Here is a 557,367-nt window from a genome sequence, read left to right on the forward strand (position 1 = left end):
GTATATTCAGATTTTCATGAAAAAATATATCTGATGAAATGGGTAGGTTGAACCTTCATATCAAAAGTATTATGTTTATATTATAAGACCCCCCCCTGGATCTGTACGTTAAGGAGATTGCGTTGTGTAAACCTGGAAGTAGGAATGGGTCAATTGAGGCTGGGCCTATGGCGGGAGGTGCTTATTGCGCAACTTCTGCTGCAGGTAACCAGTGATGCAATTGAACCCAGGTTTGTGTTTAATAAACCCTACAAAATACAAATAAAACAGAACACTGAGTCAGATGCTACAAATGCAATACACATATATACAGACGGCTCAAAAACCAAAGAAGGCTCAGGATATGGAGTGTACTCCAAATCACTAAGCCTAAGGATTAAGTGGGGAATGGGAAAAATACCAGCGTGATCCAAACAGAACTGGCTGGTATCTCAATCGCCACAAAAGAAATAACCAGAAAAGGAATTTCTGGCAAAAACATAACAATCTGCACTGATAACAGACAAGCCCTATTAGCCTTGAACAGACAACGTATTACTTCAGGGCTAGTACTAAAGTGCCACCAACATTATCCTGGGGTGGGTTTAAAGGCACGACAGGAGTAAAGATAATCGCATTGCAGACTCTTTAGGTCAAGAGTTTTAGGACCCAGTGGCACCTTCGATGATTGCGGAACTAGCCAAGAGTCACACCCATGCTCAATCCCTAAAGAGATGGGATGAAATCAAAGGATACAATCTTGCCAGGGTCGCCCAGGGTGATCCTGCTGGCGCCGAAGAAATATCTGGCGATGACCAGGAAAAATCTACGCTTAATAGTAGGATTTCTGTCTGTCTGTCAACTAAGGAAACACCTTCACAATATGGGGTTAGTGGAAACACCTCTATGTAGGATGTGTAAACAGGAAGATGAAACTGTCAGGCATGTCCTATGCGAATGTACGGAGTTATCGTCAATGAGAGAGTGTGTGTTCGGCGAGTCTTGGCCTACACCTGCCGATATAAAGGAAATGTCTCCCAGTGACCTGTCCACCTTCCTGGAAAGGACAGGATGGTCGACGACCTAAGAGGTCACCTCTTTCGGGGGATGTACAATGGGTCACATGTGGCCTAAGTTCTGTGGGCCTACACTCACCCTTCCTACTCTACAGATACAGATTATAAGAATATTATGTTCGACCATCAATACATTTGATTGATAAGAAGTCATTATAATCTATACTTCTTAATTAATTACTATAAATTTATTATTTCAGCTTTTCACTCAGTGAGGAGGGTTATTTTCAATATACCTACATATTTTGCTCATTGTTGGTTGTAAGACAATATTTAAAACCAAGCAATGGTTTTATTTTTTTAAATGTTTGTTCTTCGATGCATATTACTGAATATCAATAAAAAATCTTCAAGGACTCAGTGCTTTATAGAGGAATTATATACCCCATACTCACACAAGCAAAACGGTCGAAACTTATGCAAAACAATGTACCTATTTTGAAATGTCATTGTCGAATCCTGAGTTGTAAACTGTTTCCCCACAAAATGATTTTCTGGATCTGCCACTGGTAGGTTTACGTATTCTATCAAGGCGTCTAAAAGAATAAGAGAGTTGGATCCATGAATGTATCAAAACAAATGCTTTAACTTGACCATAGGTTTCTTAAAATGAATTGTTATGGTTTTTTTATATATTTTTTGTTATCTTGACTTTCTGTACCAAACTCTCAATGGGAACTGTAATTTCATCCTCACCAAATCGATGTCAAATACCAATGACTTTCTAAAATACTCAACACTATATAAGACTCCTTTCCTTTGTTATTTATTTCATGCCAGATTATGTTTTGTATAAAAAGAATATAAAATTCATGAAAATCTTCCTTAATTAAAAATCACACAGATGAATTGAAGGGGTTATATTTTCAGGAGTGATTAATTTTTGGGAAAGTAGAACTCATGTGAATGATATGTGATTTTACTCCATAACGAATGTTTGGGATACAAACTGAGTAAGAAAAGTATCTTCTGTATAATTCAGTGTTTATATAAAAGTATTTGTTTCGAAAGATTTTTTTTCTTTCGTGTAATTCAATTTTTATTTGAAAGTAACTGTTTCAGGAGGGCTTCCTTCCAGTTTGTGTCTGAAAGTTGCTTCTTTGCATGATCTACACATCCATGTATAGAGTTACTTATTTTAAAATTGATTACTTCCTTCCTTTCTTTAGAAGATTCCCACATTTTTTTGTATCAAGATGGAGTAGTAGAAAGCCAAAAACTTTCTTTCCCAAAAACACAAATGCATTTGATCTTTCCTTGTTTTTGTTTAGGAAAATAATATTTCAACTGTTTAAACCGTTTTTCTTGCCTGAATATTTTTTTCCTTGTTATTCCAAAGTCGCTCTTACTAGCACCAACCCTTCATCATGAATTTTCAATTTTTCGATCATTAGAATAATATTATAAATTTCCAGTGTTGAAAATGAAAAAAAAAAAATTTTTCTTGGAAGTATTTTGCGTACGTCAACTTATTTAACATCCTGACATCACTTTATTACTCATTCAGAATGTGATAATATCAACTAACTTTTATGGTAATGGTCATGAAGGTCAGACAAAAACTGAACAATGAACACATTTTTTTTTCGAAAATTAGATAAAATTCCTATAATTTCCGAATTTTCAAAATTCCTTTCTCTTTCGTCACCCTCTGCATTAAATATTGAAACATATGGGAAATATCCAACATTTGGAAGACTGGACACCATTTTGAAAAAACTATCGATCACGATTTCATTTTCAAAATGTGTTTCTCTCGCAGAATTCGCAGCAATTTCTCTAATTAATTTATTTTCTATCATCCCCTGCTACTACATAGAAAAATTCGAATAAGTTAGAAGCCATTGTGAATTATGTCAACTTATTATATTCTAAGATATAAAATATGTCTCCTACTTACCATGGAGTCGTTATAAAATAATACTCAAGTGGAAAATAAAGCTTAATACGCTCCTTTAATATTTGTTGAACATGTACCTACGAACCAAAAGCTAGAGACAATACAATATACTAAATGAATTTTTGGGAATTCTGCTATTTTGCTTGAAAAATGACCAAGTTAGGAGCCAGTGATGTAATTTTGGAGAGGTGGAGACCAACTATAAATAAGATAGTAGATATTTGGAGGGAAAACTCTTATAATCTAAAATATAAAAATTGAATTCCGACAAACTGCAGAAAAACAACAGCTAGTCGACTTACCAAGTGCACAACAGCGAAGCCCGAACTAAAATGACACGTACACCAGGTAGATAAGTCGTTAAAGAAATATGAAACACTTTTCAACATTTTTAAAATATTCCGATGAACTACCCGTCATGCTCGCTCCCATATATCTTCCGAGGTGTGGGAAGAAGACAGCAGAGGACGTAAAGGTATTTTTTGCATGATATGGATGACCCGGTGTGTGATAAAACTATCATTATTCCTAATGATAATACGCAAATTAATATACTTCCTATAAGTAGACTGCACTATCAGTAGTTTTTCATGTTTTACCTAGTTGTAGAATCGCTTGTTAAATAGGCGCTTTTTGCTTCGGAAATTAATGAATCCCTTGAAATATTTCATAATGGTTATGATAGTTGTTCCACTTTTTGATGCTTGAAATAGAATTTTCCAATTGCCTTTCTGAAGTATCTTTATATGTACAATTCAATATCTTCTGTCAACGAGACTTTTATGTTATGTGGTTCAAAATAATATCGGAGAAATCATCAAATTCTTCACGTCACTTGCAAACACCATTGATTTTCTGTAAATCAATCATCCCTACCGAAATTTCCATATTCGGTGACTTCAATGTCCACAATATCGAATGGCTCAAAATTTCAAATATCAACCACGAACAGGGTCGCGAAGCTGGAGCTTTTGCATTAAGCAACGGACTTACTCAGATTATAAATGAGCAAACCAGAATTCCTGACGGTGATTGAGAATATGTTAGTCACAACCAATCCAGAAATTTGTACAGTCACCGTAAGGTCTCCAATGGGTTCTTCTGAGTAAAAAACTCATTTCTGTCTCCAATGGGCTCTTCTGAGTAAAAAACTCATTTCTGTGTATGGCTCTTTAGATAGATGGATAGATTGATCTTTATTGTCTAAAATGTAATACACTTTGTCGACAAAGGGTTTTAGTCTGGTTGACATGTACTCGATTTAGCTTTTTTTGGTGACATTTTTCAGCCCTGTCCAAAAATCACGACCAAGGTGTCATTCGATTCGTATTTTTGTCTAGAAAGTTTAAGGTAAGGTCCGAAAAACGCGCCGATAAAAATTACAAAAGTTATAAACAATCGAGTGAAAAAAAAATGGGGCTTTAGTTTTTTCTTAATATCTCGGAAAAGTCCACTCCCGAAACTGTATCTCGATTATTTATAATTTCTACAGAGCCCTGAAAATAGAGCCAAAAGCGGGTACTCTGGCTTCTGCGCGCCTTTCGTCACTCTAACATAAAAACAAAAAAAATTATTTAAACATATTAAATGTAAATATTAAGGAATGGAAAAATTCATGTAATGTTGGGATACATCAATAAACAATAATCCGCAGTCAAAAAATTTGTATCCCAATTTTAACGTTAATTATAAATTTGTTAATTAATAACTTTTTCTGAATTGGAAGTTGATATAAAAATCCCTATAATTATTAAACTAAAACCCTGGCATTTTTTTCCTTTAGTGAAGTTATCCTTAATAGGCAAAAAAATAGATTACCGTTGCCAAAATAAAAAAATTGTTATTTTCTATTTTTTTATTGACAATTGAAAATTATAATTTTATAAAAAATATATTACAATTTTTTTTTAAATTTCTTATTGTTTCAGTGTCTCATGGCTGGAAACTAATTAATAATATTTTTTAAAATTTTTTTACAGCTATTGATAATGAATTTATTATAAACAAATACATTGTTTGTAAGCAATTCGGAATTTTTTTTTGCATTGAACTATTGCAGTTATGACAAATATGCTTCTTCTTCTTTTTTGTTCATTATGAATTCATTAAAAATTTAAGCCTTTTACTAAAGTTGTGAGCATCGGAAATTTAAAGAATGAATGAGTAAACTCATTCAAATTAAATTAACAGAATGATTGATTGCTTCATTTAATTTTCTTAAACTCCATACAAATATGACAATTAGTGAATGTTAATGATCCTACAACTACTAAAAGTGCAAGTAATAAAATGCTTACGATTTATTGTTACATGACACGAAGTTTATAAATAACGATCAATAATTAAATAAATAATAGGACTACTAGGAATAGGATATTAAGAAAAAACTAAAGCCCCATTTTTTTTATTCACTTAATTGTTTATAACTTTTTTAATTTTTATCGGCGCGTTTTCGGACACCTTGGTCGTAATTTTTGGACAGGACTGAAAAATGTTACAAAAAAAAGTACACGTGAACTAGACTATTTCATGTTTATAAATACATAAAATGTTAAAAATATATAAAATGTTTTTTTCAAAGATTACTTATATAGTAGGTATTCACCAAAATACAGTGGAGATTAAAAATAACGCACCAAAAAAACCAATCAAAAAATATCAAAGATAAGAAAGAATACACAAATATGTTATCAATAAAACAACACAATTTTAAAATTACTTGACATAAATCGTAATATACCTACATCGTGGTATACCGAAAGACTAGAATTTGTATGTAAAATACTCTCTCAAACTGTAGAAGCACTTCCCCAAAACAAGGTTCTTGACTGATTTTTAAAATTTTTTAAGTTCATTGAATTGATGTGATATGTTTTGGTAGATGATATGGACAGTGGAAGGCCAAGTTGTATATCGCTACGCGTAGACCTTTCTGTATGACTTTCAAACTTTTCTTTTAGTTTGTGAAGTAAGCAGACAGTCTTCTAGAATGAATAGTTCAAATATTGTTGATATTTTATTTCTGCAGAAAAGTTGCCTACACGAGTCACGCATCTTCAATTTAAATATTATTCTCAAAGCTCTTTTCTAGATAACGAATATATTCTGCATCAAAATCTGACTGCCTGAGCTCCAGAAAGGAATTCCATATCGGAGATGACTCTCCATAAGTGAATAGTATGCATTTATTGCTGCTGAAAATCCGAGTTCACGAGATGTGACATTTATAGCAAAGCAACCAGAAGATAATTTCTTTTTCAAAGCAGTAATTTGCGTATCAAATTTTAAATTACTGTCAATTGATGTACCAAGAAATTTAGTTATAGGCTTACTTTCAATCATGTGTTTACCTAGTATTACTTGTTCTAAGTCCTACTCGAATGTTGTCAGATTTATTTTAGAAACATTTAGCGATAGCATATTCGATACACACCATTTTTTTATTTTTTCTAAATCCGAGTGGACAGACCGAGTCAAAGTATCAGGATCTTTATTACGCCAAAGTACCGCTAACATGGTAAATGCTTCAGATATATCAAGCTTTGCCGAATCGTTAATATATACCAAGAATAAAATTGGACCTAGGATTGACCACTGAGGAACTCCGCGTACAATTTTTTCACTATTTTTCGCTGCAAGTGTCTGTCGATGGATATCTCCCGAATACTTTCCCCATCAACGCCGGTGTTCCCCAGGGATCCATATTGTCTCCAACCCTCTTTTTTGTGAATACTCCGATATCGAAGTTGTATGTCAATTACTTGTAGCACAATAATAAATAAGTTTGAGAGTGTCAATTGAAAACATTTTTCCCTTGATTCTTCATCACAGTGTTGTTGAAAAGTTCAGAATTTATTCATATGGAGTTTTTTCTAGAAAACTGATCAAAAAAATCTCTGAATATTTTTTGTTGAGAGAAATTATTTTGATTTTTGTCGGCAGTATTTTTTTCTATCCATTTTGTGAAAAGTTAGCTTTGAGACTTTATCTTTCACTTTTACTAAGAAACTCTGTATGGAAGTTTTATCGACTTTTTCACTTCACGCCAGCACTACATTTTGAGAAAATATACTGCATGCTGGGCCGGATTTAGGGGGGGGGTAAGCATGACTACTGCCCTAAGACATCTTCAGGAGAGGGGCTCCCACAATGAAAATAAAAAAATATCCAAACTCTGGAGGGTCAGCAACTACAACGTTTTTCCCTCTGAATTTTTTTTTTGCATTTCCCCTAAGCATACTTTCACAAACATAATAATACCAAACTCTTACGAAGGTTCGAAATAGATGAACACTTCAACCTAGCAGACCACTATTATAATATTCATGCAGTTATTGTTCACTGTGGTTCTGGGGTTGAATCTGGTCATTATTGCGCATTGGTCAAAGACAAAATGGAGTGGTTTAAAATTGACGATAGTTGTGTCACTAAGATCGCCCGTACACGAGCCACATTTTGCGGTCGGATCGACCACACAATTGCAGTCGCGTTCCAGCGACCTCAAGCCGCCCAAAAGAAACACTGTACTACACGTACACGGGCGTTCACAAAAGTCAAAACGGACGTCTGCAGTAAACTTGCTGCTGATCTCTGCCGAGATGTCATCGCGGCATCCGCCGTACACTGAGTCCGGCCGTACACGGACCACATATTTGCAGTTGAGGCAACCACAACATTGTGGTCACGTTGACTGCACTTCGCGGTTGACCCAACCACATTTTTGTGGTCGACTTGCGGTCATATAAACCGCACTTGCGGTTGAGGCAACTGACATCAAAAATTGAATGCTGTGAGACCAATATGAGAAAAAGTACACCACGGTGTACGCGGTTGGGTACAATTGCAAGTTTGTGGTTAGATCGCCCGTACACGAGCCACATTTTGCCACATTTTGTGGTTGGGTCAACCGCGAAGTGCAGCCAATGTGACCACAATGTTGTGGTTGCCTCAACTGCAAATATGTGGTCGATGTCTTGAATTTATTGGAGCCGCTAGAGACACCCTACATTTTGTTTTATGAAACAGATGACATTGGCAGATCTTCAGATGATGTGGTGCTGCAGGTTTTTCTGGGTTTTCCTGCAGCTGAAAAAAGTAAATGCGCCACTGGAATCAATGAAGTCGCTTCGGAGCGCCAATAATTTTTGTTGTTTCATAAATTCATGATTTGTATTACTTTCTTCTTTAATATATTTGTGGAATTGGCCGCAGTGGTAGTGCGCTCGACTCACGATCGGAAGACCGTGGGTTCGATTCCAGCCTTGATAGATATTTTTCTCGAGAGAATTTATCTGGTTGAAGCTGTGATGATTCTGCAACCGTGTTAGGAATGACACGTTAAAAGGTAAGACCTTGTTAGTCCTTAGCTCGCGCAAGTTTCTCAACTTCTGAGAGTTGTCGTTCGTATGGTTAACGTAACCATTAACGACGAAAAAGACAGATTTAAAACAGACAGACAGACATAAATTCAATTCCTTTGTTACTAATATATTATTATGTTATTAATATATTAGAAAGCCCTGATTGCAAGTTTCCATTCACCATCAATTTTTGATTTTATCTTGCTTTTTGGTGGCAATACTATTTTTAATGTGTGTGACTTGTAATTTGTACCCACAAGTTGAAGAGGAATAAAATACTTAAGTAAAAAAAATCCGAAAAACGGTTGACCCTGCAGGTCATCCTTACAACTCCTCGCTTCTTCGAGCTCAAAATTTTGAAAGAAATCACTTGAATGGAACTTATCTAAAAAAATGAACTTTGAACGTTCAAGCAAGTCTCGAATATACCTATACAGTAGGTTGAATGGACTGACGACTATCAGAAAACAACTACTCCCTTGGCTAATACTACGAATGGCGTTGGATTATACCCGACAGGCGTAAGTGCAGGAATCTTCACAGAAAATTTCCTGCATATGCAATTGGTTTGAACGTTTAAAGTTCATTTCTTTAGATTTGTTTACTGCCAGTGCCATAGCCCACTGACTAATAAAAGTTTTTCTTCCTTATTCAGAGGAATCGGGCAAATTACGGATATGTAGTTGATTAGTACCTCGTCCACTAGATGGAGAGACATTTTGTTGTTCGCTCCAACTTAGGAAGAGGAATGAAATACTCTGAAAGAATTCAGATTTTCAATTATGGAATATCATTGACTTTAGGTCGATGATGGCGACTATCTTGCACTGATGCGTGGCTAATGAGCCCGAAACCGGTCTGCAAGTGTGCCCGTTCCAAAATTGAAGGTCGACTCTTTCAGTTGTATTGCCAATTGCATATGCAGGAAATTTTCTGTAAAGATTCCTGCACTGACGCCTGTCGGATATAATCCAACGCCCTTTGTGGTATTAGCCAGGGGAGTAGTTGTTTTCTGATAGATGTCAGTCCATTCAATCTACTGTGTAGGTATATTCGAGACTGGCTTGAACATTTAAAGTTCATTTCTTTAGATATGTTTACTGCCAGTCTTCAAGCATAGCGCACTGACTAATAAGAATGAATAGCATTTATTGAACGGCACTATCTATTGATTGCGTCAATTTTAGTCTGCTTCCTCTTTTTTGAAAAGTTAAAAAGTGAAAGTTAATTTCGGCTTTCTGTTACTCCATCTCCATGTGTAGATCATGCAAAAATCACTCAAAAATTAACCACTCCTAATAATATATAATTTTGAAAGGTAATAATTCAACTTTTATATAAATTCTTTTAAGTGGCCCACCGTGTTTTTTTTCTTCTTATACATATATACAGGGCTATTCAAATTCGTTTCTGTACATGGGGATCTCGTAAACGATAAGAGATAGAGTGTCGGTTACATTGTGGCAAAGTTGCGTATTTCAGAGATGATGTAAACAAATTAAATATAGCTCTTTTGGTTCTGGAGATATACAGGAAAAACAAAAAAATTCTAAATTATATTTTTGCCTATATCTTCTTTATTCGCAGACATATTGAAAATCTGTCCACACTTTGCTATTGGCACTTGATATGGGCTATCAGATTATGTCCATGAATTTTTTATACAGGGTGTCATCTGACTTGGGCCACCCCCATCTTTGAATTTTTGAATACGGACCTGTATTTTTTGTTGTATTTTTTGTATCGTTGACGTTCATTTCATACTGAGAAATCAAATTAAATTTTATATTTCGGGGTGTTTGGATAATATTTGATTATAATTGTGTGAATTATACCCTTTTGAATTACGGACCTGGAAATTGGTTGACTGAGTTGAATAAAAACACAATACCAACTTTCACGTCTCCCTATGTACCGTAGAATTTTTCGAGATTTTTTTTTCATTTTTAGGTACCTATTAATTATTTTATTGCTCTACAATGAATTTCGAATTGGAAAACCTTTTACGATTATCTGAAACATATCTACATCGAAAATATATTATATGTGTTTTAATAAGCAGAAAAAGAAATGATAGCAATAATAACATCCGAAACGAACACTATAATTGTAATGAAATAATTTATATACACAAACAATTAATGGAGCAATAAATGTTGTAATTGGAGTCCTTCCATTTCGTAACATTTTTGACCTCGGTTTTTCAAATTATTTATTGCCCTCAACAGTCAAAATCCTCAATCTCCAGTCTTCCACATTTTATATCTCTCTGCCAGCGTAAATCCTATTTTTCAATGTCCCCCATAGAAAATAGTCCAAAATAGTAAAATCTGGTGATCTTGCAGGCCATTATATTGGCCCAATATTTGTGTCGAAATGGAAGGACTCCAATCCGAACATTTATTGCGCCATTAATTTTTTTGTGTATATAAATTACTTCATTTCAAATTTCATTACAATTATAGTGTTGGTTTTGGATGTTATTATTTTTTTTTCTGTTCATCAAAACAGATATAATATATTTTTGTTGTAGATATGTTTCAGATAGTCATAAAAGGTTTTTTTGTTCGAAGTTCATTGTAGAAAACGCTCAGAGTAATGAAAATATAAAAAAATATAAATAGGTGCCTAAAAATGAAAAAAAAACTCTCTAAAAACTCTATGGTACATAGGGAGACGTGAAAGTTGCTTTTATTCAACTGAGTTAATCAATTTCCAGGGCCATAATTTAAAAGAGAATAATTCACCCAATTATAATCAAATATTGCCGAAACATCCCCAAATATGAAATAAAATTCAATTTCTCAGTATGAAGTGAACGTCTACGATTCAAAAACTACAACAAAATATACCGGTCCGTATTTAAAAATTCAAAGGGGGGTGGCCCAAGTCAGATGACACCCTGTATAAAAGATTCATGGACATATTCTGATAGCCCACATCAAGTGCCAATAGCAAAATGTGGACAGATTTTCAATATGTCCGCGAATAAAGAAGATATAGGCAAAAAAAATAATTTGGGAATTTTTTGTTTTTCCTGTATATCTCCAAAACCAAAAGAGCTATATTCGATTTGTTTACATCATTGAATAGGTCTCTAAAATACGCAACTTTGACAATATTTAACCGACACTCTATCTCTTATCGTTTACGAGATCCCCATGTACAGAAACGAATTTGACTAGCCCTGTATATGTTAGAGTAATTAATATATAATTTTGAAAGATGTTCTTTTTTTCTAGACTTCCAAATCCGGCCCTGACTGCACGACTTCATATATTCTCACTTTTTCTCTTACCATACCCTGAAACCTGTTTTTTTTCATTGGGGAAGGTGGAGCATTGAAACAAAAAAATATACGCAACTTTTTATTTTTGGATTACTGTACACTTACTTACGTCTTAACATGATACTTAGACACAAATGGCACATGATTTATATAAAAATATCATGAGAATAATATACAGAAGTACAGAAGTCGAATATAAAACAGAGGAAGACTCAATACAAAATTTACAATGTCGTTATCTACCCTATTATATTACATTTTTACATTCTCGTTAAAATGACGGTCACATGCCTCATTAATTGGAATCGAAATCAAATGTTTACGACGCATTTTTCTGATATCGCTCTCGTTATTTACGTCAATACTGAAAAGAGAGTGACTTTTAACGTTATCGCGGTGACAATCATAAATATTTCAGTCGGGAAAGAAAAAAAAAGTTCTGCAAAAATTACTATAGGTTGCTACGGAACAGGCTATTATATAGGGTCTTTCTACAGGGACTTCCGAACTTTGACAACGGCCATTTTGTTGCAGCTACATCTGTCAAATTAATTGTCATCTATTCAGTCAATTTTGCCAAATCACTATGGATGGATACAACATTCAACAACAAGTGCCAATAATAAACTAGGTGAATCAAAATGGGTGTTGAATTAAGGGCAACGTACCGCGCGCTTCGCCCCTTTTACGGTCGCCATAATCGTCCTACTGCAATGACCTATTCGCAATGTGGTGAATAAATTTGAGTCCACTAGTTTAGCAAACGATCGACCAACATCCGTAAGTTGACGAAACGCAAAATCTGCCGAAAACATAGAGGCTGTCTGTGAGAGTGTGGAGGAGAATCCGAGGCAGTCGATCGCGTCGCTCACAGGAGTTCGGTCTTTCACAGATCACAACTTGGCGAATTTTGCGTCGTGACTTGGGCCTGCACCCGTATAAACTGACTTAATTTTCATCGAAAACTCATCTTCAGCGATGAGGCCCATTTCTGGATGAATGGGTACGTAAAGAAACGAAATTGTCTAATTTGGGACGATACCAATACACGTGAAATCCAAGAGCGTCTAACGCTCTTCCTTGGCTTTATTCAAGGCGGAGCTTTTGGCGCCCGCCACAGGAATTGCCCTTGCTGTTGGAGGTGATCTGCTATATCCAGCGAAAGATTGGGGTGGACATTTCTGTTCATTCCCAGCTACCGCCTTAGCTTTCAGGCGGAAGTGTATGCTATCTTGCAGTGTGCAAGGCTTTTTAAATTGAGACCTCAAAGAAATGGGCGGATCAATATTTTAACAGACAGCAAGACCGCACTAGGGGCTCTGACAAACCCGAAGGTGACATCAAAACTGGTCTGGGAATGTCATGAAGAACTGAATGAACTTGCAAACAGGAACAAATTAACTTTGTACTGTGTGCCAGGGCATTCAGGAATAACAGGTTATGATAAAACTGATGAATGCGCTAGACACGGATCATCAATTTCATATATAGGTTCTGAACCAGCTCTGGGGGTATCAAAATCATTGGTACGAAACCAGATTAGGACATGGACCAATAAGAAGCACACAGAGTACTGGACAAAAGTACCTGGCAACAAACACAGTAGAACCTTCATTAGGGAACCGTCCGAGAAAAGAACCGTAGAACTACTTCAATATAGTAGGGATCGGCTCAGAATAATTATAGGGTTACTAACCGATCATTGTCCGCTTAGAGGACATCTGAATAAAATGGGGCTGTACAATGGAGACCTCAGCTGCCTATTCTGCAACAAAAGGATAGAAACAGCTCTACACATCTCATGCGAATGTGAGGCACTGAATCACAGGAGGCAGGTAATATATGGACGTACGCACTTACGTCCAGAAGAATATGACAAACATCCAACACGGAACCTGACTCATGAAATGGGTGTCATGAGAAGATGGGAGAATAAACGCAATGAGACCAAGAGGCTGCAGTGTTTTCTGGAGACTTGGACTAAATGGACAAGTCAGACAGCTCCCAAGGTATCAAAAAAAACTTTTTTTCATCGGAATTGAATAATTTGGACTCCAACGAAATGTGGTTTCAACAGGACGGCTCTACGTGCCACACAGCTCATGCCACATTGATCATCTCACTTGGAGGAGATGTGAACTGAATTGGCCAGCGAGATCGTGCCATTTGATCCTGTTAGACTTTTTCTTGGGGGGATTTCTCAAGTCGCAGGTATAGGTTCATTATCCACAAACCACAGCGGTCCTCAAATCCAACTCAACCCAAGTCAGCGGTCAAATTCAGCCTAATTCATGTGCCAGAGTAAAGAAAAATTGGACATTTCGGATGAGCTCCTCTTAGAGAAGCCTGACATTTCAAGGACGTTGTATTACACACACACAATGGCACCGATACGTCTTTCTAACGAATGAAAAAATTCGATTATATCCCACACATACATTGTTTTATTTAAATTTAAAGAAAGGAAGACCCTATAGGTAGCAAATCAGAAGCAGAATTATTAAAGTGGAGGTCTATCGATTGAATACTCGACCCTAATGGAGTGAATGCCTTTCAGAATATTCTTTTCACTAATTGACAATTTGAATATTTATCAGCTGAACACTGATTTGAATTCATATTCGTAGCATGTTAATATATACATCAGCTCCAGGTCAGATTGCTATCAGCTTATTATCTAGTTTTGTTATGAGGCCATTTATAGTCTAAGCCAGTTGTGCCACAAGACCCGGAAAAATATTAAATTCAGGGTTGAAATCAATATTTGACGTGTTACTGGTTTTGACAAACACTTTTTTGAGGACGTGTAACCGCCTGTGAAAATATAGCAGCCGGAACTTTCATATACACGATGCTTCAAGAAAATTACCTACAATACATCTTAAATGTTTGACGATCACTTTTTAGCCAAAAAAATATACACAAGGTACAGAACGCTTGCAGAAGTTAGAGACAAACTGTACACTCTAGTATTCTACAAATTTAGGCCTGGAACAAAGCTGAAAATTCGCGCCTCAGAGTTCATATCAATCTAAATCATTACTTCATCAGATGGCGGATATTTTCATGCGGAAACAATTTTAACAAAATCAATTTCATTTCAATACTTTATACAAACACTTCATCTCTAACCTAATTTTAATTACATTACGAACTAAGTTACATTAATACCTAACATGATATGTTATTTGTACACGGATATAAAAAAAAATGTTTCATAACATTACCAATTACGGAAAAATATGCTTCCTGCTATCGTTGAAAATTAGACCAAACAATTTCTTTATCACACAGTTTTAGCTCTTATAGTTGATAAAATCACGAAGCTACGTATGATCAAAGTAAATTAACATGTTTTCAAATGAACAAGTCCAGGAACTGTTGGAAACAGCACTAACTACTATTTTATTTTTCAGTTCTACTCTATAGCTTGGCTGAAATGAATTTTCGTATATATCTGGACGAACATGAATTTTTCACAAAGTTAATAACAAGAAGATGACTAGATATCGAATAGGTTTCAAGTAGAAAAACCCTAAATCTTGTAAATAATATTAGATCAGTCTTTCTATAATATCCATTTCGTTTGGTTGAACATTCATTCTGATATTCTTAAGAAAATTTATGAACATTTGGTGTAGAATAAATCCAAAAAAGCACTGTTGGAGACTGTGCTTGTTTCATGTAAGGATTATACATTGAATTAATATTCAAGCAAAAGAAGTAAATTCTTAAAAATGAGTGAATGTTGGCTTAAAGAAGTACAAAGACGCATCAACTGAAATTCACTTTCCATCTGATTACTAAATACAAAATTATCAGCTACCTCAGAAGTACTACCACAATTGATGAAAAATATGAGTTTGTGTTGGTTTCAGGTTTTAATTGTACCTCATCTAACACCCAAGCAATGAATTTTTATTAGATGAACCAAAATTCATTACTCTTTTTTAATTTACAAATAAATTTTTATGAAATATTTTTATTCAAACATGTTTTTTGAATCTACACCTTTTCCTTAGACGAGAATTGATTTACTTTTATACATAAAGTAAAAGTGTTCTCCAAAATTTTCGAAAAAATTCTTCTCGTTCTCTCACTCGACCAATTAGAAAAAACCAAGATGGGGTATCGTTTTCATTTTTTTATATAACTTCCACGATCTAAGAATAAACCTCACTATGAGTATAAAAAGTAATTTGTTGATTTCTCCAATCAGATGACAAGTTCGATAGCCAACTATCAATCATTTTTTATAAAATATCTTATAAACAGAAAAGGGTAACATTTTGAGAGACCATGTTGAAATCTTTGGTTTATTTCAGATTTTTGGATTCACTGCTTTATATTGAATTAATTTGGGTCCTTCAATCAATATTACATCGTTAAAAATCCACTGAAAGCAAATTGAGACTGAAGTCTAAAATATTTTGTCTGCCACGGTGTAGAAACCATAACTCGACTTTTATATCAGAAAGATAGGGGAGAATAACTGTTAGTTTCCTTGGCTATTGTTTTTTGTCAAGGAAATAGCATACGTGAACGTTTCTTATGAGAACACCTACTTCAGACGACGATAATCGATAAAGCATGACATTTTCCTACTATTGAAGAACTTTTGGTGATATTTTCTTTTACTTTTAGGTTATGCAAAAACTCATTTCGACTCAAATGTGACTTTAAGTCGACTGGTTGACCTTGACATATATGAGATCAATGAATTGACCCTCAAATTGGAGGAAACACATCATAGACATCTCAAATATATAATTTTAGAATACTTGTTCTGGACATAACCAATCATGAATTTTAATGCTTTCAGTATCATATCAATATACGGAAGCGCATAAAGATCACATATTTTTATTATTTGTTTCTTGAGAATTACGACTTTGAAACTTGAAATTTCGATTTTAATCTCAAAATAAGGACTTTATTATTGAACTCGAACTTTCGAATTCAATCTCGACATTTACACTCAAAACTATGACTTCATTCCCGAAATTACGACTTTAATCTCGAAACTACGATTTTGAACTCAAAATGTCGAATTTAATTAAGACATTTTCACTTTGATCTCGTATTCTCAAAATAACAACTTTATCTCGAAATTATGAATTTAATCTCGAAATTTTTACTTCAATCTTATAATCTCGAAATTATGACTTGAAACTCGAAATTACGACTTTGAATTTGGAATTACGACTTCAATCTCGGAAATACAACTAAAATCTTGAAATTACGACTTTAATCTCGAAATTACGACTCCAATCTTGAAATTACAACTTCAAACTCGAATTTTGGAATTAATCTAGAAATTTTCACTTTCATCTCGAAATTACGACTTTGAACTCAAAATTACGACTTTAATCTCAAAATTACGATTTTGAATTTAAAATTTCGAATTCAATCTCGAAATTTTTACTTGGATCTCGTAACCTCGAAATGACGTCTTCAAACTCAAAATTACGACTTTAATCTTGAAATTATGAATTTGATCTCGAAATTTTCACTTTAATCTTGTAATCTCGTAATTACGACTTAAAACTCTAAATTTCGACTTTAATCTAGAAATTACAACTTCATTCTCGGAATTACGACTTAAATCTCGAAATTACGACTTTAATCTCGACTTCAATCTGGACATTACATTTTCAAACTCGAATTTTAGAATTTAATCTCGAAATTTTCACTTTCATCTCGAAGTTACGATTTTGAACTTATAATTACGACTTAATCTCGAAATAACGATTTTGAACTCAAAATTTTGAATTCAATCTCGAAATTTCTACTTCAATCTCGTAATCTTGAAATGACTAGTTTAAACTCAAAATTACAACTTTATTCTCGAAATTACGAATTTTCAGTTAATTATAATAATAATATTTATTTACCATTCAATGAAATTTACAATGTTTAAAAACATATAAGGATTTATAAAATAGAATTATCTGTAGATTTCCATTAGGCAAATAAATGAAGAAAACCTACTAAGGCTAAGCCTATGCGTAGGTATTAAAATCATTAGTAATATTCACGCCTACAATTCAATTTTTTATCATTAATCAATAATCAATTGAACATATATCTTGTCAAATTATGTCGAAATTATGACTCAAAATTCGAATTTATGACTTTAATCTCGAAATAACGACTTTAATCTCGAAATCTCGAAGTTACGACTTCGAACTCAAAATTACGACTTCGATTTCGAAATTACGACTTCAATTTCGGAATTACGACTTCAATCTCGGAATTACGACTTTGATCTTGAAATTCAATCTCGAAAATTCAACTTCAATCTCGTAATTTCGAAATAACGCCTTTAAACTCAAAATTACGACTTTAACCTCGAAATTACTTATTTAATCTCGAAATTTTCACTTAATAACGTGGATATTAAAAAGAAGTGGACCTAATACTGCTTCTTGTGGAACATCAAATGCAAATACACTTGTTAATGTTGGTACAAAATATTTGGGTCTATTGTTTCAGTTTTCTAAGTGGTGAATTATGATACTTTCTTCAGCATAGTTTGTTGGTGCAAATATTGCTCAAAGGTGGTCCTAATATTGTGCTTTGTGGAACACTAAATGTAAATTCGTTTGGTTCACTTGAAATTTCATCAATTTGAACATGTTGAATTCTACATTTGAGATAAAGATAATTCAAAAATCTGAAAAACTTGAACAAACTAACAAAGTAAACTATCGAACTATAGAAACTAAATTATCGATTCAATGTCATAGGTTCTAGGCATTGGCAGTGAAAAAAAGTTTCGTTACATGGTCTCTACAACCAACAAATACTACAATAATGTGACAAAATAATCACAATAAATCAGAAATGTACAACTGAAAAAGTTACATGTTACCTGGTTCTGACCTGGTAGAACCATGATAGACCTGTTTGTGTGGAGTGAAGCTACTCATGGAGGGGGCGTCACTCCTCCAAGAAAGACCTGGAGGACCGACTCTTGCGTATACTGGTTGGCCAGAGGCGCTGGAGGGCGACACAATATCTGGAGGGTTCTCATGTGGTTTCTTTGGGTTCTTGTTCCTTCTGAGAGTGTGGATAGGAGAAAAGTATGAATCCGAGTAGACTTTTCTGTTGTAGTAACCTCCGTTAGCTGAGGGATATGGATTCTCATCGTCGGTGTTTGAAGAAAAGTTGTTCCATTTCTACAAAAAAAAATAATCATGAACAACTTTTCCAAGAACATCAGCTACTTCAGACTTCAAACAACTTATTGATCAATATTTTTGTCAGTATTAATCCTGAAAAAATAAAAAAAACTACTGATCTAAATGTAGATGTAGACATTTAGATGTAGACATCTATACTTCCTGAGTCTTGCAACGTATCATAGAAGATGTGAAAGATTACGATTCTTTGAATACCGTTGCTGCAGAAGCCGAGAATGAAGCTGAAGAATGGTTTGTTACAAATAGAGTCAAGCTGAACAACAAAAAATCACAGATGCTGCTAGTTCTTACATAGTAGTGTTATTGAATGACATGTAACATTTATGTTCCATTGAAACTGAGGCAATGTCCTCAGTGTGACACGAGGGAACCACTAGTTTTTGCAATGGAAAACGCTATCAGAATCCAGAAACAATACTAACCGTTCTCTTTCCTGCAGCAACCAAAGTCGTAGTGGCATAAGGTGCCGGAGAAACAGCTCCGCTATCGTTATCCATCATATTTGCATTCACCTCCGCATAATCAGGAACTTGAGACATCTTGGTATCCAAATTCGGGCTGGCGTACTCCTGCACTTGCATATTAGGAAAATCGTCAAACTTCCTCCCTGTCACTGGGTAATATTTTTCCGAACTATACTGCAAATTATCGGGTCGCGCGAATTCGCTCTGATGCAGAGGATTTGAACGCAAATTGACGCTTCCAAAAGCGCTGCCGGTAACTCCATTGAAAACATACTCCGTCCTCTGGTGCTCTCTTGGTGTCAGCTTGGAGTACTCTGGCAGGGTGTTCGCATAGTCGGGAAGGTTGTCCTTGTCCATCCATAGGGGAGCTTCGTGTTTGGAGTCTAGGGGAGTCGTCAGAACTCCACCATTAGAGCGGCTGGGGGTCATACTTTTCTTGGACAGCATCTGTCTTCGTCTCACAAAGATCATCGCTCCAAAAAGTAGAACCATCACGGATACCATGCTTATCAGGAGAGCCATGAACCACGTTTCAGTGATGAAGTCTCCGGATTGCATATCTGCATCTATCGGTCTAAAAGAAGAGTCAGAGTTGGTTATCTTGGAGAAAAAAGGAATAGAGATCCATAAGTACGTGAATCATTTATAATAGTTCAAGTCATTAACTTATTATAATTAGTAGCTAGATAACGGGAAAGAAATGTTTCGGCTTCCTACTTCTCCAATCAATTTCATCCTTTCTTTGGAAGATTCCCACTATTTTTGTATGAAGACGGAGAAGTAGGAAGTCAAAATCTTTATTTCCCAAAAATTAATCTTCTTAAAAAACACCCCTTTCAATTCAGCTAGATAATTTTTTCAATTGTAGCTTACCTTTGGAAATTATCAGATATTCTGGATGCCGGCTCTAATCTCAACGTAGCCGCCGCATTGAATGGACCAACTCCAGCTCTAGTACTGGCAGCTACTTTGACGTAATATGATATTCCTGGCGATAAATTTCCAAGAAGGAGACTGGATGCCTTTTTTCCAACTGTCATGATTTTAATAACATCAGAACCATTCGTTTTTATTTCGACTTTGAAACCCTGGAGCTCGCCATTCAAGGACACTGCCGGGGGAGGTTTCCATTTGAGAAAGACTGCTGTAGAGTTGAGCAAAAGGGCCTCCATATGGAACGGAGGCTCAGAAGGAACTGAAATGGTGAATTTAAGGTGTTAATATAATTTTTGTAAAAATTAGTGTAACAGTTAATTGAAACCTTATGTATTTCAAAGCAACATTCAACAACTCATTCTTTTTTCTTTGTGAAGAGCAGTTCAACCAGAAGTGTAACCAGAGCCAGCAGTGTAACTAGAGCTTTGATCAGATCAGATTAGAGAAGGTGATGTGAACAAACATTTATTCAATCAAGGGAAATGAGATATTTACTTACCATCTTCAAGAGTCCTGATGGTCTTGGAGTTAGAAGGATGACCCTCGACAGTCTTGAAGAAAGGCACTAGGAAAAACTCGTAAATGGCCCATTTTTCCAAATTGTTAACAGTGAAGCTGGAGGTACTTCCGGTATGGAGAACAGTGAGCATACTGTAACTCTTTGGTGACTGAGGATCTTCCTCCAGTCCTATGTAGTAAATGTACAACCCCTCAACATAGGTGGAGTCGGAAATGTTCCAAATTAATTTGATGGAGGTAGATGTCAAAGGAATTGCCTCTATGAGTTTGGCAATATTGCTGTTGACCAAATTGGCTCTGGCTTCACTAAGAACAGTAACTTCCGGATTACCCCAGTTCTGGGTAGAATCTGGACCGACCACAATAGGCTCAGAAAGCTGAGACGGTGGACCAAGTCCATGGGCATTTTCAGCGCGAACTAGGAATGTGTACGGTACACCAGCTGAAAGAAGGTGTTGTGTGAATGTTGGACCCGCTATTCTCCTAGCTACAATAGTCCATGTGGGAGTAACACCTTCTTCTCGACCAAAAAGCTCAATCTGATAGCCTAATAAGCTAGAAGATCCTATTTTGTTATTCTGACCCCAGGTGATAGTAACGCTTCCTTCTGATTGGTTCAAAGCATGGGGTCTGCTTGGAGGGCCAGGTAACATGACAGGTTCTGGTGCCTTGAAGAAGTTGATGTTGGGATTTTTGGGATTTTCAACGAGCAGATAACCAGTCCAAGTTGCTTTACCACCTCTTGAGGAAGCTACACATGTGTAAGGTCCAGAATCTTCTTTTTGAAGATTATAAAGCTCCAGATGATTTGGATTGGACATATTGATGCGATGCGATGGTGAGACTGGAACGCCTTCCTTATACCATGATATGACAGGCTTGGGATTTCCATGTGCTTCACAGGACATGTACGCCACCGAGTCTATGGGTAGAGTTTGATTGACTGGACCATTGAGAATGACTGGAGGAGGACGGTCTTCTTTAGACGTTATCGTGAGTCTTGTCCTGGTGGAGGCTGAGCCGGCGGCATTTATAGCGGAGCAAATGACTACGGTACCAGAGTCGTGTATCTGAAAATAGAAAATATTGATGAAATTTATGAAAGGAAACTGTTGAGGTAGGCAAAATTAGGTCACCAGGAAAGGCGAATGTTGAAATAAACAATCATACATACTTGCGCATCCTTCAAAAGGAGACTCGAATGTCCTTCAGCACTGGTGAAGGCTTCGTAGTTGCCGTAGGTGCTTCCCGTGTATACCAAAGCCCTATCACCTTCGAACGACCAGAAAACGAAAGGCGGGGGACTACCTTGGACGTTACAGTGGAACGTAACGTCATGTCCCATCTCCACCGTTTGGGCTTGGGGTCTAGTTGTGAAGGCAGGAGGTGCGTGTACCGTCAGCATTGCTGATGCAGTGATTGCTCCGGCGAAGTTGTCAGCGTCACAGAAGTATCTGGAATAATACCACAAATCAATTGTATACGAGGTTGGCCTAAAAAGTTTCCGACCTAACAAAAGTACAAGACATTTTTCCGATTTTTTTCAACATAGTCTCCATTCGACTCTTTACACTTCTTCCAGCGATGCTCCCATCTCTGTCCAAATAGTACTCGGCGTTTTTCTCTGCAAAATAATTGTTCATGAAGGTGATTGCCTCTTCATTTAACGAAAATCTCTGTCCTACGAGCGTAACTTTTAGATGAGGCAATGAAAAGAGTCGCTTGGTGCTAGATCTGGTGAGTAAGGCGGATAGTCGAGCAGTTCAAACCGTAATCCGTGGATTTTCACCATGACAACCGCTTGTCAAGTAATGATGCGTAGTCCCGTGGGTTGGGCTACCTATTGGGCGCGTCCCCAGGTGGCGGATAGGGGAATGTCCAGGGGACTGGAGGCCCTGTCCGGAAAGTCAATGTGGCCTTACGGACGGGGTCGTCGGACTCCTGGTCAGTGGGTGAGGGGAACTGAAACATCCCAAAAGCCTTCGGAAAACATGCCACCGTGGACCAGCCTACCCAAGATGAGGTGTAAGGAATCGTGCCGACAGCTGAATGGCCGCAGGGACTGGGGAATGTCCAGGGGACTGGAGGCCCTGTCCGGAAAGTCAATGTGGCCTTACGGACGGGGTCGTCGGACTCCTGGTCAGTGGGTGAGGGGAACTGAAACATCCCAAAAGCCTTCGGAAAACATGCCACCGTGGACCAGCCTACCCAAGATGAGGTGTAAGGAATCGTGCCGACAGCTGAATGGCCGCAGGGTGATATGCGGTCACGAACGATCCCCTTGGGAAACTGGGCGAAACCTCATTGTAATCAGCCTACCTCTGGTAATGCGGGGCTCTGCCAGAGGTGACCAACTCTTCCCTTGCTATTCGTGGGAACACACATGAATGAAACAACATTAACAAAAATCAATCCCGAGGCTGGACAGAAGTGCTCACCTCAATCTACCGTTTGGAATGAGGCTGGACATAGCAGATCACCTCCAACAAGGGCACTTTCTACGGCGGGCGACAAGAGCTCCACCTTGAATAAAGGCAAGGAACCGGCTGCCCCTGCAGGAAAGCTCCATCACTTGTGCACCTCCATGGAGGGAACCCAAAGAAGGTTGAAGAAGCCGCGCAACGACAGTAATATCGCTGCACCTTCCAAAACCTTCGCGGAGGTCACCGTGAGATACTGAGATACCTCAAGGTTGCCAAAGAGAGTGTGTGTTCGGCGAGTCTTGGTCTACACCTGTCAATATGAAGGATATGTCTCCTAGTGACCTGTTCTCCTTCCTGGATGGGGCAGGATGGACGATGACCTAGGAGGCGACTCCTCGGGAGGATGTACAATGGGTCACCTGTGGCTGTGTACTGTGTCCCTACTCTACAGATACCAAATACCAGAATGACGCGTAGTATGCTCCTGTTATGTTTTTTGAAGAGAATATATTGAAATAACTTCATGAATATCCCAAAAAACAGTCGCCATCACTTTTCCAGTCGAAAAAACAGTTTTTGCTTTTTTTTGAAGCCGGTTTCCTCCTTTTATTTACGAGTGTATCAGAAGTTCGAGTGAAGTTAGCAGAAAATGTATCGTGGAAAATTTTCAGTTATCAGTGTTTAGGCTTGCTCATGTTTCTGCTCCAAAAATTACAGTATCGTTGGCATATTCAATAGTTTCGCAAACATTCCTTAATTCAAATGAACCATTCTGATGTAGGTTGAAGAGAACAAGCTCGAAAACTGTTCTTTGAGGGACTCCGCATTCTATTTCTTTTCTATTGCGTAGCTCCTTATTGACTGTTGATAACATGTAAAAATCAGAATTTTTGCTGGAATGTTTCATCATCCTCATAAATTCCTGTCACATCCTTACCATGGAAAAGGACAAGAGTAACAATAATCAACAATTATTTCTTAGATGTTAATTCTGAAATTCAAGCAATTATTTCAAATTCGATTTTCAATGATTATTTTCAGTTGTGAGAGTTGCTCTGTTTAAAATTATCATTGTTAGACGCCATCAATTAAATATGCAAACTACTATTGAAGAGAACATCCAGGCTGGTAGAACATGGTCTAATGTAATCTGAAGTACTAAACGTTGCGTCTATTCCATAACAAAAGTTATATTTCGAAATATCAGCAACGACTGACTGACTAGCTGCGTATTAAGTCATATTTATACTGTCAGATGATGGTGGAGATGACGGTGAGGATGGTAGGAACGGTAGGAATGGTAGGGACGGTAGGGATGGTAGGGATGCCCGCCTTTACTCAGTACCACACTATCTTTCAACATATAGGCATAGATCAACCTAATGCTTTTTCTATAGGTGAATAGGGTCGTATCTGCCTTCTTGTAATATTACTTGTTTTTGAGTTGATCCATTCGGATTTCCTTTGAAATTTTTCTGAATAACCAAACTATTTATCTTCTTGTTCACCAATAAGTATGCGCCTTTTCATCGTCCCAGCAGCTTGATTTTTTTGTTTTGTACATTGAGTTCAATTGGAGCACTGCTGTTATTTCCTTTGCGTTTTCTCATTTGCGATGCAAAGGGTCATTGAGTGGGGAATCCCACAGGAAGTAGTTAGAGTTAACACATTCAAAATACTTGGAGATATTCTGCACCTCATAGTTTGTAGACTGAAGTTTCTATCATAGAAATTCCCTGTCTACATATTCAAACTTACAGCTTGTCGAATCTAGAAAGATAATTGAGAATTCTCACAAACTGTGCATTTCCCAACAGAGTCGTACTAGGACAAAAGATGATGTGAACTAGCACTCGTCAAGAAGTAAAATCTACGTTGCAACTGAGCACTCTCACCGTCTTCTAACGCGCATCTAGTGGGCAGGATCATATCGAAATTTAGAAAGCTCTTTTTACATTTGACCAGTTCCATTCTTCATAATCGTAGTTGGTTGTAATAACATTGGTGAAAAAACATTCAACCACAAAGACAAAATCAATTTCAGTTTTATCTGTTTCTTGGCTATCAAAATACAATTTGTATTATGAAGTGTCGAATGTTCATTTTATTTTGGTGAAGTTTTATCTTTGGTCTTATGAAACTTTGGAAAATCAGAACATCCAAACAATTTTACACAAAGAATTGAGAAAGTATTTGAAAATATGTAGCAAATGTCTCTATTTCATTATGAAGGATAGTAGTGTTCCGTAGGTACTAAGGGTGGGTACCAATAAAAAGGTTTATTAGGAAGTAAAACATCTGATCTCGCTCGTTGGTAAGAGGTCTGTATAGTACCATTCGAGGAATTTCAAAAATCTTACCGTCCTTGATCCAGTAAAGTGATCTGTTCCAAACGCAGAGTACGATCCTCCATTACTCTGACCCTGCCAAGGGGCATGGTCCCTCCTAATGCCGTTCTGCGCCACAGAACATCTGGAATGGGATCCCCTCCTGTAGCACAAGAGAATTCCACCGTGGAACCAACCAGAGCTGTTATGTCTTCAGGAGGACGTATCATGAATGGTTTAACTGCAAAAAATTTGTTATATTAACAAATTTATAACGACATAAGTTGATGTATTGAATTCGTTGAGTTTTTGCTTAATGTCGAGGAAGATAAATGGGAAACTTGTGAAAATTGCATATCTTGAATCGTGACTGAGGAGACTCTGTGTATTGATGTGAACTGAAAATATTTGATATCAAGCAAACCACAATTGTTTTAATGGTGAGAACATTTCCGAAGACGAAAATAATTTCGCGATTTAGTCTAGAAATAGACTCTTTCCTTGCTTCTTCACTAGTGATTGCTCATCTACGAACGACACTTGGTAAGTAAGTTGATGAAGAACGTGATTTTGAGTGATAATGGATTCCAAAATGATTTCTAAATCCTACATTGAGATGACCGTTAATAGGTTTAATCGTTTATTGGGTTTCATTATAAGAAATACAAGACATTTCAGAAATGCAAAAACTGTTCTTAATCTATATTACTCTTATGTATATAGTCGTTTGAACTTTTCATCTGTCGTTTGGAGTCCACAATATTCGATTCACCAACAGAGAATTGAAAGTGTTCAAAATAAATTCGTCAAACAATTGGGGCGTAAAATTGACATTTCTATAATCAATGGAAATTTACGTCCAGTTTACAAACAGTATTCTTTGTTGTCTCTTACAGGTAGAAGAAAAATGTCAGATATATTAATGCTGTACAAATTATTCAATAAAAGTGTCGATTGTCCTACGTTGATAACAAAAATTTCATTGAATACACCTTGCAGAGACTTGCGAAACCATGATCTCTTTGCAACCCCATTTAGAACAATCAATTCAGGAAAAAACTCTCCGTTATGCAGAATTGTCAGATCCTTCAATACTCATTGCAATGACATTGGAGAACTGAGGTTACCTTTCCTTAGATTTAAAAAGTATGTGAAATCTATTTTTATTTATAAATAGTTGTCGGTTCTTCATACACTGTTTAATTAGTTTTTTGTTAATATTCATTACTATATAGTGTAATGTACTTAGAATATATATTTTGTTTATTCACTATCTTTTTCATATGTAAAATGAGGATATTTTTTTTGATTTATTCTGTCTGTATCCCTATTTGTGTAATAAATAAATAAATAAATTTAAGGTTTGTATTGCTCAATATAATTGATATTTGTAGCTAATCTTTTTAATTTAAATTTCATTTGTTGTTTCAGAGATTTCGAATCACATTAGAATCATAGACAATGGAAGTCCGAACTAATATAATTCCTTGTTGTTGTTACTTGAAAACCTGAAATTTCATTTAAAATCCAGAAGAAATAATAATGTCTTCAGAGGACTACGTTAATGATTACCATTATTGATCTTGAGGAGCTCTTTGCTTAATATATTACTTGTGGAACCTTTGGTGTAGTAATGAATACTACTGGAGTTTTTTCCCTATACCAAACTGTTATTTTAACACCTCGACAATTGTTTCGATCACCAAGTGATCATCTTCAAGAGAAAGATCAAACTAAACTGTTTAGTTATATATTCAATATATTACTTACCATAAACTTTTAATATTGCCGCAGCAGATTCCCTTATGCCTGCCGTATTTTTGGCGACGCACTGATACTTTCCATCATCCAAAGTTTTGGTATCGGTTATGGCCAAATTGTAACCATCGACAAGTTTCAGCCTCCCTTCGACGACGAGAGATTGCCCGTCTTTCCTCCAGAATACGTGAGGTTCGGGAACCCCTTTTGGAGGAGAACACTCCAAAACTATGTCTTCTCCTGCAGCAACTCGGGAGCTTTGAGGTTCGAAGCGAAATTCATCTCGAAGCACTGAAATGATAAAAAAATATGTAACGATGCGGTTCTTAGAATGATAATTTGATGGGTGTATGTTTGCTAGTATCTCAATTTGAGATAATAGCAAAGGGCAGAGGGTGTTTCAATTGTTCATATCATAACATTTTGAAAGTAATGTTAACATTTTTATGTACGAGTGTCCTACGAGAGAAGTAGTCGAAAAAATTGAAAGTAATTTTAGGTTCGAGAATATTTTTGTGGGGTAGGGTTTTTAAATATCAAAAATAATATAGTCATAATTCTTTTTCAGACATTCCAGAAGTTTTACAGAAGAGCTGTGCGCAGTTCGGCTTTTTTCGGCAATGTACGGTTCTCGTTAGGTGGCCAAGATTAGCGCATATCGCATATCTCCCGTTTGGAAAATGGTAATTTTGGATTATTTCAGTTTTTTTCAAGGACAAAACACAATCACTACAGAAAAATCCTTAAGGCGCTCTATGAGCGGTGCCTGTGCGAAAGTAGTGATTCACATTGCATTTGAATCGCAGGAGATTGAATTCATTTGGAAAAACATTTTCAGGAAGTTTATTTCACATAAAAGCAGTTCTCCAAATGAAAGAGTTTTTGAACAGTGAAGTTCGAGGTGTAACAATAATAATAATGATAATAAAAATGTCTTCTATTTACTAAGGTAAAAAAGAAAGCACACAAAGGAAAATACAATTGGTTTGGTAAAATTCCGGAGCAGAATTCAGGAGACAAGCGTGTGCAACACCCCGAATCCTGCTTTTCCATTCAACTTCTTTACAATATACAAAACATATGGTGTATAGTTCAAGTAAAAGAGATGGTGCCCCCTACCTTCCAGCAGTTTTCCTTTAATAACACACACAACGGCGGTACTCATCGCTACATTCTTTTGGTCACCGTAACATGGCTTCAAATTCAATTTTATGACTCTTCAGCCAATCATAAAACTCGGTTGGTAAAAATTATCCAATACGAACTGCCAATTCTTCAGTCCACGTGGACTAAATTGCGGCATAATTCTTTTGTATTGGTTTTTTTGGCCTTTGACTTTACCGACACCTTTGAGATTACTATATCGACTATACAAAAAATTATAGTACCTATGTAGTAAGAGAGAGAGAAAAAAATAAATGGGATAAAAGAGGGGTAATTCATAATGGTTACAGAATGACTTGAATTTTTGGATTTTATGCGAGACTTTAGTTGCACGATAGCTGTTTTTCATATAGTCAGTTGAGAGCCTGAAGCTTGAACAGTGTCAGTTTCAATTTTTTTAGGTGTTTGGGAAGACTATTGTAATGAGTGTAGATAGAAAAACTGAACGATCTCTCAAACAGTGCTGTGCTGTATTTTTGTGTCGGATATTCACTTCATTTCATATGTAACAAAAATATATATGTAAACCTTCCTATATGAATATTTAAATTTGATTATAAGCTAGAAAGTATGATTCAAAAAAAAGATTTCCTTAGGTGGTTCCCATTCCCCCCCTTTCCCCTACATAAAAATAACAACACGATGAAAATAACAAAACACGCACTTTTCTGTATCTGATATCACTTCGGTTCTTTTCTAAAGTTAGGTAATTTTTCAACACTTAGGTTCTTCTTGCATGAAACCTCTCCTCACTTCATGAAATGCGACTTGAAAAATGAGGCACTTCGGGACATTTTAGGCGAAAACTAGATAGAGTAATTAATTAACAATAGCAAAATCAATACTCCCAGCCGCTATGGACTGAATGATTCCGTACAACCCATCTCGTCTTGTGTTTGTAAATCTTTTGCTGGAAAAATCCTCACTTGTTTACTTTGTGGTAAATGTTCAAGAAGTACTGAAAACTTATGTGAATTTCTGGAACTTCATCTAGCTTTTCCTAATACGACTAATTACCAGTCCGTGCAAAGCTTATTGTTAAATCATCTGAAAATGGAATTTTTAACAGGTGATGATCGACTGTATTGTCAAACATGCGCCAAACTAACTGACTGTTATAAGGAAACAAGTATAGCTGAGGCACCAGTCAATCTAATAATAACACTGATGATTTTCAAACAAAACTCAACCTCTAACGGAAGCAAGAAACTCTTTGGAATGTTCGAAATAGATGAACATTTCCACCTAGCAGACCACTGTTATAATATTCATGCAGTCATTGTTCACTGTGGTTCTGGCGTTGAATGTGGTCATTATTACGCCTTGATCAAAGAAGAAACGGACTGGTTTAAGTTTGACGATAGTCGTGTCACGAAGTGTTCTGGCGATGCATTGGATTTATTGGAGCCTCTGGAGACACCCTACATTTTGTTTTATGAGAGAGAGGACATTGTTAGATCAAGATCTTCAGATGATGTGATGCTGCAAGTTTTTCCGGGTTTTCCTGCAGCTGAAAAAGCAAATGCGCCACTGGAATCAATGAAGTCGCCCCGGAGCGCCAATTAATTTTTATTGTTGTATTTATTTTATTTTTATCGTTGTTTTAACACATTGTTATAATTTTATAAATATATTTTTAGTCCATAAAAAAAAATTAAAAGTACATTTAATTTATATCTTGATGGCGCTACTAGTTTAAACTCGCAAAAATGTCACTTAGGAACTTTTTGCATAGAACCCTTCAATTGAAACATCCATCTAATATAACTATTATGTTTTGTGAAGCCTTTCAACTGAATGAAGTTTTATTATTTTTATTATACACAGTTTCTGCTGGTCAGGCCTTATCCCCCGAAGCACCGTGGGGCGAGTGATCATTGAGTCCGATAATCGTGTGCCCTGAGCAAACGCAGTGAATATTATTATTATATTTAAATCGTGCCAACATCATTCTTTGATAAAAATCGTTTTAACTAAATTATTTCCCACTAAGAAGTATGAATTGTGTTCCCCTTCCTGTTGATTACTATAAAGATATCTTCCACGTAATCGATCTAAGTTCTAACGACGAGCCGTGTTCGGAACAGAGCAAGAACCGCTCTAATTCATCAATTACATGTTGGGAAGATCATGCCGACTGCCAGCTCCTGAAATTAATGATGATTGTGTGTATGATACCGCCGCTACCTTATATAAACTTTCACTTTTGATCGAGGTAATGTTTTCGTGCAGCTAAGTGATGACGGGGTGGTTAGAAACACCTGGGGGAATGCTCCATCAAGTGTTGGATTTCTCACAACACAATGCGCAGTCGATACTCGAGGAAAACGGGAAGAATTTCATTTCGGGGAACGAAAGAAAATTAACGAACGTGTAGCGACCGGGAGAAAAACCATTAATTATATTTGGCACAAAATCAGATTACCGTTGTGAGTTGCTGATATTCTTTGGTTTGCCAGGTTTTTTCCCCTTTCCTGCTTCAACTATTATGGTCATTTTGCTTGTTATTTCATGATGCATCATGATCATCATCTTTCCAAAAAATATTTTTCATATATACATATACAGTTTTTTTGAATGTTTCTTACAAGCAGTGCCAGATTAGCCACGTAGCAAATGCTACAGGCCCCGCGGTCTAACACCTGTCTGACCGTAAAAAAATATTAATTTAGATAGGAGGGTAGAAATATTTTGCTAGGCTATGCTTCACTCCCACCTGAAAATCGAAAACTAGATTTTGTCACGTTAAATCTTATCTGACATTAATCATTTATATTGTATAAAATATATTTATTAGATAGAAAATTGATTTGTTTGAAGGTGGTTGACAATGTTTCGTGGTGTATTTCATTAGTTCGGACTTCCGTTGTCTAATATAATATAAATTGATTTGAAATCCCTGAAAAATAAATAAAAGATTGACCGAAAATAACAATTTTATTGAAACAAAAAACTGAAATCACAAGGAAATAACACACAAGCTACAACCAAAAAATGAAAATTGAAATATTAATAAAAGCTGAAAATAAAAAAATATAAGCAAAAATGAAAAATAAAAATAAAAAAATTAAAAGATTCCAACCCAAGTTACGTCACGACGTTTCGATTGTTAGTATCTACAATCGTCTTCGGACTGGACTTATTCCTCCGAGATCTGACTATTTAAAGGTCGTTCGGGTGCTTTCACCTTTCACCTATCCCCTCTTTCCACTTCATTGGTATTAGCGGGAGATGACAGTTTGGCGGGAGTTGGTCGTTTTTCGCTTGATAACAGGTTTCCATATGTTACGTATCTCTACGCTAGCCTTGTTGGACAACATATACGCGGCTTTCTTGAATTTTCTCCTAAACCAGTGTTTCTCTTTGTGGATGATTTCAGCGTGAGTCCTCTTGATATTATGTTGATGAGTCCAAACATACTCTGCTATTCCGGATTTGCTGGTTTCTCCTCGCTGTGTGTGTTTCTTGTGCTCAGCAATGCGAACTTTCAATGGCCTCTTAGTTTTACCGATGTATGATTCTCCGCACTCGCAGGGTATCCGGTAAATGCAATTCTTGGAATCGCAGTCCGCGTTTGGTGGCCTGGTTTTCGTGAGGCTGCTATGGATAGTGTTCCCAGATCTGAAGCAGGTCCTGATGTTATACTTGGACCCAATCCTTTCTATCCTTTCCGATAATCCTCTGATGTAGGGGAGTACAAGTACTGGTTGTGGCGGCTTCTCTTCCTTGTGGAGCTCATGCTGTCTTCTAGCTGAAGCCTGTTCTACCAACACTCTGGAGTAACCGTTCCGTTGAAGGTCATTTCTGATGATGCCTATTTCTTTTTCGAGACCTTCCTTTGTATTACAGAGCTCGAAAGCACCGTCTAGTAGAGTCTTGATGATTCCTCTCTTAGTCGATTGATGGTGGTTGGGTTTTCGATATACGGATGTTTCCCATTTAGTGTCGGTCCTCTTCACCAATACGGCTAAGAAAAACAATTCGTTATGGACTTCCTTCTCCGTTGTGAAAGTGATGGAAGGACTTACGTTGTTGATGTGCTTCAGGAAAATGTCTAGTTCTGCAGTCCCATGGTTCCATATTATGAAACCAGAGTCAACCAGACTCGAAGCTTCTTGTGGGCTTCTCCAACGGCCAGAGTTTCAAACCACTCCATATATATATATATATATATATATATATATATATATATATATATATATATATATATATATATTAGCTATAATCGGTGAAAGTGGCGATCCCATTGGCAGTACCTCATCTTGCGTTAAAAATTCGTCCTTCAGTTGGAAGTAGCAGTTTCGTACACAGCATCCTAGTAATTATGATTACTTGTATCGGTAAGTTGATTCTATCTTTCAGGTCCCCATCTTCGGATAACTTTCTCTGTATGATTTGAAGTGCTTCTTCGACAGGAACGTTGGTGTAGAGGCTTTCCACGTCGAAACTGATCAGTTGATCCTGCTCTTTGACTTCGATTTCCCCTAGTAGTTCAAGTTGTTTTTATTTTTCATTTTTGCTAATGATATTTTTTAATTTTCAGCTTTTATTAATATTTCAATTTTTTATTTTCTGGTTGTAGCTTGTATGTTATTTCCTTGTAATTTCAGTTTTTTGTTTTAATAAAATTGTTATTTTCGGGAAATCTTTTATTTTTTTCAGGGATTTCAAATCAATTTATATTATATTAGACAATAGAAGTCCGAACTGATGAAATAGGAAATTGATTATTTAATAGATTTGACACGTTTTTGAGTTTATCAATTAACGTTCATGTAAAAATAAGTAATTTTACTAACTTTTAACGTTGCTGTCTTAATGTTTAGGATCACTACAACTCTCGATAAATATTTGTTTTGATTTTTCATAATACTCTTGAGCAGATCCCTTTTGTAAATTACGTTTCATTACTTTTCGGTTTAATTATAATCGATCACTATATAAGATAATACTTTTTAAAATATATATTTTATATTTTATAATTTATAAATATATTTTATGATTTAAAAATATATTTTATATTCTATAATATATTTTAAGGGCGTGTTAGGGCCATGAAATTAAATCAGTTTTCACAATGGACTTATGCAGAAAAATTATAACGAATTTTTGGTTTCCCATGTAAAATTGCTGATCAGCTGATTGATTTCCTATGAGAAGACCAAAATTTTGCGACCTATGTTTCTTGGCGAAGGTTCAAATCAAAATCAAATCAAAATATACTTTATTGTCCGAAGATATGCATCTCATTGACAAAGTTCAAGAAATACAACGTTGATATAAAAAAAGTATTAAAAAAGTATAAATGTAAATATAAAAAAGTTCCAACAATGAATAAATGTGAATATAAAAAAAAGTTCTGAAAGTGTATAGATAAAATACCACCATGTATAAAGTGATGGTACAATAGTAGTAAAAATATTAGTAATATATTATTAAAAGGATTCGCTAAAATACTCTTCCAAACTATAATAGGGTCTATCCACAAGGAGGTTCTTCACCGCCTTCTTGAAATGAACGTTGCTTAAATTTGCAGATCTCATTTCTAATGGTTAATGATTGAACAATTTACCACCATTGTAGTATATGGAATCCTTGATTAAATTCGAAGTTGGGATGGGAAGTCTAAAGGTATAATTGCTATTGCGAGTAGCATAAGGAGTAGAAGCAAAGTTGAACTTCGATTTATGTTTATAAATAAGGCAAACTGTCTCTAAGATAAAAAGTGCGATGACTGTTAACATTTTATTGGCAGTGAACAAATTCCTGTACGATTCTCTGGGTTTAACTTTACAGAGACATCTTAGTGCCCTCTTCTGTAATATCAATACAGAAGAGAGGAGAGATGAGTTGCATGCTCCCCAAAAAGGTATTCCATAACGTAGTCGAGACTCAACAAGCGCATGGTAAACGGTCTTTGCGACATGGAAACCCAACTCATTTGAAACCACTCTAACTGCATAACATCCTGAGGAGATCTTACTCTTCAGTTGTTTAAGGTGCTCATCAAATTTCAGCCTATTCTCAATGAATACACCGAGAAACTTTGTGTTTAATTTATTTTGTAATACGTCAGCGTCTATTGAAATGTCATCAAGCGAACATTTGAATGATATTATATTCGTTTTGCATTTAGAGAGAGTAAATTTGCATCGCACCAGCTCTTCACCTTCTTCAAGTCGGATGATATCATTTTAATTAGCTCCATTGAGTTTTTTTCTTTCCACAATATTGTAGTATCCATATATAGTTTCCGCGAATATAGTGAAACTACCAGATATGTTAATCATAGATATGTCATTCATATATAACAGAAACAGAATAGGGCCTAACACAGAACCCAGTGGTACACCAATTTCAATGACACTGACCTGAAAGGTACGATTCGAACCAAGTGTTCGTTACACCTCTACATCAGTTTCATGGACCGAAAACATCCTCAAAACATTTGCGCTCAAAAAGGTATGACCTCATTTAATATCTAATTTATTTCGAGAAAAAGACGAACTGTTTATTTTTTTAACTCACTCATGATCTGTGGTTGTTTGATTTATTATATATTATAATATACATGATATATAATAATATACGTTAATTTTATGAGTGAATAAAGGAATATATAGGACCTTTTTTGAATCGATTATCATATCGATCATGTTTCGATATTATTGAGAGCTAGTGACGGTACTTTGTCTATTCATTTTGAGCAAGGTGTTGCTTGAAGAAGTCGATATTGAATGTGTCATCTCTGAATTTTCCCAAATTAAAACTAAAAAAGTTTGTAGCAGTTTTGTTTCATTTAATACCCTTAACTCGAGAACCTATAGCAAACCAAGGGATTCTTGATAGAATTGCTACAGGTTCCGCAGCGGCGAAATTTTAGTATTGAGACCAGACCTGAAATTCAACATTGGACTTTTCTGATCAGACATGATCTTTGTATCGAGTTATTACAGTTCGCTCAGTTTGACCAACATATTATTCATCGCAATTCACACAGCTTATTTGGTGAATCTGTTCTAATGAGGTAAACATGCTCTCAATACATAGAAAACATTATGAATTATTTGGAATATTTATCTGAAGGATGGATATAAAAAAAAATTGAATTTTTGAAGAACAGTACTTTTTAAATATTATATGATATGCTGCATATAAAAGGCGTATACTAATGCCACACCAATTTGCTAATTGAATAATTCCTGCTGTTTGATGAACAATATGAAGTGGGAGTGTTCTATTATTTTCACGAACTGCAAAAATACAAAACAATCAAAACAACCCGACATGCGGCAAATCGTCTGTTTTTGCAGTATCTGATTAAAGAGGGTTTGTATTTTCCGGATGTACTAAAAACAATATAGCAATATCTGTTCTGTACCTTTTGAATATGTTAATCGGTGGCAGGATTCCCTGTAGTCGGGAGTTGCTTGGGTGTTGTTTTATGCCAGAGGAAATCGATACATTCACGGATGAAGAGAGCAGATTTAATGTTTCGGAGGATATATTCCCGATCAAACTTGATGACTTAGAGATGATTTTCGATACATCAACTCTTACAATGGTTGAATTTTAACTTATATTTATGAAAAGTGTTTGATTCAATCCGTCGATCGATAAGGAAGTAAAAATGAATTGCAAGAAACATATCTTCTTTCTTCTCAACCAAAACCCGTGCAGTTTGAGTAGAGCCTTGAAGATGACAGGCCAGCCAGCTATCGAAAGCGCTCGCATATAATAAATAGAAGTTATAAAGCTATAGGCTTTATAACTTCTACATGCTACAGGCTACATCTTACATGACCACGTAGGGAGCTATAGCTACCTGAGTGACATCCGGGTCCAGGATATAAATACAGAGAGAGATTTTATCGAGTGTGTATGATACACACTCGATAAAATCCAGAGGGTGTCCACGAATTGTTTCATTTTTGATTTGTATCATGCACACTCGATAAAATCTCTATTTGTATTTATATCCTGGACCCGGATGTCACGCAGGTAGCTATAGCTGCCTACGTGGTCATGTTAGATGTAGCTTGGGAATTCTAGGTCTTCTAACTGGAACCACAAATGTGCAGTTGGCTTCTGTTGTTGACTCCGTGCGTATGTGTTGTTTCCTGCTTTCGGCAAACAAGTGTTGCCCATCTTTACACTTGGCTGCACCGCGCTGATGAGGCCAATAGCCAGAAACACGTTTCCGCGGTTTGCCCCCCTTTTTTGAAGTGTTGTGTCCACGAATTGTTTCATTTTTGATTTATATATATTCTGTGTTTCTGTGTAATTTCACAATGTGTATTTGTTCATTATAAGACTCATATAATCTGTTAATGTTAACAGGAAAAAGGACTCAACAAAGTTTGAATTTGAACAAATGGGCAAATACGGTCCTGCCCTGGCCAAACAGAAAGAGAAAGTGATACGTATGAAAGTGCATAAATGTGAAATTTGATTCATAAGTACCCTTTTATTTTTGAATAACCTTGTATAAATCTTCACAAGACCGAGTCTTGTTCCATTCGACCTCCGGGGAGTTTCGTTCAAGGACACCGAAGCAATTTAGTAGAAAACTCATCCGAAAATTAATAGGAGATTGGTGTCGAAAGGGTATTATAGCTGAGAGATGTGTGCCGGAAATAAATTTGAACGATAATGAAGAATAAAATCGTATTAAATTCCTCGCTGGTTAATTGATAATCATGGCGTGTGTCCCAGCCGGATAATTCGCTTCCCTTATTACCGAGAATATTTTATAGAAATTCAATTTGCGTCTCTCATTACGTTCAACCTTTCAATTAAGACGAGGACTATCAGCAGCCTTGTCTCCGACTACGAGTAGATGGGGAATTATTACTTTTTTACTAAATCGACGATCAGCTTGGTGAGTGAGCTGGAGGAAGTTCTTTCGCAAACTTCATTAAGAGGAAGAGCCGTAGTTGACTTGCATATCATGAAAGAGTTAAGTATAACGGACCACCTTCACACGACATCTTCTAACAACCGATGCTACTAAAACCATCTACCATCTTTTCAAACACTTCGATAACTTTCTCACCAGCCTTCGTCGACTTCATCGAATCCAGAGTACGCAATTTTCATGCTGCACCCAAGTGTGCCCGTTTCAATAATTCAAAATCGATTCCGCCAATTGTATCGCAAAAAGCATGAGCAGGAATTTCTTTTGTGAAAAGTCCTGCACTTGTTGGATATAATCCAACGTCCTTCGTGGTATTAGCCAGGAGAGTGGTTGTTTTCTAATAGGTGTCAGTCCAGAAATTCAGATTCAAATAATTTATTCACATTCAAATACATAAAACAGATGAGTTGTCTAATAATATGGTGAATAAATGGTGACTTAACTCACAAGGTGGAATTCCACCTGTTGGTGAGCATTGACATAACATAATGATAATAGTAATAGTTCAGTCTTGTGAAAAGCATATAACTGTTATTGGCAATGAAATGCAACTGTAAATTTCATACAAGCATTAGAGTTTCAGACATATTAGTTATATATGTACAAACATGCATGTAGAGAGAACAAAACACGATATGTAGTACACAGTACATAGTATATATACATAGTACATAGTACATATATATATATATATATATATATATATATATATATATATATATATATATATATATATATATATATATATATATACAAATATACAAATATGAAAGTTATTGAGTGTCTTGATATAGAAACAGAAGTTAATATCGGACATATCACTCAAGAAAGTGGCAAACCATAGACACGTGTTCCGGGCTTTTGGCTCATCATCTGTATGGTGCAGCCAAGTGTAAGGATGGGCAACACTTGGTTACCAAAAGATAGAAATACAAATGCACGGAGCCATCAGCAGAAGCCAACCGCACATTTGTGGTTTCAGTTGATAGATCTTGTGTTTACAAGAAAACTATCAAAATCACCACGGAGGCATCCGGGTTCAGGAAATTATACAAATATGAAAGTTATTGAGTGTCTTGATATAGAAACAGAAGTTGATATCGGACATAGGCTCCTGCTGGTGACTCCGTACATTTGTATTTCTATCTTTTGGTAACCAAGTGTTGCACATCCTTACACTTGGCAGCACCATACTGATGATGGGCCAAAAGCCCGAAACACGTGTCTATGGTTTGCCACTTCCTTGAGTGCTATGTCCGATATTAACTTCTGTTTCTATATCAAGACACTCAATAATTTTCATATTTGTATGATTTCCTGGACCCGAATGTCACGCAGGTAGCTATAGCTGCCTCCGTGGTGATTTTGATAGTTTTCTTGTAAATACAAGATCTATCAGCTACTATATATATGTATATATAAGTATAATATATATATATATATATATATATATATATATATATATATATATATATATATATATATATATATATATATATATATATATATTTTTTTTTTTTTTTGATTGATGCAACTAATTTTCCTTTATTTTGAGTATTTCAATATTAAATTCTACAAAAAGGATTTGAAGCTTTATATCTTCTATAAATTATCTGCGAGCGCTTTCGACAGTTGGTAGTACTGTCATCTTCATAAATACATCTTCTAGGCACCCTTCAAAGTTTGAAGAGAAGATGACAGTACTACCAACTGTCGAAAGCGCTCGCAGATAATTTATAGAAGATATAAAGCTTCAAAATCCTTTTTGTAGAATTTAATATTGAAATATATATATATATATATATATATATATATATATATAATGTTGCACAAAATATAAATACAAAACTAGCAGAGTCAATTACAAGGTCAATGGTATGAGAGATACATAATAATATATTAACTAAACGTAGTGGATGTGAACATTGTGAGGTCATACATTTTCAATAATATTCCTTATTTCTTTACGAGGTGTATTCAGTAACAAAATTTTCAATTTAATTTTGAATTTATGGAAGATTGGTTCATTTTGTATATCCTGTGATAATAACTTGCCTTAATAGGAAATGTTTTGTCCTATTGGTTTTTCTTGAATGGTATCATAATATTATTATTGTTTCTTGTATCATAATTGTGAATCAATAGGGTCAAATTAGATTTGTTCTTGTATTGTACAATAGCTAAACTAATGAAGTAAAGCATTTTAGGGTCAAAAATTCCAGAGTTTCTATATAAAAGGTCACGAGGATAGTCATACTTTTTTCGTAATATACATCTGAGGAACCGTTTTTGGATTACTTCAAGCGTCTGAGGTGAGTTTTGGAAACTGAACCCCAGCCAACTATGCCATAATTCATATGGGATTTTACCAAGCACTTTTAGAGTATAATTCTTTGTTATATATTCAGAATACCAATGACTTTTTTGAATTTAAAGAATACATCGTAACTTCTTCATTATGTTTTTAATTTGGGGTCCCATCTGAGGTGGCAGTCTATTATTATTATTAAGTATTTAATTTTTTTTAGGTTTTATCACGGCTTCTTCAGATGCTACAAGTTCGTATTTTGGTAAGTTAACATCAAAGCTACTAAAAGGAAAGTAAAAACCTTTTTTGAAATTGATTGATAGTAGCCTATAGTCAAACCATTTTTCAACTTCATACATATCTTGTTCAAGTTTGATTTTTTAGTCATACCAATTATTGTCACTACATTCAATTACAGTATCGTTCGCAAAACTGATGATTTTTTGAGTGGATTTTTATAAGGAAAAGATTATTCAGATATACGTTGAAGAGTATGGGTCCCAACACCGTTCCTTGTGGTACACCACAAGTTACTTTTTGTTCAACACTAACTTTTTCGGATATTTTCACTCTTTGTATTCTGTTAGAGAGGTAACTACAAAAGAGATCATCATCTGGTTTGCCTCTTATTCCAAGATCTTTCAGTGTATTTAACAGTATATTTTGAACGACGATATCGAACGCTTTTGTTAGGTCCAAAAAAATACCGATTGCTAGCTTGTAATGGTTCATGAAATAATTTATGCTGAGTCAGTGTTCTAATTGGATCTTGGGTAGATCTTTTTTCTATGAAGCCATATTGACATTCCGATAATATTTCGTATTTCTCAAAGAACGTATTCAATCTTTTCTGCAATACCTTTTTCATAATTTTGGCTAAGCAGGTCTGTAGTTGGTAACATCGCTTGTTTTCCCATTTTTATGGATGGGCGTTATAACAGCCGTTTTGAAGGATTGGGGAAAAGTTCCCTGTTCCATTGATTTATTTATCAGGAATGTTAGCGATTGCAGAATATGTTTTGAAATCACTTGAGAATCTCTGCTTTAAGATAATTTATGCCTGGAGACTTCTTCTTTTTGAGTTGTCTGATAATAATTTGGAACCTACTGTGTAGTTAAGGAAGACTGGCCGGAATGAATAGTGCCTTCAGCTAATTTGATTTATAGCTAGTCTTTAAGTATGTTCACTTACTGTAGGTGAAAAATAGTTTGACTTAGATACAAGTGTGAAGTTATATCATTGGTTTATTTCATGAATGATATTTTATTCATGTTCCGGAAGCTCACAAAAATATCAATTTTTCATCTAAGCAAGTCAGCCGTCCGTTGCTTCATATGAATAGAACTCTTCTATTCTGTTTTCTAAATGAAAAAGAATGAACAATAAAAAAACGTTCAATCTCTCCTTTCACCGACCTCAATCATTAACCCAATTAAAACTGCGCCACAATAGTGAATGTATCCATTGAATTCGTCCAGAGTGGTTGCAAAATAAACAAAATCTATTTATAAATAAGCCCCTTCCGATCTAGTCGGTCCAGAAGGGCTATTTCGAGTATCCCTCGAGGACTGACCTCTCTAAATACGTCGGCCAATCTTTGATCGGATGAAAAACAGAAGTGAAGCACCCGAAAGTGGACGAGCTTTTCCAGAAAACGATCGATATTATCTCAGATAACATTCATAAGACAGAAAATTGGATTGGACGAAGAAAACGATGTAAGTTTTGCTTTTTTCGTAGTTCGTGCCGGAATTTTATCTTCGCGAAAAAAAATATAAATGAATTATGGGATGGGGTCTTGTTTGTTTCGAAGTAATGAAAAAAATGTTATGTACTTTTGTTTCGGCAGTGGCCGACATAAATAACTTCGATCCATTTCTTTTCGACGATCCTTCTGAATTGATGAAAAAGAAGTTTGGAACATATTTCTCAACAATAATTGACGAGAAAATCAGGACACATTTTCCAGGGAAAGATTCAGAAAGTTGTACCACAATGCCAAATGTTAATGCAACCATGTTTTTTGAACCAGTCACTACGGATGAAGTAAAAAAGTTATAGCCTCATTAGACAATAAGAAAAGCTCAGGACATGATGAAGTATCCACAAAAATAGTCAAAGAATGCATGGACGTATTATCTGAAGTTATAGGATTATTATTATTATTATTACATATAAATAAAGGCTGAGGACAAAGTCCTAAAAACGAAGGATATTAACAAGTCAATACAATGCATGCAAAAAGAAAAGAAAAATAATTAATATATGCATAGAGGCGATTAAGCAAATAAGCAAATGTCTATTTTGTCTTTGAAACTGTTCACCGAGTCGGAATTCATAACATCGTTGGCTAAGTTATTCCATGTTTCGAAAATACGATTCACCAAAAAATATTGCCTCTGCCTCGTTGCGAATTTTTTCTTTTTTAATTTGAGTGTGCGACCACGTAACCGCAAATCATTATTGAAAACAAAAAGTTCTTTCTGATTAGCATAGTTATACTCAGCTATACGGAAAGATATGATGAGGTCCCCACGGAGTCGACGTTGGTCAAAAGCTAGCAGTTGTGCCATCCTCAGTCTTTCGGGATAGGTTGGACGCACTTCACCAAAAGTCATACGTGTGGCTCGACGCTGTACATTTTCCAACAAGTCCCTATCACGCACCAGAACAGGACACCACACTGGACCTGCATACTCCATGATTGGACGAACGTAGGTTTTGTAGAGTTTTATAGAACTTGAATATGATAGATGGAGGAACGTTTTGCGGATGAGGTAAATCAGTGTGTTTGCGCGTTTGCATGTGGATATTATTCAGGGTGATTCAAAAGTACTTTGTCGAACTTCAGGAGGTGATTCCTCACAATATTCTAATATGAATTGTCCAAATAAATAAATATTCGGAAACGCTTCGTTTCCAAGATACAGGATGTTGAAGTTTTATTTTTATTTTCGTTTTTTTTTAAATAACTTTTGAAATACTGAACTTAATTAAACGAAACTTAGTAGTAGGAGGTTTTTGAGGTGTCGAATTCGAACCTGATGTTCTTACTGCTCTTACTCGTAGGAGGCGCCACCTACACGTCTTTTTCTTTTTTAAAGATTCAAAACTTTTTTGGGCGTACTTCTAGCACATTTTTCAGTAAGAAAATCGATTCCTCTATCATATCTACGTAAATAAGCTACCCTTGTTATTGGTCGCTGTAAGCAACCGTTTTCTGAATATTTGGAGTTGAAAACTTCAAGTCGATTATTTGATAATCGATGCATGTTGAAGTTATAACGAATATTTTGCATTTTTCACAAGAATGCTTTGGAAATAAATTTGACGTTTGTGAGTAGTTTTGGTAATTACATATTTTGTGACAGTTAGACGTTTTGTTGCAGTTTCCGTAAGTAGAAGTAGAAAACACTTAATTTGAAAAAATGGATTATTTAAATAATAATGCTCATTTAGCCAATATGCATTTCGTTTATGACCTTGCGGATGGCAATGCGCGCGAAGCAAGACGTATTTACCAGGAGCGATTTCCTAATCGAGTACTGCCTTCAGCTCCAACATTTGATAGTCTCCACCGTCGTTTGGCAGAAACAGGTAGCTTTAAGAGGGCAGCTGATATTATTGGAATACCACGAGCAGTCCGAACCCCAGAATTGGAAAAAGCTGTTTCGAACGCTCTCGAGGAGAATCCAGAAACAAGCACAAGAGTAATTGCTGAAGCTGTCAATTCTACTCAGTCCACAGTTTGGAGAATTATCCACGATCAACAGTTTTATCCATACCATATTTAAAGGGTACAAGGTCTTTTGCCACGAGACTTTCCCCAACGCATTACTATGTGTCAATGGTTTTTGAGAAAATTGGCTGGAAATCCTCAATATATAAGATATGTACTCTTCACGGACGAGGCAAACTTCTCCCGAAATGCTATCACAAAGTTTCATAACAACCATATTTGGGCTCTCGAAAATCCGCACGCAGTTAGTGAAAGGCATTATCAGTATCAATTTTGTGTAAATGTATGGGCGGCAATAATTGATAATTACTTGATAGGTCCTTTCTTTCTTCCGCTCCGACTGAATGGCGCAACTTACAGACACTTTTTAGAAAATGAATTGCCGGGACTACTTCAGAATGTACCATTAGAAATTCGTATCCGCATGTGGTTTATGCATGATGGGGCTCCGGCCCATTTGAGCGTTGTAGCCAGGGAGTTCCTTAACACAGACTATCCAAATCGATGGATCGGTAGGGGTGTAGAAGAACCTAACCAGCCGTGGGCACCAAGGTCCCCAGATCGAAACCCGATAGATTTTTATTTTTGAGGACATTTGAAGTTACTAGTTTATAAGACTCCAGTAGTGAACGAGGAAGATCTATCTAAGAAAACGAATAGTAGACGCCTGTGAAACAATAAGAAACACACCAATAATTTTTGAGCGGGTACGAGATTCAATGACTAGACGACTGACTGCCTGTATCTTCGCTGAAGGTGGACACTTCCAACAATTTATTTGAATACAATTTAGTTTCGTTTATTTTAGTTGATTCTACATATTCAAAATTTACTGAAATAAAATGTTGACATTTCTTGCAAATTTTATTAAAACAAATACTGATTATGCACCCTTGATACAAAAATAACTATTTCGCTTAAGGATGTCAAAAAGGAACGTACCCAACAGAAATGACCTCTTCAAACGAGTAAAACGTCAAATTCATTTCCAAATCATTCTTGTGAAAATATTCGTAGTAACTTCAACATGCATCGATTATCAAATAATCGACTTGAAGTTTTCAAGTCCAAATATTTAGAAAACGGTTGCTTACAGCGACTAGTAACAAGGGTGGCTTGTTTACGTAGATATGATAGAGGAATCGATATTTTTACTGAAAAATATGCTAGAAGTACGCCCAAAAAGTTATGAATCTTTAAAAAAGAAAAAGACGTGTAGGTAAGAGCAATAAGAACATCAGGTTCGAATTCGACACCTCAAAAATCTTCTATTACCGAGTTTCGTTTAATTAAGTTCAGTATTTCAAAAGTTATTTGAAAAAAACGAAAATAAAAATAAAACTTCAACATCCTGTATCTTGGAAACGAAGCGTTTCCGGACATTTATTTATTTGGACAATTTATATTAGAATATTGTGAAGTTTGTCAAAGTACTTTTGAATCACCCTGTACGTTTGGACCAAGTTAAGTCACCACTGTGACCCTGTCGAAAGCCTTGGCAAAGTCAAGATGAACGATATCTGGTATTTTCCTATCGTAAGCTGTCGTCCAATCATTCATGTATTGTAGTAGATTGCTGGTGGTTGATCTACCTTTGACGAAACCATATTGTTCCTGGTGGTATGAATGGGTTTTTTTGTTAAAACATCTGACATATCTTCTACGATGATGGATTCTATTACTTTGGAAGGTACATATAAAAGACTAATGGACCTGTAGTTATTTGGATTGAGTTTATCGCCTTTTTTTGAAAATAGCGGTGACAGATGCCTTCTTCCAAGCCCGTGGGATGCGAGATTTTGCGAAAGAGACTGACAACGGAGAACAGAGAGTTTCGGCAAAATTTTTGAGAAAAAAGGGGCTCATTCCATCCAAACCAGGAGATGATTTCGATTTAATGTTCAATAAATGATTTCTGATTTTTCCCGAAGTAAACGACACATTAGTCAGATTATCACGTAGTCGTTCTGCTATAATTTTTGGTAAGTGGTCATCTCGAGGCTCGACCATGAAGGAGCTTGTGAAAGAATCGGCCAAAATATCTGCTGATTCGATGTCTGTGGAACACAAGGAACCGTCAGATTTTCGTAGGAGCGGAATGCTTACTTTCGTGTTTAGGTTAGATCGTATGAACTTGTACAGTTTTTTATTGTTTTCAGAGTCTGCAATAGATTCTTCGAACTCACGACGTGAAGATCGTAGATTAATCTTTCAAGTTATTGTAAACAACACAAATAGCGCGTGTATGTTCTGAGTACGTATGAGCTCAAAATGTCCAACTTTACGATAGAGCTGTCAGTTGCCAGATTGCAATACTAGGGTTGCCAAATCCCGAAACATAAAAGGCAACCCATGTAAATATTCAAATCGAGACGGTTTTTGCGGCACCAGTCATTTAAAGTATTCAACTGCCATTGCAATCTATCGTACAGTATATCGATAATAGAGGTGTATAACTCAAATCATTTGCAAAAATTTTTCTATTGCAGTGAAATGTGTTGTATAAATCCTTTTTGACGAGTAAAAAAAGCACTAGTCCAAGATTGGATCCTTGAGGGACTCCACTAGTGGCAGAATAAATATTTGAAGAGAAACCATTATAGTAGACATGCTGCTTCCTCTGATCAAGATATGATTTCAAAAGATGAATAATACCCACACCAGGCAGCTTAAGAATGAGAATCGCATGACTAATTTTATCGAAAGCTTTAGAGAAGTCTGTATCCACCACAGTGGAAATAATAGTTTGAAAAATCACGGTTTCCAAGAAATCCATATCCAAGAAATTGAACCAATCGTATTATCTCATTAAATCCCTTAAGAATACATTAGTCGTCGTCAAGTTTCAGTTCATTATTTACAACGACATTGCTGTATGGGGTTTAGCAACTGAGGTGGACAGAATTTTCATAAAACAGAAAGCATTACTGAGGCTAATTTTCAATCTAGATTACAGAACGTCATGTGAAGAGATTTTTCGTCAAAATAAAATACTAACTGTTGCCTGTTTGTTTATTCTAAACAAATTGACGTATATCCATGAAAATAGAAGACAACCATATGCTCATCACCTAAAAACGCCATCACGCAAAGTATAAAAACTCTCCTATGTTTGCTGGTATCCGTTTCTTTAACATACTGCCATGCGATATGAAGACACTGCCACCTCAAGTTTTTGAAAAACAGTTGAAAGTGTTTCTATCAGAAAAAGGATTTTACACAATAGATGAATTCAACTTGGAGTTGGTAATGTCAGATCACTGTCATTGTCATTGTCAGTGTCATTTTTTTATTCAAATGACATCTTATAATCTTACACATTTATATTAGGTACACCTGAGAAATATGACTTGTCCCATCTACATAATGTAGCACAAAGGACTAATAAATCTATCTATCTATCTATCAATTTGAATCTGATACAGACATTTTTTAGCTTCACTTCTCGTCAATTTTGCTGAAAAAACTGTCATCTCTGTCACGCATCCAATTGGTCGATAGCTAATAATAAAACCATTATTCCCGATTTCAGTTCAGTTTTCATTTATATATGATGGTACATCGGAATATAAAATCCGCCTGTATGCGGCACGCGATGAGACAGAAAAGCGAAATATCGTGGATATTATATATAGAACGAATTAACTATTTTGTGAAATAAAAGGATCTTCCTAGGGTTTTGATTTCGCCAGAGATAACATTTCATGATGGAAGACATTTTGAAGGGATTCCGTGATCAAGTAATCGATTTTCTTCACGAAGTTTCACGTTCCTTCTCTTCGCATATTCATGTTTTGTCGTAAATTTAATGTTTTTTTTAGATGATATATGGCCGAAATGTTATGAGGGGCTGAAAAGAAGGTCCCACTTATTTTGTTGAGGCAAATGGTAGATTATATCCATTTGGAAATATGTCATTATAAATATAGATAAATTGTTCGTGCGTTGGCTTCACCGGGTTCCAGTTTCGTTTGATAAATTTGCGTATATACGGGGTGACATTTGAAAATTTCCACCCTTAATGACTCTTCCAGAAGATGATCGAAAGAATTGAAAAAAACGTCAATTCAATTTTCGAATGTTTGTATCTAGGCAGGATTCAACTGAGCATTAGAGAAGTACTCAGGCCTGCCTGCACTATTGTTAATGACCTATATGGTCAGTCCAAAATCCACCCCAAACAGTGACTTTTTCGGGATACATTGAACGCTCTTGGATCTCATATGTGTTGATATCGTCCCAAATTCGACAATTTTGTTATGATAGTGATTCTTATGTTAAACTTAGTAGAGATCCTGTTTCAATAATACAACAAATAAAACCATTACAGATTTGATTCTTATGTTAAACTTAGTAGAGATCCTGTTTCAATAATACAACAAATAAAACCATTACAGATTTGAAAAAATCAAAGGTGATATCAGAAGATGAAGCAAAAATGTATATAATTTGTAATTCTATATCACTTAAATATTATGGGCTCCCTAATATATGAAATTGAGACCCATTATTTCTTCCATTGATGCTCCAAATAGCAAAATTGCCCAAACGGTCACTAAAATTCTCACTGATGCATATAATTAAGATTTTTTTCGACTTTGGAATGATATAAATAAAAAATGTTCAATAACCCAACAAAAAATATAGAAATAATTGATTTCATCTTCCACTCAAGTTATTTTTTTTTCGAAGGTAAATACAATAAACAAATTCTTGGTACACCAATGAGAGCTGCTATTGCTCCTACTATGAACGTAATGAACGATCTTTTTGAAAACATACTTCCTAAACTGAGTTTTGAAATTCCTTTTATAAAGAAATACGTTGACGATGTCATTTGTGCAATACCTTATGACAAATCTCATGAAATTCTTGATTTTGTCAATAGATATGATAAAACATTGCAATTCACTATCGAAAAAAAAAATCAACCCTTCCTTTTCTTGATGCAAGAGTTATCCGTAAAACTGATAAGTCCTCGATCACTGATTGGTATGTCAAACCTACTAATTCAGGAAGATATGTCAATTACTGTTCTTTTCATAAAAAAATCAGTTAAAATCAATTTAATACTGTGTTTAAAAAAAAGAATAGAGAGATTAGTATACCCTTCCCTCAAGCAAAAAAATCTCAGACTTCTTAGAGACATATTGATCGAAAATTTTTATCCAAGAAAACTTCGCAATAAAATAATTTTCAATACTGGCAGTAATACAAATTCCGATGTAATCATCAGAAATTTATGTAATAATGGTTCACCTAACAATTTTTCTTATAAATTTATACCTAATCTTGAAAATTTATCTTCAAATATTATAAAACTTTTTCATAATGAACAAAATATCAAAATATGCCAAAAAAATATTTCAATATCAAATTGAAAGATGAAACGGATACTACAAAAAAGTCGAATGTGATTTATAACATTCCTTGTAACAATTGTGAATTGGATTATATTGGAACAACATCTAGAATTCTTAAAGATAGAATAACTCCACATTAAAGTGATATAAAGCTTAATAAGAAATCATGTGCATTAGCGCAACATTCTATAGAAACAGGACACAAAGAAAATTACTCTAATATCAAAGTTTTACACACAGAAAAAAATATTTCCAAACGCCTTTTCCTTGAAATGGTTGAAATTAATAAGATTTCTGATTGTATGAATGAGAGAACTGGCATTGATAATCTCAGCAGTATATACAGTAACTTATTGAATGATAATAATGGAAATTGTATCAATCAACTTTCCCTTTAGATTATCAAATCATCATGCCCATTGAAAAATGACATTTATGTGAAGGTATTACATTTGTCAAACCAAAAAAATCCATTAATTTGTAACTTTCTTTTGTCGACTTATATGTTCAATTTACTGTTTCTACTCAGTTTTACTGTTTTACAGTATGATTTGTAATTTTATTCATTGGCAAAAAAATCCACTACTCAGCATGAAGGCCCTGAAGAAGCTTCCCACTAGAAGCGAAAGCCTGGCAAAGTAGAGCAGAGTTTTGATTTCTGACTAATCAGACATAGCACTCAAAAAAGTGGCAGACCACAGACACGTGTTTCGGACTTTTGGCCCATCATCAGCTTGGTGCAGCCAAGTGTAAGGATGGGCAACAATTGGTTACCAGAAGAAAGAAATACAAATGCACGGAGCCACCAGCAGGAGCCAGCCGCACTTTTGTGGTTTCAGTTAATTGATCTTGTGTTTACAAGAAAACTATCAAAATCAGCAAGAAGATAGCTATGGCTATAGCTTCTTTATTATATTTGATATTATTATTCTTACTTTATTATTACATTTTATAAATCAGACTTATGTTTTAGTAGCATACCCATGCACAAGGTTTCATTTTTTATGAGTTTTCTATTTTATTTGTTATCATTGTTACTCACTCTGTTGTACATCTGAATATTATGAGCAAATAAATTATTATTATCATTATATTATTTTTAGTAGGCCCAAGTCACGACGCAAAATACGCCAAGTTGTGGTCCGCGAAAGGCAGAATTCTTGTGAGCCGCACGAAATCGATAGCCTCAGATTCTCCTGCACACTCTCACACACAGGGGCGATGTTTTCAGCAGCTCTTGCTTTTCGTCAACGTACGGATATGGGTCAATCGTTTACTGAACAAGTGGACTCAAATTTATCCACCACATTGTGAATAGTCCTCTCCGTAGGACGATTATGGCGAACGTAAAATGGGCGGAACGCGCGGTACGTTGCCCGAACAGAACAACCATTTTGATAAAACAATTTAATTATTTGTACGTGCTTTTGAATACCATCTATGGTGATTTAGCAAAACAGACTGAATAAAAGACAAGTAATTCAACAGATGTAGCTTCAAAAAGGTGGCCGTTATCAATTGTCAAAGTTCGAAAGTCTGTGTTGAAAGACCATATAGTCACAAGAAAACGTTTCATCATTTCGACCCATGACTAATGAAAAAAGTCTTAAGACTTCTCTGCCTTGTATGGGGGAGACATGATTTTGCACAGAGCCAATAAATCGAGTTCAAAAACAGGAAACCGTGTTCAAACATTTTGGAACTTTCGCCAAGTGACAAATAGTTATTCGAGGGTTCTCAAGTGATAAAATTTCGTATTTTCTTCGACCAATGCTTTCACAATTTGCCAGCCAAAAATATTTATTGGGCGAGGAAGAACTTCACGAAGCAGTTAAGAGTTCAGTTTTGAAGATTGATCCGAGGAGTTCATTACCAATTGTCAATGATTATATTCGAAACCCTATTTTGTGATCGTAAAGAACGGTGTTTCGAGTGAAAATACAGGATTTATTTACAATTTTTTGCATCCTGTTGTAATAGATTGTTTTTGTACCAGTAATTAATTTTATTCAAATCACTTCGCAGTTATACATAAACACTATCAGTCCTAATATCAGAAAATATCTTCAAGTCATCAGATCATATATGAATGAAAGAAAAAGTATAGGGACCAAATTGGACCCCTGAGGTACCCCTGAAACATACTGAAATCTATCTCTCAAGTATGATGTAAGTAAGGCTTTCGGAAATAATATATTGAGTCAATCCGTGTTAGAAATCACACGTTAAAAGGTAAGACCTCGTTAATCCTTAGCTCGCACAAGTTTCGACTTCTGAGGGTTGTCGTTCGTAAGGGTGCGACAGCTGGTTAACGGGAAAACAGATTTTAAACAGATTTTTTTTTAAACAGAATCCAAGTACAATAGAAGGAGTCGGGCTATGTTTCATGAACCCACGCAGAGATGTAGTGATCAAGTTTTTGATTTTTGAGAAATAGCCTCACTAATGACGATTTTGAAAACCTTGGCAGATTGTTGGGAATAAATATAGAACGATAATTGTATGAATCAAATTTGTCTCAAACTCCTCTGGCTGATACCACGAAGGGCGATGGATTATATCCGACAGGTGTCAGAGCAGGATTCTTGACTGAAGTTATTCCTGCATATGCTGTTGATGATACAACTGCTGCAATTGATTTTCAATTATCGGAACACACTTGCAGACCGGTTTCGGGCTGTTTGGCCACTCGACAGTGCAAGGTAGTGTCTTTCATCAACATAAAGTCGATGGTTTCCGATAATTGAAAATCAAATTCTTTCAGAGTATCATTCCTCGAACTGGGCTGAAGTGAACAACAAATAACATGTTTGTCATCGCTCCATCTGCCTGTGAACGAGGTAACCAACCGCATATTCTAAATTGGCCCAATTCCCCGTATAATGGCGGCTTCATTTTTATCGGTAGCATCAGTTATGTCCTCTACAATCTCTAGTAATGCTGTTGCACAACTATAACCTTTTCTAAAACCAGACTGTTTATGCGGCAAAATATTGTAACGAATTATAAAATGGCGCATTTGGTTTTCCATTACTTTTTCTATAATCTTAGAACATGTCGGAAGTATACCTACTTATTGACCTTAAACTACTAACATTATTTGGTTGATTATTTTTTGGTGAGGGTATAGTTTTTGCACATTTCCATGGAGACTGGGACATTGTAATAACATTCTCAGAAAATCTTGGAATAACAAGACTGATCAGCATGCCGAATTTTTCGGCCTTTCAATAAAAGACTGAAAAAAAGTCAGAAGACCGTAATCCAAGAGAAACTTTGGTTCAAAGCGTATGCGGTTACTTAATTCAAGGTGAAAAAGCGAGCCAATATTTATTTACCGACTCCATATCCGTACCGAAAACGTAAAATAAGCTCGCATTGATATTCACGAATTTTCCGGTGGCTGGATGGAAATTGGAAGCGCTTAATAGCATAAATCGATGATGGTAAAGTGGTTTGTTTTTCGAGAGGCACATCCGATCAGAGCTTGCTCCTCATTATTTCTCGACCGCACGCTAATGACGCCATTTGTTTGATCCTCTTTAACCCCGTTAAAGCTGCCTCCCCTTTTGATTTGTCGCCGCTTTTAAATTTATTATGTTTGCATAGGCTATGCGCGAAAACCGGTTCACACAAAAGTTACAATATTCGAATGAAAAAATGTCTGTGGCAAACAATTCATGACACTTTTTTGGCTTCACATACGCATTTGGAAGATGTGGTTCAAGTCTCCATGTTACTGTTCCATGTGTGGGAACTAGCGATGAAATATGGAATCAGTATAAATATCAGTAAAATATTATTGACTAGCGATCCGCCCCGGCTTCTTGTGATTTTATCGTGAGATATAGTGGGAGATCATGAAATTCCAGCAAACCATTTTTTGGAATATGAAAACATGAAAAAGTCGATGGGAACCATATCTGGAGAATAAGGTGGATGCTGTAGCAATTTGTGGCCTAATTCATGTAAAATGAGAAATAAAACTTTCTATATTTTTATATCACTTGTATTTACACTTGCTATTACAATTATACTTCTTCTGTACCAACGTAAAGTACCAATTCTGTGGTAACAAAACAAGCTCTAGAAGCCACCGGTATATCACCCAATATTGTGTGCAACTCGCTTACCCCACTACCGTAAAAAAACAATTTCACAAAGAGCTTACTATTTTTGCGTACCTAATTAAATTATATAACACAATACCGGAGAATATAAAAAATATAACATCAAAACCATTGTTCAGAAAAAAACTGAAGTCTTTCGTTTTTCAGACAGACAGACAATTTGCGAGAAAACTGATAATGATAAACTACTAGTCAATAATAAATATTATATCCCTTTCCGCATCGTCCCAAAATTGTGTTCCCCATATATATATTTTTTTTTGGATGATGCAACTAATTTTCCCTTTATTTTCAGTATTTTACTATTAATGTAAGTTACAAAAAGGATTTGAAGCTCTATGACTTCTATTTGATTATCTGCGAGCGCTTTCGACAGCTGGTCGTGCTGTCATCTTCTAGGCACTCTCTTATCTGAACGTGTTATCCTGTTGTGTGTCTTTTTATACGGTCCGAACGCCTTAATACAGGTACTTCTGTTGCTTTAGGTAAATTTGCCTGTATTTGGATGTGTGTCAAACCTCGCAACACACGCCATAACAAACAAACATAGAGAACATAAAACTCATAAAACAAGTCAATGAGGGAAACCGCATGGACATTTGGGAAAATTTAAAACTATAAATTTAACAGTCAAATATCACTTATCCAGGAACAAGTACAAATCAAAACACAACAGGACCTAACATTCAGTATATTAAACAAATCAAAATATACTCCTAGAAGCAATGAACCTGGAGAAGATTTAACACAAATAATAGTACCTGATGTAATCCAAATATATACAGGCAAATTTACCTAAAGCAACAGAAGTACCTGTATTGAGGCGTTCGGACCGTATAAAAAGACATACTACAGGATAGCACGTTCAGATAGAAGAGTGCCTAGAAGATGACAGCACGACCAGCTGTCGAAAGCGCTCGCAGATAATAAAATAGAAGTCATAGAGCTTTAAATCCCTTTTGTATCTTCCATTAATAGTAATATATATATATATATATATGTATATATATATATATATATATATATATATATATATATATATATATATATATATATATATATTTATATATATATATGTCAACTTACAATTTATTTTGTTTTTACCATTCTGTGTTGTGTCTCATTTCATAATCTCCAGTATCATTATTATTATCATTATTGTTATGATTATACCTGTATCCATTGCATTATGTATTCTTTATGATGTTTGACTGATTGTATTCATATACATGCATTCTTAAATGGTTACAATTTCCAATACCATTCATATATATATATATATATATATATATATATATATATATATATATTATATATATATATATATATATATATATATATATATATATATATATATATGTCAATTTTTATGGTAAACAAGTGCTTTGCGTTTATCCAAAAATCGATTTATTCATTCTATTTTGTAACTTATTTGTATTTGTATTTATATATTGTGAATATAGTTATATTATTATTATTAAAATTTGTAACTAACGCTGCTGCAGTTTTGTCCCTGAGGACGCTTAGGGAAATTAATCTAACACGTCACATGATTCTAAATTCAGTCATAGATCAACAAGGAAAACTCCTTTTTGGTGAAATGGTGAAATGTCATTAATCCTTTTCACAACAATTAGAAACGACAACAGTGATAAAGTTTTAGGAAGGGATGTTTTTGAAATTCATTGTTACAGAGCCCTGAAAAAAAAGTCAATTGAATTCGAAACGTTGGAAAGAAAACGATTGTTTTTCTGTAATGATGTGATCTTTTTCTGGAACAATTTCATGAGTTTGGATTTTAAGGAAGGACAAGATGATTTTTTCGGCTCCAGACTTTCTTCGGAACAAAATTTCCTTATTTCTGTTTACTCAAAACTATATTTAATAACATGCATCTCCAGCTGCATGTAAACATTGCCTGAACTATATATTTCGTTCCTCGGAACATATCAATTCCATATTACTTGAGGGTTTATCTTCTGCTTGAGTGATGAAAATTGTGTCTGTAATTTTTATGAAACGAGTTCATGCAAGACGTGTAACAGTGGCACAATGTTAAACAAGTAAAGGGGAATTCATTCAACCATTTTCTATGCGTGTATATCGAACGCAAATATCTTCCCAAATGATGTATGTTTGTACCAGATGTCTGAAGGAACTTGATGATGTTTTTGAGGATCTGAGCACACTTGAGCTTTTAGAATTGAATAATAATTCAACAAAAACTAGTCTAAAAATGAATTAGGAAAGAAAAATACTTGGAGATTGAAGAAACAGAAGAAAAGCTACATTGTGAACAAAAAATGTATTGAAAACTGATAAGGATGTTATAGAAGGTGAAGACAACTCAAAAATTCGAACAAAAACAATGTTTTATTTCCAGACACATTTTAGCTAACACCGTAGCTTCCTTTACCGAGGAAGCACAGTATATTAAGGAGCTTTTCATTTTCTTTTCAACGGTTTCCTGATTTATAATTTTGAGACTAGCAAAAATTGAAGAAGTGATTTTGTTCTAGGTAATTTTTTGAACAAAATGATCGTCTTTAGTCTCTTTTCGGTTAAAGTGAATATCGATTGATTTTTTTGTTAGTTCTTCCTCTTCCACAAAAATAATATTTGATTTGCGAGAAACACACTTGATTTATATAGGAATATAGCCTTTCACAGCTGGCGTCAATGTTTTGGTTGGCTTCTGTCTTTTGCTGTAGTCGGTTATAATCTTCAAACGTTTCAACTCCAACTGCGGCAGTCATCTTCAGTGGGGTGGCACGTCAAAAAGAGTCAAGAAGACTCGAAAGCCAGTCAAACACTCTTGATTTACTTGCTTCCTTGCCCAGAAAATATCCAAAATGACTCATGTACTCTGAATACTCAGAAAACATGTTTCAAAATTTCTGTATGCTGCTGTTATTCACTTTTGAGGATCATCAAACCTAGCAGGTTGTTTCTCGTGATTCATCGAATTTGGACGGTTGATAAAAGTTCGATTGAAGTCTCATCGATGATGCCTTGTTATCTGACATTTTTCGATGATATTCGAATTCAATCAATGTGTCTGCCAGTATATATATATATATATATATATATATATATATATATATATATATATATATATACATATATATATATATATATATATATATATATATATATATATATATATATATATATATATATATATATATATATTGAGTCACGTAGATCAGTGTACAAATTGGTAATGGCGCCGTTCTTCGCAGTGGTAGTAATCGATTGCAACACGGCATTCGACCCGTGGCATATGTCATTAGAATTTGGACGTTCGAATTTTCATCGACCGTAAACATTAGTTCTGTCTGCAAGTATTCTGAGGGAGTTTTATACCTAGTTGATTGCTTGATATGTCGTACCTTATTAGGCTCATTGGTTCTTACAAAACACATACAGAGAATTCAACATTGACATACAAAAACAATTGATATCTAATTGAACAGAACAACATGGATATAATACACCGATTTTCTATTTCCTCTAGATATTTTTACGGGAAATGTTCGACTGACTTAGCCCGCATGATTTTACTCAAAGCAAAAAAATGTTAGGAATGTACAGCTTTGAGAATCGACACCGCGTTCTATTATTGAGGAGAACTGGTGAAAATTCAAGGTATAAAAATGTTTTGATTCCAAAAACAATTTTCGTTACGCCCCTGCCGATCTAGTTACCCGGAGGCGTGCGGTAACAACTCGAAATGGAAAGACATCACCATTCAACTGTTATTTACATTTGCTGTTTGTACAGGCACTGAGAAAAGGCTAAAGCAAGTCTGGGGATGCAAACATTTGCACCTCACAGGCAAAAGGATCCCATCTTAAAGTCGAGTGGCTGACAAGTTCATGCTTATTCGGTGTCGGTTTTGTTTCATTGTTTCAAAATTGAAAGATAATTGAATAGGTAATTCAATTTAGCAATACAATCAGATAAGCGACTATTTATTTGCTTTTTGTGAAACAATGTTTTTTAAAGAACGTTTCTAAATGTGAAACATCAATTATTATGAACTCATGAGCTTCCTCCGAGAAAAACTACTTTGAACGAATGAATGAATGATTTATTGGTAGGAAGATCCTAATACACAAACATAATATACATAATATTTCATGTTATATAGACACACATAGTAAGGATATAATACATATATACATATAGGTACACATAAATACATAATATATACCGAGTCACTTACTATCTATTCTATTGTGATACCTTTCATATAATCAGTCAAATCTTTTTTGAATTGAAACAGGTTTTTATTATTCTTCACATTTTGGGGAAGTTTGTTATATTCAATGAGGCCTTTATATAATAAAATTTTCATGGAGTTTGATAAACTATATCGTGGCAGGTGAAAATTGTCATTTTGTCTAGTAGTGTAATTGTGAGTGGAATTTCTGTAAATGATAAATTCTTCGAAATAAGAAGGTAGCATGTGATTGGTTATCTTAAAAATAAATATCATTGCTGACCTGTAATATCTTTCACGAATAGACATTCACTGTAATGCACTGAGCATAAAGCATATACTTGCATAACGATTACATCCAAGAACCACCCTCATTCCTCTGTTCTGTAACTTTTGCAGAGACATAATTTTATTTTGGTCAAAACTGTATAACAGCGTACTGCAATAATCAAAATGGGGCTGTATTATTGTATTATATACGGTTATTTTCGCATTTGTAGAAAGGTGTTTCGAAATTCTAGTGAAGAAATATAGTTTTTTTGAAATCTTTTTAGTCATATAGTTATAGTGTGCACCAAAAGACATACTGTTGTCCAACATAAAACCTAAATATTTGAATTCTTTCACAAATTCAAGTTTCTGACCATCAGCATACAGGGAAAGAGTATTTATATTCATTTGTTTATATTTGTAAGAGGTTGTTAGAATCATAGCTTTCGTTTTTGAAGTATTTAATTTCATTTTATTTGCCGAAAAATAATTCTCAATTTGATTTAGAGATGAGTTCATCTTTTCTATAGCTACTTTCAGGTCTTTATGTGCTATAGATAGTAACGTGTCGTCAGCAAATAAGTTGGTAAAGTCACTAGTGTGGTATGTGTTTATGTCGTTTATGTAAATCAAAAACAACAAGGGCCCCAGTACACTTCCCTGGGGCACTCCGAACTTTGTAGTGACTGGAATGGATAATTCACTTTCAATCTTTGTGACTTGTTGTCGATCATTTAAATAATCTTTAAACCAATTTAGCACAACCCCTTTAATCCCAATTAATTCTAATTTTTTTAAAAGAATATTCCTATCAATTGTCTCGAATGCTCTTCGTAAATCAAGAAAAACTGCAACAACGTATTCTCCCTTATCAATTGATTGTATCCACTTGGTAACAGTCAGTTGTAGAGCGGTTTCACAGGAGAAATTCTTTCGAAATCCAGATTGGTTTGTTATTAGGATATTGTTCTTGTTAATATATTTCATTAGTTGATCGTATACAGCCATTTCCAACAATTTCTCCATTCCCGGCAGAGTATTAATGGGACGATATTCACTTGATTTATTTGTGTTTGGAATTTTAGGTATCGGAACAACAGTACTGACTTTTAATGCATTAGGAAATTGTCCATATTGTAGGGAAATATTTACAAACTGCAATAGTACATGCCCAATAACACCAAAAGTATATTTTATAAATTTAATATCGACAATTTCTGCCCCAGATTTGTTTTCCAAGTTGTTGATTATTTTAGCAAGGTCTGCTATCTTTAGCTGCTGAAATTCAGAAAAAGTAGACACTGCCTCATCACCCGCTTGCCAAACTGTATTAGCATTTATAGAGTCAACTATGGATTCGATACTAGTTTCGAAATAAAGATTGAAATTTTCAGCAATTTCACGAGTTTCCGTGCAAATTTTTACTTGACCGTTTATTTCAAACTGGATGCCGTTACTGAAACTAGAGTTATTCGTTGTGTTTATCAGCGATTTTATGCTTTTCCACATGCCTCGTGGATTTCTCGTGTTCGAATCAATTTTATTATAATAGTACTTCTGTTTTTTTGTTTTGAGTAAATTTACTACATCATTCCTCAATTTTTTGTACCATTGCCAATCATCATCATTTTTGCTATTCTTAAAGGTCTTATATGCATCATCTCTTGCTTTAGCACAATTATGCACATCCTGGTCATACCATGGTAAACTATTTTTATGACAACGGTATGTTTTGAGAGGAGCTATGATATTAACAGTATTTTCTGTTTGGAAAATAAAATCACTATAAAATCGATTTACATCAACACAGTTTAATAAATAATTGTTGCTTATTAGTTCTTTGGTTATTGTATCCATATTTGTTCTGCCCAAATTTCGGTAGGAAATCAGAGTTTTTGAGTTACTCGTTGTTCTATTAGACAAATTGACTGAAATCAAGGAATGATCAGTTAACTTTGGCACATGATGTACAATGGTTTGATTATCGAAATTACTGAGAACAAAATCAATCAAAGAGGTACTATTATTTGTAATTCTGGTACATTCATTTACGTGCTGACAAACTCCATGACTGTTTATTATATTTCGAAAACGAGTTGAATATGTGTCATTTTTGAGTAGATTTATGTTAAAATCGCCGGCTAAGATAAATTTTTTGTTAGATGTACATAAATCTTCACAGATGTTTTCGAAATCATCAAGAAATATTGAGTGACTTGCACTGGGTGAATGGTACAAAACACCGACTATCATGTTTGTTTGATTATACTTAATTTTTAATGCTATACACCAGTAATTGTTGTTGAGAATATATCGTTTATAGATCGAATAATGTATACTACGGTTAACATAAATTGAATAACATTAAATTGAATACAATATATAATTCGAAAACAAGCCCAATTCAAAAAAAAATTCAAGTTGTATGATGTTGAATGAAGATTGTGCTTACAAAGATATAACAATTGCAAGTTTCGTCTGTAGACATTTTAAGAACGGTTCAGATCATTCGAGGGTGTTCAAGAATATTCCAGAATATACTGGAACATTCTGGAATGATTTGGAATGTTCGGAAATAGTCGGTCCAGGTCATTGTTGAATGCTGTAGAATGTTTTGGAACAGCGGTAGGGGTATATAAAGTAAGATCCGTCGACTTCTTGTGATTTTCAGTTGACCAACTACCACACAATCTCATATCAACTCCCCGAGCGGAGCAGATGGTCACTAATAATAATGACATTCCATATCATACACTCAAACAAAGGTATGTCAATAACTATCACATTTATATTGAAATTGGCAAGTTTCTATCTAACTAAACACACCAAAAATGCGATATCAACCTTCAAAATCATTTCCTACGTTTAACAAAATCAATTCAATTAAAATCTTTCTTCATCAAGTCTTTCCTATCGATTTACTAACCATATCATGGCTGATGAGACGAAAAACTCATGAATAATTCTATTTTCATAAACAAACTGCAAGAAAAGGGTTAATTACGAACATCTGAAGATGTTCTTCAGTTCTCATAAAGTTTCATGTGTTCATTCGACAGTAATCCGCTTCAGTCGACAAACAAATGATTTGTACCCCAATCAGAAATCACCCTGAGTCATAGTAGTATGGAATTGCCTTAGAAAGACCAAACGAGACAGTGCAATTTGTCTTCCGCTAAACTCAGTTGTGAGTTTTACAAACATTTACCCTCCTGTCTTAGCGGTTGAACTGTTTGTTTGTTGGTACACCGACCAAAGCACTTAGAGCCGAAGATTAAAGCCAAATAAAGTCAACAAAGCTGCGTTTCTGGAGATGAAATAATTAGGAACATCGGTGCTGGTTATCGATCTCACGATCAATTTTCAAACGCCAATGTTTCAAAGCTGTGAGAACTTTTTTTAGTCATTGTTGTATTGTCGTACTTACAGGGGGAAGCACGAAAGTACAGGCTATGATGATTGTTCGGTATTCAAAGTTTTGTTTTTCACTGGGTATAACTTAACATTCCTGAAAATAATTTGTTCAGCTCTGGATGTTATCAATCAATTTATTAGTTGAAGAAGTGTTCATTTACAATACAGGATCCTACATTGTAATATACTAACTTGGGTAACACGTCAGATGTGTTTAACAAAGACAGACACCAGTGAAACAAATATTGAAATTAAAATTAAAACTAGACTGTCAAAAAGGAGTATTTGGAAACAGAAGAGTAGTACTTGTGAACAGAAAAGTATGCACAAATTACAGTAGTAGTTATATTGATGCTAAACTAGATATAGTCCATCGAGTTCTCTTAACTCTTGGGTGTAAAAGTGACGTAGATACGTGAACAGTTGTCAAAAAGGCTCAAATGTACCCCCGAGAACAATGGAATGACGTAAGTTCTTGTGTACCCTTTTTAGTTCTTGTAGAGGATATCGTCAATGACAAGAAGGGTGTTGTCGTCGACGAAGAAAAAATGTCAGAAGGACCTATATCAATCAATTTTTTCAATTCAAATTCATATTGTTATCTATAATTGATGTAAGCATATTTTACTCATAATTACAGTTAATTAATAACTATAATAATTTAATAACTATAAATAAGTGGTGGTGTTCAGTTCTTGGGAAACGCCTAAGCAAAGCTTGTGTTGCGTATTTTCCCAGATCTGAACACAATCATGAATGTGAGAACAAAAAACTACTCAATTCCATCAGTGAGAAATAAAAATTTATAATAAAAAAAATAATAGAAAGCAATGATCAACCCGAAGAAGGATTGAACCAGACAATCAGGCGTAGAGGAGGCAGGTCTAAATGAGATAACAAAAATTAGACATGATTCAGTGAGTTGATTCAAATATTTCTTTAAAGAAATCAAAGTTGTGATCAACGAAGGATCTAATTGTTATCTTGCGTTCATTGATATTTTTTATATTTCCTAGTTCAATGGGAACTTGATTGACAAGTTTCGGTCCAAAGTAAGTAACAAACCTTTGGGTATACTCGAATACGTTTTTACAAACCCTGAGGGTTGAGAGAGAAACCAATGGAATGGCGTAACTTCTTGAGCAACCTTGTTGGTTTCGATGGTCAATGACTAGAATGGGTTGAAGAAGAAGAAGTGCCAAAACGGCCTTAATATAATAGGTGAACCCTTTTGGGGTTACTAGCACCATTATACTTAAAAACATGTTGAAAGCAGCTTGTTTTTTCAACAATCGGTAAGAAGAAGGTCATTTCTGCAGACATTCGTCAACGAACAAGTGTGATTTTTCAGCTTACCTAGAAGCAGATTTGATATTGTCGTCAGGAGCATTATAGAGCCTGACCCGCATCGATTCCGGATGATTCAGCTACACTGTTAATCTAGCGAATGGTTGTTGTAGTTTATATTTATTTCTAGTACGACAGTCATGAGATAGGAATATTATTATTTTTCGTCTGTGTAAAATGTTCATGATTAATCCACACATATATTACGGCATAAAGTAGCAACATTCAGTAATATGCTACACACAAACTATTCAAAATTTAGAAAGCAATTTTCATAAAAAACACAGAGTTTCATTGAAAACATTGCGATGAACAAGGTGAATACTATTGATTCCACTCTTTCTAAAAACTATGGAAACAAATGTTGTGCCAGGTCTGTCTAATTTCGAAAACCGATAGTAAGCATACCTAATAGAATATTGACCTACTTTGGTGAACCCACCAAAGTAAGCCAATCCATTCGTTTTTTGAAAAATAAAGATTTGGACGTTGCCTATAGAACAAATGATAATATGAGCAAATTCATTTAAAAAGATAAAGGAAGAAATGCCATAGATCAGGAGTATATGAGTTGATTTGTGGTTCTTGTTTTAAAATTTATATTGGCCTCACAGGGAGAACTCCCTTCAAAAGAATGAAATAACACAGAAGCAGTTTTTTGTCTGAACGCCTATACTTCCCATTTGAAAAATTGGGGGTTGTACCTGTTATTCGAGGGTGGTTGAAGGTAGGGGTAGCATTTTTCCGTTGAAGTATGTCAAATTATAATTTAAATTTGACGTGGTTCGAGATTTTGTTAAAATACCGTAACCGTGTTAGGAATCACAGTTAAAAGGTAAGACCTCGTTAATCCTTAGCTCACACAAGTTTTGACTTCTGAGGGTTGTCGTTCGTAGGGGTGCGACAGCTAATTGATAGAAAAACAGATTTTAAACAGTTTTTAAACAAATTAAAACAGAACCGAAATAATGAATTTCTTTCATTTGGCTTTCACACACTGTATAGTGAAACACGTGTCATGGTTTTGTGAAGTGTTATGTGAAAATCTTACAATAAAGTGATATTTGAACGAGTTACGTTAGGATTTTCACTCTTTTCTTAATTTGGTCGCATTATTGATTATTTTTAGAAACTCATATAAAGTAATTCTACTGCTGAAACTAGAAAAAGGAAATATTGTGTTACTGAACGATGACAATCAAATTCATGCAATAAATTAATATCTGTAATAGCTGTTTTTCCTGTGAAATATTGCGAGGTGTGATTTCTCGATTTCTGTGTTCATCATATGCTGACCTGAATTGTTATCGAGGAGTAAGTTTCATCTACCTGCTTAGGCAGTGACGTTCGAATATAAAAAATCTCTTTTTGTCGAGAAATCGATACGCCATAAATCAGGCGGATCCTAATGTAATAACTGTGGGAGATTGGAATTTATGACGGCAATGAAAATGTCACTGATTTATAATTACGACGTTATAAGTGGCTGGAGCGGAAAACTCTGTTTTCTGGTACTAATCTAATAGCAATTGTCTAATCGCTGGCTCGGTTTCATTTTTTTCCCAACCGCATCGAATTTCCTGTGCGGTTTCTTGGATTGTATTGCAAAAATGAACCTAAACAACTGAAGCTGCATACTGAACATATTGCAGAGAAAGTTTATTTTCCAAGTTGGATATTTGAATATATCAAATGACATAAGTGTGTCTGTACAGTGCGGGAGTAGATAGTCTCCCTTCGTAACCTTTAAATGAGGCAAGATAACAAAGTCGAACGGGATGCGTTTCAAAAGTAACCGTTTTCAGTACTTTTGAGAAAAAAGAAGAAGAAGAAATGGAAAGGGGGTTATTTCCATTCTGTATACAACGACTTTTTACTGTTTTGAATTTGGATGAATAGGCAGAATGCTTATTCGTAACTTTGGAACAAAAAAGTGTTGAAACAGCTCCTAAGCCAGTTATCACCGGTAACACAATATTTATTAAGGGCTAAAGAAAGGAATCATTCACGGAAATGGATCGTATTCAGAGTAGATTTGAACCAAAAGTGTTTATTAATTTTTCTTGCCGGTATAGCATTTTTCGTTATTGACCATGTAGATGAGAATCCACATTATGATACCTAGTAACAGGGAGTATTGTGCTAGCTTAATAGCTGTTACTATTGGAACGGCCCCAAGTTGGGCGCCAAAATTTATTTCTTGCTATATTTCTGTATCAAGATGAAAGTGACGGAATACAAAAGGGAAATAAGCACAGTGCCATAGTTAGAAATCGACTTGAAAGGAATAGAACTTCTGCTTGGATCTGTTAGTAGGTGATAGAACAATAATGAGGTAGAATCTACAAAAACTAAACCGATTAAAGTATCATATGGTGATGAATTGAAATTTTCAAATTGAAATATTTATATTGAAATACCCACTTGGGTGAATTACAACTGTATTGCTTATACAACTAATTAATCAAAGTTATTCTTTTTTTTTGAGTCAAATCATAAAATGGCTTGAAGACAAGGAAAATCTTTTTGAAGATGGAAATTAAAGCACATATGACTGGTTCTGGACTTGAGAAATTCTGTGGGAGTTTCCATTATCTCAGTTTTGCGAAATTAATAGAAAAAATTCTGGATAAACGATTGGGGTCTTATTTTGAGTCAATGGTTCTCGACCAAATCGTTCCTCTGCTCCCGCTGTCATTAATGTCGTGAAAGACATTGCAAATATCTACATTGGAAGATGAGATCAAGCAGCTATCACTTTGTGTGATCTTTCCAAGGCATTTGATAGCGTGTCATACGATATATTGCTTGAAAAATCAAACTAGTACGGGTAAAAGTGGTACCACTCAATCTGATACAATTCTATTTGAAAAACTGCTTTCAAGCGGTATATATTGGAAATTCCTTATCTGATTTCAAACACAATGAGAATGGTATCCCTCAAGGGTCAACATTAGGATCGTTGTTGTTCATAGTATACACTGACGACTTAAGTAACTATATGATTCCGGGGAAAACTATTTCATTTGCAGATGATACGACGTTCATTTTTGCTGGTAAACTGAGATCAGATCTGGACAGAATTTACGAAGATTTAGCTAATTGATCCGAAAACTGGGTCGCAGCCAATAAACTCAAACTTGACAACGATAAATCACAGTCTCTTTATCTTTCGTCTACGAATGCCACAGGAACTCATTCTCCAAGTTCACTAGGAGTGACTCTGGATAGTTACCTATCTTGAAAACATCATATTACCAAAATGAAAAGTAAACTCTGCAGTGCTCTGTTGGTTCTACGACAAGTTTAAACTGTAACCAATTTAAATCCACTCAGAACAATACATTTTTCATTATTCCACTCGCATATAAGTTACGCTACTATTCTTTGGGGCTCTCTCTCAATTTTTAGTTTACAGAAAAAGCTGTCAGGATCTTGTCCTATGTAAGCTATCTGGAACACTTCCAACCTTCATTTATTGAACACGGAATAATGCCCTTGTCACATTTGTACATTTTTCAAATTCTAACGGAGATTTACAAAAATTTGGACATACGTCGCTATGCTACCAGACAAGTAGAAAACCTGAGATCAAACAGGTTCCGCCCAACCAAATCCAAGAAAAATTCACTGAATTATCAACTCTACAATATAATACCACCAAAATTGAAATCACTAAGTGTGAACTTATTCAAAATAAGAATAAAAAACTTACTTCTGACGCATTGCTTTTATTCTACAGAGGAATACATTGGACATTTCAGATTTTGTAGGGCCCAATTTTCCATTTTAATGTTTTTTTTTTCTATCTTTCCATGTTTTAATGGAAATTTAAAAAAAATATCAATATTTTACAATATACAGGGTGTTTGGTAGCTGGGTGCAAACCTTTAAGGGGGTGATACACTAGCCCATGTAGAACATATTCATACAAACATTTTTATTTTCTAGCGCGTTTTTGATTTTAAGGGAACTTTTACGATTTTTAGTACAAAAACCCAAAATTGCTCAATTAAATGCTAATAACTTCGAATCTTAACAGAAATGTCCGGTTTTTTAAATTTATTTTAGTAGTCTTATATGCCCCCAATCGTACTAAAGTAGTTTGAAGCACCATTGTGTCCAAAAAAGTTATGTACAGAGCTTTTAAACTTTACAAAAAAAAAGAAAATAAAAAATCTGACCTTTGATGCCAATTAAAAAAAAAAAATACATACAGGTGTTCAGACACCTTTAAAAACATGCTTAGTTATTGCTCTTTCGTTTGAGGTATCATTTACCTAGCTAAGTCTTGAACTTTTTTAATTAGGGTACCTGAACCAGTTAAAGGTCGTAAATATGGATATTTGAAAAATTAAAAAAAAGTAATTTAAATGAAATTCAGCTCAAAAACCTTTGAACGAAAATCCTAAAGCAATATGCGATATTATTTTTAGACTTACATGGAATAATAAGAAACTTAGCCCAACTTGAAAGAAGGGAAAACTGAACAAAGGCCGGTGCCGGTGGTGTTATTTGCTAAACGCAGATATTGACGACTCGTGGTTCTTAAAGTCCATCCTCTGGACTGACGAATCGAAGTTCTAATTACTAATTTCCACAACCTTCATGAATGGGCTGATAAGGACAGCAATCCAAATTGGAAAAAACAGGTAAATGAATGATTTTTATTATTATTATTTTATTACCCATGTTCAACACGTGTTTAATTACCTAAATTAACTAATTTTATTGCATTTTTGTTTCAGATTTCTTTCCAAAGACAATTTTCAATAAATGTGTGGGCTGGGGTCATCGGACGCACATTGGTTGGCCCACACATTTTGCCTGACAATTTGAATGGACAAAATTACCTCGAATTCATGATAAACGACTTGCCAATTTTACTCTATGATGCCGAGCTGCCAATATTGGACACGGACAGGCCGATCACATTTCAGCAAGATGGATGCCCAGCACATTGGGCTGTAAGCGTCCGCGAACACCTGAACCGCTGTTTTCCTGGCAACTGGATCGGGAGAGACGGACCCATCCCCTGGCCTGCCCGACCTGACTCCGTTGGATTTTTTTGTGTGGGGTCGGGTGAAAGAACTCGTATACATAACAGAAATCACCACGAGAGAAGAATTACTTCAGCGAATAGAGGCAGCGTTTGAAATTATGAAACAGGAAATGCAAATGAAAGTAACCACAACTGAAGTACGAAATCGTTGTAGAAAGTGTATACGCAATGGTGGAGGACATTTTGAACACCAACAATAAATTTTCACAGTACAAAACAATTTTTTCTTTAATATCACAAAAATCCATATTTACGACCTTTAACTGGTTCAGGTACCCTAATTAAAAAAGTTTGAGACTTAGCTAGGTAAATGATACCTCAAACGAAAGAGCAATAACTAAGCATGTTTTCAAAGGTGTCTGAACACCTGTATGTATTTTATTTATTTTTTTAATTGGCATCAAAGGTCAGATTTTTTATTTTCTTTCTTTTTTTTGTAAAGTTTAAATGCTCTGTACATAACTTTTTTGGACACAATGGTGCTTCAAACTACTTTAGTACGATTGGGGACACACAAGACTACTAAAATAAATAAAAAAACCGGACATTTCTGTTAAGATTCGAAGTTATTAGCATTTAATTGACCAATTTTGGGTTTTTGTACTAAAAATCGTAAAAGTTCCCTTAAAAATAAAAAACGCGCTAGAAAATAGAAATGTTTGTATGAATATGTTCTACATGGGCTAGTGTATCACCCCCATTAAAGGTTTGCACCCAGCTACCAAACACCCTGTATATTATGTATTACATATTTTTACCAATTACTATTTTATTATAGTATTGTTGTTTTTTTAACCACCTCGGGGCTCATCTTCAAGGTTAGACTCTCCGGAACGAAATTTCGCAAACGTCGAACATTGCGTTCATCAACACTATCATTGTCAAACGCCGATGACGAATGACTGCTCTTCTTTCTGATTTTTTCATAAAACCCCTGTATCTATTGTGAATCTCGTTTTGCAATCTTGAAAAACGGCAGTGAATACAGTCAGTAACGATTTCATCACAAACGGCAGCCGCTCAACACCCGGAATGGCATTAGGTGAAGATAAAGTGCAGGTAATTTAATTCGAGAACTGAGAAAAGAAGTGGGTGGAGGTATCGGGAGCCCCATTGTGTCGGTGCTTTATGGCGCTTTCAAAGATGGAAAGCAACAATGGCGGGCACAAAGCATGAAATTGGATGTTTTATATTCAGCGGAGGTGTCACTCATAATAAACGTTGTTTATCTTAGTGCAACTATTTTCGAAGGCGGCGCTTTGCATGAAAATGGCTTATTTAGAGATTCGCGCGGGAAATGCTGACAGCATATATAGACTATATATAGACATTTCGGTGTTTTCAAATAAACGGGATTTAGGTTATGTTATGGATAATGCCCAAACGAGAGTTACATCGTTCTAGATTCTTGAACGATTCGGAAACATTCTATTTATCATTCTACGGGCTTGTCAAACATCTAATGGCTCATAACTACCTTTGGATGTCAGTTTTGCCGGTATTTTTGGTAATAAATGTAATGTAACCCGTGTGTGGGGCTACCTATCGGGCGCGTCCTCAGGTGGCGGATAGGGAAACGGCCAGGGGACTAGAGGCCCTGTCCGGGAAGCCAGTGTGGCCTTACGGACGGGGTCGCCGGACTCCTGGTCGGTGGCAGAAATAAGAAGGGCGAGGTGAACTAAAACTCCCCAAAAGACTTTGCAAAACATGCCACCGTGGACCAGCCTACCCAAGCTGAAGTGTAAGGAATCATACCGACAGCTGAAAGGCCACAGGGTGAGATGCGGTTACGAATGATTCCTTTGGGGAACCGAGCGAAACCTCTGGTGATGCGGGGCTCTGCCAGGGGTGACCAACTCTTCCCTTGCTACTTATGGGAACACACATGAATGAAACAAACACAAAAACAAAAAAAACAATCACGAGGCTGGACAGAAGTGCTCACGTCAATCTGAGGCGGTGGCTGGGAAAGAACAGAAATGTCCACCCCAATCTTCCGCTTGGAGTGAGGCTGGACATAGCAGATCACCTCGTGGTGTAATACAAAGGCCAAGGCGTAAGCGCATTCGCGGTGCCGAGGCCAAAAGGAGAAAGATAGCGAAAGAAGCAGAAGTGACAGCAACTATAAGTGCACCCTCCTTCTCCCCCACTCCACCTCCAACAGCAAGGGCACTTCCTGCGGAGGTCTCCAAGAGCTCCGCCTTGAATAAAGGCAAGGAACCGTCTGTCCCTGCAGGACAGACGGTTCCTCTACGTGCGCCTCCACGGAGGAAACCCCAAGAAGGTTGAAGAAGCCGCACAACAACAGTAATGTCGCTGCACCTTCCAAAACCTTCGCGGAGGCCACCGTGAGACTCCTCAAGGTTGCCAAAGAGAGTGTGTGTTTGGCGAGTCTTGGCCTATACCTGCCAATATAAAGGAGATGTATCCTAGTGACCTGTCCACCTTCCTGGAAAGCAGAGGATGAACGATGACCTAGGAGGACAACTCCTCGGGAGGATGTACAAAGGGTCACATGTGGCCTAAGTGCTGTAGGTCTTCACTCTACTCTACAGATACAGATGTAATGTAACGTATATGGCCTTTTGTTTTCTATGTATATTGCTTCATTCAGAATCAATCTCGTGCCAATGTAGTGAAAGTTCAACATTGCTTTTGGGACACTTTAGTGGATGAATAACGTCTAGTAGTGGAAGCGGTCGAACTTGACATTTCACTGTCTAAGTTTATTGGTGATGGGTTATGGAAGCGGATAACTTTATTTGATCATACAGAGAGACATACAATGTGGAAAACATTCAGGGTGGCATCATTTGTCGCTGAGAGGACCATACCAACTTTTTTAAATGGAAAGGGGAGGTCTTGTTAGAACTGAAATGTGATTTACAAAACTGTAGTCTATTATAGAACTCGTTCGCAATGAAATTACTCCGGGAACATCTCATATTGGAAAAAATGGATTTTAAAACAGGAAACCAAGTTGTTGTCATCTTCGGGATATGAAGTAGACTAATGGCAACTTCCAACTTCAATATCATCGTCATCATTACTATAGATTGACAGCGTTCCATTTGACTTACGTGAAATTTTGATTTTTGTGCCTTGTTGAATATAAAATAATGCCACATTCATGTAATCTTTCGGGTACTTCGACTTCTATATTCTTCTTTTGGAAATGAAGTAGACTAATGGCAACTTCCAACTTCATTATCATCGTCATCATTACTATCGATTGACAGCGTTCCATTTGACTTACGTGAAATTTTGATTTCTGTGCCTTGTTGAATATAAACTAATGCCACATCCATATAATCTTTCGGGTACTTTGACTTCTATATTCTTCTTTTGGATTTGAACAATTTTTTTCATTTGTATCATTTTCCTTTCGTCTTATTGATACAAATCTCATGGACGTTGTTTTTTTGAAAGTTCGTCACGTAATACTTTCTAAAAAGTTTTATTTTCCCCTATTTTCGAAGATTGACATTCATAGATTACTAGACCTAGTGATTGAAAAAAAAACTTTTTTTTGACTATTCAAAACTAATGCCAAATATTTTGAATTAGTCACAAAGTAACAAAGACCAATTGAAATGTTGGATTTGTCGTGGAAAATTATTTACTTCGGTCGTTTCTTGTCGATATTTATGCAACCATTATTTGAAAAATTATTTTTAACTTTTTGATTCGTTGTTCTTCAAACGCGTGTTCTTTAATTTTTCGTGTTCTAGTCACTAGTATTATAAATCTTCAACAGACGGCGCACGAATGTGAAATTTTTCTCAAACAATACAATAAAGTTTGAGGTGTCAAATTCTATAGTAATATTGATATGCAGTAAGTCTTCTACAGAGGGCGGAAAGCTGTAAAATTTGCAGTAATAATTTCAAAAAATTTTAGGTCCTATCCTCTTCATTCTCTACGTTAGTGATATAGAGAATGTTTTAGGGAATGAGATGTACACAGCATACACTGACGATTTTACGTTAATTTTATTAGATTTCATTTCAACCAGTCGAAAAACAAATCGTAAGGTTTCATATTAGGCAAAAAACGTTTCTTTTCAGGAATTTAAAAAAAGTACTGAAACAAAATCAGTTGATAACTTTCTATCACGCTCAAGTAAATTCACGACTGAGGTATGGGTTGTGTCTGTGGGGTAATACTATCCATTCACGGGATGTTTTCATTAACCAAAAGAAAATTTTGAGACTTATGGCAGGAGTTTCTTGTGAACATTCATGTAGAAATATTTTTCCTTCTTATAACATTTTACCTCTAGCAAGCTTATATATTCTTGAAGTATGCGTCTGTTATAGATTTATCATTGTTATGTGATTACACCCTGTATATCGTTTTTAGTTGAAAAAAAAAAGTAAAGTTTTTGAAAGACGTCTGACTTTTCTAAAAGAATATAAAATTTCGTTCTTCGACCCGGAATAAATAATAATTTGCAGGTAATTCAAAAACATATCGTTTTTTGACCCGGAATAAATAATAATTTGCAGGAAATTCAAAAACATATGGTCCTTCGAGATATGCAAAGAAACAACACCATGGATAGCATGAATGCAAGCAAATCTGTTCAAAACCTGAGGTACAGTCAAAGATTGAAAGAAAAGAAAGAGAAGCTAGAGGCTAAATCTGATGTAGTCGTGACAGCAGTTGAAGGTCAAGGAGCAATCAGAAAATCTCCTTCCAAACTAAAAGGAAGCAGTAGGAGTAGTCAAGCTTCAAGACTGAATAAATTGGAAATCGAAACGGCAATAAAGAAGAAAACATTAGAAAAAGAGCTTATAGATCTAGAACTAGCCCTGAAAGTAGCAGAAATTGAAGAGAATAGTGATGAAAGTGAGTTAATGTCAATGCATCAGTCCCAAAAGCCTAACGTGGAAGATTGGATCGACGGTAAAACTCCATGGACAAACGGGCATGATGGTGAGGATAAGCATTCGATATTTATGGTAAAAGAAGATGAATTGGTAAGAGATTCTCATTCTAAAAATAGTCCGGAAAAGTATTCTACCCCTTTCTTTCATAACAATATGTATCAAATGACTCTTCCTCAGATGACAAAAATATTAACAAGGCAATCTCTGCCACGAGAACTTCCCATTTTTGACGGAAATCCAAGTGAATGGCCCAATTTTATTTATCATTATAATAATTCTAACGCTATTTGTGGATTTTCAAACGAGGAAAATCAATCTAGACTACAGAAGTGCCTAAAAGGAAATGCCAAAAAAATTGTTCAATCCCTTTTAATAATGCCACAAAATGTTATTGATTTCTTGAAAAATCGTTTTGGTCGGCCAGGTCATATAATAATGATGTTGTTAGAGAAAATAAAGAAATTTCCACCCGTGAGAGAAGAAAAGCTTGAGTTATTCATAGAGTTTTGTGATGAAATCAAAAATTTTGTAGCTACTATAGAATCGCTCAATGAGGAAGAACATTTACATAATTCAATTGTAGTGAATGAAATAATGAGTAAATTACCAACCTCATATCAGCTATCATGGGTAGAACACCTTTCTAAGTTAGTAAAACCACGATTCAAACTAGTAGAAAAATACATGAATAGAAACATTTTTCTGAATGAAATGATTTAAATTATTAAGCGATCTAGGGATTTTACTTGAAGTATGCGTCTATATATTCATGAATATTGACAAATTTTATAAAAATTTCAACATTCATACATTGAACACAAGGCAAAAAAATGATATTCACGTTCCATATGCGAGACTCAATATTACTTCATATTCTCCTAATTGTATTGGACCTAGGATATATGACCATCATCCTGAAATCATAAAAGCAACAAAGACATTATTTTTAAAAAAGCTTTGAATGACTTTCTTTTGGAGAAATATTTTTACTCACTAGATGAGTATTTCAAAGAAAATTTTTGATATTAACTTGTGCTTGTTTAATGTATTTTCATGCACTTCTATTGTGATACCCAGTTTTTGTGGTATTTTGTTTCGTTTTGTAACCACTTTATTTTATTATATTTCATTAATGACTATTCCTATACATTTTAGATGTCAGAAGGAAAATAAATATTATTATTAAAACAATTCAGTCTTGATGTTTTGATTTGAAGTTTTATTCAAAGTATTAATGGACTAAAAATATTTTTTCAGTGAATAATTTTATTTTTCAAATCAATCTTTTGATTTGATATGTATGTCAAGCACCTCAATTCTAATTTTTCGATTTTTTGAAATATTTGGGTAACTGAATTTTTTAGGTATACAATTTACGATTAAGTTTTCATTGTTAAAATCCATATTCTGGTTTGCTTTCAAATAATCGAATTAGATTTCAAAATGTATCTTCCGTTTCGTTCAAATTTTTTTTCTGTATTGAATCACGGGTAATTATAAATATTTAAATATTTTATCTGCAGTACAAAATTTCGCTAGCACTTATAATTCTTAAGATTTGTTTTTTATGTCGATTTTCTATTGAACAACGTATTAAAGTTACGTATAGCGGCATCTGCCCGCGAATATCTCAAGCAATAATTGATAGTTACGTATAGCGCCATCTGCCCACAAACAGATCAAGCAATAATTGATAGTTACGTACAGCGCCATCTGCCCGCGAATAGATCAAGAAATATCAATGAGGTTACGTCAGCGCCATCTGCCCGCGAATAGATGAGGCAATAACGCCGATAATTCTGTCAATACAGATCCTGAGCTTGAGAGTTACAAGCAAACATACATACAAACAAACATACATACAGTTGGAGCTAATATAAAGCGTATAAAAATTTACCATCGTTCCATATTTTTTCCTTATTTCATAGTGGCATATTGCCTCAAAAATAAATAAGTTCGTGAATGAAAACAGAAGATACTCACCAGCAACAGTAAGAGTAGCGTTTCTGCTGCGAGCTTTTCCCAACACGTTGCTGGCCTCACACCAATACACCCCTGCATCTGATTCCTTCCTGCTCTGCGCTACTCGCAGGAAGAACAAATTTCCTGCCGGCAACAGGACTCTGTGCGAGCGGGCGTCTTGAGGGGCCGTCCTCAGGACGAGGCCGTCCTTGTACCAAGTGATGGTGGGCTCGGGATCTCCTTGTGCGTTGCAATTGAGGGTGGCCGGTTCGTGTCGAGCTACGGTGGTGTCGACAGGGTGTTCGGTTATTCTGGGCGGTTGGTGGTTTGTGTGGTGATAGCCTGAAAATAAATGTGATTCAATGAGGAGGATGACTCTGGTTTAGGACATTGTGACAACAGTATGATTCAAATTTGCTGAAAAAAATCATCAACATCAATTTCATCAACGTCACAATCAAGGCGTTGATGTTCTTTAGTTAGGTGAGCTGTTAGGGCGCTAGTCAATAAATATACTCACATAAATTGACGAAAAATGGGAAATCAAACAAAATGAATGCAGATATACATGAATTTACATACATTGGTGTGTAAAAGCCAAATGAGATATATTCATTATTTCGGTTACGGTATATATTTCAACAAAATCCCAAAAATACGTCAAATTTGAATTATAATTTGACTTACTCCGATGCTACCCTCTACCCCCGTCGAATGACAGGTACAACCCCCAATTTTTCAAATGAGAATTACAGGCTTGTGATCTATTGTTTTGAAGGTTTCTTTATTCTTCATTCAAAAATGTTTCGAGTTTATTGCAACAATTAAGATAAAATAAATTAAATTCAAATGGTTATCGAAATTCAATAAATAGACTGAAAGTGTATTGCAATATACTCAAAACTTATTTCATGTTGGAGTACTGACAATAAGAAAGTAAGCAAAAACTATAGCAATGTTCTTTTCATCTGGTGTCTTTTGAAAAACTGTGAATAATTGCCGTAGCAACGTTAGTTTGAAACGCCTTGTCGAATTGATTTGTATGTTGTTGTCAGTATATTAATTTAAGTTTAAAGTTCGTTAACTTCGAGTCTGACAAATGGATAGATTAACAGAAATGCCTAAAATAATAATTGTAAAATTATTATTTTAGGCATTGGCATTGGTTACGGACATGAGATTCGAAAACAACAGGTAGTAGCTCGCCTATTTCATTAAAAATTTCCTAATTTACCGCCCATATCTCAAGGAACAATAAGCAAAATTGAGAAGCTGTTTCGGGAGCTCGGTCATGTGGGGCAGATAAAAAAAAGCAGCTGCCAATGCAATGAGTGATGGACTCAACTTGGATGTGATGCTTGAGTTTGGGAAAAACCCACATACATCGAGTAGACAGGCATTCACTACACTTAATGTTAGTCATACCTCAATAGTAAACATATTAGAAGGAAATAAAATGCATCATTATAAAATGATACCTACTCAGGAGCTCATGGAAGACGATTTTGATAGAAGAACTTATTTTTGTGAGCAAATGATGGACATGTTAAATAACAATATTATCCAGTTAGAAGACGTTATGTTTTCTGATGAGTGTACTTTGTCTCTTAACGGTCATGCTAATCGGCTGCTACTGGTCAACGGAAAATCCTCATTGGATGAGAGAAGAACACACGCAATATCCTCAAAAGGTTAATTTTTGGGCAGGAATTGTAGGAAACCATATCATTGGTCATTTTTTCATTGAGCGCAACTTGAATGGTGATAATTATTTCGCACTACTTTAAAATTATGTCATTCTAAGTTTAGCAAATTCATATCCTGATCCAGGAAACCCTCAAGTTCCAGTGAATACGATATGGTTTCGGCAGGATGGAGCACCGCCACATTACCAAGTTGATGTCCGGCAATACTTCGATACAGCATTTCCTAATTGGTATATAGGGAGGCCAGAATCGATTGAATGGCCAGCGCGATCTCCTGATCTTTCATCATTGAATTTTTTTATGGGAATAAGTAAAAAGCAATGTGTACAAAACTAAACCTTCAGATTTGTATGACTTAAAAGAACGAATAATGCTTGCGATTAGGTCGGTCACGCCTGATATGTTAAATAATGTTAGGAGACAGTTTTATTTGAGATAAGAATGTTGCCAAGACGTTCGCGGTGAACGTTTGTAACATCTACTTCGTTAACATCCAGGGTTATTTTTCGTATTCTACATTTCATTAAGTTTTGCATTGAATTTTAGTTTTTGAGTGCACCGAAATGTCATTTATGAAAATTGAAAATAACATTGGCCACAAATTAGACCCCTGGGGCACCCCTGAAGTAGAAATGTAATAGTTTGACTGTACCCTGATATTCGACAAACTGAATGTGATCTAGTAAGTAATATTCCAAAGAACGTCTGATTTGAGCTATATACCTGAAATATTAGAAGTTGGTGAGAGGTTAACAGCTTTCCATTTTCTGACAAACTGCCTGATTACGTTAAACTGATTTCTTTCGGACTTTTTGTGGCTGAAGTAGTGTTTTGCAGCTGTTGTTCATGCATCAAAGGAAAGAATACAGAGCCAAATATAGGATTTCTGGTATTTTTCAATAGCTCGTTGATGAAGTATAAAAAAAGGTTTGGGGACAATAAGGATCCTCTATGGAGGTATTCAAGAGAAAAACATTGATGATGGATTTTTATCAACCCTTTCAAAAGTTCCCAAATACGTTTCATTCCCATACAGCCCCTCATCAGTCCAAATTTCCACGAATATAGTTCCACGGTGAAAATTCTGAGCTTCCGAAGTCAACCGTTCGCTTTTATCGCCCCACCAGGCTGTAAATAAACCGGGAAATGAAACATATTATAATCCAATTTCTACATTCTAGCTTGGCACTTTAAACGTTCGCTAGACAATATATATGGACTGATTCAATACGAGGCGTCTCGACGCTCGACGTCTCCCAAGCCGGGTCGACGCAGCAATAATACGTCAACAATCACACCGGAAAATGGGAACGAGCATCGAATTACAAATATAACGGCGGATATTTTCCCTATTAACAACGGTTACAACTCCGAAACGAACAATTTTCACGAGGTATTTTTGCAGGTCTAATGAGCTGACCCCTTTGTTTGTGAAATGGGTAGCGTTAAAGTAATATCTATGCTTCTCGTATGGTAATGAACTTGTTAGGTGGAGTTTGGTTTGGTTCTGGATCGCCATTGTGCTCGTCTGATGCGGAGTTTGACCATTACGGAAGAGATTATTATATTACGTAGCACGATGTCGTTATTTTTTTCAGAAAATGTGTCTTTCATATTCTGAAAGAGTTGAAAATTATCCATATCACTTACATCAGTTTTTTCCAAACTTTTTGAATATTGTATGCTAGAGAGGCTAAACTCATTCATTGCAAAGTTTCGAATTATCCTAGAACAGCATGGATTCAGAAAATCTAAATCTACATCTACGGCAACCACAGATACATATATACACATTCTCAATGAATTAGAAAAAAATAGAGCCCTATAGGCATAAATTGTGACTTAAGTAAAGTCTTTGATTGTGTTCCACACGATCGACTACTTGACAAGCTTTGGTCTTATGGTATCAGGGGATCTGCTTTTAGCTGGTTCGAATCTTTTCTCAAAAATAGATATCAGTATGTATAAACATCTTGCAATGAGAATAGCGGTCGAAACATAATTCACCCTTATCATCTTGCACCTGTGGAAGTTGGAGTTCCTCAGGGAAGTGTTCTTGCTCCAGCTCTATTTTCAATCTACATAGCAGACATTGTAAAATACCTCTCACATTTTAAATTAACGTTATACGCTGATGATCCCTCCATATTAGTATCCCAAAAATCTCACGATCTCAATCAACGAACTTGCAATGCTCTCATGGAAAAAATCATTTTATGGTTCTCCATTAATAGTCTTCATATCAATGCTAGCAAGACACAGTTTATTATTTACCACACAAAACAGAGAACGGCTGAACCTCTAGAGATTCATTTAGGGGAAACGACTCTAGTCTTTGCCGACTGAATCATAACAACATCTTGAAATTATTTAGAATAATAGCGAAAGACCAAGTGTACTCTAATAACATTATATTTCCAATATTTCGATAATGCTTACTGTCATCATCAGAGAGCTACGACATAATGATTTGGATAAAAATTTTGTAAAATTGTTGTAAAATGTTGTACTTACAATGTCTGTGAGGTTTGTGGCAAATCATTTAATTTATGAAATGTTAAAATTGTGTCAATATTGTAAAATATGATCCGTTGGATGAATAATAGTTTAAAACAAGATACATTTAGAAACGTGAAAGGTTTATATGCACTTTTTCGAATTGGAAATGTTGCCGAAGAAGCTCTCTTTGTTTTTTACGGTACGAACGTCAACAAAATTTTGGAAAAAAATATTATTGAAATAAAGAATTATGATGATTGACACATTTCCCATCTATTTGCCTGAATGAGAAACAGCAAAATGGTACGAGATTGCACATTAATTGTTGAGAAGTATCAAATATCACTTTTCTGGTATTGATTTTGGGAAAATGCCGCGTCGGAGAAATGAATGAGGCTGATCCGATTTATGGTCCTTGTAAACGGAGGGTGAAATATCGTGGGTATTGTAGGTCCACTAGTCGATTAGTTGGTCGATCTCAGTGGGTTTAACATCATTATGATGGGCTTACATTTGATCCTACCTCCCTTCAAATACCTATCTACGATCAAGGATTCCAAAATGCGGATGAAGATACCAATCAGGGTTATTCATGTTCATGGATTTTATGGATGGGGGTGTATTTATTTAGTTTGTGAACCTTTATCTCTTATCAATGCTCGGACATATATGGTTTGTTGCCAAAGAAAGATGCAATGTTTCTGAGTACACTATATTTAATTGGTTTAACATGTTGACATTGACATTGAATTACTTTCACAAATTATTGTAACAAGATGGCATATATAGATGGTTTGCTCAGAACACGAGGTGATATGTATGTGGTGGTCCTTCTTCTGTCGTGTTTGCAGATCTCTTGTCACTGTTCCATGTCATCTGGATTTTATTTCTTCATATTATATTTTTGACAGGTGATTCTCCTTTTCCCATTCAATTCAGTTCCAGTCTCTTTCATTAGTGTTTTGACCCACGATTGTTTTATCGTTAGTGTGAATGCTAAATGCACACAAGAATTACAATAACTCTTGTGGAAAGATAGGATAAGACAAATAACTAGCTAGATGTACTGTAGACAAGACAAGATTTAATTTTTACTGTACTCTTACAAGGTTTGAAACGTAATGAATGATTTTACAAAAATGGCAATGTTTCACATCGAAAGTTAGAGAAGGGGTCAGCTTCGTCGTTGTAGGGATAGACAGAGGTTTGGTAGGTAAAAAAGTTTATAATAGCGCGTAATTCCCAAGAATTACAAAGGAACAATTGAGGAATTTGAAAGTAGCTATTTGTAGTTTACATTATATACATGGAATTAGGCTTGAATATTCGGGTTGTTTAGGAAAAGATATTCGAGAATATTGAATTTTATGAGGATAAGTGGATTAGAAAAGACCCGTACATTAGAAAACTAACTGGAAAACCCCGATTAGGTATAACAACAATTGAATAACTCAAACAAGATTAGTTAACAATACGTAGTATAAAAATAATGCCATGAAACAATCTGTGTTGTTGTACAAATTTTAGAGCTGACAACTCTAGGCTAAATACTAAAAAATTAAGCTTTACTTGAAAAAACATAATAATTTCGATAGCAAGATTTTGAGACCGAACAATTACAATTCATTTTCATGTGGCGTTTTTTGATTTTGATGTTAATTAGTGGGTATAAAGCCTCTAAGCTTCCCACACATCAATTATTTATAGCTAGAATGTTATAAACTTCCTCGTTTACTTAATATAAAAAAAGTTTTTCATAACTAATAACCTGTCATTGTGACCATTCATTCATTAGTAACATGTGACAATTTCCTTTTTCCATTGTATGAACTCACAAACCACAAGAGGGGACTAAATCATCTGTCGGTAACAAATAAGACAGATGGGTATCCGCGGCTAAGCTAAACAGTGGAGACGGGAGTGGGTTAAACAACTTAGCAAATTTCAAATAGATCTTAATGGGCGCCAGGTAAATTTAATCCTCCAGATACCCTAAGTAACTCACAATATCAATAACTTACCAATTAATATTGGAAATAAAAGATAAAAATCCCCAATATGATTTATTCAGTAATCCTAACTTGCATGGATTAACCAACAACGCTTCTAAGACAACAATGCAATATTCACACTACTACGCGATGTTCAAATGTCCATACAAGAGCGCGGTGTATCTAACCACGAATTCAATCAGCCATAAATTACGGTAGTAACGACGCTCAAAAAAAACTACAATACGTCGAGTAAAACTACCACGAAAATTGAGTAGGTGAAATCGTAAATACTAGTATCGGATGGTAAGACAAACTCGTTTGCGTCGCGTGAGCTCAGGCGTAGGCGCATCGGTGTCAATCAGCAATCGTGAAAGGAAGAATATACCTCAATTTCCGTTTCACAAATATCTATGTCAATCAGGTATCAATAACAAACTCTTAATCAATAAACGATAAACAAACACTATATCAACAGGTATCAATAAACATAAGGGCAACAATTATTCAAATATCTCAGTATATCACAAATATTCAATTAATTCAATTATAACTTGCGTGCTCCTTTTGGGCCACCCGGTATATGGTGTTAGGCTACCCTGTAGTATGGCGGAGATGGATCACCCTGTAGCACCGGAGATGGATCACCCTGTAGCACCACCAAGATAGATCACCCTGTAGCACCGGTGGATCACCCTGTAGTACGGCGGAGATGGATCACCCTGTAGCACCACCAAGATAGATCACCCTGTAGGGCACGACAAGCTGGACCAGTAATGGATCACCAAATAAGATCCAGAAAGAAAATAAAGGAAAACAGGAACCCTTGACGAAGACAAAAAAAAGCAGGAAGAAAAGCAGGAAGAAAAACAGGAAGAAAAACAGGAAGAAAAAGCAGGAAGAAAAACAGGAAGAAAAAGCAGGAAGAAAAGCAGGAAGAAAAACAGGAAGAAAAACAGGAAGAAAAAGCAGGAAGAAAAACAGGAAGAAAAAGCAGGAAGAAAAGCAGGAAGAAAAACAGGAAGAAAAACAGGAAGAAAAACAGGAAGAAAAACAGGAAGAAAAACAGGAAGAAAAACAGGAAGAAAAAGCAGGAAGAAAAACAGGAAGAAAAAGCAGGAAGAAAAACAGGAAGAAAAACAGGAAGAAAAAGCAGGAAGAAAAACCCTACGGAAGAAAATTCTCAATCAGAATCAGATGAAACAAGGTGAGATTCAACCCCCATTCAATAGGACTATTTGACTAATCAATACCCCTGGTATATTTTCATCAAGCAAAGTAGCAAGATAACAAGAGTATATTTTTGGGTGCCCTGTATAACCATATGATCCGTAAAAATCAAGAAAATTGAATGAGTGTTGAAACCTCTCTTCAATACTAATATTCAGTTGAGATATAACGATGGAACCAGAAATTACTAAAATCATTTAAAACACATTTAATGGTAAAATTCTTACCCTGGCCAAGGGGTTTTCTATACGATTCTTCGTGTGCGGTGTTCTGCACGGAAGTCCTGCTGGGACTTGATGAGTGACTGAGGGCCTTCTGTTTCTTATGAATCTAGAGACGAGAAACGAAGGTTGTAGAATTGAAGAAGTGATATCATAGCTAAGATCACATGAGAGATGCGACAGTGATTCAGACATACCTAATTTCGGAAATCCTTCCACCTGGCACGAGTTCGGTATCCACCACAAATCCTCAAAAGAGCTTAAGTTTCCGACTGCAAATATCCACACCAAAATGACCAATCAGTCTTCCACTATACAATCCTGACTTGTAGAAATAATCCCCGTGAAGGATGGCACAAATACAACCAAATATATCCTACAATCAGTCTGATGATACCCTTTGAACTCCGAACCAAGCTCACCGAAGGCTAACTTCCAAATACTAAGAGAATGCCACATCTGACAGCTAACCAGTTGTTGCCACAGTGCATCCAATCTACACTACAAGCACCAAGGGGGCGCTGTGCACAACATCATAAATCTAACAATTCCTCCACAGCCACTTGATACATCATCAACAAGTCCATGACCCATCAAAACTCCTTCTCAAAGCAATGCAACCCTAAAACAACCCTTGACAACTTGAGTAACCGATAAATCCTCCACCCGTGAACAACTGTAGAACTAGTTCGGTGTAAGTCGACGGAACGACACTACGAAAGTTCGGCAGATGTCAACCAACAGCTGTCTTTTAACCTTGTTTACGACTATTTACAAAATATATTGTTCCAACCTATTTTCAACTATTTACCAATCCTTATTCATGCGATGGAATAGAAACATATAAGGTAAGTCGCCATAACCTTCCCTTTCAGTACAAATATTAGAGCATTCATATTATGCAGAATATTTACCGAAAATATCAAACAGTATTCAGAAACCCAGAGCTAACTAATATTGTTTTTCAGGCGATATGGCTCTAATATGTAGTAATCCTTCTGGAAGTGATGAATAACAATCTATGCAAGAAATATTCTCGGAAAGGTATAGAGAATAAGGCAGGCAACGGCTGAAAAAAATGATAGGTGAAGAAAACTGAGAAACAAACAATAACAACTATTTCAACCTAGCGAGGAATTTCGGATCTCCAACGTCGATTGGCAATAGGAGAATGCGTAAGTACTGGTCAAAGCAGTTAGTCAGGGAGCATACATTTATTCTTATACATTTCAGGTATGGTTTTCTATGGAACGGAAGATTCCCATTACTATGATGTTAAATGAATAAAATGAACTTGTAACTGAATTACATTGTTAATATCCTCTGAATAAAGATCTTAAAAGGTAAGGTAGTGGTTTTGAAAGGTCACATAAGAGCAGTTTGATCTAGTGCTAAATTGAAACGTAACAACTTCTTTGAAAATGTAGGTCGGGCACACTGACAAACCAGATGTGTCCCTAGCTGTGACGAAAAGTTCGTCATCAATAAATGACAATTCTGTCGATTCCATAGTAAATAAACGAACAATATCTACAATATTTACAAGTAAATTTAGACCGTTACAATTCCCCCCTTGCCTCAAGAAAATTTACTAGCGTAAATTTTCATCAGCGCTAGCTGACTTTAGGTCTTTCGCATTCCATATCCCCTTATAATTACCGTCTTCATCTCTTAATTCATATGTCCACGGGGATACCCTTTTTTTAATATAAAAAGGCCCGACAAATCTTGGCGCTAGCTTAGCACTAAAATATTTGTCCGCCTCCGATACCACAAAATTCTTCCTCCAAACGGGTTGATTTGGCCAAAATTCTTCACTCCTTCTTCGAAGGTTATAAGTTTTTTCATTCTTTCGAGCAGCCACATCTAACCTTTTCCTTATCTCCTCAAAGAGTTTTCTAAATCCTTCAGGCCTCGAATCTTCAGCAGGTTCACTATCAACCAATAGATTTTTCCTCCGAGAGATCTCCTCTCCGCACAAAACCATTGAGCGGCCGAAATTCACGAAATATGGAGTGTGGTTAGTCGTCTCATGTCGAGCCGTTCTCAAGGCGCATGATAGCTTGGGTAAGTTGAAATCCCAGGTCCTGTGATTATCGGACACATACATAGCCAACATTGACTTCAATGTTCTGTTCACTCGTTCAGTCGGGTTTGCCTGAGGATGATAATGGGCATTATACCTAATTTTCACCTTATATTCTTCCACGAGTTTTCTCATCTGTCGAGATCGGTATTGCGGCCCATTATCGCACAAAAGAATTCGGGGAACTCCATATACCAGAAAAACTTCCTCTTCGATCTTCCTTACGATGATTTCTGCTGTTGACGATCTTAGCGGAAAGACTAATGAAAACTTGCTAAAGTAATCTGTTACGACTAAGATAAATTTATTGCCTTTTGTAGATCTAGGTAAGGGTCCCATGATATCACTGGCGATCATTTCCCATGGCCGGGTCACTTTCGGTTGTGGAGTCATTAGTCCATTTGGTCCTCTGAGGTCGGGTTTATAGGCGGAACAAGTGGAACAATTTCGAACAAACTTCGACACGTCAGATTTCATCTTTGGCCAATAATGCCTTTCCCTGATACGATGGTAGGTTTTGAATATTCCTTGATGTCCTGAGGTCGGGTCTGCATGAGCTTCAATAAGAATTTTCTTCCGATCCGCTTTTGGTACAACTAACTTCCAAACGTCGGTTTGGTCTTCTAATTCCACGTAACACGGTTTGACGTACTTGTAGAGTGATCCCTGAGAGAATCTCCAATTGGGGTATTTTTCGGGTTGTAAACTCACTCGATCTTTCACGCGCAGGTACCACTTGTCCAAAATCTCTTCTTTCATCTGCTGGTTGATGGCATCAATGACTGGGACCGATCGAGAAAGGGTGTCAGGAACGATGTGATCCTTCCCTTTCCTGTGAACAATTTTGAAGTCATATTGCTGCATGCGGACTGCCCATCTTGCCAGTCGTCCTGATGGATCTTTCAAATTCTGTAACCAGACCAAGGAATAGTGATCGGTTATTACGGTGAACGGAATAGCTTCTAAATAAGGTCGCAGTTTTTCAATCGCCCACAGCACGGCCAAGCATTCCCTTTCTGTAGTAGAAAAATTGCGCTCTTGTTTCGTCAATGATCTACTCAAATAGCAAATTACTACGTCCTCATCCTCGCGAGTCTGAGTGAGAACAGCGCCAATTCCAAATGCCGAGGCGTCTGTTTGCAGAACAAATGGGAGGGAATAATCCGGACAGCTCAAGACTGGTGCTGATATAAGACGTTCCTTCATCTTCTGAAAAGCGATATCGCAAGTTTCGGTCCAATCAAACTTTCTACCCTTTTTCAGCAGCGATGTGAGTGGAGAAACGATGGATGCAAACTCAGGTATGAATCTCCTGTACCAGGAAAAAGTACCCACCAGTCTCCTGACATCTTTTACCGATTCTGGTCTAGGAAGCTGCAACATAGCCTTGACTTTATCGGGGTCGACATGCAATCCATTTCTATCTACAACGTATCCCAAATACTTCATTTCTGGCCTACAAAATTGACACTTTTCGAAGCTAACAGTGAGATTTGCTTCTCTCAATCTGCGGAAAACTTCATCAAGAATTGTCAGATGTTTCTCCAGAGTTTGGGTAACGATCACTACATCATCCAAATAGACGAAGACGTGTGGTTCTAGTTCAGGTCCTAGGACGGTATCGATCAACCTCTGCCACGTTGCTGGTGAATTATGTAATCCGAACGGCATCCTTTTAAATTGGAACAAACCACGCCCAGGAACGGTAAACGCTGTATACGGTCTCGACTTTTCCGCCACAGGAACTTGCCAATACGCAGACTTGATATCAAGAGAGGATAAATAATGTGCATTTTTCAATTTATCGAGCGTGTGGGAAACATATGGGAGAGGGTAGCTGTCTCGTTCCGTTACCGAATTTAGTTTTCTGTAATCAACGCAAAAGCGGTAGCTCCCATCTTTCTTCTTAACGAGAAGAACCGGTGACGACCAGCCACTATTCGACTTCTCGATAATATCGTTCTTCAACATCTCTGTTAGTTCTCGATCAATATGTTGTTGAATAATAGGCGACACTGGATAATAACGCTGCTTGATGGGTGGTGAGTTGGTCACGATGACATGTTCAGCTAGATTCGTACAGCCTAAATTATTCCCCATGAGCTCCTTGTTCTTCTCTACTACAGCGTTTAGCCGGGCCTCTTCCAATGGTGATAAAACTGTTTGTCCTCGAAGATGGTCCAATGCGTTCAGATAGCAAATTTCCTCAGAAAATTTCCACTCGTTGTGCCTCAGATTCGGAACCACTCCCATTGCTCTCCAGAAATTCGTTCCCAAAATTAAGTGATGAGGGACATCAGGAACCACTAAAACTCGAATTAATTTCAGCTTGCCTCTTAAACAAAATGGCACTTCACATTCTCCTATACTTTCACATACTTGACCATTGGCAACAGTGCAACTAATTCTCTTTGCTGAATTCAAATGTACCAAATCTTTTACGATTTGCCAACCTGGGTGTCCCAAGATAGTGGCTGAGGCACCTGAGTCTAATAACCCCAGTAAACTACGCCCCAAGACTTCAACTTTAAGGTAGGGTCTCTCATCGTTTTCGGCGTGATCCAGAATATAATCAAGGATTGGTTGAATAGCAGTCGCCGAGTGCAATTTGCGAGCGCCTTCCCCTCGACGATTCAAAGGCGTCGCTTGTCGTTTCCCGACACGGAGCAGTTTGGACAATTACGAACGGTATACCCTTTTCTCTTACATCTGTAGCATTCCAGTTGCTTCGGTAGAGCACATCCTATAGCACGATGTCCGGGTTGATCGCATCGGAAACATACTATCTCCTTCGACTGATTGTTCGACGGAATTCGTGCCGTTGCTATCTCTAAGGCATTCAATTCCTTGGTGACCTCTACGAAAGCCAAATCCTTCTCTATCACGTTGCCACGACGTGCTGATGGTTCTACGTAGCTATTGATTATGTCCCTTCTGGCTTCCATTCTTCGACATACCGAGCGAAGTTCTGAAATGGTTGTGGGTAAGGGTTCACGTAATCTGTCTTGGTAAAAGGGATGTAAATTCTTCATAACTATGTTCAGCTTAGCTTCCTCTGTCATTGGGCAACCTAGGCGGCTGAAGTAGCTTGACATCACTGCAAGATAAACTCCGATGGTTTCTGAGTGGTGTTGAGTCCTTTTCTGCAATTCTTCGAACAATGCGTCAGAATGATTGGCAGAGAGATATTCTTCTCGAAACTCTTCCACTAGTTCTTCCCAGGTCGATACTCGATTCCGACAATCTTTATAAAATTGATACGCCTTGTCAGCAAAAAGGTCCACACCTGAGTCCAACAAAACAGCGTTGGGGACATGTCGCGCTAGTCTCAACTCCTCTATTCCCTCGAAAAATGCTGTCACCGACATTCCTTTACCATCTCCAGAAAACTTCTTCAGATTCCATTTATAAGGCGGAATCATTTTACTGGTTGAGCATGGGTCAAAGACTGGATCTTCCGTCAGAGACGATCGAGCAACTGCTCCTAAGTTAGCATGGAATGATTGCGCTCCCAATCTGCTTTCTAATTGATTTAGTGCAACCGGCACACGCTTCGTATCACTTCTCTTGCTGCTGTCAACTTTATGTGACAATTCGTCCATCAACGACAGAGCCAAACCCAGGAGTTCGGATTTCCGGGTTTCTTTGTCCTTATCCTTATCTGGGTCCATATTGTCTATACGATTCAACACATGTGCTAGCTTGGTCTGAAGTTTCATTGCCCCGCTACTCGTTCCAGAATCGGTTATGTCATCAATCAGCCTTCTGATATCATCTAGTTTCCCTCTGATTGCAGCCTCATCTTCCTCGAAAGTGAATGGATATGAAGGATATCGAAGACTCTCGCCGTACCTTTCCATCTGCATTACTTGAACCAAACGATGTCTCATTTCCTCACAAGTGCCAGTTGCTACGCCCCGATATGCTAATTCATAGGTCAGTTCGTCTTTATCAAGACGATTTATTACCAGTCTTCTTGCCATAACGCTATTCTACTAGAGTGGTATCAATTGAAAAAAAAAAAAAAACTATTTATATTTTTCCAAAGTTTCCAAAAGTCACCTACTAACGCCAAAACGCAAAAAAAAAACCTTCTTTTAAGGGCCCCACGTTGGGCGCCAAAATGTCACCTCACAAACCACAAGAGGGGACTAAATCATCTGTCGGTAACAAATAAGACAGATGGGTATCCGCGGCTAAGCTAAACAGTGGAGACGGGAGTGGGTTAAACAACTTAGCAAATTTCAAATAGATCTTAATGGGCGCCAGGTAAATTTAATCCTCCAGATACCCTAAGTAACTCACAATATCAATAACTTACCAATTAATATTGGAAATAAAAGATAAAAATCCCCAATATGATTTATTCAGTAATCCTAACTTGCATGGATTAACCAACAACGCTTCTAAGACAACAATGCAATATTCACACTACTACGCGATGTTCAAATGTCCATACAAGAGCGCGGTGTATCTAACCACGAATTCAATCAGCCATAAATTACGGTAGTAACGACGCTCAAAAAAAACTACAATACGTCGAGTAAAACTACCACGAAAATTGAGTAGGTGAAATCGTAAATACTAGTATCGGATGGTAAGACAAACTCGTTTGCGTCGCGTGAGCTCAGGCGTAGGCGCATCGGTGTCAATCAGCAATCGTGAAAGGAAGAATATACCTCAATTTCCGTTTCACAAATATCTATGTCAATCAGGTATCAATAACAAACTCTTAATCAATAAACGATAAACAAACACTATATCAACAGGTATCAATAAACATAAGGGCAACAATTATTCAAATATCTCAGTATATCACAAATATTCAATTAATTCAATTATAACTTGCGTGCTCCTTTTGGGCCACCCGGTATATGGTGTTAGGCTACCCTGTAGTATGGCGGAGATGGATCACCCTGTAGCACCGGAGATGGATCACCCTGTAGCACCACCAAGATAGATCACCCTGTAGCACCGGTGGATCACCCTGTAGTACGGCGGAGATGGATCACCCTGTAGCACCACCAAGATAGATCACCCTGTAGGGCACGACAAGCTGGACCAGTAATGGATCACCAAATAAGATCCAGAAAGAAAATAAAGGAAAACAGGAACCCTTGACGAAGACAAAAAAAAGCAGGAAGAAAAGCAGGAAGAAAAACAGGAAGAAAAACAGGAAGAAAAAGCAGGAAGAAAAACAGGAAGAAAAAGCAGGAAGAAAAGCAGGAAGAAAAACAGGAAGAAAAACAGGAAGAAAAAGCAGGAAGAAAAACAGGAAGAAAAAGCAGGAAGAAAAGCAGGAAGAAAAACAGGAAGAAAAACAGGAAGAAAAACAGGAAGAAAAACAGGAAGAAAAACAGGAAGAAAAACAGGAAGAAAAAGCAGGAAGAAAAACAGGAAGAAAAAGCAGGAAGAAAAACAGGAAGAAAAACAGGAAGAAAAAGCAGGAAGAAAAACCCTACGGAAGAAAATTCTCAATCAGAATCAGATGAAACAAGGTGAGATTCAACCCCCATTCAATAGGACTATTTGACTAATCAATACCCCTGGTATATTTTCATCAAGCAAAGTAGCAAGATAACAAGAGTATATTTTTGGGTGCCCTGTATAACCATATGATCCGTAAAAATCAAGAAAATTGAATGAGTGTTGAAACCTCTCTTCAATACTAATATTCAGTTGAGATATAACGATGGAACCAGAAATTACTAAAATCATTTAAAACACATTTAATGGTAAAATTCTTACCCTGGCCAAGGGGTTTTCTATACGATTCTTCGTGTGCGGTGTTCTGCACGGAAGTCCTGCTGGGACTTGATGAGTGACTGAGGGCCTTCTGTTTCTTATGAATCTAGAGACGAGAAACGAAGGTTGTAGAATTGAAGAAGTGATATCATAGCTAAGATCACATGAGAGATGCGACAGTGATTCAGACATACCTAATTTCGGAAATCCTTCCACCTGGCACGAGTTCGGTATCCACCACAAATCCTCAAAAGAGCTTAAGTTTCCGACTGCAAATATCCACACCAAAATGACCAATCAGTCTTCCACTATACAATCCTGACTTGTAGAAATAATCCCCGTGAAGGATGGCACAAATACAACCAAATATATCCTACAATCAGTCTGATGATACCCTTTGAACTCCGAACCAAGCTCACCGAAGGCTAACTTCCAAATACTAAGAGAATGCCACATCTGACAGCTAACCAGTTGTTGCCACAGTGCATCCAATCTACACTACAAGCACCAAGGGGGCGCTGTGCACAACATCATAAATCTAACAATTCCTCCACAGCCACTTGATACATCATCAACAAGTCCATGACCCATCAAAACTCCTTCTCAAAGCAATGCAACCCTAAAACAACCCTTGACAACTTGAGTAACCGATAAATCCTCCACCCGTGAACAACTGTAGAACTAGTTCGGTGTAAGTCGACGGAACGACACTACGAAAGTTCGGCAGATGTCAACCAACAGCTGTCTTTTAACCTTGTTTACGACTATTTACAAAATATATTGTTCCAACCTATTTTCAACTATTTACCAATCCTTATTCATGCGATGGAATAGAAACATATAAGGTAAGTCGCCATAACCTTCCCTTTCAGTACAAATATTAGAGCATTCATATTATGCAGAATATTTACCGAAAATATCAAACAGTATTCAGAAACCCAGAGCTAACTAATATTGTTTTTCAGGCGATATGGCTCTAATATGTAGTAATCCTTCTGGAAGTGATGAATAACAATCTATGCAAGAAATATTCTCGGAAAGGTATAGAGAATAAGGCAGGCAACGGCTGAAAAAAATGATAGGTGAAGAAAACTGAGAAACAAACAATAACAACTATTTCAACCTAGCGAGGAATTTCGGATCTCCAACGTCGATTGGCAATAGGAGAATGCGTAAGTACTGGTCAAAGCAGTTAGTCAGGGAGCATACATTTATTCTTATACATTTCAGGTATGGTTTTCTATGGAACGGAAGATTCCCATTACTATGATGTTAAATGAATAAAATGAACTTGTAACTGAATTACATTGTTAATATCCTCTGAATAAAGATCTTAAAAGGTAAGGTAGTGGTTTTGAAAGGTCACATAAGAGCAGTTTGATCTAGTGCTAAATTGAAACGTAACAACTTCTTTGAAAATGTAGGTCGGGCACACTGACAAACCAGATGTGTCCCTAGCTGTGACGAAAAGTTCGTCATCAATAAATGACAATTCTGTCGATTCCATAGTAAATAAACGAACAATATCTACAATATTTACAAGTAAATTTAGACCGTTACAATGTTGTTCTTCTTTTATTGTAGAATTTTCAAATAATTAGCTGATGATGAACCTTCATAGGTTCGAAACATGTGCTGATTGATGGTTTTACCGTTCTAACATCGGAGGGTGATAACAAATTGTGGATACGACTTTGAGTTTTTATGCTTCGTAATCACAAATAAACCAACATGATATTGTGTGCTTGAGATCCAAGATCAATCATTAGGAAGAATGCTGGTTCAAAATGAAGTTCACGGAAGCAGCAAATATAGTGAACAAAGATAATTTCAGGCTATGAATTGTGAAGATTCGAAATGTTTTATGGCCAATTGTAGGCGTGAAATCCATCAAACTGAATCACGCGTCATACTGATAAGTAAAAAATGTTTTTTGAAGATGCAGATTGAACAAAGTTCTGGAATGCATATTATTGGATAGTTATCAAGATTTTTTGTATGGTGGAATAAATACAGAGTAACATTTTAATTTTTTCACTTTGGTATGACTTTGAGAATCTTTTAATTCTCAGACTAGTTTGCAGAAAGTCATATTTTTAAATTACTCACCGCATTTTCAACTCAATTTTAGGTTATTCGAAACTCGGAAAATAGTGAAGCGTGCATGCCTAATAATTTTTAATAAAATACAAGTTGTACGCAGTATCATATTTCCCTCTGCACTTGTCAGGAACAAACTAACGAATCTTCTCGAATTACCTAATAATTGGCAATGTAGCTGCCTGCTAGATGTACCTCACCCCCAAATCAAGTGAAATTTGTCACAATTTCCCCATCCCCTAGGCTAACAAATTTTTTTAATGAGACGATGTCACTGAATCTTAATCTGAGGATTTACTCTAAATGAGTCTGGATCCTGATTCTGCCATCGATATCGCAAATCCGTGTAGCCAGTGACGTGGAGGATGGGGAAGATCCTTGAACATTTTCACGAAAAATTACTGAATTTCTAAAATGAAAACCTAAATTAGATGAAACTTATATTTACTAGAATACTCGAATGAATTCAATTGAAACTATGATAATATTATTTTCAAGAAGATCGTTGAGCCAGAAAATGTTTGATGAAAAGTTTCTCTCCATAAATCAGAATGTTGGAATCTAGAAACTTTTTAATAATGAAATTCAATAGTTCGGTTTGTTTTTCTATTTTCTAATTTCATTGGTTATTCTTTGTATGAATAATAAAGTATATGTTCATGATCAAATATCTGTCAATTTAATTAAAACAACGATAAAAATAAAAACAACAATAAAAATTAATTGGCGCTCCCGGGCGACTTCATTGATTCCAGTGGCGTATTTGCTTTTTCAGCTACAGGAAAATCCGGAAAACCTGCAGCACCACATCATCTGAAGATCTTAATCTACCAATGTCTTCTCTCATTCTACAAAATGTAGGATGTCTCCATAGGCTCCAAAAGATTAAATGCATCGCCAGAACACTTCGTGACACGACTATCGTCAAACTCAAACCAGTCCGTTTTGTCTTTGACCAAGGCGTAATAATGACCAAATTCAACGCCAGAACCACAGTGAACAATGACTGCATGAATATTATAACACTTGGTCTGCTAGATTGGAATGTTCATCTATTTCGAACCTTCCAAAGAGTTTTTTGCTTCCGTTAGAGGTTGAGTCTTGTTTGAAGATTGTCAGTGTTATTATTAGATTGACTGGTGCCTCAGCTATACTTGTTTCCTTATAACAGTCAGGATTGAAGGTTCATTCCACATTAACGCAGTTCTTCGAATGGAAGAGTTCATGTCGCGTTTTTCTAATATGACGCGCTTGTTGGAATCAAATGTGCCAAGTCACCTGAACACTTCCCATGAAAATGTTCAGGTGACTTGGCTTCGTTTGATAATTGAATAGAACTGGCCAAAACTTGATGAAAATCTATATTGAAAAACTAATCAATACAGTGTATTGTATGATTTTCACTATAATTTCACTTCAAGATAGATTTTGGCAACGTCTCTTTTGCTGTACTGTATCTTTCTTTCCATTTTTATCCATTTGATTTTTCCATGTTTACTCCCTTCAGATGTAGCGTAGCTTATGTTATTGGTCTTCAATCGGACGAATCTCGGGAACACTTCTTCTTTTAAACATTGGTTGAAAAACCAAATGTTTTGATTTAAAATGGAACACTTTAGAAGTGATTTAAAATACCACAAGGCCAAAAAGCCGATACTGGCTTTCTTCAATAATTGAATAAAACTGACCGATACTTGATGAAAAGCCACACTGAAACACCAATCAATACAGTTTATTGTATGATTTTCACTATGAAGTGAAAGTATATAACATCACAAAAATATAATATATATAGCTACATTCACAACAAAGTTTTCGATGTGGCTGGATAAAATGCTTATTCACAACAAACAAAGTTGTGAATGTGACTGGTGGGAGACTAGTCATATCGCATAAATGAAGACAAATGGATCATCCAGAGCATTTGAAAAGTTGAGGTCCCCTCAACCAATCAACTAGTTCCAGTGAATGTAGGAGTTGATGATGTTTCTGCAGAAGAGACCTAGAAAACTGGAAATATGAAATTCAACCTAGAAACTTGTGTGTATACTGGAAGCAAATATTAAGTAGGTCCAATAACTGTGTGCGAAACATTATGTGGCAAATAAGATGAGTGGATGCTGCTAACTACCAAACGACACTGCTTGATAGGATACGTGTATTAGTGAGGCGAGAAAGAAATATCTTGGATAACTCAGCCAGAATCCTCACCTACTTACAAAGATCCCACGTGTTTTGGGGAATTTGCCGACCCTTGCTGAGCGAAAGTTTTCCGGAAAGACATGTATGGGGTCTGGAGTAGATGAACAATGTCTTTATGAGAATCGGATAGATTTAAAGACAAGATCATTCCTGATACTCCTTGTCGCGCACCAGTCTCGTGGTCCCAGTGGTCATCGGCAGCTGAGGGAAATTAAATTCGTTCAGTTCGAGGTTTTTGTTTAAAGCATTCGACTCTCGAGCATAAAGAACTGTGGAAGTGCTGCTGCTCTACGTTTATACCATTTATTAATGAATTGAGAGGAGTTTATTCAAGACCTGCATCATCAACAACAACATCATCAACAAGACCTGCTATTTTTTAATCAAAAATTGCTGGTGGGGAAAATAATAGTAATACACATTCACCAACATTGACAGAGTCTCCCACATTTTGAGAGGATTTGTTCTTGAATTATCGAGAAATATGGATATACTTTGAACACTCTTGCAGATTGAACTGTTTTCTTATTGACAAAATGGGGAAAGATTTCGCAGACGAGGTTTCAGGTTCAAAAGCCGTGAATATTTGAAAGTTATTCCTGACGTTTCGCTGGCACGTGTGGTTAGCTTCTTCAGAGGTTTATACATTCTGGATTACTATCCGTACTGATTCCGTGGAAGATATGTTGCTTATCGTTCGCTTCAGCATCATGCGAGATTGAGTATTGATCACGGGAAATCATCGTCTTCGTGTTGATGATAGACACTGCCCTGCACTGACGAGAGGTCAAATAGCCCGAAATCGTACAGCTATCGCTGTACGCGCGGTACCTTCTGATCAAAAGTGGAGGAGTGGGGATGACTACGTTACTCGTAGGCTGCTGACACCCTTGGAAAAAAGGGTGCTGCAAGCAGCTTCATCGGACCAGAAGCTGTCATTGGCATTGCTTTAGGCTTTGCCAAACAAAGATTGAACACCTGGATGCCAAGAAGATTTATGGACTTCTGGCAGAATCTTCCAGGATTGTCTCTCTCCAAGGCGTTTATTCACCCTTCGAAGCTTGATACCAAACAGTTGTTGGACTATAGTAGGGATGAACTGCGATGTCTAACAGGCATTCATTTAGGTCACTGTCATTTGAATCATCATATGCAGAGACTCGGACTGTCGAAAGACAGTGGGTGTCGCACATACTTTGTGCCTGCCCCGCTGGGAACCGAATCAGGTTTTTAGACTTCGGCAGAGCCGTACTCTTACCATCTGACCTGAAAGACCACTCACCATATAAACTAATCGTCTTCGTTAAGAAGCTGGCTTTATTTGGTCGAGTGTGAATAACCTAACCTAACATAGCCTAACCTAACCTAACCTAACGTAACCTAACCTAACCTAACATAACCTAACCTAACCTAACCTAACCTAACTTAACCTAACCTAACCTAATCTAACCTAACCTATCCTAACCTAACCTAACCTAACCTAACCTATCGTAACCTAACCTAACCTTTTTTTTTTTTGGTGGGGTGGAAACCCTCAAGGGCACTGATCGCTTGGTGTCCATCGCGAAACAGTAGTGTCGGACTCCTACCGACTAAAACCACCCCTTTGCCCTCTCTTGTACTTGGGACCGTCTGAAAGACATTGCCTCAAGTAAAGGCGGCATACTACGTCAACATCCATAGTGTAGATTAAATGTTATAACGCACACAGTGTATAGATAAAAAGTAAAATAGTAAAAAATTAAAGTAAAACAGTAAAATATTTGAAGTAAAACATAACACACATCCAGGGTATAGATAAAATGTTCATAACGGAACGCACAGTGTAAAAGTAAAATAATAGTAAAAAAATATTTTGAAATGTGTAAACATTTCCAACGCCTAGTGAAAAATTTCAATCAATTTGTGACTACCTAGTTCACATCCGCCTCTCAACTGGCAGTCCTTGCCTTTCCCTTTCTTCTTTTTCCTTCGTTTTCATAATCGTATGTAGGAACTTTGCCCCCCTTGACCAACTACGTTTGCTTTCCAGCATTCGGCCTGTGAGGTTATCTGGGGTTATTTCCATTTCGAAATCGGTCTGCAATATGTTTCTCTGTACATGCCACCTGGGACATATGAAGATCGTATGTTGGGGGTCGTCTCTTCCATTACAGTATGAACACAGCTCGTCTGGGGATTTCTTGATCTTATATGTATAGGACTTGAAAGATCCATGACCAGACAGCGCCTGAGTGATGTAGTAATCTGTTGATTTAAAATCACACTTAGCCCATGATATAATGTCTGGTATCATTCTATTGGTCCATTGTGCTTTTTGATCATTTTCATCCCATCTTGACTGCCATACTCTTAATGATTCCTCCCTTTCCTCTTTTCTGTCTCTTTGACTAACCTCATTGCGACTGTCTAGTCTCGTCCTTTCATTCACCAAAATATCTATCGGTGGGATGCCCGTTATCGCGTTTAAAGCCTCAGAGGATACAGTTCTATATGCCATTGCTGTTCTCAAGAGCATTTGCCTTTGTGTGCTCTGCAGCATATTTCGGTATTTTTGCACACGCATTACTCCACCCCATATTGGCGCCGCGTATAGCAGGACCGACTGAACCGCTCCATATAGTACACGTCTTTTATGGATGCCTGGTCCCCGTATATTCCGAAGCACTTTAGTGAGAGCAGCCACCTACCTTTCTCGCACGTCTTTTTTAGGTGCTCATTATATATAGTTTTGTCGTCGAGCCATACTCCTAAATATTTCAGGTACTTTATTGGCTCTATTTGATTTCCCGCTAGGTTGAAAGAAATCCCTTCTCTTTTTCTTGGTCCTCTTATAATGATTGCTTCGGTTTTATGAGGTGCAACATCCAAACCGTTTTCGACCATCCATTCATCTATCTTCGTTAGGCACAAGTTCGCTCTTTGGACCATGTCCTGTTTCTTATCGGCAGTCACGACAAGCGCCAGGTCATCCGCATATGCGGCAGTGTAGCAATCTGCCGCAAGCTCCAGGTTCAAAACTCCGTCATACAGGACGTTCCACAAGGTAGGTCCCAGAACGGAGCCTTGTGGAACTCCCTGCGTCATCATCAGTTCATCTTTCCCGGTCTGAAGAGTACGCTCAGAGAGATAACTTTTAACCATCTCTACCAGGTATCTACTGACTCCCTTATTCTTCAGCTTCTCTATTATTAGGTGTCATTTGGCCGTATTAAAAGCGTTCTTGACGTCAATGCATATAATGGTCCCCCAGGTTTTATTTCTATTGGTTACCTTGCTCAGAACATATTTAATCGCAGTAACAGTGGATTTTTTTCTCTAAAATCGAATTGGTTTGGTGAAATACCCCCTTTCTCTTCCAGCTTTGCCTCTAGCCTTTGCTTGATTATATACTCCAGTATTTTACCGAAGCCATCCAGCAGACAAATGGTTCTGTATTGCTGGCTTTCCATTGAGATACCCTTCGGGATTAGAATAACGTTGGCCTTTTTCCATTCAAAAGGGAACTCTGCATCAGTTAACCTAACCTAACCTAACCTAACCTAACCTAACCTAATCTAACCTAACCTAACCTATAACTCTATTACTTGAAGGTAAGGGAGACTGGCATGACGGAATTGTTCCTTCAGATAATTACCTATAAAACTCTCTGAATAGTTTTCTTATATGATGATGATTATATGAAAATTGCTGAACTTCTATAGTGATAATGGAACTACCAGATATTTCTTGAGAATATTATTTTCAAGACATTCGCCCCTGTAGAATCTTCGCCACTGACAAAGACAAGGGGTGATGATCCTCCTTGGACCGCAGAAAGATACTGAACGGAGCCAAAATCTAAAATCACGGCGACACTCTGCAGTAATGGGTTTAATATGGATTGTAAGTTGATCCTGGACATTAATGGTATAACGCCGTAGAAAGAATTTTGCTTCTGTTAGGGAGTTCGAGAGTTTTAGGCCCCTCGTGGAAATTGTGCGTGAGGTGAATATTTTTATACATCGTTGCGGTGAAATGATGGCAGATTTTAGATATTGATCGCGGAGGAAATTTGCGTTTTTTATTATTCAGAATCCAAAAACACCTTTAAAAAGATGATGTACGAGGTGTTATTTGGCATTTAGGTTAGTGTTGGTCTGATAACATTTTAAAAAGTGCGATTACCAACCTTTAAATTGTACATCTTTCAGTTAACTCCTGATGTAGTTATACATAAAACTAATACACTTATGTAGCGATAGTAGCTTTTTTGTTTGTTTGAAACCGTTTCCAAATCGAACCGTATTGAAAAAATACTCATTTATCAAGGTCCAGCCTTAGGAAGCTGGTTTTTCAAATTGTACTTTCAAGGGGCTGAACCACATCTAGTCTTGATTTTTATGAAAAAATTGTAAACCTGACTGAGGTAGGCGAGGGCCATGTTGAGGAGTCTTTTGCGACCTCGATAGGGCTTTCGATGGTGTCACTCATCACAAATTATTACCGAAATTAGAAACATATGGAGTCAGCGGTGTTGCACTTCAGTGTATTTTAAGGTTTTTTTTAGTAATAGTACTCATAATGTGAGTATAAAACATGAATATAATGATATGATACTAACAAAAAATTCAGAAAAACTCCAACTCGGAATGGGAGTGCCGCAGGGGACAATCTCAGGTCCTATCCTCTTCATACTTTACGTTGATAATATAGAGAATATTTTAGGAAATGAAATGTAAACCGCATACGCTGATGATTTTACGTTAATTCAATCAGATTTATATGATAACCTTACATTTCGACCAGTCTAAAACACAAATCGTAAAGTTTTCTTGTAGATGAGAAAATTTTTAGCCAAAACTCACTTTTACATGTGAATGAACTGAGGGGCAGTACAGTACTGCGTAAACCGTAATTTTTTTATTTTTACATGAAAATCTTATCGTGAACAGTTAGTGTCAAAGCTAGGTAGCGTCATATTTCTTTTCATCAATTTGAAAGATGTACTGGAACATGATCAGTTGATAAATTCCCATCACCACCTTCAAACAAATTCTTATCACTCTCAAATAAATTCTCGGGGTAATACCATCTATGCACGGGATGTTTTCATTGGGAAATTTTTGAGACTGATGGCAGGAGTTTCTTACGGTCATTCATGTAGAAATATTTTCCCTTTTTTTGAAATTTCACCTGTTGCAGGTTTATATATTCTTGGAGTATGCATCCATATATTTGAGAAAATTGACAAATTTTATGAAAATTACAATATTTTCACATTGAATACAAGACAAAAAAAATGACCTTCACCTTCCATATGCGAGACTCAATATCATATCAATTTCTTCTCGAAAATGTTGAAGCAACAAAGGCATTGAAAAAATTCCAATTGACTTTGTATTGGAAAAATGTTTTAACTCACTAGATGAATAGTAGGTATTTTTTCTTTCCATGTACTTTTTTGTGACAACTTGTTTTTGTAGTATTTTTATTGTGTTTTGTACGTATTTCATTTCATTTTATTTCTGATTGACTATTCCTGTACTTTTAATATCAAAAAGAAAAATATTATCATTATCATTGAACCTATTTTTTAACCGTAGTATGCGCTGGCCAGGCCGCCAGCATTATCAATCAGCATATTATTATTATTATTATTATTATCGAAGTATGCGCTGGTCAGGCCCAATCTTCCGAAGCCACGATACATTCGGGAGGGCGCGCCAGCATTATCAACTAATGACCACTCCCTACACCGTGGGGTGAGCGATCATTTGGTCCGTGAATCATGTGCCCTGAGCAAGAGTAGTGAGCCAAGAATGACAGCCTTCTGCATCTGTCCGGCTAAGATTTCTGCCTCAGTGCGGCAAGACGCATTACTTTTATATTATTCTTTGCATAATTATTATAATTATGGCATTGGGTGTTTTCGAATTTCTATCTCAAAAGGGACGATATATTGGCTAGAGCTTTTCAGGGTAGCCTACTTGCCTGATAATTAATAATGATAATAATTATGTAAAAAGTATGACTGAAACATTATCTGTAATTAGGATCCATAAAAATATCGTCTGCCGTAATTTTAGTAGTGGTTTGATGTGGCCGAATGATATCTTTCTTTTTTGACTTCATCCTGGGAGATCAAAGATTCAGTGGGATGTCTGTAGGCAGTGAAATAATGATGAACGGAGCAAGAGATACATTAAAGATGTTTTAATGCAATGATCTTTTGGTAAGAAAAATGCTGAATTGAATAATTTTCCTTCACAAGTCTATAGGTTTGGACTGATTGTTTTCTGTTTACAATTATTGACAACAACATCATATCATTAAAAGTTTCAATGTGACTTGTTTTGTATTATTTGCATTATATCTAGAAAAAAACGTATGAATCTTCAAGACTTGAAACTCTTTTTAGATTTGAAAAATGTGAGATTTATTTTCAAACCTTAAGATCCTGAAAAAATACAAAAAAATATGTCAACTTCACTATTTTTGAGGTGCTTATGCTGATTTATGGGTATGACAACAATCATCAGAAATAGATTCCAATCATCAGAAATACAATTTTCTTCATCTTCTATAGATGCCAAAGTTGGTAAGAAGAGTATTGCATTTCTGGTGATTGGGAAAATTGCTTGTTTCTGTATTTATTCTACGCCAGATGCTCCAGTTTTACCTTTAAATCCCTATTTCGTTAAAATCCACTTCTCCAAAGCTAAAGTATCCAAGTAATTTTAGCAAATATTTCGTTCATGAGTTGATTTTTCGAAATAACAGAATGGCTTATCGTCCTCTCCTACAGTTGAACCTGGATTCAAAAATTTCTAATAACGATTGCCGCATTTCCATGTTATGGAAAATTTTGCAACCTCAACTATCTTCAGAACTTGTGACGCATGTTTGGAACCTTTGCTATAGTAATCAATATTACTGGAGTTTTTTCCCAACACCAAACCGTAATTTCAACACCTCGACACGTGTTTCGATCACCAGGTGATCATCTTCAAAAGAAAGATCAAACTTTTGATAGTAGAAGTGTTGTAAGATAGAAGAAAAACATGGAGGATAGTTCATTTTCAATTTATTTCCTCATACAATTATGTGTCGCTTCCAACATACCGAGATTCTTCTTGAAAAATCCATGACCAATAGAATGGATAATAACTCATTTCATCGTAAATAGTTTCGAAAATATTTTTATGTAATATATAAGTAATATAATTTGTAAATATTCTTTGAAAGATATTTTTTGTGGAAAACACAATACTTCTTACTGTTTTGTGGGTATACAACCTTCCAAAGTCTGAAAAATTAACAAAGCTAAATCAATAGAGAATTTACTGACGTGTAATACTCATAAAGGGCCAACTGAACCTCAACTGGATTCAAAAAACATCCAGTATATGTATTCATGTAGACTATCGCATATGCAGATTTAATATTGATTGAGCTTTGTGTGAAGAAGTAATACAAATCATGAAAGTATGAAACATCAAAAATTAATTGGCGCCTCGGAACGACTTCATTGATTCCAGTCACATCATTTGAAGATCTTGATCTGCTAATATCCTCTCTTTCATAAAACAAAATGTAGGGTGTCTCCAGAGGCTCCAATAAATTCAAGACATCCAATTTCTTGAAGTCTTCTGGAGTCCACTAGATACTTGTAGAACAACAAGAGGATTGCTCCGAATTCTTGTTGAATACTCTTCGTGAGCAAAAAAAATAGCAGAATCAATACTCCTGACCGCTCTCTGGATTGAATGATTCCGTACAGTCTATTCCGTCTTGTGTTTGTAGATCTTTTGATTGAAAAATCCTCACTTGTTCACTCTGTAGTAAATGTTCAAGAGGTAGCAAAAACGCAAGTGATTTTCTGGAACGTCAACTAGCTTTCCTAATATGACTGACAACCATTCCGTGCAAAGCTTATTGTCAAATCATCTTTAAATGGAACTTTTAACGGGTGACGATTAACTGTATTGCCAAACAAACTGACTATTATAAAAAACAAGTATAGCTGAGGCACCAGTCAATCTAATATTGACACTGATGATCTTCAAACATGACTCCACCGCTGACGGATGCACCAAACTCAAAGTTCGAAATAGATGAACATTTCAATCTAGCATACCACTATTATAATCTGCATGCAGTCATTGTTCACTGTGGTTCTGGCGTTGAATTTCGTCATTATTACGCATTGATCAAAGACGAAACGGAGTGCTTTAAGTTTTACCATAGTCGTGTCACTAAGTGTTTTGGCGATGTCTTGAATTTATTAGAAAAATATTTATTGCTAGTTGAAAATTATTATTAGAGACAGACCTTGGTCACTTCCATTTCGCAGAATGCGGAATCAATAAATACTCGTTCATTGATCTTTTAATGGAGAGTAGTATTTCAGATTGGAGATTTCTTTGATTGGATTACACCCATAAATTCCACAGAAAGAGAGAATAATGCAAACTTGCAAAATCAATATCCAATTCCAAGTTGCGACCGTGCTCAGACCAAATGATATATTTCTAATTCCCCACGTTATTACACCGCATATTCAAAAGTGATATTTCCAGAGATTATCCGAGATATTTTACTTTTTGACATAATAATTCATCGAGTCCAAACGCGGTTGGCGAAAATGAGATTACAGCAATCGGTTCATTCTTCCAAGCTGTAATCAAGAGGTCATCAATTCTAAATTTAAGGAATTCTGTAACGTAGATAGCTTTTCGAATGAATCGATATTGAACAGAAAGAGATGCAGTCTCTGATTGGAAATAAAGAGGAATCAAGAAATATTCTGAGATCTGCTTAGAGTTAACTTTGAACAGAAGAATATGTCCGCCAAGGGATTTGTTATGTAAAAATCAAAATAAAACTTCATTCATTTGTAATAACTTCGGTATTATACTATTCTGTCGACAGTGTAGTAACGTACAAATATTAAAAAGGTCTGAATGGTGGAATTATTAATTATCTGCGAGCGCTTTAGACAGTTGGTAGTACTGTCATCATCTGGCACTCCTCAAACTGAACTGGTCATCCTGTTGTCTGTCTCTTTATACGGTCAGAGCGTCTCAACTCAGGTATTTCAGGTACTTTAGGTAAATTTGTCTGTATTTGTTCTGCATCAGGTACTCTTCTTCGTGTTAGATCTTCTCTAGGAATGTAAATGGTTTTGTTTAATATATTGAATGTGAGATCTTGTTGTGTTTTGATTTGTACTTGTTCCTCGATAAGTGGACACAATAAACACACAAATAACACAATAAAGTGTTAAATCCCTCTTTAATGATGTGTCTCAAATTGTAATGGTGATGGTCTCCAAAGCGAGGAGAAGGAGGTATGACAGTTGACGTTATGATAGATAGTAGTTATACTAAAGCGGTTCTAGATACACTCTATCGAGTTCTTTCAACCCTTAGCAGGGTAATTTATTGTCCACCCCTGTTAGTTCTTGTAGATCGTCAATGACCGGAAGAGAAAAGGGCCTTAATGAAAGATCCTGGGGGTGTGAGAGAGAAGACGATGGAATGACGTAAGTTCTTGAGCAACGGTGTCGATTGTCATCAATGACCAGAAGGATGGTGGCTGATAAGTGTCAAAATGTCCTTAATAGGTAACCCATTAGCATAGAGGGTGGTTTGTGCCAAAAGAGCACTACCGATGGAGACTAGCCGAGCCACGCCTCGCCCACATGATATTCGTTGTGACGCATGTGGTTATTGGCAATTGACCTTTGGAGTCGCAGTTTTTTTACCTCATTGTTAATTTTGTTGCATTTTAGTGATAATGAACGATGAAATGAGCTTATTTATCGAGTATTGGAAATGGTCGTAGTTTGTTCAAAATAGAAATCAAGCAGTTTCGGCATTTTGTCTCAACAAATGTCATCTGTAGAGTAGGGAGGGTGAGTGTAAGCCCACAGCACTTAGGCCACATGTGACCCATTGTACATCCTTCCAAGGAGTTCTCCTCCTAGGTTATCGTCCAGGAAGGTGGACAGGTCACTGGAAGACATTACCTTTATATCGGCATATATCTCCGGGTAAACGCATAGGACATGCCTGACAGTCTCATCTTCCTGTTCACACTTCCTGCATAAAGGTGTGTCCACTAGCCCCATATTATGGAGGTGTTTCCTTAGTTGACAGTGGCAGTAAGAAATCCTACTGTTAAGCGTAGATTTTTCTTGGTCATCGCCAGATATTTCTTTGGCGCCAGCTTCCCAGGGTCGCCCAAGGTGATCCTGACAAGATTGCATCCTTTGATGCAACAAATACTGATACTGATTACTGAAAGTTCTTTCTCTTCCAAAATCCTGATAGCGATCGTAAAATTGTTGAATATTTTTCCTAGATCTGATCTAACATACCGTATGCTCCAGTAGAAATCAAAGTGTTAAAATTAATTTTCAGTGAAATTCTCGATTGTTTCAGAATGTGATTTCAGGAAATTTCAGGAAATTGTATGCACGTTGTCATATCGATATCATAGAATTTCATTATAAGCCCCATGATATTTTTTCCATCATTCAAAAGTTGCATATGAATATTCTACACGAATCCTGAAAGAGTGACGTTGTTCTTATCGAGATAAATCCTTACTTCGATGTCATTAAACATTATGTTCGTAACGAATCAAATTCCAGGAAAAACAAACAGAATTTCAATATTCCACCATTGATATGCGTTTCCTTCCCTATAAAACTTCCTTTATTATCGGACCAAACGACAATAACGAGTTTTTCAGACTGAATTTCCAAGCTGGTGAGCCCAGAAAAGCATATGCGGGCAGCTCCTTGGTATACATTCCGCACAGGACCGTCTCGGAGATATATTTTTTCCTTCTAATTGTTGGTGAGTATACCTATTTTATTTCATGATACTTAGATATTCAATTCTGTCGAAAATCAGCATTGATTATATTATAATTCACTTTGCAAAAATATTTCTAGGGCATGTAACAATTGTAATAATAATAATTATCGACTTTATTCATCACGAGATGATGATTGAAGATAACCTCATGACGAAGTGTCGGCTGTCGACACATAATTATTGCAGAATGATTTCTTTGAAAATGAAAATACATGACATGATGTTATCTTTTTCTCTTTTTCGGCGGAAGAATGGCCAGATGTAATATTTCATACTGCACGGAAGTGTTTACAAAAAAAATTAAAAATTTTAACTTAATTGACAGTTTAATTTAATATTGGGAAACTAAGATCTTGATTTCATCAAAAAGTTAATGTAACATAGGAGAGACATCTGCTATACTACATAAATCATGGGATCACAGAACATTTATAATACATCGTCATCTTTTATTTATTAGATAATATTAAGGAGTGGATAACTTGTAGATTTTATATAATATTATAATTTAATAATTCTCTGACTGCCTTAATGAAGTAATAATAGAGTATTGGCACCTAAATGATTGAACTCTTGTATTGTGCAACTCCATCATATAATCAGATAGAACACTAAATTTTTCGAGAGTTTTCATCTCTCTTATACTGGAAGGAAAAAGGTTGAACGCTTTAGGTGAAGTAAATATTATTATATATTCTTTGAAATATTTTTTTTTGTAGAGAACTCAATACTTACTTACTGTTTCTTTTGTATAAAACCTTCCATAATCTTTTTTTAGTGGTGGACATTTAAGAAACCTTAGATTAAAAGGAAAAATAAAATATATGATCAAAATATGTTTCTTTCGTTAACCAGTTATCGCACCCTTACGAACGACAACCCTCAGAAGTCGAAACTTGTGCGAGCTAAGGACTAACGAGGTCTTACCTTTAAACGTGTGATTCTAAATACGGGTGGAATGATAGCAAGTGAAAATCGAGCATTCAGCCTGCGGCATGAACCATCGACTCACACATCGGCCGATTGACTGAGTGAACAAAGCACCCACGTCGAACTGCCCGGCTACCGATCTAGGTTTTGCATACGACAAAAATTGTTTTCCGGAGCGTCGATTACTAAAATAATATTGTGGATAATCGCCTAACTACATCATATACTAACAAGAGGAAGAAATTGGAATTTTGAAAAAATGAACAATTCTAATGTATTGAGTACACAATTTTCTATCGATCATAATACCACGATATAGTAGAACACATTTTAGTATTGTATTTGTATTTATTTTTTTATCAAGTTGGCAAGTCTAATATACAAAAAAAAAGAAAAAATTACAAATTCATAAATATCTCACGACATTAACTATGTAAATATAATAACATTTTAAATTACCTTTCAAGGAAAACCAAATATACATACATATCTATAGATTGTTAGGTTAGTTCACATTAAAAAATAAAAAAATTATAAATATCATAATGAGCTGTCACTGTTATACTTCTTTAATGATGACCTAAATTGGTTTATCGAATTACATTCTTTTACAAATTGTGGTAGTTTATTGAATTCGTTTAAGCCTTCATGAAATATACTATTCATTCCAAATTTAGTGTTAGTTTTATTAATGTAAAAATTGTTATTTCTTCTCGTATTGTAATCATGAACTTCATTATTTCTCAATAAGAATTTTTGAAAGTAATTGGGTAGCAATTCTTTATGCAGTTTAAATATAAAGATCATAGTCATATATAATATACGTTCCTCAACTGAAAACCAGTTTAGACACTGTAACATCGATTTAATTGCTGAGTAACGGCTACATCTCCATATTAATCGCATGCCCCGATTTTGAAGCTTTTGCAATTGCGCTATTTTATTTTTACCAAGTAGAAAAAGTAATTATGATGCACTGTTTGGAACCTTTGGTGTAGTAATTAATATTTCTGGGTTTTTTTCCCAACACTAAATCGTCATTTTCAACACCTCGACACGTGTTTCGATCACTAAGTGATCATCTTCAAAGAGGAAGAATAATCTTCCTCTTAAAAATAACGATTTGGTGTTGTGAAAAAACTCCAGTAATATTATTCAGAAAAAGTAATGTTGTACAATAATCAAAATGAGGTTGTATTAGGCTTTTAAAAAGAGTCAACCTAGGATACATAGACACTTTTTTACATATACGAGAGAGAAAAAAAAGTTTTTTAGATATTTTTTTACAAATAAAATCAGCATGACTATTTAGTTTTGAATTTTTATCAATTATAAAACCCAAATATTTCATTTCAGTCACAATTTCAACTAACATTAATAATTTTTATAACAGCATTTGCAGCAATTTGATCATACTTACTTTTTGTTTTACTGACATTTAGTTTCAGTTTATTAATAAATAAATATGCTTCAATGTTATTTAACAACCTATTCATTTCAACAATTGCCTGATCCAATTTTTCATCTATACAATAAACCAATGTATCATGTGCAAAAAGATTTATTATACAGTGTGATCCAGATATGTGATTAATATCATTTAGGTGAATAATAAAAAGCAATGGACCTAACACACTACCCTGGGATATGCCACTCTCAATTATAAGTTCATCTGACAATTCTTTTCCAAATTTAGTTTTTTGTGAGATAAAGAGCTACATTGAAACGGATAAAACTTTCAAAATAACCTAATACTTTGACGGCCATCTCACGCTTCCCGTAGTATTTTCTTAATGCCGTCTCTGCATGAAGAACGTGCTTTACATTCATGCTGTATAAAGGCACTAACGCACCCAACTTTCCCCCTTTTTATCTGTATTGGTTTCCTCAGATATCATCTTAATATGCCATATTTTTCATGGGCACTGCGCTTTTCCGTTTTATTTTTCGCGAAGGTGTCACAACTTATGGCCACTTTCACCGGGGGATTTTATCCAAAATACCGGGATCTCGGATTTGCCGCAAAAATGTTATGACTGATGTCGAGGATTTTGTTTTATAGTTCAGGAAAAGTCGTCGATACGGGAAAACTGAATCAATATTATACAGAAACACAAACTGCGTAGTGGAGAAAAGTTATGGAATGGAATATCATACTGAACTTCGCGTAACGCTAATAGTCCAGTCATCTCAGTCAGAATTAGGTGAGTGTCGCGGAATTTGAGAAACCCAGCCATTAACTCATATAAACTTTTATTTTGACAACATCCTTGAAGTTGTCTCAAACCCTACATGTGGTAGGATGAACGCGACTATTAAAATCTAAGGTCAAAGGTCGCAAACATCGATTTTTAGCACATTTTTGCGAATATGGGTTTTCTGCTGTTTGCATTCGTCATCAATACTGTAAAGGATTGAATTCCCTTGAATAATGCTCCAAATGTTCACACATTTGCTCCAAATGTTCACACATTTGGAGCATCATTCAAGGTCAACAGGTAGTCCTGGTTGCACGAAATAAGTGACTGTGATACGACTTTTGCGTTTTCTAAAAAAGGGAAAAAACGTTTTCAAAAGCATTTGAGAAACAGCCGAATTTGGATCAACTTGCAGCAGCATTTGAAAAAAAATAAAAGGTTCAATGATTACTTGAGAATGGAATTAATATCTTGTTGGCAGTCTATAATTCTCCAAAATCTGTGGGGAGTATCGATCATATTTGTTATGCACAATATGTCAAATCTACAGAAATGGAAAAATCTGTGCAGTTATCAAATATTCCAACAACAAGTGTAGCAGCTCACCAACATTTCAATAGTGTTTATTATCAAGTTCAAACATGATTAGGTACGATTTAGAATCCCAGGAATAGGACTGGACAATGCGTAACGTATTTCTGGAACCCATCATGACAATTTTAGCACCTGCTCTAGAGGAATTGTTCAACCCAATTTTCTGCAACTGCAAGAGCGGCTGTGTTTCGCGATGTGAATGTAGAAAATCAGGGTTGCTTGTGGCCAGTTCAATGGGCAAGCTTGTCTCAATGTTATATCATATCAGAGCGATGTCAATGGAGACATAAACTTTGACCCCGAAATCATGAAAGGTCTGGAGACAAATGTCGCTGAAGACGATAAAGAAGAGGACTTTGAAATACTGCAGCGGTCGGAAGAAGACGATAAAGAAGAAGATAATGAATTTATGAGTTTTCACTGATGTTTTATCAATAACAATAATAATAAACGCCTTTCAATTAGAGAACAGTACATGAATCGTTCATTCATAGACCGTTGGCGGAGACTAGCTCAAAGCTATTTCACTCAACCAACAGAAGGACAGAGCCCAAAAGATAAATAAATAAGTATTATTCGGATCATTCCCATTGTGATTTCAATTTAAGAGACATCGGTAGACAGCTATTTCGGCCTGTTGGGCATCGGCAGTACCGGGCAAGCGGTCCTCGATTGAAGACAAAATGTGAATAACCAAGAAATTACTTGATAGAAATAACTGCCTGAACGCAAGCGAGAAATAAGTGGAACCACCTATTAGTAAACTTGGTGTAACACCAATAGCTGGTTCCACTTATGTCTCGCTTGCCCGGTACTGCCGATGTCCAACAGGCTGAAACAGCTGTCTACCGGTGGCTCTTAAATTGAAATCAATATGAGAATGATCAGAATAGTACTTATCTATTAATCTTTTGACTTTCATGGAATTATTTTCCAGCAGCTTGACTGCATTAACCTTTCTCGATTTTATATCATTTCATATCACTGACATAAAAACTTGTTGACTCGGGGGCCACGCCAATAGGTGGTTCCACTTATGTGTCGCTTACGTTTACGCAGTTATTTTCATCAAGTACTTTTCTTGGTTATTCACTTTTGGTCTTCGCACGCGCAAAAATTTTGTTGATGTCAGTGTTGTTATTCATTACTTTCGCTTTTGCATTTAGACGTTGCATTTATACGTCCTGCGTTCTACAAGTCGGGGCGCAAGTAATTCGTTTTTTGTTTTATCATTCCCAATCATGTATTTTTTGAGTAATTGAAGTGTAAATTTTAATGAACAGCTCAAAATTGTACATAATGATCGAAAAAAATTTCGAATTTGAGTATTTTTCGATTTTTTGCATGTTATGAGAACATTTACTATAGTAATGTATACTTTTTTACACCATCAGGAAGTAAAGATTTCAACGAACGAAAAGCATACTGACTTTTTGAAAAAAGCTGATAGTTTGACGCGAGAATTTTCGTTTGGAAATTAGGATGCTTTTTTAATATCAAGTCAAAATAAGGTGAAAAAATGAATATTATAAATCAAATTAATAACAGTGTATTTGGGACATAAAAAAGGTAAGTTTTCATCAAATTTCGTAGAAACATGTTTTTTGAAAAAGATAAAAATAAAAAACCAAAAAATTGGCTATTTGAATTTTTCACATAAATTTTGAGGTTATGTGAGAAAATTGTTGATACAAAAGTTGTAGATCTTTTTATTTCCTTCAATTTCGCTATTTACTTTTTTCCATAAGACTCGTAGTTTTTCTGGAAGTCGAGGTGAATAATTTTTTACCCTTAAAAACTGACCCCCTTCCACTTCCTGAACTCAGATCAATCAATTTGAAATGAATTTATCATACAGAATATTGTTCATTTGGATGGCATTGAAGACGAAACTTCTTGGAAAAAGTATTCAGAACGCACACAAACTAAAAAACATGAACTTGATTATAAATACTGTTGATGATTTGAGATTCTCATGAATACATGAAAGTAATATAGGGAAATCAGAAAACTGTCATGTATTTGCTCACAACAATTCACATCTACCACTCAATTTACATAACTTCGTTGTAGATTATGTAACAAACAGCTATATTCATTTATTTATTCCATACAATATACTACAGGATGAATCCAATTACAGAATAAGGAAAAACGGTGGCCTTCACGGATACGTACTTACATAATATAATTTTTGAATCTATGTAAAACAATTAAATAAAAAACATACCTGCCAGTTGCTGAGAAATGTCTTTTGATCTGTATATTAGCGGTATCTTGCTTTTTCTTGAAGCGGCTCTTTAAATTCATTCGAGTAAGCCATTTGCATAAAATTTATAGACGAATGAGTCGCTACACCAGTGTATAGGCGTCTTAGTTGTGCTGGCTAATGTGAATATTTCAGATATGGGGTTGATTGAAAGTTCCTGGGATCAAAGTTGATATCCCCATTATCTACAACTTCCTAACGAATATTTTCATCTAGCATGACACAATTCTTTGACACTTTTTCTGCACTACTAGCTCATTGATTTAAACTGTTCTTTGTGGCAATATTTATGACCCTACTGCAGATATCTCTTGTATCATAATCAAGATTCTAGAACGTCAAATAACCGAACAGAAAAATAACATCTTTATTCCCATGTGACAGTGCTATTATTATTTGTTTCCATTGCCTGCAGCGCAAAACAACCGTGACTGATGTTGCAGATTGTATTCGAGTCTTGGTTGGGTTTTATGTTTTTCTTTATTTTTCTTTGCGTACGTGTTTCAAATTCAGGCTGTGAATAATGGGCGCCTTACGAAAAATCCTTTCGCTTTTAAGCCACTTCAAAATGTTGTCTGCTTTTCCTGCTGAATGTAAAGTGTGTTCGGGTGTATATGGAGACTGTTAACTAGTCGGTTTTCATCTCATGAAAAATTCATTTGCGATTGGTAGTTGCAGTGGAAGTGAATTTGTATTTGGAGGAGGCGCAGGGTCAGGGTCCAGATGCCAGAAAGAGGGTGTTATTATGTTAAGGTATGTATGATATTGGTTATTCATGTAGTGAAATGGAAAATATACGTTTTTCTAACATTCATTCCGAAGTGTTTCTTCAGATTTACATGGTTAATAAAAAAACACAATATATTTGTCAGTTAGTTTGAATCTGGTGATTGTTCGAAATATTTGAAATATATATGAAAAGAACTGCGCAAATGAAATATTGACAATACCAGGATGAAAATATTTGGATGGGTTAGTTAGCTATAGAAAAATGTAGCCATTACTACGGAGTGGGAAATCATCATAAAAAATGAGAATTGAAACTTTATATGTTTCACACCAGTTGTATTTGTAACTAACGTTACTTCAGTTTCGTCCTAGGAGGACATTTTTAAACCAACTCATTGTTTTTGTCAAGATGGTTGTTTGGATAATAATAATAATGATAAAAATCTGAGCTTTTGCTCAGATGCCTTGCGGTACCCGACAAAATAGTGAGATGCATTGAACAACTGATACCACTTTGGCGAACTCGCTTCACCATAACATCTGGTTAAGCCAGAGTCTAAACAGGGTGGGTCACTTCCAGAAGGGATGTATTTCAGGCCGATTTCAGTCCATGAGGGTGGTGGAAGAGTACACGCATGCTATCGTTATGAAATTCGGGATAGACCTTCGTGCAATGGTCCATTTCAAAAGAGGGCGATGCGGGGACTAGGGAGAGGATATGCAACTCGTAGATGGAAGCATCCTACACCATTTGGATGCTGGAGAGACGTATACTTACCTCGGGGTGGAACAACGCCACTTACAAGAGGTACCAATAGTGAAGAACTCTCTCTGCGGCAAGTATAAGCACAAACTTCGACAGATCTGGTCATCGGAACTGTCGGGAAAGTTGCTGCAACAAATATGCTTGTCGTTCCAATCTTACTCTACTCGTTTGGAGTAGTGAAGTGGACTCGGGAGGAGCTGTATCAACTCGACGTAAAGACCCAAAAAATGATGCATCTCTATAGGAGTTTACATCCCGAATCGTCCGTTCCACGGTTGTACTTTCCCAGACGACAGAGAGGCCATGGACTTTTGGTTTGTAGTGTCTACATGACAGAATGGTTCTAGATATAGCCTGTAAAGTCGTCTGGAGTTCGGATCCCCTTCTCTGCATAGTCCGTGACCATGAGAGAGCAGAAATTGGAGCATTTCTCCTTAGGGCAGAGCAGCTGATAAACTCGGTATGGTTTTCGTCTCTGAACAAGTTGACCAGAACTCTGTCACCGAGTTGGAACCCGATCAGCAAAAAGCTCATATAAAAGCTGAAGAGATTACCACACTTCTGCGATAACATAAGGATAAGCCAATGCATAGGGTCTTCTTCAATAATATTAGAGACCTTGGCTTATCAAAACGCCTCAATTTTGCTTTCCTCAGGTCGAGTGGGCTGAAGTCGGAAACTGAGGGGTTCATAATGGCTTGCTAGGATGGTGTCTTCAACACCTTAGTCTACCGCAGTCGCGTGATGGGTATAGAGGTTCCTGACACAAGGTGCAGAGCCTGCCGCGAGGCGCCCGAGACCCTAATGCACTTGCTATCAGCATGTCCAGCATATGCTGTGGATGAACATTAAAATTTCAATAAGCATTGTGAACATATTATCTCTCACCTGAATTCAGAAAGTTACAAACTGAAAAACCTTAAAACTGTAATGAATGAACACCAACTAATACAATTATATCACGCTTTAGCTGAATCAAAACTGAGATACGATCTTTGTTTCTGGGGAACATCTGCGCTAGCTGACAAAGTGTTTAAAAGCGCAGAAAAAAATTATCAAATGTATAGCAGGAGTCTCTTCAAGACAAAATTGTAAAGAACTCTTCATAAAATACAAAATTTTAACCTTACCCTCACTGTTCATCTTTGAGTTGTGTATATATATATATATATATATATATATATATATATATATATATATATATATATATATATATATATATATATATATATATATATATATATATATATATATTTGAAAACAAAAATAACTTCCTTATGAATTTTAATTATCACTCTAGGACAACAAGACAATGTTCCTTGTTTCATATTCCATTTGCCAAATATGAGGTTGGAAAGAATTTCCCAAGTATACTTGGTTTAAAAATTTTCAACAACTTACCAGATGACATAAAAAATTGCGAAAGAATAAAAATATTCAAGTCGAATTTGAAACGTTTTTTGATAAATAATTGCTTTTACAGCCTTTCAGAAATTTTCGAATAGTTTTCACCGCTTTAACTGGTACTATTTTCTTCATGGTTTCTATTTTCATTAATATTTTCATTATGTTGATGTTCTGTTGTTGTTACGTGTTTGTTGTTGTTTGACTTCGATAATAGAACTACCTCGAAAGACAGCACGCATTTCCGTTGTCTTTCTACATTTTATTTATCTTATTTTAGTATCTGAATGTTGGCATGTAACACAGTACCATGTGCCAAATGTAGTTATATAAGCTTTACGATTACCATACAATGTAATTTTTGTCTAAAAGGTAATAAAGTATTATTATTATTATTATTATGCAGTCTCGGCCTGTATTCATCGACATAACGCGGTCCTAAGAGTGCTATATTACCATCTATGGCACTCTTAGGGTATTGACGAGACACCGGTGTTGCCCTACGCTCTGGGGGATATTGAATCCGTTGTGGGGAACGAGAAGTGCCGAATTCATTGAAACTATTCGTTCCCCACCCTCAGGCTCATACAAGCTGATAAGCTTGATGTAGTCTTTCTCGACCATCAGAGCAAAACGATATTTGTCGTGGAGTTTTCAGCTCTTGGCGAGACGAATATCGTTCGAAAAGAGGGGGAAAACGGATAAAATATCGGGATTTTCTCTTCGAACTCCGCAGACTCTATCCAGATCACTTTTTGAAGATGGTTGTTCTGATTATTGGAGTCCTTGGTGGAATGATGCCCTCTCTACTCTCGAATCTTAAAATCATACCGGCTTGCCGCACTAAGGCAGAAATCTTAGCCGCACAGATGCAGAGGGCTGTCATTCTTGGCTCACTGCGCTTGCTCAAGGCACATGATTCTCGGACCCAATGATCACTTACCCCACGGTGTCGGGAGTGTTCGTTCGTTGATAACGCTGGCGCACCCTCCCGAATGTATCGGGGCTTCGGGGGATAGGGCCTGACCAGCGCATACTTCGGTAATGATGTTTATTTATGAACACACAAACAATCATGGAGAAATCCACTAAAGCTGAGGTTGTGAGTGGGAATTCTTCAGTTGCGCAATGAATAACTGATGTGCAGAGTTGATTTTATGTTCAAACATGACGTTGAAAAAAAATCAAAGTTAAACTAAGACTGAAGGAGAGAAAATGAATGATTAATTTTCAAAATGAGTTGTTGCAGTCCTTGGTGAGACGATCCATTCTCTACTCTCGAATCTCAACATCATGCCGCACTAAGACAGAAATCATAGCCATGTGCGCCATTCTTGGCACACATGAGTCTGATTTAAATCCTTTGATGAAATCATCAAAAATGTCACAGGTATATACCTAGAAGTAGTATATTTGATATCAAGAGACGATAAAAATAATATCACAATTTCGTTACTTTCCTGAAAAGTATGTACATGAGCTATATTTTGCTAACTTCATCACATCCAGCAAATTTTTAGCGTTTTAAATTAAAAACCACATTTTAGATCCCTACTTGCTGAAACATCGATTTCAAGAATTTCACTGACGCAGAATTGCCAGTCAGTATACTCGAAGTAACTGTTGATGCAGAGTTGAAAACGACTGTTTTCATCTGAAATCTCAGTTTCTTTGTAAAGGAAACAAGCAGAATCATTTACTATGAATATTGGGTATACAAATTGGAAATTGATAAATTGTGTGAGATTCTATATCAGTGAGGAAAGGTAGTTGTTTCAGATTGACTTATTTTTCTAGATTGCATATGGAGAAAATAGTTTGAAAAAGTTATTATTGATAAACGATTTTCTAAAATTCTAAAGCGCTGAGCAAAACGGAAAAGTCATCTGAAACATTATTTCACTAATTTATCCTCGTTATAGTCAGCCTGGAGGAATTTAGTAACATATTTCACGTATATAAATCTCTAGCAAATTGGTCAGATATCAAATTTGATTCATTCAATTTTTATGGTATACGCCAGTAATCAGGATTCGATATATCTATAATCAAATCTAAATGAAAAGAAACTGTAAAAACTCCCCATCAAAGCACTCTATTTATTTTTATCTCTATCTCCGAAATTAGTTTTCCGTCAAGTGACTCTTTTCGCGAATAAATCCACGAACTGTTTATATGAAAACTTCTTCCGAGAAAACTATGCAGACTGCACGAGATTTTCTCCATTTCCCGTTTTACTCATATTGTCTCGAAGATTTATGGATGTTTTCATATTCTCAATTTTTCACTGATACGCTGTATCTTGGTGTACATTAAATTAAATGAATGCGCCTCATAAGGTCTGGTTTTTGGCTTTCTAAAAAACTCGCAAACAAAACGAGAGGGCAACTACACTTGAAACGCAAGAGAAAGGTGAATTATATAGGGAGAATTAATGACTGAATCAAACAATGAAAAAATCCAAATATATTGAACAAGTATGCCACACTCTAACACAATCACTGCACTAAACACACACAGAAGGTAAACCAGGTATTCACCTCTTTCCATAACGAATAAAAAAATTATATGCATATACAGGGAGTAACTAAATAAGTGTAAAACATTCAAGGAGGTGATTCCTCATCAAAAAAAAGATAGGATCTTTCATATAAAGAAATTTCATTGGCCCTTAAAGGAGGTACATAAAATTTCTAGTCAAGTAGCACGTCAGCATTTAACTGAAACATATGCGGTCGAGGAGGACCACAGAACTGGCCCGCTCGATCCCCGGATCTCAATCCTCTCGATTTCTCTATTTGGGGCCATTTACAGCGTTTGGTTTACCGTACTCCTGTTTGCGATGTAGAGGACTTAAGAAACCGCATCATCGATGCGTGCAGAGTAATCAGAGAGACTCCAGACGCATGCGTAATGTCTGAAGGTAAACATATTGAACATTTACTATGATTTCTACATGTTGGGTGTTTTGATATTAATAAATTCATATTGCACAATTAGGTTTAGCATAGAACATTATCTAGCTTATTTTGCTGTTTACACTAGTGGATTTACATTCAGAATTTATATTTTTCATTATATTAAACTGTTTCACATTTCTATTGTCAGTTGTGTCTTTCCAAAATTTATTTACAGGTACACCTGCAACTCAGATTGTTTCTTGGTAAGTAATATTTGTGTTTGAGCCTGAATCCTCCTGAGGTGTTGAGAAAAGTCTCTATACATTGAGTTATAGGGATTTCAACTCGACAAAAGGGTCTTGCCGAATCAAAATCAAAATTATTTAAAAAAAGTTGAATTCAATAATGAAATATAAAATTCAAAATTTGTTTTATTTCATTAAATGATAACTATAATAACAATAATAATTATAACTCACTCATTACATTTATCATAATAATATATAGTGAAAATCATACTATAAACAGTATTAATTAGTTTTAAACTTTGTGACATTAAAAATAAAATAAATACAACATTTCTGAACAATATCAATCGAGCAATCAGAAATTTCTGGTAAAGAAAGTTTTTGGCTTTCTACTACTCCATCTTGATACAAAAAAAAAGGATGACGGAATGTTCCAAAGAAAGGAAGGAAGTAATCAATTTGAAAATAAGTAACTCTATACATGGGTGTAGATCAAGCAAAGAAGTAGCTTTCAGACACAAACTGAAAAAAGTCCTCCTGAAACAGATACTTTCATATAAACATTTAATTACACGAAAGAAAAAAATCTTTCGAAACACATACTTCTATATGAACACTGAATTATATAGAAGATACTTTTCTTTACTCAGTTTGTATGATATCTGATTATATCATTCATATGAGTTCTACTTTAAATGATTGGTAACAAATTGAACTTACATGGAACACTGTCATCCCCACTGGTATGACACTTGCCCTAAGGCTCTTCAGTACCAAATTGGATAACAATATAAAAAATACACACACTCATTCATGAATTACGATTTTTTCTTTGGAAGATTCCCTCATCCTTTTTTTTCCTATCAAGATGTAGTAGTAGAAAGCCAAGGTTTTATCATGTTGGTGGCTCTCATGTTATTGTTAAATAAGGAAGTTCTCGTTGAAAAATAGAAATTTATCGGTGCACATTTGAGGTTTTGTGGCTTTTTTTTTCTAAAATAGACATTGGTTCTCGTGTACGAATCACATATCAGACTTTGTCTTGTGTTTTCAATCTACAGAAAATCACTACAGCTCCTAGATCATCTATCTAGATCAATCACGACCCTGAGACCATCGGTGATCATTACATGTGTGTGAACAATTGAAAAACCTTCACCGAAGGTTGATGAACCTTTTGGGAGACCGTCCCAGTTTTTCGTTCCCGGAGGCAACAATTTGTACATCACATCCGACGCTTTACGTTATCCAACCCAATTAGCGGAATCCCTAATTTCACCACACGCAAAAACACAAACAAAAACATCGGAGAACGAACGAGAAGTTGTTTATTTCCTGCTACTTTATTGCAGTGGGGAGGGTCAACGGGAAGCGATAATAATGCTAATCCTCCTGTATTAATAGCGTTGGTGTCTTACATTTTCAGCTATAAAGTGCTTTATTTAAGCGGGATAAATAAAAGCTAGATACAACCATTTTATCAGACTGATTTATGGATAAGTTGGTGCTCCTCGGGTGGAATGTCGCAAATTATAAGAGCTCCACTGGAATGTTTATTCGATGAGGGTAATTGCCCTCTAGTTTCGTGGTGTAACGACGTGGAATGAATTGTTGCACTGATTGGATATTGGAATTAGAAGGAAAAAGGGGTGTAGAGTAAATGTTCATGTTGGAGAAGAGGTCATAATAAAATTCTAGGTAGGTGGAATCTGACAGCAAACTAAATGGTATCACTGATACTAAGCATAAAATCACTATACGTAGACGAAATCAGAATCCTGAAACGGAGTCGGCAATGCGATCACCTTCACTCCTGTCGTGCCCTTCAACCCACCTCAGGATAATAATATTATCTACGGAGGCTTTGGCTAAATTTTGGTGGCACTTCAGTACTAGCCCTGAGGTAACACGTTGTCTGTTCAAGGCTAATCGCCATAGGTCTCATCATTGGTGTTAGGCTGAACTACAAATACATCATAAAGGGTTTTACAAAAACTCGATTATCAAGAATAAACTGCTTGTAAAACCCTTAATAGTGAAATTCATACCATAAACTGTGGTAATTAGTTTTTTTAATATGGATTTTCATCAAGTATCCGCCAGTTCTATTCGATTACAAATACATCGCTGAACGAAACTGAGTATATATCATTAATACATCTAACTCTACATAAATGCCATCTATGGAATCGGGAGAAACTTCAAACCAGTGAAGCAACTGTTCGAAATCTGAGCTGAAATATGACTTGTAGTGACAGACAGATGGCGAATCTTGTGCATCGGTCAATATTGATGCTTCTCTTGGCACTTTCAGGAAGGTTCAGCTTATCATCACTGATGAAATTTATGGCAGGTCGAAACATGCTTTATGCATGATTGTTAATGTTGACGGAGTTGCAAACAGGGTTGACCATTACTGATACAATTTAAAAGATCCCCAAATGAAGATATCTGTCGACAATCGGCCGTGGATGATAATTGAGTTCACGAATAAGTTTATATTGACGAATGTATACAGTGTAGATGATTGTTTCTATGATTCCAAGCACAGTGAATTTCCAGTGGCTCAAATTTTCACAATTGAACACCCAAATCTCGTGGGGAGATTTTGTTATATTTTCTGAGAACATCTACCTTGTAAATTCACTGACAAACTGAGTAACAAACACCTATTTTCCTTCAATGTATCGAATATATAAAAATGAATTGCTGGTTGTGAGCCTCGCTAAATCTCCAAAACGGCTGGATCTCTACACTTTTTATTTTTATTATTTTCTTTTTGCATTCCTTTAATTTTATTTATTCAATTATTATATTTTTACTTGTATGTTATTTTACTATCATTTCATTTCAGGTTTATTGTTGCTTAATATAATTGTTATTTTCAACTATTCTTTTTTTAATTATTCTTTTTTACTTGTTTCAGGGATTTCAAATCATTTTATATAATAGACAATGGAAGTCCGAACTAGTGAAATTCATCACGAAACATTGTCAATCACCTTCAAACAAATGGATCGATTTTATTAATTTCGGTTTCGAATTATTTGTGAAAGCCCAGGAAAGGTTTGAAAGGTGAGTAAATAAAAAAAGCAAATAATAATAATAGTAATGATAATACGGCACTACTACGGTATTGACGAGACATCTGTGTTGTCCTACATCCCGGGGATATTGAATCCATTGTGGGGAACGAGAAATGCCGAATTTATTGAAACAAAGGGTGCTTCACTGAAGAGTGCACTCTTAATACCAATTGCCAATAATTGTATTACATACCGATACCATTTATTTTCTGGGTGCTCTGGTCTGCCAGGTCAGAATCATCTCACAGAGTCGTTTTTGTTTTAATTGTTTTAATAATGATGAAAGAGTGTTGGTAAACTTCTACAGAAATAATCAAATATATTTTTCATTTCGAAATAAAATCAATGTCTATAAATGTGGATCATTTGAGGTACGAACTGGGTTTTTATATGTAAGCTGTAATTAATAAAACGTAGCCAAAAAATGGATTTCATTACAGTGAATATAAACAAATTTTCAGTGGCCATTCATCATAGAATTATCTAACAGGCAACATAAAGGCAACTCATCTTAGATTTTCATGATCGAAATGATTCAAGGATTTGATTTGATTTACGTATCTGAGTGAAATATTCAGTTATTATTCCCAAGGAACGCATAGTGTTTCAATTTGCGCTGTAGTAATGATGTTTCCAGTGCATGATTAAATATGAGTTACTCGGTGTAACTATGTATTTTACGAGGATATGCATGCAGTGTTTTATGCGACGCGAAATTGCTTCTGGTTGGTATGATTAAAGTCGTTAGAATGCAGGAAGGTAGACACTGGGAAAGACAATTACGTTTGGGCTGAAGGTTTTTCATAGCTTTGAAAGAATGAAACACTGCCACTGAATAGATAAACTGATTTTCCCACAAATCGTCAATCGAAATTTCAACAACGTATTATAACTGAAGTCTTTCACATTGTCTGGACTGAAATCACAAAATCTTCAATAAACATTAATTAAAAGTAGTACACTACTTGAGGAATCCCAACTTTCGAAAACGAAAATGGTAATATTGTATTGGTAATATAATATTCTGAAACTGGAAAACAGTCTTCTAGAAACCTAATATAATTTCTAATGAAAAGAGGTTGGTTGGGTAACAGGATCAATTATTTCTTAAAAAAAATGTTTTCTTTCCGACGTTTCGAATTTCATCAAATTCTTCTTCAGGGATCTGTAGCAATGAATTTTCATAAACATACCATCCACAAAAGTTATACGATCATTATCGTTTCAATTTCACAAGAAATAATGAGTTCCTAATTAAATTACTCACCGAAAAGTAGTTTTTTCGTGTTGATATTACTTTTTTAAAAACCGTCGGACATATTAGATACATATTAAGATACAAATTGCAACCAAAATGGCTTTATCTGTGATTCTGATAAGGTGGTGTCTGTTTTTCAATTAATGGCGGAAAGAAAAAGAATGAAAAAAAGATAAATCATCAAAGTATTTTACTTATCAAATTGGATTATGCAGTATTAAGGCCATCGACACCTCTTCCATTTGTAGAAAATTTATCTGATAAACTTGGAATGCTACTCAGTGCCGAACAAATTAAACAAAAAACAAAAACACCACAAGAAATACAATCCAATATAGTGTATAAATTGAACTGTGGAAGCTGTCACAAATGATATGTTGGTCAAACCGGACGGTATCCTGAACCACGAGTTTCAGAACACATGAAAGACTCTAAGAAACTGAATATAAAAAACCCCACAGCTCTCGTTGAGCATGAAAAAGAATATGGACACATTTCTTATTTTGATCATCCAACTATTCTAGATGTTCAACCATATTCATCCAAAAGACTTTTTGGCGAAATGATACATTTTCTCAAATTCGATAGTGTTAACTCTGGAAGAGATGTCGATGGCCTTAATACTGAATATTTCAATTTGATAAGTAAAGTATCTAGTTAACATAATTTCTAATATCGATTCATAATTTCGATCATTGTGATAATAATCACAATGATCAAATGAATAGGACTTTTTTCTTTCTATATTTCGTTATTTCGTGATTTAGTTAATAGTACTCAATTCATCATTTTTTATGATTGCATGCTTATATGACTTCACCCGAAGACGATTGTAGATACTAACAATCGAAACGTCGTGAACTAACGTGACTTGGAATCTCTTCACTTTTTATTTTCTTTGTTTTTTCATTTCTTTATTTTTATTTATTCAATTGTTCTATTTTTACTTGTATTTTATTTCACTATTATTTCATTTCAGGTTTATTTTGGTTAATATAATTATTATTTTCAGCTATCTCATTCTTAATTCTTCTTTTTTAGTTGTTTCAGGGATTTCAAATCATTTTATATAGTAGACAATGGAAGTCCGAACTAGTGAAATTCATCATGAAACATTCTCAATCACCTTCAAACAAATGATCCATCACTTTACACTTGAGGCAAAAAACAATCATAACAGTGGACTCTGAAGGAAGAACCGGTTCTAAAGAAAGCAAAAACCGGTTCATCTGCACGCAAGGTCATGGCATTGATTTTTTGGGATGCGCGTGGGATAGTTTTCATTGACTATCTTAAGAAAAGTAATACAATCAATGGTGAATACTATGCGAACTTATTGAAACGTTTGAGTGAAGAAAACAAGCAAGAACGGCCGTATTTGGCTGAGAAAAAAGTGTTGTTTCATCAAAAAAATGCACCAGCCAACACATCCATTATCGCAATGACCAAAATCAATGAATTAAAGTTGGAATTGCTACCGAATGCATCCTATTAACCAGCCTTAGCTCCCTTGGATTATTTTCTGTTCCTTAACTTGAAAAAATTGCTCAGTGGTAAAAGATTTTTCAACCATGAAGAAGTGATGTCGGCAGTTGATGGCTATTTCGAAGAGCAAGCCAGTTCTTATTATAAAAACGGTATCGAACTTATTGAACGTCGCTGAAACAGTTTTTAGAGCTGCAACGAGATTATGTTGAAAAATTTTTGTGTTTTCTTCTTTGAGTTGGTACTTCTGGGACCACCCATACTTCTGATCATATCTACACATTTTCATAAAGCATTTTCAGTTCTTTCTTCTTTTCTTCGCAAGTTCGCCACCTCAATAAGTAGAATTTCGAAATATTTTTCCGAAAACTAATTTCTAAAAAAATATTTTTCAATTTACTCCATTGCACTAGGGATCATTCATGATTCAAGACAACATCTTTTTTATCTCTGTTCTACTACTTCAACGGACTATGACGAGTCGCTACTGGCTACTGAGAACGATATAAAACAAACAAATTAAACGATTTAATTTATACTTATGCAATCGAGCGAGATTCTAATTGAGGCTTGAAGCAGACAGTGAATTCAGAAATCAGGGAATTGCAAAGGGTTGCTTTGGGTGGAGCAGAGGAAATTCCTTTAACTCATCCGTTTTGCGTTTAATCGTTCTCGCAGTCCCTTTGGGCTATGGGAGTTGGGACTTTCCGGTTCGGAATTAAAAATATTCATTCATGTTCCTGCAACCACAATCGAACTTGTGCGGCCGGAGAAAGTTACTTTCTCAGTTTGGAATACATAAATTGACTGGAGATTATAATCAGTGTACATATCTATAAAGTTGTGAACTGTCTTTCGATACTCAAAGTTTGAGATTTATAGACGGAGGTGCGGTAATGAATCTGTAGGCCAAATGAGAATATACGAATCAAAACATAAGTCAAGAAAGATAATTGATATGAGAAGTTTTGATGTTTCTCTGCAAAAATATTTGAACAACCCCTGGGAAGTTGAGTAAATTATCTCAATGCTAAAAATATACTGACAGACAGACGGTTTGATTTCATCAGTAACTCCAATACTGAGAAAGCATGGGTAGATTTTGTTCAAAAAATAATTGGAGCCTTGGATAGATCGAAAAAATATTTAGCTATATTTCTAGACCTGGCGACAGCCTTGATAACGGCATGGTATTAAAGAAATTACATATGTATAGTATAAGTGGCCCAACATACAATATTTTGGACACGACATAGAACACGAAAGGTCAAAGTGTATAACAACTTGAGGCAATGAAAGTTAAAACAAGAGTACAACAGGAAACAGTTTTAAATACCATATTATTCTGTTTCACCAGCATCTTTTGGGAGCCATATCATATTATATGCGGATGATGCAGCATTCATATTCATTGGTAGTAGTTGGAAGGAGGTATTTGATAAATCGGAAAAGGAACTAAGAGATATCCAGATTCAACTTCATCACAACCTGTGAAAAAAAATCACATTCAGTCTAATGCAGAACAATCAACCGGGAAATATCATAATCCACATCAATGACAGAAACTGTATTAAGTCAACAAACTGTAATTCTGCTGCAATTTTTCAGATATGGCTTGATCACAACCTTTTGAGTCTAAATGTGAAAAAAACTAAATGTATTACATTCAGCCTATTGCAGAACCATCAACTGAGAAATAACATAATCCTCATCAATGGCAGGCACTGTAATAATACAAAAAACTGCAATTGTGCTGCAATAGAAAGAACAAAAATGATTAATTGTCTGGGACTTTTTGTGGATCGGCGTATGAGACAGAATGACGACATAAACTATGTAGTAAAACGGCTTACACTTTTACCAAAAAGTTTTTCTGAACATCTCAAAACACAGTCTTGAAAATATCATTCAAAAAGCCCAAACGGTACTTTATCGAATGTCTTCATAAGGAAACGCAATCACTGAAAACGAGAGAACTCTATATAGTTCAACTTGGGTGTACAGAAACAAATTCACAGTTCAATCAACATACAAACAAAACAACTAATTCATCTATAAACCTACCAGCATTTAATGAAAGGCACACACCACAGAGATTTATTTTTTTTACCATGTTCCAAAAGTATTTGGAACATGGTAAAGAAAACAAGAGAAGAACAATCTCAATAAATTAAAAAAAAACAATAAGAACGTTCATTAGGTTCGATACCGAACTTCTCGATTCATTCGGCTATACATAAATGATGTTCAGCAATCTCTTCATCATTCCCAATATTTATCAATTTAGTAAATTCAATTATGTATGTATATAGACATATCCTTGTTATCTACACATCCAGTGGATGAAAAGCACAAGTACTTCAGTTACTTAGGTGTATTTATATACAGGCTGATTCACGGTGGATGGCACATTAGACGTTTCTGGTGAACCAGACAACGGATCACTTTGAAAATTTAATGGAGGGCATATTCGGACATTCTCTAGCCAACTAAAATATTTTCGACAATGCGGTGTTGCCGCTTCTATTAGAAAGCAGTAGCAACTTTGATTTTTCAAATGGAACACTCTGTATATAATATTATTTTTGGAATCTCCAACAATTGCCCGACAACTTTTTTTGATATTTCCCTATACCTATCTGTTACCGTTTTCGAAATAAAAATTAATTTCAATTTTTTTCTTCGAAAATCATGACTTCTAAACATGCCGATATCTTTTAGTTAAGAAGTACTATGATATCGAAATTTGGTTTGGAGTTAGGTGATACTTGGACACTTCCCACACGTCAGCCTAATCTCCGTTACTTCAATACAGGGTGGTAAAAAAATACACTTTTTTCGTTTGCTTGAAAAAGTTGCTGAAATTTGATTATTTTAAATGGAACACCCTGTATATTATTGAAAATTCGGAAAGCTGCTGAAATTTGCTTTCTTTCTATGTATCATACCTATACCTAACTAGTCAAGTTTCGGACTTATGAACATTTATTTGTGAAAATGTCCCTTCAGAATGGTATTTCCATTCGGTATTTGGTAAGCAGGCCATGATTACTATTTGACAGTAGCGTTGTGACATTCTCCTAATAATATCGACATTTTCGTCTCTTCAGAAGTTGCAAATACCTTCAAAACGATGGAACAAAACTATTCAAACGAAGTTCTTATGAATTTGTTTATTATTTTTGGACAGTGTGACAAAATTATCAGCAGAACATGTAGAAAGTTCAATGAAATGTATCCGAATCTACCGCCAATGAACCTCAAGAAATTTATACGAATTCAGAACAATTTCAATATGTTTGGATAAACTTTAAAAAAGCACCAAGAAACTTGAAATTGGAAATATTGATATGAATAATTATAAAAAAGTAAAACAATCATGTGGAATATTTCAAAATATGTTCGAATCGCTGGCCGTTCACTTCCAAGCACTTTAAAATGCGGGTGTTGACTGCTTTCGTGGTGGCAGATCTGATTTCATTGGGATCCAAATCTTCAAATGTTTGGGCAATCCTTTCTAACAATTCATCTCTCGAACGCACGGGTATTTTGTAAACTACTTTTTCTTTGAACATTCCCCACAAATAAAAATCTAATGGATTGAGATCGGGTGATCTCGCTGGCCAATTCCATGGTCCCAAGCGCCTCATCCACCGATCGTCAAATAGTCTATCCAGTTCTGCGCTCACTTCTCTTGTGCAATGTGCAGGAGCTCCGTCTAGTTGGTACCAACAGTTTCGATAATCTTCGAGTGGCAGATTATCCACGAAACTGTCTATAGTATTCTCCAAAATATTCAGGTAGCTTCTGGATGTTAATGACTCCTCGTATATCACGTACCTCAATTTGTTGTCCATCAACATGCAGAAGACATTAAAACTAAATTTTTCTTGAAATCCGACTTCTTTTGTGACGTGAGGATTTTCACTGGACCAATAATGACGATTTTTTCTATTGAAAATCCCTTCTCTCGAAAATTTCGATTCATCAGTCCAAATAATTTTATTTAAAAAAAGTGGATCTTCTTGAATGCGTGTCAACAACATTTCACAAAATTCTACTCTCTGTTGAGGATCTTGAGGCTTCATTGCTTGAATTTTGGTGAATTTATAATCATGCATTTTATGTCTTCGCAAGATTCTTTGAACCGATGAATATTTTATACCCAAATCTTCTTCAGCACTTCTTATCGATGACTCGGGAAATGCTTGAAAATATGCTGAGACATTAATCTGGTTGTCTTCGAAAGTTACGGGTCGAGGCAAGTTTCTTGGTGCTTTTAAAGTTGATCCAAATGCATTGAAATTGTTCTGAATTCGTATAAATTTCTTGAGGTTCATTGGCGGTAGATTCGGATACATTTCATTGAACTTTCTACATGTTCTGCTGATAATTTTGTCACACTGTCCAAAAATAATAAACAAATTCATAAGAACTTCGTTTGAATACTTTTGTTCCATCGTTTTGAAGGTATTTGCAACTTCTGAAGTGACGAAAATGTCGATATTATTAGGAGAATGTCACAACGCTACTGTCAAATAGTAATCATGGCCTGCTTACCAAATACCGAATGGAAATACCATTCTGAAGGGACATTTTCACAAATAAATGTTCATAAGTCCGAAACTTGACTAGTTAGGTATAGGTATGATACATAGAAAGAAAGCAAATTTCAGCAGCTTTCCGAATTTTCAATAATATACAGGGTGTTCCATTTAAAATAATCAAATTTCAGCAACTTTTTCAAGCAAACGAAAAAAGTGTATTTTTTTACCACCCTGTATTGAAGTAACGGAGATTAGGCTGACGTGTGGGAAGTGTCCAAGTATCACCTAACTCCAAACCAAATTTCGATATCATAGTACTTCTTAACTAAAAGATATCGGCATGTTTAGAAGTCATGATTTTCGAAGAAAAAAATTGAAATTAATTTTTATTTCGAAAACGGTAACAGATAGGTATAGGGAAATATCAAAAAAAGTTGTCGGGCAATTGTTGGAGATTCCAAAAATAATATTATATACAGAGTGTTCCATTTGAAAAATCAAAGTTGCTACTGCTTTCTAATAGAAGCGGCAACACCGCATTGTCGAAAATATTTTAGTTGGCTAGAGAATGTCCGAATATGCCCTCCATTAAATTTTCAAAGTGATCCGTTGTCTGGTTCACCAGGAACGCCTAATGTGCCATCCACCGTGAATCAGCCTGTATAAACTGTAAATGATGTTCAAAATAAATTTGCCTACTACTAAATATCAACTGAAGACTATGAAAAAATCTGCAATGAAAAATACTATGAAGAAATCTTTTCAGCTGAATAAAAGGAAAAACTGGAACATCCGGCATAGAATGAATCCTAAATAAGTATTGAAGACGCCAACTTGGTTGGTGAAACGCGCGTTGGGAAGAGTATTGCAGTACAGGATTCGGGTTCTGAGCTGAATACTTATTTGAATTGAAATAGAAGCAGTATCAGAAAAGTGTCGGGTGAAATATTTTCAGGATTGTTTTACCTTAGTTCAAGTGAACGGTAATATTTGGCAAATATCTTTTAAGATACCTACTTCCCCTGCTATACCTTGAAAAATATTAACATTTTCTTCGTTATCGAGCATTAATAAGCTACAATCAATTGAGTAAACAGAAACATACCGGTTCCAAAGTGTTGTTCCTCATCAATGCAGGACCGATCTAGCAAGACAGCATTGCCGTCTAGTATCCCGATTCATTTCAAATAATTTTTTCCGCTACATGTAAAACCTGAGCACGAAACAGTCTAAATACAGTGAAAAAGTTTCGGTTCCATCCTATGAACGAAGCTCCTAATGAAAAAAGATCATTTCAAGTAAAAATCTACGAAGAACAGTAATCGAATTGGTCCTACATGAACGAGAAGAGAAAAGTTGAATACAACAAGGAAATGTTATTTTAAACAAAAGTAGAAGCGAACAGTTACTGTCCTGCGTGGATGAGGAGTACCATTCCACAATCGGTTAGGAGGTGATCACTACTTGGAAGTATTTCAAAAATTATGTATGAAAGAGACCATATGGAGGTGACTCCGAAAAAACCCTCCAAGATTGAGGAGACTATAAGTTACGAAGTCAGGAAACAATTGCCGAGAATGAAGGGTGAACTTGAGCAAAGCAACAGGGGTTTAGTACGACTGTTCCATACTGAAAATACGTTCTAAGTTCTGTACAAAAATATACGTTCTACCATTGACAATAGTTCATAATGGTCCACGTACCATCTCCCATCTGTTACAAGTATAAATTGGTTCAGGACTGCAAAGTGAACCAGAGTATTCCAGATTATGATCAAAATGATTCATTCACTACAAGCTCAAGTCATTCGTCTCCTCGATATCTATTTCAGCAAACGTGTTTCTTTTATGAGTTTGATGTTGATTGTTCGTTGTTTGTTATATTATTTAAGGCATACTTCCCTTCCGTGATATATTGGTTCATATTCTCATTGAATGTCTATTGCTTATAGCTAAAGCCACTTTTATAAAACTCTATTTTACCAATGCGTCTAGCAAGTAGCTCTGTAATTATTTTGAGCCGATCCCTGACCTCTTGAAGTAGCTCTGTGGTTCTTTCCTCAGATGGTCCATGTGTGTTCAACAGTATATTTTTTTCAGAATCACTTCTGTCTCCCTTTTTATGTAGTTTAGAGTCCATCTAGATCTTGCTGGAATCTATTTGGATCCATCTAAAGAGTCATTCCTAGATATTTCACCGTTCCCAACCATTGTATTCATTCTTCTCACTGTATTAGATGTCCTAGTTTCTCAAGCTGGTTTTTTTATGTTCAATAATGATATCCTAGCTCTATACTTGTACATTGTAATATTTCAAAAAGTGAACTCTTGGTGTACCAGCAGAACCAGCTAGCAATTTCGAGAGGACAATATTTCCAAGATGATTTTTTTTTTAATTGAGCTTCTATCACCATTCAAAGTGCCCATCATCGAACTTAAAAAGTGCCCAAATGAACTTTTCAATCTGTCTTACATGAAAGGGGTTTTTCCTTCTTGTTGGAAGATTGCTCGCGTTTAGCCTATTCCCAAAAAGGACAAGAAAATTTCACCAATACCTATAGACCAGTCGCTTTGCTATCAGTGATATCAAAAATCATGGTGAAAGTCGTAAACCACCATATCCTCAAATATTTGGAAGGCTACAACTACTTGAGCGATCATCAATATGGCTTTCGGAAACAAAGATCAACAGGCGACCTTCTATCCTATGTCAACTATGTCACGCAATCGAGAAACATGGAGAATCAAGATCTGTTGCGCTTGATATTTCTAAGGCCTTCGATCGAGTGTGGCATGAGGGTTTACTGGCCAAACTTTGATGTGAATTTGTTTCTCGAAATAATTCGAGAAACAAATTCACACATAGTAGCTATCACTACTTGTCAAGTTATAGTTATTCAAGTAATGTTCTCGAAAACTATACACTATAAAATAATATACATTGACAGGTAGTTGTTGAATAAAATTTCAGGTAGTTATTGAACATATGTACAAAGAACAAAAAAATAACAAAAACAATTAGTATTTACATAGCACAATACATCACTTGTACGAATATAGCCAATATATTGCTTTGCTGACGACAGCACACTTGTCTCGTCATTCATTTTGGACTCCAGGACATTGACTGCAGATACACATCTTCACCGGCAGCAGGAGGTTGCATATGTTGATGAGGATCTAGAAATTATTTCGAATTGCGGTGAGAGTAACCAGGTTTAGTTCAATGCCACAAAAATTCAGGCATCGGTTTTCTTCAAGAAGATAAATGTCTTCGAACCGGATATAATAATGTCAGGTTAGACAATTCCGCTTTCTGCTTCGATAGGTTTGTTGGGAGTTAAAATGGACACCGATATGTCTTGGCACAATCATGTCGCTGAAATTGCAAAGGCTGCTTTTCATAAGCTTGGAACACTGTTAAGACCTTCTTTGGAGTATTGTTCACATGTATGGAGCTCCTCCCCTAAGTATACCCCAAAGTTGCTGGATTCCTTCTAGAAAAGGGCCATCCGCCTGTTTGAAAACGCGAACATTATGTGCAACCTTGATAGCCTGGAACATCGAAGAAAGGTTGGAGATTTGTCTCTCTTGTATAGATACTCTCACGAAAAGTGTTCACATGACTTGGCACATTTGATTCCACCAAGAACGGTATATATCAGAAATACGCGACGGACTGTGGCTGCTCATCGTTTTGAGCAGCAGTACACCTCGAACTCCACTGTTCAAGAACTCTTTCATCTGGAGAACTGCGTTTATGTGGAATGAACTTCTTGAGAACGTTTTTCCGAATGAATTTAATCTCCAGCGATTCAAATCCAATGTGAATCGCTACTTTCGCACAGGCAAGGATTTTCTTGTAGTTCTTGTGTTTTGTCCTTAAAAAAAAGTTGCTCTTCTGACAAGAAGACGAGAACCTTCCTGTTGAAGTACGAAGTATGTTTTCAACCAAAAGTGTTTTTAGTATTACCACGACATGCGAGATGAAAGTAACGCCATTGCCAACTACATAAAAAATAAAAAAACAAGCTTGGTGAATCATTCGTTGCATCGGCACACAATGGAACCGAACCAGAGAATAACAATAACAGTCATAATGAATTTATTTCTATTACAAAGAGTGAAACTTCCGTTCGGTGCATTACAATAACAATTTTTCTAGTCCGCTGATTTTTTCATCAACGGTGATACCCCAGACATAAAATAAGAATGAGGCTCGTATTCGACCAATAATAAAGCCTGCAGTTTTAATAACGTTGTACCAGTCCCCCTTAAATCATTCCCTATACGAGGAAACCTGATCGCATCCAGAGTTTTCGTCGTGGATAATAGTCTAGACTAGGAGATTGGATTTGGGCAAATTGATGGGCTATGTGAGATTCTTTTGATCCTGAAATATATGCATATGAGTGTGAATGGCATAGCCAAGATGACACACAACGTCAAAAGTTGAATTGGAATATATTTAATTTGAATAGCCTTCATTTTTAATGTGAGTCACATTCGTTAAAGAAACCAGATTGCTTGGTAATCACATCATAGTGTCAAATATGGAAAATAGTCATGAAATAATTCAAGTTTCATTAAGTTGTGAGTTTCATTCGAATTTCAATTTGAATTTTTCGTACCACCCAGAAAGCTGGGGGCCAGCTTCATCGAGGAGGGGAGATGTGTCAAATATGAAAAATTATCATGAAATAATTCAAATTCATTTGAGTGAATACATGAATTGAAAGATGTTCCAACCTCAACTTCAATATTCTGAAACAAAAACACTCAGTATTCAGAATTCCATCTTTTAATATTCCAAGTTCATAGACATTGAAATTGATACGATCACAGGATATAGAAATATAAAACAATCTCCAAATACGCAAACTTTGCACAAATTACAGACCTTACAGATTTTAGTACAGTGACCGGATCAAAGTTGCAATGTCAGCGTATTAATCTTCATTAATATTGAGGGAGGGGTATCCTCAATTGATTAGCATGACGTGTATAAAAAATGTGAGACGATCCATTAGTTGTGGGAGTTGTAAGATTTTTTCTAATTAAAACTACACATTTAAAAATATACAGTGCTGGGACAGACATCAATTTCATTCTTATGAACACTGGTTTACAACTTTCACGATATTCCATGTCAAAAATTAGTCTCAGAATACGTTTCTGTCCTATAAACACCTTGTTGAAATCCGAACCGCATCCCCAAGACTTGATGTTCAAGGAAATATGTGAAAAAGCCATAGCATGATAGATGCTAATCAGACTTTTCTGATCTACATTGTTTTTCATCTGCTTTATTGCTGAAAATGCTTCATTGAGTTTCTTGCAGACACCATCAATATGAAAGTTTCAATTCAAGGCTTCATCCACAATTGTTCCTGAAAATTTTACTTCTTGTGACATATCTATTTCATCAATAGAGGACACTGCATCTTCAGTATTATTATTTCTGTTATAAAATGTCATTGTCACTGATTTTGAGGTGTTCAAGACTAGGCGATTGCGTTCACAACAAGAAGTGAATTCATCGATAATGTTACTAATTTTGGATACCTTGTCGTCCATAGTATGTCCAGTGACTGTAACAGTGGTGTCATCTGCAAACATCATTATGTGGAAGTCCCTCACATATTCAGGCGAATCATTGATGAATATAATGAATAATAATGGTCCTAAAACTGAGCCCTGAGGAACGCCCAGCATGCTAATCTGACATGGTGCCTCCATATTTGACAGACATATGGCGCCCCTCCATATAGGAGCCCAACCATCTTCAAACATTGTCTGGAAGACAAAGTCCAATCAACTTATTAGACAGAAATTTCCATGACACAGAGTCGAATGCCTTCGACAAGTCAAAGAATACACTTATAACAAAGTTACCAGCGTCCAATATATTGGATTCTTGGTTTTGCCAATAAGTTGTTGATATACAATAAAACGAGGGTTGGAGACAACCACCTTTGTATTGTATATCATTGGGGAACACCAGCTTGCTAAAAGTATTCGAGAGATATTCAACAAACCCTCATACTACATACGGTCAAAGACCTCAGAAATATCAAGGCAACTGCTCTTGATTCTTCATGTTTCTTGATTGCGTTTTTCCAAATATGGGTGACAAACAATAGAAGTTTGCCTGTTGATCTCTGTTTTCGAAAGCCATATTGATGACAGTTCAAGATGTTGAAGCCATACAAATATTCAAAGCGACTGGTCTATAGTTAATTTGAAGATTTTTCTTGCCTTTTTTGGGAATAGATTGTTTTTGGTAGTTTTGTAGGCGTCACTTAACCATCCATGACATGTTTTTTAAGGAATATTATTTCTATGCATACCATAGCATAAAACTAAAAGTTAACTTGGATCTAAAACTTATAATGCACTGTTTGGAACCTTTGGTGTAGTAATGAATATTACTGGAGTTTTTTCCCAACACCAAATCATTATTTTTAACATCTCGACACGTGTTTTGATCACCAAGTGATCATCTTCAAAAAGGAAGATTAAACTAGAAACTAGAACTAGAAACTAGAAGCTAACGCTATTTATGCTATATAGATATCCCATAAGATAAACCATCCAGATGTGCCACCCATACAGGTATACCAACCTAAATTAATTTTACAATTTTGCCTTATCTATTATTTTACAATATATGTTTAACTGTTATAGCTGTATATAAAACAATTTTCAGTTATATAAAAATTAATTTCACAATATTGCCTATCTAAATTTATTTTTGCAATGTGTCCTTATGTAGTAATCAGTAAACCCAACAATATTATTTTAACAAGCTATATAGTATGCTCTTTGGTATGGGTCCGTCATCGTTATTCATAATATTATTGTGTTTACTTATTTCTACAATTACTGTTTACTTATTTCTACACTCTCATAGGCATCTAGTTGCCTGTTGTTTTTAATTTGTCTAACTAATCTTAATGAACTGAAGTCTATGGAAGTGTTTTGTTGCAAAATATGATGGGCGACTGCTGATTTTTCAGGTCTTCCATATTTCAAGTGTGCTATGTGTTCCTTATATCTTACTTTAATAGATCTTTTTGTCTGTCCATAATATTTTGCATCACAGTCCTTACATTCAATTTCGTAAATTCCAGACTTTTCCGAATTCTTGACTTTGTCTTTTGGACTTCCCAAAAGGCTCTGTAGTATATAACTTGTTTTAAAAACCACCTTCATACCTAGTTCCTTGAAAATCTTTTCAAAGTTCTTCGTATGTTGGTGGTATGGAACTGAGATGTATTTATCTTGGTTTTTGTCCTTTCTAAAAGTCGAGATTTCGTTCATTCTTAACCTAAACTTCTTTTTCCTTATTGTTAGTGTTGCTATTTCCTGTATTGTACTGTACGTCTTTCTTTCGTCAACCTATCATGTGTTAGACGGAAAGTCAAAAGACGATGCACTAAAAAATTCAGCCCAGCACGTTTGTGCTGTCCACAGTGATGTGAACTGTCAGGAATATACCTGTACGTGCTTGTTTCTTTTCTAAATATATCATATTCTAACCCTCCATGTTGGCTCCTCATTACCAAAACGTCAAGAAATGGTAGTTGTCCCTTAATTTCTAACTCATACGTGAATTTTGTTGATAGACATCTATTATTTAAAATGGAAACGAAGTCGATATTCGATTTTTTGGTATCGAATATCGCGAAAATATCATACCTTACCACATACCTTAGCCAAATCCTAGGAAAATACTTCAACTTTTCTTTGGTTTCCATTTCGGATCTGCTCATGAAAAGGTCTGCCAGGTAGGAGGACAAGGGGTTTCCCATGGCCGTTCCTTCCTGTTATTCATAAAAGCAACCTTCTACCTGGAACCGATTTTGTTTCATACACAAATTAGTAAGAGAAACGAATTCATTGATTTCGTTGTTATTGAAATTATTTTTCTCTAGTAATTCCCTGAGGTATTGCAAGGTCTGTGGAATTGGGACGCTAGGAAATAAGGAACTAACATCAAAAGAAGCCAAAATCTCACCTTCTTGCAGAACCATGTTTTTTGTATGTTATATGAACTCTAAAGAGTTTTTTATACTGAAACTTGGTTCCGCAATAGACAAGGTTTCAAATTCCTTAGTGAGCCACTTTGCTATTTGGTAGGTAGGAGCTCCAATAGCTGACACAATGGGGCGCAACTAGATGCCTATGAGAGTGTAGAAATAAGTAAACACAATAATATTATGAATAACGATGACGGACCTACACCAAAGAGCATACTATATAGCTTGTTAAAATAATATTGTTGGGTTTACTGATTACTTCATAAGGACACATTGCAAAAATAAATTTAGATAGGCAATATTGTGAAATTAATTTTTATATAGCTGAAAATTGTATATACAGCTATAACATTTAAACATATATTGTAAAATAATAGATAAGGCAAAATTGTAAAATTAATTTAGGTTGGTATACCTGTATTGGTGGTACCCCTGCATGGTTTACATGGCTGGTATATGTATATAGCATAAATAGCGTTAGCTTCGCGATAGTTTCTAGTTTGATCTTCCTCTTTGAAGATGATCACTTGGTGATCGAAACACGTGTCGAAATGTTAAAAATAACGATTTGGTGTTGGGGAAAACTCCAGTAATATTTATTCTTTTCTTTGATCTAAAAGGTAAACTATGAATCTATTAATCATTCATCATTTTGTTTCTCATTGTATGAGACACCTCCCTTTGGAAATAATTGAATGGTGTTATCTAAAGTTGATCGATCAATTTCCCTGCGTTTCCTCGAGCAAAAAGTGGAAACGTGATGATAAATGTTTCGTGTGCGAACAGCCGATAGGAAATGGCGACTGGGGACCGAACCGTGGTCGTACAACACTGGTTTTATCACCTAAAATGCTGGACACTTGCTCACGGTCCAATGAGCTCCACCCTTTGTGTTTTGTATACGTTGTTTCATTGAAGGTCGTCAGTTTTGGTAACAGATGAGAAGGGAAAACGGTGTATCACGTCTCTGAATCGGAATTAAATGACTTGAGAGGAAGAGATGTATGGGTTTCATGAATCACAGGTGCCTGCAAGTTAGGAAGGAGGGTCTGTTTTTATATTTCATAATATTTTGTTCAGAAGTTATGCTCGAGGAGAGCTTATCTCTCAAACACCATATACTTCGGAAATCCCTGACAAACTTTACCTCATAGAAAAAAAGTCAGAGAGGAAGTCTTTTTATCCTTTTTGATGTACACTGGTAATTGTTTTGTAAACTCACGAATATATTACAAAACAAATGATCAAATGAATAAGAAATCAATGTGTCGTCAATACAATATTCAATACAATTCAAGTAATTCACTACAACATATTTGGAATTCTACTAAACTGAGTCGTATTTTTACAATTATTATGTAATAATTTTATAAACTACACCTCACTATTTGATCTCCACAAGTATCAAATCTTTTGATGAAGCTTCTGTAATAGCGAAATCTGTTGTGATATATATATATTTTTCAAATAAAGTTTGTGGAAATCAAATCATGAGGTGTTATTTTATAAAATTACTATGGATCTTCATCAAGTAACTGCCGAATCAATTAGAAAACAAAATCATTCAATAACCTCAAACTTTTTGTAATTCTACCAAACCTTTTGTAATTTTCCAAAAAAAAGTCGAAATGACTTGGGTAGTATATTAACAATGCATCATCTTGAAATTGAAAATCATTTTGTAGCAAATTTGCTTCACGAAAATACATTGTATGTATTGTAATATTACAATACAATACATATATACACACAATATTACATACAATGTATGTAATACAATACATATATAAGTTTCACTAGTTCGGACTTCCATTGTCTACTATATAAAATGATTTGAAATCCCTGAAACAAGTAAAAGAGAATAATTAAAAAAGAATAGTTGAAAATAACAATTGTATTAAGCAACAATAAACCTGAAATGAAATGATAGTGAAATAACCTACAAGTAAAAATACAATAATTGAATAAATAAAAAATTAAAGGAATGAAAAAAGAAAATAATAAAAAATAAAAAAGTGTAGAGATTCCAAGTCACGTTAGTTCACGACGTTTCGATTGTTGGTATCTACAATCGTCTACAATCGTCTTCGGGTGATGACGTCATCACCCGAAGACGTCTACAATCGTCTTCGGGTGATGACGTCATCACCCGAAGACGATTGTAGATACCAACAATCGAAACGTCGTGAACTAACGTGACTTGGAATCTCTACACTTTTTTATTTTTTATTATTTTCTTTTTTCATTCCTTTAATTTTTATTTATTCAATTATTGTATTTTTACTTGTAGGTTATTTCACTATCATTTCATTTCAGGTTTATTGTTGCTTAATATAATTGTTATTTTCAACTATTCTTTTTTAATTATTCTCTTTTACTTGTTTCAGGGATTTCAAATCATTTTATATAGTAGACAATGGAAGTCCGAACTAGTGAAACTCATCACGAAATATTGTCAATCACCCTCAAACAATACATATATACATACAATATTACATACAATGTATGTATTGTAATATTACAATACAAACGTTCAGTAGAAGTTTATTAAAAATTCAAAAAAGTTTTGTAACTTTCCTGAACATAGGTGGTAGTTGTAGCTGGTAGAACATCGTGTAGTAAACTTACAAAACGTGATTTGGTTATTATAAAATTGTTATGCGCTAAAACTACCAACGCGTTTTTTGTGAAATTTCTGTAGAAATTTTTAACGGTGTAGCCAAAATATAAACTACCTGTTTGTACACATATACACGGTTTTGTTTGTTTATATCGGACTCGATAGTCTTTCTGTTTTCGACATCCAGATGGTTTTATTTCTATCTTGATCCTGTTTATGTTGAGAAACACTTATTTACACGATTTTGTTAACTTTAAAATTCATTCAAATTTTATTTGTTTCCCTTCACCTATTTATACTTCAAAATATGTATTTCCAGACAAATTTTTCTGGTTTTAAAGATATTTTTGACTGCTACTATAGATCATAATATCATAATATAGATCGTTTTAAAATGTTTATTTTGAAATTAACTGCTTTTTTTCTTCCTTTAGAAGATTCCTACTTCAAAAATATATAAATTACCAAAGAGAAAATTATTTAATTCTGAAAATGTCCAAAACCTACACCGAACTAATTCAGTGTGGATATCGGAACGCGCTCTTTGTCTGTGAAATGTCAGTTGATTATTCAGGGTCACTGTGATTAATTTGTTTGCAAACGAAATTTCTGGAGTCAAAGTTTCTTTTGATTGTCCTGTTATTTTATTCTTGGACAATTTCTTTTATATATGCATATATTTTATTTGAAGTGGAATCGGTAAATCCCTGGTTTTCCTCCAATGTTGGTGTGTGGTGTGAATTTTCTGAATTTCGGGGCTGAATCGTGGACATTCGACTGAAACGTCTCGAACTGGGCTTAACAGGTTGGTCCTTGCTATATTAACTTTCACTTATCCATATACAATACAATTATATTCTATTTATAACTTTTCTTTATAATAACTTTTTAAATTTCTGGAGACAGAAAATTCACGTGGCGTTCACCTTCGTCGCCTTGAGAAGAATCCGCTCGTTGACAAAAAGTTCAAAATCTCTTACTTTCCTTGGTTACCACCTCTCAATTTTCATAACTACAAATTTTCAATTTCAATATCAGAAAAAATTATCTATTTCATGATTTTTTTTTGTTCTTGAATTTAGATACATTTTTATTTAACAATTTTGTACAGAAATGGTTAACCTCACTTATGTCTGAATATAAATATTTTTCAAAAGCATCACTTGATGTCCGTATCTAAGGAAATGGTTCACAACAATAATTTTTGAATTTTAGTTCCTAAGTCTGTGTTTTGTCCACTGATATGGTGTTAACTGGCCATATATCGAAATAGTAAGAGAACAGTTCATTCTTATATGAATCTATCAATTTACTTTGATTTTGTGAATGCCAAAAACTTTGTTCAAGTCCAAACACCTTCAGACTAATTTTCCAGATTAACTATGTTTTGCAAAAAGTAGTACACCACCATTCAAACAAACTCTATTCTTGGATACAAAGGAAAATCTATATTGGTGGTGAATGCAATTACTAATCGATGTCGAGCAAAAATGTGTGAATCAAATGGCACAACAGAAATAATCACAGTTGCTCTGTTTCATTGGCTGACAGCCACAATCAGAATGATGACCTTCCTCAGGGAAAATTTCACATACAAGTGAACATATGTTTCCTCTGTTTATTGATACTTGTGAATTATTCTTTTATAAACAGACCATTCTGGCAAACTTATTGGAGGAATATTTCATGAAAATGTTGAGATAGCTGGATTTCTATTTCTGATGATATTTTGCCACCCACAATTTGAATAATAATTAAGGATGAATTAATGATATTTCAGACCTTGGAAGGTTGAATACCCCAAAAACGAGCTAGAAACATTTATTGTATATGATTTGCCAATTATACCTTCATGGAAAGAAGCAAATTCATGAATTTTGAGAACATCAAACATAAATATTTGGGATATCATGTAGAAATAATTCGAAATTTCGAATTGCTAAAAAACGTATCATTGCAGTTTCAGTACAATTGGAAATGAATTCTGTCTAGGTAGTAATTTTCAAAAATGTTCGTAGTAATAAATAACTGAGGCTATAATTCTGATTTAGAGCAAGAAAATAGTATTTGTGCTCAGCTTTTGATTTGCGGAGGCAAGGACGCAGGTTCTTAATTTTCTTCATAGAAATTCAATTATACATGCTGAAAAGTGTTACCAAACTGAAAGTTCTCATTCAGACGCGATCTACAGATGTTTCTAGAATTAGTGTACCCCTTTTCAACGGTTCAACGTTTGTCACGGGACAGGAGACACTTCAAGCACACCAATAAAACAAGGAATACAGTTCACTCAAGAGTTTTGATAGGGTTTTGCATTCTTAACCTTGAAAGGAATGAATGAGTGAAATTAATGTATTGCTAATATTCAAACTGTCACTATAAAAAGAAAACAGAGTGTCAAAGTTCTGACATTTTCTACTCTTTTCAAGGGTCTCTTCAATAGAAGAAGAAACAAAATGCAGGGTTTTACCCCAGGGTTCAGTGCACTAAATTTTACAACTCCTGATCAAAATCGTATTTCCAGAAACTCAAGGCTTTTGTTTCATACCCCTCCAACCAGATTTCACTGATTCTCGGGATCCGAGACTCCGGCAGTCTCGAGCAGTAGCCGCCTCGTACAGTTACAGTCCAGTCATACACGTCAAAGGGGATCTCCCCTCCATATATGTATAATAAAACCTCAGAATATTCAACGTATTCTGTCGAATTTCCAATTTTTTCAATGTATATTTACAATTCATCCTATTTTTTTTGTTTTTTACCTGGCAGAACTCTAATAGAAAAATAACTGTTATGACAACTCTATGATTAGTTGAAATTGAAATGACTTTATACAGTCCGCTTTCGAATTAATATTTATATATACCTGATGGATGATTCTCAAAAATTTCTATTCAAATCATCATTGTGTGTTTTTCAGGCACAGAAAGACTCATTCAAAAATTTATCCTCAACACATAGAATTGGTATCGGTAAAAAATTTAGGCAATGCTACCACCTGTTGCATCCATCCTATCAAGCATACACAATGAGGGCGCCACCGATTGTAAGTATGACAATATTGAGTAGTACCTCACTTCTGACTATACATTAATCCCTATGAAAAACAAATCTATAACTGAACAAAAAAAACGAATACTTTGTGACATCAATATGTATACCAATTTGTTAAAAATAAACAAAATAAACAATATGGACTGAATAGGTGTCGTCAGCAAAGGAGTAGTGTTGCAGACTGCTCAGAAAAATCCCAGATCTGTGGAAATTTGAACAATCGGTTTGTTATAATCTACAAGTTGAAATTGACAAAAAAGGCTTCTTTGTGTTCAGATTGCCTCACAACGTGTGAAATGAAAAGTGGAGAAAAAAATGTTAGAAGTTCAGGATTGAATATCGGAATATTGATAGCAGCTAATTATTCTACTTATCTGGAAACAATTGTAGTTTTACTTACTCGTGTTCAGTAATTCACTTCCCTACTTTGAAATCTCACCTGAAACAAAAAACATAATTCAGTACAAAAAGCTTTCAATATAGAAGAATAACAAAATCAATTTTGAACTTTATATTCACGAATAGAGGTTTTTCTGGAATTTTCCTGACTCATTACATGTACATCCCGTCATATGAGCTACTGGGTTGAGCAGTGTTACAAACAAAGAGGCAATTGAAAAAAAGATTATGAAATATGGAATTATGTGCTCAAAAAACACTTGAAATGTTGACAGTGGCATACGGCATACTTCAAAAAATGTTTGAAAGTGATTCAAGCTTTTCAAAGATAGCCGAGAAGTTGGAAATGACGACGCTCGCCCCGACACCCCAACACAACAGCCGATGAAAATCTTGAAAAAGTGAAGCAAATTTTTTTGCAGAATCGTCGAATCACTATTAGAGAAGTTGTTGAGGGTCCCGGCATATCGATTGGCTCAAGTCATGCAATTTTTTCCGTCACATGAGAATCGCTCAGGAATTGTTGAATGGCGTCAACGACGATCCAGATTTGATTGAGAGGGTCATAACTGGTGACGAATCATGGGTTTATGGTTATGACATCGAAATCAAAGTTCAATCGTCCTAAGTAATTGAGCTAGGAGAGTTCCAGCCCAAAATCCCAAGTATTTTCTTATGGAGCTTAGGCCAAAAAATGCCAGAATTAAGCTCCATAAGAAAATACATGGGATTTTGGGATGGAACTCTTCTAGCTTAATTAATCCCGTGAAGAAACGGCGTTTTACGACTATTGAGGAGATAAAAACTGAATCGGTGATAGAGCTCAAGGACATACCAAAAAGTGTGTATCAGAACTTTGAAGGAGACAAAATAAAAATTGATGAATGAATGGATATCCCTTGAGAAAAATGAAAATTCATTTAATTTTTTGAACAGACAGAGTACAGTACAGTACACCTCGATACGTGTTTCGATCACCAAGTGATCATCTTCAAGAGGAAGATTAAACTGCAAAAACTTGCAAAGCTAACCTTATTTATACTATTCGGGTATACCATACAGGTGTACCACACATACACGTATACCACACCTTTGGTGTCTTAAATCAATTTTACAATTTGCCTTATCTATTAATTTTACAATAAGTCTAGTCTAATCTAATCTAATCTAATCCAATATTTAAATGTTATAGCTATATATAAAACCAGTTTCGAGCTATATAAAAGTCAATTTCACAATTTGTCTATCTACTCGTCCCAGCTTAGAAAGTATGTTCCATTTCATCAATTGAAAAATCAGTTTTACTGTAGTTATCGGATTTGTCTGATATTACAAACTTATAGCTTTCGTCTACTCCCTGAGCAGAGCTGATATTTCTGTCTAATGCCTGTATCGAATCTTGGTGGTCGAATTTGAAAACATTTTATCATTCACACGTGCTCATTTATTCAGGATTGTTTTTGACTACACGTGAATATTTGTTGATCCGGAGAACCCGGCCAAGCTTTCATTTATTTGTTCGCAATAACGCCGAAGTGAAAGGGTTTGAAATTTTTGTGCTGGCATCGATAGGGCGAATACGGGTTTGTGCAGATATCTGATTAAACATTCCGAGCATTTTGCAGTTCGATTCGGACTGCTGTATTGCCAAATAACTTCATTGAATAGTTTTCACTAACTCTGGGGTATTTATTGACCACATTTGCCAATGTAATCCCAGTTTTGCATTTGAATTACTCAGTGGCTTGTGTACAAATATCAATTTGGGCTGACGAAAGTTAATAATCGAAATGAAAATAGGGTTGTGTATGAGGGTAGTTACGGGGTTGCTGCCGATGGATTTTCTGCGTTCTTTTGAAGAAACTAAGTTTTTAAGGACAAAACAAGAGCATTACAGGAAAATCATTGAGGCGCTCTAAGGCCGGTGACATACTTCGCGATTTCCGACGGGTTTCTCTCAGCGCGGTTTCCGAGCGGTTTCGTATTTTTATGCCAACCCCAGTATTTAAAAGCAGCATGACAGTGTTTATGATTTTTAATAGCGGGGATTTTTTCACAGCCGACCGGTCATAGGATTCCGAGCCACAATCAAAGGGCAAGGGCGACAGAGTAAAGGGAAATCCCAGGTAAACGCATGGTACCCAACAGTGTTGGCTATTTCCGAGCGGTTTTTCAGTTGCGATTCGAGCATGGAAGTGAAAATTTTAATTCGTAGCATAGAAAATAACCCTTGTTTGTGGGACAAGATCGATTATGTACTACAAATATATATTTTGTTATTATGTATTTTCAAGTTTCTCATAAGATGTGTTGTCATGCCTCACTCTAGAAGAAATATGTCATCAATACAATATTTTATAAACTTGAACTAACCTCAATGAAACAGAAAGCCTCTCTTCAAAGCTGATAGGTACTTTTCTGGTGCGATCTTTCTGTAGTAAAGGTCGAACAATTGCCACAAGTTCACCGAACGACTTTGTGGACATTTGGTAAAAAACTTGTCTGCATATTCTCTGATTTTTTTTTGTATACAACAGAAAACCTTTCTTCCTGGTTCCTCTTTCGGTGGTACGGGTGCAAGTCATATCTCCTTCGGTGGCGTCTTCCAGCAAGAGAGCTTTCTTCTTCCTAAACGCAAAGGAATATCACCATTTGATGGTTAAATATCGCAGCACCAGACTTCATAGTTGCTTTGAAGCCGCGAACGATACTAGTGGACGATAAGGGAATATTTCCCCTTCAGTGAAAAATCCAGAGTGCCAGGAAATCGCGGACACTGTCAGGAACTCACTGTAGCGATTTTTACTCAACAATTTTTGCTCGGAAACCGCGCTGGGAAAACCGCTCGGAAATCGCGCTGGGACAACCGCTAGGAAATCGTGGAGTATGTCACCGGCCTAAGAGCGGAGCATGTGCGAAAGTAGTGATTCAGGTTGGATTCGAAACTCTGAAGTTTGTATTCATTTCAAAAAACATTCTCAAGAAGTTTATTCCACACAAACGCGGTTCTCTAAATGAAAGAGTTCTTAAATAGTTGTCAATGGAAGAAACATGAGCAAATACAAAATTGGGGAACGATCAGGCGAGTGTGATGTAAGTTATTTAACTGAAAATCTTTGAGATTTCTAAGGAAACAATTGAATCATTGTGAGAGCGGTGCTAAGTTTAAACAAAGTGTAAACTTTGATATACATGTCTAGTTAGTCCTTTGAAGTATCAATTCGTCTGCTGAAAAGCTAATTTGGAGGAATGAAGAAAGTTATGTCAGTTAGTTATTAACAGTCTATAATGATCCAAAATCTAGGAACAGTGTCAACCATCTTCGTTATTCACAATACGTCAAGTCTACAAAATTTAATAAACCTGTGTCGTTATCAAATATTCCACTAAAACAAGTACAGCAGCTCACCAATATTTCAATCGTATTTATTGTCAAGTTCAAACTTGGTTAGGGCATGATTTGGAACCCCAGGAATGAGGTTGGACAATTCCTGGAACCAATCTCGACCATTTTAGCATGTGCTTCACAGAAATAGCTCAAGACAATATTCTGCAACTGCAAGAGTGGTTGTGATTCGCGATGTGGCCAGTATAATGGGCAGGGTTGTCTCAATGCTTTACCATATCAGAGTGATATCAATGAAGACCCGACCCCGAAATCATGGAAGACCTGAAGACAAATGACACTGGAGACGATAAAGAAGAGGACTTTGAAATACTACAGCGGTCAGAAGACGACGATGAAAAATAAGAAGATACTGGAAATTACAAAGTGTCCTTTTTATGAATTTTATTGATTTTTTTTATTTCCACAATCATAAATGTACGGAATATTTTTCAATAAAATTGTTAATTGAGGATTTTGTTCTTTTTTTTTGATAATATAAGAAGTTATTGATAGAAATTACATTAGAATTAACTAAAAAACCGTCGCATGAGCGTCACTCAGCAATTGTCAAGTCTATATAGATTTGCTATAAAGGGTCATAACTTATGACGAATCATGGGTACTTTTATGGTTATGACATCAAAACCAAAGTCTAGTCGTCTCAATTGAAGAGCCCAAGAGAGCCAAGGCCATAAAGCACGCCAAGTTCAATCAAAAATCAAGGTTTTGCTCATTGTTTTCTTCGGAAATTTTCGAAAAACAATTCATGGCTTCTGTATCAGTTATTGCACCTGCTCAATGGCCATTGCTTGTTCATAATTTTTTGGCCAAAAACAACACCGAACACCGTAATCATGCCTTAGCCACCGTATTCACCAGATTTGCCCCCCTGCAACTTTTTTTTGATCCCAAGATTGAATAGACCCCTGAAAAGACGGCGTTTTGTGACGATTGAGAAGATACAAATCGAATCGCTTAGAGAGCTCAAAAACAAACCAAAAAATGCGTATCACCTTTGAAGGTGACAAAATATAAATTGATGAATAAATCTATATTTTTTGAGAGACCTGAAAATTCACCCAATGTTTTGAACAGACATAGGCTTTAACGACCAGTGTGACAATTTAGAGAACAAAATCCGTAATAGTAGCGATACATTTTTCTGTAACTCGCCACTAGATGGCGATGCAGAACTTGAAAGCAGAGCTTGAAAGCACTATTCTATAACGCTGCGCACGCCTAAGTTCGTTGATTCTGATTCTGTCAAAACAATGGAACAGCAGCGATACAGCAACATAGTACTAGTAATTGATAAAAGTCTAATGCGTCATAGGAACATAGGCTTTAAAGACCGGAGTCACAGTTTAGAGAAAAATATCCGTAATTGTAGGCTGTGGTCGAATGGTACCAAGTTCGGTCTGCTACCGACTATCTGTCTTTGCTCAGATTTCGCGAAACTACTGTCATCCTGGCAGTCTTTAATCGCTTAATGCAGGTACTAACTACAAAATAACAATAAATCCAGTTTGCATTTATGACGATGCATCTCTGTAGTTGTTCGTAAACTAATTTTTTGCTGCGAACTGGTTTATTTTGGGCAAAAAACCCAAGAGATATTTTTTGTTTAGAATGAAACATGCTATCGGAAATAAATTTTTGAATGGTGAACAAATAATAAGACAAAAAGTTACATTGGAAATACATTTTAGGGGTTGCGTTTTCCACCCCTCACAACCATGGGGTAAACCAAATAAATCACTGGCTAAGTGTCTTTTTGGTAGTACAAAACGTCAGGTCAATTTCAATATTGTAACTTTTTCAGTGCTTGTGAAAAAAATTGTTATACAAATTTTATGTACCCCCTTTAAGGGGCTCTATCTTAACAAGGGATGCTCCAAAGAAGTTTCTTTATATATCTTTTTTTCGATGAGGAATCACCTCCTTGAATGTTTTACACTTATTCAGTTACACCCTGTATAGGTAATATAAATCATGAGTGATATTTGAAAATGATACTCACTGGTACGAAAAGTTTCTGTAAATAACCATATTTTAAAACAACAAACATATTATTGGTAATCAAGCTTGAAGCTTTTCATTTGGGAAGTCAAATAACTCGATGAATCAATATTGGATTAAAGGCTCCCATCGCAGTGATGAAAGCATCACCTTAATTAAAAAATACCGCATGTGAGGAAATTCCTAAAACACGGGGCTTATTAATTAAAAATATGAAATGCCTGTCGTGATTTTCCAGGTATCGGATAAAACGAATAATAAAGCCCTAACACAGCTTATTAATTTCAGTCCCGGGAATTAGAGCGGAATACTTCACCCTTCTACCAGCTTCATGAAATGAAAAGCTTCTACAAGTTTCCGTAGAGTTACTGACGTTGTTATTGTCGGCATCGTTATTCTTCATCTTATAGATGTTGTGAAGAGACAAAACTCTAATAAATTATCTCTTCCTATTACCTCAGCGCAGAGTTTAAAACCAGGTTGCGAGTTACGTTAAATATTTGCAAGGATACCTCTAATCGTTAATATCTGCTCATAAAGTTGTGAGTTTTGGTGCTTAAAAAGCACCCTGTATAATCCTATTCTTTCTTGCTTAGGTATTCTGAGCTGATTCTCGTTTTGCTGGAGCAGTACTCTAGTTCTATTATTAGATGGTTCCCTTTTTGGAGGTTCTTTCGTATATGTTTCCAGGTAACAACTTGTTCCTTGACTGTACAAGGAGTTGATGATCTCTGTTTGGCACATTGTAACGTACATCATCTTCAAGATGATCACTTGGTAATCGAAACACATGTGGTGTTGGAAAAAAACTCCAGTAATATGCATTGTAACGTGGTTTCTGTTCACGTTTTTTATTTACTTGGCCAACTCGGTTGGAGTAAATGTATCCTGTATCCGTTTTCCCTTCACGGGACATAAAACTTCTTACTGAGCTTGCACTCGGTAACGGCGATCTTCCTAGCTCAGCACGCCTAAGACACAAGACCGGTTGTCACTGTCGATTGATATCGGGTCTTTGCTTGTCTTGGAATGCTAAGTCTTTCAATGCTGTAATATTAGGGGCGCGTATCGAGCCGCATCGGTGATCAACATCTGAACTATCAATTCGACATGATCTGCCAGCCAGTTACGGAATATATGTATATACTGGTCAACATTATTCAGTAATGAAGTCAAATGCTCCATCATACTGGTTAGCGCTACTCGGGAAGAGAACTGAATGCTCCATTAGAACTCTCATTAGCTGTTTCGTTGCCTGTGATTCATGAGTGTCTTGGGACTCAGGAGTTGATATACTCAGCATGTTCTTAGAATGACTGTTTGTCATCCACTCCTCTCATTAGCTGTTTCGTTGCCTATGATTCATGAGTGTCTTGGGACTCAGGAGTTAATATACTCAGCATGTTCTTAGAATGACTGTTTGTCATCCACTCCTCTCATTAGCTGTTTCGTTGCCTGTGATTCATGAGTGTCTTGGGACTCAGGAGTTAATATTCTCAGAATGTTCTTAGAGTGCCTGTTTGTCATCCACTCCTCTCAGCGCTCCGTTGATATGACAGTCAAACATTTTGGTGAAGCTATAGTTGGTAGATTTCCCAAAGAAGGAAATTTCTCTAGTCTGTGACGATGTCAATGTTGTGAACTAAATTGTGTAAGAACATGCTATAAAGAAGTTTTGTGTAATGATACTTTTCAGTGTTTCGATTAGCTATAAGTAGAATAGTTATTGGGTTTTCTCCAAAAACTAATGACGAATGAACCGTCTGTGATATTGGCTAAACACTGACAACCTCTTGATTGGGATTATTCCTATTATTTACAGCCGAGTTCCAAAGTCATTCATCAGTCTAGTACAACAGATATCAACAGTAATTGAAATATATCTTTTTTTCGACCTTCGTTGGATATTTTTATCTTCACTAATCTGAAAAATATGTGGAAGGTGAAAATACCTTCGTATCGAATGACGATACAAAAGTGTCACATTTATAAGAACAACAATACGAGTTTCAATTGTGGTCAAAAATACAAACCAATCGATAAAAACGTTTTACTTTGGATAAAGTAAGTGAGGTGGTCAAACTGAATCTACATAACCTTCAAGAGGAAACTGAAGGCTTGTAATTAATCAGTTCCAGGCTCTTGATACTTCATGCAAAAATATGTGCAAACTAATCATTTGTTCTTTTACGATCCCGATAAGCGATAGTGACCTGATCAGTATTCTGGATATTTCGGGTGTAACCTCAAACGTACAATTTAATTCACCGCCTGACAAAGAGGAATGTATGAAACGATCTACATATTTCCACCATTTTTTATCGTTGAGCTGTAACCGTAGGTATAAACATCCACATATCATAAATGAAAAATGGATGTTTTGGTCCTTGGGGTGAACAGTTGAACTCTACCGGGACGCGACAATGTTTGTGTTGTTTTGAATAGGCGTTCACTTGGGATTTTTTTGGGAGCATTGTTGTAGAATTGGATGATTTGTAAGGGATTTAATCTGTACCTAGTCGAATTGAAATCAAATCAATAATGTTCTCTTTGGTTTGAATATTTTTACATTTCGTTGTATTTCTGAAAAGGAGAATTACTTACTTTCTGCATTGTCTAAGGATGCAATTGTTTTTTCAGGGTATAACAATTAAATATTGAGCCTTTTCTCTTGGAAAATCATGAAATAATCATAAGAATAAGACTAAATAGCTGAGAATTGATCATAATGGTGATAATCGCTTTAATGAAAGTGCTGTGTATATTTTTGAAGCATTTTTTCAATATAAATACGCTGGATTATATAATATAATTATATAGCAGTTTATTTCACATATTTTGGTTTCCTCTTCGGAATGTACGGAAAATTGTGAATTAAAACAATCTAATCTTCGTTAATAATTTAGTTCGACATATCCATAATATTGTTACTATTTCTACTGTATACCCACAGTGCTTTTCTATAAAAAGAAGTATCTTGACGATGTCATTTGATATTGATACTATAAAAAATCGAGAAACATGTGTCGACGTAAAAATTACCCTTCGTTAGCCTCACAATAACCGCCATGTCAAAAATTCCAATACTAGTGGTCCAGTGATATCACAACGATAAGCAATGCCAGAAAACAAATTAACTACTCATAACGAAAATATAGAGAAGAGTCAATAGGGAATGAACCAGGAGAATTTGGGTGAATCACCAATTTGACGTTTTTCTTCTTCAACTTACCAATTTAAGTGCTATGTGGTAACTTTTATCCGTAATTTAGCAAATTATTTAATATTACTGGAGTTTTATCCCAACACCAAACCGTTATATCAACACCTCACCACGTGTTTCGATCACCAAGTGATCATCTTCAAGAGGAAGATTGAACTTTAAGATGATCACTTGGTGATCACGTGTCTAGGTGTTAAAATAACGGTTTGGTGATCAATATTGAAGATGATCTTCAAGAAAACCTTAATCTTCCTCTCGAAGATGATCACTTGGTGTTGAAATAACGGTTTGGTGCTGGGAAAAACTCCCGTGATATTCTGGGACGTTTTCAAACATTCCGGGATATTTCAGAAAATTGTGGAATACTCTCGAACTTTCTCGAATGTTATAAAGTGTTCTACGAACTGTTCAGAGAGAAAAACTTCCAGTCGCAATATTTTCGAAAGCTCATCCTTCAGTTTGAAACATGAACCTTTCCAGGATTTTTCATAACATACCAGATTATTTTGGGACGTTCTGAGATGTTGTGGAATGCTCATTTATAGTCTAGAATGTTCTGGACTAGAGAGCAAAACTACCAGCCCTTATTGTTTCGAAAACACGCCCTTTAGATAAAAAAATTTAATCTCCATCATGGACAAGATGATGTGACACAAAACAAGGTTTCATTTAAGTGCCCTAAAAAGATCAAAATAAAATTTCAAATCATAATAACCACATTCATTTATGACTCTACAGACCTGAAATTATAATAAAAGATTGTCTTGATAATTTCAATTTGTAAATGAAATTTTGTAATTAGGTAGGCACCTGCTGATCTTGTAAGCAATTCATAATGTTTGTAATTAAATAAAAGTGCCGTGAATGCTCAAAATGTAGAACTTTAACCTTGAATAACTTTTTTGCATACATAGGATTTATCGGGTTTGAAATTTATTGCAGTACCTAGTTGATCTGTCAGAATGCTTCCTAATTACAATTTCATCTGACTGAATATGTAGAGATTTCTTCTAGGCATCGCGACAAGCTTTTATTATAATTTCAATTCTGTAAAGTCATAAATGAATGTGGTCAATGTGATTTAAAAGTTTATTTTGATCTTTTTAGGGAACTTAAATAAAAGCTTGTTTTAAAAGTTTTTTATCATTACTTTATCTTATATTTTTTAGTTTCAATCGATAGTTATCGATCAATACGAAAGTCAATCTATAAAACGGAGAGTCCTTCAACAGAAAAACTGTTGAACCAATGGTAATGACGCCCATCTCACCAAATTACACAAGTCATGTTATGCCCTTGTGCCTGTTGCTCATATTGCGTGATGGACCCTTTCACTCTGGGAACTTAGAGGGTGGTGGATAATAATATTTTTTTACAATGCAAATAAATATGGGTTCTTACAACCTACTACACCATTTATTGTGTATTGACTATTGACTCGTGAAGTAGGTATTTAAAAGTAAAAGCTTGATTTAATTTTTTTTCTAGAAATATATTTTTTTATTGAAGCCAACCCTGGATGTGGCATCTATTTCATGGTGGACCTATCACCTGCCTATCATAAACGAATGCGTATAAAAATTTCGTGCCCCTGCTATTTACTGTTGAGGTGATCCTCGTACGGAGCCGATCCTGGCAGCAGCATCAGGTCACGTTTTTGATTAACATGCATTGTCATCGGTTCTGGATCAGCATGTAAAATTTCAGGTCAATCGGATACCGGGAAGTGGGTCAAATTAAACTTCCAAGATTTGTTAACATACAGACAGTCAAAGCACAAGTAAAAGCTTTTAAAAAGGAAAGCATATGTGTTTAGAATCCCTCAAATGATAATTATATTATGATTATATTATGACGTGAAATCTGTTCGAATTCGACGGGTATCATTGATATCTTCCGAGAAAACATCTGTTATTCTGAGGAAATACATCAATACTTTCAGGCCCGTTTGTGACATCTGTTACCATTATGAAACAATGATAATTCTTCGCTGAACGAATAATGTAATGTCTAAAGTTGTACGAGACTCAATCGAACAAATCCCGAATGCTCGTAAAAGTTATAATGATTTCCTTTATTAAAACAAGCCCAATATTGACGAAGTTTTTGAACTCAATACAAATTTTATTATCTCTTAACAATAACAAAAGATTGTAAATCTGTTTGAATCCGCAATATTGAAAAACTTGGGAGCCAGTTATAAGTTTCCATCAGCAAATTGATAAAACATTCGATGTATTCGATTTTATAAAAATCAATGAGCTCACGTGTAGGAGATGACGAGTAACCCTGGATCGGTTGAATGAGAACAGTCACAGCTAAGCATTCTTGGAGTCCACACGTGTTGTTTATTAATGTTCGTTATGAGATTAGAATAAATATTTTATTCGAAGACTTCGATGTATTCGATTTTATAAAAATTAATGAGCTCACGTGTAGGAGATGACGAGTAACCCTGGATCGGTTGAATGAGAACAGTCACAGCTAAGCATTCTTGGAGTCCACACGTGTTATTTATTATTGTTAGTTATGAGATTGGAATAAATATTTTATTTGAAGTCTTCGATGTATTCCATTTTATAAAAATTAATGAGCTCACGTGTAGGAGACGTTGTTTATTAATGTTCGTTATGAGATTAGAATAAATATTTTATTCGAAGAATTCGATGTATTCGATTTTATAAAAATTAATGAGCTCACGTGTAGGAGATGACGAGTAACCCTGGATCGGTTGAATGAGAACAGTCACAGCTAAGCATTCTTGGAGTCCACACGTGTTGTTTATTATTGTTAGTTATGAGATTGGAATAAATATTTTATTTGAAGACTTCGATGTATTCCATTTTATAAAAATTAATGAGCTCACGTGTATGAGATGTTGTTCATTAATGTTCGTTTTGAGATTAGAATAAATATTTTATTCGAAGACTTCGATGTATTCGATTTTATAAAAATTAATGAGCTCACGTGTAGGAGATGACGAGTAACCCTGGATCGGTTGAATGAGAACAGTCACAGCTAAGCATTCTTGGAGTCCACACGTGTTGTTTATTATTGTTCGTTATGAGATTAGAATAAATATTTTATTCGAGGACTTCGATGTATTCGATTTTATAAAAATTAATGAGCTCACGTGTAGGAGATGACGAGTAACCCTGGATCGGTTGAATGAGAACAGTCACAGCTAAGCATTCTTGGAGTCCACACGTGTTGTTTATTATTGTTCGTTATGAGATTACAATAAATATTTTATTCAAAGACTTCGATGTATTCGATTTTATAAAAATTAATGAGCTCACGTGTAGGAGATGACGAGTAACATTGGATCGGTTGAATGAGAACAGTCACAGCTAAGCCTTCTTGGAGTCCACACGTGTTGTTTATTAATGTTCGTTATGAGATTAGAATAAATATTTTATTCGAAGACTTCGATGTATTCGATTTTATAAAAATTAATGAGCTCACGTGTAGGAGATGACGAGTAACCCTGGATCGGTTGAATGAGAACAGTCACAGCTAAGCCTTCTTGGAGTCCACACGTGTTGTTTATTATTGTTCGTTATGAGATTAGAATAAATATTTTATTCGAAGACTTCGATGTATTCGATTTTATAAAAATTAATGAGCTCACGTGTAGGAGATGACGAGTAACATTGGATCGGTTGAATGAGAACAGTCACAGCTAAGCCTTCTTGGAGTCCACACGTGTTGTTTATTAATGTTCGTTATGAGATTAGAATAAATATTTTATTCGAAGACTTCGATGTATTCGATTTTATAAAAATTAATGAGCTCACGTGTAGGAGATGACGAGTAACCCTGGATCGGTTGAATGAGAACAGTCACAGCTAAGCATTCTTGGAGTCCATACTTGTTGTTTATTATTGTTCGTTATGAGATTAGAATAAATATTTCATTCGAAGACTTCGATGTATTCGATTTTATAAAAATTAATGAGCTCACGTGTAGGAGATGACGAGTAACATTGGATCGGTTGAATGAGAACAGTCACAGCTAAGCCTTCTTGGAGTCCACACGTGTTGTTTATTAATGTTCGTTATGAGATTAGAATAAATATTTTATTCGAAGACTTCGATGTATTCGATTTTATAAAAATTAATGAGCTCACGTGTAGGAGATGACGAGTAACCCTGGATCGGTTGAATGAGAACAGTCACAGCTAAGCCTTCTTGGAGTCCACACGTGTTGTTTATTATTGTTCGTTATGAGATTAGAATAAATATTTTATTCGAAGACTTCGATGTATTCGATTTTATAAAAATTAATGAGCTCACGTGTAGGAGATGACGAGTAACATTGGATCGGTTGAATGAGAACAGTCACAGCTAAGCCTTCTTGGAGTCCACACGTGTTGTTTATTAATGTTCGTTATGAGATTGGAATAAATATTGTATTCGAAGACTTCGTGTTTATGTTATCTGACAAAGACAGAGGTGGGATGATAATCTAAATACGTCCTTCGTAATATTGTACACATGTTTTTGAAGTGAAAATAGGTGAAAAAAAAACGTAAAGACAAGAAAAAATCAGTTTCGCGAAAACGGTGAAATGTATTGAATATATTCTATAATGAGTGATTTTTATTGTGGTATCTTTTTGGCAATATTGTTTTTGACAGATCACCTGTGAATCGTGTCTTGTGTTATTGTCAAACTTGTTCAGTTTGGTCTATAATTTAACCATGAATCGACTTACGAATGAACAACGCTTGCAAATTATTGAATTTTATTATCAAAATTCATGCTCGGTGAAAAAAGTGCATCGTGCACTTCTTAAAATTTATGGGCAGTTTCGTCGGCCTACTGAGGAAGCTATTCGGAAGCTTGCTATTGAATTTCGAACCCAGTTTACATTATTGGACATTAAACCACCAACACGCATACGTAGAGTGGGGATGAAGAAAATATTGCGGCTGTATCCGCCAGTGTTCGTGATGACCGTGAAATGTCGATTCGCCGCCGTTCGGAGAAATTGGGCCTCTGTTACTCCACTACGTGGAAAATTTTGCGAAAGGATTTGGGTGTAAAACCTTATAAGATACATCTGGTGCAAAAATTTAAGCCACACACCTTCCCACAACGTCTAACATTTGGTGAATGGGCGCTGGCAAAATTGGAGGAAGATCCACATTTTTATCGAAAAAAACGACAAGGCTCATTTCTGGTTGAATAGATATGTTAACAAGCAAAATTCCCGCATCTGGAGTAAAGACCAGCCACAAGTATTGCAAAAGCTACCGATGCATCCGGAAAAAGTCACTGTTTGGTGTGGATTACGGGTCAGTGGCATCATCGGGCTGTTCTTCTTCAAAGATGACAATGGCCGGAACGTTACTTTGAATGGCGAGCGCTACCGTGTGATGATTGACGACTTTTTGTTGCGCAAAATGGAAGAATTGGACATGCCTGACATGTGGTTTCAACAAGACGGTGCCACATGCCACGCGAAACAATGGCCCAATTAAGAGGCGCCTTCGCTAAACAGTTTATCTCACGTTTGGGTCCCGTCAATTGGCCGGCTAGATCGTGTGATTTAACGGCTTTGGAATATTTCTTGTGGGGTCTTGTTAAGGCTCATGTCTACAGGGATAAACCAGCAACAACTGACGCTCTGGAAGCCAATATTGAAGTATTTATACGTGAAATAGCGGTCGATATGTTAGAGAGAGTGTGCCAAAATTGGACCTTGCGCATGGGCCTTCTAAAGCGAAGCCCCGGACAACTTTTGCATGAAATCATCTACAAACATTAAATTATATTGATCGTTCTATCGATTCTAATCAAGATTTCATCAATTTTTTCAAATGTTTTGTGTTGTTTTGAAAATCAAATCCTATAGCTCTAAAAAAATCATCCGTTATTTCTGAAAAGTTTAGAAGTTCTGTCAAAGTACACCTATTTTGCAGTTGGTTCAACAAGCCTGATGGAGAGGCTCTAGCACGAAACATAACAGATGGGCTGAAAAGTTCCTAGACTAACCTGAATTATTGTTTTATAAAATTTGATTTTATTACTCAGTATAGCGGCCTTCGACGCGATAAATGATTATAGCGGATATACAAATTTTTCGATACCATTTTCATAATACGAGCCTCAAAATAGGCCTCAGCTTCTTCATCGGCATTAAATTTATCTCTTGCGAGCATTTTATTTAGGGCTGAGACAGAAAAAAGTCACAAGGGCCAGATCTGGGAAATACGGTAAATGCGGAAGAAATTCGAAGCCAATTCATGCAATTTTGTCAACATTGAATAGAACTGGCCGTTACTTGATGAAAAGCCATATTAGAAAACTAATCAATACAGCTCATTGTATGATTTTCACTATAAAAGGGTTTTTCAAAAACCGCCAAAACCTCAAGCACTTATTTCGAAACATCGATGTCCGCCATTGAGGATGACAGTGTTCCATGCCTTATTGTAATGCTTCATCAAATGAAAATTAATAAGTGAAAACTGAAACTGTTGTGCAGTCACGCATTGCAAAAATGTCACGATCGACTTTACTAAAATGTTTGTGAAAAAAAACAATGCTTTCATATCTACTATTAGACAATTTTTCCAAAGCAACCCCGATCGAAAAACAAGCCACTCATCTCCTCAATCTTATCCGTTTCCGTCTTTATTGGTATCTAACACGAAAAATACAGCATTATGATGTGATATATCTGCAGACTTCTTTTGCACGTGTTGTAGTTTCTCCCCGCGTGTGCGAAGAGAGAAAACGAGAATTGCCAGTTGTTTTTTCATATCGAATCGTTCACTTCCGTGTTTATTTCTCAATCACGCTTCTTCCAATATCGTCAAGACATTTGTCATTGCCCATGGACATTTCGGTAATCCTGCGAAAGATTGAAATATTATTTTTATCTGCACGATTGCATTTCGGTATTTGGTGAGAACGTGGAATCTGTTTATTCGCGATTGGGATACGGGAATTGGGATGGAAATAAAAATTCATTTGATTTTCGAACCGAACCAAATATAACTGATCAAAAATTTTGATTGGTTTTTGAAACTTTTCAGAATCCCAAAATTCTTGCAAAAGTGAGGTTAGGACGTTGTTCAACTCGAATTTTGTTTCTTTACAGGGTGTCCCATATAAAACTCCGCGGGCAAATATCTAAAAAATAAAAAAGTATATCCATATTTCGTGAAAGCTGATAATTTTGGTGTCAAAGGGTCATTTTATTTACGTAGAGATCCAGCACTAGGCGTCATCCGTTAGGGCGTTACGACGCCAATTTTTTTAAATGGTAACCCAGTATTGATTAATTTTGAATCAAAAGGGACCAAAATTGCAAATCTTGTCCGCCATTTCGGAGCCGCCATTTTGTTTTCTCCCTTAGAAACATTCCATAATGCATTATCACCGAATTTATGTCAAATTAGCTTGCAATTAATTTGGAATACGGAACAGTTTTTTTCCCGCAAGAGGGCGCCAAAATAGAAAGTTAGGTAGCGAAAATTGACATGGCCGAATTCCTTATGGAAATTACCTTTTTAATGATGTGTCACACTTAGTACCTTCCCTATTCAAATTGTTTGGGCAATAGTGACCGAAGGGTGGGGGGAAAGGTATGACAGTTGAGGATATGATAGAGAGATGTCCCCCTTGGATTACAAATCGACGTGTTTTTGCATTTTTTTCAGAAAACATGTGTTTTGAAGATATTCGATCTGTTTCGCGTTCGGTGCCCTACCCTGTATATGAATAAATGAATATTTATTGCAGTATAGGAATAAATATTCACATCGACAACAGTGTAGCATCCCTACGTTTTGTTTGAAGGTGATTGACAATGTTTCATGATGAATTTCACTAGTTCGGACTTCTATTGTCTACTATATAAAATGATTTGAAATCCCTGAAACAACTAAAGAGAATAAATAAAAATGAATAGCTGAAAATAACAATTATATTAAGCAAAATAAACCTGAAATGAAATAATAGTGAAATAAAATACAAGCAAAATAGAACCATTGAACAAAAATAAATCAAATTAAAGAAATGAATAAAGAAAGGTCACGTTAGTTCACGACGTTTCGATTGTTAGTATCTACAATCGTCTTTGGGTGATGACTGGACTGATTCCTGATTCCTCCGAGAGATGACTATTTATAGGTCGTTCGAGTACTTTCACTTATCCTCGCTTTCCATTTTCCGCTTCACTGGTTTCGTAGGAGATGACCCTTTGGCGGGAGTTGGCCATTTTTCGCTTGATGATGGGTTTCCATATGTTACGTATTTCTACGCTGGCCTGGCTGAATACGTTGTTGGACAACATGTATGCGGCTTCCTTGAATTTTCTCCTAAACCAATGTTCCTCTCTGTGCAAGATCTCAGCTTAGGACCACTCGATGTTGTGTTGATGGGTCCAAACATGGTCTGCTATTCCTGATTTTCTGGTTTCCCCTCGCTGTGTGTTTTTCTTGTGCTAGGCAATGCGAACATTCAATGTTTCACCAACATAGGATTTTACGCACTCACAGGGTATCCGGTAAATGCAATTATTGGAATCGCAGTCCGCGTTTGGTGGCCTGGTTTTCGTGAGGCTGCTACGGATAGTGTTACCGGATCTGAAGCAGGTTCTGATGTTGTACTTGGAACCAATTCTTCTTATCCTCTCCGATAATCCTCTGATGTAGGGAAGTGCAAGCACTGGTTGTGACGGCTTCTCTTCCTTGCGAGGCTCCTGCTGTCTTCTAGCCAAGGTCTTTTCTACCATCGCTTTGGAGTAGCCATTCCGTTTAATATCATTTTTGATGATGTCTAGTTCCTTCTCGAGACCTATCTTCGTGTTACAGAGCCCGAAAGCACGGTCTAATAGAGTCTTGATGATTCCTCTTTCAGTTGATTGATGGTGGTTAGATTCGTGGTTCAGATACTGGCCCGTATGAGTGGGTTTTCGATATACAGATGTTTCCCACTTAGTGTCGGTCCTCTTCACCAAAACGTCTAAGAATGACAATTCTTTGTGGATTTCCTTCTCCATTGTGAAAGTGATGGAAGGTCTCACGCTGTTGATGTGTTTCAGGAAGGCTTAATATAATTGTTATTTTCAGCTATTCATTTTTATTTCTTCTTTTTCAGTTGTTTCAGGGATTTCAAATCATTTTATATAGTGGACAATGGAAGTCCGAACTAGTTAAATTCATCCCTACGTTTTGTTCATCCATCAGCTCATCAGCATTCGCCAATCTATCTAAACACATATCAAAAATAGTTGTATTTGTATTCATCCCCGAGCTCATCATCCAATACGTATTGTTCGATTATTAACGAAATATAATCGGAAACAAAGCGCTACGAATGTTCATATTCAAATCAGAATTTGCCAAAGTTAGCGAGCTTCCCCTTTAATTATGCCTTCAATTATGCTGGTTGATAATTAAAGAGAACAATAGGAACAATGCGTTATTATTAGCATTCATACATCCACATCCGACTACCTGTACAATCTGCAGCCGAACATCCCTATATCACGACAGACAGACGTGCGGCATGTGGCTGAATTGATTTCCTCAATTACCTCCATATATCACGGTCCTTAACTTCACTAATAAGATCGGTGTTGCGGGGTTTGATCCTGAAGTCGGAAGCTTCTCAAAGGATTAACGTGTGAAAGGACCCTCAAGTCTATACCTACTTGACCTATCCGGATTACCGTCATTATTAGAAATCTTCGGATTATAGAATTATTCACTGGTACGAGGGTTGTTTTTTCTGTCTTGTTAAACTTAGGGTAGAAAAGCACCATCAAGAAGATTGAGGAATTTTGACGTGCGTCTTCAGTGTTGAATTTCGCGAATATGATATCGAACAAGGTTGTTGCAGTCAAGCTGCTGGAAAACAATTCCATGAAAACTGAAAAATAAATATATAAGTACTATTCTGATCATTCCCATATTGATTTCAATTTAAGAGCCACCGGTAGACAACTGTTTCAGCCTATTGGGCATCGTCAGTACCGGGCAGGCGGTCCTCGATTGAAGACAAAATGTGACGTTAACCATCTTGATTTTATTCAGGTTGAAGCCTGGCCTCCTTCCCCTTTTAACTGAAGTTTGTCAGAAAGACAAATGGGTCACAACTGATGTTTGATGGTGGCATGAAAGTCCTTAGACATCCATACCGCCCTTCGCGTTATACCCCTACCTGGCTGGGGTGAGATAGATGAAGATATTATTCATCTGTTAACGGAGGACATAGGGGCCTCATACGACAGAGTGTCGGGGCCTTCTATATCGGGAGGGGTCGTCTACAGCGTAATCTATAGCTTCCCTGACTAAAGACAAAATGTGAATAACCAAGAAAAGTACTTAATAAAATTAACAGCGTGAACGCAAGCAAGACATAAGTGGAACCACCTATTGGTGTGACACCGAAGTCAACTTGCCAAGTTTTTGTGTCAGTGTTGGTGGTTTGACCAATCAATCGATAACTGCGGTTGCAGAAATTTTGAAAGCTATCCTGAAAAGCCATAGGATAATGAATCCAAATGTTTCTAGAAATGATATGGAATCAAAAAAGGATAATGTAGTCAAGCTGCTGAAAAATAATACCATGAAAATCAAAAACTAAATAGATAGGTACTATTTTGATCATTCCCATATTGCTGCCGCAGTTGTCAGTACAATAAACAATATTATAAGGAAGAAAAAGTTTAGGTTAAGACTGAACGAAATCTCGACTCTCAAAACGAGGGAAACCAGGATAAATACATCTCAGTTCCATACCACCATGAAGGTAGTTTTTAAAACAATTCATACATTACAGAGCCTTTTAGGAAAGCCAAAAGATGAAGTCGAGAATTCGAAAAAGTTTGGAATTCACGTAATTAAATGTGAGGACTGCGATGCAAAATATTTTGGACAGAAGAAAAGATCTATCAAAATAAGATACAAGGAACACTTATATGAGGACGAAAAACCAAAATGAATATATCTCAGTTCTATACTACCAATACGCGAAGAACTTTGGAAATATTTTCAAGGAACTAGGTATGAAGGTTTTTTTTGAAACAAGTCATACACTACAGAGCCTTTTAGGAAATCCAAAAGATAAAGTCGAGAATTCGGAGAAGTCTGGAATTCACAAAATTGAAGGTAAGGACTGCGATGCAAAATATTATAGACAAACAAAAATATGTATCAAAATGAGATATAAGAAACACTTAGCACACCTAAAATATGGAAGACCAAAAAATCAGCAGTCGCTTATCACATTTTGCAACAAATTTATTCTATAGACTTTAGTTCATAAAGATTAGTTAGATAAGTTAACAACAACAGGCATCTAGATGTCTATGAGAGTGTAGAAAAAATTAAACATAATAATATAATAATATTATGGATAACGAATCAGTCGCTAAAATATATGTTGAAAATTATAGGTCCAAGGACGGTATCTTGTGGAACACCAAATTCAATTAGTCGGATAGGACGTTTGCAGTCTTTGATTCTGATACATAGCTCACGGTTGCTCAAGCAACTTTGGAATAACTGGAAAACAGTGCCGCTGAAACTTGTATTCTCCAAAGTATTCAAAAGCTATTCGAAGCAGATAGGGTTGAATGCCTTTTTAAGATCAACCAGGATGCATAAAGCAGGTTTTTTATTGTCTACAGCTTCACTTATTTGAATAATATTTAGTGAAATACAAAAATACGTGACATTAAAACGGAAAAAACTTTTGAAACATCTCAATAATTTCGGTTTAAGGTTTTAATTTGATGCACATTTCGTTAATTTTATTCCACAGTTCTGATTAATTTTCAATGAAGTTGTTTTTGCCATCGGGATAAGTTTCTACAATTTCGTAATATAACTTCCATTCTGAATTGAAGGGGATATATTTTCAGGAGTGATTGATTTTTGGGAAAGAAAGTTTTTGGCTTTCTACTACTCCATCATGATACAAAAAAAGGATGAGGGAATCTTCCAAAGAAAGGAAGGAAGTAATCAATTTCAAAATAAGTAACTCTATACATGGATGTGTAGATCATGCAAAGAAGTAACTTTTAGACACAAACTGAAAGAAAGTCCTCCTGAAACAGCTACTTTCATATAAACATTGAATTACACGAAAGAAAAAAAATCTTTCGAAACAAATACTTCCATATGAACACTGAATTATACAGATGAAGATACTTTTCTCTACTGAGTAGATGTTTATATGAAAGTAGCTGTTTCAGGAGGAGTTTCTTTCAGTTTGTATCTGAAAGTTACTTCTTTGCACGATCTACACATCCATGTATACAGTTACTTATTTTCAAATTGATTACTTCCTTCCTTTCTTTGGAAGATTCCCTCATTTTTTTTTGTATCAAGATGGAGTAGTAGAAAGCCAAAAACTTCCTTTCCCAAAAACTTCCATTCTCTTCTTTGAGTTAAAAAGTTGTTCAAGTAATTAATTTCTACATTTATTGCTGTCAACGAATAGTAGGTGCTCACTCTTCTGTTCGAAAAGATTGCATCGTTTCGCAATTTTTTCCAATACACTGATTGATTTCCTTTGTTTTCCCCGAGTATAAACGACCTGCACTTCTTCTCCCTCCTCGAAAATTCCTTTATTGGATACAGTTCACGACGTAAAGTATTGTAGAGAGCTGCGAAATGGTGAGCTTGGGCCTGCTCTCGGATCATAACAATGTACGGAGTAAAAGTCTCTTCAACGAAGTAAAATCAATACCAAAGAGGGTCTTGGGAGAACTTCATGACTCTAAACGGAGAAACACAAAAACTTTTCACGAAATAACAACTTACATTATTTCTGAGAGTTTTCGATTTATCATCAGAGGCATGTACGGGGCATTTTAATAGTCCTGATGATGTCAACTTGGGTAGCGAAACGGGCGTCGAGAAACAATGTTATTGTTCTGGTGTGGAAAAAGTGTTTTCTTCTGTTACATTCCACATCAGAAGTTCTAATTCTGCCTAACAAAAATAAGAGGAATTATTTAACAGTTCATGCAGTTTAAAGTTAATGATACAAAAAATGTTTTGATAAAACGACGAAATGCAGTTCTTCGAAGAATAACATATCGCTAAGAAGTGTAACATCCACGAATTTATCAACGTGGCTGCTAATATTTCTTTTTTGAGGCATTACTCTCAATTTGCAGAGTAGGGAACTGATCAAAAACCTCAAAATGCATCAATAATGGGAAAAATCAGTCAGTGACAGCTAAGTTATGCAGAATTTTCAAAAATTCAAACGAAAAAGTAGCTTTTAGAACCATTTGAACTTTCAATAATTCGTTTTCAAAACTTAAAGATAAAACTGACAATTTTCAATTGAAATTAGTCGATTCAATTCCATGTAAGAATTATAGAGGTACATATATTGGTCAAACATCAAGATTACTCAAAGTAGGATCAGTTCGCACAAAACTGCGAAAGATGTCCTGAGAGATGTGTTCTCATTAATCATCTAACCATAAAATGAAATACAATTCAACATATGCTGGCAGCGCTGAATTGGATGTCTGTATCCGAATACTCTCTATTTTTGACATTAGTGTTTATTTATAATCTTAATAAAATAGTTTATTACTATAATTTATAACTACCAGATTCACCCGTATCAAACAAGTATTGAATAACTCTTCACAAAAGTCCATATTTTTCAGGGATCTTAATGCTTTTAATGATTTACCTGTTTCTATTCAAGATGCAACCTCTCTCTATACCAAAACAAGTTCAAGTTGAAGTAACTATTTAAGTATCTATATAATTACTGACTTCATGCTATTGCAACTTTATCAAATCTCGTTTTAACTGTGATTAACTCAAGCTGAATGTGTTTTATAACAAATAAAAAAAATCATAACTTTTACTCTTTCACATTTTCAACTAATAATATTAAAATTTCCTTGTCCCTTTCATTGGGTTTTCTTATTGTTAAGCATATATCAACAGCAGCTGTCTCTGATCACACTTGCACCAGAACTGTTCCAATTGTTCCATAATTTCAACATGGACAAATAAAAAAAACTTTTTCTCAAAGGGAGTTCTATGAGAGATGTCAGTGCCATGTTTCTTGTCTCTCTCTTTTTGGTTAGCACATGTCTGCCGGTAAATTAATTTTGATGGAAATTCGAATTTTCATCAAGAAAATATCAAGTAATTTTTGTGCATTAGTGGGGATTCCAACTTTTTCAATGTGGTGACTTGTTTGATTACATTGACATGTATTATTTGTATAAATTTCACATCCTCTTTGACACAGTCATCCCCACCAACAACAACAACATTTGTAGTAAATTTCACAGAATTTATTATTGTCATATTGTGAACTACTAGGTGCAATCGAAGTCAAAGAGCAGTTTCGACGTGCAAAGTCTCTATACCAATGTCCCTGTCGAAGAAGCACTTCGAAACATACAGAGGAAGCTATCCAAAGATGGGGACCTGAAAGATAAAACAAACTTACCGATACGAGTAATCATGGAATTACTAGGATGCTGTGTACGAAACTGCTACTTCCAACTGAAGGACGAATTCTTTACGCAAGATGAGGGACTGCCAATGGGATCGCCACTTTCACCTGATGTAGCCTATATATATGTGGAGTGGTTTGAAACTGGCCATTAAAGAAGCCCACAAGAAGCCCCGTGTCTGGTTGTGATACGTGGACGACACTTTCATAATATTATGAAGGGAATGAAGAACTAGATACTTTCCTGAAGCACATTAAGAAACTAAGTCCCTCCATCACTTTCACAACGAGATGCCATTCTTAGACGTATTGGTGAAGAGGACCGACACTAAATGGGAAACATCTGTATATCGAAAACCCACTCACACAGCACAGTGTCCGAACCAATAATCCAACCACCATGAATCGACCAAGAGAGGAATCATCAATACTGTAGTAGACCGTGCTTTTGGGCTCTGTAATACAAAGGAAGGTCTCGAAAAGGAACTAGGCATCATCAAAAATGACCTTCAATGGAATGGCTACTCCAAAGTGATGGTGGAACGGGCTTTAGCTAGACAGAACTAGACAGCAAGAGCTCCACAAGGAAGAGAAGCCGCCACAACCAGTACTTATACTTCCCTACATCAGAGGATTGTCGAAAAGGATAAGAAGGATTGGGTCCAAGATAATATCATAACCTGCTTCATATCTGGGAACACTATCCGTAGCAGCCTCACGAAAACCAGCCCACCCAACGTGGACTGCGATTTCAAGAATTGCATTTACCGGATACCATGCGAGTGCGGAGAATCATTCGTGAAAGTGAAAGTTCGCATTGTTGAGCACAAGAAACATACACAGCGAAGAGAAACCAGCAAATCAGGAATAGCAGAGCATGTTTGGACTCATCAACATAACATCAAGTGGGCTCATGCTGAAATCATCCACGAGGAGGAACACTGGTGTAGGAAAAAATTCAAAGAAGCCACATATATGTTGTCCAATAACGCTAGCCAAGCTAGCGTAGAGATACGCATCATACGGAAACCTTTAATCAAGCGGAATACGATAAACTGCCGCCAAACGGTCAGCTTCCGCTAAAACCGGTGAAGCGGAGAAAGGGAAGAGGGGATAGGTGAAAGCACTCGAATGACCTATAAATAGTCAGATCTCAGAGGAATAAATCCAGTTATTACCCGAAGACGATTGTGGATACTAACAATCGAAACGTCGTGTAGTAACTTGGTTTAGAATCTTTTAATTTTAATTTTTCATTTCTTGTTAATAATTGTTTTAATTTAATCTCGTGTTAATAGTTCAATATTTAATTTTTATTTTCTGGTTGTTGCTTGTATTTTATTTTATTGTAATTTCTTTTTTTTATATAATTGTAATTTCAGCTAATAATAATAATAATAATAATAATAATACGTCTTCATTCACCATAAAAATACAAATGGAATAGACAAAAATAAAATAAAACAGAATACAGGAACAATAACAAAAACAAAAAAAAAACTTCCAGTATATGGTGGATAGGCGGAGTATCAGCCAAGGCTGTTTTTCAACTCAACCTGGGAGAAACTATAGATAAATAATATGAACACAAGTCGAGTTAACAATATCAAAAAATTTTAGTTATTGCCAAGGTCGGGAACGGGCAAGGGGCTAATGGGATAAATAAGTCTTCAGTATTTTTTTAAAGTTTACGATGGTGTATGATCGAAATTCGCAGGGTAGTTGATTATAATATTTGGGTGTATTATACGAGAAGTAGCGGATGAAGATGGAAGATTTGTGTTTGGGGATGACTAGAACTGAATTGTTCCTTGTAGTAAAGCTGTTAATCGTAGAGAATGTTTTAAGCTTCTTCAGTAAGTAATCAGGTTGTCGAGTTATCAAAACTTTATGTGTGTTGGTAAGAAGGTGTAGAGTTCTAAGTTTCTCAACATTTAACCATCCTGATTCTTGCATTGCTGGGGATATATGGTCATATTTCCGAATACCAAACGAGAAACGTAGACAGCTATTCTGAATACGCTGTAGTCGGAAAGCATCCGATTGTTTCAAAGCAGATCCATAAATACTGTCGCAACAGGAAATTTTTGACATAATAAGAGAATCGCATAGTCTAAGTTTTAAGTTTGTGTTGAGCAAATCACGATTAGGAAAAAGCTGTCTGAGAACGCTATAAGAAGATTGGTTCAGATAGCTGACATGTTTAGTAAAGCGGAGATCCAGATCAAACCACAATCCTAAATTTTTTATCTCGTCCACGGAGGGAAGTATATCGTTTTCGATGTGAACTTGAAAGGTAGAGTTGGTGAGCTCTCCGTTCTTCTTAACTCCGAACATCATTATTGCGGATTTGTCTGAATTGAGCTTGAGCTTATGGGCAGTAGAAATGTCAAAGATGGCTTGGAGATCGTTATTAATATGCGACAGAGCAGATGTAGACTCGCTTGGCGAAAGAGAGAAATATAACTGCATGTCGTCTGCATAGTGATGTATATTGCATTTTTTCACGGACAGATAAAAGTCACAAATATACAAGCTAAAAAGCAAGGGCCCAAGGATAGATCCTTGTGGCACTCCCTTCAATACCGGCAGGGCATCTGAAATAACTTCATCCACAACAACTCTTTGAGTACGATTCTTCAGATAGTTTTCTAAGAGAGACACTGCTTTCCGAGAAAAACCGAAGTAGACAAGTTTGTCACACAATATCTCATGATCTAGAGTGTCAAATCCCTTGCTGTAATTTAGAAGTATTAAACAGGTCAAATTTTGTACATCTGCAGCTTGAAAAATATCGTCAGTAATTGACAGAAGAGCCGTGGTGGTACTATGCTGAGGTCTGAATCCTGATTGTACAGATGTTATGATATGATTTTCATTGACGTACTCATTAATCTGATTTTTCAGAATCGATTCCACTACTTTAGAGAGATACGGTAGAATTGTGATTGGTATTAGGTCAGAAAGGACAGTAGGTGAGTTACACTCAGCCAGAGGGATAACCATTCCATCCTTCCAACATTTTGGAAATTGGCAACTGGTAATGATAAAGTTTATGAGAAAGGTGAAGTGATTTATCAAAAAAGAGTCGGTGAGATTGATCATTTTGAGGGATATCCCGTCAGAACCCAAAGCGTTGCTCTTGATGCGTCTCAGGGAACTTCGCACAATCTCACAGGTGACTGAGGTGAAGTGAAAGGAGTTTTCAGTTTCTTCCGAATTAACATATCGATCTAATAAGGACAATTAGTGAGCAGATCTGATACGTTGAGGCATGGAATTGAAGTGCTGGTTAATGAGATTGACGTCTTTTAATTCATCAGGGATATCTGATTTTTTAGTTGTTCCTCAGAATATCAAGCGTTCTTAAGGTATTCCAAGTTGCTTTGGAATTTTTATTTCTTAAAACAAAGTCCAGATATGCTTTTTTCTCACGTCGTATCGCATTACATGTATAATTTCTGAGGTCCTTATAGCTATTCCAATCGGCGATAGATAAAGATTTCTTTTATTTACTCAGTAGGCTTCTCTATAACCTGATAAAGATCGAACGAATTTATAAAATCTGTTAGGAGTTGAGAACGCCGGTCGTGAGTTAACAGGTTGATATTAATATCCCCGGCAGCCAGCAAAAAATCACACGAAGGAAGTAGGTTGGTAATCTTTTTAATTTTTCACAGATTCTTTCATGGATTTCAAATCAATTTATATCATATTAGATGATGAAAGTCCGAACTGATGAAATGCACCACGAAACATTGTCAACCATCTTTAAACAAACATTATCATAATACTTATAGTAGATTTTCCTTGATGTTGATAATGAATTTTATCGATATATTGGAATAATTTGTGTTATAAGATTTTTTTTGGCTATTGTAGTTGAAAGTCTCCTCAAAGGCTAAATGTGGACGCTAACAATAAATGGATGGAATAATAAACTTGCCAAAATCAGATTATTTAGAAAAAAGGGCATTTGCTCAACACCTGAGGTGCTGTGACAAATCATTCTACTCCAAATTTTTTTTGGCATATTTCATCTGCAACTTTTACATTTTATTGCAACTGCCAAACAAATAAGTATATTTACCATTTTTACAAATGATTTGTTTTAATGATGAAATAGTATTAAGTATTTTGTGCAACTGTACCCTTCATCAGTCCCTGTCCTTATGAAAAGCATTCAATAAATTACGATGTATCATGTCACGAGGTAACGCCTTTGAACTTTTTTGTTGTGAATGAATAAAATAAACTTATAAATAACTGTTAATTGATGAACTTTACTTGCCCGTAAATCTATGGAAAAAAGTTGAAACATTGTAAAAATGATTTGTGAGTTTATCGCACGATATAGTTTGAGGGTCCTTTTTGAACGAAAGTTTCTGATTTCTTTTATCAATATATTATTATCTGAAAATCATATCAGGCTCTCGTGCTCCGGAAGGACTTGACACACCGCCTGCCTGCAGCCAAATAAATAGCAAAAGGCCTTACCTTCTGCAAATATTGAACTATTAAATCAAAACTGAAATCTAGATTGCAGGCAATAAATTGCACATCTAAAGTCTTGAACTTTTTCTTTTTTTTGTGATATTACTTCCCGATCGAAGCGTCAGTTGGCAAATATTTTTTGTAGCAGAGCCATCAAGTACGTGCCCGAAAGAAAAGCGAATTTTCCGGTGGTAATCCCCGAGACTATCAGAGGGGATGCAGGAGGGTTGAAGATATACGCTGCGAGCACAGATGTGACCAGACTCTAAGGGGTGGACGGGTGGAGACTTTTTATTAGTTTCAAAGTAATGACACTAATGTTGCCGGGGTAGTTTCCTAGGAGATTTATTATGGCAGAGGTGTTAGTTGCCACTTGAGCTAAGTGTTACGCTCGACACAGAATTTCAACGTATACGGCGGCCCTTGAATTCTGGAGAGTTATGTGGTATTTCATGTTGACACGTCTGAAACAACATGAAAAAGTTTCTGCGAAAATCCAGAATGTATGGGTGGGAAAGCTCAAAGTTAGCTTCATAACCATTTTCATGTACATTTTTTCATGATTGAAATTTCACATGATAATTATGAAGAGTAAGTATTTCTTTGTAGGGTTTTTTCTACAACTATTAAGTTTAGAAACATTTCATTTCGTACAGTTCATTTCGTTATTGATTTTTATTTTTATATTATAAATTCGTGTTAGGAAATTAACTTTTCATAGCTTTATTATCGAGCAGTCGTACAAAATATCCATCTGCTTGGGTTTTTTACGTAAATTCTTTTATTTTAATTTTTTCTCAGCATTTTTGTGTTTTTTTCATCGCATATCATTGAAATGCCCTCTTCTCTTGTAACGATAGTTTATTGCAGAAAATCAGATGATATTTAGAACGACAGGTACCACTTGGGATGTTTCGAGTAGGTACACATTGGATATTACTGTAGTTTTTTCCAACACCAAATCGTTATTTTTAACACCTCGACACGTGTTTCGGTCACCAAGTGATTAAAGAGGAAGATTAAAACTGAAAACTAACTAACTAACTAGAAACTAAGTAACTAACGTGCTGGGTTGAATTTTTTAGTGCATTGTCTTTTGACTTTCCCTCTAACACATGATAGGTTAACAAAAGAAAGACTTACAATACAAGAAATAGCAGCCACTAACGGTTTCTCGAGGGGTATTCTAGATGACATAATAAGGAAGAAGAAGTTCAGGTTAAGAATGAACGAAATCCCGACTTTCAGAAAAGACAAAAACCGAGATAAACACATCTCAGTTCCATACCACCAATATACGAGGAACTTTGGAAAGATTTTCAAGGAACTAGGTATGAAGGTGGTTTCTAAAACAAGCCATACACTACAGAGCCTTTTGGGAAGTCCAAAAGACAAAGTCGAGAATTCGGAAGAGTCTGGAATTTACGAAATTGAATGTAAGGAATTTGCGATCAACAAGACGTTGGTTCTGAATACGACCCTGGCCAATTCTTGGGATTTTCAATATCACGTGCGTAGGGCATGTCAATGTTAACATCCACTCTATCTTGGATTTGAATTTGCTTTAGGTACCTGTATTTGTAACTATAGTTACTGCAGTTTCGTCCTATAACAATGTTAACCTTTTTATTACATCGCTTTAGGTAATAACAGACGGTACTTAACTCATCTGAGTACCTGAATTTTGATTATCTGTGACAATGTGGGTATGCTGACCGGCGAGTAGACGAAGTCAGTTTGGTCATTTAGTAGTTCACATTCACATTCGCAATGTTTATGTTTATGAGTTTCCAAGGGTTCCAAATAATTGAGTTTCCAACCCTTGCTTGCATAGTTCAAAATTTCGGTATCGTTTATTTTCGAGAACTTGTAGTTTCATTCCAAGGAATGCTTTGAAAATGTCGAATCATTTTTACCTAGTATGAAGGACCTTTCATGTTCAGCATACCGTTTTGAGGAATTTCGGCCACATTATTCCACATAAACACTGCTATACTTCGCACACTCAATCTTATAAACTCCAGATTCCTTCATCTTGTCCAATTTATCTTTGGCATTAAAAAGGGAATAAGATAACGCGGCATGTGGCCTAAAATTACCCTCACAAAGGATTTTTATAGTGATCACTTCATGTTTTTATACATACGATTTTGTTTCTTCCATATGCATAATATATTTGTTAGAACAAATTTTGTATGAATGGTTTATATACCTGTGTGTGCCTGCCTTCGTTGTGTGAAAACTATCTTTTCGAAAACAGGGATCTTCGTGAAGGTTTGACAAAAGTCGATGAATAATCAGCATAAAAATATGTGCTCGCGATTCGATGCAGACGACGAAGGCCGTTTTTGTCTTTCCTGATTGGTGAAGGTTCTAACAGTAAGAAAGTTATCGAGGTGCTTGAAAAGGTGGTAGTCGGTCAGCTGCTGACCACCATACAGTAACCATGGTCTCATAGAAACAAGTAGGTAGTTTGACCTGGGGGCAAAAGTGAATTTATAGCGTTGGTTCGTCCGTTATTGTCATTCTTAGCCGCTCTGAGTTTCAGAATGAGACCACTCATTGGCGTCGTCTGCATAAAAAAATGATAACTTTATAACTAAATCGAATGGCCCACTCTAATAACTAATTTCGTAATCGGAAACGACTAAAAACCCTTCTCTCCCATCACCAATATACGAATTTAATGTAGTGTGAATCTCACTTGAGCCGAATAAATCCATTTATAATTCAAAATAAAGGAAATATAGAAGATTATCGCTTAAGGCAATGATTTTCCTGAATCGCATTAATAATTCAATTGCTTCGCCTTTAGAAAGAATAGGGGGAACCCACGCAGGCCCTGGTTGTCCCCAGATGTTATCTTTCTGACAATGACTACCCTAATGATAATATACATCCACCCTTTGTTAGTGCTTTAACAAAAATAAGCGTTCAGTCTGATGAGAGAATTTGTTATAATGCGAGAGATTAGTAATGTAAGTAAGCTGCTTTTCGTGTGTAATCAAAATAATTTCGAAACAAGTGGATAGTGATGAATGGGAGAGCGAATTGAATTGTTGAAATATTCGTTTTGTGGGTATTGCAATGTAACATTCACATAAAGGGCTACTTTTCTTTTAACAGCACGGTTCAAAAGTATTTCATAAAGTGGTAGCAAATCTTTGGAAATCTACCAATTGTTTAGGTCAATTATCCGGAGAAATGATAAAAATGAACAATGGGCTATGATAATTTATATATCAGCGGTCTATTTTCAAACGTTACCTAAATTATGTTTCTGTTGGAATTGCTAAAAGAAATTTGTTTCAGGAAGAGTTGATATTTGTAATATGGTTATAATGAACGACGTTGTTATGTATTATATATGTCAGTTGAAAATATAATTTTGAAACCTGTTCATTTGCTTTTCATATTTTCACAAATCTTCCCTGCCATGTTTTCATTCTGCTATTATATAATAACAGGTTATAGGCCCAGTAGTTAGAAAAGTTAGACGAAGACACTTAAGTCAATTGAGAAGTTAAGACTACGAGAAATTCCAAACAATGGATGATTTTAAAATTGGGGAACTGCATTTCGAGAATTATCGTTATTGTCAATGCAAGCCCAAGGAATTCTAGAAGTAAAACATTTATGGATAGCTGTAGATCCAGGATTCAGTGGCGACTAACTGAAGGTTTCCAGAAGCAAGAAAACTGATCATGGTGCCAAATCGGTTGTATATTTACTAATCAATAATGACCGCTTAGACGATGTTATAAAGTGTGGAACTACCAAGGAAGTATGGGAGACGTTAAAACAAATACATACAAAATACGACACTTGGCATGGTTTAATATTGCTGAAGGACTTCGTTAACCCTCAAAGAAAGACGACGAAAGTATAAATGAATATCTGGCGGGAAGAAATGGTTTATTTTATGCCATGAAGTGATGAATGTTGGATTCGAATTTGCAGAGTAGATGCAAGCTGTTTTCACTGCGTTAGGGTTACAGTGACTACGAATATCTAGCCAGAAATTTGAGAGCAGCTGAGGAAGATTTGAACATTTGGAATATGGAGTCGAAGTTAATGGAAGAAGAAAGACGAATTCAAAAAATGAGTTTCTCAAGACATAAAAAGTATGGAAAATGCAGCAGAGTCAACGAGAATATCCAAATGATATGAGCCCTCCAAATGAAAACCGTTCTCGATCACTTTTGCTTCTCATCCCCACTGCGATATTTTCATTCTTCTATTGTATAATAACAGAAATGGGTTTCCAGACCAGATACAATGAAAAGGAAGGGATGTAAAGACATCGTGCAAGATTACAAAGATCACAAAGATTACAAAGACAAAGCGTAGGTTTCGAACTACTGTTTGCATTATCAGTGAGAACAGATTGGAATATCTATCACATTAATATCACTGCTTCTTATTTATTTGCCGGTTTGGACGAAGACTGGTTACAGAGAATCAGCTAATACACTGAGGACAGCATTTCCTGATTTACCAACAGAAAATGATATTGAACTGAAGAACTTGGTATGCAGTTTGAAGAAAAGTATTTACGATTTACATCAATCAGGTTTGATGTGGAATGTATCCTGATTTATTCATAAGGAAATGAACCATAGGTTTATTCGATCATCATCAGTTTCATGTGTATACCAATATTTCATATTGGTATTATTTATTTCCTTGAAATGACAAAAAATGTATAGAAAATTTATACTACAGGAAAAGAGGAGAAATAATAATCACCACGTATGTAGACGACATCTTATTGTACGGAGAATTGTAATATATTGATGAAATGAACATTAAATTCGGAAAAAAAATTTGAAATAAGTCAAACACGCATTGCCAATCCGTGTCTCGAAACAAAACGGGACAATAGGACTGGAATTTTTGTATAGAATTATTGACAAAGAATATTCCAAATTCATAAAGCACTTGGAAATAGGGATCAAAGATTCGGGAGAGGTGTTAGAAGAAATTTGTTTCAAAAAGAATTGATTTTTGTAATATGTTTATAATGAACGACGTTGTTATGTATTATAAATATAATTTTAAAAATCGTTCTCAATCACATTTGCTTTTCAAATTTTCGCAAATATACACTGCGATACAGTATATTGTTATTGTGAATTGAAGAGGTTATATTTTTAGGAGTGATTAATTTTTGGGAAAGAAAGTTTTTGGTTTTCTACTACTCCATCTTGATATAAAAAAAGGGGATGAGGGAATCTTTCAAAGAAAAGAAGGAAGTAATCGATTCGAAAATAAGTAACTCTATACATGGATGTGTAGATCATACAAAGAAGTAATTTTCAGACACAAACTGAAAAAAAGTCCTCCTGAAACAGCTACTTTCATATAAACAATGAATTACACGAAAGAAAAAAATTCTTTCGAAACAAATACTTCTATATGAATACTGAATTATACAGAAGAAACTTTTCTCTACTCAGTGTGTATTTCAAAGATTCGTAGTGGAATAAAAATCAGATATCATTCACATGAGTATACCAGTGAGGGTGACAGTGTTCCGTGTAAGTAATTGTATTGTATAATAACAAGTATAACTTATGTGACAAATGAAAACAGTTAATTTCAGTAGGAGTCACGAAAACTCGAAACAAATTTTGAGATAATAAAACTATGAGTAAATCGGTGATTTTTATTCAACTTTTATATGAATAACAGAGGTTTTGAGTAAATCATTTCAATTTTGAACGTCAAACAAATATAAGTCAAACATTAAACAAATCAATTTTGGATAGTCTGATGAAACAAATGGATTTCTACCAAATTTCGACATAGAATTTGTCAAAATTAAATTCTATCAGAGTTTTACCGATGAAGCCGTTTTACGTCATTTTAGTGATATAGAAGTTCGAAGCAGACATTGAATACTTGCTAGAAACTCATGAACTGTTTTCGAAATGATCTGGATTGCATCTATCTTTTTCTTTTAACCTTAATTCTATTTCAAATGAATGTAAATAGACTTGGTTCCAACCCTTCTTCCTTTCTCTTTCTGCTGAACTCCGCGAATTCGAAATAAATCACTCTGAAAGCATAACTACAGATTGATATGAATATTGGAAAACTTTTGGGATTGATTAAAAATTCATTGGAAAAGTTCGCGACGAAATATGGCTTTCCCGATACAACGCGAAAGTGAAAAAGTGGCTTATGGTTCAGAATCCTCCTGAAATATAAATTCCGTCTACCGAACGCATTAGTCAAAGGACAAAAAAGCCATATTTCGTTAATGAAACGAGTCTTTCGATTATTTCGAGGATAGAGTTGAAAGGTTTGGGTAATAGCATAGATGAAATTCTTTCCATAGTCTGGCGAGGGAAACAGAATTATAGATAATTCTGGTCTTTGATTTTCTGAAAGTTTGTTAAGAAACAAAAAGTGAAGAAATAATGTAAGGTTGTTTCGAAAGGTTTGTCCATTTTTATGAATCTATTATTTGGAAATTGTGTGCTCAGGATTCGATGAAGTCGACGAAGGCCGTTTTGGTCTGGTCCTGATTGGCAAAGGTTCTACCAGTGAGAAACTTATTGACGTCATATAATATCAAGGTGAAAGTTGGCAAAACATTGAAATTGGGAAAAACGAACAGCATTAATGTATCTATAGAGTACAAAATTCTCTACGGGATTCAATTTGATCCAGCAGGTTTCTGTTGAACTCTCCACTTTGCAATACAAAATTCATTACTTTAGTGATCTTGTTTGAAAATGTATATCCAGATTCGTTCGAAGGTTCTACAAAAATTAAAATAGAAATTAAAAAGATGTTCAACAACCAGATTGCTCTACAAACAGCAATCCAACATAGCCCGACAACAAACAGGAAAAGAGGAATTGCAATTCTAATACACCTGGTTCTTGTGCTCCTTGTTATATTGGAGATACATCAAAGACATTAAAAATGCGTGAGAATGAACATTGGGATCAGAAATGGACAATTAACAGAATCAGACTCTCAAAAGACATTTTGAAATCCTTTAGCAACTAAGGAGAGGAATGACACAAGACGACAACTTTTTCAACAAACCTGTTGTTCGAAGAATCAATTTTTATTTTTCAACGGTGAATACATGAAGCAGCTCCTTGGAAACTGAATGCTTTTTTATCTACCGTGTTTGGAGAAGATATTTGCAATGGAAGATTGACAATAAACTGATTGAAAAACACTTTGAAACACATCAAAATTTCCCATGGAAATAATAATAATAATGATAATGTTTTTATTCCTTTGAAATGATCATTTAACAATGATACAGGAAACGTCTAGTAAAAAAAACACGTAGATGTATACTACGGAGTTGATAAATAACATAGAGATCACAGTACATTGATCACAATTATTTGGAAGTATACTCAAAATACTCATTGATAGAATAAAAACAACCCTCTTAAAGGTATTTTTCAATTTTCCGTTTGAAAGTAGACATTAATGGGATACTCTTTATATTTGGAGCCTGCTAGAGAGGGTAATTTTTGAAACAATCTCGTACGATGTTGCTGCAGTTTAATTAGATTTCCATTTCTTGTTGTTGGGTAATTGTGATACTTTGAATTAGTTTCAAACTCAGACTCCTTCTTTTTCACAAAATGTATATAGATGGTAGCGTTAATTTTTTTCCCTAAAAAATGGGTCTACAGGAATCTGTGTGTCGAAGACCGTACAACATACGTATTATCCTTTTTTGATATATGAATGCTCGGCTGATGTTAATCCCTTCTCCCCACAAAACCACATTACAAGATAGTACTGAGTAAACCATCGCATAGTAAATATTTAACAAATGCTCTTCATTCATAACTTTTTAAAGTTGTACCAATGCGTAAAAACTGGTGTTGATTCTCTTGCAAACATAATTTATGTGGAAGTAACTAGAACTCAACCCAGAATCTGGGTTGTGGTTTCCGACAGATAGATAGTGACATTATTTATATCAACCTGTATAGGCTCAGAGTGTATTCGGTTGAAGAATTACACTAACATCGATTTGTCGGCATTGACTATAAGTTTATTTGTGTGACACCATTTCGTAAATTTACGACTCATTGTGTTCAATTTCGACTGTACTTCCGCAGGACTATCAGCTCCTTCTGAGACTGCAGTATCATCGGCAAAAAATGATACTGATTTTGTACCTAGATATTGAGGTGAATCATTGATATAAATCAGAAAAATCAGTGGTCCCAAAACTGTGCCCTGTGGAACTCCATAAACAGCTTGGATATATTCCTCATTTCAAATTGCCTTTGACATTTTGAACGAGATTTGGAAAAAAGATACAGGATTTCCAAAACAAATCAGAGGAAACTGTTAAGTATAACTGGTATTTACATTTTGATAACAGAGACATTGTTGAAGGATAATATACTCATAAATAACCATATAGTGATCTTCATCTTTTGAAGAGAAAGTTTTCCATAACAGTTATATAGTTTAGTGATCTAATAATTTTTCTGAAGAGAGTTTGGTTGGGTAAAAGGATTAATTTTTCTTGTTTTCTTGCCAACGTTTCAAATTTAATTGATTTTCTTTCAGGGCTCTGTAACAATTAAATTTCATAGACATACCTCCCACAAAACTTATACGATTATTATTGTTTCAATTTTACAAGAAATAATGAATTTTTAATTGAATTACTCACCGTGTTGAAAATATAACTAATTCAAAAATCATCAGATGCATTAGATACGTAATAAAAAATAAAAAACAACCAAATTTTCGAGATTTCACCAACGCAAAACGACAAGAAACAAATGAATGGCTTCAACTGTGATTCTGATAAGGTGGTGTATGTTTTTTATCATTGAGAGAAAGAAAAAGAATAAAAAAGGGGAAATACTTCAGGCATTTTACTTATCAAATTAAAATATGCAGCAGTAAGGCCATCGACATCCCTTCTAGTTGAAATCTGTCTGTCTGTTTAAAATCTGTTTTTCCGTTAACCAGCTGTCGCACCCCTACAAACGACAACCCTCAGAAGTGGAAACTTGTGCGAGCTAAGGATTAACGAGGTGTTACCTTTTAACGTGTGATTCCTAACACGGGTTGGACGATAGCAAGTGAAGATCGATCGTTCAGCCTAGGACTTGAACCACCGACCAACACGGCAGTCAATTCGAGTGAGTGAACAAAGCACCCACGCCGAACCGCTTGGCTACCGACCGACCGATAGTGTTAACACTATCGCATTTGAGGATACGTATCATTTCACTAGAAAATCTTTTGGGTATATATGGTTGAAAATCTAAAGGGCTGTGAGGTTCTTTATATTTAGTTTCTTAGAGTCTCTCAAGTGTTCTGAAACTCGTGTTTTGAGATACCGTCCGGTTCGACCAACACTTGCGACGGCTTCCACAGTTCAATTTGTACACTATACTGGATTGTATGTCTTGTGGTGTCTCAGTTTATAGTTTTGAGAAAAAAATGCTCTCCAACTGTACTTTCATTTCAAAGGGCCACTTCAATTTGTTCATTACTGAGTAGCATTTCATTACGTTTTCTTTTCCAAATGTGGGGTGGGAAATTTCCGAAACAAGTACCTCGACCTTTTCTGGCTCCACAATATGTGTGTTCTTGGCAGAGACTGGAATAGGAGTGATAAGATAGTGTCTATGATATCAGGAATATCATCTGTTACATTTTTATCACATTGGTCTCGACTTTCTACATTTTTGAATTGAGTCTTGGTGGAAGGTTAACTTTCGTGTTTGAACGCATCAGTAAAGAAGTGACCCGTCTTGTGAAATGTTCCATTTGTCCCATTACCCAAACATAAACACTATTTTTAGATCAAACAAGAACGCTCCTTTCATCAATTCAAAACAAATTCGGGGTCCTGAGTGTAAATAATGCTTTGAACTAAGCTGAAAAATTATACACAATAACATTCCCATTCCTCAAGACACATTGTTTAGTTTAATTTCTCACAATTTTTCAGAAATACCAAAACACATGGCGTTCATAACCACCCCTTCTGGAATTGTCCTCGATGCACTCATGTTGATATTCAATATTTCAAAAAAATATGTCAGCGACATTATGATAACACCACGAAACATAAACATACATAAATCGAGATGATCATAAATTACCGAGATAAGGAAGATTGATAGTTGCGAGTGTCTGCGATAGTCTTCTTCACCTCATCTATCTTCCATCTCTGCCATTTAATGGGGTGTTGACAAATCCAAGGCCTGCCAAAGAAGTGCAACTGGCGAGGAATAATAAAACAATTAACACCGACGACGGTGGTGGCTGAAAGATTTGGGGTTACATTAATTTGTAGTTTGGGAAGATACGGGTGTTGCCGATATCTTTTATGGCCGAAAACTCATAAATGAAGGAGAGCTCTGTTCATTAATCCTCAGACTAGCATTTCTGATAACTGGTACTTCGTGGAATCAATACAACAAATATATGATTCATTTGATTAGTGGAATTGGAAGTTTTGGCATGGAATAAACATAATCAAAACACATTTTACAGAACAGAATAAAACACTGGCGCTCGACAAGTGTTTTGCTAAGTAAGTTAGCATCATCAGGAAATAACTAGAACTGAATCTTACGGATATTCAATTGTTGTTTCGATAGATATGATTTCTAAATTTCGAAAAATCATCTAATCAGTTAATATTATTTTATTTGTGAAATTATAAAACAACAATAAAAATTAATTGGCGTTCCGGGGCGACTTCATTGATTCCAGTGGCGAATTTGCTTTTTCAGCTGCAGGAAAACCCGGAAAAACCTGCAGCACCACATCATCTGAAGATCTTGATTTGCCAATGTCTTCTCTTATAAAACAAAATGTAGGATGTCTCACTTGTTGAAAATCCCATTTTCAGATGACTTAACAATAAGCTTTGCACGGACTGGTTATTAGCCATATTGGGAAACGCTAGATGAAGTTCCATAAATTCACATACGTTTTTGCTACCTGTTGAACATTTACTACAAAGTGAACAAGTGAGGATTTTTCCAGCAAAATATTTGCAAACACAAGACGACATAGACTGTATGGAATCATTCAATCCAAAGTGGTATTGATTCTGCTATAGTTTAGCTCACGAAGAGTATTCAACAAGAACCCCAAGAATTCAGAACAATCCTCTTGTTATGCTAACGAGTATCTAGTGGAATTCAAAGACTCCAGGGAATCGGTTGGAGGAAAAGATGATACATTCTTATGAAACTGCAGCTGCATGAACAGGTGTTTGAATTTGGTGAATAAGTAGGAAACATTCTCGTTCACTTTCAAGGAAAGATAATTTTGTGCCCTTTCAAGTGATATATCACTCGACCACACTTTCCATTTAAAATTTTAGGGTTGTTATTCACCCTCGCTAGGGGGTTGAAGGCACAGGTAGAAAAACACATCTAAAATGTGTCCCCCTCAGAAGCAAAATTGACCTGTCCGAGCATTTTTGCGTTAAGTTACAAAAAAGGAGAAAAGCAAGGTGCATACTTTTCGTTGGACCACTCTGTATGTGATGGAAGAACTGCACCTTGAGGAACTTCTGTTCCAGTAGTTGGCTGAGAGTTTTTCCTCTAAAAATGTGTTCTACAGATAGTAGCACCAAACTCCTAATATCAAAATTGGTAATCAATTACCAATTTCATCATGAGAAAGCAAAGTTTTTCCGGAGAACGGTTATTAGTGAAAATATTTGTTTGGAGTAAAAAATAGAACAGAATTAGAACTTCAACTGATTGATTGATATATTGTACGTTACATTTTGGATTGAATGTCACCCAGAAGAGGCCATGACAAAAAATTTTCATTGAATATTCGTATTAAGCAGCAATGATGAACTTACTGCGATTTAAATTACAAAAAGATGACACATCAAAGGAATTTTCTATTCTAGCTAAATGGAATAGGAACCTCTAATGAATTATAATCAAAATAACTGAATACGAATGAATATAACTGTATGAAACAAAAGTGAAGAATCCCGTAAAGGATTGTCGAGCACTGATAATATGATTTTGATAAAAAACCTTTTGTTTTCGGATATCAAATTATCTCCTATTCAAAACAGTAATAATATTGAATGATTAATTGAATAAATTGAATCACTACATAATGTGAAAGGTTTGTTTCTGATTTTTGGAATGACAATGAAACTATTTACATAACAAATATTGAAGTGTAATTAATTGAAACGATATTCAATTTGATAACTGAAATTATTATGTTGGAAACAATTAAATTCACTAACGGAGAATTTTATTGTCAGTTTATTGAATGAATGTTACATTAAATTTGAGGATATGAAAAATAGATAGATAATAGAGAAACCATTGGAATCTTCAGCTCATGTTATTATCAGCCATGTTTTTATAGCGAAAAACTACATTTTGTTGATTTTCATATTCGTTTTTACCTTGTAATAATATGTTTCTCCCTTTCCTCCATCAAATTTGTATTGTACTATCTCTCTGGATAATACCATGGTTTTCGGTTATATAACTCTGCATTTCACGTTTTTAAGCTTGATGGCATAGTTGGTACGACTGATTCAGGCATTTGTTTTCAAATTGTGTGTTTTATTGGAAAAATGTTGATTGTTGAATTGAAAAGTATCAATTAAGGAGGAATAAGGTGTAAAGGTGACCTCATGAATAAATGCTTGTGTTTTTAAATAGTTTATCTTGTGAAAAAGAAGGCTGAAAAGTTGCCCTTTTCTGAACTTTGAAGGGCCGTAAATTTGTAAATAAGGGAGAGCGCTGCTTTTTTCTCTCGGATTTGTAATCTATGCATCAAAATACGTAAGTACATTCAAATATTTTTTCAAAATCGCTGGGTGCCCTCAAAACGAATATTTACCCAATAAAAACTTGCATATCGGACAGTAAAAAAACCCAAATGCGATTCGAGGTCATGTTGCTGGTAATACAGAAATAAATGTTTGAAGAAAGTGGTCACCGTTTCATTTCTCCCAATCAGAATACACGACAAAGTATAGTCTAAGTAGAAGTCCATTCCCAATTGGAACGGCAATAAAAATAAGAGTACAGTCATAAACATTTCTTGCCTGCGGTCCCTAGTCGCTCAGATAGTTGGTAAACGTGCTATCAAATGTAGTTGAGGAATAAAGGCTCGGCTAGCTGAACTGGCTGAATACTAATTTTTTGTCCGTTTCAGAATATTTCTTTATCAGTGCCGTGTGTTCGTGGGGACAGGTGAGGTAGTGAGATGTTTTGCAAACCGATTTTTGAAAACTTTTTCTAGACATCAATTACCCTAACACCAAACTGATATTTTTGCACTCGACGCCTGTTTCGTGTGTCAACAGTAGATTAAAAAGCGGACAAATTGATTTGCAGGTAGTGGCTCCATTGGTTAATTACCGAAAAATCAATTAGGATAATCATCATTTAACAAACAAAGTCCACATCGGACCAAAAACTTTAGGTATATAAACAGCTAACCTTTGTCTTTAGATTCAGTATCAATTTGCTTCTCCTGAAGATGCTAACCTTGGTGTTAGGGAAAAACGTCTTATAATTTTGCATGCCGGGAATGAAAGTGGTTTCGTACCTAACGCTTTGCTTGTGTCGGCCAGAAATATAAAATATTCGTCTGCTGATTACCACGAAGATATGACTGCGGCTTTATTCGAAACCTGGTTCAGTGAGCAGCTTCTCCCAAATATTCCTCCAAACTCGGTTATTGTTATGGATAAAGCTTCGTATCATTCTCGGTTATTGACTACAATACCAAACAATAACACAAAAAAGCAGATATTGTTGATTTCATGCGAAATCATGACATGGAAATACCCGAAAAGATTCCAACGAAAAAGGTATTACTGACGACCATAAAACAACGTGATTTCAAAAAAGAATATATTATTGATTCGATGTGTGAAACATGTGGTCATATTCTCTTACGGTTGCCTCCATACTATTGTGTGTTCAATCCAATTGAAATGGTTTGGGCTACAATGAAAGAAAGTGTGCGGAAATGTAATCAGTCACCGACTTTGAATGCTGTAGTGCTTGACACTATGAAGTAGGTAATAGTGATATGTGGAAGAACTGTATGGCCCACGTTATAAAAAAAGAGAACAATCCACCTCATCCGAATATAGCGAAGAAGAATTTTTATTTTTCTAGCAATTTTGTTGGCCTCTATTATTTTGTTAATATATGTTTGACGAGAATTCGGTGTGATTATTTGTGTTTTCATTGTAATTTAGAGTTTCAACTCGGAAATCAACTACTTTAAATTTCGAAGTTTTTCATAATTACCCGTGGTGGAAAAATTCAGTTGAGATAACTTCTTCATGGGGTGATCAATTTCTATGATTGTAAGAATAAGTAACTGAAAAACTACCACTGGAAAATAATATGCCGACGCCTATGTTGAGGCGGGAATTCCTTCTAGGTGCTGTTCCATATCTTGGACATATGTTCGAGATGAGTATAGCAACATGAAAAAATAGTCAAAATAGCCTGTAGCTCGCGAAATTTGAACATTCATATTATTTTTTGAACAGACCTTACATATGATTGATAAAATGGTTAAAAAAATGTCGAAGATGGCTTGTTATGTCTAAGATGATTCATTCATCTGATGGACTACCAATGGAAGATATTTTTTGTGAATTTGAGGCTCAAAACTGGATCAATAACGAAAAGACTCTTGAGTGAAATTTTGAAAATGACAAGCCGTGAGTAAAATTATTTTAAAATTTCAAATATGCATAACTATTATATTAAAAAAAGTATATGTTAGTCGCTTCTGCGAATCTGAAACTTATAGGGACATAATTACCACCTCAAAAAATCTAATTTTTCACAAACTTCAATTTTAGTATCTTGAACAACTTGGTGAATACATCAAGACCAAGCTTGACATCCAGTATAAATATTGTTCATAATTAACAATTCATAACTTATATCATTCGGTACATCATCTGAAGTATATAAAGGAATTTCAAAAATGCAAGTGCGTGCTTGTGCTGAATTTATATTTATTTCCAGTACACGGAACGGTCTTGTGTGCCACACAATTATCTGAAAAATTCTAACGACGTCCTGCTCGTGCTTTGCCAAGTCTGACAAATTATTGGATGTTCCATTTAGTTTTTGATTCGCACGAAACAGGTGAATTTTCAACAACGAGTTATATTCATTGAAGACAAATACCAAGAAATTCATGAGAATGTGGCGAATTTTCTGCAAAATCCGGTATGATTATTGATGTTTTGAATTTTTGGTTGCATCTTCGATGAACCAGGTTTGGGTGCGATATTTGTGGATTCGAACGAAGCATCATATCTAGACGAGTATCACTATTGAGATTTCTGGCAGATCTAAACAGAGCTATTTGGGATCGTGTTCTGCAACCAATTGCAATCATTTGAATTCCGGTTTCACTAGAGGAGCGTCGGAAAAAACACTGATAATTTGTGATGAAATGTGCATAATTCATAGTGTAATAATCTAGTTTTACTTGCAATATGTAATCTTTGATATACCTTTTTTGATGTGAAATATGTATAGCCGCATGTTAAATCGATTGCGCAAGCGACTGTGCAATTATCTTTCCACTGATTCGGCGTTACGCTATCTCTCTCGTCACACAGAGCTCAGATACCTATAGTGTATATAGTTGTGTGGATTACACCATACATAAATATTTTTTTTGAAGAATCAAAAATAAAATATGTCTGGCAGTGAGGATTTAGATAGTGAAAGTTAGCCTTCTGCAAAAGAAGCAAAATCACCCTACGACACACTATCAAGTCATCAGTAAGTTAATTAATTATATTTGAATATTTTATAATTGGTGTTGTTCAAAAATAACAAAGTTTGAGTTCAAAAAGTGGTATTCGTAAAAGTAAAAGTCCGTAAAATTGTAGGACGAGTTCAAAAATCTATTTTTACACTATTTTTCCAGTAACCGCGTAGAATAACAAATCAATCAGACACATTTCTTTATTATATCATTTTGTAGCACAAAATAGTACATTTTGATTCTTATTTATATTAAAAATAACAGAATATGGGTACTAACAAAAAAATTCTAATTCTTAGTCATATGAATATTTATATGACAATTTTGATATTGAAGGAATTAAGTTTGTTAGAAATCCTTGGTATAGTTGAATGTCTTTTCTTGAAGTCAGAACAAGAAGGTGAAGTTTCCGATTCACATTGATTGTTCTCATCTGATGATGTTTGAATAGTCTTGGCAATTTCAGTTTTATTTCTAAGTGAATTGTCTATATATCCTTAAGCGACATTGGTATACTTCCAGCCACCGTGTCTCTTCAAATTTGTGATATTTTCACCATTATCAGCAAATGTTGCTGAAGTTCGATTCGCGATTGGTCCCGATTTTCGGAAAATTTCACATAGATGGTTTCAAAACTGTTCGTTCACTACAACAAGAGTTGAGCAACCAGAAATACAGGATTAAACGAAATAATTGTTAGACATATTCAACAAGTTCAACAAGTTCAACAAGTCTTGAAGTAATAGGAAATTCTTGAAATTACTGAGACCGGTACAAGTTAACATGCCTTTAGACGCCTTTGAACGTTTGAAAATTGGGAAATGTGCTGTAGTTCTGATGTGGAAAGGTGTCCGTTGAATTCAATTCACCTCAGACATCCCTAACAATTGTTCCTGACAAGTTGAGTCGAAGATGTCAACACTCTCGACTTCTGATGTAGATTCTAACATCAGGTGCAAATATGCATTTTTGCTGACGAGAAGTTTCACCCAAAAAAAAATACCTGACTTTCAGTATCTGTACTAGTAGAGCAGGAAGGGTGAGTGTAGGCCCAGAGCACTCAGGCCACATGTGACCCATTGTACATCCTCCCAAGGAGTTGTCCTCCTAGGTCATCGTCCATCCTGTCTTTTCCAGGAAGGTGGACAGGTCACTAGGAGACGTCTCCTTTATATCGGCAGGTGTAAGTCAAGACTCCCCAAACACAAACTCTTTCATTGACGATAACTCCGGACACTCGCATAAGACATGCCTGGCAGTTTCATCTTCACGTCCCCAAATCCTGTATAGTGGATGCCCCATAATATGGAGGTGTTTCCTTAGTCGACAGTGGCCAGTCAGAAATCCTACTGTTAAGTGTAGGCTTTTCCTGGTCATCGCCAGATATTTCTTCGGCGCCAGCCTCTCAGGGTCGCCCAGGGTGATCCTACCAGGATTGCATCCTTTGATTTCGTCCTATCTCTTTAGGGATTGAGCATGAGTGTGACATTTGGCTAGTTCCGCAATTGTCGAAGCTATCAGGCCGTAGGTGCCACTGGGTCCTAAAATTCTCAGTCCAGCCGCTTCTTTGGCTAAAGAGTCGGCAATGCGATTACCTTCACTCCTATCGTGCCCTTTAACCCACCTCAGGATAATGTTATTATCTACCGAGGCTTTGGCTAAATCTTGGAGACACTCTAGTACTAGCCTGAGATAACACTTTGTCTGTTCAAGGCTAATATGGCTTGTGTACTATCAGTGCAGATTGTTATGTTTTTGCCAGAAATTCCTTTCCTAGTAATTTGTTTTGTGGCGATTGAGATACAGCCAGATCTGTTTGAACCACTCAATCCTTAGGCTTAGTGATCTGGAGTGAACTCCACATCTTGAGCCTTCTGGACTTTCAGTATCTTAACAGTATAAGATACTGATGAGAATATTGATAACAAAAAATACTAGGAATGAAATATCCGAATTAAAAATGTGAGAGGAAATGAAGGCTTCATCTTGAGCGATCAACAATATGGCTTTCGCAAACAAAGATCATCAGACGACCTTCAATCTTATGTCACCCATATTTGGAATAACGCAATCGAGAAATATGGATAGTTGAGAGCTGTTGCGCTTGATATTTCTGAGGCCTTTGACCGTGTGTATCATAAGGGTTTGCTGGCCAAACTTTGATGCTATGGCTTGCCGGATCATTTTTGTGTATGGTTTTCCAGCTTCCTGGAAAAACGTTTCCTACAAGTTGCATATCTTAATGGGGATCTAGAGGTGATTTCAAATTGGGGTTCAATTCAATCCCACAAAAACCCAGGCATCGGATTTCTCCGCTTCTTAAAAGCTTGGAACACTATTCCGAACCTGAAACGACTTTTGATTTTTTATAAAGCTCAGATCAGACCTTCTCTGGAGTATTATTCTCATACAAGGAGCTTCGCCCTTAAACATATCCTGAAGCTGTTGAATTTCATCCAGAATAAATATAGTTTGAAAAAACTAAAAAATACGCTTTTGAAGAACATCGAACCTAAAAGTTAAAAATATATTTTTTTTAAATAAGCTTAAAACAATAACAGGAGGAAATTTCGATAACACCAAGGTGTCATTAGATTCGTATTTTTGCTTAGAAAGTTTGAAGAGAGGTCCGAAAACGCGCCCATAAAAATTACAAAAGTTATAAACAATTGGATGAAAAAAAGTTGGGCTTTAGTTTTTCCTTAATATCCCAGGAAATTTTCAAAATTTTGGAAATTTGAAAAAAGATTTGAAAAGATCAATGAATTTGCGTAAAAAAAGTCCCAACTCCCGAAACTGTATCTCGATTATTTATAATTTTTACAGAGCCCTGAAAATAGAGTCAAAAGCGGGTAGTCTGGCTTCCGCGCGCCTTTCGTCACTCTGACATAAGAAAAAAAAATTATAATTCCTGAAATATGTTTTTTATTTTGAATTTCTTTTGAACAACCTATCAAGGAGGTTACGTATAGCGCCATCTACCCGCGAATAGCTCAAGCAATAGTTGATAGTTACATACAGTGCCATCTGCCCGCAAATAGATCAAGAAATAATTGATAGTTACGTACAGGGTCATCTGTCCGCGAATAAATCAAGCAATAATGCAGATAATTCTGTAATTCAGAGTCCGAGCATGAGAGTTACAAAAAACATACATGCAAACAAACATACATACATACATACAGGTGAAGCTAATATAAAGCGTGTAAAAAAGTGATCTGCCTGACTGGAGACACGAAAATCACTTGCATCCTTGAAAGTCTGGAACATCGAAGATAGGTTGGAGATTTGTCTCTTTTTCATAGATACTTTCATTGGAGATGTTCAAGTGACTTGGTACATTTGATTCCACCAAGAGCGGTATATTTCAGAAATTAGCGACGGACTGTGGCTGCTCATCTTTTTGAGGTTCAACTCAGTGCACATCGATCGTCATTGTTTGAGATGTCTTTCATTTGGAGAACTGCATTTTTGTGGAATAATTTTCCATTTTCCAAATGAATTCCATCTCCAGCGATTCAAATCCTACCTGAGTCGCTATTTTTACAGTCATCGCTTATAGATCGCTTCAAGGATTTTCCAGTAGTGCTTGTGTTTTGTGTTTGAAAAACAACAAGTTTGAAATTCGTCAAAAAACATTGTCAAAAAACCAAGAAGATATTGCGAAAATAGCAAAAAGGAAAAGGATATTCTCCAAATGTTCCAACCAATTCCAGGACAGATCTCCTCTCGTTATTTTTCTCTTCTTTAAACACCCACCCCACCGTTCCACCCATTGTGTACACCCCCAATATTCAATTAAGAAATCCATGTTTTACTTTGTATGAGAGCATACCGAAACAATCGCGATCTGGGGACCAATTCCGTTTACGACAGCACATGCGAGCCTAGTTGCTCATCTGGGTTTCTGCAACTTACAACTCACTCGTAAGTTGTAACGCTGCTGAAGACAGCTTTATATAATTAAGTTACGACGTTATAACTGTCTTGGGTGGCAGTTTGTCGGCGTTCTAGCGGACTACGAGCCATTATAAAACATGTCGGCATTTTCTATGACGAAGGTAATTCGTTATGGGGGTTTGCAGCTACTGTGCAAAGTTGAATGTTACTCGATGGAGCTTTTTGGAGTTTTGGTGAAGGAGAAAGTGGTTTGGATGTGATAATTTTGGATGGTTTCCTAAATGGATATCTTTATTTCAACTCGAAGTTTGGAAATGAAAAACTTTTTCAGTTAAGATTAGCTTTTGGGAAAACCTTTCTAGTTAGTTTTAAACTTCTTCACGCACAGAAATTTTTAGTAGAATATGAAAATTAAAGAAAGTAAGCTGTGCTATGTTTCATCTAATAGAAAACGTGTATCTCAATTTAAATAATCTTGAAATAGCAGCGGCAGTTTTTTTGCGATCTCTCAAAAGCTTTCGATTGCGTGGATCATGAAATTCTGCTGCAAAAACTAGAAGTGTATGGCGTTAGAGATATATCTTTGAAATGGTTCAAATCATACCTGTCAGAACGTTCTCACAAAGTCAAACTCCCGGACATCATATCCCATCTCCAGACAGTTACTTGTGGTGCTCCACAAGGATCGCTTCTAGGCCCAATTCTCTTCTTGTTATATATTAACGACCTAGCCCGCATTAATATAACCGCAGAAATAACCCAATTCGCTGATGACACTACATTATTTTGGCATTCTAAGAATGAAACGGAACATCATGATTTGATCAGCATGGATATTATAAAAATAAAAGACTGGTGTGATGCTAATCCCTTGTCATTTAATATCTCAAAAACTAGCATCATCACCCTCAAGTGCTCCGCACTAGATATCTACTTGGGTACTCAATTAATAGAAAACAAAATGTCAGCAAAATTTCTGGGATTACAAATTGATAAAAATTTTGATTTTGAAGGTCATATAAATAACCTTTTTAAAATAATTCCATTAGGATGCTTTGCAGTCAGAGTATCAGCAAATGAACTGGGCACTGATATGGCAAAAAATGTGTACTTTGCTCTCATCGATTCCCATCTGAGATACGGTATCTGTTTTTGGGGAACGTGTTGCCAATACATGTTTGATAGGGTGTTTGTACTACAAATAAGAGGAGTTAGAAATTTGTGTAGAGTTGGATTCAGGGATTCCTGTCGACCTTTTTTCAGAAAGCATAAAATCTTGACCTTGCCTTCCATACTTATATTGGAAATGTTGTGTCTGATGCAAAAAAATTCAGGACGGAAATTTTCACCACGACGAAATACCAGAAATAAGCTCAATATAGGTTTGCCGATTCCAATATCATAAAAAATAGAGAGGTCTTTTATATATAATGGAAACAAAATGTTTAACCAATTGCCAATTGCGATCATAGGCATAACATGTACCATTAAATTCAGAAAGTCTGTGAAAAAACTTCTGATTTCAAAGGCCTTTTATTCTTTAGACGAATTCTATTCAGACGGAAATTTAAATTATATAAATTATTAATTTTAATTATTGTGTTCATTTCCTACTGCTATTTAAACTATGTGACTTCTTTAACTTTTTGTTCTGATTTTTACATTCAGCTCTGAACTGTATAGTTGATGATGTTTACGAAGTTGATACTTACTGTTATTTTCTATGCATTCACTTTTATATTTTTATGCTTTATAGTTTTTATATTCTCATACTTACATTTATGTGTTGCTTGAGAATATTCATTATTATTATTATTTATTCCAATATGTAGCATATATATTATTACATTTTGACCACTATTTATTTCACCCCAAAATGCTGAAATCACCAAATGTTCAAATATTACCTTTAATTTGTATAACATATATTCTTCAAAATAATAACAATTTGACAATGATATTTTATCTTCAACAATATCTTTTGATTTGTGTATCTTATATTTCTTAGAATAGTAACACTTTGTCAATGAGATTTCATCTTCGACGATACAGTACATTTCGATTTGATTTGATAAGTAACTACTTTATTTCACCACTGTAGTCACGTGTATGGCAGGTCACAAAAGATACACGTCTCATATGAAATGAATGAAAGACATCTCAATGTGTGCACATACAGGGTGTTTCAAATTCGATCCTAACCATTGGGATTTCGAACTACGAAAATGTTTAAGTAGAGCAAAGTTGCGCATTTGTCTGACTTACAATATGCCGTTGAGGAAGTTTTGAAATTCCGAGTATATCTGGAGATATCCGGAAAAACGGAAATTTCGATAATGGTTTTTATTTTTTCAGGCTTCATTTTTCGAAGGATTCAAAAATAAATTGAACTCACATGTTGCCATTTTTTCCCTGCTACATAATGGTGTTTTCAGATTTGCTATCCGACGTTTCGTCTTCCGGCCACTATCATCAACTTCATTTTTTCTTATGAGATTGAATTCTTTCTGTTTTGAATAGAAACAGATTTCATCTTTTCAATAATGTATCATAAGTTAATATTCTTTTTTGAAAAATTGGGTATATTGAATACGGGCATAGTTGTGTTATCATGAAAAAGACCATCATTTTTTAGCATTTTACATTTTAGTTAATTATTGTTATTTGTTATATTTTCATTGAAAGAGACACACTGCCTAATTTACCTCATACATACCTGATTTATCAAAGTTTGATTGTTGATTCTGTCTCCGTATTTTCATTGGCTTTTCAATCGAACCAAAATCGATGAGATTTTGATCCAATAACTTGAACATAGTTCGATGTGGTTGTCGTCTTTCGGGATACAAGTTTAAATACATTTCCGATGTCCTAACACTATTTCTGTCGTATTTGTAATAAATTTGTATCATATCTCTTTTTTCTTCATTCGTGAAAGCCATTTTTGCCAAAAATTCAATTACTTGTACAATAACAAAATGTCATCGGAGGTAACGAATTGAAAGTCAAATTAAGAAACATCAAAATTAAAGCCTAGTATGAACTGATTTATCTCCAATTTTTCGGAAAAGAATGATAACTTATGATAAAATCATTGAAAAGATAAAATCTGATTCTATTCAAAACAGGAAGAATACAACTTCGCGGAAAAATAAAGTTGATGATGGTGGCCGGAAGATAAAACTTTGTTTAGCAAATCTGAAAACACTATTATGTAGCAGGGAAAAAGTGGCAATGTGAAAGTGCAATTTATTTTCGAATCTTTTGAAAATAACAAATGGCAATAACAATTTGTGAATCTATAGTGAATCTCATGACCAGAAAAACATAAAACAATTCCATTTTGCATATGTGACGTTAGTAATTTCTTACAAGTTTAATGACAAGTTGGAAAGTTGTGTATCACACAATGGCCCGACGGACAATTTCAAAGTTTTGATAATAATTCCACCTCATGAACGTCACTCATGACTATAACGATCTAATGGAGTTGAGCTTAATTGAAACAAAACTTTTATATGTATGTTGAATGCTTTGAAACAAAGTTGTTATTGCAGTGAGAAGTTCTCTTCATGTCATGCAGAATCGAATTGTTTTATGTTTTTATTATGAAAATAGTTGGCAGACTATGTAAAGTCCCCAATGAAAAAACCATTCGAATTGGAAATATGAGTGGACTGTATAGCATTTTGTTTTGGTATATGGAAGAAATATTGGAATTCAGAACATTCGGTTTGATCTAAGAAAATAAATGTAATAATTATATTTTTCTCTTTCAATTTGTGACAGTTTATCAATTTTTATTTTGAAATTTTGTTTTCACTATCCATATTATATACCTAAATGAAAATTATAGAATGAAAAACAATTTTCAAATCATTGAACGCCTCAGAACAACACACAGAAGACCTTTAGCGATATACTTCCATAGGTATACACCACGTCATTGTCTCTACTACTAATTTTTTCAAAATTAATTTTACGGAGATAAAAAATACTCATTATATTAGCCAATGATCCGTTTTCAGTAATAGAAAGTACATTACCCTTCATGTCTCAAGTAGCAGCCTAGTTCCAATGAAGTTATTTACCTGCAACAAAGTAAAACTTCATTAATTACGGATTATTATGAACAAACTCGAAGTGGAGGTAAATATTTCTGAATATAAATCACGAGAATCGTCTACATATTCTTATTCACCATTGACATCACGATTTGAAAACGATATTTTCTCAGCATATAAGTCTACAGTTATGATTTTGGGATCCATTTCATGTACCAAAAAGTTTATAAAGTGGTGTAAGAATGTTGAGAGACTCTTATTGAATTTCCATATTCGTTATTCACCAGTTATCATCATGAAATTGCATTGAAGGGTTCAATAAAAAATACAAAACATTAAGAAAATATTTTGTATCTTGGATTGAAAGCGTAGGTAATATTGAACGTTTATGTATGGTATTTGATTATTAATGTAATAGTTGATTTTAATTGTCTTTTTTGTAATATGTTCTGGATAAATACTATTAGGTTGTTTTGAAAGTTTTATCCGTTTTTATATGTCAATTTTGAACTGTGATACCTCAGTGAATAATTATTCAATTTGATGAAAATAAGCGCCATTTGAATCAGTGCTCGGGTTTCGATGAAATCCGCTTTTGCTTGCTCCTGGATGGCAAAATTTCTCCCTGTGAGAAAGTTATGAATTTGCTTTAAAAGATGATAGTCGATTGCCGACAGGTCGACATTGAGCATCTTGCAAAAATATTTGCTAGCAAATATTATGCAATTAGAGTTTTGAGAAGTGACTTTAATACAGCTGCACTGAAAACGGCATACTTTAGAACTATCTATCATTTCCTTAAATATGGATTTATGTTCTAGTGTGGAAGTTCTCACTTGAGTCTCATTTTCATTATGCAAAAACATATAATAAAGACAATGCTTGACATGAACTTTACAGATTCCTGTCGTAATATTTTCAAAAGTAATAAATTACTCACTTTATATGGTATTTATATTTATGTTTGTATTATTTTCATTTATGACAGTAAAGAAAAATTCATCAGTCATAAAAACATTCATGAGCACTTTACTAGAAATAACTCGAACCTCATTCTTTCTAAACATAAATTGAAACATACAGAAAGAGGTCAATTTCTTGACGATTGCAGAAAACAGAAGAAGAATAGATTTAGTTATCAAAATTTCCATAATCTTAACAAATATAGACGTGATATATGCCATAGTATGTTTTCATTATATCACAGAAACGTGTGATATTTTTTATTTTTATATTTTACAGTTATATATTTATACCTTAATGACTTGAGTTTCCATATGTTTATAAGACTATATCTTATGGGTTAGGATTGAAATAAACAATGTGTTTCTGAAATGGAAGTTTCATTTTCTTAGTTATCAAAAAAAACACTGTTGTAAAAACATCACCTGAAATAAAAGAAACGATATACAAAGTCTATTCCTTCTTTCCAATTTGTATTGTCACAAAATAAATCTCAATATGAAACTATTTCTCAGCGCCACATTCTAATAAATCTAACCTCAATCCAAAAACTACAGACTGAAAAGTTTGACATTGATATGTCACCACGCAAAGCGCGCCAAATTCAAAATTGAAGAAATTTAATTTCTTTACATGTTTGACCCGGTTGCAGAAAGTTATAATGAATCATACCACCATACAGTAACTATGGTCTTTTTATGGTGGTTTTCTGCCTTTGGGAGGAACCTGGGTGGATTATCTTTGTCCAACCACATTTTCTGTTGTAGAGGATCCACTTTTCATCACAGGTGATGATCTGACCCAAAAAAGGGTCGTTTTGGTTGCGCAAAAGCAAAGAAGGACAGACATCAAACATGATAGTTTCTGTCGATCGTTCAAATCGTGGGGCACCCACTCTTCGAGCTCTACAACCATTTCGATACGTTTTGAATCATGAAAAGCTGCCTGGAAACTGACGTCCAGTTCTGCCGCCATCCCACACACTGTTTGTGATTGGTCAATCTCCATCAGGGTCCTCAAAGCCTCGTCTTGGTCGACCACATCTTCGAGGCTGAAATATCCGGAAAAAATCTAGCCAACTAAATGCAGGCCTATTGCTCGATTATAATATTGTGGGCAATATAGTGGACAATAGTGGACAATAGTGGACAACAGAGATATTTTCTTTTTTTTTAATGACAAAACACAAGCACTACAGGAAAATTCTACCATATCATATCAACCATAAATTATTCTAGTATTTCAGTGAAGCATAATATTACATAACAATTATCGCCAGAGATACTAGATACCAGAACTGAATGAGGAATCATTTGGTTAGAGGTTCAAATCAGTGGTTTTTCAGTATCGATATCAGTATCACTGAAAGTTGCTGAACAATAACAATAACTTCATCAGTGTAGACTTCCATTGTCTAATATAATATGAATTTATTTGAAATCCCTGAAAGAAATCAAAAAGATTGAGCGAAATATAACAATTTTATTAAATAAAACACTGGAATTACAAAGAAATAACATACAAGCAACAAAAAAAATTAAAAAATGAATAGTTAATACAAGCTGAAAATTTAAAAGTATTATTAACAAGAAATCAAACTAGAAATTGAAAGATTGGAAACCAAATTACGTCACGATGTTTCAATTTTTAGTATCCACAATCATCTTCGGGTAATAACTGGACTTATTCCTCCGAGATCTGACTATTTATAGGTCATTCGAGTGCTTTCACATATCCCCTCTTCCCTCTCCCCGCTTCATTGGTTTTAGCGGGAGATGACCGTTTTGCTGAAGTTGGTCGTTTTCCGCATGATTAGAGCTTTCCATATGTTACGTATCTCTACGCTGGCTTGGCTACATGCGTTGTTGGACAACATATACGCGGCTTCTTTGGAATTTCCTCGTAAACCAGTGTTCCTCCTTGTGGATGATTTCAGCTTGAGCCCACTTGATGTTATGTTGATGAGTCCAATCATGCTCTGCTGTTCCGGATTTGCTGATTTCTCCTCGCTCTATGTGTTTCTTGTGCTCAGCAATGCGAACTTTCAATAGCCTCATAGTTTCACCGATGTATGATTCTCCGCACTCTCAGGGTATCCGGTAAATGCAATTCTTGGAATCGCATTCCGCGTTTGGTGGCCTGGTTTTCGTGAGGCTGCTACGGATAGTGTTACCGGATCTGAAGCAGGTCCTGATGTTATATTTGGATCCAATCCTTCTTATCCTTTTCGATAATCCTCTGACGTAGGGAAGTACAAGTACTGGTTGTGGAGGCTTCTCTTCCTTGTGGAGCTTTTGCTGCCTTCTATGTAAAGCTTCTACCATCACTCTGGAGTAAAAATTCCGTTGAAGGTTATTTTTGATGATGCCTAGTTTCTTTTCGAGACTTCCCTTTGTAATACAAAGTCCGAAAGCACGGTATAGTAGAGTCTTGATGATTCCTCTCTTAGTCGATTGATGGTAGTTGGATTTCTGGATAGGTGAAAGCACTCGAATGACCTATAAATAGTCAGATTTCGGAGGAATGAGTTCAGTTGTCACCCGAAGACGATTGTCGATACTAACAATCGAAACGTCGTGACGTAACTTGGTTTGGAATCTTTTAATTTCTGATTTCTAGTCTTGTTAATAATATTTTTTAATTTACAGCTTGTATTAACTTTTCAATTTCCTTTATTTTTTATTATTTCTTTGGTTGTTGCTTGTATATTATTTCTTTGAAATTTCAGTTTTTTGTTTAATAAAATAGTTATTTTTCGGTTAATCTATTTAATTTCTTTCAGGGATTTCAAATCAATTCATATTATATCAGACAGTAGAAGTCCGAACTGATGAAATACACCACGAAACATTGTCAACCACCTTCAAACAATAATAATAATAATGAACAATTGAATTTCATTTCCAAAAAAAATGTTCAACGTAAAAATGTCCTTTTCAGTATCGTTAGCAATCTCATCAATTGAGCACTAGTTCGCAAGACGAGAAATTCATTAACGAAAGTGAAATTTGGCGTAGCCACACTCGCTTTTTTTGTGAATCCACACACCGGATATATTCTCGGAAGTGTCGCCATAAACAAAAAACACGTGTTCAAAAAAGCGCATTTTGGCGATTGTTACATTAAAACAATTGCTATTATTCCGATCTTCCATTAGCCGCTGAGTTAATTAAGACACAGTAGGCTGTGGATGGCGTCGGAAGCGAAATGTGAGGTTCTTTCATCGGGATAGCAGGTGGCGCTTTGCTCAACGAGTGATCACTTAGTGTGCCGATTAAAACTTTGTGGTTAATGTTTACCGTTATTAATTTCGGGAAATGGATGGCTTTTATAGCTTCAAATGGACCTAGTAATTTGGCTTGGGATTCCGGTTGTTTTTGGAGGAATTCTGGTAATGGGGTTCGAGCTGATTATGCTTTAATTTGTGTAGAGTTCAGATAATAAATTCTCGTAACTAGTCTAGTTATAAGAGCTCTTGGATCATTCATTCATGATTGTTGTTTACATCACAACATACACACTTAGGATGAAGATGTTACTAAATTTTAGTAATTTTTGAAAGTAGATATTTGATTTTTTGGTACAGGCATTGACCTCAGCTAGAGTGACAGCGTTAAATCCAGCCTACTGCTTATGATGCACAGTTTGGAATCTTCGGTGTAGGAATGAATATAACTAGAGTTTTTTCCCAACACCAAAACGTTATTTTTAACACCTCGACACGTGTTTCGATCACCAAGTGATCATCTTCAAAGAGAAAGATTAAAACTGCAGTTTTAATCATTAAAAAATATCGATTTGATGTTGGGAAAAAACTACAGCAATATTCAGCCTACTGCGTTGATATTTTGCTTCGTGATGATGAATTTTATTTTTTTTGTAATTACCATAATCAAGTACGATTTTCAATTAATTCTTCTGAATAAGAAGCTATGAAAATAATAAATTCGTTATAATGTATTGGAAAACCTGATACTCATTATGTGTTTTTATTGTTGTTAAGATTTTCTCATCTATGGTTGCAGGTATATTTCGGATATAATGGTGAATAGATGAACTAAAAAATAGAATCAAACAAAAAATACAGAACAAGTACAACAGGTGAAACAACATAACGATGGACAGCATCATATACGTAGATCACCAAACCAAAAAAGTAACAAACATCTTCAAACCCCTGAACATCAATATCACATACAAGCCAAACACAAAAATAACACCAAAAATAAACAGCTATGAAAAAGAAGAAAATAAAATCCTAAACGGAGTGTACAGCATACAATGCTCGGACTGCAACAAATTCTATATCGGCTAAACCAAAAAACACTGATCCAAAGGTACGACGAGCACAAAAAAGGCATACATGAACACAATAATATATAAACCTCGCAACACACGCCATTCAAAACAAACATAACTTTCCCCCACCAGAAAACATAAAACTCATAAAACAGGTCAATAAAGGGAACTCTATGGACATCTGGGAAAACTTAAACATCCATAAATATAACAGTCATAATTCACTTATCGAGGAACAAATACAAATCAAAACACAACAAGACCTAACATTCAATATACTACACAAAACAATACACATTCCTAGAAATAGTGAACCTAAAGAAAATCCAACACATGTTACCCAAATACAGGTAAATTTAGCTACAGTACCTGAAGTACCTGCACTAAGGCGTTCTGACCGCTCAAAAAAACAAACAAGAGGATTAAACGTTTAGTTTGAGTAGTTTGAGTATATATATATATATATATATATATATATATATATATATATATATATTCGAGAGGCGAAGCAGTAACTCGTCTTGATAATGCCATCTGAGATGATGGCGAAACGTCAACTATCGAATAGTACACAACGGATGAACACCCGGAAAAACAACACATCATATTCTATCATCCGTGAAAACCTACATTGTAATATATATATATATATATATATATATATATATATATATATATATATATATATATATATATATATATATATATAAAGTGGATAATCTTAGCGACTGGGGAAATGTACAGCGAAATGGATTAACGGGGTCTCTCAGTCAAAAAATCAAAAATCAAATCTCTGTTCTACTTTGAATAGCTTTCGTTTCTAATGGGAAGCTTCTTCAGGGCCTATAATTTATTGAGTTGTTGGTTTTTTTTTGCCATCGAAAATCATTACAATTCATACTTACAGCTCAATACGTAATGGACGATTTTTTTGAAAACTAACTTTCCAAACTGAGTTTTGAAATTCCCTTTTTAAAGAAATACGTTGACGATGTCATCTGTGCAATACCTTATGACAAATGTAATGAAATTCTTGATGTTGTCAATAGATATGATGAAAATTTACAGTTCACTATCGAAATAGGAAATAATCAGACCCTTCCTTTTCTTGATACAAGAGTTATCTGTAAAACTGATAATTCCTTGATTACTGATTGGTATGTCAAACCTACTAATTCAGGAAGATATATTAATTACTATTCTTTTCATAAAAAATCAGTTAAAATCAATTTAATACTCTGTTTGAAAGAAAGAATAGAAAAATTAGTACACCCTTCCCATAAGCAAAAAAATCTCAAACTTCTTAGAGACATATTGATCGAAAATTCTTATCCCAGAAAACTTCTGAATAAAATTCCAATGTAATCAACAGAAATGTATGCAATGATAGTTTATCTATCAATTTTTCTTATTAATCTATACCTGACCTTGGAATGTATCTTCAAATATCATAAAACTATTTCAAAATGAACAAAATATCAAAATATGCCAAAAAATATTAAAACTGTAAAGAATTTGACTACTAAATTGAAAGATAAAACAGATACCACCAAAAAGTCAACGCGACGCGAGTTTTGTCAACCAAGACAGTCTTTTCTTAGACATCTCCTGATGATGCTGACTTGGTTAGCGAAACGCTCGAATAGAGATGAAATTTTTTTCGGGATTTGCTCACTGTTTTTTAATTACAATGGCGTAGTGCATCAGGAGCTCTTGCCAAATAAAAATTTGTTCAGACCTCGTATAAACAACTTTCAGATAACTGGAATGAAAAGCCATTTCGAAGTAACTACTTCAACACTGAATCACAGGAAAGAAAATATATTTTCGAAACTACTTCCATATGAACATTGAATTATACGAAATTCATTTTTACCCATTTAGTTTAAAATGAAAATCTGAAAATCAATATCTCCTGAAAATATATCCTTTCAATTTAAACTACAAGCTTCTCAAGAAATAGTTTTTACATTCAAAATACATTTTCAGACAACAAATATATATCTAGATTCGTTTCTATCAAACTGAAATGAGATAAACACTACGACAGTGATGTTGTTAGCATCCACTTGATATCGATTATCATGTCCAGTTCACCTATCACCGCTTTCAACACCCATTATTTCTGTCTTCACGTGACAGCCGTTTCCGTCCATCTTCCATCTAAATTGATAGCGTCATCATTAAGACACCGAAGTTAGCGTTGTAAATAGAGAGATCCGAATGCCATACACGCAAGTATCTCGTGACAAAACGTCTGTAGCGGATTCTGCAAATGAGTATAAATTCATTAGAGGCGGAAGCTGGTGATGCTAATTTGGGTGTAATTGGATTTTACGCCTATGTTGGCAATATTCTTTGTGAAATGCCGCTAGATTGCTCACCGTGGATACACTCGATGCTACGCATTGAGTGCTAATTCAATTGAGAGTTTGTTGTTTTGTTGAAACTCTGAGTAATTTTAGCTGAGTTGAAACTTCAGTTTTTGTTGTTGCATATTACCTTACGGTTTGAAATATTATCAGTCACAAAATTCTTCGAGATTTGTAAGATATCATATCGAAATTCAGTCTAGATCAAACTTCTGTTTGGATCCAAAAGGTATCTTGAGTAGAAATAGATGACGTTATACATTATGGGGGCAGTTTCAGGTTCCTTCATTTTTCTACATTTATTTAAAAAATTTATCAACACCAAATTTATCAACACCTTTTATTTTTATTTTCAACGGCATAATGTTTGCCAGACAAAACCTCAACCTATTTAGAGGGAACCTCTCAAAGCATAACTATGGTATCAAATCAAATCAAATCAAAATTTATTCAATTCAGATTAATATAAAATATAAACCGTTACAACTTACATCTATGAAGGATCGTGGCTATCTAAGCCAAGCTTGTGTTACAGCCACGAATCCAATACAAACAATACATTTACAAACTAAGATGAACCTACTAAATAGTTCTGGAAAGTCCTAGAAGGACGACCAAAATGATGAGCAGTCTTTTAGCATAACAAGAGCATCAAATACGAAAGAAGAAACAGAAACAACAGCTTGTGACATTGTTTTGAGTGATTGCAGTATGGTGAATTAGTCAACTATCCAGTATTGTTTCCAATCTGTGGTAGTTGTGATTGATAAATGTTTTCAATTCTATTTTCAATTTAGTATAACTTCTGATACATTTTGGTGAAGGTGGTAAAGAATTGTAGAGTTTTGGTCCAATGTATGTGATAACTTTTTGATTGTGAGCAAGTCGGCATCGTGGAATCTTTGCAATCTGAGAAGTGTGTAAACGAGTATTATATATATTCTGAACAAATGAACTCGTAAGATTGGCTGTCCATAATATTCAACGGAAAGTATACAGTTTTCTTACACTATATATTCCACTCTCTTCATATAATGCTTGAATATTATACAATTTATGAACATAATTTTTATGAGTGAGTTTTGGATCATTTGTAAATTACGTAAGGAAGATTTGAATATTCCGCCCCATATTATTAGACAATACCATAAAATACCGAAAATCATATACAGTAAGCAACATTTTTCGACTGACTATATTTCTGAGTTGATAAAATTTGTGAGTGGGCTTACGTAATCTTTTTACCGTATAGTCAATATGATCATTCCAACGAAGGCACTGATCCACTATAACCCCTATGTATTTTATTGTATCAGTTTTTTCTATGAAGGGGCAAGTGCAAGAGAGTCTATCGTTTTGGCAAGTAAGTTTATGGATTTTAATCTCTGTAATAGTGGGCTGATCCTTCTTTGTTGAGGAGAATGTAATAAATTTAGTTTTTTTGACGTTAACACTCAATAAATTATTACTTAGCCAGTGGAAAATTATATTTATGCCTACCTCCGCCTTTCTATGAGCTTCTTCCCATGTGGTCCCGACAAAAGTTAATGCTGTATCATCCGCAAAAGAAGTTATATTACCTTCGAAGTCCCTCACTGAAAAAATATCATTTATATATATATTAGAAATAAGATAGGACCAAGCACCGTTCCTTGAGGTACGCCCCTGGTTATTAATAGAGGTTCACTAATTGAATCATTTATTTCAACTCTCTGAATCCTATTAGACAAATAATCCTCAAAGATGTTTAATGCTACTCCTCTTAAACCAGAATCATATAAACACTGAAGAAGTATATTGTGATCCACCGTGTCAAAAGCCTTAGCTAAATCTAAAAAAACAGTGATAGTTTTGTCTTGATTTTGAAAAGAATTGTTAACTATATTAACTACTTCAAAGATGGCTTTTTCAGTGGACCTGTTTTCTCTGAAACCAAATTGACATTGAGAAAAAAATTATTATTTTCTAGGAGATGCACCATTCTTTTTTTTATACATTTTTCCAAAATTTTTGCAAAATTGTTTATGAGTGTTATAGGCCTATAATTAGTTACAAGTTTTTTATCTCCAGACTTAAAAATTGATACTGTAATTGATTCTTTGAAGGAGGCTGGTATTTCTCCTACTACGAAAATTAAATTTAATATATGACAGAGGGGTATAGCAAAGAAAGTGTGATACTTTTTAATAATATGAACAGAAATTCCATCAGGTCCAGGAGATGTGCTATTTTTGAGTCCAGCTATAATAGTGATCAGTTCTTTAGTTGTTATCGGTTGAAGAAATAATGAGTTGCACATGTTTACATGGTTTTCAACAATAGTCGTTTTGAGTTTCTCGATTTTTCGGGCCATGTCTTCCCCAATTCCAACAAAAAATTTATTAAAATAGTTGGCTTTCTCTGTATCTGATGGAATTTCAAGTTCATTGACAGTTACAATATCAAAATGTTTCAATTTTATTCCTGGTTTGGTGTTAGTTACTTCGTTTATATTGCTCAAGATTTTTTTCATGTCATATTTTGCTTCTACAATTTTATTTGAGTAATACTCATTTTTTGATACGCGTAGGAGATTAGTTAGGTAATTTCTATATACGTTTATAGGATAGAAAAAATTTATTTCTATTAAGATATTTTGTTATGACCGGTTTCGGTTTATTTAAATGCCTTTTATCGAATTACTCAAGTGAACTGCTGCAGTTTAACAAACAGATCCTTTTTTTTCCAGACAAAACACAAGCACTACAGGAACATCCTTAAGGCGCTCTTAGAGCGGTACCTGTGCGAAAGTAGCGGAATATATTGGATTTGAATCGCTGCAGATTAATTCATTTCGGAAAAACGTTCTTAGGAAGTTTATTCCACACAAACGCAATTCTCTAAATGAAAGAGTTTTTGAACAGTGAAGTTTTAGGTGTACTGAGTTGAACCTCAAAACGATGAGCAGCCATAGTCTGTCGCGTATTTCTGATATGTACCGCCTTTGGTAGATTCAAATATGCCAAGCCAGTTGAACACTTTCCAGACTATTCCGAAGGCATTCGACATTATTGATCTGGAGATAATCGAAAGTAAATTATATTCCTTTGTTTTTCGTGGAAATTTCTTGTCATGGCTGAAATCGGAGAGCATACATCTGAATATTATTAGATGGACCGGGAAGTTCCTCAGAGATCAATCTTGGGGCCGCTTATTTTTTTGTTATTCATAAATGATATCAGTTCAAATTTAGTAGTTATCTATGCAGATGATATTACATTGGCCATTAATGCAGATAGTCTTGAAGACTTACAAAAAAAACTAAATAATTTAGCAGAAGAATTCATGAATTGGTGTGAAAGATATTTTTTGATAGTGAATTCAGAGAAAACAGTCTGTATGCATTTCTATTCTAGGTGGAGATCTGTGACTGATATTCAAGTGGTTGTCGAAAATAGCACTATTCATCTTTCTGCTTTTTAATTCATTGTTGACAAATTATTTTGCAGGTAGTGGTTTCACTAGTTAATATCCGAAAAATCAATTAGGATAATCATCATTTAACAAACAAAGTCCACATCGGACCAAAAAACTTTAGGTATATAAACAGCTAACCCTTGTCTTTATATTCAGTATCAATTAGCTTCTCCTGAAGATGCTAACCTTGTTAGCGAAACGCGCGTCAAGTGCAAAAATATCAGTTTGGTGTTAGGGTAATTGATCTCTAGAAAAAGTTTTCAAAAATAGGTTTGCAAAACCACTCACTACCTCACCTAACCCCACGAACACACGGCACTGATGAAATATTGTGAAACGGACAAAAAATCAGTATGCAGCCAGTCCAGCTAGCCAAACTTTCATTCCTCAACTATATTTGATATCACGTTTACTAACTATCTGGGCGACTAGGGGCCACAGGCAAGAAATGTTTATTACTGTACTCTTATTTTTATTGCCGTTCCAATTGGGAATGAATAGACTATACTACCCTGTTTCATTTTTTTTTTCGAAGGTGATTGACAATGTTCCATGGTGAATTTCATCAGTTCGGACTTCCATTGTCTAATATGATATAAAATAATTTGAAATCCTTGAAAGAATCAATGGAATTAAAATGAATAGGTGAAAATAACAATTATATCGAGTAAAAAAAATACAAGCATTAATCGAAAATTGAATGATTGAAAAGTAGTGAAAAATCAAAGATTTCAAGCCAAGTTACTTTATGACGTTTCGATTGTTGTTATCCACAATCATCTTCGGGTGATGACTCAACATAGTTGTTATTTTCAGCTGTTCATTTTGATTCTATTGATTTTTTCAGGGATTACAAATCATTTTATATTACACTAGACAATGGAAATCCCAAAACTAATGAAATTCACCTGTTTCATTTGGTTCTAATGTGCGATTGTTTATTGTGAAAGAACTGTAAATAAAATCTACGAAATTTTCTATAACTCACAATTCAATGACAATTTTATCACATTCATATACAATAGATTTTTTGAATTGAAGTGAACAATTGTCTATTGGAAACAAAACATCTGTCAAAGCAGCCATTTTTTTCAATAGTGTCAATGAAATCGAATTAAATCCATTTTTGCTGCAAATTTTTCAACAATTGCCTATATCCGTTATATTTTCCGGTTTCATCAATGTCCCATTGTTCTGGACGATTTGTTCACAATATATTTTTGATTTCCAACGTAATTCAGTGAACCCTTTCCATTCGAATTTCCATTATTTGTTTATCGAAAATAACAGTTCCCGGTCTGGGAAAAACAAAGTGCACTGTCCGTGTGAAATGGGTATTTTTACGGTCCGGTTGAAAACAAGTGCACTAAATAAAACAGAATAATAAATTTAACTTCGTTTATTAAAATGAACATTCCTGGAGAGTGCTAACAATAGAATAGCGCTCTCGTAAACGGCGATTCATCTTCAAAAATGGTGGACGGAGAATGAAAATTCAATCAATATTCAATTTATATTTATTACAGGTCTGCTATGATGAATCGTTCACGTGCAAACTGTTTCAACCACTCAGTGTCGGTCCTAGAAATTAGTTAATGAAATGATTTTAATTAAAGTGAGTATGCAGATTTGATTTTTTTATAAGGTTCTTGTCAGAAATACAATAAGATATTACATTGTCTGATTTACCCTACAAAGCTTCACAATTTCAATATTTGTTTGTGGATGTAATGAATGACATCACCAAACAATGAAATCTCTGTTTTCACTTTAAAGTATTCAATCATGCTTGTCTGTCTTTGGAGCGTTACTACTGACCCATGTATATTGAAGAATGAGTATCTATAATTATCTATATTCATTATATTTTCGAGTTTCTCAGTTGGAATGCGATGCTCATCATAAAACAACTAATAAACCAGAGGTTTCAATTGTACCTATGAGTGATTAAAGTACCACAGCGATCTGTACTAGGGCCACTTCTATCCCAAATTTATATTACTGATCTCTGCGATGAGGCACTTGAAAGTGAAATACATAAATTTGCTGAGGACGATGCATGTGAATATAGATAAAATTACCACAAACTTTATTTTAATTCATCATTATGAAGAACATGGTGTAACGAAGATATCATTTGCTCGCTAATGACAGAAAAAAAGTAAGAATCGATTTAATTACAATGAAAAGATGTACTTTGAGAACCCGGTTGAAATTCATGATTTGAAGAACATGAATATATGGAAGAGATGACTACAAATACGAAATCTGTTAAAAAAATAGGGTGAGTTTTCAAAAATATTAATTTATTTAACAATTTTCATATTGCTATACCCCTGAAGAAGAAGGTAAATAAATTCGAAACGTCGGCAAGAAAACAATTGTTTCTTTAAAGAAAATATTGTCTTCCGACAGTCTGAATCTCTGCATATGATGATTCAAAGGACAGTGTCAGTGTAACAGGGCCTGTTAGACATCGTAATTCATCCCTACTGTAGTGCAACAACTGTTTGGTATCAAGCTTCGAATGGTGAATAAATGCCTTGGAGTGAGCCAATCATGGAAGATTCTGCGAGAAGTCCATAAATCTTATTACCATCCAGGTGTTCAATCTTTGTTTGACAAAGCCTAAATTGATGCCAAAGACAGGTTCTGGTTCGATAAAGCTGCTTGCAGCACCCTCTTTTGCAAGGGAGTCAGCAGCTTCTTTGCCTTCCAGGCCAGTATGGCTAGGAATCCAGATCAGAGACAATCTGTTAAGTCTTTTTATCGAGGAGAGTCATTTTTGGTAATTTGTTATCAGTTTAGTCGTTGCTCAGTAGGAGCAGTAGCATAGCTGCAAGAGTTATGACTCATTCCTTATGGAAAAACACGTGCAAATTTGCGTAGGTCCATTCTGGTAGGTCCTTTTTGGACCTCAGGCCCACTTCAAACGGAAGGGAAAGAGGTCAACGCTTTGTCTCTGCCAGACGTCTATTATGTGTAAACTGAGCCTTAGCCTCCAGAGTTCACTTCGACCACCTCCACTTTTCCACTTTTACCGTCATACAGTCGACCAATCAGAAGCTACCGGGAAGCTACAGCGGGAAATTCAAATCAGTCGATAAACCAACTTGTGCCTGGCCCAAAATCCCATGTATTTTGTTATGGAGATTACCTTTTTGCAACTGTTGGTTCAAACAGGAGTGAGGGAAACGTGTGACGTCATCGACGCAAGATGGAATGAGTATCGTAGCGATTCAAGCCTGGAACTCGGCTCCCTCAGCCTTCGGCCTACTTGGGACTCCGCATCACCGATCTGGCCCCTTTGTCACGTGATCCTAATACAAAAACGTTTAGCTCAATAAGAAAATACATGGAATTTTGGGCCAGGAACAAGTTTGTTCATCTACTGATTTGGATTTCCCGCTGTATGCGTGGTAGCTTCTGATTGGTCGACTGTATGATGGTAAAAGTGGAAAAGTGGAGGTGGTCTGAAGTGAACTTTGGAGGCTAAGGCTCAGTTTACACGTAATAGACGTTTGGCAGAGACAGAGCGCTGACCTTTGCCCCTTCCGTGTGAAGTGGGCCTGACGTCCAGAAAGGTCCAGAATGGACCTACACAAACTTGCACGTGTTTTTTCATAAGGAATTAGCCATAACTCTTGCAGCTATATTACTTATTTGTATTGAGTTGTCTATGAGGTTGGATTCTTCCATACACTCCGCACACCATTCAATAGCATGAATTTCCGCTTGAAATACGGTCGCATAGGTTCCTAGGCACGTTGATATCTCTGTCCTGGGTCTGCGACTGAAAATATCGGAACCAGAAACTGTTTTTGATCCATCTGTGAACCAACAACTATCTGCTCTTAATATTTCCTTCTCCCGGAGGATCCACTCCTCTCTAATCGGAAAGAGTACTTTATAAGGCAGTGCGTAGTTGACAGTTGGAGGCATAAAGTCAGAGGTCATTTCCAGAACGCTGTGACTTCCAATGTCAACCAACAGTCTGTTGCATCCTGCATTGAATTGATCAGTACAATTGGCATTGTGCACAAGTCTATATGCTGCCATTCTAGTCTCTCTCTCCAGAAAAATGTGGAGAGGAGTTAGATCAAAAAGGATCTTCATGACCATTGGCAATGTGCACAAGTCTATATGCAGTCCATCCAGCCTTCTCTCCAGAAAAAAATGGACGGGAGATAGATCTAGAAGGATCTCCATGGCTGCTGACGGTGTGGTACTGATGGCACTACTGGAAGTCAGACAAGCATGTTTCTGTAAGCCACAGATCTTCGTCTTCGCCTGTGAAGCCTCTGGCCCCCAGGCAATTACACCATAAGTGATCGTAGGTCTGACAATCATCACATGAATCCAATGGACTTGTTTGGAACCTGAACCACAAATTCTTCGACATGTCCATGAGGACAGTCTGGATTTGTGTAAAACTTTTCCCAAGTGAGTTGAGTTTTTTATCAAGGACAAAGCCAAGATATTTCATCTCCGTTCCAAATGGAAGACCTCACCATTGAGGGAAAGTGGCTTACTTGCGATTGAAAAAACTGTAAAGATATGTATTTGAGCCCCGGCTATTGGCCTAGGCCTAGAAGGTCACAATTGACACAATGACACAATTGACGTTATAGCAAATTAATTATTTTTTAGTGCAATCAGTTTTTTTTTTAATTTGATTCAATAAATCCCTCATCTCGTTTTACTTTGATCAGTATTTTTGACGCAATGTAGATTTTTTACACAAATTTTACGCTCGACTCCGCCTTCTATCCTTTCCAAACAAAACGTAGACAAAGATTAATTCAGCATGCCCTGGAAATCAAGCAAAATCAGCATGGTATTTTACATTTACTGTATTTAAACTAATGAAAAGGGTTCAAATGAATGTATTTATTCAGGACTATTAAATGAAAGCTGAAACCGACTCTCATGGGTGCAAGTTATCGGCCAATTATAATTGTTTGAACTTAGGCGTAACATTTCTTCCGCATATAGTGGTGTTTGCTTATTTGCAGGTTATCTCAATGAAAATGGAAACGACCGCAGAGGTTGATTTGAGAATAGCGAAAATGTTATTCCAGCTTGGGGTATTGCCAAGTTTGTACAAGCATTCTGCCTATGCTGATTTTTCGGAGGAAAAAGGGTGAATGTTTAATTAGTAGTTGATTGGTGGCAGAACGCTAAATGAACATTTCGATTTTATTGACATATTGAGTTGAATATGAATAGAATGTGGAAAGAATGCGAACAAATGTCAACATTCGTATCAGTATTCTGGGTGATATTCAAACAAAACGATACCACCATGCATACTTGATTTTCAGCTAGTAGAAATTTCAAGATAGTGTGTCAAAAATAGGGTGTGGTTTCGTTTGCAAGACTGCAACTCGTTTCAATATGCAATGAAATAATCAAGATGAAAATGAAAATGATACAAAGTTAAAAAGAAATAAAGATAAAAATAAGCAAAATATGTACAAAAATCACTTGAAAAATCAAAAAAGATTTCAAACCAAGTTACTTCACGACGTTTGTTTGAAGGTGATTGACAATATTTCATGATGAATTTCATTAGTTCGGATTTCTATTGTCTGATTTTCTATGAAATGATTTGAAATTCCTGAAAAAACTAAAAGAGAAGAATTAAAAAATGGAGAACAAGAATAAAAATGAATAGCTGAGAAAAAAATTATAAAAAAAACATTACAAGGAAAAACATCGTCTTTTGTGAAAAATTCAAGGCAATTTGTCGAACTACTAGGGGCAATTGAAGTCACACATGAATACCAACTAATCAGTTTCGACGGGGAAAGCCTTTATACCAACGGTCCGGTAGAAGAAGCACTCCAAATCATACAGAGGAAGTTATTCGAAGACGGGGACCTGAAAGATAGAACGAATTTACTTGCAAACTTGGACTGCGATTCCAAGAATTGCATTTACCGGATACCCTGTGAGTGCGGAAAATCCTATATTGGGGAAACTAAGAGGCCATTGAATGTTCGCATTGCCGAGCACAAGAAACATACACAGTGAGGGGAAACCAGCAAATCAGGAATAGCAGATCATGTTTGGACCCATCAACACAACATCGAGTGGTCCCAAGCTGAGATCTTGCACAGAGAGGAACATTGGTTTAGGAGAAAATTCAAGGACGCCGCATACATGTTGTTCAACAACGTATTCAGCCAAGCGTAGAAATACGCAACATATGGAAACCCATCATCAAGCGAAAAATGGCCAATTCCCGCCAAAACAGGCATCTCCCACGGAACCAGTGAAGCGGAAAATGGAAATCGGGGATAAGTGAAAGTACTCGAACGACCTATAAATAGTCATCTCTCGGAGGAATCAGTCCAGTCATCACCCGAAGACGATTGTAGATACTAACAATCGAAACGTCGTGAACTAACGTGACTTGAAATCTCTCTACTTTTTATTTTTATTTTCTTCTTTTTTCATTTCTTTATTTTTATTTATTCAATTGTTCTATTTTTGCTTGTATTTTATTTCACTATTATTTCATTTCAGGTTTATTTTGCTTAATGTAATTGTTATTTTCGGCTATTCATTTTCAATTCTTCTTTTTTAGTTGTTTCAGGGATTTCAAATCATTTTATATAGTAGACAATGGAAGTCCGAACTAGTGAAATTCATCATGAAACATTGTCAATCACCTTCAAACAAATGGAAAATAAAATCTATAGTTTGTTTAGAAATGTTACACAATTGTAACAAAATGTCAAAAATATGCATCTGACTTCTCAGTGAAACTTTAAAGCACGTATTTTTTGTTAAATATTTAAAAATGAGGAAAGAAAAAGAATTTTCAATGACCATATATTCAATTCGAATTATATGTCTCTCCCTTTCTGGATTTTTTATAATCATCTTAGACTGCTTTCGAAATTGTTCAAATATTTCAAAATATTTCAGTTCATGATCTTTATGAATCAAATAACACACCGTACATTGGATGTTGATGATTTATTTATTTATCTATTTATTTATTTATCTATTTATCACCCAAACAGGCTATTTCAGCCAAATTTCTTGGATAAATGAGATGAATTACAAATATTTACATAAAAATATTGTCTATATTATACTTACTACCTATTAGTCAATGCCCAGAATCGTAGGAGATGAACTGAGTCCAAAATTGTGGGGATGTGGAAAATCAGTCTCAAATACTTATATTCAATATGTCTCAAACAGTCTCAAATACTTGTATTCAATATGCAGTCTAAAACATTTTTACGATAAAGTGCTGGGGGTGAGGTCCAGTCTAAATCAATCGAAGTGTTGAAATTATTACCTAATTTGAGAATGTGAACCAGTGGTGTCCTTGCTGGATTCCCTATTTTTGATATATTGAATATGAGGGTAGAACGTGTACGACGAGGAGAAATGTTGAATGGAATCACATTAGGAATTTCTGAAGAGTTAATTTTATTATTTATTATATTGTGCAGAAATATCATACAGTTCAAGCTCCTTCTTTGTTCCAAAGATGATATTTTAAATTCTGATCTCAGCTGATATGTTCTTATGGTATCAAAATGATGCTTCTCAGTCTGAATCATAAAGGAAACCCTCCTTAAAGAATGTGTAATGTTTGAATTTTGTTAAGTTTTTCATTTTGATGAAATTTTCCAAATCTAACAAACTTCATATTTTCCGATGATAGAGAATAAGTTGATATATTGGAAACCTCTTCGAAAGTTTTTCATCACGCAACGGCCTAGTCAATCAGAAAAAAAAAACAAACGAACGAAACATATACTGTGAATAGAAAAATAATCCGCACGTCTCTGATAAACGCGGACAAAGCCACGCATCGATGCACCCACGAGGAGGTCTTGGAAATGTGGAAATTTCTGGAGACGAGAACGAACATTTTTATTGTGAGTTGTTCGTCCACGCTCTCTGGATGTCTGGATGCCCTGAACGACTGCCATTGCAGCTGCAGTCATGTCTTATGGACCATTAAATTTATTGGTTTCGATAACTCCCGACATAAATAGTGCCGGACCGACTTCTGGAAAACTCTATAGTGGCAGATGAACTTTTCCTTTTCTTGTATTATTCGGGCGGTATCAGATTTAATGGGAAAATGAGTTTCGAGGAACACGGGTGGTCCTACCAGATATTCCGTTGAAATATAGGATGGTCCAACCATAATGCACGATGTTAATTGTGAGTCACACCTTCTGTATCTATAGAGTAGGGGCGGTGAGTGTAAGCCCACAGCCCTCAGGCCACATGTGACCCATTGTACATCCTCCAGAGGAGTTGTCCTTCTAGGTGTCCATCCTGTCGTCTCAAGGTCACTAGGAGACATCTCCTTTATATCGGCACGTGTAGGCAAAGACTTGTCGAACAAACACTTTCTTATTGACGATAACTCCGGGCACTCGCATAGGACATGCTTGTTCACACATCCTGCATAAAGGTGTACCCACTAGCCTCATATTATGGAGGTGTTTCCTTAGTTGACAATGGCCAGTCAGAAATCCTACTGTTAGGCGTAGATTTTGCTGGTCATCCTGGTCATCGCCAGATATTTATTAGGCGCCAACTTCCTAGGGTCGCCCAAGGTGATCCTGGCAAGATTGCATCTTTTGATAACATCCCATCTCTTTAGGGATTGAGCATGTGTGTAACATTTAGCTAGTTCCGCCAAATGTTACACCCATGTCACACCTTAACGCCAAGTGTTATGCCAACCTCAATTTGCCATTTCTTTGTTTCGGTGTATCATAAATTCAACTATGGAGACTGAGAGCTGGAGGATGAGATGATTTGGCACATTAACGACATTGAACCTCCATTATGTCTCAGACAGATAGACAGATACCTAACAAAAACTCTAATTACCAGCCACAACAAAAGACAGGGTTGAGAAAGGGAATGGTTGAGAAAGCACAACGTATTTGTGAACCTATCTGAGTCTATCTGAGGAACTCAATTATCTGAAAATGCCTTCAAAAAAAATGGGTACAGCTTTTTTCTTGACCAGCTGAGCTGGCCAAAAATTTAATAACTTCATGAAAATATTACATAACGACTTCATACAGAGTCTACTAGAAAATAATATTATTTTATAATTCATGTTATTGACCAATTTAATAATTTGTTCGATTTGTATTATTTGATATTTGTATTCAGTAGCTTCATAGCTATTACTAGCTTTTTCCCGCAGCTTCGTTCGCGGGTGACAGAAAAAAATAACAATAAATATAGAAAAATTCCAAACAGCTGAAACTATAGTCAATTAGATTGGATTGGATTGGATTGAATATTGTCGTGACTGTGAATAAAACAGTGTGACGGTATTACGGTACTGAGGGTTGGAACATCATTACTGGAATGCTAGATGACGTTGAAGTAGCTAGATTTTGAGATTTTTTTGACGAACAATTCTCTTATCTTACATTAAAAATAATGGTATTTTCAATAAAAAGTACCCTATGTTACTTCCAATACCTCCAAAAACATGTGTACAAAATTTCATTATGAACAAACAAGAGATTTGAACATTTTTTAAAATGACTTTAGTATATTGTATACTGTATATTGTATATTAATTTATTTATCTTTTAGGTGTACACATTGTACAAATAAGACAAGTCACGGCTATGCAGAGCGAACAGTTTAAAATACATCATATTTTAAAATACATTATATTATCTAGAGTTGGGCAGCCATATATTCATCCATAGAATAGAATGTGTTTGAGATAAGATGATTCTTTATGTATTTTTTGAAAGTGTTATAATCGAAAGCTTTAACTTGAGGAGGCAAGATATTATAACAGTCAACGTTCATAGATTTTTTTCTTGATTTGTCCAATCTGAATCTGTTCGGTCTTATGAGTAGGCGGCTCCTAGTATAATGATCATGGACATCAGCATTAATTTCGAAATTGCTTTTATTTTTATGTATTTCTAAGAGTGTATGATATATAAATATAGATGGCGCAGTCATAATTTTCAATGTCGTGAAAAGGGGTCTGCAGGAATCACTCTGCTTGGCCTGTGATATTATCCTTACCGCCTTCTTCTGAAGAACAGAAACTTCATTTGCTGTAGTACTATTACCCCATAGAATTGTTCTACATGATATGTGAGAGTGAAAGAACGTATGATAGGCATATAATAATGCATGATCACTAATCATAGTCCTCAGCTTTCGAAGAAGAAATATATATTTTGATATTTTCAAACATAGCTGCTCTACGTGATCTGACCAGTTCAGGGAGTCATCAAGGGTGATACCCAGCAGTTTAACATGATGTCCGTTTACAACAGAGGCATCAGTTGAAAAGTATAGTTTTTGGGTTTTAATTTCATTCAGCATGAGATTGTTGCACCTGAACCAGGAGTAAGCTCTGTCCTGGGCCAAGATAGTTTGATTGCGAAGCCCACTCTCATTCTTGCCAGTGCTGAAGAAAGTTGTGTCGTCAGCAAAAGCTATGCATTCATTAGGTAACATATAGGAAAAGAGGTCATTGATATATATTTTGAATAAGAAGGCCCCAGAACTGAACCCTGGGGAACTACATATTTTACATTTTCGAGATTGGACACATTTTCTGCATCCAGTTCTATGTACTCTTTTCGGTTCTCTAGGTAGGACGAAAAAAGAGTTAGTGGCACCCCTCTCACACCATAGTACTCAAGTTTACTGATCAACAAAGATCAAATGCATTGGTCAGGTTACATAAAACGGCTGCAGTATGTTCCCTATTTTCAAGGCCTTTCCAATCTTATCGACAACTTTCTTCAATGCATTTATTGTGGTTGAATGAATTTCTTCGGTGAAAGTACATATAGAGCCTGATTTTAAGTATAATTTCAAAAAGTTTACCGAATATGGGAACAATTGCTATGGGGCGATAGTTGTCCATATTTTCTCTGTCACCTTTTTTAAAGACCGGAACTATTCTTGCTATTTTGAAACTATCCGGAACGGTTCCTTCTTCAATACAAGTATTGAAAAGAACAGTCAGTGGATGGAGCAGAAAATCTGCTGTCTCTTTTATGACTCTACTATTCAGGTTGTAAATATCAAAAGAATTTGAATTTTTGAGATCTGATAGGTTAATATAGGTTAATATGGAAGGAGAATAATCGTTGGTGAAATTTTTCTACAAAATAAATATGAAGTTTATTTTCGAAGACATTTGAGATCCTGATTGACAAGAATTCCGCCGCCAATGCAGTTTAAAGCTCGCCGATTGGGGTGAATGGAGGAGTGTTCTAAATAAATCAATCGCACTAGACAATTCTAGCGGGAAATAAGGAAAATCTGAAGAACACTCCAGGCGGTACATGTGTTTTCTAAACGGTCCTTTGCTCATGATAACCAATTCAATTATCTTTTCCATTTGAATTAAAGAGGTTATAACTGATTGATTTCCTGAGTCGTTACGGTGTTTTGCTCTTAATAGTCGAGCCTTATGAGGGGTTGTAACTTCGTTTTATGGGGCAATAATGTGGATAATTTTTTAACGAAGGCGCCAAAGGAAATGGGGAGTCAAATTGCAGCGGGATATGAACAGCTGTAAAATCGAATTTTATTGAGATCTAACACGAGATTTGAAATTCCACAATGAATAGGAACGTCTACGAAATGCAAGATATGCCTCTGCTGAAAATATCGTCACTGTGGGGTTTTCTCAAATCGCAAGTGTATGTGAATCAGCCACAAACCACAGCGGACCTCAAAGCCAACATAACATTGGTCAAATTTAGCCTGATTCATGCAAAATTGGACGTTTCGAATGCGCTTTATAATGGCATCAATGGAATTTCAAAGGCATGAACAAATTACGATGATATCTCTCAGACATACTTTGTTTCATTTAAATTTAAATATAGAAAGCGCTTGACGAAAGACCTTTCACATTTGAAAAATTGTATAGTGAAATCTTAAATTAAATCATTTCTTTCCCACTATTCCTAAGCTGGTATACTGTTGGTACCACAGTACTGCCGTTATGGAGTTGGATGTGGTGGATATATGCATAGTGGTTGCTGCTCTATCAACTGGTACAACTCATCAAGTGGCTAAGGATGATCAAGAAGTCGAAAGAAATGTTTTCAGAAACGTGGCGAAGGCCAATTCCTACGTATATAAGTGGAACAAAAAACCTACTACACATGTTGATTTCGAGCCATCATGTCAGAGTGTGAGCCATTATGGAGTTGAATTTGAGATGAGATCTTTGTACTTATTTGAGGTATCTTTCTACAGTGGCTCAGGTCGTACTTGAATCAAAGGAAAATACATGTTAAAATTGATAACTGTTACTCTCAATCGTATGGCATAGACCCAGGAGTTCCTCAAGGCTCTATTTTGGGACCACTCATTTTTTTACTATACAGGGTGTCCCTGGACTTTTGTTAAAAATGGAATTATGTGTATACCATGTATATATATATATTTACAAGTGCCACCATCGATCACCATCAACTATGAAATTCATTCGTACCCAACGAGACATGATAATTTGATAAGGCTTCAAAAACACTCTACATCGTTTTTTGAAAAGTGTCTATCTATCTTTCGCAGGTGCAAAATTTTTCAATAATCTTCCTGTAAATATAAGAAATGAAACCAAAATTGAAAGAGTTCTTGAATAACGGTTGCTTGTACAGTACAGCAGAATATTTGAGTCAATATGAGGACTGATAATATAAGAGTTGATAATGAAATATGCTTTGTGAAATATTCTATCTGTATGTTTGTATGTCATATACAGGGTGTGTCCCTGGACTTCCTCTTTTCCTTTCGGGAATGTATAGATGGGGTCAAAATATCACCAGTACTTCATATAACTTTTTTTCCTAAAATCCTTCGTTACCAAGTAACGGGCCCTCGAAGTTACAAAATGAAAAATGTTTTTCTTTGATAACTTTTCAAGTGAATATTCAAAATCATCCAAATTTTGGTAATTGACTAAACAAATGAATTCCTTCGATGAGCTTTCATGCAGGAGTCAGTTGTTTTTCTACAAAGTCAGGAACAGACTACCCCGATGGTCCACACCCCAAAACTTTAAAATGACAGATATTTTTCAATATTTTTCAACAAATTAAGGTTACTTGGACAATTTTATGAATAAAAGTACTCGTGTGGAAAGTCGATCGAAGCAACGAGTCTTGATAAAAATGTAGTTCCAATCGACGACGTCAAACCCGCTCGTCCACCATTATTTGAAATGAATAATTATCAAAGCAGAAATAATAATGATAACGTTAATTCAACAACATTTATCCTGAGATGTCTACCATTATACGAAAATATTAGTTTTTAAGGAAAATGGAAATAATAGGTAAAATGTTCATAACGAATTTTTATAATGCAAACACGTTTAACTAACGAAACTCAAGAGCCTCAAGAGCAAACAGAAATGAAAAATCCGCTACAGAAACTGCTCGATATGACCACCTTCTCTCTCTATACATTTTCTTAGTCTGCGAAGACACCCTCTCTGTACTTGAAATAGCATTCCAGGGTCGTTTCGTATGGCTTCACAATGTAATGTTATTCTATTCAACAATGCATCTCTTGTGTGAATAGGTGTAGCGTAAACAAGGCTTTTTAGATGCCCCCACAGAAAGAAATCCAATGGATTTAAATCCGGAGACCGCGATGGCCATGAATATGGCCCACCTCTACCAATCCATCTATTGTGGAAAATATGGTTCAGATGGTCACGCACAATCAAACTAAAATGAGGAGGAGCGCCATCATGCATAAACCACATATCTCTTCGGGTTCGCAATGGAACATGTTCCAAAAGTCCATTCAAATCGTTCTGAATGAACTCCAAATAACGTTCTCCATTCAATCGGTCCTGTAGATGGTTTCCTATGATACCAGCCCAAACATTCACGTTGAATTTCCGTTGGTGTTTGGTTTGCAATATCCCATGGGGATTTTCTTTGGCCCATATATGGAGATTATGAGAGTTGATAACTCCATCTCTACTGAAACCTGCTTCATCAGTGAATAAAACTCGATTAATAAAAGTCATATCCTCTCTTTGCCTATCCATGAACCAATTGGCATATTCCAGTCGTGCTGGAAAATCTTGAGGTGTCATGGCATGTACCTTCTGGATGTGAAATGGGTGGAGCAGTTGTTCCCTAATTATTCTATGAATAGTGGACTTGGATGTATGGAACTGTTCTGATAGATTTCTGATGCTCATTGAAGGATCATCAGCGACGGCTTCCAAAATATTTTCCTCCAATACAACGGTACGTACAGTCCTAGGAGCGCCCTCACCACCTCGTTTTGGCAAAACTGTACCTACAATAATATCGAAATAAAACAACGTGCTCAAATTAATTATCAATTATTACATACCTGTCTCCCTCAAGCTGCGATTGACACGCTCGAATGTTTCTCTTGACGGTACCGTTCGATTGGGAAAATGCTCGGAATACAGACGACGAGCTTCTGCAGCATTTCAAAATGCTCGTCCATAAAATACATGCATATTCATTGAATGTAAACTGTTCGGCCATATCAAAAAAATTCAAAATATCTTATAGAATATTGACAATACAATGATAGTCATATGACAACGCACCACTCAACAAAACAAAATCGCATTCCAGTTTCTAATTTTTTATCAAAACTTTCTAAAAGGTTTTTTTGTCAACATCTGTGAAAGAAATATTATTCCCTGGATGTTTTTCACCTGATCATGTGCAGCCGTTTTTGTAATAATAATAATAATAATAATAATAATAATATTTATTAACTTCTCTCGTTAAAAAGTATAAAATTTCTTTCACAAAATAGTACACAGTAACAAGGAAGACGTCCATAGTGTGTAAAACACAATAAACATAATACAATACAAATTAAAAAAATGGAGTGTTAAACATATTAAATATAAAACAATACAAATTTAAAAACATTTACCGTCTAACATACAAATGGGGTGTAAAACATAATAAATATATTACAATACAAATTTATAACATTTATAGTCAACATACATATGAGAGGGTAAATTGTTTACTAATAGCTGCCCGTCTAGAGTGAAGAATTATTGATTTGCAAAAAATTCATTGATGGTGTAGCAGTTTTTTTGGATGAGATAGGCTTTCAATCGTGCTTTAAAAATCGAAATATTAGGAGATTCTCTCACTGTGCCGTCTAACTTATTGAAAAATTTTGGGCCAAGGTATAGATAACTTTTCTGAAAAAGTGCAGTCCGATGTGCAGCAGTTACGATAACTCCGGGCACTCGCATAGGACATGCCTAAGAGTCTCATCTTCCTGTTCATCTTCCCATTCATCGCCAGATATTTCTTCGGCGCCAGTTTCCCAGGGTCGCCCAGGTTGATTATGGCAAGATTGCATCCTTTGATTCTATCCCATCCCTTTAGGGATTGAGCATGGGTGTAACATTTGACTAGTTCCGCAATTGTCGAAGTCATCAAGCCGTAGGTGCCACTGGGTCCTGAAATTCTTAGTCCAGTCGCTTCCTTGGCTAAAGATCCGGCAATGCGATTACCTTTTCTCCTGTCGTGCCCTTCAATCCACCTCAGGGTAATGTTATTATCTACCAAGGCCTTGGCTAAATCTTGGTGGCACTTTAGTACTAGCCCTGAGGTAACACGTGTTACAACGTGTTAACAACGACATATTTAAGTAAATCATTTGGATTTGTAACTTTTCTGTTACTAGATCTTGTATTGAGATTATATTACATCTAGTAGATTAACAAACTACAATGCCATATATCTTCGTTATCTGTTCAATGAGGTGAGAAAATTGGAATAGGTAAAATCGACTGTTCTTTTGTTACAATATTCCACCTATTTCACTGATTAAGGTGACGCTCATGCAAAGGGTTGCGAACATTTCGCAAGTATAATCAATCGATGTTGTCGCCGGTTTTTCCAATAATTCCATCTGCTGTTCCATATTCCATAAATCATGAAGTTTCGGAGGTGGTTCCCGGAGGAACATATCCTTCGCACGGGGACGTATTGTAGATTGCAGGTATATGGTTCGCCATATAAAATAACAGTCGTGTAGAGAGCAATTTCAGTATTGCTCGTGATTATCAACCGAGTTTTATTGCTCGTTGGGAGAGCATTTTATTAATACTTTGTGGCGTGCAATTATGCTGCCTCGTTTTGATGTACTACGATGAAAACATGGTGAAAACATCGGGACTGAAAACTATACATTCCTTGCCTTTTTTCAGCAAGAAAACATAATTTAGGTGACAAGATGGGATTTGAAAACTGGTTAAATTTCAACGAGTATTAGAGTATTTGTAGAATCAAATGCAGTTACTGAGTGTATCGACAACTTTCTTCTTCAATATTTGCACATGAATTGAGGTTTAGTGTCGATGAGAGATTGGATCGTCTTCAATATGATATGTGATGATGTTATTGAAAATCACATACGACACAAACTCCTTATGTTACAACACAAATAAAACAAACATAGTTTGCTTCAAACTCAATTTTGACGACTTACTTATAGAAAATCACGCTAATGTTAACAAAATTCACACAAAATTTTTAGGGGTATTTATAGATGATAGATTAAAATTTAATGACCATGTAACAAATTTATGTTAGAAAATAGCATCTGGCTGCAATGCAGTTCGAGTTATTTCTAACGAACTCTATCAATCCTCAACCAGAAATGTGTAGTTTTCCTTGATAGAGTCGCACTTGAGATATGAAATTGGTTTTTGGGGCTTTTCTTAGTCAGCAACTACCAAATTCAGTTATAATATAATATAAAGAAATGAACTTTAAACGTTCAAGCCAATCTAGATATACCTACATAGTAGGTTGAATGGACTGACGCCTATCAGAAAACAACTACTCCCCTGGCTGATACCACGAAGGGCGTTGGATCATATCCAACAGGCGTCAGTGTAGGAATCTTCACAGAAAATGTCCTGCATATGCAATTGGCAATACAACTGAAAGAGTCAATCTTCAATTTTGGAACGGGCACACTTGCAGACCGGTTTCGGGCTCAGTAACCACTCGTCAGTGCCAGACAGTGACCATCATCGACCTAAAGTCAATGATATTCCAAAGTTCATTCCTCAGAGGAATCGGGCAAATTACGGATATGCAGTTGGTTAGTACCTCGTTCACTAGATGGAGTGACATTTTGTGATGTTCGCTCCAACTTTGGAAGAGGAATGACATACTCTGAAAGAATTCCGATTTTCAATTGTGGAATATCATTGACTTTAGGTCGATGATGGTCACTATCTTGCACTGATGAGTGGCTAATGAGCCCGAAGCCGGTGTGCGAGTGTGCCCGTTCCAAAATTGAAGGTCGACTCTTTCAGTTGTATTGCCAATTGCATATTAAGTCTGATCTTAGCTTTATGAAGCATCAAAAGTGGCTGAGGTGTATACAGTTTTCTGGTACGGAAGACTGTTCCAAGCAATTGAGGAGCAGTCTTTGCAATTCCAGTGATATGATTGTGCCGACATATAGGTGTCCATTTTAACCCCCAATAAACTTATCGAAGCAGAAAGCGAAATTGTCTGACCTGAAATTATTACATCCGGTTAGGAGATATTCAACTTTTTGGAGAAAATCGATGTCTTGGTTTTTGTGGCATTGAATTGAACATGGTCACTTCCACCCCAATTCGAAATTACTTCTATATCCTCAATAAGATATGCAACCTCCTGATCCTGCGGAGCCGATGTCCTGGAATCCAACTGGAATAACGAGACAAGTGTGCTGTCGTCAGCAAAGGAATACATTGGATTTTTGGTTTTTTCCAATAAGTCGTTAATATACAATAAGAAGAGAGCTGGAGACAATATGCATCCCTGGGGAACATTAGCTTTGATGGTGAAAGTTTTCGAGAGATATCCATCAACAGCCACTTGCAGGGAACGTTTTTTTCAGGAAGCTGAAGAGCCATGTACAGATATGATTCGACAAGTCATAGCATCTAAGTTTGGCCAGCAAACCCTCATACCACACACGGTCAAAGCCCTTAGAAATATCAAGCGCAGCAGCTCATGACTCTCCATGTTTCTCGATTGCGTTATTCCAAAAATGGGTGACCTACGATAGAAGGTAACCTGTTGAATTTTGTTTCCGAAAGACATATTGATGATCGCTAAAGATATTGAAGCCTTACAAATATTTGTGGATATGGTGGTTTATGGCGCTTTACGGCTTCCTCCGTGATTTTTGATATCACTGATAGCAAAGCGACTGGTTTATAGTTATTTGGAAGAATTTTCTTGCCCTTTTTGATAATAGGCTGAACGCGTGTGAAATAGTTCAGTCCATTTTGTTGGTTTCCAAGTGATCATACACCAAAAACTATTGAGTATTTGGAGGATCTTTTTAGGATCAATTATTCAAGTAGGGAGTAGTCGAGGAATACATACAAATAATACAAATCTATATGGAACAGAATTCTTTCCTGTTCAACAATTGTTCCTAGATACAGCACGAGATAACGGCAAACTAAAGCTACTGTCTTAGTAGCTGTACTTCAAGGGCAGATTTGAACTGGTGAAAAAGGATAAGTTAGAGAACTTTCCACGGACCTACATCGGATGAATGAATGATGGATTCGGTTTTTTTTGCAAAACATATCCCAGAATATTTAGTATTCATGAAAATAACGACTTGCTATCATTCTTCAATACTCAGTTTTGAGAAACGTATAGAGTGAAGTATTGAGTCTATATGAATATAATACTAATACTTACCAAAGTGACTTCAATAGTACCGATGTTTTCGTTATATTCGTCTTCAGTAAAAAAAGATACGAGCCTAAACGAGCTTTTGTAACTCGTTTCGCCTGCTCAGAGAGCAGGCGACGCTTATCCTATTATTGTATATCAACGACTCATTGGAAAAAACGAAGAATCCAATATATTGCTTTGCTGACGACAGCACACGTGTCTCGTCATCAAACTTGGATTCCAGCACATATCGGCTGCGGATGCAAATCTTCACCGTAATTCAAGTAATTTTGAATTAGGGTGAAAGTAGCCGGGTTGAATTCAATGTCAACGACATTATACCAGACGTATGTCGCGATACCAGAAACGAATCTTCAAAAAAACTCCCTCATTACTAAGAAATAAGTGAATGTATTGGATTCACCAAATTTTCATCAGCGTTGACCATCCTGTAACTTAAGAAAAGACGCATCGATCTTACCTTCGTTGATCCTATTATAGTCGAACCCTAAAGCTGTGTATCGGCATTTCCTGCTCCCCCGGAGCAAAAGTTCGTTGCGTTGCATCCCTTTCATTTATTATTTAGCTCCCCTCGGATGGAAGGAAAAGGAACATTTTTCATGGTCACACCGCCGTGATACAAATTGTATCGTAAACATCGATTGCTGTTTACTGAACACAAATATAAGGTGTGTTTGTGTTTGCTTTATTATAGGGTTTCCTTAATTACATAATCCTGCTGAAGGTGACGTAATAAATCATAGGTTTCGGCTGGGGAGAATATGAAAACGGTGATGATATTGGTATGGTTTTCGAGTTGGCTGATACGCTTTCATTTCGAAACAGGGCCGGAGTGATGAAAAATATGCCGTGATGGAATTGAAGAGGAAATTAGAAGAGGAAAGTGATGGAAACATCAATGAAAACTCTTTCAGATCAGGTAAAGAAGTTTTCTTTAGATGAAAACTAGAAGTTGGAAAAGTTTCTTGATCTTTGTATGGATCAACTTCCAAAGTTATCAAAAAAGTGCTGATGAAGAAAAAGGATTGTTTCATCCGCAACTTCAAAGTGAAAGTGAGCTCTTCACGATGACGACTGGTAGAGTTCATATTGAACAATTTTTTTTGATGAATTCGACATCAGCTTCTGTTGGCATTATTCAACTCGCGGGCCTTCCATGTCTCCTGAAGTTCTCTTATTCTTTGTGATCATCTGAAAATGAATTTAAAAGGAACCGTGAACACCTTGCAACAGAAAAACCACAAGATATCTAACCTATCGTGCTGAAAATTAGTCAACAATAAAGAGAGCAGTTTTAACAATTTGCCCCTTTGAAAAAGTTACCAGCAATTATTCAAAAGTAATCGTAATTACGGTGTTTTAATATTTTGGGATCTCAAAAAGGCATTCGATTCATTTAATCATGAAATTTTACTAGATTTTTGTATAACTCAGGGGTATAAGAGATGATTATTACAAATTATTTCAAAATTATTCCCAAAATCAAAATCAATATGTAGTAATGAATAATTATAAAAGTTCTGAAACAGTTTCAAATTTTGGTGTCCCACAAGGTTATGTTTTGGACCCAATTTTCTATTTGTTCCATGTAGATTATATTGAAAATATAGGTTTGATGGATGATCACGGATGATCACAGAGGATCTTGCACTGTTTCATCCCGAAAAAAATGAGAATTGATTGGAAATAGATATAAATAACGACATGAAAAAATTGAAAAATTGCTAATGACCTCATTCAAACAATGAACTCAAAAAAAATAGTTTTCCTGATTTTCAAGCAAAAAAATATGAACAATATAAAACTTAATCTCAAAACTAAGAACAAAATAGTCAACCAAGTTGAGAAACATAAATATTTAGACCTTATAATTGATGAAGATTTGAATTTTGAAATTCATATGAATGATATTGAAGAATTGATTGTACAACTGGTGGGAGCAATCAGAAGAATATATTTTTTAGATACTCATATATAAATTCTAATTTATAATGCTAGTATTCTCTCTCGAATCTGATATCTCAAAACAACTTGGTCATCATGCACATAAAAGCAAAAATATATAATTTATCACACACTTATACAGTTTATTGTATGATTTTCACTATAAAGGGTTTTACAAAAACCGCGACATGTGTTTCGCTATGCAATAGCTTTCTCAAATGTAGAATATTTTACAGTTTATTGTATATTTTTCACTATAAATGGTTCTCAAGTGCTTGAGAAAGCTATTGTATAGCGAAACACTTGTCGCGGTTTTTGTAAAACCCTTCATAGTGGAAACCATACAATAAACTGAAATATTTTACGCTTGAGGAAGCTTTTGTATAGCGGAACACGTGTCGCAGTTTTTGTAAAACCCGTTATAGTTAAAATCATACATTAAAGTGTATTAATGAGTTTTAATATGAATTTTCGTTAAGTGTCGGCCAGTTATATTCAATTATATAATTTACCTGTTACATCTCTTGGAACACTATTAGACGAAGAATCTTTCAGAATAGCAGTAGGACTTAGGATGAATTCATCTATTTGTGTGCCTTATACTTGTGTTTGCGGTAGTATAGTTGTTGATGAGAAAGGTACACATGGTTTGAGTTGCAGGAGAAGTGCAGGGCGTACATCTCGGCATCACCAAGTGAACGACATATTGAAACGTACGCTTAGGTACCAGTCAAGATGACGGTAAACAACCAGATGTTATGTCTCTCATACCAATACGGTCAACCTGTGGTATGGGACTTCACTTGCGTTGACACGGTCGCGGCTTCTTATCTAGCCGGAAGTTCGAAGTCTGCTGGAACTGCAGCATTGTCTGGCTATATCCAGTAGCGGTTGAAACTTTTGGTGTTTATGGCCCGGAGTCTCTGTTATTCCTTCATGAATTCGAAAGGAGAATAGGCCAAGCAACGAAAGATCACCGTTCTAACTTTTTTTTCGATAGGAAGAATTAGTATTGCTATTCAACGTGGCAATGCTGCTTCGATCCTTGGAACTATTCCTCCTTCACATAATTTTGATGAGATCATGCATTGCCCTAATTTCAGTACGGAACTGAAATCTCTTCGAAACAAGCCGAGATATGTGGATATTATTCAGTCTCCTATCAAGGTTAATTCACAAGTGATTGATCCACCTTCTTCTTTTTCAGTGCGGTCAGTGGAGTCAGGTCATTCTTGCCCCCCAAATATGAGTTGCAGTCCTCGTAGTTCTGGTTCCCTTTCAGTGGAAGAGCTTCATGAAGCAAGAGCCGAATCGATCCCTCTACGAAACCCTTCTTCACTTAGAACGATCAAATGCAGTTTGAAAAATGGTTCTTATGGAGATTATGTGAAACGTGTTCTTCCTTATGGATCAGTAGAGAGTTGTCCTGAAAATCTAGAGAAGAAAATAGGATTGGATGATTTAGGAAACACTTGCTACATGACTAGCATTTTACAAGTGTTGTTCATGACGAAGAATTTCAAGAACAAGGTTTTAATGATGAACGAGAACGGGAATGATTCCTACTTATTCATCAAACTCAAACACCTGTTCATGCAGCTGCAGTTTCGTAAGAATGTATCATTTTTCCCTCCAACCGATTTCCTGGAGTCTTTGAAGTCCACTTGATACTCGTTAGGATAACAAGAGGATTGTTCCGAATTCTTGGGGTTCTTGTTTAATACTCTGACGGAAGCAAGAAAGTTTTTGGAAGGTTCGAAATAGATGAACATTCCAATCTAGCAGACCACTATTATAATATTCATGCAGTCATTATTCACTGTGGTTCTGGCGTTGAATTTGGTCATTATTACGCCTTGGTCAAAGACGAAACGGACTGGTTTAAGTTTGACGATAGTCGTGTCACGAAGTGTTCTGGCGATGTATTGAATTTATTGGAGCATCTGGAGACACCCTACATTTTGTTTTAACAGAGAGAGGACATTGTTAGATCAAGATCTTCAGATGATGTGGTGCTGCAGGTTTTTCCAGGTTTTCCTGCAGCTGGAATCAATGAAGTCGCCCCGGAGCGCTAATTAATTTTTATTGTTGTTTTTATTTTTATCGCTGTTTTAATAAAAGGATATAATTATTTATCGTTCAATGAAGAATCTATAAAGGTATCATTCAATGAATCATGGGATACTCCGTCCAATAATATGACTTCAAATCATTTAATACTCTTTGAAAAAGTAATATTTGATTATTAAAAAATTCTAAATTGCTTGATCATAATAGAAATTGCTTAAAAGTATTCAAGGAATTACCTGAAAAGATAAAAAGCGCCTAAAACAGTTCATTCATTTTCGAAAACAATTTTTTAGTTCAATGATGATCATCAAACTGAAATTATTTAAAAGTTAATCTTTTCTCATTATCAAAAGTTGTTATTAATTTTCATTAACTTCAAGTTCAATGTCGAAATATTTCATACTTCCAATAAAAAAGTTTGCTGAAAATAAAAACTATATCAAGTTAAAAAAATTAAATTACAATGAATTAGAATACAAATAATAATTGAGAATTGAACAATTAACAAGAACTTAAAAAATGAAAAGATTCCAAGTCGTAATTTCCAAGAAACAAATAAAAAATATGTGGCCTTTCTGCGCCTCCTTACTTTTACAATTGAATTATAAATTCCTATCAAAAAATATATGTTACACATAAGGCTTCCCATTAATTGAATTTTTTGTTATTCGCATCTCAGATGACCATCAGATATGATATAATACGCTTTCAGTTTGGAACAGCCTCTATATTTGAACAGCCCAAAGAAACAAGGACAAATATGGTATTGAGAAGAGTAAATATCAAACTTTAATTCAAACGGCTAAAATGTTAACAAATCGTTAATTATACGAATGTAAACGGGATTGTGGCAGCTGGAAAAGATTGCGTAGAATCTGAATTTACTTTACGGGACTGGAATGTTGTTTGTCAACAAACTATTAAATGAACTCGTGCGGTTTCATATTTTCCTTGAAAGTTATTTTTTTTTCAAACGTTTGGTTTGGTATTTCATTGGATTTTCATTATGCATTGAAATGAAGAAATTATAGAACTAAAACTTTTTCATGAATAATTGTTGTGAAATATTCAATACAGTATTCTGTAATGATGATTAGGCTATTCTGAATTAATAATCATATCTCATTGTTATAGTATGAAGTGGATGTTTCCATTGTATGAAATCTCGTTTACAACCCATTGATAGATATTTCAGTAAACGAAAAGAACGAAATGGAATTGTAATGATGCATTGACCTCAAAATGATTCAAAAATGAAATTAACAACGGATATGGTTGGCAAAGCAAAAACAAATCGAAGGTATTCGAGAAGGGTGCGCAAGAAATAATGACTGAAGGAAAGAATAAACACAAAACATGAAGAGAAAAAAAAAGGAAACCGCATCATTAATGATGAAGTATGAACCCTCCAGACGATAATTACTGATTTTTATGCGATTAATACTACTAGTACCAGTTTATCAATTCAAAATTGGTTATATCGTATTGGGGTAACACTTTGATATGAAATTTTCATTGAACAACTATTCAGTAGTGAAAGTTGAGCATAAACCAGTAAATTAAGCCAGCACAAAATCAATAAAAACTTGTGATTGTTCAAATTTTCATGAACAGTAATATACTCATTTCCAAATTGAGTTCATTCTGTATGAGTTTTCAGTTTATTGATGATTTGGATAATAAGAAGCCATTTCAAAATGATCTTGGCAGTGTATTTTATGTACCGTAGTTTCGATATATTGATAACTGAGAATAAATTCTGATATCCATAACATCTATTATTTTCCTATTTCTGTTTAACCATCTTATCCATCCAGAAAAAAATGATATCATGGAAAAAAACTACATTTACTGTCCTGTGAGGATATTGATCCACTCAAAAAGGAAAATAATTTGAATCCCAAATATTTTCGAACGAGATACTGAATACCGTTCCAATACTAATTCATTTTTGTTAACATTTTCCTTAAAAAAAACATTTCTAAAAATCCTTAACTACATAATTTTGGTAGTTTATACCTATAAACTTTAAAGTTATGAAAGTTTTTTCAGTAACTGACAAAATATATGATTGTTTCTTAATAACATAATTGTTTCGGAATGAAAGTTTTTGGCTTTCTACTACTCCATCTGATACAAAAAAAGGGATGAGAGAATCTTCCAAAGAAAGGAAGGAAGTAATCAAATCGAAACTCTATACATGGATGTGTAGATCATGCAAAGAAGTAACTTTTAGATACAAACTTCTTATTCCGTGACATTCAAAATCGTAATTCATGAATGAAGTGTGTGTATTTTCTATAATGTTATCCAATTTGGTACTGAAGAGCCTTTGGGCAAGTGTCTTAAGGCGAAACATCGGTGTATAGCAGTGAGGGTGATAGTGTTCTATGTGAGTACAATTTATTACCATTGATTCAAAGTAGAACTCATGTGAATGATATCTGATTCTTATTCCACAACAAATGTTTGAAATACAAACTGAGTAGAGAAAAGTATCTTCTGTACAATTCAGTGTTCATATAGAAGTATTGTTTCGAAAGAATTATTTTCTTTCGTGTAATTCAATGTTTATATGAAGATAGCTGTTTCAGGAGGACTTTCTTTCAGTTTGTATCTGAAAGTTACTTCTTTGCATGATCTACACATTCATGTATAGAGTTTCAAATTGATTACTTCCTTCCTTTCTTTGGAAGATTCCCTCATCCCTTTTTTTTGTATCAGATGGAGTAGTAGAAAGCCAAAAACTTTCTTTCCCAAAAAATTATTCACTCCTAAAAATATAACCCCTTCAATTCAAACATCATTGTATTTTGATTTATTTTTGAACTCATTTTGAGGAAAAAAACACTTGAACGAGTGTCTCAAAATTCTCAACGTTAGACTACAGGATGCTAAAGATTTTATTAAAAATCGCTTTTCATGTCAATTTCAGTAGATCTGTATCTGTATCACTTAGGCCACATGTGACCCAAGGTACACCTCTCGAGAAGTTGTCCTCCTAGGTCATCGTCCATCCTGTCCTTTCCAGGAAGGTGGACAGGTCATTGGGAGGTATAGGCCAAGACTCGCCAAACACACACTCTCTTATTGACGATAACTCCGGACACTCGCATAGGACATGCCTGACAGTATCATCTTCCTGTTCACACATCCTGCATAGAAGTGTGTCCACTAGCCCCATAGTATGGAGGTGCTTCCTTAGTTGACAGTGGCCAGTCAGAAATCCTACTGTAAGGCGTAGATTTTTCCTGGTGATCCTGGCAAGATTGCATCTTTCGATTTCATCCCATCTCTTTAGGGATTGAGCATGGGTGTGACGTTTGGCTAGTTCCGCAATTGTCGAAGCCATCACGCCATAGATGTCACTGGGTCCTGAAATTCTTAGTCCAGCCGCTTCCTTGGCTAAAGAGACGACAATGCGTCGTGCCCTTCAACCCACCTTAAGATAATGTTCTTATCTACCGAGGCTTTGGCTGAATCTTGGTGGCACTCTAGTACTAGCCCTGATGGTGTATGTTTTCTGTTCAAGGCTTACATCAGTAGATATTTTGGTAAACGTGGATGGCATCTTTAATGCATCGAATGGAAAAATTTTTTATTCTTGCCAGTGGAGTCGTAAGGCTTCATTGTAAATAAATTTATTTATTAAATACCGCTTCGTCTTCTTCTTCTTGAAGTGGACACTTGAACTAACATCTCTAGATTACGAAAGCGCTGGTAGGCTCACACCACACTGGGTATTCTGCATGAGCGATTTGGTCATCTCACGTGGAGGTGATGTGAACTGGCCACCAAGATCGTGGGATTTGACCCATTACACTTTTTTTTTGTGTAAACCGCAGGTGTATACGAATGAGCGACAAATCACAACGGTCCTGAAAGTCAACATATTCCATGCTATCGGTCAAATTCAGCCTGATTCGACAGAGTCATGGAAAATTGGACGTTTTGGATGCGCTTCAATTAATCATCAATCAATCAATTCATTTGCTTATTATCAAAACAACAGACTCAGCATCGTCAAGGTAGATTAATAAAGTACAAAACACACACATTAAAAAGCAAAGCATTGAAACTTGCAGTGAAAAAATTCACTCACGTCATAAGGGCACAGATCAATCAGCAGCCCTTTTATACTTTTTTCTTAATATAATCATATGTAATTTCCCCATATATGGTGGTAGATGGTTGAAGAACCTTATCGCCATGGTAACAAAGCTTTTATGAGTAATTGCCAGTCAATGTTGTGGCATAAAAAGATTGTAGCCGTTCCTGGCCAAATATTCATGGTTGCGATTAACTTGAGGGGTGTTATTTTGTGTCTTGATATAGACATTGAAATATGTATAGAGCCGTAACGGTTAATATATTAAATTTTTCAAATGGAGGTCCACAGCTGTCAGTTCGTTTTGTCCTTCCCAGGATTCTGATAGTATATTCTGATGGTATATGGATAAAAAATGAAAAAACAATCATCTTTTCTCTTTACCGATTTTCGAAATTTCGAGCAATAACTGTTTTTCTGAACATTTTTTGGAAAAAATGTCAAATTTGACAGGGAAGAAAAATCACTTGATCGGTCATATGCATGTCATTTGGCATCATTTTTAAAGCACAACCTAATGGAGATATCAAAAGTTCCTTGAAGAGATGAACAAAAAAAATCCCATTTGATGCGGACTTTATGTGTGACACTGTATATCGAGCAACTACTTTTTGTGGATTTATAGATATAAACTCAATCATAATGGATAGTATTGTAAAGATCAGTCACACTCTGATGCATTCTGCTTCGGCATCTACAATCTATCAGTCTTCATCATCTACGACAAGTTTCTGAAAGGTGATCAAAAACTGTTTTTTATATTTCTATAATAGATACAACAAATTATTCAGGGAATGTCTTCCTCGAATCAAATTATTTTAGAAACAGTCATCAACTAATGCAATTATCTTTATCCGTCTCGGGCTGCCAGCATAGGGAGAAGTTAATCCAACCCCACGTTTAAATGGCACATATCATAAGAGCATCCTTTGAGCAACTCGCTAACCCTCAGAATCTGCCGTGAAAAATGGATTAAAGATTCAAATATTTAACGAATTCAGCGAGTTTCTCGATGCTCGACAATATTTGAACAGCTGTTACATTGTGTGGCTCCTTTTATATTCTGGATATCCTGGATATTATAATTTTAGAGCATATTCTCTCCCTTACCGCATATTCCACCGGAGCACTCCAAGCATTTGCTCTTGTCAAAATATATATAGCATACCGGATTCGGCTGACTTGCCACCACCATTTGCAGATGAAGCATTTTAAAGTCCGCTATTAAAAAGGGCAAGGGGAGGAAAATAAAAAACATTCATCGGCGGAGTTTCTAACAGTTTAGCACGTTCGCGAATCCTCATGTGGGTCTCATCGATTTTTAATTTTTTCACTAGAGCGTAGCTTGAGACGCAAATGGGCTGGGTGTTCTCGATTTATTTTCTTTCCCTTTTTATAAAAGACATTTGCAAAAACTATAGTTTGAACTTGTTACGTTTCCATTTCTGAGGTTGCAGAATTATTTTTCAATAATTCAGAGTTACCTCAGTTCATTCTCCAGATTGAAAGTTCTCTGAAGGAATCTCTCATGGAGTTAAGAGTTAGGAACGAATTTATGAGAAACATGTATCTATTGCAGTGTTGAGATTTGAATTAGTTGCAATGTTTTGCTTAGTCCTGATGTGATTATACCCCGTGAAATTTGAGAAAACTGGTGAATATGACAACCGAATACCCATCTTCAGATCAATAGAAGAATAAGTAACAAATATATAGTGTGTGAAAGACAAATGGAATAAATTCATTATTTCGGTTACGGTACATACTTTAACAAAATCCCGAAAAACGTCAAATTTAAATTTTAGTTTGACATACTTCAACGGAAAAATGCTACCCTATCTTCAACCCCCGTCGAATGACAGGTACAACCCCCAATTTTTGTAATACTTAGGAAGCAGAGGCTTGTGATATATCGTTTAACAGGTTACTTCATTCTCTATTCAAAAATGTTATCGCTTCCAATTTTATTGCAACAATTAAGATAAAATAAATCAAAATCATGTAGCTATTGAAATTTGATGAAATACACTCAAAACTTATTGCAATATACTCAAAACTTATTTAATGTTGAGGTATTGATAATAAGATAGTATCCCTTAAAAACTGTAAATAATTTCCGTGGCAACGTTAGTTTAAAACACCTTGTCAACTTGTTTTTTTTATGTTATAACATTAGTCAGTATTTTAATTTAATTCTAAAGTTCGGTAACTTCAAGTCTGACAAATATTTAGATTATAGGAAATGCATAAAATACCAGTTTTACAAATGATTGGTTACGGAGATACAACTCGATCACAACAGAAAGTAGCTCACCTATTTCATGAGAAATTTCCTAATTTACCGCCCATATCTCAAGGAACAATAAGCAAAATAGAGAAGCAGTTTCGCGAGCTTGGCCATGTGGGGGGAGATAAAAAAAGCAGCTGCCAATGCAATGAGTGATGAACTTAAATTAGATGTAATGCTTTAGTTTGAGAAAAACCCACATACATGGAGTAGACAGGCATCCACTACATGCTATGTTAGCCATACATCGACAGTAAACATATTAAGAGAAAATTAAATGTATCCCGATAAAATGATACCTATTTAGGAGCTCATGGAAGACGATTTTGATTGAAGAACTAATTTTTGTGAGCAAACTCATACATATAATTTGTTTTGTTTTGTATATTCCTGAAAGTTTTTTGAATCTGTACAAAATGCTTGGGAGTTTTTTACCAGATATTCTACCTGTGAGTTCCATTTCAAATGCCTATCAATTATGATTCCAAAGTATTTGATTTTATCTGCTGGGAGTATGGTGAAGTTATCATCCAATGTAATTTGATTGAAATGCGGAAGACCTGTTTTGTTGCTGCAAAAAGGTAGGTAAACGGTTTTCTTTAGGTTTATCAAAAGCAGTCTATGATTCAGCCATTTTATAATGCGAGGAAAGTTATTTTCAATTTTTTTCTACAGTTTTTGCCAGGTTTCGTCTTCGTATATAATGACAGTATCATCTGCGAAACTTATTATTTCACAGTCCCCTTTTGTGAAGAAGAGATTGTTCATATATATAATGAAGAGAATTGGCCCCAACATCGTGCCTTGAGGTACACCACATGTAATAGATTTTTCTTCACTGATGTGGTTTCGTACTTTAACTCGCTGTGTTCTGCCAGTCAAGTATGACGTCGTTAGACTATGCGCTGTACCACGTACACCCACGTCTTCTAAGACTTCTAGGAGAACTGAGTGATCGACAGTGTCGGAGGCTTTTGCCAAGTCTATGAAAACTCCTATTGTTGGTTTCTTTGTATCAATTGCACAGTAAATTTTTGTTGTTAATGCCCTAATAGCTTCTTGTGTCGATTTTCCTTCTCTAAAACCAAATTGTGATGCTGATAGAATATTGTGTTTCTGAAAAAATGAATTCAATCTTTTCTTTATTATTTTCTCAATTATTTTGCTGAAGTTAGATATCAGCGCAATGGGGCGATAATTAGACATTTCGGTTTCATTGCCATTTTTGTATATTGGTATGACTGTAGATGTTTTAAGTATAGAAGGAAAGATGCCAGTATCAAATAAATTATTGATGATATGGACAAGAGGAGGAGTGATGTGGTTTGCAATAATTTTCAGTTTTTCTGCTTTGAAGCCATCGGGTCCCGCCGATTTTTTGTTCTTCAGTTGCGAAATCATGTATTTAACTTCTATATCATCAGTTTGAAATAGAAAAAGTGATGCATCATTGGTTTTTTTATTTTCTTTATATCCATCAATTTTTTTAATTTTTTTGACTAATTCTGGTCCGACATTGGTGTAATGACCATTAAAGTAATTTGCTGTGTCCAATGGGTCATTTGATACATATTCATCATTCAATTTAATACAATTGATTCACTAACACGTGTTCGACACATTTTGAAAAAGATTTCACAATTCGTTTCAAGTCCTTGATGAATACAGATTTGACGTTTTTATCAGCACCTTTGCTTTCAACCCCATCAGCTATTTGGAGAAAGCTGTATTCTCGCTCTACCATAAATCTCGGAGAGTTGAAAAACTGAATTAATTATTCTGTAAAAGTGTTATCTTGTAAGATGATTCTGAATAATTAAGAATGGAAATTGTGGTTGAACTTCGAGTTGGGGGAATCTGTTTTGTAAGTGCCCGCCGCCGAAATGAATTATGCCTGTTGGGAAGTATAATTTTTAAATTGGACACTAAATTTTACGGAAGCGACGCACCAAATTTATAGGCTCATAATGTCCCACTTTTTCATTTCGGCCGAAGGAAATTATCTGTTTTATCACACTTTTTATGTGGTATTTGAGTTGGGAAGGATTGTGGAGATTTATTATTTCTTGGTCTATTTCTGGGTCAAATATGATTATCTAACGAATTAAAAAAACGGCCTAGGAGTATTTGAGGATTTCAGTTTTCTCTTGATGATCAGCTCGTTTTACAATTTAATCAACAGCCATCTTTCGTCATATGAAAAAAACCTTGAATTGAAAATCTCTTTGGATAATAGATGAAAGACGCATTCAAACTGATAGTTAATTTGTATTTTATTCGGAGAACAGCCTAGTTAATAATGATAAATAATTGAATCAGATGCTCAACATTATAAAAAATGATTTATATCCTTCATTTCAATGCATATTTAATTTTTATTTCGATTGGGAAATGTTTAAATATGGAAATTATAAAAAAATCATTTTCAAAGAGAAGTTTTTATACAAATGCACTAAAAATGGAAAACTAATTTTTTTATTTTTGGGAAAGAAAGTTTTTGGCTTTCTACTACTCCATCTGATACAAAAAAATGGATGAGAGAATCTTCTAAAGAAAGGAAGGAAGTAATCAATTTGAAAATAAGTAACTCTATACATGGATGTGTAGATCATGCAAAAATTAATCACTCCTAAAAATATAACCCTTTCAAATCAAATAATTTCTTTAGAGCTTGATCTTGGACATTATGTGAGTGTGACAAACTTTGTTTGTGGAGATCTCCACAAAATCAACAATCAGAAAAAAACACACCTAATTTCATTAAAATCGACAATATTTCTGCAAACGAACAAGTTAGGGCACTCGTTGATAATAATAATTGTTATGTACAATATATACAATCCACCCACGTACCTATCAAAAGGCGAACTCGAGGAGAAGAAAATAAATAAAAAACATTGTTCATGCACAACATACTGTTGTAGATCATGCCCGAAAGAAAGTAACGCTGGCCGCCACTAGTAACCATAAACCAAACGTGACGTAGCTAAGAGCGTGCGAATGTACGATGATTCCCCGCCACTCGAGAAGCAGTGAGAATAATGCTACCGACTTCGATAGAACTTAGGCGAAATTTCTACGATGTTCGATCACGATATTTAAGCGCTAGCGGCGGGCATATCGACACAGTCAAGTGGACGTTACAATGCGGTACGCGAAGTGACCTAATAAGGCGATTGATATTCAAATAATAGTTGAAGTTTTAGTTGAAGTGTTTGTTGTATCTAAAGTTAAATAAAGTTGAGTTTGATTATTCAGAGTAGTCAATTATTGGTCAACCCACGGGGAAAAACGTAACATTTCGTAAATCCTAGATATATTTCAGTGCCAAATGCACCAGAATCATTTCTACTAGTACTAACAACAATAAAAAAAACTAATGAAAATCAAGCTGTAAGAGATGCCCATTTACATCAAAATTATTTTATTGACAGGGGAGTTGAGGCAATTTGTGATCCATTAAGTAAATATTGAGTTTATTTCTATAATCTAGCGCGGAGAGTGATTTTAGTGAATTGGGAATTCGATTATAATGCTAGGCCAAATATTAGCAGAAAGATCCACGGAATAAAGTTGATTTCTGAATCTCAGATTCAAATTATGGATGACTGTTCTGTATCTTATGTTGTCGTGAAGATAACTGGGTACTTTTGTTGTTATAATCTTATGGTAGGTGATACAAACATGAAATATGCGTCGAGTTCCAGTTTTAGCCAGCCCAGTCTGTTCAAATGATGAGACACGTTTTGCCCCATCCTAGTTTTTTTTCATAAAAAATGACAAATAATCGTCACCTGAAATTTATGTCGTACTTATATTTCTAGATATATTTCTAAAATATTAGCTTTACTAAAATGACATAGGTCTGGCAGTTCTTGGATCTTCTCCTACACTTCATTCAAGAAGAAACGAACATTCAGAACTGTTGCACACATGAAAAGTTGTTCAGAATTACATCACTTCTATAAAATTGGCATCCAAATTTCGAATATACTTATTGAAAGCTAAGAATATATATGTATAGTCAGCCTAATTTAACCCAAAATGTAAATAGGTCCAATAAAGATACATTTCCTAACAAATGTTTTGACAGGCACTGAATGAGCCTGGTTTTGAATTAATATCTTCAGGTTTATTTATCATATATAGTAAATACTATGTTTTCCAGGGGTTTATCAGAAATTTTGGCCGGTGTTGAACATTTTTCAATAGATTTCGATTAAATTCTTGATCTTGAACACATGAAATAAACATAGGTTTCCTTAAGTTTTATTGATCGTTGATTTGATTGTTCAACTGATAACTGATATGATGAAGGACTTTTTTGATTGAATAACCACTTATTATTATATGAAATAGAGTTCAAATTATTCGGATGATGTGATGTTTTGCCTATGAATTTATTGATTCGACTATAACTGGATCGTGATTTAGGCACAATTCAACTTTCGCCAATTTAGCACTAGAGACACGCTTTTGCTTCAAGATTGAGTAATCCAGATTATTTTCGATAGTAGATGAATTGAAACACAGAGAAAATGTCTCTTCTCAGGGTATTTGACATTCGAAACCAGGACCAAAAAAACTAAGGAAGATTCATTCTCTTGAAGATGATCACTTGGTGATCGAAACATGTGTTGAGGTCCCGTGGGTTGGGCTACCTGAGGTGTTAAATTTACAGTTTGGTGTTGTAATTTTCATAAATTACATTCATGAACCTTTTCGTTGTCTTGTATTTTTGGAAACCAACTTCAGTTGTCTGGAATATGTACTTAGAACTTCCCTATTTTGAATTCATCAATTTTTGAATTAATTTCTCTCATTATATTTATTTTCTAGTTTTTCAAATGTTTCACATTCTCCTGGATTCTTTCTCACTGACTCACATGATCACAGTATTTCAAAAGTGTTCCTCATAAAACGTACTCGGGCATCAGAAGGGCGTTCCAAAGTTTTTCGATAAAAATAAATTTCCGTATGGAGACAGTGCTCCGGCAAGGCAAATATGATTGGCGATAAAACTATAGGCGTTGACCGGAACAAATTAGATGAGAGCGGAGCCAAGAAAGACAGTGACAATATGTCACCCCAATTTCTCGGGTAACCTTGTTAAGATTTCAATCAAGTAGCCCTAGGATACCCTTGAAGGGCGATTTGTCCGAAAAAAGGTCTGATTTGTCCGATAATATAAATTTTCAATTTCCTGAACCAATCAATATGTCGTGTGAGTATACGAGGTCGGTGAAAATCAATGGATACTTTTAGAAGTGATCAATCAATCAATCAATCAATCAAGATATGCTTTATTGTCAGAAGAACATAATTCTCGTAGACAAAGCTATACAATGCGATATGGTCAAACAATTAGATTACATCTATGTAAAAAAATCTCAATATCTGAATCCTAATACTAATATACATAAATTAAGATTTATACATGTTTTACAACTATACAAATGATTTTTATATTCCTATATGGATACATGCTGAGATGTTTTATGAGCAGCCCACGTAGTAAACATACAGTTATTAAGATAATTAGTCAAAAGTGGAGGAAAAATATTCATTAAGGGTATAAGGTGAGATTTCAAGCAGTAGTTTTTTGGACGATTTTCTGAAACGGTTAATGCATGCGCTGTCCTTTATAACTGTCGGAAGATGGTTGTAGATTTTAATCCCATTATAGATGATTGAATCCTTTATTAAATTGCTGGAGGGGATAGGTAGTCTGAAGAGAGAGCTTTGCCTCGATTCACGATAATTCAGGGATCTATGTAAGGTATGTCTATTCTTGTGTATGAGGCTCACCGTCTCAAGTATATAAAGTGATGTTACTGTTAATATTTTATGATGCTTAAATAATTCTCTACACGAGCATCTTCGATCCACTTTATATATATACCTCAATGCTCTTTTTTGCAGAATAAACACACTATCAAATAAGTAGGTACTACAAACACCCCAGAAGGCGATTCCATATCTCATGTGGGATTCAATCAGAGCAAAATACGCAGTTCTGGCCGTGGAACTACCCAAGTCATTGGAGATTATACGAACTGCGTAACAACCTGATGCGAGTTTTTTACACAAAGATTTTATGTGACATTCAAATTTCAATTTATTGTCAATTTCGAACCCAAGAAATTTCGTTTGTGATTTATTAGTTATTAGTTCATTTGACATTGGTATATCAGGAACACTGCAGCGGAAAGTGACTATGCTAGTTTTATTTAAGTTCAGAGCTAGAAAGTTTGAGTCACACCATTGTTTTATTTTGCACATATCCTTTTCTATTTTATTAAACAGTTGATGTGGTGTTTTACTGTGCCACAGTACAGTGGTGTCATCCGCAAAGAGGGTAATTTTTGCTGAGATGTTCAATTTAGTGATGTCGTTAATATACAGTAAGAAAAGTAATGGGCCAATAACCGAGCCCTGAGGGACGCCATATTGTATGTGTCCTACTTCAGACTCCGTACCATGTCGAACGATTTGTTTGCGCTGTTCTAAATAAGCTTTTAGCCATTTCAAACTCCCATTTCTGACTCCATAGAAATCGAGTTTTTGCAGCAGAATACCGTGGTTCACACAATCAAACGCCTTCGAGAAATCGCAAAATACTGCAGCGGCACACTCACCTTTATTTATGTTATCATACATGTTCGATAAGAATGAGAAGAGGGCATCGTTGGTTCCCTTATTTGGTTGGAATCCGAATTGTTCTTCTGTTATTATATTTTTTGATAGTAAAAAGTTTTGTAGTCGATATTTCACTAGTTTTTCTATTAACTTCGCTAAACTGTTTATGAGCGATATTGGTCTATAGTTTGAAGGGTCGTTTATATTTCCGCCCTTATGTATAGGAATGATAACTGCATTTTTAATAAAGGGGGGAACTATCCCAGTTTTGAATGAGTGGTTGATTAGCACTATTAGAGCATCTAAGGCTGAATCTGGCAAATTCTGTATTACTCTCATTGAGATATCATCAATTCCCGAGGAGTTTTTGAGTTTAGTATTGTTGAGAATTTTTTTCAGTTCGGAAAGATTGGTGTCGTCCAAGTAAAACTCTTCTGTTATGCAGGTTCCGCTCATGTAATCTAAAGCAGAGTGAGGTACAGAAATTGAGTTGATTATCTCACGTGCTATGTTGCAATAATAAGTATTTAGGTCATTGGCGTCTATTGAAATTTCTTGATACTTTTTGTATTTACCTCTCAATTCATTAATCACTTTCCAGCATTCTTTATGCATATTATTTGCACTGTCCATCCTACTAGTATAATGATTTGTTTTTGCTGCTTTGATGACATTTCGGTATATTTTACGGTATGCCAAGTAATACTTGTGGAAGAACGGTTCCTCAGTAAATTTATGAATCAGGTGCAAGGATCTCATATTTTTCGCCGCTATTTTGATGCCTTTGGTTATCCAAGTCTTTAATTTCTTTTTGCGTTTAATTTTTTGAATAGGGAATGCTTTTTCAAAGTTGGTGCGGAGTTTTTCATAAAATTCCAAGAATGCATCGTTATTACGTAATTTAATTGCCCAATCAGTTTTATTACAAAGCTGTTGAAATACATTATAGTTTTTTTTGCTATAGAGTCTTCCTAATTTTACCTTTTTATCTTCTACAGGAATTATCAAAAGACACTATGCTGACTATGGCTTCATGATCTGAGAGACCTGCTGGTATAACTGAGCAGTTGACCCTCTAAGTTGGAGCAAAAGTAATCAATAGTTATTCGTGTATGAGTATCGACGTGCATCGTTAGGTTGAATGAATCTAGTAGATCCTGGAGAATTTGTTGATGGGGATGAGTTTTATTGAAATTAATATTAAGATCTCCTGCCATTATGATATGAGAGGAGATGGGCAGTTCTGACAGCAAGATTTCTACTTTGTGTAAAAATGTGAGTGCCTCTGTGTTTGGTGCCCTATATATACAGATTATATAAAGGTTCAGCTTTTGACTGGATATTATTGAGAATTCAAAGGTTTTTTCCTCTAGTAGTGAATTGTATTTGCTAATATCAGTAAAAGAGATGCGTTTTAATGTTGTTTCTTTTACTAGAATTAATGTTCCCCCGTGGGCTGCTTCATTTCTGGAATACTTAGAAGTAAGAATATAATTCGGAATATGTGTGCTTTCTGGGGGTTTCAGCCAGTGCTCAGTTAACATAATTACGTCAGGGTAATTATTATTCTCGCATAAAATGTGCAATTCGTCATTCTTACCTCTAACACTTTGAATATTCAATACAATGAATGTTAGCTTACTATTGTCTGTTGAATTATTTCTAAAAAATAGTCACCTCTATCTTGTATTTCATGAGAATTATTCTCCTAGTCCAACGACTGTAGCATTGTCTCCTTACTGTAGCCTCCTCCATTGGTGTTGCTAGTGCTGACCTGGATTTCTTCCGTAGTAAGGTGATGATTCGTAAAATGTGGTCGTAGGCTTATGTCATCATTTACAGAGTGCGGATTTTGTATGTGTAGAAGCGGCTGTTTTTCCTCAAAATAAGTTTTTATGTGCCTCATTAATGCCTTACCTAGAAACCATTTCGCCGATTTTTTTAAAGTATATCCATTTGAACTATAATTCCTTCTGAGGATTGTATTGTTGCATTCAAATATATTGTGAGATCTTCTCATTTCGTGGAAGTTCGTTTTCAGTTTTAAGTTGATTTCATATATTAATTTGTTAATATGTGACGAGTCGACTCGGAGTGGTTGCGTAACCAGTATCAGTTGTGGCGCATCCAGCACAATAGTGGATAGATCATTTAAGATTTGATCGCTATACTTGTCTGGCCAAAATATAAGTATGTCATAGGACCGGTAATCAGAGTCTGTAGTAGTTCCTGAAGGGATGCATTCGGTTTCAATATGGCATTGATAGAATAGTCATCATTAGTTTGTCTTATTAGGAATTCCGCCATATTTTTACCGTTATGTCCTGCTATAATAAGTATTTTCTTTACTCTTGCGGGTTGGGGGTTGGCTTGGGTGATTTTCGAAGGCGGTTGTACTTGATTATTACTATGTTTGAAACACGTCAAATTTGTTTTGACTCTTTTCCTAATGTTTTCATCATTATTCGTTTGTGTGGAGATGTGGGATTTAGTTGCTCCCTTGTCACTGGTACCATCATCCTCAGTTAGAGTTAATGTGGAGTTGTCACGCCGTGCTGGTGAATAAGTTTGGGTAGAGCCGTCCTGTATTTGTGTTTTGCCCTTTTTTTGTTTCATTTCTTCAATTGTATCTAGTAGCTCTGTTATCGTCTTTTTTTGCTGTTCCACTAAGGTATTCAAGTCGTGTTCAATTTTCTCAGCCTCTTGTAAGAACAATTGATGTTCATCTTTCAGTTTTTTTATATGTTTGTCTTTGTGTCGACCATCTGCATTTAAGTCATTGATGGTGGTTTCTAATATACTAATTTCCTCGGAAAGTGTTTGATTGGTATAAGTCTCGTTCGGAGTACAGCATTCTATAATATTTCCCGATATGAATTTAACTTTTTCTTTAAATGATGTTGATACACACGTTTTATGATAAATACCTGAACAGGAACGGCACACGTATACATTGATAGTTCTTGTTATGCAGCACTTATACTTCATTTTATTTCGATCAGTTCAGCGTACACACACACACGGTAAGTAACAGCACGGTACATAAAAGTTGATGTTTTCAACAGATGTTTAATGGATTCAATATCGTTTCTTTACGAATGTAACCACTAATAGTAGAAGATACAAATCAGAAACGACGACTTTCACACATCGGTTTGAGCAATGGAAAGTATTTTATTTGAAATTTGGTATGATGAGAAATGAATCGCATGGGTTGACTGGGAAAATCCTGGCCAGACTATAATTGGTTAGAATTTTATCAATCAATTTTTCAAAAATATTACACTCGTTTGCCTAATGAACATTTTATACCAATTGAAATTATGAATTCTACAGGATATAAAAACGTTGGGTTAGCTATTTTTTCCGGTCTCAACTAATTGAGTAGCAGGCATAAACAGATAATCAGTATCAACATCAATCTATTTTGAAAATGCTTATTTATGATAAAACTGTTCGTGGTACAATGTCAGGCAGAAATTCCAACAGAAACAGACGCCGGCCGAAAAACCACAAACGGTTTGCAAAGATAGCTGTGAACGATTGATTTCACATCCTTCCATTATATATATTTTTTTTGCGACATCAACTGCTAGGTTATTAGCCGCGGACTTGTTGTTTGTTTTTCAAATTTTATCTATTATATTTGCGGCTTTCAAAAATGCCATCATATTGCTCAACGTTCGTCTATCATCACATAGAATTTCTTTCATTGCCCCAGTTATATTATGCTGTCTCCTGGTTTCTTCATATTTTGGACATCCTACAAGTATATGTTGTACCGTTAGTACTGTTTGGCATGTAGTATATAGAGGTTGTTGTTCTCCTAGGAGCAAGTGTGCTATTTTTGTATGGCCTTTTCGCAGACGCGTGAGAACAACTTGTTCTTTCTTGGTCAATTTCAGTGGTGAGATTCGCTCATTCACACTTGGTTTCGAGCATTTCAGTTTCGCATCAGTTTCATTCCAAAGAGTCTGCCAATCAGATACTTCTTTGGTTTTGTTAAAATTCTTCAGATCTTCTAAGTGGAGTGGTACATCTTCATATTCGTTAAAGTTAGCAATCATTCTAGCTGCCTTATCCACATCCTCGTTATTCTTTATGCCACAATGACTAGCCACCCACATGAAGCTGACAGTTCTACTGATTTTCTTTATAATATGGATTGTGGTAAGAATAATCCTTATATATGGATGGAGAATGTCAAGCTCAGGTCTAGAAAAATCTCTACTTCATTGAAGGAGGAATCTCAAAATCTTATTACTCCCTAATGACGTGAACATCTATATCATTCCAGATATAACCTCCTATTTACGCGAAGTTTTGTATATGTAAGTAAAGAAGAAACATATTTCATTCGGAATTCTTTATCACTTCACATCCAAAAGTTGAAGTTTTCCCATCTAGTAGGCCTTACTTTCATACTGAGACTGAATGTATTAAACCTACAATGTAGATAAACACTTTCGAAGTTGTTAAATTAAAAGTTCAGCTATAAATCCGGAATACATTACCCCGAAACGCATTTTCAAAGTCTCGATTAGACTTCTTAAAATTCCGGCAAAAAAACTTTCGTCGTATACTTTAAATTGGAAGTCTCATATCGATCTTGGCAATCACATAATTCACAAGGGCGTTGACAAACCCTTTCGGAACGTCCGTTTAGGACGCAGATTGATTTGGGGGATTCAACTGTGGCTTTAAAATTCTGAATTGAAAAGAATTCCCAGAAACTGCTGTTTAACAAAAGTTACCAAGGAACTGTTACATGTCTGTAGGTTCTTCTACAGTGTGTAACAACGGAAACTTAACAGAGCCATTTTTGAATATAAAAATTGAGATTTTCACCTTTCAGACTAATCAGATTTTTTGTAGTACGCACCCCCTCGGAGGGGTGCGTCCGACGACCCTTATTTAAATAGGAAAAGTAAGTCGAGTGGCACCTTGTTTTAAAGATCTTTAGAAATACCTCTACAACTCTGTTTAAAGAAAATTTTTGTAATGATTAGTTTTCGAGATAATTCGAAGTTAAAATTGCCATGTAAATAATACATTAGACAGATCACTCGGTAACCTGTACGCCTAAATAAAAAAATTCTCGATCAGTTCTTCTTATCAGTTTTTTGTTAAATGAAATCCATTTTTTTAAATCAATACCCACTCCTCTTCTTCCAGTTTTCATTAGTACATCGTTCGATTGTTTTGTTTAAACGGGTCGTGTATTGTTATTTGTTTGAAAATGCCTTACACTACTGCTGAAAGAGTTTCAGTTATTGCTTTATTTTTTGGCAACGACCAAAATGCTAATAGAACATCAATTTTATTTAACGAGTAAAACCCTGGTAAACACCTAAGCAGAAATCACGTTCTGGATTTGGTCACAAAATTCAGGGAGACAGGTTCGGTTTTAAATGAGAAAAGAAATGTTCAGAGAAGGGTATAATGACGATAATGCAATTGGAGTGATTGGTCAAGTCATCGCCAATCCCAGGTTAAGTGTCAGAGGTTTATCAGCAATAGCCGGAATAAGCCATATTATTCTATTTTTAGGTTAGTTACTAGTGACATTTCAGAAAAAAGCGGTTGGTATTTGCCGTCGCCTACTATATCAAATTCGTAATACACCACCAAAAACCAATTTACGATCTAAAGAATGAAGGTAAAAAACATTTGAATTACTTCAGGAATATGGACTGCATCAGTCGTACCAATCATATCATTAACCTTAAAAACGTAAAATACGGTGATATGTAACCAAAAAGCAGCTCCGTACATTTTTAAAATTTTTATAAGAAAAATGTTGATTATTGAAGTGAAAAGTGTTAAAGAAGGAGGAATAAGGTGTAAAGGTGACCTAGTGAATAAATGCTTGTGTTTTTAAATAGTTTATTTAGTGGAAAAGAAGGCTGAAAAGTTGCCCTTTTCTGAACTTTGAAGGGCCGTAACTTTTTAAATAAGGGAGAGCGCCGCTTTTTTCTTCCGGATTCGTAATCTACGCATCAAAATACGTAAGCACAGTCAAAAATTTTTTCAAAATCGCCGGGTGTCCACATAACGAAAATTTACCGAAACAAGTTCAATAAAGATGACTGAATACCTTCCTTTTGTGTTTATTTATTTTCAGAGAGTCAGCACTTTGAAGTTATTTTATTTAAATCATTCGTTGATAGTCGCTTGTTGACCTCTCACGATTACCTTTCACTTTTACAGAATTCGAATACTCGCGATCATTTTTCGAAACATTACGCTGAAAGTACAGTAGATTCAATCATTTGAGTATTGTATGTCAATGTTCCTACATATTATCAATTTCTTGTTTCAATTCTGGATCACTTCGCCACGGAATGAAAAAGATTTGGAGAAACAAAAAAACAATTTTCCCGCAGTTCTCGTATTTGTTTTTATCCTGAAAGTTGAGACGGATTGACACAATTTTTCCCTTGCACTGAATAACACTAAGTTGTGAGATCTGTAATAGCTCAAATGAAATGTTAAACACATTTCTATTGACTCGGAATTGCAAAACTTTCTGAAGACAACTGCCAGGGTTAAAGCCCTTGTTCTTCCTTTGCCTAAAGGTGATATTCCCACAGAACTGTCGCATTTGTGACCAATTATCAAATGACCTGTATTATGAGCTAATTTTGAAGGATCAAATCAATCAATTTGTAAAGAATTCCATGTCATAACTGAAGCCCAATCAGGTTTCCGAATATCTCACAGCACTACTACAGTACTCATTAACATCACCCAGTATTTATTTCTCGCCACTGATAAAAGTAATCTAGCGTATTTTGGATATAGCGACAGAACTGTGCAGCTATTGAGAAGCTACCCGAGTTGTCGTACACAAATCATATGTTTAGATGGTCAGTACTCAGATACCTTGTCTGTAACTCACGGAGTTCCCCAAGGCTCCATTCTTGAACCTCTATTGTTCTCGCTCTACATTTTAGACTATAAACTAATAAACAATTGCTCTATACACCAATATGCTGATGATACCCAGTTGTATTCTTCATTTCCTCATGATAGCTGGCAAACTTCAGTAGAAAAAGTTGATGTATGCCTTCAGAACTTATTAAATAGGTATATTTGCTGCAGATAATCCCAATTCAAAGGCAAATAAGTCCTAATAAAATCTTTTTGGTCCACGAAGGAAACGACTTGAAGTTGCAGAGTCGATAAATATAAAATTAGGAGAAGATAAATTATCTGTTGTTTCAGAAAGTAAGAATCTAGGCCTTTGGTTCGACTGTGAACTCTGATTTCATAAACAATTTGTGTAAGAGCTCGTTTAATATTTTGCGTCAATTATATCAAAGTAGAGATATAATGCCATCCAGATTGAAACTTAAACTATACGACTCTCTTATTATGTCAAAAATATCATATTGTGATTGTATTGATGGTCCTGCAAAGACACAAGCTGACGCAATGCGCCTTCAAAAAACTCTCTACCCAGTGAGTTTAGGAACTATTCCATTTTCAATTTCAAGAAGAAATTGAAAGTTCATTTTAAATCAACTTGAGATTTTCTCAAACTGAAGAAATATTTTTTTGGCTGTTTTCTTACTGGTTATTGATTATTTATTGAATTCCTTATATTATAAGTCATAATCGAATTTTTTTTTACCCTATTTATTCAATAATTTTCATTCACTGTGATGTATTATATAGCAGTATCCGTCATAGATATTTTGTAATTTGTAATCATTTACTTTTTATTCATATTTATTACATTTACCTTTTATTAATTTTTTTTACTTTAAGTTAATAGGTTAAGTTGTGAAACAGCGTAAGCTGAACTCCGCCTTTCATCGGTAATCTTGTAACTTGTGTACCATGAATAAAGACCATTTATTATTATTTTTCTCATTAAATCAATAAACTCTGATGTGGGTGGCAGTTCACAAATTAATGAATGGCTACTGAAAAACTTCAATACTATAATTGTTCGTCAACAGCAAATACAACCATTATTCGGTAACTATACTTTTTATACCAAATTTTCTGTTCGCTAACAACATTCGTGGTCATTGTGACTACCAAAATAAAGAAAAAAATACCAGTGAAATTTCAAATTAATATCACTCACTGTACTCAAACGTTTTCGTTTCTCCTCGTTACCTTCCATAATGACAGTGCAAATTTGGTTTCATTTTTACCTGAAACAAAACAAAATTCTCCTTAATGTGTTTGTTTTTGCATATTCTTTGTTTGTAAGCTGAATGAGTATAATATCATAAACACTGCTTTAATATTCAGAAGTCCATTTGGGGTTTTTGTACAAACAAGAGTAACACTGTTAAAGAGGGAATTTGAATGGGATGGAACTACAGAATTGAATGATGTTTATACTCGTGTATCCATTAGTAAATTAGTATTTGTGCAGTGAAATCAACACTATTCAATTTCCAACGTTAGATAGTTGTGGAATTGGCCGCGGTGGTAGTGCGCCCGACTCACGATCGGAAGGTCGTGGGTTCGATTCCTGCCTCGACCAGATATTTTTCTCGGGAGAATTTATCTGGTTGAAGCTGGGATGATTCTTCAATCGTGTTAGGAATCACACGTTAAAAGGTAAGACGTCGTTAGTCCTCAGCTTGCACAAGTTTCTCAACTTCTGAGAGTTGTCGTTCGTATGGAGACAACAGCTGATTAACGGAAAAACATATTTTGAAACAGATTAAAACAGATAACGTTGAGCTAAAAACTACCTAGGCTAACATAGAAAATATCGAGAGCGATATGACGATCATAGCGGTCATGAAAATTTATTATTAACAAAAAATGAAAATTGAAAATATAAAATTAAATACTCCACTTAAAGTTACTTCACGACGTTTCGATTGTTAGTATCCACAATCGTCTTCGGGTGATAACTGGACAATTAACCCAGCTACTGCCGCGCAGAAAGCTGAAGTAAAACCATCAAGTACCTGTGCAACTGCTTCCATGTGGAAGATTGTTAGTATCCATAATCTTTTTCCGGACTCATTCCTCCGAGATCTGACTATTTATAGGTCATTCGACTCCTTTCACATCTCCGCTTCATTGGTGACTGATGAGTCCAAACATGCTCTGCTATTCCTGATTTACTGGTTTTTCCTCGCTGTGTGTATTTCTTGTGCTCGGCAATGCGAACTTTCAATGGCCTTTTAGTTTTCCACATGCATGATTATCCGCACTCGCAGGGTATCAGGTAAATGCAATTTATCGGATATAGGGAAGTACAAGTACTGGTTGTTCCTTGTGGAGTTCTTGCTGTCTTCTAGCTGAAGTCACCATCACTATTCCGTTGAAAGTCATTTTTGATGATGCCTAGTTCATTTTCGAGATCTTCCTCTATATTGCAGAGCTAGTAGAGTCTTGATGATTTCTCTCTTAGTCGATATATATATATATATATATATATATATATATATATATATATATATATAGAAGAACAGGAACTCCTTAGAGTTCTGTGAAATCTCATTGGCAGGAATGCATTGGTCAGAACAAGAAATTCTGTCAAACTTAATGTTTTGTGTCAATCATGTCTGACTACCTGTTGAGTTCAATTTTCAAATTTATTGTTTCATATTATTCGTGCAATCATCTCACATTATTGCAAAATTCTGACTGAATATCACATGTTTTCAACCAATTTTAATCTTGACACACAAATATGAGAATCCTCGTTGTAACTTATGTGTTAATTTCATTTTAACCTCACTTTCGTAAGTATGAACACGTTGTCCATACCCGTTTGTTTATTCAATAATTATTGTAGAGTTCCCGATGAAGAGACAATAAACGCCTCGAAAGCTTGAACAGAAAAAAGAGTTTTACAATCTTTCTGCCTATTTTCCCTAGTAGTTCAACAAAATGCGTTGAATTTTTCACAAAAGATGATGTTTTTCCTTGCAGTGGTTCAATTATTGAAATTAAAAATCTGGACAAATTCTGAGTGGCTTAATATCTTGAGCTATTGATCGGTCTGAGCAACAGAAGTTGCTCCACTCAAAATGTTCTATCACAAAAACTAATAGTCCGAAAGCTGTGATTTTTTTATAATCACTGTTTCAACATTCGATTGGTCCTCTGCCAGACTCTTTTTCCAAATACCGTTATAAATTCAATGTATTCAGAGAGAATCGCAATGTAAGGTCACCACTCGAAAACCAAATTGGAAAAAAATTGTGAAATTCACGAAACTGGTGAGAATCGAAGGCGCAGGTAATGAAACGCATGTTAGTCAAACTGGACGAGTTATTATTAAAACTATTTTCAAAAAGTACATGGCGCATTATCTATTCTAATGTCACTTTCAATGACAGTTGTAAAAGAAAGTATTTTTCCGGTACTTTGACGTGAAAAGTGTAGTACATTCACGTACAATTTTCTACAGTATACTTTTGTTTAATTGCATATGCCTTCAGATTTTTTACTCTCTGTGCGAAATACCCCATACTCCTTGTCGGTGAGATAATAACATTGACTTCAAACAGCAAAAAACTTTTAAAAATGATAATTTAATGGGTAATTTGTAGTCAGCTGTACAACACATGCCAGCAGTATCTCCATGTGTTAACAATGTGATTTGGGAAACGAAAACGGCATTAAATTCATCCGAGTTGATGGACGATATTTATGGCAATATTTATTTGTCCGTTTTTTGTTGCGGTATGAATAACGAGTGCTCTTCAAAGAAGCGCCATATGTAATCATGGTGAATGAATAACACAAAAAATCCATTAGGAAAAGTAAATAGGCATTTCTTGTTTCATCGTACATGAGAATGGATTTGGAAAAGATCAACAAGAACTCTTTGAATTCGTAAAGCTGAGAGGGGACTGTGATAATGAATTCTGTCGCTATACAAAAACACAACAGAAATGGGGTAGAGTTACAGATAATATCGACAATAATAATTAAAATGTTTTTTTGAATTCTAATGATTATCAGAAAGAATATCTATTAGTTGTTTGATAATCAGTTTGAAAAGGCGGGTCATTCATTAATACAAGAGAATAACAATTCGTTTTTTTTGTATAAAGCACTCGATTATGCTCGTTATTTTCCATTTCAGATTTTCAATCTCTGAAATGATTTCAAACAAGCCGAGAGAAAAAAGTGTGTAGTCTTGTCTACTCAAATAAATTAATAATTAGTAGAAAATGCAAACGGCAGGCTCTCATCTCGGTTGTTCGGTAGTTTAAAAATTCTCTCTGAAATCTGAAATGTGCATGAGTTCCATAATGACCATTAATATGCCCGAACTCGCGGAGAAACGATGTCAAGAGTTTCGGGAGCAGAGCCTGAAGAGTATTCTTCCGGTAGGAAATACACGGGCAGATTCGTACGTAAAATTGCGTCTCCAGCATTGATTATGGTTGAAAAATTGCATTAGAGTGTAACATCAAAATTGGTTGTTAAGGAGAATTAATTTAGATATCGAAAATGACTTGAAGTTAAGGTTTACAAATGTGTAAAGAAGATGAGGAGTAATATTTCAATCACTCAAAAAAACTGTAGGGTTTTTCCTACGAGGACTCAGTTTACGAATATTTGTTTATTGAACTGAATGTTTATTGCCGAAAAACAGATGAATATTCAGAACGACACCACTTGGGATGTTTCGAGTAGGTACTCGTCGTTAACACTCTTATGGATTAGGACAAGGAATTCGGGCCAAAGTGGTTGACCCTTTTTGACTACGTTTATGACCCCGACCATTGTCAGTGATGATGCTTCGAGGGTTATTTCCAACACATTTTTTAGCCGATGCATTTAATTCTGTTCTAGGATTTCGGCGGGAAACTATTTCTTATTTTGCGGTTCCGCTGAAAACTAAACCCGCTCTAGAGTCTCCTCGCTGATCGAGAAAAGACTTAGCGTTGGTTCCTCGAGGTTACCCTGTAATTTTCTTTTTTGTGTTTTGTTTGTCGTTGTGTTTTGTTGTTCATAAATTTAATTGTTGCTGAACGCTGTCACCGTCTGATTAATAACACAGGCCAACGATGAAAACACTTTTTTACTCAAAACACCTTATTATTCTGTTTTTAGGGTGTTAAATCCATATATGACACTTATTAAGCCGTATCACCTACCATTTTTTCACATTTGCCCATCAATATATTGAATTTTTTGATTTATTACAGAATATAACAGCTTTTATATACTACAAATAAAATTGTAAAATAATTTGTGCTGGAAGTAGAAGAGTTGGCAGTACTGCTGAAACACATTTACTGAGCAGAAAGAGAGGAATTATATTGTTCTGTTTACAGCTGACGTTTTGTTTACTGTCAATCTAACCTTACTTTCTGGTTTCCAGTACATGTGCTCATTAAAATGTCTAATCGCGGTTGTAAGAACTCTGCTGACAGTTTTTATTATATTTGTGGTAAGTTTGTCATTGAAAAACATCAAAGAAACATTACAGACTTTGTGAAGAAGGTTTATTTATCATATTTTGGAATTAAACTTGGTGATCAGGATAAATCTTGGGCCCCGCATAAGGTATGTTATGTTTGTATTGAAGATCTGTGAAAATGGTCAAAAAAGGAAAAAAAGCCTTTAAGTACGGTGTCTGTGGTATGGAGGGAACCTAGAAACCACACTGATGATTGCTACTTTTGTTGTATTGACATTACTGGCCATTACTCGAAAAATAAGGAAGTAATAAGCTACCCTAGCCTAATTTCCGCCATTCGACCAGTAGGGCACGATGTAGATTTGCTGGTTCCAGAACCTCCAGATGATTTGAATTCTGTTCAAACTGAAATGTTTTCTGATGTACTGTCAGATATAGATGAGCAAGATGATGAAGAGTTCCAATGTGCTACAGCAAATATAGAGTCTAAACTGTTTACACAGATTGAGCTTAACGACTTAGTGATCTTGGGTTAAAAAAAAGCTAAATTGCTTGGTTCTAGACTAAAAGAAAATAACTTGTTGGCAGTTGGAACTAGCATATATGTGTATAGGAAGAGAGAGCAGCAGTTCTCGAAATTTTTTTAACAAGAAGGTGATTTAGTGTATTGCTCAGACATTCCAGGTCTGATCAAAGAGTTTGATGTTGACTACAAAAGAGAAGACTGGAGGCTGTTTATTGATTCTTCCAAAACTAGTTTGAAAGCTGTTTTATTACAGAATAGTAACACTTATGCATCTATACCTGTTGGCCATTCTGTACATATGAAAGAGACCTATGAAAACCTAGAAATAGTGTTGAATAAAATTGGCTATGCGGCTCATGGTTGGATGATATGTGGTGACTTGAAAGTAACATACATGCTTCTTGGTCAGCAAGGCAGTTTTACCAAATTTCCATGTTTTTTGTGTGAATGGGACAGTAGAACAAGGGATCAACATTGGTGCAGAAAAAACTGGCCTGTGAGGGAGTTTTTAAAACCCGGCGAGAACATTCTCCGCAAAAACCTTGTAGATCATAGAAACATTCTCTAACCACATCTACATATAAAGTTAGGCCTCATGAAGGAGTTTGTAAAGGCATTGCCTAGAGATGGACCTTGTTTCAAGTATCTCTCTCAATTTCCAAACCGTTCAGAGGCTAAACTCAAAGAAGGCGTCTTTGTATCGTCTCATCTTCCTGATCATACATCCTGCATGGAGGTGTTTCCTTAGTTGACAGTGGTCGTCAGAAATCCTACTGTAAAGCGTTGATTTTTCCTGGTCATCGCCATGTATTTCTTTGGCACCAGCATTCCAGGGTCGCCCAGGGTGATCCATCCCATCTCTTTAGCTATTGTGCATGAGTGTAACGTTTGGCTAGGTCGAAGTCATCAGGCCGTATATGCCACTGGACCCTAAATTCTTAGTCCAGCCGCTTCCTTGGCTAAAGAGTCGGCAAAGCGATTACCTTTACTTCTGTCGTACCCTTGAACCCACCTCAGGATAATGTTATTATCTACCGAGGCTTTGGCTAAATTTTGATGGCACTCTAGTACTAGCTCTGAGGTAACACAGCAAGTACGTTATTCAGCCGATTATTAAGTTGCAGACTAGAGTTCCATCCATGTTGTATACATGACGAGCCGAACTGATAACTTCCTTTCCTTTAAATCAGAATCAAGTGGATCAGAAGAGGGTAAATTGAGAACACAGTAACAAAAAAGTATCTCGAACCTCCAATCTGCATCAATTCCGAATGCGTTTTTTAGTTTTCTTTTTTTTCGGAGACTAAATGGAAAGTCCCGTATAATACGTTTTTCCTATTAATGCTCTTTCACTCCGGAATTGAATTCGTTGTAGCTACTGGCGTCGACAAGACGTTAAGCTCTCGCGCCCATGTAAAATGAAACTGCCAAAGTTAGAAATCCCTAGCGTGAGAAGCCGTTTAGGTTTTTGCACACAACAACCTAACATCCGATGTTAGTTTTCTTGTTTTCCGTTTAGCTCGTTAACCGGAGACTTTCTACATAATCCCGAACAATGTTCAAACAAACTTCGCTCAACAAATGGGCGGGACGTGTATTAAAAATGTTACATGAAACGGCAAATTGGTGTGTAGGTTACGAATCCCGAAATGAGAATTTTCTCATATTGTTTGCTGACTCCAGAAACTAAAAATAAAAGTGATATTCGACTGTGTTTGCATTATCTTCGTGTGTCTGTGGCAACAATGGCTCAAAATTCATTAAGTGTGTTTCTATATTCGAGGAACTGAAGGAAAAAAACAACCAGTTGTACTAGACAAAGAAATCAAAATCCGTCTAATGACTGTGTCGAAGTGTAGCGATATAGTTGAGAAAAGACCAGTATATTTGTAGAAAAACTATTATTTAATCATTTTTCGGGTTTAAAAGCCGTCGGTTTTTGGAATTTATTCCTCGCTTCTTGAGAGGTTCATACATTATAAGTCATCGGGGATAACTCTTCTGAGAACCCAGGAAAACTCAGGATATCTCTGAAAAAGCTGGCCACTGATGTTAGCGAAACGTCAGAAAGAAATTCGAAAAATCGACGGCCTTCAACCTGAATAAAAATAATACAATTGAAAACCTTGGCCGCAAAAGCCTTAATCATTTCAACAGGTTTACAATTATATATGATTCATCGTCATCGCTTCAAAGTCAGATATAAGGCTCTACTACAAGGTAAGAACATGTCGTTATCGTTTGACCAGATCAAAAAGAACTCTGTTGATTAAAATCTTTTCAACTCTCTGCCAAATAACTTTGAAGAGCTAAGTATTACCAAATTCAAAAGAGTCATCAAGGAAATGCTACTCAACCAATGTTTTTACTCAGTCTCGGAATACTACGATCTTTTAAGGACAGTTTACGTCAGATATGTCTACTCGAGATGAAACATACTCACCGGTATCGATTATACTGTGGTAGTCTGTAAATAGCCCTATTATCATAGGTGTATATTTATTTGTTTATACAGGGTGTTCCTTAAACACATGCTAATATTTAAGGAGGTAATTCTTAGACCCATTTTAAGGAAAAACTTCTTATGGACGTATGTCCTAAACGCCTTAACTTTTGAGATACAGGGTGGCAAAGTTTTCAAAAATAATCAGTTTTTTAATAATAACTGAGATAATTTTGCAGACATCTTTGGCATATTTGGTACCTATGTTCCATGCCTCAAGGCGCATTTTCTGATGTACATAAATTTGTATTTTTTCAAACAGTGGCATCCCTACGTGTTTCGCATTGAATATTTTTGGGGAAAAAGTACTACGCCAATGCTTTCTTTTCAAAATAAAATCATTTTTAAAATCCTCATTTATTTTTGAGAAAATTTGATCTTCTGGTATTTCTTTGTCCGACGCATGATTTTCACTCAAAAAAATAAAAATCCACAGAAAGCAAATTAAGAAATTAGATCAATTCTAAAATGAATGAGAATCTGAAAATTGCTTCATAACGCATTACCAATTCCCTAATAATATTTGAAAACATAATCTGCAAAAAAATAAATTTTTCACAAAAACGAGTTTTATTTTATTTAGTGACAGTAAGTCTAAACGAATAGCACAAATTTGTTAATTAGTAATAATACCAAAACTGATTATAAAAATTGTTGGAAGTGGCCACCTGCACTTAGTATGCATGCTTCCGCCCTTCTACGCATGGAATTACGCACCCGTTCAAATATTCCCGGCGTATTTCGTATAGTTTCACACTAGGGAACTATTCGCTCTCTTAAATCTTCTAAAGTATTAACGGGAGTTTTATACACAAGAGTTTTAAGGTGACCCCATAAAAAAATCTAAACTGTTGAGATCGGGGGATCTTGCTGGCCATTGCTGAGGTCCTCCGCGACCTATCCAACGATTAGGATAAGCTGTATTTGAATGGTTTCGGACAATTACACTGAAATGAGCAGGGGCGCCATCGTGCATGTACCATATTCGATTCCTTAACGCAAGTGGCACATCTTCCAATAACCCAGGTAAGTCTTCTTCGAAAAAGTGTAAATAAGAACGACCATCAAGGCGTCCTGGTAAAAAAAATGGGCCTATTAGATGATCACCTATAATTCCTGCCCATACATTAACCGAAAATTGGTGTTGGAAATGGGTTTCGGTTGTTGCATGGGGATTTTCTTCAGCCCACACATGATTGTTATGGAAATTTTGAATGGCATTCCGAGAAAAATTTGCTTCTTCTGTGAACAAAATTTGTGTCTCAAATTGCGGATTTAGTGCAATACTTTGTAGATACCACTGACTGAAGTTCACGCGCTGTGGAAAATCTCTGGGGAGTAATGCCTGCACTCTTGAAATATGGTATGGGTATAACAAAAAATCAACCAAAATACGCCAAACAATTTGATGAAAAATATCCAAAGTTCTAGCGATCTTCCTCGTACTCGTCTCAGGATGTTCCTCAATTTCTTGCAGCACCGCTTCCTCAATTTCAGGAGTTCTTACTACACGAGGTCTACCTTCCGGAGTCCCTTTCTTGAAACTACCAGTTTCCCCAAGTCGACGATGAATATTTGAAAAGGTTCGACTATCTGGTAAGGCACGGTTAGGATATCTTTCCTGATAAATGCGCCTGGCTTCTGTTGCATTACCATCGACAAGGCCATATACTTAATGCATTTGCGCCATTTCCGCATTCGTATAATTTACCATATTTATTGATATTCAGAAAAACAGCGGACTACCAAAATAACTTCAATAACACTTCAAAATCAATCAAAACGCGCTGTGACAGTTTTCAACACCAACACCTTACTTTAAACCAACATCAATATTAGCTACTGACGTTTGTACATACAGAGAATTCGTTTTTTATTGCTATGGTGGGTACGCTGTTTTTTCTGCTTTTAATCTTTAAAAGAAATCACATATCGACAAACTCCATATTTCCAAGAGGTGCAGTAAATAAAGTCTGCTACACGTCATTTATTCCAGGATAACTAAATTTATGTTTTCAAAAATTATTAAGCGGTGCTGCGTTATGACGTAATTTTAATTGCTTTCAGTCGATGCACGATACCGCATCAGATTTTTAAGGAATTTATCCTTAAGTAAAGCAATTTTTAATTTTTTGAGCGAAAACCATGCGTCGGACAAAGCAAATCAAATGTGCTCAAAAATGTATGGAGATTTTAAAAATAATTTTTAATTCAAGATAAAGCAGTGGCGTAGTATTTTTTTTGCCAAAAATATACATTTCAAAACTCGTACGTACGCCACTGGCAGAGAAAATTAAGAAAATTGTACATCAGAAAATGCGCCTTGAGGCATGGAACATATGTACCAAATATGCCAAAGGTGTCTACAAAATTATCTCAGTTATTATTAAAGAACTGATTATTTTTGAAAACTTTGCCACCCTGTATCTCAAAAGTTAAGGCGTTTAGGACATACGTCCATAGGACGTTTTTTCCTTAAAATGGGTCTAAGAATTACCTCCTTAAATATTAGCATGTGTTTAAAGGAATACCCTGTATATGTACGTGGGCAACCCCTGCGTTGCTAAATATTTTTGCATTTTTACAATTTACTTCTCTGTTTTATATGTTTATTTAAGAAAGCCTATACACTAGTCTGGCTACAAACGTGAAAATGTAACGTAGTTAATAAACTACTTATATACATATAAACCTTCCCCTTAAATCACTATTTCTATAAAAAAAACCCACATCAAAATCATTTGCGTAGTAAGATATATGCATACATAATGACAGATAGCGGGAAGCGACTTTGTTTTATATGCTGTAGTGATAAGCAACGACTATGCGGATGAAAGAGAAACTTTTTCCATTATTCCACTAAAATTGTTATCTCGTCAAAAGTTCACCCAACTCGATGATTCCAACACATCAACCTATAACATTGTCCAAATAATGACCCAAAAAAAAGTAGAAATTGGGGTGTGACGGAGCTTCATCAATCCACTTTTTGATGTGGTCGGCCAAAGAAGTAATCTCGGTATAGAATCCGAAGTAGAACAAACGTCAGACCCTTGTCGAGGTGTTTCCATTTCCATCAGACGCACTTGCTTTTGAATAATAGTGCGCCATTTGTCAACACCATTAAGTTATTTGGATAAGAGCCACTGATAAATGATGTTAGGATGCTGACGAATGGATGAAATGGACTATCTTGTTGTGCCGTTACGAGTCAATTACCGTGTCCTAAACAATAGCCTACTTGGATCAATGTAATGCGTGTTGTTTTAAATAGATGGATAGGTAGATAAATGTGAATTTTCGATAGATGTACACCGTTGGGATAAAATTATCCTGATGCGATCGTTACCAACAAATACAGTGCCATTTATGTTGCCGTGGCTTATTAACAAACACATGTTTTTTGGAGTGATAACTTCTTTTGGAACGGTAACCCCTTCGTTACGCGTTACGCGTTACAGCGTCAATCTGCCTGGCTTCATTTTCTCTCACGCATACGGCAGCGGCAGGTATGCTCCTCCTCACACACTTTAACTCACAGCGCTAGCCATATTTCGGACAGAGACTTCTCTCTCCTCTCTTCGTATGACTCAGTGTTTAGTGTGCGATAGACATATACTGTTGAGATTGAGCATTTAACCCAAAACTATCACCGCTTTTGAAAGCGATTATAACATTTTTGATGAAACAAGCAGTAGATGATATTCGCAACATTACAGAATCTCCTAAAGAAAAACCTGATTTGGTCCCCAGCGGGGCAGGCACAAAGTATGTGCTCTGATGTTTCATCATTTTCCGACAGTCTGAGTATCTGCATATGATGATTCAAATGACAGTGATCTGTAAGAAGGCATGTTAGACATCGTAGTTCTCTCCCACTGGAGTCCAACAACTGTTTGGTATCAAGCCAATTCTGGAAAATTCTGCCAGGAGTCCAGAAACCTTGTTTCCATCCAGGTGTTCAATCTTTGTTTGGCAAAGCCTGAAGCGATGCCAATGAGAGGTTCTGGTGCGATGAAGCTGCTTGCAGCACCCTCCTTTGTAAGGAGATATGTAATATCTCTCCTTTGTAAGGAGATATAGGGGTTTCGATATATCATTTAATTTCACACACAAATATCCAGAGAATATTGATCCTTGAGGAACTTTCCTGAATTCCCAACCAGCATAGATGTTTTATAATTCCATGGTGTTGCAACAGTTTTATTTTATTAGTATTTTATAATTACTTCCAAAATGCTAATTGATTATATTAGATGATTGGTGAACACAATACAGTTGTAGGCGATAAAAGTTTTTTATAAATTCGTCATAGAAACGTTTATGAAATAAAATTAAAAAACCATTATAAAATAGTCAGGAAATTATCACAGAAACGTTTTTGCAACTAACTTATAAAACTTATTTTCTTATAAAATTAAATTGTTATGTAGCAGTTTTATAACACTTTTCTGCAAGATTTTTATGATAGTTATAAAAATATTTCAAGCTTATTTCATAACTGTTTCCTGTAGCTTTAATGAAATTATTTCATTGGAATGCTTTCAGATACTATTTTATTTTCATTACCATACTGTCACTTCAATGATAATTTCCCAACTATTTTATAGTATGGTATATTAACTACAATTCAAAAACACTTATATAACTGTTATAAAATCAAATTGCCTTTGCTAATATATATTTGCTGCCACTAAGAATAAAATACAGCATTTAAGAACAACCAGATTCCTAATCACAGTATTGGAAAATTCTTAAAAATTTTAGTTATGTTTAGCACAAATATTTTTGTTTAGTTATTGGGACACCATCGATATCGTGGTGGAAATTAATTTTCAGCAACTTCAATATTTGATTTTTATTGAGTATAGGTATCCCATGAGTAAATTTAATATTTTCAATTCATCCTTAATTTTAGACACTATGATATGCATATATATGCTATACTTTCAATTTGATAATGATTCCATTGTGTGGATACTGTAGTGGATTTTTCTGTTTGCATCCCGAATATTTAAATAAAAATAAATAATAACTCAATGGCGGCCATTTTGAACATTCATTGGGGGTATATAACAGTTTTAGATTCAGTTCGAGGTGCTTCAAATAGACGAAGAAATGACTTGGTGTTCCATAATAAAAACTTTCTGGAAGCTTTCAGTCGCCCTGTATATTGGAAATACTAACAAATATACTTAAAACTATCCCACCTAACCTAGTGCTTCAATTTTTTTGCGAAAAACAGGAAAAGGTTATTATAACAGTTAAAACCCGTCGTTTAGTCTTTATAATCGATGAAAGAAACGTTTTAGCCAAAACATCCCGACAGATAATATTTATCCAAACTGTATGTGAGAAATCCTTTATTCATACAAGCACTTTTGTAGAAACCTACAGCTTCAAAAGTAGTCCGACTCTGCCGCAATACCATCACTCCCAGAACTAAGTGTTTCTTAACAGTTTCATAGGGGTAACATAGTAGCTAAAATACATTGAAATGCTTACTACTGATACCAATTTATTTTATAGAACGACGCCAATTAGATGAGTTGAAAATATGAAATACCGTACATATCATTCAAATATGACGTTAGTTAAGTTTGTGACTAGAAAATCAATACCTCAACAGAGTGAATTTTTGTATAATTAATAATTTTACCGAAAACATTTATAAATGAGTGGCGCGCTTAAATTTTGCTAATAATAGGCTATATATTTCTCAATAAAATTTCATTTGCAGTAAAAATATCAATCTTCGGAACACAAACAATGTCTTTAACAGTTTTATGAGTGCAAAAGTGAAATTTTAAAATGGCTTCAACCTTTCTATTTCTTAGTTTTCAGTTGGTGACATATCAATTATATTTTCCTAATGTCCAATACGAAATTACTTATTGCGTCTTCAAGAAAACATTTTCAACACTTTTTTATTTTATTGTTATCGTTTTCGGCTGTATTATATTTTATAATGCCTACTTGAAACTACTAAAAAACTCTAATAAAACTGTCTTCTGATTATTTTATAGGTATCGCTTAAATATGTTGCATTAAGGGAAGTCTTTACAAAACTACTTTTTAAGAGTGTTAGACAAATTTTATGGTAACTGCCAAAATGTTTATAAAACTGTTTTGTAGTGTTTGTAAAAGGCCTTACAAAATATTGATAATAACTATAATGTTTTATAAAACGGTGACAATTTCCTATTTATAGCAGTTTTATAAACACATTGAAAACATTTCTGGGAGAAATGTAGTTTTATAATTTGTTTCTCCGAAACGTTTCCGCAACTATTATAAAATACGAAATTGCTAGTTGGGTTGTTTTCTTGCATAAAGCTCTCAGATACAATTTGCAAGGTTAACTTGGGTTTCTGTTATATTTTCATCTTTTTGCATTTTTAGTTGAGCTATACAAATTAACAGTTTTAAAATATCGATGCAAGATCACAATTGGGTTATTGAGATTATATTACATTTTTGTCAGGAAATATTCAGGAAAACTCCTTATCTTACTTCCTGCTTCGGATAATTAACCAAATAAGCAGGAAACTGAAATGGCAGTCCGCATCAGAAACCAATTCAACATGAATTCAATGTAGGAAACGTTGTTCGATTCGACTGTCAAGATATGCTCTTGCACGCCGTCCTACAAAGAGCCGTTTTCAATTTTCCCTTTTTATTTTTGTAGCCGTTTCTCCTGATTTAGCGAATTTCTGAGAAATGCTTGTTCTTCGGAGAGATGATACTTTTACGTTTTGCATCAGACGTTTGTGAAATGTATAAGGGCTTTGAAGAGATCGGAATTTTTATTAATTTCTATGTATCCGCTCTTGAACTTCCTTCACATGAAAGAAATAATGTTATTAATATGTTTACCTCCGTATAATACAAGCTGGAAATTCATCTCCTTTGTGTGAAGAAAATCGCGAGGAAATATCTGAGTTACTACTTTAGGCGAGTACTGGTATATGAATATGAAAACTGCATAAAATAATTTATAATGGAAGAGTTCTCTCGAAGGAGCATAATATAGTTTTTGGGTGAAAACTTTTACACTCAATTTCGATGATTTTGACTCTCCCTTGGACTGCGATATTCATTACAATTTCCCTAAATTCACAGTTTTAAAATAAAAGGAATACCAAAAATATCTAATGTTAGCCAATCTTTTTCCATCAATCATCTGCCACTTGGATTTTCATAAAAAAATAGTGTGAATTGCATTTATTTCAAAAACTCAAATGTTGCTATACTTACGTATAGTAGGGTTTACCTAAGTTTTGGATGTTTTGTGTCTTAGTTACCTTTTCTAAACTTATTATTGTTTCTGTTTTTCGGTAGTGACTCCAATCATCCAAATATATATTCGATTTTAGTTCCAGTCCATTTCAACAGACTACGTTTAGACAAAAGAAATCAGATGACAAAAAAACGAAATGTTAAAGAAAAACTAAGGAATGGTTTCCGAATCAGGAAATAATCCAATTTTCATTTAAAAACCATAGAGTGAAACAATACTTGAATTTTTGAAATGATTATACGTTACAGTATTTTTACATAAACTACCAAGTAACAATAATAATAAATCGTCTTTACTACTTCCAATCTGCATGAAATAAAGTGAAATTTTGAGCATATAATATTGATTGAAAGCAAGAGGCAAAGTGGATGGAGATCTCACAAAACTTGTAATTCATGAAAATAGAATGACAGTAGACTGGTCAACATAATGAAAATTGAATGTTTTTGTAGTGAAACTTTTTTAGGCGAGCTTGACTTGGAGAGTAAAATGGTGAATGCGTCACGAGAGCGTTACAAAAACTGTGATCGGGTGAGGCGAACGGAAGTTGAGAAAGAGGTATATGTTAGTAAAGATGTAGAGAGAGAGAGAGAGTAACGTTTCGTATATTACTGTAGGGGCAAGAGAAAGAGAGAGAGGTGCGAACACACATTAACGGTCGAGTGGAATCTGAAGAATCAAGTGAAAAATTATCATTCGTTGCCACTAATTTAGGCAGGAGTGTGTTAGTTAGTGAGTCACTCAGTGAATAAGTCAGTAAGTTAGTCAATGAATCAGTCAGTGAGCCAGTCAGTCAGTCAATGAGTCAATCTCTCAGTCGATAAGTCTATCAACCAAAGGGTCAGTCAGTAAGTCAGTCTGTCAGTCAGTGAGTCAGTCGGTGAGTTACCCGGTGAGTCTGTCAGTCGACTGATCGACTGGCAGTGAATCAGTCTGCCAGTCGATAAGTCTGTCAGCCAATGAGTGAGCCAGTGAGTCAGATGGTCAGTGAGTCAGTCTGTCAGTTGGTGAGTCAGTCTATCAGTCAGTGAGTCAGCCAGTCAGCATTTCAGTAATTCTCTCTGCGAGTCAGTGAGCCAGTCAGTCAGTGAGTTATTTTGTCAGTGAGTCAGTCGGTGAGTCAGTCAATGAGTCAGTGAGTCAGTTTGTGAGCCAGTTCTAGATCCAGTAAGTCAATCAGTGAATAGGTCAGTCAGTCTGTCAGCGAGTCAGTCAGTGAGTCGTTCAGTGGGTCGGTCAGTCAGTCACTTAATAATGGATTAAAATGTCCAACAGTACAAAAACTTTAGATGAATTTCAGACTAATGTTCAAATGTATATCGCCTTCTCTGCTCATTTCGCCCTGCAGTTTCTCATTTCTCAGAATAATGTTTGTTCAAGAAAGTACAGAAAATAAATCTGCAGCTGCAGTAGCCCAACCAGCAAAATTGTTTTATAATTTCATGTTGCTGCAACAGTTTTATTTTGTTGGTATTTTATAATTGCTTTCAAAATGCTAATTGATTATATTAGACGGGCCGTGAACATAATATAGTTGTAAGCAATACAAGTGTTTTATAAATTTGTCATGAAAACGTTTATGAAGTAAAATTAAAAATCCGTTATAAGATAGTCACGAAATTATCACAGAAACGTTTTTACAAATAACTTATAAAACATATTTTCCTATAAAAGTCAATTGTTTTGTAGCAGTTTCATAGCAGTTTTCTATGAGGTTTTTATGCTCTTTATAAAACTATTTCAAGATTATTTTATAACTGCTTTCTGTAGCTTTAATGAAATTGGAATGCTTTCAAACACAATATTGTTTTCATTACCATATTGTCATTTTAATAATAATTTCCAAACTATTTTATAATATGTTATATTTACTACAATTCCAAAACAATAAAATAACAATAAAATCAAATTGCTTCCGCTAATATATATTTGCTGTCGCCAAGAATAAAATGTAGCATTAATTTTACATTGACATTGATTTTAGAGGTCGTGTAATGAAGTATGATTTGTCAGTTTTATTTGACTAGCGTCCCAATAAATATATATCTAATAACGTCATGTAATATTGGTCATTGGAAAAAAATTAATACAAGTGGTTCGTTTTAGACGATGACCCACGTAACCTAGTGCTTCAATTTTGTTCTTGCTGAAAACAGGAAAAGGTTATTAATGATTAAAATTTGTCGATTTAAGTGAAGCACCATGTTTATATACATACACTGTATAATTGATGGAAGAAGCTTCTTAGCCAAAACATCCCGTCAGATAATATTTATCCAAACAATAGGTGAGAAATCCTGTCTTCATTTGTATAGAAATCTGTAGCTTTGAAAGTAGTCCGACTCTGCCGCAATACATTCACTCCTAGAACTAAATGTTCCTCAACAGTTTTATAGGGGTAAAATATAAGCTAGAATATGTTGAAACTCTTGCTATTGATACCAAATTATTTTATAGAACGACGCCATTTTAAAATGGAATATTTGCAGATGAAGAGTACATAGTTATTATAAGAATATATTATTTAGAATAAACGAAGTTAATTTGTGACTAGAAAATGTATACTTCGACAGAGTGAATTTTTGTTTAAATTATGATTTTTTCCAAAATTTTAATAAAAGTGTGGCGCGCTTAAATTTTACTAATAATAGGCTATAAATTTGTCGATAAAATTTCATTCGCAGTTAAAATATCTATCTTTGAAGCACAAACAATGTCTTTGACAGTTTTGTAAGTACAAAAGTGAAATTATTAAATTGGCCTCAAACTTTCTATTTGTTACTTTTCAGTTGGTGACATACCTATTTTATTTTCCTAGTGTCTAATACAAAATTACTTCGTGCGCCTTCAAGAAAACATCTTCAACACTTTTTTATTTCATTGTTATCCTTTTTGGCTGCATTATATTTCATAAAGCTCACTTGGAATTACTAAAATACTATTATAAAATTGTATTTCAATTATTTTATAAGATTCTTACGAATAGTGTTAGAAAAATTTTGTAGTAACTGCCGAAATGTTTATAAAACTGTTTTGTAGTGTTTGTAAAAGGCCTTACAATGAAGACTAAAATGTTTTATAAAACGGTGCCAATTTCCTCTTTATAACTGTTTTATAAACACATTGAAAACATTTCTGGAAAAAATACAGTTTTATAATTTGTTTCTCAGAAACGTTTTGACAACCATTGTAAAATATAAAATTGTTAGTTGGGAGCAGGTTCCCCAAAATTGAGTTGCGGCACTAGGAACATCAAACATCCTGGAGAATATTTATAAAACTCCTGGTTGATTGTCGCCTTTCAGTGAAAACTTGCTGATGAATTCCAGTATATTTTTCATAATAACGTCAGCTTATTTGCAATCCGTAGTTGACACTATCAGACTCTCAATTATTCAAAACAAATGAATATTGGACATGAAAGGATGAATCCTGGTAATAAACCGTCAACATCAGAACCGGAGTGAATAAATAACGAATGGGGATTGGGACAAAAAGAGGGAGAAACGGAGAATCCTATAAATCTTTAATTCAAATTAAATATACATGGGTCTAAATCCGAGTTTAAGGTTCATCTGAGCTTAGGTGGGTATCGTTTACTAAACCCATCACGTTTATGAAGACAAAAGGGCGTATATTGCGTTCAGTTGTTAATGAAATCTTGTCGCACAGTGTACTTGGCCATTCACGATGGTTCTGTGATTAATTTCAATATAGGTAGTGGAACAAATGTTTTCAATAAACTCTCTATACTTCTAGAATCATTCAGACACATATTTAGCAGAAATTAAAGGTTCTCTGTTCAGAGTGGGGAGGATGACTGTAGGTCCACAGCACTTAGGCCACATATAAGCCATTGTACATCCTCCCGAGGAGTAGTTCTTCTAGGTCATCGTCCATCCTGTCCAGGATGGACAATGACCTGTCCTGTTCACCAGGAAGGTGAACAGTTCACTAGGAGACATCTCCCTTATATCGGTAAGTTTAGGCCAAAACTCTTACTGACGATAACTCCGGACACTCGCATAGGACATGCCTGACAGTTTTATCTTCCTGTTCATACATTCTGCATAGGGGTATGTACACTAGCACCATATTATGGAGGTGATTCCTCAGTTGACAGTGGCCAGTCAGAAATCCTACTGTTAGGCGTAGGTTTTTCCTGATTATCGCCAGATATTTCTTCAGCGCCAGCTTCTCATGTTCGCCCAGGGTGATCCTGGCAAGATTGCATCCTTTGATTTCATCCCGTCTCTTCAGGAATTGAGCATGGGTGTGACGTTTGGCTGGTTCCGCAAATTTCCAAGTCATGAGGTCGTAGGTATCACTGGGTCTTAAAATTCTTAGTCCAGCCGCTTCCTTGGCTGATGATTTCGCATTACCATTACCTTTGGCTAAATCTTGGTGACAATCTAGTACTTGCCCTGAGGTAACACGATGTCTGTTCAAGGCTAATAGGGCTGATCTACTATCAGTGCATATTGTTGTTTTTGCCAGAAATGCCTTTCCAGGTTATTTCTTCTGTGGCAATTGAGATACCAACCAGTTCCGTTCGAACCACGCTGGTATCCTTCCCAGTCCACACTTAATCCTTAGGCTTAGTGATCTGAAGTAAACTCCACATCCTGAGCCTTCTTTCGTTTTTGAGCCGTCTGAATATATGCGTATTGCATTTGTAGCACCTGAATCTGTCTTCAGTTTTATTTGTAATTTGTAGGGTTTATTAAACACAAACCTGGGTTCAATTGCATTACTAGCTGCCTGCAGCAGAGGTTGCGCAGTGAGCGCTTCTCGCCATAGACTCAGCCTCAATTGACCCATTCCGACTTCGAGGTTTACACCAGCCGTGCGCAATCGTATACCAGCCGTGCACAGTCACAATCAGAGCCACAGTTGGACCACAATTCAATTTATATAAGTTGACATGTGGTTCTTGCTCAAAACTTTATATTGGCCAAACAGGAAAAACATTTTCAAAACGAGTTGAAGAGCATACACGTAGCTTCTTGAATGGAAAGACCAATTTTACATGTGCAAACCATTTTTTGGCAGAAGGACATTGGTTCAATCATGACTATGATGTGTCGCACTTGTAAGAAAAAAGTTTGAGACTCAATTTTTTGGAATGTCTATGAATGAAAAGATTCAAGAATTTGGAACATTTACTCAATGACCAAATTGGACAAAATGGTGATTAACTGATACACAAATTCAGGTAATTTATTTCAATGAGTTTGTAAAATTTCTTTTCTTATGTTAATCTTACCTGAATCATTCTTGATTCTTGAACTCAGGAACACATTTCAACCAACAATTAGATAGAAAAAATTCAGGAGCTCCAAATTGTAAAAATATACAGTGTCACCATTAAAGTGCGCACCGTATGGAAAACTTTTTTTTTTCGAAAAATTTCGAAGAAGTTTAACTTCGGCACTTGTTTGTGCTTTAAATTTAACTCAAAATGATGCGGCCAACTGCGACCCACTGACGTTCAGTGTTTGTCAAATTTAACTTTTTTTTTGAAAAAAAGTTAAAAAGAGCATTTCTAGATCGAATTTAACAAAAAGTTACTTGAAAAAGTTGTGTCTACGGCAATTTTATATCCATATACCAAATTTTATACAACTAGGATGAAGTTAACGTTTTGCTTATTTTTGACAGATATCCCCTTTATTTTAAAAAACAAGTTCGGTTAATTGTCATCAATTCATGTATACATAACAAACTCATCATGGAGTTTAACTTTTCTGATACATTTTTACTCATACGGACATTTTTAGAGAGAAATTAAAAATGTGTTATAAAAATTTTAACTTGACTGGTGCAAAGTTTCAATCACTTGGCTATTTTCTTAAACAAACGTCAGACACTACTCAAAAACTGCAATAAGTATTAATGAAATCACTAGAGTTGAAATTACATTAAAATTTCAATATACAGTATTTACAGATTATTTATAAACACTAACTAGGGCGGTAACGATGCTTAATCACGTTGAATAAAATTTTTAAGTAGGTCTTGACAAACAAAATGCATTCTATGGTAGTGTCAAGTTGCTCTTCAAGAAAGAATAGAAATAGTTTTAATATGTGGTGAGAATACACCATACCGACAAGAAGCTAACATTTTTAATGAACGGCATCCAGGAAAAAATGTTCAACATACTACTGTGTTAAGGATAATGTCGAAATTCAGAGAAACAGGATCCGTAAAAAATCAATTTAAGAAAAAGCACACTCCAAGTAAATATGATGAGGTCGCCCAATTTAACATTTGTTTAAAAGTTATTGAACACGGGCAAACGAACATAACCGATATTATAAAAAATAACGATTACAAGAGAGAAAGTGTTAGAAATATTTTATTAAAGAATAAATTTTGGCCTTGCAAGCCAAAATTTATTAACACATCAAAAGAACGAGATTTTGATGTCCGTTAAAATTTTATGGACAGATGAGGCAACGTTCTCTTCAAATGGAACGGTAAGTTCTCAAAATTGCCGATGGTGGGCCCAAGAAAATCCCAATTTCACAGTTGAATGTGGTGATCAGTATTCCTTCAAAACTAATGTATTGAGTGGGATACTTAACGACCAAATAATTGGGCCATTTTTCTTTAGGGAAAATTTATCATCCGTCGGTTATTTCAACCTTTTGAATAATGAGGTTACTGGAGTTTTAGATAATATGCCTTTAAATATTAAATACGACCTATGGTATCAGCTTGATGGCGTACCAATAATTCACACGGTTGCTGTAAAATAGTCCCTCCAACAAATGTTCAGAGGCAAAGTTATTGGACGTAACTGGGAACATTATTGGCCACCTAGATCACCCGACTTGACGCCTTTAGGCTTTTTCATATGGGGTTACCTGAAACAAAAAGTGTACCGAAGTAGACCATTCACTGACATACAACATCTGGAAAATACCATTCGAGAGTGCTGTGCAAATATAAATCCCCGATTTATTAAAAATGCAGTTACAGATGTCAGTAGAAGAACCATATTGACCACGTATTGAACGTAGAGGACGACATACTGAAATGTAGGCTGTAAGTGTTTGATCAATAAGTAATTTTTTGTACCCATTTGTATTTTCTATAATATTATTGTTATTCAAAATTTATAATTTCTATCGAAATTATTTGCATTTTTTTCAGTTGCCTCTGCTTTTTCGAAATCAACGGTTTGTTTAAGAAAATAGCTAAGTGATTGAAACTTTGCACCAGTCAAGTTAAAATTTTTATAGCAAATTTTTAATTTCTCTCTAAAAATGTCCGTATAAGTAAAAATGTATCAGAAAAGTTAAACTCCATGATGAGTTTGTTATGTATACATGAATTGATGACAATTAACCGAACTTGTTTTTTAAAATAAAGGGGATATGTGTCAAAAATAAGCAAAACGTTAACTTTATCCTAGTTGCATAAAATTTGGCATATGGATATAAAATTGCCGTAGACACAACTTTTTCAAGTAACTTTTTGTTAAATTCGATCTAGAAATGCACTTTTTCAATTTTTTTCAAAAAAAAAGTTGAATTTGACAAACACTGACGTCAGTGGGTCGCAGTTGGCCGCATCATTTTAAGTTAAATTCAAAGCACAAACAAGTGCCAAAGTTAAACTTCATTGAAACTTTTCGAAAAAAAAGTTTCCCATATGGTGCGCACTTTAATGGTGACACTGTATATGAAGCATCGAATATGTAGATTTTAGTTAGTATAGAGACGCCTGAAGAACCTAATGTATAGCGAAATACGTGTTTTTGCAAACTGTGCAGTGAAAATCTCACAATAATGTGTTCCTTGGAGACAAACAGTAGCCCAGTGAAACATTTTTTCTGAGCGTAAGCATGCAGAAAATTCATGAAAAATGGATAATGCAATTCCATTCTGAATATGTCGAAACGATTTCTGTTATATACGTTATATCATTTGAGGGAATTGATAATAATAATTTTTTCCTGAAAATAGCTCGACCCTGTTTAACAAAGGCCTATGGCAGATGGATATGAAACCGCAACAATAAAATTCAATCATCGATAGTTCGGGGTGACAATAAACTGGGACATTCAGTCGCAGCTGTTGCTTTCGAAAACAGGTAAAGTGAAAAGAACGTGGATTGTACAGAAAATCCAAAGAAATAAATTTAATTTTTTGACACTTTGTGATATTTTCATTCTTCTTTATACAGTTTAGGTTTTTATGAAAGTTTAGATTTCAGTTTCTGACGCATCAATCATGTTCATTCATTTGTTACTGTACCTCATTTTGGTTTCTTGAGAATATCGTTACTATAAAAAAATCCGGATCGAATTATCTATATCATTCAAGTATCTAATTGTTAGATGTGATACATTTGATGATCGCGGTATTACCATAGGTTGTTTCAGAAGTTTAGCCCGTTTATATGAATCTAATTTGAACTGTAATATCCCAGTGAATACTTATTTAAATCATTCGAAATGAGCGCCATTCGAATCAGTGCACTTTTTCCAACGTAACACAAGTCAAGTAATTCCATCAGCATGAAAATTGTGTGCATGGGATTCAATGAAGTCGACGAAGGCCGTTTTTACCTGGTCCTGATTGGCTAAGGTTTTACCGGCGAGGAAGTTATCGAATTACTCGAGTGTGGTGGATGAGGCAAAACTTCGACGGTCAATTCGTTTCATTTCCGGACGATGACTTGTGAAATGTGTGGAGGGGTGTTGTCCTTGAACAGGATCGGACCTCTTCTGTTGACCAGTGCTGACTGCTGCTAACGCAATTCTCGGTATATTTCGTAGACTCTGCTGTGATGGTTTGGCCCGGTTGCAGAAACTTATAGTGTAAGGCCAGTAACCATGGCCTTTTTTGGTGGGTTTTTGCCTTCGAAAAATGCTTGGGGTAGATCATCGATGCCCCACCACTGTCCTGAACGTCTTTTGTTGTCGTAGAGGATCCACTTTTCATCACACGCGACGATCCGATCCGATGAAGGGTCGGTCGTTTTGAATACGTAAAAACAAAGACAACTATTCTTAGCAATTAGACAATTTCTGTCGATCGTTCAAATTGTTTTGAACCATCAAAAACCGCATGAGAGCTGATGCCCAGTTCATCCGCCATACCAAGAATCGTTTGTGATGGGCAAGTCTCCACCAGGTTTCTCAAATCCTCGTCCTGGTCAACCACTTCGTGGCTCCACATTCAGAAAATTTATTAAAAACTCAAATCTTCAGTGTTGGATATATCAGGAGTATATAAGTCAACTTCTGGTTCCTGTCCAGTACTTTATATTGGGCAAACAAGGTGAACCTCATCCCAAAGATAAACGTAACATGGTATCAGTCTTATCAATTTGTAGACGAATTATACATTTGCAAACAATTTCTCGGTAGAGGCGACCATGGCGTATAACATCTGGAAGAGAGGTTTGAAACTAAAGTTTTTGTGATGCTTGAAAATAAATAGAGTTGAGATTTCGAAATATTGTCTGAACCAAACAGAATTGAATTCTTTCCTCTTGTTGACTCTGTTTTTGATGTGGAAAACGTTAGTCAGTTTACTACATATCCATTTGATGATTTGGTAAGATTTCTTCTATTATGTTTGATTGATTTGATTGTATTATAGAATAGTAGTATAGTATAAGAAGTATAATAATAGTGGTATAATAGTAGTAGTAGTAAATTCTATTCTGCTCAACAATAAGTCTTATTTTGACTTCTGGGTGTGTATAATACAGGGTGGGCCATCGAAAACTTGACTTGCAAATCCGAAAAACGCACAAACAGAACGATTTTTATTGGGGAAAAACAGTTTTTTCCACATTTATAGCGTCGTCACTTCAACCCCGGACCAGAGGGGTGAACAACCCTTGGAATTTCAATGAGGAATAGGGGGCCACTCGCACATCGTTTGAAATATCTTGGAATTCTCTAAACAATGTTGTACATTTTTTAAAATTTGGACGTATTTGAAAGAGTCCTTTCCGATAATCAATTATTTCAATAATGTTAACAGCAACAAATTGTTGTACGTCACTGCTCAGTCGGATTGTATTTGGAACTCTTTCATTTGTTTCTTACGCTACTTTTTGTTAATTTTTTAGCTTTTCTCTGATAAGAGTACTATTACAATTAAGAAATAGTTAAAAATGCTGTTTCTATTTTACATGTTTATGTTAAAAGTGATCTACATTATTACTAGTAGTAAGTACCGTAAAGTATTGCAAAAGAAACAATGGTTTACACAACTGCAGAGAGACTTGAGTTGATTGAAATGTACTATGAAATAGACGTAGTAGATCCGCTAAACTGTTCAGTCAACAACATGGGAAGAATATGTCGCGACAGTATGTTTTCAATTCAATTGCAAAATTTCGTGCAACTGCACGAATAATGTAGCAAATAAAAAACGGAAAATCGAATCAACAGTAACAAATGAGGCGTCACAAGTGCCAATTCTGGGCCATGTTGAGCTTGACCATACTTTAAGCAGAAGAAAGTTAGGATTTGTTTCCGGGGTGTCACGATCTAGCATTCTTCGTATTTTAAAAACCCACAAAATATAACCTTACTAGATTAAATTAACGCAAGAGCTGAATGAAGATGATTTCGATCGACGCTTGCAATTTTGCGAGTTGGTTAGTGAACGAGCGGTGGAAAATCCACGTTTTGTTTTTGAACATTTGCTTCAGCGATGAATGTTTTTTTTTCTAAATGGCAAAGTTGATCTCCATAATTTTCGCTATTGGGCTGATTCAAATCTTCACATTTTTCATGAAGTGCATACTCAACCTCCACAAAAATTAAATATATGGGCTGGAATTTTTGGAGACCGTATTATTGGCCCATTGTTTTAAGAAGGCAATTCAACCAGGCAAATGTATCTGGAACTGGAAGATACTATCAATCCTGTTCTCAGTGATATTATTGAAAATGGCTACAATTATCGGGAGGATCTGTTAATATTTCAACAAGATGGGGCTCCTCCGCACTATGCTCTGCCTGTTCGGCAGTGTTTAGATCAGACTTTTCCATATCACTGGATTGAGATGCGGGGCACTATCGAATGGCCACCACGATCACCAGACCTTTCGCTGTTAGATTTCTTTCTGTGGGGTCATTTGGAAATCAGAATTTACTCTATTCCTCCTGCATTACTCGAAGATTTACGGCAACAAATCACAAATGAATGTCACTAAATCACTTCAGAAATGCCTCACAATGTTCGAGAACGTTTCCAGCAGAATCTATTTTATTACATGGAAGCTGGAGGTGCCAATTTTGAGCATATGCTAACATGAGAATAAAGTAAGTAACTTCAACTCTAAATTTAATATGGTTCGTCCAAATTGAAAAAAATGCACACCGTTGTTTACAGAATTCCAACATATTTCAAACGATGTGCGATTTGTCGCCAGTTCCCTATTGAAATTCGAAGGGTTGTTCACCCCTCTGCTCCGGGGTTGAAGTGACGACGCTGTAAATGGGGCAAAACTGTCTTCCTCCCAATGAAAATCGTTCTGTCTGAGCGTTTTTGCAAAATTAGTACCCCAAACCTCCATGTCAAGTTTTCGATGGCCCACCCTGTATATAAATGCAACCCAAAAATATTATAGTGAATGGTATAAGTAAAAGTATTATAGTAGAGTATGAGGAGTATAGTAGTAGAAGTGGTATAATTTATTCTGCTCAACAATTAATCTTATTTTGACTTTTGGGTCTGTTGAAGAATATAAAAGCAACACAAAAATATTATAGTAACTGTTATTAGTTTTATAGTTTAGTAATATAGTAATAGTAGTATAGTAGTAGTAGTATAGTACTAGTATAATATTAGTATTATAGTACAGTAATATTATTATAACTTGTAGATGTTTATGGATTATAACTATACTTCCTTGACTCTAGAAACATATTTGCAGAAAGCAGTTCCACAATAATTCTGTCTCAATTTCCCCACCTCTGCAAAGTGAAGACGCTGTACATTTCACGGCAGGCAGCACATTCCCCGGTAGTTTCATTCACAGCCACTTTTGTTTGACCTAGTACTAACTCTTCAACTTCAAGTCTCTTATGACATTTGCGAACGTCAGCGGTAGACATAATCTCAAGAGAACCCGTGCTCTGCTTTGAATGTTGAATGTTTTAGGAGCTCATATCTTTTCATCGTCCAAATTAACTCCAACAAAGATTACGGGAGTGGAGTCCTCTTTGAGGAAAAGTCGTTCAGGTTAGGCATAACGGTGGATAGGTTTCTCGGTGGATGTTTACATTCATGTCAATGCTGTAAATGGAGATCGAAAAATGGATTTTACTATCAAGAGTGGAGCAACTTATTCAGTTAATGTTCAAGCTTTATGCGGACAAAGAGTGAAGGTGAGTGAATGCTGTAACTTTGTGAAGTATTTTCTGGAATATCTTTATTAATAATGGCGAACTGGGGAAGTATTGACTTCTGGGGTTGAATTAGATCTTTCAAGTTTGAATTGAAAGGAAAGATTAATATATGGGAAAAATATTTTTGACTTTCTAGCTCTCCATCTTTATCTTTAAAAAATGTGGAAGACGTCCAAGGAAAAGAAGAAAAAATTGATACATGACGTGATAAATGGAAAAGCATTGATAAACAATTTCGCTTACATGGAAAACTAGAATCCTCAAGGCACTTTTCGAAGTACTTCGAACTTTTGAAGGCGAAAACACATACAGAGTGTTAATTAATTATGTACCATGAATTCAACAGATGATTTTTTAGGTAATTTTAAGACGAAATGTTCATATAAACATGGGTCCGCAAATCCTTCGTTCTCAAGATACAGGGTGTTAAAATAAAAATAGAAAAAAAGTTATTCGTAAATATTTTAAATATCCTTCACCTGATTCTGTGATAATTTGGCAGTGGTATTTATAACATCAAGGAGCTGATTCAGCTCGAACATGATTCAATTTATTAAGTCCAGTGGCGTCACGAGCGGGATTTGAACGAATATTTATGACTTAAAAACTGTACGCCACTGACTTTTGTGCAATTTTTATTATTTCTTTGGATTGAGCAATTAGAAATACAACTTTTTGTCTCTTGAATTTTTTTTGTATCTTGCTTAGTTTTTAAGAAAAAAAAGTCGACCTAAGTGGATATCCCTGGACCTCACAAGGAATAATATGGAGAATTAAATGTTCCTTTTGGAAATTATTATTTTTATAATTTTCAATTACTAATTATATAACAATGACAACAAATATTAAATAACATCAACATCTAAACTAACGAATTGCACTAAATTAAGTGTTGGAAATGGCCTCCTTCGGCTTCAATACAACCGTCTAGCCGCCGCATCATTGAATTTCGCCAAATTACAACAAAATTAGGTAAAGGATATTCACGAAAAAGATATTCACGAATAACTTTTTTTCAATTGTATGTATTTCGAGAACGAAGGAACGTCTTAAAATTACCTAAAAAATCGTCTGTTAAATTTATGGTACATACCTAATTGACACCCTGTAATTTTTCTTGCACAAGAGACAGATACGTTTGGCTCTCTACTTTTTCAACTTCATACAAAAAATGTGGAAGACTATCCAAGAAAAAACAAAAGCAATTAAGTTCAAAATAAATGCTTCCAATAGTTTTCAATTTCGGGAAGCAACGCATGTTTGGTAAGCAGACTAAATGAAATGTTCATATGAAAGTAGTTATTTCGAGAGGGTTTTTTCGCAGTATCTGAGAGAAACTACAGATCTTTGCTGGAAAAATCCAATTTGAACTTGTAAGTTTTCTTTTTTTGTTGAGATGTTTCCCACATTTTTTTGTATGGAGATCTTTGTATAATTTCATTTTAGAAATGACTTTTAGTATATTTCAAGCTATTTTCGGTCAATTATTCCCTACGAATTCAAATTGGACCAAAGCGCTATCGACAAAGCCCGAAAAATTAACCAGGCATTTGGCAATAACAATGACAATAAGTTATACAATTTAAATTTTATCACTTATTTTCAATATTAAAATATATCAGAATTCTCGATATGTTACGGAATTGCTGTATATATTTTTATGAGAATGTATATGTATATCGGTATAGAAAAAGTGAAATCGAAATATGACATGTAGAGCTTCAATTTCTTCAGTATAGAAAAAATAAAACACTATACACATAGAAGATTAATCATTTTTGACAGTATTCAACTTAGTTTTCAGCAATGAGAGGAATTTTCCGCGGTGGTAGTGCGCCCGACTCAAGATCGGAAGACCGTGGGTTCGATTCCTACCTCAACCAGATATTTTTCTCGAGAGAATTCATCTGGTTGAAACTGGGATGATTCTGCAACCGTGTTAGAAATCACACGTTAAAAGGTAAGACCTCGTTAGTCTTTAGCTCGCACAAGTTTCTCTTCTGAGAGTTGTCGTACGTATGGGGGCGACAGCTGATTAACGGAAAAACAGACAGACAGAAACAGAATCCTCAACATTTAGTTCATATTTCATCGTGAAAAAGGAAACGGGCCATTCACCCCTACAATAAATCCAAGATACACCCTACTGCAACGTTAATAAATATTAAATATTTCATCCCCTTCATCAAAATCTGGAAAATGTCTTCACTTATCCAGTTTCAGAACCGTCAAAGTGTTTTTGACGTTCCGCCATGGACAGAGTATCCCTTACGTCGAAATACTCAACTTTCCAGTTGTAGTGCAGTAAAAAGCTTTTAACATCAATAAAGCATTAGGCACCGGCACTTCCTGTAATACAAAATTTCCCTTCCTACTAAAGTAACAGACGATTTTATTACCACAAGAATAGAAGATCTTTCATGTTTTCTAGCTCTCCACAACCGTAAAACTGGCTGGCCTTCGCGTTAGAAATTCTAAAGTGTATTTGAAAAGCAACCCTTGGCAGCTGCAGTTCGGGTTGAGAAGACGCAAACAATAAATTTCGCAATCAGTGGGCGATATTTCTACAAGCAACAGTTTTGGACAGGAGGTTTCTGAAGAAGTTATTCTTTGTCAAGGCCATACTGTCAATGCATGGAATGACAATCTACTTCTATCTTGAATATGGTGGTTACTTTTAAGAAGACTCCATAATTGTAGCGATTAACTGTACCTACTATTTGTGAAAAAAGAACATTTATCGTTTAAACAGATTTATGTCGTTTCTACGAAAGCGTTGAAGGGCCACACAAAAATATTTTTTTCGATTTGTATAATTCTGACTTGTATCTCAGAATTCTGACTTGTATCTCAGAATTCTGAGTTGCAAGTCAGAATTCTGACTTGTATCTCAGAATTCTGACTTGCAAGTCAGAATTCTGACTTGTATCTCAGAATTCTGACTTGTATCTCAGAATTCTGACTTGTATCTCAGAATTCTGACTTGTATTTCAGAATTCTGACTTGTATCTCAGAATTCTGGAAAAATGGACATTTAAGAAAAACAAATGAACATCGTCGGAGTGCGCTCAGTGAAGAGATCAAAATAAATGTTCTTCTCTCTGTCGAATAAAATTCCCATGTCCCCACTAGGCAGATAGCTCGGGAACTCGAAATTAGCCAGTCTTCAGTGGCAAGAGTTCTTGTAGCTGCAAAATTTCATCCATATAAAATAACAATCCTCCAGGAACTTACTGATCCAGATAGAAGACTTCAGTTTTGCGAAAAAATGATGGATCTACTAGACAGGAATGTTGTACATAAAAAAAAACTTATATTTTCTGACGAATCAACGTTTTTGTTGAATGGTGTGGTAAATCGTCAAAATTGTCGTTATTGGGCAGACAGAAACCCACACTGGATGAGCGAAGGCCACGCTCAACATCCAGAAAAAGTCAATGTTTGGGCAGGGATCGTTGGTGGTCGAGTTATAGGACTGATTTTCTTCCAAGAAAATCTTATTGGAGCAAGATATTTAGAGTTCTTGCAGAAGGACCTAGTTCCGAATTTGGCTATTTTGTTCCCCTGTCCTATAGAAGCTGACGTGCCAAATAGAAACATCTGGTTTCAACAGGACGGCGCGCCTTCTCATTTTGCAAGACCTGTCCGTGAGTACCTGAATGATGTATATCCAGGCAGATGGATTGGCAGAAGAGAACCTTATGAATGGCCACCTAGGTCTCCGGATTCAACACCTTTGGACTTTTTCTTATGGGGTTATTTGAAGAGCAAAGTTTTTAAAACCAAACCGGCAAATATTGAGGATTTAAAAGAAGGAATAAGACAAGAGTGTAGGCTAATTTCTGGCGAAGTAATCAGAAATGTTCAAAACGAGTTTCAATTACGTTTAGGGTATTGTCAGTTAGTAAATGGACATTTTGAATACTTGTTAACGAAAGACTATTGATTTTGAATTCATTTTTTGAATCAGATAATGTTGAATATCTTTCAAAGGACAAGGAGTAAAAAAATGAAATTTGGCAGGCATGTGCAACTTGTTGAAGTCATTAAAAAAAAGGGTTGTCATTAAAAAAAAATTATCGATGACGTTATATCTCATATTCAAGACACACTGTATAATTTTTGTTGCATTAAAATAAGGGCACTTTAAAATACTAATCGACGTGTCCGAGCATATTTCCGAAAGAAACAACACCTTTGATTTAGTGAATTTGTTCCATGTTAGAGACTCGCACTGTATAAAGTATCATTTATATCTTTTTTGAATATCGAGATTGCGTCAAAAAATAAATCTGCTGTAACAAGATATTCACTGGCAATCCGACAAAGTCGATAAATAGGACTATTATGACTTAGATTTGACTGAGGTGTTGGAGAAACAAATTAGGAGATAGCTTAGATAAAAATTTAATACAATTAACTTTTCCATTGATCACCTTGTAAATGAAAATTAAACTGGCTATTCAGCATGTCCCCCTCGTAATGTTTTGAGGATTTTCCATTGTAGTTTTATTGGTTCATTTTCAAAAAATATCGCTTTCTAGATCGGCATCACTAAGAAATCAATAATCGAAAAGCACATTTGTTAATAAGATATTCAATGGTTTACAGTATAAATGAAAAATATTAATTTATACCTACACTTTCAAACTCAAATACAGAACAAAATGTTTTTTTTGAGAGTGATGATTGGCATCCTACCCAGAACAACATACTGTAATAAATACTGATTCAAAATACTACAATAAACACTATGGTAGGACGTTTTATCTGTTGAATAACAGATCAACTCGGACAACGATACATGCATAAAGCTAGTCGACTACAAATTCAGAATTCTGAGATGCAAGTCAGTATTCTGACTTTTATCTCAGGGAATAATAATGATACATTCAGTATCAGTAGTTGTGTTCTGACGATCTCACTCCATTAAACTACTGTTCTGAGATACAAGTCAGAATTCCGACTTGCAACTCAGAATTCTGAGATGAAAGTCAGAATTATACAAATCGAAAAAAATATTTTTGTGTGGCCCTTCAACGCTTTCGTACGTTTCAAAATACGCCATAGACCATTGTTTTTTGTAGTACAGGAGTGCAATATCACATAAAAGAGAATATAACTTGTAGTAATCATCATAGACACAGATACGACAAATTCCACCAGTTAGTTCTATCGTATTGAAGTATTTTTTTTTGTACACAGTCAACAATGAGCGAAAAATTTCACTTTTGTAGCAAACAAATCATGACACTGTTGTATACAGTACGTTTAAAAATGTGTAGATCTCAAAGACAGTTTCACGATTGTGTCTCAACTTGAAAATCTGGACTGCGATGTTTAGATAATTCAACAAACTTTCAAACAATGTGCCACTCAATTGCTATTCGCATTTTTAGGACGGTTCACCTCATTGCTCAACGGTTTATAGTCCAGTCATTTTAGGGCGTTTGCGTTTATATAAACTTTTGTATTTTGGCATCATAAAAGTATTCTCAAAATTCACATATGATTCGACGGCCGCAACTTCAAAAATTGCGGGTCAATAGTGAAAAAACCGACTTTTTGCAAGTTTTTTGCCAATATCTCGTTTCCAATGGATTTTATGCTGATTGTATTTATTATCAATATGGTAGAGAATTCAATTCTCTACAACTTTAGTTTCAAACATTTTTTCATACATTGCGAGCGCGTGCGCAGATTAAATATTATTTGAAATCAACTGGTTGTCCCGATCGAAATCAGCTCATTTAATGTTTATAAATTATTACTTAATGAATAATTATAAATAATTTTCATTTTTTATCAACACATATATTATATTTAAATATTTTTTTCATTAACAATTAAGTATCAATTTATTTAATAACACTTACATGCCCGTGTAGTTATAAATTTGTAGAGGGAAAAATATATATTACATTTTTATCTAAATCTAATCAATAGTAATTATTCTTTAAAAAATGAAAATGAATAGAAAAGAAATACAAGTTTAAATAATATTTTTATTAAAAAATCTCATTTGATACATTTGTGAATGTCAAAATTGAAAAAACAGATAAAATAATTAAAAGAATAATGAGTTTTAATTTCAATTTTCTTCTTCTTAATCGTCGTCGTCTTCTCGCAGCGGTAAAAATTCAAGGGCGTTATTATCTTCATTGTCATCTTCACCCAGATTCGTTTCCAATTCTTCCATGATTTCTGGATCAAAGTACTTATCTTCGTTAACATCGGTCTTATATGGTACAGCATTGAGACAAGCTTGCCCATTACACTGGCCACAAGCTAAAGAGCATTGCAACCCCTCTTTCCTGTATCCACATCTTGAATCACAACCACTTTTGCAGTTGCAGAATATCGTATTGAGTAACTCATCTGGAGCAGGAGGTAAAATGGTCATGATAGGTTCAAGCAATCCGTTACGCATTGTCCAACCCCATTCCTGGGGTTCCAAGTCATGTCTTAACAAAGTTTGAACTTGGTAATAAACACGATTAAAATGTTGGCAAGCTGCTCCACTTGTTGGAGGGATATTTGAGAACTGCACAGGTTTATTGAGCTTTGTTAGCTTGACATATTGTGCATAACGAAGATGATCGATAGTATCTACAGACAGCTAATGAAGTTTGCAATCCACTATCAAATAATCTTTGAATCGATCAGTTTTCTTCTTCAAATGAATTGGATAGTTTCTCGAATGTTCTTAAAAACGTTTTTTTTTTTAAGCGCAGAAGACTTATCACAGCCGCTTAAAGCGTGAAGGAACAAAATGTGTTTTCTAGAACTTGAATATTTGTCGAAACTCTTAGAGGAGAATATTTCCGTTTTCCCATTTGCTTTGCCATCTTTTTTAAAGAAAATTTTTTGTTCAAGAGATAGTGTACGCCTAATTCAAATCACAAGTAAATCAATATCTTCACCGACTATAATTGCTGTTCTTTGAGGTTTAGATTCTTCAATAGCTGTCTCAATAATGAGAACATCCGCATCATCTCTGGCCTGTTTAGTGTTGATGTATTTGTTGACAAAAAATTAAAATGATTTATAATTATTCATTTAGTAATCTAATATATAAAAATGGATGTTTGTTTGTTGGTTGGTTACTGATAAACTTCTACATCGCTCAACCGATCGTGACGAAACTTGACATGGATAAGTAATTTTTCATATAGAAGGTTTTTAGGCTATCAAATTTTCTGTAACTCACCAATAGATGGCGCTGTGAAACAATTTTTTAAAGCACTGTTCTATAACGCTGCGTACGCCTTAGTTCGTTGATTCTGATTCTGTCAAAACATGGGAACAGCAGTGATACAGCAACATAGTACTAGTAATTTATAAACCTTTAATGAGCTGATTTCGATCGGGACAACCAGTTGATTTCAAATAATATTCAATCTGCGCTCGCGCTGTCCTCTATCTCATGAACGATTCAACGTATGAAAAAATGTTTGAAACAAAACTTGTAGAGAATTTAATTCTCTACAATGATACTGAATACAATTAGCATTAAACCCATTGAAAACGGGATATTGGCAAAAAACTTGCAAAAAGTGTTTTTTTTTTATTTTGAACCACAACTTTTGAAAGTGCGGCCGTCGAATCATATGTGAATTTTGAGAATAATTTTATGATGCCAAAATACAAAGTTTATACAAATTTACAGCTGAGTATGTCAACTTTCCGAAATACAGGCCTAAATCGATCTAAAATGACTGGACAATTAAGTAACGGTGCTCCAGGTACGAAGACAAACTTTCCTTCTCCAATTTGAAACCGACCTGTCTGAGTATTTTTCCACATTTACGATATTATTACTAAAAACCAGTGTGTCAAGTTTCTTTTGGGTCCCCCTCTATGATAACAACTAAGTTCATAATGTGTGTGATCATTTGAGGCGTTTTTCCTTCAGCCACGAATTTAAGATTCTCTTTCCATCTTGTGAGTCATCCTGTATATCACTGGAAAAGACTTAGTCGCGACTAACGCCTGCTCCTCCATTCCACAGTTTTTGCAAAGAGCTTATCCAATATCGTCGACTGCAGACGGTTGTGAAGGCGAAATCTTTGTTTTAGCGTTGTTCGTGGATTTATTGCATATAAGGGAATTGTCTAAAGGGAACTCTGAGATATCGCCAACTCTAAGTGGGCATTCCTGAAGAAATTGATACGTATCCGGGTACGAATTGGCAATGTCCTGATGATTTAAGTAGCCATGAAGGATTTTACTGCAGAAATATGGCAAGGATAATTGTTATGAGTTCCTTTCTGACGTTTATGTTATTCATAATTCGATGGGATGTTCCCATAGATTGAGCTTGATAAATGATATTGTTACGTTAACCTGTGGTTTGTTATAAGTTCAATTTGAAATAATTTTGATAGTTTTTTCCCGTCATTCTAACACTTAGGATTACCATTATTGAATGTAATATATTTTTCTTCGATTTTCACATAATCAACAACTATTGTCATTAACTTCGTGTTCTGACTGGAAAATGCAAAAACTTCTCGAGTCACCTTAGGAGCATCTTAACTAGACTATTCGCTGCGTGTCTGCCATGTAACATAATCAATTCACTTGCAACTTGATGATTTCTCGCTAATACGGATTCGAATTCAGGACCCAAGGAATACCCTTATTTATGAACAGTATACAAAATGATTAACAAGAAAGAAATAGTTTCTCTCGTCTCCTGAAAGAGACATCGTAACATTGAAAATATGAACAGTGCTTCATTTCAAGTGGGTATAACACTTTTTTCTTTGAAGTTTGCATTTTGTACATTTATGTAACCTATTGATAAATCATATGTTCAAAAGAAGCACTTCCGAATACCAGAACTGCGAAACTCTTCTCGACGCATGTTTCACCAGCCAAGTTGGTTCCTTCAGAAGAGGGAGTAGACAGTTCACTTCTTCAGGAGATAAAATAGACTATCCACCTAATCTCTTGAAGGCGTTGGAGTAGAGGAGAGTGTTTCAGTTCTGGTGTTCCGCATAGCAACCAGAAAACAATCTTTTTTGAATTTTATTAAATATTGACCGAATTTGAGTTTATTGTTTATATGGATTCTTTAAGATTCTGCACAGGCTTCAGTTTCCATTATTTTAGAATTAATTGCTAAATTTTGCAAAGAAAACTTGGAACTCAGTGAATTGTTTTTTTCTCAATATTGGACGAAATACTATTCGATTTACATCAATTGAATACCTTTTCCATATCTTCTTCAACACACTTTTTCAGGTCTTCAATGTTGTGACTGTTGGGACTGTATGTTAAATCATTCACATAGATTGGGAAAAGTGCTGGGCTCGGAACAGAACCTTGTGGAACTTCACATTTGAGTTTTTTCAAACTTGAATTTTCATTAGTTCCAACTATTTGACTACTATTCAATAGGTATGATTCTATCCATTGATAAGTGTCCTCTGAATCCATAGTATTCAAATTTTTTGCAGCAGTATTCCATGATCAACACATTCAAATGATTGATTCAAAAGATTGAGGCAATTTTCAGAGTTCAAAAAGAAATTTGAAAAACAAATTAAAAAAGATAAAAAAGATTATTATAAGAAAAGGATAAGTAATGAACAAAACGTATCAACGAAACTATGGAAAACTGTAAATCAGCTTTGCTGATGATACTGTCCTTTTTTATACAGACAACAACTGGTATGACCTGAAAAATAAAATTCAAACAGACCTCAATAAATTGAAAATGTGGTTCGACTATAACCTCTTATCAATAAATTTCGAAAAGACACACTACCTACCATTTAACTGTCAAGATGCATTTCTTCCTACCTTGATATTACTCGTAACAAAATGTGCAATAAAACCAAAAGAAAAAATTAAATATTTAGGAATCATCATAGATTCACATCTTCGGTGGGATCAGCATATTAGCTATCTATTGAAAAAATTGCGATGCATTTTATATAGATTCAAGTATGTGACGGAGTACTTGGACCAAGATCAGAAAATCATTTTGTACAAAAGTCTTGTCGAACCGCACTTGAAATACGGCATTCTCGGATGGGGCGGGGTGTCAAGAACACACCTTGATGCATTGGAAGTATCCCAAAGAAGATTCTTGAAAATCATCCTGAATAAAAATAGTAGATACTCCAGTGATCAAGTATATAAAGAGACAAAAACGTTTGATCTGAGACAAATATACTTTGAACAGCTGAATATTGCAGTATTCCAAAAAAAAAATTGACCTTCTCAATCTGGATCATACGTATCTTACCAGAGGAAGAAACAAATTTGTCCAACCGATAATGAGCAAGTCAGTAGGCCAGAAAAGTCATCAATTTTTGGGTCCAAGGGCTTTCAACACTCTTTCTGATGAAATAAAAATCCAACAATCGATATCAAAATTCAAAAGAGAGTTGAAAACATATGTATATCACAGGAACCGGAAAGCGATCCACCAAATAATTGAAAAAATTGAAAAATAACATCTTACAGTAAAATTAGTACACAAATATATAGAATATTTTTTATGTACCCCGGTTTCATTCGTTCTGTTCGACCGTTGATTCTTTTGTAAAAGTTTCAGTTTGGATCTAATTACACCTTCTCCATCAAATTTGATTGTTAAAAACTGATTAATAGATATTTCAATACATTTTATTTCATGATTGAGATATTTCAATGTCATTGTGAAAATGTAATATTTCAATTATTATTATTATTATTTACGTGTTATTTATATTGTTATTATCTATCATATTTATGTTATCACGCACAAGTCACTTCTGTGACTTTTGTGGTATTGTCTGTTTGTTCAACTAAATTCTCTATCAAATGTATATAATGATATATCTGTGAATAAACATTATTATTATTATTATTATTATTTATATAGATAAAAAAACTGCTGACACTACTCCATCATTGATCCTGGTATACATGTCACGTGAAAGATCAAATACAGCATCGGCAGCGTTTCTTTTATTTTAAATCCCAAATTGTGAGCTGTTTATGATTTGATGTTTCTGTAAAAAATGTATTATTCTTAGTTTTATTGATTTTTCTATTATATTTACTATAGTTGGAGAGCTATTGGTCGATAGTTTGAAGGTTCTACAGGGTCACTTCCTTTATGTAGTGGAATTATAATTGGTCTTCTAATGGCTTTTGAAATTTTTCGGTGCTGAATGAGTGATTTATGCTTCATCTGTTAGGTTTACGATGATTTGTATAGAGTTTTCGTCAATTCCAGAAGAATTCCTCAAGAATGAAGAAAGAATGAGCATAGCCTGAATTGATAGTGAAGGTTTATTTTTGCAACTATTAGTTTGAAGAAAGCACATTGTTCAAAATATAAACTGTTTCCTGTTACAAAATCAACAACACTGGATTTTACTTCTGTATCTGGTGATAACGTAAAACTACTTTAATTTTGGAAAGCAACTGTTAGTCTGACCCGCTTTTACTCGTACTGTAGCCAGTCGGAAATGAAGTTCAGTAGGTTATTCGTTTTGCAAATAGGGACGAAATGAAGGAGTTGATCGACTTCCGGAGTTTTTTGTTAATAGTCTATTTCGCTGTATGGACCAATTGGAATGGTTGCTGCAGAAGCAATTAATAAGTAGTCGAGTGAATTTGCAATGCAATTCCAGTTATGTTTATTCACCATTTAGAGTTGGATTGGTGAAAAAACGTATGATAGGACGAAATATCTTGTCATATCAAAAATTCCATGCATTTCTATAAAGGGTGTTTCAAATTCGATCCTCACCATTGGGATCTCGGAAACTATGAGAGATACGAAGATGGTTAAATTGGAAAAAAGTTGCGCATTTACTTGTTTAATATGCCGTTGAGAAAAATCTGAAATTCCGAGTATATCCGGAAAAAACAGAAATTTCGGAAAATGTTTTTTATTTTTTCTGGCTTTATTTTTCGAAGGATTCGAAAATATATTGTACTTCTACATTGCCACTTTTTCCCTGCTATGAAATGGTGTTTTCAGATTTGCTGTCCGACGTTTCGTCTTCCGGTTACCAAAATCAACTTTATTTCTTCTTATTGGTGCTAAATTATATCATTTCTGTTTTGAATGGAACCAGATTTTACGTTTTCAATGATGCATAAAAAGTTATCATTCGTTTTCGAGAAATTGGAGATACTGAAAAAATATTAATTCTAATCATAATAGGCTTTGACTTTGATGTTTCTAAATTTGACTTTCAATTTGTTACACTCAATGACATTTTGTTATTGTACAAGTCATTGAATTTTTGGCGAAAAATGGCTTTCACGAATTAAGAAAAAAGAGATATGATACAAATTTATTACTAATACGACAGAAGCAGTGTTACGACATCCGAAATGTATTTAAAATTGTATTCCAAGAGACGACAACCACATCGAACTATGTTCAATAAGTTATCGGATCAAAATTTCACCTAGTTTGGTTCATTTGAAAAGCCGAAGAAAAAATACGAAGACAGAGTGGACCAGGAAAGTAATGAAAATTTGGTAAATGAGGTATGTATGAGGTAAGTTAAACTTTGTGTCCTTTTCAATAAAAATTAATAATTTGCAGATAAACATGAACCCGGGGAAATCTACACGTCAAATTTCCTCCGAAATGAATATTTGTCATATAAGTGCTTTGAGACATTTCAAAAAATGCGGTTTGAAATGTCACAAAATACACATATCCGAAAAATTGCATCCAGATGATCTCGAAAGGCGATTAGGATCTTGTAATTGGCTAATAAGAAGACATGATTTTTCTGTTCTCATAGAAAATCTAATTTAGACAAATGAAAGCACTTTTACGAATTGTGGGATATTCAACAAAAATAACGAACACACATTTGGAGCATAAACAACCCCAGGCAGTTTCGAGAAATTCGACCTCAAGTGCGATTTAATATCCACGTGTGGACAGGAATTTACAAAGATAGAATTCTGGGTCCTCATTCCTTCGACGAAACTCTCAATAGAGAAACCTATCACTAGTTTTTAATGACGATTTTCGAAGACTATTTGGATGATCTACCTTTGGCTAACTATAACACCATCTGGTTTCAACATGATCGTGTTCCACCGCACACTACCAGATGAGTATCTAATTACCCGACTTAAAGGTTTGGTGATGAATGGATAGGGAATAATGGGCTGGTGAGACGGCCAGCAAGGTCTCCAGACTTAAGTGTTATGGATACATTCTTATGGGGTACACTGAATAGAGTATATGGTCAGAGGGACTATCAAAATTTTGTGGACCTTCAACACAGCATTTTTAGAGGATTCGGAAGATTCAGGAATCGAATAATATTCTAAGAAGGGCACAGTTGTAGTATCATGAACAAGGCCAGCATTTTGAGCATTTGCTGTGATTTACTTATGTCTTTACAATTTAGGTAATTATTGTTATTCGTTCAAAGTTCTCTTTTCGTTGAAGAACAAACAATGTCTAATTCACCTCATTTATCAAATATTGATAGCTGATTCTGTGTCCGAATTTTCTCATTGGCTTTTCAAACAAACTAAACTCGGGATACAAGTTTAAATACATTTCCGATGTCTTAACACTATTTCTATCGTATTTGTAATAAATTTGTATCATATCTCTCTTTTTTCTTCACTCGTGAAAGCCATTTTTCGACAAAAATTCAATGACTTGTATAATAACAAAATGTCATTGAGTGTAACAGATTGAAAGTCAAATTCAGAAACATCAAAACAAAAAGAATGATGGTGGCCGGAAGACGAAACGCCGGATAGATAATCTGAAAATACCATTATGTAGCAGGGGAATGTGTCAATGTGGAAGTTCAATTTATTTTCGAATCGTTCGAAAAATAAAGCCAGAAAAAAACCAACCAGTTTCCGAAATTTCTGTTTTTCCGTATCTCCGGATATACTCGGAATTTCAGAAATTTCTCAACGGCATATTGTAAGTCAGATAAATGCGCAACTTTGCCTTAATCAACCATCTCCGTATCTCTCATTGTTTTCGAGATCCCAATAGTGGGGCTCGAATTGAAAATACCCTGTATAGAGTGGACCACCGAAAATGTACCACGCATAAGGAGAAGGTATTTTTTTTTACATTTTTTGCAAAATTATTTAGCAATTGGGTCGAAAAGTTCGGAGGCTAACATATACAATGTCTTTAGCTCCAAAATAGGCATCAGTTTCCACGGTAACCTCTTCGTTGGCCCTAATTTTTTCCAGCAAGCATTCAATTGAGGTCTGAGAACTGGAAAAAGCCGACGGGGATCAGATCTGGACAATACGGTGGATGCAGAAGAAATTCAAAGCCCAATTCATGCAATTTTGCCATCGTTTTCATTGATTCGTGACACGGTAAATTGTCTGGATGGAACAGCATTTTCTTTTTTTTCGAATGGGGCCGTGTTTCTGCGAGTTCGTTCTCCAAACGCTTCAATGTAATAGTTGCTGTCAGCCCACCTGATATCTGTTAGATATATGAGAAATATCTATTTATGAGGCTAATTAGCCGACATTCAGAACAAAAACTCAATGAAATGGACATCAATATCGGTTTTGTTTTTGAATTGAAAAATTAACTATACGAAATGAAAATCCATACTTCAACAGCGAAGAAACCTCAAGAAAGAATAATATAATTAATTTTTCATCACTCTTTCAACTTCAATAGTCTCCAACAAAATTTTCAACACGTCGAAGAAGTTATAGTTTGTGTATAAATTCTTTCGCGTAATTCCCGGCTTAACTGACAGCACGGGGAATTGAGAATTTACTGCCGCTCTCCTGATGGAAAAGCTTTGGCATGCTTCCAGAAATACTAAAATTTAATCGGAATAAGATTATTCAGCTCACTGTGAAACTATGATTTGTCTCTTCCGAAGAGTTGATGCTTATTAAATTATCCGCAGTCTGCACTACGACAGACTTGCCATTAGTAACAAAAAGTAGTATAGGTTGTTTCTGGTTGTTGAGATGATTCCAGGGATTCTTCTTAGTCCAAAATATACCTCATTTCCATTTCAAGTGGAAAAATTGAGGGGGTGTACTTCATTGTGCTTTAATAAATGTCCATTGCATTAATATTCACTGATTAATATATTAATGTCGTATTCGGAAAATCAAAAGTGTGATCAACAACAAACAATTCAAATGTTTTTCAAACAGCTCTACAAAATCGTTCTGTGAGGAAAGAACTTCTCATTGCTGTCTTTGATTTAGAAAAGGAATACGACGTCTAATGTTCGTACTCTTGGAAATGAGGTTCTGCAAGAATCTACACTATAGCAGTACTACCCAAAATAATACAATAACTGTACGTTGATGAATGAACTAGAAGAAGCAATATCGAGTATTCGAAAACATGGATCACATTATTTTCAGCAGAAATACCATCCAGTATACGAAGTCTGAGCAAAAAAAAGAATGAATTTTAATTTTTCTCAAAAAATATTAATTCACTCATCAATTTCCATTTTGTTTTTTTTAAAGTACTCCCCTCAGCGTTTCTTCAATCTTCGGGGCAGTCCTGGTATGTCTTTGAACTCTATAAGCGATTCGATTTTCATCTACTCAATCGTCAAAGCGCCGACCTTTCATAGGTCTCTTCGATATTGGGAATAAGAAAAAATAAAGGGGTCCAAATCTGGTTATCACAGAGGCTGAGGAATGATTATGATATTGTTTTTGGGTGAAGAATCAGGAATAAGTAATGACGAGTGAACCGGTTAATCATCGTATATATATATATATATATATATATATATATATATATATATATATATATATATATATATATATATATATATATATATATATATATAGGAACCAACAAATAATGGGGCTAACCAGCCCCAATCAATTTCTATTTGACAATACTTATTTTTCATTTCATTCGTAACAAAATCTATAAACAAACGTTTGGAACACCAATGGGTGCTTCAATTTCACCAATCCTAGAGCATACGTTATGGATGACCTATTAGACACAGTATTACCTGTCTTATCTTTTAAACCTCACTTTTTGAAAAAATTCGTTGATGATATCATTGTTGCATTACCAATGGACTGTACTGAAGAGATTCTTGACACACTTAACAGCTATGATCCCTACATTCAATTTACTATGGAAGCAGAAGACACTGATCACTCCGTGCCATTTCTTGACACAAAGTTCATAAGAACTACCAATAATAATATTGTGATAGATTGGTACAGAAAACCTTGTAGTTCAGGAAGATATATCAACTACTGGTCATATCACAAATACTCGATGAAAGTGAATCTAGTGAAACAAATGAAAAATAGAGTGTTGAAAATCTCTGACACCCAATTTCACAAAAAAAATCTTGATATTTTGTTTAAACTTTTTCTGGATAATTCATATCCTTTGAGTATGTTAAAAAATATTTTGTTTAATTCCTCATCCATATCAGACATTAATATAACCTTACCACCAAATCCAAATATAATTGAAAACAATGGAATTAATATTGCTCCAACCCCAGTTTTTTATAGTACTTTACCCTTCATTAAGGAGATCACCCCCAAACTCTCTAGAATTTTCAATGAATTGCCCAATATTAAAATAGCCACCAAAGCAGTTCTCACGATTAGAACTTTACACACCAGAGTTAAAGATAAACCCCTCATTACTTCTCGAATAAATGTATTATATAGTATTCTATGTCAATCTTGCAACAAAATCTATGTTGGTCAAACGTCAAGAACTTTAAGTTCCAGAATAACTTCTCACAAAAGCGATTGTAGACACCATCCTGAAAGATGTGCTCTAGCTGAACATGTCAATAAGTTTGACCACCATATGAATTTTGATGCCACTAAGGTCTTAGCTAGTGAAACACATTTAATAAACAGGTCCTTTCTTGAAATGGCCTTCATTGCTGAAAATAAAAATTGCATCAACAAAAAAACAGATATTAATCATCTCAGTGAGATATATTCCTATCTCTTGACGTTAGATAAAAATCCATATAACAATGTTTCAATGAATTCACCCAATCTAGCATTAATGGAATAATGTACTTTATACTTTAATCCAAATGTTATTATCCTACATTCACTTTAAAAAAGCTGCACAGGTAGAAATTTCCAAAAATAATTCTTTACAAGTCAAAGTTGGTAACAGCTTTAATCACTAGAACCACTGACATATGTCATGTCAACTATCTGTCAATCCCTCCAAATTAATGTTTTGTGAAATTTCGATATGTGACATTATTCTTCCTTCAAATTAGATTTAAACTGTAACGTTTTTCACAAATATTTTATCCAATATTAGACATCCTTTAACCAGTTTTATAAATGTATTGTATCAATGTTCATCCATCATGTTGTGTCTAATATTTCATATACCCATCGTATGAAACATCCTCAAAAAGTTGTAAGTCTAACCATCCATAATTATATATTAATATTACTTACACCCTCAAATTGTAGCATCCCTGATGATGGAAACAATTTATTAAATTTCCGAAAGCTTGGACAAACTTTAAAGAGTACTCTTTCATTTGCTGCTTAGCCCCATTATTTGTTGGTTCCATTCCTAACTAGTCAGCAACGATTACCAACGATATATATATATATATATATATATATATATATATATATATATATATATATATATATATATATATATATATTATCGATTACCAACGATATATATATATATATATATATATATATATATATATATATATATATATCTTCTCCTCTATATATATATATATATATATGTATATATATATATATATATATATATATATATATATATATCTATATATATATATATATATATATATATATATATATATATATATATATAGAGACTAATTTTCCTTTATTTTCAGTATTTTAATATTAAATTTCACAAAAAGGATTTGAAGCTTTATATCTTCTATTAATTATCTGCGAGCGCTTTCGACAGCTGGTCGTACTGTCATCTTCTAGGCACTCCTCAAACTGAACTTGTCATCCTGTCTTCTGCCTCTTTATATGATTCGAACGTCTCAACTCACGTATTTCAGGTAATTTAGGTGAATTTGCCTGTATTTGTACTGCATCAGGTACTCTTCTTTGTGTTATAGCTTCTCTAGGAATGTGCATGGTTTTGTTTAATATATTGAATGTGAGGTTGTGTTTTGATTTGTACTTATTCCTCGATAAGTGATTTATGACTGTTAAATTTATGGATGTTCAAGTTTTCCCAAATGTCCATGCGGTTTCCCTTGTTGACTTGTTTTATGAGTTTTATGTTCTCTGGTGGGGGGAAATTATTTTTGTTTTGTATGGCGTGTGTTGCGAGGTTTGATTTATATACTATTGGATTTATGTATGCCTTTTTGTGCTCATTGTACCTTTGGATCAGTTTTTTCTTGGTTTGGCCGATATAGAATTTGCAGTTCGAGCATTGTATACTGTATATCTCGTTTTGGTCTTTGACTTCTTCTTTTTCATAGTTGTTTATTTTTTCTGTGTTATCTTCGTGTTTGGCTTATATGTGATGTTGATTTCCAGTGATTTGAAGACGTTTGTTAGTTTGTTGGTTTGGTGTCCTACGTACGTAAATGCTGTCCATCGTTGTGTTTTTTTGTCTGTTGGGATGGCTTGATCCTTGTTCTGTACACTTTTTTTATATCCCTTCTGAGTCGCCTGAGACATGTAGTGTCCCTAATGGCTGAGGGTAGGTGATATTATTGAATGGCCTTGGTAATCTGATATGTTTGCTTCGCCAAGTATTATAGTACTTTCAGGGAGTATTTTATTGTATTGTATTGAATTGTTTTATCTTTCTTCTGAAAGGGATGAAATCGAGATTTCCACATTTATGTGGTAGCTTATTGTACAGATGCAAATTCAGGGAATTGCTTTGTGAGATTGCAAGTTCTCGGCATGAGGCATTATACGGGGCATCAGCCATCAAATTCTAACATAGTGAGGTGAGTTTCCCTATAGAATAGTTCCGTAATTCAAATGTGGGTGGAAAAGAGCCAGAGTTCCGATTCATGGTCCACGTTAGTGGGATTTCGTTCAATATAGATACGTTGTAGAGGGATTGAATGAAAATTGTGTCACCAGCGTAGCAAACACAGAACCTGGGGATATAGTGTGGAAAATATAATTGATATATATGTTGATATATACTGACTGTACCCTGTTTTTGAAGTAAGAACTGAAGAAATCAAGTGCCACACCCCTTATGTCATAGAAACTTAGTTTTTTCAAGAGTAATTCATACGAGATACAGGCCTTGCTTAAAGCGAATGATTCTAAAATGTACAGTGATATTGCTGTATAGTATATTAAGGTCTTTCAATGATGTTGTACAAGAGTACCTGGTACCTTTTTTTTGCAAATATACCTCAGAGCTTTTTTTGCAATACAAAAAGATTTTCATGAAGGTAAGAGAAGCAAGCTACCCAAAATGCAATCTCGTAACTCAAATGTGATCCGGTGGAAATGGCCCAAATATCAAAAATCCCTTGTCTATTTTAAATTTTCTTCAACAAAGTGTTCCATGATGTCGCCAATATCAATTTATCGTCTGACATGGAAGTTGAAAAATATCGCTCTGAATTAAAATTTATACCCTTCATACATTTCGGCGCCATATGCGTCTGACTTCTCGCTACATAAGGTCAAAACTGAAAAAAATTCAAGTCAAATAATGTGATTTATAAATGTGTACGTATGTCGAACGAATTCATTTCGAACTGTCATCGCCGTTTTTATGTGTTCATGCGTCTGCCGAATGGATACTCGTTTTTAAGTCCCGTGTACCATACGTTTTAATCTATGCGTTTAATAATGAATAATGGCCTAATACATTTTCATGTTGTGTAACATTATACATTTTTCGGTTGTTGTCGACGCATAATTTTATAGTAATGGGACTTTCTAATCGGAGGTGTTAACACTTCGAATATTTTCGAATTTTTCTCATTAACCTGTCACCGTGACGAATGGTTGATTTCAATGATTATTTATATCACTGCAAGTCTTGAAAATATGAGTGTACCATCATTCTCTTCGCTAAGCCCAGTGGAAATTTGTTTGGAAATACCTTGATTGTAACGAATAGGTTTAATTTATCCGAGTGGCTTATGGAAAATAATGATGGCTTTTTAATGAATGTGAGTATGTCTGGCGGCAAATTGCATTATCAATTATACTTTAGTTGGGTGCTGATTGTAGGCGCATATTTCTGTGTATTTGATTTTTATTAATGGTGGATCTCTACTATTATTCACCTGGAACGTGATGGTATGATCAGAGTTTTTCCAGTCGTAGGTGCTGTAGAAATCATAGAAGAATAAGTACGAGGATCGTTTTTATCGAAGCAATCGAGTTGTAATTACGATTTCGGTTCCATCCCAATGTGTATAATTTTATACATGAATAAGAAACTCATGAGAAAGTAGAACTCAAAACAAATATTCAGTTAACCAAATATTCGGGGGAAGCAAATATCTGTCCATTATCACACAAATTCACAACACAACAAAGTTTTTGTTTCGGGGTTGAAATTAGATGATTTTAATGTATTTCCACGTGTTAAAACCGAAAGTGACCATAAAAATTATATATTAGCTCTTGTTTTCAAGATATAGTATCATTATATTATATATATGTATATTGAGTTTTCAACAAATGAAATATTTCATCACCAACAGTTGGTACACATGTTTGTTTACATGACACCCCTCTCATCAGCTGTTCTTAAGTAGTAAACATAACCTATGTGAGTTTGTCAATTGTACGCACGTGGTTGCTATTGAAATTATCGTGTGAAGTTGATTTTTAAATTTATTTAAGTGCTGATCTGAAATGCCTCGAAAGTGTGTGAATTCTGTCGATAGCTTTTGCTATATATGTGGTGAAATAACATTTAAGGCTCAGAAACGTAAAATGACACCTATCGTTAAGACAGCCTATGAACATTATTTTGGTGTGAAAGTTGGGGACCAAGATAAATCATGGGCTCCTCATATATGTTGTAATTCTTGTTCCGTCATATTGCGAGAGTGGCTGAAAAATAAAAACCGGGCAATGGCTTTTGCAGTACCTATGGTTTGGCGTGAGCCTACCAATCATACAGACGACTGTTATTTCTGCTTAACTCCTCCCATTAAGCAAGGTTTATCTATGAAGAAAAGAGGAACGGTTAAATACCCTAATCTCCCATCTGCTCTTCGGCCTGTACCACACTCAGACAATTTGCCAGTCCCTTCTCCACCCCAAAACTATGAAATTTTAGAGGAAGGTGATGAAGACTGTTTAGAAGGAGCAACCTATCCTTCTACATCCTATGGACCTGATTTTGAGTTAAGCGATAGGTCTAGTGATCCGCACAGAATTAGTCAAGCAGAGTTGAGTGACCTTAAAAGAGATCTTCGCTTGTCTAAGGAAAAGGCTGAGCTGTTAGGGTCAAGACTACAACAGTGGAATCTTCTAAAACATGATGTGAAAATATCTCAGTACAGACAGCGTCAAAAAGATTTGCTTCCTTTTTTTGAGAAAAAAGAAAACCTCGTAGTTTGTTCTGATGTTAATGGTTTGATGGACTGCTTGAATTTGGATCACACTCCATCTGAATGGAGACTGTTTATAGACTCTTCAAAACTAAGCTTAAAAGCTGTACTTCTGCATAATGGAAATCAGCTACCCTCTATTCCTATAGGTCATGCAGTTCACATGAAGGAAACGTATATAAATATGAAAACACTTCTCCAATCAACCAAATATGAACAACACAAGTGGCACATCTGTGGTGATCTGAAAGTCATTGCTATACTCCTAGGAATGCAATTAGGGTTCTCCAAGTACTGTTGTTTTTTGTGTCTGTGGGACAGTCGGGATAGAAAATCTCACTATAAAAAAATGAACTGGCCTACACGAGACCTAAACCCTAATGAGAAAAATGTAGTTTACGAGCCTCTTGTAGATCCTAAGGATGTTCTCCTTCCCCCATTACATATTAAGTTGGGACTAATGAAAAACTTTGTGAAGGCCATGGACCAGGAAGGACAAGCTTTTAAGTACTTGAGAGCAAAGTTTCCCAGGTTGAGTGATGCTAAAGTCAAGGAAGGCATCTTTATTGGGCCTCAAATCCGTGAAATCGTAAATGATCCTGCTTTTGACATGATTTTAACAGGAAATGAAAAAAGAGCCTGGGAAGCCTTTAAGGGGGTTGTACATGGGTTTTTAGGTAACAAACATTGGTAACATTGGTTAAAGAGCTTCTTCAAGCTTACCACCAACTTGGATGCAACATGTCCTTAATAATTCATTTTCTTCACTCTCATCTTAATTTCTTCCCACAAAACTGTGGAGCTGTGAGTGACGAACATGGAGAAAGATTCCATCAAGACATTGCCTTAATGGAACAGAGATATCAGGGCCGTTGGAATGAAGCAATGCTTGCAGACTACTGCTGGTCTGTGTGTAGGGATGCTCCAGAAGTGTTTTATAAAAGACAAGCTAAACGACAGCGATCTTACAATGAATCGGATGGACTTAATTGAAATTTGGTGGTACAAACTTCTTTTATTTGTCAAAACACTAAGAATAATGTTTTTTTTATTAATTTTGTACTTAAAATATTCTAAAAGAAACATAACAATATTGTTTTATGTACTTTCACTTTTCACGTATAGTATAACTACTCTTTAAGATTAAGTACTGTGTATCTCAAAAACCAGAGCTAATAAAAATTTTTCATTGTTATTTTCGTTTTTATCACCCCAAAATTAGTAGAAATTGACTAATTTAGTGTAGGAAACATTCAAAAAATATTTTTTTGTTGTGTTGTGATCGGCCTTCAGATCTATGATACATAGAGCATTTATGATACCGTCATCAGAGGAGGCTTTTCATGAAGAAATTAAGATCATAAAGCAAATAGCATATAACAACCATATTCCCGTCAACTCAATTGAAAAACTGATGTCCAATAAGAACAAAAAATTGACCATGCAGAAACTATACCTAAATCAGGAAGAACATAAAGAAGGTAAAAAATATGCTAGCATAAGTTATTCAGGGAAGCTCTCAGAAAATATAAAGGACTGAATTGAAGGGGTTATATTTTTAGGAGTGAATAATTTTTTGGGAAAGAAAGTTTTTGGCTTTCTACTACTCCATCTGATACAAAAAAAAAGGGATGAGAGAATCTTCCAAAGAAAGGAAGGAAGTAATCAATTTGAAACTCTATATATGAATGTGTAGATCATGCAAAGAAGTAACTTTCAGACACAAACTGAAAGAAAGTCCTCCTGAAACAGCTACTTTCATATAAACATTGAATTACACGAAAGAAAAAGATTCTTTCGAAACAAATACTTCTATATGAACACTGAATTATACAGAAGATACTTTTCTCTACTCAGTTTGTATTTCAAACATTTGTTGTGGAATAAGAATCAGATATCATTCACATGAGTTCTACTTTGAATGAATGGTAATAAATTGTACTCACATAGAACACTGTCACCCTCACTGGTATACACCGATGTTTCGCCTTAAGACACTTGCCCTAAGGCTCTTCGGTACCAAATTGGATAACATTATAGAAAATACACACACTTCATTCATGAATTACGATTTTGAATGTCACGGAATAAGCTTGATCGGCTTATGTCATCGATGACATCGTAATGACATTCATTCACCTATTTGATTTAATTCCAGCCAAGAGGAATCTTATTTGAATTGAATTGACAGTGTTCTATGTGAGTACAATTTATTACCATTCATTCAAAGTAGAACTCATGTGAATGATATCTGATTCTTATTCCACAACAAATGTTTGAAATACAAACTGAGTAGAGAAAAGTATCTCCTGTATAATTCAGTGTTCATATAGAAGTATTTGTTTCGAAAGAATCTTTTTCTTTCGTGTAATTCAATGTTTATATGAAAGTAGCTGTTTCAGAGATTTCAAATCATTTCATATAATAGACAATGGAAGTCCGAACTAGTGAAATTCAAGAATATATTATATTATAATTCACTATATTCTTGTTGAACTATACACTGTTCCAGGATTCCTGCTGGGAATTGTTTCTATTCATAACAGCAATAACATTCCTATGAGCTTAAAACTCACTACATTCATGAAAGGGTTCGTTATTGATGTCCGTTGTGCATATATCGACAGATAATCAGATAATGAATCCACTTAAATATCAGTTTCAACGGAGTTAATGGAATATCCAATTTCTAAATCATCCTCAGCCATAACACGTTTTTTCGTGTCACATACATGAGATCCCTTAAATTAATTCAGTGAACTTCAGTGAGGGTCTTTGGAAATAACCGCCCTCATAATGGCAATTAAAATTTGAATAGATTGCATCAAAAGTTATAAAAGAAGGCACAAAAGAAGGGTGCTATACACGAAGTGAAACCCTTGAAACATTATAAAGCCTGAACTCACACTATGGAGTAGCAGATGGACACGTGGTAGTTGCCGGAAATGTATCAAATTTTAGCCACACCCTCCCTATATGTACCTGATGAAGTATATAATTATGTAAAATAACATTTACACGTGTTGAATGCTTTCAATTCGCACACGCATTAATATATGTGATTTAATCTATGATGGATGTAGTGAATACTATCAGAAGAATGAGCGTATAAATGTTTTTTGTTTCACACACCAATTTTAGAAATATGGTTTACGAAAATTTATTACCTATCATTGAAATAGTGACTCTTATCAATTTTGAACATACTCATACTCACGGATAGAATATGATGAACTGTTTTTCGGGTTTCGATCCCTGTTCTGTTTTTAAAGAATTGTGCTTTTCACTTTAGTATTCAACGAAATGAATATGAGTACAGTCAACTCTTAACCAAGTTTAAACAGTCCGATTTCTCGCATTTTGAAGCTTGGAAATCAATATCATAATAACTTAGATCTGTTTAATGTATCACTTCAGGTCCTTAAAAATCAATTGAAAAGGCCATTTTCTTTGTAAGTACCAGATTTGTTACAACTTTTTTCTTGTGAGTACCAGAATTGTTTCATCTTTTAGTAATATAGTCACTAGACATAAGGATTTATTAATATTTTGTATTCCACACTTTCCTTTTATTTGAGGTGGAAGGTTATTGAATAATCTAGCGCCCATGCTATTTGGAGATTGATTACTTAGCTTTAAACGGACCGTCTGAAAACGTATATCTCTTTCCTTCTTCATATGATAATAGTGCACGTTATCATTAAGTGTGAATTTATTTTTGTTTCGGAAAACATACATACGTGCTCCATATATATATATATATATATAAACACATGGTGTTGTCAATATACCTAAGTTTGGAAACAATTGTCTACATGAATTAGAGCTGCCAACTGACAATCCTTTTTTGTAGAACGAATACTGAATTTAGTAGTTGTTGACTACGAAAGCCCCAAAAGGCAATTCCATATCTCAAGTGCGACTCTATCAAGGAAAAATACACTGTTCTGGCTGAGGATTGATTGAGTTTGTTAGAAACAACTCGAAATGCATAGCAGGCAGATGCTATGTTAACTATAGCGCCAAAATTGAGTTTGAAGCAAACTATGTTTGTTTTATTTGTGTTGAAACATACGGAGTTCAAATTGCACCACTGTTTAACCCTATAGAGATCCAGAATTATGATGTCTTTGAGATTATATTCATTTGTCCCTCGACAAAGGATCGTGGTGTCATCCGAAAAAGTGTGAACTGCCGTTCAATATCGATGGTTACCAGATCATTCAGATGAAGCAGAAAAAGGATAGGACCCAGAACCGAACCTTGTGGTACACCTGATGTATTGTTCTCAATATGCGATGTATTTTCTTGGAGTTTTACTAACGGCTTCCGGCCTGTTAGATAACTGTAAAGACAGTTAAATGACAATCCTCTAAAGCCATAGCACCGAAGTTTGAATAAAAGTGTTTCATGGTTCACGCTGTCGAACGTCAAAGAATACTGCCCCAATTATTTATTATTTAAACCAATATATACATCTTCTAGGAAAGAGAAGGTTGTATCGCCTGTGTTATTATGGCTTTGGAATCCATATTGAAATTCGCATGATTACTTAAGAAGTTAAGCATTCTCTTTTTAACCAGGCAGGCCGGAAGTTTGATGGATCATTCATTTCACCACCTTTATGGAGCGGAATGACTATTGCTAGGTTCAGACGTGTAGGAAGTCTGCCAGAATGAAATGATTTATTAATGGTCTCATTAAGAAAATTTAAAGCGTATTCTGGGAGATTTTCTAAAATTTCAACTGATATTTCATCATAACCAGATGATGTTTTGTTCTTTATTTCATTTATTGTTTGCTTCAGTTCTCACTTTGAATATTCTGGAGACGCGTTTCAAATAATACTGAATTGAAGCTTGCAACTTGCATCGCAATATTGATAACTGAAAAGTAGAAATGACTACGTTAGAAACTTTCAAAGCGACTTCAAATAGTAACATCGTGCGTGTCTACAGACATTAAAATGATGCCTGGATGTACCTACTTTCCTTAAGTGGCCATATATTTCATCAAATGCGCTTCATCAATTTGCATGATGAAAACAGTTCGTTCTTCCTTTCTACACACAATTGCTATTTGATAGTCCGGGAGAGATATTCCAGTTTTATAACTTTCCTCGTTTCGATGTAAGTCAATTCGGTACTTATATCAATTTTTTTTCTCATATTTTCTGTATAGCCTTTCAAGATATTTCAGGACATCTGACAAACAATCATATACGAGTCAATCGATATTTCACGAACCACCTTTTTAATGGAATATCGTTTAACTGTCTATTCTGTCTGTTTCTTTTCAAAATATACGAACGACAACTCTCAGAAGTTGGGAAACTTGTGCGAGCTGAGGACTAACGAGGTCTTACCTTTTATCGTGTGATTCCTAACACGGATATTGATATTTTTGATTGTTCAACTTTTTATCATCTGAAAAATTAATGAAACTCCACCAATAGAGGATCTTATGGAAAATGGCACACTGAAAGGTTCACCATGAAAAGTTACTGCGCAAAATCAATCTCAGAAGAAATCAGTTAGTCTGTAACTCGTATTTTTAATAAATTTTGCCTGTCAAGTCGAATAAGTTAACAGAAAAGATTACTGCATGTAATTGTCTTTTCTCCACAAATAACTAACGTTCTGAACCTCCAGCTTTGAGCATTCACTTTTGGCATTCAAGTTGATATTTGAAAATGGCATTTGATTCACAAGCCTAATTTTGAAGTTGATATTTTTTATAACCCAGCGTACTGTAATAATTCAGTGTCAGATGAGTCATGAATAACTTTGAACAGAAGAAATTCACTATAGAGATTAACGTCATTCGAGTCATTCACAAATAGGTTGGAAAGTAAAGGGTCTAAATGAGACTCCTGCGGTACACCAGATGAAACCGGAGTGTCGAAGATATTGAGATACCATATTTTACATATTGGACTCTGCAGGAGAGATGATTTTTAATCCGTTTCATAATGTTTTCCTGAACTTTTTTTTGTAGGTTAGAACTAACTGAAAAAGAGGTGAATGCAATAAAACTAGCAACATCTATCTAGGCCCGAGACTTCTCAGCCCAAGTAGTATGTTACTGATTTATGATTATATGTCTATAACACTATCTAACAGTTTGAATAATTCAGATCAATCGCAAACTGCCCGATAATTTCCAATATCATTTTGTGAGTCACTTTCATGAATCGGTTTCAAAACACTATTTTCCCATTAATCTAGAAAATTGGAAGGCATCATCAAAATAAAAAATCATTTTTTAATTGAGAATAGCGGGATTCCTACTGGACCTGCAGACAATTTACAGGGTAATGACATGGCCAGTTCAATGAATTAGGGAAATTATGAATAGAACTCTATTGAATGGTATTACCGCCATCATAGTCAGCTTTGAAAATGACAGTACTAACGTCAGATATATGTAAAAGTGTGACACGATGTTAGAATTTTCTATAATTATTACTGAGTGTGTGCTGAATTTGTGTATTGTGGATTTTTCAGGATCTTTTTTCAATTGTATACAATTCTAGTGTCATAAAGAAGTCTCTGTTCCAACTGTAGAAATAGAATAACAAGTTTGACAAAACTGTTACAGCTTTTGCGGCCGTGGTTTTCAGTGTCACTATTTTTCGGGTTTGCAGGTGTCTAGCTTCTTCAGAGGTTAATACATCCTGAGGTTATCACTGATGACTGGATATTACAACTGCGTAATTCGTATTCATGTTGACTCAGGTAGTTTGATGTGCTTATATCTGTACCTGAATTGAGTAAATTTCGTAAAGCGTGTCTATTTATGCTGACTCAGGTAGTTTGGTGTGCTCATATCTGTACCTGAATTGAGTAAATTTCGTAAAGCGTGTTTATGCTGACTCAGGTAGTTTGGTGTTATAATACCTGTACCTTGATTAGGTAAATTGTGAACGCGTATTGACGTTGACTCGGGTAGTTTAGTGTGCTTATACCTAAATTGAGTTTATGCAGATTCAGGTACTTTGGTGTTATAATACCTGTACCTTGAGTAGGTAAATTGCGTAACGCGTATTTATCTTGACTCAGGTAGTTTGGTGTAATAATGCCTGTACCTTGGCTAGGTAAATTGCGGATGCGTATTTACGTTGACTCAGGTAGTTTGGTGTGTATGTATCTGAGTTGAGTAAATTTCGTAAAGCGTGTTCATGCTGACTCAGGTAGTTTGGTGTTATAATACCTGTACCTTGATTAGGTGAACTGCGAAAACGTATTTACGTTGACTCAGGTAGTTTGGTGTGCTTATATCCATACTTGTATTGAGTAAATTTCGTAAAGCGTGTTTATGCTGACTCAGGTAGTTTGGTGTTATAATACCTGTACCTTGATTAGGTAAATTGTGAACGCGTATTGACGTTGACTCGGGTAGTTTAGTGTGCTTATACCTAAATTGAGTTTATGCAGATTCAGGTACTTTGGTGTTATAATACCTGTACCTTGAGTAGGTAAATTGCGTAACGCGTATTTATCTTGACTCAGGTAGTTTGGTGTAATAATACCTGTACCTTGGCTAGGTAAATTGCGGATGCGTATTTACGTTGACTCAGGTAGTTTGGTGTGTATGTATCTGAGTTGAGTAAATTTCGTAAAGCGTGTTCATGCTGACTCAGGTAGTTTGGTGTTATAATACCTGTACCTTGATTAGGTGAACTGCGAAAACGTATTTACGTTGACTCAGGTAGTTTGGTGTGCTTATATCCATACTTGTATTGAGTAAATTTCGTAAAGCGTGTTTATGCTGACTCAGGTACTTTGGTGTTATAATACCTGTACTTTGATCAGGTAAATTGCGTAACGCATATTTATGTTGACTCAGGTAATTTGGTGTAATAATACCTGTAACGCGTATTTATGTTGACTCAGGTAGTTTGGTGTTATAATACCAGTACCTTGATTGGGTAAATTGCAAACGTGTATTTACGTTGACTCAGATAGTTTAGTGTGTTTATATCTATACCTGAATTGAGTAAATTTCGTAAAGCATGTTTATGCTGACTCAGGTAGTTTGGTGTTATAATACCTTAACCTTGATTAGGTAAATTGCGAACGCGTATTTATGTTGACTCAGGTAGGTTGGTGTTATAATACCTGCACCTTGATTAGGTAAATTGCGAACGCGTATTTAGGTTAGGTTGGTGTGCTCATATCTGTACCTAAATTGAGTGAATTACATAAAGTGTATTTATGCTGACTCAGGTAGTTTGGTGTTATAATACCTGTACCTTGATTAGGTGAATTGCGTAACGCGTATTTATGTTGACTCAGGTAGTTTGGTGTGCAAATACCTGTACCTGGGTTGAGTAAATTGGTAAAAACTTCTTTGAATGAAATTATTTCATATTCGATTAAGGTTCACAGCTTTTTTTTTCTGTTGAAATTATCTGTATGTTTGTGGATCTCTATTGCTTCTCGTAACAGTCGGATATGGGATCCCTGGCTGGGAGCATATGGTGGATACGCATATGGTGGATATGCACATGCAACCTCTTCCTGTTTTGAAAAATATAAATCTTCAGTTTCATAGCTTTGTTGATCTCGGGAACACTGTATCCATTCACTCGAATATGTTCCAGTTCTTCCCTAGATGCTCTGGTTCATATATTTTTCGAGCCCGTTCCGTTAGAGTGGAAATGACTCCTCTCTCTACCCATTGGTCCCTTACCCATTGGTCCCTCTCAAGGCCAACAATCAGCCAAAAGGGTAGGGGAGCTGGTCTCCAAACCTGGATAAAATCAGGATGACTCGTCACTCCTCTCTAGCACCACATCGATTGATTAGTACATCCATGAATGCTATTCGCTGCCCCTGTTCTCCATGGTGAACTTGATGCTTGGGAGTTGAGCGATCAAGTGGTCTAGGAAAAAGTTCAGAGCGTCCCTTTCATGTTCCCAGATAACAAAGGTGTCATCCACGTAACGAAGGTTTCTATTGCTTTCTCTTCAGAAGGTTCCATGAACTAACTGGCTACCACTGAGCTAAGTGGATTTTCCATTGCCACATCACCTAGTCGCTCATAAAAGTTTTTCCTCCATCGAAAGTGAATTTACGTCAGACATGATTTGAAGCGTCCGAAGATATCATTCGGTAACGATTAGGCTCGGAAACACAATACTAAAGTGGTTTTCAAACCCGCCAAGAAAATACAACAGACCATCAGGTCGGCTAAACACAAAAAAACCCACTATCAGCAGCAGGGGTTTATCTTATAATGTGGAAAGTATGCTTTGGAACTACTAGAAAATCAATGGCTTTCAAACTCGACAAAAAATGAATAATAAGTTTGTTTTTTGAAAACAAGCTTGACATAATTTCCGTCATTTCCATTTCTCGAAATGAATATCTCAGTAATTTCCAAATGAAGTAATACTTCCCGATAATGAGATAACCAGAAACAGTCTATCGCATTCTGCGTTCAGTTCCCCGTCTAAACCCGTTTCTTCGTATCCTAAATCCTGGCGAATGCGCATTTGCATTCCACTGTTGTGGAGCTACTTCGAAAGTTACAGCTGCATATTCCGCTCGAAGTAAATGGGCTTCTGCTGAGCTTGTGATTCGTGGCTTTGTTCATGTTTGATGTGAACTTGATAACGACCTCGAGTGTGTCGATAGCGGATTATTAATTGTTTATTGTCTAGCTGTTTTTACATAATTAAATCATCATCTGTTCATTGATCGAGTTTTTACGATCTATTATGTTGGTTCAGTGTAGATAAACGAGATTTATTCGTTACATGATTGATTGGTTCTGGCGATTCTCAAAGTTAACAAGCGGAATTGTGGAACGCGGTTTATTTATAGATTAATTAATGATAGCTTAGTCTTTGTTATTGTTCTATAATGAATTATTTTGATATTTAGTCGGCTCAACAGCATCTAGTCAAACATTCCCGACAAATTAAGTATGAAGACTGCATCTGATCCATGATTTTTACTATGAATGTATTCATATATTATTGAGAGCATATTTTTTTATTTATTTCATTAAAACTTTGCAATATCGTAATTTACCTAATCGTTGTAGTCATTAGGTGGGCCTTATGAAAACGGAGTAATAATCGTGGTAATTATAGTAGGTACCAAATAAATCAACAATATTAATAAAAAACACAATATATATATATATATATATATATATATATATATATATATATATATATATATATATATATGTATATATATATAAATCAAAAGGAGGAAATCGTGGACATGACACTCAAGAAATATGGAGGCAAACCGCAAAACCACAAATGTGCGGTTGGCTCCTGTTGGTGACACCGTGTATATGTGATGTTTTTTTTTTCCATTTTTGGTAACCAGTTGTTGTCCACCTTTGCAATTGGCTGCACCGCGCTGATGAGGCCAATAGCCAGAAACACGTGTCCGCGGTTTGCCTCCATATTTCTTGAGTGTCATGTCCACGATTTCCTCCTTTTGATTTATATCATACACACTCAATAATATCTATATCTCTGTATCTATATATATATATATATATATATATATATATATATATATATATATATATATATATATATATATTGATAAGTATAAGATAAGATATATATAGCAATTGATAAGTGAACTCTTTATAACTATTCTGAAGCTTTCGAGTAACTTAAACTCATCGTCAGGGGTACTAGAAAATACAAATTACAAATTTTTGATAATAGAATATAATATAAATGTAAATGTACAAATTTTCGTCTAATCTTCAACCTCAGATTCGTCACTGTTGCTACCGCTATCATCAAAGTGAATTATGATTGGTTCAATATTGTGTTCAATACGTCTACGTCCCACATCTTTTGCTCCTCTTTTAAAACATGCTGCATGCATTTCTTCCAGTCTTCTGCAGAAACAGTTCGAATAGCTTCTTGTAGGTGATGTTGCACGTCCACTAATTTGTTTTCTCGTGCCATATAACCTTTTACTTGCGCCCAGATTAATTCTATTGGGTTTAATTCGCAGTGGTATGGTACGACTTAACGCCATTTCAACCACTACGAATTTTTTATATTTGTCTGTGTGTAATCTTGTTAGCTGAAGTAGTTCTGCCTTTAAACTACCTTTGTTATATTGGATGTTCTTATTAATTAACCATTATTGAATTGCTGCTTTTTTCCATGATTGTTTCGGCAATTGTTCTAAATGTCGACTATGGTATGGGGCATTGTCCATGACGATGACAGACCCAGGTTCCACAAGTTAAATGATGCCTTCAAACCATTTTTCAAACACCTCCGCATTCATCTTTTCATGATAGTCGCCTGTTTTCTTAGTTTTAAATATTAATTCACCATTTGGTAAAAATCCACTGTCGCTTCTTATATGCGTAACTATCAGACGACTATCTTTTCCAGATGTCTGTTTTAACCCAACTGACAAACCTTCAATAAAGGCTTGTCGTGCACTTGTTATATTACCATCCTGCCATACTTTTTTGACCGTATGTCCTTGGTTAACCCATGTCTCGTCCATGAAGTACAATTTTTTTTGAGCTTCCGAAATTCGTCAATTTTTCTTAGATAGTTTCTTCTCTACGCTATTATTTCTTGATGTTCAATGAGAATGCTTTTTCTGTCAACTTTTCCGTACGTGTACAAGTTTCCTAAAAGTTTCTTTACTCATTTTTGGGACCAATTCATGATCGCTAAGTGCCTCCAGAACTGTTTGTAGTGTGGGCAGCTCATTTCTGAAAAAGAAACTGTGAATAGTTCTGCGTATACTGGTTTTGGCTTCTTCATCAACTGTGATTTTTTTTCGTCCGCTACTAGTTTTTGGCGTTTGTACGTCCCCATGAATTTCTGCTTCTCTTAGTATTTTGTAAATCGATGATGTTGGTACACCGGTATAATCAGAGCACATATCAACTTATTTATCTTTTGTAATTGTGGAACTTAATGATGTAGAAATGCCCGGTTGGTTATTCGGAGGTACACACGTAGAATTACAGCACATATGCACAAAGTCATCTTTTGGTGGTTGATGATCTCTTTCAAGATAGTGAAATACTCGCAGTACAATTTGTTTTTCTCTTACTGACCGAGACTCCGACCGTTTTACCTTTTTCGACTTGGAAGGCCCGACCATGTCTCCCATTTTTTGAGTAGTTTGAGAACGGTGTAGAAATATAATTATGTAACGCTTACACATTTATTAGCACTATTATTTTCACCAATTGTTATCACAACACGTCGATTGCTGACTAACTTGACTGTAAAACGTACAATTCACGCTGTATAATTCACAAACCAATGATACGCTCATGGCTGCAAATACATTAGTGAGGACTGCAACGATGAGATGGAAGTTACGGTAAAGTGACAAAGACAGAAATATCGTTGCGTACAGCGTTGCCACTAGTTGTAATAAATATCTAACACTATACAAAAAATAATGAATTTTAACTGATCAGTAATCAGGAAATGTATAAGTATTACTCATTACAAGCTCATTACTAATTTTTGTCATAAATAATACCTCTTAATCGTACTAGTATTGTGTATTATCTATAATTTGCCACAACCTACAACTCTACTGCTTACTATATTTTGATTCTGCTATAAACTGGTAACGTAAAATTTAGATATGACAACGCGTTTTACTCTCAATCATTATTCGTTTCACTATAGTATTATGAATCTTTAACAGACGGCGCATAAGACGGCGTGAAATTCCTCTCAAACAACATAATAAAGGTTGAGCATTGGTTTGAGGTCTTAAATTCTATAGTAATAATGAGATGCAGTAAGTCTCCAACAGAGGGCGGACAGTTGTAAAATTTGTTTCGAAGTAAAGAGAAAATTTGCAGTAATTATTTCAAAAAACAGTTCAGTTTTGATGCTTTGATTTGAAATTTCTTTCAAAATATTAATGGACTAAAAATATTTTTTCAGTGAATAATTTTATTTTTCAAATCAATCTTTTGATTTGATATGTATGTCAAGCACCTTAATTCTAATTTTTCAATTTTTTGAAATATTTGAGTAACTAAATTTTTCAGGTGTACAATTTACGATAAAGTTTTCATTGTTGAAATCCATATTTTGGTTTGCTTTCAAATAATGGAATTAGATTTTGAAATGTATCTTCCGTTTCGTTCAAAACTTTTTCCTGTACTGAATCACGGGTAATTGAAAATATTTAAATATTTCATCTGTAGTACAAAATTTCGCTAACACTTATGATTCTTAAGATATAATATTATTATATAATATATTACAACAAAGTATATTTATCTATCTATCTATCATGTATATCGATATAATTGAAAAAAAAAAAAGAATTTTACTCTCCAAATCCATGAAACTTATAAAATCCTATTATTTTTTGAACATATCCCGTGTGAGCTGACCTAGATCCATCAATCTAAGAGAACATTTTCAAAAATGATAACACAGTAAAGAGGTGATTTTTGAATGAAAAGAGCAACTTGATATTTGGAAACCATATTCTGGCAGATGGGTATAGCTTCAATCAATACTATGATTTCAAAATTCAAAAGAAAAAGGTGTGAAACCTTCTCTTCTAGAATGATGAGAAATCAAGAATCTGGTTGTTATTTGATAATTCCTGTGCTATTAAACTAAGTTTTCAATAAAAAAGTTACTCTATATCACTGGAGTTTTTTCCCAACACCAAACCGTTATTTTAACACCTCGACACGTGTTTAGATCACAAAGTGATCATCTATAAGAGAAATATCAAGAGAAATATCATTCTCAAAATTGATATCGTATTACTATGTAACAACAGTTCTCTTGTAGATATAGAATGAGACTACAATGTCTGAAGAACTTCTGGATACTCATTTCATATGCTAAATGTCATATAAAACGAACTCCTACCAACACCAACTCCAACAAGTTTTAATATCATGATAATAATCAGGGGTTGAGACACGTGCAAGTTTAATTATGTAATTGAAAGTTTCAATTACAATTTTGCTTGCCAGGATAAAGGTCATTTGTTCATATCAAAATGTCATATAAGAAATGCGTAAAATCGTGGTTGGAGTCATGATTATTTTTTTTTAAATTGATTGTTTTCAATAATTTGGTATTGATTCAGTATCAAACTTCAGCAAGCTTGAATATGGTTTCTCTATTCAGTTGTGTTCATTCAGAAGCTTATCACAATTTTGACAAGGGATAGCATATACATTGGTCAAACTTCCAGAAATTTGAAAGACCGAATTACCTCACATAAAAGCGATAGCAGATTAGTCCCACATAGATGTGCCTTAGGCGAACATGTTAATCAAACAGGGCATAATATGAAAAATAATAATGTAAACATTTTATCAAAAGAAACTAACCTTACAAAAAGACTTTTTCTTGAAATGTCTTTCATATCACAATCCAGTTATTGCTACAAATTGAAATTTTTTTTCATAATTTCGAAAATTCATCTTTATTAGAGTATAGTACATAAAATAATCATAATCAAATTGGCATTCCTGTATAGGATGAAAGTTTAGCAATACTGAATCCAACAATGTAATTGTTTTCTGAACTGTCATGTCATTTATTTCTTTTTCTCCATTTTCATTCAAAATTAGTTTTATAACCTATTTTGTGATCACATGTACCGGCCTGGTACAAAATCAGAATTTTAGAATTAAATAAAAAGGAATCAATTCATTAGATTCACAATAATTTTACCAAATTTGACGTTTATATCTTTAATTGTTTGATGTGTAACTATAATCAATCTTGAATCACTATCCAAACTAATTTCAATGTTTTCCATTTTCTCAAATCCAAGTTCAACATTAAAATCAAATAATAACAAAAATTATTTTAAACATCACTCAGTCCAACCTCGATGACAAAGTAAGTACATAATTTTCAACTGTACAATATCAATTAGTCTTATGTTCTATCATTGTAGTTTTTCCTGAGAATGACAGTATACATTGTCGAAACGATTGGAATATATTGTTAAAAGAGTACACTTTCTCAATTGCTGCTTACCCACCGGTAGACAGCTGTTTCAGCCTATTGGACATCGTCAGTACCGGGCAGGCGGTCCTCGATTAAAGACAAAATGAGACAAACCAAAAAAGTACTTGATAAAAATAGCTGCGTAAACGCAAGCGAAACATAAGTGGAACCACCTATTGGTGTGTCAACTTGCCAAGTTTTTATGTCATAAATATATATATATATATATATATATATATATATATATATATATATATATATATATATATATATATATATATATATTTACTCCGCCGTGAACCGTTTAGGTTTTCGGCAGTCTTCTTTGAATCCCTAAATTATTTTTCTACAAATGAACTGAGGTTCTGTCTCGCGTTTTTCTCTAGCTGAATGACTGCCAAAATGATTATCAATTCCCTGGAGCTGTTTTCTTGGCACCACAGAGAAGCACAAATGACTTCCACATCCTCAGCAACTTCTCTAATAGTGATTCGACGATTCTCCATAACAATTTTTTTCACTTTCTAAACATTTTCATCGGTTGTTGTGCTGGGTCGTCCAGGGCGAGCGTCGTCGATCATATCTTCTCGACCTTGTTTCACCCGTAAACATGTTTCTGACTCAGAGTACAATCACTGTATGCAACTGTCAACATTTCAAGTGTTTTAAGCACTTCATTACATTCGCTACACAACATTTGATGGCGATTGTTTTTTTCGATGGCAGAAAATCGCCGAACAGCAAAACTTTTGTAACTTTTATACCTCTCACCAACAAACTATACATGCTAAACAGTTGAAATGGTGAACATTTGCTCGAAACGGATGAACTAACATACAAAAATTTAAAATCGCTAATAGAATGTACGTAGCGGGTTTCATACTTTTTTCATTCACTAATCATGACAGTAGAATACTGAAAATAAAGTTACTCCAAATCAATCCAGTCGTCACATTTCCAAACGGAATCAAACCGTTTGACACCATTGCCGTCCACGCTGCAATACATCTGTTTGTGGTCTAATAATTTTCGTTGCCAGTAATCCTACAACCGAAATTCACAAAGGACAAATCATATTTATAGCCAATACATGGATTCAATTGCCGAATCGAGAACCGCGCATATAAATCCGGGTACATTATTCAACTGTAACGAGTCTACTGAGTGTCTGCGTAATTTGTATCGGTCTCATCTATGTTTAGAGAAAGATACTCATCCCGAACTAGACGAGACAATGATGATCATCAATTACTGACAGGAGTTGTTGCCGTTCCAGTATAGTTTAATGATATTTTGAGCCTGGATGGCGGTCCTTCATTGTACGTGGGCTTAATTTAGGTTTTTCGGCAGATAAGATTTGAATGAGCGGTGATTTTTTATGCCCTGAAAGAATGGTGCTATAATTAATCTCGTTTTTGTTTCAATTTCGTTTCCTTCCTACGACACTTTGTTCCATATGCTTTTGTTACGGAGGATCTGATTGAATCTACCGGGAAAACCAAAATTTTTCAACGACGTGGCCTTGTAAGTTTTTCTGTATCTGTTTGCGGATTTGTGCCAATGTTATATAACAGAAAAGGTGATACCAAAAAACTTATGAGATAAAGACCTACCAAATCATAATTCTGGAAGAAACCTCGTTGTTTAGAAAAAAAAGTCAGACAAATTGCTGTCTATGAAGTATAATAAATGGGTTATTATTATTATTGTTATTATAGTTGTTTTTGTTCAATGAAATAAAAAAATTTACTCGGCTAGACTCTTTTGTTGGGTTGAAATCCCTAAAACTCAATGCATTGAGATTTTTCTCAACACCTCAGATGGATTCAGGCTCTAACAGAAATATTACTTACCCAAAAACAATCTAAATTTCAGGTGTACCTGTGAATATATTTTGGAAAGACGCAACTGACAATAGAAAAATGAAACAGTTTAATATAATGTAAAATCTAAATTATAAACATAAATTAACGAGTGTGAATAGCAAATTATGCTAGATAATGTTCTAAACCGAACTAAGTAGGTACTAAGAATTTTGGAACGCACTATCAGTTTATGAACTTCTTCCAAATGTTCTTTTTCAATATATTTATTCAATATCTACTAACTTTTCTATTATTTCAAATTAAATTCTGGGAGAAATGATTTGGCGTGGCGTCTCTTTTCGTCGCCTCGAGAAGAATGTTTTGTCGATAAAAAAGTTGAAAATTATCTACTTTCCTTAGTCACTGACTATCAATTTCTGTAACTTCAAATTTCCAACTTTGATATCTCAAACACTATTTCCTCTACAAGTTTGCTACTTATTTCTGAATTTAGATACATCTTTCCTTAATATATATTTAAATACATATTCAACCTCACTTATGTCTAAACATATACATTTTTCGTTAGCATCATTTCATACTTGTACAAGGGAAACGGTTTACAACTATCATTTTCAAACTTTTCATTATTTCTAAACATTTACAACAATTACATGATGTCTCTTCCAATTTTATTTAACACATACAGGGCTATTCAAATCATGTCTGTACATAGGGATCACGTGGGATAGAGTGTCGGTTGAATTATGGCAAAGTTGTGTATTGAGACCCATTCAATGATGTGAAGAAATCGAATATAGCTCTTTTGGTTCTGAAGATATACAGGAAAAACCAAAAAATTCCAAATTATTTTATTGCCTATATCTCCTTTATTCGCAGACATATTGAAAATCTGTCCACATTTTGCTATTGGCATTTGATGTGGGCTCTCAGAATTTATCCATGAATCTTTTATACAGGGTGTCATCTGACTTGGGCCACCCCCATCTTTGAATTTTTAAATATGGACCTGTATTTTTTGTTGAAGTTTTTGGATCGTAGACGTTCACTTCATACTGAGAAATTGAATTCAATTTTATATTTCGGGATTTTTTGGTAATATTCGATTATAATTGTGTGAATTATTCCCTTTAAAATTACGGCCCTGAAAATTGGTTGACTGAGTTGAATAAAAACACAATAGCAACTTTCTCGTCTTCCTATGTATCGTATAGTTTTTTGAGAGTTTTTTTTTCCATTTTTAGGTACCTATTCATATTTTTCCATTGCTCTGAGCGTTTTCTACAATGAACTTCGAATAAGAAAACTTTTTATGATTATTTGAAACATTTCTGCATCAAAAATATATTATATTTGTTTTAATAAGCAGAAAAACAAATGATAGCAATAATAACATCCGAAACGAACACTATAATTGTAATGAAAATTGAAATGAAGTAATTTATATAGTTTCCCAAAAAAATTATTTGCGCAATAAATGTTCCAATTGGAGTCCTTCCATTTCATTTCTATTCCTTCCTTCCTTACTATTCCAAAATAGTGAGATTTGGTGATCTTGCAGACCAACTTATTGTCCCATCATTTGTCTCGAAATGGAAGGACTCCAATTCGAACATTTATTTTACAATTAATTTTTTTGTGTACATAAATTATTTACTTCATTTCAATTTCAATTATAATTATAGTTTTCGTTTCGGATGTTATTATTGCTACCATTTTTTTTCTGCTCATCAAAACACATATAATATATATTTGTTGTAGGTATGTTTCAGATAATCATAAAAGGTTTTTTATTCGAAGTTTATTGTAGAAAACGCTCAGAGCAATGGAAAAAATATGAATAGGTACCTAAAAATGAAAAAAAAACTCTCAAAAAACTCTACAATACATAGGGAGACGTGAAAGTTGCTATTGTGTTTTTATTCACCTCAGTCAACCAATTTCCAGGGTCGTAATTGAAAAGGGAATAATTCACACAATTATAATCGAATATTACCGAAAAATCTCGAAATATGAAATTTAATTTAATTTCTCAGTATGAAGTGAACGTCTACGATCCAAAAACTACAACAAAAAATACAGGTTCGCGTTCAAAAATTCAAAGATGGGGGTGGCCCAAGTCAGATGATACCCTGTATAAAAGATTCATGGATATATTCTGAGAGCCCACATCAAGTGCCAATAGCAAAATGTGAACAGATTTTCAATATGTCTGCGAATATAGAAGATATAGGCAAAAAAATAATTTGGGATTTTTTTTTCCTTTATATCTCCAGAACCAAAAGAGCTACTTATATTGGATTTCTTTATATCATTGAATAGGTCTCTAAAATACGCAACTTTTCGTATTTTACAGACCTATCTACCCGAATCTCTATCTCTTATCGTTTACGAGATCCCCATGTACAGAAACGAATCTGAATTGTGTATAATAGTGTTTCCATTTGACATTAATTATCTTCTGCCGGTTGTCTATTTTGCGAAAATTATACATTTTTGTACTAAAATTTTGAATTTTGAATTTCCCGCTCTTTCATTCTTGTTTCATGTAAAGTATGTGAACTTCTAGACATGCACAGGGTGAGCTAGCTGTACTTCTTCCTACAAATTTTCCTGAGATGTTGTAAATGTCTCCATCCACTGTTATTATCGAGTAATTTTATAAGAAAGACCTTCCAAACCATAATTCTGGAACAAACCTCGTATTTCAGAAAACCACGTCAGACAAATTGCAGTCTATCAATCCTGAACCGTAAGTGCTTCACCCTAAGCAACTCACTGCTGCGTAAAATATGCACACGAGGATCATCCTGTAGAGACGCGTGGCTCTATCGATTTCTTGTCATTCCTACCTACCGCATCCTTCCATTTGACAAATAAAAGAAAGTCGTCCATCTTCGTTAGCAGCAAATGTATGTATCATTAAATATTTGTTCAAGAATACGCAGAAGCGTCAGTCAATAACATCGTTTACGATGCTTTTGATTTATGTTTCTGTTAATAATTAAAAATTCAATTCGAAGAACAAACACAGATGCTAACTTCCAAATATTTGTGGTTGCTCGGTGAAATCGTGGTTAGAGGACACGGGAATAAGTTTATCTGCTCGCCTTCTACGAGTATTCGTGTGATCTGACTGGACATTTCGATTTTACTAATGGAAACGGGTGGCTCCAGTACTTCAAAGAGCTCTTTGCTTCGACGGCTTTCGTGTATGAAGCAGGGCGATTATCGATTTCGTTTGGTGAAATTTAACACAATTGGAGTAATCCAATTACATGAATTCAGAATTTTTTTGAATCTAGTGTGTGATTTCAATGATTTGAACGCAATTAAAAACTTTTTTGGATTTCAACTCACTCCGGAGTTCTGAATATGAAACTGTTGAATACATTTTCAGTTTAACTTTCACATTTTTCTGAAACAATTTCACTGAACTCAATTGGCGTTAATAAATATACGTTGTTTGGAGTCGAAATTATTCAACATTAGTAATTATTCATAGGACAAACTTCAATGGTTAATTTATTCATAACCCAACTCGCATCAGAATATAAGGCAATGAGAGAGCAGATACTATCAAGAGAAAATGCTGATGATGAAACAATCCACGAAATAACCAAAGTTGTTTACCACTACTGAATCTTCATACCCTCCAGAGAACCAAAACTAATCTGTTATTGGAGAAAAAAAACTTCAGAATGGAGAAGGAAATCCACAAGGATTTGCCATTTTTAGAAGTATAGTGAAGAGTAACAACAGTAAGAGGACAACATCTGTTTACCGGGAACCCACTCAAACGAGAGAGTATCTGAATCATGGATCCAACCACCATCAATCCACCAAAGAGGAATCATCAAGACCCTAGTAGACCGTGCTTTCGGGTTTTGTAATACGGAGGAAGGTCCCGAGAAGGAACCAGCCATCATCAAAAATGACCTTCAACGGAATGGTTACTCCAGAGTGATGGTAGAACAGGCTTCAGCTAGAAGATAGCAAGAGCTCCACAAGGAAGAGAAGCCGCTACAACCAGTACTTGTGCTTCCCTACATCAGAGGATTTTCGGGAAGGATAAAAAGAATTGGGTTCACGTACAACATCGGAACCTGCTTCAGATCCTGAAACACCATCCGTAGCAGACGCATGAAATCCAGGCCACTAAATGCGGACTCCAAGAATTGCGGAGAATCATACATCGATGAAACTAAGAGAGAGAGAGAGCATTGGAAGTTCGCATTGCCGAGCACAAGAAACACACACAGCGAGGAGAAACCAACGAATCAGAAATTGTATAGCATGTTTTGATTCATCAACATAACATCAAGTAGTCCCAAGCTGAGATCATCTACAAGGAGGAACACTGGTTCAAGAAGAAATTCAAAGAAGCTGCATATGCGATATGTTGTCCAGCGACGCATACAGCCAAGTAATATATAAAAACCTCAAATCTAGCGGAAAAACGGTCAACCTCTACTAAACCGGTAAAGCGGGGAGGGGATAGGTGATAGCGTTCGAAAGCGGTATTTTTATTCAAGTCTGAATTAATTTCACGGTTTATCGCTCAATATAATTGTTATTTTTGATTATAATTTCCAATTTAATTTGTTCTTTCAGATATTTCAAATCATAATGTATCCTATTAGACAATAGAAGTCCGATTATTATTTTTTGAGAACAATAATAATTATATTCAAGGCCATACCCAAACATTTCCGAAACTTTTAAACATTCCTGATTTCAGCTCTCAGTTACACCGTTCTGTTTTTTTTTTCATTAGTGGTACATTCGAAATTAATACTTGCATTGTTCATCCATTATTCTCAGCATTAAAAGTCAACATACATTAATCAAAATTTGGAAGTGAAAGATTAATGAAGTGAGGGTTTCTATTGAATAATAGTAAGAAAGATCGTCTGGTAGTCATCAGTCATTCATCAGGACCGTCTTAGGCCACACAAATGTTGTTATTTCAGAACCCCAAGAAAGGTTTTCCAAAATAATGAAAGGTGCTCTCATTTGTTGGCTTCATTAAAAATTATTCATTATTGACTGATAGCAATAGTCATTTGCGTTCCTATTGGGCTCTTATGGAAAAATGTACCGGTTGAAAAATCGAGTCAGAATAAATAATTGAAAGGTTCTTTGACAACTTGGCGGGGGCGTTTAAAAATTGAGCGATTGAAGGAGAAACTCCGTCTTCTGTCTACGAAGACGAAGGTAGATTTTCACGTCTGAATCTTTGATTTTTTTCCAGATTGTAGGAGGTAGAAACCTTCAAGAACGTTGGTTTAAGTATTCTCATGGTTTTTACGTGAACTTGTTCTCAGCCAACTCCTTTTTATAATAACCCATGTGTTGAATATCCCAAATGAGAATAGGTCTTTCAATTTTGTATCTTTACCCTGAAATATTTTTGGTATTACAACAATGAATAATATCAGAGAGAAATAAAATACTCTTTGAATTTGTATTGAATTACGAACTGAGTGAAACTATAAAGAAAAATTTGCTGATTCAAAGGTATTAACAAACTCCTGTTTCCTCCTTTACATTCCGAAAAATAGCAGCTGTTAGTAGCCTACAGCTACTAACAGTAGCAGTAGCCTACAGCTACATAACATTACTAACAGTTATGGAACCTTGTAATGGACGAGCTGCTTTGTCTCCTAGACCGTAATGGGTATAAAGCACTGGGCTATGCAGACGACTTAGTCATCCTAAGTCATCCAAAAAAATTTGCAAATGGGCATATGGTGCGTGCTTTTTACACTTTCAAAATTGAGGTTATGAAACAGCCTGATACCTTCCTGTTGTGTGGGCTGATGAGTAACGGCTCCAAAAAATATAAAAAGTTGCATCAGATTCGAATATAGCACATCGGTTCCTACTTTGAAGAATCTGGCTGCTTACTCCACTCATACAGTTTTGAGATTTGGTTAACCTCCTCATCTATGAAAGAAGTTAGTTCCATTGTCAAAAAATTAAATACGCCATATAAATGTTCTGCATATTCCTGAAAAACAAGCTACTGCTTGTTTATATATATATATATATATATATATATATATATATATATATATATATATATATATATATATATATATATATAACGATGAAATTATGAAATTGTATGACTCATTTCTAATGCTTGGGAAAACTTAGTCAAAATCTGCATGGGTTGAAGTAAAGGCAATATGGGCTAAAACAATAACATTGCCTTTGTTATTGACTATTCCTGAACAGTGTCTGTTAAATAATGTTACCAGTTTCCACAGATGTATGCAACAATTTCCAAATATATTTTCGTCTTACATTCCAAAAACTCGTGAAGTTAAAAAAACTCTAATAAAGAATTCAAATTGACTATCACTATTTAAGAATAATTCTGAGATTAATGGAAACGATTTCGGCAGTAACTGGGTAATTTAATCACGTAGTATATATTTTACTGTTTTCGATGGACACCAATAATATATTTCATGCAGAATTAGCGGAAGGTAGGAGTACGTATATCACTGAGTTGAAATTTCCCATATTTTGGTGTTCGTAGTAGTTTCTTATGTTCATAAAGCGGAACGATAGATTGCAAACATAAATTCTTGAGAGACAGTTTATTTTCATATCTCTTCATCCATATCAATTAGGCTTTCACAACGTTTGGCACCAAATATAAAACAAAGTAGGTGCCATTCCCGACTCTCAAAACATCATTTTTTAATTTCCAAAAATATGTTGAGGTTTTCAGGACACGAAAATAATTTTATAGAAAACATGATTCTCAGCATCCATTGGGGATCAACTATATCGTCCATATATATTAGCATTTTCATATTATATATTTATAAATTACCCGGAATATCATTACCAAATTCATTCCTTGCGATATTGAGGAACTTTCAGGTTTCCAATGAAAATTTTTAACTTCTCATGTCAAAAATAATTTTCAAATTATAATGTATGATTTGCCGATTGTATTTTTTTTTAATTGATGAAAGCAAACTTGCAAATTGCATTTAAATATCCAGTTTAACATCTGCCTATTTGTTTTTTTGTCACTTTCTGAAGGTTCATTACAAATTGTACATGAAAATTTCGGATTTGTCCCCAGGTCAAACCCGTAACCGGTCGTTCAAATAAAATCTACTAGTTGTATTTAGACAAACGTGTTTTTCATTTATGTCATTCAATTGATCAAATTTCCGAAGATTCGTTAATATCAGAGGATACTAGGAATTTCATCATCTGAAGTCTCCAAGTGGCTTTCAGACAGTTCAAAGACAGATTTCAAGCAAGAATGACGTATATTTGTTGCTTTTCCGTGAAAACAGCAGCCTCCCTGATGCTGTTGATTTTTTGTCATGAAAATGGAATGTTCTAGAGATGCAGTGCTGTATGCAAAAACAAGTAGAAATTTCTCCTGTAATTCCCATACAGGCAAGTGGCTGTAATCTCTGCAACTTGCAGTTGTTTCATAGACCTGAAGCAGAGGTTGAGGCCTGGTTGAAATTAGCTTTGTGTTGAGTTTGGGGTTGCTAATATGGGGGCTTAAATCACTTCATCAATACTGCTCCTGAAAAGTTAATTACTGAAGTCATGCTCTCATAGCTTTACTGCTTCAGATATGAATGTTCAAACCTGATGGTATTGTTCTAGAATCAAGTTCTATCAGAGCAAAACTGGAGATTTCCATGAATTCAGTAATTGATATCTGTAGATGTTCATATGCATACCTTTAGGGGTAACTTACTGAAATAACTCAAACCTGTAAGGTTTCTTACTTTCGAAGGTGTCAAAGTAGCAGATCAGGTTGCGGTTTCTTAAATTGAGTAAGCTGATAGTGCCTGGTTATTCAAAAGAATTCGGTATGAATCATTTATAATAGGAACTTTCTGGCAAGGTGGTAAACCAGGTGTTGAGAGACCAGTATTCTAGTACATGTGATCAGAAATTGAGGACTCTGTAATACCTAGCAATAGTTATATATGTTTGGTTATTGCTATTTTCTTTTTGGTGTTTTTCTTTGTCTTTTATCCAAAAATTTAACGGAGTAACCTCTCAGGAAGAAGTGACTACGGATTCTGAAGATCTTTCTCACTGCAACTAAAGACCTCTTCGTGCAGAAGGACGAATCCAAGCCTTTTTTTGGAATTGCCTTTATATTCAAAATTTGATGTGGTGAAATCCGCATACGGTGACAGCAGCTGCCAAAATAATTTGGAAAAGCAATCACATAGCAAGAGGATTTCCAAAGGGTGACAAATAAATGAGAATAAGTCTAGTTGTTACACTGGTGAGCCCAGCTGATGAACACGTTATTACAGTGGTAACTACGGGGGGATTGTATATATAGTAAGTTCCGCATATGAAAAAAATTAACCAGTCAAAGTCGACGTTATCTCCTCAAAAAACATAGTAATCGTCAGCCATGTATGATATATGGTTAATTTTGTTGAACTGCTACTTCATAGTATTGAAAAGTACTCTGAAGTTTTTTGGGAGCATGCAAAAAATATAAAGATATTTTTCAAGGAATGAATGTCTTACCTTCAGAAAGCTGCAGCATCGCTATAACCAGGAAACAAAGTCGGCAACCCGCTAACCACTCCATCTTCATGATGAAAAGTCCTGGCACAAACTGATCTGGATATATGGTCACACCAATCAGCCTATTTTCACCGCAATACTCATTTTTATTGGACTCTACATAACTGTCTCTCGATTTCGTTCCAACGTACAATCAAAACAATTGAAAAATCATCAGAGTTCTGTCAATATTTACTGTGCTTTTGTTTATTATTCATTCATTTTCGACGATATACCTGTATTTGTTCCTAGTACTATCAATATGCTCGTTTTATCGCGATCCATTTGTTCAATGTTGACGGTAGGATGGATGGCCTTATTTTCCAGTTTTGCCTTCAAATTAAGATTTTATTGGATTTATGATTTTTCCAGTAACGAAAAGAGTTCATACACAGATTGAATTATCAGAATTGGCAACATGAGGTAACTTTGAACAGGAGATCATTGAGGAACTATTTCCCAACACATGGAATGGAACATGTACAAGGACGTACATAAGATTACATGTTGTTCATAACAATGCTATGAACAACACTAGTATTATTGAAAAAATTCAAAATAGGTCAACCTCACCTCAGTTTTTCATTGAATAAAATTAAAAAAAACATGAATTACTTTGAATCAAATGTTTATAATAACAGCAAACATCTTGTATCTCGCCAATTATGGAAACATTTCTGAAATTCTGTTAAAACGTTTTAGAATGGAGATTTGAAAACATCAAAAAATTTTAAATGTACAAGAACTAACTTATTTCATCAGTTCGGACTTCCATTGTCTAATATAATATAATATGATTTGAAATCCCTGATAGAACAAATAAAATTGAAAATTAAAGTTAATAGCTGAATATAGATTAAGTTAGGTTAGATCTGAAGTGAGTGAATCTATTCGACCCTCCACCACAACCCGCAAAGGTTTATTGTGGCTCACACCTATTCACGCTCGACCAAATAAACCCAGTTTCTTAACGAAGCCGATTAGTTTGTATGGTGAGTGGTCTTTCAGGTCAGATGGTGAGAGTATGGCTCTGCCGAACTTTAGAAGCCTGATCCGGTCCCCATTGGGGCAGGCACAACGTATATGCTCTGCTGTTTCCAAACAGAGGCGAAAACACTGTCTTCCGACAGTCCAAGTCTCTGCATATGATGATTCGAATGACAGTGTCCTGTAAGAAGGCCTGTTAGACATCGTAGTTTACTCCTACTGTAGTCCAACAAATGAAAGATTCTGCCAGAAGTCCATGAATCTTCTTTCTATCCAGGTGTTCAATGTTTGTTTGCCAAAGCCTAAAGTGATGCCAATGACAAGTTCTGGTCCGATGAAGCTGCTTGCAGCACCCTCCTTTGCAAAGGAGTCAGCAGCCTCATTGCCTTCCAGGCCAGTATGGCAAAGAATCCAGACTAGAATCCAGTCCAGACCAGATCCTATCGAGGAGATTCGTTTTTGGCAATTTGCTATCAATTTAGACGTTGTCGGTAGAAGTCAAGAGAGTTCAACGCCGCCTGACTGTCCGAGAATATTTTTATTGCCTTGTGTATGAGGTTGGATTCTTCCAATCTCTCCACACACAAATCAATAGCATATATTTCTGCTTGAAATTCAGTCGCATAGGTTCCTAGGCAGGTAAATATCTCTGTCCTGGGTCTGCGACTAAAAACACCTGCACCAGAACCGGAAGGTGTTTTTGATCCATCTGCTCTGAATATTTCCTTCAACCGGAGGATCCAGTCCTCTCTACTCGGAGCAGTACTTAATTTATAAGGCAGTTCGTAGTTGACAGTTGGATGCTTAGAGTCAGAGGTCATTTCCAGAATGCTGTGACTTCCAATGTCAACCAACAGTCTATTGCACTGCGCATTAAATTGATTTGTGCAATTGGCAATGTGCACAAGTCTATATGAAGTCCATCTAGCCTCTCTCTCCATAAAATTGTGGAGAGGAGATAGATCTAGAAGTTGAATAGAACAATTACTTCAAACAAATAAATCCTGAAATGAAATTACAATGAAATAAAAATCGAGCAAAAAATTAAAATTTAAACAATTAAAATGAAATGAAAATTGAATGATTCCGAGCCAAGTTGCTTCACGACGTCGTTGGATAATTTCATTTCAGGATTTTTTTGCTCGATATAATTTTTATTTTCAGCTATTCATTTGAATTTTCAATTTTATTTGTTCTTTCTGAGATTTCAGATCATATTATACTATATTAGACAACAGTCCGAACTGATGAAATTCATCAGGAAGGTATTTGGGGAAGTTTCAGTAATATCACTAGTTCAGATTTTAATAAATATTTACATTACTATGATACGAATTTCTTCATTTTGACACATACTTTATTGTGTATGTCCTACACTTGAAAATTTACTACTCATAAATAATTGATGGTTGAATTTATCAAATAAACATATATTTATATATTTTTTTGATTTTTGTAGGAAATACTGGACTCAAAAGTAAAAAAGTTACATAATTTTTTTGGAAAAATATGTGTTTATCATCCAGTTCTCTCTCTCATGACAATAACAACAAGGTTCAATGTTATTTGTTGGTTTGTTTCTTTTCATACCATTTTTTATTGACAAATTCAAATCTGAACATCCATTTTTCATAAAATATTGTTAATCATTCATAAAATCATTCTCTAGATTATTTTAATTCCTTACGAATAGAATTCATAGATAATTTTTCAACGATGACGAAACATACCTCAGTTAAAATTCTACTTATGACGAAAAATAATGTGTTGAATACTTTATTTATGATGGAAACGTGGTGGTATATTGAAGGAAGGAAGTAAATTGAATATATTAACATTAATTAAAATTTGTAGATACTTGTAGACAAGACACAATTCATAAGATTCTCGAACAGGAAATACACAAGATAGGTATTTGTTTGATGACCAATCATTGCTACATGAGATTTACGCGCTCATTTAGAAAATAACGTGGTCACGTATACACTTTCCATTTATGTATGTAATTCTTCACTCATTCAAAATGTACAAGTATTGGAAAACAAAAAAAGGTGCTTTGAGGTGGTTTGTTTGGCTCTCAAAATATTTTCTCATATCTCAGTGAATTAGAGATCTATTCAATGGTAATGTAACGGCTCCTTTGAAACTATATAACATGACAATGCTCATATGTTCAAGCATAATATACACACATCGGAAAAGTCTAGGGATATTTTTAAAATTGGCAATAATTTTTTTTAGATCGCTTTAGGGAAAAAAAAGTTGACGGGTGATTATTAAACGAATGTAACTTACAACAAAATTTATTAAATGGTCGAAAATACTGAGTGCGCATCTAAGCAAAACTAAAAAAAAATATGGCTCTTCTTTGGCACCCCGAAAAAAAATCATAATACAAAAAAAATTGGAATCAGTACAAAGTATGACCTTCACGCCTGTTTATTACGGCCCTACATCTATCGTGCATCGACAAAATGAGATTGTCAATGTCTTATTGAGGTACATTTGCCCATTCAGCGATTAAAAGCTCTCTCAATTGAAACGTTGTGTGAATGTTCCCCATATGCGGACCGGTTTCGGGCTGTTTGGCCACTCGTCAGTGCAAGGTAGTGTATATCATCAACATAAAGTCGATGATTTCCGATAATTGAAAATCGAATTATGCCCACTGACTACATGTGAAAGTTTTCTTTCCTTATACGAGTAATTGGGCAAATTTCGGATATGCAGTTGGTTACCTCGTTCACAGGCAGATGGGGCGACGACAAACCTGTTGTTGGTTGTATGCTTCAGCTTAGTTAGAGGAATGATACTCTGACGGAATTCGATTGCAAGTGGTATCAACAGGGTTGTGCATTTTTTAAGTATTTGCTGTCAAGAGCTACTACACCGTAAAGAACCGGCTACTTTTTGTACAAAATCAATTTCGGTAACGTAGTTTTTCAACTTTTTGAAATATTCAGATGTTTTCTAAAGTTGATTCATGAATTATTTGAATTTGTTCTCGTCAGAAATTATTATGCCCAGAAATATGCAACATACCGTCAGAAAACCTTTTAACTAAGTTTATGCATGAGAAAAATCAATTTCCATTCGCTATGTTATGTTTGCTGAAGAACTGTTCCATGTAGAACACATTGTCATGAGTACAACATGATAAGATTCTAAACCAACCACCTTCAACAGCTGTTCAATAAACAAAGCCAGAATCTGAGACAGAAACATTTATTTCCAGAAAACTAAACAAACTAAAACAGTCTCGACCGATCATTTTCTGTAAACTGTCGTTCAATGATTTTGTAATGTTTGAATTTTCATTCTAAAATTGCTAGTATTTAAATTTCATTCAAAAAATATTTGAGTCGAAAATCCATTAGAATGCTTTGAACAATTTAAATAGGGATTGCGAACAATATTGCTTCCTAATTCTGTGATAATTTCTACTATCAGATAAAGCAGAACTTCTAGACGATTATTAATCTTCAATGCATAAAATTCTATATTTCGATTTGAACAATTTTTGCATTACGTCTGCCTAAATGATACTCAAATGTGGGCATTAACAATTCACTTTGCTTTACAAGATTCAAGTTGATAGAATACATGCCGACAAACTATTTATGATTATCCTATTCCATATTTATTCTCTGTAGAGGATGTATATCTGAAAAAGACTGCGTTATTATACTGAATTTTTTCTAAAAGTATTTCTAAAAGTATTCTCAAAGAATAATTTCTTTCCCGATATTTTGTTTCTGAATAAGAATGAGTTAATCTACAGAAAAATCTAAAGAATGAGTCGGTCGTTAATTATAAATCAATGAAAAAATTTCAACTGCCAGAAAAATGTACTTTCTGTGTTCACTTTATACTGAATCCTAATCATGTTTACACAAAATCTTGGGGTGATCGATCAGATTTTGTTCTAAACACGCGAGATAAGTTCCTCTAAGCCGGATTGATACAAATAGTAGATAATGAGGGGTGACTCCTACATTGGAAATCAAATTCATTCTGATGAACACAAAATTTCCTATACGTTTGTTATCTGGCTGATGTAGGAGTCTGATTCTATAGAATGTCTGGCGAAGGGTCGCAAATGTTGGATAGGGACCGATCATAAATCCTGATAATGCTCTCATTTCACCGCAAACCAGAAATATGGCCGTTTGGATCTCAGCTCGGTATTACGCAATGTTTGGGTATTTAGCGAAAATTTCATTAACGTCATTCTTTCTGTCAAGTATGTGGGCAATTACTCCTCAAGCGTGCTTTTACACCAAAAAATATTCCACGGTTGTTCTTGTGTTGATGTTTTGCTTGCCGATAGCTTAAGAAAAACAAAAGATAGTTGAGAAAGGATACAGTTTTTTTGAGTATCAATTAGACTACTTCGGATGATAAAGCTTCGGGGAAAGTAAACTTATCTATCTAAGTATTCAAATTTTGTGTGATATCAAAATTAAATCCAGATCATCTTTCATCATGAGTAGTAAGTTTTCTACTGAAAAAATTGTTCAATGTGTTTCAATCTGTACTTATGAACCCTTCAAGTTACGAAGAAAAAATTTGGTTTCTATATTTTAGTTCAGTTATACTAGTTTTCTGATTGTTCTTTGATTAATTTCTAATGTCTTATCACAATATCAACCTATTTATTCAAAATATTCGTTTGATATTGTAACCGACTTGCAGGAATAGTTGTCTGACCCGGAGATTATGGTGCAAAGCAGTTTTTAAATAATGTTAAAAGCTTGGAAACTATGCACAAATGAATGAAAAAATGGCGGAATATAACATGTTAGTTAAATCATGAAAAATGTGAAATGAAATTTCCTATGTTTTTTTTACTGCATTAATGTTAGCTACAAATAAAAGTGTCACACTCATTAATTTATTATTAGATAAATTTTTTTGAACAAAATGATTATGGGTTTCTATTTTCCATCTTCATACGAAAAAATTGTGAGAATCTCCCAAACAAAGAAAGAAATTAATTGATTTCAAAATAAACTATTGACAAAGATGAGTGTAACGAGATGAATGTTTACACACGCTTTATATTTTGATATATTCGATCATTATAAGTATTACCAGTATATTATTAAAATTAAATTAGTATTTATCTGTCTGAGGTCATTTGAGATCATCAATATTGCTCAATTCAATGAATGCAATGAAAACATTTTTCTCATGATACTTTTCATTTTATGCGTTCGAATTCCGAATTTTCGTGAAAAGGTGACTTCTCTGAGATGAGTTGTAAAGTGAGATGAAAATGAGATATTGAAAATTAGTTTTATGGCATTCCACTTCCAATAAAAAGCTTCTTCAGATTATTTTCTTACAGAAGTAGAGTTTTATAGAAAATTTTCAATTCAGTTTTTGAAAAATGTATCACTCAAAAGAGTAATGAAAAAGCCATGGTTGGAGAACTTCTGTTTCATACATTCAACAGAACCATAATGTCAATTGCCAAATTGTAAAGGATGTAACACATTTGAGTGAAATTAACTGTTGCATTTTTTCTGTTCATCATAAATGACTAGTTGAAATTTGGTTATACATCACAATGAAGTGAATATTCTAAAAAGTGAACGAATTCAAATCAATTTCAAATAGTTTTCAACTTTATTCCAACACAGACTGAGACATATTTACTGACTTATCCATTTATTTAATCATACTCTGTATTTCTGATTAAAAATCAATTTCTCGTATTCAAACCCTGTGCGAAAACTGATAAATTAGCAAAATGATGTCAAAATTAGAAATTACATGATATATTCATACTTTGTAGATCAACAGAAAATAAAAGTCTCGAGACCCAAACGTAGTAGATATTTTTAGATATTACTTCTGAAAAAGTGTTTCACTCAGATGAGTTGCACTAAAAATTTAGCGGTCAGCAACATTTTCAGAAAAACACACAAAATAATCAATTTTTGAAAGGAAGAGGAGCCTTTTTCCGGTACCTATGCAACGAGTGATCTTCACAGTTACCAGATTTGTTGCTCCTTGATTTCTTTTTGTAGAAGTATTTCGAACAACATCTTCATCACTTTTCTTTGTTCATTAGTTAGAAAAGGGATCAAAAATTCTTCGTAGATTAACAATTTAGTTTTTGCCAACGTTTCGAACTTTATTAAATCCATCGACAGGAAGCTGCGATAAAATAATTTCTTAAGGAAAGAGTATACATGCTAATACACATTGCAAATCAATAAAGTATCAACTAATCTCATATTTTGTGAGAAAAGAAGAAAAAAAAACAGGTGGACTCACCAAAGAGATACAAAAAAGTTGAATATTGCCAATTCAACAGCCCTAGTTGAACACGCAAGAGAAAACAACCACAGTTTTGACTTTGCAAACCCTACAATGGATCATCTTACTAAACGACTGTTTATTGAGTTGACATGTGAGTGACATTTTCAAACAGAAGATGCATAGAAGGACTGAAGAGGGCTCATTTTAATTTATTGAATGGGAATCCTAATCAGTTTATTAAAAATAAGTTTCTACCATCCTGTGTACTCGGAAATCTTTCTATTGTTTATGAATTTGAAGAATGATAAACAAAAAAGTCCAATTTTGATCAGTTGTCTATCTTGATAGCGTATTCATTTTTAATGTGTCTGTGATTGTATGAGATTCATGTAGTAAGTCCATATTTTCGTTGTTTTCGTATCTATGTGTTCTGTTATACAGAACACATAGATACGAAACTTGACATGGAGGTTCTGGGTATTAATCTTGCAAATCCGAAAAAACGCTCAACCAGGTCAATTTTTTTTTGGAATTTTATTAGGGAATAGGGGGCGAGTAGCACATTGTTTGAAAAATCTTGGAAATTAAAAAAAATGTACTCAGTTGTTTAGAGAATTCCAAGATCTTTCGAACGATGTGCGACTCGCCTCCAGTTCCCCAATGAAATTCCAAGGGTTGTTCACCCCTCAGCTCCTGGGTTGAAGTGACGACGCTGTGAATGTAGAGAAAAACTTTCCCTCTCCCAATAAAAATCGACCACAAACTTTATTTGGAAAATATATCACGACATGTTCAGTTTATGAAATTCTATATACAGGGTGTCCCATATAACTCCGCGGGCAAATATCTAAAAAATGAAAAAGAATATCTATATTTCGTGAAAGCAGATAATTTTGGTGTCAAAGGGTCATTTTATTCACGAAGAGATCCAGCACTAGGCGTCATCTGTTAGGACGTCGCAACACCGACTCTAATTTTTTTGAATGGTAACCCAGTATTTTCAATTGGTTTTTGAATCCTGCATGAAATTCTGAATTCAGCCACATAGCACACTTGTATTTTCCTTGAATATAGATGAAAAAAGGCAATTTTATTGCGTATTATAAAGAGGGCCATGAATAAGTCAAAATGAATGCAATAATACGGGTTTAATAAAATGAATCCATCAGTTATGATTTCATTGTCTGTTCAATTTCATCTGATCGCGTATTTCTGTACAAATTAAAATAAATGTTTCAAATTTCCAAAAAAAATAGCTATTACTTTGTCCATAACTCGATCAACATGATGATAACGAAATCAATTAGTGATAACATGAAATCATTTTAGTGAGTGTTCGAACTGCCTCCCTTCACGTATAATACGCATATTGCATCTTTTTAGTAATTCCCGATTCGTGACAGCTAAAAGCGTCTCGCGCTGTATATTTTTAAGGTTTTTTAACATTGATAAACTAATGTTTGGTAAGCCCACCTGTTTTTTTCTTTCTTCCGAAACGTTGGCAAAAAACTATATCGTTCATCTACGAAGAATTTTTGATCCCTCTCCCAACTAATAAGCATTTGAAGGTATTATTTGGATCACCAAACCTCGCGAAATCTTCATTACTGTGTGATTGCAGGGGATTTTCATTTTGAACATTCAAATTCCTGAGTAAGTGCATGGAAGAAAAGAAATTTTGAAATGTATTTTCACTAGACTATTCGGCGGAATTTTTAGAAATAAAATGCTGAAAGTACCATTGACGTAGTCACGAATACTGGAGAAATGTGTCCTCTAAAATAACGTGGTCCTACGTTTGTTTCAAATGTTAAAAGCAGTTCCCTATAATGGTTCGTTTTCACTTTCGTTTGCCCACACTGTATTCGTGTAATCTTTTATTAGTGAAGTAGCAACAAACTTCAAATTGTCACCTGCGATAATCGCTATGATTAAAGCCTAAACAAACTGGACAGGCAACTGTTTGGACGGTGCAATGTAATATCTATCAATTTCCCGGAGAAATGAATCGATCAAGGCTACGCTGATGAAGGCGCTTTTATTCTCTACGCGATTAGGGTGACATTTGACATGTGAGGGAAATTACTGCTAACGCGATCAATGAAGACCTGAGGGAATCGCTCTAAACGGTCAATGCTAATTATAGACCGACAATAGCTGCCACAGAAACTAAATTTAGAAGAATGCACCCAATTAGCTTTGTTATTGCGATATGCCCGTATAGGAGATCTTAGATGAGATAATGTAACACTTCTTACGAAACCCACATTAGCAGTTCTGGGAAAAATTCAGCCAGATATAAACAATCTCTGGGTTACAGTATTTTTAGTATATTCACATCAAAGCAAAGTGGAAGGAAAAGTCGTACTGTTGATAAAAACTCGAAAATGCATAATTTCATACTAGTCAGTGTTTGATATTTCGGAATCATAAAACCGATTTTCACAACTTGAAATTGAGAAAAAGAACATGAAAGGTTATATGACTGAGGTATGTGGATGATTGAATATTGAGAACTTTGTTTCCATTTTAAATGACAGACTTTCATCAATAAAATTTACGTATGAGCTAGAAAATAAAGGAAAAGTTTCATTTTTCGACGTTTGGGAAATGGAAATCAATGTGGGAAGCTAGAATACGATGTGTTTAGGAAGAAAACAAGCAGTTACAGGTTCACATCACTGTGGACAGCACAAACGTGCTGGGTTAAATTTTCTAGTGCATCGTTTTTTGGCGTTTGCTCTTATACACGAGAGGTTTACAAAAGAAAAAGTGACAATACAGGAAATAGCAGTCAGTAACGGTTTCTCGAGGGGTAGTGTAGATGATATTATGAGAAAGAAAAAGTTTATTTTAAGAATGAACGAAATCTCAACTATCAGAAACGACGAAAACCTAGAAAAATATCCGTTAGTTCCATACCACCAATACACGAAGGAATTTGGTAAGATTTTCAAGGAACTAAGTATGAAGGTGGTATTAAAATGAGTCATACACTATAGAAATTTTCAGAAAATCCAAAGGTCAAAGTGAAGAATTTGGAAAAGTCTAGAAATATCATGGACAGACTGGAAGATCAATTGAAATGAGATAAAAGGAACACTTAGCACACCTTAAATATGGAAGATCGGAAAAATCAGCAGTCGCCCATCATGTTTTGCAACAAAACCATTCCATAGACTTTAGTTCATCAAGATTAGTTAGACAAGTTAACAACACAGGCATCTAGATGCCTATGGGAGCTTAAAAATAAGTCAACATAATAAAATGAATAACGATAATTGACCAATACCTCTACCTGTTGCCTGTGATTCCATTCACCGGAATTCCAGTTTTTGGGCCTTCTCGGATTTTCCAACATTTGTTTATTTATCTATTGATTCATATTTTTTTACAAATACAAAATACATACAAATATATTCAACCAAAATTTTCGTCGAATGAACTGAACAGTCTTTTTTCCAACAAATATTTGATATGAGAGATTAGCGAGCACAAAAGCACATACAAACAGACAAACAGACTTAACCACTTACATTTTCATTACATGTATTGATAAGGTAGAACAAGAGGCAAAGTCTGTTGATGAAAACTCAAAAATACAAAACTTCTTACCGACTATTTAGAATATTCAGGTACTATTTTCCCTAATATTTCAATAGAAATCAAGATAAATGAACAAAAATGTCACAAAATTGAATCCAGTGTTGAATTTGTTGACAGGAAACAAAATGCAACAATCGAGTATTGACGAGGCTATAAAGATAATATATTGGAAAAATTCTCGTTGGTAAACTGCACATAAATACACTTGAGAAATATCATCAAAGGTGAATACTCTTGACAATGTTGATAAGTTTCTATAAATCTACAAGTGTGGATTATTTTTTTAACGTGTTGAGCATCTTCTGTTTCTACTAGAAGTTTATAATGAATGTTCAAAGTAATGTAAAGGATGTATCTGTGTGAAAATAAGTCTGATTTTTCAAATTCATCCTTTATTCGTTCTTCAGAATCAGCAGCGAAGGTAGATTTTCATTTATGTGTTTCAGATAAGTGGTGATGAAATGTTCCATATTTAATTTTTGACACATTTTCGTTTGAAAATCTATTAGTGATAAGTTTCATTAAACTTCCATTTGGTTTTATGCGTTTTCATTGTCGACAAAATGTTTAAGGTGTGATGTTCAATAAAAACACTAACATTTGAGAAGGTTTCCACTAGATACATCTTGAATTGAGTTTTGTTTTGGTTACTTTGTCAATTTCCTGCCCAAATCAATTGTTGTTAAAGGCAGACTACTCATGGCATTGGTGATCCATTCGAGTACCACTGTAGTTCTAATTGTTAAATGAAATTTAAAGAATTATTGAATTAGTCTTTTAAGTTGAGAGTTTTGAAAACGAAATTGAAAATAACAACCAATTGCCATTGAGTTAGTATTTTTTTTAATCACTTGATGTTTATCTGGCAAATACTAGCGAATATTGAGTATTAATGTTTTGATATTTTTTATAAAATAAGAAATTGTTCAGGAAGATAAATATTGACTGAAATTCCTACCTTTATCATTTTGATAATAAAAGATCATTCATTTGAAATATCATTGATTTGATTATGTTTCAATCTTGTTGTAATTATTTCACAACTTGAATTCGAATTATATGTATATAGACAACGATTGCCTCAAAAACGCTTCATAGTTTACAAAATTAAAAATAACATATTCGGAAAGGAAAATATCAACAAATAAAGTAATAATTGTTGAAAGCGAAGTTTTTTTTCCATAACTAATACCTCATGCCTAATCTGTTTGATAACAAATGTATTAGAAGTATAATGATGTGAATTAGATATCTGTTTCAAGCTATCAAGACCGTTGAGAAGTTTCATCCGGAAGCATTATTTTATCATTATAATTACAAAACTCTTTGATATTCTGAAACAAGTAATTAAAGTAAAGTATATGATTAGCCTAATGTGTCAAAAAAACTCGATAAAGGAAATTAGGGTCATGAACTAGTGATTGAGAAACAATATTTTCTTATGAAATATTCAAATCAGTGGTTTTGGTATTCATGTGAAGTCATCGAAAACACAATACTACTTGTTTTGTATATAGACACACAAAAGTTGACAACTTATTTAATCTTGCATTGTTCACTAGGAACTGAAAGACGAACAAAACATTGTTTTTCAATGATTGGGAACAGAATATTTAACTGAATACAAATCGTGTTGGAAGGAAACCCAGTTGGTATTTATGGACATGTTGATATTATAGTAATAATGGATACACTGCCTGTCTGATTGTATGTACCATTTACTAAGTATAAATAATCAATAATTTTTCAAAAAAGAGCATTAAAGTATTGCTTTGATGCTCTCTTTGAATACAAGTGATTGAATACAAGTATGATTTGTTGAATAAGAAAGAAATAAAAATTTCGCCCAAGAACATTCGATTAGATTTGAAAATTCCATTAGAGGATTTCAATATTTTTAATTTGTAATTTTCTTAATTTACCGAATGTTACTCTTTGAATGAAGGAAGAAGAACTATTCAATTTTTGTAACATGTTGTCTTTGACACGAGTGTGAAAACTCAAAAGTTTCTAGTTTATGAAATCATTATTTCGATTTAGTGTGTATTATCTCTTCTGAAAGAAATTTGCTGTATTCATGATGAAGAAATATTTGCATACTGCATACCCAAAAAAATTATAGTTGATACTTGAGATGTTACGGTTCAAACCATACTGAGGGAATCGGTTTCAAAACTGTTTCAGACTTTGGTTCGAAAAACAACACACCAATATTGAATGCTTCAAAAAACACCAGAATTTCTGAATAATAGGCTTATTTGGCATCTCTATTGAACAAATGTTATGATTTTGAGTTCAAAGGGTAATTATTGAGGTAATAATAAGTAGATGAATGAAACGATTTCAGAATTCTTTTCGGGAAAGAGCACAACAGAATTCAAGAAGAATTTCTCAATAGGTTGACTCAATTCCTCCACGAAATTGTCTGAATTGAAATAACAGTTAAAAATAAATTTGACCAATAAAATTCCCTACTATGGCAATAATAATTAGACGAATAAAAACAATTTTAGTGGTGTCAATTTCACTCGGTAATCTCTGAAAAAAAAATAGCAATCAAGAAAAGTTTGTCAGCCTATGGTGTGAATAAAAAACCTTTGAATTTCACTGAGTTTAATGAAAAAATAAGTAGATTCCTGAATTTCTGCGTAACAGCTACATTAAAATGAAATAACATGCATCCCTACAATTTGAAACCAACTCAATAGTTCACGAAGAATGATTTCAATATTGCATAACGTATTTTCATAAACAAATGATGAGATCAGGTATTAAACTCCACGTAGAAATTAATGTTGCACATTGCTTTGAAAAGAATATACTCATTAGCATGAAGAGATAATTTTTTGACAGAAATAGTTACAGATCATTTCCATTGTCACTCATTATCGATCATGATTGATTGGAGATCGTTATTCAACACTGATCTAAAATAATGTACCAACTGTGACAAATTTATACCCTGCCTTGTAAGGAAGATATATTTTCGAATTGATTGATTGAGAGGTGAGGATTGAAAGAATCGTCCACCTGGTTTTACGACATTGGAAATTTTCTTATATGTCTATGCCTGAATTCCAGAAATCAAACGACATTCTACTGTGATTTTGGCAAAACCCATAAGAGTTTCAAGTCAATAATTTATAAAAACTGCAATTCATTATGTGATATGTGCGATATTAAATGATAGTTATATTTTGAAATGTATTCTCACGAGAACCTTTCAAAACTGTGATCTCTTTAACTTTTTTTTCCATCTTGTGATATCTTCTATTTCTATTTATTGCCTTTCAGCTGTAGCTGATTTTTTGAAGTAATTACTATGTTTTGCATATATTTTTGATCAACGCCTTTGCACATTTCCTGTAATTGGGTGAACGTCTATAGGAAATAAAGTGATATCTAATCTAATCAATCTATGATATGCTGGGTCTATATAACTATCTATACATTAGAAGAAGTGGAAATGAAATATTCAATTGAAATAATGCCACTTTATAATCTGAAATTGACGATTTCGGGATTTCTGTGTGATGCATAATGATATTAATGCTAATTAATCTACTCTGTTTGGGTGTTCCATGAAGTACATGCATAGGAACAATACTAGGACATCAGAGTAATATAACCTTCAATATTGATGAACTTTGAAACTCAAATATATTTTCTTTTCCAGGAAGAAACCGGTCAATGTATGTTACATAATTTTTCTAAATTGAATAATTATTTTTCATCAAATACAAAGTAATTTCACAACGACTGCGTTTTGCTGATACCAAAATGATCGTTACCGTCGTTTAGATATCAATGAATTATTGGACAACATGAAATACTTGTCAAAATTGTTATTAAAACTGTCAACATCAATCTTGTCGTTTCATTAGCATAGGTATTATATATCCGTGCCGATTGGATACCAAATAGGCATCATGATTCAATATTATCGTGTTATGTAGATGAATTGAAGAATAATTATTAGATTCGAAAAAAAAAGAATATTTTGTGAAATATCTTCTGTAAATGAGGTTCCATTAGGATTTCATTGAAGTTTATAATAAATTTCTCCAGCCTGTTTTGACGTTGCATTGCTAATGGAAGTTCGAATAAACATGCTGACGTTCAAGTTAAGCATTTGAAATTGACTGTTTTATTTTTCAAAAATTCATCGTACTTGATAGTCAGAACCATATATTTGAGATTGTTGGAGACAATTGCCTCATTTCATTTGAAAGAAAATCGGGGTCGTTTCATATTTCTTTTATGTTTTTGGATCACGTGCGGATTTATGCATTTTTTCATCAACTGAGTAGTTTTGAATGAAAACCAATATAGATTTCGATAAAATTGTTTTGAAGTTTTACGCGAAACCCTTCTATATTTATTTACTGGCAGCTAAACTGCTTGCATGTATGTAATTAAGCAGGAAGTATTCAATAAATTTTTATTTTAATCGGTCCCTAATATAATTCAAATTTATTCTCTATAATTCATTCATGCTGAAACGATATATTTACGTTGTTGTTGTTTATAAATCATTGCCAATATTTCCTCTAACAACCCGTTTATGACAGGCCGGACAGTAACTCCATTGAAAACACTGAAGTGCGATTCCTGAATTTCCATAAACCCCGAACAATTCGCGAGTCAACCGTGCCAACTTTCGACAAAATTGAAGCTTTCAGCCCTTTCCAATCTCCGGGTCAGACCCAAAACAATCCCCGGCAACCCTATTCGATGTAATAAGGAAACTATCAGTCAACGCACAGCACACCACGGCCCACTTTATAGATTATTCACACGAAATTTACCTATCCCCATGCGTTTTAGTCACAACTTTCATCGAAACGTCAAACAACTACATGATTCAGCAGCTGTCAAATTCGTAAGTTCGGTCAATCGTTTAGGCCTCGCCTACTCCGATCCGTGTTTAGTCGAATACTGAAAACAGATGAGTATCGGCGCAGCACCCCGTGGCGGCACTGAATGATCTTCCCCCACTCTCTCGGCGGCGCAGGGTTAGTATTCCGGTAAATAGTCCGGTTCGCAAGTGTCAAAAAATGAAAATCCGTCCTTGAAGATCTACAATTACTATTGGGATTTCGTTCGATTTGACTGGATAATTGGACTTTATGAAGGCAAAATTTCACAGTTCATAAACAATTGAACCCAAAAATGGCGGTTTGATTTTATCAAATATCTCAAATGCTTTCGAGATATTTGATGAAATTAAACCATTAAAAATTATATGAGCACAAAAAATATCGCAGTTTCCGGAACTCTACCGGCAATATTTATAATAATAATTATGAGGTGAGAATTGAATGAAAAATATTTTTACCGTTTGAATATGAATATCAAAGAAAAATGATCTGTGTATTAATAATAATAATAATAATGTTTATTTTCGATAAAACACAAATTACAACACGTTTATAAATTAAAACAATTTTTTGAAAACAAACATACTAATCATTGAAGCAAAAATGCTTGTGCGTGATACATGAAAGTATTGCTTAGACTTATCATGAATAAACAATGATCTGTCGGCAAAAAGTATTGACTGCTATTTTTTCATTAACCAAGCTTTTGTTAGTCAATCAATCTATAAAATTTGCAAATTGATATATACTTTTTTATTCGAAAACTCAGGATTTTTTCACTGCTTCGAACCATTGTTCAAAACGATAATTGTTGAAAGAAAAAAAAAATGAAATTTTCCACTTTTTCTTTGACTAAATGTGCAATATAATTGAATTATACATTTTCTCACTTCTTTGTTTACCTCTCGGTTTTTTAATTGTTTTTAAATGCTCAGTTTGAGAAAATATAATTTTTTTTTTAATTCTTGACGAAAAAATCGTTTATTGAAAGCATTACTGAAAACCATTTATTGATCAACAACTTTTTCTTTGCCATATAATAATATTGAAGAATTTGTTTTTTAAACAATTATTATTTATACTTCTGTTCATAACAATACACTTTTTTACAAATATAATTCATTTGTTTTGAAAAGTATGTAGAAAAACATCTGTTTTTTTGTTAACCAGCTGTCGCACCCCTACGAAAGACGTGTGATTCCTAACACGGTTCATTGAAAAAATCAATTATCGGTCTGGTCTGTTTTTAAGTAATTACCAAAAAGTTAAATGATAACAGACATAGGTATACCAGTTTTCAAAAATATTATTCGAAATTATATGACGAACAGAAAAATAAATCGATGAAAATGACTGATATTTGATGAAACATCTCCGAAAAGGAGCTGCTGTTGTAGAGCAAAAGCTGTTGTAGATTTCTATAATGAACAATATATTTTCTTCTATCATTAAAATTTGGAATCAGTTTGTAAAATTTCGATTTTGTACGAGATGGTATTAATCTTTCAACAGAATATGGAAGATCAGAATGTTTATCATGCAACTCTTGTAGATTTGAATTGTTTATTTATTGAACAAAATGTACCGATAACTTTTGCAATTCAATGCAAGAAAACTGTGAGTAATGATTTGAAAAATGGTTCAGTGATATCTGTATTTCGTCAAGAATCAGATTTGAATTTTTCTTGGAAAGTTTTTTCAATATTGACTGGTTTATAAAAATGTTTCGTGTTCGAAATGCGAAAAATATGTTTTCAATTCAATTGTCCTAGTAACTGATGATACCTACTGTGGGTCGAAACAGCGCTGGATGGTGTTGAATCACAAATGCGTTGTATTTGGGCTCTGATTTTCAACTAATCAATCACAGGTCTTGTTTTACCCGCAACCATCAGAATTTAACTAATGAACAATTTGATTGAAAAATTGCGATTTTCTGGCGACGGATCAATGAAGTTATACTTCTTTTGACGCGTTAGGGAAAAGTGATTGGGGTAAATTTTCACAATGCGCGCGCACACCGTCACGAAACGCCGACACCCTGAAATTAGCTTCTTCTTCTTAAATTTATATAGCCGTTGCTTCTCAGTCGAACGCATTTGTTCAGACTCTTCCTGTCAGCTGTCTAGCTCGAAGCAATGCTGCCACACTAAATTGTCTCATTCACTTTTTCTCTCATAAAAACACTTGTTTTTTTTACCAGGGGGCTGCCAGTCCACTCAATACGACTTTCACAAATAACACGTCTATTATCGTACTGACGACCTCGTCGAATACGTCGACATCCAGCCTGGTTACTGGCGTAGGGGGACGTCAGTAACCAGGTGTTTTTTAACCTACAAGTGTTGTATAAAGTATATATATATATATATATATATATATATATATATATATATATATATATATATATATGAATATACATAAATATGTCTGTCTGTCTGTCTGTTTTCAAATCTGTTTTTCCGTTAACCAGCTGTCGCACCCCTACGAACGACAACCGCCAGAAGTCGAAACTTGTGCGAGCTGAGGATTAACAAGGTCTTTCCTTTTAACGTGTGATTCCTAACACTGGTTGGACGATAGCAAGTGAAGATCGATCGTTCAGACTAGGGCTTGAACCACCGACCAACACGGCAGTTAATTCGAGTGAGTGAACAAAGCACCCACGTGGAACCGCTTGGCTACCGACCTACCAATAAATATATATTTTTTCAAATGATATATGGTGGTGACTGATATTTATTTATAAATTATTGATTCAAAGATGAAATTTACTGTGATTATGAGTGACAAAAGTGGTTTTTACATATTACTTTGAGTACATCTGTAGAATTTGAGGTTAGTTGACGGTATGTATTATTTATTCGCTTTATAAACTAAAATAACTGCCAACATTATTATTCGATATGTAGTGAGTGTACAGATGAATTAATGAATTAATAATAGAAACAGAAAATAATAATTATCAAAATCCGGAAAAATCAAATTATTCCAAATATTGAAGAAAATTAAATGTTTCTTTCTTAAAGTAATCTTGAAATTTCAAATGATAAAATGAATCGTCAGATTTTCCCATAAACACTACAATATGACGATAGTATCAAAATACATTTTAATAAATATTGGGAATACATGAATAAATTTAAACAAATAATCAAATAAATCACAACAAAAAATAATAAGAAATTAAATATAGATTAAAAAAACTAAAAAACATGCTTTCAAAGAACGTCGAATTAAAATAAGTTGAATATATTTCTTTTTAAATAAGCTTAAAACAATAACGAACGAAAAATACCAGTATTAATATGAAAAAATAAATAAAGTTCAAACAACTGAAACACACGCTTTCAAAGAACATTGAACTAAAAAGTTAAAAATGATTATTTCAAATATGCTTGAAACAATAACGAACGAAAAATACTAGTATTATTGTGACAAATAACGACGGGCGCTTGATATACAAAAAATAAGGTACATAGCGCTCACGCTTTTTCAACAATAATACTAGTATTTTTTGTTCTTTATTGTTTTGAGTTTATTTAAAAAATATATTTTTGACTTTTCAGTTCGATGTTTTTTAAAGGCTTGTTTTTTAGTTTTTTAAACTATATTCATTTTTCATTTTTTAAATGACCATAGATATTTTCCGATTCCGGAGAGGGAGCCTGAAAATCAGCTACCAAGCCCAGACAGCAGGCGCGCAAAGGACGGTTACAAATAACGCAGCAGGCGCGTGTTAAAAAAAAAATGTTTTTTTTTTAATGAAGAAATACATGTGAAGTGAGTTCGAATTATATCAAGGGGATTACGTACAGCGCCATCTGCCCGCGTATAGATCAAGCAATATTGTCGATATATCAAGCAGGTTACGTATAGCGCCATCTATCCGCGAATAGAGCAAGCAATATTATCGATAATTCTGTCAAATACAGATCGTGAGCTTGAGACTTACAAGCAAACAAAAAAACATACATACATACAGGTGAAGCTAATATAAGCGTGTTAATAAAAAAACAAAGTATAACTTCTCGCGTTCGTACACACAAAACTTCTGTTTATACAATGTTCCTAATCTTTCAAAACTCTTTCAAAATTTCAGATAACAAATAGTTTTTGAGATATTTGGAAAAAACTATTCGTCACTGTCTCGTACACATTTGTTTATATATTTTACCGAACTATCCCCAGAAGTTTCATGAAGTTATTAGGTGCCATTCCCAATCGAAAGAGATCTAGTCGTAATTTTCGGTCTCAGAGAGCCAATTATCGTTAAAATTGCAGTTGTGAACCAGACTAAATGTTTTCCTACACTTTTTACTCATCGTATCTTCGCTGAAACGAGCTTTCAGGGGAGCTTTCAGCTTTTCCTAGGCTCCTGATATGTGAGATGGGCCAGAAATACCTGTTTCGTAGTTTTACGTAATATTCGAAGGTATCGAGACTTCTGGAAGTTGTTTTATCTCATTGAATTGTTCGATACCGCTTTGTAATATTTTATGAAGGGGGTGCGAGGCTCTGGTTTATTGTCCGCAAGGGATGTGTGAGATTTGTCGGACTTTTGAAATACAAAACAGGGTTCTGCACTTATACAGGAAGTAGAATAGCCAGGGTGATAGATGGGTGAAATTGAAAATACCTGCATTTCGGAGTAGTGATAGACAGACGAGGTATTTGTTTTAAGTATTCAGGGTGTCAGATGAAATATATTGAATATACCGGGTGATAACGATATCATTGTACACGACGCCTTTTTTTTTGAAGTGAGAAACTTGAAATTAGGAAAGACGGTAATATATATATATGAACTGAAGAAGAAGCAAGCAGATAGATGAATTTAAAGATATTCTAACCTCAAGTTCAATATTCTGAAGCAAAGACACTCATTATTCACAATTCCATATTTTGATATTTCAAGTGCATAGACATCAAAATCGATACGATCACAGGATATAGAAATATAAAACGATATCCAAATACGTAAACTTGCGCGAATGCGCATTGAGCATTTTGCCTCAGTGTGGTGACCGGAGCAAAGTTGAAACCTCAGCATAAAGTAATAATAATAATAATCGTCTTAATTACTACAATCACAAAAAAATAACAATAGTTAGTTCTAACTACGTATATAAAGTTATAGTAAAAGGCGAACTGAATTGTTCTTCCACTTATTTTTATAAATATTGAGGGAGATCAAGATCATGAACGAGAAGTATAAGGAAATTCATTCAGTTTTCATTGATCATTCTCCAGTTGTCATTGTCTTAAATTTCATAATCTGAGCCGTCATTTCATTTTGTTTTTCATATCATACCTCCAGATACGATCCCAGTTGGTTGAATTTACTAGGATCAGGTGTACCACAGGGCTCCAATTGACGATCCCTACTATTTCTCATTTCCATCAATAACCTTTTGCTAGGGAGTGATGATACAATGAAATATATCGAAATAACATTCGAAAACCGAGTGACTCTAGACCAAGGAATGCAAAATCAGACGGCGTTGTTTCGATCCGCCATAGGTATCATTAGTGGTGCTAGGCTAGACCACAAATGCTGCCCGTATGTTTTTAAATGAGTAGATGAATTCTTTTAATGATGATTTCAATAATAGAGAAGTAGAAAACCAAAACTTTTTTTCCAAAGATTGTTCTCCTCTAAAAATGCACTCTTTTCAATGTTTTGGAAACTCTAGACAATATCTTTTAAAGAAACTTGGAGTATATGAATTATTTTCCAAACTACAAGACCGACGTTGAATGTTTCTTCTTATTTTTTTAGCTCACTAGCTTTAAATAGCCTAAAATAGCACTGAGAAATATTTCAAAAATCTAAAAAGTTATAAACTCCAAGATAAAATGTTATCAATGATCTAAAATAGTTTCGCTATTCACTACATGTCTTCATCATACATTCATTGTTCACACTTTTTGGGTTGAAAGGTCACATTGTATAAATCTTTTCCCTCCAGCACGATCATGGAGCTTTTCCAATTTCATAAGAGTTAGCTGATGAACTTTAACCTAGAGGAGACAAATCACGAGGCAATGCTAGAGATAGTAGCCTGCACATATTCTGACTTATGCCAGTTGCACTATCAGATCGATAGTGGATGGGAGAAGAGACGATTGCATACGTTACATCGGATTCGCTGGCGATGGATATAGAACTGACAGTTTTGGAAAAGTGGTGAACAGAATGTTGTGAATTTATACTTTGAAATATCAGTACATGCCGGATTCATTGAAAACAAAAACTTTGAAATACGTTTTGATAGAATCCCATAAAAGCATGGACTCTGTATTCAAAAAGCTGACTATCTATACAAAGTGGACATTGATATTTTTTCAAGTACCAAATTTTTGTTATAATACCAGTCATCTTTTCCAACAATAACTTTCTCCTAAAAATATACACCTTCCAATATAAACAAGATTCCTATAGATGGGTTCAAATCAAATAAGCGAATGCATGTCATTACATACTGTCATTGATGACATGAGTAGATTCGACTCATGCGTGATATAAATTTGTGATTTTATGAATTGATTGAGTGGTTCATCTCGTAATATCCAATGATATGATACAATAACAGATATACTATCTGTATACATTCTAACACTAACATTTTCACATAGTTTTTTGGTATTATTAATATATAGCAGAAATAACACAGGACCCAAAATAGAACCCTGTGGAAGACCTATGTTGTTATCAGCCAATGTTGAAGTCGTAACCCTCAATTCATTACATACTTCGTTTCTCAAACATACATACTGTTTGCGATTTTGTAGAAAGCTTATCATCCATTTCTGTGCATTATCTTTTACACCTTACTGCCAAAATAATAAAGCCACTTTATAAATATGTCATGATGCACGTAGTCGAATACTCTGCTGGGATCACAAAATATTCCAACAGGCACTCGCCAGCATCGCGAAAGAAGCGAAAATGAATATTTCGTTTTTTTCATAACAAAACACAGACACTACAGGAAAATCCTTAAGGGGCTCTAAGAGCGGTGCCTGTGCGAAAGTAGCGATTCACATTGAATTTGAATTGTTTCAAATCAATTTGGAAAAACTTTTTCAGGAAGTTTATTATACATAAACGCAGTTCTCCAACTGAAAGAGTTCTTAAACAGTGAAGTTTGAGGTGTACTGAGTTGAACCTCATAACGATGAGCAGCCACAGTCCGTCTCGTATATCTGATATGATCCGCTCTTGGTGAAATTAAATGTTCCAAGTCACTCAAACACTTCCCGTGGAAGTATCTAGAAGAGACACAAGTCCCCAACCTTTCTTCGATGTTCCAGACTATCAAGGTTACTAGTGATGTTCGCATCCCCAGTCAGGTGGATGGTTCTTTTCTGGATGGAATCCAGCAGCTTCAGGGTATGCTTAGGGGCGAGCTCCCTACATAAGAACAATACTCCAAAGAGAATCTGATCTGAGCTTCACTTTATAAAGCATCAAAAGTTGCTGAGGTGTGTACAGTTTTCTGGTGGAACAGTGTTCCAAGCTTTTGAGAAGCAGCCTTTGCAATTCTCGCGAAAGTGACAAGACATATTGGTGTCCAGTTCAACCCCCAACGAATTTGTTGAAACAATGAGCGTAATTGTCTATCCTGACATTATTATATACGGTTCGGAGATATTAGTTTTCTTCGAGAAAACTAATGCCTGGGTTTTCTTGGCTCCGAATTGAACCTGGTTACGTTCTTATGCAATAAAAAGAGAGTTGGAGACAATATGGATTCCTGGAGAACAATTGCGTTGATAGTGAAATTATTCGAGAGATATCCATCGACGCTCACTTGCAGAGAACGTTTTCAGGAAGCTCGAGAGTCATATACAAAAATGATCCGACATTCCATAGAAGCAAAGTTTTGCCAGCAAACCCTTATGCCACACACGATCAATGGCTTCAGAAATATCAAGCGCAACAGCTCTTGACTCTCCATGTTTCTCGATTGCGTTATTCCAAATATGGGTGACATACGATAGAAGGTTGCCTGTTGATCTTTGTTTTCTGAGAGCCATATTAATGATCGGTCAAAATATTTTGGCCTTCCAAATATTTAAGAATACAGTGGTTTGCGGCTTTTTCCATGATTGTTCATCTCACTCATAGCAGAGCGACTGGTCTATAATAAGGAGCTTTTTCTTCTAGTTTGTGTCTGGATGTACACATTGTTGTGAAGACTTTATTCTTGTGTTGATTGCTCTCTTTCATTCTTTGAAAGATTCTCACATTTGTTGTATGATGGTGGAGAAGAAGAAAGTCGAAACCTTTCTTTTGATCAAAATTCAGTGTGTACAAATCTTTGACACTAGTTTTCAACAAAAAACAACTTCCTTAATTGTATGTAATAGTCATAATTGTAGTTAAATGAAATTTTGTCACTTGCTGTCTGGAGTGTTTTCATTATTCCAATGAAAAATCTCGTGTCAGCCTAAAGTGAGCCTTCAAACTCCACTATGAATGCAAAGCGATTTTTGAAAGAGCAATATTAAACAATTTTACTACTCACTGACTATAAAAGAACAAAATTAAAGATTTCCATCCGATATAAACGACTTCTGAGTCGGCAAGGCAGAAGAATCTGCTCGAAAGAGACGCTGACAGAGGAAGTGAGAGGAAAACACGGTGTAATAACGTTGCTTTTCTTACGTTGAACGGTCTGGACCTGAAGACGTGTCTGGCATAGAAATGGACTTTAACAAAGCGGAGGCACTATCTGTTAAGTCTAAAGACAGTTCGAGTACAATTTATAAACAACAAAACAAGACCCATTTAGATGAAATTGAACTATCGGGAAGCTAATGAGCTATGAGGTAATCTTCATTATGTAATTCGACGTTCTGTATGCATACGCCACGAGATTGTCAATAAGTCCTTCCGGAATTTGCATATTGCCGTTTGGAGGGTATTGCTGTGAGTTGAAAGGGAAAGGGTGTTTGTAGCGAATGGATAATTGAAGGATTTGTTTCGATTTTTATGACAGGCGGTGCGTTATTCCGAAGTCTATGAATAGGTATAATACGGGTTTCGTTATCCTCAAAATCTCTCGGACCTACAAGCTTCGTGAAATTCTAGGAATATATGGAATTCTCAACGCATAGTATTTATTATATTTAACGGGTTGGACTCCATACTGAACCCATTCAAAATGGGTTTTGCTACCACGTACTTAATCACCAAACTCAAGCAATTGTTCAAGCAGTTGCAGTTTAATAAGAATGTTTCATCTTCCTCACCAACCGATTTCCTGGAGTCTTTGAAGTCCACTATATACCCGTTAGGAACACAAGAGGATTGTTTCGAATTCTTGGGGTTCTTGTTGAATTATCTTCGTGAGCAGGAAAATTGCAGAATCAATATTCCGTACAGTCTATCTCGTCTTGTGTTTGTAGATTTCTTGCTGAAAAAATTCCTTTTACTTTACTTCGTAGTAAATGTTCAAGAGGTAGCAAAACGTATGTGACTTTTTGGAACTTCAACTAGCGTTTCCTAATGTGACTGATAACCAGTACGTGCAAGCTTATTGTTGAATCATTTGAAAATACAACTTTTGACTGGTGGTGATCAACTGTATTGCCAAACATGATCCAAAATAACTGACTATCATAAGACAACAAGTATAGCTGAGGCACCAGTCAATTTATTAATATCACTGATGATTTTCAAACATGACTCAACCTCTGACTGAAGCACCAAACTCCTACTAAGGTTCGAAAGGGATGAACACTTCAATCTAGCAGACCACCATTATAATCTTCATGCAGTCATTAGTCCCTGTGTTTCTGGCGTTGAATCCGGTCATTATTACGTATTGGTTAAAGACGAAACGGACTGGTTTGAATTTGAGGATAGTCGTGTCACTAAATATTCTAGCGATATCTTAAATTTATTGGAGTCTCGGTCTAGAGATACCATACATTTTATTTTATGAAAGAGAGGACATTGACATATCAAGATCTTCAGATTATGTAGTGCTGCAGGTTTCTCCGGGTTTTCCTGCAGCTAAAAGAGCATATACGCCACTGGAATCAATCAAGTCGCCCCGGAGCGCATATTAATTTTTGTTGTTGTTCCATAATTTCTTTCTTCTTTGTTATTTATGTTAATTTATTATATATTCAGTGTTCAAGATATATTTTTTCAACGATCAACACAGAAAATGTCATATTGATATATAAGCCAATTCATTTGTCTTAATGGATGACGTTACCAATAATGAGTACTGCGGTTGATGTTTGTGATGTGACTGAAAATATATTTATATTATATACAGGTATTCAGAGATGTTTTAATAATTACAATATGAGATTGTACACAGTTAACCTGAATCAACAAGTACAGCTTGAGTTTATTATAATTATTAGTTCAACTTCTTCATAACAATTAGCGACAAGCACCATGAATCTTACGTCTCCTCTCTAATATCGGACAGTTACGACTGATGGTGACGTAGACTTGACAGAATGAAAATGCAATGACGTACTAAATCATGAAACAAAAAGTACCAAATAAATGGCAGAAACTTTAAATAAATGACGTGAATTTTAAATTAATAATTTATTCAAAATAACAAAGGGACCTTTATTAAAATACTAGAAACAATGATAACAAAAACACTCATTTGAACATATATTGCCTATACCACTTGTACAGCAACTGAAAAAAAATGGTAAATAGATAAAAATGTAACAAAAAAAAATTTATTCACATGTCAACAAAACAAATGGATCTATAGTATACCTCTTGTATAGAAACTAACTGTTCCATATTATCCATATTATCATTGTTATGGTTGAAATTAGTGTCTCTAATCTCTAATTCTGTTTGGCTGATACCACTGTCAATTTCTAAAACGATACTTTCATTGAGGGTTGTCGTTCCTAGTGGTGCGACAGCTGGTTAACGGAAAAACAGATTCAAACAGATTTTTATTGACCGGTTCTAGTTCTAAAGCAACCTGCTTTTTTTCTCGTATAACAAACCTTCCAAAATAAAGGGTATTGATACATGATTATTAATTATTATTCACAATTCACAACTTACTTGTTCATTATTATAAATTATATTACCAAAATGGCAAACACTTTTTACCGTGGTTTACAAATGTTTACAATGGGGAACGTTCCTCCTGACGAAAATCAAGTAATTTTCATAAAAGAGCTCTAGAACAACCCATTTTGATCTTATCATTTCAACCTATTTCTTTAAAAAATTATTCAAATACTTAATTAAAAAAGAGGAATAAAATGATGCATTCAACATTTAAAGGGATTCATTTCTATTTCACCATTTGGCAACATCAGTTATAGCTAATAAAGGACAATGAATCTGTTACCTGTATGAGACGAACAAAGATGACGTATTTCAAGGCGTGCTGTTCTGTTTACTTATGTTCTGTGACATATTACATTTTGTGCACCTAACTATCTTCCTCTATATAAATAAATAACAAAACAACTATTTTTTATGTGGCTTGTGAAGGTGGTATTGAACTTTAATTTATATTTTGCCTTAATTGTTGATTTATAAAGATAATTCTCCTTTTTTAGAGTAGAATATCAGGGTACGTATAAACTATTTCAACTTGATATAGGCGCTGTAGCCAATATGTGAGTTAGAAACAAATCCCTTTTAAAATTAAAACCCAACATTTGAAACATCAATTTAAATACTTTTCGAAGTGAATTTGAAAAACTAATGAATGAAACTCAACTTTATTTTGTTCATACTTGCATTTGCTGTAATAACCCAAATTGAGGAACATTCCCCATTCAAATATGGCAATTGACAGTGACAATTGACGATTTTGACAAAAGCTTCTCATTTGTACTAAAAAACGTACTAAATATAAATTATTTGCTAAAATGTACTAGATATATTGAACGTACTGAATATTGGCCGAAATCACTAGATATAGTACGGAAACACTAGTTCTAGCAGCCTTGCGGTGACGGTCGAGCGACTTTAGCTTGGTATTTTGATATGAGTGTCGTGTGGGCGACCTCTGACGTATCGCGTTATAGTTTGGACTAGTCTCAAACTTATAAATATAATTATAATACATTTATCGTTTGCCAATATATAAAGTACTACAACGTAATGTTTCAATAACAAAAACATTCAACAAAGGTAGGCAGAAGAAGAAGCGTTACTCTGCAACCAATCCTTCCACAGTTCTCTCAAAAGCCAATAAATACATACACATACGAAAAGAAAAGTTTGGTCAATGCATAACATCGCCGAAAGTCGCTATATTATAGAAAAAAAGATCATTTAAATCCTTTTTTTATATGCTTGGGTATAGTTAGCATGTTCCTTCGTCTCCAGTCCTGAATCAAACTTTTTGAAATCAATACTGAGGGATTCAGTCAACATACTTCATGATGCTTTTGGCGATTGAACACACCGAGCCATCCAGCATCTTTTAATTCATGTGAAATAAGCATACGATGCCGTATTCCACATATCAATCTCGAAAAAAAATTGAACTTTCTGTATTCCTTCAATATCTGAACTGTCAATACATGGTCCATTGACTACATCACAATCATTGAAGTGCGAGAGAACCAAACTATCACATAACTAGGTATTCGAATTGAGCCAAAGTAGCCGGTTGGCTACCTACTGAAAACATAATTTTGAGAATTAGAATCTTCACCTCTTCACCACTGCATCCAGTGGATTTTCCTGGCAGATGAGAGGAAGGCCGGCAAATTAAATTTGCATGGCATCGCTCAAAACGAGGATCCGTGAATATTCTGACAAATGCACGTCATCTACACAAATGTAACCAACAAAATGTTGAAGTCATATCCACTTAGGCCCAGTGGTAACATCCCTGCTAATGAATTACATCAACGGCCAACACAGACGGATGAGGGGTACGAATGAAAATGATACATACAAGGTGGTTTGATGTCACTATTCGTATTCGTTTTGGAGGGTCCTGAATTCAGTTTAATTTTTGTCATGACAAAATATGGATCCGGTGAATTAGATTATATTTTATAGTTGTATGAATTTACACTTCCACATTCGTGATGCAAATACGGACAAATTTTTCACTATTCAGCATACATCTGGTGAAAAAAGGCATTTTGGAGAATTCAAAGTTCAATTCTACTTTCTTCATGACAAAGTATAGGATCTTTCATTAAATGCTTTCTATCTTCAAATTTAAATAAAACAAATATATTGTCGCCCGTTCAGAATATCCAATGTGGCATGAGCTGTGTGGCAAGTAGCGCCGTCGTGTTGAAACTACAAGTCGTTGATGTTCAGAGCATCCAACTCAAGCCAAAAGAAGTTTGTAATCATACCTATAATGCTCGCCGTTGACAGTGATGGCCTGGCTACCGTCGTTCTCAGACAAATATGAACCGATGACGCCGCCACCCCAAAATCCACACCAAACAGTGACTTTTTCGGAATGCATTAGATCTCATGCGGATTGGTATCGACAATTTTGTTTGTTCACGTTCCCTTTCATCCAGAAATGGCCTCATCGCTGAAAATTGTTTTTCTATGAAAATTGGGGTCAGTTGCCTATACTCGTTTCGCGGTTAGTTGAATTTTGTATGGGTGCAGGCCCAAGTCACAATATAAATTTTGCTGTTGAGGTATGAGAAAGGCCAAGTTCTTGTGAGCGACATGAAATCAACTGCTTCGGATTCTCCTGCACACTCTCACAAATATATTCTTTCATTTTTCAACCATATTTTCGGGCTGAATTTGTGTCAAAAGAGATCCTAACATTTTGGTAGTTCTGAAAGTTGTAACAAATCTGTAACCGATGCGTTTCAATTTCTCAGACAAACCGAGAACATAAACTACAAAACTACAACAACAACTGTGTCGATTTCGACTAAACAAAAACTTGAGTTGTCAAAATAAGAAACACTTTGAAATTTTTGTTTCGCGGTGTCGCCCTTCTTCAACAGTGATTTGAATCACTGTTGAAGAAGCTATTGTGTTAGCGATACACGTCGTGATATATTTTCCAATTAAAGTTTGTGGAGATCAAATCGTGAGGTGTAGTTTTTGAAATAACTATGGATCTTCATCAAGTAACGGCCGAATCAATCAGAATTTCAAAGAAAAAAGTCTAGAAGACACCTCGTTCATGCAGTTGAAGGTCGCTCAAGGTCGAATCCTTAAAACTTCAATAAAATCTCAATCAAGGTTGTTCAGGGTCAAACACAGAGCGTAACTGGCCCCAGTTCTTTCGAGTTCGAAGTAACTTTGTCGAACCTTGTTCATTCAACGTCAAACCTAAAACACTATTTCAGAATAACCTTGGAGTTGTGTGAGATATGTCAAGGTCGTTCAAGGTCAAACTTTAAACACTACTTCAAAGTCACCTTGGCTACATTGTGCGAGGACGTTGAAAGTGATGGGAGAAGGTTCCGAAATCGACGTCAGTCAATGAGAATGCAGTGGAACCGAAAAATTGATATTGGTGGAGAGACAATGTTAAACTCCTACGAATAGACTTTCACACTCATTCTCATTTCATTTCAAAATTTGAAAGGTAATGCTGGAAATTTGCTTGAAAGATGTCATATTGTGGATCAAAAATTACGGGTTTCAGTACCATCAAACGTTGATCGCTTCGAAGTTGCACTGAGCGTGCAATGTGTGAAATATCGAAGGAAACGAAGGAAATATTGAGCTATTCAAATGCTGGCAAGATTTTGAATTATTTAATTGCTCTGAATTTGTCCAATGAAATATAATGTAATAATTGATCTAGTTACTGCTTGTAATAGTATATTATGCAACGATCATGTAATGATGGTTATTAAGACACGAGCATTAACCGGGATACGAAACGAGCCGAAGGCGAGTTTTGTATGGTATATGCGAGTGTATTAATAACCATTACATGAGAGTTGCATACGCTATTTTTTCTAAACCCTATAAATAATGAAAAACTATAAATATTATATTTGTATTGAACACATTTACAGTAATTAACTCATATTTAAAAAAAAAACACAAACTTAATGGAATTATCATGGATATATGAAAACTATAAAGATTCTAATTATATTTATATTGAATATAACAACTGTAATTAATCTGATCTTTTAAAAATATTGGAGTCGATGGTATTCCTTCTATATCGCTGTTTTCAGACATTTTGATAATATAGGTAGGTAATATGAAAACTGATTTTGACAAATAAAGCAATTAGTTACTTAGGTTAGAATCTAGGACAAACAAAGGAACAGGATTCTTGATTGAAAAATTATGGGTTTCTATTGGTTGGTAATCTGTATCGTTATGAAAAATCTATATCATAATGGATATCATTATGAAACGGATTATGGTGATATAAGTGTATTGTTAGAGTACGGGTGTAGAAAAATATCTTTTTTCCTCCAATAACCATAAGGATGATAATAATAATAATAATAATGTCGTTTATTATGCATAGAAATACATTTATACCTAAAAGGAAAAGGGTTAGCCAAAGGCTATCTTCTACCCCTCCCAAAAATTATGCAGTGACTGTAAGAAAATGATTGTAAAAATACTTATTTACTATCATAACAATGATGAAGAAGAGAAAAAAAATAGATCATATAGTTGCTAATAATTCTTAATATTCTCAACATTATATTGATCAATTTAACAATTCAATTACACTACCATACAATGAATTTTCAATTAGCGCTGAGCAGTAAGTATCTGTGATTTCATTTATTTCTTAAATTGATGAATATTCTGATTTAAAAAATGTTAAATTTCATTCAGATAAGTAGAGGCTATATAAGAAAAACATCCTTGAAATTTGTAAGTACAGTGCCTAGGTATGTTGAATGAGTTAATTCTCAAATTGACCATAAGCATGTCAGAATGCCTGCTTATGAATAAACTATATAAATAAATAAACTATATAAATAACTAGGTGTTTCAGTTTGAAGCAACTTAAACAATGTACCCCTCATTCAGCTCCTTCATTTTTAACAAAAATGGTGTGACATGTTCACCATAGGGTATACAGCATACAAATCACATGCAAGCATTTTGTATACGTTGTAACTTCTGCGGTGGCGTAACTACAGGGTGGCAAGTCAGCAAAATCCCAGGGGCCTCCAGCCGAAAGGGGCCCCCGGTCAGAGGAGAATCCCAACTCCCAACATTTATTATTATACATGTTTAGTAAAAAAAAGTTTCGTCTTTGATTTATTTTTGTTACCTACTCAGTTGCATACACAAGTAAAAAATTGTATTGAAAATTCAAAGTATTTTTAAAAAAGTTGTAACCCAGTTTTAAAACGTATCCGATAGATAATAAAATGCTCGCCACGCGTGTTGGTACGAGTATTACTGCGGATGTTCGGAGAATTTCTGCTGTAAGTGCCGTGGACAAGGGTATGATGAAGCTAATACCATGAAAGGCACTTATGGCAGAGTTCAAAAACTCATAAGAGATATAGAGCCAAATGCGGTTTATGTTCATGATGCTACTTAAAATTTAAATTTGGTGGCAAACGATGCAGTAAATGAGGTCATAGAAATACAAACATTATTCGAAACTGTACAACAAATTTATAATTTTTTTTGGCCATAGTATGAAACGATGGAATGTATTATCTAGTTTTATATCTGACAATAAAGAAGAGGCCGGGGTATCATCAAATTCAGTAACAATAAAAACAATGAATCCAACTAGATGGGCAGGACGCTTTGATGCCATGTTTGCTTTAAAAGTTCGGTTTTTTTGATGTTCAAAAAACGCTTACAAAAACTATTTTATTAAATTCCAAAACAGATGAGAGAAATGAAGCTATCTTGCTGAATAAGAAGATAGAAAACTACAATGTTATTATGTTGTTAGTTTTCCATTTTGCAAAGTCTTACAAACTATAGACGCGGCTTCTAAAGTACTTCAGTCTGAGGATATCGATCTTTCAAATGCTTCAAAGCGTTTGCAAGTCTGTCTAGAACAACTTGAAAAGTATCGACATGAATTTGAAGATTTAAAAACGGAAGCAAATAGTATTGCAGTGAAATGGTCTATAAACCCTGAATTTCCCAAAACTCATCAGAGAAAAATGAAATGTCATTTTGATGAAATTTGTGAGGATACACGTTTCAAAATCCTTGAAGCCTGTTCAAAGTGAACGTATTCTATCGTGTATTAGACATAATCATTATTCAACTGAAATTGCGTTTCCCTGAAATGAATGAAATTGTTTCCAATTTCAATGTCTTGCAACTTGCCACTTTGCAAAATTTGAACGATACTGATTTACTGGAAAAAGCTTTAGCATTTGTCCATCTATATCCATCTCGTTTTTCAAGGAAATTCGGTTTTTGATTCGCTTTTTAGACACGGAATAGAAACATCATCTTCTATAAGAAAACTTGCTGACTTATTAATAATAAAAAAGCATTTTATATCTTGAAACTTTCTTGAAGTGTGCACTGCATTTCTATTATTTCTCACCTTTCCTATGACTATGGCTAGTTCCAAGCGATCATTTTCAAAACTGAAATTGATTAAAACTTATTTAAGAAATTCTATGGGTCAAGACAGGTTAAGCAACTTGACTATTCTATCCATCGAAAATTATATGGCCCGAAATTTGAACTTTGATGATGTCATTACCACTTTTGCTGAACAGGAAGTCCGAAGGAAGGAATTTTAATAATTAACTTTAATATTTTGAACACAGTGTGTGCTTACAAAAATATGATGATTCGGACTGGGTATATCAAATTGCTTTTTTGTTTTTCAAATAATTTTGACTACTCTATATGCCCATATCAATTAGATGCTGACTGTACTTAAAAATCTGTTTTTTTCGTTAATCAGCTGCCGCCCCCATACGAACGGCAACTCTCAGAAGTTGAGAAACTTGTGCGAGCTAAGGACTAACGAGGTCTTACCTTTCAACGTGTGATTCCTAACACGGAATAAAGTGAATTATTAGAAAGTCAAGTATAATTATAAAGTTTGTATGTACCTACTTGATGTAGTGATTTATTATTGTACAATTACAAGTAAAACTGTATAAATAAGTACTATAAAATCAAAAAAATTATTATTGTTGGTTCAGCTTCTTTATATTGGGGGGAGGGGGCCCATCCGATAAATTTGCCACGGGCCTCGAACGGTATAGTTACGCCACTGAACTTCTGCTTGTTATATTGCGGCAAAAAATTTTAATACACCGAACAATACTCGATATGGGGGTAAATAAGAGTGTCAACTAACCTGAGTTTATATAGCGATTTGAGTTTGAAGAATGATACTTTGGAAATGTTTGTCACATGTTCATGGAAAGACAAAGAGGTACTATGGTTACGCCAAGATTTTTAACACTGTCTACCCAGTCAATGTATGCCTTATCGAGAGTGATCCTAAAGTTACATTAAGTTTCTACTATTTACCTTTGAGAACCTTTGCATAAGGCCAATGTTTTATTAGGATTGATTTTCAGTCAATGATTCTCCGACTATAGGAATGTTTTGTGCAAATCTGTGTTTATATTGGCCACGTAACTCTCTGTATCAGTGTTATCTACGTATAGATGTACTTGACAATGTGATAAGAAAGTGGAGGTAATCAAAAATAAACACTGAAAACATCAAGGGTCCTAAAATACTTTCCTGCGGTACAACTGAGATAGTTTCTTTCAGGGATGACCAAGAGTAGTCATCCAGTTTAACCCCCTGTGATCGGCCAGTGAGATAGCGGGTCATCCATTTAGAAATTAACTAAATCGAAAACTTTACTTTGATCAAGCAGTACTAAAACGGTGACTTCTGATTGATCTCTGAATCTCGCAAGATCGTCGATTAGGAATTGATTTGTTACTGAAAAATCACACAACGGAGACCTGGTCCACACAACCATACGTAGTTTCGCAATGCAAAACCAGCTTCGTTCATATTTTGAAGTCTACATTTTCGTGGAAATGGATTGTCAGTACATTCCACGAATGCTGTCATGTTCTTCAGATGCACACACAAGTATCTCACATAATTTCTTTGAATCAATGAAACAATATAGAATAGATACAAAGTGGAAGGTAAATAAAACCTTCAGTGGATACAATCTGACATCATAAACGCCACACAAAATTATCCTCATTTCCCCAAAATAACCTCGGCCCGCCATTCACACTAGACATCCAAGGGCGTTTTGAAAACGAAACCGTCGCCCCAGTGCGGTGTCAGGTGGCTCAAACTTCACTCAGTGTATCAGTTTGTATTCGTTGTCAGCTCTAATAGCTACTCATATCCCTTGAAATTCGAGGTGAGAGCAGGATGGCCCCCATGCCCTTGGCAATGTCTGCTTAACATTTCTACGAGATCGTCGTTTCAAAGTAATTTCAACCGCTGTATATGTTAATGACTCTCTTTAAGTTGCCGTTTATTGTTTTGCTTGCATCAATTTCGATCTCCCTTCTTAAGGAGGGGGCGGACGTCATTTAATATACTTTGTTCCGAGGGTTTGGAAGTTTGTGAAGAAAAAAGTTAATTAACATCGGATGTGAGTTACATTTTAATGGGAATGCCTTTTTCTTGTTTTGAGGAATTTTACAACCCCGTTCGATCGTTATTACGGTATTTCAGTAATGGAAAGAATGTATTCAAGTTGATTTCTTTCCAGATTATTTTTCAGGCAGTGCATCTTGATTGGATATTTCTGATAACTGAAAGATAAAAATGTGAACAATTTCATAGCTTCCTATATTCATTATATTGATTAGTTATAAGAGGGAGAATTACATATATTACAGTGCTAACACTTCTAATTTGGTAATCATTGTATAAGTATCAAATGAAACGAACTGGTTAACAAATGCATTTTGGAACTAAAAAAGAAAGTGTTTGACGTCGTGTCTGGCGTGATTAGGGAACTTGAGCACGGCAATCACACTGCGTTGATGCTTTGTGACCTGTCGAAAGCGTTCGACTGCGTCTTACATGAAATTCTATTGGAAAAATTGAACTCTTACAGAGTTAGAGATATTCCGCTTCACTTAATAAGAACCTATCTTACTAATCGTCAACAAGCAGTGAAGCTCAACGGTACCTTATCAAACTTTCAAACTATTAACCCAGATATGCCTAAATTATTTTTTTTGTTTTTTTCAACATTACTGCTTTAATGTTAACAATTTACCTTCCTTAAGTCAAGAAAAACACATTTCGTTTATTTTTTAGTATTTACAATCTGTCTTTTAGGGTGTCCTTAAAAAAGGACAATCGGCATATAGGTAGTAGTGTTATATAAGAAACCTAAATACTAGTTCTTAAGTAACTGATTAGCAAACTAATTTTCAGACCTATGATAGCTCACAAAACACTTCATATGCAAAGCCACGTCACATTTTTCACATCTTTTCTGAACTTTTTTGTGACATACACGACATCGAGTCTGTTTGGGTTAGGATACAAGAAAGTGATCTTGGTTATCTAATCTTGATTCAACGTTCTCCAACGCGAAAGGTCTTTCCTTTTTTTTCGCACATCGATTGGTTTCAAGAGCGTCAAAGTAATTTGTCGTCTAGTCGATAGATTGTCAAGTGAACCTCATTGTAGTCTATGGAGTTGCCATGCGTTCTGTTCGCAAATGTCTAGACCATACGCAATTAGAAAAAATACCATTTTTTACCTCTTACTGACGTTCTGTAGAGGCTTACATTCTGGTCGCAACGATCTACTCCTGCCATGAACTTATTATAAATATATAACGGGTGTGGCTGATCTACAGTGATCCTTTTCTTATCTTTTTGGGAAAATCGTGATACTTGGTGTAATGGCTCCATCGATACAGTATTGGAAGCAACATTTACTGCATTGTTATCATGCCATTTTACAATAACTACTTTGTTCTGAGTGGATCTAAAATCATATTCTCCTCTCTTCTTTTTCTTTATTTCGTTTTTTGATAATATTGGACACTTTGACATTCTGTTTTCCCGGATAGTTCATGTAGCTCTTACATTGTCCTTTTGCAGTTGATCCAAGAGTGGGACCGTTGTAAAAAAATTATTAAAAAATATACGGTAGGGAAAACTTCCAAGCATGTCGTATGTCGGCATATTCTAGAATAACGGATGGACCTGAACCAAATGATTTGTATCGTTCTTTTAGCTTTGTTTCGGCTCCTTAATAAGGCTCAATCCACACACAGTAGCCGCTACTTGTGGCACCCATCCAAACCTTGTAACCATAGCGAATGGGTTTATTCTTGATGAATTGCTTACATCCATGTTTCCCAAAATAGGGAACCATGGATTCATCCACACTGTGAGTCTCAGAATAAGGCGCGAATCTTTGGAAATTTTGATTCAGTCTATCAAAAAAACATTGGCATACCTGTCATTTATATCCAAATTGTCATTATCGCAGCAATGAAGATTTGACATGATAAACTCAAACCTATCTCTGGCTAATGCATTTACTACTACTTCGTTCCTTGTATCGCCACTTTTTTCCCAAAACATACGCCTCCTTGGAAGAGGCACATATCCACTTAGCAACAATACTCCAAAAAATGCTTTCATTCCAGAGTGTGTTATATTTCCGGGTTTATTTTTCTTTGCAGCATACATATTGCTATAGGTTACAAACATGTTTATGACATCTTCATCAAATATTTGAAAAAATAGTTCCATTGGAGAAAAATTTGCATTTGCCTTTTGCATTGGTTGCCACTCTATTACAGACGGTTGCAGATCCTTTTTTTCCCATACATATTTTTTACTAGAAGATGTTTGTAAAAGGCTGAGCGGGATGTTGTCTTCTTCATCTCATAAGTCTGCATCTTCTTCATTTTCCTCATTTTGAACCAATTCAGCTTTCGCTCTTAGTTGGGTACCAGGTAAGTTACTTACGGTCATAAATTCCTCATCCCCCGAGTCTTCATCTGTTAACAGTTGGTAGGTGGCATAAGCACAATTTGTATGTCATTTCTATTGGATGTATCGTCTTCCTCTAAGCTTTTTAGTAACTCGTGTAGCGTCAAGCCGCTGAAACCAAAAATTCATTATTTGCATGGTGATATGCCGATTGTCCTTAAAAAAGGACAGTACTAGAAAAAGCATACTAGCCTCCTTGTACAAGCATAACCTTTAAAGATTTTATCTATAAAACTACAAAAATCTAGTTATAGGATCGAAAAATACTTACCCCGTTAGTCGAAAGTCAATGGGATAATCCATTTTTTGATGACGATACTTTTTAAAACTACGAAACGCACAGCACAACAACATACGCCCAATTCTAATAACTTATAAACCTTCAATCACATCTTTTGCGATGCAATACCAAGCGCCATCTCATTTAAACAACCGAAACTATGAAAATGAAATGATTGTAGGTGGCTGTAACAGGTGTCCTTATTTAAGGACAATCGGTATATCTAGGTTAAGCATGGCGTTCCGCAAGGGTCTGTTTTGGGCCCGCTCTTATTTGTCATTTATGTGAATGACTTGTGCAAATATATGATGCCGTTCAAGTCAGTTCTCTTTTCGGACGACACCACTTTTATTCTGTCGGATAAGAATAATGATATGTTACGGTCTCATCTCGACGAGGTATCTAATAGTGCTAATCAGTGGTTTCTATCTGATAAGCTGAAACTAAATTGTCAGAAAATATAATACATACAGATTTCTGCTAATAATTAAATTATCTCTAATGGTGAAACTAATAAAGTCAAATTACTGAGCATTACATTAGATAACTCAACTGGTCTGCACATATTTCTCAACTGAAGAGAAAACTCTTGGGTTCTCTATTTGTTCTTCGCCAATCGAAGTACATCACTAGTGCAAATATATTAAAAACCTCATATTTTTCACCGTTTCACTCTCATATTAATTATTGTGTACCATTTTGGGAAAATTCATGTCATTCCATTCATATATTATTTAGAATGCAAAAGAAGGCATTGAGAGTGCTGGCTAATATTGGATACAGGAATCACTGTCAAGAATATTTAAAAAAACTCAGAATTATGCCATTGCCAACCTTATTTCTTCATTACGTGTTGATTGAAATCTATAAGAAGAAACCAACCTTGGCGAAAAAATGTCATATCCACGAACATAACACACGAAACGCTCACCACATTAGATTAAATCGACTTCGTCCACACTGATCGCAAAAAAATCTGTACAATATTTTGCACCAAGATTTCAAAGAAGTCTGTCTGAACACTTACAAGAGATAATTGAAAAAATATTTGCTGAGGCATTGCTTCTATTCTGTCGATGACTTCAGAACACACAGATGTTTCCCGACACTAAGTGGGAAACATCTGTATACCAAAAACCCACTCACACGGGACAGTATCTGAACCACGAATCCAACCACTATCAATTGACTGAAAGATGAATTATCAAGACTCTAGTAGATCGTGCTTTCGGGCTCTGTAATACGAAGGAATATTTCGAGAAGGAACTAGACATTATCAAAAATGATCTTCAACGGAATGGCTACTCCAAAGCGATGGTAGAAAAGACTTTGGCTAGAAGACAGCAGGAGCCTCGCAAGAAAGAGAAGCCGTCACAACCAGTGCTTGCACTTCCCTACATCAGAGGATTATCGGAGAGGATAAGAAGAATTGGTTCCAAGTACAACATCAGAACCTGCTTCAGATCCGGTAATACTATCCGTAGCAGCCTCACGAAAACCAGGCCACCAAACGCGGACTGCGATTCCAAGAATTGCATTTACCGTATACCCTGTGAGTGCGGAAAATCCTATATTGGTGAAACAAAGAGGCCATTGAATATTCGCATTGCCGAGCATAAGAAACACACACAGCGAGGGAATATCAGCAAATCAGGAATAGCAGACCATGTTTGGACCCATCAACACAACATCGAGTGGTCCCAAGATGAGATCATACACAGAGAGGAACATTGGTTTAGGAGAAAATTCAACGAAGACGCATACATGTTGTCCAACAACGTATTCAGCCAAGTTAGCGTAGAGATACGCAACATATGGAAACCCATCATCAAGCGAAAAATGGCCAACTCCCGCCAAACGATCATCTCCCACTGAACCAGTGAAGCGGAAAAAATGGAAAGCGGGGATAAGTGAAAGTACTCGAACGACCCATAAATAGTCATCTCTCGGAGGAATCAGTCCAGTCATCACCCGAAGACGATTGTAGATACTAACAATCGAAACGTCGTGAACTAACGTGGCTTGGAATCTCTTGATTTTTGATTTTTATTTTCATTTCATTTCATTATAATTTTTTATACTTATTTTTTTATTTTTTGTTGGATCGTTCTGTTGTTACTTGTATTTTATTTCACTATTCTTTCATTTCAGGTTATTTTTGCTTAATATAATTGTTATTTTCAGCTATTCATTTTAAATTCTCCTTTTTTCAGTTGTTTCAGGGATTTCAAATAATTTTATATATTAGACAATGGAAGTCCGAACTAGTGAAATTCATCATGAAACATTGTCAATCACCTTGAAACAAATTATTATTATCATTATTACTCAAGCCTCTTTGAACTACTCTTTTCAGATATGAAATAAAAAATCAGTTTGCAATCAACTCTTGATGCCAGTTTTGTTGGAAAAACGTTCGTCAAAATCAGTGTTCATCACCGAATATCTGCCTCTGTGGTGTATGCAGGGCCGGATTTGGAAGTCTGGAGGCCCCAGGGCAACGAAGGTGTGGGGGCCCCTGTTTTTTATGCTTAAAAAAGTATCGCCATTATTTAAAAAATTTATAGTAATGATAAAAATATTATTAAGTTTGGTAAAAGTATTCTTAGTGACAATGCAAAAAATGTTGCTGGATATTTTTTTCATCTTCATTGTGGGGGGTGCTCTCCTGTGGAGACTCCGGAGCATTAGCTCTGCCTGCCCCCACAAATCTGGCCCTGGGTGTATTCATGAATAAATCGAATAAATATATTTTTTTAATTAACAAATGATCGGATTTTTTCCGCTGCGTAGTAGTCACTGAGAATTTGAAGAGCATAACATAATGAAGTGATAGATTTTCCTTCGTCACGGAATTTCACAGTCCATTATCATACATTATATCAGAAAGCAGCGCGCCTACTCGGCCGTGATCGCGGGCATGTGTGTTTTTAATTAAAATGGTTATTAGAATCCACCATTAAATCACTTCGGAAAATCATTAACTTGCCTGCCTTCTGGCTAAATTATACCAGCAGAAAACGAGGAAAATTCAGATAAACCGGGCGCACTATCTCCGAACTCATAAATTACTTCAATTCCGAACCGATTTCGCGATAGGTGGCGCTGCCGGTTTCCTCCGGATGTCCATCGCGGCGGGCCACGCACTGGACGCCCAATTGTTTCGGAACAAAAAAATTGCAATATGCTCTCGGATGGTCTGATTTATGGGCATGCCGTACATTAAACGGTGGTACAATCCTAAGTTGGTCAGTTCAACTTTATGGAGATACGTTTTGTTGATGGCGAAGATATTTGGGGAGGCTTAATGGGAAATGTGTGGATATATATTGTCTGTGTTCTAATTAAGTTGGATGAAAATTGAATGGCCTTTTTACCGGCAAATGGGCGATTAAAGAACGTAATGTGGTCTTTGGTTTCAACTAGGTATCTATAAATCTGTGAAAGGGGAGATTTTTCCAGAAAAAACTTTCAGTTCGACTTTATTTTTCTGAGAGTTAATCCGTTGAAACTTTTTCGACTGTCTACGTTTCGCCTTCATTTCAGATGGCGATGGTGGTTTGGACATACAAGCTGTAGATTTATTTAAATTTCATGTATGTATGAGGAGTCAAGCTGTAAAACATCAATAAAGTGTATCAAGTTTTTTATCTGTGAGTACTGGAGTGCCCCAAGGATCGATATTGGGCCCTATACTCTTCTCTATTTATACATCGAATTTCCCAGACATTTTACTGTCATGTTTACAGCATTAATAGGCTGACGATACTCATGTCTATACATGTATTCTATTTTGGATGAAGTGAACCAAGTGGTAACTGCTATTAATTATGATTTACATAATCTTCATATATTCTCAGTTAATCATTGTCTACAACTAAATGCATCTAACACTAATGCAATCAATTTTCAAAATGAAGTTGATTCAAAGGTGTTGAAACAAGAATACTCCGCAAAGATTTTTATTAATCGCCATACAATACAATTTAGCGAAAGAGTAAAGAACTTGGGGGTGTAGTTTGATGAAAACTTAAGATTTTCGCACCTATTAGTAACTGTTTACAAAAAACGTATGCAGCTCTGGAAGTAATATTTCAATCTCATCATGTGCTGCATAGATCGGTCCTTCTTTGCGAGTCATTAGTATCATCTTAAAATAATTTCTGTGACATTTCATATGATTTTTGTTTGAATTCATTCGATACAATAAATACAATATTTTTATTACTCAAAATGATCACTTCACAATGATATAGGTGTCGTCAATGGTAAAGAACATGAAATGTTTATAAACATTATTACAAAATACATAAATTTAACACAAAAGAGTGATGATGGAAACCCATCATCAAACGAGAAATGACCAACTCCCGCCAAATCGGTCATCTCTCACGGAATCAGTGAAGCGGAAAATGGAAAGTAGAGAAAGTGAAAGTATTTCAACGACCTATAAAATAGTCATCTCTCGGAGGAATCAGTCCAGTCATCACCCGAAGACGATTGTAGATACCAACAATCGAAACGTCGTGAACTAACGTGACTTGGAATCTCTACACTTTTTAATTTTTTTATTTTTATTATTTTCTTTTTGCATTCCTTTAATTTTTATTTATTCAATTATTATATTTTTACTTGTAGGTTATTTTACTATCATTTCATTTCAGGTTCATTTCAGGTTTATTGTTGCTTAATATAATTGTGATTTTCAACTATTCTTTTTTTTAATTTTTCTTTTTTTACTTGTTTCAGGGATTTCAAATCATTTTATATAATAGACAATGGAAGTCCGAACTAGTGAAATTCATCACGAAACATTGTCAATCACCTTCAAACAAAAGAGTGCTTGTTCAAAATAAACAATTGGAAGTGTTTATACATGGACATAATAGCTGGAATAGGTAATGCTGGAATGATATTAATTGTTGATTGACGATTCATTGATATTGTAAAAACAATCATACATAAGATAGTTTCTTATTCACCGTTTGAATACTAGAATTGATTCTACACTTTTCAAGCCGAAAGGTAGACAATTCAAAAATTTGGAACCTGCTAGAGATGGCGTCTTTTCGAATAATTTTGTACGATGTTGTTGTAATTTGAAAAAATTCCCGTTCTTTGTTGAGTAATTGTGACATTGCGAGTTAGTTTCTAATTCGAGTTCACGTTTTTCACAAAGAGCAGACATTTATAAATATAGAGGGAAGGTACTGTCAATATCTTCTTTTGCTTGAAAACAGGTCTACATGAATCAGTATGACGTAGATTGTGAAGCATACGAATTATTCGTTTCTGAGCAACAAAGACCCTGTTAATATTTAGTGCATCTCCCCATAAGACCACATTATAAGATAGAACAGAATTAACAAGAGCATAGTAAACATCTAACAGTTGTTCTCACTCAGTATTTTTTAAGCTGCATTAAGGCATAGCAACTGCTATTAAGTCTTTTACTCACGTAGTCAACTTGAAATTGCCAATTCAATGGTTGGTCGATGTGAACTCCTAGAAATTTTGTGGATTCTGAAGGGTATATATTCGTGTTATTTATAATAACATGTATGGAATTTTCCACAGATTTTCTTGGAGAAAACTGTACCAATACTGTTTTTTCTACATTGACCATAAGTCTATTTCTTTGACACCACTTTGAGAAATTTTGACTTATTTCATTCAATTTTTCTTGAAGTCCAAAGGAAGGAAGGAAGTATATCATCGGCAAAAAGAACTATCGAAGTAGTGCCGATATATTGTGGTAAACCATGTATGTATAGTAAAAACATTAATGGTCCCAAGACTGAGCCTTGTGGAACTCCAACTTCCAAGTCATATGTACTCGAGTTTACATTTTCCCATTCTACGTACATCTTTCAAAATTTCATGTAAGACATAATCCAAGATAGAAATTTACCTCGAATTCCAATTGCACTAAGTTTCTTGGCCAGTATATCGGAGTTTATAGAATAAAAAGCCTTTGATAAATCGAAGAAGAGTGCGGCCGCAAAGTTTCCTTTGTCAATTCCTCTATAGATATTTTCCAAGAAAGTTCTGTAGTCGCACTTTCTGTCGATCTACCGGGGCAAAATCCATTTTGTTAATTACATTATGTTCCGTTAAGAAAGGAAGTAGTTGTTCATAGATACATGTTTCAATTAATTTGCTCAACTCACTAGGAATAGTTATTGGTCGGTAGTTGTCAATCAACATGGGATCATTTCTTTTCAAGAGAGGAACAATTTTTCCTAATTTCAAAATATTTGGGAATCCAGTTAGTTCACTCACTGTTTTCCACATTTGTTTTTTTCGACCTTGAATACTTTCTGGACTAAAAATGTTTTTCTAATAGTATTTCCTCTTGCACATAAATATTTTTTTCCATGCTCCTTTTTTTATCTCGGTAGAACTGTATCATGTCATTATCCGCATTTTTTGTTAGTCGGTAAAGTTCTCTCAGTTGTCTACTTTCCTCCTTGATATCTTAAGTAATCCACTCATTTTTGGCTATATGGGAGTCATATTTGATTGTCATAAAGGGATATGTCAAGTCTAAAGCATAAAATAATACATTGAAAAAATTTCTGAATGTAGTATTAATGTTTGAACTTTTTTCATATACGGATTTATAAGTTTCATTACTTAGAAATTGTCTCAAATTTGAAAGATTTCCCTCACACGTGTTGCGCCTCCTTGAAAACATTTTGATAGTATTATTATTAGGTATACCGTAACTTTTCAACTCGAATAACTGAATAGAAAACAAAAATTGCAAAATTCATACCTACGACTTATTTATTTGGTATTCGCAAATTTGAGCAAATCAGTCAACACATTCGAAATAACTAAATGGTTACACATGAAAAATCATTGAGAAATCCATTCTACCATGTTTCATGTCAAACTACTAAAGGAAAACTCTCCACTATATCTGTATCATGAAATAAAATACAGAATTAATGTACATTCCCCGTGCAATGGTCCATTTCAAAAGAGGATGACTACGGGGACTACGGAGAGGATGTGCAGCTCGTAGATGGAAGCATCATACACCATTTGATAGATAGATAGATATATTTATTCGTGTATACAATAAAAACATGTCTACATTTGTCATTAAACACACAACAAAACAAATGCTATAAAAAAAACAAAAAAAAATAAAATCAATACTCACACACACATGCACTTCCATGAAGCAAAAATTCTCCCACAGAATAGAAACAATGATAAACTAAATATTTGCGCATTTGATTTTTAAATGTTTTTAAAGTAATGAAATTTTTATGTTTTTGTGGAAGGGCGTTAAACATTTTAAAACCTAAATACAAATGAGAATGAGATTTGGTTAGTCTGAAGAGTGGAAGACGCAGATCACTACCACCTCTGGTACTGTACCTATGTACATGGCAGTTTGAGGTTACCTCATTTGCCAACATTTTGCTCCCAACATAAAGAAGGCAATCCAATATATAACAACAAGGCAGCGGCATGATGTTAATTTTTTTAAAAAGGGGCTCATAATGAGCGTCATACTCACTAGAAGAAATTATTCTAATGCCTTTTTTTTGTGCTATGAATATTTGATTGGCATGAGTCACACTTCCCCAAATAATCAAACCATAAGTCCATTATACCGTGGAACATAGCAAAGTACGCTATTTTTAAATAATCAAAGGACAGCTGATATTTCAATTGACGCAACGCATAAGAAGCTTTGGCTAGACGTTTTGCTAGATTCTGAATGTGAAATGAAAAATTAAGTTGAGAGTCTATAGGCCCAAGAGTTTAACTCTATCCTCAGATTTTTCCGCATGGTTCAAACAGAGATGCTGCGTTTTACTTTCATTTAAGAAAAGGAAATTACATCGAAACCAAACTTTAGCATTCTGTGGATGTGGATGCCGGAGAGACTTATACTTACTTCGGGGTGGAACAACGCCTCTCACAAGAGGTAACAGCAATGAAAAACTGTCTCCGCGGCAAGTATCAGTACAAACTTCGACAGATCTGGTCATTGGAACGGCCGGGAAAGAACAAAGCTGCTGCAAATGATGCATCTCTATAGGAGTTTCCAACTCTGTCACAGAGTTGGAACCCGTTCATCAAAAAGCTCATATAAAAGCTGCAAAGATCACCTCACTTCAGCGGAAACACAAGGATAAGCCAATGCATGGGGTCTCCTTTCAGCATATGCAGTCTCGGCCTATATCCGTCGACATAACGCGGCCCTAAGAGTGCTATACTACCATCTACGGCACTCTAACGGTATTGACGTGACACCGGTGTTGTCCTACGCTCCGGGGGATATTGAATCCGTTGTGGGGGCGAGAAGTGCCGAATTTATTGGAACTATTCGTTCCCCACCCTCTGCCTCACACAAGCTAATGAGCCTAATGTAGTCCTTCTCGACCACCAGAGCAAGAGGAGGAAAAACGGATAAAATATCGAGATTTTCTCTTCGAACTCGGCAGACTCTATTCAGACCACTCTGTCAAGATAGCTGTTCTGATTATTGTAGTCCTTACTGGAATGATGATGCCCTCTCTGCTCTCGACTCCTGAAATCATACCGGCTTGCCGCACTAAGGCAGAAATCTTAGACGGACAGATGCAGAAGGTTATCATTTTTGCTCACTGCGCTTGCTCAGGGCACATGCTTCTCGGACCCAATGATCACTTACCCCACGGTGTGGGAAGTGGTCGTTGGTTGTTAATGCCGGCGCGCCCTCCCGAATGTAACGGGGCTTCGGAAGATAGGGCTTGACCAGCGCAAACTATGGTTGAAAGAAATGAAGACATTCATTATCATTATTGTTATTATCATATTCTCGCAAATGAGAATGTAATCATTCACAAATCGAAATGAATTCACATGGACTTATCTCATAAAATAGATACCAACTTTGCTAATGTGCAGTCTTCAATGATCATATTAAGAATAGAACGTCAAATGAAATATAAAACATATGACCTCCACTTCTTCTATGTATGTATGATGTATGAATGATATTTTAGGTTGTAATGTTGCTTGTTCATAGGTCCGTTCATTCATTAGTTCATTTCAATGAACAGAATGTCTCAACTCAGTTCATTATTTCACAAGCATTTTTATGTCATGAACAAGCTTCATGAGCTTCACCGGCTTGTTATGTTCATTTATGCTTTTCTTCTTGTTTTTACGTATATTATGTATTTCGTTTTCTGAAGTAAACATTATTATTGTTATTATTATCATTATTTCTGTTTGATTTACGATTCTCTCATTCTACCCCTGATCGTTTACCCTCCTGATTGCATCAATGAACATGCTTGATCCCAGTTCATTCAGTACACCTGAAATTCCAAAGAATCCAGCTATTTACAGCTTTCCTAGTGTCACTATAAGCTATAAATCCCTGCAACAAAAGCCCCCTGAAGTGGGCCGTTTTTCAAAAGTACCAACAATAAATTCTTTGGGATAGGTCCATCGTTAGTACCGAACCGTTCGAGAGGGCTATTATGTATTAATGTATTAAGGGATTAAGCTCAAGAACTCACTTCCTTGCGCTAACAACCCGTATTACAAAAGGTTTATGAACCGAAAAATATTCAGAAATGAATAACTGCGATGCTATTGTGTGGGTCTGCACACGAGACGCTGTCTTTGTGCCAAAAATAAATCTTTATGTAATATTTCGCGAATGAATGTTTCAGTGACATAAAAATGCAACTGGAATTGCATACCAATGCAAAGCACGTTTTGTTTTCTTTAGTCTGGTCTGATATTCCAACATAATTTAGTAGCATTGTGGATGGAAATGGATGAATTCCGATGAATAGTCTAGATGTGATTTGTAGAAGGTGAAAACCAGCTCAGGGTTAGAATGTGGGACAATGCTGACTTTGAAAATCCCTCAACAGTACTATCTATAATAATCAATAAACAAGTTTCAAAAATATTTTTCATTTCTAGACTAGAAATGTAGCCTGTATTTGGAATAATGCAATCGAGAAACACGGAGAATCAGGGGCTGTTGTGTTTGATATTTCTAAGGCCTTTGACCATCTGTGGCATAAGGGTTTGCTGGCCAAACTTCGATGCTATGGCTTGCTGGATCATTTTTGTGTATGGCTCTTCAGCCTCCTGGAAGGAATTTTCCTGTAAGTCGCCGTCGATGGATAACTCTCGAATACTTTAACCATCAACGCTGGTGTTCCTCAGGGATCAATATTGTGTCCAACCCTCTTTTTATTGTATATCAACGACTTATTGGAAAACATCAAGAATACAATATATTGCTTTGCTGACAACAGCACACTTGGATCATTCCATTTAGATTCCAGAACTTCGGCTACGTTGACACATCTACACAGGCAGCAGGAGGTTGCCTATCTTAATGAGGATCTACAAGTGATTTCGAGTTGGAGTGAAAGTAAGCAGGTTCGATTCAATGCCACAAAAACCCAGGCATCGGTTTTCTCCAAGACGATAAATGTCTCCGAACCGGATATAATAATGTCAGGTCAAATAATTTCGCCAATATGTTTTGGCACAATCATGTCGCTGGAATTGCAAAGGCTGCCTCTCAAAAGCTTGGAACACTGTTACGAACCAGAAAACTGTACATACCTCAGCAACGTTTGATGCTTCATAAAGCTCAGATCAGACCTTCTTTGAAGTATTGTTCTGATGTATGGAGCTCTGCCCTCAAACATCCTCTGAAATTACTGGATTACATACAGAAGAGAACCATCCGCCTGATTTGAGACGCGAACATCAGGAACAACCTTGATAGCCTTCAACATTAAAGAAAGGTTGGAGATTCTTCTATAGATACTTTCACAGGAGGTGTTCAACTGCCTTGACACATTTGATTCCACCAAGAGCGGTACATATCAGAAATACGCGACGGACTGTGGCTGCTCATCGTTCTGAGGTTCGACTCAGTACACCTCGGCCTTCACTGTCCAAGAACTCTTTCATCTGGAGAATTAATTTTATGTGGAATAAACATGCTGAGAATGTTTTTCCAAATGGAATTGAACTCCAGCGATTCAAATCTACTGTCCCACAGGCACCGCTCTGAAAGCTCCTTAAAAATTTTCCTGTAGGGCTTGTGTTTTGTCCTTGTAAAAAACTTCCATCTACACATCGAATTACATGAAAATTATCAATGCTCATATGAAATTACTTGTTTTGAAAAGTTTTCTTTTCAGTTCGTATCTATAATATAACAATTTTCAATTCAAGGTGATTTATTAGCAACGTCGAAACGGATAATTCTCTTATCAACTCTGCAGAGGCGTACCAAAATAATATTTTTATTCATTTAAACACATAAGTGATTACGTAAAACTTGTTATAGTAGGTGGCGCTACCTGGTGACAATACAGCACCTAATACAGTACTACAAAAAAAAACAGAAAAATTCACAAAGTAAATATTTTGTTCCTTGTATATAGAAAGAGAACTACAAAGCAAAGAAATAATTACCTATATTATGCTTATGAAGTTTCAGAATCCATTGACTCGTCTGAAGAGAAATCCCCAGTCACACTTAAATCTATTATTATTTGGTCCATCCCGTCCAATCTCCACATTTTCTCTTCTTCCTTGATCACATAGGCTACAGCATTAGCCCAATCTTCTTTTCGTATCCGTTCCATTGCGAGTTCTAATGAACGTTGGACATCAGAAATTTCAAATGTCACGTTTTCACGAGCTACGTAACCCTTAATTTGAGCCCAGATTAATTCTATCGGATTTAATTCGCAATGGTAAGAAGGAAGTCTCAAAATGGTGTTGCCTCCAGCACGAGCTATTGTATCCACCACATGCTGGCGATACCTGTCACGATGCTGTTTGATGACACTCATAAGCTCGTCCTTAACCATGGCCTCGAAAATGGAATTCCTTTTTGTCCTAACCAACTCTGCATGTCCGGTTTTCTGGTGGTCATAGTTGGCAGCTGTTCTACTAATCTGCTGTGATAAGAAGCGTTATCCATTACTATTATTTCAAAGCGTTGGGCATCCATGTCTTCGTGATAATCCCCCTTTTTTTTTTGGTAAAAAAATTAGTACACCATCGTCTAAAAAGCCACTCTCGCTACCTATATGGGCGACAATTAGTCGTTGCCCTTAACCCGTTGGTCCGCGTAACCCTGTTGATAAACCGTCCACAAATGCTTGACGGTAACTAGTTACAGTAGTATCTTGCCAGATCTTAGATACTGTGTCACCAACATTCACCCACGTTTCGTCCAGCTAAGAAATCTTTTTTTGAGCAGAAAGCATTTCTCTAATAGAGCGAAGATATCTCCGTCGCCATGAGACTATATCTTGTCTTTCTATTAAGACAGATTTACAAATAGTTTGGCATATATAAATTTTGAATCTTCTTTTATTATTTTCCTTTGCTCATTTTCGGAATGAGATCATTATCCATTACCTTTGTCCTAATGGATTCGAGGGTTGGCGCTTTATTCTCAAAAAAGAAAATTTCAATGGTATAGCGAACACAATTTTTCTGGTACTCGTTCAATCCAATTTTTTTTCTACCACGACAATGTACTTTTGGAGCTTGCACAATTCCAGTCACCTTTTTTCCACGTACAATGCGTTTAATTGTCGATACGGATATTCCCGTTAAAAATGAACACTGGGCTACAGCTTCCACTGTACGGAGTGTATTTTTTAAATTTTCGTACACTCTACAGACAATCTGTTTTTCTTCTAACGACATAAACTTCCGCTTCCTTTGTACATTACTTAGACGTGCTACGGCATCCATCTTAAAAATAATAAAATTCAATCATATTATTCAGCTATTTGTCAGTTGTTTACTTACTTCAAAAACTATTTTAAAGTTGATGTATTTTGAAAAACACTTTATTGTGAGATTTTCACCAGAACAGATCAACAAATCCGCAACACGTGTTTCGCTCCACAGTAGCTTTTTCAAGTGTGTTCACTAACAAACTGAATTCTACATACATTGTGATTCACATATAATTCTTAAAATATTACTATCTAACTAGAAACTAATAATATTCTAGAAACTAATTAATGACAGTTATACCTGAGTTTAACGAACATTTATACCTTAGTTTAATGACTAGGTTAACTAATTATTATCTCACAATAAGTGAATGTGATGAAAATATATGATAATGTATTTTGAAAAACAAGTATCGGCCAACTCAATCTTATATTTTAAAGTTAATTAATATAACAGTCTATTTAATGAATATAATAAAATATATTCAATAAATACAAAACAAAGTCACCTTCACAAGAAACAGAACACACTACACCTAGGCACATAAGGACGCTTGATGATGAAGAAACCGAATGACTAGTTATGACATTTTAAGGACACAAATATAATAGACCTGGGAAGTGATGATCAGTTTACAGAGTATTTAACAAACTGGTTCACCTATTCGCTCGTACATCCTATCGATATGCAGAAGCTATCTTGTTACGGGGGTAAAATTTTATGAAATCATCCTACTTCCCAATTATTTACAATGGCGAGACAAGAAAAATGACCCCGGTAAGAATTTAGTTCTAACATTCAACATTGTTGCCGTTAGCTCTCAGTTCAATTTGTATATGAGTTACCTTCAATTAAAAATTGTTATACTATAGAATAAACGTCTGTGCATGGTCTATAGACTTCCGCAACCGAAACGAAACGATCCTCTACGATAATAGGAGACGTTCAGGACAGTAACTGGATATCGATGAGCCAGCCAGCCCACCAAAAATAGACCATGGTTACTGTTTGGTGGTTAGCGGTTGGTAAGATTCACTATAACTTTCTCCAACCATAGTAAACCATCTCAGCAGAGTCCTATTGTGAGGAAATTGATAAGAAATATTCAGAATGTGGCGTCATCAGCAGCTGGCAGTGATCAACGGAGACGGTCAGATCCTGTTCCACAACACCCGTCCGCATTTCCACAAATCATCGTTCAAAAACTGAACGAATTGAGCATCAACTTTCTGCCTCACCCACCATACTCCCCAGACCTCTCGCCAGTCGACTATAATCTTTTCGACCAATTCGATAACAGGTAGAACTCGCCAATAGAGGCCATACGCAAACAGCTTTAGTCGACTTCATCGAATCCCAATTATTGGCAAAAGTGCGCTTATTACGATTGAATTGAGTAAGTATGCACTGAGATATCAAGTTTTGGAACAATATAACACTAATAATTGTTGAGATCAGCTTTATTGGGATTTCATTGGACTTTTCAGGGGTTTTTCTACATAATGAAATAAATTTCTAGCAAAAAAACCGTTGGAACCAATTTTAACAGCAATATAAGATCAGTGGTCCTGGATACTGAATTGATTTTCATTTGGACAACAATCTTTGTTTCCATTCTGTGAACCAACCAACTCTCTAACCAAATTCCGGTGATGAGATTATCGGAATACATTTTTTACTGCAGGGCATTACTAAAATGATTAAAATGATTGATTGGATACCTTTGATGTAACGTACAACATGCATTACTATGATATATTTTGAATATTACAGAATTATTTAGCAAATATAATTAGTGGAATATATTCGATTACGAGTTATATTCGAGAGCATTCCAGATTTCCATCATTCCATTATTGAAATAAATGACTTTCATACGGTGAATTATGCAGTTCAGTGTATGTATTGTATTATACTTGGGATTTGATGCTAAATGAGAAGTGGATAGTGGGTGAATGTACTGATCAGTGAAACAGAATATATTATACTTTAGAGAATAAATAGAATCAGTTTGAAAATCTACCTGAAAAAAAGTAAACATGGTTTTCAAAGTATTTATTAATTCTCCTACAGTTTTTTAAAAACCATTTCTCTACATTTTCCCATTCTTTGCTTCTCTCAAATTGAATATCTCCAGAACAATTAGTATCGTTCATGTCAAAAAAGCCAAAAGGAATATCTTCAAAAAATATCATTCAAATAATAATCATTGATGATAAAACTTCTGCAACTAAAATATTTCAATTTAGGATGCCGTGGTTTGACAAAAAAGAGATATATTCTCTAACTCCATAAATTACCACTCACAAAAAACTAATGGAGTCCTAAAAATGATTTACCATAGCAAAGATGTTATCTGAAAGTCCACGAAACTTCATCTCTGTAAAGCCTTAGTATTGTTTCATATAAATCATTGTGATGTAATCTATTGTCCTTGACAGTCTCTAGATAAAAAAGGTTACGAATATTTCAAAATTGTTAAAAGGTTGTTTCAGAAAAGTTATGCTCGAATACTCATTCAATTTAATCGAAAAAAGCTACATTTGCAAACGTAACACAAGTCGATCTATTCCGTCAGCATGAAAATTGTGTGCTCGAGATTCGATGAAGTTGACGAGGGCCGTTTTTGTCTGGTCCTGATTGACGAAGGTTGTCGAAGTGTTCGAACATATGGTAGTCGATTTGGAAGTATCAAAATGGATGATTTTTCCAAACATTCTGTTTTTTCAATCAGTTATTTTCGAAATGATTTTTTACGAATGAATATACATAACATCAATATTAGACCAAAACATGTGCTAACTAAAATATCATCTACATTTTTTTAAAAACTTTTTCACTATATATTTTATTTTATATATATTTTTTGATTAGCATTGAAAAAACATCTGAAAAATAAGCACCAGAACTCCATTTCCTGAAGAAGCTCTGGTGATAGGGCAAAGTTTTTGGATTCATTTCATGATAGGGGTCCAGTTCAGCCTTTCATTGGAAAATACACTACAAATAATACAATTTAAAAACTATTTGCAGAAAATGAAGCCTTTTTGGGTTAGGTGGAAGAACAGGCAGGCACCTGATATCTCAGTGTAGCAGTAGTCTTTGCCAAAATAGCACTCTATTTGAAGTTATGAATGTGATTTATTCTGCTCAGAAAGCTTCATCTCTTTGGTATTGAGGGTATTACTCACAAATGGTTCGAATCTTATCTATCGGGTAGAAGTCAAAAGGCTGTATATATAACAGTATCTGATGTTTCTGACATATCTAACGGAGTACTACAAGGCTCAGTACTAGGACCTACGCTATTTCTGCTCTCTATCAACGACTACCATCGATATAGAAGATTAATTAACTTCATTTGACGATGACAGTACAATATTATGGCACAAAACCAACACCAATGATCTACAAAATGCCATCTGCTCTGATATCTCCAAAGTTTTATACTTCAATTGCATTGTTTATAATATTTTTTCTGCTTTGAATTCGAATGTAATTGAGAACACGCCATGCAACAAGAAATAGGACACACTGCAGCTGAAACTGTCTATTATTCATTAATAGAATCACATCTAAAATATGGGATCCTTTTCTGGGGTACATGTAATCAAACTTGATTTGAGTCGATTTTCATTCTGCAAAGTGGAGCCATCAGGTGGCGAGATTCTTGTAGGCCTACGTTTGTCGCAAACAAAATATATCACCGTCTGCTCTATTTTTTTCAAGAACAAAACACAAACACTACAGGAAAATCCTTGAGGCGCTGTCAGAGGGGTGCCTGAGCGAAAGTAGCGATTCACATTGGATTTGGATCGCTGGAGATTGAATTTATTTGGAAAACGTTTTCAGGAAGTTAATTCCACTTAAACGCAGTTCTTCAGATGGAAGAGTTCGAGGTAAACTGAGTTGAACCTCAAAACGATGAACAGCCACAGTCCGTCGCGTATTTCTGACATGTTCCGATCTTTGTGGAATCAAATGTGCCAAATCACTTGAACACTTTCCGTGAAAGTATCTATAGAAGAGAGCTGAATCTCCAACCGTTCTTCGATCTTTCAGGCTGTTAAGGTTGCCCGTGATGTTCACGTCTCCAATCAGACGAATGGCTATTTTCTGGATGGAATCCTGCAACTTCAAGTTATGCTTGTGGACAGAGCTCCATACATGAAAACAATACTGCAAAAAAGGTCTGATCTGAGCTTTATAAAGCATCAAAAATTGCTGAAGTGTGTCCAGTTTTCTGGTTTGGAACAATGTTCCAAGGTTCTTAGAAGCAGCTTTTGCATTTCAAGCGTCATAATTTAAACAAAATCTGTTCAAAATCTGTTTTTCCGTTAATCAGCTGTCGCTCCCATATGAACGACAACTCTCAGAAGTTGAGAAACTTGTGTGAGCTAAGAACTAACGAGGTCTTACCTTTTAACGTGTGATTCCTAACACGGTTGCAGAATCATCCCAGGATTAGGAATCACACATAATTGTGCCAAGTATAAACAATAGAATATTAATTTGAAAGGGTTATATTTTTAGGAGTGATTAATTTTTGGGAAAGAAAGTTTTTGGCTTTCTACTACTCCATCTGATACAAAAAAATGGATGAGAGAATCTTCCAAAGAAAGGAAGGATTAATTAATTTGAAAATAAGTAACTCTATACATGGATGTGTAGATCATGCAAAGAAGTAACTTTCAGACACAAACTGAAAGAAAGTCCTCCTGAAACAGCTACTTTCATATAAACATTGAAGTACACGAAAGAAAAAATTCTTTCGAAACAAATACTTCTATATGAACACTGAATTATACAGAAGATACTTTTCTCTATTCAGTTTGTATATCGAACATTTGTGGAGGAATAAGAATCAGATATCATTCACATGAGTTCTACTTTGAATGAATGGTAATAAATTGTACTCACATGGAACACTGTCACCCTAACTGGTATACACGTGTTTCGCCTTAAGACACTTGCCCCAAGGCTCTTCAGTACCAAATTGGATAACATTATAGAAAATACACACACTTCATTCATGAATTACGATTTTGAATGTCACGGAATAAGCTTGATCTGCTCATGTCATCGATGACATCGTAATGACATTCATTCACCTATTTGATTTAATCCCAGCCATGAGGAATCTTATTTGATTTGAAAGGGTTATATTTTTAGGAGTGATTAATTTTTGGGAAAGAAAGTTTTTGGCTTTCTACTACTCCATCTGATACAAAAAAATTGATGAGCGAATCTTCCAAAGAAAGGAAAGCAAACAATCGTGATGTCAAGCAGCCAGTTTGAAAATATTCATCAAGTGAATAAAAGGCATTTTTGTAGAGAATATCTTCAACGCTTCTTTCGAAATTAATGGGATTTGAAATTTTCTTAATGAATGTTGGAAGTTTATTAAATATTTTTATAGTCATAACATGAGGTCCGTTTGATACAGATGTTAATTTGTGTACAGGAACTATCAGAATATAATTTTGCCTGAGAGTATAACCAGCAGCTATGCGGATAGTATCCCTTTGCTGAAACTCATGGTAATGATTCTTAATGTAACTGACACAATTTAAAATATACATGGATATCACAGTTAAAATTTGTAACTCAGTAAATAACTGCTAACGAGAATCACCATATTTTTTAAAAGACATGGTTCTTAGTATCTTTTTCTGAACAATCAACAGATCATTCAATTTGCTGCTGTTACCGTAGCAGACTAAGCAATAATTTAGACTTGAGTGAACATAGGCATAGTAGTAACTTAATAAAATATTTATAGAGATAGAATTTCTGGGATTCCAAATGACGAAACAATGCTTGGAATAGAGTCAATATGATCATACCAGGATAATTGGGAGTCAATGTTCAGCCCTAAGAATTTGACTGATTTTTTCTGCACAATAGATTTAGTATTAGCTCTAACTAATATACTGCAATCCATTTCTCTAAGCGACAAAACAATAATATTAGATTTATTGCTATTTAGCACAAGGCCGTTTCTGGCGCAGTAATTAAGCATATTAGCAAGTGCAATATCAGCCTGGTCATATAACCCTTCACAAGAAGAAGAACTCAATAAGAAGGACGTATCATCAGCAAACTGTACAGTACAATGTTGTTGATTAATATTAGAGATGTCGTTGACGAATAAGAGAAAGAGAGTAGGACCCAGGACACTACCTTGGGGAACACCTGTTAATATGTTACGATTTTCAGAATGATATATTCCAGAATTGAGCCTAACCTTAACAGATTGTGATCTGCCAGTCAGATAAGTCTTTATCCATTTTAGACTTTGGCCGCGAATTCCAGTATCAGAAAGTTATTGTCTCTGATTATAACACACGTCACTCCCCAAATTTGAGACTTCTCATACCTAACTCTACTTTAATAAAAATTATGTATTGTATAATGATCTAAAGATATATAATCATCTTCTTAATTAACTGAAATGCCTAGCAAACTGTCCTGACTTTCGAAAATCAACTGAAGATTTTTTTATCGAGAGGCCCTATTATAGTTTGCAACAGTTTCAAGACGATGCCTTTTAATCATATTTTATATATGTATATATACATATATGTTTATACGTGGATGTAGCTATCTTCTTTTGTTTATTTTGTATATAAGAAAAATTTTTCAGAAGATGAGACATTTAAAATTTATAATTTTCATGGTAGGGCTCATTAATCTCATTAGCTCATTAATCTACTAGCATATACTCGTGATTTCATGTACTTGAAAATGTTTTTTAATGTTCACCAAAGCTTTAGACAATAAAGCATATTTATTATTATCATTATTTAAATTTTGTTACTTCATGTGATCTCAAATCTCGATCACGTTATATTTAAACCCAGAACATATTATTGGACGTCCTGTATAACCGCCACCTAAATAACAGTCTCATTGTTGTGAATTTTCATGTAACAACGCAGATGTGTTCTGTTGAATGGGATATTCTTTTGATGTTCGTTACGCTGGGATAGACTTCAATATTGTTTTGTTGGATTTTTTCAAATTGAACGCAAACATAGGGACATTCGTTGAGGGATGCTGTTACATTTGGGTAATAAATCCACCCAACTGGATAGTTTTTCTACTTTCATTCCTGTCGTGTTATTTCGTAATTGTGTGAAGTGAAATAGAAACAGTGGTATGTTTTGGATAGATGATAATTAATTGTGACAGAAACAGAGTAAAAGTAAAATAGTTGTCATTTCTAAAAACGTAAATATGGTAATTACAAATGGTAATTACAAATGAAATTAAAAATGGAATTCTTCAGTTTATAAATGAAATATATACTGATGTCGATTCAGTAGAGGAATACAACAAAAAAGTGCACCTCTCTAATTCATTATATTTGTCAATGACAGCAGCAAATGTATGTATGTTAAAACGTATTTTTTCAAACCAGTCACCGCATACTTTTGGAGAACAACCTTCGGAAGTAAAACAATGTTAAAGCTAAGAATTGACTAGGTCCCATCTCTCAACGTGCGATTCCTAGAATGAAAATGCTTGATATTTGCAACGCCCTTCATGATATTAGCCAGTTGTTTTCTGATAGGCCTCAGTCCATTCGACCTACTAAGTAGGTATATTCGAGACTGGCTTGAACGTTTAAAGTTCATTTCTTTAGATTTGTTTACTGTCAGTCTTCAAGCATATCCCACTGACTAATAAGAAAAATTATTTGAGTACCCAAAACATTGAAATTTCATTGGATCATCCACCGTACAGTCTTTGTTTGGCCCCCAGTGACTTCTCTTTGTATTTTGTAAGTCAAAATAAATGGCGTTGCGGCGATTTTCGTCTATCATATTTAATATAGACTATGATGGAAGTTTTAGCAAATCACTATTTCATCGAAATATAAATGGTGATACGTGTTTTATTATATAATAGCTACCTCAGGCGTGTTCATACTGTGCGTGAACGTGTATACATGTTTTAAAAAACTGTTGTATAGTTTAACACATATTGAGCTTTTGTGAACTATTTAGTAAAAATCTCCAAATGAAAAGTTGATTCAATTTCATTTTTGAAAGTGTCTCAAAGGGAATACAATTATTTGAAACTGAGGCGTTGTTCAGTTTGCTCTTTATTTCATCTCAGTAGAGTCTCAATTGATCAATCTTTGTTTATTTTTCAGGTTCCGAAAAGTTGAACAACCCAAAAGAACACTTGGAAACATTGATGTCTGCATAACTGCTTGTCAATCCCAAGGGGTCCACACTTGAGTCCACAATGCCGAAAATGACTTTTTACAGCGTTTAGCCAGACGAATTTTGAAACAGCTCAATATCAACAAGGCGTGTGGCCCTGATGAAGTGCCCGACATTGTACTTAAAAGGTGTACAAATGAACTCGCACCAGTATTTTGCAGACTTTCAAACCTGTCTTACAAGAAATAAGTTGTTCCTTCTTATTGGAAAAATTGCTCGAGTTCAGTCTATTTCCAAAAAGAAAAAGAACAATCTTCCAAATAACAATAGACCAGTCGCTTTTCTATCAGTGATATTGAAAATCATGGAGAAAGTCGTGAACCATCATATCCTCTAATATTTGGAAGGCTTCAACATCTTGAGCGATCATTAATATGACTTTCGGAAACAAAGATCAACAGGCGACCTTCTAATGAGAAACATGGAGAATCAATAGCTGTTCCGCTTGATATTTCTAAGGCCTTTGCCCGTGTATGGCATGACGGTTTACTGAACAAACTTCGATGCTATGTCTTGTAAGACCATTTTTGTGTATGGCTCTCCAGATTCCTGAAAAAACGTTTCCTGCAAGTGGCCGTCGATTTATATCTCTCGAATAGTTTCACCATGAGTATGGATGATCAGATGCTCGTGGATGTGATCTATATGGATTTCAGCAAGGCTTTCGATAAAATAAGTCACAACTTGATCATTGAAAGGAAGGCATCAAGTTGTGGATGTTAACGGTTACCAGTAAGAACCTTTTGTGGTTATATCAGGTGTACCACAGGGAAGTCACTTGGGACCATTACTTTTTATAATTTATATTAACAATATTGTTGAAGTATTTCAACATTCCAACTTTTTGTGATATGCCGATGACCTCAAGATTTATCGAACTATCAAAGAAATTCAGCACTATACTTGAATCTCGATAAATGTCACAAAATAACTTTCACCAGGAATAGAAATCCCATTGATTTTTAATATCAAATAGGAAATCACACAATGAAAACAGTTAATGAAGTACGTGATTTGGGAGTGATAATGGATTCCAAAATGATTTCTAAATCCCACATTGAGAAGACCGTTAATTTGTGTAATCGTAACACAGAAAGTGTTCAAGTGGCTTGACACATTCGATTCTACCAGGGGCGGTACATATAATAATAATAAACTGAGGACATAGCACGTTAGGGGTTATAAAACAATGCATTAAAATGTATATACAATGACAAGGTTACAATAAAATTCATTGATCAAGTAAAATGAATACAAGTAAGGATAAATACATCTACTAAATATTATTGTAGTTTAAAAGTTTATGAAACAAATACATTAAGACCCATCACCAGCGGTTGAAACTGTGATAATTTTTTTCTTTCAGATACTCTATCGTTAGGAGTCTGAATTTTCTCAGGTACTGAGTATTTTTTATTTCAGTTGGGAGTGATTGATATGCCTTAATGGCTTTATATTGGGGTCCATTCTCATAAAATGATGTTGTATGTTTTGATATACTGAGGTCGGTTCTTCCTCTAGTATTTATTGCCATTTGATCGGAATAATGATCACAGTTCTTTGTAAAGATGTGGTAGTGTTTTTTGGAAAAGTTACTAATTGAAGAAAGTTCAAGGAAGGAACGGTTAATATAGCAAGTTCTTTGAAGTATGGTCCACATGTTGACCCATAAGGTAATTTTAACATACAGCGAATTATATACTTTTGAGTTCTGAATATTTTGTTCGCCATAGTAGGTGTGCCCCAAAATATAATGCCTCATTGAATAATAGATTGAACATGTGCATAGTAATATATCTTCACGCTGTTCAACGAGACTTAGCCCCTTGTTGCTCGAGTTACTCCTGCTACAGAACAGAGCCTTGAGTTCAGTTTATTCACGTGTGTCCCATCTGATACTGCTATCAACCATGAATCCCAAAAATTTGAAATCGTTTATTTCTGGAATAGATTTATGGTCCAATTTGACATAGATCGGTTCCTGTCTATTTTGGAAAGTTCTGAAGTGGATTAGTCCTGTTTTGTTTGTATTCAATTTTAATCCGTTCTCCGAACACCACCTGAACATTTTTTTCGCTACCTCAGATAACCCTCTGGAGAGAGCTCTTGAATCAGACCCAGACACTGTTAAAGACGTATCATCTGCGAATTGACAGACCAAGTGATTGTGGAAGGTCCTTCACGTATATCAAGAACAATATATATATATATATATATATATATATATATATATATATATATATATATATATATATATATATATATATATATATATATCAAGAACAATATATCACAAATACGCGACGGACTGTGGCTGCTCATCGTTTTGAGGTTCAACTCAGTACACCTCGACCTTCACTGTTTAAGGACTCCTTCATCAGGAGAACTGCGTTTATATGGAATAAACTTCGTGAGAATGTTTTTCCAATTGTATTTAATCTCCAGCGATTCAAATCAAATGTGAATCGCTGCCTTCGCACAGGCACCACTCTGTAGTGTTTGTGTTTTGTCCTTAAAAAATTACTCTCGAAAAATATTAGAAATTCATTATTTCCACAGCAACTTCAACGATGAGAATTTCAACTAAAAGAGCTTGATGAGCGAAACAAAATAAGTTTAGTGACGTTATTCTGTATGTAATAGTACTGAAAGTCATCAAAAATAGTTTTTACTATTAATTTATTCGAAGAGGAATATATCCTTCATTTCTCGAGCTCTGAATAAACTTATTTCAAATGACGTGAATATCCGATAGTCTTAGAAAACTCTCGACCAACATTCTCTCCAGACAAAAATCAACCAACAAATCTTGAGAAAACAAAACTGCGCCGCCATTTAATTTACAGTGAAACAAAAGCAGAGCATCATTAGTAATCCAAGGCGGCTCATCGAAGCCAAAGGGTTGAATCAAGGGGTAATTAGTAAATGGTCCCGAACTTTTCCAGATATTCCAGTGTCGAATGGATTGAAAATCTGCAAACTTCATACAATAGAGTGATTTATGAGGTCTGTCTGGGTATGATAACGTTTTCCCTTTCACTTTCGAATTTCCATGCGTTTCGGTTTCATTTCCAGATTCATACACTCCAATGAGATCACAGTTCAAGTTCAGCTTTTGTTTAACCATGAATGGTTCTTATATTGTGAATGGGTGAAACAAATGTGCATAGACTAGTGATTATTAATTACTCTACAATTGTTGTGGAATATATACAATAGCTAACTGAATCTCTCTAGCTTGGTTTGTCAAGTTTCCTAACCTGGTGGTTGAATTGGTTTGAGAGATTAACACGCAGAACGCTTTTATCCTTTCTTATATTGGGCTTCCACTGTCTAAAACGTTTATAGGTTGGAAGTCTAATAAAAGGTAAATGAATGAAGTGTGACAAAATGAAAAATACTACAATCCGACCTATCTGAATAGGTGCAAATATTAGAAAATCTGAGAAAAAATTGTTGAGATAAATTGCTTGGTTGCAATGATTTTCTCGTATTCTATTATAATTGATTGAGGTCGACTATTTTGTATTTCTTAGGTGGTATGAATGAAGTGTTAGCAATGAAGAAAAAAAGAAGAGTAATGGGTTAGGGATGAAAAGTTGTATAAAAAAAACCTTCATTTTCTTTGTTCTCCGTTTTCAATGGTTGTATTATCAGATGGTAACATGTAATGTAAGCAAGTGAATATGAAGTGAAAGTGAGAAACGAGTTCTGATTTATCACGAAGAAACTACCGTAATAAATAACAAAAATGAGCAAGCGACTTCCGGTAATGACTGACCAATTTCTGATCCAAGACTAATCACAACATAACATTTTTAATCTTTGTTTCAATTCTTGTCATACCTGTGATGTTTTATTCTCGTTGACAGTTCTTCCACACAGAGAAAGGATAGCACTGGTTATAACGACTTATTTCAGTCTTTTGTTCAAGTCTATTTCATCACTTTCTGAAATACTACACTTGAATAGATCCCTTAAAGTGATCTGGTTCGAACTGTTTGTTTCACTTTTTCTACAGGTTATGGTTATTTCTACCATTGCTCTTTAGAATAGAATAGAATATAATGTAATATATTCGTGCAATGTATATGTTACGGGCATTTTGATAAGTCTGGGCACTATTAATAATGGCCGGTCTGTATTCATAATGCCCGACTCAATTGGGCAATGTGATTAAAACAACATGATTAATCACTTTTCCCGGCCATTATGAATAATGCCTACCCTATCTTGGGCAAAGTAATGAAATAGGTGAACTTTAGTGTTTTTGTTCATCAAATGAAAAAAACTTACGGAATTTTCATGAAGAGTTAACAAAAAATAAACTATTGAACATAGTAGTTAAAAAAATAAATAGATGAAAATGTGATAACATCAGTAGTTACCTACTTTTATTTTGAAAAAAATGTTATTCAAGAACAATAGTTTAAAAATTAGTAGACTGAGAAAAATCAACAGAAATATCTAATAATTAAGGACTGTGCAAGAAAGTTATTGAGTTTGGAATTATTCATTCTTGCAAGATGAGCTTTTGTGACATTTGGAATTGCAAAGAATGTTCGATTCCTTGCATTTACAACGTTTTTAATTGCAGTCACCACTACAGTTACAATGCTGGAAGCCTTGTCCATAAAAATGAGAGTCTCTTTAAACACATTCTCGAAGAGTAATATCAACATTTGGAACATCGTCGATCGAAATGAACTTTTCTTTACACACAGTAAACTCATTTCTGGAGTACACTTGGTTTAAACTCACATTGTTCACACATAAATATTGTTGTATAGAAATATATCTATTATCAGACACGCAACAAATTTATTTAGCCTGTGCCATAATTCTTACTGATTTTTTTGTAGTTTGAATATCATATCTAGATGACATGATGAACCCCAAACTATTAGTTCATATGTCATTATGCTGTGAAAAATGGCGAAATAAGCTCCTCTTGAACGATCCGTTATTATTGTGTTGATAAGTTGTCTCATTATGTATATACACGTGGATATATACACTTCGATTTGATAATTTGTGAATATGCGAAAAGAAATTCAGAGATGAGTCAAAATACACTACGAGAAGCTTGACTGGTTCATTATTTTTTATATTACTCTCAGTTGAGTAATCTAACGTTTCGCTTTTATTATCATTTATAGTGAGATAATTGCTTCTAGACTAGTTTGCTAAAAAGGTTTCAGATGCATTAGCGTTAGAAAGTAGATTTTGAGGCGTAGTGTCACTCAACAAAAAAGTTGCATCATCAGCGTACATTGTAGGAGACACATTCATTACGGGACCCAGGACTGAACCCTGTGGTACTCTATAATTGACTTTCGGAGGTTTTGTTATGTCGCCGTTGAATTTAACACGTTGCTGGCGACCAGCGAGGAAGGATGCAAATAGATTTAGAGCTTTTCCTCTGATCCCATAATATTCTGATTTTTGTAATAATACACCGTGGTCCACCGTATCAAACGCTTTGGACATGTCATAAAATTTCGCACAGCATAATAATTTACGTTCCTCAAAGGATTCTAGAATATGTTTATACATTTCGCAAATCGAGCATTGCTTAATAAGTTCTTTTTTTCAAAATATTCTAATAATCTATTTTTTAGTACAATTTGAAATATTTTTGAGATAACAGGTATAATGGAAATAGGCCTGTAACTGTCTGTTAGTGAATTCACCTTTCTTATCAATAGGAGTAACTAGAGCTATTTTAAATATTTGAGGATAAGTTCCGCTCCCGATACATGTGTTTATCAAATGTGCAATAGGCTTAGCAAGTGAATCAGCTACCATTTTCAGAACCTCAGTATTTTCGTTGTAATTATCTTAAGATTTCTTATTTTTTGATTGCGATATTCTGGTTTTAATTTCTAGCAGCTTCTTTGGACCAGAACCTGTCATTGGCATCGCTTGGGTTTGCCAAACAAAAATTGAACACCCACTCACTTTGAAGCTAACCAATCCTAACCTAACCATTGCTTTCGATTTCGTAAATTAACATGAAACTATACGAAAGCGCAGAAGCGCCACATACTTTGAATATTTGTTTCTTGGAAATTACGACTGTGATTTTGAAAATTTCGCTTTCAATTTCGAAACCTCGAACTTAAACTCAAAATTTCGACTTTAATTCCGAAATTTCGACTACAAACTCGAAATCACGAGACCTCGTACATTATCTAAACTCATTCAAAACTCCACAGTAAGTTGAGAGCGTCGAGCCAAACTATCTCAAACTGGCCTGCAAATTGACGGTAACTGTTTGGGCCAACAATCTGAGTGAACGAGTCTTGAAATTCTGATTAGAAAGGAGAAACCCGGGCCTAAAACTTTCCCGCTTGCTTTTCCTTCCGAACAACCCAACGAGCTGACGAATACATCTCGCAGATTTGGTGCTCGTGTTCGGTTTGGTTAAATAAGATGGGGTTTATTTTCTTTTTCGGTGTTCTTGGAAAGTGTGTGTGTACATGAACGGGATAGAGATTTATTTCAGGACCGGCTTGGGGAGAATCGAGACTGAAATACTCGTTATTTCATTTTGTCTATCCTCAACAGGAGTGGATGGACAGCTACACTCGAAGTATCTATAGAAAAGAGACAAATTTCCAACCTTTCTTCGATGTTCCAGACTACCAAGGTTGCAAGTTATGTTTGTGTCAACATTCAGGCGGTTGGCTCTTTTCTGGATATAATTCAGCAGCTTCAGGGTATGCTTAGGAGCAGAGCTCCATACTCAGGAACAATACTCCAAAGAAGGTCTGATCTGAGCTTTATAAAGCATCAAAATTTGCTGAGGTGTGTACAGTTTTCTAGGTCGGAACAGTGTTCCAAGCTTTTGAGAAGCTGCCTTTGCAATTCCAGTGACATGATTGTGCCAAGACATATTAGTGTCCATTTAAACCCCTAACAAACTTATCGAAGCAGAAAGCGGAATTTTCTGTCCTGTCATTATTATATCCGGTTCGGAGATATTTATCCTTTTGGTAAAAACCGATGCCTGGGTTTTTCTGGTATTGAATTGAACCTGGTTATATCCACTTCTGGATCCAAATGGAATGACCGGACGAGTGTGTTGTCATCAGCAAAGGAATATATTGGATTCTTGGTTTATTCCAATAAGTCGTTGATATACAATGAAAAGAGGGTTGGAGATAATATGGATCCCTGGGGAACATCAGCATTGAGGGTAAACGTATTCGAGAGATATTCGTCCATGGCTACTTGTAGGGAACTTTCTTTCAGGAAGCTGGAGAGCCATGCACAAAAATGATCTGACAAGCCATAACATCAAAGTTTGACCAGCAAACCCTCATGCCACATATGGTCAATAGCCGTAGAAATATCAAGCGCAACACCCCTCCCAAAGCCTCCCAAATATTCAAGGGATATAGTGGTTTACGACTTTCTTCATGATTTTTTATATCACTTATAGCAAAGCGACTGGTTAATAGTTGTTTGAAAAATTTTTCATGGCCTTTTTGGGAATAGGCTAAATCTTCCAACAAGAAGGAAAAACCCTTATGAGACAGGTTGAAATGTCTGCAAAATATTGGTGCAAGTTCATTTGCGCACTTTTAAAGTATGATGACGATCAGTTCATCAGGACCAGACGACTTGTGTGTATCAGGCTGTCGCCTCCAAAATATTTGGAGGCAACAGCTTGCTCGCAATTTTTGATGAACAAAGGTTTGCAGTTAGAAGTTCGTTTCATTGAAAATGCATTTATGTATGATAGAATAACCTCCGTGACTTTAGAAGCAGGATTTGATCATTAGAGCTAAAACAAACATCTATCCAGGGGAAATTTCGGAAATGGTCTTGAAGATCCTGCTAGTCAGCATATCTGTAATGCCAAACTTTGTGCGGCCCAGATTGTTTCCCAACATTTATCGGTAATTCACCAAACACTGAAATGAGTTTGTGGTCAGAAGATCCCAATGAAGACCTTACGGTGACTGTGTAAATTTCTGGATTGGTTGTTGGGTATAGATCCAGAAGACTAGCATATTCAGGAGAGATCGCTTCTGATAAAAATAGATATTCCAAAGTTACGTCTGAACCCGCCGGGATATCGAAAATTGACGAGGTTTTTTGAAGCACTGACTTTGGTTTCTGTGAGTGCAAGAATATGAGTAGATTCTATTCGTTTGCAAATGGTGGTTGAGTTGAGTCCTCTAATGTTGCAGAAATCAATTTTAAAGTTGCTAGTGGGCCTCTTAGCAACTGCGGTAATCATGCTATTTCCCTGTAGACTGATGTGAGGAAGACCCTGTTAGGTGATTCCAGGCTAATTCCAATGAAATCAAATTGTACCAAAGCGCTGGCATAGCAGCTCGAAAGATTAACCAGGCGTTAGGCGCATGTGTGATACCGAGAGAACTGGGCGTCGCTGACATGCGGTTTTTGATGGTGTCAAACGTACTGGTGAAGTCGTATGGTCGACAAAAATTGTCACGTTCCGAAGTATGTCCTTCTTTGCTCTTGAACAACCAAAACTATCCTTGGTTGGATCGGATCGTCACGTGTGATGGAAGATGTATCCTTTATGACAACAGGAGACATTTAGGACAGTGGTTGGCACTTCCCAAAGGCACAAACTCGCCAAAAAAGACCGTGGTCACTTTATAGTCAGCGGCTGCTTTGATTAACTATAACCTTCTGCAACTGTGCCAAACCACCGGTAGAACCCTCGCCAATCAGGACCAGGCAAAAATAGCCTTCGTCGACCTCGTCGAATCCTAATTAAACTTCTGTTTGTCTGACGTAACTAATCGCCTTTTGTTACTTTGGCAAAAGTGCATTGAGTCAGATGGCTGAGATATCACAAATCTAATTAGACTCTGAAAACCCGTGGGTTGGGCTACCTATCGGGCGAGTCCCCAGGTGGCGGATAGAGGAACGACCAGGCGACTGGAGGCCCTGCCCGGGAAGACAATGTGGCCTTACGGACGGGGCCGCCGGACTCCTGGTCAGTGGCAGAAATAAGTAGGGTGAGGGGAACTAAAACTCCCCAAAAGCTTTTGTGAAACATGCCACCGTGGATCAGCCTACCAAAGCTAAGGTGAAAGGAATCGTGCCGATAGCTGAATGGCCGCAGGGTGATATGTGGTTACGAACGATCCCCTTGGGGAACCGGGCGAAACCTCATTGTAATCAGCCTTCCTCTGGTAATGGGGGGCTCTGCCAGAGGTGACCAACTGTTCCCTTGCTACTCGTGGGAACACACATCAATGAAACAAATACAAAAACAGAAACAACAAAAACAAAAACCTATCCCGAGGCTGGAGAGAAGTGCTCACGTCAATCTTAGGCGGTGGCGGGGGATGAACAGAAATGTCCACCTCAATCAACCGCTTGGAATAAGGCTGAATATAACAGATCACGTCGTGATGTAATACAAAGGCCAAGGCGTAAGCGCATTTGCGGCGCCGAGGCCAAAAGCAGAAAGAGAGCGAAAGAGGCAGAAGTGACAGCAACTATAAATTCAGCCTCCTCCTCTCCCACACCACCTCCAACAGCAAGGGCACTTCCTGCGGCGGGCGCCAAGAACTCCGCCTTGAATAAAGGCAAGGAACCGGCTGCCCCTGCAGGAAAGCTTCGTCAATTGTGCACCTCCACGGAGGGAACCTCAAGAAGGTTGAAGAAGCCACGCAACGACAGTAATGTCGCTGCACCTTCCAAAATCTTCGCGGAGGTTACCGTGACACACCTCAAGGTTGCCAAAGAATGTGTGGCCTACACCTACCAATGTAAAGAAGATGTCTCCTTTACATTGTTCACCTTTCTGGAAAGGACAGGATTGACGATGAACTAGGGGGACAACTCTTCGGGAGGATGTACAATGGGTCACATGTGGCCTAAATGCTGTGGATCTTCACGCACCGTCCCTACTCTACAGATACAGATAGACTCTTAAAAACGGACAAAACTGTTGAAACAACCCAGCATAAAAGCGACATCGGATTGAAGCTATATACGAGTGTGAAAAATGCCACCTCACAAATCGACCCATTTTATTTCCAGCTTCATTAACTATGGAATAGCCAACGCCAGCCTCTAATTATTTTTCTGGAGGCTGCAGGTCTCCGCCGATGAGCGTGTCCGTCACATTTCAGGCCGTTGCTATGGCAACGGCAACTTTACTATCAAACTTGGCCGATATCAAAAATCGAAGTGCATTCTCATTACGATGTAATCACCGGCGGGGCGCACCGTGTTTCATTACGGGGGAAATAGCTTCATAAATCTCTGCGAGGACCCCTTCCATCGCTGTTTTTCGAACCCGACGCCAACTGGATACGTCGGTATGTTGCTGGAAAGTTTCCTTATCGTTTTCATGAATAAAGTTCTACCGAATTCAGTTATCGTGAGCTGTGTCGATTCTCGAGAGGTTAAGGTAAATACGCGCTTCTGGTGCAGGTTGGAACATTTTTTGGAGATCTGAGCAAGAGATTATGCTGATGGCGAATGAGAAACATTGGGTTCTTTGCATGATCAGATCATTAAACAGGGTGTTTCAAATTCGATTCTCACCATTGGGATCTCGGAAACTATGAAAGATACGAAGATGGTTAAATTGGAGCAAAGTTGCGCATTTACCTGACCAACAATATGCCGTTGAGAAAGCTTTAAAATTCCGAGTATATCCGGAAAAAACAGAAATTTCGGAAAATGCATTTTATTTTTTCTGGCTTTATTTTTCGAAGGATTCGAAAATGAATTGCACTTCACCGTTGCCACTTTCTTCCTGCTACAAAATGGTGCTATCCGACATTTCGTCTTCCGGCCACCATCATCAACTTTATTTTTTCTTATGGGCGCTACATTGGATACTTTCTGCTTTGAATAGAACCAGATTTTACCTTTTCAATGATGTATCATAAGTTATCATTCTTTTTCGAAAAATTGGAGATATTGAAAAAAATTATTTTTTATCATAATAGGAGAGGAAAACCGGTTGTCTGGGATTCCACCTGCATCGATACTCTGGCTCCTCGTCACGTTCGTTCGACTTCTATATCCAGCGGTGCAGCAGCTTCATTAGCTGAATTCTCAAAAACACGATAATACAGTTATTTGGGAGATAATTTCATTTTTTATGCAATAGGCATCGAAACATTTGGTACCTCAGCATTGGAGTTCATTCATGGAATCGGCATTAGGATCTCCAAAGAGACAAATGACCCAAGAGCTACCTCTTTCTTGATTCAAAAAAATTAGCATTCTGATTCAAAAGGAAATGCAGCTTCATGTTTAGGTACAATTCCTCAATCAAAAACCCTAAGTGAATTATCAATGTTTTCCATGGATAAAATATATATAGTACAGCAAATCCTATTCTATCCTCATCCCTAATCGAGCATTATCTGTGACAAATCTCTTTCACCGATGCCACTATCCAATTCTCATGTTTTCACGCAACGCAACGAATATGTTCAAACAGTGCAAGAACTGAAGTTGTGCACTGTGATGAAAGACTCGCAGCAAAACGGTCAAGCTTTGACAAAAAAGGAAGTGGGAACTCTAATGAGGTTGGGTTGAGTCCTCTGGCTGAGCCCTCACAGTTCCCTAAAGAACTTATATCCAATTCAGTTTTGAGCAGTTCTGCTTCGAATTCCTTATCCTTCCAATCCAATGAAGGGGTGAATAATCGTATCCATGTTTACTCAGAAGAAGATAGTAGTGCAAACATAGTATCAACAGTTACAACAATAGATCGGTGATACATTCTTCAGTCAAAACTATTGGGTTCAATGGGTTAAAAAATCTTGGAAACACCTGTTTCATGAACAGTGTAATCCAATGTTTATTAAACACGGGATGGAAGATATCAATACTAGTATTTCTAGTATGAAAGGTGTTTAAATCAAAGCGGTCGCAGAAGTTATCGAGAAATTTTAGTCAGAAGATACATCCCCAGTATAGCTTCGGAAAAAACTTCAAAACAATTATAACAAGCAGAGAGGCATGGAAGGGAGGACCTCCAATAAATGCAGAGATTGCCTGTTACACAGACGGCTGAAAAACTGAAGAAGGTGTAGAAGCAGGAATCTATATAACTAAACCAAAGAAAAAAGTCTCACTAAGCTTAGGTAAAAAAGTGACGATATTCCAGGCAGAAACAGCAGCAATACGTCACTGCGCAGAAGAGTTACTAAGGCAAGAGTTTAAGGAAAAGACTATTGCAATATACTCTGATAGCCAAGCAGCTATGAAAGCAATTAGCTCCATGCAGGTCAATTCCAAACTGGTCTGGAACTGCCTAGAAAAGCTACAAGAACTAGGTAGTCATTAGCCATTGGCCCAGAACCCTTTTATGGTACAGCAAAAGCGCTGCGAAAAACTTGTAACAACAATTGTAAGGAAAAACAATCTCAAAAATGGTGGAATAAGGCGCTGGCTGTGAGACAGACCAAAGAGTTCATTAAAGAGCCATCACCAAAATTCACGGAGTGCCTACTAAGTCTGAATAGGCGATCAACTAGAGTTCTGGTCGGGCTATTGACGGGACACTGTAGACTCAACAAACACATGAACAACATCGGACTGGCAGACACAGCCCTATGCAGGCTTTGCCAAGAGGATGAGGAAACCTCCGTACACATACTATGCTATTGCGATGGTCTGTCAAGGATGAGGTTTGCAACATTAGGGGAGAAAAAACCACAACCCTCTCAATATATGGGGAACTTGAGGTCTGGCCTATGGAGTCTAGTTACAAGGACGGGCCTAGACAAGGAACTCTAGCAGACATGAGAGCACACACAACAGATCTGCAAAGGTCGCAGTGTAGTGGCTGTTCAGCACAGAAGCCTCATATTAATCTATTCTAATCTAATCTAAATCTGATAGAGTAATTAACACAGTCTACTTCACAAGTCAGATTCAAAGATTTGCCCCTCGATTCATGGATTCTGCTCATCAAGACGCCCATGATATCCTTCGATATCTTTTAGAAGGTTTACTTGAGGATCTCAACAGAATTACTGAGAAACCTGAACCGATCTTAACGGAGATTGACGAAAAATTGAGCGACAACAGAATTGCATTTCCAGCGATATGATTGTGCCAAGACATATTGGAGTTTATTTTAACCCCCAACAAACGCATCGAAGCAAAACGTTTGTTAGTTATCTCTTCTCTTCTTGACTAATAATTGAATTCTACTGTCAATTTTGTTAATGTTGAATGAATCGTATTTTTCGTCAAACTAGTTTCGATAATGCGATTCCAGTCACGAGAAAACTAGATTTCAATTATAATAATATTCATGGTGATCAATGAAAAATAAAATTTCTACAAAACTACTTCTTATTCCTTCACGGTTCATAATCATTCAAAGGCTAGCGACTCACAATATCCATTCCATTTGTATGATAATCGAATTAAATTCAAATTAAATTGGAAAACTTTCCAATGGGACATATCTCAATTAGAAAGTCGGGACTTCTGGAACGAACTTTTACCGAACTGACAAGGAAATCAGTCGTAACTAATTGCACTTTTCAGGAGATTTGGTGGCAGAAGTGGACTCTTCTACTGAGATAAAGGAGAAATCGTACATTAAGGGAATTGCTGCAATTATGTTGAAGCCCAGAAGGGTATCAAGACGCTAACTTGACAAGTTTGTCGTGACTGTCACTGACTTTCTTTAATATCATTGTTTCAATTAATTATACTTGATTAATTGAAGCTTTTACCCAGTATGAATACACTCACAGCTGTAATCAATTGTTTCATGCTCGCCAAATAAGGAAAGAGTTTCTAAAAATTAGGTAGAGGTTCGAAACTTTCCATATTGAATGGTAGAATGTATCGATCATTTCCTGAAGACGTCAACTTAGTTGATGAAACAGGCATTGGAAGAAGAGTTGCGGGTGTGATTCACTAGATGCTTTTATATTCCTGCTACATTCTCTACAGACTTTTCATTTCGATCTACATTGATACTTTTTTCGGAGCATAATTTTCTTTCATTCTATCGACAAAGCAAATACAAGCATTATTTGAAAGTGGTCGACAACATCTCTTATGGAGTTTGAGGCTACTTTCTAATGCTGTTATTATAATAGTTGATGATAATATGAATCTATTCATCAAAATATGCAATAAATATAAATATATAAGAAAACAAGAGTAGATGAATAATAAATACCCACAAAATATGAAACCTAGAAAATAGGGGGCAAACAAACATATTCAAAAATGTGTTGGTAGCAAACAGATATGCCTGATCAATTTGATTTTTCTAGAACACAACGATTTTCATGAAATTTTCCAAAGTAACCACCTATATAGGATTCATTCTGAGCATGGTATGATAAATTTTGAACCAAATTGTGTTTTTTATAAATGGATCCATATTTTGATATTTTCATTTCGTAAACATATAAGCAAAATCAAATTTGAATGATCATGAATGTGAATTATTTCTTTCGTGGTGAATATCTCCTGGTGATGTCTGCCCTCTTTCACGATAATTTCTGGGTAGTTTAATAGACATCGTTTGTTCTGGGCTTTCCTCCCTTCTTCAGTTATACGATACTTCCCATGCTTGAATTATCACCTACTTTCCACTGCTCTCCTTGGACTAGATCTCGGTAACTGTAACCAACTCCTTCAATGAACAATATTTTACTGAATATGTGTGCGATTTTGTTTTTGTTCCTAGGTCCCACTAAATATTTGATCAAAATCTTTCTTTCTGCTCTTTCATCTTCAGATAAGTCTTCAAAGATAGACATTTTTTCTTTTAACTTTTTTACAATTCTTCAGAATATTTCGTTTTATTAGGTATCTTGGAAATTCCTTGAGTATGATTTTATTAAGAGTATTTTATCCTATAATGTAATCGTTACTGATTTCTTGTTTTGTTAGCTGGTATTGAGCAAATCCAAAGTAAATCTTATTTTATCCTCTTCTACGTATCCAGAATTGAATATTAGTATATTATTTTCTCTCACTGCTTCTTCAAGTATTTCATTTTTAGTTTTCAAATCATCAACCTCTCCTTCTGATTTTTCCAACTTTTGTGCATCTACATCAATAGTATTTTTGAGGTCTGTGTTTTGTGCTGACAAATTTTTATTCTGCTCAGCTATGAAAGATTTCATCTCTTCAAAATACATTTGAAAATAAATTCGTTGAGTTGAGAAATTCGTTATCTCTATGTTGATACGAAATTGAGTTACTTTACGGCGTTCAGATTGTTAGTATCCACAATCTTTTTCTGGTGATGAATGACCTTATTCTCGAACCCTTAAGAGCAAGTTTATTTTTTTGATAACGCGTTATTTATCGGTATAGTGAAAAACAGCTCATTTTCCAGCTCAATTGAAACTTTACATGGGTTGGGTGTCGACGTCTGGCTTACCTTGAATGCGATGTGAGGGACTCCAGACTCTTTTTGAAGAAAAAAAATGAGCATTACAGAAAAATTCTTGAGGCACTTTGAGAGCGATGTCTGTGCGAACGCAGTTCTCCAAATGAAACAGTTCTTGAACAGTGAAGTTCTAGCTGTACTGAGTTGAACTTCGAAACGATGAGTAACCACAGTCCGTCGGGTATTTTTCTTGGTGGAATCGAATGTGCCAAGTCACTTAAATACCTACCGTGAAAGTAGCTCTGGAAGAGATACTAATCACCAACTTTTCTTTGATGTTCAAAACTATCAAGGTTACAAGTGATGCTGCACGCGTCTCCAATTAGGCGGATGGCTTCTTTTTGGATGGAATCCAGCAGCTACAGGGTATACTTAGGGGTGGAGTTCTATAAAAGATAACAATACTCCAAAGAAAGTCTGATTAGAGTCTCCAGCATCAAAAGTTGCTGGGGTTTGTATCTCATTGATATTCTGCTGCTGGTGAAAATGTACATCCGCAGTCGATATCCTGGAATCCAGATGGAATGACGAGTGACATTCCGAACAGCCCTTGACGTACTTTTCCACGTCCTTGCTTAGTTCAGCCCAATAATACCTACTTGCTATCTTATTCAACGTTTTCGTTATCCCTGAATGACCCGCGGATGGTTCGGAGTAGTGTGAATAAAGGATTTCTTGTATTGAGGATTTGGGGATTACTAATAAGTTATCTAAACCGTGAGGGTTAGGATTTGCTTTGAAGTCCCGTCAATAATCCTGAAATTCTTTGACCTGCGACGTAGCCCCATAGAAATACAAGGGTTATAAAGATCATTCACTGCCTACATAAGCTCTTGTAGCTCTTTCTCCTTTTGTTGTTCACTTTCTAAATCCTCTGGTGATAGGAGGAAAGTTGGTATGTCATCTAGTTCCAATGACTCTGACTCCATGTTTGTTTTAGTTACGAGGTTCCTCGAAAGACAATCGGCGTCCCTGTGTGCAGATCCTTGTTTGTGAATGATGACATAATCAAACTATGCCAGCTTCAAGTCCCAGCGCGCTAACCTACCTCTTGGATTTTTTGATGACTTGATCCAACACAACGCATTGTGATCCGAAAATATCTTTATTTTCCTGCCATGGATGAGGTGTCTCAGATACTCTAGAGACCAGACAACTGCCAAACCTTCTAACTAGGTTATAGTATAAATAACTTCTGCTTTGGATATGCTTCTGCTCACATATGCTATCGGGTGATGTTCACTATTTGGGTCACTTTGCAGAAGTATTGCTCCAATACCGGCCGTACTAGCATCCACTCTCAGTTCAAAATCTTCATCCGGGTTGTTAATTTTTCTTTCAAAATGTTGAAAGCAGTTTCATGTTCCTGTCCCCAATAGAATTTTTGTTCTTTTTGGTGGCTTGGTGGAGTGGTCTAGCAATCATTGAAAAAAAATTCTAGATTTGTTATAGTAATTACATAGTCCACTGCAAAGCTTTATACTGGATTCTTGGTTGATATACAATCCAAATAGGCTTGGAGACAACCTGGGAAACACCAGCATTAATGGTAAAAGTAATCTCTAGCAGGGATCATTCTTTCAGGAAGCTGGAGAACCACACACAAAAAAGATCCGTCAAGCCATAGTATCGAAATTTGGCCAGCAAACCCTCATGCCACACACTTGATTCTTTCTCGTTGAGGATTTTTCGTGTACTCGCCAATTCAGACCTTTAGTTAGCTCTTGGCTTTACTCAGTTAGGAGTGAAGGAGTGAATTCACTTGGTATCTGCTTGAGGTAGATTTTGGAGCCATTCCTACAATATAATGGCTTGGCTTTAATGAAACTGCTATGGATTATATGCTTAGATATAATCCAGGTTTTACTGCCCTTCTTGGATTTAGGTAACACTTCTGTGAGACTTTCACTGAAAAAAATCACAAAACCGCATGTTTCACTATATATTAGGTTGAGGACTCATAAAAACGGACAATATCGTCTAAATATTCCAATAAAGCTTCTTTTTGAACTCATTCCCGACATTTGACATATAATTGAGTAGCAAGTTGCTGAATTTCATGCAGAGTGCCCCAAGAAAAAAGAAGTCTTAGGTTCTTAAATCCAATGATTTGATATGCCATTCAAATGATTTTTCCCGTGAATCCATTTACATCAGAATATTCCATCCAACCACTGTGTGATAGAAAGAGAAGAATGAAGTAAAGCGATGTTCTGCTGGAACTATAAAAATATCCTTCTGTAAAACTGTCATCTGTCGAACGTTATTTCAAGAAATAAGCACTCATAACCACAAATTATCAGTCCTGTCATCAACTTCTTTGTCGTTGTGTATTCTCTTTTCAAAAAATATACTAGTTTTTGTTACATTGCCGTCAAGAATAAAATAACTTCCATGGCCGAGATTGATATTGGCGCCAATTGAGTATGGACTTGACTGATTGAAAGCTGTTGTCACAAAAACGTATTATTTTAGCAAAATCGACTGAGCCAATTGAGAGATGTTTTCATTGGACTGTATTCATTCATCAAAATAATTCTCATACAAAAAACAAGGATGAGGTATAGAGTTACTTATTTTGAAATTAATTACTTCCTTCCTTTCTTTGGAAAATTCCCTCATCCTTGTTTTTTATATCAAGATGGAGTAGTAGAAAGCCAAAAACTTTCTTTCCCAAAAATTAATCACTCCTAAAAATATAACCCCTTCAATACAAATAAGATTCCTCTTGGCTGGGATTAAATCAAATAGGTGAATGAATGACATTACGATGTCATCAATGACATAAGCAGGTCAAGCTTATTCCATGACATTAACAATCGTAATTTATGAATGAACTGTGTGTATTTTCTATAATGTTATCCAATTTGGTACTGAAGCGCCTTGAGGCAAGTGTCTTAAGGCGAAACATCGGTGTATACCAGTGAGGGTGACAATGTTCCATGTAAGTGCAATTTATTACCATTCATTTGAAGTAGAACTCATGTCAATGATATCTGATTTTTATTCCACAACGAATGTTTAAAATACAAATCGAGTAGAGAAAAGTATCTTCTGTATAATTCAGTGTTCATATAGAAGTATTTGTTTCGTAAGAATTTTTTTTCTTCCGTGTAATTCAATGTTTATATAAAAGTAGCTGGTTACTTCCTTCCTTTCTTTGGAAGATTCCCTCATCCTTGTTTTTTGTATCAATATGGAGTAGTAGAAAGCCAAAAACTTTATTTCCCAAAAACTAATCACTCCCAAAAATATAACCCCTTCAATTCAAATTCTCATAGAGTTCTTGAAGTACTATTTTCATTATATTGTGTGACATTCTCGACTCCTATTCGTGAGGAGATGGTAAACTATGAGCATTTTCCAACATTTTCATCATTTGAAATTCATATTGATCCTTTCTTGAAGACTAAACTATTTTCCCATCGTATTCACTTACTTGAGTTATCACTATATAACACAACAAATATAACGATATTCAATATAAATCGTTACAATTTGGTGATTATGGTTTGCACCTACAAAAAAGCTAGTGTAAGAATATTTCTAACGAACATTTCTTGTTGTTTTTGGTTATTGGCCCGGTATTTTTGAACATTTTTGCACTAAAATAATGATCCAGAAACTGTTATATATCTGCAGATTATGATTATTTATATCAAATTGTATACGATATAAGCTACAAACTGTAGGTATCATACTGTATATATTGGAAACGAACTAGTTTCATTCTCGTTGGTTCTTATCACTACAAAGAACACTAACGTACTTTTTATATCTTCATATGTTACGCGATGCCTTCTTTGTTCGAGCTTCATGAAAATAAAAAAGTGTTAATTGAGGCTCTGAAGAAACCGTTGTTTTTCACCATCCAAATTATAAATTGATTTCATGTTACTACAAAAACCATCATCCAAGTGCAGATAAGTTTCAGTTATTTCTGTAAGTTCTGAAATCGCATCAAATTCTTGTAGGAAATTGGAAATTTTCCTGGGAACTGCTGAAAGAAATTTCATTATTTTCTGAAAATGAACTGGTGTTAAAATTGTTCTTCTTCATGGAAATATATACTTGCTCTTTGAATATTCAGTTATAGCAAATAATTCAGGATTTGTGAAAAATACATCAAATACATTGAAAAACCAAATCACTGAATTCCTTTTTATCCCATCAATCTCAACACCATAGTCGGCGTGAAAGGAATTTATCAGAAAAAGCTCTCTCTTCATGTGTGCCAAATCAGATTGTCTCTTTCATGCCAAGCCAGTCCATACTAAATTAGTTTGTACAATGGTAATCGGAGTGAAAGAATGCATTATGCGTGCGTACAAAAAGCCAGGTATAAAATAAAAAGATTTATTTCACCTATATTTACTTTCTGACCACCCATACAGTCTTGGACACTTTTCAAGTATGTTTTATACAATGGCGACCGACACAATAGACTCGTTCAACAATAGAAAACCTTTATATCCCCAAAATACAACTTGTAGTAGAGGAGGTGAACGGACAGATGGTCGAAATATTTAACTTAGCCAAGTATGTGACAATATTTGGTGGATGTTGTATTGAAAATATTTTCGTTGCATTCTTTATTTTGTGTGTATAACTTTCTCGTTCTCATCCATTCACTTTGAATTTCTAGGAACCATTTAGTTGATTGATATTTATTTCTCAGAAACTTACATTGGTTTTCACGGTGATGCTAGAACGGAGGATTAAGTTTTCAGAAGTTTTTTATAAGGAATTTATATCTTACCGTGTAGAATTGCTCAGACCTCTATATTTCATTTTAATTTACATAACACAAGCTGAAACATCAATAAGATCATTCAGTAGTTGAAACATTCACCAGTTGATAGAAAAATGTTACGATGTAAAGTTTATCGTTGAATAATACACACCATCTTATCATGTCTACATCAAATCTGAAAGAAAATTTCCTGAGTGGTAAAAATAATACAATCATTTTTTCATTACTCTTCCATTTGGAGAACCGCGTTTATGTGGAATTAACTTCCTGAGAATGATTACCTTTACTTTCGGGAAAAAATGATAATAATAAGTGCCGAATATACTGGAGAGGATCATTCCTTTTCCTCTGAAAAATGCTTCAATTATTCACTTGAACTTGTTTTTGCTCAAATTTTTAATGTGAGCGGAAAGTTTGTTGAAGAGGTTCAAGTCAAGCGAATTGATCAACTGATTATTGTTTCTTTTATTATAATTATGCGTATCGGAGTGAGATTGGTAGATACCGATGTTTTTGTGGATCTGTAACAGGCAATGAAAAATATACGCTAATTATAGTGACATAATTTTGAATTCGGTAAAGTAGTTTCTAATATCCGTATAATATCCGTATGGCCTTTTTTTGTATTCGGAGAACTTTAAGTGGGAGACTAGAGTTTTCCCATAGTCGTATACCATAAGTAATGTGTGAATGGAACAGAGCAAAGTAAGATATTCTCAATGCTTCGAAACTGGTTACTTTTTTCAGTTGTCTTAGATGATATAGTTGCTAGTTGATGAAGTTTAGAGCACAGTTGGTCAACATGACAGTTCCATTTCAAAGAGTGATTCAAGGTTATACCCAAAAGATTAAGTTTATTTGCTGAGTTTTCACGACAGTTAGATGAAATGGAAATTATTCAGCATTTATTATGGTTTTGTTCCAATTTGTTTGTTAGAAACCATTCTTCCCTCTACGCTCCGCCAATTCCGGTAAATTTGACAATATTTGCTCATCAACATGTGATTCGTATACGGTTACATCATTTGCAAACATCATGCATGATGCCGGTGACAAGTTTTGCGGTAGATCATTAATATATAAAATGAACACGAGAGGACCTAATACAGACCCTTGGGGTACCCCATGTTTCATGATTCGGAACTCTGATTGAGAATCCTGGTATTACACTGTCTGGAATCTGTGGGTGAGGTAGGAGGAGAAAAATTCGTGAGCTGTTCCGCGTATTCCGTAATATTGAAATTTCTGAAGAAGTATTGCATGAGTGTTTCAATTAGATTTATTTTCTGCTAGTGATATCACTTGTAACTATCAAGTTGTACTCCAATGTTTCACTACGTTAAAGTTACCTCAACTGCCGCCAGAACGTTGACATCTTAATTTCGCAGATCGTTCAGGTTTCGCGTCGAATAATAACAGATGAGGAGGTCGGTTCGAGTCGGCGGCGGCGTCGGTCTCAACGTCGTCGGCGTCGCTATATGAGATGAGATTAGCTAAGTGATTGATAGGCGGCACATCGCAACTCAAGACCCATTTTGCGTCATTACTCAAAGTACAACTTTTATAGAAATGTGACTTGGCTCTTCACAATGCGTTCTTTGCTTTACGTCTCTTGTTTCTCCTGGGGAAAAGGGATTTCTTTTTTGTGCCTGATGGGGGTGAGGTGGTAGGATTCGAAATCGGCGGATGCTTTGTCGAGGTGATGGAAATGAAAATGGGCAGGAATTACTGTCAACGGAATGAATGGCATGGGAGTTTGTGGATATCGCATGTGCTGTGACGGATCGTCAACGGTTTCATGAAAAAAATTTAGGAATCAGGGTGAGTCCACGAATGAAACAGACGAATGATTTTTATGTCAGAGATGAGTGAGATAATGGATTCATGAAAACACGCACACATCTCTGGAACGAACTGAAATGTTCTTCAAAGATGGAAAACCGATACAGAGGGTCACGAAATATTGAATTTTATCGATTATTCATTTATTTATTTATTATCCACGCAACCTATTACAGCTTAATTACATGAATGAAAAAACTAAAAGTTCTTATAATCTTTGAATACTTATGAATGTATAAAAATAATAAAATATGTACCAGAACTGTGGAGGGAAATACTGCTTAAATAGGTAAATTTAACATTTGTTCCATACATTTTTTGCGGAATACTGATTGGGAAAGTGTCCAGTAAAGATAATAATAATAATAATATTCTTTATTCAGTAGAACACAGGATTACAAAATAAAATGAAACCTATCAATTACGCTACAATATTTCCTATGCAAACTGAAAAGACGGAGTTCATCTTGAGCACCTGGAGTGCACAAAGATGGTCTTCCACTCAACCTTTGGACAAACAGAAGAAAAAAACAAAAGAATAAAACATCGCAGATAACTAATGAAAATTGAGTGAAACTATAGATATATGTGCTGATTCAAATAACCGCTTTCTAGAAATTAGAGGATTTCATAAATTCAAACAAATGTTTTCGAAAGGAGGAGAGTTTCATATTCTTAAAATCATTTGGAATAGCATTGTAAGTGTTCGATACATTATAGGAAAAACTTCTCTTAAACAATGATGATTTATGGATTGGTGGTGTTATAGTACCTTTCGATATTACATTAAGATTGTGAACGTCAGTGCGGAACACAATCTTTCTATAAAGGAAGGAGGGAGTTTGGGTAGTGATTATTTTGTGATATAAGGTGGAGCAGTGAAGTTTTCGGCGAGATTTCATATTTAGCCACCCGGCTTCTCGTAGCTTACGACTGATGGGTTGACGCCTACGAATACCATAGATGAAACGGAGACAATAGTTTTGGTTTTTCTGGATTTTTTGAGTAGATGTTGCCGTAAGGCAAGAGCTATAGACTGTATCGCAATAAGTAAAAGTAGAAAGAACTAAAGACTCGCAAAGCATTTTTTTAAGATTCAAATTCAAAGTGGCTCGAGATCCAAACAAATTTTCAGTTTCCAGATACTTTTACGAATCCATTCCGATATATGCTTTTCGAATCTCAAGGAGTAATCTATCCAGAGTCCAAGATTCTTCACCACATCACAAAACTGTACAGGAATGTTATTGATAGTAACATAAACATTTTTTTACACCGTTTAAATACAGAGAATTAGATTTAAATCAAATTGAAATGAAAATAGAAAATGATAAAATTGAGCTCATTACTGAATTCAAATATCTAGGATTCATGTTAGTCAATCATCTATCAATGAATAACCATTTCATCTACATACAGAAAAAAAAATTGAAGAAATTGTATTTTTTCACCAGAGTATCCCAACACTTAACTATGCAATCATGGATAACTGTATATAAGACAATTATACAACCACATTTTGAATATTGTCCCACTCTTCTATACACAAGTGATTTGAAGAAAATGAGAACACTACAAAAACTACAGAATCGCGCAATGAGGATTATTTTGAGATGTGACAGGAGTACCCATATATTTTCAATGTTAAATACTCTAGAATGGTTACCTATAGAAAGTAGGCATACATATTTAACGATGATTTATATTTACAAAATGTCACATAACCTTCTACCCTCATATTTTGACAAATTTGTAATTTTTAATAATAAAATCCACCAGTATACAACACTAAAACATTGATATTCAAAGGATTTATTAAGTATAACATTCTACCTGAAAATGTAAAGTCTTCTAACAGTCTTATTGTGTTCAAAAAAATTCATTAGACCATTCAAGAGCCCATTAAGGTATTATATGATATTTTTTATCTTTTATTTTGTATTTTCAATAATCGTAGGTAAGACTACTTATTAACAAATATAAGTAGATCTTTTTTGTATTATTGTATTTATATGTATATTAATGTTAACATTACTATAATTGTTGTATTTCATTAAAACAACGATAAAAATAAAATAAAAACAACAATAAAAATTAATTGGCGCTCCGGGCCGACTTCATTGATTCCAGTGGCGCATTTGCTTTTTCAACTGCAGGAAAACCCGGAAAAACCTGCAGCACCACATCATTTGAAGATCTTGATCCAACGATGTCCTCTCTCTTATAAAACAAAATGTAAGGTGTCTCCAGAGGCTCCAATAAATTCAATGCATCGCCAGAATAGTTCGTGACACGACTATCGTCAAACTTAAACCAGTCCGTTTCGTCTTTGACCAAGGCATAATAATGACCAAATTCAACGCCAGAACCACAGTGAATGACTGCATGAATATTATAATAGTGGTCTGCTAGGTTGAAATGTTCATCTATTTCGAACCTTCCAAAGAGTTTCTTGCTTTCGTTAGAGGTTGAGTCTTGTGTGAAAATCATCAGTGTTATTATTAGATTGATTGGTGCCTCAGATATACTTAGCACGGACTGGTTATTAGTCATATTAGGAAAAGCTAGATGACGTTCCAGAAATTCACATAAGTTTTCGGTACTTCTTGAACATTTACCACAAAGTGAACAAGTGAGGATTTTTCCAGCAAAAGATTTACTAACACAAGACGAGATGTGCTGTACGGAATCATTCAGTCCAGAGCAGTCAGGATTATTGATTTTGCTATTGTTTTGCTCATGAAGAGTATTCAACAAGGACCCCAACGATTTGGTTTCAGAAGTATCGACAGTCACTCCTAGAGAATCTATCAAAGAACTAATAATCAGCAGTCCCAAGCCGTCAATGAGCTTTGATCCAGATATTGTTCATATTGTCCATACCATTGCCGGATGCTGCCATGAAGAAGTGAACAAAGCGAAATTCTAACATCATCACCCTACAAGATAGCTGCTGAAGAAAAAGAGAATGAAAAAACCCTCAAGGAAAAAAAGAAAATCGAAGGTGTGAAGACCAAAGGAAAAACTCGATCAGTGGTTCGGAAGAGGAAAAGTGAGAAACGCGAAATTCTAACTTCATCAATCTACAAAATTGCTGCTGAAAAAGAGAATGAAAAAAAACTTAAGGAAAAAAAGAAAAGAATGGCAATAGAAGAGAAGGAGGAACGAACTAAAGATGTGAAGGCCACAGGAAAAACTCGACATGAGACGAAATAAAAGGAACCATTAACTCAAATATATAAGACCGGAAAAACTACTTGTGTAGTGTGCTTAGAGGACCACAACGAAGACTGGATACAATGCTCTAGTTATCAAGAGTGGGCTCATGAAGCATGTGCCGATATTCCTGAATGTAAAGATATATAAATAAAATATATAAATGAATAGATTTCTCGATGTAGTTTTTATTAATTTTTTTTTCTGAAAAACTAAAGTGTCCGCCACTGGGGGACTTTCCCGTAGTAGTGCATCAAACTATTCTAGAATGTCTTATATATAAGACTGGGTGATGACAAAACGTATTAGATAAATAAGTGAGACTGCTGAAAATTAGTCAAGCTAGCGTAGAGATACGTAACATATGGAAACCTCTTATTCAGCGAAAAATGACCAACTCCCGCCAAACGGTAAAACCAATGGAGCGGAAAGAGGAAAGAGGTGATAGGTGAAAGGTGAAAGCACCCGAATGACCTATAAATAGTCAGATCTCGGAGGAATAAGTCCAGTTATCACCCGAAGACGATTGTGGATACTAACAATCGAAACGTCGTAACGTAACATTTTTGTTAATATTTTTTAATTTTCAGCTTTTATTAATATTCAAATTTTTTATTTTCTGGTTGTAGCTTTTATGTAATTTCCTTGTAATTTAAGTTTTTTAGTTTAATAAAATCGGTTAATCTTTTTATTTTTTTCAGGGATTTCAAATCAATTTATATTATAGTAGACAATGGAAGTCCGAACTGATGAAATACACCACGAAACATTGTCAACCACCTTCAAACAAATAATGAGAGCTTTTTACTCCAAGCTTAAAGAAAACTTGAAAAATGTCATCCCTACATTGAACAATGACATTTTTCAAGTTTTCTATAAGCTTGGAGCAAACAGCTCTCATTATAATTGCCTTTCAGTCATATTGTGCTCAATTATTCGATATTTGATCAGTGAATACATTTCAGATATGTAAATATGAAGGATATATCGAAAAACTATCGATATTCTCGAACACACAACGACACAATTATTTCGCTTTTCGAATAGACTTCATTCGATGTATCCTGATCGTTGATCCATACTTAGAATTCTGATGGCGCAGTATCCAAACCGAACAATGTCCCATCAATTCTTCCAGAAGCATCCCCGAATAACGGTCCCGAAATCATCGAAGCAAAAATCGTAATACCATCAGCAATATTTTCCGAATGCGGCAATAGATTTGAATTTGAGCGGAAAACACGGAAAACGCGTGGTCAGAGAAAGATGTTTGCCAGCCCTACGAGATCTTTCTAGTTCTACGGAAATCACCGATAGTGAGTGTCTTGTTCAACAGCAGCTCATGATTAACATAGAAGAGCCATAATGAAAGTGGTTTGGAGATTTAATTGCCGGGGCGATTTCCGAGTTGATTAGGAGTTATTGAGGTCAGAGAGGAAATTTGAAATGCGGTTTTATGCTTTGTTTCGTTACTTACCTGCTATGCATTGACTCAACATATGTCAACGACAAAGACGGGTCTTATATCTATCCAACAAACAGAGCGACCCAAATAACGACAGATTCGTGATCAAAGCATGATCGTCACGCAAATTTGCATCTATTGGGTGAAATAAACAAGCTTTCTTACGCTGGCCAATCAGATTTAACTGCAAGCGGCTGGCGTATTTGATTGTTACAGGTATATCGCTACTGTGTCAAAGTGGTCAGTTCCGTTTCAACGCATGTGGTATATACATATACGGTTTTTTAAAGTTTAAAATTTTTTAAATCTTAAGTATGATACGGCTGAAAAAACTACTAATTTGTGTCCCTACACTCCATCTAACAAAAGACCAAAGCTGCACTTAAATATTAATGAAAAAAATGTAGATGTGAACATTTACAAAAATCGAATTGAAGCAAATCCTTTATTTTCCGTTGATGGAATCCTGAGAAAACTAGGAAACATTGCTTTCTCTTCAAGTGTCTATGGAGTTATGAGAGAATATAAAACAGCATTGTTTTTCGGCTCCAAAACCATATCCCTCAAGAAAGAAAATTATTGATGAAGTAGACGATTTTAATTTGAACAATATTAGAAGGAAAATACATATACTTTTTCGAAATGAAATGCCTACAATATATTCTGTTCTGAAAGTTGTGAACGATGATCCTGATCTACCAAATTCTAAAAGAACGACATTCCACGAATTATTAACAAAAATGAGTTTCAAATTTAAAAAAAGAGAGAGAATAGAAAACTCTACCTAGCTGAAACGTGGGCAAAGGCAGGCCACCGACTCCGAAATTTAGGTTGATGAAATCAATAACTTCTTCAAGGCGAGCCTTTTTGAATGGCCTCTCAATAGCCATAAAAAGCTGTAATTCAATACTGGACCCGTTTGAAAAAATACCATTCTAGAGTAACATAGTAAAAGTAAAACTTTCAAGTGTAGTGAATGAACATAAAACCAAATATAATGAATACATTGTTGGCGAAATTGCTAAAGCACATAATATCTCCGCCGAAAGAGCTCATTTGGGCGGACATAAAAAACGATGTTGCCAAAAAAACATTACTTTAAAATTTTGTGATCTTGAAACTATTGTGAAGCTGTTTCGTCTATTACCGCTCAAAAACGGAATAATTGAACGGCATATGAAACATAAAGTAAAAATGAAAGTGTTAAGAATAGACGATCTACACAAAATCGTTATTTTTACACCTCGACACGTGTTTCGATCACCAAGTGATCATCTTCCTCTTGAAGAGGCATAAGTAGCATTCAAAGGCAAGCTTGCCTGGCTGCCACGGGCGCTATGACCACCCTAACAGCCGCATTAGAAGTCTTGCTGAACCTAACGCCATTACATCTATATATTCAAGGGGAAGCCAGGTCAGTCATCAGTTGACTGACTAGAGGGCAAATGCCTACAAGCATGCTGCACAGTACAACGAGCTAAACAAAGAGTTGGAAAACGACCCCATGATGGGAATGCCATCGGATGAGATGCTTCCCCAGTATAGCTGCGGAAAAAACTTCAAAACAATTATAACAGGCAGAAAGGCATGGAAGGGAGGACCTCCCATAAATGCAGAGATTGCCTGTTATACAGACGGCTCAAAAACTGAATAAGGTGTAGGAGCAGGAATCTATATAACTAAACCGAAGAAAAAAGTCTCACTAAGCTTAGGTGAAAAAGAGTTACTGAGGCAAGAGTTTGAGGAAAAGACTATTGCAATATACTCTGATAGCCAATCAGCTATAAAAGCAATTAGCTCCATGCAGGTCAATTCCAAACTGGTCTGGAACTGCCTAGAAAAGCTACAAGAACTAGGTAGTCATTAGCCACACAGGATACAAAGGCAACGAAGAGGCTGATTCATTAGCAAGAGAAGGATCACGACGCTCCCCCATTGGCCCAGAATCCTTTTGTGGTACAGAAAAAGCACTGCGAAAAACTTGTAACAGCAACTGGAAGGAAAAACAATCTCAAAAATGGTGGAATAAAGCGCCGGGTATGAGACAGGCCAAAGAGTTCATTAAAGAGCCATCGCCAAAATTCACGGAGTACCAACTAAGTCTGAATAGGCGATCAACTAGAGTTCTGGTCGGGCTATTGACGGGACACTGTAGACTCAACAAACACATGAACAACATCGGACTGGCAGACACAGCCCTATGCAGGCTTTGCCAAGAGGATGAGGGAACCTCCGTACACATACTATGCTATTGCGATGGTCTGTCAAGGAAAAGGTTTGCAACATTGGGGGAGGAAAAACCACAACCCTCTCAATATATGGGGAACTTGAGGTCTGGCCTATGGAGTCTAGTTACAAGGACGGGCCTAGACGAGGAACTCTAGCATACATGAGGGCACACACAATAGATCTGCAAAGGTGTAGTGGCTGTTCAGCACAGAAGCCTCATATTAATCTAACCTAAGCTAATCTAATCTAAATATACATGTGTACTAACCATTATATGATTTTGGGATGGAGTTAGCTATAATAAATTTGTATACAGAGTGGACCTAATAATTGCCACATAGATATTTAATGGTCAGAAATCATCGGCCAAGTTAGCGTATTTCGTTACTCTCATATATATTACAGTAATTTCCGGCATTTGGTTATGGTTATTTTTTTTCTAAATTTTTTGGGTGTTTCTGTTCTTTGTCTATTTTGTTATATAATTTGTCTCTTCATTTCCTTTATTATCAAATATAGAATCTTATGAAAGTTTTAAGCAGGATTTTATTTCATAATCTACCATAGTAACCTCTTGAAAAAAAGGGTCTGCGAAGTGTCTCTGCAACTAAAGACCTCCTCCTAGTGTAGGAGGCGGAATTCAAGCCTCTTTCGGATTTGCCTGACATCCAAATTTTGATGTGGAGAAATTCGTATCTGGAGACAGCAACTGCCAAATATTATTTGAACAAAACAAACACGGTAATAGCTAAAGGGTTACCAAGGGTTAGTAGACAGTTGATGACCTACTATTTTACTGGAGACTCGGCTATAAACCCGTAAATATTTCAGCGGGATAAGTATGTATGATAATTATATTAGAACCGTTCCGGATTTACTACAATTCCACCAAAAGCGGTACGTATCTGAAATACGTGGCAGGCTGTAGCTGCTCATCGTTTCGAGGATCAACTCAGTACACCTCGAATTTCACTGTTCAAGAACTCTTTTCATTTCGAGAACTGTGTTTTCGTGGAATGAACTTCCTGAGAACGTTTTTCCAAATGGATTTAATCTCCAGCAATTCAAATCCAATGTGAATCGCTACTTTCGCACAAGCACCGCTCTTAGAGAGCCTTAAGGATTTTTTTTAGTGCTTGTGTTTTGTCCTTTGAAAAAACATAACCCGTTGAAAACAGTTTCGATTTTCTACAGAACTCTGTCTCGAATTCTGAAGAAAAGCTGCATCTGGTTGAGCGAAAAAACCGTCAAAGAAGTTTATATGGCGCGACCATCGGAGTGTAACTGCATTACGGAGAAATTTTTCTTGGCCGGTTGGCAACGCTGTGAGAATATCCAGCATCGCCGAAGTCGTATCTCAGGAGTTGATACATTATTGGATTACCGTGTCAGCGGTGATGAAGGAGGCGTTGCGGTCTCGCATCCGTGGGGCCCTTGTTCTAGGGTCTTGCTCCCTTGCCGCCACCATAATGTCCCTCACAAGGAGCCTTATGCAACTTCTTATAAGAAACTCTAACCGTTATAGTGCAGGAATCATCAGTTAAATATCGAATGCAGCTTTTCACAACATGATTTCCAAAACATCGACTTTCACTGCATTAAAACTTTATAAAAGTGTTGCTCTATTATGAGTGAATGTGTTACCACGAAGAATTTCCTTGCTCAATCATTTTGAAATTTCACTCTGAGGAAAGTTCAAAGGAACTCATGATAAGAAACAGAAAACTTTTTTCACATTAACTTACATGCTTCACTGTTTGATTTTCACTATAAAAGTGAAAACAAAAACCTCGACACACATGTTTCGCTATACAATTGCTTCCTCAAGCGAGAATGTTGAATAACTTATAATTTCAATATTCCTCCTGAAGACGATCACTTGGTGATTGACACACGTGTTGAGGTGTTAAAAATAACACTTTGGTGTTGGGATTGAACTCCAGTAATATTCATTACTACACAATAGGTTCCAAACAGTGAATCACAAGTAACTTATAATTGACAGATTTTTTTCAAGGACAAAACACAAGCGCTACAGAAAAATCTGGAAGGCACTCTAAGTGATATTCGTGCCTTCAATCAGGCGGGTGGTTCTTTTCCTGGAATCCATCAGCTTCAAGGTATGCTTAGAGGCGGAGCTTCATACATGTGAACAATACTCTGAGCCTAGAAGGTCTGATCTGAGATTTATGAAGCATAAAAAGTTGCTGGGGTTTGTACAGTTTTCTGATTCGGAACAGCATTCCAAGCTTTTGGGAAGCAGCCTTTGCAACACCAGCGACATGCTGGTACCAAGACATATTAATGTCCATTTCAACCCCCAGAAAGCAGATAGTGGAATTGTCTGTTCTCACATTATTATATCCCATTCGAAGACATTTATCTTTTTGAATAAAACCGATGTCTGGAATTTTGTGACATTCAATTAAACCTGGTCACTTCCACCCTAGTTCGAAATCACCCCAAGGTCCTCATTAGGATATGTCCTGGAATCCAAATGTAATAATCAGACTCGTGTGCTGTCGCTTGTTTTAATGGACTTATAATGTGATTTTTATTTGATCTTCAACTCATGGTTTGTAACTTTTAGCATTGAATTTGCAGGGAAGGTTTAGTTCGTTGTTGTGTGGACCGTGAATAAGTTTTATTTCTCCGTATATTCCAGAATATCAGTTTTGCCGGACCCATTGTGGCTAAGTGAGTTTTTCAGTGGAAATTGGTTACTCTGTTTTTCACCGTTTCACAAAATATAAAGTGAATGTATGCAAGAGAGTATATAGTGTTACTGTTGGTGTTACTTCCATTGCATTACAAGTTTTTGCACCCTGCCTGATTAGTATCAAAGTCTACGTTAATCGTGTTCGATTTTTCCAGGTTTAAAAATGAATCAGTCTCCATATTTCAGGCACGTATTCAAAAGCAAAATTTATTTTGAGTTATTGGAGTAAAAGTTCCAATGTTTTTCTGGTTTAATGCCAGCTTTGCTACCAGGTCAGATCTCCCTCGATACTTTTTAGCGGCCGTCTGTTCTGAATCAGTCAGAAACAGGTCAGGTTTGTGATTTCTGACTAGACTAGTGCATAAGAAGAAGCTCTACCACAGCCTCTGCTTCTGTTTTCTGTATTCTGTATTCTCTGTAGCAGAGGAATTAGTAGTGAAGTATTCATTGAATAGTGTTCTAAGATGCAGTAAAATATGATTGGCATATGAAACATAGAAATCTATTCTAAGATCTGTGAATTCAAATTTGTCAGAATAAAATATTATGGTTTTGCAGACTGACATTGAGAAACACAGCTCGAAAGCATATGGTTTGTCTCTCGAAAAAAAGGATTATATCAATGTTGAATATTCAACATCGTGATCGTGTCGCAATAGTAATTATCATTCTGTTAGATTCCATAGTTTGATATTAATTTCAATGTCATCTCCATATGTAGGTATAAAAAGAAATGCTTTGAAGAAGAAATAGTCAAGCTAACCTTAAAATGTGCTGGTGAGTAGGTAACAGGTCTACAACAAAGGTCCAACATATATCAGAAACTTTATCTGGAGAATAAAAACAAAATTCATCAGGTATTCATTTTCTTGGCTACAGAATAATGGATATTTTTTTCAGGATAAAGAGCGTCTCGCTGAAACATAGTTTAGAGTTACTATGATCAATGTAATCTTGATTGCTTTTGATGCTAGTTATATCGAAAACGATACACGTCTTCCCAAGTGTTCGGTAGTAATTTTCAGGAAAAAAAGAATTCCTATTGGTACATTTCAATTAGTGTAGAGACAGTTTTTTTATGCGAAACAATTATATATATCACAAAAACTTCATTCTGTGAAGTATTCATTTCCTAGAAAGGTTTCAAGTTTCCCAGTTTTGTCAAAAAATCACCTGAACAGAACCAAATCAACTACACCGACTAAATTTTCATTCTGTTGAATTTTTTGTGAAAAAAACTGATCATCAAAAATATACTAACCTAGAATAGTACCCCATAGCACTCCAGGACTTCCTTCATCCTTTTTTTTATATAAGGGTAACCTTTGGTTTGAAAAATGTCTTGGAGACACCAATCCACCATACCAGTATGCCAATTGCTCATTATTAGGGGTGTGTTTTCATAATATGTTGAACTCCATCTCGAAGTATCTAGCTAGTATGAAATCTGTATTCTGACATAGACACACATTGACATTCTGATACAGATTGTATGGTTTGTTAACAATTGATGCATTAATCCTTAAGGTTTTAAGTACTTCTTCTTCAAAAACATGGGAAAATCTTGTCACAATGCCATCTATGACACGTAAAGAAAACAAACCATTCGGATCAAAGATAAACGAGTCCCAAAGACAGTCCATTGGAAAGACACACTACGAAATCGATAATAGACTAGTCGTTCAAAGTACTCAACTTCACTGAAAATAAAACTATAGTCCATTTGATGTTATGCTTGAGTTGGTATTTCACCTCTTGGTAATGAACCTCATTTTTCTTCAATGGGTTTTTAGCTCTACCGTCATCATCATATGACCAATAACATCAACAAGAACCCTGTTAATTTCATTCTATATGCAAACTTTGCATTTTAATCTCGAGTTTCTTCCACAACGAAGACGATATAATGATCTAAAAGATCTATTTTGCTGAATTTGACACACCGCAGTTGTGTGCGAAACGTCCAATTATGCCTCATCTTTGGAGGTAACTACACCATTCCTCAAATTCGTTATTTTGTTGTCTATACTTACTCTGGGCCTGGAGAACGTATATTGATTTCAAATGAGTCAACAAAATAATTGAGAACAATCAATTTAGCCAATTGAGCGAGAAGTCTTGTTCCAAAAGCTGTTAAGGTGACACAAATGTTTTTTACTGAATATGTGGTGAATTAAATTGTTAGACGATCATTAGTCCTATTTACCCGCACTATAATATCCCTTTAGAGGACCCTTACGATACTCCTTAAGTCGCTATACTATCTCTCATATTAAACTTCCTGGCCAGTTTTATTAAAGTGCTTGGATTAAAGCGGATTCTAGTTGAATGAGAGTTCTTCCATAGACAAGGTGGAGGAATTATATCTTCAAGAAGATGATGCTCTATCGGGCTTTATTACACCATTAAAATGGAAAAACTGTTCATTTCCTTTCATTGCTGCTGTAATGTTCGGAATTAGTCGGGTGGTACTCAACGACCTGGAATTGACCGTTATTTTTGAAACGATGATAAGTGAGGAGAGGGGGATGATTGCTACATTTTTCTGGAGTTTTTCTTCTGTTTCTCAGTGGAAAGGATACTTTTAATAACTAGATAATTTATTTCTTCACAATGTTTGTTCTCTTCTTTGCATAAAACCGAAAATAGTAAACTTTCGTCTAGTCTTTGTGCTTTAGGACTGCATGACTTGAGGTTCATTGACATATATTTTGAATGGTACAATACAATATATGTACATCAGTTTTCCGTTTTCCGTTTTCCGCTCGAATACAGGTTTCCATATATTGCGTATCTCTACGCTAGCTTGACTGAATGCGTCGCTTGACAACATATATGCAGCTTCTTTGAACTTTATCTCGAACCAGTATTTCCCCCACTGGATGATCTCAGCTTGGTACATCTTGATATTATGTTATGTTTCTCCTCGCTTTGTGTTTCTCTTATGCTCGGCAATGCGAACTTTCGAAGAATTCTCAGTTTCATTGATATAAGATTTGCTACACTCACAGGATGTCCGGTAAATGCAATTTTTTAAATCGCAGTCGCGTTTGATGGCCTGGTTTTCATGAGGTTGCTAGCGGATAGTGTTTCCGGATCTGAAGCAGGTTCTGATGTTATAATAATAATAATGATAATGATAATAATGCGCTGGGGCGCCCTCCCGAATGTATCGGGGCTTCGGGGGATAGGGTCTGCCAAGATGGTTGTTCTGATTATTGGAGTCCTTGGTGCAATGATGTCCTCTCTACTCTCGAATCTCAAAATCATGCTTGCCGCACTAAGGCAGAAATCTTAGCCGCACAGATGCAGAAGGATGTCACTCTTGGTTCACTGCACTTGCTCAGGGCACATGATTCTCGGACCCGATGATCACTTACCCCACGGTGTGGGGTAAGTGATCGGGGCTTCGGGGGATAGGGCCTGACCAGCACACACTACGGGAAAAAATAATAATATTTATTTGCCAAATCTTCTCAGAACTATTACATCGATATATTATCAAGTGTTTTAACTGAGACAGGAACATGATTCAGAAGTTTAGCTCCAATATAAGTGGAACATCTTTGACCAATTGTTTTATTTGCTCTTGGTACGTGCACTGCTGCAGAGTTTTAAGCTCGTGTTATTCCATTGTGGGGTAAGTTTTTCAAGTAATTTCTATTTTTCAGGAGAGATATGATATCGTTTTAGAAAACAGTTGCCTCAAATTTAAAAATTTTAATTCCCCATAGAACTGTTCTGTTGGATAACGATAGCTTTTGTTATATATAATTTTCAAAATTAAATTCTGTATTTTTTTTAGTGGATCGAGTGAAGTTGTATTTAGACCACCCCAACGAATTATACCGTATTGTAGAAGAGACTCTACAAATGCGTGGTATTTGTTTAGGGTCAGTATATTTCGGAGCTGGCGAAACCTGTATAGAAGTCCTCTCAATTTATTTTTCAAGTTATGTACTTGAACATTCCATCTGAGAAAGCTATCTATGTGAATACCTATGTGAAGTACTTTGCTGATTTAACTAACTTGACATTTTTGGAGTTCATGTTTATATTTATATATTCTAGTAAATATGACAATATGACTCGTACGAAGTGAAAGGAAGTACTTCAGTTTTTTCAAAGTTGATTGTGAGTAAATGTGCTCTAAACCACTTAGTTAATGATTCCAGATCGTGTTCAGCAATATTTCTAACGTCTTTCCATCCATTTGCGGTATATAGTATACCAGTGTCACCAGCAAATGATATTATCTCCCCACAAGATTGTTGGGAAAATAATGAATTCAGATATACAAAGAATAAGATAGGACCTAAGACAGTTTCCTGTGGCACACCACAAGATACATTTCTTTTTTCACTCAGTTCGTCATTTATCTTAAATCTTCGGGTACGATTTTCAAGGCAACTACGAAAAAGGTTGTTAACATTGTCCTTCACACCCAGATTTATCAGCTTGCTAAGCAATAGTGCATGGCTCATGGTGTCAAATGCCTTTGCTAAATCAAGTAATACACCTCGGAAAGCTTTTTTTCCATCTATAGCGTTATATATTGTGGATGTTACATCTGCTATAGCATCCTTGGTTGATCGATGTTATTTTTTGATTACCTTTTCAAATATTTTGGACTCAATTCTTCTTATCCTTTCATAGGGAAGGGGTTAGTGATTCAGATACTGTCCCATATGAGTGGGTTTTCGGTAAACAGATGTTTCCCTCTCAGTGTCAGTTCTCTTCACCAATACGTATAAAGATGGCAAATCGTTGTGAACTCGGGACTTCTTGTGGGCTTCTTCAATGGACAGGGTTTCAAACCACTACATATATATGTTGGCTATAACCGGTGAAAGTTGCGATCCCATTGACAGTCCCTCATGTTGCGTAAATAATTTGTCCTTCAGTTGGAAATAGCAGTTCCGTACACATCATCCTAGTAGTTTCATGACCTTCCACGTCCTCGTCTTTGGAACTAGTGAAATTCACCATGAAACATTGTCAACCACTTTCAAATGAACTTTGATATTTCATAAAACAAGATATTTACGACATGGTGAACCATCAGTTCTCTACATGAATAACGTTATCGGCGTGGAATTAGCCTTAAGAGTATTTTGCATTCGTGAGCTGAAATTGATTGATATTATTTGACATGATTCCTTTATGAGTAATGTTGATTGGGGGGATAACAATGGTTTAAAATAGGACTACTGTTCTGTGAAGATTATAATGAGCATCAACAGAAACATCGATATTTTCATATTGAGAATTGTAATGAGTTCACTAATGAGTTCCTAATGAAACCTTTTTGGGAAATACAGGTTTTGGCTTTCTGTTTCTCCATAATTTTACAAAAAATGTGGGAATCTTCCAAAAAAGGAAGACAGCAATCAATTTCAAAAAAGTCAACTCCACACGAAGATGTGTAAATCATGCAAAGAAGCAACTTTCAGACACAAACTGAAAGAAAAAGCCCTCTTCAAACAACTACTTTCATATAAGATTGAATTACAAAAGAAATACTTTCGAAACAGATTAAATACTTTGACATGAACTTCCAGTTCTTGTCTGACAGATACTTCTTTGCATGATCTTTGTAACACGTGTTTATATTTTGAAATGAATTGCTTTCTTCGCAGGGTGACCACATGTGGTAGATTTCTACTTTTTCGGTAGATTTTCAATACAAATTGAGAAATTGCAGTAGATGAATTTTCGCCGGTAGATTTCGGTAGATTTGGATAAGACCCCTTGTTGATAGAATTATCATTTCAATGTGGGTGGCGACATCTACAGCAAATGACATGAATTCATTATTTCTAGGTTCTGCCCGCTTCGATACACAGAACACAAAATGGATACAGAGCATAAAACAACCATTTCCCGATTGCTTGTTACTGTTTTCTGAATATCTCCGACCTCTGAATAAAGGAAGAAGAAGAAGATAATAATACATAACATCATTTCATTTTTCGTATTCGTATTCGGACTTCCAAAGAATTCAAAGTTTCATTTCAAACATGGAAACATTTCTGTTTTTGAATATTAAAATATAATATCAGAAATAGTTTAAGTATTTAGAATAACTAACAACAAAGAACCAACTAGAAAGCAACTTGCTACACACGTAAGAAGGCCAATGCCTTTTGAATTCAGTCATGCTATTCAAATTTCACTATGTTGGTGCTCTTCAAATCAAAAAGTACACCACTTCAAATACATTACATTATATTTCAGTAGATTTTCGATGACACCGTAGGTAGATTTCTCAAATAAAATGTGGTCACGCTATTTCTTCCTTTCTTTGGGAGAAGTAGGAAGCCAAAAGGTTTCTTTCCCAATAGTAGGAGTCAGATTGTGCCATTGGAAATACACAAGCCTTTTCCAGCTTTTTTTTATTAATGATGACATAACGACAATGAACATTGGTAAATACGTCAATCAGATCTTCGCTCAAATCTGCAGCTCAGACATCCTAACTCAAAGTGCAAACTAGGCCCGACCCGAAATGATTAATGCGCTCCATAAATCAAGGGGTTTTGCCTGACAGTATGCGTCCGAACAACAAGTTCCTGTGATGAATATTGTTACAGTGTGTTTATGATCACGGGTGACATTGCACTCGCACTACCGACTATGTTAATGGTAGTCGACACTGTTTCGACTGAATCATATGCAGTTGCTTCGTCATTTATCAAACGAACGCTGGGTTGCGAAAGAGCATGTTGTTTTTTCGAAGGCCCTTTACCAAAACATAGAGATAATTTGCTCGTCGGGTAATTACATTAACTACCACGTCGAAACGTAGAGAGAAAACATGTGTGTGGTATCCATCGGAAAATACAGAGGTTTCCTCAGCTCATGCCAAAATTCAAGGATTTTAAAGATGAAATAACATGATGTGAACATTTTAGGATGTTTGTTTGGAGGTGATTGACATTGTTTCATGATGAATTTCACTAGTTCGGCCTTTCATTGTCTAATATATTTATATAAAATGCTTTGAAATCCCTGAAATAACTAAAAAAGAAGAAATAAAATGAATAGCAGAAAATAACAATTATATTAAACAAGAAATAACCCAAAATGAAATAATAGTGAAATAAAATACAAGTAGAAATAGAACGATTGAACAAAAAATAAAGAAATGAAATGAAAATAAAAATAAAAAGTTAAGAGATTCCAAGCCACGTTAGTTAACGACGTTTCGATTGTTAGTATCTGCAATCGTCTTCGGGTGGTGACTGGACTGATTCCTCCGATAGATGACTATTTATGAAACCATGGGAATGGAACCATGGGAATACTGAACTACACACCTTCCTGAAACACATCAACAGCATTCCTTCCATCACTTTCACAATAGAGAAGGAAATCCACAACGAATTGTCATTCTTAGACGTTTTGGTGGAGAGGACCGACAATAAACCGAAAACCCACCCACACGGGACAGTATCTGAACTACGAATTCAACCACCATCAATCGACTAAACGAGGAATCATCAAGACTCTATTAGACCGTGCTTTCGGGCTCTGTAATACGAAGGAAGGTCAAGGGAAGGAACTAGACATCATCAAAAATGATATTCAATGGAATTGCTACTTCAAAGCGATGGTAGAAAGGACTGTGGCTGAAAGACAGCAGGAGCGTCGCAAGGAAGAGATGCTGTCACAACCAGTGCTCGCACTTCCCTATATCAGAGGATTATCGGAGAGGATAAGAAGAATTGGTTCCAAGTACAACATCAGAACCTGCTTCAGATCCGGTTAAATTATCGGTAGCAGCCTCACGAAAACCATACCACCAAACGCGGACTGCTATTCCAAGAACTGCATTTAGCGGATACCCTGTGAGTGCGGAAAATCCTATATTGGTGAAACTGAGAGGCCATTGAATGTTCGCATTCGAGCACAAAAAACACACACAGCGAGGGAAACCAACAAATCAGGAACAGCAGACCATGTTTGGACCCATCAACACAACATCAAGTGGTCCCAAGCTGACATCATACACAGAGAGAAACATTGGCTTAGGAGAAAATTCAAAAAAGGTGCATACATGCTATCCAACAACGTATTCAGCCAAGCTAGCGTAGAGATACACAACATATGGAAACCCATCTTCAAGCGAAAAATGGCCAAATCCCGCCAAACGGTCATTTTCCACTGAACTAGTGAAGTGGAAAAAATGGAAAGCGGAGATAAGTGAAAGTACTCGAACCATAAATAGTCATCTCTCGGAGGTATCAGTCCAGTCACCACCCGAAGACGATTGTATATACTTACAATCGAAACGTCGTGAACTAACGTGGCAGGGAATCTCTCAACTTTTTATTTTCATTTTATTTCTTTATTTTTTGTTCAATCGTTCTATTTTTACTTGTATTTTGTTTCACTATCATTTCATTTTAGGTTATTTCTTGCTCAATATAATTGTTATTTTCAGCAATTTATTTTATTTCTTGTTTCAGTTGTTTCATATATATATATATATATATATATATATATATATATATGTATATATATATATACAAATAGAGATTTTATCGAGTTTGCATGATATAAATCAAAAATTAAACAATTTGTGGACACAACACTCAAAAAAGGGGGGCAAACCGCGGACACGTGTTTCTGGCTATTGGCCTCATCAGCGCGGTGCAGCCAAGTGTAAAGATGGGAAACACTTGTTTGCCGAAATCAGGAAACAACACATACGCACGGAGTCAACAACAGAAGCCAACCGCACATTTGTGGTTCCAGTTAGAAGGCCTAGAATTCCTAGGCTACATCTAACATTTTTCTAAGATTTTATCGTGATAAAATACGATAAAATCTCTATCTGTATTTATATCCTGGACCCGGATGTCACGCAGGTAGCTACAGCTGCCTACGTGATCATGTTAGATTGCAGGAGTATTGGCAGGATAACCACCTGTTTTCGCCAAACTTATTATATAAGGATTTATTAAAATTTTAATAGTTTGTTTTTTGATTTCATATTCTTGAAATCTCTTCTCGAACGACTGTGATAGCATCGAATTTTAGTTTGATATTTTGAATAATTAACAGAAGCAATATTGAGCTTCTCTTCAAAATGTTTCAGTGTGGGGAAAAGGTTAATATTTTCTTTAGCCAAATTATTTGAAGAGAGATTAAATTTTGCTTCGATTCCGCTTATCCAATCAAAAATAGCCGGAAGTGAACAATCTTCACCTAGTAATTTAATATTCAAAATATTGGAGTAACACCTGTTCTCTCAAGTTGAAGAAATGTTTCAATATTGCCCCTTGAAAGCCATCGCACAGCACAGTACAGTTGTCACTCCCCATAATCCCCGATTTCTTCTCTCAATAATAGTCTGAATTGACGTATGTTAAGAGCTTCTGCACGTATGTAATATATGGAACCTACTACTGGATTCATAATATCATCCAACTCCATATCCTTTGCACACAACGCTTCCTGGTGAATAAGGCAATGATACGGAAATAGATTTGGACCTAAGAAATTCTGTAACAAAGCCCCGCAACCATTGTTTTTTTCCAATCATTGCCGTGCAACATCAGTTCAAATAGATATCAATTTATCCCACGATACAGCCTTTTTTTTCAATACATTCTGTAATTTTCAAAAATATGTCTATATCCATGAGTTGTACTTTCCAGCTCACAGCTCACACGGGATTTTAAAATTTGGTGCGTATTTCAAAACTTACTTGCGCAGGCCATTTAAAATTGTTTCGTGGGCCACATTGTGGCCCGCGGGCCTGGGGCTGAGCACCCTTAGTTTATAAGGAAGAATAACAGTTCTTTTCCATTATAGAAATTCATCATACTTCATGAACATACCTAAACTATTTTTAAATAATCGTTATTGCTGTACAAATTTGGCTTTTTGAAAGTAGAAACGAGTAATAGTGTCTCCATAATCAATCAGATCCAATCTCCCATGTTACTAATTTGACTCCAAAGTTATTCTACGAAACGACCCAGTCACAACTACGAAGTCCTGATTTGCGTGAACAAGAACTAATCAAGGATCCCGAAAGGGCACAGCCGCAGAGCAGACGATTAATTACCGCCCTTTACCGCCCATCGCGGCTAGATTCAATACAGTTCCGTTTGGACGAAAGTCAAAGGGACTCGCTATCTCTGTCCACAATGCCACAAATCATGCAGCATGTCGATATAGTCTAGGAAGACGATGTGGGGAGGTAACTAATTCCATATTCATTCCAGTAAATATCAAATCACCTAAAGTTAAAGGAACAATTCGTTCGGGCCAGTCTTCACCTACCTACACAGTAGGATCTTAGACTGACACATATTAGAAAACAACTACTTATCTGGATAATACCATGAAGGGCATTGGATTATATCTGACAGGTGTCAGTGCAGAATTCTCCACAGTAGAAATTTCTGCATATGATTTTAGACAACTGCCAGAAACGATTTGAAATAATTGGAACGGGTTCATTTGCAGACCGGTTTTTGGCTATTTGGTCTCTCGTCAGTGCAGAGTAGTGTACCTACATCATCAACAGAAGTCGATGATTTCTGATAATTCGTGTTCAAGACACTATCTTGCACTGACGAGAGGCCAAATACCTCGAAACCGATCTGCAAGTGTGCCCGTTCCAATAATTGAAAATTCCGGCAGTTGTATCGCCGAAAGCATATGCGCGAAGCTGAGGCTTTTGCAATAAGCAGCGGACTCAGTCAGATTATAAATGAGCCAACCAGGATTCCTGACCGTGATGGAAAATATACTAGTCTTTCGGATCTATACCTAACAACCAATACAGAAATTTACACAGTCACTGTAAGGTCTCCATTGGGATCTTCTGGCCACAAACTCATTTCAGTGTTGATTGAATTACCGATAAATGTTAGGGAACAATCTAAAACGCGCAAAGGTTGACATTACAGATCAGCTGAATAGGAGGAACTTTAAGATCGTTTCCGAAATTTCACCTGACATAGATGTTTGTTGCAGCTTTAAAAATCCATCAACTTGTGCTTCTGAAGTCACGGATCATATTTTTCCTCCATGGATGCATATATTTCTTTTCCAATGAAACGACTTTCCAATGGCAACACTTGGTTCCACAAAAATTGCGAGCAAGCTGTCGCATCCAAAAATCTTGCCTAACGGCAGTGGCGCAAAAATCCCAGTGCCGAAAACCGAACTAGGATAAATGAAGGCAAAGAACTTCACAATCAGATAATTAGTGATAAACTGCTTGCCAATCCCAACGGCTCTAAATCCTTTCGGTCGGTAGCTGAAGCTGTTAATCGGAACTTTACAAAATCCACAATTCCACCATCATCACAAACGGATGGTTCAATTGCAACACCAGCCATAGAAAAGCAAATCTTGAGGGTTTGCTGACCAAACTTCGATGCTATAGCTTGTCGGATCATTTTTGTGTATAGCTCTTCAGCTTCCTGAAAGAACGTTTCAAGTGGCCGTCGAAGAATATCTCTCAAAAACGCTGGTGTTTCCAAGGGATCCATATTGTCTCCAACCATATTTTTATTGTATATCAACGACTCATTGGAAAAAACCACAAATCCAATATATTGCTTTGCTCACGACAGCACCCTTGTCTCGTCATTCCATTTGGATTCCAGGCCATCGGCTGCGGAGGCACATTTTCACCGACAGCAGGAGGTTGCATATTCTAATGAGGATTTAAAAGTGATTTCGAGTTGGGGTCAAAGTAACTAGTTTCAATTCAATCCCACAAAAACCCAGGCATTGGTTTTCTACAAGATCATCTTCAAAAAGGAAGATTAAAAACTGTTTTAATCTTCCTCTTTGAAGATGATCACTTGGTGACCGAAACACGTGTCGAGGTGTTAAAAATAACGATTTGGTGTTGGGAAAAAACTCCAGTAATATTCTTTCACTGTTCGAATTCTTTATTTGAACGCACGATTCGCTTTCTGAATATAGACTGCTGCTCGAGACGGGAAGCGGCCTTTTTATATCGGCAACGATCGCTCCAGATCTCTCTAGGGGTTTCGGCACTCATCTATAACTTTCGCGGTGGTTCGCGATGAGTCATGTGTTTGCTGGCTGCGATATCGGTCAGGGCCGGCTTCAGATTCGTTACAGAACAATATCATCTATTTCGAGAGGGTTCTTTTCATTGTGTGATTTGCTTTTTTTAATTATTGATGACACATACTCACTTGAGCAACGTTGCCAGAATATATCGGCAATCTTCTGAGCTGCCTTCCATTTCTTTAGGAGATGTAAATTTGTTTCTTCAATCTTTGAATAAGGTAATGCCGCATATAATGGCCCAATCAAAAAATTGTTTGGAGTCAGTGCATCAGAATCATTTGGATCAGTTGATACGTGCGTCAGTGGTCGGGAGTTCAAAATGTTCTCTATTTCTGCGACAGGTGTCCTCAAGACATATTCTTGGGGATATCTTTCCCTTGAAATTTCTTTCAAATGTTTCTTGATGAACTGAATCAAACGTTCCCAATGGTCTTTCGTGCCAGATATTTCCAATAATACCTAATTTACAGGTAAACTCAAAACTCTCTTCTATAGAAACTTTCATAGGAAGTGACTTGGCCCATCTGATTTCATCAAGACCGGTACATATCATTATTGCGCGACGGACTGTGGTTGCTCATCGTTTTGAGGTTCAACTTGGTACAATTCAAACTTCACTATTCAAGAACTCTTCATTTGGAGAACTGCGTTTATGTGGAATACGTTTCCTGAGAAAATGTTTCCAAAGGAATTTAATCTCCAGCTATTCAAATCCAATATAAATCCCTAATTCCGCACAGATATCGCTCTTACAGAGGTTGTGTTTTTTGACGAAAAGCAACGCCTCATTAACACACGACATTCCTTTTCATCCATTTTCTTCAAACTTACAAAAGTTGCTTCACTCAAAATATTCTATCCCACAAACTAATAGTCCGTCAGCTGTGAAATTCTTACCCGTGTCTTCTGAAGGTTAGGGTTAACTGAGAACCATGAGGATATAATAATAGTAGCACTATCTTAAGTAAATGTACCTAGTTCTTAAAGGAAAACTCTGAGGAAAAATAAGACGTTGCGAGAGAAATACTGATTTCATCGATACGTAGGCTCGAACTTCGAATGAAGCCGCTACAAAAAAAAAACGGTCAAGATCTTTCGACATCATAAGGAATTATGGAATGAGAAGGTGAGGCAAGCTACAAAAGAAAGGGGTATGAGTTACAAACAGTATACAATCAATAAAACAACGGATAACTGGGAGAAGTATAAACACAAAAAAATATATAACAATAAAACAACGGAGAACTGGGAGAAGTATGAACACAAAAAAATATATAACAGTGAAAACAATTAGACAGGAAAAGAAGAACTATTTAGAGACAAAGATTGAATCAAATAAAAACAATTCCACTGAAGACATTAATAACAAAGAATACAATCTTACAACTATTGATTTGGGCAATGGTGAAATAATTTCTGATAGGACTTTGATAACAAATGGCCTGAACACATTTTATATCAAAAGTATAATAAATATAACTGATGCAATTGACGACAAATTTTCTCATAGTTTTCCTATAACTGTAAGAATTACTGATAATAAATTGTCCAACTTTAGTTTTATCAACATGGTAGATCTAGAAAGAATTGTTGGCTCTTTGAAAAATAAAAGTAGTCCCTATGAAATTTTGTAGAACTTCTGAACAGTGCCATTTGTAATCCATTGTTGAACATTATCAACAGTTCTTTAGAGAAAGGTAAAGTTCCAACTGAACTAAAATTATCTACTGTTATACCTATACCAAAACGACCAAATACAAACCAAGCTATTAATTTAGACCGATAAACATGATTAATGCTACAGCTGAAGTATTGGAAAGGGCTGTATATGAACAGATAGTGGATTATTTGGAAAGTAGTAGGGTCCTTTGTGAGTATCAATCGGTTTTTCGGAGCAACATAGTTGTGAAACTGCCTTACAATGTGTTTTAACAGATTGGAAGAAAGGTGCGGAAATGGATCATCAGTATACTGTTGCAGTATTTCTTGACCTTCAAAGAGCATTTTAAACTGTAGATAGATGAATACTGCATGAAGAAAGATTGAAAGCGTAGGTATTGATGGAATAGCACTAAACTGAATCATGAATTATCTGAGCAATAGACAGCAAAGGTTGAAACTAGAGGAAGTTTATTCGGATAAAATACAAAATAATATAGGTGTAGCCCAAGGGTCTATTTTTATATATTTAAATGACATTGTAACCATAGCAGAAGAATGTAGAATTCACTTATTTGCCGACGATACTTTAGTAGTGAAGATGTACATGAGTGTGTTGATACTATAAACGCTAGTTTCGAAAGGGTGTATAGATATTGCTCTGCAAATCTGCTGAAGGTGAACGTAAATAAAACAAAATGGATGTTATTCGGGAAACATAGAGATCATAATAATGAAAACCTACTTCTACGATTGAATGACAGTGATATAGAGAAGGTAAACAAATTCGTGTACTTGTGTGTAACTATTGACAGCAACTTGAAATTCAAGGAACGTGCTAATCAAGTTATCAAAACAATAGCTTACAAAATCAACAATTTGAGAAGATGTTTCCCATATATGAGCCAGTAGTCCAAATTAGTAGTCTACAACTCCATAATCCTTCCACATTTAAATTATTGTTCTAACATTTTGTTCTTTTTCAATCAAAATGAAATAAACAGACTACAGAAGATGCAGAATCGTGCCATGCGAATAATCTTACAATGTTCGAGGATAACACCCATAGCAAATATGTTGCAAACCCTTCAAGAAACTCTTCGAGTACCAAACACTAATTTTTACTTTTAAAATCAAAATTGAATATTCAACTGTATATTTTCAGAATATATTAACTTATGTGGCTGAAATACATGGGCATAATACTAGAAACAGAAACAATATAAAAGTTGGAAAGTATAAAAAAAATAGTACACATTGTTCTTCATTTTATGAAGGAGTAGTTTGTTTTAATGACCTCCCTCAAGAAATTGAAGATAGTGGTTTAATAAATATATTCAAAAGATGATTGAAGGATTTTTTAATGAAAATATAATATATTTCTATGTATGACTATCTACAGTAACTTTTTATTCATACATTTGTATTTTTAAACAGAATGTTTGTATTTTTTCATATTGATATTATTTTATTTATAATGTGACAATGTATTAACTATTGTAATACAATTAGTTTTTCGATTAAATGAAGAGATTTATATATAACATCCTTCTATAGAAAATTGAAATGAATCATTGAGGTCGCATAAAAAATGTGCAGCCTGTCTACTTACCCTCGACTATAACTGTCAGGGAAAAAAGCCCAAGAACTTCGAATCTCTGTCCAGCTCGGCCACCACAAATCATCCGGAAATAATGGCGTGGCAAGCGAATGTGGATCTATTATGCCCATCACCCGCTTCAATTAGTCAATGAGAGGAATTTCGTGTCCAGTTGACAGTGCATTGATAATTGCATTCGATGCCCTTCATACAATGATGATATTGATCTATTCATTTATCAACAATACATTTGATGATTGATATTCAAATCTTTCACGAAAAGAATGAAAATCCGTGGTATATGTGCTACATTTTGCCACACTAGCAAGTAACTAAACTGCCTAATTTTGAGAAATGTGATGGAATAGGCCGATACTCGATGAAATTCCATAACGTGTTTATAATAATAATAATGATAGGAACGAAGTTTTAATGATGAACGAGAACGGGAATGTTTCCTACTTATTCATCAAACTCAAACACCTGTTAATGCAGCTGCAGTTTCGTAAGAAGGTATCATCTTTTCCTCCAACCGATTTCCTGGAGTCTTTGAAGTCCACTAGATACTCATTAGGACAACAAGAGGATTGTTCCGAATTATTGGGGTTCTTGTTGAATACTCTTCGTGAGCAAAACAATAACAAAATCAATACTCCTGACCGCTCTGGACTGAATGATTCCGTACAGCCCATCTCGTCTTGTGTTTGTAAATCTTTTGCTGGAAAAATCCTCACTTGTTTACTTTGTGGTAAATGTTCAAGAAGTACCACGAAGTGTTCTGGCGATGCATTGAATTTATTGGAGCCTCTGGAGACACCCTATATTTTGTTTTATAAGAGAGAGGACATTGTTAGATCAAGATCTTCAGATGATGTGGTGCTGCAGGTTTTTCCAGGTTTTCCTGCAGCTGAAAAAGCAAATGCGCCACTGGAATCAATGAAGTCGCCTCGGAGCGCCAATTAAGTTTTATTGTTGTTTTTATTTTATTTTTATCATTGTTTTAATAAAATTTTCATTTATAAAAAAAATAATGATAATATTTATTTGTAATTGAATAGAACTGCCCCATATTTGATGAAAATCCATCCATGCCATTCAATTCGAAATATACAATAAAATATACAATAATCTTAGTTAACGACAAATAAATATAGTTTCCACAAAAGGATAAACCTGTGCGTGGGCTGTATCATTTTAATATACAATAGATTATAATGAATGAAATATAAAAATAAAGTTTCTTTCAGTATGAACAAAAAAAGCACAAGAAAAATTGTATACATATATTACATTAAAATCATATATAGTCAATATAAATAAAAACATTCAGCATGAATAAAAAAATCACTAGAACAATTGTATACAGATTTCACATTGAAATTACATATAGTTAATATAAATGAAAACATTTAGGTTATATAATGAAACAATCGCAATAGGTACATTACATCGAACGTCACTCACACATAAATCAAACAAATACCCTATTTTTCAAAATGAAACAAATAAACAAACCCTGGAGTAGTTGACTTAATTCTTACACAAATCTAATCAAATACATCTTCTACAGTTAAGTTACGTATTTGTTCTAGGATTTTTATATGAAAAGAACTTGCTTGCCAAGCAACTATCCCTTAGGAGAGGTGAGTTTCAAACAAGATATAATATAACATAGGTATTCAGCTATATCTAGGTAGAGTGTCATATATTTCAAGCTATATTTAACACTACGTAATTGCCCATTGGTATATATATATATATATAAATGCCTATTCCAAATGGGCATCTTTATTTTTACTTCATTTAATTCACTGAAGAAATGGTGATATTCACATTAACATATTTTATAAGTAGTGCTTTGAAACACTGTAAATGGGTAGCATAGATGTAAAAGTGATGTAAAATGTTTTGGCCATATTAATACCCAGTAGTTTACTTTCATATCATTGAATTATAGCTTTGAAATTTTTTTCAACTCTTTCTTCCAGACAGCTCCACGTTTCCGAAGTGTACATAACTACTGTGTCATCTGCGAAGCTTATTATGTCCTCTCCCATATCTAGCACAAAAATATCGTTTGAGCAGATATTAACTCTTCCTTCCGGAACTCTTCCTTGGGGTACACCATATTGTACTATTCGAGATTCACTGAGAGTGTCTTTGATTTTCACACATTGATTCCTCTCATGGAGATAACTATAGAGGAGTTGGTCGGAAGTTCCTCTAGATCTAAAACTCTCAAGTTCCTCTAGAAATTATCATGGTTAACTGTATGAAATATTTTCTTCAGGTCTACATATATACATAGCGATGGTGATTTTTCGTCTACATATTCTCTGATTTTGTTAGTGAGGCGTATTATTGCATCTTCAGTTGATTTGTCCTTTTGAAATTCGAATTGATTGTTTGATAAGATTTTATATTTTGTTAGGTATTTTTCAGTGTGTGATTTCAAAATGGTTTCGAATATTTTCGCAAAGTTTGTAATTACGGATATTGGGCGATAGTTATCCACTTTGAGTTTATATACAGACTTGAATATTTGTGAAATGAAAGCACATTTGAATGGAGCTGGACATATTCCACTGATGGGTGACTAGTTTATTAGGTATGCCAATGGTAACGCTAGTTCTTTTGTTATCAGTTCAATGGTTTCAGCTCTAAGAGTGTCAATTACGGGGAATTTTCTGTTCTTTAAATTCTAAATAACTAGCAAGACTTCACATTCATCTGTTTTTTTCAGGAAAAAGGAATTCATAATTTTGGTTCTGAGTTCATTTTTTTTATAGTTTGGTCTTTTTTGTATTTCATCCGCCAAGATTTTACCAATTTCGCTTTAGTGTTCAACATATTTGTTAGCAATTTTTTTCTGGTCAGTTATCATAGAACCACCATTGGATTGAATTTCTTTGATTGTATTCCCGGTACTTCCTTTATTTGTCATTTCATTAATAGTTTTCTACAGTTTAGAGGATTCTCCTTCATTATTTTCAATTTCGTTTCTATAAACATTCATTTTGGCTTCCTCTGATACTTTTTTGTTTTGCCTATTTTTCTACTGTTTATATTTTATTTCATCTATATGTTGAAGTGACACTTCATTGAAAGATTTTCACTAACCACAACATGTGTTTCGCTATTCAATAACTTCCTCAGGCGTGTCTATATTTAATGAGATGATATGATTTGAAATCATCCTGAAGGAATTAATCACAAACTTTCTTCTAACCCGTTATATTTTCCACGCCAAATAACCAACTGATGAATGCGGATTCTTTTCCATTGGGAACGCGAAATAATTATACAGCTATGGAATTAAATGGAGCTCCGCAGGGGTTGTTTGTCGTTTGTCGAAATTGGTCCATGACCAATTGAGAGGAATGAAAGGTAATTGGAAGTATTTGAAATTTGTTCCAATTCATGTTCAGTTTGTTTGTATGAATAGCGTATTCATTAAATTATTTGAAACGACATATTTCAATTTGATTTTTTGGAAAACCTGATGGATTACGTGATTTTACCTTCTAGAAATCAATGGTAACAGAAAAGTAAGGTATATGAATTATAAAAATATAAAGTCAGTAAAGGTTTCTTATTTAAGTGCTGTTACAAAAAATAAACCTCATCGCTGCTGATCAGAAAGTCATTGATTTCATAGGTTTTATACTTCTGAAAAAATTTTCAGTATAAACGTTAAACATGTTTTCTCTTCCTCTTCCCTCTCTCCTTACTTTTTTTCAATTTTTTTTTCGTTTTTTTTTCTAGTATAGTTTTTTCTTCCAGGCTAGAACTAAGATCAACAGTACCCTTCCGGTACATGTTGTTTCTAGCCTCATTTGTAGTTTTTTTATTACTTTTATAGATTGAATAATTATTGTGTTTATATGTATTAAGGAACTACAAATGAATATTATTATTTTTTCAAACCGAAGTATGCGCTGGTAAGGCCCTATCCCCGAAACCCTGATACATTCGGGAGGGCGCGCCAGCATTATCAACCAAGAACACTCCCCACACCGTGGGATAAGTGACCATTGGGTCCGAAAATTGGGCCCTGAGTAAGCACAGTGACTCAAGAATGACAGCCTTCTGCATCTGTCCGGCTAAGATTTCTGCCTTAGTGCGGCAGGCCGGTATTAGAGAGGGCATCATTCTACCAAGGACTACAATAATCAGAAAAACCATCTTGACAGGGTGTTTTGGATAGAGTCTGCGGAGTTCGAAGAGAAAATCTCGATAATTTATGCGTTTCTCCTTCTATTTTCGGACGATATTCGTCTCGCCAGGAGCTGAAAACTCCACGGCAAATATCGTTTTGCTCTGGTGGTCGAGAAGGAATACATCAGGCATATTAGCTTGTATGAGCCTGAGGGTGGGGAACGAATAGTCCCAAAGAATTCAGCTCTTCTCGTTCCCCACAACAGATTCAATTTCCTCCGGAGCGTAGGGCAACATCGGTGTCTCGTCAATACCGTAAGAGTGCCGTAGATGGTAATATAGTACTCTCAGGGCCGCGTTATGTCAATGGATATAGGCCAAGACCGCATATGCTGATAGCGACAGGCCCTGCACCTCATGTCAGGAACCTCTATATCCATTATGCGACTGCGGTAGACTGAGGTGTTGAAGACACCATCCTGGCAAGCCATGATGAACCCCTCAGTTTCCGACTTCAGCCTACTCGACCTGAGGAAAGCAAAAGTCAGGCGCTTTGATTGATAATGCTGGCGCGCCCTCCCGAATGTATCGGGGCTTCAGGGGATAGGGCCTGACCAGCGCACACTACGGTTATTATCATTGTTATTACTATTATTATTATTATATGTATAAACCTTAATTGCTGTTCGTTAGTCTTGCTGAAAATTGAGAACGGCTGGACCGATTTGCCTAATTTCGGTTTTGAATTATTTGTGGAAGTCAAGGGAAGGTTTAAACAGTGAAATAATATAAAGAAAGGAAATAATAATGATAATAAAAGAACCCGAAGGGGGCTGGACCAATTTTTACGATTTTTGTGTTTTTGAATTCATGTTCATTGGGAATAGGATTGTTTTGTCTTCACCAGTTTTCTTTTTTTATTTCTATTTTCGACTTTGTGTATTTGTCTATCGATGATTTTCACTCAATTTACAAAATTTATATTCAACGTGAAATTCTGATTAAATATATGGAGCGCTCTTGTTATCACTATATTTGGTCGGTCGCTGAAACACAACCAGAACGTTTGGAATTCGCTATATAGACTCGCGATAGAAAGCATTTCAGGTTTTTCGAAGACCTACTCAATAAATCGAGAAAATTGCTGGCCAGCTAGTGTTGTGTAATCCAACGGGTTCTTATGGCTCATCATCCTGGAACCAAAACTCTCTCTACAAGCAGCTGCTAGAGCCGACAAACACTCAGGTGAGAAACACAGCCACATACTCTCTCTCTCTGGCTCTTTTTTTATGTCCTGAATAAAATTCTATTGGGAACTTTCTCAAATCATACAATCCTATATTATACTACAGTCCACTTGTCAAATGAAGTTACAATGATGATATAGGATAACGAATATCAAAATATGATATTTTACAAGTGTTGTTCATGACGAAGAATTTCATGAACGTAGTTTTAATGATGAACGAGAACGGGAATGTTTCCTACTCATTCATCAAACTCAAACACCTGTTCATGCAGCTGCAGTTTCGTAAGAAGGTATCATCTTTCCCTCCAACCGATTTCCTGGAGTCTTTGAAGTCCACTAGATACTCGTTAGGACAACAAGAGGATTGTTCCGAATTCTTGGAGTTCTTGTTGAATACTCTTCGTGAGCAAAACAATAGCAAAATCAATACTCCCAACCGCTCTGGACTGAATGATTCCGTACAGCCCATCTCGTCTTGTGTTTGTGAATCTTTTGCTGGAAAAATCCTCACTTGTTTACTTTGTGGTAAATGTTCAAGAAGTACCGAAAACTTATGTGAATTTCTGGAACTTCATCTAGCTTCTCCTAATATGACTAATAACCAGTCCGTGCAAAGCTTATTGTTAAATCATCTGAAAATGAAATTTTTAACAGGTGATGATCGACTGTATTGTCAAACATGCGCCAAACTAACTGACTGTTATGAGGAAACAAGTATAGTTGAGGCACCAGTCAATCTAATAATAACACTGATGATTTTCAAACAAGACTCAACCTCTAACGTAAGCAAGAAACTCTTTGGAAGGTTCGAAATAGATGAACATTTCAACCTAGCAGACCACTATTATAATATTCATGCAGTCATTGTTCACTATGGTTCTGGCGTTGAATTTGGTCATTATTACGCCTTGGTCAAAGAAGAAACGGACTGTTTCAAGTTTGACGATAGTCGTGTCACGAAGTGTTCTGGCGATGCATTGAATTTATTGGAGCCTCTGGAGACATCCTACATTTTGTTTTATAAGAGAGAGGGAACATTGTTGGATCAAGATCTTCAGATGATGTGGTGCTGCAGGTTTTTCTGGGTTTTCCTGCAGCTGAAAAAGCAAATGCGCCACTGGAATCAATGAAGTCGCCCCGGAGCGCCAATTAATTTTTATTGTTGTTTTTGTTTTATTTTTATCGTTGTTTCAATCTAATTCAATTATTGGAAATTTTCTCAAACGTAATGAATGAAGTAATATATTCAGGTCAAATATGATGTTTCATCAAGAAAAATAATAATAATAACTGGCCACATATGGCCCATTGTACATCTTCCCTTGGAGTTGTCTTCCTAGGTCATTGTCCATCCTGTCCTTTCTAGGAAGGTGTACAGGTCACTAGGAGACATCTTCTTTATATCGGCAGGTGTAGGCCAAGTTCACACATCCTGCATAGAGGTATGTCCACTAGCCTCCCCATAATATGGAGGTGTTTCCTTAGTTGACAGTGGTCAGTCAGTTTTCCTGCTGTTAAACGTAGGACAGCTTCCTAGAGTTGCCCAGGGTGATCCCGGCAAGACTGCATCCTTTGATTCCATCCTATCTCTTAAGGAATTGAGCATGGATGTGACGTTTGGCTGGTTCCGGAATTGTCGAAGTCATCAAACTGTAGGTGTCTTAGTCCAGCCGCTTCCTTAGCTAAAGAGTCGGCGAAGCGATTACCTTTACTCCTGTCGTGCCCTTTAACCCACCTCAGGATAATGTTAGTAGTTACCGAAGCTTTGGCTAAATCTTGGTGACACTCCAGTACTAGCCCTGAGTAACAAACACGTTGTCTGTTCAAGGCTAATAGGACTTGTTTAGTATCAGTGCAGATTGTTATGTTTTTACCAGAAATTCCTTTCCTGGTTATTTCTTTTGTAGCAATTGAGGTACCAGACACCAGATTGAACCACGCTGGTATTTTTTTCCATTCCCCACTTAATCCTTAGGCTTAGTGATCTGAAGTAAACTCCACATCCTGAGCATTCTTTGGTTTTTGAGTCGGATGTATATATGCGTATCGCATTTGTAGCATCTGACTCTGTGTTCTGTTTCATTTGTATTTTGTAGGGTGTATTCAACACAAACCTGGGTTCGACTGCATCACTAACTGCCTGCAGCAGAGGTTGTGCAATAATAATAATAATGATAAAAGAACTCTGGAACGGCTGCACCGTTTTTGGATGGGAGTGGGATAATAAGTATTCAAATATGATCAGTTTTTTATCGAAGAAAAATCTTCTATTTATCAGTAACTTGTCGTATTTAACATGTTATGTTACTGATGTTATGTTATGTTATGTTACTGATGAATAGAAGATTTTTCTTTGTGAAAAATACTTTGATTTTTACGCAGTAACTTATCGAGGTAAACTGAAAAGTTTGCCCTTCTACACTTGTATAAAGTTCTCCATTATAATTTTTATATTTTTTCAGATTGTGGAAGGTAAAATTACCCAAAAAAGGTCGATAAAAAAACTGATTTTTTTCCTCCACAAAAAATGACTTTCGTTGAATATCAAATATGATATTTTATCAATAGAAATAATAATAATAAAAGAGACAAAACATCAGTGATAATAGTGACGTGTTGTAATAAATCCCAACTGACAGCTCACATGTATATCACAGGGTGTTTTACTGAAGAAGTGCACTCTTTCTATCAATTCCCATTCATTTTATTATAAGCTAATACAATTTATTTTATTATACTTAATAATTTTGAATCAATTTTAAAATCCTTAATCTGCTCATTGATTGACTATTAGGCTGAACGACGTTGGCCGGGTCCACTAGTAAAAAATAAATGTATACTTTTATGTAATCTCTCTAGGGATGAGAGCAGCGCTCCGAAATATTCATGTCTTGAATTACAACGACAAACAAACGGAGCCGCTAGATTTTCCCATTCTCTGTTAGAATGAAGACATAAATTTCAAATTCCCATCTACAATGGCTTGCGAAGAGCTCATCACTCGAATTATGAAGGAAAGAGAAAAATATGGGAGAATAAATGATATATCACGTGGTCTTTTAGCCAGCGATGACCGCCGCTTCGGGATAAAGTAAAACAGATAAATCTTGCACGAAACCGAAACACTTTCCTTGAGAAATGTCCACAGTTTATTTTTCGACCAGGAAATATAGCAGGACACGATGCTGGAAGTGGACGACCAATAAACAAAATTGTTCGCCCGCTTTCGTCTTCCGAGGACATTAGGTAATATTTCCGGTGTAATGTACAGGGTATACACGTTTTTCATGTCATAATAGAAGGATCTAATATAAATTAGTTTACAGTGTGAATCAGTTTTCAGTTTAGTGGCCCATCTTTCGTTCAGCCATTTATCATTTATAAAGGTCAACTCTCTCTTCTAGTGTTCATATTTGGAGTGGTAACTATTTACGGGTTGCCTTTTATATTTCGGAATTAGTGAACAAAAACAAATATCCACGATTCACAGACGTGTTTCGAAGCACCGCTATCGTATTTTTTGAGCATTTCCTTCGACCAATCGACACGAGCCTCTCTTTGAGTGATTGACAAATTGTGTGGGATCCAACAAAGAATTGATATGAACTTTAATTCCACTGCTAAACTGAATGAGCTAGAATAATGAATGAAAGAAAAATCGATCTTCGTAATTCTGGGTTCTTCAGGTCCCATTCAAATCATTTATAATTTATAGTGGTTTATCAGAGATACCCACTCCATACCCAAAAATACCTTAGAGTGAGTTCGATCCCAGCACATTTGTAGGACATATTTCAAATCAATTTCGAGCGTTATACAATTTCAGTTTACTGTTCAAAGGAATTTTCAAAGACAACAAATAACTTACAGTTCTTCACAACGAATATTTTCTCAACTTAATGTACTGACACGATATTCGCTACACGAATTCCTCGATGTTAATGAGCTCTCGCCTTACTCCGCCGGCTGTTCCACTGCGCATCGAATATTGAGAGGCACAGCTATAATTTGTGTATATTTTCATCAGTGTCTAGTAAAAGGTCATGAAATGAACTATAATTCAACTAAAATTTTGACAATTGAAAAAAAGTTAGTCTAAGATATTGTCTAAGATGCCATTCACATTACAATACAAAGAACTGCCTCAGCAAAATATATGTTTATCCTGTTTCATTGAGAATTTTCATGTAATCATCGTGTCTTAATGAGGAATCAAGATATTTCAACTTAGGTCAGGGTTAGGTCCGAAGTGAGTGGGTCTATTCGACTCTCCACCGCAACCCGCCAGGGTTTATTGTGGCCCACACCTATTCATACTCGGCCAAATAAACCCAGCTTCTTAACGAAGCCGATTAGTTTGTATGCTGAGTGGTCTTTCAGATCAGACGATAAGAGTACGGCTCTGCCGAACTCTAAAAACCTGATTCGGTCTCCAGCAGGGCAGAAACAAAGTATGTGCTCTTTTGTTTCATCATTATCCAAACAGAGGCGACACACACTGTCATCCTACAGTCCGAGTTCCTGTTCAAATGACAGTGACCTGTAAGAACGCCTGTTGGACATCGCAGTTCATTCTTACTGTAGTCCAACAACTGCTTGGTATCAAGTTTCGAAGGGTGAATGAACGCTATGGAGTGAACCAATCCTAGAAGATTCTGCCAGAAGTCCATAAATCTTCTTGCCATCCAGGTGTTCAATGTTTGTTGGCAAAACCTAAAGCGATGCCAATGACAGGCTCTGGTCTGATGAAGCTGCTTGCAGCACCCTCCTTTGCAAGGGAGTCAGTAGGATTCTTCCAATCTCTCCGCACACAGTCTAAATTTCCGCTTGAAATACAGTCGCATAAGTTCCTAGGCAGATTGATATCTCTGTCCTGGGTCTGCAACTGTGAACCAACAATTATCTGCTCTTAATATTTACTTCTCCTGGAGGATCCAGTCCTCTCTACTCGGTAATAGTACTTTATAGCAGGGGATTCCACGATGCAAAATGGGGATTTACTCGAGCGTCATTGAGACATATTAGGTTGCAAAGCTTAGATGATAAGAAGAAAAAAAATTTATATAATATATACCTTTTCATCGGTGGGGAACGAAACTATAGATTTTTAAATATTTAAAAAAATACTGTTGCATGGACATACTCGAGCGCGTCAGATATTGATAGCATCAATGTCCCACGTATTTTTAATAATGTTCATATGTTAATCTGATCGTTTATATGATGCGGGTGGTTGTACGTAAGGGTTAAAAGTGAACAGAAAAAAAAGGAATCGAGCGCGTCAGATCTTCTAAGGGGGTGTTAAGTGCAACAAAAAAACTTCTCATTCAATAATCTGACGATTTCTATCTGACGCAAACTCGCGGCCATTATTATAATGTGCAAAAAAAAAATAGCCATTTTGAAATACTCAAGCGCGTCAGATTAAGATATATATGGTTCATCTTTATGTTTAAGATGTACTGTCTCATAATCTGACGATTATCTAGAGGGATTTGCCTAATCTGACTGAAAATAAATAATTTTTAATTTTTTTTTCATTCATTGAACCTACTTAATTGAAAAGCTCAGGAAATAGCATGCAAATGAATGAGTGTATGTTTTTTAAGTAAAATATTTGTATTCATAGGAAAATAATTTTGCAAAAATGCTCAAAAAAATTTAATTTTTCATAATCAATTGATTAATTAATGAAGGAAAGAGAAATTGAACTTTCTATGTTATTCACCACTTTTATTTGTAACTATCGTTACTGCAGTTTTGTCCTATAAGGACATTTTCAAACTTATAGATTGTATAAGTTTGAAAATGTCCTTATATATTGTATGAGTTTGAAAATGTCCTTATAGGACGAAACTGCAGTAACGTTAGTAACAAATAAAAGTGGAAAAAAACATAGAAAGTTTAATTTATCTTTTCTTCATTATGATTTCCTACCACGTAGTAACGGCTACATCCATCAATTAATTGATGAATTAATCATCATCTTAATCTTCATCACGAACGAGTCTCTGTGATCAGCTGTGATGGCGTCATGGCAACAAAATTCAGAGTGGGGACGTAGTGAGAGGGTAATAAATAGAGAAAAAGTGAATAGAGAATAGAGGAATAAACTCGGAGAAGGAAATATAGGTATCACACAGCTGCACGAATTAAACTTTATCGACGAATTTTTGTTTTTTCGGCTTGCGGAAATCGTCAGATTATATATTTTTCGTTATCCTTGAATTATTTCCTTCGAAATGAAAAAAAAAAATAGCTACGCTCGAGAATGTCGAAATAACGTTATTTTTTCACAATTTTGCTAACCTCCCCTTTCTTTACGTCACTCTCAAATTGTCAGACTATTGGAATATACAGTTTTTAGCAGGTAATTAACTCACTTTACCTTAATCTGACGCGCTCGAGGATTTCTGATGATCAATTTTGTTTACTAATCTGATCCTTAATCCCTCACAGGCGGCCTTATACATGGGGCTCATATTTGGTGGAGGTACTTAACCGGGTACAAGGTATCCCCTGTATATTAATCTGTCGCGCTTTAGTAAATCCCGAAATCCCCGCTTGGGCTCTTCTATTATTATAAGGCAGTTCATAGTTGACAATGGAGGCATAAAGTCAGAGGTCATTTCCAGAATGCTGTGTCTTCCAGCGTCAACCAGCAGTCTGTTGCACTCTGCATTTGTGCAATTAGCAATGTGCACAAGTCTATATACAATCCATCTATCTTCTCTCTTCAGAAAAATGTGGAGAGGAGGTAGATCTAGAAGGATCTCCATGGCCGCACCTTCGTTCCAAATGGAATGACCTCACCATTGAGGGAATATTTCAACTCTAAGTGACTTATTATACTGACATGTATTATTTTTATGAATTTTATATCTTTTATGACACGACTAATCTCAACAACGATGATGCCATCCATGGGAATATATCACAAGTTTCAGTATCATAAAAACATCCATTCTTCATTTTTGAAGACGTATGGTGAAATTTCCGCCGAAATAACATCATCAATATTTAATATTCCGAATATCGTCTCCTTCAGGCATGTCCCGATTTTTAGTTGTTTAGTAGTTTAATCTCGTTGGACCGTAAACTCTTGTTTCACAGAATATATTAGGAGGATATTATAGTGGTGTAGAACGGCAGTTTGGATACATTTACGTCTGATATTTATTACGTGCTCACACGGAGTGCTAGATTTATACGTTCGCTCTGAAATGTATTCATTACAAGGCACAATGGAGGAATGGAATGGAGATTGTTCTATTAAAAAATGCGTTACGTAGGATGAAAAGACGGTTTCTGGGGAAATGTAATGTACGGAAGGTTTTTTCCTCAACACATTGTGCCTGAAATGTGTTATTTGAAATATTATTCAATCTTTTTTATTCGTGTGAGTAGTATTGTTTTTACTAAATTGTTTTGAATTATTGCGCATCAAGCCTTGTATGTATTCCTACTTGAAATTGGGTTGGCAAATACTGAAAACTAGTGAAAATGTTTTCACACTCACACCGCAAAATACGAAACATAATAAAGTTCTTTCTATGTATTTTACCACTGAATAATAATAGTAATATACTTTATTATCATTGAAAATATATCTTGGGGACAAAGCTTGTGGAAAATAAATATAAATGTAAGTATAGACATATAAAATATGAATATGAAAACACCTACAAAAAAGTATACTATACTATACGAAATTTTGTATCAACATGGTTGTGTGCAGATTTGTTTAAAAATATTATCAACACTTATATAGATAGATAGATAGATAGCTCATTTGACTACGTATATGTATAAAACATGTGTAGCAAGTCAAGTGATAAATCAAACATTTGAAATTGAATAATAATGATAATAATACACATATAAATAAACATACCTATACAGGGCTCATGATGAGCGTTAATTAGCCGTTTCTGACAAACTATTTACCAGACCAACCTGAAAATTTCACAGTATGCATAAATCAATATGACCTACACGCCTAAAATATTTTAGACGAAGCGGCATTGTCGCTTCTACTATAAAGTAGCGGCTTCTTTGACTTTTCAGATGGAACACCCCATATATAATATCATATTATAATTTGTTATCACTTTGTCAACAAATTCATATGCTATTTCCCTATACCTATCTATTACCATTTAGAAGATATAAATTAATTTCGATATTTTTTTTACCAAACATGAACTTTTATAAATGCTGATAATCTTGAACTCTCTTGCATTAAAACGATCAAATTTGAAATGGAGTGGAGTGATACTATGAGGATCTTCACTCCGAGTCATATGTTCATTTGCCTCATACAGGGTCTGCAAAAAATGCAGATACTTTGATCTCATGAAAAAATGAGTGAAACTCATTTTTTTCGAATGGAACACCCTGTATATTTCAACATTTTTGAGCTCTACATCCAATTTTAGATTAACTTTGTTCAGATAATACTATTTCTATTTTGAACCGTTTTCGAGATAAACTGTTTCAAACGGAAATTGACATGGTTTCCTTGTTCATCACTAATACAATGGAAAGATATTTATTAAAATACTCCTCAACCATCGAATGAAACTTGTCTTCAAACAATAGTTTTATTAACGGTGAAACACGAACACGTAATAACTTCAACATGCATCGATTATCAAATAATCGACTTGAAGTTTTCAAGCCTAAATATTTAGAAAACGGTTGCTTACAGCGACTAGTAACAAGGGTAGCTTTTTACTTAGATATGATAAAGGAATCGATTTTTTTACTGAAATATGTGCTAGAAGTACGCCCAAAAAAGGTATGAATCTTTAAAAAAGAAAAAGACGTGTAGGTGGCGCCCCCTACGAGTAAGAGCAATAAGAACCTCCTATTACGAAGTTTCGTTTAATTAAGTTCAGTATTCCAAAAGTTATTTGAAAAAAACGAAAATAAAAATAAAACTTCAACATCCTGTATCTTGGAAACGAAGTGTTTCCGGACATTTATTTGTACAATTCATATTAGAATATTGTGAGGAATCACCTCCTGAAGTTTGTCAAAGTACTTTTGAATCACCCTGTATATTTGTGACAAGTCATAGGCAGTGTATACAAATTAGTATGCAAATAGAGAGAACAATATAAAAGTAGCATTTTACATAAATTTTGATAATGATTTACAAAATAGTTAACAAATAAAGAATCTAATAATAAAAAAGGTTCTTGAATATATAAATAGTAATGTAAAAAAGTGAAGTCATTTAGTCAGAATATGTACTTTGCATGAAATCAAGTACAGAACAAAAACAATTTTGTTACTCTTTTATTTTCCTTTTGAACAAATTGAATTCAATTCATTCACATTATATGGAAGTTGTTAAATAATTTAACGTCCAGAGAATTTCGTAATGACATTTCAAATCTAAATCTTGGCTGTCTGAGTTGTCCCGCATTTCTAGTTTCATAATCATTATGATCTGAGTGTTTGGAAAGTAGTATTTTGTGTTTATGTATTTCTAACAGTGAGTAGAAAATCAACATACAGTAAATCTACCCCAAAAAGAGTATCCCATATGAAAGGTGACAGTGAAAAAGGGAAAGATACGAAATGAGAAGTGTTTAATGGCTCAATGCCGCCCCTGACCGATATGTCGGCCAGTGAACAAACACATGACATCACCGCAAAAGGAATGCAGTCGGCAACCGCCGATTAAACTCTAGCTGAATACCGAAACGACTATAGAATTCTAAAACGATCGTTACCGATATATAAAGCCGGCTTCTCGTCTAGAGAGGGCAGTTGAGTTCAGTAAGTGAATCGAGCGGTTAAACAAGGAATTCAAATAGTGGAAATAAATTAAGCGTTAGTTGTAAGTAAATTAGTTTGTGATAGTGAAATATTGTTGGAAATAAATTCGTTTAAGACAGTAAATTCTTCAAATTGTTACAATTGGTGTCAGAAGTGGGATGTGTTTGTTTGCTGGCCGACATATCGGTTAGGACCAGCTTCAGATTCGTCACAATACCTAATAATTTAACTTGAGCTTTGATTGTTACCCTGGTATTAGAAGATATAGTTATTTTCTGAGTTTTTTCCCTGTTAAGTTTCAGTTTGTTTGGTGTTAACCAGTATTCTGCTTTGTCTTCGGTTTGTTTGGCATTTACAAGTAAATTTGAGATATCAGAATTACGTTGATGAATAAAACCAATTTTAAACAAAAAACGCGTTTTTTTTCTCAAGCCCATAACTAATGTTATGTGATATTTTCAGCAAATAGTTTCGTGTCACTTCTGTCTGACTGCTACATCATAACTTAACCGTATCATTGACGAAAACCAAAACAGGGAAATTAGTGTCAGCGTTTTAAATGGCTCAAATTTCACGAAACAATACACCGTTGTGATAGATGTAAATGTCGCCTGACATTACCAACAGCGTTTATCTGAAACTGGCTAGGAATAATGCTACATAATTAAGGTTATGAATGAGCCGAAGTTTTAAATAGTCGCGTGTTGGAAAAGTTTGTCCCGTTCTCGTCACATTCCGTTTAGCAGCGGCTTCATGTGTAAATCACAACATTTTAATTGATTGTCGAAGATAAAGTCAACGACATGTATGTAGATTACTTGTGTCATTTCTCTCAATTATCCTGAATAGCGTGTTGTGTATTGGAAAAAAGTTCTCATCTCATGGATGCTATGTTGATTCACGAACTGAGCATATCGAAGATGATCAGTATTGTATTCAGATTTAGGAGTATTATGGGTCGGTGGTCCCAGAAGTACCCAACCTGACCTAGAGGTGACGGTTGTTGTTTGAAAAATATCACTGTATTAGAAATTACACAATTCAGAAAGCATATGTTTCAAATTTGAAGGCGCTACGTTGTTCAATGTTCATTTGGCAGCCATCACTAGCTAATGTTTTCGTTTTCATCACTTTTATTTGTAAGTAACGTTACTGTAGTTTCGTTCTATAAGGACATTTTGCAAACTTATACAAACATTCCATTCTGAAAACAATTTTTATGTTTCTTGATGTGAGCTTTGAACGTTCTTCCAGTTTGACCTATATAAAACATCGGACATGACCCACATGATAATTCATACACTCCCGATATTTGTTTATATTTGTCAAAACTTTCTGATGAATATATTTGTGCTCTTATATTGTCCTTTTCCACTGTTTTCAAGGAAATTACTCCTTGAAGTAGTTGAATGCGTCTAATTGAAATAACGAGAAAACATAGTCCTTCAATGATGACGTGAGTTCATATTTGGATTCTTCGATAGCTGTTTCTATGATGAGTACATCAGCATCATCTCTTGCTTATTTTTTTTTTTAATATTCAGACCCCCCCTAACTTCTCGATTACTATATCAATAAGTTTTTTTTATTTGGTCGATTTGACAAAAACTTATCTTCACTAATTGGCACAATCATCGTTTTGTCGAAACAAATTTTTCATTTTGAGTAATATTCCATTGATTCACCAACCGTGAAATTCACGGTTGACCTTGAATAGATCCCAAATAGTTCACTGCAATAATCAGAGCAGTTCAAGTCTGATAATACGCAAAGGTGTTCCACAAGGAAGCGTTCTGGGACCGCTACTGTTCTTGATTTATATAAATGACCTACACAAAAGCATAAACGCATCAACAACCTTGTTTGCAAATGATGCTACCTTCGCAACCAGAATCGCAACCAAGAATTTAGGAAATGATAGGATCGATCATCAATCAAGCTACTGAGTGGTTCACGGCAAATGAACTAAGTTTGAACACACGCAAGACTCAGACACTTATTTTCAATACCAAGCATACTGCTACTCAGAGCGTAACATTTCTAGAACACATTATTGATCCTTATTTGAATTGGAAACCTCATGTTGATCAATTAACAAGCAAGTTATTAAAAGCAATATTTGCAATTAGAAGGATGAAATCGCTAGTGAACTTGGAGGCAGCCATCTCTGCTTACCATGGAATGTTTCATGGAATGACTCACGGTTTAATTAACTGGGGCCAATCTTGTCATACTCAGTCGATATTTATTATGCAGAAAAGGGCCATTAGAGCTCTGGCCGGTATAACTCAGACTGAAAACTATAAACCATTGGTCATTAAGTTCAAAATACTAACACTTCTGTCAGCAATTATTTACAACGAACTAATCTATATAAAAACGCACATGCATTTGTACACACTTAATGGAGATACACACAATTATCTGACTAGAATAAGATCCCATATCGCTATTCCCGAAAACAGATTAACCTCTACGAATGAAAAATTTATTGGTATCAGATTATTTAACTTTCTACCAGGCTTTATCAAAGAATCTCCAATAGCCATTTTTTAAGCAAAACTGAAAACTCACTTACAATGCTATACCTAATATGACATCTCTGAATTTAGATTTCCTCAATGTTAGTCGATAAACTGGGTGTAACATTATCGAACCCATTTCAACAAACATGTTAATAAATTTAGTGAATTTTGAAACTTGGAATCCAAAAAACAGTGTCGTGAAAATATATACCTAATAATTATTGTGAAATCCAATATGTATATTTTAATCATAAGCAAATTTTATTTAGATGTAGGATTAGGTGTAGTTAATGACTTGTCAAAACACCATGTCGTGTATTACTGACCAATAAAGTACAATACACTACAATACATTACAGAGAGTATGGCTGAGCGCTGCGGGTTATCCAACCCCTAACTCAAAAACGGTTGAGAGTATGAGAAAAATTGATATACAACTTTTTTTTGCAAATTTTATGCTCTCTAATTATTATAATGGATATTAACATCATTGGAGTTATAGAAACCGAGATAATCGCGAAAAACTGATTTTCGTGACCTTTGACCTTGAATAACTTCCAGCACAGACACGATATTTTATGAGACTTCTGAAACAACATTTAGATGAAAGTTTATACAATTTTACAGCTTATTATAAGTCATTCCGAGGTTGGCCTTTTTTTTGCTTTCGTGACTAGACTATAAGCATTTCTAGCGAATTAATATAGTCATACGGAGTGCACAAATGAAGATTTTTTGATGCAACGTGTTTTAGAAATAAACTTCTATTTTTCCTGTCGCATCTTAACTTGCAACGGTTCAGCACGAACGAGTATAATGAAAAACTCCTTTGAAGATACGAACGCAGTTTGCGAAAGTGAAAAACCGACCTAATTAAAATCTGAAAAACAGCGCAGTTTGTATCAAATTTCACTTTACACCAACTTCCTTTCAGCATAACTTTCAGCTTCGAGTGAATTCCAAATGTATTCTGGAAATTTGCATGAGAGGCTTAAATTTTGTTTCAGTCATATAATTCGGTAAAGCTTTTGTTTTTGTTTGAGATGATGAAGTGAAAAAGCATGTTGAAATTATGTTGAGGCAGTTGAGTCGTCAGCATACATATTTGGTTTCGTCTTCGTCAGTTCTTTTCTAATGGACTTGACGCCAAGAAATATTCCCATTCCGAGAAAAACACAGTGAATTATAGAGTCCGGCTACAGTTCTGAAATTGTGATTGACGTTGTTTGATTAATTGAGAATTTTGGCGACGACGACGTGCCTAATGTTTCAGTTGTCTGGGATACTGAATTGATGAATAATAATCATGATCACATTTTGAAAATATTTAAACAATATCAAGATGTACTCGAGTATCCATTTTTGATTGGTGGGCTGAATGATTCGAAACAAATGGTTGTGTGAGTTGTGCTCACACTTTGTGCTTTTGTTCAAAAGCTTCCATTATTGTTATTTTTGCAGACAATATTAACATATATTGGGCACTATATCGGGCACTATATCTGAATTAATTGTCAAAGCTAATGAAGTAACTGATCAAATTTCTGAGTGGTGTTCTATAAATGGCCTGCTGCTGAATTCTACTGAATCTAGTAACTTTGTTACTGAAAATATAACAATCGATTAAACTATTTGGTTAGATTGAATAATGAAAATTCACATCAAGTTAATTGTACTGATTTCTTAGGTGTTGATATTGATGACAAACTCGCCTGTAAGTTCCATGTTGATACTGTCAAACTGAAGCTCAGTAAATATATACAGTGTGACCCATTTAAAATGGAACCACCCCTGTAGAATGTGCATTTTTCAATCAATCTCAATTTTTTTTATTGAAATATTAAGCATGAAAAACTGTATCTTGACACTAACTTTCACAATTTTAGTTTCATTTCCAAGGCACTCTATGGTTTTTTTTGTTTGTCAAAAACGGCAAAAGTTTATTAGGCAATTTTTGTTTTCAAATTTGACTACACCACTGGATTCGTAGTCGTTATAAATCAAAACTGTCAAATTTTCATTAAAAAATATTTGTTAACAACGAAGTTACAACAACTTCAATTTTGGAAACAAAGTATTTGTTTGTAATTTTTATTCAGATTATAGACATATTTGAGATCTGACAACACTGTCATCACCAAGTAGAACACCAGTGAATTTGTACAGTGAAAATCCGAAGTCAACAGCTGAATGCGTTCTACAGTTATAACTCCTGAAAATATGGTAATGTGAGAGATTTGTGGTGCAAGCGTTTTGTAATAAAAATCTGACTACGCCACTGGATTTGTGGATGATATTCCCTTAAAATCATTCATTTGAGTGTAGGTTACGAGAAATGAAAATTAAAATAAAAATTGAATAATTGAATAACAGAAAATTAAAAGTTCATTTTCAAGTTACGCAGTAGTAGACCAAGTTCAGAATCTCATGTCATGGGATCTCCCAATTGCGCTTTTACCAAATCTTGATAGAATCTTGAAGTATTAATGATCATACTTGTAAGCTTTTTGGAAGTTTCCCAATAATAAATAATAGTACTTTTGTAACAGCGCACCTGGAAAATCACATTTTATGAGATTCTGAACTTACTCTACCTTCTTCTATAGCTGATGAAAACAAAATGTATACAAACAAGTTTCAAAGTATTTATTCAACAATTAATTGCCATTGAGAAAAACTGATACTAAAATAAACATTGATTTAAAACTAAACATTCAAATTTTTGTGGCTTCTACCAAACCTCCATTAAGTTCAATACATTTATCGTATCTCTTCCGAATATTGTTTACACTATTTCTTATTTGTTGAACTGTAATTTCGGCACAAGCTTGTCGTATCCTTTGCATGAGTTCAGCTCGATTCGTTGGTCTTGTTCTGTATACTTTTTGTGTCAGAATACCCCACAGAAAAAAGTCTAATATTGTTAGATCAGGCGATCTAGGTGGCCATTCAATTAAGTCACTACCTCGTCCTATCCAATGATTTGGAAACTGGTTATTTAGCCACTCTTTAACAATCCTCGAATTGTGCACGGAACAGCCGTCGAGCTGAAAATATAAATTTACTTGTTCCGCAAGAGGCATTTCATCTATTTCGTCCGATAATTGGTTATTTAGAAATTCCAAAAAAATTTGCCCGTTTATGTTTCCATCAAAAAAATATGGACCTATTATTCTATTTTGTACTATACCACACCAAACGTTAACTTTTTCGGAATATTGACTTTTACAATTTATGATCCAGTGCGGATTTTCCGTAGCCCAATACCGAGCATTTTGCGATGAAACTACCCCATTGGTGCTGAAAGAAGCTTCATCACTAAACATTATGCAGTTTAAAAAATTTCTTGTATTCAGGTACTCGCCTTGTGCCCACAAACAAAATTCCATACGTTTCACTTCATCACCTGCCTTTAAAGAGTGAAGAAATTTAGGTTTAAATGCTCTCATTTTGTTTTGTTTAAGACATCGTCGAATAGTCTCTCTCGGTAAGTTTAAATCCAAACTGGCGACTCGTAAACTTCTGTTTGGGTGGTTTCTAAAATAATCTAAAACAGCACCTTCGTTTAAATTTCTTCTTCGGTGATTATTTTTTAAAATATGTTTGCTGACTGCACCGGTTTCTTTAAATGTTTTGTTAATTTTACTGACGGTGCTTCTGTCAATGGGAAGTCGATTTGGATGTCTGTGATTAAATATCCTAGCTGCTTCTCTTTCACTATGATAATTGTCCCCAGAAATTCTCACAATTTCAATTCTTTCTTCTAATGATAATTGCAAAGCCATTATTAAATGCACGTAACTAACAACTATTATTTTATTTATGATTAACTGTCAAAATCACAGCCTACTGTTGATTTATTATAAAACCTTTGCATAATGAGTTCAGCTTCCTCAAATTATTGATATCTCCTCTAAAAGATTGTTTTAGCTGAGTTATGAAGAATTTACAGGGAACAATTTTTGTCCTGCTCTCTGTTTTATTATTGAATAAATGATTTCCATGCTTTAAATCAATTTGATTTTAGCGGCTATGCGGAAGAATGTACTAAGTACTGCATAACTTGAAAATGAATTTTTAATTTTCTGTTATTCTAGAATAAAATTCTCGTAACCTACACTCAAATGAATGATTTTAAGGGAATATTATCCACAAATCCAGTGGCGTAGTCAGATTTTTATTACAAAACGCTTGCACCACAAACCTCTCACATTACCATATTTTCAGGAGTTATAACTGTAGAACGCATTCAGCTGTTGACTTCGGATTTTCACTGTACAAATTCACTGGTGTTCTACTTGGTGATGACAGTGTTGTCAGATCTCAAATATGTCTATAATCTGAATAAAAATTACAAACAAATACTTTGTTTCCAAAATTGAAGTTGTTGTAACTTCGTTGTTAACAAATATTTTTTAATGAAAATTTGACAGTTTTGATTTATAACGACTACGAATCCAGTGGTGTAGTCAAATTTGAAAACAAAAATTGCCTAATAAACTTTTGCCGTTTTTGACAAACAAAAAAAACCATAGAGTGCCTTGGAAATGAAACTAAAATTGTGAAAGTTAGTGTCAAGATACAGTTTTTCATGCTTAATAATTCAATAAAAAAAAAATTGAGATTGATTGAAAAATGCACATTCTACAGGGGTGGTTCCATTTTAAATGGGTCACACTGTATATTCACTTCGTCGGTAAAACAAACAGTATCTCTTGATGTACTCAAACTTTTATACCACAGTTTAATTCAGTCAGTGATTTCCTATGGTCTTGAACAGTGGAGCTTATCAGCTGAAGCTTATGAAGTATTTGTTATTCAGAAAAAGGTAATCAGAATTCTGGCTGGGGCATCTTCAATAATGCAGGCCATTATTCATTTGTTATAGTTTATTAACAATGCCTGTTTAAAATCTGTTTTTCCGTTAATCATCTGTCACCACCATACGAACGACAACTCTCAGAAGTTGAGAAACTTGTGCGAGCTAAGGACTAACGAGGTGTTACCTTTTAATGTGTGATTCCTAGTTTATATATCTACCAAACTTTGATATATATATATAAAACAACATTTAAATAATTCCTAGAAATGAGCAATTCCATGAACATTTCACCAGAAATCACTCTAAACTTCATCAACCTTATAGTAGATTGACAGTATCAAAGAATCACCCCATGTGCTGTGGGATTAAGATATATAATAAGCTTAGTGAGGATATTGAATCCTCAAATATCAATGTCTTCAAAAGGCGACTCAAATTTTTCTATTGCAAAAAACATACTACTCTGTGGATGAGTTTCTCCTTGAATCCTAATTTAATTGTAACTCATTACTTTTTTTGTATGTAGTTTTTATGTTTTATATTGACTTTTTTAAGTTTGTTTGACCTGTTAAATCGGCCAGTATTTCAAGATGATTTTATGTTTTTCTTGTCTAATGTGACTATGAAGGAAAACTGACTCAATAAATGTTTGATGGATTGATTGATTGTGCAAGCTGAGGACTAACGAGGTCTTACCTTTTAACGTGTGATTCCTAACACGGATTGGACGATAGCAAATGAAAATGGATCGTTCAGCTTACGGCTTGAACCACCGACCAACACTGCGGTCGATTTGAGTTAGTGAATGAAGCACCCACGTCGAACCGACCAGCTACCCACCGACTACTCCATAATTGCTGAATTTTGATAAATGGCGTCAACGGTGATCTAGATTTGCATGAAAGGGTGATAACTGATGACGAATCATAGGTATATGGATATGACATGTTTCCTTCGATAACCGTGGCGTAGTGCATCAGAAGTTGTTATCACGTGGTTGTACTGTCATGTGGTCATGCTCTGCTTGCGGGAATTAATAGGAAGAAAAAGTTGGGTGTTGTGAAAAAATAATTCATGTTTTCTCCATCACGATGACACACCTACTCACCCTTCATTGCTTGTTCGAAATTTTTTGGTCAAAAACAACACCGTAATCATGCTTCAGCCACCGTATTCACCAGATTTGGCCCCTGCAACTCTTTCCTGTTTTATGAAAATAACTGTTTCGAGGATTGAAGAAACTACGTTGGAGGACACAAAGAGGAATTATACTTGAACAAAATATTATACTCACAAACAAAATTTTGGGATATTCTTATACATCATTGAATTTGCCACCTTTTTTTTATGAATTTCCTATTGTCATAAAGATTTCACACATATTTCCACTCTACCAAAAAGAACAAATATATACTTGATAATCATCTAAAAATTATTACTTCCTTGTGATTTTCTTCTAAAAGATGATAAACTACAAATCGATGGAATCAACTATGTAGCATTCCTTGAAACACATTTATACGTTTTTGATCCATACACATTGACTGAATTCAATTCCTCACTCATTTAGATGAAGCCGTTTTGTTGTATTGAGACAATTCTCAAATATACAGTTTCTCTGAGGTATATGAAAGTACCTCAAAGTTCTGTAGGTGGACCCTTCATTTTTAATTTATTTATGAATGATTTTCACACTATTCGACTACTAAAAAATGAGTTATGCTTGCAGACATTAAGAATATTCAATTTCACTATCGAGATTATTTATTGAGCAAAACTGAGCTACTGGATTGATGGAAACAACGTATATTTTTTAAGGAGGAAGTAACACTTATATGGTTTGTCGATCTTTTGTCTCCGAATAGAGACATCTTCAGGACACTCCAATCAAAACACGATAGAAAATAGCTGGAAAGCAAAACAATACTGAAATGATAATTATATGAAAGAGTTTATAAAATTCAAGCATTGATGTTGAAGCCTCAAAATCTGACATTGTTTATGACAAAATAGACAATAGTGCCGCAAGAGTAAGGGATCCAGGCTCCAACCTGATCAAAATGAAAATGATTTGCTGTAAGAGAGATAATAGTAATAAAAAAAGTTTCTGCAATAATCTAACGAATCATTTATACAGCCTGTACTGCGGATTACCCCCCTTTCGGAATTTTGTGTCCACGAATTGTTTCCTTTTTCATTTTTATCATTCGATAACATCTATATCTGTGTTAGGACGTGTTAGGAATCACACGTTAAAAGGTAGGCCTTCGTAAGTCCTTAGCTCGCACAAGTTTCTCAACTTCTGAGAGTTGTCGTTCGTATGGGGGCGACAGCTGATTAACGGAAAAACAGATTTTAAACAGATTCATATCCTGGACCTGGAAGTCACGCAGGTAGCTACTTGGCCATTTTTTATTTCAAGATAAAATGAATGAATGTTATGTTGAAAACACCAAAATATTCGTGGATTATAAAATTAAGTGGAAGCGACAGATATATGAAAGGAAAATAAAACGGTATGAATGTAGAAGTATGAGAATGCTAATATGTGAACAAAAACCAATTAGTCAAGTCACTTCACGCCGTTTTGATTATGAAGACTGACAATTTGAATGAAGCTTTCTTTAGCAAACCATCAATACATATTTTTGGTTTTATCATTCGAGTAACAACTACTCTTACATCCCGTAATAATATCATTTGAAAATGAAATTACTATTCAAATGAAATCCCTCTTTAGAAAGTCATGTCGCAAACCCTAAACGGTCCTTTGTTGCTGGTGTGTTTGACATTTGACCCCTTCCCATCCTTATATCTTTGAAGAAGCCCTTCAACAGGGGAGGAAACCTTATATATTCCACATTCAGATGTAACAATTGAGTTGAAGTACTTGTGCTCTAATTGCTATTCTCTTTATGTGTAATGAAATGAGAGAAGTTGATTCAGAAAAAAGGGTGGTCATTGGCGTAGCCGTACGATATGTGGAATTTTTTTTGAAGGGATTCATTGTAATATCTACCTCTCCACAAGTTCGAGAGAGAGAGAGAGAGGGAGAGAGAGAATATACTTTATTGTCATAAGATTGATCTTGTGGACAAAGTTTCACTTAATCTATAATGCAATTATATGTAAAAACAAAGTGCATTTATTTTCACTCATACATAAAATCAGTTTGTATAGATATATATATATATATATATATATATATATATATATATATATATATATATATATATATATATATAAACATATAAGTCGTACAGGATACTGATAAATATTAAATAAATAAAAAAATATTTTTTTAAAATGATCATTATAAAATTCTTGTACATTATAGTATGGTATGGCAACTTAATGTTGATGGATTGCCTTGTCACATAATGGGTTGGTGAAGATTGAAATGTGTTCGAATATTCTTTAATCAAACAAACTGTTTTCATTATAAAGATAGAAATCACTGTTAGAAATCCATGAGTGTTGAAGAGTAATCTACAAGAGTAATCTACAAGAGTCTGTACGTTTTGATTTGCACATATATCTCATTGCTCGTTTTTGCAAAACAAAAAAATGTTGAAGTAAATAACGACTACATACTCCCCAAAATGGAATTCCATATCTCAAGTGAGATTCCACCAAATAAAAATCAACAGTCTTAGCTGCTGTTAAATCAAGTTCTTTTGCGACTACTCTGACTGCATAACATCCAGAGGACATTTTGTTACACAAAGCATAAATATGTTCTTCAAATTTTGGTTTACTATCGATATGTACTCCTAAAAATTTTAGGCTACTTTTGTTCTCAATGATGTTACTCCCAAAGGGTATATTGTCAAGTTCGCATCTGAAAGTTACTATATTAGTTTTCAAAATATTTAGAGAAAGACAATTTGAATCACACCAATTTTTCACTGTCATCATATCGTTGGATATGATTTTAGTTGAATCATTTACATTGTCCGATTGCCAAAAATGGTAGTATCGTCTGCAAATAGTGTGAATTTTCCTGAAATATTTACACTTCTCAAATCGTTGACGTAGATGAGGAACAATGTTGGCCCTAGTATTGAACCCTGAGGTACAGTATTTTTCCAATTTCTGAGCGGTGGTTTGTTTCCACCATCTGACTACGACCTGACAAATATGAGCTGAACCAGCTCAGTATCACTCCTCTGAAACCGTAATAAGGAAACTTCCTCAACAGTATTTCGTGATCCACATAGTCGAAAGCCTTCGAGAAATCGCAAAATACTGCAGCAGAAACCTCGCCAAAATTGATTCCAGTATAAACTTTTTCCATGAGTGAGAAAATTGCATCATTAGTGCCTTTACCACTTTGAAAGCCAAACTGTTCTTCATTGATGATTTTATGTTTTGACAGAAATACAGTTATCCTCAGCTTGACTAGTTTTTCTATAAGTTTTCCTAATGTGGGAATTAGGGAAATAGGCCGATAATGCGAGGGGTAGTCCTGATTTCCTCCTTTATATAGTGGTATTACCAATGATACCTTCAGGATATCAGGAAATTTTCCTGATTGAATTGATGCATTAATAATATTGGTCACGAGTTGTAATGTGTTATCTGGGAGATTTTTCAAAATATTTGCTGTAATGTCGTCGTGACCAGATGACGACTTTTTCCAATGAAAACAATCACCTGTTTCAGCAGTAATATTCATTAAGAACGTTTGGTGAAAGTAAAACTTCATGTACTTTATTAGATTTACCTCTTAGGTCAGTAATTACTTGCCAAGTTTTTTTCGATTTGTTATCAGCTTGTTCGAATCTATTTTTATTTATCGATTTTGCAGTACATCAATACACAGAAAGTATGTGAGAATTCAAAAACAGTTTTGAGAATGATTTTTTGAGTATTCAAGTAACACTTCATTATGAGATTTTCACTGAGAAGGAAAAAGTCACTGGGGCTCAAATCTAGAGAATACGGTAGATGTGGGAGCATTATAGAAAATAATGTTATACTATAATGTTATCCAATTTGCTACTGAAGAGCCTTAGGGCAAGTGTCTTAAGGCGAAACATCGATGTATACCAGTGAGGATGACAGTGTTCCATGTAAGTGCAATTTGTTACCATTCATTTAAAGTAGAACTCATGTGAATGATATCTGATTTTTATTCCACAACAAATGTTTGAAATACAAACGGGGTAGAGAAAAGTATCTTCTGTATAATTCAGTGTTCACATAGAAGTATTTATTTCGAAAGAATTTTTTCTTTCGTGTAATTCAATGTTTGTATGAAAGTAGCTATTTCAGGAGGACTTTCTTTCAGTTTGGGTCTGAAAGTTACTTCTTTGCATGATCTACACATCCATGTATAGAGTTACTTATTTTCAAATTAATTACTTCCTTCCTTTCTTTGGAAGATTCCCTCATTTTTTTTTGTATCAAGAAGGAGTAGTAGAAAGCCAAAAACTTTCTTTCCCAGAAATTAATTACTCCTAAAACTATAACCTCTTCAATTCATGAAGTATTCCAATTGTTAAAATATATATGATGTTCTGTTTGAAAAAATAAAGTTGATATAATAGAATGAAACAACTGGCAAACTGTATCCTTCAATCTATTTCAGTAGCATAAACCATATTTGTAACAATGTTAGTTCTGGCAAACAAGATCAGTGAAGATGGGTAGAATTGATCGAGTTTAATGAACCTAAAAAAAACTGAATAAATTGATGGATGTAGCCATTACTACGTAGTGGTAGATCACCATGAAAAATGAGGAACATGAACTCAGTTCAATAATAAATTGATGGATGTAACCGTTACTATATGGTAGGAAATCATCATTAAAAATGAGGAATTGAAACTTTTTATGTGTTTTACCATTTTTATTTGTAATTAACGTTACTGCAGTTTCGTCCTATAAGAACATTTTCAAACGAACTAAAAATTATTGATTACATTAGCCCTCTAATTTGATCATATATAACACCACCGTAGGTAATAACGGAAGTATTTAGCTCAATTCAGTATATGAATTTTGATCACTTGTGAGAATGTGGATGCGCTAACTTGAAAACCGAGTCTGAAGGACCTTTCATGTTCAGCATACTATTTTGGGAAAATTCGACCACATTGTCCTACATAAACACTATTAGACACCAGACACTTAAGCTTATGAACTCCAGATTTCTCCAACGTGTCCACTTTATCTTTGGCATTGAAAAGGAAATCAGATAACCTGGCATGTGGTCTGAATGCCACTTACAGATTAATATACCCCAGACCAAACAATCAAAAATCAAGAAATGGGTAACTCTAACATATTAACATATATTGGTGGAAGAACAGAGATAATTGCAGTTTTTTTCAGAAAAAACAATGTGGAAGTGGCATTGAGACCACATGCCTGGTTATCTGATTTCTTCTTCAATGCCAAAGATAAAGTGGACAAGTTGGAGAAATTGGGAGTTTATAAGCTTGAGTGTCGAGAGTGTAATAGTGTTTATATGGGACAATGTGGTCGAAATTTCCAAAAACGGTATGCGCTGAACATGAAAGGTCCTTCAGACTAGGTAAAAAGTATTTTTACAAACCATTCCTTGGGATGCATCTATAAGTTCCCGAATATAAAAGACACGGAAATTTCACACTATGCAAGAAGGGTTGCAAACTCAATTATTTGGAATCATTAAGCATAAACATTGCGGGTGCAACCTGTTAAATAATCAAATCGATCTAGTTTACAAATCAACGTATCCACATTGTCACAAGTAAACAAAATTCAGGTACTCAATTGAGCTAAGTACCTCTATTATTACCTACAGTGGTGTTAAATAAGGGCAAATGAAATCAATCTGTTTTAGTTCAATATAAGTTTGAAAATGTCCTTATAGGATGAAACTGCAGTAACGGTAGTTACTAATAAAAGTGGTAAAACACACTTTCAAGTTTCAATTCTCATTTTTCAGTTCAATAAAATCCCAACTTCAATTCAAACGCAATACTTTGATGGAGGTCAAATGAAAGTGAATGTCAACGAATCAGTTTATTGACTAAATTATAATACTCATTAAAGGACTCTTCTGTGAACAGCTCAAGCCAATGAATTAATCAGATACAAAGTGATTCTGTCGTAGTATATATATTGATAGCCTTCACCAAATTTTCAGATCAATATGTCATTTCGTTCTCTAGATACTTCTAATGGTCCACTAAACTAGGACTTCCCTGAATAATGTCCCAGCACCATTTGTAAAAATAAATCTTTTCTCGGTCTGTCCCCCGCTCTTCCTTCACTCGAACTATGGAAATCATTAAAAGACATACCTCATTATATGCACTATTCCTGAGGATTACAGTCCATGATTGGGGTTCCCAGGCGCGTGTTCTCGAGGGCAGACGCAGCAAGTAAAACCATTGTCGGGGAATATTTCATAGAGTACGCGTGGATGCCGCCATAAAGCAATTCTCAAAAGTGCCATAAATCAATGCGGATCAATGGCTCATTATCGCAGTCGCCGTGGCATACTGGCCCACTGACTGGAACATGGAGGGTGGACGCCTCATTGAAATTCACCCCCGTATGAAAACTATCGATTCTTGCGAATATGCAGTGGTGGTGGACGTAATATCCACTGATAGTTCTTCAATAATAATAATAAGGATATCCATCAGTCTTTGAGGTTGGTGGTACACGCATGCTATGGGTATGGAATTCAGGATAGATAAATGTGCAACGGTTTATCTCGTTGTCACTATTTCTATTCGGGTTTGAAAGCCATCAATTTTTTAATTTTTTTTTGACGTTTCGCTGGCCCCACTGGCTAGGTTCTTCAGAGTATCACACATCTTGAGTTTATCTCCAATGACTTGGTATTATGACTGCGTAAATCAAATTTATGTTGATTCAGGTACTTTGGTGTGCTAACTTCTTCTCCACCAACAACTGAACTAAGCATAGGTTTATAGTTTTGTTTCATAATTCTCATTTATCCTATCAGACACTTGTTTTACATTGCCTTACAGTTGCTTCGGAAACTACTAGTAGTTGCAGGGGCCGTTAGTTGCCTGTTAGATACGTTTTCAACGTTGCCTCTGCAACTGCTCGTAGTTGCCTGTTGGTTCCTATCTTAACGTTGCCTCTGCAACTACTCGTAGTTGCCTGTTTGATCCTTTTTAACGTTGCCTCTGAAACTACGAGTAGTCGTAGAGGCAACAACTCGTAGGTGCCTGTTAGAAACTTTTTCAACGTTGCCTCTACAATTACTGATGTAGCCAGCAGCTGATCTGATCTCCGGCCTGTTCCCACCATCCTGTATACTTTTTTTCATTTCATTATTATTATTCATACCTTTTCCTGGATTGAGTAAATTGTCAATAACGTTCATTGACCTTCTTTTACATACCGTCATGATGTTTGTCATTCTTGAACTTATCAGAATGGAATTCCATATTCGGTTGAGGTTCACAGCTTTTTTTTTCTGTTAAAATTATTCGTGTATTCGTGGATCTCTATTGACCCCAGTACCACTCGGCTATGGTATCCCTGATTTGGAGCAAGGAGTTTGGTGTTTTCCAACAGAATCCTCCGGTTCCACCATATCCGACTTGTACGTTTGGCCTAGTCTGCAGTTTCTTTCATACTATTTCAGCCTTGTTTCCGAGGGTATTTTAGTGGTTGCGATGTATACCTGTCCACAAGTGCAAGGTAGGCGATACACCCCTGTTGCTGATAGCTGATCTCTTTTGTCTTTAGCCGACCTGAGGCTTATATCTTCTTGGTGGGTTCAAAAACCGTTCCAATGTTGTGTTTTCACAAGAGGTTTTCAATCCTGTCTATGACTCTGGGGATATATGATAGATACGTATGTGCAACCATCTGAGCCTCCTTGCCGTTTTGAACTTCAGTTTCATGGCGTTGTTGATCTTGGGTACACTATATCCATTCGATCTCGAGGTCACTTGATAATGTTCCAGTTCTTCCTCTAGATGGTCAGGTTCATGTATTTCTCGAGCCCGTTCAGTTTGAGTAGAGATGACTCCTCTTTTTTGACGAGGATGGTGGTTTGATAGTGTGTGCAGGTAGTTATCCGTGAGATTCCGTACACTTTGTGGATTAGTCTAGCACAACATCTTTCGATGAGTACATCTAGGTATGCTATCTTCTACTCCAGTTCAGTCTCCATGGTAAACTTGATGCTGGGGTATTGAGCGTTCAAATGGTCTAGGAAAACATTCAGAGGGCCCCTTCCATATTTCCAGATGACGAAGGTGTAATCCACCTGATGTAGCCACAAGGTCGGTTTTAACTGAAAGGCGTCAATTGCTTCCTCTTCTGAAAGTTCCATGAAGAAGTTGGCTATCACTGGAGTTGCTCATAGAAGTTGCTCCTTCGATGAGAAGGACGTGAGATATGCTCTGAGAAGTTCGACGATATCACTCGGAAACAAGTAGGCTAGCTCCTTCAGAAAGTCTTCCATTGGGGCGTTGGTAAACACACACACAACATCGACGCTGACCAGAATATCTGTCGAAACTTGTAGTCTGAAGTGAATGGAAAAACGTGAATTTGACGTGATTCAATATTAATAGGAAAGAAGTTATTTCGAGAAGTTTTTTTCTTCTACAGTTTGTTTCTGGAAGAAACTTCTGTGTATGCTCTTCATATTTTCATAGAGTTTTTGTTGTAGTTGTTTTCCTCGTTCCTTTAATTTTTTGGGAATCTGGCGATGACCAGGAAAAACCTACGCTCGACAGTAGGATATCTGACTGGCCACTGTCAACTAAGGAAACACCTCCATATTATGGGGCTAGTGGATACACCTCTATGCAGGATGTGTGAACAGGAAGATGAAACTGACAGGCATGTCTTATGCGAGTGTCCAGAGTTATCGTCAATGAAATAATGTGTGTTTGGCGAGTCTTAACCTACACCTGCCAATATAAAGGAGATGTCTCCTTTATATCGGCAGGTGTAGGTCAATCAATCAATCAAATACGTTTATTATATCTTCCGGTTTGTTACATATTTTTATGCATGTTTACACTGTATGGTGCCCTGCTTTAGTCTCGTGCCTCTTCAGGGGCTGTGTTGTTTTGTGTGTTTACTTTTACATAAAGATTAGGTTATTGGGTTACTGTTTGTGTATTTCAGTTCAAGTTTGTAGTGTTCTGTGTTGTCCATGGGTCTTCTTTCTTTCGTGTGTTGGTCTTCTTGGTGGCTTGTCGGGTGTCGTCTCTGGTTCTGGTGTTCTTGATCGGGTCTTCCTCGGTTGTGGTCTGATCTTCATCTGATTGCCAGCGGGAACTCGTTTAGGACGTCTTGAAACCTTCCCAGTATATATCCAGGGCTCCCAGTAGTCTGGCTGGGGGAAATGGGAGTTTCTTCCATGGGATCCTCCACGCGCCCCCGCGGGATCTCCAGGGTGTGGTCATTGTTTCTTTGGCTGCGGTGTTGTTGCTTCTTATGGTTCTGTCGGTATATTTTCCTCGGAGTTCCTGGAATCTAATGTTTATTGGGGTTAGTTTTGTTGTTTGGTATAGTTCATTGGAAGGGAATCGGTAGGGGAGGATGTGTATGCTTCGGAGTATTTTCCTTTCGGTGGCTTGTAGTCTGTTTGTCAGTCGTGTTGGTATTGTGCAGTAAATCATGGTCTTATAGTCCATGATCGGTCGTATGTATGTTTTATATGTGTGCATCAGTGTTTGACTGTTGCATCTCCCAAGTTTTCCCCTCAAGGCTTTCAGGAGGTTTGCTCTTTTCCTGACTCTGTCCAGGGTTCCTCTGATGTCGGTTTTCCAATTGAGGGTTCACGTGAAGGTCACTTCCAAGTAGGTCACCGAGTCTTGGAGCTGGAGGTTTTCTCCTAGGAGCCTGAGGTTCAAGTTATCGGGGCTAAGCCGGGATCGGTTAGATGTGTTTGGATGCCTGAAAAGGATTGTCTGGGTTTTTGTCGGGTTGATCTGGATGCGCCATTTGTTGCACCATTGTGTAAAGTGATCTATTATGTTCTGTGTTTGTGTCTGTAGTTTTTTGGTGTTGGATGCAGAGGAATATAGGATCGGCGTATTGGACTATTTTTTGGGTTGTCGGGGCGTCGTGGACGAATATTAGGAATAGGATGGGAGCTAGTATGGAGCCCTGGTGGACTCCATCTTTGGGTGTGAATGGGTTTGAGAGTGTGTTGTGAATTTTGACTTGTATTTGTCTGTTTGTGAGGTATGAGGCTATCAACCTGATGAAGTGTGGTGGTAGGTGTATTTGCGTGATCTTACAGATCAGGCCGGCGTGCCAGACCTTATCAAAGGCTTTTTGTATGTAAAGTAGGACTGCTATCGTGCCGAACAAGACGTTTATGTTTTGTGTGATGTGTGTTTGTAGTTTTATGAGGGCGTTTTGTGTTGAGTGTTCAGTCCTAAAGCCGTGTTGGTGTGGTGGTATGATGTTGTGTTCTTGTAAGTAGTCGGTGAGTCTGTCAGTTAGTAGTCTTTCAAGTAGCTTGCCTAGGCAGTTGAGTCCTCCTACGATTGGTCGGTAGGATTCGGGATTGGTATGGTCTTTGTGAGATTTGGGGATCATTATGGTGTTGGCCTGTTTCCAGGCCGTGGGGAAGTAGGCTAGGGTTACGCATGCGTTTAGGATATCGCTGAGGTATGGTAGGATGGTGTCTGGTAGGTTCCTTGGAGTTCTACGGTTTATTGTATCCGGGCCTGGGGCTGTGTTTTTTTCGCGTTGGATGGCCTTGAGGATGTTGTCCTCGCTGATAGGGGCTCGGAGGGGGCAGTTTGGGTCAAGCGGGATTGGTCCTGGGTGTCTGCCTAGGTGTGTGGTGACGTGCTGGTGTATGTTGTTCAGGTGTTCGTTGTCGAAGTGTGCGTTGGTAGGAACATTGAACAGGTGTAGGTCAAGGTGGCAGGTATATATACCTGTCCACCTTCCTGGAAACGACAGGATGGACGATGACCTTGGAGGACAACTCTTAAGGAGGATGTAACATGGGTCAGTTTCCTAAATTGTTTGTTCAATAATGAAGCAGTGGAAATTCTTTCAATCCTGGATTTTGCCACCAATATTTTAGAAAAAAAATTAACAAAAAACTTCCATTCCCCATTATTTAACAACATGAAAAAATTTAACACACACAATCTTGAATTTTGCTACCAATATTTTAGAAAAAAAATTACCGAAAAACTTCAATTCATCATTCCTTAACAACATGAAAACCCTAACACACCCCTCTCCGAAACAATTGTGTACCCACCCTTGGCGTTCGGCCGTAAATTCGTATATGTATCATCATGTTTGGGGAAGGATTCTCTGTCGAAAATATTAAAAATAAACCAATATTTGCGCCATTCTTCTACTCCTTTGTGTGTCAGCGGGTCCAATAAAATATAGTGCGAAAGAAAACAAAGAGGAACTCGGTCATGGTTATCTCTGTGTATTTAGGTTTAGTGACGATCTGGTCAAATTTTAAGAGCAGTAATGAAAATTTTTCCAAAGTATATCCTTCAATATTTGTCTGACATAGGAATCTTACAGATGAATTTGGTTGGAGTTTTCTGCTTTGAATATATATAAGGGAACTATGTAAGGTCTAGTAAAAACCAAATAAAATTTATATGTTAACATATGTTATTATATATTGGAATGAAAGTTTCCTCACCTCACTAGAGGTGATTTCGAATTGGAGTGAATGCAACAAAAACCCAGGCATCAGTTTTTTCCAAAAAAATAAATGTCTCCGAACCAAATATAATTATGTCTGGACACACAACTCCGCTTTCTACTTCGATATGTTTGTTAGGGGTTAAAATGACCACCAATATGTCTAGGCACAAGTATGTCGCTGGAATTGCAAAGACTGCTTTTCAAAACTTTGAAACACTGTTCCGAACCAGAAAACTATACGTACCTCAACAACTTTTGATGCTTTATAAAGTTCAAATCACACCTTCTCTGGAGTATTGTTCTCATGTATAGACATTCGCCCCTAAGCATACCCTGAAGCTGCTGGATTTCATCCAGAAAAGGGCCATCCGCCTGATTGGAGACACGAACATCACTTGAAACTTTGATAGTCTGGAATGTGGAGGATAGGTTAGAGATTTATCTCTCTTTTATACCTAGATACTTCAACGAAGGGTATTCAAATGACTTGGCACCACCAAGAGCGGTTCATAACATAAATACGCGATGAATTGTGGCTGCTCCTGGTTTAGAGGTTCAACTTAGTACACCGGAGAGACCCACACCCCAAATCGGTACGAACAATCAGTCTTACATCCTTCCTGCTGAAAGGACTTGAGAGGATACTGGATAGTCTTGTACAAAGTCATTTGACATACTGCCTAATAGGATGGGGAGGAGTATCCAAAACTTACCTGTAATGTTGAACAAGTCTCTCCGATATAGTAGTGACAAGTTGTATGAGGAATCTGGGATGTTCGACCTGAGACAATTATTTTATGAGACACTTGTGCTAAATCAATCCAAGGAAAAGAGAAAACTGAGTCGGCCGAGCCATGAGTATATCACAGGCCACAAAAATAAATACATCATACCATATGCATCAAAGAATGTAGGTCAGAGGTCCTATAATTTTCTGGGACCAACTGTATTCAACTCCCTACCAGATAGCATACATTCCCTCGAATCATATTCACATCTAAAAATAGCGGTCGATAAATTAATAAGAAGCCAACCTCGTGAGAAAATTGGTCGAATATTTGATGATGCCATTTGAAATGTTCTGTTTGAATAAAAAAAATGTACTCACCGTTACGCTCTCGTAAGACAATTTCCAACTTTTAAGACATTTTATTTACACCTCCCATGTGATCTATTTCATCCTCACACGTCTCAAATTGTTTAGTGATCCGAGTGATTTTTCTTATACATGTGATTCATTTTATATATAAAAATCTTCGATGTTCTTATGATTGTTATAATGGTTATTCTAATCTATTTTATTTATACCACATATGATTTATTTTATATCTTACTTACACGTCTACAAAGTTTTTGAATGTTCTGTATATAGTTATTTCACCCTTTTGTTAACCTTATACTCATTATTAATTTTAGTATCTTAAGTTATAAAATTTATTCACACCACGTACAAGCAACACCTGTTACTTCTGTGGGTTTCCCAATGTTTATTTGCAAAATGTATAGCCTTGTTATGCTCTTTCATTACGAAAATTGCGTTTTTATAGAATGAACTTTCTGAAAACGTTTGTCCAAACGAATTAAATCTCCAGCGATTCAAATCCTACACGAATCGCTACTTTCGCAAGGGCACCGCTTTCAAAGTGCCTTGAGAATTTTTCTGTAGTGCTTGTGTTTGACCCTTTAAAAAAAAGGGTTAAAGTAAATGAACAATGTTCGTCATGGAAGCTCAAGATTCACATCATTTTAATTCCGGAGTAATTGAATGAATTTTATATGCTGATTTTATGAGAACAGCCATCTTAGTATATTTTTATTATCTTTCATCCCTTTTCTTTCCTTCAACCACTACGATGATCCTTATCCACTTCTTAATATTTCCCTGGAATCGAATGAGTTACGGTGACAACAGGAGGAAACTTGTACCAAATGAAAATTTCCAAACCCCTCCATCCTGAATTGAAACTTCCGCTCGGCAAAGAAGAAAAGTGATCGCGTTCTACCCGGGGAATGAAAAGACGATGCTCAATTGTCGAGTAGAGAAACGGCCGTAAAATCAGCATACGCATTGCAACTTTAATGGAGGACTGCACATCAGTTCACCGCCTCCTAAGATTAAGCCAAAAGGGCCATTGTTCATTTTTGAAAAAGGTAAAGCTCTTTTCATTCAGGATGTCATCAAGGAAAACGAAATATGCTTCCCTTCGAGAGTCGGAAGTTTGTTTTGGGGGAAAGCATTAATCAGCGGGAGAAATGTTTTCTATTGAGACTTCACGTACTGGAAGTCCGTTCAAATACTGAGAAGAGAATCTATTCATATTTCTATTTGTGCAATATTTTCTGATTTTTTTCGTTCATTGTCTTAGATCACGGATAATTCAACAGATTTGATTCGGAGAGTTTTGTGAATTCTGGTAGTAAAAACATTGAATTCTTACTGTTTATTTGGGTATGTAATATGTATAATAATATGTATTTATTCACTTCCTTAAGATTTTTCACAGTTAAACTACATGTACATATAGAAATGAACAGTGAACAGATAAATTACATTTTAAGAGGCAAAATGATCTGCCTGTGTGTAAGGAATGAGAATACTGAATCTGACATTGAATGAGATTCATGAATTTAATTAAGTACTAAGATAAAAATTTAAAATAGCTACATTTGAAGAGAATAAAAATTAATTAAATCAATCAATGTATTGAAATAAACACTAGATATAGATGAAATATAAGTTTAAACTGGACATATTTGAACAGAATATAAATAATTGAAAATAAACCAATTATGGATAAAAACATAAGTTTGAACTGGACACATTTGAACAGAATAATAATAAATGAAAACAATCAATGGGTATAGGGATCCATAACAGAAGTGAAATGAAGTTAAATTATAAAATGAAGGTTATTTCAATCATAATGATTCCAGATTAAAAACAAATTAGTACAAAAAATATATCTACAAACGAGAAAGTGAGTATTTAAATTTATATTTTTCTTTATATCTCTGCTTGTATATTCTTGACAAATGATTTGATCTTTCAAATGAATTATTTTTTGAGATTTGATTCGTATCTTGGATTCTCAGGCTTGCTATATGCTGACGATTTCAAAATGCCAAAAAACATCACAGACCTAAATGACTATTTTGAACTCCAAAACGATATAGAAAAATAACTAATTGGACCAGGGATAATGAATTACCTTTCAACATTTCTAAATTTAAAGATATAACGTTCAGCACAAGTAAGATTTCACATCACTTTACTTATACAAATAATGCAGAATACAGAAGAAAAGGTTCAACAAATACGTGACCTCGTGAATTCACAGATATAAACAGATTTTTTTGTCATTGTCATTCGAAGTGAATTAAAATATACTTAAGACTATCCAAATACAAGATTGAGTAAAACAAAACAAAACCGAAGCGTGATGTTCACGTGATCGCCCAGTGTCAGATGGAAAGGGCAGCGTTCATTGGTGAATTCGCCTTCTTAGTACGAGTTCGGTACCAGCACAGGGTTGTAATCAGTCGTTTGCGTGTTTGTGTGGCGTGCGTTATAGTATATTGTTTAAAATTGTTTTCCAACATGTCCAGTTCAGACACTGCTGATAACACTGTGAGCTATCCTCTGAGTCCAGCCAGGAAACGATCCAAAAAAAAATACATTTGAGTGTTGAGATGAAAGAAGTGATTTTAAATGTGTTCAAGAAAGAGATGGAAGAAATTGAGACATCGACTGTCGACGAAGTCACATCGAAAGTTTCCCATAAAATTGGAGTGTGTTGCGTTTCGATTTACGATGTTTCACGGGAATATAAACAAAATCATACATTTTCCAAACCGAATACAAATCAGAATCGTCAAACCATTATAAAATCAATAGATGATGCTGATAAACATGCAATCAGGAGGAAAGTGCATGAGTACTTTTTCAGAAATGAAATACCCACGATAGACAAAGTACTCACAGAAATAAATGAAGATGTTTTATTGCCAAGTTTTAAGCGGTCAACATTCCATAAAGTATTGAAACATTTGAATTTTGTATGGAAAAAACGAGGGCGCAATAGTTTATTATTGGATAGAGAGGAAATTGTGTTATGGAGGAGATAGTATTTGACCAAAATTAAGTATTATAGGGAACAACAGAGAACAATTTCTCATATGGATGAAACCTGGGTTAATGCTGGTCATACTACCCCTAAAGTATGGGTCGATGAAACTGTGACCTCATCCACCAGGTAAACTTATATTTATATTAAGACCTGCCTCAATCTCAATATATAAAAAGTAACCCTCGTATTTGTTTCATTTACTTACATACCTCTTCATAATTTCAGGTAAAGGAAAACGGCTTATTATTTGTCACATCGGCAATGACAATGGGTTTGTTGCTGTAGGGCTGTTGTGTTTCGAGTCGAAGAAAACTGGAGATTATCACGACGAAATGAACGGTGAATCTTTCGAACAGTAGTTTTCCAAAGTTCTACCCCATCTGGAGGATAATGCTATGATTGTAATGGACAATGCACCTTATCATTCGGGACGGTTAGAGAAGATTCCGACAACGTCTTCAAAGAAGGTTGAAATCCAAAATTGACTGCGATCAAAGAATATTAGCTTTGAAGACTCAATGCTAAGAGTACAGCTACTAAAAATTGTCAAGGAGCGCAAGCTTGAATACCAAAAATATATAGTCGATGACATGGCAGCAGGCCATAACAAAATTGTCCTTCGTCTGTCTCCATACCACTGCGAGCTCAATCCCATCGAGTTAATATGGGCGGATGTGGAGAATTTTGTAGCTCAGCATAACACCACGTTCAAATTTGCAGATCTCAAAGTACTTTCTGATGAGGCTTTGAAAAGAGTCACAGCAGAGAAATGGGAGATGTGTGTTCGGCATGTGATATCGGAAGTCGAGACAAAGATGTGGAAGCTTGATAACACAATAGAGGCACAAATCGAGCCACTGATAATTCAGATTGGTGAGGATGGCACTACTGATGAAGAGACAAATTCATCCAGTTGAATAATTTTGATTATTATTCCTTTTGATTTTACATAAAATATAAATTATCAATAAAGAAATAATAACGTCTCTTTTCATATAATGCTTGAGTACGCTGTGAAAAATCCAATGAAAATCTTTTTATATTACACGTATTATCTGCATTTCTCCTGTAAAACTGCAAAACTTGTGCATTTCACTCGTTTTCATAAAAAAGTTTTCCTAAGTATGATTTAGCATTTGCTATCAACAAGATGTTGGTTCTGAATACGACCCTGGCCAATTCTTGGGATTTTCAATATCACGTGCGTAGGGCATGTCAATGTTTTCATCCACTCTATCTTGTATTTGAATTTGCTTTAGTATTATATGGAAATCAAATCATAGAAAATCAACAATACAAAATAATGAAATTTTTTCTCTTTGTTCTTTATTATACTTCAGCTAATTATCTATTGATTTAGCGTTACTCTTTTCCAAAATTCGAAGGGTTATAAACGCAATAAACGGCAAGAAGTATTGAGTCCTTCACTAAATCTTTCGAAGAAACACCATTGTAGTCATTGGAACATATACGAATCAGCATATTCACCATTATGTGTAGTATATCTTCCTTCGCCATTTTTTATAGTGCGAATTGGTGAATTCGCTGTTCTGGTTTTCAGTTTGTACTCTTTTTCGTCTTTCGGAAACAGTAGATAGAGCGAATAGAATTTTTGTCCACTATCTATTGAGGACAAGTTATTTGATGAGAAAAAAAAAGGCTAGAGAGTAAGCGACATTAAGGTTCAATGTATCCAACTTCAAATTCAAGAAAAACATTGATGATTATTGATGAATAAAGTATTGTGTATTTATTTGAGATGAATTTTATACCTAAACTTACTAAATTCTACTAACAAGAACATAGTTTCTTTCTTTCATATGTTTCTTTCAAGTATTTTCCTGAGGGAAGACTTGGAATAAATGCAAAATTTCTATTTTTTTCACTTCAGAGTATCCCCCTTCAGGTATAATACACTTATGTACCAGAGTACATATATAATAATGATAGTAATAACAATAGTCTCTTTTTTTTTCAAATAAATATGTGTTAACTAATTGGGACAGCACTATAGCAACTGTTTTGGATCAACGTAAACTCACAGACCACCTTTTAATATCTGTCAAATATTTTCATAGTGAAAAAATAAATTACAGAAACAAACAAAAAAAACTGTTAGGAATTTGACAGAAAGAAATTTGTTCAACATCAATCTTAATTTAATATATTGTAACTTTTCACTCAACAACACAAAGGTGAATCAGATTTATGATAACATCGAAGAAAATTGTGTAAACATCTTCAATTAAATTGCACCATTAAGAACAATTACTTTCTATGAAGAAAATCTTCCTTGGTGTGATGGTCAAATCAGAAGGTTGAGTAAAGAAATAGATTTTGCTTACAAATTATTCAAAAGAAATGCTGATGATGCTAATTGGCATAATTATAAAAATAAACGTAATGCTGTCGTAAATATTATAAAGGTGATAAAAAGTCAATATTATGTTAATCAGATTGACAGCAACAAACATAAGCTTTTGTTCAATGTGGAAAACTCTAAAAAAATTCATCAATCCAAAACAGTTCACAAACTATTTTGCTAATGGTATTCAATTTGAAGAAAATAATCAGAAAGTTATCATTAGAGAAAAACAAGAATTGGCTGATTGTTTCAATTCATTTTTTGTGGATAGTATTGCAGACATTATTTCTGATATTGAAGATATTGGATTTACCTGTCACATCAACTACGTTGATGAAGAGGGTTTCAGTGATTTTAAAATACTAACTCTTCAAGAATTGAAAGTAATTGTATCCAATTTAGCAAACAAAGGATCACAAGTAGATGCATTATCGAGCAAAATTATAAAGAGTAGTTTTGAAGTAATTGGACATGTGTGGTGTCATTTTGTCAACACCTCGTTACAAAATGGTAGTTTTCTAGATGATCTATAAACAAGTACAGTTACGCCTATCGAAAAAGTTCCAAACACAAAAAATGTTATGAATATCGGCCAATTAACACTTCACCTTGCGCTGAAAAACTGTTAGAATCAGTAGTATATCAACAACTGTTGGAATATTTCAATAAAAAAAAACATACTATTCACAACCAATCTGGTTTTAGAGGCAGACATTCATGCGAATCCGCACTTCAGCTTACAGTTACTGAATGGAAAGATGAAATGAGTAAAGTCATGTATACTGTAGCAGTATTTTTAGATTTCAAACGTGCGTTTGAAACGGTTATTCGTGAAATATCAATTAAAAAATTAAGAAAATATGGCATTAACAGAAAAGTACTTGATTGAATCAGGGATTACCTCACAGAAAGGAAGCAGGTAACCAAAATCAATGAATTTGTATCAGAAGGAGTGAGCATAGACCACGGGGTTCCGCAGGGAAGTATTTTGGGGCCATTACTATTCTTAATTTACATTAATGATATCAGCAAATGTAATGAATGTGAATATGAACATCATTTTGCTGGTGATGCCCTTGTATCGGTTAGTGATACAGATATGGATGAAGCTATTGAAAAAATGAATGAAGCATTGCATAATATTGCTATATATTTAAAAACTAATGAATTGAAATTGAATATAAACAAAACAAAGGCTATGATATTCACTATACAGAGAATTAGATTTGAATCAAATTGAAATAAAAATCGAAAATGATAAAATTGAGCTCATTACTGAATTCATATATCTAGGATTCATGTTAGACAATCATCTATCAATGAATAACCATTTCACCTACATACAGAAAAAAATTTTGAAGAAATTATATTTTTTCACAAGAGTATCCCAACACTTAACTATGCAATCACGGATAACATTGTATAAGACAATTATACAACCACATTTTGAATATTGTTCCACTGTTCTATACACAAGTGATTTGAATAAAATGAGAACACTACAAGAACAACAGAATCACTCAATGAGGATTATTTTGAGATGTGACAGGAGTACCCATATATCTTTAATGTTAAATACTCTAGAATGGTTACCTATAGAAAGTAGGCATACATATTTAACGATGATTTATATTTACAAAATGTTACATAACCTCCTACCCTCATATTTTGACAAATTTTCAATTTTTAATAATCAAATCCAGCAGTATAATACTAGAATGAAAAATAATTTGTATGTAAATAAACAAACAAAAACATTCAACACTAAAACATTAATGTTCGAAGGATTTATTAACTATAACAGTCTACCTGAAAATTTAAAGTCTTCCAACAGTCTTATTCTGTTCAAAAGAAATTTATTAGACCAATCAAGAGACCATTAAGGTATTATTTGTATTTTTTATCTTCTATTTTTTTTTCTGTATTTTCAATTATCGTAGGTAAAAACTACTCATTAACAAATATAAGTAGATCTTCTTGTATTATTGTATTTATATGTATATTAAAGTTAACTCGTTCGCTGCCGATCACGCGCCAGTGAGTGATAGTCGTACTTGGCAAAGGGCCGATCACGCACCAGTGCGTGATATACCTGTAAGCTGTGTATGTAAGATTTTGAAAACGGCTTATAGAAATAGTTTGAAAACAAGTATCGGCATGCTAGGATAGACCATAGGTTAACCTTAAAAGCGCGCGGTTTTTGATTTGACAGTACCCGTGTATGTTGATAGTTTAGAGAAAATGGCGGAAAGTAGTAACATTGTGGCAGGACCTTCTCAACAAATAAAGGCAAAAACTGATGTAAAACGGCGTTTAACTGAAAAAGAAATACTATATTATTTGGAATATTACTTGAAGATTGGATACCTACCTAATTTTTCTAACGAATAAGTATCTGCACTGTATTATCCAGGACGGGAGCTAGGTTTAGATGAGTCTATGGTATTATGGCGAAGCAGACTTCAGTTTCGCCAATATATCAAAAATAAAAAGCATAAGTACGGCATTGAATTATACATGCTGACAAACCCAACTGCTATGGTTCTAAAATTTGACGTTTATGCAGGGAAACTGGACGATCTGGTTGGTAAAAATCATACGTCAAAATTGGTAATGCACTTATTGGACAGTTTTTTGGAAGTAGGACATAGAGTTCATATGGACAATTACTATAATAGTTTTTTATTAGCGAGAACATTATTGACTCATAAAAAACTTTAAGACTGGACAGAAAGCATGTACCGAAGGAAATAAAATACAGTAAGTTAAAGAAAATTGAAGTTATAGGAAGGTATGCAGATGGAGTGCTCATAGGAAAGTGGAGAGATAAGAGGAATGTGTCCTATATTTCTAATGAATACCCAAACATAATGGTGGATGTAACAAATAAAAGACAACAAATTGTATCGAAGCCCTTACCGATAGTTCAATATAATATGTACATGTCCGGTATCGACAGGCATGACCAAATGCTCTCATATTACCCGGCAGAGAGAGACATTAAGATGGCCTACAGAAATGTTCATCCACGTGTTACAATTGATGTTTATTAATTCACACCATTTTTATAACAAATACTCTACCAAAAAAATAAGTCTTTACGACTTTCGTATGGAAGTCATAAAAAGCTTATTGGCCCCGGCTAAGAAGAGAGCAGAAGAGGACGAAGCATACCAAGGACTCCCAGAAACCAGTCATATCATGTCAAAAAGAGTGGCACCACCAGGTACTTGAAAAACACCCAGGAAACATTGAAAGTCATGTTACGAAAATGGAAACAGAAAAGACACTATCTATATATGTAAGTCGTGTCCCGGAGATCCAGGATATTGCTCAGATTGCTGTACCATTATTCATAACTAGGTAACAAATTTTCATCCACATGGACATTTGTGGTTTGAACAATTAATATTTTTTTTTATTTGTTTCATTATTTTGATCCGAGTAATATTTTATTTTTTCTATTTGTTTTGTTATTTTGATCCGAGTAATATTTTTGTTAATAGTATGAATATAGTTTGTGTTTTCGTATTATAATAACGTTGTTTTATTTCATCCATTATGATTTTTATATATATTTCTTAAATTAGCCAAGTGTTTATTGTCCCGCTCTATCGCGTGATACGGCTAATCGAGATGAAATTCCTTATTAGACCAGGCCGATCACGCTATGGAGCGTGATATTACAAAGTGTGTCTAAGCCAAAAAAATTAGTTTACATGGCTTCAGTGCGACTATTCAAGAAACTTTTTTAATGACCATTTTAGCGAAAAATTTGAAAAAACATTGTCGGCTCCTAGAATATGTTTCATTTTGGAAATCGGCAGCGAACGTGTTAACATTACTATCATTGTTGTATATTAGGATGTATCCTATTTGAATAAAAGCATTTCATTTCATTTCATTTCAATATATAGGTACAAGAAAAGAACAAAAATATTGATAACTATCCTAGATATTTGTGAAAAGAAAGGGCGAAGTTTATGAAGTTTATTTTTGTTAGGTTTTAGACACCAACAAAAAAATTTTGAACTCTCAATAGGTTTTTGCAGCTAATTTCTATTCATCTGCTTCACATTTGGTCGACTGTTGTACAAGTCAACAATGAAATAAACTATTTATGTCTCGACATTGTTGGCATATCCTCCGAAATTCGAACAAACTCAATTCCCGGCAATCAGTCATCGTACGAATTCCAATTCCAGTAAATCGATTACAGAATTCCAATAATTAAAACTAATATACTAATGCTCGCGGATTGCTAGTCAGCAAACCAAAAAACAAATTCGATAGAGCTGATGATAGCACCAGGACAGCCTGCCGCTAACTTGATAAAGGTGATAATTTAATAATAGAAACGTCATGCCGCAAACAGGGAGCTTTGTTAGATCCCTCCTCACGTTCGGGGTTGTTCACCCTTTGGAATCTCTGATGGTTGTTTTGAAAGTTATACACCGGATGACCGGCGGTCACTCGGGGTGGGGGGGTTTGTGAAGACGTATTCCTGAAGGAGCTGGAGAGAAATTGAGACTTTGCTAGACGAAACTGATTCGAATGTGGATCCTTATTGACTCAGCGTTGACGGTGTGAATACATAATGTACTGAGAATATAATAATAATAATAATTCGTAAATGAAAATTTTTTCTAATAATTGTTAGCGTTAGTAACTGACTTCTGAACAACAAAACAACTCATGTAGCATATGAAAATTAATTAAAATCTGTCTGTTAATAAATATGCATTAAAAATGATTTTAAAAACATTTCAGATTTTCATCAAAAGATTCATCATTTTTCCTTCTGTTGGAATCTATGGAAATAGACAGGTCAAAAAAAATCCCAATTCTATTGTCCTCAACAAACAACTTGATCTAAATAATAGTCCTCTCGTGAGCCTATAATCCAGTTCCCAAAACCTATATGTTTGTTTTCTTATGTTCAAGGATATTACAGGTATACAAAATGTAGGTACCAAATCATTTATGATAGGATAGATAGATAGATAGATATTTATTTCACTACGGTATATAAAGGTACATTGGTAGCAAGTCGGTGGTACAGCCTGTAGATGAACATCATAACTGAACATAAAACAGTAACAGTAAATTATAAAGAAAAAACATTATCAAATGAAATATACAGAAAAGTAATTGAATAAAATGTACATATAATTTCACAGAGAAAGTAAACATAAAATAATAAACATAGTATATTATAAAAATTCTTCAAGCACTGATGTTGTGGCAATATATTCCTCCATACTATAAAAACTTTGTTTCATTAGATAGTCCTTGACGCGCTTTTTGAAACTAGGCAAGGTTAAACTTATGATACTAGATGGCAGAATATTATATAGATTGACATCGAGTGAGTTCTTAGAGGATTTTTGTAAATCAAAACGGTGAGGTCTCAAAAGATTAGCTCCACGAGTGTTATACCCATGAAATTGGGAGTTGGTCGAAAATTTATCTATGTTCTTATGTATTTCCAAAAGTGTCTGATATATAAAGATAGATGGTACCGTCATAATGCCTAGTCTTCTGAAAAATGGCCTGCATGAATCACGGAAACCTACGTTCGAAATAATTCTAATTGCACGCTTTTGAAGCGTAAAAACTTTTCTGACATTGGAGGAGTTACCCCAGAGTAGAGTTCCACAGCTGACGTGACAATGAAAAAATGCATAATAAGCTGAAGTCTATGTTAACAAAGTTTCTCAATTGTCGAAGTAAAAATAAATATTTCCAGAGTTTCTGGTTTAATACCTCTTTATGAGGTGACCAGTTCATAGCATCGTCAAGAGTGATTCCCAGTAAATTGACAGTTTTGCCCACAGAAATATTATTATTAGTCGAGAAAATTATTTTTTGTGTTTTTTCCTTATTAAGTTTCAGTAGGTTTGAATTGAACCACGTTTCAGCTTGTCTATCTGCGCAAGTTCCATGGCTGCGAGCAGATTCTGACAGTTGTTGTCAGAGCACAGGATCGATGTATCATCTGCATAAATGACATATGTGTGAGGTAATAATTCATAGAAGAGATCATTTATATAAATTATGAATAGAAGAGGCCCCAGCACAGACCCTTGAGGAACTCCGAGCTCAATCGGCTGTAGATGAGATGATAGGCAACTTAGGTATAAATTACTCAGATTTAAATGTAATCAGTTAGTTTTGGAAATAGACAAAAGTGTGTTTTTGTATTTTTGTATTAGTGAACGTGAATTTCCACAAAATAAACAAGTCGTCAATCGAAGAAGTATATACAAAAACATTTTTCAAATACTGACATAATAGAATACCTATCAGTATAATACAGAATCAAATACCAATAAATGCTTTCAAATTGCAAAGCGCAGTCTACATTTAATGCAGCAACACTGCGTATGTACTGGTTGTAAAATTCACAATATAACTCCACGAGAAATGGAAAAGTTGAGAACAACATCATTTTAAAGAATATTACACAGTTGGATTTTAGATAATAGTGAAAAAATTGAAAATGTGCTCACATTGAATTAATTCAGTTCAACGGATAATTTATTTCCCCCTCATTCATAATGAAATACTATCATTGATACATTTCTTCTTTTCAATTTATTTTTTCGTGAACAATATCTATTAACAGTTAACATAATCCTTAATTTTCAACTAACACAGTCCAACACAAGTGTTTACACTTGGCAGACTGTGTTAAAATATTATGCTTTCATTGGATATTGTAACATTTGTTAATACATTTGATGATTGCATTGATGTTAGGTCTTTATTTCCCACCGTCCCAATTCCATCGTCCAAATATAGCTGAAAGAAATTCTTAATTCTCAGATACGTGTATATTTTTATAGGCCTGTGAAACATTTGCATGTTTACCAAGGACACCCTGTATACACTGAAATACTGAAGATTATAATAACGCTGGGTTTGGGATTCATTTTTGTGTGACAATAAATATCCCCCAAAATTTCGTAGTTTTGTGGATTCACTCATATTCACCAATATGCAATTTTCGTTTTCCAACCGCGCAGAAATGATGAAATTCGGTTATTTCTGAATAGTGAATTAGTGGATTCGTAACCGACACACAACTCAGGCGAATGAATATTAGCAGATTACTCTTGGCAACAATGTAGGTAACAATGGAGGGAATTATAATATCGAGCACAATGTTGGTCTGGCTCAGCTAATGCCGAATTAATACCACCCGGATTCTGCTGATAAATTATTATTGAAACTGTCCGATTGTTTGCGTTTTCCAGACCAGAAATTCAAATCGTGCCGAAGTGTATAAGCTCGTAGAGGAATATCAGCTTTTCAAAAGGCAGGAACTGTAACAAAGCTGGAGTTGGTGGATTCGCGAGGGCTTACAGCGACAGTAAGGGTTGAAATTATATAAGAATGAAATAAAAATCGGCAGCTTAGTGTCTTCCGGATTGGATTTCAAAGTTGGGTTTTCTAGATGTTACTGTGGTGAGAAATAACATCAGGAAAGGCTGATATTTGAAGAACGTATTTGTGAGACAAATGTAACATACGAAGTGGGTTCAAAAAATAAGATGATTTTTCATTTTTCTCAAAAATTTTTCATTTATTCATCTATTTCTACTGTGTCCTCTTCAAAGTAGTCCCTCTCAGATACACTTGTTCCATCGTTTTTACCAGTTCTGATATGTCCTTTTTGGTATGTCCTTGAGCTATTTCAACAGTTCGGTTTACATCTCCTCAATCGTCGCAAAATGCCATCTTTGCATGGGTATCTTCAATCTTGGGAACAGAAAAAAGTCACAGGGGGGCAAATCTGGTGAAAACGGTGGCTGATGCATGCAGGCTTTTGTCGTCTTCTTTTTCAAAGTTGTTCATTTATTGTTTATGTTATTTTAGTGTTCGGATTGTGAGTGATGTTGATGTCCATACAAATTTTTAAAAACAAGGAAACTAGAGAAACTCCAACACAAAGGATATTACCTGATGTAACCCAAATACAGGCTAATTTAAAGAGACATCCGGATAACAGAAGAGCACAAACACCTGAACTAAGACATTCTAATCGTATGAAAGAACAAATAAGAAGATAAAACGTTCAGTTTGGGTAGATCTTCGAAGATCATAACACAAACTGCTATGGAAAGCGCTCGCATATAATAATTAAAAATTAATAAAGCTTCAAATTCTTTTTGTAAATAAATGTTGATATTGAAATACTGAAAATAAAGGAAAATTAGGTTCATCAATAAATACATACTGTCCGCCTTTAAATATATATGTCCGCCCTTCGCGGTACTGTTAATGGCTTCTGGCGGTTCTCCTACCTGCGATGGTTCATTATCAATTTGTGGTTGTCTTTGGGGGTTGTTTTTAATTATTGTTTTCCAAATCCTTGGGATGTTTAGTGAGTCATCCCTTTTATTGATGAGGCCTTGCTTTTCGATTTCGATAGCTTCCCTGATTTGTCGAATTCTTGGGTTTTGCACCTGTGCTATCTGTTTTGTGGACTCAAAATCAATCTTGTGACCTGTTTGTAGATGGTGTTGAAAGAGGGCAGAGGAGGTTTGTTTTGTTCTTATCGAGTTTTTGTGCTCCTGGGTTCTGGCAGATATACGTCTGTTGGTCTGACCGATATATTGTTGTCCACAGTCCTCGCATGTGATGCTATATACTCCTTGGTTTTCTAGGGAAATTCTCTCTTTCGGTCTGGGCAGCCAACTGGATATCGTTTTGTGCGGTTTGTAGGTTGTCCGAATGTTTTTACGTCTTAGTATTCGAAATCGAAAAGCAAGGCCTCATCAATAAAAGGGATGACTCACTAAACATCCCAAGGATTTGGAAAACAATAATTGAAAACAACCCCCAAAGACAACCACAAATTGATAATGAACCATCGCAGGTAGGAGAACCGCCAGAAGCCATTAACAACCCTCAGGTAGAAAAACAGGTAGGAGAACTACCAAAATCCATCAACAACCCTCAGGTGGAGAAACAGGTAACAAATCCATACAACTTACGCAAGCGAAGCCATATAAAATCAGTTACACCTCTCGAAGCGAAGCAGTAACTCGTCTTGATAATGCCATCTGAGATGATGGCGAAACGTCGACTATCGAATAGTACACAACGGATGAACACCCGGAAAAACAACACATCATATTCCACCATCCGTGAAAACCTACATTGTAATATATATATATATATATATATATATATATATATATATATATATATATATATATATATATGCAGACAAGTGTAAAGATGGGCAACACTTGTTTGCCGAAAGCAGAAAACAACACATATGCACGGAGTCAACAAGAGGAGCCAACCGCACATTTATGGTTCCTTCCAGTTAGAAGATCTAGAATTCCCAGGCTACATCTGACATGACCACCTAAGCAGCTATATCCACCTGCGCGACATCCATGTCCAGGATATAAATACAGAGATTTTATCGAGTGTGTATGATACAAATCAAAGATGAATACAATTCGTGGACACAACACACGTGTCAGGAGGCAACACATATGCACGGAGTCAAGAACAGGAGCCAACCGCACATTTGTGGTTCCAGTTAGAAGACCTAGAATTCTACGAGCCAACTGCACATTTGTGGTTCCAGTTAGAAGACCTATATATAGGGTGGGCAATCGAAAACAAGACATGGAGGTTTTGGGTTCTGATCTTACAAATCCGAAAAAATGCTCAGACAGGTTGATTTTTATTGGGAGGGGAACAGTTTTTTTTCCCATTCACAGCGTCGTCACTTCAACCCCGGAGTAAAGAGGTGAACAACCTTTGGAATTTTAATAGAGAATAGGGGGCGAGTCGCACTTCGTTTGAAAGATCTTGGAATTCTCTAAACAATGGTGTACATTTTTAAATTTGGACGTATTGAAAAGGGTTATTTCCGATAATTAACTTTTTCAATATTGTTCACAGCAACAAATTGTTGTACGCCACTGCTCAGTTGGAATGTATTTGGAACTCTTTCATTTATTTCTTACGCTACTTTTCTGTTCATTTTTTAGTTCTCCTCTGATGAGAGGGCTATTACAATTGAGAAATGGTTAAAAATGCTGTTTCTATTTCTCATTTTTATGTTGAAAGTGATATCTGCATTATTACTAGTAGTGAGTGCCGTGAAGTGTTGCTAAAGAAAAAATGGTTTACACAACTGCAGAGAGGGTTGACTTGATTAAACTGTACTATGGAAATAGACGTTGAGCTGCGAGAGCCGCTGAACTGTTCAATCAACAACATGGAAAGAATGTGTCGCGACAGTATGTTTTCGATTTAATTGCAAAATTTCGCGTAACTGGATCAGTAGCAAGTGAAAAAAGGCAAATCGAATCACCAGTAACAAATGAGGTGGCACAAGTGGCAATTCTGGGCCATGTTGAGCTTGACCATACTTTGAGCACAACAAAGTTAGCATTTGTTTCCGGGGTGTCACGAACTTGCATTTGTTTCCGGGGTGTCACAAACTAGCATTCGGCGTATTTTAAAAACCCACGACATGCATCCTCACAAGATTGAATTAACGCAAGAACTGAATGAAGATGATTTCGATCGACGATTGTAATTTTGCGAGTTGGCTAGTGGACGAGCGGTGGAAAATCCACATTTTGTTTTCAACATTTGCGTCAGTGGTGAATGTTCTTTTTCTTAAATGGCACAGTTAATCGCCATTATTGTCGCTATTGGGCTGATTCAAATCCTCACATTTTTCATAAAGTGCATACTTAACGTTAAATGTATGGGCTGGGATTTTTGGTGACATTATTGTGGGCCCATTGTTTTTTGAAGGCAATTTAACCGGAAAATGTATCTGGAGCTTCTGGAAGATACTATTAACCCCGTTCTCACTGATATTATTGAAAATGACCACAATTATCGGGAGGATCTGTTAATATTTCAACAAGATGGGACTCCTCCGCACTATGCTCTGCCTATTCGGCAGTATTCAGATCAGACTTTTCCGGATCACTGGATTGGGAGGCGGAGCACTATCGAATCGCCACCACGATCACCAGAACTTCCGCCGTTAGATTTCTTTCCGTGGAGTCATTTGAAAAGCAGAATTTACTATACTCCTCCTGCATCACTCGAAGATTTATGGCAACAAATCACAAATGAATGTCGTCAAATCACTCCAGAAATGCTCCACAATGTTCGAGAGTGTTTCCAGCAGAATCGTGCATTATTTATTTACATGAAAAATCAAAATGAATGTTCACATTAATATTCAACATGTAATAAGTATACAAATAAATTAATTATAGATAGAAATAATAATTATTAAAGTCCGGAAAAATTATTCCAAAGTTATTCCAAAAATTTAATTAAATTAGATATTCATTTCCTGAAGCAATCTTAAAATTCCAAATAATAAAATTATTGGCCACGTTCTTCCATATACAGTAAATGAATGCATAAATAAATAACATAATAAAAAAAAGACATCTAATTCTGTGAAATAATGAACGTGCACTGAATTATCATAAAACTTTCTGTTTGAGTGTACAGGTAGGCTCTCAAATCTGACATCTTGACATTTCGTTCCTCTGGTATTTGTTCAGAATTGAAAAAATACACAGATTTTCGAAAGAGGTAAATACAGTGTGGTTTTTTCGCAAGTGGAAAATAGCGGTACGCAACTGAAAGCGAATTTTTAATCCAAGAATTGCACGCATCCAAAACCGCCCCTGCTAAGTACCCGAATAGACAAACAAAGCGCGTTCACCCTTCCTTCTTCACAATGGTGCCTGTCATGTTTTCCACCGACCAGAATGATTGGTAATAGAAAATTAATTGAGGAAGGGTAGCGCAGTAAGGGGGATGTTTTTTCATTTTAGTTCGCACCCGATGAAGCGGCAGTCACACATGTGCTTTAAGGACTTCATAAGAGGGTTTTTAATGAGTTCCCGGTGACTCATTCATACTCTTTCATGCTCCAATATTTCGGGAGATGAAGGAGAGAATTAATTTTCGTTCCGAACCGCTCGGTCTTTTTGTTTGTGATTAACTCCGATATCCTTGAAGTCCACTCAAAAGTGAGAATTAGCTGTTGGAATTTATTCCTGGCTTTGGATTATTTTCCGGGAAAAATTTCGAGATATTTTGCTTCATGAAATCGAGGACGCATAGATTTTCTATCGAGATGACTGAGAATGAAATGCATTGGCGGATATCTCTATTTTTTATTTTGTTTTGAAAATCACATTCTGATTTTCTAATGATTGTATTCATTGATTCTCTTATTAAAAATGTTTTCAAAGGTACCGATTCTCAATTTCCAACCTAGATGATAATTGAGAAGTCGAATTTCGAAAATGCAACAATATTCACGATTTAGAATGCAGGAACTTTTCTGTGAAGATTCCTGCACTAACACCTGTCAGATATAATCCAACGCCGTTCGTGGTATTAGCCAGAGGAGTAGTTGTTGTCTGATAGGCGTCAGTCCATTCAACCTTCTGTGTAGGTATATCCGAAAATGGCATTTCTTTGGTTATCTTGACATAATGCATCATGTTTTGGTACAGATTCACTCATCATATTACAGGTATATACAGTGTGTCCAAGATAAGGATCCTAAGCATGGGAATCTCAGTACCTGTTGGAGATACAGCTTAGGTTAAATTAGGAAAAAGTTGTGTTCTTTAAAGCTTATTTACATGCCGGTTAGAAACTTGAAGAATTTCCATGGCCTGCTGAGATATTTGGGAAAAACGAGAATTTGACAATATCAATTTTATTTTTTTCTGACTTTATTTGGAAAGATATCAAAAAACGAATAACACTTTTTCATTGGCACTTTCAAGCTACTACACGATGGTATTTTTAGATTTTATATCCGACGTTTCGTTTTCAAGAAACCATCATCAACTTTATTTTTTTATATGACCCGAAACAAAAGTACACCCTGTATCTGATTCCATTTTTTATTACGAATTCAACGATGTATCACATGCCATTGTTTTCTTTTTATTTTGAAGGAAAATTACATTTTTTCCATTTTTAAAAAAATCTTTAAGTAGGCGTTGCAAACAAATGCTTTGACGTAAATACCTGTCACCGAGCCTGTCAAATATTATTCAATTATACGATAAAATAGTAATTGTCGTTGTTGTTAGCCTGTTTGTCGAGTTGTTGTTTTAAGAGTTATTGTTACTGTTGTCGTTATTATTGTTTATTGTTGAATAGATAATATTGTGTTATTATCGTCGAATATGCCGGGTGAGCATTATAGCCATGAAGAAAAGTTTGACATGCTAACGTGCTACATTTTGTGCCACAAAAATACTGTAAATACAGCAGCAATGTATCTTAATACATATCCAGAAAGAAAGCAGCCATGTAAGTCCATTTTCTTAGAGATGGCTCGAAATTTAAAAGAATATGGTTCATTTAAAAAGCCTGTTTTATCTCGAAAAAAGGAATCTTCAGAAGAAGCCCAAAATAATGTTTTACAAGCAATGTTTTAGAAAGACTACGTTGATTGTGAAAAGAAGTCCATATCAAAAAGCCATATTCTAATTTTGAACGAACAAAAGAAATTATACATTAAAGTGTAAGGGTAATATCAAAATAAGACATAAAGTCCAGAACAATGGGTCGTATGAAGTAATTCAGTTATTCACCGTTATTGAGGTCACAATATTGATTGATAGTCATCCATCAATCCTTTATCTCTATGCGAACACCCTCTAAATAATACATTGTTACAGATAATGTCCTGTTAATCAGCCGGAAGGGCGAAAGGTATTAACAGGGGTTGATCATATAAGCGGTAATATGCTGTAGATACAATTCGGGAAAATAATTCATCAAATTACATCTACGGTTATGCATTCCATATGAAATGTTTGACGTATTATGAAACTGAGTACTGAACAGGCGTTGGAGCTTAGACACGCCTGAAAAAGCTATTGTACAGCGAATCACGTGTTTCGTTTTTGTAAAACGTCATGTGAGCTTTAATTTTTTTAAACTTTCATGATTCAAATGGTCAAGTCTCCTACGGTAATGGTTTCGCTTGCCAGGGTGTCTCTTCCAAACGTCTTGAGTTACATTTTATCATTCCAGTGTGGAAATACAAGCACTACTGTAAAATCCTCATGGCGTTCTAAGAGCAGTGCCTGGATTTGAATTGCTGGAGATTGAATGCATTTGGAAAAACGTCATCAGGTAGTTCATTCCACTCCAGCGCAGTTCTTCACATGACAGAGTTCTTGAACAGCGAAGTTCGAGGTGTACTGAGTTGAACCTCAAAACAATGAGCAGCCACAGTTCGTCGCGTATCTCTGATATATACCGCTCTCGGTGGAATCAAATGTGCCAAGTCACTTTAACATTTTAACAGAAAGTGAAATTGTCTGACCTGACATTATTATATCCAGTTCGGAGACATTTATCTTTTTGGAGAAAACCGATGCCTTGGTTTTTGTGGCATTGAATTCAACCTGATCACTTTCACCCAAATTCGAAATCCTTCTGAATCCTTACTAAGATTTACAACCTTCTGCTGCCGATCTGTTTTAAAAAAAATCTGTTTTTCCGTTAATCAGCTGTCGCCCCCATAGGAACGACAACTTTCAGAAGTTGAGCAACTTGTGCGTGCTAAGGACTAACGAGGTCTTACCTTTCAACGTGTGATTCCTAACACGGTTGCAGAATCATCCCAGAAAAATATCTGGTCGAGGCAGGAATCGAACCCACGGTCTTCCGATCGTGAGTCGGACGCACTACCACCGCGGCCAATTCCACGATGATAATAATGATAAAAATAATAATACATTTATTTTCCCAAAGATGATAAAACATATATGAATGAATGAATGAATGAAAGTTTATTGACTACCTTACATTACATAATGTTTGTAATAAGTCCAAATAATATCTAAAAAGAGAACAACACATAGAGAAACAAAAATAAGATAAAATAAAATTTTAAAATATAGTACACTACTACTAGCTATTGTAAAATGTCGCAGTGGCGAGTGCACTCCATAGAAATACACTAGCGATGTCGAAAATGCTCCATGAAATCACTGACAGAATAAAAACAATTAGTTAGTAAAAATTCTTTTAAACGCTTCTTGAATTTATTGTTTGATAGGATTTTGTATTCCTGCGGTAACAGGTTGTAAAGATTATAATTTAGAGAGTTTTTCTGTGATTTGGTTAAGCGAAAACGATCAGTACGAATATTGCCTGCAGCTCTGGTATAATGATTGTGAATATCGGATTGTTTGCGCAGACACATTCGATTTTTGTGGATCTCGAGCAGAACCGAGAAAATGAATAATGAAGGCAAAGGCAATATGCGCAATTGTGCAAAAAGGGGCTGGCAGTGATCACGAAAACTCACATTGGCAAGTATCCTGATTGCTTTTTTTTTGAAGTCGGAAAATATCTACAGCACTAGAGGCGTTCCCCCAGAGTATGTTTATGCCTAACAATTTCACATTGTTATCACTCGACATAGTGCCATACAAACAAAAGGTGAGATTCTTTGTTTTTTCATTATTCAGGTTTAGTTTATTTAATGAAAACCACGTTTCAGCACTAAAAAGTGAAATTTTTACAGACTGTTGCAAATCCGGCAAGGTGTCACCTGAAAAGATGAGCGTAGTATCGTCAGCAAATAAAACTGACTTATAGGGATGTAAAAAATTAGGTAGATCATTGATATAAATGATGAACAATAGTGGGCCGAGGACTGAGCCCTGGGGCACTCCATGTTTGATAGGTTTATAATTAGATGTACAGCTGTTATATGTGACAGCTTGTAAACGATTTGTTAAATATGAGGCAATGAGCGATGAAGCTACACCTCTTATTCCATAGAACTGCAGCTTATCCAGAAGAATAGAGTGGGAGATGCAATCAAACGCCTTAGATAGGTCACAGAGTCTGATAGCGGTTATCTTGCCCTCCTCAAGGCCCTCGATCACATTACATACCACCTTCAGAATAGCTTGCGACGTTGATCTCTCTCTTCTTATGATCTAAAGAATAAAAATTCATCCGATCTATAGGAAGCATTTTCTACTAAATATGTTCTCAAGTAACTTTTGAAAGTAGAAATATTGGCGGAACTATTTCTTTAGGCAGTTAATTAAAAATCAGGAGATTTCGAAGATATAACATATTTACAGTACAGGTAATGTGGAAATCAGCGCAATTCCTCGTATTATAACAATGAACTTGTTGGATTATAGTAAACTCATTTTTATTTTTGTATACGTATACACACATTTCTAAAATTGAAATACTTGTCATTGTTAAAATTTTTGATTCTTTTAAAATCGGTCTACAGGATGCTTTGCTTGAGGTATCGCAAATAATTTTCAAAATGCGTTTTTGTGCTATAAATACGTCTGGTGCTCGTGTGGAAACACCCCAGAAACATATGCCATATCGTAATCGGGAGGCTACTTGTGCATGATATATACGAATAATTGTTCACGTAACATAATGTTCTTAAGATTTCGCTACAATGTTCTTTCAAGTCAAAACCAGCGTCTATAGTGATTCCAAGAAATTTAACTGATAAAGTAGACCCAATCAAGATTTCATCATTTCACCAGTTTTTATTGTTACAGTTTCGCATTGTTTTTGGTAGTGTGTGGATCACACCATGGAATGAGGTTTTCAACAGCAGTTGTATACTTCTGTTTCAAGGTATTTTCACATTTGTCAAAGACAAATATATTGGTGTCATCTGCATATCTTATAAAGCTGGCAGAAGATTCGATATCATCCATGTCATTCGTGTAGAACCAAAATGAGAAATTGGCCCCAGAACAGAGCCTTGGGGAACGCCCTAGAGATATTTTGATATGCAGATTTAGTGGAAGATATACCAACAAACTGTTTTCTGTGGGTCAAGAAACTCCGAATCCAGTCAAGTGAAACTACGCGAATACCATATTTGTACAGGTTTAGACAAGAGCACCTCATGCTGAACGCAGTCAAATGCCCTGCTGAGATCACCACTTTCTATAATTAATTGAAGACAAAACTCAATTATGCTGCATCTGGTTCTGCTTTGGTTACTATAAATAATTCTTCTTCTTCAGCTATGTGTGCTCTCTTTCTTTGTTTTCCACCACTTCCTTGATAGCAACGTCTTTCTCTGTAATTGCTTCTTCTTTTCTGGTTTTCATCACGCTCAATAGTCGATTCAGATTTCGCCTTGATTTCTTCACCCGTTATCCAAACGAAGGGTTTGAACAACAGGTTTATCCTTTCGAATGCATTTTCCAACAATTTCTTCATGTGTCACTGGATGATGATATATTTTGATTTTTGGCCATTCTTCATGTTTTCTTTTGAGCTGAATCCATTGCTGACACTACCTACTTAGAAACTTCCAAAAGGCTGCTTACTCCTTCCTTGTTTAGTATAGCTTTGACTGTTGGAGAAATTCATTCCACTTCAACTTATGGAAATTCAAATATACTTGGAAATCCGGTTCTTTGTCTAAATATATTGGCTTTTGTCATACAGACTTTCTTCTAATTCACAGTTCCTCTGGGCTCATAAGCAGTTGGAATTCGGTGACTCCATGACAGCACATTTTATTTAATACAACTTCATTCAGAAAAACTAGAACATCTAACATATATCAGACAAGGACCTGACGTTGCCAACCAAAGAATATCTAACATCTAATTGAGTATGCAAGACGTTCACAAACGAATAGCTTTTTGCTTGACCTAATCAGATTCAGTTACTATGTTCTCGGCATCATTCTCCAGTATTTATTCCTCGTATTCCCACTTTATAGCTAACAAGAATGAACTTATAGCGCAAAGAACCAATACGTCATACAATGTGTTCCGTAGTTCTAGCTATTTCCTTTATCAAAAGTTGCCAACATGCAGGATAATCAATTACAACTGCTCCAACAAATTCAAAACACGGAATTGCATAGACTCATATCAGGGCTATAAATTAAGATTTCGTGGGCATGTAACATTTGTTAGGGGCACTTTGTACAATAAATCGAGCCGGTGTGGAACGCAAGCGGATGTTGTCTTAGTTTGGGCCGTTTGGTCGAAACCAAGAGTTCACAAGAACATTTTGCGGCCAGCTGAAGCTGAATTTATGAACGATCTCGAGGATATAATAGGGTTTGAGTGGATATTGTTGTTCAATTAGGACTGAACTTGGTCACACTATCGGATGGGAATACCTCCGAATATGGGATTCATTAAATTTGACTCAACAAGAAGTTACATTGTTGTGGAAATACCGAATAGCTTGAGTTGCGTCTAAGAGGTGAAGATAACTCGATTAATTATTTGCGTGTATTCGAATTATTATTAAGGAGAAGTACGAGGGGCTTGATGAACTGATCGCTTCCACTTCTCTACGTCGTTTCATTGAAGGGATAATGAACACAGGTTAATAGTGAAGATTTCAAGTTTACGGTAGAATTTAGTTATATCAAGTGATTCAAACAGTTGAGTGTCTCTAAAATCGGATCCGTATACTTATAGTGGTTTAGCAAGTAATTGGTTGATTGCTGATGTGATTTCGAAGCCCTCATAGGGTTCATAGAATTATCATGAATATACTGTGATTGAACTTATCCTCCTGAGATTACAATCATTTTGAAAAATATGAAAACCGACGTAAGTCTCTTCAAAAGGATAAAACAAGTGAATGAAAAATAATTCTTTTATCAATATTTCATTTTGAAGAAAAGTTAGCCACTTCATTTGAAATCCATACACCGGATGACTTTCAAGTAAATTCAAATTTATTAACAAATGTACAATATCCAATGAATGTCTAAAAATATTTAAGAAATTGTTAGTACATGCTAAATATTTTAACACAGGCTCCGTAAAGCGTATTTATGCCTTGTCAGGTAATCAGTTGTATTGGTACCTGTATTTGTACCTGTAACTGTACCTGCACTTGTACCTGCACTTGTACTTGTACTTGAACCTGGAACATTAACCATCTCGCTGCCTGTTGTTATTCTGTTCGTTATTCTCGAATTCCTTCAAATGGGGTTCCATATTCGGTTGAGGTTCACCGTTTCTTCTTTTCTGTTGAAATTCTCAGTGTGTTTGTGGATCTCTATTGACTCCCGTACCAGTCGGCTATGGTATCCCTGGTTGGAGGCAATTAATTCTGTGTTTTCAAACAAAATTATGAGGTCTCCTTCACTAAGTGCGTGTTCTGCCACAGCTGACTTGTCCGCTTGGCCTAGTCTGCAGTTCCTTTTATGCTCTTTCAGTCTTGTTCCCATGGAGCTTTTGGTGGTTCCAATATATACCTTTCCACGGTATGCGATAGATCTCTGCTGCTGATAATGGGTATCTTTTGTCTTTAGCCGACCTGAGGATTTGTTGTATCTTCCTCGTGACTGTTTCGATGTCGTGTTTATACAATAGTTTTCCAATTCTTTCCGTAACCCTAGGGATAAACGATAGATATGCTCGTGTAACCATCTGATCCTTTTTCGCTTTTTGAACCGTGGTGCTCTTCATGGCTTTCCTGATCTCGGAGGCACTGTATCCATTCGATCTCAAGGTCACTTCAAGGTATCGGACAGCAAGCCATGATGGTTAAACCTCTGAAGAAGCTAGCCACTCAAGCCAGCGAAACGTCAAAATTCCAAAATCCACGGCTTTCAAACTCGAAAAACAGTGACACTGAAAACCTCAGCCGCGAAAGTCTAAACCATTTTGTATTTCAACACAGTCTGCAAGTGTAAACACTTGTGTTTGACTGGGTTAGTTGAAAAATGAAGATTATGTCAAATGTTAATAGTAGAAGTCACAATTCAAATCAGTTGATAGTTTTATATTCAAGAGACTATTACTTGTGAAACTGCATCGAAAATGACAGATCTAGTTCCAATGAAGAAGATGGAAATGATTTTTGGTGGTGGTTTTTTCAATAGATCCCACCTAATTTTTGGAGTTCAATTGCAAATTAATATTAACCGCTCAGACATATCAAATTCAACATAAAAATGTAACAATGGAAAACGAAAATGAAAGTTAGTTTTCACAATTCCAGTAATTGAAGGAGCACAAACTATATGCTCAGGCAGGCCGCTCCAGTAGGAAAAAAACAGGATTGCACAAAAAATATTGGTCCCGCAGTTTCAGAAACCTTTCTCCCACTAATTCAAATGAATGTCCACTCATTCTTTTTGTATTAGAAATCACACGTTGAAAGGTAAGACCTCGTTAGTCCTTAGCTCGCACAAGTTTCGACTTCTGCGGGTTGTCGTTCGTAGCGGTTCAATAGCTGGTTAACGGAAAAACATATTCTGAACATATTCTAAAAATATTTTAAACATATTTTTTACACATATTCAACTCCGTAAAAAAGTCCAAATTCACTGAGGATTCTGGAGGAATGATTCAATAGGATCACCTCATAATCGAAGATATATTTCAAGGTGTAGATTAAATGGTAGGTCACCAATTTGAGGGGACAACTTGGTGATGAGCCTTTGGGTTTACTCAAGCAAAGTGAGGATTTCAAACTGACACAGCATACTCGAGAATTGGTCAAATGTACATTTTGTAAATTTTGGATATCAGTTCAGGAATTATGTTTTCAAATGAAAGAGTTATCATGTAAGATTAACGGTTGACTTCTTCAAAGTTTTTTCTATGTATGTTTTAAATTTCAGATCATGGTTTATCATAACACCATTTTTTTTGGGTGTTTTACGGATTTCAGTGGAACACCCTTAATGAAATACTGCTCTTCTGGTTTATCAAAACCAAGATGGAGAACACTGCACTTTTTCTCATTCAGATCCATGAGCCACTTCTGACACCACATTTCAACTTGCTGAAGGTCATTGGTCATTGTATTTCTGGCCAGGTTTGTGTTTGCATACAATTATTCATCATTCGCGAAGAGGAAGACGTTGTTTTGGGATTCACTCAGATTAAATTGTCGAGGAGCTGGCCCATGGCCTGATCCACTGCGACCTTTTCAGATCTATTATGATGATCCTTGGTTGTTAGAGCTCATTGTCTAGCTTGATCTCTTTGATGAGACTCCATAGCCTTGACACTGACCCCTTCATATAACTGGCAGCCTCTGGTTTTTCTTCCCCGCATCTTGCGTATCTCAGCCTTAATATCGCTTCGCATTCACAGAGTACATGCAGTGCGGTTTTTTTCAGTCCTTGAAAGAACATTCTTTGGGTTTCTTATGTCAGACTCATGTTGCTCATATGTTTTCTGAGTCGGCTATGCCTCGTTAGTAGACCCATCACTACCCTTACTAAATCGTCAACAATTATATTAAAAAATAGTGGGCTATGTACAGATCCTTGGGGAACACCACTAACTGCTGAGTATGGTTTCAACAGTTGGTCATCTATTTGAACACAGCAAGATCTATGCCTAAGCATTTGCAGAAATGTTTTGAGTCTGCGCTATTGATTTTATTTTGTTCGAATTTCCCTACTATATTCCTTCAATTACATAAGCAATATTTTGAACCGAATTTTTTTATATAAAACTGTTCACACGGGAGCATGCAGCTTTATGTATAATAAATACATAGAAAAATTAATAAATAAATAAAATCAAGTTGTTGCAAATTCACAAGTTACCCCAAAAAAATGTCGCTAGTTCCTTTCTTCCACCCAACACGTTGACAATTAGGGAAAATAGGAAAGTGAAGCAATTCTTTTTTTGAATCATGGAGCGAAGATGAAGTCCAGATCTGTGTAACATATTTCAACACAACACAACAATTTTGTTCCGATGTCAATCATTACACCACATACACCTTAAGGCATGTTCGATATGACCAATGAGTTATTGATTCACAAATCAATAATATCCTGTATGAAAGTTGCAGTGGAATACAGATGACCGAGCTTGACTTTACATCTGACCGCCTTCGGGAGTCTCGTTTATCCTTGATAATCGTATATTGAGTTTTCTGTCAATGTTATCGATTATGTATTCCACGGGAGATGTCTTGTATCATTTTTTTTTCTACTTGGTATGTATATAACTCTTCATTATTTGTTTATGTATAACACCAAAGCACACCTTCTAATTACAATCGTTTTGACTCTGAGCAGTAATAAATTCTTTATATCTCTAATGAACACCTCTGCATGGGACGGGAAAAACCGTTATTCTAATTACATTTTGAAGTTTTAGCGAAACATCCTGTATATTTCTCGTTACCCTAATGAGAAGGGATTCAGTATCAAACATTTTTGCTGTTAATTTGAAGTGAACGTAGTAATGCATATTTCGCCAGCAGCGTCAAACCGTTTCGTACAACAATCATCCATCAATATCTGACTTATAATCGATGGTGTTACAAATTTATTATTGTATCGACTTGAAAGTAATTTTTTGATGGAATCCAAAGCTGTTTTTTCAGATTTTCCTGTTCACGTATTAGACGAGATCATTAATCTTATTTAACATTCCAGCATAAAATTACCCAACTAAATTTCAACCATGCCAAAAACCGGAGATCAGAAATATTGTGCTAAGGGCACGGGAGAAATATGTAATCTTCGACATCATATTGTGCCTGGGTTTTACATATAGAAACTCATTTCCTTGGTGGTACAGTTGGCATCAATGTAGGTTATTGACAAAATCGGTGAGGTTTTCAGTGTAAAATTTTTATCTAATCGATTTTACAAAAGAAAATTAATTGAAATGCTCATTGAGAATTTCGAAAAAGTTGGTATTTCTACAATCACGTGATGATGCTGACGTCTTAATAGTTGAAACAGCAATTGAAAAATCAATAAATAATACTACAAATATCGTTGGCGAAGACATAGATCTATTGTTACTTCTCATAGCACAAATACTTGATCAACCTACATCCATTTTTTAAGAAACCAGGGAAAACAATGTTGAAACAAAAATATACTCGAATGAGAGCCTCAATAAGTATCCACACTGCGAGAAAAATATTCTGTTTCTACATACTATGACTGGATGTGATACAACTTCAACACTTTATGGGAAAGGAAAAATTAAACTCATAAAGATGTTTGAAAAAAGACCCGATTTACACAATGCTGCAGAAATATTCCAACAAGAAAATTGCGCTACTAGCAATGTACGGTGCTCCAAAATCAGAAAATTCAATTGACAATTACAGATACTGCAGCTTTGCTAAACTAACAAGTCAAAGTACAGCTGTGAAATTTCAATTATTACCATCCACTTCTTCAGCAGCTCAACAGCATATTTATCGACTCTATTATCAAATACAAACCCAGCTAGCAAAAGAAATTGATTCAGAACAGTGGGGTTGGGAGTTGAAAAATGATATATTGCAACCAATAACAACTTTATTGCCACCAGCACCCGATGATCTACTAAACAAAATCTTTTGTTATTGTACTAAAGGTTCTGGCGGTAAATGTTGATGTAAAAAAAATAGGATTGAGATGTACTTAAGCTTGTGAACATTGTCGTGGTCAGTCATGCTTAAACGTAGAATCCACTAGTGAAAAAAATGATGAAGATGTTGATTTGAAAACAGTCCACTCGATGTTTTGTCAGCAACTTCACTCATACTTCTCATACTTCAAATCATACAGAAGAAGCTATCCGAAGATGGGGACTTGAAAGATAGAACAAACTTACCGATACAAGTAATCATGGAATTACTAGGATGCTGTGTACGAAACTGCTACTTTCAACTGAAGGACGAATTCTTTACGCAAGAGGAGGGACTGCTAATGGGATCGCCACTTTCACCTGTTATAGCCAATATATATATATATATATATATATATATATATATATATATATATATATGGAGTGGTTTGAAACTCTGGCCATTGAAGAAGCTCATAAGAAGCCCCGAGTCTGATTGAGATACCTAGACGACACCTTCCTGATATGGAACCATGGGAATGCAAAACTGGACACTTTCCTGAAGCACATCAACAACGTAATCCCTTCCATCACTTTCACAATGGAGAAAGAAGTCCACAACGAATTGCTTTTCTTAGACGTATTGGTGAAGAGGACCGACACTACATAGGAAACATCTGTATATCGAAAACCCACTCATACAGGACAGTATCTGAACCAGAAATTCAACCACCATCAATCGACTAAGAGAGGAATCACCAAGACTCTACTAGACCATGCTTTTGGGCTCTGTAATGCAAAGGAAGGTCTCGAAAAGGAACTAGGCATCATCAAAAATGACCTACAACGGAATGGTTACTCCAGAGTGATGGTAGAACAGGCCTTAGCTAGAAGACAGCAAGAGCTCCACAAGGAAAAGAAGCCGCCACAACCAGTACTTGTGCTTCTCTACATCAGAAGATTATCGGAAAGGATAAGAAGAATTGGGTCCAAGTACATCAGGATCTGCTTCAGATCTGGGAACACTATCCGTAGCAGCCTTACAAAAACCAGGCCAACAAACGCGGACTGCGATTCCAAGAATTGCATTTACCGGGCACCCTGCGAGTGCGGAGAATCATACATCGGTGAAACTAAGAGGCCATTGAAAGTTCGCAATGCTGAGCACAAGAATACACACAGCGAGGAGAAACCAGCAAATCCGGAATAGCAGAGCATGTTTGGACTCATCAACATATTATCACGTGGGCTCAAGCTGAAATCATCCACAAAGAGGAACACTGGTTTAGGAGAATATTGCAAGAAGCCGCGTTTATTTTTTCCAACAACGCATTTATTCAAGCTAGCGTAGAGATACGTAACATATGGAAACCTCTAATTAAGCGAAAAACGACTAATTCCCGTCAAACGGTCATCTCGCGCTAAAAACCAATGAAGCGGAAAAAGTGAAGAGGGGATAGGTGAAAGCACTCGAGCGACCTATAAATAGTCAGATCTCGGAGGAATAAGTCCAGTTATCACCCGAAGACGACTGTGGATACTAACAATCGAAACGTCGTGACATAACTTGGTTTGAAATCTTTTAATTTTTTTTCTTCATTTTTTGTTAATAATAATTTTCAATATTTATTTTTCAGCTTTTATTAATGTTTTAATTTTCATTTGTTTGGTTGTTGTTTATTTGTAATTTCAGTTTTTCGTTCAATAAAATTGTTATTTTCGGTTAATCTAATTAATTTTTTAATTGTTTTTCCAGGGTTTTCAAATCAATTTATATTATATTAGACAATGGAAGTCCAAACTGATGAAAAAACTTTTGATGAAGCTGAAATTGAGGATATCGACGTCGAATGAATGTGAAAGAAAATTATATACAAAAATGTTTTCCCTATTTTTTAATGTACAAATAAAAAATTATTGAGCATAAAATAAAAAAACCTTTTATTACAGTTCATGAATTATGCCTACGGGGGAAACCATATAAAAAAGGCACCCTGCATTCTACCTCAAAGGTGGTGCGGAAACGAGTGCATCATAATAATGTAGTCGCTTTTATAATAACCTTTATTGACCTCCGAGCCATAGGTCGCGAGATATTCCCGAAAAACTGATTTTCGTGACCTTTTGACCCTTATAACTTTTTTAGCCGACACGATATCAATGTCGATTTTTCACATGTTCATTAAAACGCCATAATGAAGGTGTATACCAAAATTCAGTTCAGTAGGAATTTTTCCACAGATAAAACTTTAAACGACTGGACTATTCCAAATGAAAGTATTGTACCACATAACCATAACCAATTTTCTCCATTTTCACAAATTCACCGAAAACATTCGCTACTGATGGCTGCCAAACAAATACTAAATAACGCAGCGTCTTCAAACTTGAAACATATGCTTTGAAGATTGTGTACTTTCTAATACAGTGATTTCTCAAACAACTACCGCCATCTCTAGGTCAGACCGGGTACACCCTCATATTATTCCTACGTTTTTATAGCATTCTTCTATTTATGTCTGCTTTTTGTTTAGTTTGCTTTTGGATGGTCATTTAATTCACAACCAAAACTCAACTCTGAAAATAATTTTTGTCTATCGAACGAATACATTATGACTGAGTTGTCACTCAAAATATACTGTTATTTTTTATCATAACTTCGTTTGACTAACTTTATTATAGTTTCATCCGACCCTCCGATGAAATTATGTTAAAATGTGCAGAATAAATCGCGTATGCAGCCAATTCAATGCAAAATGATCTGACTCATTCAGTGCAATCGTTCATTGTCATGACAGTGAGTTCAGTGGGTGGCAAAAGGGGTAGTTTTGCTGCTGGTTGACATGTATGTACAGCCTACTTTGCTGATTAGTCAGTGGTCTGCCGTTTATTATATTCCGGATGATTTGGTTCGAACGGAGGATGAAAGGTCCATTTAGTGTATTTGATGGGTCCATTTCGTGAATATGCACAACACAAATTGTGTATCGGAATATACAGAGATATTCACAAATGTAGTAGGTAACAAAGATTCCCTGAAATTCAGAACAGATAAAAGTACAAGGTACACCAACAGAATTAGAGTAATAATGAAGATACCACTCAACCATTCTATAAGGTATTTCATTAAGTGATTTTTTTCTCTAAATTCAAATAAAACAATGTGTATGTGAGATATCATTTTTTATTCGTTTCGAAGACCTATTGATGCATTATGTATGAAATATAACATCGTTCAAAAGTCCACCACAGTTTCTTTGGGAACCACTGTGGTTTGTGGCTCATTCGCATATGTCGATCATGACATCTTACTGAAAAAATTATATTTTTATGGAATAAGAGGAGTTGCATTTTCACTTTTGGAATCCTACCTCAAAAATCAATTTCAGGCAGTTCGTTTCAATGATAGTACATCGGATTTTGAGGAAAAGAATCATGGTGTACCCCAAGGATCTGTACTGGGGCCACTTTTATTTATTATTTATGTTAATGAGCTGAGCAACTTCATAACGCCCTTCAAATGTGTTTTTTTTGCCGATGATACGTCATTCATATACTCAAGTCCAGATAACCACGTGTTATTAGATCGATCTAAAGGAATTGAAGAAAAAGTTGGAACATGGCTTAGAGCTCCATAATCTCAAACTAAATGATGACAAGTCTCAGAGGCTACTCGTAACGACCCGTCAGTGTGAACAACAAGACCATAATGTGAAGCTACTTGGTGTTACTTTAGACTCTAAACTGAATTGGAATGCTCATATAGATCAATTAAAACATAAACGGTTGAGCATATTATTTCTTCTACGACAGCTCAGGCATATTTCAAACTACGAAACTTTGAGAACAGTTTATTTCTCACTGTTTCAGTCTCATATGGGTTACGCCATTTTACTGTGGAGAAAATCCTCGGCTGCTAATGTTATTTTCATTCAACAAAAAAAGACAATGGAAATATTAGGTAATCTAGGTTATAGAAATACGTGTAGACCTTTATTCATCAAACTCAGAATCATGACCTTTTCGTTCCTATACATTTACAATTCACTCCTTGAAATACACAAAACATCGTCCAACCTCAGTACACATGCTTACATTCACCATCGTAACACTAGAAACTCTGACAATATCAGACTTCCTAGATATAAGCTTTCTATTTCACAAAAAAATTCTTTAGATTTTAGTCTCTACAATGCACTGCCTCATCAAATCAACGATGAGTGTGAATAAGTTTAAATGAACCATCAAATCCTATTTGCTAAAAAACAGTTTTTACTCAATCAATAAGTACTTGGAAGATATTCAAGGTGTGACCTTTAGCCTCTAAGAACATACTTACCGTTTATGTACTGTTTGTTTAACTGTTTCTTATATTTTTCTTATATTTTTGTATGTTTATGTGCTGTGATATTTTGTAATTACTTTTTAAAGTGTATCAGTGTATTACTTAATAGTTTACTTGATATCTTTTGAGACCAAATGACTTGCTAGTCAAATAAACTGTCTACCTATCTATACCGGGACTCCAGACAATCGCACAATTTCGGTTCACAACACCCTCACGTGAAATAACCATGCCCTCAGAATAGTAATAATAATAATAATAGTGCCGAAGTGCAGAATTTATTGGAACTATTCGTTCCCCACCCTCAGGCTCATGCAAGTTAATAAGCCTGATGTAGTCCTTCTCGACCACCAGAGCAAGACGATATTTGTCACGGATATTCACGATATTTGTCACGAATATCGTCCGAAAAGAGGACTAGAACCGGATAAAACATCGAGATTTTTCTCTTCGAACTCCGCAGACTCTATCCAGACCACTTTGTCAAGATGATTGTTCTGATTATTGGAGTCCTTGGTGGAATGATGTCAGAACCTAAGGCAGAAATCTTAGCCGCACAGATGCAGTATGCTGTCATTCTTGGCTCACTGCGCTTGCTCAGGGCACATGATTCTTGAACCCATTGATCACTTACCTCAGGGTGTGGGGAGTGGTCATTGGTTGATAATGTTGGCGCGCCCTCCCAAACATATCGGGACTTCGGGGGATAGGGCCTGACCAGCGCACACTACGGTGAAAAAAAAAGTTGCTTTATTTTCACACATTAGTTTGCACATCAACAGATGGTATTGGACCATCACATCCACGCCACAAACAATTATTACAAATAATATAGAGTATAAACATAAAATATATTGAAGTTACTACTTCTACGTGTGCATAAATAAAAAAGGTGTGTATTAATTAAACCGTACACTTCACATGGAAATAAAGTTGTTACGGCTGAAACTCCTCAACAGTGTAGCAGTTCTTTGACAATGAGAGTTGCTTAACTTTTCTCTTGAAAATATGTTGTTATCCAGTTTGCATCCCAGATATTCAAAACTTTTTTGGTAGAGAGCGGTTCGATGTTAACTGGGTAGAAGTAAGTGGCCATTTCGTGTTAAATGGTTATATGGGTGTAAGTAAGTAACTTCATTCATCATTAAAACATATACACAATTCAGCCTGCTGGTGAACATATATATACTTATCAGACTAGTCAAAATCTTAAAACTAAGGCTAAAAATTCAAACGAATCCCAAATATAAATATAAAACATTATGAAAGAAGAAAACTCTACGATATATATACACATATACACACATATAATATAAAGGTTATAGGTTATAGGTGATGTCTGTCGGCAGCCAATTTGTTTTTATTGCGGTATACATATGTGCATGCCTCAAGTAAGTATATTCCTGAAACTCCTGAAATGTAAGCAGCATAAGCTGTGTAGCACATAACGCAGTCCTGTTGAAACCACGTGTCGCTGGGGTCCCGATTATTAAATTCAAGGAGATGGCTATTTTCTGGATGGAATCCAGCAGCTTCAGGTCATGTTCAGGGCCGGAGCTCCATACATAAGAACAATACTCCTAAGAAGATCTGATCTGAGCTTTATAAAGCATCAAAAGTTGCTCAGGTGTGTACAGTTTTCTGATTCGAAACAGTGTTCCAAACTTTTAGGAAGCAGCCTTTGCAATTCCAGTGACATGATGTGCCAAGACATAATGGTGTCAATTTCAACTCCCAACAAACTTATCGAAGCAGCAAGCGGAATTGTCTGTCCTGACTTCATTATATCTTGAGAGCCATACACAAAAATGATCCGACAAGCCATAGTATCGAAGCTTGGCCAGCCAACCCACACGCCACACACGGTCGAAGGTCTTAGAAATATCTAGCCCAACAGCCCTTAATTCTCCATTTGCCTCGATTGCGTTATTCCAAATATGGGTGACATACGATAGAAGGTCGCCTGTTGATCTTTGTATCCGAAAGCCATATTGATGATTGCTCAAGATGTTAAAGCGTTTCAAATATTCAAAGATATGGTGGTTTACGGCTTCCTCCATGATTTTTATATAACTGATAGCAAAGCGACAGGTGTATGGTTATTTGAAGGATTTTCCTTGTCCTTTTTGGTAATAGGCTGAAAACAAGCAATCTTCCAACCAGAAGAAGAAACATCTTTCTTGTAAGATAGGTTGGAAAGTCTGCAAATACTGGTGCGAGTTCATTTACACACTTTTTAAGTACGATGACGTGCACTTCATCAGGCCCAGACGCCTTGTTGATATTGAGCTGTTTCGAAATTCGCTGACTAGACGTTGCCAAAAAGTGATTCCCGGCATTGTAGATTCTAGTGGAGTAGGACACAAATTGTTCAGCTAGTAAATTTGCTTTCTATGGCTGTTGTTGCAACTGAACCCTCTGCTTGTGTTAGAGATAGAATTGTGGATTTTGCAAAGTTCTGATTACTAGCTTTAGCTACCGACCAAAAGGATCTACACTTGTTGGTGTAGCAATGTATCCCCAATTCACTGATTATGAAGTTTTCTGCTTTCATTTATTTTGAGTTTGCAGCTATTGCGAGCATTGAAAAACCTAGTTTGGTTTTAGGCACTGGAATTTTTACGCCACTGCCGGTAGCCAAGATTTTTGGAGGAGACATTCTGCTCGCAATTTTTGTTGAACCAAGGTTTGCCGTTAAAAGTTCGTTCCATTGATAAATGAATATATGCCTCCATGGATGATAGAATAACTTCCGTGACTCCAGAAACACACGTCGATGGATGATTAGAGCTGAAACAAGAAGATTTTAGGAATTGTGACTTGACGTGACAATGATTTAGTAGAGTTCATTGCTACCTTTTCTCAGAAGACAAAAGCGGCACAACCAAATACGTCACCATCAAGAATAATTCAGTAGCTACGTCGTTTAATTTGTTGATTATTCAATTGTAAACCGTTATGTTTCGGCATATTCACGTTAGTAGAAAGATCACAGCTCACATAGCTATATTGTCGTCACCCTGTATGATCCAACCCCAATATTATCGGGAAAAACAGCTTAGGGCAAACGGAAACTTGAATGTAAATTCACGAGCCCAACTCCAGGCAATATGTATGAGATTGTATTAATTTGTTTTCACACGTTTCACGTGTAAGTTGTATGAGAGTTTACCAAGATCGTAAGGGGCGATTACACAGGCACTTAAGAACTTCAGAATAACTGGAAATGCGATTAGAATAATCTTTTACTAGGTAAGTTAACCTGGTTGCTGCCATCTTTCACTCTAATCCCTTTTCCCTACACTACCTGCACGTGGAGCATATTTTAGCGCTCCTAATTTGGAGGACAACGGATGTTTGAAACTCCACAAAGTTATAATGTGACTTAAATTAAATGATAATAACGTTCTGACAGATATTTTTGCAGATTGATAGGTTGATTTGATTGCTTACATCCAAGTGTACAGGCGAAGTTATGTTGTACTTTTTAGTGTTACTCCACTTCATGAACTAACTCAACGTATAAGTTGTCCTGAGATATTAAACAGGGTCTCCTCAATAGTAATTATAAAGTATATAGTCAATTTAGACATCCAAGGGTACAAAAATTCACACGCGACTCAAAGTTGGTGGGATTGATAAGAAAACCATCATAAATGAAATGTACATTTACATTGGGGTTCACATTGGACTCACCTTGAAGTGAGCCTGTAAAATACTTAATCAAATTAAAACTAATTCTCAAACAACCTATGATATTTATCAAACAACTTATACATAGTGATGAACAATTAACTGATATAAGAAAATACAAATAAAATAAGTAACAGAGCCAATCCTTGAAGATTTTGCCAGAAGTCCATGAATATTCTTGCCATTCAGGTGTTCAATATGTGTTTGGCAAAGGCTAAAGCGATGCCAATGACAGGTTCTGGTCCTGTGAAGCTGCTTGCAGCACCCTCCTTTGCAAGGAAGTCAGCAGCCTCATTGCCTTCTGCCTAGAAGGCAATACTGGCCTCAGTATGGTCAAGAATCCAGACCAGAGACTATCTGTTGAGTCTTTCTATCAAGAAGAGTCGTTTTTGGAAATTTGCTACCAATTTAGATGATGCTCGGTAGGAGCCAAGAGCTTTCAACGCTGCTTAACTGTCCGAAAATACTCTTATTGACTTGTGTATGAGGTTGGATTCTACCAATATCTCCACACACAATTCAATAGCATAGATTTCGACTTGCATAGGTCCCTAGACAGGTTGATGTCTCTGTCCTGAGTCTGCGACTGAAAATACCTGCACCAGAACCTGAAGGTGCTTTTGATCCATCTGTTCTTTATATTTCGTTCCCTCGGAGAAGGTAGTCCTCTGTACTCGGGAACAATACTGTATAAGGCAGTTCGCAGTTGACAGTTGGAGGCATACTTTCAGAAGTCCTTCCCAGAATGTTGTGTCTTCCAGTGTCAATCAGCAGTCTATTGTACTCTGCATTAGATTGATCTGTGCAATTGGCGATGTGCATTCTATCTAGCGTCTCTCTCCAGAAAAATTTGGATAAGAGGATCTCCATGGCCGCTAACGATGTGGTACTGATGGTATCACAGATGGCCAGATAAGCCAGTTTCTGTGAGACAGAAAGCTTTGCCTGAGCCGTTTTCTGGGCCTTCGGTCACCAGGCGATTGCTCCATAAGTAATCATTTCACCACTAATCCTTTGACATGTGCATATGGATACTCTGACTTTGTGTGAAACTTTTTCCAAATGAGCGTTCCAGATGAGATTTTCATTGAAGACAAGGCCAAGATATTTCACCTCCGTACCAATTGGAATGACCTTATCATTGAGGAAAGATGGCGTTGAATCTCCAGGTGAAGGTGATTGAAACAGCTTTGCTGGGGTTGACAGACGTCTGCTTCCTCTAGTACCAACTGTGAATAACGTCCATCGTACTATTGTTGTAGGTGAAGATGTAAACTTACTAGTATGATTCACTGCTTGAACTCCAATCGAAAAAACTATTTTTTTTTTGGAAATTGGAAAATCACATCAATCGGAAATATATTCATCAAAAAGTACTTTTACAAAGTGTCAAAATCATGTATTATTTTTACACGCAATAACTGGCTGTAAGACGACATATGCCTTTCTCAGGAGCGGTAAAACAACAGTTTTCAAATTGTTTGAAAAACAAGATTTTGTTCAATGTGATTTAGTTTTTAAAACGAGGAATTCCACTCCACATAGATAGAAAGCAGAAAGCGAAACCGCTTCCTGCTTTCTATGAATAGAGCTCCTAAAATAACTACTTGCTTAGATAAGTTTTGACATGCATGTTTTGCTAAAAATACTCGAAATGAAAAACGAATGTGGTTAGGGGTATATTACCAAATTCAAGTGTGGCTTGACCCAAAAGACTGTAGTTGAAAGTTGGTCGACAATACATCACAACCAGTTCAGACTTCACTCCCATCTGCGCTGGAAAAACTGTTCATCACAATTTTTTGCAACTGTGAAAAGGGATGTAGTGCTAAATGTGGTTGCAAAAAGTTGGACTGTTTTGTTCTCTAGCATGTACAAGCATTGCCACGACCTGTTGTACTCAAATATTGAATCACCAAGAGTTGAGAGTTTGTTGGATGCCAACACTATTGGGACAATTTACTTGCACCCAGGTTGAAGGGAAAACATTAGGAGAAGAATAAGAACAAGATAAAGAGGAAGCAGAAGTATTAGAAAATAATGAATCAGACGAATAAATTCATCTATTTCTTCAAGTCACACCGCTTTTATCATTTTCAACCCTTGCCAATATCTTTTATCATTCAATAGTTCCAAATTGAACACAATCACAACAGATCCGTAAAATAGGTCTACCAGTAAAACCAGGTTCAATTCAATGCCATGAAAACCAAGGCAACGGTTTTCTCCAAAAAGATGAATAACTCCGAACTGGATATAATTATGTCAGGACAGACAATTCCGCTTCCTGCTTCGATAAGTTTGTTGGGGGTCAAATTGGACACCAATATGTCGCTGGAATTGCAAAGGATGCTTCCCGAAAGCTTGGAACACTATTCCGAACCAGAAAACTGTACATATCTCAGCAACTTTTGATGCTTTATAAAGCTCAGATCTGACCTCTTTTGGGGGATTGTTGTCATTTCAATGTGTAATTCGAAACAGCTGGTCATGCAATCCTCAATTTAATCAATACATCGCTCCAGAATGATCAATTGCCCGAATTATTAATAATAAGTACCATTATATCCATACCTAAAGTTACAAACACTTTAAAAGCCAGTGAATTTAAACCTATCAATACCTTACCGCCAATAGAGAAGGATTTAGAAATAGCAGTATATAATCAATTATTAGAGTTTATTGACAAAAATCAAATCATGTTTATCAATCAATATGGTTTTCGAAAGAAACATTATTGTGAAACATCACTAAAGTTATCATTCACTAAATTTAGTAATGAAACAGATAAAGACAAATGTGTTGAAGCTGTCCTTTTAGATTTCCAAACGGCTTTTGAAACGATTAATAGAAGTATTTTGCTTCAGAAGCTGAGAAGATATGGAATTGAGGGGATGGTTTATGATTGGATAAGTAATTATTTATCAAATACGTGTGAACGATAATTTCTCATCATATATAACACAGGAGTGCCACAAGGTAGTGTGCTTGGTCCCCTATTATTCATTGTATCTTAATGATATATAATTATTTACAGACTGTGAGATCATCAACTTATTTGCAGATGATACCTCATTGGCCTGTACTGGAGTAAATTTAGAAGAAACTGTTGACAGAATGAATACAGTTCTAGAGAAAGTAGAAAAATATCTGAAAACCAATAAAATGAAACTCAACGTTAAAAAACAAAAGCAATGATAATTACTACTGAATTCAAATATAATCAAATAAATACAAACAACATAAATATAAAAATTGAAGATGAACATATAGAAGTAGTAACAACATCAGTGAAGTATTTGGGATTTAAACTTTATAATTGCTTATCATTCGACGACCACTTCAAATATATTGAAAAAAAGATTGCATAAAAATAATATTTTTTCTCAAGAATCGCCAAAAACTTATGAACAGATACAAAAATTATGGTATATAAATCAATAATCCAACCCTATTTCGACTACTGTGCATCTATTTTATTCTCTTTCAATTTGAACAAAGTGCAACAAATACAAAAACCACAAAATCGAGGAATGAGAATAATTTTAAAATGTAAGAAGTATACACCAATTTCTACCATGATATCTGCTCTACAATGGTTCTCAGTATCCAAAAGATTATTCTATTGTTCCATGGTTTTCATTTATAAATGACCCCACCATACTTGCTATCATTAATAATTTTCAACAAGGACATTCATCACTATTCTACTAGCACATTCATATAAATAGAACAAATACAAGAAATAGTATGAGCAGTTTATTTTTTAAAGGTTTTGTCCAATTCAATGATTTAGCTAATTTGATTAAATTTATTTTATCATTAGATTTTCATGAGCGAACTGTTGAAATATATTCATGATGGAAATTGAAAAATTCCTTTTTGTTCAGTTCAAATTATGTATGTATATAAAGTTGTATTATTTATATAAATTTTATTGATTATATTATATTTTAAGTTAGCTAACCTGTATATCAGGGAATCCTAATTCAATAAATAAATTAATTCAAATTCTTGGGCTCCGCTCTCAGAACACCTTAAAATTGTTCCTGTAGTGCTTGTGTTTTATCCATAAACCAAAGTGGCGTGGAAACGTGTTCATATCATGACAACCCTTCCAACTTTTTGAATCGTTATATCTCAGAAACGGTGTGATAAATAGCTAACTATAATTGCAAACGCAACTTTGATTTCTAGTCTTTTTCAGATTTTCTCTTTCGACTAGAACCTTTTTCCAACGTCCCAGTAAGAATAATGGCAAATTTCACCAAATACCAATTAGCTTAAGCACCATCAATCTATTTTGTTCCTTTCTGGAACTCCAACAATGATTTAAACAAACACCCTGGAAAGGGGAAAACGCAATATTTCACTGGGGATGGCAGTTGGAAATCCCAGCCAGAATTCTATAAATCGGCAGGCTGCTCGCAATTGACGAGATTGATGGATTTGACGTGGCCGTAGTTATTGCCATGAAACGTCATTGGGATTTTCATTCATCAAACTCTATTTGCGCCCATTTTGTTATGTAAATATCGAAAAGTTGATCCGGACTGTTATAAATCTGGATATGGCCTAAAACAGGGAATTTGTCATTATCGAAATTTTAAAAATTCAGCACGCTACAAAAATATGCATGGAAAACTAAATGAATGTTGAGTTATTTATTTCAACGATAGATTGCAGAAAATTTCAGTAATAAAATCTCAAGGTCACTGGTGATGATAAGATAATTTATTACAATTTTCGAAAACAACAATTACATGAATGCAAAGTGCTTGAGAAAAGTGACGAATGAATTATAAAGATCTCAAAAACTGAAGGTGTAAATTTAACGAACTAAAATTATAAAAAATCTGAATTTGTTGCTTTTGATGCTGATTAGTTGCTAGAACGTTAATTTTGTTGCTCGAACCAATCGCGAAAAATCGACAACAGTCCTAGCTTTCTGAAAGTAACTGAAATTTGAATTCATGGATCAAAAAAATGAAGGTAAATTTGTTCACGTTAGCTCAACTCTCAACCTTCATGTCATGAAACTTGAATCGATATTTGTTGCTCCTTATAAAACGCACTAATTGTGTGCAGGGAGTCAGCAACAGAATTAAATCCGAAAGTCGAAAGAGTTTGGAAACTGGTGAACCTACGAACGGGCCACAATAGCTTAACTATCGACTTTTTCATAAAAAACTTTCCATAATAATTTGTTGCCCCTCACAAAACTGAGTGCTTCAGCAACAAAATAGAAACCGGAAGTCGAAAGAGTTCAGAGATCGGTAAATCTACGATCGAGCAACGTCAGCTTAACTCTCGATCTTTCAGTATGAAAATTAAAAAAAAAAAATTTTGCTTCTCATAAAGCTCACTGACCGTGTGCAGAGAGTCAGCAACAAAATTAAAACCAGAAGTCGGAAGAGATTAGAGACCGGTAAACCCACAAACCGGTCACGCTAGCTTAACTCTCGATTTTTTCGTAAAAAACATTCCATAATAATTTGTTGCTTCGTTAATCTTTTCTTGAGAGTTTTCTCAAAATTTTTTGCAAAGTTATTCATTACCGAGATTGGTCTATAGTTGCCAACAATATTTTGTTTACTTGCCTTGTATATACAGAGTGGTCCAACGAAAAGTATGCACCTTGCTTTTCTCTTTTTTTGTAGCTTAACGCAAAAATGCTCGGACAGGTCAATTTTGCTTTTGAGGGAGACACAATTTAGATGTATTTTTCTACCTGTGCCTTCAACCCCCTAGCGAGGGTGAGTAACAACCCTAAATGGAAAGTGGGGTCGAGTGATATATCATTTAAAAGGGCACGAAATTATCTTTCCAATGATACCTAATTTGTTGTATTTCACTCAAACATGTAGGTATTATGAAGAAAAACAACCACAACCCAGTACTTTGAAATGTGTAATTGACTTAGTAGAATCCTACTTCAGCAAGTGCTGAAAATATGACTCATTCGCTTCCATGCAATAATACAGATTTTGTTCAAATCGATTCCTAACATTCTGTAGCATATCAGATGTTATACTTCTGCACTCTGCTGTAATTCGTTCACGAAAATCTTCTATGGACTCGGGCTGCGTAGCAAAACATTTATTTTTCAAGTGTCCCCAAAGGAAAAAGTCTAAAGGCGATAAATCAGGTGAACTGGCAGGCCATTCGATGGGGCCTCTCCTTCCAATCCACCGTCCAGGAAACCGGTCATCTAAAAAACTCTCTTACCGGAGCAACATAGTGAAGAGGTGATCCATCTTGCTGGAAATGAAGTCGATCATCATTATGATTTTGGTCATTTTCAATTATTTCTGTTATGAGAGGATCAATTGTATCTTCAAACATGTTCAGGTTGACCTCACAAGTTAAATTCCCAGGAATAAAAAGTGGCCCTACGATATGACTACCTAATATGCCACACCAGACATTGATTTTTTGAGGGTACTGGGTATGGACCTTTCGGAATAAGTGTGGGTTACTGTCATCCCAGTAACGGCAATTATGCCTATTCACAGCTCCATTAAAAAAAATGTACTCTCATCGGAAAAGCACGTGTTGAATGATAGGTGCGGATCATCAATTAGTAGCTGGCTCAGTTGTTCACAAAATTGCAGTCTTCTATCAGGATCATCTTCATTGAGTTACTGTACTAATTTAATTTTGTACGGATGAAATTTATAGGCTTTCAATATCCGTATTATGGACGAACGGGAGACACCTGAGGCTATAGCAAGCTGACGGGTACTTTGAGTATGATCCAATTCAACATGTCCCAAAACAGCGACTTCCACTGCTTCATTTCCGATCGATTTCCGTGGCTGGTGTTTCACATTACAGATAGATCCGGTATCGACAAACTTTTGGACTAACTTGGCAACGTACGAATCATTCACATTTTTCCCGGGATGACTGTTATTAAAGAGGCGAGCAGTAAGTCTAGCACAACTATTATGTTGATAATAAAGTTTAACAATTTCAACTCGTTCAGGACTGGAATAAACCATTTCTAATAATTGAAATAATTTCAAAAGCAACCGAACTGAATCAATGAATGTTTGCCTAAATTCTTTTTGTACACTTATCTGCTGTTGTTATTTGAACCAAAAAACGCACAAGAGAAATTGAGGAATGTAGTAGTGATAAAGATGCCGTTTTTTCCGCATTTTCATCAACACCAAAAATATCGAGTAAATGTTCTAGCTTTTTTTATAACTATTCAAGTAAATACAACAAATTGAGTATCATTGGAAAGAGAATTTTGTGCCCTTTCAAATGATACCCCACTCGACCCCACTTTCCATTTAGAATTTTAGGGTTGTTACTCTCCCTCGCTAGGGGGTTGAAGGCACAGGTAGAAAAATACATCTAAAATGTGTCCCCCTCAAAAGCAAAATTGACCTGTCCGAGCATTTTTGCGTTAAGTTACAAAAAAAGGAGAAAAGCAAGGTGCATACTTTTCGTTGGACCACTCGATAGGTGTAACCAATGATTCTTTCCTGGGATAAGGAAGTTAACAGTGGTTAAAAGTAAGGTTAATTTTATGAACCAGTGGTATTATTAGATTCATATGCATGTTTTTCATAGGAGTCGTGATTATTTATGTATTTAATTATTCATTCATTCATTCATTTACTCATTCATTTATTTATTTATTTATTTATTTATTCATTTCATACACTATTCTACAGGATGAACCCAATTACATGATAGGGAGTAACAGTGGCATTTACAAAAATGTACTTACATAATATAATTTGTGAATCTATATAAAAACTAATTGAAAACAGAAGCTGAGAAATGTCATTTGATTTACATAATCTGGTATAATATCTGGCATAATATATCTAGGCATTTGTTTGAAGGTGGTTAATATGTTTCGTGGTGTATTTCATCAGTTCAGACTCCCATTGTCTAATATAATATAAATTGATTTGAAAAATCTGAAAAAACAATTAAAAAATTAATAAGATTATAACTGAAAATAACAATTTTATTAAACAATAAACTGGGTTATCGCCTGAAGACGATTGTGGATACTATCAATCTAAGCGTGGTGACATAACTTGGTTTGAAATCTTTTAATTGGTATTTTTCATTTTTGTTAATAATTATTTTTAATTTTTTTATTTTTTCAGCTTTCAATAATATTTCAATTTTTATTTGTCAGGTTGTTGCTTGTATGTTATTCCTTTGTAATTTCAGTATTTTGTTTAATACAATTGTTATTTTCGGTTATTCTTATTAATTTTTTTAATTGTTTTTTCAGGGTTTTTCAAATCAATTTATATTGTATCAGACAATGGAAGTCCGAACTGATGAAATATCTAGTACATGACTAACATAATTAGAGATATCGCACACTGTAAAATTGGAGATTTTTCCATTATATTTGTACGCGGAGTGTTGAGATAAAATATAACACTATTTCTAGATGACCATCTAGAAACCCAAAAATTCAACATATGTATCAGTTGAGAATAGGTGATGATATTGTTTATAACCTTGAATAAAAAAAGAAATGAGTAATATTTACGCCTTGCCTCGAGACTACAAAAATTGTGAGGTTCAAGCAATTCATAATAGGGTATTCCTACAGTAGGATACGTGCCTCAAGTTTAAAAGACATATTTTAGGAAGCATCTCTGTAGGGCTTCTAGTTGATTTATATGAACCTGATAGTAGGGACTCCACACGACAGATGCATATTCCAGCGTAGATCGAACAAAAGTGAAATAAAGTAATTTCAATGTTGAAGCTTTTTCGAAGTATTTTGTATTTCTAACTAAGAATCCATACATGCGATAAGCTGCTATTAGAGTAGTGTCAATATGGTTATTGAAAGAAAGGGATGAATCAAAAGTAATACCTAGATCAGTGAGTGTGTCAGGACGCACCAGAACTTGATTTTGTATGACGTAGTTGTGTAAATTCAAGTTCATTTTCAGTGAGTAAGACATCACATTACATTTGGATTAGTTGAGAAATAGATTATTCTTCCGACACCATGTAGCAACGCGATTTAAATTCAGTACGGGACGTTCGCAATCATAAGAACATGTTATATTGTGATAGAGTTTCAAGTCATCTGCATATAGAAGAAAATTGACATCAATCTCAGCTCCGATATCATTAATGAACATATTGAACAGTAGGGGTCCTAGATTTGATCCTTGTGGTACACCAGATGTGGCTATATCTCCGATAGACTGGAGGCTATTGAGTTGGACGTACTGCTTACGGTTGTAAAAATAAGATTTGAAGAGGGTAATTAATTCATTTGATAATCAAAATTCGAAAGCTTGTTGAGCAGGATTCTATGGTCAAGTCTGTCGAACGCTTTAGAAAAATCAGTGTAGATGACACCAGTCTGAGACTGACAATCAATACCCTCTGCAATACATTGAGTGATTGTTACAAGATTGGTAGCGGTTGAACGTCCTTTCATGAAACTGTGTTGATTGGGGCTAATAATGTTGCCGACATGATAATAGATTGTCTTCTCAAGAAGCATGTCAAACACTTTACAAAAGTTGCATATGATTGTTCTGTAATTTTTTATCTCACTTTCATCTCCTTTTTTGAAAATTGGGCAGACTTTCGACCTTTTCCATACTAATGGTACAGTTGATGTTTTCAGGTATATATTGATTAGAGTTGTTAATGGTTCAACCAGAGCTGAGGCACAATCTTAAATGATGAATGTTGGAATATGATCAGGCCCCGCAGTAAATTAAGGCTTTAATTTTTTTAAGGTATGATAAACATCTTCAATACTGATGTTTTTGATCACTAAGCTAGGAATATCGCTACTGTTGTTCGCATGTCACTTGATGTTGACAATATATAAGAACCATGAAGAAATCTGCAAAACCATCAAGAATATCTGAGGGATTATCGATTATCATGTATTATTTTATCTACGATTCCATTCGTATATTTTGACTTGTTAATGAATGACCAAAACTTATTGGGATTATGCCATCAGGACCTGGGAAACAGTTATTTTTGAGTTTTGATATAAGATAGGAACATATAAGGGAAACCCATTATTTGTTTTTCTTCTACATTCAATATTTATGTAAGCTACTTCCAGCGCAATTTCTTGTAATAAATGGTCGCAACACGATCTGTGAAAATGTGAACCTCCGTTCCTCAGGGCTGTATTTTTCCACTTGATTCGCAGTCCTATATGAATAGTTTTGAGTTTTTTTCATTGAGTTATGAGTGAGAACCTCTCCACAAAAATATTATTGTTCAATTTTAATCAAAAATATTTCCATCAGCATCTGTATTATACTCCCATGAAAAATTTCGTCTTGAAAAACTTTGTCAAAAATACAATGAATTTCAAATATTTCCTAAAAAATAGTAAACAACACAATAAAATTTGACTTGCAAAATTTTATATTGAAGTAATTTCATTTCTCAAGCAATTCGGATGGCGAAGTTCCAGGAAAAATGAATCGTCGATACGGGAACTTCTATAAGCCATGAATCGTATATCATTTCCATCTTCCCGCAGACTCCATTTATGTCTGTTGCAATTTGAAACGTGTAAAAGTTTGCGGGATTGAGAAGAATAAGACGTAAAGCACACTGGGCTTCCGCACAAAGTATAATGAATATAGTTGGAATCCCTTTTGTTTCTTTCCGAGTAATCTGAAGTAGGCGAGTTGGATAAAAACGCACACGGGTCGTAAGTTCTTCTCAACAACTCCGGCAAGGATCAGAACTTCTCGCCTCATTTTATCCATTCTAATCAACTTCTCCCGTCACCATGAATATTTCACACATGTGAGCATCATTGGCGTAGCGTTACCGTGGGTTTGAAGTGTATGAAAATATCCTTTTTATTTCAAAGGTGTGCATTTGGCTCATGACTGTAGTCCATTCGGTATCATCTCAGAGTGAAAAAATTTCAAGAATGCAAACATGGCGGTACACCAAAGTAAGCAACATAGTCGTTTCACCCAAATGGCACTACAATTCATACACAAAGTCACTGAGGACGCCGCTAACGAGTGCAACGTAGTCAGGGCTACTTTGAATGCCCAGGCTAGTCAGTAGAGAACTTTGCTAGTTTCTGATTTTTTATGTGTCAAGCAAGTAAAAATATGAATGTTAAATATTTGTATGGCTGGGCGCCAGCATTTTTTTCATTTAATGATGGAAAAAAATACAACACACCATTATGCAGACAGAAATGAAAACTTCCTTCTGTGATCAAGTGAGCAAGAAAATCACATATTCATAAAAATTAATACATATATTTCCAAAAAAAAACCACAAAGATTGACCCTGTTACTATAATAGTTTCACCTGTTTACTCCATCATGTCTCCTAGCAGAGATGTTGTTAAGGGTTGTTGTTCCCTAAAGCAAATTCAAATCCAAGATAGAGTGGATGTAAACATTGACATGCCCTACGCACGTGATATTGAAAATCCCAAGAATTGCCCAGGGTCGTATTCAGAACCAACATTTGCGATCAACAGCAAATGCTAAATCATACTTAGGAAAACTTTTTTATAATAACGAGTGAAATGCACAAGTTTTGCAGTTTAACGGGAAAAATACAGATGATATGTGTAATATAAAAAGATTTTCATTGGATTTTCCACAGCGCACTCAAGCATATATGAAAAGAGACGTAATTATTTCTTTATTGATAATTTTTATTTTATGTAAAATTAAAAGGAATATCAATCAGAATTATTATTCTGGATGAATTTGTCTCTTCATCAGTAGTGTCATCCTCGCCAATCTGAATTATCAGTGGCTCGATTTGTGCCTCTATTATGTAATCAAGCTTCCATATCTTTGTCTCGACTTCCGATATCACATGCCGAACACACTTCTCCCATTTCTCCGCTGTGACTCTTTTCAAAGCCTCATCAAAAAGTACTTTGAGATCTGCAAATTTGAACGTGGTGTTATGCTGAGCTACAAAATAATTCACATCCGCCCATATTGACTCGATGGGATTGAGCTCGCAGTGGTATGGAGGCAGGCGAAGGACAATTTTGTTTTGGCCTCATCGACTATATATTTTTGATATTCAAGCTTGCGCTCCTTGACAATTTTTAGTAGCTGTACTCTTAGCATTGAGTATTTAAAGCTGATATTCTTTGATCGCAGCCAATTTTGGATTTCAACCTTCTTTGAAGACGTTGTCGGAATCTTCTCTAACCGTCGCGAATGATAAGGTGCATTGTCCATTACAATCACAGCATTATCCTCCAGATGGGGTAGAACTTTGGAAAACCACTATTCGAAAGATTCACCGTTCATTTCTTAGTGGTAATCTCCAGTTTTCTTCGACTCGAGACACCACAGCCCTTCAGCAACAAACCCATTCTCATTGCCGATGTGACAAATAATAATCCGTTTTCCTTTACCTGAAGAGATATGTAAGTAAATAAAACAAATATGAGGGTTACTTTTCATATATCGAGATTGAGGCAGGTCTTAATATAAATATAAGTTTACCTAATGGATTTGTTAATCCGGTGGATAGTCCATCTAGAAAGGCCCTCCTAGATGAGGTCACAGTTTCATCGACCCATACTTTAGGGGTAGTATGACCAGCATTAACCCAGGTTCCATCCATATTATAAATTGTTTTCTGTTGTTCCCTATAATATTTAATTTTGGTGAAATACTCTCTCCTCAATGACACAATTTCCTCTCTATCCAATAATAAACTATTGCGGCCTCACTTTTTCCGTACAAAATTCAAATGTTTCAACACTATGGAATGTTTACCGCTTAAAACTTGGCAATAAAACATCTTCATTTATTTCTGTGACTACTTTTTCTATCGTGGGTATGTCATTTCTGAAAAAGTACTCATTCACTTTCCTCCTGATTGCTTGTTTATCAGCATCATCTATTGATTTTATAATAGTTTGACGATTTTGATTTGTATTCGGTTTGGAAAATGTATGATTTTGTTTATATTCCCGTAAAACATTGTAAATCAAAGCGCAACACATTTCAATTTTATCGGAAACTTTCGATACGACTTCGTCGACAGTCGATGTCCCAATTTCTTCCATCTCTTTCTTGAACACATTTAAAATCACTTCTTTCATTTCAACACTCAAATGTCTTTTTTTGGATCATTTTCTGGCTGAACTCAGAGGATAGCTCACAGTCTCATTAGCAGTGTCTGTACTGGACATCTTGGAAAGCAATTTTAAACAATATACTACAACGCACGCCACACAAACACGTAAACGACTGATTACAACCCTGTGCTGGTACCGAACTCGTACCAAGAAGGCGAATTCACCAATGAACGCTGCCCTTTCCATCTGACACTGGGCGATCACGTGAACATCACGCTTCGGTTTTGTTTTGTTTTACTCTATCTTGGATTTGGATAGACTTTAAGTGAAGTGTTATTTTTTTATATTTTTCAAGGTTAGATTTTACTTCAATTTCAGAATTTAACTTAATTTCTTTAAACTCAAATAATATTGTGGTTCATTTCAACAGATGTTCAAAGGCATTGGCGTTCCATTCTAAACAAGAATATACTCTTTTTTGCATACCACTATTAGTAGCTCTCTGAATGGAGTCAGGAATCAAATTATTGAAAGCTATCAGAACCCTTCGTTTCATGTTTTCTGTATCACTCACAGGATCCGCATAAACATTTTCTTTGATATATCGCCAGATGAAGAAGTCCAGTGGCGTTAGGTCTGAGAGCAAAGCCACTGATCTTCGAACATCCCATTCAACAACCCAGCAACGGTATCAGTTCTATGTGCAGGGGCTCCATCCATCTGATACCATAACTTGAAACGGTATTGTTCAGAAACATGCCTTATGGATTCACCAACCACATTCCTAATTATATGCGAATATCTATCGCTATTCAAATTATCTTCATAAAGATATAAACATAAAATTCGGTCTTCCTTTATAGCGCAAAAAAAAATTAACTCCATGAATCAATCCTGGAAGTTGCGCTGGCGAACGAGCTTTGGATGTTCTGCTGCCCAAAAGTGACTATTATGGTCGTTGTACACACCATTCCTGGCAAATTTGGCTTCATCTGTCCATATCATGTTCTTCATGAACTCAGGATCCTCCTGCATCTTGATAAGAAACCATTCTCAGAATTCCACTCGTGCAGGTAAGTCGTGAGGTTTCAGATTTTGAACCTGGTGATATTTAGAGGGATGGGATTCGGTTTATTGACGAACATGAAATTCTAAGTGAGGTTTCTGCGTCTTTCAACGAATTTCATGGATAGGCTGTGAAGTAGGCCAAAACGAGTGTTTTTTTTTGTTGATGACAGACGAAAAAGATCCGAAATCACGGCAGTTTCTTAGAAGTCTTCTCAGAATATTTTTATTGGGTCTGTGTAGATTTGTAAATCTTTCTGCAAAAACACGACAAGGTCTGTCCATTATCTTATTGCATTCACCATGAATGATTATTAAATTCAGGAAATCTTCATTAGAATACCCCAAACGAGACATTTTGCACACAAATAGAAAACTACTAAATACAAGTCAATTATATCGCATCAAATTCTGACATATTTGTTGTAATTTCATTTGTTCTCAAAGCTTTCTTGCTTCGAATGATTTACATTTCAAATATTTCCCAAAATCGGCACAAAATCAGATATCTTGCCGGGGGGGGGTAGTCTGGTTCACATATACTCGATTTAGCTCTTTATGGTGACATTTTTCAGCCCTGTCCAAAAATTACGACCAAGGTGTCATTTTATTCGTATTTTCACCTAAAAAGTTTAAGGAAAAGTCCGAAAACGCGCCGATAAAAATTACAAAAGTTATAAACTATTCAGTGAAAAAAAATGGGGCTTTAGTTTTTTTTAATATCTCGGAAAATTTTCAAAATTTTGGAAATTTAAAAAAAGATTTGAAAAGATCAATGAATTTGCGTAAAAAAAGTACTGACTCCCGAAACTGTATCTCGATTATTTATAACTTTTACAGAGCCCTGAAAATAGAGCCAAAAGCGGGTAGTCTGGCTTTCGCGCGCCTTTCGTCACTCTGACATCAAAACAATAAAAAATATTCAAACATATTAAATGTAAATATTAAGGAATGAAAAAATTCATGTAATGTTTTGATACATCAATAAACAATAATCCGCAGTCAAAAAATTTTTATCCTAATTTCAACGTCAATTATAAATTTGTTAAACAATAACTTTTTCTGAATTGAAAGTTAATATAAAAATCTCTATATTCATTAAACTAAAACCCTGGCATTTTTTCCTTTGGTGAAGTTATCCTTAATAGGCAAAAAATAGATTACCGTTGCCGAAATAAAAAAATTGTTGTTTTCTATTTTTTTTAATTGACAATTGAAAATTATAATTTTATAAAAAATACATTACAAATTTTTTTTTCAATTCCTTATTATTTCAATGTCTCATGGCAAAAAACTGATTATTAATATTATTTTTTTATTTTTTACAGCTATTGTTAATAAATTTATTATAAGCAAATACATTGTTTATAAGCAATTCGAAATTTTTTTGCATTATGTTAATTGAAAAAAATCATGATTTTCAGAAAAAAAATGGTTTCTTCAAAAAATTTCTTTGTTGCTGAAAAATGCGTTGGTTAACTAACAATCGTTTTTTGCAACTGAATATTAAAATCAAGGAACCGTTTTTTTTTAAATCATAAATTCTATTGTTCTTTAAGGTTTTGAAAAATCTTTTTTTTTATTCTTTTATTAATTGTTCATTTAAAAAAAAATTGTTATAAACAAATTTTTTTTTCAATACTTTGTTCTATAATAAAAGTAACTATATGTTTTTTTTTTATTCCATTTTTTATATAACTTTTATTATTGTGATACCTTGATACTTGTCTTTTTCATTCGCTCCTTCGCTTTTATAAATATAATAACTTTTAAACTATTGCAGTTATGACAAATATGCTTTAAATCTGTTTTGTTCATTATGAATTTATTAACAACTTCAGCCTTTCACTGCAGTTGTCGTCCTATTATTTATTTAATTATTGATCGTTATTTATTGAAAAAAAAAATTTCAAGTTTTCAGGGAATTTTCTGAATCAAAAACATACTGAAAGTTATTTCTGAAATTTATTAAATCAATTTTAGTACAGTTAAAAAGTTTTTTATGATTTTTATTTTTTTTTTTGTAATCTTTTAGATCGTTTTAGTGGCGGTGGCTCATCATCTGTGGTTTCTTCTGTATTTTCTTGTCGTGATGTTCCTTGAACCTCCTTCTCTTCGACTTCTTCAAATATTATAGGGATTTTTATATTAACTTTCAATTCAGAAAAAGTTATTAATTAACAAATTTATAATTTACGTTAAAATTGGGATGAAAATTTTTTGACTGCGGATTATTGTTTATTGATGTATCCCAACTTTACATGAATTTTTCCATTCCTTAATATTTACATTTGATATGTTTAAATAATTTTTTTTGTTTTTCTGTCAGAGTGACGAAAGGCGCGCTGAAGCCAGACTACCCGCTTTTGGCTCTATTTTCAGGGCTCTGTAAAAATTATAAATAATCGAGATACACTTCCGGAATCCGGGACTTCTTTTACGCAAATTCATTGATCTTTTCAAATCTTTTTTCAAATTTCAAAAATTGTGAAAATTTTCGGAGATATTAAGAAAAAACTAAAGCCCCATTTTTTTTCACTCAATTGTTTATAACTTTTGTAATTTTTATCGGCGCGTTTTCGGACCTCTCTTCAAACTTTCTAGGCAAAAATACTAATCGAATGACACCTTGGTCGTAATTTTTAGACAGGGCTGAAAAATGTTACAAAAAAAAGTACATCTGAACTAGACTAGGGTTATTTTAGGTATAGAACATTCTTCATGAATTTGATATCTTTTTTTTCCTAGTATCCAAAAATAATAGAATAGTGTATGGTTTCCATTTGAAAAATCAGTTTTCTCGTTGTTATGTTTTAGATGGAAATTTTGACCAACCTGTAAATTATTTTCGAAAATTCGATGGAGCTGTTCATGACTTGATGCTTGAGGTATGATTTTGTGAGGTATGATTTTTTGCAACTGAATATTAAAATCAAGGAACCGTTTTTTTTTAAATCATAAATTCTATTGTTCTTTAAGGTTTTGAAAAATCTTTTTTTTTATTCTTTTATTAATTGTTCATTTAAAAAAAAATTGTTATAAACAAATTTTTTTTTCAATACTTTGTTCTATAATAAAAGTAACTATATGTTTTTTTTTTATTCCATTTTTTATATAACTTTTTGTTACGCACTACTCAAATAATATTATGTACCCTTGTTCATCTGTCCAATAGCTGAGGTGCGTGAACTCGTACCCAAGCTCAAGTGTCGGTCGGGGTGGGTCCACGAGATCAATTTTATTAGATTTTTCTGAGTTGATTTTAATGGGCGCCACTAGTTATCAATGAGCCAGTCTTAACTAGTAGACTGCCCAGGGTGACTGGGTATGAACAGACAAATCGGAACGATATAAAGATGATTAACAATTATATTACAATAATAATCAGGATTACGCGTATCGGTACAAATTACTAAATAATCAATTCACACAAAGGAAGGAGTGCCCCTTAACATCTAATATATTTTTACTCATAACAACAACAAAAAGGCAAAACAAACTCAGTTAACGCGCCGCAGTGACGTCACGTTGTCGCTTACACGTTACCTTAGGACCAAAACACATAATACAATTTCTTTTTAAATAAGAACGTCGTTGAAATTCTCTTCAAAATCCCTATTTTATTTGTATTGTTCTTGCTTAAATTAACGGATCAGAGGGCTTAAATAAAATGGTATCGACTAATAATTCAATAGAGCTGGAAGACCATTTCAAAACTTGCAATTTGAATAAGTCAGCACTCCTAACAACTACAAGTTCTACAGTTTTCTCCGGAGAATTCAGACGGGAAATTGAGTTGAGAGCTACTGATTTCGCTTGCCAAAGACAGCAATATTGCATGTAGAAGCAAATGGCTACTTCATTAACTTCCACATCAAGTTCAATCAGGAATAGTGGCCCTCTCACTGGAACCCTCCTGAGGGTCCTTACGTCCACAAAACCTCTCGTATCCAAAATGAGTAACAAAGGAAAAGCCCCAACTGCTTACACAGTATCTTATCCACCTTGTAGTGAATATTATTGGCGAAAAGTTCTTCCTAATATCGCTTTGAAATGCTTCACTACACAGATATTAGACTCTTCCACAACCAGGAGCAGAGACAACGATGATAAATAATTTCTTCTCAACGTTGAAACACTCAACTAACTATAATAAGCCACATTCTACTCCTACATAACGTTCCTACTTGAGTTCTCACTTCAGTGCCCTTCCCTATTCTTGTAAATCAAGTAAATAAGTTTACATTACTCCAAATCTTATTGCACAATAGAGAAAAAGGTACAATTTCGAAAATACCAACACATACACACGACCAGAAGAGAACTTGTTTATCAAAACCTAGATCAGCTGTTCGCTTTTTTTTCCTTTTCTTTTCAAGGAACGAATTCTCCACTTGAACGAGCTGCGAGCGAACGGCGAACGGCTTATCGGACCAATTTAGTTTTTGAAGTTACGGGGTGGACCATCCAAACCGTAACACTCCCCCCTTACTTCCAGAAATTTCCATGAAATTTACCAGTTATGCCCAACCGATAATTCAACTATCTTTAACTATGTACAGGACAATAACCCTGACCATACTACTAACATTTGGTATCTCCATGTCAGAGGTTCGACAATAATCAATACCTTCTGAGTTACACAGTTAAGCACCATTGTACAACTACACCTTAATAATTCATCAAGCAACACGTTACTATAAATTACGGAAAATATTATAAGTAGAATAAAAACTGTATCAAAATTCTCTGTTAAGTATACCCTTGCAACCTACCTATACGAAAACTAAAAGCTAATCTGCTTCAATTATTTCTCTCTCAACTTAACCAGGTACCAAGCTAGGACAATCTCTCACATTACACTCTTACAGTAAATACCTCATCGGATCCGACAGGAACTTCAAGGTAGTTTGATTTGACAAATACGTTACTAGAGGGCATTAAGGCAGCGTCTCACCGCGAGGGTATTATAAAGCCCCGTCCCGCAGGGTCAGAGTCATTACTTTCTCTCAATGAATGGCTTCATGTCACATACATGAAAATCGCCCAATAGTTTCTGATCATGAACGGATTCTAATCTATATACATTGTTCGATATTTTCTGACGAATCCTAGCCTTGATAAACTTGGGTGCCAATTTGGCGGCAAAATAATTACCTGCATCCGATAAAACATGATTTCTTACCATAACCGTGTTTCCCCTACCATAGGTCACAGGTCTTCTTCGCAAATTATACCTGACCGCGCTTTTCTTATAAGCCAAATTTAATCTACTTTTCACCTCATTACGAACGCCTTCTAGTTCTTCAACATGTTTGGCTAAAGCACTCCTTTCATCGACCTCAAATGCCGGTGAACCTTCCAATGGCGTTGAATCATGTGGAGATTTCCCTGAGAGATTCAACTCTCTCCCAAAATTGAGATAAGCCGGTGTATAGCCTGTAACCTCATGGACTGCGGTCCGAAGGGCGAAACCTAGCTTAGGCAAGTGTAGGTCCCAATTCCTATGATTGTCTCCTACATAGGATCTGATCATAGTTTTGAGTACCCGATTTATCCTCTCGGTAGGATTACTCTGCGGATGATAAAGAGGGTTGAGAATCATAGTACAGTTGTATCCCTTAACCATACTTCTGAATGATTTACCTACATACTGTCTACCATTATCACACAGCAGATATTCGGGAACCCCGTAGACCATAAAAACGTCATTTTCAATATGGCGTTGAATAACAGCCATCGTAGCTGTTTTGAGAGGAAATAATAAGGAATATTTCGTGAAGACATCGGCTACAACCAACAAAAACCTATTTCTGTGAGAAGTTAAAGGGAACGGTCCCATGATGTCAGTGCACACAACTTGCCAAGGTCGAGTCACCTTCCTTGTACCCATAACACCAGCTGGAGCCCTCTGCTCTGGTTTCTGAGCTTGACAAACTTCGCAACTTCGAACATATTTCGCAACTTCTTTCTTCATACCCGGCCAATAATAAGTTTGGGCAACTCTCTGTGCAGTTTTGGAAATACCTAAGTGCCCTGCCGTAACGTCATCGTGACACTCAATGAGTACCTCTTCTCTCTTTGTCCTTGGCACCACTAGTTTCCATTCAAAAGTCTCCTCTAAGTGAGATCCTCTACTCGACACATACTTGAAGAGCTTACCTGACTCGATTTTCCATAATGGATACCGATCAGGTGTGGTCTCAACATTTTCCAGCTGCCGCCAATACCATGGATCGAGATCCCTAGTGTTAACATCGATCAGATCTAACTGAGTAACTACTCGCGATAACGCATCTGGGACTTGATGATATTTACCCTTCCTATGCACCACTTCAAAATCGTAGGCTTGGAGTTGCAATACCCAACGTCCAAGCCTCCCAGATGGTTCTTTCAAGTTAGCTAGCCACTTGAGACTGGCGTGGTCGCTAACAACCTGAAAATGGACCCCTTCCAAATAACAGCGAAACTTTTTTATTGCCCAGATGACAGCCAAGCATTCCAGCTCTGTTGCACAGTACTTGGTTTCGCAAGAGTTCAAAGTCCTGCTGGCATAAGCAATAACTTTCTCCCCTTCCTCAAACTCCTGAACTAATACGGCACCCAAGGCCTTTTGACTGGCATCCGTCTGGACAATGAAGGGACGGCCGAAGTCGGGACAAGTTAGTATAGGTGCAGTTACCAAACATTGTTTAAGATCAGTAAAAGCAGCCTCAGTTTCTTCGTTCCATATGAACCGTTTATTTTTCTTAGTTAGATCTGTTAATGGAGCAACTCTCGCTGAAAAATTTGGAACAAACCTTCGGTACCATGAAGTGAGTCCGAGGAACCGACGCACTTCTTTTACCTTAGAAGGGGTAGGGAAATTAACAACTGCCTCAACCTTTTCCGGGTCTACTCTCAAACCATTTTGGTCAACCACATAACCTAAATATTTTAGTTGAGGTTTCACAAATTCACACTTTTCCTGATTGACCGTTAGCCCTGCATTAATCAACCTCTCAAATACTTTCCGCAACACAATAGCATGTGTCTCAAAGTCAGGGGTGGCTATGATAATATCGTCCAAGTAAATGAAGCAGAACGGTTCCAAATCGTGCCCCAGAGTATTTTCCGCAAATCTCTGCCACGTTGCAGGCGCATTGTGTAACCCAAATGGCATTCTGGTAAATTCGAATAAGCCACGCCCCAGAACAATAAAGGCAGTTTTATCCCTACTAGTTTTCTCAAGCTTTATCTGCCAATATGCACTCTTGAGATCTATTGATGACAAAAATTTACTATCTCGAAGGCGATCTAATATCATTGAAATATACGGAATTGCATAAGCGTCCCTCTTGGTTACTTTATTTAGGGCCCTGTAATCCACACAAAATCTATACTTATTATCCGGCTTCTTCACCAATACTACCGGTGATGACCAAGCCGAGGACGATGGCTGAACTACTCCTAACTCTAACATACGATCCAATTCGTCATACATGATCTTCTGCATGTACGGAGATATCGCATAGTACCGTTGTCTAATCGGAGTGTGATCTCCCGTATCTATTTTATGTTCCACTCCCTTGGCGCAACCCAACTCGGTACCCATTTTCTCAAAACTGTCTTTAACTAACTGATTCAAAAGCTCCGTCTGATCTGGAGATAATAATTCCTTCGTTAAAATACCGTGCAACCCGGACTGCTCAAACTCCCAACATCCTGAAGAGAAGGATGGAACGACTCCCATAGATTTCCAAAAATCAATGCCTAAAATAATGCCCATATCCACCTCTGGTACGACTAGACAGTTGATGACCTTCACTTTACCCTGCAAGTCAATAGGTAGACTCACCATGCCGATAGCCTTACATGAAGCTCCATTTGCCACCATGACGGAAACGGATGTTTTGTTAGTCAAATTCATTATGCCCATTTGTTGCAGTTTTTTCCAACCCTGTCGGCCTATAACTGTCTGGGATGCACCCGAATCCAACAAACACACAAACCGAACTCCAAAAATATATACTTCTACATACGGTCTTGGATCTCCAGATACTTCACTTAAAAGATAGTCTACTCTAGGTTTTTGAAAAGCGGTTTTAACCGTGTCCAGCCAAACCGGCCATGAAAGATCTACCGGGATTGGCCTGTGAAGCGACGTCCGGTAGCTTCGTCGCCATGACCGTTTCCCGAACACCTTGGACACTGAGCTCTTATGACGCCATCACGTCCGCAGCCAAAACAAAATCTCCTAATTCTACTTTTAGAACAGGTCGAGAACCGATGTCCTTCTTCTAGACAATTCCAACACTTACTCCGATGCTCTACAGCCATCAACCTCCTAGAAGGACCAGGGATACTAATACAAGAATCACCCCGATAAGCCAAGTCCGGCTCAAGTAAATTATCTTGTTGAGTGGGAGGAGGTTCACATTTACCCGCCATATCCCGATTCACCTCCAATTTCTTACAGAATTTCAATAATTCTTCGACGGTACTATATGAGGCAAGACCTAGATTGTGAATAAAATAGGGGTGTATATTTTGCTGCAAAATGTTCAGCCTTTGATCTTCTGTAGGGATCGTAGGTAGGCGTTTGAACAGGTTATCCATAACAGCAAAATATATACCTACACGCTCCTCTGGACCCTGCGTTCTACTTTTGATCTCGGCCCAAAGTTCTTGTTCATAGTTAAAGGGTTGAAATTGTTCCCTTAACAAACTTTCAAAATCCTTCCAACACTTAATGCCATTCTGAACTGAACGATACCAAATGGCTGCGACACCCTGTAAAAGATCGCTAACACAAGTCAGAAGTTCGCCATGGGAGATATTGCTTGCTCGCCTTTTCTCTTCAACAATCTCCAAAAAAGCAGATACACTAAGACCTCCTTCGCCAGTGAAGTGAACTTCCCATTTCCTAGGTTCAAATTGATGTTTGTGAATATTAGTTATAATAGTACTAGTGTTAGAGTTAGGAGGTTCACTGGGTAGTTGCGAGAGTGCATTACCCCTGCTACGAGCCAAAAACTCCATCTGAAGTGCTTGTTGGATTTTATCGGCGTCCACCTCTATGGCTTCAAGTCGAGCCATTATGTTTGAAACAGCGCTACAAAGAACTCTATTCTCAGGCTTATCTTCTAATTTGAGTCGTTGTACTCTACCGTACAAATGTTTTAGTTTCGTATCAACAACTTCATCCCCTTTTTCCTTACCACTATTACGCCAACTATCTACGAACTGTTCTAAACTTTCCGTTTTTTTTGTAATAATTTCAATTTCATCTAACGGAACCGGGTTGTAGCCAGCATCTGTAACAATATCCCCAAATGTTTCTGTTCTGATGATTTCTTGTAACTGACGCCGCATGGATGTAACCGTTTCTGCCTGAAGCCCTGAGAACCCTCTAACAAGCAATTCATACTTCACCTCATCCTTCAAAAGTTTATTGACATCCATTCTGAGCCCTAGTGTGAATTACAATTCAACAATAACCAATCTTCTATTGAAAATAGTGACACAACCTTCCACAACCGAATATATACACATATAAAGACATATATACATACATACAAATAAATATATATATATATATTATTTTTATTATACGACCTATAGGTATTTAAGACAAAACCTGTAGCTTCTCAACTCATTTCGGGCCCCACGTTTAGGCGCCAAAATTGTGTTACGCACTACTCAAATAATATTATGTACCCTTGTTCATCTGTCCAATAGCTGAGGTGCGTGAACTCGTACCCAAGCTCAAGTGTCGGTCGGGGTGGGTCCACGAGATCAATTTTATTAGATTTTTCTGAGTTGATTTTAATGGGCGCCACTAGTTATCAATGAGCCAGTCTTAACTAGTAGACTGCCCAGGGTGACTGGGTATGAACAGACAAATCGGAACGATATAAAGATGATTAACAATTATATTACAATAATAATCAGGATTACGCGTATCGGTACAAATTACTAAATAATCAATTCACACAAAGGAAGGAGTGCCCCTTAACATCTAATATATTTTTACTCATAACAACAACAAAAAGGCAAAACAAACTCAGTTAACGCGCCGCAGTGACGTCACGTTGTCGCTTACACGTTACCTTAGGACCAAAACACATAATACAATTTCTTTTTAAATAAGAACGTCGTTGAAATTCTCTTCAAAATCCCTATTTTATTTGTATTGTTCTTGCTTAAATTAACGGATCAGAGGGCTTAAATAAAATGGTATCGACTAATAATTCAATAGAGCTGGAAGACCATTTCAAAACTTGCAATTTGAATAAGTCAGCACTCCTAACAACTACAAGTTCTACAGTTTTCTCCGGAGAATTCAGACGGGAAATTGAGTTGAGAGCTACTGATTTCGCTTGCCAAAGACAGCAATATTGCATGTAGAAGCAAATGGCTACTTCATTAACTTCCACATCAAGTTCAATCAGGAATAGTGGCCCTCTCACTGGAACCCTCCTGAGGGTCCTTACGTCCACAAAACCTCTCGTATCCAAAATGAGTAACAAAGGAAAAGCCCCAACTGCTTACACAGTATCTTATCCACCTTGTAGTGAATATTATTGGCGAAAAGTTCTTCCTAATATCGCTTTGAAATGCTTCACTACACAGATATTAGACTCTTCCACAACCAGGAGCAGAGACAACGATGATAAATAATTTCTTCTCAACGTTGAAACACTCAACTAACTATAATAAGCCACATTCTACTCCTACATAACGTTCCTACTTGAGTTCTCACTTCAGTGCCCTTCCCTATTCTTGTAAATCAAGTAAATAAGTTTACATTACTCCAAATCTTATTGCACAATAGAGAAAAAGGTACAATTTCGAAAATACCAACACATACACACGACCAGAAGAGAACTTGTTTATCAAAACCTAGATCAGCTGTTCGCTTTTTTTTCCTTTTCTTTTCAAGGAACGAATTCTCCACTTGAACGAGCTGCGAGCGAACGGCGAACGGCTTATCGGACCAATTTAGTTTTTGAAGTTACGGGGTGGACCATCCAAACCGTAACATTTTATTATTGTGATACCTTGATACTTGTCTTTTTCATTCGCTCCTTCGCTTTTATAAATATAATAACTTTTAAACTATTGCAGTTATGACAAATATGCTTTAAATCTGTTTTGTTCATTATGAATTTATTAACAACTTCAGCCTTTCACTGCAGTTGTCGTCCTATTATTTATTTAATTATTGATCGTTATTTATTGAAAAAAAAAATTTCAAGTTTTCAGGGAATTTTCTGAATCAAAAACATACTGAAAGTTATTTCTGAAATTTATTAAATCAATTTTAGTACAGTTAAAAAGTTTTTTATGATTTTTATTTTTTTTTTGTAATCTTTTAGATCGTTTTAGTGGCGGTGGCTCATCATCTGTGGTTTCTTCTGTATTTTCTTGTCGTGATGTTCCTTGAACCTCCTTCTCTTCGACTTCTTCAAATATTATAGGGATTTTTATATTAACTTTCAATTCAGAAAAAGTTATTAAGTAACAAATTTATAATTTACGTTAAAATTGGGATGAAAATTTTTTGACTGCGGATTATTGTTTATTGATGTATCCCAACTTTACATGAATTTTTCCATTCCTTAATATTTACATTTGATATGTTTAAATAATTTTTTTTTATTTTTCTGTCAGAGTGACGAAAGGCGCGCTGAAGCCAGACTACCCGCTTTTGGCTCTATTTTCAGGGCTCTGTAAAAATTATAAATAATCGAGATACAGTTTCGGGAATCGGGACTTTTTTTACGCAAATTCATTGATCTTTTCAAATCTTTTTTCAAATTTCCAAAATTTTAAGAATTTTCCGAGCTATTAAGAAAAAACTAAAGCCCCATTTTTTTTCACTTAATTGTTTATAACTTTTGTAATTTTCATCGGCGCGTTTTCGGACCTCTCCTCAAACTTTCTAGGCAAAAATACTAATCGAATGACACCTTGGTCCTAATTATTGGACAGGGCTGAAAAATGTTACAAAAAAAAGTACATGTGAACTAGACTAGGGTTATTTTAGGTATAGAACATTCTTCATGAATTTGATATCTTTTTTTTCCTAGTATCCAAAAATAATAGAATAGTGTATGGTTTCCATTTGAAAAATCAGTTTTCTCGTTGTTATGTTTTAGATGGAAATTTTGACCAACCTGTAAATTATTTTCGAAAATTCGATGGAGCTGTTCATGACTTGATGCTTGAAGTATGATTTTGTGAAATTTAACATTTTCAACTGTTACTGTCAATGAGGTATGATTTTTTCGGAGTGGTGCTGTAAGTGTAGAATTTTTCAGAAAAAATTAATATCTCGAAAACTAAAAAATTTGGGTATAGGCATTGTTATACAAAGTGGGCCTAAAATGTGCTGAGAAATTCAAAAATGTAATGAAATACAGGTTGTTCTATTTGAAATTAGGAAGTTGCCCTCATCTTCCGGTATAACGAAAAGAGATTGGGAGTTGAAAATATTTTAGTTGAGAAGGCCATTTTGTAAAACCCACTACCACAAAATTTAAAGTTTTTATTTCGAATCATTCTCCATATGTTCTTAACAAACGCTCGTCGTGAAAGACCCTGTATAGGCTACGTTCATCACCATTGCCCTTGTGACACTGACTAATTAATCATTGGCTCTATCGTATGCAGATCTGTGATTTAGCAAGAACTGTACCAGATACCAGCAATCCTTCATAAATTTATTGTCGCGTATGATTTCAGATACCAGAAACTGTGTCTAGGGTAACATAAAAGGAGTCCGGAAGCCGCATGCAACTGCTATAAATAATGAATCTCGGCGATGTTCGATTGTTGTTGCTCAGCACTCTTTGATCAGTTAGTTTGGCACTTGCGAGGAATGCTCTCCGTCGCGTGTCGAACACGTGGACGGCGTTTTATGTCCCGACGTGACTCACTGAAAGAGTCGCAATTTTCTAATTTATAGTCGGACTAGTAATTAATAGGGCTCAGTAGTTTTGCTTTTAGTACAATAGAACTGATATCGAAACTGATAGAATCCAGAAGATGTTGCTAATAGGCGGGAGGCATTGACGGTGCCTGATGATTTCTCTGTGTGTACTCATCAGTCAAAAATGAGAAACTACGATAATCTGCAGCTTTTGTAGGGTTGCAATGAAATGCCCACTGTTCCTGCAATGCGTTTCAAAATGTGGAAAAGACTTGAATTTTCTTATCAGAATCATACCTAATGATTACATCAGAATTTACGAAGTTTTCAGACACGTTCCTAGACTTCAATGTACCCTTCAGAAATTGTATCGATCATATCAGCAAGAAAGTAAATAGGGGGTATTATGCCATTTTGCAGATGAAGAACCTCTTCAATAAGCTTCAACTTATCAATACTATGCCCTCATATATCCCCATATATTTTATAATATAGTTGTCTGGGGCAATGCAGTATCATCTCAAAGATTGCTGATATCACAAAAGAGAATAATACGCCTGATTTTCGGAAATAAACTTACAGATTCTTGCAAACCCTACTTTATTGAAAACAATATCCTCACTATGCCATGAAAATACATCATGAAATCATTATTGGCAATTGAATTACAACTCTCTAACCTCCCGACAAGTGGTGATAATCACAACTATAATACAAGATACGGTACTCGCTTGCAGATGACACAACATAGAACAACCCTGTTCGAAAATGCCCCCTCCTATACAGGGGTCCTCACTAAAACCTTGAATCCAGGAAAAAATCTTTGAAGATACTGAAATATTAGACAACATGCCAAATAAACAATTGATTCGAATCTAGTAGGCTGCTGTCATTTAGGTATTTGAAGTTACTAAAAGACGTCAGTATAATATTTGTGGGCGTATTAAATTTAATTATGGCTCAAAGAATAGACATTTTAATTATGATTGGTTATGGTAATAAAACAAGAACTCAAAGGTAGGTTTGTGACATTTTTAATAATAGTAATACGACACGTGTCGCAGTCTACAGTTAACAAAATTGAAAAAAAGTTTCGTGAAACTGGACATGTAAAAAATATTGGAAAACCAGGTAGAAATGTTCAATGTACAGATGATAAAAAGATAGATGTACTTCTAGAGATTGAGGAAAATCCGCATAAGACAACTCGAGAACTTGCCGCCGACAATGATGTAAGTAAATCATCTATTTTGAGAGTTTTGCATAAAGAAAAATACCATCCTTACAAAGTTCAGTTGGTTCAGGAGTTAAAAGAAGATGATCCTGATAGAAGACAAGATTTCTGTGAATTGATAATGGACAGAATGAACGCAGATTTGCAGTTCATAAACAAAATAGTGTTTTCTGATGAAGCGACGTTTCATTTGAACGAAACAGTTAACAGACAGAACTGTAGATATTGGAGCAGAGAAAATCCTCACTGGATGTGTGCGACTCACACTCAATATCCTAAAAAAGTTAACGTTTGGGCTGGTATCATTAACAATAAATTATTGGCCTTATTTTTTTGAGGGCACTGTTAATGGTGAGGTTTATCTAGATTTTTTGATTAACTTTCTAGTGCATACATTACAAATACATTTTCTTGATGTTAATCATTCAAATGAGATAGATCGAACTATTTACTACCAACAAGACGGAGCTCCATCGCATTTTGCACGTACAGTTAGAAATTATTTGAACGAGGTTTTTCCCAAAAGGTGGATTCGAAGACGTGGAACGATCGAATGGCCGGCTAGATCTCCCGATTTGACTCCTCTCGATTACTTCTTATGGAGTTTTCAAAATCTAAAGTATATTTTAATAGACCAAACAATATTGCTGATTTAAAAGTTAGGATAACGGAAGAAATTAAAAAAATAACCCCCGAGGTCATACAAAATGTTGTACGAGAATTCCAAAATCGCCTCGGTTATTGTCCAGAAATTATTGGTGGGCATTTTGAACATTTAATTTATTTGTAAAGTACATTGAAAAATACGTTCTAAATCTTATGTGACATTTATCTTCATTCTACGTAAAGTTTTGTGATACCTAGAGACATTATCAAAATTTCACATCCTAACAATCAATTTTCTCAGTTATGATTGCACCAAACTTAAAAAACTATATATTGCTGAACAGAGGACTAAAATCCCTTTACAACAAGGTGCTAAACAGCCGCTTTCGCTAGTTAAAATTTTCGAAAGGGGTGCTTATAATTCAGAAGGGATGCTGGAGGGGGATAATATTTTCTAATGTAAATTGTCAATTTAAGAATAAAAATCGACCTGTTTCAGGTTTTTTTACATAGTACATAATAACGCTAAAAATGAATTTATTCCATACATATGGACCGCACTGTATAATAAGCTGCGTGAGGATATTGCGAGTGTGAGGAATTACAGAATATTCAAAAACAAATTGAGAAAGCTTCTAATCAGTATGTTACTATGAAGCAGATGAATTTTTTATTGAGTAACTATGGTGCTTGAACGCATTTTGAATGTATTTTATATTTTAGGTATATGACCGGTGATAATTATCAGAATATTACTTTATTCAAGATTTTATATATACATGTGCTGTGTTTTCTTTTTTTTTACTTTTCCAATATCACTTGAATTGTGATCTGACTGGAATAAAAATTATTATTATTATTATTATGGAATCAATCTCAATGGCTGATGAACTTGTAACAAAAGGCTTCCTAGGTTGCTCTAGAAGTTATTAACATTGCCTACTGAGAACATCATTCAAAAAGAAAAACTTTCAAAAGAACTTCTCTCCAAATTAATTTTTTTTTTCTAAGAACAGAACACAAGCACTACAGGAAAATTCTTGTGGCACTCTAAGAGCGGTACCTGTGCGAAAGTATCGATTCTTGTTGGACATTTGTGTTAATTTAAGATTTTACTGAAGTCGACGATAGAATGCTAAATTTGACGCTTCCGTCACAAATTAGTATCAGTTCGAAATGTGATACATTTTTTCAAAATATTTATCCTTCCTTCGTATAACAGAGCCCGAAAACACGGTCTACTAGAGTCTTGATGATTATTCTTTTAGTCGATTGATGGTGGTTGGATTCTTGGTTCAGATACTGTCTCGTGTGAATGTTTTTTCGGTATACAGATATGTCCATTCAGTCTCGGTCCTCTTCACCAATACTTTTAAGAATGGTAATTCATTGTGGACTTTCTTATTCATTGTGAAAGTGATGTGGTTCAGACTCAACCAGACTCGGGGCTTCTTGTAAAGAATCATCTTTTTTGTGTAGAATTCAAGGCATTTTGTCGAAGTACTAGGAGCAATCGAATTTACAGAACAGGATCGACCAATCAGCTTCGAAATGGAAAGCCTCTACACCAACGTCCCTGTCGAAGAAGCACTTCAAATCATTCAGAGGAAGCTATCCAAAGACATGGGCCTGAAAGATGGGACGAACTTACCGATAAAAGTAGTCATGGAATTACTAGGATGCTGTGTACGAAACTGTGTATTTCCAACTGAATGACGAATTCTTTACACAAGATAAGGGACTGCTAATGGGATTGCCACGCCGGTTGGAATGGTTTGAAACTCTGGCCATTAAAAAAGCCCACAAGAAGCCCCGAGTCTGGTTGAGATACCTTGACGACACCTTCGTGATAAGGAACCATGGGGATACAGAACTAGAAACCTCTCTGAAGCACATCGACAACGTAAGATCTTCCATCACTTACACAATGAAAAAGGAAGTCCACAACAAATTTCCATTCTCAGACGTATTGGTGAAGAGGACCGACACTTAATGGGACACATCTGTATACAGAAACCCACTCACATGGGACAGTATCTAAACCAGGAATCCAACCACCATTAAGAGAGAAATCATCAAGACTCCAGTGGACCGTGCTTTCGGGCTTTGTAATACGAAGGAGAATGGCTCGAAAAGGAACTAGGCATCATCATAAATGACCTTCAACGGACTGGTTATTCCAAAGTGATGGTGGAACAGACTTCAGCTGGAAGACAGCAAAAGCTTCACAAGGAAGAGAAGCCATCACAACCAGTACTTGTTTTTCGTATATAGTATATACTATGACATCAGAACCTGCTCCAGATCTGGGAACACAATCCGTAGCAACCTCACGAAAATCAGGCCACCAAATGCGGACTGCGATTCCAAGAATTGCATTTACCAGATACCCTGCGATTGCGAAGAATCCTACATCGGTGAAACTGAGAGGTCATTGAAAGTTCGCATTGCCGACCACAAGAAATGCACACACGGAAGAGAAACCCGCAAATCCGAAATAGCAGAGCATGTTTGGACTCATCAACATAACATCAAGTGGGCTCAAGCTGAAATCATTCACAAGGGGGAACACTGGTTTAGGAGAAAATCCAAAGGAGCCGCATTTATGTTGTCCAACAATGCCTTTAGCCAAGCTAGCGTAGAGATACGTAACATATGGAAACCTATAATCAAGCGGAACACGGTTAACTCCCGCCAAACGGTCATCTCCTGCTGAAACAACTAAAAGTAGAAACGTTGTGAAGTAACTTGGCTTGAAATCTTTTCATTTTGATTTCTTGTTAATTGTTTAATTATGGATTGTTGCTTGCATATTATTTCATTGTAATTTATGTGTTTTGCTTAATATAATTGTTAATTTTTTAGAATTTTTTTTTTATTTTGTTGATTTATTCATGGATTTCAAATCATTTTACATCATATTAGACAATGGAAGTCCGAACTAATGAAATTCATCTTGAAACATTGTGAACCACCTTCAACCAAACTGATACAGACAAATGGAAAGCAAACAGGAACTTTCAAAATAGATAGATAGATAGATAGATTTATTGATCCTTTTTGCTACATAATGTGTAGATGGGATAAGTCATAATTGTAGTTATAAACGTGCATACATATAAACATACAAAGGTATAAACAAACATATAAATAAACTTCTAGGTCTAGATAGAATGCATGATAGAATGAAAGAATATAGAAACAATAAACAAGGAGAGGTAACAAGTACATTTTGAAATGAAGTTTTCAAAAGAAATACGATCGCTCATTGCTTACTTCAAGTGTAAATTTGTTTACTGTGTGAAAACTCTCTTCTGATAAATAACGTTTCAATTTTTTTTTTAAGATATGAGGAGACAGATTCTTTATATTGTTTGACAGTAAATTATACATTCGAGTGCCGGCATATCTAGGAAATTTTTTATATTTTGCGTGATGGTGTTTACGTATTATGATCATATCATTTCTTCTTATATTATAGCTATGCATCTCTGTTTTTGTGTGGAAAAGTTCTTTATTTTCATGTACATATGTCAATGTTTTTAAAATGTACAGACTTGCAACTGTCAATATTTTATTTTGTTGGAATATATTTCTACATGAAGTTCTGAAGTCTAAATTAAATATCAACCTCAGCAGTGCTTTTTCTAGCTAGTCCCCAGACCGAAATGTTCTGATACATGATTGAGTGAAATTTGGCATAATAAACTGATATCAGTGAATTTGTATCTAACTTGGACTTAAGAGATTTCATCAGATAGTATGATTGATTCAATTTCTTACATATATAATCTATATGTTCTTGCCATGTGAGGAGTGAGTCAACCATAGTTCCTAAGAATTTTGTCGAGCTGGTCAGTTCTAAAGGTTTATTTTGGAAACTGAAATTGAGATTATGTTGACTTCTCGATGAATTCGCGAATAACATGTATACCGTTTTGTACTGGTTGACAATGAATCTGTTCTTATTACACCACCCATTAAATTCGATTAGAACAGCATTTACCATTTGTCTCATATCGTCAGATGTTTTACCAGAAAGAATGATAGACGTGTCATCTGCATAGAGAAATATTTTTCCATGACTTATATTGAGAGGAAGATCATTTACATATAATAAAAATATTAGTGGCCCAAGAACGCTGCCCTGAGGGGTACCCGTTGTAAGTGAAAATTTATCTGACTTGATGTTATTCTGCTTTACCTGGAAACATCTATTCGCCAAAAAAGAAACAATTAATTGATTTACATTACCACGAATCCCAAGGTTGAAGAAAATTTAGAGTTTTGAATGTCGAAGGCCCTGCTCAAGTCAAAGAAGACTCCTACAACAATATTTTTTTCGTCAATTAAATCATGTATGTGTTGTGTGAAATTTGTGTGTGTATGTGTATGTGTTGTGTGCATTTTCGTATCAAATGTTATTTTGAAATAAGTTTATTTGTTACCATTATAAAAAATGCATAGCCTTAACAAAATGGTATTAAAAGTTTCTGCCGAATTCCACTGGAGCACAATAATTAATAGGCTTTACAAGGTCTATGCAGTGTTGGAGTAACGCGACACCATGTTTTATGAGGACGTGCGGTTGAAAGGGGTGGGTGAAGTATTGAGATTTGGAGGGTTAGTTGGCGACCCATACTGAGACAAGGGTAAAAAACACCATTCTCTTAGAAGGCCTATTGTAAATTGAAAAATCATGTACAACTGGGACTGTGATATATTGTGTTCTGCATAATTATCCAGAGGACGTGTCAAATCGAATTGTTAGTTCGGTTGAATGGAAACCTTTCCGCGCACTAGTCACCAACCTGTCAGAGACAGAAAAAAATCAAACTTCTTTTGCACAGTCAGAAACAGTACATATACGAAATCATCACATTTGAATCGAATCTGAAACAGGGAACATTTTTAGATAGGGTTAGTTTTTGGGAAAAAAGCATTTTGACTTTCCACTTCTCCATCTCTATATCTTTTGTAAAAAGATAGGAAAGTAGAAAGTCTACTAACGCCAACTTGGTTCACAATCGAAATTTTGACTTCATTTCAGAAATTGGAGATTCAAACTCGAAATTTCGAGATTTGAGTAGAAATTTCATGTGAATACAAGGACTGAGGCATGATTACGGTGTGGTTTTTGGCCAAATGATTACGAACAAACAATAACGAGTAGCGGGGCATTATCACGATGCAAAAGCCATTATTGTCCGTTCGACTATGTGGCAAGAACTCCTACGGTAATTGAAGAAAACACTGAGCAAAACCCTGACATGCTTTTTGGTTTGACTCTCCTGGGCTTTCCCATTTGGACAAATGGAGTTCAAATCAAATCAAAATATGCTTTATTACCCAAGATTTGGACATCTTATTGGCGAAATCTAATAAAGTGGAACGTGTATATCTGTTTGAAATCTGGGACATTAAATTAGAAATACAAGCTATAAAATAATGCTTAGAGACAAGAGCAGCGTGTATGGACAGAAAAATATCAAGCCCAGCTGAACAGATACAAATATTAAGTACATGAATATGTTAATATTTAATAAATGTGAATATATAATGCTACGTAATGAACATTGATAGCCGTCTCGTTTTGATTTCAATAACTTGTTTACACAAATGTGCTAATTACTCGATAGAGCCTTGGCAGAATTCGTTCACCCTATATCAGGGCCTCACAACAAAGAATTCTTTTTTATTTTTGACTTTCATTTCATTATTTATTCGCCTTGAATCAATAGGAAGGTAATTAAATAACTTATTGCTATTTGAAATTATATAATTTTGTGTAAGGGCTAGAGTAGGTGTTGCAAGGGAAATGAAATAAGACTGACGTATACTATAATTTGAGGTGGTATTGAATTGTTTTTTTTTGGTATAAGACACACTGTTTCCAAAATACTGAAGTCAGAATTTTTTACTTCACAAATAAGGGGCGGACTGAATCCCTGTAGCTAGCCTTGCATAAATATCTGATGGATCTTTTTTGTGAAGAGAATACCACAATTTCCCTGGAAACAATAAAATAGAATAGAATAAAATGGAATAGAATAGAATAAAAAACAAATCAATACAGTTTATTGTATGATTTTCACTATAAGGGTTTTACGAAAACCGCGAGACGTGTTTGGCTATACAATAGCTTCTTCAAGCATAACTGAGAGTTACTTCTAAATTACAACCTTATATTCTATAACTAAGTACCTATTCTCTACCTAAATAATAAATCTACCTGAAAAAGTCAGGTATCAATACATTTTTCGAAGGTCACCTGTAAATATGCATAACTATTTTTACCTGCGAATGAACAGATTCAATAATGGCGAATTATTCAATTCAGTTTGATCGTTCATAAGATGTTGAGGGTTTTTGAATTTGTTTATTTCCATACTCTCCAACAGGTTAAGTTTCAAACCTTTCTTCTGGAAATGGGGTTTGTATTCATGGTTGAACTCATGTCCCTCTGAGATTAAATGACTGGCATATCTGGAATTTATTTTTCCATTCTGAAAACTATATTTGTGTTCCTTTATGCGGGTTTTTGTAAAACCCTTATAGTGAAAATCATACAATAAACTCTATCGATTAGTTTTTTTTTCTTCATAATTTTTGTATAAAGATAGGGAAGTAGAAAGTCTATTAACGACAACTTGGTTCACAATCGAAATTTTGACTTCATTTCAGAAATTGGAGATTCAAACTCGAAATTTCGAGATTTGAGTAGAAATTTCATGTGAATACCAGGACTGAGGCATGATTACGGTGTGGTTTTTGGTCAGAAAATCACAAACAAGCAATAACGAGTAGTTGGTGCATTATCATGATGCAAAAGCCTTTATTGACCGTTCGACTATGTGGCAAGAACTCGCGGTGCACTAAGCTACGGTAATTGAAGAAAACAGTGAGTAAAATCCTAACATTTGATCGAATTTGGCGTGCTTTTATGGTTTGGCTCTCCTGGCCTCTTCCATTAGGACAGTTGGACTTCAAATCGAATCAAAATATGCTTTATTTCCCAAGATTTGAACATCTTATTGGCGAAGTCTACTAAAGTAAAACGTGTATATGGGAAATCAAATTAACAAATATGCTATAAAATAATGCTGAGAGACAAGAGCAGCGTATATGGACAGAGCAATATCAAGCCCAGTTGAACAGATACAAATATTAGTACATGGAAATATGAATATTTAATAAATGTAAATATACAATACAATTATTAACATTGAAAGCCATTTCGTATTGATTTCAATAACTTATTTACACAAAGATAATACTACGTGCCAATTACTCGATAGATCCTTGGTAGAATTCGTCCACACTGTAATAGGGTCTCACAACAAAGAATCCTTTTACTTTTTTACACGCTTCATATCAGCTTCACCTGTATGTATGTAAGTATGTTTGATTGTTTGTATATTTGTTTGTAACTCTCAAAGCTCGGGATCTGTTTTGACAGAATTATCGGCATTATTGATTGATATATACGCGGGCAGATGGCGAAGTACGTAACCTCATTGATATTTCTAGATCTATTCGCGGGCAGATGGCGCTGTACGTGACTATCAATTATTGCTTGAGCTATTCGCGGGCAGATGCCGCTATATGTAACCTCCTTGATAGGCTGTTCAAAAGAAAATCAAAATAAAAAACATGCTTCAAGGAATAAGTGTCAGCGGAATTTTGTACTACATGTGAAATATTTAAATATTTACAATTACCCGTGATTCAGTACAGAAAAAAGTTTTGAACGAAACGGAAAATATATTTTAAAATCTAATTCAATTATTTAAAAGCAAATGAGAATATGGATTTCAACAATGAAAACTTTATCGTAAATTGTTCACCTAAAAAATTCAGTTACTCAAATATTTCAAAAAATCGAAAACTTATAATTAAGGTGCTTGACATACATATCAAATCAAAATATTGATTTGAAAAATAAAAGTATTCACTGAAAAAATATTTTTAGTCCAATAATATTTTGAATGAAACTTCGAATCAAAATATCAAGACTGAATTGTTTTTTGAAATTATTACTGCAAATTTTCTCTTTACTTCGAAACAAAGTCTACAACTGTCCGCCCTCTGTTGGAGACTTACTGCATCTCAGTATTACTATAGAATTTGAGACGTTTGTTCGGACTTCCATTGTCTATTATATAAATAATGAAGTCCCTGAAACAAGTAAAAAAGAATAATTAAAAAAGAATAGCTGAAAATAACAATTATATCAAGCAACAATAAACCTGAAATGAAATGATAGTGAAATAACCTTCTAGTAAAAATATAATAATTGAATAAATAAAAAATAAAGGAATGAAAAGAGAAAATAATAAAAATAAAAAGTGTAGAGATTCCAAGTCACGTTAGTTCACGACGTTTCGATTGTTGGTATCTACAATCGTCTTCGGGTGATGACTGGACTGATTCCTCCGAGAGATGACTATTTTATAGGTCGTTGAAATACTTTCACTTTCTCTGCTTTCTATTTTCCGCTTCACTGATTCCGTGAGAGATGACCGTTTTGGCGGGAGTTGGCCATTTTTAGTTTGATGATGGGTTTCCATATGTTTCGTATTTCTACGCTGGCCTGGCTGAATACGTTGTTGGACAACATGTATGCGGCTTCCCTAAATTTTCTCCTAAACCAATGTTCCTCTCTGTGCAAGATCTCAGCTTGGGACCACTCGATGTTGTGTTAATGGGTCCAAACATGGTCTGCTATTCCTGATTTGCTGGTTTCTCCTCGCTGTGTGTGCTTCTTGTGCTCGGCAATGCGAACATTCAATGGCCTCTTAGTTTCACCAATATAGGATTTTCCGCACTCACAGGGTATCCGGTAAATGCAATTCTTGGAATCGCAGTCTGCGTTTGGGAGGCTGCTACGGATAGTGTTACCGGATCTGAAACAGGTTCTGATGTTGTACTTGGAACCAATTCTTCTTATCCTCTCCGATAATCCTCTGATGTAGGGAAGTGCAAGCACTGGTTGTGACGGCTTCTCTTCCTTGCGAGGCTCCTGCTGTCTTTTAGCCAAAGTCTTTTCTACCATCGCTTTGGAGTATCCATTCCGCTGAAGATCATTTTTGATGATGTCTAGTTCCTTCTCGAAACCTTCCTTTGTATTACAGAGCCCAAAAGCACGGTCTAATAGAGTCTTGATGATTCCCCTTTTTGTCGATTGATGGTGGTTGGATTCTCGAGTCTGGTTGAGATATGTTGACGACACCTTCATAATATGGAACCATGGGAAGACTGAACTAGACACCTTCCTGAAACACATCAACAGCGTGAGACCTTCCATCACTTTCACATCGAAAAGTCGTGAACTAACGTGACTTGGAATCTCTACACTTTTTATTTTTATTATTTTCTCTTTTCATTCCTTCAATTTTTATTTATTCAATTATTATATTTTCACCTGTAGGTTATTTGACTATCATTTCATTTCAGGTTTATTGTTGCTTAATATAATTGTTATTTTCAGCTATTCTTTTTTAATTATTCTTTTTTACTTGTTTCAGGGATTTCAAATCATTTTTTATATAATAGACAATGGAAGTCCAAACTAGTGAAATTCAGAATTTGAGACCTCAAACTTTATTATGTTGTTTGAGAAGAATTTTACATTCGTGCGCCGTCTGTTAAAGATTCATAATACTACTGACTAGAACTTCGGACTGAAAAGTGAAAAATAAAGATACTTTAAAAAAACTAAAAAACACGCTTTTAAAGAACATCGAAATAAAAAGTTAAAAATATTTTTTTAAATAAGCTGCAGTTGTTTTGTATTTTTTGTAAGCGATTTACATCAATTTGTATCAAAGCAGGCCCGTAGATTATATCGCAATATGCTAATCTAGACAATATGAGGGTTTCGCAAAGTTTCAACTTCAATTCGGAAGTCATAATATCTCTACTTTGATAGAGCTTGACGTAAGATACTGTATGAGCTACGACAAAGTGAATTTATATGTTTGTGAAATCTCAGATCAGCATCTAGCCACAAACCCAAGTTCTTGCTTTCTGTAATTATTTGTAGTAAGTCTTGTTCAAGTTTGATTTCGATTCTTCCTTCAATTTCCCACCTTTCGTGTTTCGGGCCAAAAAGTATCAGCTCAGATGTTTTAGAATTCAATTTCAGGTTATGGGCTATAGATAGATCCAGTAACTTTTGTAGATCGTTGTTAATTTTTTTCATTGCCACCTGCCACTTACTTGGAGGAAATCGATAATATAACTGAGTGTCATCTGCATAATGATGAACTGTGCAATGATCAATTATTTTATGAAAGTCAGATATATATAGAGAGAACAGAATGGGGCCAAGGATAGAGCCCTGAGGTACTCTATAATCAATGGGTAAAGCACTAGAACACTTTCCATCCAGACATACTGACTGAGTCCGATTTCTGAGGTAACTTCTTAATAGATCTACAGTGTCCTCACCAAATCCGAGAAATGACATTTTCCTACACAGAATATTGTGGTCTAATGCATCGAATGCTTTACTGTAGTCCAAGAATACCGTGGCAGTTACTTCATGATTATCAATTGTGTTGAATAAGTCTTGGGTGATGTTGACAAGAGCGGTGGTAGTGCTATAGAATGTACGAAATCCAGATTGAACATTTATTATTAAATTATTATTGTAAACAAAAGAATCAATTTGATCTTTCAGAATCCGCTCCTTAAATAGGATAGGCAGTTTGCTAATTGGCCTCAAATAAGATAATTCAGTTGGATTTTCACATTTTGGCAAAGGGAGTGCAATTGCATGTTTCCATGCAGTAGGAAAATGATTTGTTTCTATAGAGGTATTGAATATGTGTGTTATGTGGTTGATAAGATAATTTTCAATATATTTCAACATAATGAGAGAAATGCTGTCAGATCCAGCACAGTTACTTTTCATACCACTGATGTATTGTTGAGTCTGAAGTGGTGTCACTCTGCGAAAACTCAAAGTAGATTCACTGAGGATACACTACAAAAACACACTTTTGTCTATTTTCCACTATATTTCTTTATTGTTGACCGGTTTCGGCTATTATGCCATTTTCAAAACTCATAGTATAATAGCCGAAACCGGTCAACAATAAAGAAATATAGTGGAAAATAGACAAAAGTGTGTTTTTGTAGTGTATCCTCAGTGAACATGAATTTCCACAAAATAAACAAGTCGTCAATCGAAGAAGTCAAAGTAGATTCATTATAGGTCTGAGTATATCTTTCAATGAGTGTTTCATGATGATCAGATTTTGCAAGATGTATAATATTTGTGAAGTGACATTCATACTCAACCTGTACATTTTCGAATTTTACCAATAAAAGTGTTGAATCCGACCTTTTTTTACTCATATGAATTCGAACTCCTTTTATCATCAAGTTCAGAAACATATTTCTATAATGAGTAGAATATATAATATTTTTGAAATATACGGCTCCTGATACATTGGGTTTCAACTACTAATTCAAGCAATGAAGAACAGTTTTTATGGATTCAAACTGGGAACATTCGAATTTCGAAATCTTTGATTCACAATAAGCACAACGAATTCTTTGGAATTATTTTCAAGAATCGGTATAAATGGTCGATGTATCTCGGCTCACAAATCGTAAAAATACTCGTATAACAACTTCATTCCAATAAAACAAAATACTCCCGGCGGTGCAAATGTGTAATAGAATTCGACGGATTCTTAGGATGTGTCTCCTCTACCTTGACATATCGTATCCTTGCTACATTTCTCCTGTCCGTTACCATCACAATCCTGTTAGATCCTGACAGCTAGTTAGTTACAGCGGTTGAATTTCCTCCCAAAGGATCGCGTGTTTGCGAAACTTTTACACCACTTTCCTTACACCAGCTACCTGTCTTTCCTACTTAACCTTACTTCTGATAGCGGCTAGGAGCGAAACTGACAAGCTTCACCATCTTACTTCTTCGCTTTTAATGTTCAGTCCGACTGACATTATCGACTCATTCCGAGTTTTTAAACTCGAGTTTGTATATAAACGACGTTTGTTTGACGTTTTGTAGCTGTAGCTGTTTTATTTACGTAGGCCGAAGAATTACGCAGTATGAAGTTGTAGAACTTTTCACGAGAGATTTCAATCGCATCAACAACTTAGAAAAAGCAGTAAATGGTTTCCGGGGAGCTGGTATTTGGTCAATAGATACAACTAAATTTGATGAACATTTCGCAGATGTGGCATCACCATCTGAAAATACTGCCGCTCATAATAATTTGCAGAGTGACACCTGGTGGTGACACCTGATAGACAGATTTCATCAACGTCAAATGTCGAAGGGATATCTACACCGGATGTGCAGATACAGTTGACATCAAATGTGCCAAGTGTAATGACACCAAATAGAATAGAATAGAATATTTATTTACCAATATTTGATACAATAGTGTATATTTGGCACGTCACTTAAATATCACACACAAATAAATATCACAAATAAATGTAGAGTCATGTAACAAAATGAATAAAAACTGAATCATCACATTTACACACATGAACATATTTACAAATATGATTGTATAATATAACTTATACTTGTCAATTTCACAAAAAAACAGGTGTATATGAGACAAAACAAAATATTTGTCAGGTGTATATGGGATAAAACGAAATACTTACACTACACAAAAAGTTTACACAATGGGGAAATAATTTAGATTCCTCATTCCTCCTATTTTCCCTTTGACAGGTCATTTATTTCTATTTATAAACTCATCTATACTATAAAAAGCATTCAGCATCAAATATTTTTTTTATTTCATTTTTAAATGAAGATAACGTCATTTCTTTCATAGGCTGAGGAACACAGTTATACAAAATAATACAGTTATAGTATACAGAGTTTTTGAATGCAGCTGTTTTATGCCCAGGTATCGACAATAATTTTTTATGTCGTGTATCGTACATGTACCTTTCCGCAGAGGTATTGAAAGAAAGTATATTAGTTTTCGCGTACACCAGACATTTATAGATGTAAATGCTAGGTACCGTAAAAATATTATTATTTATAAAAGTTTCTTTACAGCTATCTAAGCGATTTATATTGAAAATCAGTCTCAGTAATCTTTTCTGAGCAACAAAGACGCTGTAAATGACTCGATCGTCCCCAGGTTAATATATTCAATGAAATATGTGAATAAGCTAATGCATAGTACACACTTACAAGACCCTGTTTGGCAATTGTGTCTTTAAGCTGTAAAATGGCAAAATAAGCTTTATTAAGCAGCTTGCAGACGTGGTCAATGTGTGGTTCCCATGTTAACTTGCTGTCTATAAAGGTGCCAAGGAACTTAGTTGTTTCAGATAGAGCAAAATTACAGCCAGGTGTTAATGGCCTCCTAAGGTTAAAGTTCATAAAAACCGTTTTCCCATGGTTTAAAATGAGTTTATTTCTTTGACAGCACGCATACACTTCGTCAAGCGTTACCTGAGTTTTGTGGTAAAGTTCCTCCTCAGTAACACCCGACACAGTAACAGTGGTATCGTCAGCATACAAAGTGGTGGCACCATATTGAATATGATTTGGTAAATCATTGACATAAATTAAAAAGAGTAGTGGACCTAAAATGGAGCCTTGTGGAACACCGAGAGTTACGTCATGCATGTCTGATTGGCATTCATTACATTTTACAATTAGTTTTCTATTTTCCATGTAGGAATTGATATAGCTTAGGAGACATCCTCTTATTCCGATATTATATAATTTTTTAGACAGTATGTTCCTGTCCACTGAATCAAAAGCTTTCGATAGGTCAAAAAATAGAGTTAAAACATATTTGCCATCATCTAGCTCTTTATATACATTTTTGAAAAAATGTGCGGATGCTGTCTCTATTGATCTTGATGGCCTAAATCCATGTTGACAATCTGTAAAAATGTTGTTCCCTTTAATATATGCCAAAATGCGGCAGTAGAGAATTTTTTCTATAATTTTTGAAAATGCACTTAGCAAGGATATTTGTCTATAATTTTCTACTTCACTCATGCAGCCTTTTTTGAAAATAGGGATTATACAAGCTATTTTGAGAAGATCAGGAAACTCTCCGCTAAGAAATGACTGATTTATGAGGTGCAGCAGTGGGTCTATGATGTTATTGCAAATATTTTTTATGATGTGAGTAGTGAATACGCAGACAATATCGACATTAGATTGTATACAGCAGAGAACAGTTACACCAGCAGCTACGTTGGACAAATCAATCCCACTTGAAGACATCCTTGATATTCCTAAACTACCACTACAGAAAAGTAAACAAACTCTTAGAAAAAAACACTCAGTTGTAATAAGTTTGTTAGTACCACTACAGGTAAAAAAGGAGTGAAGAATTTATATTATTTTCCGATGATGGCATTCATACAAAGGCTCAAGAAAAGGTTCACCTAAGGAAGATTGGATAAAATGCTACAAATGTTATTTATGGGCCCACGAAAACTGTAAGAGTGGTGAAAGTACGTCACAAGGCTCTGTTTGTGATTAGACTATATTCGCAACGCCGTAGCGAAAAGAAATACCAGGGGGGGAAGAAATCCAAATTTTCCCAACCCCACCAGCAAAATTTCCCAACTTTCGAAAAAATGAAAGCCGGGGAATTAGTTACTACTATAATATATTAATTTTCTTACTTAGCTATCCAAAGATTGGCTGAATGCTTATTATATATTATTATACCAGTTAGGGTATGCACAAACAAAAATAAATTTTGGTAATTATTAGAATAATAATGGGAATTATTCTACTTTGGACCTTGGTCTTTCACCATATCCACCATGTATAGGAATATTCAATATAAATGAAAGGAAACAACACTTAAATAATCTTCACGGCCCGAAATTTCCCAACTTTTCCAAGTCGAAAAAACAGCAAAAAGTTGGGAATTTTGTAAAATTGTCACTTAAAAATTTGTGGACTGTTCAGGACTGTTCTCTAATTTGGAAGAAATTAATTTTTTTTTAATTTTTGAAACAACTCAGAATTTCGAAGTATGGGATCTCCAAGTTATGCGTGTTGGGAAATCCCAACCTTCTCTCGGTTCTTTTCCTTTTCTTATTACCTCTCACTTTTTTTTTTCTCTCATTTTCATTTTTTTTTAATTTTCATTGATTTTTTTACTATTATTTTTTTCTATCTTCACGGCCCAAAATTTCCCAACTTTAACCAAGTCGAAAGAGCATCCCCCCATGGCGACGGCCCTGTATGTTCGTAATTATCCCACAGACCATCCGCAGTTACCCCACAACACGTGGGGTGATCCCGGACTCCACATGTTTTTTTTTGGTATTAATATTTTATTTTATATGGAACATTTATCTACGTCGATTATGAAAACATAAGATTGATTAGTTATAGTTAACTTTCAGTAATAAATAGCATTCATAACCTTAACTGGCTTTGTTTGGTTTCAGTTCTTCCTTAGGTGTTCGCAATTACCCCACTCTCCCCTAGAGACTAGTTTCACAGAAAAGAATTAATTTCCTTCATCTCCAGAAGACGCTAATTAGGTTGATGAATCGGACAAAGTACCAAATTACAGAAAAATTACACATCTCTAACTCATACCTCACAATTGCACCATTACGAAATATTACTATGAGTAAGAAGTGATGACCGTAGTAGGAGGAAGTTCCATTGACCCGAAGTCTATTCTCTATATTATTATGTAAATAATTGAACAGGAATTTTGTATGGAGTAACTTTTATTTCGTCTAAAGAACTTACATCAAATCTGTTCAATGAAGTTCTGTAGTCCATTCGTCTATTAAGATAAATACAATATGCTTTGAAACTCGAAATCATCAAAAATTTCTTCTATAGCGATTCAATGTTGAGGATGTAATAATATGATTTCCCAAATTGAAGTACTTACGATACTCTAACTCTGGAGTTAAGTACTTACGATACTCAACCTCTTAAGTTATGGAAATAATCTATTGGCCTGCCGGACGGTTACGTCAATATTCGTTGACGATGTTGGCATATGAAGCGCTATCACAACAACTCACTCCATTAATCATCGTTCTACAATGATCTGGGATGTTCCAGAATATCCCCAAAGTTTACGGGTGATTCCTGAATTCTAGAGTATTCCAAAATAATCAGCAATATTGTGAAATACTCCCAAATACTCTCGATTTTTCTGGACAGAATAGAGAATAGAGGTTAAGGGATAGAGCTGTTAGCTATCTTATTTGAAATCTAAAGCACCAAGTATCTGTTAATTATTCTTGGTATTGTAGTTTTCTCTATCCACTTATGCATTATGTTATTCTAATAAACATTGTGTAATAACTCGAAAATAAACTAGAAGAAGAGCTAATTATGCATTTTGATTCATACTTGTATGTTTTTCATTCTTAATTTGTTATTAGTGAAAGCATTCATTATTATTATCATACTTTTTTGAACTGGCCCCATCCTTTCCTTTTTTAACATGCTTCCATTAGCTTCACCTGTATGTATGTATGTACAGTGCGGTCCATATGTATGGAATGAATTCATTTTTATCGTTAATATGTAGTATGTGAAAAAATCCTGAAACAGGTCGATTTTTATTCTTAAATTGAAAATCTACAGTTCGAAAATATTATCCCCTTCCAGCACCCCTTTTGACTTATAAGCACCCCCTCGCAAAGCAATAGCAAAGGGGGTCGTGTGGCACCTTGTTGGAAAGGGATTTAGTCCTCTGTTCAGCAATATAAAGTTTTTTAAGTTTGGTGCGATCATAACTAAGGAAATTGATTTTTAGGATGTAAAATTTTGATAATGTCTCTAGGTATCAGAAAACTTTACGTAGAATGAAGATAATAATGCCACATAATATTTAGAATGTATTTTTCAATGTACTTTACATTTAAATTAAATGTTCAAAATGACCACCATTAACTTCTTGACAATAAGCGAGGCGATTTTGAAATTCTCGTACAACATTTTGTGTGACCTCGGGGGTTATTTTGTTAATTTCTTCCGTTATCCTAACTTTTAAATCAGCAATATTGTTTGGTATATTGAAATATACTTCAGATTCTAAGTAACCCCATAAGAAGTAATCGAGAGGAGTCAAATCGGGGGATCTAACCGGCCATTCAATCGTTCCACGTCTTCCAATCCACCTATTAAGAAAAACATCGTTTAAATAATTTCTAACTGTACGTGCAAAACGCGGTGGAGCTCCGTCTTGTTGGTAATAAATAGTTCGATCTATCTCATTTGTAATGTAGGCACTAAAAAGCTAATAAAAAATCTAGATTAACCTCACCATTAACAGTGCCCTCAAAAAAATAAAGGCCAATAATTTTATTGTTAATGATACCAGCCCAAACGTTAACTTTTTTAGGATATTGAGTGTGAGTCGCACACATCCAGTGAGGATTTTCTCTGCTCCAATATCTACAGTTCTGTCTGTTAACTGTTCCGTTTAAATGAAACGTTGCTTCATCTGAAAACACTATTTTGTTTATGAACTGCAAATCTGCGTTCATTCTGTCCATCATCAATTCACAGAATTCTTGCCTTCTATCAGGATCATCTTCATTTAACTCCTAAACCAACTGAAATTTGTGAGGATGGTATTTTTTTTATGCAAAACTCTCAAAATCGATGATTCACTTACATCATTGTCGGCGGCAAGTTCTCGAGTTGTCTTATGCGGATTTTCCTCAATCTCTAGAAGTACATAACTTTTTGTCATCAGTAAATTGAATATTTCTACCTGGTTTTCCAATATTTTTTTCAGGTCTAGTTTCACGAAACTTTTATTCAATTTTGCTTTCTGTAGACTGCGACACGTGTTGACCAGGGTATTTATTATCAAAAATTTCACAAACCTCCTTTTGAGTTCCTGTTTTATTACCACAACCAATCATAATTAAAATGTCTATTCTTTGAGTCTCGGACAAATGAGCCATAATTGAATTTAATACGCCCACAAATATTATACTGACGTCTTTTAGTAACTTCAAATACCTAAATGAGAGCAGCCTACTAGATTCATATCAATTGTTTATTTGGCTTTTTATCTGATATTTTAGTATCTTCAAAGATTTTTTTCCAGGATTCAAAGTTAGTAAAGAGCGTGTTACAGGGATGGTCTGTTTAATAGATCAGGTTATTGTCAAGAAGTGAATAATGGTGGTCATTTTGAACATTTAATTCAATTGTAAAAATCAATTTTCTCAGTTATGATTGCACCAAATTTAAAAAACTTTATATTGCTGAACAGAGGACTAAAATCCTTCTCCAACAAGGTGCCACACGACTCCCTTGGCTATTTTCGAGGGGGTGCTAATAATTCAGAAGGGGTGCTGGAGGGGGACAATATTTTCATACTTGAAACTGTCAGTTTAAGAATAAAAATCGACCTGTTTCAGGTTTTTCTCATATAGTACATAATAAGGTTAAAAATGAATTTATTCCATACACATGGACCGCACTGTATGTTTGTTTGTAACTCTCAAGCTCGCGATCTGTATTTGACAGGATTATCAACATTATTGCTTGGTCTATTCGCGGGCAGAAGGCGCTGTACGTAACTTCCTTGATATATCGACAGTATTGCTTGATCTATTCGCAGGCAGATGGCGCTATACGTAACCTTGATAAAATTCGAACTTACTTTACATGTATTTCTTCATTTGAGAAAAGTATTTTTTTTTATTACCACGCGCGCCTGCTGCCTTATTTGTAACCCTTGGTAGCTAATTTTCAGGCTCCCTCTCCCGAATCGGAAAATATCAATGGTCATTTTTCTAAACAATATACGGCTGATTGATCCCAAAGTTTGGATAAAATAAATATAGTTTAAAAAGGCTAAAAAACACGCTTTTATAGCATACGAAACTGAAAAATGAAAAATAAATATAGTTAAAAAACTAAAAAAGACGCTTTGAAAGTTGAAAATAGTTTTTTCAAATAAGCTTAAAACAATAACGAACGATAAATACTAGTATTATTGTGAAAAAAGCGTGGGCGTTTTGTGCCATATTTTTATATATCAAGCCCATGTCGCTTTTTCCATTCGTAATTCGTTCGTAATTGTTTTGAGCTTATTTAAAAAAAGTATTTTTAACTTTTTAGTTCGATGTTCTTTAAAAGCGTGTTTTTAGTGTTTCAAACTATGTAATAAATTTACATTTTGCCAACCCGAAAGAATCGTATATTCATAGCGGACATTTGTCTTTTCAATTCCATCACCGCCAATGTATCATAATACAATTTTCATTCCTCCGTACGAAAAAGAATAATAGATCGAAGCATCTCGTTTCCCTGAAAGTGGTTCGGCAATAAATATAAGAACAGCCGTAGAAGGCGGACATATCGCAGCCCGATTTAAAAAGAATCGAATCCAATAGATGATATCAGTCGAATTTTTCCATTACCTGACGCTATCTATTTGATGAATGTGAAAGAAACGGAAAACATCGCCTTTCCGAGCTTTCCCTCATTAGAGTTATCGTGAAATAAATAAGTCTTGTTTCACGTTGCTGGATGAGGATGAAATGGAGTTATCGGTTTTGTTGGACAACTGGAGTTCATTAATGCCCGAAGGCGAGAAACAAATTCAGTTACAATGGCGTCCAACAAGTTTTAAGTGTACTTATGATGCACTGTTTGGAACCTTTGGTGTAGCAATGAATATTACTGGAGTTTTTTCCAAACACCAAATCGTTATTTTTAACACTTCGACACGTGTTTCGATCACCAAGTGATCATCTTCAAAGAGGAAGATTAAAACTAGAAACTGATGCGAGCTAACCCTATTTATGCTATAAAGGTAATCCATACAGGTAAACCATCCAGGCGTACCAACCATACAGGTATACCAACCTAAATTGATTTTACAATTTTGCCTTATCTATTATTTCACAATATATGTTTATATAAAACAATTTTCAGCTATATAAAAATTAATTTCACAATATTGCCTATTTAAATTTATTTTTGCAATGTGTCCTTATGTAGTAATCAGTAAACTCAACAAACATTATTTAACGTTTGTTTGAAGGTGATTGACAATGTTTCGTGATGAATTTCACTAGTTCGGACTTCCATTGTCTACTATATAAAATGATTTGAAATCCCTGAAACTAGTAAAAAGGAATAATTAAACAAAGAATACCTGAAGATAACAATTATATTAAGCAAACAATAAACCTGAAATGAAATGATAGTGAAATAACCTACAAGTAAAAATATAATAATTGAATAAATAAAAATTTAAGGAATGAAAAAAGAAAATAATAAAAAAGTGTAGAGATTCCAAGTCACGTTAGTTCACGACGTTTCGATTGTTGGTATCTACAATCGTCTTCGGGTGATGACTGGACTGATTCCTCCGAGAGATGACTATTTATAGGTCATTGAAATACTTTCACTTTCTCTGCTTTCCATTTTCCGCTTCACTGATTCCGTGAGAGATGACCGTTTTGGCGGGAGTTGGCCATTTTTCATTTGATGATGGGTTTCCATATGTTTCGTATTTCTACGCTGGCCTGGCTGGAAAACAGCCTGGCTGGAAACAAACGCGGACTGCGATTCCAAGAATTGCATTTACCGGATACCCTGTGAGTGCGGAAAATCCTATATTGGTGAAACTAAGAGACCATTGAATGTTCGCATTGCCGAGCACAAGGAGCACACACAGCGAGGAGAAACCAGCAAATCAGGAATAGCAGACCATGTTTGGACCCATCAACACAACATCGAGTGGTCCCAAGCTGAGATCTTGCACAGAGAGGAACATTGGTTTAGGAGAAAATTTAAGGAAGCCGCATACATGTTGTCCAAGAACGTATTCAGCCAGGCCAGCGTAGAAATACGAAACATATGGAAACCCATCATCAAACGAAAAATGGCCAACTCCCGCCAAAACGGTTATCTCTCACGGAATCAGTGAAGCGGAAAATGGAAAGCAGAGAAAGTGAAAGTATTTCAACGACCTATAAATAGTCATCTCTCGGAGGAATCAGTCCAGTCATCACCCGAAGACGATTGTAGATACCAACAATTGAAACGTCGTGAACTAACGTGACTTGGAATCTCTACACTTTTTTATTATTTTCTTTTTTCATTCCTTTAATTTTTATTTATTCAATTATTATATTTTTACTTGTAGGTTATTTCACTATCATTTCATTTCAGGTTTATTGTTTGCTTAATATAATTGTTATCTTCAGCTATTCTTTTTTTAATTATTCCTTTTTACTTGTTTCAGGGATTTCAAATCATTTTATATAGTAGACAATGGAAGTTCGAACTAGTGAAATTCAAACATTATTTAATTTTATTTTAACAAGCTCTTTGGTATAGGTCCGTCATCGTTATTCATAATATTATTGTGTTTACTTATTTCTACACCCTCATAGGCATCTAATTGCCTGTTGTTGTTAACTTGTCTAACTAATCTTAAAGAACTGAAGTCTATGGAATGGTTTTGTTGCAAAATATGATGGGCGACTGCTGATTTTTCAGGTCTTCCATATTTTAAGTGTGCTATGTGTTCCTTATATCTTACTTCAATAGATCTTTTTGTCTGTCCATAATATTTTGCATCGCAGTCCTTACATTCAATTTCGTAAATTCCAGACTTTTTCGAATTCTCGACTTTGTCTTTGGGACTTCCCAAAAGGCTCTGTATGTATGACTTGTTTTAAAAACCACCTTCATACCTAGTTCCTTGAAAATATTTCCAAAGTTCCTCGTATATTGGTGGTATGGAACTGAGATGTATTTATCTTGGTTTTTGTCCCTTCTGAGAGTCGAGATTTCATTCATTCTTAACCTAAACTTCTTTTTCCTTATTATGTCATCTACAATACCCCTCGAGAAACCGTTAGTGGCTGCTATTTCCTGTATTGTACGTCTTTCTTTAGTGAACCTATCATGGTTGAGTCTGCTAGATTTTGAATTGAATCATATAGACCTGTGGAATTTTTCCATCATCTAACGCTATCTATGCCTTTCAACAACGACTGACTGAGACAGTTAACGCAGATTACACTGATGATTTCTGCAGCAGTAGCAGACGAAACATTTGATATTCCAGATTTCATTCGACCATGACCAACCAGACTCAATTTTGTTCTCTTCAATCATGACCCCGACCTTAAAAGCCTTTGTTCTAATATTGTTTGCCAACTAGTTCCTTACATAATCCATTTGGTATTCAGTTGTATACTGGATTCTTTGGAAGAAGAGAATATTAAGAGCAGATAGTTGTTGATTCACAGATGTATCAAAAACACCTTCTGGTTCTGGTGCAGGTGTTCTTAGTCACAGACCCAGGACAGAGATATCTACCTGCCTAGGAACTGGTAGCAAATTGCCAAAAATGACTCTCCCCGATTGGAAGACTCAACAGATTGTCTCTGGTTTGAATTCCTGGCCATACTGCCCTGGAAGACAAGAAGCGGTAAAGTTTCCGTTGAAAGCAAAAAAAACATTTTTGAATTAGCCATCGCCCCCTTAAACTGCTTCAACGCCTCTCACAGACAGAGGCGATGTTTTAGACAGATCTTGCGTTTCGTCGACGTACATGTGTTAGTCCATCTATTACTGAAACAGTGGACTGAAATTTATCCACTACATCGCGAATACTCTTCTCGGTAGGACGGTTATGGCGACCTTGACATCATTTGCATGTGTTGTTGAGTGCTATATTCGTCCATAAGGATTTGGCAAATCAGACTGAATAAATTACAAATAATTTGACAGATGTGCTCCAACAGAATGGCTGTTATTAATTGTGAAAGTTCGGAAGTCCCTGTTGCATGACCCTACATTTCTTTTCGTGTAAACGGGGCACGGCAGCTGAAAAAAGGCACGTTCGAAAGGCATATCAAAAGTGTTACGCCGGGGCGTGCATCGGAGGGCCCGATTCCCAGATTCCATGTTTTACACAAATAGAATCCAAATGTCATCGATATAAGGAGGCTTTGCTGTCAATATGTATGGATGCGAACGCGTTCCGAATTCCGATCACTCCAAAGATATCAAACTTATCCATTTATGTTTATTTTACGAACAACGATGCAGCTGGTGCTACCGGTTTTCTTTTATTTCTTCGCTCCTACAGATGAATTGGATTATTTTCATATTCTTTCCGCGAGTTTGTTGAGTTTTTACTCATTAATATGTCACGAAGATTTGAAACTCCGCTTTTTCAGAATTGGTTGGTAAGCTTCAACACAAGACATGTCGGTTTTAGGAGAATTGAAAGTTTAACGAAGATAATAAAATTTTCTTTTGAACGAAATATTATCAAATTTCAACAATTCCTGCTGTACGTTACTTGGAAATTTATGATCCTGTGGAGTTGATTCCCCCAATACAACATACTCCAAAATGCAAATAAAAAACTAAATGTTTGAAAAGTTTTTCAAAATAATATCAGAGATCGTAACGTGTCTGTACGTGACTGTATCAAGGAGAGATACATACGTATAAGAAAATGAATATTTCGAAACATTCATCTCTCCCAACTAAGGGGGTTCTGGTAAATGCCCACCGGAAAACTACTTCATCGGCTAATACCACGCTGGATATTGAATTATATCGGACAGACATTCATAGAATATACCTCACAGAGGTTATTTTCGCTGATGATTCTCGTTCAACAAGCAGCAGAACCATGATGAAATACGCCAATACGCCAGAAGAACAAGGATACCCATTGACCAGAAGAAGAACTTTACACCAGATATGAAAAAGTAGCGGGCAGGGACTCCTTTATGGACAGCGCTGATATGGAGATAATTCCCCTACCGCTCGCTGCTTCCGGTTCCCTATGATCTGGAGGGTACCTTGTCCAGAGATACGGACAGAAGGTGTGACGAATCAATTGACAATGGTGTGGTACGGTCGTTAACAGCTTCAGAGCCTACCTTCATGACGAGGCCAGATATCATCGTTGCGCAGAAGAAGGATCCGGTCTTGGAAAGTGTACGAGAATGGATTAACAAAGGAGTAAGATGAAATGGCAAGATAATCCTTCCAAAGACGTGTATCCCGAAAATACTCAAACATCTCCACAAAGGTCGCACTGGAGGGCGACCTATGAATCTTAAGAGGTACCTCTTCCAGAGTATGTGAATTTGCCAAATCAAAATAACAGCTTTTCAGCAACAGGCTTCACTAACTCCAAAGTCGGAAATGTTTGTGTACCAAATTGCAGACACCATTGCAAGGACATTACTTGGTGAATTTCACTAGTTCGGACTTCCATTGTCTACTATATAAAGTGATTTGAAATCCCTGAAACAAGTAAAAAAGAATAATTAAAAAAGAATAGTTGAAAATAACAATTATATTAAGCAACAATAAACCTGAAATGAAATGATAGTGAAATAACCTACAAGTAAAAATATAATAATTGAATAAATAAAAATTAAAGGAATGCAAAAAAGAAAATAATAAAAATAAAGTGTAGAGATTCCAAGTCACGTTAGTTCACGACGTTTCGATTGTTGGTATCTACAATCGTCTTCGGGTGATGACTGGACTGATTCCTCCGAGAGATGACTATTTTATAGGTCGTTGAAATACTTTCACTTTCTCTACTTCCCATTTTCCGCTTCACTGATTCCGTGAGGGATGACCGTTTTGGCGGGAGTTGGTCATTTTTCGTTTGATGATGGGTTTCCATATGTTTCGTATATCTACGCTGGCCTGGCTGAATACGTTGTTGGACAACATGTATGCGGCTTCCTTAAATTTTCTCCTGAACCAATGTTCCTCTCTGTGCAAGATCTCAGCTTGGGACCACTCGATGTTGTGTTGATGGGTCCAAACATGGTCTGCTATTCCTGATTTGCTGGTTTCTCCTCGCTGTGTATGCTTCTTATGCTCGGCAATGCGAATATTCAATGGCCTCTTAGTTTCACCAATATAGGATTTTCCGCACTCACAGGGTATCCGGTGAATGCAATTCTTGGAATCGCAGTCCGCGTTTGGGGGCCTGGTTTTCGTGAGGCTGCTACGGATAGTGTTACCGGATCTGAAACAGGTTCTAATGTTCTACTTGGAACCAATTCTTCTTATCCTCTCCGATAATCCTCTGATGTAGGGAAGTGCAAGCACTGGTTGTGACGGCTTCTCTTCCTTGCGAGGCTCCTGCTGCCTTTTAGCCAAAGTCTTTTCTACCATCGCTTTGGAGTATCCATTCCGCTGAAGATCATTTTTGATGATGTCTAGTTCCTTCTCGAGACCTTCCTTTGTATTACAGAGCCCAAAAGCACGGTCTAATAGAGTCTTGATGATTCCTCTTTTTGTCGATTGATGGTGGTTGGATTCGTGGTTCAGATACTGTCCCGTATGAGTGGGTTTTCGGTATACAGATGTTTCCCACGTAGTGTCGGTCCTCTTCACCAAAACGTCTAAGAATGGCAATTCATTGTGAATTTCCTTCTCCATTGTGAAAGTGGTGGAAGGTCTCACGCTGTTGATGTGTTTCAGAAAGGCGTCTAGTTCAGTATTCCCATGGTTCCATATTATGAAGGTGTCGTCAACATATCTCAACCAGACTTGAGGTTTCTTGTGGGCTTCTTCGATGGCCAGAGTTTCAAACCACTCCATATATATGTTGGCTATGACTGGTGAAAGTGGTGATCCCATTGGCAGTCCCTCAACTATAAGACATTACTTGGTAATCGACAAAAACGATATGGTGTAAAGTAAGGCAATTGTCACCCAGAAGCAAGTCAAAAGTTGTCCACATAGAGCGACTGAGTCCTTACATGAGTCGTGATGCCCCTTCTTGGAATGTTGTTCGGGGTGAACGATCTCAAGGAAGGGGTTAGTGTTGAAAATTAACGCCGGTCGCCGCTGATGAATTGGCCAATGTCGCGCTCAACTCGACTTGCGCTTCGCCATCGTTCTAGATGTCGCCTTGCTTCGTGAAACTTCCAGAAACTTCTCCAATGACTTCCGGAGACTTCTATTATTATATATAACCACTACCAACAGGCATATTGGGGGAAGTTTCTGGAAGCCGATAGGAAAGTTTCTGGAACTCTTTCGAAGCGACGCGACATCTAGAACGAACGCGAACCGCAAGTCTAGTTGAGCGCGACCTTGGCCAAGTCACAATCGATTAACGAAGATCGGCGGCGGCCGGCGTTATTTTTCAGGGGATGATGAACAACACTATAAGAACAATATGAGAGTAGCAAATTAATATTACTGGTGTTCTATCCCTACACCAAAACGTTATTTTTAACACCTCGATACGTGTTTCGATCACCAAGTGATCATCTTCAAGAGGGAGACGATAGAACTCCAGTAATATTCATTACTACACCAAAGGTTCCAAACAGTGCATCACAAGAGTAGCAGATGTTTCACTTTATCTTTGACTTGATGATCGTTCAAGTACTTTATTTTGTTTCACAATTCGTCATAGGTTTCAGGTTGAGAGAAATCCTTTGAAAAATAGACAGTTCTGTTCACAAAATACTTTATACGCCTGGAAGACGTTTCTTCACAGAAGAATACCGAAACTCAAAAGAGAATAAAAAATAGGGATATGATATCAGTAAAACTTCAGTGGACACGCATTTACCTCTACAGAAAAATTTGGCTTGAAAGTTTGATGCAGAGCGAGTCAATGTGAGAAGTTCATTTGAGACTACCTTCCAGAAATATATCTATAAGCTTTACATTCCCGTTCTTAAAAATATCTTGATTTTTGGAGAATATAATTCTTTGTGAATTAGAAGGGGTATATTTTAGGAGAGACACATTTTTGGCTTTCTACTTCTCTTTGTATATAGTTAATTTTTTTAAATTGATTGCTTTCTTCTTTTTTTTGTACAGAGATGGAGGAGAAGGAAGAATGATTTTACTCAATAATTCATTGTGTTTTGAATTGTGTAGATCTAGACCAAATGGTATTCAATCATGCTCCGCTACGAAGTGAGCTTTTTGCGTTTGAATCAACAATATATCTCCTGAAGTTATCCACTAAATGATTGACCTAAAAATTAGCATAAATATCAGTGATATCAATTATTTTTCAGGTTAAAACAGTGGTCCATTGGGTAGCCTATTGGGCATCTTTCATTTTTTATATCTGTACCCAAAGTACTTTCAAATGACCATAGTTTTTAAAATAGATATATTTTCACATGATTTTTTTTTTCAAATATATTATTTCACTCGACAATCACCAACCTTTTCAATATCACCCAATATATTTCTGAAACCATTGATAGAAGATCCCAAACTGAACTGATCTGATTTTATCATGGATTACTGCTATCGAAATAGTGCAGGTACGGCTTTTCTCTAACTCTGATCCAACTTTTTGTATCATACTTCACTGACAGGCGTCACTATGTTATATTCAATAGCTTCAAGTCTGTGGAATATGCAGCTACCTCGGATGTTACACAAGGAAGCAAACTAGGTCCACTTCTCTTCAACGCCTTCATAAATGACATAGTTGAGGTCATTGACATTAACTGTTTGATATAACGCGGATGACCTGAAATTATATTGTGTGATCAATAGCATCGAGGACTGTCTTCAACTCTCCCTTAATCTGAAACGTGTTGAGCAATGGTGTGTTCCCAGCAATCTTCCTTCAAATGCGAGTAAATGTAATGTAATGACGTATACACTGAAAAATCGTCCATTTTTTTGTCAATATTTAATAAACGATGTTCCTCTTCAACGGCCTCTCACATTCACCGGTTTAGGTGTTACCTTCGTCACAAAACTTTCCTTCGTGCTACACATTAAAGCCACTTTGTCTGCTGCAGAGTCTATGGATTTATTGCACGAATCTTCAGAGATTTCTCGGATCCATCTACATCGAAAACCTTATACTATGCTTTCGTCAGATCAAAATTAGAATATGCATCCATAATCTGGAATCCATCTCATCCGTTGTATACAGAGAAAGTTGAATCAGAACAACGTCGTTTCCTAAAACTTCTCTCCTATAGATCAGACAATATCTATCCATCAATTGGATTTCCCCAAGATGCATTGTTAGCTAGACATACTATGAATAGCTTGTGTTGCCGTCGTGATTGTCACTCCACAATTTTTCTTTTCAAACTG

At 35.4% G+C, this 557,367-nt stretch overlaps 2 protein-coding genes across 2 annotated transcripts; both read right to left on the reverse strand.

Moving 5' to 3' along the window:
• Positions 1 to 11,672: 11,672 nt before the first annotated feature.
• On the reverse strand, positions 11,673 to 337,235 carry robo3 (roundabout 3). The gene is made up of 10 exons (XM_074171440.1): positions 337,107 to 337,235; positions 321,397 to 321,768; positions 74,052 to 74,372; positions 27,249 to 27,527; positions 25,512 to 25,719; positions 21,903 to 22,182; positions 20,709 to 21,798; positions 20,147 to 20,468; positions 19,232 to 19,847; positions 11,673 to 18,785 (listed from the first exon to the last, which is right to left on the reverse strand). The coding sequence occupies exons 2-10, from the start codon at positions 321,464 to 321,466 to the stop codon at positions 18,468 to 18,470; spliced, it is 3,504 nt and encodes a 1,167-aa protein (XP_074027541.1). The 5' UTR covers positions 321,467 to 321,768; positions 337,107 to 337,235; the 3' UTR covers positions 11,673 to 18,467.
• LOC141480823 (uncharacterized) lies at positions 86,396 to 91,018 on the reverse strand. Its single transcript, XM_074171438.1, has 3 exons — positions 89,703 to 91,018; positions 89,512 to 89,614; positions 86,396 to 89,221 (listed from the first exon to the last, which is right to left on the reverse strand). The coding sequence occupies exon 3, from the start codon at positions 87,744 to 87,746 to the stop codon at positions 86,397 to 86,399; it is 1,350 nt and encodes a 449-aa protein (XP_074027539.1). The 5' UTR covers positions 87,747 to 89,221; positions 89,512 to 89,614; positions 89,703 to 91,018; the 3' UTR covers position 86,396.
• Positions 337,236 to 557,367: the final 220,132 nt, after the last annotated feature.

The sequence above is a fragment of the Leptinotarsa decemlineata genome, unplaced genomic scaffold, assembly GCF_025532065.1.
Source record: "Leptinotarsa decemlineata unplaced genomic scaffold, Ldec_3_MD MMD2_tig00000010_RagTag_RagTag, whole genome shotgun sequence".
NCBI lineage: Eukaryota > Metazoa > Arthropoda > Insecta > Coleoptera > Chrysomelidae > Leptinotarsa > Leptinotarsa decemlineata.

What these genes read in the sequence shown, in the direction of transcription:
- robo3 (XM_074171440.1), bottom strand. Translation starts at nt 321,466, where the DNA reads ATGAAGATGGAGTGGTTAGCGGGTTGCCGACTTTGTTTCCTGGTTATA. An exon ending in CATCAGGACTCTTGAAGATG is followed by an intron (nt 20,469 to 20,708) that starts GTAAGTAAATAT and finishes TCACCATTTCAG; the next exon opens with TTCCTTCTGAGCCTCCGTTC. An exon ending in ATATCTGATAATTTCCAAAG is followed by an intron (nt 19,848 to 20,146) that starts GTAAGCTACAAT and finishes CTCTTCTTTTAG; the next exon opens with ACCGATAGATGCAGATATGC.
- LOC141480823 (XM_074171438.1), bottom strand. Translation starts at nt 87,746, where the DNA reads ATGGCAAGAAGACTGGTAATAAATCGTCTTGATAAAGACGAACTGACC.